Source organism: Phaenicophaeus curvirostris, chromosome 8, assembly GCF_032191515.1.
Source record: "Phaenicophaeus curvirostris isolate KB17595 chromosome 8, BPBGC_Pcur_1.0, whole genome shotgun sequence".
Taxonomy (NCBI): Eukaryota; Metazoa; Chordata; class Aves; order Cuculiformes; family Cuculidae; genus Phaenicophaeus; species Phaenicophaeus curvirostris.
Genome location: NC_091399.1, coordinates 37,086,774 through 37,597,754, shown reverse-complemented (window position 1 = coordinate 37,597,754; position 510,981 = coordinate 37,086,774). Strand labels below are relative to the sequence as shown.

General features: G+C 42.5%; 7 protein-coding genes, 1 long non-coding RNA gene and 1 other non-coding gene across 18 annotated transcripts; 3 read left to right on the top strand and 6 right to left on the bottom strand.

The window, feature by feature from the left end:
- Positions 1-69,068: 69,068 nt before the first annotated feature.
- Positions 69,069-106,973, bottom strand: LEPR (leptin receptor). Its single transcript, XM_069861953.1, has 18 exons — positions 106,921-106,973; positions 103,959-104,267; positions 102,781-102,898; positions 95,913-96,118; positions 93,387-93,532; positions 92,057-92,201; positions 88,836-89,132; positions 88,545-88,662; positions 84,661-84,860; positions 82,477-82,625; positions 82,096-82,252; positions 81,923-82,005; positions 80,237-80,453; positions 78,886-79,068; positions 78,278-78,373; positions 77,182-77,284; positions 76,349-76,424; positions 69,069-71,410 (listed from the first exon to the last, which is right to left on the bottom strand). The coding sequence occupies exons 1-18, from the start codon at positions 106,958-106,960 to the stop codon at positions 70,601-70,603; spliced, it is 3,453 nt and encodes a 1,150-aa protein (XP_069718054.1). The 5' UTR covers positions 106,961-106,973; the 3' UTR covers positions 69,069-70,600.
- On the top strand, positions 92,243-92,325 carry TRNAL-CAG (transfer RNA leucine (anticodon CAG)). Its single transcript has one exon. It is a non-coding gene; the product is annotated as a tRNA-Leu (tRNA).
- Positions 106,974-134,828: 27,855 nt separating the features above from the next.
- On the bottom strand, positions 134,829-140,684 carry LEPROT (leptin receptor overlapping transcript). 3 transcript variants are annotated; one of them, XM_069861951.1, is made up of 5 exons: positions 140,603-140,684; positions 140,316-140,391; positions 139,329-139,515; positions 137,977-138,111; positions 134,829-137,253 (listed from the first exon to the last, which is right to left on the bottom strand). In XM_069861951.1, the coding sequence occupies exons 1-4, from the start codon at positions 140,616-140,618 to the stop codon at positions 137,995-137,997; spliced, it is 396 nt and encodes a 131-aa protein (XP_069718052.1). In that variant the 5' UTR covers positions 140,619-140,684; the 3' UTR covers positions 134,829-137,253; positions 137,977-137,994. The 3 variants fall into 3 exon arrangements, with proteins under 3 accessions (XP_069718052.1, XP_069718051.1, XP_069718050.1); XM_069861949.1 differs by lacking the exon at positions 134,829-137,253 and adding an exon at positions 138,810-138,984 and having other exon boundaries at positions 137,991-138,111; XM_069861950.1 differs by having other exon boundaries at positions 134,829-138,111.
- Positions 140,685-144,236: 3,552 nt separating this feature from the next.
- DNAJC6 (DnaJ heat shock protein family (Hsp40) member C6) lies at positions 144,237-194,908 on the bottom strand. Of its 3 annotated transcripts, XM_069861948.1 has the most exons (20): positions 194,764-194,908; positions 182,161-182,293; positions 168,358-168,508; positions 167,336-167,385; positions 167,082-167,230; positions 162,985-163,107; positions 160,726-160,859; positions 159,812-160,006; positions 159,288-159,405; positions 158,741-158,820; positions 158,384-158,577; positions 158,201-158,281; positions 156,084-156,530; positions 153,678-153,830; positions 152,338-152,406; positions 151,464-151,598; positions 149,729-149,989; positions 149,204-149,349; positions 147,112-147,288; positions 144,237-146,466 (listed from the first exon to the last, which is right to left on the bottom strand). In XM_069861948.1, exons 2-20 carry the CDS (start codon positions 182,171-182,173, stop codon positions 146,365-146,367), a joined length of 2,778 nt encoding a protein of 925 aa, XP_069718049.1. In that variant the 5' UTR covers positions 182,174-182,293; positions 194,764-194,908; the 3' UTR covers positions 144,237-146,364. The 3 variants fall into 3 exon arrangements, with proteins under 3 accessions (XP_069718049.1, XP_069718047.1, XP_069718048.1); XM_069861946.1 differs by lacking the exon at positions 194,764-194,908 and having other exon boundaries at positions 182,161-182,353; XM_069861947.1 differs by lacking the exons at positions 152,338-152,406; positions 194,764-194,908 and having other exon boundaries at positions 182,161-182,353.
- A 1,962-nt stretch (positions 194,909-196,870) lies between these two features.
- AK4 (adenylate kinase 4) lies at positions 196,871-211,239 on the bottom strand. Its single transcript, XM_069861972.1, has 5 exons — positions 211,037-211,239; positions 203,862-203,981; positions 201,267-201,439; positions 200,819-200,937; positions 196,871-199,590 (listed from the first exon to the last, which is right to left on the bottom strand). Exons 1-5 carry the CDS (start codon positions 211,179-211,181, stop codon positions 199,476-199,478), a joined length of 672 nt encoding a protein of 223 aa, XP_069718073.1. The 5' UTR covers positions 211,182-211,239; the 3' UTR covers positions 196,871-199,475.
- Positions 211,240-216,179: 4,940 nt separating this feature from the next.
- On the top strand, positions 216,180-218,785 carry LOC138723095 (uncharacterized). Its single transcript, XR_011337811.1, has 3 exons — positions 216,180-216,263; positions 217,040-217,254; positions 218,051-218,785. It is a non-coding gene; the product is annotated as an uncharacterized lncRNA (long non-coding RNA).
- Positions 218,786-231,919: 13,134 nt separating this feature from the next.
- Positions 231,920-297,864, top strand: JAK1 (Janus kinase 1). Of its 2 annotated transcripts, none has more exons than XM_069861859.1 (25): positions 231,920-231,992; positions 264,668-264,747; positions 265,584-265,782; positions 267,987-268,110; positions 274,684-274,837; positions 276,687-276,850; positions 277,387-277,729; positions 279,241-279,414; positions 280,141-280,298; positions 281,027-281,159; positions 282,709-282,895; positions 284,880-284,986; positions 286,251-286,397; positions 287,168-287,255; positions 287,794-287,921; positions 288,462-288,597; positions 289,476-289,627; positions 290,754-290,904; positions 291,634-291,728; positions 291,904-292,096; positions 292,710-292,834; positions 293,597-293,769; positions 294,214-294,331; positions 295,066-295,176; positions 296,167-297,864. In XM_069861859.1, the coding sequence occupies exons 2-25, from the start codon at positions 264,742-264,744 to the stop codon at positions 296,266-296,268; spliced, it is 3,468 nt and encodes a 1,155-aa protein (XP_069717960.1). In that variant the 5' UTR covers positions 231,920-231,992; positions 264,668-264,741; the 3' UTR covers positions 296,269-297,864. The 2 variants fall into 2 exon arrangements, with proteins under 2 accessions (XP_069717960.1, XP_069717961.1); XM_069861860.1 differs by having other exon boundaries at positions 231,921-231,992; positions 281,027-281,150.
- Positions 297,865-298,507: 643 nt separating this feature from the next.
- Positions 298,508-333,842, bottom strand: RAVER2 (ribonucleoprotein, PTB binding 2). Of its 5 annotated transcripts, none has more exons than XM_069861871.1 (14): positions 333,623-333,842; positions 322,516-322,582; positions 319,327-319,796; positions 315,102-315,293; positions 314,074-314,200; positions 313,079-313,161; positions 309,670-309,774; positions 309,439-309,550; positions 308,074-308,300; positions 305,598-305,709; positions 305,071-305,216; positions 303,215-303,304; positions 302,445-302,573; positions 298,508-299,267 (listed from the first exon to the last, which is right to left on the bottom strand). In XM_069861871.1, exons 1-14 carry the CDS (start codon positions 333,782-333,784, stop codon positions 299,121-299,123), a joined length of 2,169 nt encoding a protein of 722 aa, XP_069717972.1. In that variant the 5' UTR covers positions 333,785-333,842; the 3' UTR covers positions 298,508-299,120. The 5 variants fall into 5 exon arrangements, with proteins under 5 accessions (XP_069717972.1, XP_069717975.1, XP_069717971.1 ...); XM_069861870.1 differs by having other exon boundaries at positions 298,509-299,267; positions 308,074-308,303; XM_069861874.1 differs by lacking the exon at positions 302,445-302,573 and having other exon boundaries at positions 308,074-308,327.
- Positions 333,843-345,677: 11,835 nt separating this feature from the next.
- CACHD1 (cache domain containing 1) lies at positions 345,678-454,006 on the bottom strand. Its single transcript, XM_069861857.1, has 27 exons — positions 453,841-454,006; positions 417,575-417,637; positions 405,633-405,781; positions 393,799-393,905; positions 383,796-383,922; positions 381,520-381,664; positions 379,671-379,887; positions 375,841-375,990; positions 374,546-374,779; positions 371,947-372,096; positions 371,288-371,411; positions 370,686-370,803; positions 367,618-367,786; positions 365,367-365,509; positions 364,604-364,785; positions 362,784-362,894; positions 358,697-358,819; positions 356,421-356,520; positions 356,168-356,284; positions 354,635-354,795; positions 353,484-353,570; positions 353,150-353,266; positions 352,075-352,226; positions 351,688-351,849; positions 350,730-350,807; positions 349,686-349,787; positions 345,678-347,173 (listed from the first exon to the last, which is right to left on the bottom strand). Exons 1-27 carry the CDS (start codon positions 453,883-453,885, stop codon positions 346,935-346,937), a joined length of 3,672 nt encoding a protein of 1,223 aa, XP_069717958.1. The 5' UTR covers positions 453,886-454,006; the 3' UTR covers positions 345,678-346,934.
- Between the last annotated feature and the right edge of the window lie 56,975 nt (positions 454,007-510,981).

Sequence of the window (510,981 nt, the reverse complement as noted above, 5' to 3'; positions counted from 1 at the left end):
CAAGCCAAATAACTCAATTCATTCAGGCCCAATATGTTTAATAAAAAGGTCTTCATTCAGAATTAGTTTTACCCATACTGCAGTAGCTCCACCCATGACATGCTTATTGGCTTGTTTTTACTTTGACAACTGGACTCTGCTCAGCTCTGTCTTGCGTTATGAATGTATTGGATTCTCATGAAATTTTAATGAGATGTCTAACACCATGACATTGTTCTTGGGCATCACCGAGTGCACCCCAGGCACCCCCGGAGCGATCCCCAGGGTGGCAGCAGCCCTGGCTCTGATAGAGACATGCACAGCACTCAGGGCGGGCCAGGACGGAAAGGTCTAGTAGGGGGAAAAAACCCACAAAAGCAAGGAATAATATTCCACAAGAACAAAGCGTGCAGGAATGCAAGCTTCACAGATAAAGCTGAACACTGCTGAAGCAGCCTGCTTTGCTGTCCTGGGATCAACATATGTTCAAAGGGCAAAATCTCTGCCAGACATTGCACAGCCCCAACCCAGCAACCAGCAGTGGAGAAGCTAGCACAGGGAGAGAAGATAGAGGGAAACACCAAAGGATGGGAGACCTGGGACTTCCCTGCAAAAAACAATGTAAATAAATTCAAATTGATTTAAGTAATATCTGTATTTAGAAACACAAACCCCAGGACATAAACACCATGAAACCAACTTCTATACTTGCAAGGCTAAAATCAAGTTCCAGGCAGGAAAGTTCAAGACAAGATTCAATACTGATAGCAAGAACGTAATACTACCAGGATTGGCAGAGCATCTTTTTAACTGGTCAATAATAGGTGACCTTAAATGTAAATATAGTAATTCTTTTTGAAGGAAGAGGAGACAGGGAGGAGTATACTCCACCAGCTTACAGCGCGAGTGCTCTGACACACACGCAAGAGGTTGATTGCACAGTATAGGCAGCAATCACACAAATCCTACCCCCCGTCCCTAAACATTCCATGCATCACAGAACCCTTTACAAAAACATTAGCATGCCTTCCCCAGTTTCCAGCAAAAGGCTTGCTATAGAGAGCTTCCCTACAGCAGAGACAACAGGGGTATTACCACCCATTCTACCTAACCACCATCCACATTTATTGTTGGGGTTGGTTTGGGTTTTTTTTCAAAAGTAGCAAGACCCGCCTCAGCCTAACCTAAGGATACTGGAGATCACAGCGTTATCTGATACTCACAGGTTCACGCAGTAGCAGAACAAGACCATTTAATGCTTTAGGAATTATGACGTGTTAGATTGTGATCTGTTATTCCACATCTCAACTGCACTGACAGCTGGTGAAAGACAAAGGCAAGCTTGAGAGATATGCTAAATGTGAATAAAAGAAAACCTACACAAAAGCTTAGAATCTGGAGTTACAAACAGAAAAAAAAAAAAACTTTCTAACTGACCAGGAAGCAAAACGGGATATTGGAGGGAATTTGTGAGAATACATCTGATATTAGTGAAATAATATTTCCATACCTTTTCATAAAGCTATTAAAACAGCAAGGACAATAAAGAGAAACCTACCTTTTAAAAGTACTCTCCATTAAATGCATGGTACAAAGGCACGCTCCTCGTACTAAGTATGTATTTTCCTTTCCTGAAACCACAGATGTTTCAGAAGCAGCGTCCATTAAGTTGGTGCTTCTCATTATTTGGACATTCATAAATTAGTGATGCTACCCCCACAGACAGTAGAAGATACTACAGTAAGATGTGCAAAGGCTGTCAATGGAGCAAAGAAATGTGAGAGAGGCTAGGCTACTAAGATAGAAAAAGGAGACTGTGGGGAGAAGCAAGCCTCCACTCTCCTTTGTGAAAGCATAAAGGAATGAAAAGAAAGTGCCACCCACTGCTTTGGGTACCTAGCACGTGGGTTCTTCTCCAAGCTGAGGTCTAGGACACTAGTTGGTTGGTATACAACCTCAGAGTCTTTTGAAGGCTGACCCCTAGCACAGGGCACTTTTTCTGCTAAATATCTCCCAAGATCTTGGTGGCAATGGGAGTTAACAATTACCTGAAAAAGGCTGTATAACAGCACTCTCACTTTGTTTCAGCTATCACCCTTCACAGAGCCAACTTGTGATGTCACATGCACAGAGGACCAGGCAGCCAATATCTATATAGTCACTACTGATTTGTAGTATTGGCATTCTGTCAAGATATGATACTTTATTCCAGGATAAGCCAAGATGAGGTGAGAACAAGAACACATCAAGAGACTTGATCTATCCGGCATGAAAGCTTGGTGTCAGAATAAACTTAGCAATAATTCCGAAAAATTAATATTGTTGTACTTGAAGTTTCTCTCAGCAACAGAAGGCAACAATAGACAGAACACCTGAGGCACCAGAACATTATTGAGATATTACTAGGTACAAGGACTAGTTTACTGAAGTTCCCCTAATATACAAACAAAAACGGTCAGTCAGCATCTCACTATTCCTTAACTTCTGCAGTGGCCCAGTAACACAGCATAATGCAATACCATTTGTCTATCATTACAAATAATGGTGTTCAACAGGATCAGTAGTCCAAGAGGAACAAATCATTTCAGCTCATCAGAAAAGAGGCCAGTAATATGACGAAATTTTTGAAGGGGGAAAAATATTATTATAGAGAAGGACCTGATAGCACTGGCAAGAACATGAAATCACCTGGAAGACCAAGGACAGCTGAGGAAATCGTCAAAAGTTTAAATGTACTATGATGAGTTTTCATACAAGCTTCCTAGCTTACCAAAGTGTCTAGGATTGCAGAAGGTTTTAATATATTTTATTAGAATAACCAATATAGGTGGGAAAGAAAATATTTTCAAGCATGCAATTCCTCATTAAAGGCTGATCTTCATTGTGTTGAGAGCAACTGCTAAGCAACAAGAATACATACTTTTTCTTTACAGTAGTGTTATTGTTTACCTGTTGCTAAGTCATAATTGCCAGGAAAATTAAATGCCAGGGAAGAGGCAACTGTGAAATGTCATATATGCTTCAGTAGGAAAGGAAGAAAGAGGTTAGTTGACTTTTCACAGCACATTCAGTCAGTGGCAGAGTCATTGGCTAATTCTTCCATAGAGCATGCTCTCTAGAAGCACATTTAGATAAAAACAGTTAGAAAGCTCCACTCTGTCACTTAGGCCACTGTTCCGCCCATACATATGAGCAAGGCATCCCAAATATATAATGCTTACCTGACAGAAAATAAACTAGAAGAATTATTTCAAGGGATTGTGGTTTGCTGGTACTACCTTTGCTTCTTTTTCGAAGAAAGGAAACCTAGGGGAAACATTGTTAATCAAGTATAGAGCCTCCTTTTCAGAAATCCTGGCTTTTAGTATTCTGTCTTTAGAAGTAAAAATAAAGATCTTTTTCAAGTTTTCAAACAACTTGACTATTACATGTGCCAACCATTATAAAATACAAAATGAATATCCTCCCCACGTATTTTTAATTGTTGTTCAACCAATTTGCTGTCTAAAAGCATGTATGTAATATGTGCTCCTGAAGCAGTAAAGAGAGCCTGTTCCTTTGTACTTGTCAGTCCCGGAAGGACTTTGATGGTCCCTCATACATATCAGTGTTTGCCTCGTTTCAGACCATGCATCTGTGCAAACATGGGATTGTAAAGGTCACTTAGGAGTGGTGACCATTTGAAGAACCTTTTTTAATAGTTGATGATTCACAAGGGAAGAACTTAATCTGACTCTTAGCAGCCAGCATCTTTCAGTTAGCTATAATTTCAACACATTTGACATAAAAAAACCATTGGGCCAGCAACACTATGGAATCTCACAGCACTATCACTACTTAACACCTGGATTTCTGCCAGACGTATAGGGTAGAAGATGGGTTGGGAGAGGATCTGTGATGAATTCCAGCAGAGAAACTCTAGAAGCAAATTAGCTCCATTAGCTCAGAAAGAGATGAAAGGGCAATGCAATCCTAAGTAGGAAGCAGTGAAATCACTGCCACCTTCCCACAGGTCAGCTAAATCGTATTTCCATTACAAAAGAAAAGGCTTGGTGGGCTTAGGAGTAACCATACAGGAGACTAGAAACTGGAATTAGAATCCAGTCATTGAAGGAAGTGATGAGTTTAGAGGAACAGAGCAGCTGAGGAACATCTGTGTTCGTGAAGAGAAAGAACAACAAGATTTTGCAGGAAAAAAAAAGGTAAATCAAGGTAGGGGAGGAAAAAAAAATCTATAAAATGACAATATTTGCTTGTACTAAACCAAAAAAAGACATGTAAGTAGAGCGAAGCAGAGGCATTGAGAAGGCAAAAGAGAGAATCCAGAATACTGGAATAGTCACTTGCACTGGAAAAAAATAAGTTAAAAAGACTGCAGTAAAGAAGGGAATAAATTCACTGTGGAAATGTCACAGGATTGACGTGGATGTGATCTTCAGTTTGAGGCCTAAGGCAGAAGGTGTCATTGCCAAGAAGAGCCAGCAACCCAGCAAAAGGGAGACAGGCAAAGATGCAAGGGAGACATGTGTGCATCAGGCAAAAAGGGAAGTGTCTGGGAGGAAATTTAGAGCAGACAAGAATCAATGAACTGGAAGCTGGAAAGGTAAGCAGCCAGGAAAATAGATGCCAAGGAATAGTGCTTCAACATGAAAACAGAAGTCCCTAGAAAACAAACAAACAAAAAGCTGTACAGCCAGTGTTATACATAAGGATGTGTTTGTGGTGGTGAACTTAAACCTTCCTAGAGATGGAGTTTGCTCTCTAGACACAACAGCTGTGGAAACAAGGGGAAAAGAAAGTTGAAGAGCGTAAGTTTGTAAGCTGAAGAGAGTGACATGAGAGGAAAAGATAAAACACGTACTTCACACCTTCTTTATTTCTTTTCTATCATGACCAAGAGGCACACTTTGCCCATTGCACTAGTGAGTGCTACTGATCACCTTAAAGGCAGAACCAGTTCATTCTACCCATCCTAGTCCCAAACTCACTTTATCTCCCTCAGAGAAGTAGCAAATCTGATGATAGCCTCTACATAAACATATACCTATGATTGACATTTTAAAGCATCATTCTGATGCTTTAAAACAGTAATTAGGCTGAATAATAAGAATTCACCATTCTAATTTGAGATACATTTGATCAGCCACATCTTCCTACAACACAGTAAAGGAAAGCCACAACACAGCACAGTGATTAAACTTCCAAAATATGCACTAGAAATCTAGTGCTCAGCTATAATATAAATGTAACAGCAAAGAAATAATATCTGGAAGCTGTGAAGAGATGCTGATGTAGTAACTTCTTCAATTCTCCCTTAATAATGTCTTCTTTAACAGAAGGCTGAGCAAGTCCCAATGCAGGAAAGTCTCTTTGGCTCAGATGTGGAAAGTTTTTCTTGGTGTTTGGTTAGTATATTTTTAAGTAAAAAAAAAAACCCAACCCCAAAAACAAGATGCCTGCCTTTGCTCAACTGCAAGGTCTGCTGTCTCACAAGCTAGAGCTTCTAAAAGATGGCTCCATGACAGAAAACTTTAAATGATACATTTAAGGATATTTATTGTACTTTCCTGAAATTTTCCAGAATTGAGATGCTGCATGAGAGGCAAGAATATATCACTAATTACTTGTGATGACAAATTTCCCACATTTAAGAGGCAAAAAAAGCCCAACCATTCACTGCAATTTGTATTACCCTTGGAAGATCCAGTTTTTCTATATTTAAAAGTTTAAAATTATATAGTCTGTATCTCCATTCCCACAAATATAGGGGACTCTGAAATATTCTGAAGGGCAGACATTTCTTGCATAGGGCTTTGAAGTGAGCACTGTACATCGTCACAGAACCACAGCACCTAGCAACCCTTCAGTCTGCACTATAAGAGCTGAATCAACTGCAAAAGAAAGAAGCAAATGGTAAAGTCCGTCCTTATTTATTTTGGAGAGTCAGGACACCAGCACAGAGAAATTACCCATATCTGTCAGCTTACCAAAGGCTGAACAGGACCCGCTCTATATAAAAGGCAACTTTCTGAGCTCTGCCCATTTCATTAGCATCCAGTTGCTTTCAAACAGCCTGTTCCTCATTCAATAAGCAACTTGTATATTTAGCTTTTGGTTTAGCGGTCAGCAATTGCAGCCTCTTCTATATGATTTCATAAGGTTTTAGGTCTTTAAAACATCCAGCACCTCCAACAAGGTCCAGAAGATCCAGAACGCTTTTCAGGTTAGTCACAAATAAATGAACTCTGTCTTTAAGAAAGATACCCTGAGAGTTTTCAGTGGCTTGGATGCTTGCCTGTTCACACTGAACTAGTCATCTACGTCAACCAGGTCATTGTAGCATTTGAGTAGAGCACTGCAGGGTGTCCTCTGTCACAGAAAGATTATTTGCATTCAAAACACAGATGAAGAAGTCAGTATTAACAGTAAGCCTGATGCCTTTCACTTGCCATTTAGTCCTTAAAATGGATTTGGTACACTTTTTTTTCCTTAGTAAACCACACCATAGAAAGAGACACAATTTATCTGGGTTCCTCGCACTTTCAGTGTTTAAGCAAAAAAGTACAATTTCTTATCGTGCCACAATGCCGGTTTTTTTCTTACACATTTATGTTACCTCCTAGTAGATAACTATGAGGGAATTAATTTATAACCTCCTATAAGCCCTCAGGGCATGACATAAGATACCTTATTCATAACGGTAATTTCCTAAACGATTTTTATTGTGCTTGATTTAGAGTGTTTCTCAAAGAATGTTTAAAGGCCTTCTATACTATCCACAGCGAGTAATCACCTATGTTAGACCAATCTGTATTACTTGCAATTACTGTCTCATTTCAGAGCTATAGATTAACATTTTACAAATGGATTCAACAAGCCAACCTATTCTACACAGGCAGAGACCTCTGGGGTGACTCCAAGGAAAAGGGAAGCCAATGCAACAAAGTTTTATAATTCCATGTATCCTTCATACCCAATGCAACAAGAAAAGTCTTTATGCTACTACAGACATGTAATATGAAGGAATCTCTAAAAAGAGATTCCTGGGCCAGCTAGCTTACCTCTCACCAGGCTGCTGTTTTATTCCTTCAGTGGTGTGTTATCTGATTGCGATTTGCATCAGCTGCACCTGGCTCTGCCACAAATTTTTTTGTGACTAAGCATCTCATCACACACAAGTTACCAGTATTCAACAGCCAGGCCAAGGTCTTTGCTCACTGCTGTGCAGAGACACCTCTGTGCCCCTATCTGGATGCCTCTGCCGATGCATCTGTGCCCATATCCAGAGGCAATTACAGGCATCATAGTTACTGGCCAGCACCACCCATTGAAACTCAGTCACAGCTAACATCCTTGTCAAATATGAAAAGCAAACATCAGTATCTGTAATTTTCATCTAACCAGAATGAAGATGGCATAAACTAATGACATGTACGAAAAAAATCAACATTGCTCCGTCAGAGCAATGTTTGTGCTGGTAACAGATAATTCTGTGTAAACCATTCAAGTACCCATTTTGTCAGGTTATTTGTGCATCCTGCCCTATGTTCTAATTAGGTTTGCAACATCTCCACTTACATGGGCAACAGAAAGGGTACAAAAATGAATGTTTACCCCTGGAAAACCCTCCTCCTCCTTTCAAAGAAAGGATTTAAATAACTTTCATGAGCAAACTTATTTAGTTGTTATTGGTCTCACCTACAATATCTGAACAGGAATAGAAAACTTCACCACTACTCTGAATCTGCTTAGGTTCTGCACTTTAGTCCTGCTCTTCCAGGTTCTTAGTTCTGCAGCATTCAACTGACAAAGCATAATTCCAGTTTGCAGGCAAGTTATTTTAATCACTTTGTGTTTCAGATCTTCTACACCTTATCAGTCCTCTCAAATAAACAGTATCAGGTTTACAATGTGTATTTATTTATAGTTATTTTTCCCATAAAAAAAACAAACCACAGACAGGTAAAGCTCACTACATTCACTGTTTAACACCATGGTTGTAACCTCTAGCATTGCCAAGCGCCTTGTGTTTTGGTGCTGGGAAACAATAGCTAATGCATTGTGCACAATTGTCAGAATGCACATACAGCTCTGTCCATTAAGTTCACAGCCAAAACCTTAGAGGCCCATACACTGCCAATGCCAATAAAAACAGGGCTAAAGAGAGGAGGTGGCTGTGCCTGTCCAAGTATATAAGAAGCCTCGTACTTTTCTTAATAGAAAGAGAGTGTCCAGCAACAGGGTCATGAGCTTCCTGGGGCAGCAGACAGGGTGAGAACCTGCAGAACATGACCAAGGCAAACACCACATTCTTGGACTTCTAATTCATTCCAATGATGCTATTAGTGTTATCAAGGTCTCTATTCAAAGGACCTAGGAAGGAAATTTTACAAACAATAAGTTTAAAAAAATTCTGGGACATCACACCATAGCTCCTGAAAACAAGTAAGAGAATGTCTAAAGGAATTTGAGTCTACATGAGGCTGCCGGGCAGCCGCTGCTTGTCAGACACACCCAGCTGCAATCACCAAAATGAAGGGCAAGCTCCTCTGGTCTGTCTTAGGAGCTTGCTCTGGCACTAACCACAACCAAAGACAAATGAAACCAAGGACAAAGGGTTTAACACTGGCAGAGTGGACGGTTTTATTCTGTCGTGACAACAAAAGCACTTGTACCTCCAGGGGGTCTTGCCAGTCTGAGGAACCACTCACAGCAGACCAGAGCTACTATAATTGATTGTTGTTAGTACACTGACTTAGTAGCTTGGTTACAAGTATTTAGAAACGTTATTTATAAGTGGACTTTGTTGAATTTTGGCTGGAAGATGAGTGCATGGCCTGTGGAACCACACTCCAAGCATTTAAGCTTCCCAGATGTACAACATCCAGGATGGGAGCTACAGACCCAGGTGGTCTGTTCAACAGGCATGGCACTATGCTGGAAAGTAGCACTGCATCCCAGCCCCAGAGGAACCTTGATACACTCACATTTTCTGTCCCCTAATCCCCTGTCAAATACTATGTTGGTCTCCATGTTTACTACTCTGCTGCTTGACAGTGGTGTAAGACATGAGACGATGCGCAGAAACACAACACGCAGCTCTGCCTGCTGCCAGCAAGCAGACATGGGAAGAAAGCTGGGAGGGGCTGGAAAACACAGACTGTTTTGATGCTCGTAACATTTACTTCTATTCCATTGTGGGGTTTAGAGGTACACACACCTTCACAGAAAAACTGAAAACAACTTCTTTGCCTGCACAGCAGCACAAAGCAGAGCACCACCAGAACTACCATGTGTAAAACTGAATAAAATTATACCTAAGGCCAAGGATCAGCTGAGAAACAGAGGCAGTTCTCCACGTAACAAAGAAAAAAAGTTTTGATCTTTCCTTCCAGATAACTTATTAGTCAGAAGTTTAAAGATAAAAGAAAGTTGTGTCAAATTCTTGTCTGATTCAGCTTTTATATGAACTGTATTTCCATAATCTCCATTTATTTTATATTCTTGGGAGGATGAAGTTTGAGCATAATATTTCAGAAGTTTCATTGTCTTTCACTAATTAACAGTGACTCATTTCTTTCCATTCTAGATACATTTCAAGCTGTCTTATTTCATTCCAGATTGAGGTATATAACTATAATTTAATCATTAAAAGCCTTTTTTGTGTGTCTACAACTACCTCTGTTTTGAATGCCTAGCACCTCCAGGCAAATCTTGCAGCACCAAGCTTCAGAAACTTCTTCAATAAAATTACTGGGCTCACCTTGCCATTCATACAGAAAAGGGATGTAATCATTTTCAGCGTGTAAGCTGACTAAAATGCAATGAATAAAACAAATACAGACTAGGAAAAACATTATATTGCAATAACAAAACATAAATTGTGTATAAAAAGACATTTATATAATCATGACATTTTTAATTCAAAACCTTTGATAATCCAACATTATAATTCTCCTGAAAATTCCTCTACACCAACTACACCACACAAGTCATACTTATTCTATTTAGGCTTTTTAGAAAAAATAAAAAATATTCCATCTTAAAAGAAGATCCAAAAATTAAAAAAACTGACAGCAGCAGACAATGTCTAAATATAGGTAGTCAAAATATTTATCTGTATATTTTTAGCTGAGAAAATTACTTCAGCAATAACTCAGAGACAGCACAAATTATCTCTGCAGCAGTTTCTCTTTAGGTAGGTTTGCAATTGCACTGACTCCAAAATGAGCAAGCAGTGATTCTGATACACTTGGGTTGCCTATCATTTTTTTCTATTACAGAATAGTAGAATCATTAAGTTTGGAAAAGACCTCTAAGATCATACAGTCCAACCATCAGCCCAACACCACCATGCCTACTAAACCCTGTCCTGAAGTGCCACATCAACATGTTTTTTGAACACCTCCAGGGAAGTGGTGACTTCACCACTTCCCTGGCCAGCTTGTTCCAATGCTTCACCAGTCTTTCAGTTAAGAAATTTTTCGTAATATCCAATGGTATAACTTCTCTGGCATAACTCACGGCCATTTCACAGAATCACCAGGTTGGAAAAAACTCACTGGATCATCAAGTCCAACCATTCCTATCAATCACTAAACCATGTCCCTTAGCACCTCGTCCACCCGTGCCTTAAACACATCCCTGGGCAGCCTGTTCCAGTGCCCAATGACCCTTTCTGGGAAAAAATTTTTCCTAATGTCAAGCCTGAACCTCCCCTGGCAGAGCTTGAGGCCATTCCCTCTTGTCCTGTCCCCTGTCACTTGGGAGAAGAGGCCAGCACCCTCCTCTCCACAACCGCCTTTCAGGTAGCTGTAGAGAGCAATGAGGTCTCCCCTCAGCCTCCCCTTCTCCAGACTAAACAACCCCAGCTCTCTCAGCCGCTCCTCATAAGACTTGTTCCTCAGCCCCCTCATCAGCTTCATTACTCTTCTCTGGACTCGCTCCAGAGCCTCAACATCCTTCTTATGCTGAGGGGTCCAGAACTGAACACAGGATTCAAGGAGTGGTCTCACCAGTGCCGAGTACAGAGGGAGAAGAACCTCCCTGGACCTGCTGGTCACACCGTTTCTGATACAACCCAAGATGCCATTGGCCTTCTTGGCCACCTGGGCACACTGCTGGCTCATGTTCAGTCGCTGTCAACCAACAGCCTCAGGTCTTTCTCCTCCAGGCAACTCTCCACCCAGACTTCTCCTAGTCTGTAGCACTGCACAGGGTTGTTGTGCCCCAAGTGCACGACCCGGCATTTGGCCTTGTTTAACCTCATGCCATTGGACTCAGCCCAGCGGTCCAGCCTGTTCAGATCCCTTTGCAGAGCCTCCCGACCCTCCAGCAGATCGACACTTCCACCCAGCTTAGTGTCATCCGCAAACTTGCTAAGGGTGCACTCGATGCCTTCATCCAGGTCATTGATAAAGACATTGAACAGGGCTGGACCCAGCACTGAGCCCTGGGGAACCCCACATTTTGTCTCGCCCTATCACCTATAACTTGGGAGAAGAGACCAGCACCCATCTCACTACAACCTCCTTTCAGGTAATTGTCTACAACAGACCATTTTCAGCTTTTCACAGATTATTTTGAGGAGTCCTCAGCACTCCAAGCTCATACCAACCCCAATGTTCAGCACCAGGAATGAGCCATGTCTAACTGTACCAGATAACATTTCTACCTACTGAAGAAGAAAAAATCAAAATCACCAGGCAGACGAAATCCTTTAGGACCATTTCCAGATCTATCACTCTTGAATACCCTCTCTGTCATATTGTTACAAAACTTGGGACAAATCTTAGCAAGTCTGCTTTTCAAAACTGAGCTATCATATATATTTTTCCAGAATGCACAGTGTAATTAATTTTCCCCATAGAATATGAGATGTTATGACTAATGCAGTTGACCTCCTTTTTCAAGGTAGCTAAATGCCCCACAGAAATGTGGTCTAGCTTTGAAATACAAGAATCATGTTCAATCAGAATAATTGATCCTGCTTTACTACAACAAAAAATGATACGATTTATACAAATAATAAACATTTTGGATCAGATTATGTCAGAGATCCCATCCAACTTCAACAATTCCCTGATTTAAATAATTTTAAATATAGCTATAAAAATGAAAAACACATTTTTAAGAAGAGGTCTTTTTCCTAGGTTTTTATTTTTTCACATCATTTGGGAAGTTAACTCATCTATTTTTTTCCTATCCCAAGGTTATAGCATATTTCTTCAGTTCTTACCTAGTTGAATTTGAAATTATCTAAGAAATAAGATTTTATACTATTTCACAGGGTATTATCCCACAGTTTGAAACAACATTTAATTTTTTTTTTAAAAAACCCACAAAACACAAAACAAAAAAGCCCCATATTTCTCAAAAACAGCATTATTCCTTCTGAACTACTGGTTTTCATCTTACTGTTCCTACTCAAGCTTTCATTTCATTCAATTGCATTTCATATTTCCTTTCATTCCATGGGGTTTACAGATGGCAAAAATGTAAAAGAGTGACTGGGCATATCACCTTGTGCTGAGTTGCTAGCCTGGCTGCAGTTTTATTATTATGACTTTCCATTTCTATAGGTCAATTAATTACCATCTGCCTAACAGCTTCACAGTGGCTACAGAATCATAGAACAATTTAGGTTTAAATGGACCTTAAGGATTACCCATTTCCAATCTCCCTGCAATGGGCAGTGACAGCTTCCACTGGATCAGGTTGCTCAAAACCTCATCCGACCTCTAAGGTTGGGGCATCCACAACTTCTCTGGGAAAACTGTTCCAGCGCCTCCTGATCCTCACAGTAAAAAAAAATTCTTCTTAATATCTAGTCTGATTTATTCCAAACTCTGCTTAAAATGGGTCTAACTAAATCATGCTGGTCAGGATCATACTGAGCTGGCTCTAGCTGAAGTCAGCAGTTCTGCCAAAGGTTTTGTCTCAAACTCAATGACCTAAAATTATACTGATTTTTTTTGGTTTGTTTTTAATGTTGCGTGTAATTTGCTGCCCACGACCACCATCTGGAGAACAATGTGCAGTACTACAAGCACCAGTTTTACACTAAGGACATGCGCCAGCCCTTGCCATATAGGCAAACTTTAGAATGCACCAATGCACTCACATGTCCATCTCTGCACATCACCCCTTCAGTAAGATTTCAGATAGACATGGAAAATAGGATGAATCCCTTAATACATTTCAGATTCTGACTGCCAACCTGCACAATAAAGTTCTTTCAGAAAAAGACAAGCTGTCACTGACAAATGACTAGCAATCATACAGCAGGCTCACAAGCACACAAAACAGTACAGGTTGCTGATTAATTACAAATGCTGTAAAAAAACCCAACAGTTTAAAAAGTAAAGATAAACTAATAGTTAATGTATTCTTAGTAAATGGCAAGAACGTGATTCAAATAGCAACCAAATCTGTCAACAGACATCTGCCTTCAAACCTAAGGAGCTATCATTTAAGCTCTTGTAGAAGAGCAAGGTAGGTTTTGAACAATTACCAACCCACATATTCCAATACAGCATATAATATCATAGTTCAAACGTTTAACAGAATCTCTATGCCCTAAAAAGGTGCATTCCTTACTATATTTAATATTAACCATAACAACTCTTAATAGAATCATAATAGAATTCTTAAGGCCCTTATTTCCTTACGCTTTGGGACTCATAGAACTTATTTTTGTTTCTACATAGGAACTTCATGCAAAACTGTCAAAATGCCTCCACAGACCCTTGACATTGAGTCAAATCTGTAGAAATGGTGTAAATCAGAAGCTAGCTGTCAAACCTAACCCAGGAGAAGGTATCAAAAAGTAGGGTAAAAGAACTATTTTGGTTGCTGTAAGTGCAGCTACAAACACATTCCTCACACCCTCATTCTTCCCTTTTACCTAAATTTATTATCACAAAGCTTTAGTTATAAAATATGAAGCAGGATTGTGAAAAGCGTTTTAACAACTTTTATGAAAGTATGGACAAAACTTGTACAAATGAAGCTCATATGATTTCTACATTCAAATGGCCACTTGAAGATCTATATCCTGTATTATCTCTTCCCTTGCACAATTCAGGAAGGTATTTCATATGCGTAGTGCCTTACCATTTTCACATAAGGTGTTATTACATCACAGCTGGCTTAGAATTATTGCTTTGGAGTCAGCCTGCCCATTATTTCCTTGCTGGTTACAGATCTTGCCAGAACAGCATGGATCCTAAGAAAACACAGTTCTAATAGGAAAAGAAAAAACAACACAGGAGCAGCTTTATTGCTTAGGTTTCCTCTACTCTTCCCAAATAACACATTCTTTATTTGAACTCTGTTATTCTTTTCTTCAAACCCCAGTTTCTGCAATTCCAGGAACAGCTGAATTTCCAATATCACTCTTAGGACATAGCCTGTAGCACAGCGCTGATATTGCACATTGAATTTTGTCCCATTTAAGTGATGACACAACCAAACTTCACCTAACCAATAATGAACAACATCTTTACATGGAAACAAACTATCAAAGCTGCTGTAATATAACTTGGCTATGTTCTCCATTGATAGGTAAGGCTTTGCAGAGAGCAAACAGAGCATACAGAGCTGTTCAAGATGCAGGGGTAGTAGATCCCCACCAGAGCTCAGCTGATACTTGATCTGTTGGCATCCTACAGCAGTCAACAAGTAGCACAATTACTTAGTTCTAATCTTGCTCCAGTAAGTGCTGCTGGAAGGCAATTTTATGGTTTTTTTTTTAACTCCATGGAATCCTTTCAGTCCACTCATGATCCTCCCTAAAGTTAACAGACACAGATAAAAGTCCTCCAGCAGTTAGTGGGAAGCATTTTATTATTTTATTGTGGCATCTCCTACATTTCTCCAGGAAGAACCATAAATAAATTACTATGCATAACTCTCTTCCAGGATTTCAGTTTAGAAATCTCATTTGATAACAGAGATTTTGCCATTTAGCATTTTGCTCAATAGAGAGCACAAACAGTGAAATGCTTTAGATTGATGGAGACCAGAGCGAGCCTAAATAAACCCCCTGGAAGAAAGCGAAAACAGTATTCCAGCACAAAAAAAAGGTTAAATAATGAGCATGTAGTGGACATTTTGTGCTAACAGGAAAGGGAAGAACTGGAAGAATGGCTTAGCAGAATGCATACTTCAAATATACACAATGAGCATTTCTCCACGGATTTAATCAAGTTAATAGGAGAAAAGGGAGGTAACCACAACAGAAGCAGAGTTTTTGTAGTTTACAGTTCCAAGCAATCCTCTGTTGATCATGTTTGATTTATGGCGATCGGGTTTTAATTTATCCCTGCCTCTCCAGAAACTTCATTATTATTTTTCTGATTAAGATGACAAATTTCTACAAAGGCTACAAATAGGAAACCAATCCCCAGACTGAAGAGACTTCTTTGTGCAGCAAGAAATGCCCATGGGAAGCTTTACTTCCATCATACCTGCCCCAGTAAAAGAGACAAAGTTCCTTACAGAAGTTTTGCATGTGTTTCTGAAGATACACTAAATAGAACATGTGAATTATGAGGAACTCGTATCAGTATGAAAAGTTAACTGTCATCATCATATTGCTAGGAAGCTCCTTCACAATCTTACAGTCATTACAAAAAAAGATGATAGCTACAATGCACAGAAGACAAATGAAATAAAGACATTATTTCTAGGAATCACGTTTCATGTCATAATAATGAGATGTTTCACATCTGTCTTTGCACAGAAATAGATTACAGAAAGCTCAGGTAAATCTACACATTTCTGAATGAGTCCTGTTGATCTCTTGTAGAAAGCACCTCCAAGCTACAACTCTGTGAGCCCTCAGGGAAAAAAAAACACCAAACTAAGTGAATGTTAAACAATTTTTATTGGATGCATAAGAGTTCTATGAGGTAAATCACCATAAGACCTAAATCTGGACCTTAGATTGTTTATGCATTTTAGTTGTGTGGTCCCCAGATGCCTCAGACCAAGGCCATTTACATTGGAATTTCATTTACATTCAAATTTCAGTGAAGTTTCCTTTTGCATGATTCACTGACTCCACCACTGTAAAAGTATCAATGAACTTGGTCTTGCACCAGCCCTAGCAAGACTGTTTACCTTTAGCACATAAACAGAGGTCAGGAAACCTCTGCATCCTGAAGCTAAATCTAGGGAATAAGTTTAGTGAACAATTTCCATAGCCCAGAGCCACCATGTTAGGAGTCTAAAGCAGTGCAACCTGAACAGCCACTACTGCATTAATGGGGTAGATTAGAAATCAGATTGGCAAAGTCTGTGAAAGATAACAAAAAATATTTCTATAAATATATAAATAATAAAAGGAGGACTAGGGCGACCATAAAGCCCCTATTGGACGCAGAAGGAACAACAGTGACAGGGGATGAGGAAAAGGCTGAGGTACTTAATGCCTTCTTTGCCTCAGTCTTTAATTGTAAAGAAAGTCGTTCCCTCTGTGTAAAAACCCAGGAGCTAGAGGAGCAAAATGAGGCTCCCATGATCCAAGAGGAGGTGGTCAGAGCCTTGCTTGCCCAACTAGAGACCCACAAGTCTATGGGGCCGGATGGGATTCACCCTAGGGTGTTGAAGGAGCTGGCGGATGTGCTGGCCAAACCCCTTTCCACCATCTTCCAACAGTCCTGGAAGACTGCGGAAGTCCCACTGGACTGGAGGCTGGCTGATGTTGTGCCCATCTACAAGAAGGGTCGCAGGGAGGATCCAGGGAACTACAGGCCTGTCAGTCTGACCTCAGTGCCAGGGAAGGTCATGGAGCAGGTGATCTTGGGTGCTATCATGAAGCACTTGCAAGAGAACCGGGTGATCAGGCCCAGTCAACATGGGTTCACAAAAGGCAGGTCTGGCCAAACTAACCTGATCGCCTTCTGTGACAAAGTGACTCGGCTGCTGGATGAGGGAAAGGCTGTGGATGTGGTCTTCCAGGACTTCAGTAAAGCCTTTGACACAGTTTCTCACAGCATTCTGCTTCGGAAACTGTCAGCCTCTGGCCTGGACAGGCGCACACTCTCCTGGGTGGAAAACTGGTTGGATGGCCGGGCCCAGAGAGTGGTGGGAAATGGTGTGAAATCCAGCTGGAGGCCAGTGACTGGCCCAGGGCTCAGTGCTGGGTCCAGCCCTGTTCAATGTCTTTATCAAGGACCTGGATGAAGGCATCGAGTGCACCCTTAGCAAGTTTGCGGACGACACTAAGCTGGGTGGAAGTGTTGATCTGCTGGAGGGTAGGGAGGCTCTGCAAAGGGATCTGAACAGGCTGGACCGCTGGGCTGAGTCCAATGGCATGAGGTTTAACAAGGCCAAATGCCGGGTCCTGCACTTGGGGCACAGCAACCCTGTGCAGTGCTACAGACTAGGAGAAGCCTGGCTAGAAAGCTGCCTGGAGGAGAGGGACCTGGGGGTGCTGGTTGACAGCGACTGAACATGAGCCAGCAGTGTGCCCAGGTGGCCAAGAAGGCCAATGGCATCTTGGCTTGTATCAGAAACGGCGTGACCAGCAGGTCCAGGGAGGTTATTCTCCCTCTGTACTCGGCACTGGTGAGACCGCTCCTCGAATCCTGTGTTCAGTTCTGGGCCCCTCACCACAAGAAGGATGTTGAGGCTCTGGAGCGAGTCCAGAGAAGAGCAACAAAGCTGATGAGGGGGCTGAGGAACAAGGCTTACGAGGAGCGGCTGAGAGAGCTGGGGTTGTTTAGCCTGGAGAAGAGGAGGCTGAGGGGAGACCTCATTGCTCTCTATAACTACCTGAAAGGAGGTTGTAGAGAGGAGGGTGCTGGGCTCTTCTCCCAAGTGACAGGGGACAGGACAAGAGGGAATGGCCTCAAGCTCTGCCAGGGGAGGTTTAGGCTGGACATTAGGAAAATTTTTTTCCCAGAAAGGGTCATTGGGCACTGGAACAGGCTGCCCAGGGAGGTGGTTGAGTCACCTTTCCTGGAGGTGTTTAAGGCACGGGTGGACGAGGTGCTACGGGGCATGGTTTAGTGTTTGATAGGAATGGTTGGACTTGAGATGATCCGGTGGGTTTCTACCAACCTGGTTATTCTGATTCTATATCGACCACACTTCTATGAAATGACATGCTGCCATTACCTCCCATCAGAACAGTGTGAAACACAAGACAATTGACAGAAGACAAACCAAGAGAGAATGTGACCAGCCGTTTTTCTGAGTTGAGGACAGTCATGCAGTAGAACAAGTTGCACAAAGAGGATGTGAAGTCTTCACCCTTGGAGACTTCCAAAGTAAGACTTAATAAAGCCCCCTGAACAACCTGATCTGACCTCACTACAAGCAAAAGGTTGGACTGGAAACCTCTTGAGGTCCCTTCCAACATGAATTATCCTATAATCCTATGAAACCAAGCGATAAGTAGTAATAAGTATAACTCTAAGAGACTAAGATAGTCTTTTCACAAGAAATATCCTCTTTGCTGTCCCAGTAGCCCCCCTACATGTAAAGCCTTCCCCCCTCCTGACTGCTTAAAACACGTTAATTTTCTGCCTGTGGCATTTCTATTAACGCTCCAAGAAAAGATACCCATAAAGTGAGCATTCTAATATAAGACTGGTCTTAATAGTCAGGCCAATGGTCCATCTAGCCCATGATCTTGCCTCCTGCAACAGATTAAAAGCACAGACCAGAAAGGAACAGAAAGCAAATATGCGTATTGAACATATTTTCCTAATCCTGAACAACCTGCAGCTCATAAACTGAACGGGAGATGGGATTTATGTATTCAGAAGGAAATCACAACAGATTACCCCTCCAAGGACTTGCTAAAAATTCTCTTGAGCCTGCTCAAACTCTTAGCTGTAGCATCTACAGTATCCTACAGCACCAAGTTCTGCAGTGCAACTATAAGCTGCCTAAGAAACCACCTCTTTGCATTTGCTTCACATCTGCCATACGGATTTATCTGATGGCCCCTTGTTCTCATATTGTAAGGGACAATAAGCAATCAATCAACTACATCTTCATGCCACTAGCAGACCTTAGTCCTATCCCTTTCCTCAACTGTCTTTGCCATGCTGAAGAGTTCCAGCCACCTTGGTCTATCCCAGTGCAGAAGCTGTTCCATATGTTTGATCACCTTAAAGGCCTTTAATTCTTTTTAGTTACCCTTTTTCGAGGGGAAGGACAAGAACTGTACAGAACATCCAATATTCAATGATGTAATGGGCTCCTACCTCAGTGTCCTGATGTTCTATGTTTTATCCACTATTCTTTTTCTTTAAATCTTTAATAGTTAATTTGGTTTTTACCATTATAAGCACTGAGCCTGCAACTCTATTGGACTTCTAGTCTATATCCAGGATCTTACTCCTAAGTAGTAATACTGTTTTGCAGCTACAATTCTTTCACGTTCAGATACATCACTTCATATTTATCTACACTGAAATTTTCCTATCATTTTATTTCCCACTCACTAAATCTCTTAATGCTCATATCATTCCAAAGCTGTTGCAACACAATGGCACATACCGGGCTTACACAAATATAACCTGCCTCTGGGGTATATTTCATGCAGAACTGAACTGCAATACGGAAGCCCAAACAGCTTGGGGACCAGATTCAGCTTGCATCTCTTCTGCACAAAAAAATCTCAGTTATGACTGTGCTCCCTGAGAGAGTGGTCAGCCTCTGAGTGACTGGAAATCGTGTAGGTGAGGAACTGACTAGCATGGGGTAGAGAACAGTGCTAATCTGTTCAAAAGCCCTTGATGACCAGAACTTAAAACAATAAATGGGAAAGAATAGAGTAATTTTCTGCCTTCCTGTCAGAGCAGTCATTCTAACTGGTGGTGAAGGGGTTGCAAGGCACATGTATAACAACGTGCTGGAACAGCACTCTGCATCACGCACATACTGACCAACAACACCCAACTTGCTGTTAACAGATAGGACAGAATCAAGGAAACCAGAGAAGTCAGAAGCTAACTGCTCTACCTATAAGAGGTTAACAGCAATAAAGAAATAGCAGTAACGTGAGTATCAGTCATGTCTCCTCTTTGACTAGCACACCATTCGAGAAAAATACACGCTTTGCGACACGTCACACATACGTTGATGCTAGTGCTATGGAAGAGAGGAGCAGCAATGCCCCCTTGTGTTCCAAGGGAAACGAATGATAAATCCATTGCAATTCCTTGCATTTTGCTAAATGGTGTCTAAAGGTGTACACAAAGACCAGAATTAATTCATTCTTAAAAGTGCACCTTATAAAAAGGCTCTCAATTGTCTGCAGTCAATAGTACAAATTACTGCATGTACACAAAAGGAAACACTCTTAAAATGCTCATAAAAGGTAAAGCAACCCTCTTATTGTCAAAATTCACAATCCATCTGAAATTGAATAACTCATTTTGTTACATTTATCCACAGTGATTAAATGCAAAAATTGAACAACAGTCCCCACTAATTCCACTTCGATTTCTATATCTCATCTACTTAAAGCACATACTTTAAAAAAACCATTTTCAATAGGAAAGCTGCTTTTAAAGGGCTCAAAGAAATGAGTTTAGGATGTTCTCTACAATTGTTCAAATGAAAACTGAAACATCGTCCCTCAAGAGTGCTAAGCTTAACAGAAGCTAAAACTAGATTGAAACTTAGAAATAATGATGTGAACATGCCTTGCAGCCAGCAACTTAAATTGAGAGTGGAGCATTTAAAAACTAGAATTCAAAGCACACTTGAAAACTGAATTTGAGAGTACAGGTTTTAAAGTGGCACTGAAATGCCATTTCAAGATTCATACAGCAAGCTGGACGTGTAATCTTATTTCACCATTAAAACCTACCATTGCAATTCCAACACAAGAACACTCAGGGCTTTGTCTTCCTTTCCTCCCTCTAGGTGAATTTCTTTATATAATATTAATACTCAGTTTCTGGTTTGGAGCTCACCTCTTTGCAACCCCTCTTTTAATCAGGTCTCTGCTAGCTTCTTTGGGACTTTTCTTGAGCATAACCATCAGATTCAAATGCTTTTCCAAGCCTTTCATCTATCACTTGGACAGGAAATAGCCTGAGAGCTAAAGCCTTTTTCCTCAACCTGTTGTAGGAGAGTCTGCCACCACACTGAACTCTTCTGTGGGTGGAAAGCTACTAACACAAAACCTGTGGCTGAGATTGGAATTTGACACAAAAGTTTCATGAAGATGCACAAAAATGTGAACAGAAGAGGTTTTAACAGAAGTAGAATTTCAAAAAAAAAAAAGGCAATTGCTTTGTAAAATTGTATCCATGATACATCAATAGACATTAACAATACCGATTCGTTATATAAGATAATTATCTAGTGGCTTCCTCTCCCCCTGCCTAAAAAAAGCAAAAACTGTCAACCTAAAATCAGAAAACCACAAAAACCCCTAAAAAATCCAACCACATAAAATCTGTAACAAAAGGAAATAACCTACCAGTCTTGGTAAGTGGTGATTGCAATACTTGGAGGTGTCAACAAAGGCAGAGTTGTTGGTCTGCAGACAATGTCTCTGTCAGGTGTCCTTGCTTTTTCTGTTTGTCTTTGGGATAGTGGTGGTAACTGCAAATTGCCAGAACAACATCTTCTTCCTCTCCAGAGGTCTATGCCCAGAGCATGGCTGGAAGTACTGTAGGACTTACTTAGCCCACACTCCAGGTAATCCAGAGCATTCTGCAAAGACAGAAAAGCCACTGAAGTTCTGCAAACAAATGCTTTTCTCCATGAGGATAAAACACATTTGTTTGTTCTACTGTCATAGCTACTCGGAAAAGATAACTGTAATATGAAATCTCAGCAGAGCCAGATTGTGCTGCATTGTTATGTTATCAACTCACGAATTAACTCGAAAGTTCACTCATAACTTGTCTAAGCCAAATTCAATAGCCAATTCTAAACTAATTAAACACTTCAATAATCCAGGTCACTTTGGTAATATGTTAAACTTTTCCAGAGAACATTCCACTCAACCACCTGAAGCACGATTCCTTTCCACAGCTAAAACATACTGGTTTGCCACTTTTTTGATGAATTAGCAGGCAGAGAAAAGTGCTGAGAAAACCAGACACTGAAACATCCTGAATCATCCAAGAGTTATTCAGTGAGAAGAACTCCCAGCTTGTCTAATGTACTCTATGCTTTGCACTTCCAGTAAAAATAGCCTCAAAAAAAGGTTTTGATCAGTTGAAGCTGTTTTTCCTCTTCTATTATCTACTGATTTTTATTTTAAAGCATCACCTTGTTCATAGAACCGGTCTTCAGTCCTCTCAAACCTAAGCCAGTTCTCTCATAGTGGAATAATACTACGAGAGGGTTGTCAGTTTTGGTCCTAGTTAGAGAATTTAGCTAGTCAAATATAATTGTCCAATACAAATGAGAACATTTCCTTACTGCTTATGATGAGCTACAAGTAGAAGCTGGAGGGGTTTGTAACAGGTACGTGTATCTCTATGGCAACCCCTCTACTTGTTTACCTGCATCCAACACGGAGTGTAGAAGGATCTACCTCACCTCAGGGAAAAAATGAATGCCAGTTGGTAACCCAGTAACTTCAAAAAATGAGTGGTTTAATCAGCTATAATCACTTATTAGGTCCTTCACGAACAACTGCAAAGTAGCAAGAGTCCTCCGTTGCCTTCTAATGGAGAGTATGTTCTCCATATAAGTCTATTAAAGTAGACAACTCTGAGGTTCTATCTACTCTCTTACCTCAGCAAGGAATCTCAACATGGGAATGAAAGACAAAACTGATGGGAGAATGGCACATTACCAGTTTTCTCGCAGTCCCTAGTTGCATGTGAAGCATCCAGAGAGTAAACAACATAGCCCACAGTTACTTCGCTCCTTGCATACAGCCTGAAGCGCTGTAGGGCATGCTGGTGTAGTTCCATGAAGGTACTAAGGCACCAACATCATAATGACCTAGACAGAAGTTTAAATTATGCTGCATTTCCAAAAAGATATGCTAGAGATCTTCAGCAACTCAAACACTATTTTTTCACAGCACAAAATCAGGTCAAAAATGCCCCTAGGAGCCCCAAAAAGGAAAGCCGGCCTTCTATATGAGGATATGATTTAACCTGTCTTTATTAATAATCTTAATAGGACTGTTCATTTTTTGTTATTATTTAAGAATTGTACAGCAGAGTATTCTAGCTTCTCATTAGATTTCGGATCCCTGCTTTCATTAAAATCAACAAGGATTAAGTGGACCCAACATCATGCCCAGGCAAACTAACTATGAAGCAGTGGAAGAGAAACCCTTATTTACTGAAGGAGCACTGCAGGACACACTAAGTATTAGGTTCTAGTCCTCCACTGTATTTTCATATACCCTCCATGTGGTTTTCCACTTTTGGTGAGCCTCAGCTGCATCAAACAAGACAATTAAGGCTGCGGTTATCATGCCATCATTACAAACTGATACATTTCTCCAGAGAATGAAACTGGAGTTTAATTAATAGAGGATTACGATGATGAATAGCAAGTGCAATAATGGAATAACACACGCATCATCACATTAAGTGCTCAGCAACTAGAGCGGGGAGAGATGTTCAAACACTTGCATGTATACAAGTACAGCACATGCTCGAAGATGTGATCCAGAATACAGCTTCCATAAATGCTCCCTGCTGCCTGCCAGTGTTACACAGACCAAAGAAGAATAGTAAATTATGTGCTCGGCAGAGGACTCCTCTAAGTTTCTCATGGTGCGTGGGTTGGCTGGTTTTCAAATGCGCGGTGCTTGTTTTCTGCTTATTTATATGAGCCGCAAGTAACTGAGGATATCAATGGGCAACCAAAGCAAAACCTGTTGATACTTAAACAATAAAACAAAACTAGATTTTTATCTGATTTTTATAAAGTGCTGGGAAAAAATGAAGCATGCCTTTAGAAGAAGCTTACCTCATCTGCAGTTACTGTCATTACACTTCTGCTTTTCTTCATTATTGAGATAAAAGTGCACCACTTTATAGAAAACTCTTGTTGTTCAACCCAGTTTCTTTAGATGGGCAACCTGAAAGAAAAAAAAGTGTATTTTTGAACAACAAACTAGTTTTGATACAAACTGTTGAGGTAACTGCTTAACATCACAGCTTACTGAAACCTTGCTGCTCATTTTCTTAAAGGACTTGGCAGTAGATGTGATGCAAGTGTAGCTCTTTATTGAAAGGACAATTCAATATTTAGTAAAATCATGTTAAAAGCAATCAGTGTTCACAAGGCTCTGCAATCTAAGCAAGCCCCCAAGTCTAGTAAAAGGGGATCAAAGTTAATGGGTTCTCACTTAGAGAGGTTTTTTTTAAATAAGCCCTTTTCAGAGGTACAGTACAGAAGGTCTCCAAGAATGGCTTGTGCCGGCGCTCACAGAAAAGGAATTGCATTTGTATGCAAATCTAAGATTTAATTGTAATTCACCAACGTTATTTATTATCCCACCAGTACGTGCACAATCCTTCAGCCACTAAATTACAGCCTTCTGCAGAGGGTGACACTGCAGCCACATTGAACTCTGCAGGAGTGTGAAGGGGAATGAAACACAGCCAAATAGCTGGAGTAGCAGGGAAACCAGCACAGCGGAACAGCCCCTTCGGAACTTTCCCAGGCCCCCTGCTCATTCATGCTGTGGACTTAGGGTTCATGAAAAAAGCTACATTAATGATCACAGAGAGAGAACACAGAGTTGTGGGTTTTTTTCTTTTCTTTCCCCAAAGAACAGGTAGAGCTGGAGCCACTTTCTGCGTACCGAAAAATTTCCTCCTCTGCTTGGCAGAATTATCTTTCAGGTAAAAGAGTGGTGAAGAGTCCTTTTTCATAAACTTCAGTGCTGAAGCCACCACAAAAAGCTGTGCAATGTTTTCATGCTGAGTGATGTCAGTTTTCTAACATGATGCTCAGAGAAATCAGGGACTTTGGACTGTATTCAGATCACTTGTGCATGCAGCACAAGTTCAGGAGAGCAATAAGCAATTCAGATTGCCCGTGATCTGCTGCCAGGCCCTGGCCATCTACGCAGCCGACAAGGAGCAGATGTGGCATCAACATTAGGCACCTAATTTTCCTCTCTGCCACTACCAGCAGGCAGGACACCCAAAAGCAGGCACACCGCACCACTCATTTTTACTGTGAGGTTCCAAGTGCCAGCAGCAGGTACTGAAAGCTGTCTTACACAGCAGTTGCTGGTGTTACAGACTTGTTCTTTGGCTTCCGTGCCACGATAAGTTCATAAATCTGAACACACAAGCATGGCAGCTCAGCTTGGCTTACAGCCACCACACAACTGTGCCACTCAGGATTCAGATTCAGTTTAATATCACTGGGCCCAGGTTAAACACTATTGAGCCTGCACCTCTATCTATTTAAATCAAAAGAGCTTTAAGGAAAAAAAGCACACTAACTCTTGGACACAACACCTGAATACAGAGCGGTGCCACTGAGTGCAGAGGTCTAAGGACATCACGGTCTCTGGGAGCCAACTGCTCATCTGGTCTCCCACGCACAAGAGAAGTGCTGTAAAGAACCTGCTTCCCTCTAAACCAGATCACTCTGGGTGAAATAAAGAAAAACAGAAAGAAACAAAACATACTCAAAGGAAGCACTAGCACACAAGGCCAGCCCTGAGTCTGCCTGCAGTTCTGCCGGTGGCGCAGGCACTTCCAGTTGTTTTCATTTCCGTAGGCTTCATACATCCAACACACACATATATCCTTTCATCGCCAGCCAAAGCATTCTGAGCACTCCGATCCATGCCAGACATAACTCGCTGCAACCTCAGCACATGTGCCAGCACACAGGGCTGTATGCTTCCTCCTATGTAAAGCAGCATTGGAAAAGAATTGGGAGATTTGTCTTCTAAAGCACCTAAACAGCTTCTCTCCGGAGAGGGATGAAGAGGACTGTCCAGAAGAAAAGGACAGAAAACAACAAAAAGCAGTCTGCAACACCTCTGCCCAGGATTGCTCTCCCCTCTGATGTTACAGCATCTGGATGGCTATGAAAAACACGATGCTTGGCAGCACAGTTATGTGGTAACATTACTCCTCCCTGCAAACCTTATCCAGCTTTTGATCTATATTACAGTGAGATAAGCAGGCTCGACGTGATAAAGGTCATTACCATCTTAGCAGCATAAAAGTCATATTACAGTATTGGACTAAAATTATAGAATACGTTTAACAATTTTATCAGTCTTCAACAACTAAAAATCCCTGTTATAAAAAGAATCCCAAACTGACAGCAGACAGCAATTTTGATGATACCATGCTGGTAAAGATGACCAAAACAGCTGTATGAATCCACAGACTAGGAAGGCACAGCACGACTATTTGCTGCCAGAAATAAATACATGTACCTCTCTAACATGTAGACAAAATTCATAGAAAGCACAAAAGGAAGCAATTTCGGCAGCAGCAGAAGTTGGCAGGTTTGCGTCTCAGAGGTGGATCTGTTAATGCTTAATAAAGTATAAGTTTGATATGTTCATGACTGTGGTGTTGTACAGCTTGTGATGCCTAACACGACCTCACACTGCAGCACAACCCACAGTGGTTCTAACAACTGCACTGCCCTCCCAAACACGTGTCCATTCGAACTGGCATAAATAAGTAAGTAAATACATAATAAAACAAATATGTAAACACATAAAAATGTGTCCAGGAAAACATCTTTGGGGGAAAAAAAAAATCTGAAAAAACAAGAGCCTAAAGAGTGACTCCTAAATTTTGCTGAACTTTAGGATCAGAACTGACACTAGGAGATGAGACATGGAGAGATGGACTAGACTGACTAGCAGATCATTTCTGTGGAAGCCTGAGTCCTCTTATACCACAACTTCCTTTCCTTTACAAATATTTATCAATTTGTCAAAGTAAGTTTAACCAGAATATAAATAACTACAAAAACATACATATTTTATTCAATGTGGGTTGCATTTTTGAAAAGCCTACTAAGAAAATCTAAGACTTCCATTAGTCATGACTAACTTACTGTTAAAATTTGAGTAATTCTTTTCTTGTTTCTTTACATAAATGATCTGATGCCTGGGACAAACACCTAGTGTAAAAAAATACCCAAAACATCCCAAAGAGACTGAAAAAAATTTCCCATGCATATTTTCTAATTCATGCAATCTTTTGCGACAGGCAAAGAAGTCCTCTCCACTACCCAAATTCTCCAAGAAGAACCTGTAACCTAGCAGGCTGGTTAAGTGTGGGTAACAGGGAACGCAGCAAGGCTTTGTAGTCTAATATCGAATGCAAAGAAGAGTACTCTTCCAGTGCTGCAGTTGCATCTAATCCGTTTTGCTGGACTATATCCTAGACAGGGCATGAGATTTCTTTTTACACCAAGCTGACCTAGTTCTTCCACCTGAGGCTTATTTGCGTTCAATGACCATGTTTTTTCAAAATGACAGTAAACACTCCAGTAATGTCAAAGTGATAAAGCCTTCTAGCGAAGGTATGAACTAACAGGGTTCAAAACTAGTAAATGACAGTGGTGAGGATAAAACTACATAGATGCATGTGACAAAGCCTGCTTTTCCTACACACTTGTTTAAAAATAGCTATTCAACTCATGCAGTGTGAAATCCACTATTTAAAGAAATTCCTCAAATGCATCTTAATTTGCAAAGTCTGGTAGGATTTGGAATACAAGACACCCAATTCACCATGTCACTGTTTTCCTACACATTCTGGCTTCTGCATGGGCAGGTTTAAAGCCACAGGGTTATCTGACAAGCAGATTAACCCTCTCATCCCTAAAGATACTCCCTTCCCTAATGAAACAGACAAGGCAGGGCCAGGATTACATTTTTTTGCTACTCACACAGTGCTAGCTCTTTGGATTAACAAAAGGTTTTGGCAAGCAGAGCTGTTTATCTGGCTCCTTTCATACTCTAAATTCATTTCCTCCCACTTTTCAAGAAGGCAAAACGGAAAGCTTGACAGACAGGGAAAAACAAAGCAAAGCCCAGCAGAACTCAGGTAACGCAGCACATTCTAACTCTGATCATGCAGCACATTCTGCAGTCCCATACCTGTTTCTGCCTCTCTGCCAGGGCCATCACACATATTCCTGGGGCAGCATTTTCCTAGCAATGAAATGCTGATCCTTATATGTTCAGTAGAACTCAAAGATGATCAGAGATAAAAACAGAAACCTGAATGGTGAATTAGTAGAGGAGCTTTACTAAAGGGCTGGGATGAAGGAGATTATCTGATCACACAAATAATTGCATCTTTTGTGAGCTGAAATTCAAACCAACTGGATTCTTCTTAGAGATCATCAAAACTTCAGCGCACAGTACATGCTCAGACAGGATGACAGTCACCAAAAAAAAGGAAAAGGTTATAATCCCGGGTCTAGCTCTCCCAGATGCAACACATGAGCTCTTACTTCAGGCTTGGAAATTGCTTGCTTTTCTCACAATTCCTTGTAAGAAAAAATAAACCCTACATGGATTTAACACTGGTCAAAAGCAAGTCAAGGTATAAATAGCACTTTCTACCTGAACAATGACAGACTTATGTTTTACCTTAAATAAAAGCAGTAGGTTCAAAATGCAAGACCAACCGCACTCAGAGAGCTATGGTCAGCTGAATAGAGATCACGACCAACCAGGCAGCAGTCCCATAGGACTCAGAGCTGGGTACCCGCAGCGGGAAGCCCCAGGCAGCACGCTTATAAGCTGTAGGTACACCAAATTAAACTTCAGAGGAATACCAGGATGTTGAGGCTCTGGAACGAGTCCAGAGAAGAGCAACAAAGCTGGTGAAAGGGCTGGAGAACAGGCCTTATGAGGAGTGGCTGAGAGAGCTGGGGTTGTTTAAGCTGGAGAAGAGAAGGCTGAGGGGAGACCTCATTGCTCTCTATAACTACCTGAAAGGCGGTTGTGGAGAGGAGGGTGCTGGCCTCTTCTCCCAAGTGACAGGGGACAGGACAAGAGGGAATGGCCTCAAGCTCTGCCAGGGGAGGTTTAGGCTGAACATTAGGAAAAAAATTTTTCCCAGAAAGGGTCACTGGGCACTGGAACAGGCTGCTCAGGGATGGGGTTGAGTCACCTTCCCTGGAGGCGTTTAAGGGATGGGTGGACAAGGTGCTGAGGGGCATGGGTTAGTGATTGATGGGAATGGTTGGACTCGATGATCCAGTGGGTCTCTTCCAACCAGGTGATTCTATGATTCTATATGCCTCTGCAGAATTCCCTGGAAAAATTAGTTTCAGGAATCACATCAATCTATTTGTGCACTACCCACATGCCTTGAGCCATGGAAGGTTCACAGCACTTTTTTCCCTTTCACGAATTCAGGCACTAGGCTATATTTTCCAGTATTAAGCCCTGAACTTTTAGCTTTGTGACCACCACTATTATGTCCAGCTACTTGAATACAGTCACTCTAAAATAATATGTAAGATGTTCCCAAGTAGTCCTTTTTACTAGTTCTTTAGAAAGCAAAAAAGTTGCTTTTTTCAGTGGTCTTTTCCCATTTCTTGTGAACAGAAACAATTACACTGGTTTGAAGAGCTTATGCCAGCTCTGAGAAACTCACTCCTCCTCAGAAAAGTCAATCCATTACAATTTTAATAAAATTCAGAGACAACTTCAGAGCACTACACAAAATAAAAGCAAGTGCACCTACTAGCACTTTAACTTATGAAAACAAACACTGGAAAGAAAGATTGGTCCCAAGAGGTAAAATTAGCTTTAATTTATGTGAGAATTGCAGTGATAAGAAATAAGTTGGTTATGGAAGTGCTAAGGATCTACCACTATCATCCCACTAGAGAAGCAACAGCTTCAGTTTGTCTTCTTCTAAAGCTGCTATAAACTTTTTCATAATTGCCAACCTGTGAACTACGGGCTGCATACAGAAACCAAGGCTAAATCTGTTCACTGTTTTTAAGCTATCAGGCATCTGTGTGATGTAATAAAGTTACAAATTTATCTACAATATAAATTAGACCAATTCTTCTGTTATAAAAAGTAAAAGCCATAGGCAGGACACTGTACAGAACTGAGAAAGTGCAGACAAAGTTGTGCAGGACCAAACAAAAATCTTTAAAAAAACCCACCTACCTTCCCATGTTACCATGGGTAAATGATCCTTATTAAAATAGTGTCTTTAACTTTCATTAGAAGGTTTCTTACTGAAATACCACCAAGGTTAAGAGGATTGCAAAGACTCATCTTGTCTCTGGCAACCTAATCAGTAAAGCTGGGAATAACCAAGTCAGGCTATTCCAGAAATCTCAGTAACTCTTTGATTTCCAGCAGAGGGTAAAATCAGGTTGCCATTGCTCTTCATATATTTCAGTTATGATAGGAAAATCAATACTACTTTGAACCCATCATTATATTGCTTACTATTATTAGGCCTAACGTGCTTTGCAGAACTCCCACGAAATACAAGCTGTTTTTCACTGTTAATTATGAGAAATTATGACTTTTTTTTCAGGAAACTTTCAGGCAAATATTAGCAGCCTGCGAAGAAGAAAGAATGTTGGACTTTATGAATTTTTGAGGTCTTTTCCAACCTTAATGATTCTGTGATTCTGTAAGAATTGCAGAAAACACTAGTCTATTTTCTTTACTCTGTTACTGAATTTTAAATTTCACATTTCTAAACTAGTTTGTCTCCTATTACAGTCAAATGCAAGTAATTTAAAAATCAGTTCTGACAGCAGTTTAACAGCACTACCTGCCAGCACAAACAGGATTTGCACCGTAATTACTTAGGAAAGTGAAGCATACTATTAAAAGATGCAATTTATACCTTTCTTGTTCCATGTGCAAATGACTAGCAGAGCCTCCCACTCCTCAGAGCGGAGCTGAACAGCATTCAGAAAGCAAAGAACAATTATTAATTATGCTTATAAAAAAAGCTATGTTGGTTTAAAAATACAAGTACCAGTGTGACAGAAAATGTAAGCAACGCAGATTTTCCCCCCTTAGACTGGCAGGTTGCTTTTTTAAAAAACAGATTTCATGTTCCCCATGTGTTTTTATTAGGAAAGGAGAATAATGCACTAAGCCTTGCTGCTCTACATAGATAACAGCAACACCACACACCAGGCAGGATTAGCATGCACTGGGTGAACAGCTTTGGGGAAAGTCACTGTGCCACCACCAGCTAATGCGACACTTGCCTCATGCCACTGACTTATCTCTTACCTTCCTAAACTCACACAGATATTGCTCTAGTCCAAGAGGAAAAGTTCTAAAATCCTCTGACCTCTTTTCCCTACAGTTTTTATGGCAAGAGTCAAGTTCAAGTGGCCTGCAAGAATTACTTCTTTCGGTTTTTTTGTTTTCCTTTTAAATACTGGTGCCATGCAGCAACCAACACAAAGATCCTAAGCACAGAAGTACACAATCAAGCCTACAAATAAAGAGCATCCTCAGAAGAGTACATCCTCCAAAGCCCACGTAACACAGGAACATTCCTGACCTTGCCAATTTTTCCCTGTGAAAAAAAAATGCTTAAGAATAGCGGAGAAAGATGAAATGCAAAGCCAGAAGGGCAAAAGGTCCCTAGAGGAGCAAAATAAAGCTAACTGAGACCTGCAGAGGAGGGGACCTACAAAAGTAAGATGAAACCTTAACTGTACACCAGCTGCACAGCAAGAGGTTAACAAAAGAAAGTGCAAAGCAACTACATGTAATGCTAACAGCCCCATGAAGAGCAGAACCCTCAAAACCTTGTGCAAAGAGACAGGCTTAGCTATTTAAGTTTATTACTGCTGCACTTCGCCAGGCAGCAGCTCATTGAACACTCCAGAGCTGGTGCTGTGGTGGGATCTCCAACCTGCTGACCAGCTGTGCCTGGCCAAGGACATCATCAGGCAAGGAGAGAAGTCACAGTGCAATGCTGCAGCCAAGGTGGGCTCCTTCTGGTGAGGTCCCATGCAAGTAAGAGTTTTGCTATAAATCCCATTTCTGTTTACAAACTGTTCCAGAAACCTTCTCCACCATGTGCCCAGTCAGGCACCACCTCAGTCCTTCCCCAGCCAGGCACAGAGCCCCCTCTCTTTTCCTTATACTATTTAGGCAGGGACAAAAAATCACATGAAGATTAACCAGAACCTCCCTTGAGCCTCCCATAATCTTTCTCACTGTTCTTATTTGCAGATGGCTTCTGAAGTGGGAGATGAACAAGCATGATCAGGTGCACCTTATGCATCCAGCAGCATCTTCCAATAGGAGAAGGCACTGCTCAGCACCTGGGGACAGCCCTTGCTGTGCTACAGCACGCTCGTCTCTGTACCAGACTGTCACACTCAGGTAGATCCCGTTCATCCCACAGCTCCTGCTTATTCCACAGCCCAGTGTAGAAAATCCAACCCTGGGGGCCACTTAACAAAACAGTTTAATTGCCGGAGGCAAAACCTATTCCAGAGCGCCTGTAGAGGTAACTATCTTTTCTGACCACAGATACACACAAAAACTAAATAAAAAGGCCTGATGCTCCCTGTCAATGAAAACACCTGCTGTTTGTCTCCTGCCCCGCTGCATCCTCTCTTCATCGGGAAGTAGGATTCTGCGGCTGATAAATTGTATTTTCATAAATTGCGTATCTGAGACTGCTCACAAAAGACAATACTGTAAGGAGTCCAAGGAAGAAGAAAGAAAGAGCCTAGGAGAGACCTTTCTGTGCTGTTAATGAGTACAAAATGAGGTTACTTCTAGGGCAACAGCATCCCGCAATGCACAATATATTGTGTCTAACAACTCTGCCTGTCTACAGTATCATTTTTATTAGAGAAAGACAAAGGATTTATTTTTTTATATCACAGATTCTGTGCAGCAGTAGCTGCTGTTACTCTACTATTAAGTACAGGAATAATCATGCTGTGTTACAGTGCCTTGTCTCAAAAATTTTACAAAATATGCTGGAACACGCAATCAGAAGAAAAAACAGCAGTATATCAACAGAAAAGTAGCTGTTGTCTCAGCATCTCCTGCCTAGGTTTTGAATACATTTAACATCATTACAACACTTCCCCCCCAGCCCCAACCTCAAGCATTTGACAAGTGTGCTCAGTCTTACAGCAGTGGACACAAATCCACAAAGGAAAAGAGAGTGACTCAAGATCGCTTATCAGTCAAAGCAAAGCCACAAACAAGAGGGAGAACCAGCTATGCTTACCACTGCACAAGAGCATCCAGGAAAGAGCAGACAAGCTGTGTAGGCACAGACTAGAAAAGAGAACCTATTTTTAACTCATGCTCTTTGCCTAACTCCCCTATTTATCAAAAAACAGTTACATTCTGAGGATTCAAAACCACCTTAATTGTTCAGTTAGAACTAAAGATATTCTCTAAATGTAGGATTTGAGGCTTGACAAGAGATCTCAAACCCGTTCCAAAATTTATACCTAAAAGTATCTGTCACAACACTCTGCTTTTCAGGAAGTTCACTGTTCATATGCAAACAGAGAGTAATTAAAAATTAAATTTCATGCCTCATCCTCAAAAGTGAAGTGTGGCATTTGGTGTATTAAAGAGGATGTGACTGCATTAACTTAGCATGGTCTACTACAAACCTGATTTATCCCGGTTTTCCTTCCATACTGGCAATTTTCAAAATTTCAACCATTAAAAAACTTCAACAAAAATTAAGAATTAAGAAAAAGTCTTTGATGTCCTTCAAATGCTCAGATGTTTTCTTTTCTACCAGCCACTAGCTAAGACCACTTTCCTTAAAATATATATAAAGTAAAATATTCTAAAAGGCATCTATGACATTTTGTATTCTGAGAAACTAATTTATAACAAAACATTTAGAAGAAGCCTGATTTAGAAGAACATTTACGCTTTCTTATCTCAGGATTTTTCTTTTGTCAAAGAAAATGTTACTGTTTCTTTATAATACTGATAATTCGCTTGTTGGGAAAATATTTCCATTATTCTAGATTTCATGCTGAAATTATCAGCTCTTTTTTTCTTTCAAATGAAAAGATCACACCGCAATTTCCTCAGAAATCAAATGCTATTATATTAGGTGAAAATGGTAACGCCAGCATTTTACTTAAACTTCTCAACATAATTTTTTCCTCGTTACTTGAAACTCTTCAAACCTTTAATTATATGGGGCAAAACTTCCAGCATTCGGTGTCTGCCTCATGTGGCATCCTTTAGAAAGTTTTGATCAAACTCAATCACTTCAAAGATTGCAATTAATGAGGCGCACACTGTTCAGTAACCTCTGCCTGCAGCATCCCTGTAGTTCAGAGGACAGACTTACCATTTCACAGCGATGAGCTTTGTGTCACAAGTCTTTTGTGTGTGTCACCAGGAAGATTCTGGCTCTTCTGTCCAAATTATTCAAAACTGCAGTTGCAAAGGGAATTGCAAAACTGGGAGTTTGCAAAACATAGGTATGTATAAGAGCCCCAGGTTGTTCAAAACACAGAGAATCCCAGCCTGGTTACTTCTAGACTCACTAAGAAAATACATACTGCTCTGCAAACAGCTGGTAATTTTCAGAAATTACAGCAACGGAAAGAGGAGCCTTGATGTCAAATGTCAACATTTGTATCTGGTACCATTTCAATAGTCTCTGCCCTATAGAGTAAGAAATATTCAACTACTGCTAAAGAGGAAGCTGAGAACTGCAATTAATATCACTCTTCTAAAAAGACTTGAAAATTAGGTGGTAAAAGGCAGTGTCTCACATTTGCAGCACTGAAGGAAAAGAATGTATTTGAAATGTTCGAGTTCTTCGTAAAACAGTTAAATCTATGGACCACAGATGATTATGTACTATCTCAATAATCTTTTTTCCCAGAAACAAATTATTCAGGCATCATCAGTATAACGTACTTTCAAGCTAACCTTATGTTAGGGCACAAGAATAAGATGCTTTTGCTTGTTCCAACACAAAAAAGGTCAAAACGACAGCAGGCAGTAGACATAAAACGACCTTTTTATGCTACAAGGCATCAGCCTACAAAATGCTGTAAGTCACCAGAGTGGCCTAACACTTCTGCAAGGTTTCCCAGTTTGTACATATGATGTCCTTCACTCCAACAAAAAATGCACTCCTTTCTCTGGATGGCAAAGCAGACTTTTCTTCTGGGCAGAAGCACCAGCTTTCAAGAATAAAGACGTCCTGCTCATATGACATTCCCCTCCATGAGTAATATCACATACTGGAGACCTGGACCTTGCTGCTTCCTCTGCTCTCCAGAAGGAAACTCTCACAGGCAAGGCAGCGCCGACCAGCTGAGGGGCTTGCGGAAGCTGCCTGCATTGTCCAGTGTCTGCATGTGGATACAACGCCTCCCTCTGAAGCTACCCAGTCCTAGTTCAGCCACACAACAACGTAATGGCCGTGGCAACGTGCTTCTCGTTGTATGTGCCCTCTAGACCCCCCTCTCTGGTGTGGAAGAATTTTGAAACCCACCGAGTTTTACAGCACCATCAGGCAACCAGGGGCTTTCTGCACCACTCCCAGGTAATATAATTTTGAGGCAGCTAAGAAAAAGAACAGACTTTATCGCACTTGCATGTTTTCTTTCATTTTGATAAACTGCTATATGAAAATAAAGGTAAGGATTTACAAAGACAAACAGCAGACTAGCAGGATATATGACTTACTACAGCCCTACCAAATCATTAAATTACCACCAGGCTACACGAATCCCCAATACATCAACAGTACAGAGGAGTTTTAAAACTTGCATCTTTCAGAATTACCTTCTCAAAAAGCTAAAGGGCACCTGCATTCCTGTAGTAAAACATCAGCATTAAATTACTAGATGGATTCACAGCAGGGATTACTCTCCCTACAGAATTTAAGGCAGTTTATCAACGTCTTTCTTTTTGGAAAATATAATGATAAAAAATGTATCAGCTTTTCATCTTGTTTTCACCACTCCAGTAGAGAAATTAAAGAATTTCACATTTCACAAGTAACAGACTACTTCCTTGGGGCTTTTAGTACAATCTTATACTCACCTGTAATTTTTGTACAGCTAAATATAAATGTACTTATCTTCTATGAATATAATAAACATTTCTATTGACTAAACGGAGTCTGATTAATTTAAACCTTAATTATTGATAGACAAAACATTATGTTTGGATCAGAAACTAAGCACTTGGATACTCTCATATTTAATCAGAAATTAGTATCTACCTACAGCACACGAATTCCACGTAAACCTGAGGTAACTGCAAGACCAGGCCAGCTGACAAATCAGCCCAGTCAAACACATACCAAGAGGTCTACACAGGTTGTCCAACACAGTCAGACTCTTACCCGGGTGAGATTTTAATTAAATCCAAATTCTCAACTAAACAGGACGCAATAGATGTCTATATATTGCTTAATTATTTTAAAATCATCACACTACCCAACTCCTTCAAGATTTAGAGTTTCTCATTATGCAGTTAATTGTTTAACAAAACTTCGTTGTTCCTAAGGAAGAAGCTATGCAGTCATGAGAATTAAACTATGAAATAGCAAGCATTTGCCATTTCAAAGGTTTGTTATTAATTCCAGGTGCAGAACCAACCAGATTAAAACAGCAAAAACATCCTCATACCACGGTGAGCAAAGCACCCCAGCTTTCTGCACTTGGCTCCTCAGACACCCAGGCCATTACATTAACATTTGTAGGGAAGCAGGTAAACATTGATGCACTATTCTGGTAGCAGCTGCATCCTAAGAAAACAGAGAGTGTAAATAATGAAAGTACATAGATATGCAAATAAAACAATCCTTTCCCACATTCACTCTACACAAGTACTTTTTAACAAGGTCAACAAAAATTAATGTACTTCCCTCTATATGTCCAAGCATATCTCAAGTAAGTTAAAGAAAACAAATTTCCTTTTTTGAAACCTTGGTAGATATCCTTCTTCCAGGAGATGTCCAGAAATGAGGTGGTACTATTCTGCAGGTCACAAGAACCCACAGATTCCTTGCTACCCATTATGAAAGAGCCTCTCAGAAAGACCTAGAACTCCTACCACTACCACTTATTTTGGGTGAGTTTAGGCAACTGTCTTCAAGAATCATCAGACATGCCACAGAGACAAGTTTTATTCATTATGCAGATATACAGCAGGAAAACCACATGCTTTTCTGCAGCAGATAGGGAGGATAGCATAAACTCGTCCTTCGTGCTGACAAATAAGCTCAGGATTTGGTTAGAACCTTAACCATGCAATGTGCCTACAGTGGAGCTTCCCAGGGCATGGACAGAGATGAGACCAGGGAAGAGGATGCTGCCAGCTCTCCATATGTGGACTTTCAGATCCCTTCCCCCAGAGCTGAGTCACTCAGATCATACATTTTAAACCTTAGCCTCCCAGTTACTATAACAACTTAATGGATTTTTTTCTTGATGTTATTAATTACATTCAGTTTAATCTGTTCATACAGGATTTGGGGGGAGGCACTAAATGATAGCTTCTCTTCTCCTTTCAAAAGGCTTCTAAATTCCTAACTTGCTCCAACGCTTCTTCCACCAAGATAAGAAAATGTTCATATTCCTTCCTTTGAGAACTCGGAATAGAAGGAAATGTTTTTTTCTGAAACCAAATAAGATGTCCAAAATAAATCTGTGAAAGATGTACCCTCAGCTGCTTTTCTACAGAAAACATGGTGTACAGAACAGCTTGTAACCTGGCTGAAAGTGGCATTTATAATACATCCCAGAAGAGAAAGACTGAGCACTTTGCAAGCAAAACTACTGAGAGCCAAAGCAAAGAAGCAGTCAGTATCTAATTCATTAGGTTTACATTTCACAGCCACAGGGTATGAAAGGCAGACCTCTGCTGCTGGAATTGGCAGGAAAATGCAAGAAACTCATGGCAAACCCCAAGGTCCAGCAGCATTGCAGTGTGCAGAGCTAGCACCCTTCATTTTCACCTCCCTCAGCTTCGGAGCCAGAGATCAGAATTGCCACCTCTACCCAACAGCACAGGAACAGAGGAAAAAAAGCACAGACTTCACTTCCCTTGGCAATGCCGTGGGAGGAAGAGGATGGGCAAGTTTCCTGATCCTGGCTTTGTGAGGCAGGCAGGGAAGCAGGACACTTGCCTGCTCCATTCATGCAGCCATTCAACAGCACTGACCTCCTGCTAGTTCAGACCTGCACAGCGTTTAATTAATGCAGAAAGACTCCAAACACCAAATCCCTTCCTCTTCTGAAGGACAGTGGGACCCTAGCAGGTCACAAGATGACAAGCTGGAAAAGACTAAAAATCAGTAAGTCAGGGTCGGCAGAGGGGCACTTGCAGCATGTTAGTGATCAGTATATATCACTGTGTGTCTGTCCAGGGGCAGATGTTAGCTACTGCCTATTTTCCTTCCTCTGGGGCTTGGAGCAAGGGGAGTCAGCTTGCTGCATCTCTCCCGCAGGCAGAGATTCTCAGCACCAAGCTGAGTTAATTCAGCTAGGGAGACAGTCTGTGATTCCTTACAAATAACTGCAGGTCTCTGCAATATAAGTTTTGTCAGATACCCAGAGAGTTAATAAATGAACATTACAACAGCACCTTATCCATTAATTTCTGGAAAAATGTCTGATGTTTACTTAAAGAAGACCTGCTTAAACGGGGCAAACCATAAGCATGGTGACAACTGAGTGCAGTGGAGAACCTGAACTTCTCACAACTTGAACGACTCAGGAATAAAGCATTCCCGCTACTTCCTCCATTTAGATTTATCCATTTTAGCTGTAGAGCTCAGAACTGCACTCATCTGCAGAACCATAACCACCCAGCACCCAGGATAATTTTAACCCCACAGACATATGGAGAACACTCCTTTCACCCTCCTCTGCAGGAAAAGATGATCTGATCCTGCAGACTTCAACAGGGGGAAAAAAAAATCTCTGGATATTTCAAATTTTAAAAAAATCATGGCAACAATAATAACAGTCTTTATGTTTACAGTGTAAAATCATGCACTCCATTTTAATTACCGAGTATGAGAACACAGGGAGAATAATTTTATGCAGCTTGTAATTTTTTTACTTCAAACAACTAATTTCTATGAATTTAACTACTCTGATTATAAAGCACATTTGTTAGACACCTACAAGTACCCTTTTAAAACCTATTATTGTAACCATACTTTAAAAAAAATAATAATGAAAGTATAAGGCTGAAGTAAAAACCAGTATGAAGCGGCTGTGCTTGCCACAGGTCTGCACATCATGGCATTAATCCAAGCGCAGTTTGTTTGTTCCCAAAGACACAATATCAATAATGAAAACCAAAATAGGCTTAGTTTCCTGAAAAACACAAGCTTTCTTAAAGTAAAATCTGTTTTGTCCACCACAAGGCAACTGGTAACAATGTGGAAATAGAATGAATGTGCTCTGGATTAAAACTGCTCTGGCACAATGCTGGGAATAAGCACCAAACGCATACGTATTTATCCTGATGGATTAGAGATGGGACTGCCATGACTCTGGAAAGCAGCAGATAGTTACAAAACCATCTTAAGCTCTGTCACTTGTGCTTTCTCAAACCCACAACTAAGCCACAGACTGGAAAGATGTCCTGCACTGCTCAATCCACTATCAGGTACTAAACAGAAGTTCAGCAGCGCTACAGGTGTGGCAAACCACCGCCCTCATAACCAGATGAAGTACAGATCCCTCCATGCAGCAATTGTCCACTTGCACTGCCATATCAATCCATTCTTTTAACCTGGGTGGATCCACCCCTTAAAGAGAATGTTGGACAAAACCTCCAAGCTCTGCAACTGCCCAGCCTACTCCATGCAAGGGAACTTTAAAGATGAGCCTGGATCCAGCAGCACTGCAGCTCTGATGCAGAGGCTTCCATTTCAGTTCATCATTTCCTTACTGGTTTTATATTTTTTATACTGGAAAGGAAGTGCTGGTGCCCACCAACATGCAGGTCCTTGATCCATTAGGCAGCCACAAGACCTACCAATTAAAGCTGTGCACTTCTACTAGTGAAGAGGCATGTGGAAGCATAAAGAGGAGTCTGGAAGATGTCTCCCGCTTATTCCTTGCTTTATAAGTAAAACAGCAGTGCTCAAAAAACTCAGCTAGCGTCACTTCCTCCTGGTAATAAGAGCAACAAGCAAAATCAACTACAGTAATATCTCAGGTCGAAGAGGAGAAGCAATATTTAATCTAGAAAAATCCATCAAAGATTTCTACTGATGTGCACAAAGTCAACAGGAATTTGCTTAGGGCAAAGTTACGACTTTTTATCACAGAGCTTCTCTATTTTTACATGAGCCTACATAAATCCCTTATCTTTCACTTACCAAATACTTCCTAACTTTTACTACAGATAATTGAACTGAGGAACTAATTTCATTATGACTGTGTTACATGACAGGAGTCTCGCACCAGAACAGCACTAGTCTTGCGAAGCCTAGTCTCTTGTAGACTAGTACTGGTATAAAATATTATTTACACTAGATTATTAAGAAGCAAGGACTAAAGAATGTATCTTTCTACTTCCTTCTAGTTAGCTACTTGCCTGTGATATGATTATTTTTTCTTTTCAAAAAATATATGTTTTTCTGCAAATATGCTAATAGGCTCCAGAAGAAAACTAAGCATTAGGTAAGTATGTATTTATTTTTATAGTTCTTAAGCCTGATTTCATTTGAACACTTGTTCTTGCCTTTCTGAGACAGCGCATTTGAAGTCTTCAATCTGTATTTGAATTGATCCATCAATGGCCCACACGCTGCTTGAAAAAACATGGTCCTGTTGCTCCTCCAGAAATTACAGAAATGAATAAAAATGAATGAAAACTGTAAAAAAAGCACACAGGTCAAATTCATCCACAGGGAAACACTGGACACATGGAAAGTAGAACATCAAACCTTTAACAGCATGGGCCGGGGGGTCAGGATACCCTATCACTGTGCATACGCTGAAAGCAAATTAAAAGTTCAGAATGAGAAAAGCAGATCACTAGCTCTGTAAACATGCCAGGCTTCTAGTTATCCTGCTTATTTAAGTAGTTCTTCTATGTTAGTGGTTTTTATCTAAAGGTCTGTAAGTTACATATATACATAATTCCTCAGTAAAGTGCAGTGAGGAGGGATTATAATAAAAATTTCTGAATGAATTCTAGAAAGGGAAAGCAAAACAGGCAGAGAAAAGAAAGAAAAAAAATCAGAACCAAACAAGGCATATTTGCTTCACCCAGGCCTGCATACCTGTGCAAAACCAGTGGGGAAGGGTACCCTAGGAACTATTATGACAGAATAGTAATTGTTATGATAGCAGTAGACAATATGCCTAGAGCTTCTTGATGATGCACATCTTTTGGAGTTGTCTCAAGCAAGAACCTATCAGGAAAAACTCAGGGCTAGCAGGCAAAGTGCTGCTAACACCTTATCTGACTCTCCACCTCCCTTCTTGCATTGTACCTCACCACAAAGGCTCCATGGAGAAGCTTCTAGGACAGTGCCAGGCCAGGTTTCCTGCTCTCCTTTGAGGATCCCAAAAGTTATACCCTAGATACCCTCAGAGTTTTATCCGGTGGGAAGAGGAACACTTCTGGAAGAAGCAGTGATCTGAACCCAGGCTCTCAAAATAAAACTAAACACTCTGTTTCTAGATGATCTTTGTCTCCCACTCAAGAATGGCTAGTGTTATTGTGAACTCAAAACCCCACCAGCCATTCTCCGATGAAAAATAGAGAATCTTGTGCTATTTCAGTGACAATTTTTCAAGCTGATGCCTACAGCAATTGCAAATGTTATACATGGGCGCTTTTTCTTCAAGTGGAATGACCAAAGTAGGCAGCAGTGGGTTTAGTTCCTGCACCACATAGGCACTGTGAAATTTATGATTAGTATTCCTGAGCACACTCTGCATCCCGAGAACATGGTTTTCTTTGAACAGAATCCCATCAAACAGAGCAGCTTCACCCTGAAGGTTTCCATATGTTTTATACTTATTTTATTCTCAAGAGCTCATATTCTCAAGGTTGGATCATTTTCTGTTTCTTATTTGGGCTTGGAGTTTCAGAAATGGTTACTACTGAGGATTAATCATTTCATATTCCCCTCTTCCTGAATTTCCTGTTTTCACTATTTATAAGCATTCTTGAAACAACCCCTGTTGCAAGGAGCTCCACTCCAGATTTATCTTCCACATTTAACAAGAGCTCTGGCAATTTCAGAAGAGTTTTTTGGTACTGTTGATTCAAGCGGTATGCAGTCCATTGCTTCCTCGAGCAATTACTGAATTACAAAAGCATGAATGAAACGAAAATCAATTGCAAGAATATATTTTTCAGTCTGAGCATAGTACTGTTCCTTCAACCAATGCTCTGAAACATTTTTTCACTTGGCGACCATCTTGCAGGCAGGAAGCATTCAATCCACATCAATCTGCTTGACTCAGAAGTTAAGCTTTTCTTAGTTACAAGGTTAGAGAAGGTTCTCCCCTATCAAGGGAAATTTCTCCCCTTTTTTCTTGAGGTTTCATAGTTTACATTCCAAAACTGATTCTTACACCCCAGTGAGAAAACACTGCAGCTCAAACAACTCCTAGACTTCGTGTATGCTGCAGACAGTGACTTTATTTGTATTAGTTTTCAGAAGAAACAGTTTCTTTGTTTGGCAGTGCCACCTGAGTTTACCCAGGACCTCAGGCAAAAGAAAACAGAAATGAAAATACCATGGTTATTTATTCAAGCAAAGGAAAGGGTCAACTCCTTGTTTATAAGCTTAGAAACCCTGTTATAGAAGAAAGCCATCTAAAAGAACACTGAAGAGAAAATCCTGGCATTAAGCTCTCAATCTAGTTATCTTTCACAGGTACCCTGAGGTCTCTTTGTCCGTAAACAACTCAAGGACCTCAGCAGAATATTGTCTCTCAAATGTTGCCAACAAGTCAGTTTTCCCCTGGGTTTAGAAGAACAGAGATGACCCCTCTCCCAGATGTGACTTACAAAGCTACCCTGCAGCATCAGCATGTTAGCTGCTCCCATTCTGCAGTCTTTGCTCAGCTCTCTGTAGTCTTCAAGACCATACTGTTTCCTTGAATTTATTTTATATGACCTCTCTTTCCCCTTTTCTCTCTTTCTACTTCTTAAGTAGAACAGAGCTTCTGCTCTGTGCGTTCTTTTACAACATAGGCCTCGAGTATCTTCTGAAAAATCATTCTTTCTCTGCAAACATCACACCACCCATCCCTGTTCTGGTTCGTGCAACTTCAAATGTATTTGATAAAAATGAAATTAGTACCTGTTGCTTGGTTACCCTTTTTGTGAACCCTTATGACCTGTTATGTACTAACTGAGGCCAATCCAGTTCTGCTGCGGCTCACTAGCCCTTCGTGCTTGGAAGGCATATATTTTACCAAATATCCACTGTTCCCTGCAAATTCTACTGCTTATAATCAGGTCAAAAGCAGGGTATTATCAGCTGTGCTACAAATAATTAGAGAGCAAATGAGCACGTTAACTGTTTAGCAACTAAGTCAGGTCAGTTCAATGTTGTCAACAGGCAGCTGTTTGCAAATGAAGTGTATTTCAGCAAATGACATTTAAAGTATTTCTCAAAAATGTAATTTAATAGTTTACATCCTTGTGCTCCCATTGAAATGTAGCCTAGACCACAACACAAAAACACAAAGGAGGTTTTCCACCCTCTTCTAGGCTTCGCTCTAAGAAACAAAGAGAGTATCGGTCACCTCAGCTTCTCTGCATAGCAAAGGATCCTGGTGGCTTCCACTGATTTTCCGTTATCACAAACTTAGTTAACACATGATGAAGTACATCATACACTGAAATACCAGCATTTCATCAAATTACATACAGCCCACATGAAAACAGAACTGATTTAACATTTCTTGGTCAACCAGCAGTGAAATCAGAGAGGCTTTCAGCCACCTAGGAAGCAAAGGTTCTCTGAAACTAGTGCTTCAATTGTAAAAAGAAACTTTAAAAGACTCAGTCAGCTTAACACTTTCATTTTCAGAGAACAGAACTGAAAGAATATGAAAAATTTAGTCTTCAATGGTACAAACATTCAAGAAGCTTGCAGGTCTTCTTGACCAAGTCCAACTTTCCTGCAAGTGCCCTCGAAGAGCCCAGGATATTCCTTGCGCTCTAGCTTGTCCTAGACAGCCTCTGCAGCCTGGTTTGACGGAACCTCTGGTGTAGGACACAAAAGAGGCTGACACATTATGTTTAACATTGGATAGCGAACGTCCCACAAGGCTAGGATTGCTCTAGTTAAACCAGCAATTTGGGACTCTGAAAAGAACATCAACTTTTATTCCTAAGGCTAAAGCAGCGAGGCAACGGACAAATGGCTTGGTTTACTGGCAAGGAACAGTCAGTATGGCTACACCAAGTGTTGGATAGGAACGTTCACAGAGTGAAAGCTATAAAAACCCTAGAGCTGACTCAACTTGCTGGTACAGGAAAGCATTTTCTTATGTTGCTGCTCAGAAGGGTGACTGCCTAACAGGAAACATCTAAGCATATTCTCAGTTTGTCACAGCCCGGTTTCATATCTCCCCTACCAACAGTAAGCAGCCCTGGTTGCTTCGTGGAGACGTATTATCAGTGTCCTACCCACACGAGACATCTTCCCCCTCCTCTCCCTACCTCCTGGCGACTCCTCAGCAGGTGACAGAGAAGGTGTAGGTTGAAGGAGGTAGTCAAATGCCATCCCATGCACAAAGCACTATCCAGCCCATGACACAGCTTTTGGTTCCACTTACCTTCTCATTTCCCAGTGGCTAAAATATATGTAACGCTTGGCTTCTAAAGAGGAGAGAACATTCAGGAAAGAGAAGGGGAAGGGGAGGAACAAATCCCACAAACCATACACATAGAAAACCCACAGAGACTGGAAGAAAAAAAGGAAAGAAAACTACAGGGGCGATTCTCTGGATCTTCTTCCCCTGACTTATTAATAGAGTGTATTGTTAAGTGCACAAACATGACACAGTGCCAAACTCTGAGTACAAATGTACACTTACAGAATTATACTTTTTAAGCATCTGAATAGCTACACATCTAATCCGTCATCATCCACTAATCTATTTTCTCATCGCTGACGGTAATGCCAGATGCTACAGAAAGTGCAAGAAATTTCACTGTAGGCAGACGCAGAATAATCTGCTGTGCTAGAAAGCTTCCTCCAAGCCTTCTTTCTCAGAGGCTGGCTTAAATTATGAAGGATAAACATTTATATCTTTTCTACAGCACCCCAAAAACTGTCTTTTTAGTATTTGCAGTTTTGCATCCTTCTTGATACTTCTGTGATTTACAGAAATTATTCTGGATCTAGCCAAGTTCTGTGCTTCAAGAACTCTGGCAACTAGCTTCTCAGCCTAATTATACATCTAATGAAAATAAAAAATTAACTGTCTTGAATTTTTTGATTTCACTGCATGCCTACTTGTTCTTGTATGACCAGGAAAGACGTTCTTAACTTACCTTGTCTATACCGTCCATCGCACTCATCTCTAATAACCTGAACAGGGGATATACCCTTAACCTCTTTGAGATGTAATGGCAAGTAGGGCTTACAAACAGAACCAACAGCATTTTACACTCAAAGAACAGCACGTACAGAAAAGAGAAACGCCTTTCATGCATGTCTAAACAGCAATGTGGCACTATCTGCTTGCCCTTTATTTTGTAAAAACAAACTTTTAAGCTGAAAAATATTTTCATAATTAAAGAAATCCAGCTAAAATGTTTTACCTAAACCAGCTAAATAACCATTCCTCTGCATTGCCTGAAACCAAAACATTGCAGCAGCAAGAATCTGAAAGTGAAGCTGACAAATTATTTTAATTCTCTAAACTAAGAGAAATACAGGGGCGGGGGAGGAAGAGAGCATGAGTAATAAGACCAGATTAATATCCCTGACACGCAATCATTTGCTATAGCCTTCAAGTTCAGGGGAATTCCTTCACATTGTCATTCGTTCTATGCCTTTCTAAACAGTTTTTTCCTTCTGCCAAGGCTATATTTATCCAACTGCCATAATTATACAATTTCATTTATTGATGGAACTAGCGTAAAGACATAGATGCTTTATTTTCTGCATACTAGGCATGTAATTTAACCAAATAAAGGTATTCCTCCACACCATTTTGTCACTATTTTTCTCAATGTGTAAGAACTACCCACATCAATACTGACGACAGCTTGCACCACTTGGATCACTCCAGGGCAGGGTTGTTTGTGCAAAACAAATGATCCCAACCAGTCCAACTTGTTAGCACTAAAAATCACCATTTTTGGAAGAGTTTTACAAATCTATCCCTGGCTATCCATTTCTAATATGGAAAACCATACAGTTGACTGTAACAACTTTTTAAACAAGATTGCTGTTCACCAAGATGATTAGTCAGCTAATCTGTCATAAGCTTCCTGATAGATAACTCAGGCTTTTCAGTAAGGATGTGAATGCTGAATAAGGAGAGGCCTCGCTGTGAGTTAAAGAGCTGGGAAATAATTACAGGGGTGGCTGGGTAAGAATAGGAATATCTGGGACACAAAGCTGCAACTGGAAATTGGAGAGGCTGGTGAGTACCCAGAAAAACGAGAGGAAAAGACAATGAACAAAGTGGCATAACTCACTGTAGCACTTTCACAGCACTTCAGAGCAGCAAGAGAGGAAGCAGCAGAAGGTTCTAATGGTTATGTTCAGAATGGTCTTACCAACAGGTATGGAAAACAGTTTGGACAGTGCAATTGTCATCAAATATTCAAAAGCACATACTGGCATGACAGTAACTGCAAAGAAGGAAACTGCAGTAAACAGAAGCCATAAAGATCAATGAAGAGATTTTGCAGACTAGCTAGGAAGATGAGAGACTATTTGTAGAAGGCTGCACCCTATTTACTACCAGAAAATTAGAAAAGGGTCCTACCTACAGATAGCAAAATAGCGTAGGATCAGGATTTGGAATAGGACTGATGTCTATGACTTCGCTTGAAGTTTTCCACCTGCATGCAAATTCTATCTGAACACATTTTTGGAAGAAGCAGTCAACATGACTAAATCTTATATTTTACTTCAGGTTCACATTTAACCACTGCATTAAAATGGCTTGCTGCTTGGGGCAATCCCAAGCACAAATACAGGCTGGGCAGAGAATGGATTGAGAGCAGCCCTGAAGCGAAGGACTTCGGTTGCTGGTGGATGAAAAGCTCGATACTACCTGTAATGTGCACGTGCAGCCCTGAAAGCCAACCATATCCTGGGCCACATCAAAAGAATTGTGACCAGCAGGTCAAGGGAGGGGATTCTCCCCCTCTACTCTGTCCTTGTGAAACCTCACCTGGAGAACTGCATCCAGCTCTGGAGTCCTCTGCACAGGAAGGATTTGGATCTGTTAGAGCGAGTCCAAAGGAGGCTACGAGGATGATCTGAGGCTTGGAGCACCTCCCATATGAGGACATGCTGAGAAAGTTGGGGTTGTTCATCCTGGAGAAGAGAAGGCTCCAGGGAGATCTAATAGTGACCTTCCAGCACCGAAAGGGGCTACAGGAAAGCTGAGGAGGGGCTCTTCATCGGGGAGTGCAGGGATAGGACGAGTAAGAACGGTTTTAGCTGAAAGAGGGCAGATTTAGATTAGATATTAGGAATAAATTCTTCATTATGAGGGTGGTGAGGCACTGGCACAGGTAGTCTAGAGAAATTCTGGATGCCTCATCCCTGGAGGTGTTCAAGACCAGGTCGGATGGGGCTCTGAGCAGCCTGATCCAGTGGAAGGTGTCCCTTCCCATCTCAAGGGAGTTGGAACTGGATGATCTTTAAGGTCTCTTCCAACCCAAACCATCCCATGGTTCTATGAATCTAAAATGTCCAAAGACGAGAATAAACTAAGATATAGGTGTATCTCGAGTACCTGAGTAGGCACATAGAAACACATTAAAATAGATTAAATGACAAGAGTAAGAGATCATTACTATGAATAATCTGCCATATGCAGCCAGCATACTTAATAGCATAGGAGAAAAGTACCCTTTGCACTAAAGAGCTTTAGATTCTAGATGATTTATAAATCAGTGATTTGTTTACAATCTGGCCACCATCTCTGGAGCAGATAGTGAGGGACGCAGCAAAGGAGCATCTCTCTTAAAGTGCTACAAGAAGTTCTCTTTTTCATTGTATGTAAAAACTGGAAATAGAATTATTCAGCTGAATCACCGTTGCTTCGTCTGGGCATCAGAATTTCAGAGGGACAAAATAAACACGGTAGGAATTCTGCTGCCAAGAAAACACACAAATCTATCAGGAATTCTCTCTTCAGCGTAGGGATCCTCCTGGAATATTTCTTATCACAGGATAACAGCACCACGCAAAACAACTCCTTGCCTCCGTGGCTACATTCCACCCCTAGAGACCTCAAGCAAATAGCTCCCTGTATATCGGAGCCGATTTATCGCTCCTGAACCTTCATGCAAGGAGGGGAAAGGAGCAGCCTCTCTGGACTCCTGCACGGAGCTGATGTGGAGCCACGCAAGGAAACGCTCCATTTCCAGATCCCCTCTAAAATCACAACTCCCACCAGGCACCGAACCGAGAAAAGGAGAATGAGGAAAAAAAAAAAACCAAACTGACTCAAACCACATGCTAGCGAACACGAGGCACAGCAGGAAAGCCTGAGAGAGAAAACGCCACAGAGAAATTAACACCGGGACAAGGAGTTGCGAGGTCCCAAGGCTGCAGAGGACTTTGGAGGTGCAGCCGACACCCAGAACGCTCCAGAGGCGGAGCAGCCCCCAGCGCCCCCGGCCCGGGCACCGCATCCCCCAGCTCCCCCGGCCCGGGCACCGCATCCCTCAGCTCCCCCGGCCCGGGCACCGCATCCCCCAGCTCCCCCGGCCCGGGCACCGCATCCCTCAGCTCCCCCGGCCCGGGCACGGCTGCTGGGCACCCGCGGGGGAAAACGCGATGCTGGGACGCGACAGCCGGAGTGGCTCCGAAATAAAACGCGTGATTCTAACACAAATTTGGGGGGGAGGGGAATCAAGAAAAATAACAGACACACACCCCCCAACAATTAAATTCCCCCTCCCTGCCGGGAGAGCCAAAGCCTTTCGCTGTCAGCTCTTACCGCCATGTGATCCCCCAGCACAAAACTTACTGCGGCGCCCGAGCAGTCGCGGGCCGCGGGGGGGTCCCGCCGGCCGAACCCCGAACCCCCCCGCCCGGCCCCGAGAGCGGAGGCGGCCCCGGGGAGCCCCCCGGCCCGGCCCCGGTGCGGCGGGGAGCGGGGGCGCTCGCCCCGCCGGCAGCCCGGGGGGCGCTTACCCTGCGGGGAGTCACCTGCCGGCAGCCCGGGAGGCGCTTCCCTCGCCGGCGGCCCCGGGGGCGCCGATCCCGCCGGCGGCTTTGCGGTAGAGGGGGTTTCCCCTCCGCCGCGGCTCGCCCGCAGCCCCTCTCCGCCTCTCCGCAGCGCCGGCAATGGCAGCGAGCCGGGAGCCGAGCAGCCGCGGCCGCCCCCCGCCGGCCGGCCCCGGGCCAGCGGCGCCCTCGGCCCCGGCCCTGAGGGGGCCCCGGCAGGCACCGAGCCCGGGGAGCCGCCCGGCACCGGGGGCATCATCACCTGGAGCCCCGCGGCGCAGGGACACGGAGCTGTGGGAGCGGGTCCCGGCGAGGCCACGAGGAGGATCCGAGCGCCACCCATGTGAGGACGGGCTGGGAGAGCCGGCAGGGGAGAAGGCTCCGGGGAGATCTGAGAGCGACCTTCCAGCGCTGAGAGGGGCTGCGGGAAAGCTGGGGAGGGGCTCTTCGTCAGGGAGTGCAGGGATAGGGCGAGGGAGAACGGTTTTCAGCTGAAAGAAGAGAGATTTAGATTAGATACCGGGAAGAAATTCTTCATTGTGAGGGCGGCGAGGCGCTGGCACAGGTTCCCAGGGAAGTCGTCGCTGCCCCATCCCTGGAGGTGTTCAAGACCGGCTTGGATGGGGCTTTGAGCGACCTGATCCAGTGGAAAGTGTCCCCGCCCGTGGCAGAGAGCTCGGAACGGGGTGATCTTCAAGGTCCTTTCCAATTTAGACCTTTCTATGATTCTGCGATCTGCTTACTAAAACCACTGCCTGGTTCCAAACAGCCATGATGAGGGAGATAACTCATTTTATACAGTCTCGTTATGGCAGAGACTTCTGTTTGATCGTGCTAGCGATGCTAGAGCTTCGGGTGCTTGATGGCTCTGTCAGAGGCCAAGTTTGTGGAGTAATGATGTGAAGGACTTCATGCTTCAAAAGACGAAGTTTCTAGGCAGTGTCTGACAGGCTTGAAGGACCCACTTCAACTTCCAAAACCTCAGCATCCAGAACACAAAAATAATTTATTCATTATAAACCCTTTTGAATTAAGAGTTAAACTCGCTGTTTGTGGATGACACACAGACCCTTGATTTTTCCCAGGGGCAGTCTCTGAAAACTGAACAAAAAGCTGCTGTGTTGTAATCCCTGCTCAAGTGCCATCCCATAGCCCAGTATCCCACAGATCCACTGTACAGATCAGAGCAGATCTTGATGAAACAGTCTTTATGTAGTGCAGAACCAAATGGAATTTTGTACTACAAAATCATAAAGAAGAAAATAAATTGTCCGTATGGAGTTATATTGTGGTAAACCCAGGAGTTAATAACTGCTTGATTAATGTAAAAATACATGGCAGTCGCTTTTTAGCATATACAGATCGTATATGCTACGATCAATTATCAACAAAAGTTCTTTTTTTCACTCTCCTCAAAAAGAGGGCAAAATTGTTTCCATGTGCATGATGCAAACAAGTATTAGACTGCCAGTGGTTGTAATTCAAATTATGATTTCAGGTACATATTGTATTTTGGGTACAGAGCAAGTGCAGCCTCCAAGAATACATGATGCTGATTCTGATGCCAGAATATTTGTAGTGAATTAAAAGCATTTCTCTGAAAGAATTTTCCCCTGTTACAACCTGTCACATTTTCCTTTGCCAGTAAAATACCACTCCCAACATTTACTAGCCTACTAAGTCCGAAGTCCCAAAAAAGGAAGATCTGCACCACTGTCTTGGACAATTCTTCTGATGTCATGGCTGGATGTGGAACTAAGGATGCTTATGTTTGGTCACAGGGGCTGAACCTTGTCTCACCCAAAAGCAAGATACCAAAGGCTGGGGCAGAAGTGGCTTCAGCTCAGTTTTGGCAGAAACAGGAGTGGTTGCCCTGCAGAGCAGCCAGCTCGGCTCTTGCCTCTGCACCACCTCCAGCTCCTGCAGCGGAAGCTTTGGTGCCGCACCACTTTCCTAAGCAGCTGCCCAGGAATAGTTCACCAGGCTAGACAAGTGCCATATTTAGTCTGACCTGTACATCATAGGCCATTTCATTTCACCAGTTCCCTCCTCCTCCATGTCGTGTACTTGAGTGAAGCTTCTCTCCTAAAGTCTTCCAGCCTGTGTCAGAAGGTGGGACAGAGGAGTTACCACTTAGCAGTCTGTTCCTCTGGTTGCTCATTGACAACAATAAGATATGGACTCAACACTCTGATTGAACTTGTATGACTTCAGCTGTCAAATAGTAGTTCTTATCCCTCCCCTGCTAAAACAAAACCTTACATGCTGATCAAGTCATTGCTTAATCCACTTTTTCATAAACCAAGTAGATGAAACTCTTCAAATTCATTATACATGGCATTTTCTTCACCCTTTGGACGTTTTTAGAATTTTTTCTAGGCCTCTCAAAACATGCTGCTCTCCCTTCTACAAATTTTGGGCTGCAAAACCATACGTAGCATGTCAGTAGCATGCAGGAGCAGTGAGTAGAAGCAAGGTGATTCCCACCCCACATTAATTGTGTGCTGCCTTGGGAGAGTCAGGTGTAAGGAATCTGATCGAGAGCCTGGTGTGTCAGGGTGTTAAATTTTGTGAAGCTTCACAGTGAGGTTGTGTTCAGCAACCCTTCCCTAGAATGTACATTTAATCTCTGTGGTTTAACTTCAGGGAAATCCTTGATTGGTGGGTAATGGAGTATTTAGGATAGTTGTCTCTTAACTGTAAGCACAGAACATATATAAATTCTGGCAGGACTCAGATTTCTCAAATGACTAAAAGAAACCTTTATCTTCTAGACTACCAAGGCCAGGAAAATTAAAAACTTGCTCTTAGTCCCCCACAACCTCCAGGCAGCACATACATACTCTCTTTTAACTCCCTGGCAACAAGAAATATCAGTAATCCTGATTCAGTCAACGATTCACGGGCACTGACAAAGTTCCAAAGCCTCATAACAGGCAGCAGTGCTTCTCCCTGATAGGAGGAGGTCCTGGTCATTACTGCTGCATGCTGGCTTGCAGCAGCAGCCTCAGATCATCCTCCTCTTTTCTCAGCTCTCTGGCGTTCTGACATCCTATCAGAAATTTGAATACTGGTAGCAAAGGCTGGTACAGGAAGGATGAAATTAAGAAACTCCTTAGGGCTCATGCTGTGATCGTTATCGCAGGCTGTGTTATTCTTATCTTCCTCCACTGAATCTGTCAAATCAACTAGAAGAAGTCATTCATGGCATTAACATATTCCACTGACCCTGAGCACTCAGAATGTGCAGTAGAACTTAATACTGAAAGCTGCAAAGCTTACTGTTCTTACACTACTGTCCTAATATTTACCAAATGGCATTTGTGAGCACGAGTTTTTCATTAGCAAGGAGCTCTAAACATCCTAAAGGACTTTGTACCCATAAATCTGACTGATGTCTTGACAGCCTTGGGAAAAGATGATGAGTGACTTACATTGACCAATACTAATACTGTATGATCAATGCCTTTGCCATTCCCTAGATATCTATTTAACTGTCAGATACGTGGTAGTCAGACAAATCCTGAAGATTCCCACTTGTGGCTAATCAGGTTATCTGCTTATGGCCAAACCTCCCAATTCCTGTGAGAGCCCACGGAGAAGCTGCCCCAAAGCACCTCCAAGCGCATCTCTCTAAAGCTCATATTCACAGCTCATCCCAAATATATGCCAAGGCATGGAGATGGAACAGTTTTACTGGCAGTAATGAATTGGTCTCCTCCTCTCAGTAAGTAGGAGGGAGGCATCTGTTCTCACTCTCCAGAGTCTCTTCATGCTTAAACTTTTGACACTGGGATCCCACTGCCTTCCATACAGGAACTGGCAGGATAATACACTGCAAGGCTTTGCATGTGTCCTGAACAGGGACATCTCTTCCACGGGACCATGTTCCTCCACCATTGGACCTTTCACTTACAGAGTCCCATACCAGTCAGTGGACAAACATCTGGTGATAAACACTCAAATGCCAACATTGTGGAAGTCATGTACAAGTGGTCTGCTCAGGCAGTAACTTGGGGTCTTTTGGGGTACATTATCGACACTGAGCTCTCGCTTACCTGCCTGAGTGATGCTTATCATCATATCAGTGACTTCTTGCCATTTCTGTCCCATTCTGGTTTATGACCTCTCAGTTGAAGCACACCAATGTGATGCAGCTGGGAAGGATGGCACAGTGTTTCAGAAACTCCAGCTTGTATAGAGGACACTGCAGAGCATCACCCAGCAGTATCTGTAACCATCCTTGACTCTACTCAGCTTCCCTGTTGTCCTGGTTTCAGATTACTGTCCTGATTTTGGCTGCATTAGAGTTAGTTTTCTTCTTAGTAGCTGTTGTAGTGCTGTGTTTTGGATTTAGTAATTTTGTTTTTTGGATTTTGTTAATAACACGCTGATGGTTTCAGTTGTTGCAAAGTAGTGCTTATACTAAGGCAAGGACTTTTTAGCTTCCTGTGCTCTGTTAGAGAGAGGTGCATGGGAAGCTGGGAGGGAGCCCAGCCAGGAGAGCTGTGAAATCCCACACCGTACAGCACAATACTCAGTATATAAACTGGGGGAGTTGAGCAGGGGGCTGCGATCACTGCCCGGGGACAGGCTGGAGATTGGTCCATTAAGGTCTTGGTACCAGAAAAACAGATTCAGACTGCTGCAGACTGCAGACTGCTAGGAAATTAATAGGACAGTATGGAAATAGGGGACGAAAACAAATACCCTGAATACGGTAAGAGACCGATGAATTAATTCACTGGACAGAATTAATGAATGCTTGTACTCCCATCTCTGTCCTTCCACTGCAACTGAAATAGCTGAAGCGGCTCATATCTATGAAATAGAGGGGCATTAAATGGAGTATAACACATGCCGTTTGTGGTCCTGTGATCTGGCAATGAAAATTTCCCTCCACGTTCAACACCAGAAGTAGAAAAATTGTTGCTTTTGCATTCAAGAACTGAGAGAAGACAGACGGAGCAAAGAGGGATGAGGTGCAAGCCAGGCACTCAGTCCCTGCTTAGCTTCCTTGTGGTGTTATTAGAAACCTATTTGGGAGAAATGTATGAAACAGCTGTGCTGTGAAGTATGCGTTTCCTGTCCCTTCAAAGGTTCATTTGGGAGGCTGTGGGTATGTTTTTTCACTCTCTCGAATGGATAAGAAGACTGTTACCAATTCCCAAATCATTCATTTAAACAGGTAAACACAGCAATCCAGGCAGCCCACCACCTGACAGAAAGGGCTTCCCTAGGAAAGATCAACTGGCTTTCCCTAGGAAAAGGGCAGTGAAGCTCATTTTATTAAATTTTAAATCTTCAAAAATACAATGTAGGTTTTAAACAAAGCCTACTTCTCTGCATCTCTAAAGCAAAGCCAAAGTTGGGATGCAAATACAGGAACGTCTCATTTATAAACCAGCATGCAGGTGCAGCTTTCAGCAGTCAGGAGTCGGGAGATGGGAAGCAGTGGTGGCGTGAGAGGTTTTGTAATAGTCTAAAGCTAATGAGGAGAATTCCATGGATGATCTTTCCTTCTGAAATACCTTTTAAAAGCAGACTATTTCAGCTAAATACATTACAGCACTCCCTGGGCTGTGAGGCTGAGATGGCTCAGACTCCCTTTTTCTCTACACACTGGGCTTTCAGAGGGAGGCTGGGCATCAGGGGTGTTTGTAGCCCTGAGACATCATTACAGACATTAGCTGGGAAGTGCTGGATGCCCTGTAAAATGTATCTAACACAGCAGAAAAAATATCAGCAGGAAGGTGGGTTATTTTGACCCCTGTTTTGGAAAAGCCAGGTGTTCCTATTCAAGGTTTGACAGCTTTCATAGGCCCAAGAAGTACCACCTTAACCCCTGCCCAGAAGGTTTTAGCAGGGAGGACAGGACAAGACTTCCTTTCAGGGAAAGCATTGAGAAAGGAAGATGCTTATGTCACTTAGCTAGCAAGCTGTAACTTCTCCACAGCCTCAGTGGTGTACACGGATCAGTACACACACTTCACGCCTCTTCCTCCCCCTCAGCCACCCAGCATTAATTGACAGAACTGTCAGACATCGCACTGATTCATTGAACCGAGCCTTTTACGATTATCTAAAGCCCTGAGAGGGTCAAAGTGAAAGGCGGAAAGTGGTGGTCAGGGTCACAGCTGACACTTGCAGAGAAACCTGCCAGTGAGTAATTCTAGTCCTCACAGGGAGAGATTCACTGGCTGGCAGTGAAAACCCAAGTGTTGATGCATCCAGCCCAGTTCATAAATCTGTAGGAGGTAGGGCTAGTCTGTTGGCTAGATGTTGATGAGTTCTGGGAAAAAATAGCCACTAACAATATTTTTCAGTTCTTGCCTTGCATAACAGCCAAGGCTGGAAGGTCCTGGTATTTTATGAAGGAATCAGTTAATGTTCCATCTAATAAAATGATCTAATCGCCAGTAATAAATGTAACAGATACAAGAAATTAAGTCCTGACATTAAAGCTAGTGTTCTTTATCTGTTGGGAAATGTTTGATTTCATAAAGTGCCAGTAATCCAGGCACTTAATTTAATTAAACATTAATGTTTTACATGGAACAGGAAAACAGGTTTACTTTGAAACACACATTAAAGTCTTAACACTGCTGTTAAACAGAGGGTTGAGATCATTTATCCTTAACAGGTAGTTACAACCTCAGATTTCAACTTGTCCTCTTAGTGGGCCTTTCTCTTCCCACATTGATTGTGGAAATCCTGAGTGATGATTCTTGCATAACTGATTCTCCACAGAGGGAAAGAATGCTTTTGTGAATTATACCTGAAACCTGTTCAGCTATCGAAACCTGACTGGATGCAGTCCTGGCAGCCTACCCTAAGTGACCCTGCTTTGAGCTGGGGCTTGGACCAGGCAATTTCTAGAGGTCCCTTCCCATCTCCTTTATTCCATGATTCTGTTCACGCAGTAGTTTTTCTGGCAAGAAATTTGCAGATTGTCAGCCCAAACTGAGTATGTGCTCATCCAAATAACCTATTCAGCCTACCACTTCCTTACATCTGCTTAGAAGAAATCATTTTAAGTGATCTAAAAAAAAACCCCAGCTACTGCAGTTTATTAGATTTATGCCTGTTCTGTTCTAACATGGACCTCATTACCTCACCATTCCTCCAGGCAGACATCCAAGCCTCCATCCTCAGGTTCTGGGGGCAGTGTTGCTTTAGCTGGATCAAGTCCAGGAAAGGTAACTGGACAAAGCACATCTCTGGATGGCTGCGCAAGACCGTAGTGATAAGACAGGCATGAGGCTGAGATCAGGAGGGTCCACAGCCACATAGAGCCGTGAAGGAGCCACAGAGCAGTGCACATCCAGGAACACCCATATGGGACTGAGTGCCCATAGCCAAGCACAGAGACCCTGGGCAGGAGCTGTGAGTGAAAGCTCCAGGTGAGGCTGGCCAGGGCATTCTATTCCACTTCTTACACATGGTGGTGCCTTGCAAAGTGATTTTCTCTCTTTTGCTGCTAGAAAAAAATGACAAAAGCCACCTCAGGGTCACTATCATAAGCAGGAGGGATGTACAGCTGTCTCATCCCATCTTTCACACTGCTGCACATAACAAAACGGACGCTTTACAGACCTTGGCCTCCTTTTCTGGTCTTGGTCTGCACGTCTGTGTCTAGACACGTGTCTGTAAACTGGCCTGACACGCTTTCTCTTGGAAGTCTGTGAAGTGCCTGCATGACAGGTCCCTGCCACATCACACTTCTTTTGTTTAGCTCTCAGTGTGTTTTGATCAGCCCCAAAGAGCAGATGGCTCCACAATCTCTGTACAGGCTACGATTAGATGCGTACATTGCAGTGTTTTGCTGAGATAAATTCAGCAGCAGGATGAACATGTCTCTTTCTCCTGACTACTAGTGCTCCCATGCTTCTTATCCCTTTTCCCAGTTGTTCATCTTGACTTATGATATCATTCCCCTTAGGAATCAAATGCTTTTGAGGATGTGAGAGAGTCTTCTGCTTTTCCTCTTCCAGGTCACTAGACATTGTAAATAGGACAGAGGACAGTTGTAGGTGTCTGTTGTAACCCATGTCCCCCACTTGCTCAGAGCTGTACACAGACTGCTGATGCTCATTGCTATCATGCAACATTCCTTACAAGGAATCTTCACTCCTCTTCTGCAGCTCATCCCCGGCTGGTTTGCAGCTCAAGGCTATGTTACCATTGCCTATGCACGCAAACACACAGACAAAATCACAGATCCAGAGTGCAGGCTGAGTGAGTTGCATCTCATGCACAAACATCTGAAGTCCTCCAACACCCACAGCCACGAGTGGAAAGACTAGGTGGACACGCAGTATTTACACGGCAGCACCAGCCCTGTAGCCCAGCTGCCTAGTCAGGGGCTGTTCTGCATCAGCTCAGTGAGCAAGGCTGAACAAGAGCCTCTTGTCCAGCAGTAACACACTGGGTAAAGAAGGCAGCTACATGAGCTGTAGGGTCAGCCTAGTAAATGCATAGGGAAGTCATTTCCCTCCATGCAAGCAGGCTTACAAAGATAAGGTCTTATTTAGCTTGCTTGTTTGAATCTAGGTTTAGAAATTTAGATTTAGAAAATCATGTCCAAAATTATGTCTAATTCAGTTAGAGGACAACTCCACTAACATAACTGATTTTACAAACCAATTAATTTACCTGGCTCGGCTAATTAACATCAGCTCTCTATTAACTTACCAACACAGTAGCCGCTTAGACTTTCAACCTTAACCCTGTGGTTTTTTCAAGTGTGCAAAGTGATCTCAAATTGGCAAGACAAGTCCCACTGTCTTTCACACACCATATTTTGTCCATAAAAAACAGAGCATATTTTAAAAACAATAATATCTTCTGTGCTTTCGCCTGACAGTAACTGGAAGCTGGAAGAAAACAAGACCAAATAACCAACAGCTGTTTTAGAGCAATGAATGCCAGCCTGATCTCTGACCCTTTTCATGGCAGGTGAGACGAGATTCAGGTTGTCATCTGCACGGTGCATTTTAAACTTAATCCTATGATTAGTTTTGCTAACGTACTTGGCAGCAGTGGGAATTTCCCTGCACTTGCCCATAAATTCAGCAGCAGCAGAGAGGAGTGCTGAATACAGGGCCAGCTGGCTTATGGCTGCTGGTGGTGGAGTAAGCAGGATGGAGAATTTATCAATGGATGCTGAAGATGCATGGTTAGCTTACAAAATGGGGGGCAAAACCTGTGAATCCAAAACTGTGCTCTCTGAGTCATCATCAGAGCAGATTTTTGCTTTCCTTTGCTCCTGACAGTTGGGTAGGTTGTGAAAAAGCCGGTTTCTTGCTGGCATTTGGCCCTTCTCCTCTGCCTCAGACACCGACATGAATCTGGCTGGTGTTTCTGGTCACTGTGACCACGTAATGCTCATAGGCAGCACTGTGAAGGTGTCGCAAAGCAAAACTTGCATTGAAATAAACCTTCAGATATGCTGAATTTAGATTTCTGCAAAAGCTAGTGCAGTTTTAACCTTGCTATTGCAACAATGTCGAAGCAGCTGCTTCAGCTGTACAGCTCCAAGCGGTTTAGAGAGCAATCTGTTAAAACCCCAGATAGAAAATGGGATATTAGTCATCATAGACTGATAAGGACAGGGCTCCTAATTCAACATCTATTTTCATATCCAACTGATCAGAAAAAAGCAAAAGAGATTCCCACTTATAAGACAACATGCAAATAAAATGCAGTCTGTGCTTTCAGAGTGAATTTCAAAATCCTGTGGATTGAAAACCAAAAAGAAACCCAGGAAACATCCCTCATACTAGACGCAGGAAGAAACCTCCCCGCAGCCATCTCTCCTCCAGCTCCAAGCAGAAGAAATTACCCAGTTATGTGGGAGGGAGAGAGTGCGGAGCAGAGCGGGGCCCCAGCTCCCAGCAGGACACGCTCCCATCCCAGAGCTGAGGATTGAGTCAGTGCCCCTCTTCAGCTGGTGTTTTCACAACCGCACAACTGAAAGCAGAGGGGTAGCAAGCTGTTCTAGCAAAACAGCATCAGGTCTCTGCAACTCGCTTCTGACATTAGGCAGGCAGAAGACTAAATAATTATTTCACTGCCAGGCTTTTCTGGCCCAGATCTATAATCATCATTCAAAGGTTGGAATAAGCCTCTGAGTGTTTCTTTCCAGCACAAGTTCCAGCCTGCACTGTGTCTCCTGCCCACTTATGCATGTCTCCCGACACTACGGTGTCAGCTTTGATTTGGGAAAGCTAACAGTGAGTCTGGTCCATGGCTTTCCCATGACATCCATTCTTCCTCAAAAGATGAATGAATTTTCTTCAAAAACAGAGCAAACAACCTGTTCCTTTCAATTCTTAAATCATAGAATCATAGAATGGTTTGAGTTGAAGAGAACCTTAACTATCATCTGGTTCCATCCCTCCTGCCACGGGCAGTGGCACTTTCCACTAGATCAGGTTGCTCAAAGCCTCATCCAACATGGCCTGGAGCATTTCCAGAGATAGGACATCCACAGTTTCTCTGGGCAACCTGTGCCTGTGCTTCACCACCCTCACAGTAAAAAATTTCTTCCTTATAACTAATCTAAATCTCCCTTCTTTCAGATTAAAACTGTTACTGTTACACCTTGTCCTATCCCAACATTCCCTGCTAAAGAGCCCCTCCCCAGCTTTCCTGTAGGTTCCCTTTCAGTACTAGAAGGCTGCTCTAAGGTCTCTCCCTTCTCCAGGCTGAACAAGCCCAGCTCTCTCAGCCTGTCCTAGTATGGGAGGCGTCCCATCCCTCTGATCATCTTCATGGCCTCCTTTGGACTTGCTCAAACAGATCCACGTGCTTCCTGTGCTGAGGGCTCCAGAGCTGGATGCAGGGCTCCAGGTGGGGTCTCACGAGCACATAGTAGAGGGGTAGAATCCCCTCCCTCATCCTGCTGGTCACACTTCTTTTGATGCATCTGGCTTTCAGGGCTGCAAGCACACATTGAAGGCTCATGTTGAGCTTCTCACCCACAAAGATCTTCCCTTCAGGGCTGCTTTCAATCCAGTTTTCTGCCAAGCCTATATTTATGCTTGGGATTGTTCCGACCCATGTGCAGGACTGTTGAACTTCACAAGGCTCACACAAGCTCACCTCTCAAGTCTGTCAAAGTCCCTCTGAATGGTGTTCCTCCCCTCCAGTGTGTTGACTGTGCCACACAGCCTAGTGTTGTCAGCAAACTTGCTGAGGGTGCCTTCAATTCCACAGTCCATGACTGCAACAAAGACTTCAAACAGCTCTGGAATGAGTTTCTTTTCTGAGAAGCCGCTTTGCAAAAGTGGGACCAGAAAGTTTTGTGTTGTTATCTGTCCTTAATGTTGTGCCAAGACAGAAATGGATGCTTTAAAAGTAATTTTCAGGGATAGGAAATGAGCTTCATTTGCATGCAGAAAGGACCCAGCTAGGACCATGCAGAGGTGCCATGCATTGCTGCGGGTAAGAAAGGCGAGACAAGACTCTAATTACATCTGAAATACAAACAGAGGCATGCACTGCCCTGACCTTTATCATACCCAGGCTTCACACAGTCTAGAGACCTCAATGTCCAAGGCTTTTCATCAACATTAAAAGCCCCCCTAGGATCTTCTTTCCTCCATCTCTCTTCATCGTTTGTTTTTCCATTCATTCCCTAACCGCAGGATGCTGCATTATTTCATAAGCCATCAAGACAGATTTTCAGATCTCCTAGTGAGAGTTTCTCAGTGCCTTTCCCTGCTTTGCTGATGACAGCTCTTGCATAAGAAGCTCCTGATGGGTAGTAATTAATTAGAATCTCAAACAGACAATTCACTTTTCTTTTGCTTACAATAATTAGTGAACAGAATGACACCTTCCAAAACCAAGCGGGTTTCAGGCCATGAGGGTGCTACAGATTTCCAGTTTGGCTCTTCTTGAAGGGGAATTATTTTTGTAGGTGCTTTTGGTCTTCCTGGGGCTGCGTGCCAGTAGCACCAGGCTCCACTGGGAGAGCCACAATGCTGCCACTGAGTCTTTGCAAACAGCAGCGTCCAGCCATGGGTAAAATGCTGAAATCTCGGTGTTTCATTGTTGTGCATCAGAAAAATCTGTGGGCACACCAGAGCCTATTGATTTGATTCAAGCCTTGACAAAATTAAGTGTTGTGCTTTCCTAGCAGAAGGGAAACTGGAGGAGTGGGATCCTTCCTCTTACAGAAGTTCACACCAGAAACCTGCATTTTAATTACTTTCTCTGCAATAGGGAACAGATAAACTGGAATATACACAGCCAAATCACAGTTTAGGTAACTATTTGAAGCATGTATTGCTCCCTTCTGTATTTTTAAATCATCTCCCTCAACCTGCCAGCAGTGTCCTGATCACAGCCCGGTGTGCTGAGGGACTTCTTTGCTCCAGGAGCACATGTCTGACTCACAGCCAGCTTGGTGTCCACCAAGACACACAGTCCTTCTCTGCAGAGCTGCTTTCCAGCCAGTTGGCACCATCCTGTCCTGGTGCTTTTGCTGGGGAGTGATTCCTCCCCAGTGCAGGACTTTGCATTTTTCTGAGCTGAATGTCATGAGGTTCCTGATGTTTCTCCAGCCTACCCAGGTGTGTGAGGTGCTCCTCCATCCCCAAACATGCTTTCAGTGGGAGAGCAGGTTGTACAACAGAGCTGCTGAGCTCCTGCAGACGGAGAGAAATGGGGTCTCTCCTGCCCTGTGCCCTGACAGGCTGAAGGCTCTTGGAGCATCCTGTGAGACTAGCAATTTTATTAAATAAAAGAAGTTTTGTGTTATTATTGTAAACAGCTCACTGTGTCAGTGTGCTGAGACTTACCCAGACAGAAGAGATCTCACTGGCAGCAGCAACAGAAAGTCAGACCATGTGTCTCAGAGAGATGCAGGGATGCTTGGTGGGGTCTCCTCTGCCCCCAGCCAGCAGGACCTGCCAACAACAACAGAGTAATGGGGCAGTGGTGGGGTTTGGATGGAGCAACTGCAGGCAGGCAGAGGACATGCTTGGCCTGTTCCTTCAGTGTCGCCCAGCCGTGTGTGCCATGGGCTGGATCACATTCTTGCAAAGAGGAATTCAGGAATAGCCCTTCTGCTCAGCAGCTTGGCCCCAGCTGGTGCCTTCAGGTTAATTTGCCTAAATTGCCAGGGGGTGGAAACCTGCCTGAGCAGCAATTACCCACTTCACCAAATTTCACCTGCAGATCTTCTGAATATAAAATGCAGAAAGAAAGAAGATGGCACATGACAGAGATGGCACTCAGTACCCCCATAAATGCAAAGCCATCGTGCCCTGGTCATAACCTGTAGTGCTGCCATCTTCCCACGCTTGTCAGTAGGGATAAGTTATGTTAGTGATAGTGGTAGTTTATTGCTGAAAAACTGTAAGAAAGTAGGATAATAAAACCAACACTATCATATAAAACATTATTATTCAAAATAGTCAAGTAGCCATAAAAACACACCCCAGAAGCACACATCCTGTAGTTAAGTTATTACAAACTCAGAAGTCTCCAAAAATTAATGCACCTCCCCAGCAAACAAATTGATTTTGGTTAGTATTTTTTTGACACAGAGACACATAAAAGGAGCAAGTCTTATCTCCCTCCTCCTGCTTCCCCACCAACCCATACTGGCTACCTCAATCAGAGCAGGTTTCCTAGGTGCTGGTCTGGGCAAGCAGAGCAGCAAGTGATGCAGAGGAGAGAGGCAGCCGGGGGAGGATTTCAGCCCTTTCCCAGGGAGGTGTCAGGGAGAAAGTGGCAGTAAAAGAAATGCCTAAAGAGGTAATTTTACCTCTTCTGTGTTTATTTAAACATGAAAAAAACCACAAGCCTACAACAAACTAGCCACAGGGGAAAAGCAACTGTCAGTGTCTCCACTGATCACTCTTACCCTCTAGCAACCAGCTGCAAATCCTGCTTGCATCAATCAAAAGGCTTTTCCTCACCTATCCAGAAATAAGTGATCCATTGATCCCTATGCTTCCTCTTTGGCTGCTCCTGCCTGGCACGTCTTCTCATGCTCCGTGGTGCTCACAAGGACACAGCAGTTCCCAGGGGGCACAGCCCCTATGGAAAGCAGGACTTTGCAGTGTAGAGTAGGAGACTGTGCCAGGGTGTCCCTCAGATGCAGGGCAAGGAAATGCCCATGGGCTTATAAAGTAAAATCACTTGGGGTGGGAACATGGGAGCTCCTTTCCCACACAGCCAGAGGCTGGGCAGCGGCTGGCAGGTGGCAATGGCTCCTTGGGTTAAGGTGTGAGCAGGGAAGGGGAGATGGGGAAAACTCACCTCCCATGGGACTTGGTGGCTTTTCAGGGCACTTGAGACTTTTGTGATGCCATTTCTAGCCCAAATTGGCCTGAGCTCTGTGACAGCGGGGCAGGAGCTGCTCACAGCAATGAGTTTGTCAGCTTTCTCAAAATAACAGAGACAGCCTGCAGGATCTCATTGCAGGATAATATTTCACTCAAAGCAGGGAAGGAAATGCCAAAATCCAGGAAAAACAGCGAGCAGGTTACATGTGGTGTGCCAGCTGCACTAACATAAAAGGGATTTGGGCAGGGACGAGGGCATGAGATCCACTCTTCACATCAGTTCTGTGCCTGCAGGCACAAGCACAGAAAGACCAGGCTTGTGTGCAACAAATGAGCCAAAGCACAGAAGCACAGAATTACTTAAGCTGGAAAAGACCCTTAAGATCATCCATCATGGCAAAAGTAGGGACACCTGCCCCTGATTTCTCCGAGCTCTGTCCTGCATCCGGCTGCACAGCACGGGACACTGCAGGACAACAGTATGTTACTGCTCAGGAGCCAGATGACCGGAATGCTCTGTATTGTACAGCAACTCTGGCCTATTCGAGGCCCAGTCGCAGTAAAGTACAAAGCAAAACACTAAAGATTTTCCCAATTTAAAAAAAGACGCCAGTGATGGAGTTCCCGAGTGGGGAATCAAAGAATCATAGAATAACCAGGTTGGAAGAGACCCACCGGATCATCGAGTCCAACCATTCCTATCAATCACTAAACCATGCCCCTTAGCTCCTCGTCCACCCGTGCCTTAAACACCTCCAGGGAAGGTGACTCAACCACCTCCCTGGGCAGCCTGTTCCAGTGCCCAGTGACCCTTTCTGTGAAAAATTTTTTCCTAATGTCCAGCCTAAACTTCCCCTGGCAGAGCTTGAGGCCATTCCCTCTTGTCCTGTCCCCTGTCACTTGGGAGAAGAGACCAGCTCCCTCCTCTCTACAACCTCCTTTCAGATAGTTATAGAGAGCAATGAGGTCACCCCTCAGCCTCCTCTTCTCCAGGCTAAACAACCCCAGCTCTCTCACTTGCTCCTCATAAGGCCTGTTCTCCAGCTCCCTCACCAGCTTTGTTGCTCTTCTCTGGACTCGCTCCAGAGCCTCAACATCCTTCTTGTGGTGAGGGGCCCAGAACTGAACACAGTATTCGAGGAGCGGTCTCACCAGTGCCGAGTACAGAGGGAGGATAACCTCCCTGGACCTGCTGGTCACGCCGTTTCTGATACAAGCCAAGATGCCATTGGCCTTCTTGGCCACCTGGGCACACTGCTGGCTCACCTTCAGTTGGCTGAATCCCAGGGGCAGGATGGGCTCTCACAGGCTCCCGTGCCAGGCTCCCTGCAACAGGCAAACTCCTCTTCAACAGGAATGCCAACAATAAACACTTTATGCACAAAAACAATTACAAAATTACTCTTGACACCCTTAGAAAGTGATGGTGTTCCAAGTTACACTCTCATCAGCAGGAAATCATTACCATAAATGCTCCAGAAGGGAAAGCCACACACAGAGAAGGAATCAGTTCACAGTTTATGCAAGGGAAAAAACAAAACAACCAAACCCTGTTTCACTGCAAACTTTCAAACCTACAGCTGATGGCAGAGATCAATGGCTCCAAGGCAGACTAACAAGGTACACGTGTACAAAACATGCAAACCAGTTTCTTCCCACTTTGAACAATTGCATTTTTAAAAATAAAGAGCATTTACCTGTAGGTGCAAGTGACACGTAAAGGGAACAATGACACATTTGATTGATTTTCTTAGATAAATGAGCTCTACTCCTGAATGCTCTTCAAAATTAATTTGCAAGAGCTCAATATTAGGAACCAATATGTACTTCAGAATCTACACATGGTTCCTCCTAGTTGCTTGTACAGTTTAAATTGAAAAGGCCTTTCCTGGTGGGTATAAAGCCACAGTGAAAAAAACCCCACCTCTCTGCAAAATGACCAGCTTTACTGGGAATTAATACAGCATTACTTGTAGCAAAGGCACGGGTCTGTTTGTGGGGAAGTGTCACTATTAGCAGCAAATAGAATCTGTGCTGGGTTACTCATGGAGCCAAGCTCTGGGTTTATGGTGGCCCTGTGCCCTGGGGACGTTCTGAAATGTGTTTCTGCAATGTTTTGGCTCTGCCAGACACTGAGCCCAGGAATGGCCATGGCTGGAGGGGACTACAGCAAACTAGAAATGAAGGTCAGAAGCCAAAATCTGCTTTGCCCCCAGCAACTCTCTTTCTGATGCAGACTTTGGCCTGACCCCGTTCCCTACTTTCTCCCTGTTTCTTGGCAGGGACTTCCCAGGTCCTTTGCCAAGATGGGTCCGGCACACAAGAGTTGCCCCAAGCAAGGGCTCCTGGCTTCATTCCATTTCAGCAAGCTTCTAGTACACAACTCCCAAGGGCAAACTTCTCCTTGCAGCCCTTTTCTCTGTCAAATGGCTTCTTTCCCACCACCCGCTGCTCAGTGGAGTCATCCTGGAGTGGGGGAAACTCAGCAGGAGCCCCTGTTCTGGCTGTAACAGTCCAGCTGTCAAGAAAAAAATTCTTGGGGAGATTAACACAAACTCAGTTCACTCTGCAGGTTTTTACCTCTGATGATTTAAATTCTGAACATTACATAGCGTGTTGGTATTTCACTGGCTTTCATGAGACGTGTGCCTGAAAGAGGGTTGTGCTTGCAGATGGAATTGCAGGACAGCATTTGGAATTCCTGTGTAATAATAATAATGATGATGATGATGTATCAGCTTTTAAAAAATCAACCCTCAAAATCACAACCGGTACAACCAAAATCCTGTTGCTGTAGGTGGAGTGTATCTCTAGTACATCGAAGGGGAATTGTGCCAACAAATTGTCACCAACAAACCAAACCCAAGGGCTGCCGGCTGCTCCAGCCTTTCTCATGACACAGAGAGCCAGATGTGAAGCCCCTGAGAGAAGGCAGGAGGGCTGTCTCCTTGCAGCTTTGTAGTAAAAACAACCCTCCAAAATTATCTTATAAAATGCCTTTACCCAGGCACTGTACCTGCCCATCTTTGTCGCAGACAGAAATAAGCAAATGAGATTTTACTCCTGTGTAAAGGAAGTGTAGTGGCTGCCCTGTGAAAGGAGACCACTGTGAACACAGAATAACACGCTATTCCATAACACGGCATAGGAAACATTCCATTTTGTTAAACAAACAAATCATCCTGAAGTAGAGGTTAAAAAATAATGATGAGAACAGAATGCGGTAAGTGACCCCAGCTCTTCATTTCCTCTCCCACAGGCAGATGCTGTTGCAGGAGTGGCCGGGCTGAACTCTTAACCAGAGACCAGGACAGAGGCAAATGGCAGCAGAGGGTGGATTCAGGATATAGAGATTTTGGCTTTATGCAAGAGCAGAGAAAGGTGAAGAGTGGGACTGAATGTCCATTCAACACAGAGGAAAACGCTAGACCGAGAGCCAGTTTTAAGAAATATTTATTGAACAAACTCATACAGCTGTGTCCTGCCCTTCATTGTGGGCTGGGACCAGGATTTTCCTGCTCAATCAGAACCTCAGAGATTGGGGACATGATGTGGCAGATGCTTCAGAAAAGGCACACCTACATTAAAGGATTAAATTGCTTGGTTCTATAATAATTATATTTAAAATCTTTTTTTCTTTTTGCTGAAGCAGAAGAGATCAGCTCGTACTTGCAGCATTTCTTACATTCATAGTAGGGATTTTTGTAAATAACTCATCAATTTGGTTTTCTAAGCAGCGCCACTTGGTCTGGCCATTAGAAAAAAAACATGATTGGGATGGCAGGCTCTCCAGGAGAACAGGCTGGACTCCCGAAGGTGGCAATATCCAGCTTCTATCAAAGGAAGACATTCTGTACTTCCCTAAAATAGCAACCATTGAGCACAGCTGCAGGCTTACAGCAACTCCAGGCTCCAAATGCCCTCCTAACACCAGTTCTGTGGCACCTCTGTGCTGCCCAACAGGGGACAGAAAATTCACTCCTGCATTTTCCCACGTTCCCAGGAAAGCCTTCACCTGTTCACTCAGCTGATGGTTCCCATTATTAATGGTGCTCCTGTCCTTATGGAGATACTGCATATGGACTTCGCAAGGTAAAAGCAATGTGAGCTTTTTATTTCTTGTGAAATACAACCTTCAAACATAACTAAATCATTTTTTTCTAGACAGAGTAATGAAAGAGATCCAAACCTCACGATCAGCCATGTGTTTATTATACCAGTCAACAGAGAACTGCATTACTCTCTTCCCAACAGCAAGACGTTTCAGCAGGGCCCTGGAAGGGGAGCCTCTCCTCCAACAAAGGTGACACCATTCTGCTATGGTAGCTCTCACAAAAGCACATTTCAATAATTCACATTACCTCTGCATCCCAGGTTAACAGCAGGAGGGAGCTGATGTGCAGGAATCTAGGTCTTACACCCCTAATTCAGCTGCACCATGTGAGGGATCCCTGTGACATTAGTGGGGCGATTTGGTGGGGCAGCAGACCTACAACAGCCTCGCTGCATCTTCAGACTCCAGTGCCCAAGGGACGGTGATCTGGCAGACAAACCACCAGGAGAAGCAGAATCTAGCACCCAAGTCCGTTCCCTTGTGCTGCATCAAGTCTATAAGCCAGCAGGAGAGAATTTCTTTTTTCAGGTGAATTCCAAGTTTAACATTCCCCTGGGTACTAACTTCAGCTTTCCTTCTGGAACTCTGTGGGAACCCTCAGGTTTGTCCCTGCTGCCTCTGATCAAAACTCACTGTCACTTGAAAATGTGATTACTAACGAAAAACAAGTTTTAATCCCCCCTGGCCACACATAATATAATTGAAACAAGTACATTAGATTTGTGTCATATTCCACATCCACAAATGAAGACCCCAGTAAAAGTCAGGTTAGCAGCTTGTCTGAGAAAAAGCAGTGGGTTTTTTATAAACCTCGTCTTAAATTCAAAGTGCAGATATACATTAGCTTTGGTCCCTTTTCCTCTATGGGATTTCTTATAACTAATATTAAAGTGCTTCCACATCTACCATTTACTACTGTTGCTGCATTTTTGCCCTTCTGTTTTTAATTGCCTGTGTAAGTTTTATATAAATTCAGCTTTGGAATACACAATATATTCATCTTTTTTAGGTCCTCAAAGTAGTTCTTTGAAAAGGCACGTATACAAAAATATTCACTAACTACAAAGAAGAAAAAATATATTTGGCTTGAAAATAAATGTGGTTTTCTTTACCTGCTCATCCCAGAAAATACGGTGGAGATGCAAGATGTAAATTTCCTCCTGTTTGAAGCTTTTCAGTTGAATGGAGCAGGGCTTGTGAAGGCAAACTGACTTCTCCAAGTCCATACAGACAGGCTAGCTCACGGAAGATCAAAACCACAGGATCCTCAGATCAAATTAATGCTTTTTCTCCTGAAAGTTCTTAGGAAAGTGGCTTGGGAGAGATGCTAGATTTACAGCAGTACCATTTGTCCTAGAATCTCATGTTCAGGAACAAAAAAGTAGAGGTTTTACTTCCAAGTACATAATTTTACCTGGATAACACCCCACAATTAATGCGGCCACAAGAATTTTGATTCTCTTCCTCTCCTTGCAGCACTGTAATTCTTAAGCTACTGGAACTGTTACTTCTTCAGGGAGTGTTTTATACACTGGTCCCCTGTTCAGCACATGCCTCTGACCTCACAGTTTCTTTTACAGCTCTTTGATGCTACTGATGAATATTCAATTTCCTTCAAAGGAAAAGCAGTTACAGCAGCTGCAAGTTTGCTGTCATTGGTCAGGGCCCCCCTTTCAACAACTGAAAAACAGCATTCTGCCTGTTTTTTCATGCAGACCATCTGTGTATTCATAGGCTCAATTTAACACAGATGTCAGCTAAGCAATAAATACATCAGGATTTTGAAGGAAAAAAAGAAGCGCCTAACAAATATATTAGGTATTTGTACAGTTCAAGTGGATAGCGATGTATCACAACCTGGCAGTCGTTCTGAGCAACCAGAGGCGGTCACAAATCATTCCCAAGGAAATGACACATCTGAGCTTTTCCCCCTCAAAACCCACCCTACATATACATATATCAGTCTCGGGTTGCTCCTTTCTATCTTGCTCTTGGAGCCCTCAAGCAAACCCTAAACCAAGAATAGGCTCTTTCACCACAGTTTGCTGACATGTTTGAAGAGATACTTTACTCCCAGAGAAGGAACGTGTACGGGTCTGCGCCGCCAACAGACACACTGTGCTCCCTCCTGCGGAAAACATGGTCCTGTTCTACAACAGTAAACTGAAGGAAGCACACTGCTACAGAACTGGGTGCAATCCACACTGGGACCATAAAGGGCCATTTAGTCCACATGAGAAAGATGTGCTCATTTGGTGCAGCCTGCTTGAACCCTTCCTAGCCCTTGAGGAGCGTTTGGGAATCTCCACACCAAGTCCTGCAAAAGCCCTGACTCCTCCACATCTCCCAAGCTGGAAGAAGAGTCTCTTGACATCACTAACACCACCTGGGAGGGGCTGCTCTGCTCTGCCTACCGACAAGTAATGTGGTGGCCATCTATTTTTGTGGCTACAGAGGGCGTGTAGATCTGCCGGAGGCTGTGCCCTGGGGACAGACTACAGCCTAGCACAGAGCCTATGGATTGAGCGTGAGCACAGGCTGCATCTGGATCACGTCCCATTCCCTCACTTCAACACCTATGGCACAGAGTTCAATTTCAATTGCAGTTCTTCATGGGGGTGCTCAGACATAGGCATAATAGGCACCAACAACAGACAATTTGGCACCAGAGGCTGATGAACACAAGCAGATGTCTAAAGGACGGCCTCACGTTTGAAAATTAGGTCAAGAAATGGAATTTCTTCCTTCTAAAATCCTGGCATTCAAATACAGAATCAGTTACCTAGCTTTGAAATAGGAGAGCTCCTGAAAGAAGTCAGGAGAGGGAAAAACAGGGGAACATACCAACACCTAAAAAAACCCAAAACATTAAGAGTATCAAATTTTGGTGTGATGACTTAAGACTTTTTCTCTGTGGTCTCCTGCACTTTGGCAGCAGTCACCTGAAACTGCGGCACATATGGCACAATGGCTTTATACTTCAGGCTACTTTGGTTAAATGAGTTTAAATGAGGAGGTGTGTGCTGAAGAAACCCCATGTCTTCGAGTGGTTCAGCTGTATGGCACCGACACATCACCCCAGAGCTTTCTGTTAAAAAAATGTCATTTTCTCTTTTTTCCAGTGATGTTATCCCCAGGTAATACAGGCTCCGCTCAGCACTATCTCCATCTGTGAAAGTGTCATCCTGATCTGATGGCTCTGAAAATCCCTCTGAAGAAATAAGGGAAAGAGTCTTGCTGGGCTGCCTGCCAGGTGGATCAGGCAATACGAGGAACAGCTCATTTCCCACCTCCCAGGAGCTACCTGAGAAGGTGCCTGTAACCAAGGAATCTTCAGCTAAGAAGCATCTATCAAAACAACTTCTTAGATTTACCTTCTCTTCGTAAAGCCCAGTTGATCTGGAGCTAGTGATAACAGTAGCATATTTAATATCAGTCTGCCTTGTAAGTTTTCCACTGATTTGGTCATCACAGGAGCTCTCAGAGAAGCTACTACTATTGAAATGGCTGCTAGAACAAGCAGAGTCACGTTCAGAGTCTTGAATGTTTGTAAACATTGAATTGATTACTAAAAAATCTTGTGTGTCTTCTTTTTTCAATACTTTGGTAACACTTATGTCTTCCAGCACTATTTCTGGTTCCAGAAGAAGAGGGTCGAATGACATTGCTTCAGGGTGCTTGATAAAAAGATGCTCAAAAGTTTCAGGCTAGAAGAAAAGATATATTTTAATGTTCATCTATTATTTAATAGCTTTCTTTCAGTATGCAGCTACTAATTTTAATAATTGCAGACGAACCCCCCACAGTTTTAGCACAAGTATATAGTTGAAAACGCTCTAAACCACATTTCTTCTTTTCTTTATGTCTGTGTGTAGGTGATGATTGAGGGACAAGACAAAAATGTGAGAACCTGTTTGTGTCAGGTACTGCAAAGCAAGCATTCTGTGAAGTGCTCAGGATTCCAGCCAAGACAGCATAACATTTCAGCTAAACAAGAAGGAGCCAAATGGTCCTATTCACTTCAATATTAATAACCACACAGATATTGTTAAAAACGCACAAAAGTGCTTTGCAAGACAAAGTTCTTATGCCCTTAGGTATCCTTGGCTTTTTATTTAGACTGTAAAAACAACAGACATAATAATTTACATGTCAACTAAAGTAACTTTCCCTGCCAGGATTACATTATCTAGGGTCAAATTCAACCTTTCCACAGTATTTTTAGAGCATTCCCATCTGAATAGCAGCTGTATGTTTGAAATGCGTGAAGAGAAACATACGTTTATTTTGGAGAGAGTATGTTTTACTCCTCCCTACTATACATGCATGTAAAACACACAACAGCATGAACTGACAGTAAAACTGAAACTCCTAGCTACAAAGGAAAATTCACTTGAAAAATATATATTTCCTAATGAACTCAAGACAAAACACACAGATAAAAACAGTTTTCGTGTATATTAGCAAACCATATTCTACAGTAGGAAAGCTGCCAAAACAATGAGGAACATGTCAAAATGCTTAGCCTACTATGCAATTACAGAAAAGAGTAAACTAACTTGCATATCTTAGGCTAGCTATCAGTAACGCCAATGCCCTCACGTGGCAAAGCTGGTGAGCGGGTTTCTAAGTGCCTTGGTACTTCCCATACACAAATCCATCACTTTCCCACACTGAAATCTGCACACCGGAATCTCTCCTAGTCTTCAAAACAACTTCAATAATCACATATAAAAGTAACCAGCTATTCAAACGGGCTGCAGGTTCCTACTATATTGTACATATCAAGCCATAATAATCATTACTTGTATTGCCTGATGAAAACTACCCTCCCTCTCACAGCTTTGCTATGAGCTGACACAGGAACACCAGCACTGCTGTGCCGAAGCCGATTAACAGTCCTTTCAGTGTGTATTGCCCAGTGGTATTTCCAAGTGGGAGACACACATTACCAGGAAAGTTTTGAAGAACCAAAAAGCCATGTTTCCTCCCGATACACCTGCCCTCCTCCAACCAGCAGCTGCTTTATCCTGAACAGAGATAGTTTATATTTCTTCCAAATTCTGCTTGCTCCCTCACCCCAGACCTCAGGATCTGCTCTTAAAAATGCATATGGGTACCACAGAAAGCATACAGAGACTACTGCCAGCAAAGATTAAATATTATACATAACATTCAAAGGCAGGAACGTTGTTTGACAAAGGCCACCATCTGTCAACTTGGACACATCACTTACTAAAACAGGTCGCATACTTAATTGACTACAATGCATAACTCACCATCCTGAGAAAACGTCGAACTGTAGCATATCAGCAGTTACAAGTGAATAGCACTGTATTTCTACAGCGTGTGCACGCACACTGTAATTTGGGCACAAACTGTGTTAAACAATAGGCAAAGTAGTTGCATACAACTCAGGAGAAAAAGTCATAGTCCCAGGTCTCCAGTTCCCAAACTCTGCTCACCAGATGCAATAAGATACAAACAAACAAGGAAATCCAAGCAACACTGTAGTTTGCTCTCCTGTTCAGTTTAGGTTTTAAGTTCTACTTGTCTCATAAGCAGCAGACTACCTCCAAGCTGTAGCCAGTTACCATGCCTGAGTCTGGTTAAAGACAAAATTACTTTGCACTCTAGTCGCTAAACACAGATATATAAAATAAGCCACTAGCCTAATTCTGCCATGACCATTTTTTGACTTACACATATATTTACCTTTACACATTGAATATCAGCCCTTGGACATAGCGGAGGAATTTAGATATGCATGAGCCTTTGCAAGATTGATTTTAATTTCCATCTTAGTTTTCCTGTAAAATATTTGCAGTTGTGTTTGAGTAATTTCTCCAACATTAGGTCCTAAAGCTTTTTTAATTTTATTTACTATTTTATTGAGCAAGTAAGAGGAATTTTTATGATTCTGACATTATGCGTACACGTAAAGGCTTGCAAGACACATTCTAGATGTATGACTTGCCTGGTTTAGATTACAACTTTAACTTCTTGCTGCTATGAGCAATACAGTAAAATAACGAACAAATGCTGTTCTGAAGTACTAAATGTGCTCTATTGAATATATAGAAAGTAACGTATATTGAATATACAAAGTAGTGATCAGATGTTGACTCAAGGGTTTAATACTGATATGTACCAGGACAAGACAGGATTTGTACATCAAATTCCTTCAGACAGACATCAGAACTTTCCAGCAGTGGCATATAGGCTACTTGTGTGATCAATGCTTATTATAACTACAGAAAAATACCATACAAATACCACACACTGCTTTTTCTACTAGAAATTCCATGCACACATACAAAGGCAGGATTTGGACCTGAACAAATGGTTTCAAAGAATGTGTTCTAGCCTTGTACACTCAGAATGCAAGGGAGAGATGGTTATGCTAATATGAAGACAGGCATTGAGCCTTCAGTGGAATTAACATTAACCAACATTTTCCAGTAAGATTAGCACAATGTACTGAAGAGGCATGCCTCCTACTGCATAACAAGCTGCCAAAAATCATGTCAAACTTCAATTTCTTTCATACTTGCATGCATCATTTCTTTTCCATTATTATGGAACAATGCATATGAACATGGAGCAGTATCACCAGGGTGTCAGCTTGGGCATGACTTTACCCTCCTTTCCTAGGTAAAACTTCATCAACTTTAATATACTTATTTCCACTCTACCAGTAGTGAGGAAAATCATTTCCAACGTGCTAAATACAACCTGCAGATTTCATCCACTTTTGCAATCAGGGACAGTGGGAATTGTCACAAGCTACAGATGAAAAAAAAAAAACAAATAGAGGTGCATCAGTACAACTTACACTGCTGCAATTAACGGCTACTCAAAGAGCCCAGCCCTTTCTAGGATGCAGCCATGGAAGTACACATGTCAGACTGGTATGGAATTTAACAAACTGAGTAAATAAAACAGACTTAGCTTTCCAGAACAAGCCAGAGGCACCAGCTCTGCTAACACTGGTCAGTGTGACTGCCGCCACAAGGCCAGAAAATAACCGCTCTTCCCTCCATCCCATCATAGTTACGTGTTCCCTAACAGAGGGATCTCCAGGCGCTTCATTTAACATTAAAACACACAGCATGGTGCATCAGGGAAGTAAGTGCTTCAGTACATCAAAAAGTCACATAAAAATTGTAAGTAAAAATATAAGCAGAAACTGCCTTAACACCATCAAAACCAGATTTTCCTTAAGATTTCTGGCTTTTCTTTCTAAATACAGATCTAATGTTAGAGATTATCCAAGCATCTGCACTGATGTGGCTGCATGTTTAAAGGATAACAACTGAAGACGTCATATAAATAACACACACATTGGTATTTTCAGGGAAAAGGAAGCAAAGAAAACAACAGTAAAGAACACACACTTTTCCTGCATTCTCTGAGTTGCTGCTGCACCCAAATGCATGTAAAAAGTTCAAAACAAGCAAGTACTTCCGCAAATAAGAGATATCCTCACTTTGATGTGCTTGGAGTCAGCGGGAACTCCCAAGCTAGCTCTCAATTCAAACAAATATTGAGAATAAAAAAGCATTTTGAAGTGAAGTCAATAACTGGGCAGATCTTGCACTCAAGCTAAACCACTCTGATGTCTGCTTCCACGCCGCACCCTGGGAAGGGCTGGGCTCTTTCAACTTCTTTTGAAAGCCAGGGCTTGAAAGTATTCAGCCCCTTGCCTGCCACAAGTCACTAGGGCAGAAAACAGAAGTTAAAGATGACAAACCTAAAGCAAGTGCTTCTGCCTGTGCAAGTGACAAACTGGGTTTTGGTCTGTAATGTGGCACTTACTCCAAATTTTTGCAAGGGCATTTTAGATCTTTGACAGAGCTGCTTCCAGGATTCATCCTATTTAAAAAAATGAGCACTATATTGCATCTGTGCTTCCTGTCGCCTGAATACAAATAGAAAGATCTTCTAACATTCTATATAGGAAGCCTAGGAGCTGGTTCAGCAGGCAGCAACCATGATCAGACTTCAAAGAATGTCCATTCTCTGTTTAAACAAAATGAAACGAAATAAAAGATGAGGAAAAAAAACCTTCACTAGGAACACATATTAAATACCTGAAAAATCTTCTGCCATTAGATGTTCTTTCTTTTAGAAATAACAGGCCTGAATTTAGATTATTGCTTTAATGCAATAATCTAATGGTCCAGCTCTGGGATCATAAGAAACTTTCTCTGCTGGTGCAAACTGGCTAAGTCCATGTAAAGAATCTTCCTTGTCACAGCTCATCACATCATAACTCCCAATTCACATGCCAAACAGAGAGGCAATTTAGCCCAGCAAAGAATCTGATCTTTGATACACGTGGCACTCACCAAGGTGCACAAGCATTACACCCATGGGATTCTGCAACTAATGTACTCACTGCCCTGAGATTTAAACACTCCCAGCATTCAAGAGAGGTGTTGGTCTCTGGTCCTGGCCCATTTCCAGCTATCTGCTCTCCAGAGTGGAGAAAACTGCTGTACTGCTGACTTGAGAGGATTCGAGTTGCTTGTTTCACTAATTCAGGTGAGGTCTGGTCTAACCAATAGGTAGAGATCAGTATTAAGCAAAAAGCTTTAAGACCCACTGGGTGGGGGAAGAAGCATCACCAGGGAAATACACACCTTCTGAAAATTAACTCCTTGCGCCCAGGAGCAATTCTTGGGGTTTGGAACATCTTCCCAAAACAGTTTCTTCATTCTGAAACGTTAGGTAAATTTTGGAGTTGGTACTGTTCTCATACATTCTGTACTGCTGTCATTCACCTTTGCTATGTCCGAAAAGGAATCTGTGCAATTTTATTTATCCAGAACACTACGACAGTGAAACAACCCATTTGAGATGGGTTGATGACCATCGATGGTCAAAACTGAATAGAAAAAATAAAGAAATAAAGAAGTGACATACCAGGTGACAGTTTTGCAAAATATGAGAGGTAGTGGTAGTCTTTGCTGACAATGATTCCCACCCACCTTCTGCAAAGCTCAGAGGGTTTTGGTTTTTTTCAACTGTCTTGTACTTCAGACCCTACTTTGTGATGACAATTAAATATGGAATTCTGAGTGTTTCACAGATTCAAAGCACATGACACTCATTAACTCGCCCACAAATCGCTCTGCAGAAGTAAGGAATACATGGTACAGGCTGAAGTGACACTTCCCAGCAAAAATGAAGAGCACTGATCATCATCTCACTGCAAGGACGCTAGACCCGAGAGGGCAATGATTTGACTTGTATGATGTAACAAGCCTGTGCAGTCAGGACGCTTTAATTCCTGGTGCTATATTCCACATAGTCCATTGTCTTTCAGTACAGGGCATAAAAAATACAATAAAAATAATTCCTAACTGCACCCAGACAGACCCTCCCCACAAGTTCGGCTGACAGGCATCATCTCAGCTGCATCACTTTCTTCTAAAGGCCTTCTGGGACTTTTATACAATAACAAATAACTTGCCTTTGGTGCGAAACCAGCAATGCTCCAAGCAACAAAACAGAGGTTGAAATAACTATTGGCAGAACCACATAGAAGCTGGCATTATTCTCGTTTTCAAATCCACCTGGAAATAGAAGGAATTCAGATAACAATGCAGTAAAATAATTCGTCTGTAAACAAATAGTTTGCAATAGGGAAATAAAACAGCTTAAACACACAAAACCTGAACAGTTTTATTGCACATCAACAAGCCTTTACCTTGAAAGCAAACAGACAGACAGGAAGGAATGATTTTAAATACTGAGGTGACTCCTCCATCCACGAGGGAGGTGCCCACTGCTCACATGCTATTAAGAAATGAAATCAGAGCATATGAAACAAGAGGATAGTCCACAACTGGAGAATGAAGAATCACAGGGACCTGGGATCTCAGCTGTTAAGTTACATGTATGGGAATTCAGGTTCCTCACACAATTAATCCCATCTTGCTAATTAAAGCATCTGAAGTCTAGACCCCTGTTTATAGAATCACAGGCAACCAGGTCATAGCTTTCTACAAGCATGTTGTAGAGGCACTTCTGCGCGCATAGGTGTAGAGGCACTTCAGCTGGGCTGTGTCACCTTCCTAGAGGAACATAACTTAATTACTTGGAGTTGTTTCCCTGGCATTTCCCTGCCGGTTCCCATTACCTCAGAAGTCCCTGGCTGATCTCCACAAGACCTGAAGTGTGCTGCAGCATAGCAGCACATCTCAGAAACACAGGCTGAGGACTCTCGCTAACACCCCATCCCTCTAACCCTGGTGTGTCATCCCACAGCTGGTCACAGGTAAGACTGATATCCTCATCCTCCCACTTCAAGTCTAGCTTAAATCCCCACCAGTGAGCCCCACTGGCTTGTGAGCAAAGACTCCTTCCCCCTTTTAATAAAGGTGAGTCCCATCCAATGCCAGCAAGCCTGGTGCCATGTAGACCACGCCCCTATCATGGGATAGTTATATTACAATTACTTTATTATCGACCTTTTTGTCTGAAGATACAGACTTCTTCCACATTTAAAGTTTACTTTTACAAGCTCCTATTTTGTAAACAACATGCAGAAAGATCCTATAGTTCACCTTTGGTAAACCGATCCGTTGTTCTGGATTTGCCAACTCCTCCAGCAAACACGGGGTACAGGCTGAACTGGTACTTCTCAATCAGAATAAAGTGATCTAGAAAGAGGAAATCAGCCTTTTGAATCAAAACTTATATCCTGCTTTTAAACAATTACCTCCACAGAGGCTCTGGTCACATATCAGAGCTCAGATCAGCCCAGACGGAGGAATAATGAAAGCAGCTTTTATAGATACATACTTTAAAATAGAAGACTAAAAGATTTAATCTATACTGGATAATCTAACATTATTCTGTCACAGAATTAACACCTTTATGGAGCTACTGTAAAAATTTCTAAGATTAAAGCTAAAACGCACATATCACCTTAGATAATTAGCTGCTGTAGTCAATATTCCAGAACTAATTTTATTGTATTGACAAAAAATGAATAGACTCCTGAGCTTCATTCTTTGTCAACCTGATTATTAATGCAACAGTCAATCCTTTACAGTCAGTCTTCTAATGATAATCAAGAAAGAGAGAGGGGGGAAAAGGATTCCGAGAGCTCAGTAACACTACATTTTCTGTTCCATTACAATTATTATTATATTTTCAAGTGCACACTCACCATAAAGATAATATTTACTAATATTTGGAGGAATTCGCACCCATTTCATCTCCTCTTCCTTGTCAAGGTTCTTCCATTCAACAATAAAAGATGTTATTAAATAGATTTGAGGTGAAAGCGTCCAAACCAAAATCACACAAGTGCTGTTCACTGGGTAAGCATTAAGTGACTGAACAACATTCACTGGCAGAATAAGGAGAAAACAGCCATTAATTACATGAGCTCAGACAAAAGTGAGGTGAGAGCTGGGCTAGCAGGAGAGGTGTATGCTATAAACTACACGCACGTGCATTACTGCTATGGTTTCAGCACCTTATCATTCACTTGTTTACTTATCTTCTATATAATAAAGCCTGATCTTTAGTTCTCCTCAGCAAACATATTTCACTTTAAGCCAGCAAACCTTGGGTAAACCAACTATTTCAAACACTAAATAGATCAAGTTTCTTATCAGAGATGAAAGAAATATTCTGATTCCCCTATGTGCCTCCTTAATTATCAATCCTCAGCCAAAAACTTAGACAGCAACTGAACTGTCAACATTTAGCTAGTAAAGCACACATTGAGAGCCTTTAAGCTAAATCCTATTAAATCTCACTAAGTAATACACCACGATCACAATCCAGGCAGACAAATGCTTCCTATTACATCTGCTACCAACCACTGGGTATCCAGAATATCCTTACAGACAACATCAGAAAGGATTTTATCCATAAAAATGCTTTTAAAAGTAAAGCAGTAAAGTTCTACAAATAGACTGCAGTAATGTTTCCCACAGCACATATCTGCATATGAATGTTACACAGCGGAAGCATTCAAAAGCAATAGCTTTTATTTTATTAATAAAGCAGAGAGCAGCTGAATCAATGAAGAGGCTGCTTAGGAAATAAAGCCAAACCTCTGAAAACTATGTACCCTGGCAGCTTGTCAGGTGAGCAGCCAGAGAAACCAGACCATGTTTCATTTTGGAAACAACAAAACATTCCCTAGCAGGAATGTTGGGTGTTCCAAACACAAAGTAGATGAAAGATCAGCTCTGCAGTAAGATTTTACTTTTTTCTTTGATTAATTATTTTATATTCTGTTAGTGGAGGGAAGACAGCCCAGTGAAACAACTCTCTTCCCAAGTCAAAAGATCATTAAGATTTTCACATGATGGAAATTTTATTTTTCAAATAGCTCTGTTGATTAGATTTAGAGTCTGTTTCTCATATACAGCTGAATTTATCATCATAAAACATTTTTTATACTAACAAAATTAATTTTATTACAAAAAAGCTTTTTCCAAAAGCACCACAAGGATTCCTAGCAATTTCCACATCTCAGAATGGTTACTAATTGGTGTTCTTACCTGCGCTCATTTGCTGTGACAGAGTTAAATTAAAATTAACTGAAGAAACTCCAATTGAATTCACGGCTAAAACTGTGATGGTATGTGTGTGTTCAGTCCATGGAAAAGAACAGGTGGTGCCATTAGCAACATATTCTGACCACGTGCTGTTTCCTGATGTCTGATGCCTTATAATGTATCGGCTCACACTGCACAATGACTGATTCTTCATCAGTGGCTGAAGCAAACATTGGCATTAATTAATTTCCCAGACTTTGATTTCAAGAGCAAAAGTTATTTAGACAGAAGGCACTGTTCGAATTTTAAGAAAATGGGACCCAATAAAGGTATTCTATGGACTGACTACTGTCCTTATAGCAAAAGCACTGTAGTCCATTTAAAAACTTGATTTCTTCTGCTTCGCTCTCTCTCTCACTGAGAGCCGACACACTTACTTGCTATTTTTCCAGTGAAGGGAGGGAAAGAAGGGCAAGGAAATACAAACTTTCAGACTCCTATAGTACCTCACTGTTTTATGCCAGTACTTTTCAGGACTGAAAATCTGAACAGATGACTGATTGCATACCAAACATAGGCAAACAGGAACAGTCACTGATGCACCTTTTTTTCTCTGTCCTGCACTAACCTTTTAGCATAGCTTTGCCCAGTTTACATGCAGTTGCAGTGATGTTTACACAGGCAGCTCTCCAGAGTCAGCAGCACATTCTGCTCAGAGACCTTGGGCAGCAGAACCTGGCAGATGAGGATTGCATCTCCCCTTATAACTTACAGTCTTTGATTTACCCTTCTTTTCTGAGCATTAGAAAAAAAATGCAATTTAAGTCTCTGTTTCACATGTGAATGCTGTATCATATCCACATTGCTTTACACTTTCATTGGTAATTATATAAAAACTGCTGCACTAGTACCTCTTAAGATATTAGGTCAGGTCTCTGCAGAAAGGCAAGGAAGTCTGCAGCTTGCCCAGAGGTCTGAAGGCTCTCCTAAAGTAGTGAGGACTATATGATTTCAGAAATAATGGGACGTTCCATGCAGCCGCAATGAACCCCTGATGCAGCTCAACATGGCTGTGGAGCATGCAACTGGACCTATGCAAAAACAATTTGACTGGAACATCAGATCAGTCCAGTGAGCAAAAATCAGCTCACTTCAGAAAGCCGGTCTGGGCGCTTCCCAAGCCTGGAAACACATCTGCTGCCAGTGTATGTCAGCGCTGAGCCTCACCCGCCTCTTAACCATCCAGAGCAACCACACAGCACTAGGAAAATTTCCGTGCTACTACATTACTATAAACTTGGCAACGATTAGGGTACAAAACCAGCTCGGTGTGTGCCAGTCAGCTGCAGGAATGATTACAGAGAATAAAAACAGAAACTGGGGGGAGTAACAGGAACAGAACAGAGTAAAGTACAAGACAGGCTAACTGAGCAAAGAGTGCAGAATCGTCTCACCTTGTATCACAGTATGGTAATTAATATTCACGAGCAACCTCTGCTTGCCTCTAGCATTAGCCAAGCCAGAGGCAGTAACACGAAAGAAATCGTATCCCAAGTGCCTTGTATAACAAGTCCCATAAGCAGCAACTGCCCAAGTTTGCCCCCAAAATCTGCATGTGCTTATCGTACTCCCTTTTTGGCCAACGTTTTTTTGTATGAAAGTGGACAACCAAAACGTAATTGTTCTCACCTTCCACAAGAGTGTAACGTTTTTCTGCCTCCTTGCTGGATCCTCAATAATTATTCTCCAAAATTCAGGACCTTGTAAGGGAGCTGCAAGAGTACACAGTTTGGAAAGAACAGTGTCACACCTCAGTCTGAAACTGGACAGGCCATCAGAGCGCACTCTGAAAGCACAAGTACCTTTGATATCTTTTACAAGCGTAGCGGCTGATCTGCTCCAGTCACTCCAGTAACCTGACCCATCCAGTTCTCTGCACCGGATCTGAACAACATACTCAACACAAAGCTTCTGAACTTTTATCACAGCTGATTTTGGTGCATTCGAAACTTCATACAGCTGTAACAGAAGTCAAAATATTTAGAGCATGAACAAAAGTCACGGATGCCTGAAAATTGATCCAATGAGAAAGTGGCCTAATCAGTAATACTCCTTTGCTAGGTAATGCAAATGCTTATAACTGTGATTCATTTCATGCCACAAATTCCAGAAAAAAAATGCTAACACACTAAATGACAACACTGCAACAATTCATGCTTCAATCTAGATTAAAAAAACAGTACCTCCCATGTAATTTCTTCCCTGTTCACAGCATACCGAATCTGAAATTTAAGATCATTGTTTGTAAATATTGGGTTTGTCCAGCTGACATTCAGCAGCCCAGCATTCCTGGTAATTTCTGCTTTAACGTTGGACGGAGGAAGTGGCTTCACTAAAAAATTGAAAGAATAAAAAAAAAAAAAGACTGTAATGTCTGTATGGCATTTCTCATTAATTCCAGTCATCACGGTTTGTTTTCTTCTGCCCTGAGGGTGGCAGGTAACACATTCTTATTCCAAGTAAAGCTGGACTACAATGCAAACATAACAATTCCCCAATTCAGGCTGGCTTGCCCATTCACAGTAGACAAAAGCATTGCAGACTGGTAAATTAATTCCCATTTAGACCAAAACTAAAATAACAAAACAAAATATATACACATATCTTCAGTTGAAATATTAAAATCAAAGTTTCTTACAGAATAAATATTTTATTTTTTAAAAAATATACATGGGCAAGTTTTGTTACGGTTCATTTTAATTTAAAGCACAACAGCTTCTACTGGTGCCAACACCTGATACCTCCCCCAGTAAAAAGAGCAAAAGATGTAGCCTGGCAGTGATGGGATGCACCACTGTGGAAAGCAGTGGCACACACAGCTCAGGCAGCTCTTTTAAGGATAGTGACAAACATTATGCAATCATCAATGAAAATATTCTGTGAAGGTTTTATGTTACTAATAGGAAATTCCACCACAGTTGAGCTTCCCCAGCAGACTAAACATGAATGTCACAAAGCCCTGGTTTGCTATCAAAACAAAGTTAGAATAAACTTGTTTTGACTAATCAGATGGTGAGTATGGAAAAACAACACAAAAAAACCCAAAACCCTTGAAATAAGTGCTAAGTTGTGGGTGGTGTTAGAGGGAGTATGTTTCAGTTTACCATGATAGAAAGCACCTTTCACCCAGTGGAGGTCAATTCTACTCACTGCTTTTTAGTTAAAGTGATTACTTTAGTAAACCAGCCTCCTAAAATTTAGCTAGAATTCCTCACTGGGCAGCATCATATAAAGCTGCCACCTCTCTCCAAAAGAGCACAGCCAACAGAGAGCAGACTAACAGCTGCCGTGCTGACAAGGTGCTGGGTTTTCTTGGCAAACTGTCTAAGATGCAGCCGTGCAGGATCTCCACCTGCCATCCCTCACACCACCCCCCTCTTTTCTGACGCCCAAGGCTCCCAACAGTTCTCCGATAACCAGCGAACATGCTTGTCAAAAAGGCACAAACAGACCTCTTTGAACTAGACAAGAGTAATCTTGAAAACCACAAAGCCACCAAATTAATAGTAATAACAATTCCCATACTCCACTCGGCTGTCACGCACTGAACTTCACCTTTCCTTCCTGTGAAATTGATTTTTGCTTACTCTAAAACTTTGAAATGTAAAGGACAGTTAGTTTTAATTTATGTTCTCTGTCTGCAAGCTTCCCCACATACATAATAGATGTATTTCATTACTCTGCTTTATTGCATGCAGCATTTCTGTGGTCTCACTGCCCCATTTGCTCTCTACACCTGTTCACATTTGTGTCCAAAAACAGAGTCCAATGAAGACTGAATCACAGACCAGATAAAAAGACGTGCTTTGCACATTTTGCAGTGGTTGAAAACCCTCAAACACTGTTCTTGCCTCTTGTTTTTATACATATTTAAGTAAATGCTCTGTATCACCAAATAAACTTTGCAAAAGCAGGAAAGAGCATGAACAGTCCCCATGATTTTAATGAATATAACTATAAGAAATATATATAGTGCTTTGCTGTACCAAATATAAAATTGAAAAATTGAAGACTTCAGAAAAGTTAGATAACCAAGAACCTTAAAAATGAGACTGTCTTTTTAAATATACTTGTACTTTCTGTAGCTGTCTTTGCAAAACACCCGAGAGAATAAGTATGCAAAACTGGATGTTTCATTTTTAAGGTATTAGCTGCAGTTACAAATTGCTCCTGTGCCAAGCAAAATGTATGGAAGTAACATTTAATTCAATGTCTTTTAGAAGACAATATCAAAGCTCTTATGCTTTTATGTTCGTTCCACAATCTAATTTATTTTAAATGCTGTGGAGAAGTACTTTACCTACACAATATAAGGAATGAAATCCAAAGTCACAAGTGAAGAGAGATATGCACGAGTCTTGACCTACCCAAATCTGCTGGAATGACACAAGTTGGCGAGGATTCAAGTGTTCCCAGTAAGTGCTTCAACTCTATCCACATGGTATATCCGGATAAAAGAAAAATAGGCTGAAATGTGCACTCATAAGAATGATTCTTCTGTAAATGGCATTCTTTCACCTCTGATTTTGGAGAAGTACTTGGAAAGTCGGAACAATAAATTCGACTCCTTAAAAGAGAAAAAACCCCAACATTTGTTGCAACTATAAAGCTGTTGATGGCATCAGTAAGATAGAAGGCAATTAAAACAAATGGTGTCACTGGAACGATCTGGGGATTTTCATGATTATTTGGACAGATCTTGAATTTGAACCTGCACTAAATGGATAACAACTCTGCAGTGTTACTTCTCAAAGCTTTGGTCTTGGCAAGAAAAAACCAGGATGTGAAGGCTCTCCCCAGTGCAAAATCTTTTGATAAGAAATTAACAACAGGAAGAAACAAGTACAATAAGAGCAGGCATCTCCAAACACTCATAAATCATGTTAGCAGATTGGTATGTATTAGCAATAAACATAGCAAGATAGATCTCCAGCCAAGAATTTTCTCCAGCTGGGAACATGACTTTCAAAATACCAACTGGCATCCAGGGGAAAGGTGCCATATGGACCAATTGGACACGTACAGTGAAGTCTCAGAAGATGGAAATCCCATAAAAATATCAATTCTGGAGGGTCGTATTAAAACCCTACATACAGAATTACTTTTGGCAATAGAAGAGAGAAGAGCTGGACTCTGGATAAAAAGGCACTGGCCAGGTCATCAGTAAAGTTTTCAAATCTCTCCTAATTTCTCCTAAGCCTACACAGTGTTTGTACTTTTGGTGAGAGTGGCCAGATAGGGTATAAGTTATTCAGCCAAATCTCAAAAGTCACACTTAGCTGAGCCTCTCCTCCAGTTGCCAACACAGCCACTACTGATCAAACAGCTGCCTTGTGCTTCAAAGGTTTAGCTTAGCGTTCTCTGTTTTCACAAGGTAATAATTTCTGTGCTGTCTCTGTTGGTAGCACTGACTGTAGAGGAAGATGTAGTAACAATCCAACCAAAGCAAAACACCAGCAGCCAAGCCATCACACCACACTATTGCATAGTGTCGGATTTCACCTGTAAGATGGAATTGCATCAGGAACTAAGAAGAACAGCTATGTGCTCCTGGAAAACCAAACGCTTGTGATGTTGATGCAACACATCTAACTTCCATCTTTTCACGTGAGGACTTGCCTATGTCTAAGCAAATACTAGCGATTCCAACATATTTATGGTGCCTTTTACTATCAAACCTGGGCAATTAAAAAAACTGACCATTTCATCTGATTTCAAGCTTGCAAACATTCAAATTCTTTTTGTATATTTGTTCCCAATATGCAACACAATGTTATGCAAATTATACTGGTGTTTTCGCATCTATAAATTTTTAAACGTCTTGTACTTCAACTTTTTGGTAGTCGCTACATTCATGACTTAGCTTTTTATTTTTCCTCTTTCAGATCTTACTATTAACAACAAACAAAAAAGAAAAATCACAATAAATACTAGCATCCGTGAAGGATTTTCAGTCTGTATTAATGTTTACTGCTTGATCTAGCAAGAACCCTGTAACAACCCTCCTATTAGAAAATAACACTTTTATCTAAACCTGAAGAGTGAAGAAGTGGGAATGAAACCCATGGTGATTGCAGCATGGTTTACATTTCAAGCTCCCTGCCCAGCAGTATCACAGAATCACAGAATCACAGAATAACCAGGTTGGAAGAGACCCACCGGATCACCGAGTCCAACCGTTCCTACCAAACACTAAACCATATCCCTCAGCACCTCGTCCACCCGTGCCTTAAACACCTCCAGGGAAGGTGACTCAACCACCTCCCTGGGCAGCCTGTGCCAGTGCCCAATGACCCTCTCTGTAAAGAATTTTTTCCTAACGTCTAGCCTAAACCTCCCCTGGCGGAGCTTGAGGCCATTCCCTCTTGTCCTGTCCCCTGTCACTTGGGAGAAGAGGCCAGCACCCTCCTCTCTACAACGTCCTTTCAGGTAGTTGTAGAGAGCAATGAGGTCACCCCTCAGCCTCCTCTTCCCCAGGCTAAACAACCCCAGCTCTCTCAGCCGCTCCTCATAAGGCCTGTTCTCCAGCCCTTTCACCAGCTTTGTTGCTCTTCTCTGGACTCGCTCCAGAGCCTCAACATCCTTCTTGTGGTGAGGGGCCCAGAACTGAACACAGTATTCGAGGAGCGGTCTCACCAGTGCCGAGTACAGAGGGAGGATAACCTCCCTGGACCTGCTGGTCACACCGTTTCTGATACAACCCAAGATGCCATTGGCCTTCTTGGCCACCTGGGCACACTGCTGGCTCATATTCAGTCGGCTGTCAACCAACACCCCCAGGTCCCTCTCCTCCAGGCAGCTTTCTAGACAGACTTCTCCCAGTCTGTAGCACTGCATAGGGTTGTTGTGCCACAATGTGTTGTACACTCATTATATTCATATGTGTGAAGACACTTGAAACAAAACCTACCTTAGCAGTCATACACTCACTAATCCTGTCCTAAAAGTCTCCCCTGGAAATCTCAAGCATCTCGGTTACTACTTTAGTCCACAAACCAGATATTCAGCTGGGTACTACAATAGCTCAAAACTTCATTCCACTTCCAACAGAGAAGACAGCCCAGCTTTCCAAAGGATTAGGCCCTCAGGGATGATTTAAGCTTGTTTGCCAAAACTTTTTTGCTTCAGGTCCCTCAAAGCAGTACAATTAGATTTTTTTTTCTCAAGAAGGGCTGTCTGACCACCTTGTTTATATAAAGAATAACACATTTCTAGGAAATTCTTAAGCTGAATATATTAATAACTCAATGGAATTTTTTAGTTTTGTGGTAAAATAATACTATCACAGGCAGTATTTGTGAAGATGAAGATAAGGATGATCATACCACTGATTTTGCAAACAAAATGCATTTGCTCCACATTACACCCAGTTTTCCTGCTCTGTCCAAAAGACAAACAAAATTAAACCAACTCTCTGAAAACAAGCTAGGCCAAAACACCTGATCAAACCCAGGAAAACTAAGACTTGTTCCAGCCACAAAAGATGCTACTTTCAGGAACTAATATTCCCTTTATGAACTAAGATTTTATTATGTTTTTATAAGCAAGATTTTTTTTCCATCTGGAATGAAATAAATTTGATCCTTCTATTTTTACTTACTGCCTGTATGTAGGAAAAAAGATACAGACTTATAGAAAAATCAAAGATTAAACAGAGACTTCAAGAGGTCTCAAGTCCTACCACAGCAGGGTTCAACACAAAGTCAGAAGTTGACCAAAGCCCTGTCCAGTCAGGATCTGGAAGCCTCCAAGGGCAGAGGTTCTACAGCCTCTCTGGGCCACTGCTCTAGTGCTCAGTCGCTCTCATTGTAAATGTTTTTTTTCCTTACAATGTGTGGATATAAGCAACTAGAAAAATAATTTTCGTAACTGATAGAAGCAAACATATCTACTTTAAGATAACTGTCTTCCAAACTGCATCTACAGGTTTTATATATGCTGAAGAACATTGTAAATAGAATCCATGTTACATACTCAGGTATTTGGGATGTGGTCTAGTGGTGGACTTGGCAGCATTAATGGCTGGACTTCATCTTGAAAGGTCTTTTGCAACCTAAACGATTCTGTGATTTTATCCACGTCCCCTTTCTGCACAAGTAGTTAATACCTCTGGAGTTCAAGTTGTGAAAAAGTCCTGCTTACAGAAACTGAGCACATTTTGTAATTACAACTATTCAGAATTCTTTGCTATAGTAGTATTTTCATAGCAACGTTTTCCAAACACGAAGAGTGCATTAAAATTTAGACATACCTGTAGTATCTTAACTGCAAGGAACTTCCTGGGAGCAATGTGTTTTGCTTTGCAGACCATCTGCAAGTCATTTTTGTTAAGTACCCATCTGTTTCACATGTGATACTGATATTCACATCTAATTAAAACACATTAAAAGTATATTACTAAAGATGTAACTATTTATACAAAAAAGACACATTACAAGTCATAGCTGCTCAATAAAAGCTAACTGGAGTTTAAAATAGAAATATTCTGACCTTACTATTTAAATGCCCCAAAATTATAATTTAAAATCATCTGGAGTCTTACCTACTACATATAATTCAGCGTATCTATGATGACATTCCCTATTTTGATGACAACAGTAAAATGCGTTATAGAAGAAACCTCCTCTAGGTTTTGTTGCTTTCAAGTTGAAAAGAGTAACTTTGCTTACACGATCATTCACAAGCGTATACTGACTTTCTGGGATTTCTTCTGCTAAATTCAGCCACCAAACAATCTTCTTAGACTCTACGATCTTGGTTTTGTTTTTATAGATGCAATGAAAGGAAACGTTAGAGCCAACACTGGTCAGTACCTTAGGAGGGAAGTACAGGACTTCAGCTACACAGGAGGGGGGAAAAAAGGAAAAAAAAAATCCATTGAGAACAGAATGAGAACAAAAAAAAACCCACAAAGGCATACATCAACAGAAAAACATTATTATTGTTATTGTTGTTATTGTCCAGTTCTATTTCTGTATTTCCTACTTCTCAACTACTATTAACAAAAATATGGCAGAGCTGTAGAAACGAGCCTTGGACTGTCTCCCCCATAACTGATGTTTGTAAATTCTAATAAAAATAATGTCCACAGACAAACAGGAATTAAATGAGCAGAAAATCGCTGCAGGGTACAGTGAAAAGCAATACACAGCAGCACAAGGGAAGCAGGGAGTTACGTGGGCTCCTCTAAATTCAATCTTGGGAAACTAGATTAACGCTGCTGCTTTTTACTCAGCCCACTTTTTAAGGCCTCAGGTCAGTTTATTTAAATCCTGCAACAAGTACCTGCAGCCTAGATAGGGTCAGCTTCCATAACTCATCTCACAAACACACCACAAATTTTCAAATCATATCATCACCCTCGGGTAAAAGTTAGAGAAGATACAAATAAGAGAAAGGCAATGTTTGTGTTTGTAAAAGAGAAAATCTACTCCTTGGAACTCTGCAAGGACATTGAAATCACATGAAAGCTGAAACACTACTGTAATACTGGAACATATATTTTGAGAGAACTGGGGCAGAGAAGGTTGAAAATAACTAAATCAATCTATCAAGCTTTCCAGTAGTTACTAATCCTACTCCTATTCAAGTCATCAGAAGATTAATGTCTCAAAAACGTGTTTTACAATCTCAGCAGTGTAGTTAATACCAAATGGTAGCAGCAATGCAATAAGTAATCCACCTAGGCATAAAGACACTAAAATTGCAAAGCATGTGAACATGCATAAGCTCAGCCTTAATCAATCACGTACTCAGGGAAGCTACAGGTGTTACACACCTGCTGAAAAGGAACAGCTCACCACAGATCAACCCAAAGCCAGTAAGAAAATGCTTGCAAGGTCAGGTATGCTTTCCACAGTTGACGAATCACGTCAGATATTTTCAGGACTTTTCCAAAATACAGGCCTTCTCAGACAGCAGAGGAGACCTACAATATTGCTATTGTTGAAAGCTTTCATGTTTAATATAAATCAGAACATGAAACTGGTCAGCTCTACAAAGATATAGCTGCCTGCTTTCAGTATTTATTTTGCTGGTGTTAGTGTGCGTCCATGAATGCAAGGCAGTGTTCCTGTTACAGCTGCTTCGCTGCTCCCAGCTGTGCTGCACACTCCCCTGTTCTTCCATCGGCTCCTCCTAGCATTGGCCATTGGCAGAATATGCTAATTTGAGCTTCCTGCAGTGAAGAAAATGAATCGCTCTATGCTGCCATCAGGTTTGTCACAATGGGATTATTTTGCTGATGAGATGTATGTTTAATACGATTATATATCCCATAACAGGATTAATAAAAAATAATCTAACAGTACCTACTGCACCTCTTCTACATCCAGATTTCTCAATATACTCATATATTCTTTCTCAAAATAACAGAATGTGTATGTCAGAGGGAGAACATGTATTTACCCTCCAAAACAATCCTCAAAGCTATATAGTTCTGTATATATGCACATACACATATTGTTTCATAAGTCCAAAAGACTAAGGGCCAGTTAGGCCTCTTCTCATAGAATCAGACAGCCTGTGTTACATGCTACATAACGTTCTGTATATTCTCAGTGTTCTTGGAAGACTACAAAGATTAGTTATTTACCAGGGTACTTGATTTAAGCACATGGTGTTTAAGGCACGGGTGGATGAGGTGCTAAGGGGCATGGTTTAGCGTTTGATAGGAATGGTTGGACTTGATGATCTGGTGGGTCTCTTCCAACCTGGTTATTCTATGATTCTATGATTATTTTGCACACAGTAAAGAGGCATACATGCATGTGCCTAGGTAAAGCACTAAGATTCTCATCTAACGGTTCAGAGGATATCTGTGATAACACAGACCAAAACATTCTGGTTAACCATAAGCAGGACATGTGAAAACACAATTCAAAAAGTTCTGCAATCTTTAGGCTGACCCCAAACAGCACAGTCTGCAAAGCAAATCAGCAATCCTGATAAGTGACCAAGGATTTGTCAAACAACATTTCTTTCCCTTCCTACATAGCCTGACCACGAAAAAGAGACCCACTACATTCTACCATTTTAGCAGTAGCTATATTGATATAAGGGACTACATTGAATCATAAGAGCCCTTTACTCAGTCCAAGAGAACTCTTACTGCACGCAACGTGTCAGGAACTCACCTTGTTTGGAGACTAAATTGATTACAGTATAGAAGATAAAACACTTAACACAAAAGCCACATGCACTGAAAGCAATATATCGGGGCTGTTATGCAGGCTGCAAATGGGGGTCAGCATTACAAACTAAGATGGATTACGTTAAATCTACAAACCCAAAACTGTCCTGCACTTTTGGTCCAGCTGCAAGGCCTCAGACTAAATTAAAAGCTAGAGAAAACATTAGGAGAAAAATCTTACATTGAGTAGAAGTTAAAAACCGTCAACTGTCTTTTGACATGGAAAAACTCTCAGAAAAAGAGCTTTTTCTGGGTCTGAACAGGTGCTTGGTGAGCAAGCAACAGGGTCAGGCTAAGAGGTGTCATGGAGCTACCTATGCAATCCACGTGCATTAGTCAGAACTCTTTCTGTGCAAGTTTTGTACAAAGGAAAGAACAGAATCTCAGGTAAAGCCGTGCAAAAAGAGAAGCAGAAGGGGGAAGAACTTCCACAGATTTTTCAGCCAAATTCATGCATAATATACTCCCTGGATAACACGTGCTCTCAAATACTCATTCCACAAAACAAAAGAAACTGGGAAATCTGTTCCACAAGACTACTTACAGCACATAAGTGACAGCACATGACCTACCTCCTCGGGTGAGGTTATACGGTGTGCTCCAATCACTCCAGAACCCTAGACCATAATGATTCCTGCACCGCACTTGTACAAAGCACGAAGACTCAAGCAGCGTGTTGTCTATGGCCAGTGAGGTTTCGAGAGCAACTTGAACCACCTGTCGGATCAGCAGAAGCTATCATCATAAACATGCAGCAGGTCAGGATGGCCGAGCGGTCTAAGGCGCTGCGTTCAGGTCGCAGTCTCCCCTGGAGGCGTGGGTTCGAATCCCACTTCTGACAATTCTATTTTGACAGGCTGAGAGAGCCGGGGCTGTTCAGCCTGGAGAAGAGAAGGCTCCAAAGAGATCTTATAGCCACCTTCCAATACCTGAAGGGGCTACAAGAAAGCTGGGGAGGGACTCTTTACAAAGTCTCCTGGTGATGGGATGAAGAGCAATGGGTATAAACTGGAAAGAGGCAGATTGAGACTAGTCATAAGGAGGAATTTCTTCCCCATGAGGGTGGTGAGGCACTGGCACAGGTTCCCAGGGAAGCTGTGGCTGTCCCATCCCTGGAGCTGTTCAAGGCCAGGCTGGACGGGGCCATGGGCAGCCTGGGCTGGTGGGAGGTGTCCCTGCCCATGGGAGGAGGAATTGGAACTAGATGATCTTTAAGGTCCCTTCCAGCCCAGACTATTCTACAATCATTGTTATATAATGAAATACAGAGGGAACCAAAACAAATAGTCTAGAGAGTAGTTATTAGGCAGTGAATTGGGCCAAAAAAAGAGCTTTCTTCTTTAAATTTATTGTGAACTGGAATATGGTAGAGGTTGCACACCACTGTGGAAAACACGTTATTTCATTATGGACTGCTAATTAACAGCTGCTTTTTAGTCCAGAGCATGGTAGCAACAGAAGAAGCCATTCACTAACAAAAGCTATAGATATTAAACATATATGCATGTATCACAGAATTTGGGGTTTGCTGGAAAGAGAGAGCTTTGCCTTCAGACTTCACAGAATTTAGTATTTCATCCAAAAAGGAAGATGGAGTTTGTTTGTAAGACCCAACAGGAGACGGGTCTTTCATCATTGTGTAGCAGTTCTCCTCGTGTAACAGATGCGAAGTCAAGCTTGCCAGCTTCACCACATTCTGTTGACACTGACCAGGGTTTACTGGACACACCAACTCAGGAAAGAACAGAGTGCCATGACTAGTTCCGTCAGACAAGCCATCTTGCTCAATTCAACAGAGCCACTGTCCAAGGACAATAGGGGTGGTAAGAAATCTTGGGCTCTTTAAGAGACCCAACCACCTGCACTGCTCCATCTAAAACAAAGTGAGCAGAGACGACTCACCTGCCAAGCATTTTGACCTGAATATGCAGAGATCTTCACTTCATACTGAAGTTGGTACGGCACCAGCACAGGGTCAGACCAGCAGATCTTCACTTGGCCTTTCTCTGTCATTTCCAGATGCAGGTTCTGTGGAGGTTCAGGCTTTACTATGGACAAATTAATTGACAAGTTTATCACTAACCTTATTGCCTATAACTGCTGGCAGTAAAGGCTTTTTACTTGTTCTTTCATGCCTTTTCTTTAAACTCTGTGTTCAAGAGCTGCTTTACAGCTGGCATGTGACAAAGCAATGTGTAATATCACTGGAAAAGTGCACTCTGGAACTGTAACATAGCTAGTTATCAGGACATGCTGTTTGACCTAATGTTTGACTTAAAACTACATGAATTTCTTTCCTTGGGCCATGATTCTTCCCAGGAACAAAGCACTACTTACTTTTTTGCTGAAAAGAGGACTGAGAGGGATGGAAGCACTGAGCAAAGCAATTTGCTCTACTCCTTAAGACAGGATATTGTACACAGAGAACTTCTAAACATTCTCATCCCTTCCACCGTGATTATGGCTATGAAGGAAGGTCTCCAGGAGCCCTACATTAGAGCAAAGTAACAATGGAGTGTTTCAGAAACTTCCTTCAAGGATTTAGAGAACTCCCTGGAAAGGAAAACGGATGGGCAATTTAGAATGATGATTAGGATTACACGCACTCTTCCTCGGACAAAGGCATGGAACCTAGATATTACTTTTAACTGTTGTTACTGAGACCTTTTCAAATCACTGTGCAAGTACAGTGCCTTTGGTTGACCTTGTCCTCATTTACAGTTCTGAGTTTCTCCCATGCAAGAGTAATATCCTGTTAAAAATCACAGCAGAGCAAATTGCACATGCAAAAGCCGAAGAGAAAGCATTTCCAAGGGTCTTGGGCAGCAGGCCCATGTTCGCTTTGAGTTCTGCACCGGGTATCCCCAGCCTGTCCCCATCCCCTAGATGTAACCATTACTTCCATTCAGGGCTTTACGCTGTCTACACTGTGTTCTTGCTAACCTGGAAAACACGAGTGCAGGAGGCCGCAAAAGGCTCACAGAAGTAGTTCTAAAGGGAGAATGAAAAGGAGAAAAACCTCCATGAAGGTGAAGGTGGGCTGGTAGCAGTAACCAAGCTGGCAGAGTTCAAAAGATACACATCCACGGCCTTTAGCTACTGCCAAGAAGAACCAAAAGAATTCCCTCCTGCCGTTTGAACCGGATGGTCAGACAACACATACCCAGAACCTCCTACAGCTGCCCTGGGGTCTGCTCAAGTAAGAGTCTGCCTCTACCCATACCAAATTAAATACAAAATGGCCTTTCATTGGTCTCTCAGCTCTTCAGGGTTTCTCACTTAAGCACTGTTACTGGAATCTCACCCAGTTTACCAAAACCCTGTTGTTATTTTCAGAATAAACCTACTACACTAAATCAGATCTTATTTTATTATTACTTATATAACAGCTCAAAGCAATTAACTTAATGAAGACCAGCAGGAATAAGTGATTTGGGAAGAGGGATAGCTTTCAAAACAAAAGTCAGTAACTTGTACATCACACTTCTGCGAAGCTTACAATAACAAATGACGTCTGTTCTCCTGATGCCACTTGTTCCACCCATACCACCTATAAGTAAGTTCAGCTCTACATTACACAAGTATTCATTGTTTTGCTTTCAAAAATAATTTTTAATTGAGCTAAGTCTTGGCAGAACATATACTAATATTATGCATTTTTTAAATATACTTCACTAAGCAGAACAACCTAACTGTATTATTTTAAACACTGGCAGATGCAACTCTGAATTTTTAATATTTCCCTGTAGCATACTTTAAAAGCAACAAGAGGATACATGCCACCTCTCATCTTCAAAACTAGCCCACCCAGAGACTTTTAACTTATCCTGTCTGCAAAGCACATCAGTTAGGAAGAGGTTTATAAAACTTCTATTTTTTTTCCCCACAGCTGATAGAGTTGCTGCCTTTTTTGAAATTTGCCAACAACCGTGCGTATTGGACAGCAACATATATTAAATGCATACTGTCAGCATAGTTTCAACTTGATTAAATCCAGAGGAATGTTTTCCAGCCTGGAAAATGCTGGAACTGTACGTGTAAGAATGTATCAGGACAACATTGCTGCCTGAGAGAAGAGCAGTTTTATTCGCTAAGTAACTTTAGGAGCAGCTTTTTCCCTCCCCTCTCACTTTTTAAATTAAATCCTCAGCATCACAAATAAGCTCTACTGCTGCTCCAGACTCAGGCGCAGAGCAGTCCTGATTAGAAATGAAAGCTCAAGTATTTTGACAGCCTGGCCTCTGCTCAGTATGGTTTGGTACTAGAGCCCAGACAGGCATTAGGTGGCTGAGAAATGTGTACGGCACCACCCTGAGCAAGTGAGACAGCACCAAGAAGCCTTTCCTGTTCTCTCTGTGCTCTCCTTCTCCATGAAAGGCATCCTGCTGCTTTTCATTAATAAAGGTTTGAAATGTAGGTCATGCTTACCTATGTCTATGGGCTTGACTGACATCAAAGGTGACCACAAAGATGTTACTCCAGTCACCATCTTCAGCCACATGATGTAAGTGTAGTTGAGTCTCGGAGAAGGCATGCAGCACTCACACTCATCATACTCCCTACAGTCACACTGAGCAACCATGACAGTCCCCTTCAGAGAGCTTGTAGAGACATCTCCCAGTAACAGCTCTGATCTACAAGAGAAAAAAAACAAACCATAGAACCAAACAACCCGATATTTTCTCCTATACTCTAGCTCAACAGAGGAAGTTTGTCCATCTGAATAAGGTTTCTTTTCAGGCAGTAAATGTAACCAGCTGCTTTTATTTTGCTGCCTCAGTCTCTTTAAATGGTTTCCAAGTAAAGTAGTTAAGATGATTTCATGACTATTCCTAAGGTTTTACTTTAAAACAAATGTGTTACGATACTAGAGGACACCTATAGTTTAGCCAGACTGATTTCTAATGCCTGATGGTAACTACGACTAGGTATTTCCTAGGCACACGAAGTTGGTCACCTTACAGTGGACTAACCGGCAGCTCTCTGCCACCTCCATGAAGGTCATGTTCCAATTCCTGTTCACGAGGCACTGAAATAAAATCTAAAAATGTAACATTCCTTCCAGCTTTTGCTACAGTTAAGCATTACAAGTAATATAATAATCCAAAATAATTATTCAAGTGAAAAAAAAAGTTCTGGACCAACAAAAGGCTAAAGACCTCCACTATACATTTTAGCACTCATTTTCAACAAATTATAGCATTCAAAAAAGACCAGACATACGTGTTCTTCCAAAATCGTAACGCTGTGCAGTTAATTCCAAGACAAGCTTTCATTATTTTTACACACAGCATGTTTGTCTATTAGATAGGCTAACGTTTCCTAGGAAAGCTAATTATTTACTGATACATATTACTACTATTGTCTTGGACAGGCTCATGGAAAGCATTTAGTAAGTAACTTACTGCATTTTGCTCTTATTGCTTCTCAGAGTAAAGCTCATGGGACTATTTTTGACTGAATGTTCAGATTTAGTTTCAAAGGAGTTTGTTTGCCTTTTTTTTTTCCTATTAACACCCCTTCCTTGAGAAGTTAACTCACAGTTCTTGATCACATAATCTAATGCAAAAAAATACGTGGTCTAAGATCAACTTCTGAAGTTTTAATCAACTAATAGCTGCATGGGCGCAATATAGGTTTCATAAAGAGCTTAATCAGATTTTCCTAATTATATGATTTCAATACATTTTAAATGCAACAAATAACAAAGTACACATACTGATTCAAGCAGTCATGCATTATGTGTCTTGATGCTAGCAAGTATTTTATAGGATGCAAAAAAGAACATACACATTCATATTGAAATACAGGCCATCCTGTTTAGTTTGTAACTCTAAAACATACACAGTTTTCCTTTGGTCATCTTCAAGAACCAGCACAAAGAAGACCCGTACTACTTACTACCCATGTACACGTTAGTAAACAGATGCTTTTCAAGTAAGTTTTACAGGCATTTTTAGACCAATCCTCATTTATGATTACTGATTTGTACATGTTTTCAATCCCTATTGACTGTAGTCAAATTATTCTCAATTTATGAAATAAATACTGCACAAGGGTAGAAGGCAGCTTCTATTCTGAGAGCAACTAGCAGTTCCCAAAGTATTCTTCATTCTTATTTCTATTGCACAGATATTCTGTAGTCTCTTCCAAACACAGATACACACTTAAAGTGCACAGCAAGTCTTCAGTGACACAGGCCTCCTTAAGGTAGCAATTGTAATGGTGTAAATTCTCCGTGGCCAAACTTCTCACAGCAGCAACGCCAAGACAAATCCTGACAGTTAAACTATCCTGGGTTCTTCCCTACTTCTGATATTTCATCCTTAAAAAAAAACCTTGTGTTCTGAAAAGTTCTGAAGTAGTTTTGGAATTATTTCTGTATAGCAAGGGGTTTGTTTTACTAATTCAGACAAAGAAATTGAAATTAATAGAATAAGAACCTTTCTTTAAGTTTTAAATAGCTTTAGAGTTGGTGTGACTCATTCTAACACTTGAACTCATGGAGGGTAGAGACATCTACATTTGGAGGAGAAGAAAGGAAAAGACCTTTTGCTTTTTTGTTTGTTTTTAGTCAATTTGGTATCTAGCCCACTTAACAGACTGCAGAGCACAGGGGAAATGGGCACGATTCACAGATCACGTTACTATAATCTGCCTTACTTAAAAAAGAAAAGGTCAGAAACCCAGGAGAGGTTGGAAATGAGTAAATGGACTGATGAAATACGGAGAAGAGCACATGCAAATCATGCTGACTGGGACTGCCAAGGTACCCACGATGTATATACATGGATCTTGAATCAGGGCCCCAGTGTCCTCATTGTGCACTGATCAACACACACACGCCCTGCATCTGCCTTACCTTTTGGATACTCTGTGCAGCTGGTAACACAACAATTTCCAATAACACTACACCCTCACGGTGCCTGTACTCTGCAGTAATGACTATTTGCTATGCAGGTTCATTTACATGTGTAGTTTGCATTTATTAGTCCTACAGTCAGTCAATACCAACATTCCTAAAATAATTTTTACCAGTACTCATAGACTTTAGGACATAACAATTATGGAGCCTTATGCTGATGGTACCTGGCAGACAGAAAGCTTTTCAATTACTTGGAATATTTTTGTTTTTATAGTTGTGGTTTTACTTCTTTCTCTTGAATTTCTTTTCAAAGACTTCACAGAATTTTCTTTCAAGTTTCCCTGCCTTCTACGGTTGCTCACAGATTTTATTACACTCATCAATCTGTAAGAATGCAGTCTTTTCATCGAACAGTACCTTTCAATCTTGAAAAACTGGATCAATCTGGAAAAGGAGTTACAACTCCCCTACCATCTTTCTTCTAATCATTCACAATGACTATTTCAGTTTTTAACCATCAAACTGAGCTTATTTGCGCTCAGAAGATCACTCCCCATGTTGTGCTGTGCCGGTATTGTGATCCAAATGCCACTCATTTGGGATTAGAGAGGCACGGGTTGATATTTCCCCATCCTGCCCCCACACAAACCTTTTCATTTGTTTACCGTATAAGGTTCTGTGCGTAGGAACACAAATGTAAATGGAGGAAACCCCTGTGGCTCCATGTTAGGTAGGTCTTCCACCCCTTGTAACAGAGAAGTATCTCCCTTCTGTGTTGTCAACTTCTAGAGCTCACTAGTTCTGCAGCCCATCAGGGACAGACTAAACTCTGTTATCAGATGCCAGGCCCACTCCTGGAGGAAGATACCCAAATACTAAAAAATAGGGTCATGAGCTTTGCATTTCTGTAAACCAGCAAGACACAGGGACCATCCCTCAAAACTGAGTTTGGGATAAGGGAACAGATCAATGGAGAACATGATCGCGAGGGGCCTCTACATCAACTTACTCCAAATTGCCAAGCCTGGGCTAAATCTATGAGAGCTGATTACAAGTAAAACAACAGAAAGCCAAAGTATTTTGGAGAACTGCCGCAGCCTGTCACCTTCAGTTTGGCTGCAGGTGGATACAGACACAGAATAACCATTGCTCCTGAACTGCAGATACTGACTTTAAAGGAGCTTATGTTTACAAAGCACTTACAGGCCCAGGAGAGTTCAGTGCTTTCATTCAGTAAAATGACTGGAGAAATTTTTGGTAAACTTAAAACAAAGCAACCAGCAAACTGATTTTTACATTGGACTCGCAGCACACAGAGAAACCAGAAATCCTAGTTCAACAAGCACTTTGCATCACAGGGATCACATCTAAGAAAGATTCAAGCTGTGGTGGGGGAAAAGGAAAAACAGAGGGGTTATAAAACATATGAGCATATACTATGTCCTCATTCAGTTTTATAGCATTGGCTGCTGGAAATGGAGAGAATTGTCTTGGCATAGAGAGGTACGCAAAAAAAACATAGGCACTAAGCGTATGAACTTCTGCAAAGGGACTACCAGAGCCCACCTCTGAGATTCAACAGAAAACTAGGGAACTGCACTTCAGTTTTTAATGGCTGGCAGGGAAGGGAGGGAGAACGTGCAAAGGCAACGTGACTTTAAGCTGCAAACATGGGACTTAAGCATAAGACACTGTAGAAGAGGGATTAAAAAAATTAATACTGCAAGCATGTATCCAATGCTTATTTTAATTTTCCAGTCCAAACAGTGCACTTTTCAACTGTGCATAGATAGTTCTTTTTAGTTAACACCTTACATTAACGCCTCCTGAATGTTTTGTATTTTGGTGTACAATTCAATCATACTTCAGAAGCTGATTTTATTTATGCTAAATTAATCTGTGTCCCCATGCTGAACTTTTAAGCTTTAAATTAGAAGCTGCACAATGTCTTTACTGAATTTCAATCGATTTCTTGCAGTGGAGACACCTAAACAAAAACAAAAGGTCAAAATTGTTTTAGGAAGAAACACCTTAACTTTTGCAATTCCTCTAATTTCAGAAAAGGTACATAATCACTTTTAGGTAGCTATGTCGAGGCATATCAGAAATTAAAGTCACCATTGCAATTCTGCTTTCAATATTTCCATATATTCTGTTTGTGCAAGCACTACCTTGATTAGGACTCAACGGAGCAAGGCTAGGGTACTAAGAATTTTCAATAATTGTATCTCAATGTATTTGACATATAGTAGCTCCAGGACAGTCCTTATTTGAACAAGCTGCCCCATTGAACTGCAGAACATCCTATGGCTGCCTAGCTTACAAGAGGATAAGTCTCTCCTGCAAGGTTAATGTTCTCCAGCTGAAGGAAGCTCAATGTCTAAGTCATGCACCCAACCACGCCACCAGTCTTAAGGCAAATTGCATGATTTACCCGTAAAAACATGGAAGCCTTGGCCCAGACCTAAAGGAGAGCCTCACAGGTACTTCTAATAGGTCAGAAATAGGAGCACACCCCAAACATCACCATTTGTTGAAAGGGAAAATTATAATCAGTGCACAAAATTAAACTGGGAGCATTCATCTATGTCACTATAAAAGGATCCCTAAGGCTGAGTGATTTCAGTTAATGTAATTAGCCATCAGGGTTTACAGTATTCCTAGAATACATACCACTGGAAAGATCATTTACTTTTGGTAGAAAACTAACATAATTTGTCTAATTAAGTTTCAGAATAATCTTTCTCCTCCCAATGACAAACTGCTAGAGAAGGTAAAAATGCCTGTCATTGCTCCAGCCTCTTCCAGAACACTGTCATAGCACTGTTTGGGCCTGAACAAAACATTTTCTATTCAAAGTAACCCAATACCTTTCACAAGCAAGCAAACTGTGGATGTTTAAAATAAGAGAATACTCCTTTAAAGCCAAAAAAATTAAAAGCTGCTCACAACACAAGGTTTTTTTTGTTGTACATTCTTCTAGGTCATTATTTTTGCACATTGCCTGTCCTATATGTGAGAATTCTGGCTTGATCTCCAAACTCCCAAGGAGTACCACATGCCAGGGATGCATATTTTTAAAATCAGGAATGTTTTCAAGGTATTCTGGCTCATGTGAATAAAATGTTAAGGTAGCAGCAAGCCAACGGGGAAAGCTGTCAGCTTACCAAAATATGAACTGCTTTGCTAGCTGTTCCCCCAGAACATAAGGGAACCTAGAAGAAAAATATTAATGTGAAATCTGGGGAGTAAAACAACTTCTCCAGTGTCAGGGTCTGCACTGCATCTCTCCTTTGCAGCAAAAAGTAATCAAGAACGGAAATGCCACAAGGACTCCAGTGACTCTATGAGGCCTGCTCTCATAAACTGTGCCACACTTAATAATTCACTTTGTAATACAAAGAACCTCTTCATCCCAGCTGGGATGCGAATCTGTTGTTCCATGGCTGTTAGGCATACCAGACAAATTCAGCGTAGGGATTACAATCAAAGATTTTCCTAGTGCAGTCAAGACTGGACGAAACAGAGGCAAATTCAGATCTGCTACTCCCTCAAACACACGTGTAAAGGTATTTCAGAAATCAAAGCAACAAGGAACACTGGAAATGGGAACCCACTCAAAATATGATTTCAGCTTTAAAGTATGACATCAACTAAACAACCATATGTGTTACTAGTTGATAAACTTGCTTTCCACTGTGACTACAGGGATTATTTCATGGCAAGGGATAGCTGGCTTTTTAAGTAGAAATCACCGTCTGTAAAATCAGCTAATTCAACTACTTCTGTTTAGTCTGTGTGCTCATGCCATTCCTTCCAACCAATCAGTAATTCAGAAAAAAAAAACCTGTGTGGTTTCATGAAAGGAACAAAACAGATCTGTTTATGATTAAATCAGGCAGGTCACATACACAAGACCTGCTCACCCTGCAGTCAGGATGATTACCATCTCTTACCATTCCAGTGAATATTTGCCACACTGACAACTGCACAGGTGAGTGGCTCTCAGAGGCATCAATGTGAAGAGAGTAGCACTTGGCACTGTATTAAATGTTAAGTCACATACTTCAAGAGAGAGAACATCATGGTCAAAAGCATAAAAAAGGCAGAACCAAGTTCACAGCTTTAAAAGAGAGCAAATGTAACAGCAAAGACCAACAAATCAACACCAAAATCCATTAAAGCATTTTAAGAAATATGGAAAGGACAGAGATACTCTCCATTCCAACCAGTTCTCTTTCAAAGACAGATATATAAACTTTCCATATTATACAAGATTACTTTTATATATGGCAAAGGTACATAAAGTACCATCTGCTTGCAAAATGAACGTTACCGCTTTGTGGCAAGCTTGAGGCCAACGTTGGTGTTTTAGGAAGCGCTTTCAGATTTCCAGTGCTAGTAGAGACAAATTTAAGACTCTGTACTTACATGGCATATAAAAGATTAACCTTCAAGTCAGCTCTCAAGTACAAACTGAAAAAACGAAGGCTACAAACTAACAGGTCCAGCTTGCCTTTTATCCAGCATTCAATGTTCCAATTTGAATCTAAACAAAAGAAAAGGATTAAACATTTCTGAATTATATTAAAACCAAAACAAAACAAAAAAAAAACACAAACATCTGAAGAGCCAGGATAAAATGCACTCACTAAGAGAGAATAAGCAACAGATATTCATGAAGGTGAGACTGGACAAGTGTGCAAATTTTTGTGAATTAATCCTTGCTGAATTAGGCACTCTTGTACGCCCTTAAATGCTTAAAAGACTAACAACCTATGTGATGATGCTGCATTCTAATTACTAGAGAAGGAATATATTTTACCTGGCTTTCTGGACAAGGCCACAAGGGGAAGAAAGAAATTAAGATGTGGCTGCTGCTCGAAGGTTTTGCCACTGTTAACCGGTTCAGCCTCTACATGGCTGTACTGCACACATGTTGTGCACACGCACACAGCTGTACTGCACACACAGCAGCAACAAATCCAGTGTAGCAGTCTTTGTAACAGAGATTTCTTTGTTCCATGGGACAGTTCTTATAAAATGAAATTCTGCTCCACTGAGGTCAATGAGACTCCTGCCACCGAAAGCAGTGTGCCAATAGGCCAATATGCTGCTCAGACTGTGGTTTACAGGAGGAGAAAAACAGCCTAGGAAAAAATTATTCAGTCTAATCCATGTACACATACTTACTAAGGCATCGCAATTCAGGCAGAAAATACAGCACTTGCTCTCCATCTCCACCACCTCCTGAAGGAATTTTAAAGCCCATATCCACAAAAATATTTTAAGTATTTCTCATAGCGTCTAAACATCTTTGAAGGTCTGGGCTTAAGTCCTCACACAAAGTGCTACATATTTTATGCAGAATTCCTCTAGAAAGACAGCTATCTTTTTTCCCCACTTTGAAACTGTGCTATCCAATTTCCTTCCTCTTTCCTTCCTCACTGCAGACTTCTGTGAGGAAGGATTTTACCACACTATGTTGTCTGCTCTAGTTAGAAGTGTATACCCAGTGATAAAACCTACCCCCTCTCCTCCCAGACAACAAACCATCCCAACTGTTTTTTTAAGAAGTACCTTCTTACACCCTTGAATGGATACCCTACCTATTTCCTGAGAAGCAGATATACTTATTTCTGAAGGAATAAATCTCCTTGCTTGCATGCTTGCTCTGTACAAAGAACAATCAATGTTGTTATCACTCCAAAGGCAACACAGAAAACTTTCTTCATTTATTAGCAGGGGAGGCTTGGTTTTGGATGCTCCATGATGTCTCCTCAAACCAGACCAGCTCTCCACAACTCCAGCAGAGGAAGGATTCAAAAAAGTCTCATTCAGCAGCATACAGGGTAATGTAAAGTTCCTGGGAGGAATTTGATGCACCATACAATGGGCAACTGCCATTTGAAGAAAGTCTGCAAATACAAAGGCAAAGATGTCAGAAATAAAGACTTCATATTACTTGACAATGAAAAGGCAGTGGCTGATGTTATACAGAAATACATACATTACATATAAATCAGACTGTTTCCAGGGACTATTCTCCTCTGAGTTGCAGATAAAATTAATAAAACAACCCCTCTGAACTGGTATCACAACTGCAGATGCCAGCCTTCACCCACAAGGTCGCTACAGTAATCTTTTTGTTCTCTCAGCCTCTTGAAATAGGTTGAGACCAAGAGTGCAGGTGAAGCATCTCTTTGGGGTAAATCAGCTTATATTAATTCAAAATACAGCGAAACCTAAACCCAAGTTCACACAGTATACAGGTATGAGTGGCATCTCCCCCTGCAGTGCTGGGACACCTGCAATCCAGCTCTTTTAACACAGCTCAATTACTATAGAAAAAATAATCCCATTGTAAATATAACACATAGTCACATTGCAACTGTTAAATACCGAAGAATAGTATTACAAGAACATATGACTGGATGTAACTAAATAACCCCAGGGCATTATCTGGGAAATGAGATGTAGGAAAAGAAGAATCTTTTTCATCAGACTTCAATTCTTAAAAATAAAATTGCTCTGACCACATCTGTAGCTCTTGTTGGTAAGTCATTGCTTGAATTACACTAATAATGATCTTGAGAATGATGAGCATGTCGGTTTTGGAAACAGCTTACTGTAAAATACTGTGTGAATTTCAAAGATTAAAGCTGCAGTTACAGAAAAGCATGTGGGTCATTTCTGCATTTAGCTTTTCTCTCAGTAAGGGCATGAATATTTTAGGCAGTTCATTAGATAGAAATTAATTGATGCTCTATGCCCTGCAACAGCCAAAATTGAAAAAAACCCAAACCAACAGTACTTCCCTAGCACTTTCATTAACAGCACATAAGCTGTTACAAGCTAAATAATATTAAAAACACAAAATGAAAGCTTTTATAACAGTAGATGCAGCTACCTTAAAAGCAAACACTGTTTTACTATGCAGTGTATTCAAGAGTTTTGTTTTCTCTTTACACAGATTTTGTATCACCAGACTTCCAAAGGGCTCTGCTTTGCCCCTCTCTCATTTAATGGAGTTTGTGCCCCTGTAAATATCAGCTTCATTTGGCCTGCCAGCTGCAAGTGGAGGATTCAGTTGACCAGACTATTAGTGTAATAATAGATGATTAAAAAGTACAAATGACTAGGTGACATGACTGCCTGTGAGGCAGGACAGAGAGCTAACAAACCACCCAGTGTAGAGAGTCCATTGCAGGGTGGATAGACGTCTCTGCCAGTCATCTCTTGTTCTAGAAAACAACTGCTCCCTTACACACTGCACCAGACAACTTCATGGAATGAAGTACATCCTGTACCGCCAAAATGTGCGCAGCCACTTACCACCCTGCAGAAGTGTTAAGGAAATAAAACAACTATAATGCATTACAACAGACAACACTTAGCATTGGATTGACAGAGCTCCTAAATGCCCATTAATAAACTGCAGCGTGCATTAAGAATGTTTTCCTGCTAGAGGTGTAACAGTTTGTCCATGACACAGACACGCAGGAGGCCACCACATACAGTTCTGTTCCTCAAAGAGCAGCTTATATCATGTCTGGGTTCACAGGGCTACAAAGATGCTAGCCATGGAGATTTGCTTTTTTGGAATCAGACAGAGATGGCCCCTCAATGGACACACTGCCTTTCAGCCCTTACAGGTCATCAGATAGTGACAAACTGCTCTGAAGCCTAATGAAAACTAATGAAGCCTAATGAAAACTCCCTGAGGCATCCAGGTTTTCTAATTAAAAGGTACACAACATGTTTAGAGAAGGAGAATGTCAACAACACAAGAGCTGATACCGAGTGCATAAAAGTATGTATAAAGAAAGATGCACATGTATATAGAAAAGATATAGAAATCTAAAGACGTATTTCTCTTTTGTGAAGATGGAAGACAACACAAATTTTGAAACTAACTTCACTGGATGACAGCATCTACTTTCTCCCTAAGCATCACCACCAGAAGTCTTTAAATAGTACTTATTTTATTCCAAATAATAAACAGCAAATACCAGTTGTTTCGGAACAGCATTCACCAATATCATTACAGACATCTCCCAATTAGAAAACCAGTTTATTATATTCAACATTTGCACTTAACTGAGCACGCTTAAACAGCACTATGCACGTGAAAGCAGGAATGTCAGCTAGAACTCAAACTCAGAGTGGTACCCGAGCTACAATGAACGGAAACTTTGCAGTTCTGACAGAGCCCTTCTGCTTTTAGGCCTATTAGAGTAACAATCAAATTGACCATGAACACCTATCTTATCAAATTTTGACTGCAGGTTTATTTGAATGCATCTTGAGTTACCACATACTTTCTACTGATGTTTCCTGATCTTAAAGAGTCAGTTGCACTGCTCTTTGGGATAAGAAACATACGCACAACCCCAAAGGTGTCAACATTTCAATTCCACACAATAACACCATCAGGTCCCTTTTTTTGTATTCTAGATGCATGTTGTCATAAGATATTGATCCAGTACCTTGGCTTGAAACACCACTATAAAACTGAAAGGGCAATTACTCTTCATTACTTCCAACAGACATAATTTTCTAGTAACTTACCCAAGAGCTCAAACATGGTCAGAATTATTTGCCAGTACATCTTGTTTTGTAGAGCTGATCTGAAAAACATACAGAAAATTAACTGAGAGCTGATAATGATCAGTCCATTATTTCACAAGGGTTTCATCTCAGTGTACTTCAGTTAATTTGATACTCACACTTTTGTAAGCTGAAAGGAAGAGCAAAATCATATGTTGTTTGAAAAAAAAAGTACTTAGAATATCTGTTAAATATCAGTACAGCTTTTCATTCATTGTTAAAGATATGTAATGCCTTATTTCTCCATATTTTTGGTGATTATTGTCCACCTTCTGAGTCTGCTCATCCGAAAGGCGCTACAAAATCAAACAATCAAAATGCCCAAGAGACATTCAGTTTTCAAAGAGCAGCATACACAAAAGCACATGGGCACCCATTTCAACAATGAAGACTTCACTGAACTTTACAGTAATATTTCATTAATGTTCTTTCATTTCAGGTTCTTTGTTATTTTTTTATTTTCATCCCATAGTTACATAAATGCTGTTAAAACCCAAATATAAGCATTTTTGTACTAAAAAAAAAAAAAAAACTTAGTAGAAGAGATTAGAGTAAAACAGAGAGTTTGGCTACATTTGTAGTTAACCAGAACTGAATGATTAGTAAAACCTACAGCTCAGGTCTGACAGAGAAGGCTGGGGCAAGAAATAAAATCTGGGAAGTCCCTCCAAGTGTTCTCATTCCTTAAGTATTTCTGAGAACAATTTCCTTGAGAACACCTATGTTGCCGAAAGAACCGGTGCCAATGCTATGTAACCCACTGGCCTTTCAGTTTGGGGTGCACGTACTGCACTGTATGATCCATGCAGACTGCTGCTGCGGGACAGCCTCCGTACTGGCTACACAGCAGTCGGCTCTGCAGCCTGAATGGAAAGCGTATGTGGCCACAGATGACCAGATGGAGAGAGAAAGGGTGATTCTTTCCTGTTTTTTACCACTCCTGTCCGTGCACGGTCCAAGTACATCCCCATTGTCTTACCGACAACAGTGCCACAACGAGGCCCAAAGAACAAAACGTCAGCCCCACAGTGGAACCAGTGGCTGCCACTAAACCCAAAGATTTCGGTGAGGATACAGTGAGGAAAGCCACCCTCTGCTCACAAATATCCCTCTCTCCCTTTTGCCCTCATCAGAGACATCAATACGATCAGCCAGTGACTCTGACATGACTTTAAGCCTTGACGACGGCTTAAAGCAGAGGTGATTCAATAGGCATAGCTGTCTACCTGAAGCAGCAGACAACTGAGCAGTCTAATGACAGTATTTCAGTATCCTTGTCTCCCTCCAAGCTGTCCCACAAACAAAGCCCCTGCAAATTTAGCCGGGGCTGGAGCCAGAGCTATACCATTTCTTAAGCACAGACCATCCTCATTTTGGTCTGCAAAACAAGACAGTCCCATCCACTTCTCTCCCCATTCACCCCGGTTATAATCAGAGTACATTTTAAGCTACATTTTGAGTGATTAAACAGGAAAGGTCAAAATCTGAAAGGCTGTACTTCACAACCCCTGCTTCAGTGGAAAACTTGCCTCTCAGCATGGCTATTAGGAGGCCAGCCTTACCTGTTCCTCTTCCATTAATCCATTTCCTAATAGATGAGCTATGAAAGCCAGAATTATCTAGCTGCAACCTGCTATTAAGTCTGTCATTTAATGAAGATAGAGGAGAGCATTATTTCCTAAAACCTATGACTGAAGTTTGGGGTTTTTTTCCCCCAGGTTTCTAACTGAAGGGAAAAAAAAAAAACTTTTAAAATAATTTACCTGACATAAGCGTGTACTACTCATAATTAACTTAAATGTATGGTTTAATGAAAAAAAACATCCATGTTCCTCTTTTAAATGTGCAACAAAAATTTACTGTTCATAGCTTAACCACAATTCCATAAGAAACTGGCAAAGATTACTTCTATATGTTCTGTAAGAAAATCAGACCTGTTTCAAAAGCTTATGAAGTTACCAATACATCATGGACATTATAAATGCTTTAAAGCTCTAACTTTCAAAATAAATGAAAAATTTTTAGCATTAAGAGCTGTGAATGATCCATGAGATTATGGTACATCACTTGCCCTCCCATACAGGCCCTGCAAGAAGCAAAAGCTGTCACCCAGGTATCTTAACCCTTTCCTCCTATTTTAAGGAAAGAACCTCTATTTTGGTAACTACACATCTTTCATGAGACTATTTCAAAGCAGAATGTGAAACACCATCTCTCATTTGTTCCTGAAATTAAGAAGACAGTTAATAATAATGCTTCCGTGTAGGTTTCACCCATTCAATACAAAGCCACAACAGATCCCCAGAACCATGTACACCTTGAAGAAGAAAGTTATAATTACGTAGTCTACTGAAGGGAAAGGCATTTTCACTTCCTGCTGCCATAAAAATGACCAAATAGATCAATTAAAGAGATTCTGATATCAGCAGTAATTTAACCATAATTAACAGTATTTGGACCAGAAAGCAAAAATACATTTTAGCCCAGCTCGAAACATCTTCCCTTAATTCTATTGCATCAATCTAGGCTAAATTTAAAAAGGAGTTATTTTTCAGTCCTGATTCCAACAACATTCATGAACAAAATATAGATCAAAAGGCATTGTAAGCTATAGATCACCAGCATTAGCCTTCTGTTCAAAGTTCGGTATCATTTGTGCAAACTTTACACAGGAATTGCGTAAATAGAGATACCTACAGATAATTCCCAGGACAAGGCAAGACTGGACTCAACAAGACTAGACGAGACTACTGGACCAGACAGGACTACCCAGTGTCTTTTCTAATGAGAATATTGAACTTGACAGAATTCTTGACTTCACTGCAAGAAAGAAAACAGGTTTTACAAGAACAATTACAATGAACAGGAAGTCAAATAAAACAGAATTATTAAAACTTGTAACTATAGCTCTATCCCAGAGACAGTTAGTTAACATAGCAAGGACAAATGTTTTTATGCCTGGCTGGGGAAGTATCCATACAAATGGAAGGAAACACAGCCCATTTTAACTCACCTATCTTAACGTACTGCATTTTGAAAGCACTAACTTTGCTGCTGCATACAAGAAAATTTTCAATTTTAAATAAATACCATGATTCTCGCCATGCTAGCCAATGTACAAAAAAAACTTGAGTAAGGAGAGCCCCTTTCATAAGAAAAACATCCAATTTTAAACAAAGGACCATTGCCCTTTACAGGTTGGCTGAGGCTTTAAGCCTCATACAATCCACTGGCATATCAGTACAGGAATAATTTTCATCACAGACGGAAACAAGCATAGCTACTGATCTACAAATACCTGCTCCCAGGACATGGAAACTGTACTGAAAGTTTTCCTTTTCCCTCTTGAGCTGCCTTTTTGTATTTTTCTCAGTTTCTTGTCCTGACAGCTTTGATCTCTGCATGCCTCCTTTCTGAGCTACAAAAAAAAAGGATCAGCTCAAGGACTGCAGTATGAGGTAGGCCTACCTGTCCAGTTGGAACACCAATGGACAGAGGGTGGCACTGGTGATCAGGAGTGCCAGCTCTCTACACCCCGTCCTGGATGCAGAGGAGTAGCACAACCTAACCCTACTCTGCTCACCAAATTTTACAGGACCAACGAGACTCAGATGAGCAAATGTTGCAAGATCAGACTCTGACACATCAGTGGTTTCCAAAAAGCAATTTCAAAGTCTAGAAAAATGAATAGAAAATAATTTTCCAAGTTCTCCAATTTTCCCTCAAATAACGCCCCACATACACATAGAGGGTCTGGAGCTCTTTTTCCCTTTTTCTTATTCCAACACTCTCAAAAAAACAACAACAGCTGCTAGTTAATAGGAAACAGGAACATAATACTGCAAGCACATGAACTGTCCCTGTCTTCTGCAAGCGCTCCACTATAGCTGTTTTTAAATATTTAAGAGATCTCTATAAGGCATTAAAATATTTTAGTAATAACGCCTACGCACAGCATCTTCTGGCCTACTCTTTAAGGATGCTCAGGGCTTTCAGTCCTGTTGGCTTTGGCATGACCACTGGTTTTTGATTAGCCCTCCTGGGCATGGAATTTCGTTGCATCTGTTGATCATTTCGTGTATTAATAAACATTAGCAATGAAGAGCACAGAGTAAATGGAACATACAAAATAGAAGTGAAAATTACTCGCACTGGACATTTTTGCTTTCTAATAGCACCAAAGCTTTAGCCAAAGCAACCCACGTTGCACATTTCCCCACCCACCAAGTACAGTAAAGCAGTGGCACAGCTACCCTTGGCTCACTCCTGCATCCCAGCACAGCTACAAAACCAGGCTCCAAGGCTGCTGCAGGTGCCTCTCTTCTGAGACCCACCAGCAAAGCGTTGCTCTAGACTGTACAACTTCTTTTGATAGTGCTGAGACTACCCCCTCAGCTCAGGAGCACCCACACCGCTCGCAGCCAGGTTCCCCGCTGAGGCAGCGGAGCTGGCAGCGCAGCAGCCGCACCTGGTCCCACATCTGTTCCCGCATCTCCCCTGCGCGCAACGCACAATCTGACAACGCCACAACGCGCAACCTGACAGACTCCAGTTCCATAAATATCGCTGATTAAAGTCAGCAATAAAGAAAAGTGTTTTTAAATACTTATCTCCGTGTTTCTCGGTGATGAACATACCTGGGTTTATCCTTACACGCGGCTGTAAGTGGAGCTCCTGGAATTACCTGGCACTTAAAAACCCCTTCGCACCACAGCCACGCTTGGTGGTTAAGGGCTTTAAGGGCTCTCAGCGCTTTCTGTATAAGCTCTATTTATAAACGCTGTGCCAGTAATTACCTCTCCCGGAACGGGCTGCGATGGCTCCTGCAGCATCCCCCTCACAACCCACGCTCGCCGAGATTCCTCTTCTGCTTCAGGCACGAAGCCTCAAGAGAGAAAAAAGAAGCGGCGCGGTGTGGGTACATCCCCCCCGCCTCCCCGCTCCTCCCCGGGGGAAAGGAGCCCGCAGCCCCGCCTCGGGAAGCACCGGGACACCGCTCGCCGCCTCGGCCCGGGGACACCTGGCTCCCACGGAGGGGAGGGAAGAAGAGGGAGAAGAGCAGAACCCCCAGCCCCGCGGGGAAAGCCGCCCGAATTAAAGAAACAGGCGAGGGAAAATAAAAGCGAGTTGAGCGAGCTGCCGCGGTTCCCTGGCGGAGCGCCGGCAGCAGCCCCGCCCCGGGCCGGCCCCGCCCGCGGCCCCAGCGGGGGCTCCGGAGGGGAGAGGGCGTCAGGCGAGAGTAAAGTTTCATCTAAGTAATGTTTGAAAGTGAGACAGAATGGCCCTCTAGAAGCACGTTTTCTTTAAAAGAGGGTTTGGCCAGGCACTGTTCGTTCCTCGAGGGTGACAAGGTATGAGCTGTGCCGAGCAGATGCTCCTCTAATGCCGTTTCATAGAATCACAGAATCATAGAATAACCAGGTTGGAAGAGACCCACTGGATCATCGAGTCCAACCATTCCTATCAAACACTAAACCATGCCCCTCAGCACCTCGTCCACCCGTGCCTTAAACACCTCCAGGGAAGGTGAATCAACCCCCTCCCTGGGCAGCCTCTGCCAGTGCCCAATGACCCTTTCTGGGAAGAATTTTTTCCTAATGTCCAGCCTAAATCTCCCCTGGCGGAGCTTGAGGCCATTCCCTCTCGTCCTGTCCCCTGTCACTTGGGAGAAGAGGCCAGCACCCTCCTCTCTACAACCTCCTTTCAGGTAGTTATAGAGAACAATAAGGTCTCCCCTCAGCCTCCTCTTCTCTAGGCTAAATAACCCCATTTCCCTCAGTCCCTCCTCATTTACACGTGCACGTAAGTGGGAAATCCATCCTGTCCTCAACTCTGGTCTGGCTGCACAGGATTGATGGAGATCGCTCCCTCCTGTTGTCCAGGCCTGATAGAATCATAGAATGGTTTGGTTTAGAATGGACCTTAAAGATCATATAATTCCAACCCCCCTCCCATGGGCACGGATACCTCCCACCAGATCAGGCTGCCCAAGGCCCCATCCAACCTGGCCTTGAACACCTCCAGGAATGGGGCAGCCACAGCTTCCCTGGGCAACCTGTGCCAGTGCCTCACCACTCTCATGGTGAAGAAATTCTTCCTTATGTCTAGTCTAAATCTGCCCCTCTCCAGTTCATACCCATCACCCCAATGATAAAGGATGCTTACTTTCCAAAACTCCAAAACTAGCACGAGTAGGGGTCTGCCCATCTCTGCCCATGCAACTGGCGCTGCCTCCCAGGGTTCAGACCCACATTTGATAAGAATTTAATTGATATTAATTGCTTCAGTCAGTGGTTTTGGGCGTACAAAACAGGCAGCTGTTGATATAGAAGCTGACAGAAACCAGCATAGAATCATAGAATCTTTGAGGTTGGAAAAGACTTCCAAGATCAAGTCCAACCATAAGCCCAACATCACTGTACCCGCTAAACCATGTCCTGAAGAAAAATATTTTTATTTACATTCTGCAAGCTTGTCTCAGGCTTGAAAGTGATATCATGCCACCTTTTGTGTTGGGTAAATAGTTCTACCATAGCTGTATAAACAAACCTACTGATTGGCTTTAATTTATTTATTGGCTTTCCATAATTCATGAGTCATTTCCTCAAAGTAGCATCAGGCCATTTCACTCCCTATTAAAACAGTCATCATATCTAATTGACATCTAATTGACAAATTCTACTTTTAAAATATTTCTGTGTTCTAATACAACAGTCTGGGAAATCTGACACAATTTGTGTCTGAGGTTAGGAAGTTGTTGAAGTTTTTGTATGCGGGGCTTTCACAGCACAAGCAAAAGCTGTCATAAGCTGTCTAGTCTGCCATGTCCCTGCTAGGTGAGATAGAAAGAGGGACCACTAGAAAAAGGTTTTCTATTTAGGTTAGAACATATTGAGACAAACATTTGACAATGTAATTTTCTTTCACTTCCCCACACAGCACTGGTGTTCAGTGAACCAGAAAAAAAAAATCCCCCACATAACCTACACCAGTGCATTTTTATTTATTTATTTTAAAAGCTGGGGTGGAGGGGGAGGTGGGGACAGGATGGAACGGCTCCTCCCTTAGTATCTAAACTAAATCTTCCTCAAATTTAATCCTCTTACTTTTTCCTATACTTGAGAAAGACAGAAGACTCCTTCCAGAAGTCCTTTTGCTTATGTTATGTTGTTTTCTCGCACTGATCATCCTTTGCGTAAAGTAAAACTCCAGTTCTTTCAATCTTTCTGTATAGATTATCTTTTCTGGAAACCTCCTGAGGTTTACCAGTTTCCTTTGGACTTATTCCTGTTGCACACTCTCTTTTCTGAAGAACAGTACCCAAAGTACTCCAACCACAGTCTTGATAGTGCAACTTAGGGGAAAGAAATATCTCAATTTTTACATGAGACAACCCTGTTGACACATCCCATAAGGATGTTTGCGCTTTTTTCCCTCCCAATAGCATGACTGTGTTGACTCAGGCTCAGTTTGCACATCTCTTTCTGCGGAACTTTTGTTTGTGCAGTTGCTTATTTCTCAGTTAAGTGCTCTGCAATTGACTTTATTTACAGAATCACAGAAAAACCAGGTTGGAAGAGACCCACCGGATCATCGAGTCCAACCATTCCTATCAAACACTAAACCATATCCCTCAGCACCTCATTCACCCGTGCCTTAAACACCTCCAGGGAAGGTCAATCAACCACCTCCCTGGGCAGCCTCTGCCAGTGCCCAATGACCCTTTCTGGGAAGAATTTTTTCCTAACGTCTAGCCTAAACCTCCCCTGGCGGAGCTTGAGGCCATTCCCTCTTGTCCTATCCCCTGTCACTTGGAAGAAGAGGCCAGCACCCTCCTCTCCACAACCTCCTTTCAGGTAGTTGTAGAGAGCAATGAGGTCACCCCTCAGCCTCCTCTTCTCCAGGCTAAACAACCCCAGCTCTCTCAGCCGCTCCTCATAAGGCCTGTTCTCCAGCCCTTTCACCAGCTTTGTTGCTCTTCTCTGGACTCGTTCCAGAGCCTCAACATCCTTCTTGTGGTGAGGGGCCCAGAACTGAACACAGTATTCGAGGAGCGGTCTCACCAGTGCTGAGTACAGAGGGAGAATAACCTCCCTGGACCTGCTGGTCACGCCATTTCTGATACAAGCCAAGATGCCATTGGCCTTCTTGGCCACCTGGGCACACTGCTGGCTCATATTCAGTCGGTTGTCAACCAACACCCCCAGGTCCCTCTCCTCCAGGCAGCTTTCTAGACAGACTTCTCCTAGTCTGTAGCACTGCGTAGGGTTGTTGTGCCCCAAATTTAATTACAGCCTATTTATTTTCAGACCACTTCAGCAATTTGTCAAGATCACTTTGAATTCTAACTTTGTTCTTCAAAATGTTTGCAACTGTTCCTAGAATTTTTTTATCCAAAGGTTTAATATAATGTGCACTTTTCAACTACTCAGGTCCTTACTCAAAACATCAAAGAGTTTTAGGCTGCAGATGTACCCCTGAACAAGCACCCAATGTGTGTTCTTCCAATCTGTAACTCACTGACTGCTCTTTTTCTTTGGAAAAGTTCATAGAATCATAGAATCACCAGGTTGGAAGAGACCCACCGGATCATCGAGTCCAACCATTCCTATCAAACACATCCTTTCCATCCAACTGAACACTTTACAGTCATTTTACCCGAGGGGTTCAAAACCTGTGTGGCTGTGGCACTTTGGGACACAGAGCCAGGCCAAGCTGTGCTGGGAGCTGAGCCAGCTCTGGTGAGTTCCTGTGGGAACGGGCAGCACTGGCAGCATCCTGACTGGTGCTGGGCCCCTCAGGCTCCATATCAGCATGGGGGGCAAAGGGAAATGAGAGAGAGACTTACTAGTTAGAAACTAAACCAGTTTTAATGGATCCATAATAAAAGGAAGAGTAATAGTATTAACGGGAATATAATAGTATTATGATAATAATAATATTAATAAGAAGAAAATAGCATTAAGAAAGTAATAAATAGAAGTCCACAAAGCCCAATTCCACCTCCCCGATAACCAGACATCATCCCCGATGCTGCTGGGAAGGTGCAGAGACCATCCCAGACCATGCTCAGCTCCTGTCAAGGAGGCAGATGCTGGCTGAAAGTTGACAGTTGCTTTAAAAACAGGCCTTCAGAGAAACTTCTCCGGGGTGCACAGCATCCCCCACACCTCCCCGCAGAAGAACTGGCTGCCTCCAGCTGCCAGCACTGTCCTTACACACTTTGGCGTATTTTTCTTTTTCAATTCATGGTGTTTCTCAGAGGTCTATTGTCCCAGTCCAAATGTAACATCTAATCATAGTTCCCCCAGTATCTATACTGGGGCCTGGGGAAGGTACATACAAGCATGGAGATGCTCTTTCCATGGAGTTGGGGTTATTCAGCCTGGAGAGGAGAAGGCTCCCACGGGACCTTACAGCAGCCTTCCAGTACTGAAAGGGGCTACAGAAAAGGTGGGGAGGGGCTCTTCATCAGTGAGTGCAGGGATAGGACAAGGGGGAATAGCTTTAAGCTGAAAGAAGGGAGATTTAGATTAGGTTTTAGGAAGCAATTTGTTACTGTGAGGGTGGTGAGGCACTGGAACACGTTGCCCAGAGAAGCTGTGGGTGCTCCATCCCTGGGGTTGTTAAAGGCCAGGCTGGATGGGGCTTTGAGCAACCTGATCCAGTGGAAGGTGCCCCTGCCCATGGCAGGGGGTTGGAACTAGATGGGCTTCCCTTCCAACCCAAACCTTTCAGTGATCTATGGTTCTATGCCAGGCTATAAATGCAGCAAGATACAGATTTACACCTACATGCTTGTGTCACTCTTTTACAAGTCCTCTTCAATAACTTAACCTAGCTTTCAATTCTAACTAAAGTTTCATGTTACTGAGGAAAATACTATTTGGTCCTCTACTAATTCTCCTACCTTTAACTCACATTGGAACAGGTGCTTTCCTGCCTTTCAAGTATTTTTCAAGAAAATGCCAACTATTCTGAGCAACTCTTCTCTTCAGGCTTACTTTCCATTTGATGTTCACCATAACTGAGGTTACTGAAGTTTTCTTTCACCTGGTTCCTCTTTCCAAGTCCGGGAAAAAAAAAGGAAATAATATCTGTAGGAGTCTCCTCACCAGATGTTAGTCAGCTCTGGTTAAAAATGTCCTCATCCGCTTGACTTCTTTGGTAAAATATAATAAACATTTCCCTGGATTTTTCTTCATGTCTTTACTCAGATACTTTCAGTTACTTCATGTCCTACATGTGCTGGATCTCAGCAAAAATCACATGCATCCTTGTGAGAAAGACTTCCTTCCTCCCATACCTTCAGACCACTCTGAACAAGTCTTTCCTTTCACAGTTGAATTATCTCACAGTTTCTATTTTGCCAGTGCAACTATCATTTTGACCCAAACCAAAGATTTTCCATTTCTCCATGCTTTGTTTATTAGTATGCAGACATCCAGGATATTGAGCAAACTGATCCACCATTTCCCTTCTTTTGCTCCTATAACTGTATCTTGAGTGAGCTCCATAGCTTTTGCACCTTTTCCATGTTATCAAAATTTATACTTAACCATTGGGCCTTGTGACATTGGCCCCCTCGAGTCTGAATTCAAAGAAATCCATTCCAGTTCAGCAGGCCTGTAATAAAAGACGATGTTCTCCAGCCTGAGCGTAGCACCCCTTCTTCTTTTAGGGCCTCACCCATTGTCAAAGTGCAACATTTTTTGGAGAGTCTTTTTAGAAATACAAACAACAAAGAAATTTATTTTCTCTCCGCCTTCACATTTGACCTCGGCGTTCCTCCCCTGAAGTATTATAGAAATAATAAAAGTTCAGAAGTCTTTCCAAGACTTACGTGTTGAAGAACAACAAAACACCATAAAACACCAAGTCCCAAGAGTTTCTGCAAAACACATGAGAAGACTTCAGTGACCTACGCACATGCTTTGCAATTGACTGAGAACAAGACACATAACTAGAATTTTCACTAACAGAACACAAGTACTTAATGTTATTTAGCCTTGAAGGTTTGCTTATTCATTTATTTAAAAAACGCAACATTAAAACAATTCCTTCCCTTCTACTAGTCATGCTGGATACAGTCATACAGCCATTCTGTTGATAGATAAATGGTAACACCCTGACCTCTTATAAATAAAAAGCCTGTCATTTCCTACACAGCTTTACATCCATATAGATATCTATCAAGATGCTCATTGTGCTGCCAGGTAGTGCTACAACCAAGTCTCTGTTAGCTTTTAGAAAGACCCACAAACTTCCCGCTCAAGAGGGAGAAAAAAAAAAAAAAAGAAAAATCATAGAATCATAGAACGGTTTGGGTTGGAAAGGACCTTAAAGATCATCCAGTTCCACCCCCCCCTGCCATGTCAGGGACACCTTCCACTGGATCAGGTTCAAAGCTTCACTCTACCTGGCCTTGAACATCTCCGGGGATGGGGCATCCACAACTTCTCTGGGCAACCTGTGTCGGTGCCTCACCACTCTCACTGTCAAATATTTCTTTCTTCTATCTAATCTAAATCTAAATCTAAATCCAAGTTATTTTCCTCCTGTAGTGAGGAAAAACACTACAACTATCTGTCCCAGCAGTGACATATTAGTGGCAACATGAATCCAAACAGAAGTACTTTTCTGAGGTTTAAAGTTCATGCAGGAATCTGAAGTGTACTAACTTTAGCTACTTGGTGCAAACTGAGCAATTACACATCTGAAAGAGCTAGGAAAGTGTTAGAAATTCAGCTTCATTTCCACCAGGTTAAATTTATCATTTCTGAGCACGGCTGAGTTCCTTCTGGGTTTTTAATATGGGTTTCAACATTTTTCTTGGGGAGGTTTCCCTTCTAATCCATCCAGTTTGATTTATATCAGGTTAACCAATTTATATTTAAACAGGTGAAAGACAGTAGCTATGGGACTGCTACCGAAAAATCAAATACTGTTATTCTATGTAAAAACAAATCACATGCATGTATGTATGCAAGTTTTTCTAAATCTTTTAATGACCACCAGAAGAGAAAAGTCTGTCTTCATTCTGAAGTTAATGCAAAGATGGGCTCTGCCTCCACAAGGGGGTGTTTTCAGAAAGCAATTAATTTTTGCTGCTGCGGGAATGTTTTGCACTTAATCTCTCTGCACCAATTTACCAGTCTAACCAGACAGCCAAAAGCTTGCTCTTACACTAAGACCACCAACAAAATTGCGCTTTTTGTGCACGCTTTTTGTGCGCCCACAGAAATGCTCTCTGCAATCTGCATTGCAAATTAAAAATATCAGAGGGGGTGATTAAACATGCTCTGTGCAAAAAAATTGTTCTCTCGACTGGAATACTCATCTGTTTCCCACAGCTGCAAACATACTACAGTCCTGTACTTTGATTGATGCAATAAATTGGCATCAAATACACTCAGAAACTAAGCTTTTAGTTGCATAATAAAAAAAAATAGAGTCATTTTATAATCAGAGAAAGGACAATTGTATAGACATTAAAGCTCATTGGATATACCATTAGCAAACATAGCCAGCTAAGTAAATTAATGTTCCTCCCGTTCTGGAAACTCCTAGCAGCTGCAGACTCAAATTTCATCTCCAAACAGGTGCAAGTGTAACTATATTAATCTAATAAAGGTAATCCAAGAGACACACCTTTCTAATTTAGAGCAGGATCATTCCTCCCCATTATTCAGAAGTCTTCTGTTGTTTCATTTGGTCATAGGACAAAAGTTAGTATTGCTTTGGACTGGAGAAACAATTGCAGTGCTGGGAGAACAAACATTTACCTTCCAGGACAGAATCATTCACTATTAAGTGTCTAAACCTCATTGACAGCGATTCACCTGAGAGGCACACATAAATGAATCACATTTGTTAACGGCAGAGGTGCTAGCAGCAAATTAGGGATCTTGCACGTTAACTCTCTCTCAGACATTCACGCCAGCATCAACAGAAACTTTGAACAACAGTGTAGTATGATTAGATGTTCTCATTTTTGAAAGGTGTGTAAAACTTGTGTCTTTGTCTGCCATGATGGCAGGATGCAACCTATTTGTCTGTGAACAGTGGAACAGCTGCACTGCCCTGTAAGCAGAGCAGTTATCCCAGAGTGCCCTGGTAACACGCTATTAAGGTTCCCACTGGGAAAAAGAGAAGTGGATTTTAAATCCATGTTTTTACATGAAAGAATAAAATCCTTCTCTCTCTCTGACATGCTGGACGAGCACCTAAAGGAAGTAGATCCTTCTCCTGTGAGAAACAAATCCAAGTGAAATTACTGACAAATAGTTAACAAGTTCTGTCTTTGGGGTTGAATTTAATGTTAATGAAAAACCTGCCACACTGCAGAACCATATTAACCTTAAATCTTTTCTCCAAGGCACTTCATGCTTTAGATATTCTACCAATGCACTATGAGAGGATGCTCCCTGTCCCAAAAAGCATGCAGAAACAGCAGAAGGTTACCAAGAAATAGATGAAAACCTTAAGAAATAATAGGCTAATATCCAACAAAGTTTTGGTTTAGAACTGTTTGGCTTTTAACTACATTTTCCCAAGCATGAGTACCCCTACACTGACTGAAGGAGGTCAGTATCCCAAGATAAACACAACAGAATCTAGTTTAGCAACGTGCCACACCTGATGGAAACACACAGAGGTGAAAGGAAGAAATCACTGCCAGGCTTATATAAGAAGTGTTGTCTTCAGAATATTTATGCTCAGCTGCATGTTCTAAACACTTAGAAATGTGTACATTCAAATATTCCATTCCTAAAATATAGACAAAATAAATTTAGAAAGACCTAAACATATGTGGATTGTGAAATATACTGTATTGCCATCTTAAATGGAAGGTTTTGAGGCAAGAAGATAGTTGCGGAGGATGAAGTAATTCAGTGAGTCATAGAGATAGCAATTACAGAAAGTTTATGAGTCTCTGAGGACAATAAAAACTTTGAAAGTTATTCATGAGAGAAGTGTAAAAAGTTTGATTCATATGCGACAAATTGCCCACTTTTGCATCATGCTTTTTTCCCACACATTAATAATTCAAGTCAATAGACACATATTTCTGAATTTTGATGTTTCCTTGTGCTTTTAAGCATCTTCCATGAACCACCTCAGTTTACCAAATATGTCTTTCTGAAGCACCTATACAAATAATACTAAAAATAGCCATGAGTGGCAGGCATTTTTTCAGGAAAAATGGATCATCTTCTTGATGCAGCAATGCCAAACTTGATCACAAATTATCGAGTAGTGCACAGATTCCCACGGGGAGGTTATCAGAAAACAGAAATATGCTCTTCAATGCAGTGTATGGTCAGAAAACAAGAGACAACAGGACAAATTGAAATGAGAGACTTCAGAACTGGTAGAAATAAAAAGTTTTTCCCCAGAGGACAGTCAAGCAGTGGAAGATGAAGAGCAGGATTCATCCCTGGAGGTTTTCAAGACCAGAATGAATAAAAGTGTGAGCTGCCTGGCTTCATCTCACAGCTGGCTGTGCTTGAGCAGAGGTTGGTTTAGAGATTCCTGAGGCCCCTTATAACCTCAAATACCCAGTGATTCCATTACCCTGTGGAGTTGTATGTCAGCAGCAAGAGAAATTAATGATACCTTAGTCAATATACGCTTTTGAAAAAGTAACTTGGAAATAGATTAAAATAAATAAAAACCTAAATATTGATGTTCTCCCTTATGAATGTGCTTCTGTATCTGTACACATGCATTTGATACTCTGTGTTACCCTGAAGAAAATTTTGTCCTTCCGAAGGCAGCCAAGCTTACAAGTTTGAAGTGGAGCTTGTAGCTGTGATTGCTCACTGATGGGACAGCTGGAGCACAGCCCAAAAGGCCATCTCTGGTCATGCCAACCGGTCTCATAAGCACTGGAGAGCAAGTCCCTGAGGCTCTGCAAGCTGAACCTACTGCTTCAAGTCCAGTCCCAGAAGAACATGTCTGTGGTGGTCCTCAACCTACCTTGTAAATTTGCATGGTGTCCTGCTGGCCATACCGACTTGTTAGCCAAGGCCTCCACTGCTTGCACCATGTTTGTGTAGATTTGGTTAGTTTGATGTTAAGTCAGTCACTGGAACTGGTGTCAGCCCATTGGTAACACTCACAATTCTTCTCGTCTTGTCTGCTAAAGTATAATCTCCTCTGGGCCAGTGATTTCCCTGGGAAACAGTCATTCATTGACTGTCACAGTGAGTCCAGATCTCAGCTAAAACTCTGTTTTCATATTGCTGATAAGCTAACAGCTTAAGAACAATGACCAGTGACGACAAGAAAGACTAAAGCTGCACCTACATCATAACCCCAGATGCGCTGTTGCACAATAGTGTTGATTTTTCAATGGGATATGACAGAATACAGGTACCACGTATATACTTTTTCTCCATGCCACAGCCAGGAATCTAACGAGACAGCACAGTGCATTCTACCTTGCTTAGTTCCCATGTGGAGAAGAACCTCAGTTTCCCTCCATCCTGTCACAAGCTGCACAAGAACCTTTACCCCTCTGTGCTGTCCAGGTGAGTTGCATCCAGATTCTCCAGTTTGCCACTTCCCTCTAGGCTCTCAGTACTTCCAGTCCTTCATTAGAGATTTTCCTTCAGCTTCCCTGGGGGCTCAAATCCTGCTGGCAACTATTCTAAAAGCTCATTGAAGAGGCTTGTTCCCTTAACATGTCCTTCTGCAGATCCCATGCTTCCCAGAAGACCTTGCAGGATATACCCCACATGTTTAAAGCCTGAAGGGTGCCAAAACCAGCCTGAGAACTTAGAGCGGGCAGGTGCAAACATGGTATTCTAATGTCTTTGCAAGAACCTGCTAAGTTTGTGATGTTCCCAAATGTTTCTGAACATGATTTTTTAGGAAACAAACTCCATCAAATACAGCACAACATAGGTTTATATGGGTTTGATATGCCTATTCAGTGGGCTTTTAAAGAGAAACACTGGTTACTATAGTAACATTTACATCATAGGTAGTGCTTATGCTGCTTCTGAGATACAGAAACCCAGTCTGCCATGCTAACCTTTGTACTTCACTTCTGCAATATTTTAAATGACAAACATGTTTTCTAATAAATCGTCTTTTTTTTCTAATTATTTTACTTCTCAGATTATAAATTAAAATACATTTGATCTAATTTTCTTTTAAATTACTAAGCCTGTATGTGGGAACATGAAACTTAGTTCCAGGGAGAATAAGGAGAATGTACACAGAAAGAAAACTGCAGTATGGAGAAATAAGACAAATCTTGCTTTTCTAGTCCTTTTGTAATTTAGTTTCCTCTCCTAGGAACCATGGTAAAATGACAGATTATTATTTTTTTGTGCGAATACCTTTCTCCTCTGTAGCTTTTATTTTAGCCTGTTAGAAGACCAAAGCAGCATGGCCCATTCCAAGCTCTGCCTTTGCTGTTCTTCCTGCTATACTTGCACCCCTGCATGCCTATCACTTTCCTTTATAAAAGTTACGGTGTATAATCACAAGACAGCCTTGGTCTGCCAGCTTTGTTCTTGCGCAATTCCCTTCACTGACAGAAGGCTCCTAAACTTGTAGCACCCTGATTTAGTGTTGGAAGACCCATCATGCTGTCCACGAGGCCTTACTGCTGTAAGCTGACATGGTTAAGCTCTGTTCTAACTCTACAGATATTTAGACAGCAAAATATGACCCTCTGGCAGATAAGGAAACAAAACAAGGACATATAATACTAGAGAACAGCTACCTATAGCTGCACCTTTCCATAGCTCCCTTTCATTACCAGCAGGAATAAAGAGTGAGAATACAAAGGCACAATCAGGTTACAGTACAAGCTGCTATAGGCAGCTTCCTTTCATGTGTCCCTGTGGTGGGGAAAACAGAAACAAGCCCTCCACATGTCCTTACGTGTTGATTTCCTGCCCTGAAGTCTTGATCTGACAGCATTCAACACGTTTCCAGCTTACAGCAGCAGAATGAGGTCTTCCACAATGCCTCCCATCTGCAAGGATGTGCTTAAACGCCTACTAAGGAAATGCCTCTGGGGGCAGAAGACTGGATCAAATAAAAGAGGATTTTTTAAAAAATGCAGCTTGACAGAGTAAAAGATCATTAGGTTCTTGATTCCAGTTAAAAACACTTCTTAATCATGCATTTACCTAATGTGGACTAGCAGTCAGAGAGCAGAGGACAATTGAAAGACTGAAGGTAATTTACACAGTGCTATCAGACACCTTTCCAGTGGGCTGACTAGCTTTATCCTTCCATTTTTTTTTTCAGATTTTTACCCTTCCATTTAATTCAGATTGTAGTGAAGATGTGCATGAATGGGACTGTGGCACAGCCACTGCTGGTCATGTAATGGTATGCTTTGCTGATGCTATAACTGTGGGAAAAAAACCAGGATTTGCTTATGGTTCAGAAGAGAAGTATTGTTTAGTCTACTACCTCCATAATCCCAGCCAGAATTGTGAGCACAACTCCACTGCATTTCACCGAAAAGAAAGCAAATGCCACTATTTTTTCCCTAAGGGGGCGGTCTTGGAAATCTGTCTCCAGAAGCTCTTTATAGAACCTGGCACCAATCTGAGCGTCTCAAGTGTGTCATCTAGCACAGAGGATACAAATTCTCAGAATATAACCGGCAAGAGATAAATGGTGAAGCAAATGAGAAGGTGTTTTGAAAAACTTCATGAAAAAGAAAATCTAGGCCTTTTATCAAGTTGGACACTTCTAAACCTGGCAGAAGTTTAGCACATTGCTCAGTGTGACATTCATGCACTCAGTACCACAAAGAAAAAAAATGCCAAATGGTCTAATCCAAATTGAGCCCACTTTGTTCTTTTGGCTCTAGAACATGATTTTATTTCAGATGTTTATTTATCAGTGATGGGTTCATGCAACACAAAATAAAACCCCATTTACTTCAAGCCCACAAGAAATGAAAATGCCACCATTTTATTCAGAAAAGCAAGGAAAGTTAGAGAATAGGTACAAGGATCCTCACCTTATCCCACCATCCCAAAAGGGAAAAAAAATCCTAAGTAAGAAGAATGTCTCACATCTTTCATGTGGAAAGAATCACACATCCATCTGCTATAGCTTAAGAGGCTTTTTTACAGGAGGACAAATAAGGCAGTAGAGGAAAGAAGCAAACTTGCCAATAGCCTTTGACAAATGGAAATGGAGCAGATATTCTGGATGTGCCTCTATCTCAAAGTACCAGATTGAGAGAGATCAAGACCACCTTCACACCAATGCACATGAAGACTGAAAGGATCTGATCATAATTTCATTTTTACATTCCCTTGTAGTTCAGATCTCTTTAGTTTCACATACTTTAAGAGTAGCCAGTGCTTTCATAAACCACTTATCTGACTTTATTCTGCAAAATGGATGCCACACAACAACAGCAACAATTCCTAACCAGACCAATTCCTCATCCATCCAGACATAGCTCATATCATTAGTCTCTTAACGATTCCAGGTAGTCCTATCACTCACCTCCTGCCCTTTTAAGTGCCTGCAAGGCTACGGCACTCCGCCCATGAGGTCAACCTTAATTCTGCCTCTCCTCCCACTCCCCACATGACCTTCTCCCAAGCTGCATTGTGCATAGATCTTCTCTAGCTCAGTAGCTGTGACCTCCAACCACTTAGTCAAAGACTGCCTCAAAATTTGTTTTCTCCAAAATAAATTTCTACTTCTCACATAACACTAGAGTATGAAAGAAGAACAGCTCTGCCTAAATTAACATTGAATATTCTGATGGACTATCACATGATGGACTCTTTGGCACTGTAAGTTCCTCCAGGTGGAATCCATCTGCATTTGGAATGGATGCATTGCTTCCAAGTGTCAAGGTCAAAAATAAATGGAAATCATCACAACATATGAACCACTATTTTTGCAGTTTAGCAACAACTACTATTTTTAGTGGTTTGTCAGGCAACTATCAATTAACTTCATGGAGCTTTTCGGCAGCCCTTTCCTGAGGTATCTTCTTCGGTATCATGTTTGGATATGTTTCATAACTGAGTGTCTACCAAGAAAATGTTTTTTTCCCCCTAACTTCTAGAAAACTCTGTAATTTGCCCCAAAGCAGCTGCAACAATGAAAAATCTAAAAAATCAGAATGTTTTACTTAATTATCAAGCAAAGTCCTAGAATACTGTGTCCAGTTTTCAGTTACTAGTTTTCCAATGTTGCTCCAAGTCATATGTATAGGCACTAATTTTAAGGAGAATTTGACATCTGTCCTTGAGGATCTAGGTTTCAGTTTCCAGTATCGGCCAGTATTTCATCCGTATTAAGATGTACTGTGATTAGGACCTATTAGAAAGCATATTTTACATGCATTTCAAAGACAGATGTAGTGGGTTGCCAAGACATTATGGGCAGTAGCAAAGACATTTCTGTCTCAGTAACTTTTCAGAGGCAGATGTAACAATTTCAAAACATGGGAGAATATTCCAACATAAGAAGTCAATAGTTTTGAAAGGAAATCAGAAAAAAAGGAGTGGAAAAAAAGTGGGAATTGGGTAGACTGTTTTCTTTGCTAAGATGTTGGCATTCTGCATGACTTATCATTTAGATACATAATAATGGGTGGAAGGAAGGCGCAGCATGGGAAAGCAGCTTGAGAAAAAGCCCACGAGGGTATAGGAAGATTATATGGTGGGAAGACAGAGAAAAATGGGCTAGGAAGGGACAGATATTGGAAGGAGCAAGAACAAGCAGATGGATCCCACTAGGGCAGAAGTGATGCATACAGATAGCTCTGGCACAGAGGAGGTGTGACTGAAGAAAGACCATGGGGTTCCAAAATGAGGGAAAGGGTCAGCAGGAAGACAGTGCCTCAACAAAAGTGGGGTGAAGTCCCTGTGAAGGGGTTCATGCTGCCAGCAGGAAGCATCTGCGCATTGCCTGTAGGAAGGGTGCTATGACCTTACACTTAGAGCCTGGTGACCGCACTTCTGACTGGGACACTGGATTTTGAAATTTTTTTTCCTGTACGCTTGGCTGCAAAATATTGGAGTAGCAAGGCACAGGCACCAAGCCCAGAACTGAACAGCTGTCTCCTATTGCAACCACCTCAGTCTTCAACACCATACGGACGAGGCTCACAGTACACTGACACATGGAGGGAGGTGGCACGGCATGTTTAATTTTCACACGAACTCCACATGGGAAATGGTCCTTCACACAGCTTTACCTCCCTTTGCCAAGTGCTCCTGCTTCTGCATGAGGAGGTAAAGGCTAAAAACTGCTGACGCTGGAAAAGACCAGAAGAACGGGCAGGGAAGGACTCTGCCCTCTCACCTTGGTTTCTATCAGGAAGGACCCAGGCAAGCACCAGTGCACCTGGAAACCTGGATCCCAAGGAGAGCAGACATGTATTTCAGTCCTGCCACACACAGATAGAAATGCTGTGCTGTGTACAGACCACAGAGCTTCCTCAGAGACCAGAGCAGATGGGAAGATTCAGCAACTGAACATATTCGAGCCTTTCACTTGTATTGCCTCTTTGCATCAGCCTTTTGTTTTGCATGTCTAGAGGCAACTTCATCTCCAAACATCAAGATCCTCCCTTACTGATTAGGTATTTAGCCAAAAGGTCTTCACTTTAAGTGTGCAAATCACAAACCTAATTTGATTATTCAGTTCAGACAGGTTTCCCTTTAGAAAGGTCATATTTAATACAGCATTATTCCATCATGTGTCTGATTGGAGGACATCCGAGTGGCTGCTGACACTGTGACATCCACAGAGAACCCCAGCTAAGCACTGCTTGCCTTTCCCTTCACCTTGCTACTTTGCATTTCCACCACTTCAGTTTCTCTGCAAGTGAGGTATAGAGAGGTAAAATTGGCTATTCAACATGATTAATAAAACTAACTTCCAAAGGTTTCATTTTGGGTAGGACGTTTTGATGTTTAAATGAACAAGATAGCTTAAAACCTGTCTCCACACTCAGTCTCCAGATGAAAATAGAGTAATAACAAATGGTCTATTACTGCAATTTAAAAGTTTTCAGAAGGCCAGGGAAATGCTATCAAGTTAACGTGATTACTAAAAGTGCTACAGGAAAACAAATATCGACTGATCCTTATAATGAGTTTACCTACAGACTTCCTCATTACCTGGCACATTACAGAAGAGATTTAGTGCTGAGAATAAAATTAGCTGTAGTAACTTATACCTTACACCATAACAGAGAAGAGTTATGTGCAATAAAAACAGGTACTTAAATGCCAAATAGATGGAAGCATGACAGGTTTACCCTTTGATTTACTTATACAAAGCCTTTTACAAAGAACCAGAAAGTTCAGGATCTATTTGTAAATAAGCCACAGAAATTGACATTACGTTTATTTCTAACAGTGTAATTATTCTTGTCACTGAAGAAGTGTGTGTAGATATCACTGCTGTCATTAACTGAGACTCCCATCACTTGTCAGCAGTATTCACCGTATAAACAGAAGATGAAACAAAAATTAAGTTGTTCAGGACATTTTTTGATACCAAAACAGAAGTATACGTTTTAAAAATACCTTACAAACCACAAAGTTTGAGAAACCATTTTTGAACAAACTTCACACAGTGAAACACAGTAGATCATAAAGACTGCCAGAGCATATACTTTCAAGAATGAGAAAGCAGACATTAGGTTTTTATATTAAATAAAAATCCTTCAATTCTGTATACAGCTTAGGACATGAGTGAGAGTTTATTTAAAACAGAATATAAAAATCCATCCAAATATGCCACATCAGAGCTAGTGAAAAAGTTTATTTTTTAAAACTCTTCAAAAAAATTATTAATAAAGCCTTTAAGATTTAGCACAAGGATTTTACCGTATGTCTTACCACAAAAAAAGACAGGTATTGAATTACAGCCCAATTACAATCAACCAACATGTGTTTTAAAAAACATCAGAAATATCCCCACTGTACATTAAGAGAAACTGTAACCTGTTTGTAGATATTAGGGTAGCATCACAGCCACTGATGGTCTCACGTGGAGCTGCACCATGAACCACAACACGTGACATCCATCTATTTCAGCGGCACTCTTTCTTTTAATGAAAATATTTCCACTTAAATTAAATTAGACTTTGGAGGTACCAAACTACATCTGCTCTCCAAGGGAAAAAAGAATGCAGAGATTTCAACAGGAGCTGAACCAAGCCCTGAGAAGAGCAAGATTGTCTTACTTATTCAAGCTTGAATACTTACACTGGTTAATGATCAATCTATGACCATCATTTAGTCTACCTCAACCCCTAGACAGCTCACTGACTTAGAAGAGAAAAGCTGTTCCATGAGAGTTTTAGTTTTGATGGGGACATGAGGGTGGGGGTCGTCTTTCAGGTAACTCGCTGCAGAAAAACATACACACTATAGTTTTATTTTCAGTCAGATATTTTGTTCCCTGTTCAAATCTGAGTTCTGTCATAGTGAAAGAACAGACTCTTTCCTCATCCCAGAGTCACTATGCATAACATCTATAATGTTTTAGCAAGAAATTATATCTACACAAGTCACCATGGGAGTGCATGAATAGATACATGAATGTGTAGATATATGCACATACTTACAAATTTAACAGAAATTGTTTCAGAGCACTACCATTTTTGCCCCATACAGTCCATCCCAGCTGTATCTGCACAAATACACCTCTACATGGTGCTAAAAGAGTACAAGTCTTGACTCATTACAGGACTTTGGTTATCAGCTATTCTGGGGCAAACTCAGTACTTGAATCCCAGAGGTGCAAGTGTTGGAAATACGCACATAAAACCTTTCCTGCCAGGATCTCGTAGAGAATTCTCTGGAACCACTAGGAGGCTTCTAGCTGATTTTTAGGACATTTGGGGTCAAGCTTTTAAGTGAAGATAAATGGTGGATTTTTAACAATTTTCTTTTTCTCTACACAGAGGTAAATCAGGGACATAATCTAAACAGTTCTGTTGTGCCACTTGTGCTGGAGAGACGTTAATGGAATGCATCCTGGTATAGCGATTACTGGCCTTATCTGTTAATGCTGGATTTATATCATGTATTAATACCTGATGCTCACAAAGCATGTTCTTTATGAGCACATGCAAATTTCCCTGAAAATAAGGACTCGGTCTCAAGGCCACCCCCCACCATCTGTTCTGTTTAGACTTACCACATCTAGGAAGAGGCTCACTGCATCCCAAGGGACTTTCTGGAGAAGGAACTTCATCCTTCAACCCAAGTCATCTGGTTCATTAATGCATTTCACAGAAAAGTGACTACAAGAGGAGTTAGCATTCCGCACCTCCACATGCCCTGCTGTGCAGTTCTCAAATTCCAGATCAAGCATCCACCTTGGACAGACAAGATGTTTTGTAACCATAACCCTGGCTGACTTAAAATGCAAACTCAAATTTTTCCTTAAATGAGATTGTGCTAAAAAATTAAAAAAAATAAATAGATAACTGCTTTTTTTTTTAATATGCATGTTGCCATAGCAAGTTACATAACAAATCCTGGTTATAACAGCAAAGAAGCCAAAAGGCAAATGAGGCAAAATGGGACAGGGACAACCAAGACAAAAGCATTCAAAAGGAGGAACTATAATCGCCATGCTGTTTCTCGCTGGTTAAAGAAACAGTCACCTCCAAATGGTTTCTTGGTGTATCTGAGAAAGTCAGTCTCCACAGAAAAACATCGAGTATTTTAAGCTGTTTTCTGTTAAATACAAATTTTAAGTAACTAGCAATTGGAAGTCAGAGCCATCAATTCACATCCAGAACCAATTAGTTATTTTATGACAGTTCTTTCTCAATTGCCACGGACCTGCCCCTCTTTCCATCATGGTAATACTATCCATAAATCAGTGTTGTTTTGAATGTGCGACTTGCTTTCCACTCAGCTGCTTGTGACATCTAGGGCTGACAATAGTTCAGGCCCATCAGGGCAGGGAAGTGGGGACTGGATGCAATTACTGACTGTAGGAGTTTAAAATTCACTCTTATTTCAGAGAACCTGGAACTGTCAGCAGCTGTGGGAAGACTTCTTTAGGTTGGTTGGTTGGTTTTCAACAGAACTGTAACTAAAGGCACACGTGGAGCAGAGAGAATCGTTGGACCCTACCGTAGGCCAGGATTATGTAAAGAATCCAAGGGCCTTCTGAGCTACCCCAAGAGTTAGGATGAGGCTGGAGTCAGGACAAAGCTGTGACCTTCTTGGGCTTTCCTTGCGAGGCTGGGTCCTGGGGGCCAAAGACTAAAGAAAGATAAAGAGAACAGACTAATGATGGGGTAGAGCCACCATAAGAGAGGAACAGAGGGACACCAGTATCAATCTTCAGGTGTCTGAAGGGAGGTGAATAATAGGAATCCTAATTGAAGATACTTGCTGAATCCTAATTAACTTTATACATCGCTTACTTAGACTTCCAGATAAAGACTGGATTTTGAAATTGTTTCTAATGAGTACCTGTCCAGCTACTAAAAGATCCTTGTAAAGCAATAGATTTTCTGCTGTAGATTTTAATTAAACAGCAAAATATTTGTTAAGAATGCAGTCTTCTTTGAAGGAACGACTAGAAGAGAGAATATGGACTGCCTAGAGTATGTTATTTTGTAATACCTGATTCAAATGATAAACTGACTCTATCCATGGATATGAGAAATATTCTGCATTACTTAGCATTTTAAAATCAAACTAAGACGAGAGTTCTCTTTCAAGACTTACTATATGGGAAATTGTTTTATCATCACAACGTTGTATAAAACATCCTAACATCTCATTGCAAGCATTAGCATTTATTTAGCTAGAGAAAAACAGAATACCAAAGAAAGACTGGTCACGCAGGTTGACACTTAGCCACATTACTAGAAACAAGGACAAGCTGTTAAATCCTCTCCTGGAGCCCTCTGTTGAAGTACAGGCATATGGAATTTTGTAGCCAACATCATCCCCATATCATGTGTAGTGCAACCAGAATAAACAAGACATTCAGACAAGCTGGACAGTCTGTTGTGTAGAAGTGACTCAAACATGCTCACAGATTGCCCTCAGACATGATGCATTACAACATCTAATGGGGTTAGACCTCCCTCACCCCTCTGACCCCAACCGCAAATTCCCACCAGATTCAAAAAGGAAAAACTTGATCAGTAGCCAGTAAGATAGAACTACTGCAGCTCTTGGTTTTATGTTGTGTAAAGGCTTATTTATTTATTTAAGACAGAACACTGATAACAATGGCCCCCATTGTGTTGTGAAATACCAGTCTTCGTCAGAAATCAAATGAATAACAAAATCGCAAGTCCAGATCAGTCACACGTAAGGGTGAGCAAAACATGAATGTCACAACCAATCCTCTTATTCCAAATCTATGCTTTGTAAGTCAAAATAAAAACCATTCAACTTCTCCTGAAATCCGCAGGCAAACAAAAACATCCGAGCAGCATCTGTCATTTATTCATATTGACCGAGAAAATGAAATCAACTTAGACAGCATACTGGAAAAAGAAGATTAAAGCAAGCGATAAAACCAAAATTCAAACCTCCACAGCCTCAGCTGACCTCCTGGACCTACCAGGAGCCATCAACATCTCTTTTGCTTCAATCTCTGTTTGAGCCCGAGGACCCTGTAGTCCACTGAAGGATTTTGAGTGAACTGTGTATAATTTGAGCTTGATTTTGAGGATTGTTCTGTGTGGTCCGTTTTGGTTTTTTTTAACTCCATAAAATTGAGCAGTTAATTTTATAAGCATTCCTCAGGAAAGCACACAATCAAAAATACAATATAACATTATAACCTGGGAGGACTGCGGTAACTACATTTTAAATTTTTCACTTTAAAAGAGAGCAATTTTATAAGCAAGTTTCACAGGAAGAAGTCTTCCATACATGCAAAGACTGTAAAGCAAGACTACATTATATGTAATTTTGCACAATTATGTTCATTATGTGTAAATTACTTGGTTTAATAAAGTCCTAGGTTTAATCTCACTCGGAAAACAACCTCTCCTACCACCCACAGATTTTTTTTTGGAGGGGGGAGGAACCATCTGCTTTCATGATCCCTGTGCCCTCCCCAGCAGTATGGCCATAAGGCCCCTCCAAGAGATGAGGGTCAGTAGGGAGAAAGCCATCTGCACAGGCAGACAAGGGATGATCACCCTCATGGATGAGGAAGCAGGGAACAATCAACCACCCCACTTAGAATAAGCCATTAGAGAGCAGCAGCATCCAGAATATTTGTTAAAATCTAGAACTAGTCTGTGGGAAGCAGTACTTCCAAGAAATTAGTGAAGTATCTCCAGCTAAACTGCTACTCACAGGGCATAACTAACCAACCAATTTTTTAAAATAACCCACAGCTGAAATAATCCTCAATATAAAGAGCAAAAGCAAACAAATAAACCACAGTACAAACATAGGAAAAGACATTTGGAGAAAAATGTTTTCCCAAGAGTGTCCAGTTGATCTTTAAAATTTAATCACAATTCACCAGTCAATACCTCCTTACACATTTTAACAAGAGACTTTTCCCCATAAAGCCCTCTAGTACACCTAGTCATGTATTTGCAGGGCCACTTAAATCAATTTGTCATTAAGTCATTAGTACCTGGTGTGCATCCAGCTTAATGAAATGGTCTTTTTATCCATTACTACAGATCAGAAACAAACCCTGCAGGGTAAACAATGCAGTATCTTAGAGGTCGTGCTGTGTTCACAACTGAGATCAGGGTCAGAGAGATCAGTTTGGAGCTTTACACAATTTTCAGTTTAGGCATAGAAATCCACATGTGGCTTACTAGAATAAGTTTGTTTAGTAAACTCCTGGGTGTTAATGAGCTTATATTCATTTTATTGGAAGTTTTGAGAAAGTTACCCAAGGTCACAGCTTGTTAGGAAGGTTGCCAGCTTTAAGGTACTGAACAGACTACAAAACCAGTGCAAGACTACAACCAGTATTCACTGCTCCTAACCCCTTACGCGTATTTTATTTTTTGCCTGTGGCTATGCGTAAGTTGACAAGGAATAGCTCTGTTAACTACAAACCCAAGTAGCTACAAGAACAAGGGTGAGATGGACAGGAAATTAAAGTTATACCATACAGATAATACTAGCAGATCCAGAACCGGGTTAAGTAACAGACCTTAGGAATGAGCCTAAAGTTACTCTATATGCAAAGCATAAGTTGGGATAGGCAGTACAGAACAGCAATCCCAAACATCCCTTTTGCAAAACTGGGCAAAGCCAGCAGCTAACTGATTCAAAGCTCAGATATACTGACCTTCTCCAAAGCTTAGCTGCTCAACCCATTGCTGTAAACAGAAAGCATCAGCTATTCAGAACACAGCTGCTACAGCCTCCTCCTGATGGTGGGTGATTTTGCTAATCAATTAAAGTAACCGAGCAGGCTTCATTTCAAAAGCGCTGGGGGGATCAAAATCACCCAGTTAATATATTCACCAACTTAACTACAGGAATACCAACCTAGAAGAAAGAGGGCTTTGATGCCTTACACAGCTCTGGTTCCATTGGGGCAAACACAGCAGATGTATCTCATTCAAGACTCTTGAAGCAAGGAAAGTGGAAGAGGTGAAGCACTACCTTACACCCTATCCTTTTTTTGAACACCTTTAAAAAGCTCACAGACTTACCATGTACATAAGTGACAATAATTTACCTGTATATTTGAATATGGCCTCTACAATACATTGAAAAGCACAGCCTAACAGTGATTCCACCTCCTGCAATTAGATCACAGCTTATGAAATGTGTTCACCACACCATTTGTACCATTATAAAAGCACCACTGGATATGTTTTCTCTTATCTTTCCTATCACACGTCTATCAACTCTTGAAACGCAAGACAGACAAATACTTAAGCATCAGATACGTTTATTAGACAATTTGAAAAGTCAGTTTTATTAGACAACTTGAAAAGTAGAATATGTTTTACTTTCCATGTTTCAGTATTTCATCACCTCAAGAACCTGGCAATCATGGAAAATAAAAATAGTGTTTACAAAAGTTACAAAAGCTGCACTGCATCTGAATTACAGAAAACATGATTAGTTGACAAAGAAGCTTTATAAAATGCAGTAATAGATTTTCAGCTGATTATGAAACACAGAGATATTGCCATGTATATGCATTCACAAAATCAGCATAGTATTGCAGTTAAGGCACTCTGGATACATAGTATTCACTTCCATATAAGAAATTCATTTCAGAGAAACCACAGTAAGATTCTACTGGTAGATGACAGTGCTCAGTACTGGCCATCAAAGCACCAGGTTTGTGTCAATGAGTGAAGCTCTTGATAAAAAAAGCATTGACTATTTTTTCTTTTTCTTACACCGACTACTTGACATTGAAGATTCACTCAAGCAAATTTACTCTGAGAGGTCACGGAAGATTTTCATGATTTAAACACTGTTAAACACAATTTTTAAAGTTAAACTTTTCAAAATACAAGTCCATGATGAAAAATGCACGAAGTTCACATTAAGGATTAGTGCATGTAGCTACTTCAAAACAAAACAAAGCGCTTTCTCCATTCCATGTTTACTTGCCATTTCCTGAGGTATCCACCAACCACAGTAACCTCAAAGGAAATACAGTACAACAGAGTAATTTGTCAAAAAAGCAACCACTACAAGACTGTACTTTTTAGTTCTTTTCATTTTAGATTGTCACACACCTTTACTGCCTGCATCCCCGTCTGCCACAAGCATGCTATTTACCAACAGATCTGTAACAGATTCCACAAATAAATTATTCTTTAAATTAGGGAATAGTTATATCAGCTGTTTTCATGTCACCATCTTAAAGGCAATATTTCACCAGAAACTGAGTAGTTTTGTAGACTTCTATTGCAGCCTTTGCAAGTTCTAAGGAGTAAAAACATTCAAGAACCTAACCCTGCAAGGACACAAGTACTTTAACAGGAGTTAAATAGAATTCCTAGCAATGACTCCAGGTGTTTACAGGATCAGGCACTTAAATTGCGTTATTATTGTTGCTGTTTTACTTCACCAATCTGAATGAAAAAAAAAAAAAGCCATAGTGTAGGGGAAAAAAAGCAACTGTATAGAAACTATGATTACTCTTAACAACTTGGTTCGTAATTAGAACAGATAATTTCCACAGTAGAACTTTACAAATCAGTAAGGTCCAACAGATTTCAACTAAGATCAAAAAGACGCTGTAAGAGAACTCTTTATGCACAGCATCTTTACAACTATATTCCTGCTATGTCTTTGATGAAGAACTAACATCCAAAAAACTCTTAATGCTAATTCTTCTTTTACAAGAACAACAGCCTAGACACACTTCAGTATAAAATACAGCTCCTCAGCACTGAACTGTTCACCTTGTAAACATCTGAAGTTTGAATTTAAAACATGTAGTTAACCTCCCTGAAACATGATATTCCATTCCTACTTAGGTGATATTACTTGGACCACAGAATGATTTGGACCACAGAATGATTTCCATACCCTTCTTCTAAGGCACTGAGCACAAACAAAAGACCCAGTATCAGAGTGCTTGCGTAACATTCATTAGTTTTTGAACTTTTGCTTAGCACAGCAATCCACAGGACACCATTTTGCAGTACACGAGTATTGAGAGAGCTGAGAGCAGAGTAAGTAGTCCCATACAGCTCAGGGGGGAAAAACCACTATGCTGGTGAAGCTGCCACATCTTGTAGGGCGGATTCGTTCACCTCAAATCTATGTAAGGTGACAGCAGGCAGCTGTGAAACAACTCACACAACGGTAAATACTCATTATAATCTGCTACTCTAAAGAACTTGCAGTAGTTAAACACACCCTATGCAGGAATTCAGCTTCTTACTTCACAGAGCAGAAACCTCTTTATGTCCATTTTCCTATGAAAGAACAACTGAAGTGTTTCTTCCTTTACCCCTTTGCAGATTACTAAAACATCTTCCAGAGTCAGAGTTGTATCGGAATGAATTTTTACAGAACTATGTTTTGCAGGATTCATCAAGTCAAAATAGTACAAAGTTTACTTTTTTAAAGTGTGATTATGCAAATGTTTACTAGCATAAGGCCATTTAAAACTATGAGGTTTTAATATAACAATCTCTTCTTACAGACAAAATAATAATAGTGGAATAAGCATGTTTAAAATGTAATAAGAACTGAGGTGATATCAGGTGCTACCCTGCAGAACACACTTCTTGGCAATCCAGGCATTTTAACATAAGACTACAGAGGTGTATACTACACTGCTACTGTAAGTGTCCTGAGAGTAGTTTCTTCTTTTGTGAACCTACACAAGAGAAGTAGTGTCAGCTCTAAGCATTAAAGAAGCATTAAAGTGTTATTATTCCCAAAATAGATCCACAGTTGTTAAGTTGAATAGGGACAAAGCCTGAGTATCTTGGGGAGAGAATTATTTTTTCAATGAACACCCAAAGTGGAAGGAAGGTTTTTTTTAACCAGGGTTATTTTCATTTTCGTTCATTAGGCAGTAGAAGAGTTGGCATAACCTACTTTTTTTTATGTTATCAAGAAAAAAAAAACCCACTGAAATTACAATTAGTCAAAAGGAAAGCGAATACCCATACATCCTTATTCAAAGCAGAAAGATTGATCAAGTTGGATAACCTTTCATTGGCCTATTTTGATTACACATTTGAAAAAAACACCAGGCCTGGTGACCAATATCACATGTATCAATGATACTGCTGTGGTCAAAACAAAAGATAAAGCACACAAAGTGAAAACATGATTAAAACAGCTTATGTTTCGTAAACTTAAGGGACAAATTTGCAACAGTGGTTCCAGCTTTTACTGAATACATTGAGACAGCTGTCAAAAGGACCTTTTCCCTTTGGCTGAAACACATTTTAAAAAAGCATGCTACGATCTGAGAGTGGAACAATATGTGTATATGCACACACATACATCTCAGCGAGCACACACACACACATTATAGTACATACACATATACACACACTGAGCACATATAATACATGCCATAAAATATTACCAGCGTCCAAGCGGTGTCCTACCACTGTTCCCAGCTAAAGTCATCTCCTCTACCAAACACAAGAAAAAAGCCTAAAATAGTAAGGAAAATGACGGCATTGCCAGCCAGCACCAGACCACAGGCTCCCCATTTGATCTGAAATGCAAGGAAATGAAACAGTCAAAGCAGTTCTCATAAGACAGGTTCAGCCCAGTTACTTACATGCACTAGATAAACTAAACTAAATACTACAGAAAAGTGCTAAAAGCATAAAGAAAGAAAGACAAACAATAAGTAATTCAATTTATGCAACTAATTATTCAATTAGCAAACATTCACCTTACTAATACAACACTTGGACAGGCTAATAATGCTATGTTTTAAAATAAAATAATTACCTTGTCGCACAAATCACTAAGACATACCTAAGTCACAGAAAAATTTGGTGAAACTAGCATTCTCCTTTAATAGCTACACAACAAAATAAAAGATTGCCTTTCAAATAAATGCCAGTGACAAGCATGGAAATCAGCACATGGTCTTAAAGGTAAATGCTTTCTTTAACTTTCTGCCTAAGCATACTCGAATAAGAACACTTAAAAGATATCACTATGTATTAACAGTCCCCCCTCCTGGTCCCATCTGGTTCTGCCAACTGTCTGGTCCACAAATTAGAAACGCAGTGTCAGAGAAACTGTACATTACAAATGAATTAGAACTAAGCACACAAGTTTTTAGAAAAAAATGAAAGGCTGAAGGGGAAAAACAACACAACACAAAAACGTCACGGGGTGGTTTAGGAGACAGGATGAAGGAGTTCTTTGCTTTGCAAAACAAACATGACAAAATCTCACCACTGAAGAGGAGCTCAGAAAGCAAAGAGAAAAGAAGCTAGCAGAATTTCCTCAGACTCTGAGGGTACAAAGCATGAGCTTGGGAAATGATTTGAAAACCAGAAGGGCAGCTCTGGAAGTTTGGCCTTTTATCTTTTAACTGATAATGCACTCCAGTCACCAAGTTTCCAGCATCCTAAATGGAGAAAGCAGATATTCCAAGATAAAAATAAGGAAGGTGGTGCAAGAAGCAGTGCAAAAGCTGATGAGACAGAGAGGTATGAAATGTAGGAGGAGATAGTACCTTGTATTGGACAAAAACAAATCTGAAAAAAAAAACCAGCTAAAAACTTTTCAATCGTGCAAGTCCTTTGCTCAGGTCAAAAAGGAGCACTGACAGGCACAATTTCAGTAGACTGATTATTTTAATCAGAACCTAGAAACACCATAGTAATGAAATTAAAGACAGGACTTACAAACAGCAGCAGCGCATGTAAAGATTATGATTTCTTACCATAAAAATTAGCAAGCAGAACTTACCGCTTCAACCCGTGCAAGGATTATAGGAAATCCAAAGGCAGAAACAACAATTCCAGTGGTGAAGAAATATGCCAATTCCCTGCAGGCACTGCTGGCTGCATCACTGTCATCACTTACTCTTTTTGCAATGAAGTGGGGAATGGGGCAGATGAAGTAAAATATTAAGACAAACAGAGGCCAGTACACACTGGGAAGGAGAGAAAAAAGGAAATACATCATCAGTTTAGGTGGATGTATCAATAAAAATCTATCTTATGTTTCGGAAAAGTAATTGCAATAGCTGGAATCCTCCTTTACGGTTCAAAAAGTGGATCATGCAATTTAAACACAAGCTCTCACTGAAAGGAACAACCCCAGCTCATTTTCCCTGCATACCGGCACAAGCACTTGCACAGCCTCACACAGAGCAAGGTCTGCTCTCTCGCATAACCGAGCTTTAATTTATTTAAACATCCATCACCTTGCTGATTCACCCACACCACTGCCTCACAAAAAACAGCGTCACCACACAGGGCAGAGGAAAGACACGCAGGTGGGACGGGAGTAAGAACCTAACCAAATTCGGGGGGTCTCGACGTACAAACAGGACAGCCGTGACGGCTCAGCCCCGAACTCTCACCTCACTCCCGGCTCCCACGAACTTCACCGGGATTTTTAAAGGAAACAGACATCCCGACAGAGTCTGGTGGTGGGCGAGTTGTTTAAAGAAACAGGGAAGTGGAAGAACTATGGGAGGTTACAAATGGATTGTTCAGCAAGATGGCATCCCTTTTCCTGAGGAAGCACAGAGCTGTTTTCAGTCATTTTTATTAGAAATGCAAATTTTGGCTAAGGAGATGGTATTTAATCACAACAAACTGCCACATGCCAAACGCAAGCGACTGCTGGAAGATAACCGGAGCCGAACAGCTCAATTAACCGAGACTAACGCCTCAATTAACAGATATTAAGAAGAGGAAGCTTTGGGAAGGGAGTCGGCGCGCTCACCCGTAGTACTCCAGGGCGCAGCCCAGCATGAGGAAGGTCAGCCCGATGGCTCCGCTAAAGGACAGCGCCACGAGAGCTGCAACGGCACACGGGCAGGCGGTGAGGCGGCGGCGGCATCACCCCCGACCGGCTACCGGTTATCCCGCCCCGGTAGCGCAACCCGGTCGCTCTGCTCCCTCCGAAGGCCCCGGCCCGCGGGCGGGCAGCGGGCCCAGGGCTGCCGGCAGCACAGGGCTGCCGGCAGCCCTGGGCCCGCTGCCCGCCCACCAGCCGGGAGCACCCGGTACCTTTGATGCCCGCCATGGCCGGGGCGCTGCGCGACGCCGAACCGAGGTGGCTGAGAGCTACTTCCGCCTTCCGGGCTCTGGCCCCACCCTCTCCGCACCACGTGACCGACAGCCTTAAATAGGAGGCGTCCCGCCAGCCGCACCCTCGCCCCGCCCCCTTCTGCACCACGTGACCGGTCGGCTTAAAGTGCCACAGAGACACGTACATATACACGTACATAGAGCCATGGGGTGGTTGGGGTCGGGAGGGATATTGAAGATCATCCAGTTCCAACCCACCTGCTATAAGCCGGGACACCTCTCAGCAGACCAGGCCCAAGGCCCATCCAGCCTGGCCTTGAACACCTCCAGGGATGGGGCAGCCACAGCTTCCCTGGGCAACCTGTGCCAGCGCCTCACAACCCTCATGGTGAAGAAATTGCTCCTTATGTCTAGTCTAAATCTACCCCTCTCCAATTTATACCTATTCCCCATAGTCCTATCACTTCATACCTTTATAAACATCCTCTCCCCAGCTTTCTTGATGATGAGCCAGCAGTGGCCCAGGTGGCCAAGAAGGCCAATGGCATCTTGGCTTCTATCAGAAACGGTGTGACCAGCAGGTCCAGGGAGGTTATTCTCCCTCTGTACTCGGCACTGCTGAGACCGCTCCTTGAATCCTGTGTTCAGTTCTGGGCCCCTCACCACAAGAAGGATGTTGAGGCTCTGGAGTGAGTCCAGAGAAGAGCAACAAAGCTGGTGAAGGGGCTGGAGAACAGGCCTTATGAGGAACAGCTGAGAGAGCTGGGGTTGTTTAGCCTGGAGAAGAGGAGGCTGAAGGGAGACCTCATTGCTCTCTATAACTACCTGAAAGGAGGTTGTAGAGAGGAGGGTGCTGGCCTCTTCTCCCAAGTGACAGGGGACAGGACAACAGGGAATGGCCTCAAGCTCCACCAGGGGAGGTTCAGACTAGATATCAGAAAGAAATTTTTCACTAAAAGGGTCACCAGGCACTAGTAGAGGCTCCCCCGGGAGGTGATGGAGTCGCCATCCCTGGAGGTATTTAAAAGACAGGTAGACAAGGTGCTCAGGGCCATGGTTTAGTGCCAGATATGGATGGTTGGACTCAATGATCCAAGAAGTCTTTTCCAACCTGGTGATTCTATAATTCTTGTATGCCCTCAACATACATATATGTATATACACATGTATGTGTGCAAGGTGTTTATTTGTGTAAACTTGTATAAATATGTTTACAGGCATGATTTAAATACCTCAACATGGCTTTAAAGACAACTAGAATCACAGAATGGCTTGCGTTGGAAGGGACCTTAAAGCTCATCCATTTTCACCCCCTTGGCATGGGCAGGGACACCTTCCACTGGATGAGGTTGCTTAAAGCCTCATCCAACCTGGCCTTGAACACCTCCAGGGATGGGGCATCTACAGCTTCCCTGGGCAACTGATACAAAATGTAGTTAATATTACAAAAAGTGCAATATTTTTTTATTTAAGCTAAAGTAGAGTTTTGTATAAGTAATTAGTTTTCCAAAGTTAGACAGACTGTCCCTCTGATAGCAGGTTTTCTTTGAAGTAGTGTTTTTCCAGGCACTGTTCATTCTTTGAGGATGATCGTGTCTTGTGTGCAGTGTGATCTGTGCTGAACAGATGTGTCTTCTCCTGTGATCCCCTCTGTTTGCAGTCTCCCCCTGTCTCAAAGGCAAGGTCAGGCAGAGCTGGAGCCAGCTCCAAATTAGCAAGAGTTTCGACTCTTGTGAAGTTCATAACAACATTAAAATTAGCTATTGGAAAGGAATAGAATATGTGTAAGGTTTCTGGGAAAATTTACACATGCATGTAAGTGCTTCTGATCCACACCCAGAAGAGCACAAGCTTTAGATTTTTGAGATCCCAGTTTTGAGACAGGAACGGCCTTTTTGAGGCAGATTGCATAACCCTTCAACTGCATCATCCCCTGGGAGGTTTTCTTTCAATATGTCTCATCTCTGCCTATCAGCTCTTCTTCTCATTTCACATCTTGTCTAACACAGATTTTTTTTTTCTTTTCCCCAGTTTCATAATGAATTTTAAATAATTTAGAGCTGACTGATTACAGGCCAAGAAGGCCTCCTAATTAAAACTGGAGACTTAGGTAACAAAGTACAGCTACATCTGCTGTCTTGCTTGACTTTGTGTCTCTGAAGTGCAGTAGCTGGAGAAAAGCAAGGGACAAATTGTTTCCTAAATGCCTTAATTTGGGAAAACCATCTGGAATTGCCAAGTTATGAATTACCACACAGCATTAGTGACCACTTGGAAGAGGCAATACTGACACTGACCAAGGCACGGCACCCAGAGCGTGACAGCTGGTGTGTAGGGTTTTAACATTGTGGTCCAGTCACAATTTGTGAGCAGCAATCCAGCTGAGATTTAGACACAAAATGATACAGAAACCCTTTCACCATACCCTCCTGTACTGCAAGAGCAGAACAGATCATCTGACTCTCACCAACATGTAAAAAAAACCACCCCCATTTTAATACTAGCTTACATCCTGAAAGAGCTCCTGCTAACATAAACAGCTTTGCACTTCCAATAAACACACAATACACGTCTAGCTTACCTTGTTTAAACAACCAAACATAGAAGCAAGTTAAGGTAACATCATCTGTTTCAGCTGGTTGAAGGGTTTTACCCAAAAGCATAAAAGGCTACATCTTTTCCCATTGCAATTTTTCCTCTAAATTAAGCCCTTACCTTTCTTACAATCTGCTTGCAGCAATGGGAACTGGCTTTTTCGTGTAGCTTGTTTGCTTTTGAGGAAAGTAAAGCTCTAAAAAGGAAGTATTTGGCTCTAGAACAAGTTATGTATGGCTGCTTTTACAAGGTCTGACACAAAACCCATGACACTAAACCAGGAACCAAGAGTGGGAGGGGAGAGACAGAGAGATGGTTATAGAAATGTTTTAACCTGTCACAATGAGGCAAGGCTCAACTTGATCACTTCACTCTGTACAAGTGGATGCGCGTCCAAATACATGTATTTTCTTATCCTCGGTCAGAAAATGCTGCTGTGTAAGAGCAAGTTAACATCAAGACAACATGCTTGCCCACAATGCTTTTTCTGTAAAGCTGTTTTTAGCTAGTAACATCCCCATGCTTGAGTGTCCATCCTATTCATCAGACCCAATTCCCTGTGATTTCTGCCTTTTCCCAAAGATCAAGTCCATACTCAAAAGAACCCATTTTTTGTCAGTTGATGATGTGAAAGCAAAACCAACAGAGATCCTCAACAGTCTTTCAGAAAATGGTCTGTGGAATTGCTTTGAACAGTGGCACCATCGGATGCATTTGTGTGTTAGCTCAAAAGGGAACTGTTTTGAAGGTAGTCATAGTTGATTTTCTTAGTTTGTTAAATAAAAAAAGAGATACAGGCACAATCTTGGGGTTAGTCAGACCTTATATGTGTACCATGCAAGTACCAGCTAACCCTGCGCTACACCAACAAGAAGCAGTGCTGGTTACACATGTAAGACACCGTAAAGAGACATTTTCATTGTTGTGTATCCAGCATTTGCAGAGAAATTTTCTGGACTGTGTTTAAAGAAAGAAGGTAGTGTTTTTTCCCCACAAGCACAAAAGATATCCAAACATGTTAATTTGCGCTTTTTAATGTATATACAAATGTTTTAGACCAGTCACAATTTCATTAGGTATATACTGTATTTACAAAAATTACAATAATTTAGTCAAACAGTAAACCTGAACATTGATAACCTCTTCCACTACCAGATATGACAAGAACCTTTTTTTTAGTTAACTATTTTGTTATACATATGTCCTAATACTTTCATGCATCCATAAAAACATTAGGGATGGAAGTAATCAAAGCTTAAGTGGGATAAGGTTTCTTTTGGTAGATAGTTTAATGATGGATTTGTATTTTGTGAACATATGAGTATCCAGAGTTATGTGCCATGACAAACTCGATACAAAGCTAATGTAGTTTTCATTATTAAAAAAGTACGTTATAGTAATGAGATCCTTTTTATTATATAGGCATAGGTCACAATATCTACAAATGTCAATGAGAAACAATAAACCAACAAATCACAGGAACATGATTCACATTCCAGTTATCTCTTTAAATAAGACAAGCACATACTGGATCAAAACATTAATAAATAACATCCAGTTTGTTACTATTATCTTAAGGTCTTTTATATAAAAGGAGACGTATGTGTTGGTTTCACATTTTCAATTAATGGTAGTAAATAATGGACCAATACAACAAAAGGATGACTTTTATACAGAAAGCAATATACTTTGACACACTGTCTTTGCAGTAAAAGTTTTGCCATTTGAAAATGTAAGTGCAACAAGTGGATTGTCTTTAAAAACCACCAGCTTTAAAGACTAACATTGGATGGCAACTTGTTCTTTAAGCCATAAATGCAAATGATTTCTTTCTGAATATACCTGCCCTTTCAAACCTCAAATACACATACAACATGTTGGTAAATAAACTACTAGTTTTAGTTATTCCACAAAAGGAGAATGCCAGAATTTGGGGTGAAGAGTGTAACTTGTTTTTAACTAAGAAAGATGCTTCAGATTTAGCATCAGAGATATTTCCTTGTGATATTACTGTTTTGGTCCAATATAAACTTTAAAGATAATCAAATTGCACTGTATTTACCTCAAAAATCAGACCTGGTCCACAGGTGTCTACACAACAGCTTGTACACCATGGCCTGAAAAGTGAAGTTGCAGCAGGCTGCATTTTGCCAAGAGCCCTTGACGAGTGCTCTGAGGCTGATAAAGGCATAGAGGTGATACAAGTAGGCTGGATAATGCCTTCTGAATCCTTAGGAGGGGAATTGTTACCTATAAACTGGGAAGTTTCTAAAACTAGTTACTTTATTGATATTTCTTTTGTTTGATGGTTTCAAGCTATTGATGAGAACTTCATGGGAAATTCAGTACATGCTTATTCCTCACTTCTACAAATGTGGATTTATCCTTGCCCCCAATTCCTTATTCCCCCAGAACAGCTTTTTAACACACCAGCTAGGTGCTGTTTAACATCAAGTACTTGTTGCTTGTTTCAAAAGACACTTGGCTCCATAACGCTGAGGAATTTCTTACACACGTTTCACTGCTGGATTGTGAGGTGAAGTACAGTATTAATGCACAAAGCAGCAGTGAGCTGCTGCCACACTGATCTAACTCAGGATTTGGTTTTGTCTCTAGTCAGGCATACTATACTATGTGAGCAATTAAGCAGCAAATGGTGACTGTTGGAAGTGAGCCTAAACCACATCAGAGCACTTAAATTTGATAAAGTTTCATCCAAACCTAGAAAGAACATACATCAAAATTTGGGCTTCACCACTAGTTATTGAACTCAGCTGAAGTGCTGCCATAACTCACATCACAAAAAGTAGGAAATGCACCAGCTACACTGTGTCAGACAGAGAACAATTCCACCTTTTCAGAGAATGCATTCTCTCTCGTACCACTTGAATCCAAAAGAAAAAAAGGTACAGGGAACTGTAACCCCATGGCTCTCATATGGCAAGCCAGGTGGCTAGAGTTCTCTGAACTCAGGATTCTAGATAGGAATATAGGGAAATCTTTTTCTTGTTCTTCATGATAAGTATTAGGCTTTTAGTTTTCTGAAACTTCTGAATTTCCATCCAGAGTTTGGTTGATCTGTAACATTTGTGACAAAAGACTATATAAGCACTAGCACAGGTCTGTAGTGGAGACTGAGAAAGTATCTAATACAAGGGTTTTTGCCCTTGGTTTTCAAATTCTGACCAGGCATCATTTAGCTCCATAAATATCATCTTTGCATATTGTTCATATGGCTGCCCAGTAGCCTGAAATAAAAACAGAAAGAGGTATGTCATATCTACCAAATTAGACTACAAAACTTGACATTCAAGCAGCTAGATTTTCAAACAGTTATGGTTCACTTTCCATGAATGGTTTTCACTTATTCTTTGACAAGAATAAGCTGCTGTTGAAGGCTGCTTACCTTGTTTACGGCTTAAGAAATTCTTGGCCCTTCTGCTCCTCAGAGCTGATAACCCCTTCCCCCCACAAACTGAAAAAAAAAAAAATGCAGTCCCAGGGGCAAAAAAAAAAAATATAACTGCCTTTGGACAGCCAACATCTTCTCAAGCCTTGCCCACTGCCCTGAAACTCTCAGGACCTCCATTTCCTTAAAAGTGGAAGCCTTACCACTATACAGTTCCTGTACTGTTGATCACCACCAGTATGGCTTAGAGTCAAAGTGAGGGTGACAAAAGCTGGAGACCGAGTCTCTGTTGCTTGGAGTAGCTTGTGCCAAGCACAGTCTTGGGGATGGGCGTGGCTGGAGTTCTCACCTTTTAGAAACTGCCAAAAGCCTTGAACGGTTACTTTCCACAAAGCTGTTTGCACCAATAAATTAGGCATGCAACACTTTATAATTAAAAGAACAATAATAATTTCTGAACAATGAGAAACTAGGAAAACCTTACTTTGTCTGGATGAACGACAAGCACTGCCCGCCGGTAGACCTTCTTCACTTGCTCTGGCGTTACAAGATCTGCCATGCTAACAGGTTTCCACTTTGTCTCCCCTGCCCATAAGACTGTATGCATTGTGGACAGCAGGGCTCTTATATTTCTCTCCTTCCCTTCAATCCATTCCAGGATCTGGAGAGAAAAAGATGAGTCTCAATTTATGCCTTGCATTAGATATTCCGGTAGAAAAAAAATCTTTATTTCAACAGCAATGACTCCAAGGAGCAGCTTACTTTTCTTTCTAAACTTCAGGAAACATTTGGAAGATATTTGTTGGCCTCTACTTTGTATTTAATTGTTATATCACTGCTTGAAAGTTAAAACATACCTTGAGCAACATCCCTGATAAAAATACTGAGTTAGTAACACTTATGAACAGTCATGAGAATGAATAGGCTGCAAGATAAATGAAATGTTTAACCCTGTGTCTCCTTAGCAAGCTTAACTGGACACCTAAAGTAAGCACGACTGAAACTCTGCTGTGGATGTGTATCTCTTGTGCATGTGTAGAGTTAAGTCTTCTAAAGACTCATGATGAAAGTTGGCTTCAATACAAATCTTTTTAAGCTCCAGAGCCAGGATCCTCAATTCTCTCCACATGCCTATTTGCTACCTGCAATCCTGCAATCAAATAAAGCAACAGGTAGTCCACTTTCCTAGATGATGTAGTCCACCTTAGTGGTTGCCATCTCAGCCTACAGCTGGGGAAAGGGAGGAGGAAAAGGAAGTGAATGTGGTAACCAAAGCATAAATAGATTTAACAGTTCCAGGCTGAACTGACTGAATAAAATGAAATGCATCAGAGCAAATGGAGTTGTACTGGGAAGAGAGAACCAGCTGGGTTTTTTAGTTTGCTAAGGGCTGGGGGTGCAAATGTTGCTCACATTAAGTAGTACCACATTAATTACTGAAGTTGTACAGCTTAGGAACTGAGAAAAATATTGCCCACTTGATGACCTGACAGCTGTCCAGCTTGGTTATGAGTGGCTGACACCTGTGTCCAGCATGGTTGGTGGCATACACGTTCCAAAGGTTAAAAACTTTCCACAAGATTAAACAAAACAAAAATTCACTAATTCTGTTTTCTAGAAGTTTGCTTGGCTTTCATGTGGGCTTCTCCTTTCAGTTCTGTATCCTTCTGTAAGTATAATTTGTGGCAGGACAGACTGAATTTCCTTCCCTTCATGTGGGAGGAAGTTTGGCTATGTAATGACTTCATGTAGTTTGGCTGTTTCTGAGGAGAGATGGGAGAATTTCAAAGCAGGCAAGATTAATGAGACAGAGGATTAGTTCAATTAGCTGTGCCCGCTAATCAGGGTTAGTGTGATGTTGAAGACCAGCAGCCCTGACAGTAACACTGAGCAAGTCACTGTAGTTTGGCACAGTCTGCTTTAGGATAGAAATGTAAACTTGGAGTTTTAAATCTATTCTAAATTAAGTTCACATCTCCAAGGAAGACAGAAGAACTTATTATATGAACATACACCAGAAAGTTCTCCCTTTCTGACCTAAGGCAATTTAATTTCAGCAGAACCTGGGTTTGGCAGAAGGAAAGGCAGAGATGGTCATTGCTCTTTTATCTGGTTTATTTGCAAGAAGCTATTTCAGAACAGAGTTTATACAAACATAACACATTTTGTAAGCAGGATCTCTCATTCTCATGAGATAGTGAAGATTCTTCCAGACATTCCCTTTTTTTTTTCTGGTCACACTAGCTAACTACCGTCTGGAATGCAAATGGAGAGCACAGAAGTTTCTGGTGCTATCAAGTTTAAACAACTGTTTTATGGAAAGTGAAAGATAGCATGTGGTCCTTGGGATGCAGCAATGCCATGGAGGATGCACACTAGAACGAGTGCTCAAACAGGACAACTTCTGGCAGTAAATGGTCTGAAAGATTTACTCAGTAACCTCTCAACATGCAGGAAGGCCAGTGGCTTACTACCCCCTGCACCTTTTAGGGGCAGTCTTTCAAACAATCTCCAGCACAATGAGGACAAAAGATGCATTGAACAATTTTGAGAGCATAAACAAGAAAATTGCTTACTTTTAGTTTTTCAGGGTCCATTTCCTTAGCCATTTCTTCTTTTCTCATCTCAGCAATTGTTTTGGGGCCTTTCTTGTCCTTGTGAGCATTAAAACCTTGACCAGATAATAGATCTTCAAAATCTGCAGACACTTTTGGTTTTGAATCTTGAAAAACAAAAAGATTTGAAGATGTTATCACAATAGAGGTGCATTTAACACTGCTTTTCTAACCAAGCCACCCTCCTACATGCACCCCTATAACAATCTCACAGCGCTAATGAACACGCAGGTTCATGCAGGCTCTACAGGAGAGGTATAGGCCAATGTTACTTTTGAATTACTATTACTGAAGCCCACTTGGAATATAGGATTTCCTATTAACACGCTGTAGAGTCTAGGACAGGACAACTAGCGTTGAATGTTATATATCACCAAATTATCAGCATGATATACTTGCTTAGACCCTAGCCTGTTAAGATGTTTGAGCATTAAAGCAATGTTAGAAGGAGCCAGCCTTTTGGATGCTGACCTCAGAGAAGCTTACCAACATTAGCTGGTCCTTTTCCACGTTCATTTTGTGCTCCCGGCATTGCTGAGAAACTCACATTGTAGTTGGGCTTGTTCTGAGGAGAGGCGTGAGGCATGCTTGGCTGGGCTTTGCCTTGTGCCTGCTGCCAGCCATAGCCAGCTCCTTGCTGCCAACCACCGCCGCCCATGGGCTGGGGAGAGGGTTTCTGTGGTGAGGGGGGGAATCCTCCACCCATGCCTGTTGGCGTGGTTGGTTTACTGGCAAATGAAGGGCCACCTGCAGAGCAGAGGGAAAGGAATGATGGTGGGCATTAGAAAACAAGGTACTGACTTGCCTTCCGAAAAGGGAACCTAAACAGAATCCCCCAGGCAGCTGGCTTCCATTTTCAGCTCTGCCACAAAATTATTTTTGCAACATCAAGCAAAACTCTTCAGTTTTCCTGTCACTGCTCTTTAAGCTGCTTAAAAGACAGCACCTAGAGTAGCAATTTGTTGGGGAGATGCAGGGAAAGCTACCTGCAGCTAACTGGGAACCACAGCTGCTATGTGTTATGGTGGCAACATCAAGTTGACATAAGTTGAAATAGTATCTCTTACGCCGTGCTGATGCAAGACTATCCCACTGAGTTGTGTGTTTCAGCACCTTATTATTTTAGGGGATGCTCCTTTGTCTTCCTTTGTGGTGGGATACATAGTGTTAAAGTTTTATTATCTGAGACTAACATCCACACTCAAATAGAGCTCTGAAACATGTCATGGAAACTGAATCAAGTGCTTTTGACTTAGTCACAAACAACAAAAATGTGGTTAAATATCTGGTGGATGCCAAGTCATTTGTTTTGAAACTCCATCTTTGCTACAGAATACATGTTTTAAAAGCACCTCGATGGCTCTGACATGAGTCTTGGCACACTTTTTATTTTGCTCCTGCAGAGCAGCTAGTGATCCAGCAGAGGGAACTGGGAAACCTAATTCCAGAACCATGCTGGTACTGACGCATAGGAGAAAACAAACATCAGATAAAACCACAATGGCTTGCAAAGACCTGAGGGCAGTGCCAGAGTGGAAAAAAAAAACCTATTTACCAGAGTCAGAGAAGCCGACATGCTGGGTTTTAAAGAAAACTAATATCATTTGACAGAACTGCAGTTTTCACACTGGCTCGAGGGTTTGCTGATTGTTTTCTCAGATAAAACAAGAAGATGCTTGTCTAAGCAGTCAAACAAACGGTCCTTTGTAGCCAGGTGCAAATGAAAATGGGTTCAAACTTCACCTTTAGATAGTACTGCAAATTAGAGGCAGATTAGTGAGGTTCTACAGGTTTCCTCACAACAACAAAAATAAGTCAGGTTTAGAAGGAAACAATTCCTCAAGGACCCCAGTAGCTTTGAGGAGCCAAAGTATCCTCCCAGGCACTGCTCCAAGGTCTATAGCAACAGCTCTCCTGTTGGAGTCCAACACAGAGCATCCTTAGCCGGAGACCATTTAGACTTATGAGCTATAGGTTATCCTTTGCAATCCGCTGAGGTCCCAACAAGTTACCAGCATTTTTTTTTCATGAAGGATCAGTAAAAGTACATCTTCATGAGATCTTACACAGAATCAGGAAGAAGGGAAAGTTTGAAAGCAGCACTGGCATGCAGGTAGGCCAAGATCCCTAGAGCTCTTCACCACATACCACTGTTCATCTTATTTCTCTAAAACAGAGCCATTAGTTTTTTTTTATTTTTCTTTACATAAGGGATGCAAACCTGCTAAACTTGCTCCAAGAGTTCCCAGATCAGCAAATGGATCCAGTGTTTGGGGTTTAGGCTGATGAGTGGGAGTGCTATGGAGGGATCCTGTAGGACTGGTGGCAGCTGACTTACTTCCCATACCTAGGCCACCTTAAAGGAAAAAAAAAATATATAAAAGTAAAAATAAGTCAGTTTTTATCCCTATTTTACATGAGTGCAGCTCTTATCCAGAACTCAGTTACATGATACTCAGTTAGAAGACTGCTGTTAAAATTTAGAATACTATTGTCAGGTTCCTAAGCAGTCTCAGCTCAGCACTGGCCCAGACAAGCTGCCAGCAACAGCAATGTTTCCTAGAATGTCTGCAGTGACAGAGTAATTATGACAAATAGATATATTTTAAGGACTAGAAGCCTTCAGGAAGCAAGTTTTGATAGGACATACATATTCTCCCAAGATTACAAAGAATTACACTATTATTCAGTGGCATCCAAGGAACACGTAGAACTTTCCAGGTCCTTCTCTTGGCTCTACAGTGGAACGAAACACAACTAAGTACACCCTCACCAAGCCCCTGTCCAACTGCAGGCCCCAATTTCTAGAGGAAGGAAACCTAGATTTTTGAACAGATGGAGTTTTGTAGTGTCTAGCCAGATCCTCACCAGGATGATCAGGAGACCAGGACAACACGCAGCACACGTGCTGCCATTGAGATAAAACTGACAAATTCTAATTGAAGTTTCATTGTATTAGTCAAAGTGCTAAGCTGCAGAAAGAGGGAACCTCATCTCTGCAATAACTGTAGCACTTTCCATCTGCCTCTCCTCTCTCAGGGCTTAAAAGCCTTAAAGGCCTTTTGTTCAGTGTGCTGAATTTTTATGGTACATACCTGGTTTGCTAGGCCAGTCCCAGCCACCTGAAACATCTGGCTGTATGGAAACGGTTGGTGTGCTAGAAGCTAAGCAGAATGATTACATATAAATCTCTGAAAGTTGTAGAGAAAAATCAACATAATCCAGCACCTAGGAAAAGTAGAAAGCAAGGTGCAGCAGTGACAGCATTGTGTCCACCTACCATGCTCTAATTAGAAGTGAACTTCTCCCCCACAATGGGCATTACAAATTCAACCTTTATTTCTGATCTCGTACTATAGGGGTAAGTGGGGAAGGACGCAGATTTCTAGTGTTCATTTTATGGTGGCTTTGGTCAGAGCCTTTATGTACTCATTTACAGAAACCTTACCACTGCAGTAACATGTGGGGTTTAGTGTTTCTGAATACATCTCAACCCATGGAAATATTCTACATGTGTAGGGCAAGGATGGAGAAAACAAATACAGTAACACAGTCCTTCCTTTAACCCTGTATCAACAAAGTCTGTACGTCTATGCAGTTCAACCTGCCAGCATTTCATTATCTGTAGACACTAGCACTGTAATTTAATACCTCATCATTCTGAGACAGCATTTAAATTCCTTTTATTAATGCAGCCAGTTCCAAGTGTGATCCAACCGTCTTATTCACAAAGTTAATATCCAATACTTGAGTTTGGCAAAGCAAGGATACAAGCAGTGCCAGCAGCATTCTAGTTTCCTCCTTTGTCATTCTGGCTTTCCAGTGAGACTCTTATGCTCAAGGGACACGTGTTAGATGATCAGACACAAACTAATTCATATCATGAGATTTTGCCACGGGGAGAGAAGGAGACGGCAAAGAAACATTTCAAACAAAGAGAAGGAAAAAGTCCAGGAACAAAAAAAAAAAAATCTTCTCTTCAAATGAGTCAAATTTGACTGTGGGTTTGGCCAGGGTTATTATCAGATCTAAAGAAAGCTGATGCCTGTAACTAAAATCACCAAAATATGTGTTTTCTTTATCAGGCTTAATGCGCCATGCTCTATTTAGCTCAATTAATCATAGTTTGGTTCAAAGAAGACCTCATAACCACAGGAATATGCAGGAAGACATTCTTTATGGTCTCTTTTTTCATATATATAAATAGCTTATTAATTAATGTAAGACTTGAGCAAAACTAGTCTCATCCTACCACACTTCAAATAATGAATATGCTTTAAGTCTGGAGACAAAATGCTCTTTCCTGTTTAGTGGGGTTTCTGTGGTTTACAGTCATTTTGTGGTAAGCATCAGTTTGTACTTAATAGCCCCATCACTATTTAAAAGCAGCATTTCACGTTTACTTAAATACAGTAGAAGAGCCTCACTTTCTTACCCATGTGAAAGGGATCACTGTGCACAGTTGGTGAAGGACTTCTTGTTGCTTGAAGGAAAGGATCACCAGGGACAGCTGATGAACCAAGAAAGGAACCCAGGAGGTCTGGACCAGCTTGCTTAGGGCTGCTTCCAAATGGATCAAAGGCAGTGGCTGTGAAAACATATTTGAGAAAACTAAATCATTAACTTGTACAATGAGTGTGCTTCAGGGAGAAGACACAGATGTGTGGAGAAGAAAAACTAATACCTGCAGATACCAAATAGGAGACAGCATGAGATTATGGGAGAGCAACTGGAAAGTATCAGTACCCTAGCCAAATTCTAGGGGACCTAGAGAGCCACATGACTTGGTCACGGCAATACAGTGTTGATCCCATCTGTCTTTTCCAAAGATAGGGGCTGGGTTTAGGAGCAATTGAAGCCAATACTTAGGTACTCGGACACTTCAGATGAAGTTGCAACTTGCACATACTGCCAGCACATAAATGGATGGTGAGGGACAGCCTGGAGCTTGGAATTAGAGCTCTGGCACAATTCCTGCTTCCTCTCAAGAGCTAAACACAGTCCAAGACGATTTTAGGCTGTCAAAGGTTACATATGTCAAGAGTAAAAGGATCGTCTTTTAGAAACAGCTGTAGAAAAAACCTGTTATCTTTCCTACATAGCATCACTTATTACAGAAATCCAGTTCATTCTCAAACTCTATTTTTGATCAATTTGTTTTCCTTTCATGTAAAAAAAAATAACAAACTTGTATGAATTCGCTCAAATTCTATCTCACCAATACTTTTAAGGTAAAGAGTGTCTTGAACAGAGATGCGATATGTATTACTGCAAGAAAGATACAATCCTGAGACACTATGCATTATGTTAATGATGCTACTGATTACTTATGTTACTCATTGTTTAGGATACTAAAGAAATTACTAATCTTCACTCATTTTGTAAGCTCTTGTTCTTGCTTTCCTGGCTTGGGACAACTTAGCTGTGTGATACTTTTCCTTTCTCTTTCAAGCACCAGTCTGTCTGTGCAAAGCTTGGCAACAATATCCATAAATCTTTAGCAGATACTTTTGTTGCACCTCTGCCTTGTGAGGTGCATGTCCACACAACCTGCCCACCACTGGGCGAAAGCTCTCAGTCTAAGCATACAACAGCCACAGCAAGATTAACCACCTCCATACACAAGCAGCACGATTTCTTCCACTGAAACTTGTATTCTCCACCCTCCTGCCTCCAGTTCTCAGCCTCCCCCTCTTTCCTCCCCTCACAAGTCTCCATACAAAGAGATAATAACTGTTCCTGCCCCTTTCGCTTCAAAAACACCATAGACAAATACAGTGTTTGAGTGTAGCAGCAGATAAACATCCCCAAGCCTGCAGGATTTGTATTTTTTCATTCTAGCTGAGAAAAGAGGACTCAAGAAAAGTCTCTAGAAGTTTACTGCATGGCTATCCTGTGGTAGGTGCTACCAGCATCAGCCCCAGCATCACCCAAGCCTGCAACTCCTCAACAAAATGAAAAAATACCATTTCTGTACAAAAAAGTTGGCACATGTTGCAAATGCTTTAAGTTACTAGTTGCTGAGAAAAAGCTAAGTAAGCATATTGTGCTCTTTGAATCAGGTACACATTGATAAGGTCAGCTCTTAAACCACAGCATAAAGGATTAGGCCAAAGCAAACACAGGGAGGCTGTGCAGCTCAGCACGGTGCACACAGACCCGCTGTCACACTGGGCCACTGTCTGTTCCAGGGGCTCTCACTGAATCTGAGTGACTTTGATTGGGTTCTTCAGTTGTTCACCTGCAAATGATTTTCACTTGCCCTCCTCCATTCACTTAACCCCTCAAAAGATCCTTCATTCTGCTATCTATTCAGCCACTCCTTCTGCCAGCCTGATCTCAGACTGGTTTTGAAGAAACAAAAGATCTTCTCATATTGCCTGTACTGCAGAAAGACCAGAAACAGCAGAACTGCATAGCCGTATTTCATAGTTCAGGATCAGTATCATAGCTCCAAACCCCCTAAAGTTAAAAGAGAAATTAAAATCAAACTGCCATGGGTCTACCCAAGAGGCTTTCATATGCATTTTGGAACACATATTAAGAACAAAATTGATGACCTCCAGTGACTGTCAATGTAAGGAGCCAGCCAAATACTTGGGTGAGGTCCAGTGGAGACTTTAGGAAACAGACTAGATAATCTGTTTTGCATTTTTGACTGTGAAGATGCACACTCCTGCCTGAGAGTGGAGGAGGTGACTGGCCTCTTGGGATCCCTGGCAGCTCTTAATTTTCACAAGATGAGTGTAACCAGACAAATCAAACAGCACAGAGCAGATGACCTACGTGGGATTCTCAAAGCATATGCTCCAAGTTACACATTAGGAATGGCCTTTATTACCTTCTCCTACCCTTGGGGATGGGGATGGGGATGCTGAAGCTGCCGAACGCCGAGGAGTTGACTGCACAGATCCAGGTCCCCCCACGTGGAAGACCTCCTCAGCAGTGGGCTGTGCACTTTGACTCTGGGAACTTGACCCACCAACCCCAAACAAATCATTCAGCAAGTCTGAGTTAGAGGGGGCAGCAGTGGGCTGTGAGGGAAAACTCTTGCTCATAGGGCTACCATCCAGGCCCAGCAGGTCCACGTCTTCAGGCGGAGGTGGTACTGGAGGCTCTTGCTGCCTTTTGCTGTGTTTTGGTGTCCCATGAGGTTTGTCACCACTGGCATTACTGTGCTGACTGGAAAGGGACAAGAGTTCGTCATCTGACTGTTCGCTTTCCTCATGCACCAACGCTGCTCGATCCTCTGAGGTGGGGTGAGAGCTACTTTTGTCAGATTTCTGATCTAAATGATGATCAAAAATAAAATTAGGTAGCTGTTAGTTTTGTTATCACAAAGGTCCCATTAAAAAATATCAGCTTACATGCAGAACAAAAAGCTACTGACTCTCACAGCAGCGATTTGCTAGAATTTAACATGAGTCCTTTGCAAAGATTTAAGTCTTTGCTAGTATGTATTGTAAGGAGCCAGCTTTATTGATTAGGAAACAATGACAGAGGTTAACGGACTATCATCAAGCCTGAAAAGCCAGCAAGTTTAACACCCACAAATAAAAACCAAACAAGTGTCTGGGTTGGGAACAAGCATCCAGGAGGTTCTCCAGCCACTACTAAAAATCCAGGCAAAACAAGACTCATTGTAAAGGAACAGAAACATAAACCACACCCTGCTAGCTGTGCCCACAAGGATCTCGTACACAAGGCTCCCACCTAATGCGGCACTGAGGTAAGAGGAGAAATGCTGCATCTAGCAGCACCATGAGATTTTCAAGGCATCTAGCACTATTAAACAGCCTTTCAGGACAACATTCTCAGTGCTGCGTTCTCATAGCACTATATATGAAGCACAACATTAGGAGAAGGCAGTTTAAGTTTGGTTTTAGCATCAAGGAAGCCTATGGTGAAGCCTTACTCTACCACTATGGCAATAATTGTCATATCGGCACAAGCAGGCAATGTTTGAAGAGGACAGGCTGGACCGCTGGGCAGAGTCCAATGGCATGAGGTTTAACAAGGCCAAATGCCGGGTCCTGCACTTGGGGCACAACAACCCTATGCAGTGCTACAAACTGGGAGAAGTCTGTCTAGAAAGCTGCCTGGAGGAGAGGGACCTGGGGGTGTTGGTTGACAGCCGACTGAATATGAGCCAGCAGTGTGCCCAGGTGGCCAAGAAGGCCAATGGCATCTTGGCTTGTATCAGAAACGGCGTGACCAGCAGGTCCAGGGAGGTTATTCTCCCTCTGTACTCGGCACTGGTGAGACCGCTCCTGGAATCCTGTGTTCAGTTCTGGGCCCCCCACCACAAGAAGGATGTTGAGGCTCTGGAGAGAGTCCAGAGAAGAGCAACAAAGCTGGTGAAAGGGCTGGAGAACAGGCCTTATGAGGAGCGGCTGAGAGAGCTGGGGTTGTTTAGCCTGGAGAAGAGGAGGCTGAGGGGTGACCTCATTGCTCTCTACAACTACCTGAAAGGACGTTGTAGAGAGGAGGGTGCTGGCCTCTTCTCCCAAGTGACAGGGGACAGGACAAGAGGGAATGGCCTCAAGCTCCGCCAGGGGAGGTTTAGGCTAGACGTTAGGAAAAAATTCTTTACAGAAAGGGTCATTGGGCACTGGAACAGGCTGCCCAGGGAGGTCATTGAGTCACCTTCCCTGGAGGTGTTTAAGGCACGGGTGGACGAGGTGCTGAGGGATATGGTTTAGTGTTTGGTAGGAACGGTTGGACTCGGTGATCCGGTGGGTCTCTTCCAACCTGGTTATTCTGTGATTCTGTGACAGTGTAGGAAATTAATTCCCACTCAGTTGCAACACAAGGGTGTGACCAGCAATACACTGTGATCTAACGGGAAAGAAATGTTGCAATCAGATCCTTCAGCCTGACTCTGCTTCAGGGAGGAGGGAAAAAAAGTTGTTTATCTTGTTCAAAGGAGATTTTACTTTGAAGACCAAGTCTGCATACCTTGCCAGCTGAGAGATGAGAAGAATGCACTCTGTCCAACATTTCTTATGTTATCCTGGGGGGAATCAGTAGGACCTCTACCTGCAGCACAAAGCACCAAATAAATAAATAAAATCAAGCAAAACAAAGTTCAGCATGCAGGTAAGCATGCAGATTAAGTGAGCAAACCCATGCAGCTCTTACCTGCCAAAGCTAGAGTGTCCTGATGCTCCTGATGAGAGGAGAAGAGAATGGCTGGATTGATGTCTTTTGTCGTGAAGTTCTCCCATGGGGGAGTTAATTCGGTTTGTCTGTCGGTAGACTGTATTTCTATCTCCAGTATAACATGAAAGAGCTGAGGATATTTATCTGGAGAGTCACAGGCATCCAGTTCAGGCCTAAATGGGGACAAGAGCTGTTCAGTTAAAAGGGAAAGGATATTTCTGCAAAGCTATACAAAGTCTTCCAATGTATACATGCACACATACTTGATGTGAATATTCTCCTTTAGCTTTCATAAGGCTTTTATGCCTGAGGTTTCATTAATGTTAAAGTACTCACTTGGTGAATTTTAGTGTGGTTGTTCCCAGGGCTATGAAACCAGTATGAAATTGAATTTGGAATATTTGTGTGTTGGTCATCTGAAAAACACAGAGCATCAGATTGAGTACTTGTTTATAGTACATGCAGACAGTTAAGCCTACCTTACTAACAGTTACTACACAGAGTAATTATAACTGCTATATAAGCTAATTAATTCTGCTGCTTCTACAGAAAGCAGAGCTTTTCCTTCTCAAACCCAAATACTTCCATCTGCCTTAAACCTTGCTGCTGCCACCTCCATAAAGCAGAGTGCCTTCAGCCCCTGGTTGTCTTTAGTTCTGGGATCTATTTGACGCTTCAGCAGTTAAATGAAACCAATACCCATTTCCACTGAATACATGTCTTTGTTTTCATTTGGCAAGGCTCAAGCTTGTGTTAGCTACTATCCAGAAATGAAACTTCCTATATCACAAGTGCTAAATGCATTTTTAGACCCCATATTTAGCCATCTCTTAGTTAGCTACATTGCCTCTACCGTGCAAGAGAATTTAAACAAAACTCCTACCTTTGCTTGAAGGCGTCCCCCAATGGTTGATCTCATATGGTAGACAGAAACAACAACATCTCCATGGACAGTGGCTCCCAGTGGAATTAGGACTTTCCCTTCTTGCACACGGTATTCTCTTTGAGGACAAAAGAAAGAAATCCACAGTTAAGCTCCTTTCCACAATGCCAATGCCACCCAGCAACAACATCAGCATAAAAGCTATCATTTTGTTCAGGCCAAGCAAAGAGAGGGTGTATTGAGCACTGCTTCATGTTAGGCTTAGCTGAAACAGAAACATTTAACGGGGGAAACCAACACAGCGCTGACCTATCTCTATGAAGGCCTCCCACCGCATCACAACTTCAAATTCCCTCTGGCAGTTAATTTCAACACTAGGCTCCAACTTTCAATTGGTACATCCACTCCTGCATTTGTCAGGCAGTCTGGCAATGAATGCAGCACAGATATTGGACACATTACAACAAAACAAAAGCTTCCTTGCATTAAGCTCCTAGAGACAGTAGGGGATCACAGCAACTCACTTCATTCTTTCATACTCCTGGGAAGTGGTAAGGATTCTGGTCTCTCCACTTAGAATGTCGCAAAACGGACGGCAGCCATTTCGTTGCTTGTTGAAACAGGGCACTGGGCTGAGAGTGACTGACTTGATAGTGAGTGGTTTGCAGTGAGGAATGACAGGCTTGTCTGCTATTAGATCACAAATGTATCCTATGTATCTGCAGACAAAGAAAGCCATTACTAAGACCTTTATCCTGAGTGATCAATTTTCATTCTGTACTTGAAGTCTATCTTGAAAGTGCAGTTCTGTCTCAGTTCCAGGACTGGATTTTCCATGCTCTCCAGCATCCGTGCAGCTGGCACAAAATCTACACTTTAATTTCTGTTTAATTAAAAGAACAAGAGCTCAAGAACAAGGAAATTGTCCTTTAGCTCTGAGCAGAAGATCATTTCTCCTCATCTTTTAGAAGAGAAAGTGCTGAGCAATGGTTATTCTGGTTTACCAGTATTAGTTTGCCTTGTAATTTATATGCACATAGCAGATTAATTACTTTGTTAGTCATGTACTAAGGGTTCATTACATATAGCACTATATATCTGGTTTGCTCTGATAGGCAGTTTTTCATCTGCTAACTGGAAGTTGTAAAAAAAGACATTTTATTGTGTAAACTCCTGTAAGGATGAAGCTGACATAGGGAAAGGGATTTACCCAGGCCCTGTTAATGGCAGCCTTGTCAGTTTTCCTGAACTAGTGAGCAAAGCTGTTGTAATATTTGATTTTGTTCCCCCATTACTGTTATATCAATGTAGGTAAAATGGAAGTGGCCATAAACATCAGTTTAGAGCTGTCAAAGCTAAGTACCACGAGTACTGCTTGGGCAGATTGTAGTGTGAGGAATATAGCTCACGTGTACAGCGTTTAGCCAGTACACCCTACCTCCTGTGAGATGGCCACAGTACAATTCCAGGTCTCTTTGTGTTCAGCAACTGCACAGCAGGGCCTGGATTAGAGAAGAGGTGACAGAAACAGAACATCGCACTGACCAGAACTGCTGAGGCTGCACGGCCATCCTGTTAAGGAAAGGAGTGGAGGGAAAAAATATATAAGTAAGAGAGACATCCTTTAAATTTTCAGCAGAGCACTCTCTGCTCTTCCTTTAATCACATAAAATAATTTCTCCAGAAAGAGTAGGGTTGAGACTTCAAGATGATGAGGAATTTCCAGTGTAATTCGTTTAATACCAAGGACTTCAGTGAGCAGCACTGGCCTGGATCAAAGCTAAGGTAATCCAATAAGTAGCCAAAGCTGAGGATGGTTTAGACTTGTTTTCAAAGCCCAGAAGTACATTTTGTCTATAAATATTGGTGTTTCATGGCTGCTCCCAAGCTGTAATGTTATAATTACTTCAAACATAGGCCTGGAACTGACCACAGGGGGCACAGTACATGAATCCCACAGCTGCAGGCAGTTGTCTAAAAGGAATTTAGCCTAGAAGAGTTCACAAACAACAAAAAAATCCAGTCCAAGGTGCCCTCACCCAAACAGCTCCAGAGCCCTCAATCTACAGATTGCTCCTGAACATTTCATTTAGGGTGAAGATGAAGGAGAACGTGTTTCCTGAGTCAGACTGATACAAAAAGACCAAAGACATAGAAACAGCAGGAGAGAATGAAAGCATCCCCTGGGTCCCTGTTATACCTAGGAACACACAAGGTGATGAGCCATATGGACCATACCCCAACTCCGGTGAGCCAAACAAAAAGAAAAAGCCCTTCCACCATCTTCCACCAAAACCTATGATGCCTGCTTAGTACTGGATGCACATTCATGGTGTAGTAATGGGTTTGAGAGCCTGCTCAGTAATACTAGAGCTGCATGCCACCTAGCTCATCTCCCAGTGACAGAAGATCAAGACTCATTTACAAGGAAGAAATAAGAAACTACTGTCCCCTCAGGCGGACAGTCACCCTCAAAGTCTGAAACATGAGTTAAAAGTTACACAGGCTCCTTGTGATTACTTATTTTAGGCAGTTTTTAGGCTCTCTACCCATACTGTAGGATTTGCCATACCAGAGCTGACCCCATCCCCAGTAGCTGCTGAGCCTGAGTACACGCTTGAGGTTAACAGGCTATTTGTTTTTTTAAGGTTTAGCCCCTGCTAGTTACTCTGAAGAGATCTCTCAGGTTCACATAAACCAAATGGGCTTCTATAGACTCCTTAGTGTTTAAAAAGACTTCCTGTCCTCTACAGCATTATTCTGATATTTATTGCTTAAAGGACACTAAAGGAATTTGATTCTTGAGGTAGATTTCCAGGACTGGAGGCATCAAGTGCATCTTCATCTCTGTTTGAATGGAATTTATATCCCGTGGCCTCTGGCTGTGGTACACAAGGCACAAATGTCAGCCTTGTATGTGAAGTCTATGCAGTTTGGGATCAGTCACTTCCTGTGTTCCTTACAGTTTATGCTGATCAGGGATGACAGCCTCCTGGATTTAATTTAGGCTCCAGGAGCAAATCAGAACTCTCCTTTTGGGCATTACTGTCAGTATTAAAGGTCGTACGGGATAAACTACAAGTTAGTTATAGAGAATCACACCCCCTCTCATGCATCCTCTCTACGCATTGCCCAGTACTGAACAACCCTTGCAGGGGATTTAGCAGCCATTTCAGCTGTGGGGCACGGAGAGGAGCAGAAGTCAACAGGACTTCTTCATCCAGGCCTGACAACTAGTGACCACAACAGACTTTAACAATCTCAGTTTCACGGTTCAACAGAATTCCCAGCTGTATGTTTTCTGCAGAGATTCCATCAGTAATCTTCATTCTAGAGGCTGCATTTTGTCCTGCGACTACTCTTAATAAAATGCAAAGCCACAGCAGGCTGACAGCTCTTATGGTCAGTTCTCAGGTGAACACAAACCCTCTCACTGCTTATCATCTCTAGTAGTTTACTGCTAGAATGATTGTGACCTCTCTTGCTTTGCATTCCCGTTTCTTGCTCAGTGATAGGTTTTCCATGTTTTTCTATGTAGCTGTATGAGGAAGATGATGCCCCTTCCTATGGGGGTCTCTTTTATTAAATTTCTTTTTCTTTTAGAAATTGTAACCTTCCTGGTACACAGAATCCAGACATGCAACTAGCAATATGACTCACAGGTCTAAAAAAAATGGATACTTTCTGGTGTACTTACCATGCAGTGGATCACACACACATTTTTGGGGTTCTGCTGTAGCCAGTTGTGCATGTTCTTACAGACAGCATAGAGGTTGTGCAGACTGGGCGCTTGTCGCACTGGCCAGCTACATTCAGATACCTACGGGAATCACACGATGAACAGAAGGCACCTTCATAAGAGCACCGAGCAAGTCAGGCTTTTACAAATGCTTTCTGCCAAGAAAAGTACTTCACTTTTACAACCTAGAGTTGTAAAATCTACTCCATCTCTTTTCATGCATAATTCTGCTCCATGACTTTCATGAATTATGAGGAGACAAACACAAAAAGAATTCTCAACTAAATAACATAGTATTGATGTATTGTCACTGACTATTTTTTTTTAAAAAAACTACATTCCAAGTCAGATGATCGTGAGTGGCCTTTCATAATTCTCCAATCTTGCAACTGTGCATGGATTCCTGCTATGTCTAAAGCCTCTGCACAACTTATCCCTAAAAACTACAGCTCTGATTATCAAAGGATACTGAGCATTTGTTGTTCTCAATCATTTTGTGTCAAAAGATTTTCAAGCCCTATTTGACAGATATTAGGCTGATGAAATGGAAACTTTTGTTAAAAATATCATATCTGATTAAGTATAGCTAAAATATGGGCCAGGAAAATGAATGGCTTCTTAGAGCTGAAAACCCACAAATCCTAAAGCATGTCTAGTTACTATTCATCAATGTACTAGTTCTGAGTCATAACACTCATCTCAAGAACAGTCTTTGCAGTCTTGAACATCAAATAGCCTGCTACACACATCTCTGTTTCATCTGGTTTTAATTGAAATATCTTTTTTTTTTAAAAGGCATTTCTGGCTAGAACAAATTTAAAGGAGAAACATCATGAGGCTTGTCCTCAGACAAAGAATTGGTTCTTTCGCTCAGCTGACATTTGGGTCTTGCTTAATAAGAACTGGGGGCATGAGAGAGATGTTTTTTCCCAGATGTTCTTAAATAGCCATATGATTTCCATACCTGACCTTTTCATCTCTCAGAGGAAGGAAGTGCTCCAGGTTTCATAAAGCTTGTATTTAAGGTTCTCTATTACATATATCTGCACAACATCTTATAGCAGAAACAGGAATCTTAACTCAAACCAGAGAACTACCAAGCTGTGATTTGTCTCAAACCACAGCTCCAACGACACCCAAAGGATACAGGGACAGAGCAAGGAGGCAGCATGGTCTAAATCCAGTGCATCCATCCCGCTGCCAGACTTTCTGAGCTGGCAGACCCCTGCTTAACATTTGGGACCTTTTTACCTAATCTAATAGCAAATTACATATTTGTCTAATTGCTTTTTTAGACCCATGCAAGTTTTTGATCTCCACAATATCCTGAAATTCAGCTGTGCACTCAGTGAGCAAGTGCAGGTTTGCATTGTGAAGCAACCCAACAAGTCAAACTATGCTCAAGCTTTGCCAGGAATCGAACCACCACGCTCTATTTACCTTCTCTACAGCATCATACTCTTCCCCCATCTCCTCCTATCTCAAGAGCTGTAGTTTATTTCATTCCTTCTGCTCTATACATTTGATTTTCCCTTGCCTCTACCTTTTCTGTTCATTTTCAGGAAAGGCTGAGGGAGCACAAAACAGCCAGAGTTTCACTATGCAGTAATCGCCAGTGCAGGAACACCCAGTGTCAGCCTTCTGTTCCATGGATCTGTTAGGGTAACACTGTTGCAATTACAGCACCATTATAAGATCTGAATTACAGAGTGTTCATAAATATTTATTCAATTCTTTAATAGAGTCAGACTACTAATGCCATAAATTATGTATTATTTTATATTGTCAATTATTTTATCTTATCAATCATGTCAATTATTTGATTGCTTTATATCAAGCAGAAGTCTTCTCCCAAACCCAACTACTTTTGCAGCAGGCTTCTGGAGGCACAAGATCCACTTGCAGTTAGACCACTAAAACAACTCAGATTCCAAGTGTTAAAATTAACATGACCAGGGACCCTGTCACTGATGACTTTCTAAACAGACCTCATGACAACACACTGTCAACCAGCTGGAAAAGCCATTATCACTTACCAAGTAAATAATATACATTTCCAAACAGTCCATAATTACATATTTACTTTGCCTATAATTACACATTTGCCTGCTGGTCTGCAATTAAGAAATTAAATATGCACTACGTAGCATTTCATTTCTTTCAAACATAACCTCACGACCACTCATGGAAGACAACTTTACAGAAAAGTAACAGGATTTCTTCTAGAGCTCTGGAAATAAGCAGGCAGTGCTTGTTTTACTTTAGGAATAGGGCAGCAACAGCCCAGAATGTGACCCATCGGGGACTTTGAAGTTTGGTTTTGTTTAACATTATATTTGAGTTGTATGTTTTCAAACTGCTCACACTTCCTCGAGCAGACGTGAACTCTCCTCTCCTGCCGGGGAGGCGAGGCAGGGAGGAGAACAGCGCACAGCCTGCACAGAGCAGCAAGTTTTAGTGTCCATAGTCTCCTCTTCTCTTCAACAGACCAGGCGCTTGGTTCTTCATGCCCCACACAGCCACGTCAAGGCAGGAAAATGGCCCATCAGGACATTAACTGACATCTCCCTCCTGTGAATCTACGCAACAAAATGACCCACTTTGATCTCAGGAAAAAAGAGTTTTAAATAAGATAAGAATTTAAAAGCCTTTCACTTCAAAGAAGTGGTGCACATCTCAAAGCTTCAGCTCATCTGGCAACCCCATCCGATGCAGGAAATACTCCTAATGTGATTTTACATCCTTGATAGGCCATTAGTATTTTTTTCCAATATATATGAAGTTCAACCTCATATTTATAACTGTTTCATGTTTCATCTGATCTCGTATATTGTGTTCTCCACATTTTATTTTCCTGAAAAGTACCAGGAATAAGTATTTCCTAGCCCATAACCTGAAAATAGAGAGATGCATCATTTTCTTCCTCCAAGCGTCAAAGCAATAGCTTACAGAGCACCCAGTCATGACGCAAGAGTGACAAACAAGATAGGGTAGGAAACAAAACACAGGGATGGAGGAGTTATGGCCAAGTCAATCAATATACCAACAGATGTTTAATGCTGGGCTTTCAAAAATAGATCCTTCTTTCTCCTCTCAAAAACAGCAACACTGATGCACCACAACCAAGCAAGACTGAAGATTCAGAGCCCTTGACTTATTTGAAGTCATGGTTGGTTACTGATTGCCACTGAGAAATTTGCTTCAAGTGTGATTTCTGATGATCAGAGCAATTGATGAAGATATACTCCAAATCAGAAGTGAAATGAGGTTTATGCAGCACAAGATTTGCCTACCCTGACTGAGGGTTAACCCTGGCAACTGCTTTTGCCTTTTTTCTTGAAGGCAAAGAAAAATAAGAAATTTAAGAAATTTATGAAAGAAATCATCACTCCCTCATGTGAGAGAGAAAGAAAAGAAGTTCTCTGAAAGATTAGATCTAATCTCGCATCTCAACAGCAGTATTTCATAGAGATTTCCTCTAAAAGCCGTTAATGAACCAGAGCTCTGCAATGCTCTCATGTGCTGTTCTGGTTTTAGAGAAGGAAACTGGGGCAGAAAGTGGAGATGGGTTTTTAAAGTCATACGCTACTGGAAGAGCCAAAACGCCCCTTGGATCCAGTTTCTAGTCCTGTGCTTTGCCTGCTAAGGACTCCTGCTTGATTAAAGCACAACTACAGGATTGTTCAATGTGAAAATAATCTACATTCTTTATTGGTAATTTCTTCAAAGTGCTTTCATTTTACTCCATATTTCTCTGCAGCAGCTTCTAATAGCTACGTAGAAGCCAAGAGCAGCATAGGCTCAACTTAGGGCAGTGCTGATTTCTCTCACAGGCTCCTAACACAAGTATTATGTTCTGAACTTTCCAGTTTTAACCCCTGCAGTCCCAGGCATCAGCTAAAACCCAGAAACAACCACAGCAGCTTAGAAACACCTGTAATTCCTTTTCCATCTCCTTGCATTCTGACACAATCAGGACAGACAAAAATGGCATGGTCCCCCTTTTCCAAAGAATTTCCCCCCTTGCTCTTGTTAATCTCTCAGAAGACACTCACACGGTTGTGGAACTTGGCACTGCGATAATACTTGGGTGACAAGTTGAAGACTGTGTAGTGGTCAGGATGTCTGGAATCCAAAAACGTCCGTACATCTTCAATGTGGTTCCTGAATCCTAGTTCAACGCCTTCAGCCGGAAAAGACATCACTGGAAATATAAGAAGCAGTCAGGCTGAACATGCATCATAACGTGTTTACGAATTTTTAACCCTGGGATACAACAGGTATTATTTATCTGATAAGCAGTACTTACCTATGATTCTTGAGGTAATGTATGAAATATCTAGCTCGCCCTTGGTGTAACTAAAGGAAGATAAAGCAGGAGACAGAAATTATGCACACATTTACAGAAAACAGCACACGCTAGAGGGACTAGGAGAGGAGTGTTTTTGCACAAAGATCTGCTTATGACACAATGGAAGAATGATATGAAAATTTTTTGATAAGAATGTTTGGACTTGATGATCCGGTGGGTCTCTTCCAACCTGGTTATTCTATGATTCTAAAACTGATTCTTTGTACTTTGTCATTACACCCTAAGAAGAGGGTGCAAATAGCTTTCTCCAGACAGTGACCCAGCCTTCTCTTCTACATATGCAATTAACTGGAAGCAGAAGCTTGAAAAAATGGTCCCTCTTCCCTTCTGTCATTAATTTTCAGTGCCAGTTTTCAGAAGAAATCTCCAGTAGTCTGCTACTTTTCAGATCCCTCAAAGCCTCTGAGGTCTTCCATTAAGTCTCTTTAATTTATTGTAGCCCCTGTATGACACACAGGCAGGTAGAGCGCCAAGCACAGGGGACAACACCAGCAGAAGTAACCAAAGCAAAGTCAGCTCAGCTACTTCTTCAAGGCAAAAGGTAGCTTTAGCAAAGAGAACAGTTGCATCAGCAAGAATAGGCTCCCCTGCCCAGCAAAAGAAGGTGTACGACATGAGCCAATTTTCAGAGACAAAATATTCAAGTGGTGCTTGAGCAGAATGACCCCATAGAAGTCGACAAAGGAATTAGTGACGAAGTGCTCCACTTCACTGGGGAGGCCTTTTCCAGATTCCAGGCTCACTTACTGCAAAGCTTAGATTTTTCTTATTTTGGTTTTCCAGTTTCCTTGAAGTCAAATACCAATTATGAGACAATCAAATAAGTCGCTCGTGATTTTCACCTTCTTCCTTCCTTAGGTTACCGGGAAGTTATACTGTGCTAGCTAAGACAGCAGCTCAAACTGGCACTTTGCAGCTAGTGATTTTACCTGTACTGGGCAGCTTCAGCCGTACTGTACCTGGCAACAGATTGCATGACCTTTGAAGATGTATCTTTCAGGGTATCCTTCAGGTTATCCTTCAGATTGCTGAAGAGTCTCCCTGCTCCTCCTTTCACCATATCTAGCAAGCCTCCCCCATAGCTGGACTCCATGTCTGGTGATGAAGCACCTTCAAGCATAACAAAACCAAAGCCAACATCACTTATTTGGAACAAATCCACAGAGCCACCAAACCCACTGCCCTATTCAGACCAATTGTATTCACACGCACTGCTGCATGTCAAGCACAGGGCAAAAGTAGTTTTGAAGTCATGATTTTCCATAGATAAAAGAGCACATTCTTGCTGCCAGCTGGGCTCAGAAACCATCAGCAACACTCTGGTTTGTATGTAGGTTGACTGTGCAGTATGGACAACCACGAAACAATCTCCCTCACCTCTCAATCCAACCCAGTGCAGGACCAGCCCTCCAGCATGCAGCGAGTTTGCTGTTCATAACCAAGACCAAGCGACTTGCACAGGGGTAACAAAAAGGCACTACTTTATACGATAGCTCTTCAGCCTGACTGTCTCAGCTACCAGTTTGACTGCAGGTGATGACTGAAGGCTGTCTTATGATCATCTCTTTCTGTAGATACAGAAGTCCTCATAGTGATTTTAATGCGCTTAGTCCAGTTAGATTTGCTTGAATGGGATAAGATAAAAGTTTGGCTTTTTCATGAAAAAAGAAGGAAGTTCAGGAATTAAATTTTCCAGGTGAGGATGAGAACCTTTTTGGATATTTGTATGTTTGCAGCCTTAGTACAGGACTCGGCAAATTGCCTAGGCTAAAGCAGAGCAGGGCTGAACTCCTTGGTAAGCTTTTCCTACACAGCTTGAAAAGGCACGAAGTTGCAAGAGCAGCAGGAGACTAACACAGACCAAGAGCCATTTAAAGCGTTACTTTGGTGGACTGTGATATGGCCTTACACCTCAAATGTTTGCATTTTGCAATTATAATAGAATAACTATTCCACTGTCTTAACCAAGGGCAAAATTGTTGCAGCCTTCCTTATTATAGCACTGCTGTGACAATAGCATTATCCTTAGAAAAGTATAATAAATTAGATGTAGATTTGAATAAATGTGATTTTGTTCTTCTGCAGGAATTGAGTTATTGGATGCAAACCCAGTAAAATAATGCTTTACTTGCCTATTAGCTACAAATTAAGCTCTTGACTACTTAAAAATTGCTTTCTGCTCACTAGGCCTTAATTATTTTGAACTCGGCCAACTTTAACTACATTACTTATACCTTTGTTACCTCACGTCAGATTAGTCAGAAGACCTAGAGCCTCTTGCACAGCAAACAGAGCAACAAGCAATCTATGTAAATGCATGCCACGCTCTCAGGTAGCCTCATAATCAAGACAGCATCTGCTAAGAGTTTCCCTTCTCAGAGCACCCAGAAACTTCAAGAACATTTGTCCTGCTGTAGAGCCACAGGACAGCTGCTTTGCCAGTTATTATTAATTACTCCAGCGCTCAGAAATGGGGCAGATTTATCATGGTTAAGGCAGGCTGGTGGCATTGCCAGCGCTCATTATACATTTTACAAAGAGACCTTACAGCTATCACTTCTCTGGTTCTAGATCACATCCGTGAGTGGTGTTAGATACATGCTACGGAAATATTGCTCACATTACCAGAAGAAATATTCTAGAGGCATTCAGATTGTTAAGAAACATGAAAAAAAAAAACCCCTATATCTAAAAATGCTCCTACTGACTTATTGTGTAGATTACCAAACCCATTTAAATGGCATTCACTCTTCCAAACCCAGACTAAGCCATCAATAAATATAGTAAATATCTATTAGTAAAGTGATGCTGTTTATTCCCCTGTGCACAGAGGGTGCTTAATGCACTCTGATGCTGGCATGATCCACATGCACGTGATCCATGTGCTAGACCAGTAAAATCAGAGGCCGTATCTTTCCTTCTGCACTCTGCCAGCTTCAGAACAGAAGATGCCTTCTCAAGGCACAGAAATATTTCTTTTGCCCAACCACTTGCAAGCATCTACTTTGCATATGGTTTTTAAAAAAGAAACAAAAATGAGAAGGGAAAAAGAAAAATCAAAGTAGCTCACTGGCTTCCAAGTATGAAATCAGTGTTTGATCATTCTTCAAAAACTTTGCTTGCGTATAACTGCGTGCTAGGAGAGCCTGCAGTGGAAGGAAGAGGTAATGTTCAAAAGGTACTTTTGGCTCTACAGGTTGGCTTTTAAAAGAAAGGGAGGCAGGAAGGTGGTAACTTGGAACAAGGACGGGGGGCAAAAAGACCAGAGAACCAATGGCACTGGAGAAATTTTATTGTTGGCAATGCTGTAGGAGAGCAACAGAAAAGCTTCAGGAGCATGAAAAGACTAGAATCTTTAGAATGCCCTGGTAGGGGAGAGAGGAGGCTGGAGCAGGCAGAGAGAGAGAGACAGAGAAGAGAAGACAGCAAGATAATAAGAGTTTCACTGTATTCCTAAAAGAAGCAGCAGCAATTAATTCCAAGTTTCCAATGTACACTAAAATGGAGAGACAGAAAGGATGGCTAATGTAGAAATACAAGCTGGTGCTACTTAACCTAGAGCACAAAAACAGTATTTAAGATTTAATGTAAGGTGATATTACCTAGCTATTGTGAAGCTATTGAGGAAGCTTCGAACATAGCAGCACTTGGTGCTGTAATTTGCTCCAGTATCTTTTAGTCACTGGATCAGAGCAGCATCCTCGGTGCTGACAGTCTTTTGCAGTCAATAGGAATGATACAGTCTCCACAGACTGTTCATAAAAGAACAAAACAAGTACATTCAAAGTCTCTGCTAGACAGCATCTCTTACAAAGCATAAGGATGTATAAAGGAGCAGAAAGGGTCAATGCATTAACACATAAACCTGACAATATATACAGAAACCCACAAGAACAGCAAAAAAAATTTGATTAAAAAAAAAAAAAGTAGCCTTCCCTTGCATTTTTTTTTCTGAATAAAACATTTCTGTGCTAAGTGTCCTTTGCAAATGGAGACCTTCACAGCCACTGCAGACCTTTCCAAAGGATGGCTGTGCTACCCTGGGCCACAAGCAACAGCCCCTGGAACAGAGCACCAGGATGGGAGGGCTGAGCCCCACATCCCACACAATTTGTGTGCAAGTCAGCCACCTGCCCACGCATCACCCACCACTGCCCTGAATCATGCTCAGAGACAGCTGTCTTTATAGCTTTGATCTCTTCATCATATAAGTCTTGAGAAACAGCAGTTGTGTTTTCCCTCAAGCACATTGGTAGAGGACTAGGACCTCTTCTGTGGTAGAAGCAGGACCACGGATACCTGCTGAGTCTGAAGGGATAATCCCATTGTTGCTCCCTCTTGGAGCCCTGCAGGGAGGAGGTTCAGGTTTCACCATGTAGATAGGGTAATCGCCACTATCTTGGTCAGGATATTGGGTTGGCGACATAATGGCACTTCCCTGCTCAGAAAGATCTTCCTACCAGAGTTGTGTGGTAAGTTCAGAAGAGGGAAATAGTTCTCTCCCTTAACACAATGGCAAAAGACACACTCTGTATTACAATGAAGAGCATGAAGCACATGACACCCTCTTCCTCCCCTCTGTCCCACCAGGAACTGTATCCCATTTGCTCATTCTGCAGCCAAAGCCAAAATTAATACTCGCAGTCTCCACATAAGCTCCAAAAGCACCTTTTGCTATGGCAGAAATGAGAGCTCATGAGCTTGTCTGACCAGAAATACTCTGCTGCAAGTAAGCAGTGCAGGAGCCTGCCATGTGGCTCAGATCCCAGTTTTCACCACGTTATCACATAGCAGTTCAGGTAATGTTGACCATGGGTTGGAGTTGCCGTCTAGAAATCTCATTATGGAGAATTAGTGTCTATGTATATGAAGTGCATCTTGTTCCTTACACGGCAAGAACTCTTCATTAACCTAGTTGCTGGATATTCCCCAAAAGGCTTAGCGCACTTCAGAGACACACTTCTGACCTGTATTTGTAGCACAGGTTTCAGAGGGATCAATTGCTCACTGCAGCCTTTTCATACCCTAGTAAAGGAACTTGTAAAGTTTTACTGCTGCATACGCGCTGCAAAAGTGTGCCCAAGATGCACGGGGTAACTCTTGTTGAATAGCTCTGTCAGGTGACGACAACAATGATCTCCTCACTGAAGCACTTCAGGTCAATGGAGTGGCACGAAAGAGTAAACTTCATCCATTCAGTTGACAAGTTGAAGTTTGCATTTATTCTAGACAAAGCTCTGAGTTAACACCTGCTCAGAGAAGAGACTATTCAGTGTTCAGAATGAGCCTCCAGCAGTCACCAAATAAAGCAACAACCTGCTGCATCTTCTTACAGAAGTAAAATATGTCATGTTGTAACATTCCTGTCACACTTCTCTCTCCTTATCAGCCAAAGGGTGGGAATTCTCAGGGCAGGTTACAACTGAAGGAGCCTCTGCTAACACCAGCCTCGTGCTGTACAAGGAGCTGGAAAGTGTATAAGTCTTAAAGCACTTAAGCTCTCTCCTTGCTCTGTAGCTAATTTTTACAGAGTATCAGGAGAAGGATGTGCAGTGCAGGAGGAGAACTTCTCCCAAGGCAGAGACTGCCAAGACACTGTGGCAAATGCTGTGTCCCTATAGACATGTCCCACCAGAGCAGGTGCACAGCTTTGGAGGAGAACACTGCACTCATTGGGGAAGTTCAGAAGGAGGTACTCTGGTACAGGGAAAGCTGAGCAGAGTCCTCTCCCTGCAGTCCCATCATGACTCACCAAAGACACAGGCATTATGCCCGAGTGATAAGAATTGCTTTAACTGGACAGCTTTGGGGTGTTGGGAGCTTAAGGAGAGACTCGTACTCATCCAACCTGTCCAAAGAGACCCACTGTGACCTGTCTTCCCTTAGTATAGCAAACCCAAAGCATATATATTTGCCAAACTATGAAGCTCATCTTCTGCATATGGACAGAGAAAGAAAGTGCACTGTATTCAGAAGGGAAATACCTCCCTCCTCCCATACCCCCACAAAGGACCACTCGCCTCATCTCCTCTTGCTTCAGTCCCACAGGTAGTGTTTGTGCCTAGTGCCATAAGCAAAGACACTTAAACCAGTCTTGTTTAAAAGGCTGAGGCTTGGGGTCAGAAATGGTGGGTGAACGAAGCTGGTGTGACCCTGCATGATGGGGGCATCAGCCACCACCACCTGCAGCAGGAGCTTTCACAGGAGACCACTGAGGAGGCAGCACCAGACGGCTGCATGCTACCACCAGCTGATGGAGATGCTCACTGCTTAAAGCAGCTGGAAATGCCCAGTCTGGATCCCTTCCCTGCAAAATCTGCACACTATGGTCCTCATCTTCCTGGGGGTTCCCTGAGTACCAGCCTCTCCAGCCAACCCACAAACCCTATAAACCACAAAGTATGAATTCCACCTCCCTGGAGAACTAAGAGGGAAATGAGGCAACATCTAAAAAGACATTTAAGACCATGTCAGTTGGAAAATTTATGCTGATGAAGCAATACTTAGTTTGAAAGCAGGGAGGTGAGAGCAAGATGTCTAGAAATTGCAGATCAGGCAGCTAAGTACTGTGTTTCATATGTTACTTAGGAAGAGTAAGTAGACTCATTTTGCCTGTAAAGGGCAGACAGAAAGCAGACATGAAACCATAGGAAAGGAAGCAGGTTTACCTCAGTCTGCCCATACTATACATAATAGTATCTTCAATATCAAACTTTTTTTTTGGCTCAGAGAGCTACTGCCTGTTCTTTCATTAGAGACAGAGCGAGGAAAGAGCCACACTTTGCCTGTTCCTTATCACAATCTTTCTCCAGAAAAGCATTAAAGCTTTCATCTTTCACACCCCCAAAATGAGGGGTGGGAGTATTAAGTGTTCTTCTGTTTTCTCTTTCTACAGTACCATGACAGCCTGACACTATGATGAGAAAAAACTTGTTAGCTGTCCCAAATTCCACATTCCCCAAAGTTTTCAGCTTCTCATGACAGCCTTCTCGCTCCCCACAAATTATTATTGGGGAAGGGGAGTTGTTTGCTTGCCTTTCTTCCCAGACTTTACCACGGAACAGCATGAAAAGAGGGCAAGGGATGCGGTGGAGGCGTCCCTGTGCCTTGGCAGAAAGGGCCCTGAACTGAAAGGAGTTGAGCCTCTGTTGCTGTGGCTTCAGCAACAAAGCACAAATTGTTTTTAAGGAACACTCAGCAAAAAAATGATACTATTTGTGCTTCTGCCTCCCCCCAGCAGCCACGCTAGCTCACGTTCCTCCCACACGCAAGTCTCCCAGCAAAGTCTGTGTATTGTGGGACAACATTTCACACCAGCACTAGGGACATAAAGCCAGGCTGCTGTGGCCCCATCATCATGTTTATGGGCTTCACCTCAGCATTGCGTGAGAGCCCACACAGCATGCAAAGGGTAGGAGAAGCAGCCCTGGTGCAGGCACTCCTGCCACAGCATTATTAAAACATCCTCATATAGGTACATCACGTATGGAGGGGCATATATGTGCAAAAAAACTGGGCAGACAGCCAAACATCCCCAGGCAGAGCAGAGTCCCCATATCCCTGGGCACCCTCAGCATTCCCAGCTTCTGCCGCTCCCCACACTGAGTCTATCTTCCACGCTCAGCACTTCAGCTTTAAGGGAATTGCAAATCAATTTGTAGGCATTACTGGAAGAATTTAAATTCCTGTTTCAAGGGGGTTGGTGGCAGGTATTTCTAAATGGAAACCTCTGGGCAGGTGGGCTCCTTTGCATCATCCAGTGATAATCAATACTATTTAGATCAGAGTGCTCCATTTGTCAACTATGTTTTAAGAACATGATCTCAGGGCCCTGAAGCCCAGTCCTCCCTAACTGCTCCTTCCAGCACATTGCTCTCTTCTGTACAGCTGAGCTTTTCCACATTTAAGCAAAGACTCTTGAACATCTATGCTATTATTTGCACTTACTTCCTCTCTTGGATCAGATGCAGCCCAAGAGTAATAATTATATCAACTTTTTAATAGGCACTGGGTGGTGGTTTGCAAAGGGGCTGGGGAGAAACCAGCAGACACAGAGGCAGCTAAAAACAGTGATAATGGGGCATTTGCAGGAACGAGAATGCTCCTACCTGCAGCAGTTACTTGCAAAGTAAGTTCCTCAGACTCACACAGACCCTGAAGACTGATTTTTTTTCTTATTTTTCTTTTTTTTTTTTTTTTTTGCTATCAGTTTCAGCTGAGCCCTCCTTCACCACTGTCCCAGATTCCTGGTAGAGTTAGATTCCGTACAAGGATAAGCACAGATAGCTTAGTGTTATTCTGCAAAAATAAACATCAAAACACACGCAGAATAAGAACTGCAGGACAACAGCAGCAGAGCAGGCTCCTACCACTTGTTAATGCCATTGCTGAGACCCCCAAATGCAGTTTTTACTCATCCTGATGCTTTAAAACACTTAGAGGAGGCATGCAAGCAGAAGGCTGCTTTAGCAAGTGTAATCCCCAAGAAAAGAGGTTAAAGCCCGGAAGAATGACTTCAGCATGGCCAAAGGGAAGTTTAAGATCAGTCTAAAACAACGTTTGCACTGTCTAAGGGGACAGGAAAGCAGGAGATGTACTATGAGCCAAGGAGCCTAATGCATAAGGGCTCATCAGATCACAAATCACAGGAGATTCTAAACCACTATTATCCCTCACCCCAAAACCTGCACAGTCTGGCTATTTTGCAATATGCATTTTAACTGTAAGACAGCTCAAGACAAAACCCAGCGGTTCTTGAGTAGGAGGGGAAAGCTGGATTCACCAGAGGCAAGTTGGGGTCTGACTACCCAGAGAGTAGACATGGCCACAGAGAGCCCCCCAGAGCACGGCCAACTCTGACACGCACAGGGAAAACCAGAATATTTATTTCCTAATCAGGCAATTAGCATTAAACATAGACAAAGGCAGCAAAACAAACTGCAACTGTATAGACAATACTAGGTGAGGCTGAGAGAGAATGGGCTACAGGAGGTAAACCAGAAAGAGTTTCCAGCTTTCAGGAGGCAAGGACATGCAGCTGCCAAAGCCTCTGCTCCCCAGTCAATACCTGAAGGACCAGTCGAGTGCACGGAGGGTTCAGCACAAACCCATCTTGTGGCGCAGACAACCCAAGCATTAAGACACCTTCAATAATTCATTCAAATAAGGGAGCAGTTTTGGGGCAGAGTTGTTGCTTAGGGTGTTTTGTTTGTTTATTTAGGGTTTTTCACTGCAACTTACAGCAATTAGCTGGCACTGCAGCTCTCAAGACTTCTTGCCTGGATAGATAAACTGCCTCAAGACCCAAAGTTGCATTGCTACCTGCCTAAGAACTTCTTGGCAGCTTTGCCTCTGACAGAAGGGTCAACCCCATGGTGTTCTGCCCTCCTCACTCCCTAAAGCTATGAGCATCCTTTTCAGATGAAGTCAGGCTGGGAAAATAAAGCCATTATAAGCTTACAAGATGCTCATATACTATAGACACCGAGAGGAAGGAGAAGAGATAGGAGGAACCAAGAAGCTCTCAAAGGAGATGCTTTGAATAGGAAAAGGTTTAAGTTTCCACTTCAAAGAATCGCTGGCACAGGGAGATTTCAGTGCATTTCTACTGTTGGGCAATGCATGTCCAGACAGGCAGCATTGCCTCCCTCCTCAAGGGAGGTACTGACCACAGAAAAAGCTATATTCCCCCCTCCCACAAGAAGTCTAAGTCCCTTTCTCCGTGTGGGCTGGGACAGGGTCCCCGACCTCCCCTGGGAAGCACTTGGAGCTGCAGGCAGCCCATAGCACACAGTAGGGCAGAGAAGCTGAAGAACTTTTTGTGCTCTTCCATGATCAAATGCTAGAACTATTATTGTACGAACCCAAGGCTTTTTATTTGAAGGTGCATTTGAGACTGCCTAAAAGTAAACTTCATGGAAATTTGAAGAATTAAGATATTTCTGCATTTGCTTGACAAATAGAAACTAAAGAATGCTGGTTGCACCATCAACTAAGCAATATGGAGGATTTCCACAAAGAGGGAGGTCTGCTTCCTTTTTTTTAGGACAGTAGTAATGTTGGGGGAGGGAGGAAGGAATCACTCCAGTACTGTGCCAAACCTGTTTCATTTGTTATGTATTTTCCCTTATGAAGCTTGTACTACAGTAAACAAAATGCACGTGAGGCCAGAATGCTGAACTACTAGCATGAACCATGAAATTGGTCTTTAAAAGTTGATTGATATTCTCTCTGCTTCTCCTCCCTGTCAAAACAACAAAAAAAGAAAGCACTACTGCCAACACGAAACCATTCAAGTGTCAAAAAAAACACGAGCCAAACAAAGGAGTTATTAAATGGAACCTCCCTGTTTGAAAATGCAGCTAGAAGAGAATACAAGACAACATTGTCAGTGACAGTCTTTGTCCCTGTGCCAGTGACATGGAGACGTCTCTCTTCTGACTCAGTAAAAAAGAATTACCAGAGTACAAGAGATTATGTTTGCAAGTGTGAAACAGTTCAAGAAATCTCAACTGCAACACTTGGAATTTATTTAAAACACTTTTCTTCTGCAGTTACTCTGCCTGAAGAAAAACGTAGCACAAGCAAGACTATCCTGAGTGTTTAAAAGCTGTTTTGTAGGCTATCTAGTTTATAAATACCACAGAAGAGCATAGAAAGATGTTTTTTCCTTTCATAATATGTATCCTTGCTGTTACTTTAATATCTTATTTTCTAGAGCTTCCTCTTCTTCTTTCAATGCCCAGCTAGCTGCTAAGTAAGAATTATTGAATGCCACAGCAAAACCCAAATAAATTTTGTCTTCACTGCCTGCTTCTCATCTTGTGAGTATTTTCAGCAAAATAAAGAGGCAAAAGGATTACTATATTGATGCTTCTCTTGGAATTTGTTTTTTGAACTCACAATGTTTTATGTCCTGTCAGCTTCAGCTCAAGTCTCTCCTTATCACCCCTTCATCCCCAAACTTCCAACACAGGACCAGCACACTATCTGGAGGACCTGGCAGTTAGCAGTAATGGATAGGTCCCTTCAGAGTCAGGTGCTACAATCATCTTACTGTATTGCATCTAGCATATTCCATAGGAGTTTAAAACATTAAATCAGGAGCTGAACATTCAGCAGTTAAGGTCACGTGCTAAAGTTACACAGAACCCTCTCGAAGCATCACAGAACTTAAGCATAACCCTGTATGAACAGACCACGCTAAGATTTAAATCTGAGATTTAAACCACACGCTGTCCAATAGGGCATTCTGACTGGTTTAAGTCTGGCAAAGTTTAAAGCAACCAAAGACAAGTCATCACACAAGTATCATCAGATACCAGCAGGAACCAATATAGCTGCCCTATCTGAAACAAAGTTTTTGCTCTTGAATCCTTTGAGCTACACCCAGTCCTAACAAGGAGGCAGCCAACATTACTGTGGGTAGGAGTTTCCATTTGTGCTGCATGTGAGCACGCAGGTACCCCAAGCAATCCTTTGAGCAACTTGAATTGTCAGTACTTCAGTTAAACAGCCCACATCAGTGCTCCTCTGTGTGGCACAGGTGATGATGGCAGAAGAATTTTTAACAATCTGAGCCAAGAAGCATTTACCAGTCCCAGAGACTTTGCAAATCTCATTTTCCTAGGCTCAGCTGCTGGACACATCCTATCCAGACCCTCCATCTCAGTGCTTGCACCCCCAGCATGATGGCACAGAGGCACGGTGGGGTCAATACGCCCCCCTGTACCAGATCCCTTTCCAGCCAGGATCAGATCTTGCCTTCCAACAGCACACCCCTCCCCCACACAGAGGGCTCTTGGTTCTTGTTTTTTCCCCTTTCAACACTAAGCAACACCAGTCCAAAAAAAATATTAAGCCAATAACCACAAGTACTCAGCAGTTACAGCATAGCTGTAACCACTGATTATTTTCACTGCAAAAAAACTGTTTATGAGAACACAAGCCCACATTATGAGACAATACCCAAACATCTAATACTTTGAATTAGTTAAAAAAAAAAAACTTAATAGAAAAAACCCACAGCGGCCTGTTCTTTCAACTTGTGTGAGCTAGTGTCATTGCAGCAATAGCAAATACATCTGCACTAGCTAAACCAACAGCAGTTTGCCCTAGAATTGCCAGCACTTTGCCTTCAGCACAAATCCCCACCTAACTGCTATAATTGCTTAATATTAATCTACACACACATCTTCCAGACACAAAGGCTGTTTTTCCACTGCCCCAGTGCAGACCAAGTGTAAGATGTGAGGAGAGAAAGGAAGAGGAAGGTTTCATTCTCCAACTATTTAACTTCCTCCACTACGCTATTTAGCTGCACCCAGAGATGTTCGGCTCGAGCACAGCAACATCCCAGACAGACAGACAAGCTAAGGTGCTGCACTGCATGTCTCACACTGCTGGTGACCAAAGTTGTACCGAGACCGTTTCACTCCTCAGCTGCAAACAGCCATTCCCATAACTCAGGCAGCAGCTGTTCTGCCACACACAAAACCGATTTAAAACCAGGGAAAAAAAAGAAGAAACCCTGAAACGTGAGGGAGGTCGGGTAGTTGGGAAGTACATAACAAGCTCTGATTTGGCCAGGGCACTTCAATGATTTCACTTTCAGGTTCTGCCACCTAATTATGCAGGTGAGATGCTCCCATGCCCACCAAAACCCATCAGCACACTGCCTTTGCACCACCAGTTCATCTCACCCTCCTCCTTCCCAAGGAGTTCAGGTCTTCATCTGAAATATGCTCTAGCGCTGCCCATCTTGGGAATTTGGCATCATTAGTGGGAGGAGAGTCTCAAGTATTTATAATATATTCTCTATTTTAAAAAAAAACAAAACACAGAAGCTAGGTGCTGGACTTTTCCTTGCTCCTCTTAAGCCAAGACCTTAGCCACCTTGTTTTATTGTCTTTCTCTTACACTCCTCCCTAATTCCCCTCCATAACTATCCATCTTCACACTGCATTAAAGATAAATCATGTCCCACAAATCATAAGCAGCTTCAATTATTAAATCACTAGAAATCACAGGCACACCTGAGGGGTGGATATGGTTTTTTAAAGCTTTTAAAATTTCATACTTGGCAAAGAAAACTGTCTTTGCAATGAACTGTTAAAAATTAGGCATTTATCAGCATAAACTGTTTGAATTAACAAGGCAGATACAAGTGTAGACTTCTAGTTTAGCACAGAGCATTACCCTCAATACAGCTTTTTAATATTTCATGTGAGATTTAGAATACCCAGTAAAGGGCCATTATTAAACAGATAAGGTATTTCTTTGAAAAAAATCCTATAAACTCAATTCAAGGGCTGTATTAAGGCCTGACGTCTGTTGCTGCTTAAGCGTCAGATGCATGGTTTACATTGCCTGTAATATTTAGGCAGTGAGAGTACCAAAATCAACTAAGGGAAGGAAACTCTAGTTAACACAGACCTCTTAACCACTAGCTTCCAAATCCCAGAGGCAGCCCTTGATCAAGCCCATGTGTATAAGGGAAGAACATCCTAGAAACTGATAGAGGACATTAATACAATTAAAGCTCTAGGATGTCTTCATGGTTAGTAGCTGAATTGTTGAAATGGCTGAATATTGCACCAAATCTGTAAATGAAGGTATTGTCTAGCTATCTGTGAGCAACCAAACAGAACTATTGCAACAGCAACACTCAAATAATACACTGAGCTGACGCTAGACAAAAGCCATGACTTAACACGAACTGCAGCACGCTCCCACGCCTGGCTGGATGCAAATGCCACATTCTGCAATACTAATGCCTGGGTTCTTAAAGTTCTACGAAATTCATTCAGATAATTGCTCTAACGTAGATATTGAACTGACCTCAATATCTAACCATTGTGGTAGATGCCAATGTAAGAATCCAAATAACCTTAACACAGCAGCCTACTGTGAGTAAGAATCTACTGACACAGGCTATGATTACAAGCAACTGTAGCAGAGACATCACAGCAGCAAATTCAAATACATTTTTAAAGTCCAGGAGTAAAAAAAGTTAAAAAAACAGTGCCAACCCCCAAAGGAACACTTGGAAGCAAATTCAAATGGCAAGTGGGAAAACATGGCTCTGTAATAACATGTGAAAAAAATTCAAGGTAAAACTCTGCCCACCCAAGCCCAGACACAGGTCATTAGGGGCTTTTTTCCCCTTGAGAAAAGGTCACCACATTAAAACAAAGTGATGTACTTTAACTACATGGTGGGTGCCTCGGGCCCATCCCTTTCTTTCATCAAACGGTGCAGTTATCACTGCAATATGACCCCATAACAATGGACGGACATCACATTTGGTCCCCTACAACTAAACGGGGTATTTCCCTGGACAATTTTGATCTTTAGAAGTTCCCCACCAAGGCTGCAGATGTTCATCGTGACGGGCACGTCTAACCAACCAGAACCAGAGCCAGCTCGTTTCAAGAGATCACTTCCAAGCTGTCAGATGGGTACCCTCGATTAACGGTGATCCAGGTAAATCTGAACCTGCAATTTGGAGGCTGGAGCTCTCTCTAACACATCGCCAGTCATACAGACCGTCTGATCTCACGGCGCATCATCCATCAGAATTAATTCCACTGCTTTTAGAGGAGTGGGGGGTGGGGGGGAGTAACAATTAAATGAGTGGGGAGGGATCGCCAAACGCTCCATTTTCGCCTCAGAAGCAGGTGTCCCCCCCTGGGGCCGAGAAGAGAAGAGGAGCCCCCCCACCTCGGACAAAGGGCCGCTGTGTCCCCCCGCCCCGCCCCTACCTGAGCTGTCCATGGTGCTGCCGCCCTCGCCGCGCTGCTGCGGCGCCTGGTGCTGCTGCTGCTGCTGCTGCCGCGCCGGGCTCCGGCCGCTCGCCCCCGCCGCGCCGCCGCCCTCAGCGCCGCCGTCCACCAGCTGCAAGGATTCATAGCCGTCACTGCCCGGCTTTTTCCGGTAGCTCCCGAGCAGGCTCATGGGCGAGCCGGGCGGAGAACCTCCTCTGACGCCGCGGGCAGGAGGGGGAAGAGAAGCGCTCCGGCCGCCCCGAGGGGCGGGACGGGCCGCCTCCTCCCTCCCCTCACCCCCCCGGTACCCGGTGCCGCCCCCGCCCGCCCCTCCGGGGCCCGGAAGCAATCGCGGGGGCGCGGGAGGAGCGTGTCCCCGGCCTCAGACCCCGAGGCGGTGGGCAGGGGAGGGTCCCCCCGAGCGATGCCTTAGCGAGAAAGGCCGGATCTCATTGCTCTCTACAGCTACCTGAAAGGAGGGTGTGGAGAGGAGGGTGCTGGCCTCTTCTCCCAAGTGACAGGGGACAGGACAAGAGGGAATGGCCTCAAGCTCCGCCAGGGGAGGTTCAGGCTGGACATCAGAAAAAAAATTTTCACGGAAAGGGTCATTGGGCACTGGCAGAGGCTGCCGAGGGAGGGGGTTGAGTCACCTTCCCTGGAGGGGTTTAAAGGACGGGTGGATGAGGCACTGAGGGGCACGGTTTAGCGTTTGATAGGAATGGTTGGACTCGATGATCCTGTAGGTCTTTTCCAAGCTAGTGATTCTGTGATCTCCACCACTTCTTGGCTGGTGTGTTCTAGTGAACGTCTCCCTCTTCTCAAGAGGGGTCCTCCAGCTCGGAGGGCTGCCCTTCCTCCTTGGGAAGGGCCAAGGTCACCTGGTTAGGGCTGGCAGAGCCACCTCTGAAGCCTGGAGGAGGAGGGCTGGCACAGCTCTTCTGCACTAAGCCTCCAAAACCCTGAAGAGCATCTTTGGTTGGTGTCTGTCTGTGAGGCTGTGTCACAGCAAGCAGCATTAGCGTCCCTGGCGGCTGCTGCCTTAACACTGGCAGCACCCAGCTGGAGAAACCTTTCTGCCCATTGCAAAGCCCTTTTTGTTGGGTGCCACCAATCTATTTTTAGCTGTTCACACGTAAACAGACTTTAGACCAACACAAAGCGTGTCCTTGGGCAACCGATGAGACATACCTTGCTCAACACAGTTTGCAGGCACGGCTAGCAGATCATAATTTCATTGTACACAGAGCAGAGGAACTGAGGGATGCTCTACAAGAAATGACCACTAATAAACTCTTCTAAATTGACCTTTTCTTTGGTTTTTTTTTTTACTTTAAGGAAAGACAAAGGCAAAAAGAAGCTGTGGCATCTAGACACAATTATGCCTTCAATCTCCCACAGAAAGCACACAAAGCATTGAGCTTAGAAAAGGTAGTGTGGGTTTGCTTCTAAAGCAATAGCGTCAATAAGCGTTTCTGTAGCACTAACCATAACTTGAAATATTACTGTCACTTGGCTTAAACTTTCCTGCTTAATGCTCCAGGGCAGCGGGCATCTGGTACAGCCATACCTCGTCATGTGCTATTGTTTATATAACTCCAGCAATTTTTATATTACAGCACAGACAAGGTACATCTGTGACCCAGAATTGTCTCCAAAAAAAATCAAAGCAGATTTACAAGCAGCAAACTAAGCCAAGCTAACCCTACATAAACGGTTAACAGCTAGCAGCTTGAACCCAAGGTTAGAATTTTGTTTTCTACCCCTTCATTACTGTGCTCTTAATATGCTGGTCTGTATAGAGCAATACAAAGACTCCAATGCTTGTTATTGGGAATAGGTCCCTCTCCCTCTTGGCACCCATATGAAGCAACTTAAGATATATATAAAAAAAAAAGCACAGGTATATTTACTAGGCATCGTAAATATGGACTCTCCTAGTCTGTTGGGCTCTCCTAGTCAACTCGGAATACAACTGTCTTTGTGCTTCAGAATAAAAATGGAAACTTGGGCAGGTTCATTTATGTTGCTTGCTTGGATAGCAGCCTGAAAATGTAGAAAGAGGCTTTCAGGTGAAGGGGTCACATTAAGGCTATGTGACATTTCCATGACTACTCAAGCATGCTCTCACTGGAGACAGCTGCAGTCTGTTAGAGGGAATGAGCTGGGGAACTTGGCACAACAGAACACCCTACACAACCTGCCCCTCATCTTAAAACATAGCCTGTGGTCTCTAGCCTGCTCTGCTGCCTCTATCCACCAACTCAGGGAGCTCAGCTTATGTAGAACTTTGCATCCTAAATCCAGAAGTCATCTCTCTCACTGGTGAGCAGCAAGGGTCTATCTGCATTAGGCAGCAAAAAGAAAGTTCTAGTGGAAGTGTTCTCATGGGAAAACTGTCCAAGCAAAAGGAAAGTTTCACTGCAGCAGGAATTGTAGCTTGCCATTCTCCAAGTACTGCAGCAGGTAGAGCATTTATACTTCCCCAGACAGTGTTTTGTTGTTGCTGCCCACCAGAGCCTCTTTGGCTCAATGTTTGCTATCCAATGTTGATGCGACTGTCGTGTACGTAGAGGCATACTATACTATACTATACTCTACTATACTCAGAAGGAGGGGGGGAAAAAAAAGTTTCTCCTCATTGAATCCATTATTAATCGATTTCTTTCCACATTTGTCCCAGAGTTTGGGGGATCATAGCTTTCTTTCTCTCCAAAGAGTTCCAAAGGAGAATCACTACTGTACCCCTCATCTCCAGCCTGGAGAAAAAGGGTCTGCAAGGCATCAGCACAGGCATCAAGTAGGGACAGAGCAGCCTCTCCAGGGGATCTCAAGGCAGAGGAAGGAGGAGGAAACAGACTGCCAAGTCCTATCTTTCCTCATAATTAGCATCACTACAAACAGAGAGGTGGGATTAGGGAAGCATGCTGTGTGAGATTTAGTTGAATATGCACATTTTCCAGCCCTATGGGAAGTTTAGCTGAAAAGAACATATAAAGTAACGTTCCTCTCTCCCCAATTCTCCCTGCAAGTTGGGCTGATGAAGAGCCACAAGACTCCTCTCTTATGTATAGCATTCTTTATCCTGTAGACCTCGAAAAAAAACCCAAATCAACTAACAAATTGCACATAACTTTCAAAAACGAGAGTAAAGAAAGAACGATCTAGGGAAGCAGCTACTTAGAAACTAATTTATTAACATCCTTGAGGATTTATTGAGTGGTGGCCAATGATACTACAGAACATGGATATATTATGTTTTAATGGTAAGGCTGGCAGGTGCCATGAAGGCTCTGGGAGATATTAACAACGTAAGGGTCATATGTTGTCCAAGACTCAAGAGATACAAACTCTCTTCCCATTACTGACCTTGGAAAAGTCAATTGACTCACCAACTTCTAATTCTGTCTGCCTTTCTCTGTCTGGGTTGCTAGCTCTCCTGGGTAAAGTCTCCTTTCATAGCTGTAATCAAGCACCAACTGTACTAAGGTTCAATTTCATTTTTTACACCTCTCTTCCGAATAGATCAACAATTAAGGCGAAATATTATACTCTTAATTCTTTATGAACACATTCAAGCTGTGGAGTGGTGCAAGAATTAAAAATGTAGCTTGAAAATTAATTTAATATCTAGAGCAATGCCTTTAAAACTCAATAAACTAAACACTTTTTCTAAAGTTCATTTTCACAGTGAAATAACTTTCCCTGCATAAAGTGTTTCCACAAGAAGTCCAAACCCAGGTGTATGTACATAGATAAGGATATAGGGATTACCAGCTATGCTATATGGTATGGACTGCGATCACTGCCAGAAAAAAAAATATATATATAAGACTTGCTCAACCAGCTTTCATCTTTCTCAAGCAGATTTCATGTTTCCATTTTCAACTGCTCATACTGCTGCACAGGGTAGCTCCTTCTCTCCGTAGCCCAAGCTACAATAATTTCTTTCCTGTTTTCTTTCTCCTCATGCACCTCATTCCTTGCAGTGGGACACTGAGCCATCAAAACATGCTCTAGAAAATTAACATTTTAGAGTTACAACCCAGACAGCAAGCATTTTTGCTTTTTCCCTCTTTAAAGCACTCAAATACTAATCAAATAACCTTAATCCACAGGCTCCTGAACTTAGGCTACCTTCAACATTCCTATTACAAGTACTCTATGAAACAGGCTTTAAAAAAAAAAAAAAACAAAAAATAAAACAAAAAACCCAATCCCTCATAATCTCTTTACCTTTCCTTACCTTCTTTGAAACCTTGCAAGAAGCACCCATGGCACTCGGCCATGGTTACGTTCTGGAGAACCCTTTAGCAACCCTGTAGCCCACCCCATCACGTACACAATGCCTCATTATCAAGGACCTCAGCTCTGCTGTCAGCCATCCTGCCAGCAGAAGGAGGCTTAAACACATGTATAAATTGAAGCAGTTTATCAAACTTTTGATGGTCTGGAAAATAACAACCAGCACCCTTTTTGTTTGTTTAGCACCCAGACCTACAGCACAGCCATGGCCTTACACATTAGATAGCAAGGTATTGCTTAAGACTGTGACAATCTAGTTGGTCATCAAAAATTTTGGTGTAGTACAGGCACCTTTCCTGCCCTAAATCTCACTGGGCAGAGAACTAACGGCACTGATAATTGCGTCTATCTCAGCATCACATTTACCCCCAGAAGCCCCATATCCTGATAAAAACACAGCCCAAACCTAAACCCTAGCCCTTCCGCAGCCACCGCGCTAGGCAGGTCACAGCAGCTCAGCCCCAACAGGTAGGGAAGAACACACCCTACAGGGATCAGCTCTGACAAAAACGCCTCTAGCACGATTCTAGCAGGAAAGCAAGCATATCACCACATTTTTCAGTCGGACCTTTCCTTCCAGATCTGCCCCATAGCAGTTTTACTCCATCAGGTACCCATTTCCCTGTGCTCATGAAGTCAGTCCCACTGCCCACCTCTCCAGGAAGCTCTGACATCAGCACCTCCACTTGCAGGATGCTCAAAGCCTCCCCACCTGCCAGCATTTTAACCCTGGTTAAGCAAACCTGATTGAATTGATTACAGCCAGCAAGCTCCTTGCCTGGGATGGACCACCTCAGATACCATCAGCAAGCTTCACAGATGAACTGTAAGAAATAATGCCACTGCATTTAGGATCATTGCTGCCACAGATGAAGAGTTGATTTTTTTTTGTTTTATTTTCAGCCTGATGTGTTCAAACATAAACCAAAGATCTTAAAAACTTAAGGCATATAGCATCACTTAAAGCAGCTTCAAGAAAGTATTACCTCTGGATTGCATCTGCTGCTCTCCATTCAACTCACCTGCTTCTCGTCACCTTAGAAGAGTATTGCATTACCCCCCTGACGAAGGCTTAGTGCAGCAAGGAATGAAAGCAAAGCTACGGTGAGAGCCAAAACAATCCCACCTCAGAAGAGGGTCATAGTTGGGGGTTTATTTGGTGTTTTTTTTAAAGACACCAATTCAGAAATCACAACAGCTAACTAGGGTCATCAGGAAGCTATGTGATATCACCCTTTTTCCTTTACTTCTTGTCCTAAGAAATCCAGAACCAAAATACCTCTTCCTGTCTTCCCACCAAAACCACAATTGTCAAATCAGTCTCAACCTTTACAAGAATTCAGGTTTGGGCCCCTCAGTAAAAGAAGGACATTGGGTAGCTGGAGCGTGTCTAGAGGAGGGCAACAAAGCTGGTGAAGAGTCTGAAGAATAAGTCTTCTAAGGAGCAGCTGAGGGAGCTGGGATTGGTTAGCCTGGAGAAGGGGAGGCCGAGGGGAGACCTTATTGCTCTCTGCAGCTCGCTGAAAGGAGGCTGTAGTGAGGCAAGTGCTGGCCTCTTTTCCCAAGTAACAAATGATAGGATGAGAGGAAATGACCTCAAGTTGTGCCAGGGGAGGGTTAGATTGGATATGGGAAAAAAATTCTTTACTGAAAGAGTGGTGAAGCTTTGGAACAGGCTGCCCAGGGAAGTGGCAGAGTCTCTTTCCCTAGAGGTGTTCAGAAAGTGTGTAGATGTGGCACTTTGGTACATGGTTTAGTGGGCACAGTGGTGTTGGCTTTATGGTTGGTCTTGATGATCTTAGAAGCTTTTTCCAACCTGAATGATTCTATGATTCTAAGAGGCGATTAATAAACTTTTACAGGTACAGCCAAAGGATTTAACTTACAACTCACCTCTGAGGCCAATTTAGAGCAAAACAGTGTCTTCTAAACAATCTCTTTCTCTAAAAATAGCCAGATCCTCAGTCTGGGACTTCCTTGAATTTCGATTGAGTCCTGCCCTGTTGTAGTGTTCGCCATATCCTCCTTCCCTTGAGCAGGGCCCTTGTCAGAGCAGTGGCGAAGGCTGACAAACCAAAACCCCGGGACCTGCCTGTTGCAATTCTGACTTCTGTAGAAGAAGCTTTTCACTTTTCCATGTTCAGATAAGATACGGGTCAAGCACAAATGATTTCAAGGTGTATATGACACTTCTTGTCCTCTCATCTGGAGGCTCCATTCATTACTTTGGCAGGGCCAGGGGCTGGCCAGGAGTATTGATTCCCATGTTTTACTCTGGGAATGGGAACATGATAGTAAAATGGCTACAGGCTCTCAGTACAGTGACAGAAATTCTCTTGATTTCAAAGCAGCATCCAGACTTGTGACAAGGATAAATAAGTGGTATTTGGACTACAGTCAAGGATGCCCATGCTGCTCCTTTTTCTGTATGTGCAGTATAGTGTCCGTACCTGAGTTCAGTGGAGAAATAAGGAGCTATCAAAGCCTACCTGTGAGCAGTGGCTACTTGATGCAGTGTAGCATATGTTACCAGTGTGGGATGCAGTGTGCTGTGGCTAAATAGGACTGGTTTATGAGGATTCAGGTGGAGAGAGGGATCAAATGATCTAATCCTTTGTTAAACACCCCTGGTATCCAGAAACTTCCAAACTGGCTGTTCCTGTTTTGTTCTTCTCTAATGAAAGGCAGATGTGGTCCTGAGAAAGTTTCAGCTATATTTGTAAGTAGGGCTTATCAATTAAACCTTTGCTTTTCTTCATCAGAGGAAGCCTTGAGCCTTTGCTGTAGCAAAGCCTAACTGCAATACTCAGCACCTTAGTGACAGCCGGGCTTCAGAAGCTGAAGCTCCAGTGAATGTGTTTTTCAGTGGATGGACACTGAAGAACATATTCACAAGTGTCTGTCAACCAGCAGCTGTAATTTCATTTCAGAGGTGTTCACAGTCCTTACGCAAGCATCTATAGAAGGGAACCCTGATGGCAGGAACCTTGATGGCAGAGAAAGCATTGCACCTGCTCACACAAAAGTATTGCTTCTGGTCATAGTACCAAAACTTGAATATAATTATCCTGAGAGCATATGGAGTGTTTGAGAGAGACAATTCCACTGCATGCTACCAGGATCCCTGGCAAGGTTGCACTTGCCTTGCTTACCTGCAGAATCAGTCAGGGTACACTGGTTAGCCTGCATGGGTGCTTATCATTATTTTGTTCTGCAGTGACAATAGGATGTATTTGACTCTGTTATTATCTTCTTTCCCATCCTTTCCTCTCCGTGGCAGCACACACCATTAAGTGTATTGCTGTGTCTGCATATTTTTTTTATTTCTTGCCTTTTAGTCTCATTAGAGTGCTGTCAGGGATGATGCACAACTTACTCATTCCAGCCCAAGACTTTGTTTCAGAGTATTCAAGGATTTGACTAGCTCCTCAGCAATGCCGAGCCATAGAGTTGCTTGCCAAAGGCTGTCATAGATGCTAAAAATGTATATGCTTCACAAAGAGAGTGGTGAAATGTATGGGAAAACCTAATCTGTTAGGGGCCATTAAATAGGAGCGTTAGCTCAGGAAGTCCCCAGCCTGCAAACAGTTGGACAATTGGAGGCTGTACAGCCATTCATACAATTCCCCAGATCAAAATCAGATATTTAGGTAAAAGTCAGATATTTTGCTGCGTAACTACCGTTCATTCATCATTTCCCATTCATTGTGAGGTAAGTGGCTAAATACCAAGAAAAATCTGTGCAGAGCCCTCCTGAAGCCTGTTAGCAGGTCTGCAAAATATGTATTTGTGTAATCCCCATTAGAATGAAAAGCATGAGTTCAGAAGCACATAAATACTTCCATTAGCAACAAGAGAAGTTCTATATTAATTAAATGAGACAGAGGTGGGCCTTCAGTCTATACCACAGAAAATTCTCAGCTTTCCTGGCTCTTGCAGCTTTCAACGAGTTGCAAAGCTGAATTACTCAGGCCATGCACTTACAATGCAGATTGCATTAGCACTTCGTACTACTGTGTTTGAAATGATACCATGCCCAGATTTCTTGTGTTTTTGGACACGTAGAAAATGTCCAGAGTGTAATTTTGAATTTTTTTTTCAGCAGGTTATTGTTTGCATTGGAAATGGCTGGTGGTAAAAAACAGGGAAAAAACTTACACAAGCAAGTGAGACATTACAGGCTGACTTCAGCTACTGCTGCTACACACAGGGTCAGACACCAGCAGCAAATAACGTAATGAAAACAGTTAGGTCATTGCTCTCAGGTAGCTCTGACCAAGGATTCCTCAATTCAGTGAGCCTTCCATGAAAACAGAAGGGAAACTGCAGGTGGCATCACTACTTCATTTGAAGAGCTATGGGAAGAGTGTTTCCTTTGGGAGAATAGGCCAGGGCACGAGTGTCCTCACTCCAAGCTTCAAAGTGATGGTTTCTCCTGGATGGATATATAAGCAACATCCAGCTGATGAAGGGTGGGAAGATACAGGTGGGTCAGATAGCACAGGAAGGTTTGCCAGAGACCCAGCACATCCCTTTTAAAGTGGTTCTACTTTCTTACAGATTTTGGCAGTGTATTTTTTTATCTAATACTAGTAGGAAAAATTATATTCTTGGAGCTTTGTTGTTCCGGTTGCTAAATTAAACATAAATGATGTCTGTCTCAGCTCACAGTATCTACTGGCTTACAGGTCCTGCATCCCACCTAATTGATGCAGTTTGAGTTCAGAGTTATGACTGTTCATCATTCCAAAGCAATACTCAAGCAAACACTAGCAGGCTGCATATGCTCCCTCCCACAATGCTGTTTTCAATCTGCAGGGTGCTCCACAGTTTTGGAAGAATAACTTGGATGTAATTCAAGGGGAGAGACATACAGTTGCATTGGCATGGGAATAGCTTGCAGCATCTTTCATAGGAGTGGTTGGACTCGATGATCCGATGGGTCTTTTCCAACCTGGTGATTCTATGATTCTATGGTTCTATATCATCATGACTCTGGATGCAGGCTGTAAATTCAGTGGCCCAGGAGTCTGGTCCACAGAGACGTTGCAGCCCCTTTAAGCAAGGCAGGGGCCAGGGTTGGGTATGAATGCCCTCAGCCTTTTCCTGGTGACTCATTTGCACCACAAAGGGTAACAAACCCCACTTTGCTAATTCCTACAACACTAATTGAATCAGCCTCTTGTGGATGCCACAACTTGGTCACCTGCCTGGGAGCCTTCAAGACACTAAGCAAGAGAAAAGCTTTGTGAGCGCCCAAATGCAGGATGCTTGATGCAGCAGAAAGGATTCACAGCAATCTTTCTCTCCCAGCTATGTGTCCTGTGCTGCTGTAAAAGTTCAGCGAGAGCTGCTTTGCACCATGGGATGTTCTCCTGAAGGCTGGAAACAGCCCTGGGTGAGGGGCAAGTGATGGAGCTGGAGGAAGCTCACAGCTCCACCCAGATCCAGCTCAAGTTTCCAACACTATTTAGGACAGGAAAGAATTTATCACCACATATGATGAATTGCTCAGAAAGCAATATTGCAGGGGTTAGTCTATACCATGTGACTTTAAAATAATTATGCCATTTGGCTCCCAGGCTGGGAGTTATGTGTGGATGTGCTGCAATTCAAAGATCTTCAAAAATCTGTTGGGGAAGAAACCAAATGCCAGAAGTAAATGTGTACAGAGGCAGAGCCTGCCTGCATCCTACCCCCAGTGACTGGGCTAGTGACCCTGTGCTGGGGCAGAGACTCATGCAGAGATGTCAGTAGACTGATCTTTTTGTAAAGTTCTCCATTAAAATTACTATTTGGAAAAGGAATTCAAGTGTTTAGGGTTTTGTTGGGTTTTTTTTCCTATTGTTGTTGACTTTTTTGCTTCAAAACATGGTCTAGGGAACGGAATAAACTTCACAAGTTTCCTGCACAGCAAAACCTCCATTTCAGGGGATTTGGAGAAAATTCTGGCCCTCACCTCAGTCTCATGGTATGGTTTTGTTCAGCACATGAAATTTCTCCATGTCTCTGCTTCCCAGCCATGATCCAGGGTTGCAAATGATACCGTTTCCCATCCTTATTATAGCGTTACTGAAGACAAGAACTTATTCAGGAGAAAGAAATCTGTATGTTGTTTACAGTGCCTATCAAAACAGAGACTCACACACTTTGTAATGTGAACTACTGTAAGAGTTCATAAAAATATAATTTAGTATAACTAGTAAGAGGTAATGTTTATAGCATTTGAATGCTGAGAGCTTTTCCACAGCTGTTTTATCCACCCCTGAGAAATCATCTGTAATCTAATTTTTACGGTAGATGGAAATTACAGTATCTTGGTCCAGTACAGTCACACCTGCGATTTCCAGACTATGTTCCCTACTGCCTGAGATTTTTCTTCTCCAAATCTGAGCCCTGCAGGGTTCCACACACCCAGCAAAGATCAGACCTCCATGAGCAGCTCTGCTGTGGTTTCAGAGGTCTCCCCATCTCCAGAGCATCCCAGGAGAGAAGTAGCCACTCCTTCGGGGCCAGTTGTTTGTTATAGATGCTCAGGTCATATCTTTCGCTACATCTCTTGCACGCAGATAATGTTAATTCCCTTTGCAAGGTGAATTTCCTCCATTCAAGCAGAGCTGTGGGTGCAGTAAAACAGGACCCTGTGGTGTTGGCACTGAGCCTGCAAGCCCCGTAGCTCAGTTTTGATCCCAAAACCCAAGCAGCATATCTAGATTCCAAACTCTCCACCACTAAAGTCCAGTGATTCCGTTTTCCACACCCACCTTGGGCTGCCACCATATTTTTGCAGCAAAGTGGGATGGATTTTAGCAAATCCTGCTGAAAAATCCAGCTTTGAGGACTCGTGCAAAGCGCCACGGTGGGTGCAGCGGGAGGCCCCGGGATTAATCTGCAGCAGGGCAAAGCTGTCCATGAGGTGGATTAGTTGGGTCAGCAATTAAACGTTGTCTCTTACACTGCCAGTGGCACGCAGGAAAAAACTGGTGTTCAAGGACAAAATGCGGTTCCTCCTTAATGGCTGCAGCCTCTACGAAATACTGCATCTATCAGCTGGTAGTGTTTCTGGGACCATAAACAAGCTGGCTGTGTCACGGCTGGCTAAATATAGTGCAGCCTGAGTTGCCTTCATGCTGCCTGTGTCATCTGAATTCCTTGGTACACTGATTTTATTTATTTATTTGTTTGTTTGTTTGTTTGTTTAATTATTTAATTATTTGGGAGACTATGACTAAGAGAAATCCACGGTCCAAGGGCTATCAGAAGATGGAGGCCCTAGTCCAAATGCAGAAGGTGAATAAAGTCTGTAGTTTGCATTCCTAGGGGCCTGTCCAAAATATTCCTCACCCTCCTCCTCCTCCTTCTGCTCCTCCTCTCTGTGGCAGTATCCAAAATAAGATTATAATAATGACAGCCACAAATACATCAGCAAGACATTAAATATGTCCTGATTTAAAGTCACAGTGCTCCGAAAGTGATGCCAAAGGGGCCGAACACCTCCCTGAAGCAGCAGCACAGTGGGGAGCCCACAGCCCTGCCCCTGCCCTCCCCTCCCAGAACACCTGGCTGGGGCTTCCTTCGCAGGACTGAAACAAATGCAATGAAGTATGCATTTAAGTACATGTTTTTCCCTCTATTTATAGGGAAGGCAGCTCTGTGTTTTTCTTGGCATAAGAGAATGAGGGGGGGAGGTGTTTGAAGGTCAGCATCACAGTGGATGCACGGCAAAAAGCTTGATATCGGTATCTCGTAGCAACATTTATGTTCTTACATATACATCCAATTACCCTTCCTGTAGGAAGCACAGCTATGTTCAGATATAAGCTACAATTATTATTTAAAGCCTGAAAATCACCTCGTTTTTCTTCCCTGGAGGAAATATGCCCAAATGGCTTTCACAGTGCTAAAATGCGCACACACTTATTTTAGGGTGCAAGAAGAGATGCTCGCGTTCTGTGTGGAGTTATTGGTGTATCCAGAACAGGAGGAAGCTTGGAGTTATTAAATACTCTATGCCCATGTACACGCTGCTGAATCTCAGCACCTTAACTTCCCATCGGGCAGGAATATGTGCTGCCCTACCAAGAGAAGCAGTTTTCGGTGCAATACGTACCCTCAAACCTATTACATAACGAGGCTTTAAAGCAGGATTTTTTGCTTTTATCCCAAGCTGCAGGATCCAAACGTGCCCTCCTGATGATTACTCAGCACAAATTTGCCATAAACAACATCCTCTATTTGATCGTGCACCCTACCACTCTTTTTTCCCATCGCATTTGCTCCCGGCTAAGCTTTCCTTACCTTGCTTTTCAGATCCGTGCATCCTCCTCTCCCGGCTCCTGCAGTAGAGCAGCTGGGAGCCCAGCTGTGCTCCCACACACCAGCTTTCGACTTGTCATCCGGCGGCAGCGCCGAGGTCACGGGGCGATGGCCATGGGCTGGGACACCACTGCCAGGGGACTGCGAGAGGCTCTGGGCCCTGCCGGGTTATATTTGGGATTACAGACACTCATACGAAAGGATGAGGATGGAGGCAGACATATCACATCTTCTAAAATGTGGCATGGAGTGGGATCTGGAGTCTGCAGGTCTGATCCATCGAGTGCAAAGCTAAGCAAATCTTCCCTCCCGTCCCCAGCGCTGTTTTGCTTTCCGGAGAAGGTCGAATCGTTCAGATGGACTCATCAAAGCTTTGCGGAGCTGGGGATGGGGTGGCGTGCTGGTCAAGGCACTCCTGAGGCACTCCCCTGGGTCCCTGGGAAGGCCAGCACTTGCTGATGCTATAAATACGATGTTAATTGCCTCCAAATTTTTATCACAGTGTAACCACAAATGTGATGGGATTAGAAGCTATCGGTGCCATTTATTCCAGGCATTCATCAATAATTCCATTTATCTTCCTTGGGTATCCCCTATCTCTGCCATATCAGAGCATCCCAGGAGCTTTAGTGTCCCTGCAGAAAGCCCAGGGGAAGCAGAGCAGACCAATGGAGAAATTATAGAGAAGTTGAAGGCACAGGTCCCCAGGAGCAGATACGCAAGAGGACAAGTTAAATAACCAGGGTGGAAATAAGCAGTACAGAAAGCAAATAAAGAATAATATGCTACAAACCTTACAAGAAGGGATCGGTATCACACCGTATATATATTATACAAATATAAGAGAAAGGTGGGAATTTTTTCAGTGTTGTTCTGAAATTCAATAAAATATTGAGCAGCCCTGCAGGTCCATGCTGCTTTGCAGGTGCTGGGGTGCTTTGTTTGTGTGCCCAGCTGTGCCAGGTTTGGGGGGCTGTGTCCTGCAGCCAGGGAGAAGCCCCCTGGTTTGGGCAGCTGGAGGCAGCCCAGCGCATGCTGCAGCTGGAGGGATGGATATGCCAAACCTTGTGCTACCCCAGCTCCCTTGAAGGCACTCGGGGAGAGCTGAGAGAGTCTCAGCTTGATTTTGGCACTTCTCTCATATTCCTTTGCTCTTTGACCTCCAGACTTTTGGTATCAGACTGAATTAATTTTCTAGCTTATGTAGCTCTTTCTCCTCCTTGTATTCATTATATCTGCCCTTGCACCCTCAGTTGGAGTTGCACAGGCACAACTCATCCTTTCTCTTTGTCCAGATTGCCAGGACCCCAGACCCCAGCATCACCTGCATCCGCTGGATTCGTCTTCTTCACACACAGGTGCTGAGTCCAACCCACAGCCAGGCCTCTGCTTTCTCACCTCCCAGAAGCAGTTTCACTGCTTTCCACCCTTTCTTTAAATTTCTCCCTAATCATTTCTGAGTCTTTACTTATGCCAAATAGGGGCCCAAGGGCCCTGAAGCTGCTATTTGGGAATTAAAGAAAAAAGCAAAAACTTTTTGGATCTGCAATCCAGTCGTGATGGGTGGAGGGACGTGAGCTTGCAGTATTTATTTCCCTCTAAAATGCATGTGACAGATTACATGGAGCACAGGCAATAGCCAGAGCCTTGCTGTGCCTAATGTTCTGTATTATTTTTATTGGGGGAAGTTACAAAGAAAAATAAAAAACACTCTACATGGCACAAGAATGGGAGGGCATGACCAACCAGCTTCATCTGCACTGTCAGCATTGTTTTTTTAACTGATATTTTGGCTTATATCAAATGAAGGAGTTGCCTGTAAGGCAGGACCCAAACAGCGGTGTTATGTCCAAGCCCAAAACCTGGAGGACCCCTTCACTGTGGGACTTTATTCCTGCGTTCAGGTGAGGATGCTCTGACACCTCTTCTTCCCCCCTCATCCTCCTCATTGTCTCCTGCAAAGAATGTCCAGGTCAAAAATGACCTGCTATCTGGAGGCACGTCCCTCAGCCTCAGCACAGAGCAAGGGTTTAGGCAGAGCCCAGCATTCAGTGAAGATCACGTATAATTCACACAGACACTGCCAGCACAGGGATAAGCAGGAGAAAAAATTTATTTACATTTTTTGAGCAGTAACACAGTTGCAGCGATTCACTGGGAAGAAACTCCAGAAGAAGACTCGGCGTGACATGCCAGCAGTGCCCCGCACAAGGGGAGACCCTCCTCCCACCACACAGTATTTTGGGTCAGTACAAAATTGCTGTTGCTTTAGAAAAGGTGTGAGATTCACAGTAAAGTACCAAAGGGGAGCGCAGCAGGGAGGACAGGCGAGGGACACATGTCGCTCCGGGACCTCCTCCCTGCCAGTATTTGGTCTATGAAAATGCACCATATAACAACTCTTGTAGAAAAATCTGTCCCAAGGACTCAATGCATGCACAGTCATGGGATTTCTACATCTACTATAGGGCTCAAAGCCTTTAAAACAAGCAGCTGGCTGTCTCACCTGGGGCAAAGACATCTGCAATCCCTGTCCCACTGCTGGGCACTGCGTGGGTCAAGCCTCTCTGCAAGGATGCATTTTGCAGAAGGGAAGGGTCAGGCAAGGGAAAGCAGGGAGCAGTCGCCCTGCCTCAGCAAAACTGCCCACTGTGGCCAGGCTGATTTTACTGCCTAAGCCTCCCCCCCATCATCTCCTCCCCTCCTGCCCAACACTGTTAGAAAGGCAACAGCACACACATTTTGGCTTTTTCTAGATTTGTGTTTAAAAAAAGGTCAGACCTTCATCCGAGGGTCATGGGAAAACCTAAAATATTTCTTAAATAGGATTTCACTGCAGGGTGGAAGATTTGCGTCCTCCCAGCCTGGGAGCTCTGGAGGTACAGAAAGGCCCCCAGGGACAGCAGTGAAACCCAATGGCCTCTTCACTCCTACCAGGGAAATTCCCATCCAGAGTGGGATGTGGAGCCCTCCCCAGATGCTGCTGCACCATCACTTTCACCAGCAGGCAGACAGTGAGCTGGCAGCACGCGGGCAGAGATCCTGCTTGGCAGATGCCCAATGGCTTCTGCCTTCATTATCAGGAGAGCACCAGGGCAAAGCTGCCTCCGATGGAGAGTGCAAACACCAGGGACTCGTTTGACAGCACGAGGATGGGGGTGGCTCAGCAGGGATAAAGGACTCCCAGGGATGTGCTTAAGTTTCACACACAGAATCCATGCATCCCTAAAAAAGCTGGTCAGCTCGCCCTCCCCTGCCACAGGGCCGCTCTCTAAGTAGAAATAAAAACAGTGACATTTCGGCAACAGAAACTTGCCCAGGCTGCTCTAATTAATCATACGGGTGTCAGGGAGTGACAGCTTTTCTGCCCTCCCAGTGAGCCACCCATGACAGCCTGCAGCACGTTCTGTGAACACAAGCACCTTTGTGCAGAGTTCCCAAAAGTCGACGCTAAAATTCAGCATTGGTTTGTTTTTGTAAATCTTTAAAAATACATATCTTGCTTTTTTCTTAAATATATAGCTTATAAAATAAGGCAACTCTAGGAGACAAAAAGGAACATCTCCATTGTTTGGGTACTGCATCCTGCCACCAAAGAGGGTTACAGTACTTCCAGTTGAGAAAAGCCACTCCAACAAAGCTCCTGCACACACAAAGACAAGAGACACGCTCATATGCTGCAGATCTCAGGGAAATGCAAGGGGACAGCCCTCAGCAGCCCCTGTGTGTGTCCCAGGGAAGGAAAGGTTCTCATCCCTCCAAGGGTTCATGGGGAGGGAGCCACTTCTGCCAGTGAAGTGGGAACCACTTAGGGAACACCCAATCTCCAAAGGATCTCAGCAACAAAGACACTACAGAAGATGGAATGACTTGATTTCTCCCCAAAACTGAAGCACACATTAAAACAAATCTTTTGGAGGAACTCTTATAACATGACTGTATCTTGTAGTATTAAAAGCTATAAACAAGGTAAGCACAAAGGAGTGCAACTCATCCTGCTCAGTGTTACAGCATCTCATGAAAAATAGACTCTACAGCAGCTTTTTACAACAGGGGTTTCATCTCTTTCTATGGAAGAAGCACAAGTGCATGTTTTGCCTCCAATATATTGCATCTTTTATGTGTATTAATGCTGGAAATGTGTTCTTCACATTTCTGAGCTTCATAGTATACCCATTTTCCATGTTGCTCACCAGCTCCCACTGGGATAAACCTTGCTTTTCAGAGCTTTATTGCTCCGAGAAATAAATTTAATAGAAAATAATTTATAGGAAAAAAACACCAACCTAGAGAGTAATATGCAGTAAAGGGTACTATGGAGCAATGGAAGGGCACATTGTAGGTTCAGAGACTAGGATTTGTATAGGGGTGGCATGTACATCATGACAAGATGGTACGATCATGACCCAGGTTTGCAACACTAGTCCGTGTGTGTACTCGGACCATAGGCAGTAATACGTTATAACCTCAAAAGAGAAAAAAACCCAACCCTTATTCTAGCAGTTTTGAACTTATAAGCAGAGATCATTTCACCCTGATACTGGCTACAACCATATATACACTGATGTCACCCAGTACACGCGGGGAAGAGACTTCAGATACTGTACAACTGCCTAATCTAAGCACAGCCCCATCACCGTGCAGAGAAACCAAATCCATGGTGGCATTAAGTCTTGGTCCTTGGCACAAGCTGTTTAGTTCTCCTCATCTGAGAGAACGGGTGGGATCTTGCTGGAAAGCAGAGTGTACACATATGGCCAGATCTTGTTGGTCTCTGTGCCCGAGAAGGAGTGAAGGATGCCCCTGCTCCTGGAAGAGAGATGAGAGGAAAAGTCAGCATCAACCCCTCCTGAGGACAGGGGAATTTGCAGTCAGGTTGGCCATCGGCAGGGAACAGGAACCGGGCTGGAAGCTCACCCATGGCTTTCTGGATGAGAGGAGGGGTATAAAGGGGACAAGCAGTGGCTGCTCCTATCTGCAGTGTTTGCTGGGAGGAGCCTAGCTGCGCTTACATATGGATGAGCCAAATCCAGATAACCACAAATAACCACTTTACCCAGAACGACAGCTCAACCCCTGAAGACCACTTGCTCTCTAAAGTGCTTTATAGACCTAAAGTGAGCAGGATTTATTCACCTGCTTAAGTGAGTGGGAAACTCAGGATCCCAGTGCTTCCCCTCCCCTGTGAGGATGCTTCTGAGCCCCCATCGACCACTTCTGCTTTTAAAAACGCGCCCGGGCGCTCATTCCCTTTCAGCAGTGGATTGCTCCCTGACAGTAATCCACCTATACTCAGTTTGGCCAGGCGATGACTGCCCCAAACTACCCGCAGCACAGAAGGGACAAGCTCTGAAACCCACCAGTGCTCCCAGCAGACCCATCCAAGCCAGCCCCAGGGTCTCAACCTTCTCCTGCTCTCCTAATCGCCTGGGCACCTCAGACTGCTTTTTGCAGAGTGACCGCACAGCACATGCTGTCCGGAATCTGCACAGCACAGGCAAAATTAGTTTATTTGAATCAGCACCAAAAGCAGCTCGCAGGTGTTGGCAGGAGGGGAGCTTCCCTCTGCAAGGCCACTACCCTCACAAACCTGTAGTCCCTTGGCCCACCCAGCAAGGGCTTTTGCAAGGGCAAGGTCTGAGACACCTCAGAGCTTCTCCATCACTTGTGCTGGAGATTCACAGCACTGATGGGCAGTACCTCTGCAAAGCAAATAGGCTTCTCAGCTGGTGCAGCACAGCTGGAGTGCAGAAGGGATTTGCAAGTGCCTTCTGCCACAGCCAAAACATCCCTCCCATTGCCAGCACCAGCGAAGCCCTTTGTGGAGCCCAGCAAGGTGAATAGAAGCTGTGAATTTCTTTCCATCACCCTCTTCCCTCCAAAGAAGGACAGAGCTTGGCTACAGTGATCTGCCCCCCAAAATCTGCTTGGGGCTGTGTCAGGGTTCCTCAGGCTGTTGAGATGGGGGCACGGGACTGCCTGGTGAAAACAGCACTCATGCCTGCACACCATGATTTATTCGCATGGTCCAACTCACTTGTACAACTCTATTACTGGCTTTGCAGCATCTTTGTATTTTCTGAGCCTGGCAGCAACAGCCTCAGGTTTGTCGTCCTCACGCTGGACCAGTGGCTCACCTGTCAGGTCATCAACGCCCTGCAGGAAGGCAAACACCATCAAGGGGATGCAGCCACCAGTCCCATCCCTGCCACGCAACCGCTGCCAAATGCCTCATCCTGCTCTGCATCGATCAACCATCCTCAGATGGCATTTAACATAAATCTCATTTCCATAATTAACAATTAGCACAACTCCTTCAGGCTGGCTCCCAGGGGCAAAGCCCTCCTGTGCTCAGTGCTTACTACCTGGAATTTCCTCCCCAATGATTTTTTATGATCTCAGCTCACGCAGAGAAAGGTTTCTCTGATTTCTTCCTTCTGTGACTTGCTCCCAGCCAGCACCACTGTGATGCTACAGGCTCTTACCTGGACTTGCGGGGGGTTGAAGTCCATGTTGTACACCCTCCCACTGGCTGGGTGGACCCAGCGGGCGCTCAGGCGATCCTTCAGTGTCTCGAAAGGTATGTTCAAGCTGATCACCAGGTCCAGCTCGCAGATCCTGTCCAGTGCCTCTGCCTGCCCCAGTGTCCGAGGGAAACCTGTGCAGGCACAACAGAAAGGGTCTGTCATGAGAGGCAGGAAAGTGGCAGTGAAGGAGCCGAAACCACCCACCCCACAGACCCAGAGCTGCAAAACCACCGTGGCTTCTCACTCTAGCAGAAGCACTGTGAAAGACAGGCATCTACCATATGGCTGCCGTAAAAAAATAGCTCCTACAGCACTGACTCCCAAAATAAAACACACAGGTCACCACACTTCATATTTTCCCTCAAAGTCATGTCCGGTGCAGGACTGGAATGCCTGCACAGGGGCTGGAAGTTAGTAAGAGGGCACAGGCCACAATAAAATGGGGATAGATGCTGGAATTGCAAAACAAAACCTGAAGGAAACAAACGCTATGCACAGATGAGTAACACATTGCTAGTTGACATAGTAGACACGGATACTGCAAAAAAATCATCTGTACAGCTACCACCTAGGTCTCTGAAACCCCCATCCTCTGAAACCCCCATCCTCTGAAACCCCCATCCTCTGAAACCCCCATCCTCTGGCGGTACCTTTAGTTTGAAAAATACAGCGAGCGGTGGGAGCTGCCAGACCATAACCAAGGGTGACTCTGAATTGGCCCCCTCTCCAGTTCTCTGCTGATAACACCTTTTTCCTTTTTTGCTAACCTTTTTTACATCTGTAACACTCTCTAAGGTCTCCCAGCTTTTTCCCAAGTGGAATATTCTTAGCTGAGAGCTTGGCAGGACATTGGCACAAGGAATGAATCAGTCATTATGAGAAAGAATACACTTAGTCTGTCTTACCAAGTAAAGTTGGTCTGTTATTTATGTTATCGAACAGACCACTTGAAATAAATATGCTCCTTGTCATAGTGTTGCTGGACTGGGGCTCTGACTGCAGACACCATTCACACCCCTAAGCAGATGAATTCCCCCGAAACTAGGAGGAGGAATGTCACAGAGCAGGGCTGCTACCTGCATTCAGATTTTAGCTTCAAGGGCAGCCCATCCCTCAAACATCTTGGTACAAGCAGAGGTCAGCACACAAAGCAGGCAGTTCCCAAAATCCTTGTAACCAGCCCACAATCAGAATTGCTTCACCCTTGTGGAGCCCTTGGAGGGACCTCTGGATGCAAAGCTGTGATGAAATGGGAGCTGGTCCACAGGCCAGGCTGATGGAGGCCACACCATGATAAACTAACATCCCAAACTGCAGGAACCCAAATCTGAGTACGCAGATGCAAACCCCCACAGTTTTAATACAACGAAGCGTGTACTTGTTTATGCAGCGCTTTTTGCTGTAATATTTGTTAATCACTACGTTCCCTGATGAATGAAGTGGTATGGCTGTACGAATAACAAAATTTCACAGGCATCTTCAAGGCAGCCTGAACCTACAGGGCTTGAGGTCTCTGACACCCACCCTGTGAGACCAGTGGGACAAGGCTGTCGCACCCCCTGCTGCCAACGCTGCCAGATCCCTGGTGCCCACTGGGGAAAGAAAAGCTCATCTGGACTCCAAACCCCAGCACAAACCATCCCTCCCTCTGGGGCAACTCAGGGTCATGGCGAGAAGCAGCCTGGCTCTACTACCCCAATCCACAGCAATGGACCACAAAATTATTTTAGTTGTTAACTATTTTGTATTTTCCCCATCAGGAGCCTAAAAGCTCTCTGAAAGCCCAAGTCTGTTTTAAATCAGCTATCTCAGTCTTATCTCCGTATTTGCTCACTCTTGCAAAGATATTCAGCAGACTGCCAAGGGAGGGTTTCTCCCTCTACAACAACCACGGCCACTCATCACCACATCACACTTCCCTGTATCCAACACCACAAGTAAACATGACCCACCAAGCCTTGTCCCACACCATAACCAAAACCCCAAGGCAATTTCTAGAGCAGCCATCAGCACTTGCCATCTCCCAGGCCACAGGCAGCAATGCTCAATGGCTGCTGGCATGCAGCTTTGCCACCAAGATTTCAGGAGCTCCTGGCAACCCCTCTGCTGCTCCTCTCACCACCTGCTTTGCTGGTTTGCTTTAAGTGTCTTCTCCACCCACACCTCAGGGGGCTTTTGGGCTTGGAGTGAGTAGCTTCTCTGCACACATATGGAGGCGGTAAGAGGTTTTTCTTGGCTTGCCTCCAACCCCACTCTGCTCTCTGTCTCCGCTTTATGAGACACCGATCTCCTTTCCCTGCCTTTCCCTTTCCCCAGCGTGTGCCAAGGGCTCAGCTGGACACGCACGTGCTCAGGGCAGAGGGAAGAAACACCCGCAGGCAGATGTCTTTGTCAGCAGGTCAGCTCCTGCCTCTCTTTCCATGGCTGGCAGGACGAGCAAAGGCACCTTCTGGTTTTTCTCTCTCATGGTGCTGCCAAACCATGAGCAGCAAAATAATATTTTAGAGGTGGCTGGGATTTTCCCATCCAGAGGGGATGCCGGGATACACTCACCATCAAGCAGCCAGTGCTGCTCTCGCCGCTTCTCCAGCTCTGTCATCATCACACGCGTGATGACGTGGTCCGGCACCAGAAGGCCTCGCTCAAGGTACTGTTTTGCCAAGATGCCAACTTCTGTTTGAGAGAAGAAAAAAAAACAAAAGCCAAAAAAAGCATGACATTTCCGCTTCAAAAATATCGCTCCCCCTCAAATTCTGCCTGTCCTCCCAAATTGCTCAGCCAGGAGCTTTCCAGCAGCATCCCTCTGTTCATAGCTGCTGCTCCTGACAGCCAGGGGCCACACTGTCCTTTTGGTGCTGTAGAAGTGGAAATGCCTGAAATACCCAAGAGCAGGAATATGAGCACCAGCCAAGCCCTTGCAGCCCTGCCAGCCAGCAAGGGGCACACGTGCTGTCCCCACCACACCAGACATGTCCTGAAAATGCTGAACCAGTTGCAAGGGATGCCACCAACCTCTACACACCTGCAACGTTTGGACAGTCACCCGATACCAGACTTCAAACGCGGTCAACATCCCGCCGTCTGGCTCACTGCTTGTTTTAAAGTGATGTCAGTGCCAGATACAGGATGCTAACAATGCCTATTCCTATAGGCACTGAGCCACAGCTGCAAATCCTCCTCAGAGGAGGTTTCCAGTAAAGCCTTGTGAACAAATGACGCATTTAAGCAGTGCTTGCAGATCTGGAAGCATGTGGCTCATAGGCATGAAGTTCCCACGTACGACCATTGTCAGGAAAAGCTGGCATCATCATTTATAAACGATCTGAAGAGTGCAAATCCACAATTTCACATGCGAAACACAGCAGCAAACAGGCATCACTAGCGAGCTCATGGGAAATCCAAACCTCAAAGCATTTGTTAAATAGCTGCTGAAAGCAGAAAACAGCTTCCCATCCAAAGGGTTTTAAGACTTCAGAGCCTCGACTTAAGATATGCTCAGATAAGAAAATTATTTTCAAGATAAAATTCTTGAGAACATAATTGCAGTGTAACTGCAAGGTAAATATACCTTACCAGGTTCCCACCTGGCTCTCCCTCGCATCACCCAGCTGGAGCCAACAGTGCTGGAGGAGAAGCCAACAGTGGTTTTCGCACAGGTAACACCAGGTCTTGATGCACCTTCACAGCAGCCAGGCAGCTGTTGCCAGCAGCCAATATAATAAGGGTTTATTCTGCTTATATTATTATTACAGCTGGTGTAAAGCAGATGTTACTTCAAGGAAAGATGCAATAAACTCAGTTGCTTCTTACATTACAGTTGGCTTGCATTTTTTTTTCAGCCACTTGGAGACACAAAGAAACTGTTTGAAAAATGCAAATATTCTTTGCCACCACGAGTGACAAGTCCTGATCCTGCCACCAGAAGAGGTCCGGCCTCTTTCCTCTTGGACCAGGACCCAATCCGTGCCTCTTCTGCTCCCTTCCCACAGCAGCTGAAATGATTTGTCACCAGAAATGAATAATTTTGCTACCAACTTTTGCAAGATTTCTGGTGAGGACAGCACATTTGAGCCCTCCCAAAGTATGCATCTGCTCTAAAAAAAGGCACAGGATCCCACATTTGAAGGCAGGATCTGGCTTTCCAGGCTGCAGCAAGATGGCAAAGCAGGCAGGCAGGTACACCTGGCTGCAGGCTGAATTCCTGAGCTGCAGGAGCTTGTTTTTTATGCAAGATATAGAGTTCCTGGAGAGAGTCTAATGGGAAAACCTGATGCAGCCTGCAGGGATCACCCCAGGAGCCCAGGGCAAGGGTGTGAACAGGAAAGCTCACAGCCTACTGAAATAATCTGCAGAGGATGCCATGCAGGAAAGCGTGGCAGGTTGGGGCTGCCAGCCGAGCCACGCTCCCTGGTTGGAAACCTGCCTCCAAAACGGGGCAGGCAGCAGGCACTGAGTCACCAGCCTGCAGGGCTGAGTCACCGCAGGGACAGGGACTGCATCCCCCTCCCTCCACTCCATGAAAGCGTTTCAGCTGACCCTGCTGAGCCGCTCTTTGCTCAGTCACAGTGGCTGCCAGTCACAGCAAGCAGAAAATACCTTTTTTCAATGACAGGTTTTTTGTCACTGCCCATACATTGGCAGTCCTGCTGGCAGCATTCCTGCTTGGGGAAGCAAAGGACGTGGGGATGGAAATAAAACACGATGTCTTATGCAACCAGCACGGAGACCTGCTAGGGCATAAATATTCTCGCATCCGCCTACATTTTTTAATATTTATTCACATGGCCTGCACATTGCCACAGGCTAGCAGGGAACACACTTGCCGGCAGGCAGAGCTCTGCAGAATGTCCCGCTGCTGCCCTGAGGAGGTCTGGCCATCCAAGAGACTGGCTGCTGCTCAGATGGGCTGCTGGAGGCAAGCCTAGCACTGCAAACCAAAAATACACCAAGCCACAGTTGTGAAGTCTGGAAATACGGTTGAAGATCACAGCCCTGCATTATGGAGGCTGCAGTTTTCCCACACCAATGTGGGTGGATGGTTCTCCACTACTCCGCGATGGACAACTGCTGCCAGGGATGATGCTCCTCTGTGCATGGCAGGGGACACATGAGTGTGGGGTCACGCACTGGCAGAGGGGGGCATGCGTCAGCATGGGGGTACATGCACAGGCATGGGGCACACATAGCAACACAGGGGACAGACACTGGCACAGAGGTCACACACTGGAATGGGGCAAACGCACTACCACAGGGGTCCACACACCAGTACAGAGTGCTGACTGCTTCCAGACTGCTACTGGAGCCCCTCCAGCCTCCCCACCCCTGCTCAGCCTCCTCCACAGCACACGTGCCACAAACACTCCTCCTCTTGCCAAGGAGGATTGGACATGTATTTTAAGTGAAGAACCTGCAGAACTGCCTGGTCTCCTGGTCCCCCAGTGACAGGGATGCTCTGGAGCACATCATCCCTGCAGCACACACCTGCTCCCAAGGGCTTTCTTCAAGGCAGCCTTTACCTCTAGTTTTGACATTTGCCATCCCCTTTCCAGCCACACCAGCCATCAGCCCCAGAGTCCAACCTGCTCTACACAAGCTCCCCTGGTGAAGTGCTCCCCAGCACCAAGCCAAAGGGCAGCGGGTTTGGGCAGTCCTTCCCGAGCAGGGCAGAAGATCCCGGTTCCCTCATGTAAGGACCTGGGGCTCACCCCTATCGCACCGCACAGCACCTATGCAAGCACCAAAATCCCCATTGCTACAGCTGGGTGCAGAGCGGGGCTGCGTGAATCACTCTGTGGTTACTACAGGTAGCAACAGGCTCCTTAGATGCTGCTTGTGCTGCCTGAGCTGGGTCAGCAAGTGCTCCCTGCAGGGCTGAGCTCCAGGCAAAACAGTCTCTAGACTCACGGGCTTAATCCTGTTAATCTATTGACCGTGAGTTTAATCCACCCTGTAACACAAGGAACTTCAGGCTCCCTGTGGCTTCCCTGACATGACCCTGATCTGCAGCATCTCTCTTTATTAAAGCAACAGGGAGTTACAGCCCTGAGGGATGCCTCCTGCCCCAAGGCCACCAGCAACAAAACAGCTAGGATGAAGCAGGACAGGCTGGAGGAGAGGCTGTTCCCAAACACAGCACTTGGCAGCCTCCAGGCTTTGCACGATAACCCCAGAATTTCTGCCCCACCTTCTGCAACCTTCTATGTGACTTTTTTTTTTTTATTTAGGCTACAGCAACATCATCTGGAGTTAACAGAGAGGAGACACGCTGGGTGGTTAATAGGACACCAACCACAGCTACCTGCGCATCAGGCCAGATGCCATCCAGTTTTGGGATCTTTTTTGCGATGCAGACACTGCATTCAGGGCCCTCACCCCTGCCAGCAGGACATCACTTTGGGGAGCCAGAGGCCATGATCCACTGGCTGGATGGACAGCAGGGTCCGTCTGCAGGGCAGCAAGAGGGAAACCCCCACAGCCAGAGCATCACGGCTGCACCCACACATAAAAGATACAGCACCCATCCTACAGAAAACCAAAGGGCTGGCACGCTGCACCTCCTGGCCTCAGCTTCAACAGGCAGCTGAGGAGACCATCGCCTGTGGCAAAGGTGGGGAGAAGGACCTGCGGGGCTCAGCTGTGCGCAGCCCACAACCCCCTTGGCCCCTTTTTGTGCTCACTTTAGTCAGCCCTAACAAATGAAATCTGTCACGAGGAGGGGACTGGAGCCATTTCTGTCTCCAGCGAAGCACATTAAAGGGAGCGGTGAGGCAGACATAAGACCCACATGTCCCTGAGGGGAGGAAGACCCTCAGCCAAAGCCATTGGGACAAGAAATTAATTATATTGCAGATTAACTGCCTGGTTCCGCTAAGACCTCGGGACGCTGCCAACACCAGAGACAACCACCGAGGTACCAGGGGAAGAGTGGGCCAAGGAAATGGCTCACCACCCTCCATCACCCCAGCTTAGCACCAACAATACAGTTTCTAAGTCTTCCAAGATCTTGACAAGGCCCTTTTCTGCAGCAGAGCAGCCACTTACTAAGCAAGATGCTAATTAACAGACAAATGTGCGGTAGCGGATGTACTTTTAGAGTTTCTGTAGCAAAACTTCAAACACTTCAGCAGCAGCTGTGCATTCAGCTGCTTCACTCAGCTGCACAGAGAAGTCCTGGTTCCCCAAGACTGCCAACACCGGGGGCGAGCTGGGCACACCCGCCGTGCTGGGCAGCTCAGCCTTCCTCCCGCCGCTGGAGTACTCCATGCCGTCCAAGCCTGAAATCCTCAGCCACAGCTACTTTACATCTTGCAATAGCAAGCAGGAAAATCCCCTGCACAAGGATGTCTGTCTGCCATCCTTAGACTGAGATTACTCTATGAACGCCGGATCGACAGGTCCCTTTAAGACTACAATTCTGTAATGCAGCTGTTTGTATCAAAGGGCCCCAGCTCTCCTAAAAAGCCAAGTCAGTGGCGCAGATGATAAACTCAGGCAGAGAATCTGCTTCCACCTATTTCCCCCAGAGCTGGCACACCATAGTGCTTCGTGTAACAGCTTGTCCAAAGCAAACAGCAAAGGAAAACAGCAAATAGCTGCAGCTTACTGAGAGCTGCAACCAGTGACTGAGTCAAAGGTGGGACCTGAATGTCACGTCAGCTGTACCAAACTGAGGATGGTTACCTTCTGAGTAATTTTACCCACATTTCGCAGTGTCACGTCCTTCAAGTAACTGGATTTCTCCCATTTTGCTTTGGGAAATACTTTCCATTAACTCCGTTCACAGCACCTTCTTCCTTCTCCACTGTCCCCAGAGCAGCTCTACAGCAAGAGTATGAACTGAAGTGCAAAATCCAGGCAAGCCACTTGTTTAGACCTCGATTGTGCAAGTTCCTGGGTGGGTATATGGTCTCAATGAACTGCCCAGCTCCTGCACGCTGTACCTCTACTTGCTTTTCACCCAGGAATTTTGGCCTTCAGCCAAAGCAGTCATGGGAATTTTCCCAATTTTGAGCCTCCCTCCAAAGGAAATATTATTGTCCTTTTTATTTAGAAAAGGAAATCTGGATATTTTTAAATGAGTGACCAGCACAGGGCTGTGCGCAATGCCCCTGCCAGAGCGTGAAGTTCTACAGAACTTCACCCTCCTTTTTTTTCCTCACTCTTTTTGCTACCCTTCTAAAAAGAGAAATCACTTCTGGGCTCTCGCAGTTTGTTTTGTATTACCGATGCCGTTTAACCGTTCCTCTGCCTGGTGAGTCAGCTTCCTCTCCGGGACAATCTTTCACACATTAGCAGAGGAAAGAAGGAGCTGTTGGAAAAAGAAATTCACTGGGATTGCCTAATGGCAGCTGCAGAGGAACCCAAGCAGAGGAACTGGGGTGCAGCACACCCACTCCAAGCCTGGCCAGCTCTGGGGAGCATTTCAGCAGCCAACAGTGCTGCCCAGGGCACAAACACAGCAAAGACTATCAGTTCTCCCGAGGGCTTTGGACCTGGCTGTCAGACTCGGGACAGCCAGGAGGAGGGAGCTGTCGTGACAAGGTCGTGTTCCTGCAGGCAGGATCGCCCTGTCTGGGTGCTGCCTGCTGCACTCTCAGGGTCGTGGGGGGATGATCTGTGCAGGGTGGGTGCTGCACTGACCCTCTCCATCTCCCTGCTTTCTGGAAGAGAGTTTTATAAGGAGTGTGGGACACACACTAATGCCCTGTAACACCCCACTGTCCTTGCCACAGGGGCTGGCACAGCAGCCAGCCACAGCGCCCCGTGACCTGCAGCAATTTTCCCAGTGGGTTTTCCCCCATGGATAAATGCATGTTCCAATCCATCCCTCCCACTGTGGGTGTTGCACAGGCACAACGCACAGCAGCACTTCAGCCATCTGCCGTCCAGTACTTTGCAGTTTTTACTTTCTTCTGTACAACCACCTGAGGCAGGATGAAATTATTAATACATGCAAACTGCATCCACAGACGCTGCCATCAACCATCGGTGCACAAGCAGGCAGGTTATCTGTACCAGCTTCTCCAGAGCATGTACCCAACCAGTACAGGGATGAAACTACTCCCCATTCCCATCCCATCCCATCCCATCCCCATCCCTTCCTCATCCTCATCCTCATCCCCATCCCCATCCCCTGCCCTTCCCCATCCCCATCCCCATCCCCATCCCCATCCCCATCCCCATCCCCAACCTCATCCTCATCCTCATCCTCATCCTCATCCCATCCTCCCCATCCCATCCCCATCCCTTCCTCATCCCCATCCCCATCCCCATCCCCATCCCCATCCCCATCCCCATCCCCATCCCCATCCCATCCCCATCCCATCCCATCCCATCCCCATCCCTTCCTCATCCTCATCCTCATCCTCATCCTCACCCTCATCCTCTCCCTCTCCCCATCCCCATCCCATCCTCATCCTCATCCTCATCCTCATCCTCATCCTCATCCTCACCCTCATCCTCATCCTCACCCTCATCCTCTCCCTCTCCCCATCCCCATCCCATCCTCATCCTCATCCTCATCCTCATCCTCATCCTCACCCTCATCCTCTCCCTCTCCCCATCCCCATCCCATCCTCATCCTCATCCTCATCCTCATCCTCATCCTCATCCTCATCCTCTCCCCATCCCCATCCCACCCCATCCCATCCCATCCCATCCCATCCCCTCTGTCCCTCCCGTCCCGGCTCCCGCTGCCCCGGTCCCGACGGGGCTCCCGGGTCTCTCACCGCTGCCGCCGCGGCTGCTCTCCCGCAGGAACTGCCCGCTGGAGAGGTGCTGGAGCCCGAAGCTGCGGGCGATCCTCTCGCACACCGTCCCCTTGCCGGAGCCGGGGGGTCCCAGCACCACCGCCCGCAGCAGCTTGGAGGCCATGGCCGGCTGACGAAGCCCGGGGCCCCGCGGGGCAGGACGCCGCGGCAGCCGCCCCTCGCCGCGCGGAGCCGAGCGGAGCCGCGCGGAGCCGAGCGCACCGAGCCGCGGGGCCCGGACACAGCAGCGGCGCGGGGGGAGCGCCCGCAGCCTCCGCCGCCCGCCCGCCCCCTCGGGCCGCGGCACGATGGGACTTGTAGTCCCGCAGCCCGACGGGGCCCCCGGGCACAGAGAGCGCCGAGAGCGCGGAGATACGGCCCGGAGTGGGGTGTGCAGGTACGGGCTGGGGCTGAGTGTGCAAAGGTACGGGCTGGGGCTGAGTGTGCAAAGGTACAGGCTGGAGCAAAGTGTGCAAAGGTACGGGCTGGAGCGTGCAGTGTGTGCAAAGATACATCCTTGAGTGGAGTGTGCAAAGATCCAGCCTGGGACAAACAAGCAGCAAAGATACAGCCTGGAATGTGCAGTGCAAAGACACAGCCTGGAACAAAGTGTGTGCAAAGATACAGCCTGGAATGCACAGTGTGTGAAGTTACATAGAATCACAGAATCACAGACTGTCCTCAGCTGGAAGGAACCCACAAGGAGTATTGAGTCCAACTCCTGCCCCTGTACAGGACAACCCCAACATTCACACCGTGTGCCTGATGGTGTTGTCCAAACACTTCTTGGATAGTCAGGCTTGGCACGATTACTGCTTCCCTGGGGAGCCTGTTCCAGTGCTCCACCACCATCTGAGTGAAGAACCTTTTCCTGATATCCAACCTAAATCTCCCCTGGCACATCTTCCTACTAATCCCTCGGGTTCTATCATTGGTCACCAGAGAGTAGAGCTCAGCACCTGCTGCTCCTCCTGCCTTTGTGAGGAAGCTGCAAGCTGCAATGAGGTCTCCCCTCAGCCTCCTCTTCTTCAGGCCGAACAGACCAAGTGATTTTAGCCGCTGCTCATACAGCTTCCCCTCTAAGTCCTTCACCAACTTTATAGCCCTCCTCTGGACACTCTCCAGTAGCTTTATATCCTTTTTATACTGTAGCACCCAAAACTGCACACAGTACTCAAGGTGGGACTGCACCAGTGCAGAGTAGAGTGGGACAATCACCTCCCCTGATGAGCTAGCCATGCCATGCTTGAGGCACTCCAGGACACAGTTGGCCCTCTTGGCTGCCAGGGCACTGTTGGCTTGTGTTCAACTCGCCATTGACCAGAACATCCAGATCCATTTCCATAGGGCTGCTCTCTAGCCTCTCACTCCCCAGTTTGCATGTATATCCAGGGTTGCCATGTCCTAGGTGCAAAATCCACCTCTTGCCCTTGTTAAACTTCATGTGGCTGGCTACTGCCCTGCTCTCCAATTTGCCCAGATCCCTCTGCAGAGCCTCTTTGCCCTCAGGAGAGTCAACAGCTCCCTGCAACTTTGTGTTGTCCGCAGACTTAGATATTAAACCTTCAACTCCAGCTCTGGGGGTGCCCAAGCCTACCACCAGGGTTGAAAACCAAGGTGAAGAAAGCATTAAACATCTCTACTTTGTCTATGTCACTGTTTATGAGGTGTCTGTGCTCATGCAGTAATGGGCCAATGTTATTTCTGGCCTGCCTTTTGCTATTAGCGTATTTTAAAAAGCCGACCTTGTTTCCGCTGGCCATACATATTCCTTTTATGCCTTAGTTCCAGTAGAAGATCCCTGCTCAGCCAGGCTGGCCTTCTGCCTCCCCTGCTTGACTTCAGGTATTTCAGGATTGCCTGGTCCTGCGCTCTTAGCATCAACAGACCCCAGCACCTTCAAAAGCTTTTTTCCGAGGGGACCTTAATCGGCAGTTCCCTTATCAACCTCAAGTCTGCTCTCCTCATATCCAGAGATGAGGTATTGCTGTTGGTTTTTCTCCTGTTACCATAGATTTTAAACTTGGTTGCTGTAGATGAGGCAGCTGCCAATCACCGTTTTACCCGTGAGACCCTCTCTGTTAACGATAGAATGATAGAATGATAGAATCACGAGGTTGGAAGAGACCCACTGGATCATCGAGTCCAACCATTCCTATCAATAAATCGAGGAAAGCACATTTCCTGGGTTGGTTCCTGCAGCACCTGTACCATGAAGTTATCACCCAGATAGTTTAGGAATCTTCTGGACCTGTGTGTACCAGCTGCGTGGAACTTCCAGGTGATATCTGACAAATTGAAGTCTTCCATGAGGACAAGCATAGATGACTTGGAGGCATCCCTTAGTACTTTAAAGAATAACTCATCGGTGTTGCCATCCTGGTTGGGTGGCCTATAGCAGACTCTCACGATGAAATTTGTTTCAATTGTTTGTTCCTTAATCCTCACCCAGAGGCTCTCAACTGTGCCATCGCCAACTGCAAGCTCCACACCCCCCAGCCCTTCTGCTGCGTACAATGCCTTCACCTTGCCTGCCCAGTCTATCCCTCCCGTAGAGCCTGTGACCATCCACCAATGGCACACCAGGCACAGAACTCATCCCACCAGGTTTAATTCATGACAATAACGTTATCTCTCTGGGACTGGGCCAAGGCTTCCAGCTCCTCTTGCTTGTTCCTCCTGCTGCGTGTATGTGTATAAAAACACTTCAAGTGTGGTTCGTTGCGCCTCTCACCTTGTGGAGCAGTCTGAAGAATTGCGCTAGCATGCAGCTCCTCAGACTTCAGCGGGATTTCCCATCGATCATCTACTGTTGGCGCTTTCCCCTTTCAAATCTAAATTAAAGCCCCATCAGTCATACAGCCAGGAGCGCGGTGTGCAAAGATACAGCCTGAAAAATGCACAACCTGCACGTAGAGTGTCCAAATGCAGTTTGGACACGCACCGACTGCAGACACGCAGCCCACAGACACACACACAACCAACACATGCACACCCCTTGCACTTGCACCCCCCCCACACACGTGCACCCCTTGCACACATGCGCACCACTTAAACACACGCACCCCTTGCACGTGCCCACATCTTGCACGTGCGCTCCCAGCACGTACACTCCTTGTACTCACACGCCCTGCACACACCCCCCGCATGCATGCACACACCTTATGCACGCATCCATACCCTGCACACGCACACACCATGCACACATGCACACACACTTTGCACACACCCCTCCGTGAACATGTGCACACACCCTAAACACACGCACCCAGCACACACCCCCTGCACACGCACCTCTTGCATGCATGCATGCACGCTCCTTGCACACACACCCTTGAACATGTGCACAGCCTACACATGCAACCCCCTTGCACACACACACCATGCACACACACACTGCACATGCACTCCTTGCACTTGCACACCCACCCCTTGTATGCACACACACCCCTTGCACACACCTCCTGCACATGCATGCACACTGCATGTACACTGTGCACACACATAGACCTTACATGCACACTGTGCACATGCATTCCTTGCACTTGCACACGCATCCCTTGCACACTCACCCCCTGCACAGGCATGCACACTGCATGTACGCCGTGCACACACACCCCTTGCATGCACACCCCCCTTGTACACACACACCTCTGAACACACCCTTCACACGCACGCACACACACCTCTTGCACACACGCACACACCCCCCTTGCATGCATGCACACCCCTTGCACACACACACCTCTGAACACACCCTGCACACGCACACACACCCCTTGCGCGCACGCACCCCCTTGCATGCACACACCCTTCACACGCATGTGCACACTGCATGTACACCATGCACACACACCCCTTGCACACACACCCTTGCACACACACCCCCTTGCACACACCTCCTGCACATGCATGCACACTGCATGTACACTGTGCACACACACAGACCTTACATGCACACTCTGCACATGCACTCCTTGCACTGGCACACCCACCCCTTGCACACACACACCCTGCACATGTGTGGACACTGCATGTATGCTGTGCACACACACCCCTTGCATGCACACCCCCCTTGTACACACACACCTCTGAACACCCCCTGCACACGCACACACACCCCTTGCACACACCCACACCCCCTTGCACGCACACACCCTTCACACGCATGCACACACTGCACGTACACCATGCACACACACCCCTTGCATGCATGCACAGCCCTTGCACACGCCCATTGCACACACACCCCTTGCACGCACACACCCTTCACACGCATTCACACACTCCATGTACACCATGCACATACACCCCTTGCATGCACACACACCCATTGCACACACACCCCTTGCAAGCACACACCCCTTGTACACACCCATCTCTGAACACACCCTGCACATGCACACACCCCCTTGCATGCACACACCCTTCACACGCATGTGCACACTGCATGTACACCATGCACACACACCCCTTGCATGCATGCACACCCCTTGCACACATGTCCATTGCACACACACCCCCTTGCACACACACCCCCTTGCACACACACCCCCTTGCACACACCTCCTGCACATGCATGCACACTGCATGTACACTGTGCACACACACAGACCTTACATGCACACTGTGCACATGCACTCCTTGCACTTGCACACCCACCCCTTGCACACACACCCCCTGCACATGCGTGCACACTGCATGTATGCTGTGCACACACACCCCTTGCATGCACACCTCCCTTGTACACACACACCTCTGAACACATCCTGCACGCGCACACACACCCCTTGCACGCACACACCCTTCACACACATGCACACACTGCACGTACACCATGCACACACACCCCTTGCATGCATGCACAGCCCTTGCACGCACGCCCATTGCACACACACCCCCTGCACATGCATGCACACTGCACGTACGCCATGCACACACACTCCTTGCACACGCCCCCCTTGCACACGCCCCCCCGCCCTGGCCAGTCCCGCCCGGCAGGGGGCGCTGCTGTGCGTGGCTGGGGGAAGGGGAGGGGGGCTGTGCGCGTGCCCGCGCCCCCCGCCGCGCCCGCGCGCCGCCGCCCCCGGAAGCGCCCGTCACGTGCTCGCGCGGCGCTGCCATAAACACGGGAAGATGGCGGCCCTCACGCCGCCGGCCCGTGCTGCGTCATTGCCGCCCCCGGCCCGCCGCGCCGCGCCCGCAGGTGGGTCCGCCCCGGGGCAGCGGGCGGCGGGGCCGGGCGAGGCGCGGCGCCCCGCAGGCCGCGCTCTTATTCTCCGGGCGGCGGGGGTTGCGCGGGCGGGGCCCGGCGGGGAGCGGGCGGAGGGCGGCGAGCGAGGGGCTCGGCGGGCACCGTTTGATGGCGGGGGCTCCCTCCCTCCTTCCCCTCCTGCGTTTCTCTCCTTCCCTTCCTCCCCTGTTGGGTCTTTCTCCCTCCCTTTCTGCCTGGGATTCCCTACCTCCCTCCGACCCTCCCTCCGTCTCCGCCTGGGGTTCCCTCCCTCCTTCCTTGCCTGGGTTTACCTCCCTCCCTGGGTTTCCCTCCCTCTCCCCCTCCCTCTCCGTCTGGAGTTCCCTGCCTTCCTCCTCCCTCCCCGCCTGGGATTCTCTCCCCCCCGGGGTTCCCTGCCTCCCTCCTTCCCTCCCCGCCTGGGGTACCCTGGCTGCCTCCTTTCTTCACCTCCTCCTTCTCTTGGGTTTCCCTCTCTCCCGTCTAGTCCTAGGTTTCCTTCCATGCCTCTCTCGCTCCCAACCCCCGGGTCTCCTTTCCTCCTGGTCTCCCTCCCCTCCTCCCCTTCTTTGCTGGGTAATGGCCCCTGGCCAGGGGGAGCTGGGAGGGAGCAGCAGTGGTGGCGCAGGGACTATCCCCCCTGGCAGCCTTCCCGCAAACACAGCCTGTGTCCTGTCCCCAGAGCCATGTCATTGCTCGTCTGGCCGTGCTGCCCTTGTAACCACCTGTCCATTTTCTTTCCTCTGCAGGCTTCGACCAATTTGTGTTGATGTTGCCCTAGCCAAAGTGGAAATCAGGTTTGCTACCTGTGTGCCTTGCACTTCTGCAGAGGTGGGGCAAAAGCGGCTTGTCCCACTCGGAGAGACTGGCCTGTGCGTAGGTGTGGGGAGCCAGACGCCTGGCATGAGAGTACATCAGTAACTGTTGGTGCGATGCTGAAGGAATTCTCGTTTCTACAAAACAAGTAAATTAGAGAATTGCTAGCCCCAAAGGGGCAGGGGGTAAAACTGGAGTTTAAAAACCAACCAGACAAGCTTACAGGCTTTTTAAAAGCAAGAGCTGGCAGCAAACACTGAAAACCAGAGGGTTTTTTTAAATAGCCTGTGGAAATAAGCAATGCCTTAGCAATAGCAAGAATGCGTACTAGAATGCAAAGCTAATATGGGGTTTGCTTAGAAAAGGGTGTCTTCAGATCGTAGTGAGGAACCCACTTAGGCATTTTGTATCAGGTCTGCGTATCTTTATTCTGGCTGAAGTAAAGCGAAAGTCAGTAGGAGTGCATTAGATGCACGGAAACAAATTTTGTCTGTACTGGAGGGAGAGCTAAGTACTCTCTAGCTAAAATGTCATCAGCCCTTAGAATGGGTGTGTGACTCCAACAGTCTTTGTGCCAGAGGGTGCTGGGGAGGGATGGTTTGCCTTGGCGCTAATGGAGCTGCTCCCTGTAAACAGGGAAACAGTAACTGCCAGGGCATGGAATAAACTTGAAAAGGAGATCAAGGCGTACCTGAACTGTAAAACAGTGATTCTCCTCTCATCACTTCAGCCTGTGAAATGTAGATTCACCATTCTACACTTGGGCCATTCTACTGAAATCAGTAGAATTTTTCTCCTGGAATAGTAATGGTGTAAAAATGCCTCAAAGTTGGGAGCAAATTATTTGTTATTCATGTAGCTTCCTTCTTTTTCAAAAGTCACTATTGTATTTATGGAGTGTATTAATACTTTTTTACCGAGTTTTTTGATTGTTTTTTTTCTAGCAACAGTAGATTCTTGAAGGACTACTCTACAAATGGTGATAAATCTGTGAGGTCTGGGATGTATGTTTGAGTCATCGGTGTCATCTTATGTCAATATTGTGTAATCTGTTGGCTGTCCTCGTTTATGTAATATATGTTTGTAGTTTGTTTTAAAATGTACAAGTGTTTTTTCCATTGCATGCCTCTCCTCAGATATTTCATATTTGTGTCTCCATTGCCCTCTTGAGTTTAAAACTTGTAAAACACCATTCTGATAGCTGGATCCAGCTGAGTGTTAGGCATTTCTCTTTTAAAAATGGTCTCCATAATATCACAGGACATGCTCTTTTCCAAGTAAGTTATTTAGAATGTTGTGCCACTTTTGGAGTTTCTGCTTCCTCCTGGTGGAAACACGAGAGCAGCTGGTACTGGCAAAGTCCAACATAATTCATGAACTTTTTATAAAAAACTTAACTTCTTAACTTTTACTGTGTAAAACCACTGGGTTTTTTAAAACTCTTTCCAGAACTTGGTGTATTCCCTTTATCAAAGGGGGAGGTTTGTAGAAACAGTTCTGTGACCTTTTCGGCAACACTTGTTTTTAAGGGAGAAAACCCAAAAGGTGGTGGTGGGTAAAATATAGGTTGATATAAGCTTATTATTTAACTGGTTTGCAGTGGAATTGTTTATTTCACATTTTCGCATTTGAATCATAAGACTTACAAATGCCAGCTGGATACTTGAAGCACCTCAGGCCTTTAGGCCCCTTTCTGCACATTAGCAGCAGGCAGTCCTTGTGCAGGCAGCTGGCTGCTTGGCGTTGGGGGCTGCTCCTGTCACAGCCATCGCTAGGCATGGGAGAGGGCACCCCTGATGCTGGCTCCAGAAGCACCTCTGGCAAGTGCTGATGAAACCCAGCTGAGTGTGTTCGCAGTGCTGTAAAATTCCATCGCCTGCTCTACTGGTTGAAGCCTGGCAGACTTGGTGCAGTACGCAGCGTGGTCACAGTGTGGTGCTACCCTCAGATTTGTGCTTTTAATGATCCCCCGCCTCAGCTGCTAAGAGCACTCCGTTAACTTACCTGGCTCTCTGCCACGACACCCACTGACTTGTCTGGTTCATGACATTCAGTACTTAAGTACCATAAACTGGACACTTCTTCCTAGCTCAAGTGAATTGAGGGGGGAGAAAGGGATGCCCCATTCTCTCCAGTGATATCTGTAGAGTGGTTAGTTACCCTTTCTTCATTAAATATAGCAATGGTGAATTTGGCTACTTAAGCGCTTTAAGCAGCATTGAAGAAGACATCATGGTCGTTAAGATGGCACTAGTTACCTGGATAACTTTCTGGACTGGAATGTTGGATGCAAAGCCACTGCTGTTAAATGCTTCTGAGCCTTTCACCTGGCAGCTGGGCATCTGTGGGGGGCAGTGTGGAGTTTTTGAGAGACGGAAGGGATGAGGAGACGGAGGAAGCACCTGTGGGGGCTTGGCAGCGCTGTGGAGGGGCTGCGATGACTGACAGGCTGCCCTGGCTCAGTTATCACAGTGCTGATGCTGTCTCTTGTAAAGGTACAGTACTGTGATAACTGAAGGATGGCAGCCATCTGAGCTTCACAGGGCCCCAGGAACTGACGGACCGATGCACGTACACTGCAGTGTTCTGCTGAAGCAGAGTGTACTCACTTCTTTTGCATACAAGTCAAAGGTTAAGTAAACTTATATTTTATTTTAATAAAATATGATGCTTTATTGAAGAGTTTGCCTGTTATTTGATGATTTTGCCTTGGAAGATCTTCAGAATTGCTGTGCTTTAGAAGTCTTAAAGAATGGTTCAGAAAGTAGGGTCCTGTGCAATGTGGTGAAGTATTAAAGAGCAGAGGGGTGGTTTGATGGGTGATACGTGGTACCATAAAAAATGGAATTTATTCACTAGCAACACAGAAAATAAACACCTTTTTAGGTACTTTTTAATACTTGTTAAAGATACCACAGTTTTGGCTACCACGTCTCCTGACTCATTTTCTGTGTGTCTCAATCAGTGGAAGTTGATGGTGGGACGTGGGTTATTTGACAGTCTGGCCAGGGTGATACAGCCCCTTGCAGGGTTCACTTGGGCTTGTCTGCCCTCAGAGTTAAGGGCCTGCAACTGTTGCAGGGCCTTTCTGTACCAATGTCATCAAAATACCTCAAAAAGAGGAGGTTTCCAGGAAACCTGCTCCTGGTGGAAACTGCTGTCTGATTTTTGCACCAAGTGAGTTAAAAGCTGCAGGGAGGCTATTGGTTTAAGAGAAGGTGGGTCCAGGAGTGCAGAGCTGGGCTTCGATGCTGGGGTGTGACAGCAGAGGAGTCACGTGGGCTAGGAGGTGCTGGGAGCATGGAATCTGAGGGATTTCTGCATGAAATCAGCAGAAGACCTGTAGATATTTTAGTGTGATGCCTGTTTCCCCAGGCGGCCCCTCAGAGGAAGCGTATAGACGGCTGGCTGATGCAGCAGTTTCCAGAGGTCACAATGTATTCTTGATACCTGTGTGAAGTGGGGTCATTAACTAAGTGATGTTTAGAAAACTCTTCCTTCTGGACTGAATAATTAATGACTGTCCAGGGCCTTGCCCTGTGCTTCCCTGGACAGCCCCAGCTGCTGCAGGGTGAGGACGGGGGTTACTTCAGCCAGCAGTTGCTCCAAGATGGTAATTGCATCACTTACGTCATTTCTCTGATCTTCTTTACTGGAAGGTGTTATTGCCAGACCACGCTGCTGGCTATGTCTGTGGGCCCAGACAGGGTTGGTGCTGCATAGCTGTGATGGAACATTTTGCCAGTGTGCGTCATTTAAACAGGGGAAATTATTACTGGTGGTGTGATAGCAGCTGGAGTCTGATTCTGGAGGAGGACTCTATTGTACTAGAAACTCGAATGATAAAAAAGACATCCTGCTACCAAATCTTTAAGTTCTAGCTAGATTAAAATCCGAGCAGAGCGAAGCCTCAGCTTCCTCTCTGCCTCTTTCTGAAGCCCGCAGGGACCCTTTCACCTGGGCAAGTATACACCTGGAAAAGGATGAGTATGAAAAGGAGACGTGCTCATCTCCCGTGGTGCAGTAGCTGCAGTTCTCCCTGGCTGTACAACAAGCACATGCCTGTGGTTCTCTTTCATGTGCCGTGCCATGCTCCTGTTTTGGTTGTTACAGGATAAGCAAGAGAGAAGAGAGGCTGTGGGATCCCGAGGATGGGAATGTTTATGGGTTTGTGGGCTGGCCAAGGCTGGTTTTCCTCTCTTTTAGCCATTTCTTTTGTCATTTTAGAAGCCAGGAAGTGTTTGGGAGACCTGTGTCCAGTTTCCTGGGAGAAAGGCGGGTGGCAGTGGAGTTTGGAGCTAGAAGTAGCATGGCATTCAGCCAAGGCCTCCCCATGTTGCCCCAAGAATGGCTGTGGGTGTTCACTGATGAATACAGTGTGCTGACTTGTACTAGAAGCTGAAAAGTTCCTGTCCTTCCCAAGGGAAATAGGATAACTGCTCAGAGGCAGATACAAGGTTTGTTATGGGCCAAGTCCAAGGAATGAAGTTCCTCACCTCCCTAGCTTTGGGTCACAACTAGGGGTCAATGACCAACCCAGGTCGTTTAGTGGGATGTGCAGCAGAGCCGCTTGCTGTGTACTGCGGCACATGTCCAGTACTGCTGAGAGAGAGCAAAGAATAACATGTGCCTCTGGCTCCAGATTGTGATTCTTGTTTCCTCTTACCACAAGTGCAGCTTCGAGCTCTGGCATGGGGCAGGAACTGAAACGCTGTCTGTGCCTGAAAACAACACCTCTCTGAGAAGATTTACTGGGAGCCTTTATCTCCCTCTCTAGCTCAGTGGTCATAGGGTCCATCTCTTTTTCCTGTAGCTTCCTACTGATATCAAAATGGGACAGACTTATTATAAATACTGGTGGGTTTGCTATGTCTAAATACTGCTACACACAAACAATGCAACTGTCATGTACTTTTTGGCAGTGAAGCACTTCCTTCCACTAACTGTGTTGAAGCAAGATGTAAACAACATGCATACAGTGATACAGCACATCACTTTCTGCTCAAAAATAAGGTCTCTGGGGACCATCCATTTTCTGATGAAGCTTTCTGTAATTTATGGGTTTGATCCCAATGCAAGACAATTTTCTTGTGACACATCTCAGCTGTCATTCCAGACGGATTTGTTCTAACCCAGTGGTTCTCAGGCTCTTTCATCAGGAAAGTCTCTTTTCCCATTTGGAGGCCATCACCTTCCCACCCACGTTCTGCATAAGAACAGCAGTTCTGCTTCTGTGACATCTCCTCAGGGCTTGGACTCTACAAGAATGGCTGTTCTGTGTCCCTGGCTCACATCCACAAATCATCCTTTTAAGGTTGAATTCTCTGCTCCAAGCAGGCTAGCCAGCCACTATAGGCTTCTGACAACAGTGGGAAAAGAGATTTCCATTGTCTACTAGTGCTCAGCCTAGGTGAAAACCAGATAAAAATGTTACCTTTTCCCAAAATGCTTTTTTTTTTCTTAACTGTGACTTCTATTACTGTTCAGTATGAATCATCAGTACAAAAAAGCCTCATTTTAGTTGTACTAAAATAAAAAGAATCCTTCCCAACTGAGTTTCAAGCATGGAGTTGTTATTTCAAAGTCCAGCAGTGGCCCATATGAATCAGTCTGTGTTTTAATTACTGTTCATTCAGATCATCTCTGACTAGTGCAGAGCACTTGAACTTTAATCCAGGCTTTCTTGATTAAACATTTTACGAATCAAGTAGCCTAATGGCAACATCCCAGTATGTGCAAATATTAGACGTACCAGAATACAACAATGACAAACTGCATTTTAGGTTAGGTTAAGCAATTTCTGGATGTCAGCCTGGATATGCTGGACAAGGCACAATGAAAGAACCAAGTTAATGAAGACTGTGGTGAAATCTGTTTGTGTGATGAGAAATGTCACCAGCTCAGCCATGCAACATTGTTTTTTTCTTTAGATATAGAGGTATCTTGTTGGCATGCTAGCTCCCAAAACTGCTCAGTTAGAGCACCCTGCCTGTAAAAGTTCATTCAACATTAATCATTCACTACAAACATGCTCAGCTTAACCATGGCAATATTTTCACTTTTTTAGAATAAAATCTGATCCATGTGTTAGAGCTGCATTCCCACTTTTGCTGCTCTCAGTGGAGCGCTGTGATTATGTTCATGCTTCTTTTCCAGGTGAGGGGTATTTTTACACTCAGTGCAAACATTTTGCAGTAACAGTAATGGCAATTACATGTGCTCATTACTGGGAAAAGTAGTCCCCAGGAGTACTGTGTGAATAGGGAAAGACACCATTATTCCTCCTTTCTGCGTAAAATATTTTTGACAGTATCTCACGTTCTGGAGGTTATCTGCTAGCTGAGTTGTTGGAGAATATGTAAACCATGCATTTTTGTAAGTAGCCTGATACACAAAGGGAAACTGTGACTTTAATTGATGTCTGATTGGGGACAAGAATACTCCTCAGGAACTGCGTGTTTCAGCGTGGTATGATATCAACGTTACTGCTATCATTTCCAGTATTCAGGCAGATAATAAAGTCAAGATTATACAACTTGGTACATAATCTGCTGTTCATAACATTTCACAGGAGCAGGAATGGGGTATGGTTCTCTGTGTGGATTAATGTACCCTTACACAAGATTGTGCATTTATGTTGGGCTAACATTACAAGCTTTTTGCGATCAAACACTGCTGGGACCCCTCTTGACTCCAAAGGGCTTTTGGCTCAGACCTGGACTTCAGATCACAGGGGAAATTCCAATCCCAATATCAAGTTCCCTGTTGACTCCAAGAGGACGAGAGCTGCACTTAGTCTGCGGGTTTTTTTGGTATGCAGGGATGTGCATCTGACACTGGTAAAAGCCTCCTTTAACCATATCAGAAAACACAAAAAAGTGTGTGAGGCTGCTCAGGAGGGAAATGGTTCTTGGTTTGGGTGGTTCCCTGGATCCTCTGAAATCAGGCATTGCAGCTTTAAACAGAGATCAGGACACGTCAGTGCCCAGTGCTGTGCACGCACACGTAACCTTAAATTAAGGGAAACTCTTTATGACTTGGTGCTCTGCTGCTGGTCAGCAGTGCCAAGGGAGCACAGCAGTTGCGGTGCAGGGGGGGATGGAGAGGGCAGGTGGTTATCAGCAGTCTCTCTGCCACAGTTCACTGCCTCTTCCCTACAGTGAATGTGAGACCTTGCTATCAACTGCCCTCTGTTTTAATTAACTCCAGAAGCAGGCAGAGTACACTGAATAATTCAAGAGAGACATGTGTTTAAACATTTGCACAAGCTTCAGATTCCTCCTGCCTAAAAATAAGTCTGTGAGAGCAAATGATTCCTGTTTGAGGTGTTGGTGGACGGACAACAGAGCCACAGACCCCTTCCCAATACCATTGTGTTGCCCCACACAAGAAGACACGATCCGTGGGTCTTGTCCCTTGTGTTAGGACCAACGTGGGGCTGATGGTGATGTGAAGTTGAAGGAAATGGGTTAAGGGCTGCATGAACAAGGGCAGTACCAGCATAGGTAGTTTGGGTCGGGTGGTAGCAAAGAGCTTGTGTGAAAAGCCCTGGAGAAGGGCTTGGCAGATGTGTAGGTGAAGTCAGTAGCAGGTCTGAACATTAGTGATTTCATTTTTACCTGAAGTTACCGGGGTAACTGTTTTCTGTAACTAGGAGTCTCACCTCCTGCATTTTTTTTTAAAGAGAGCCAGACTTTCAACAAAACGCATAAGCAAAAATGCAAATGCACAAATGCTCTTTAGGGTCAGCATTTTGGAGCACCAGAGAAGAAGCAGTTCTTCCTGAGAGAAGTGGATGAGGAGGAGTCCATACCTTTCCTGTGGAAGAGCACTGCCAAAAGCTGCGCTGGTTTAGGTAGGCACAGATCAGCAGACACGTGACAGGCTCCACGTTGATGTTCTTGATGTGTGCCCAGGATTACCTGCTGATTTGGTGTATCTCATGTACAAGCAATTTCCTTAAACATGTTATCTTCACGTTCCCAGAGTGATTAAAAAGCCCATGTTTGTTTTAGAAGAATTTCCATCCAGTGCAGAACAACAATGTCTCCAGACAGCATGTGATGCTGCCCCTCCAGCATCTAAAGCCTTGCTGCATTCTGTTTTGAAATGCAATGCTCCAAGGAACCCTGGAAATTAAAATTTCCAGAGGTTTATTGCTAATGAAGCCTAATTACTTTTGGATGTAAATGTGATACGCTGCTGCATTTGCATCCCCATTAAAGGAAAATTAATTTTAATATCAAATTCACAGTGGGTGTTTTATCTGAAAATTATTAGAGGAACACAGTATCCATCTAGTTCCTTTTTAGTCTAAGGATTCTGCACTTTTCTACCTCTAACTCAGCTAAGTTAAAGGAAACAACGCAGCCTTTGAAAACAATTGCATACGATATAATATGTTTCACTTTAGAGGAAATGAGGGGAAAAAAAGTTACACAAAATGGGAGAAAACTTCTACAATGCTTTTCTCCTCCACAGGTTTCATGGAATGTAACGGCAGCACCAGCTATTTCCACTAGATTTTGTACTGAAACCTCAATGGTCTTGGTACATTTGAAACCCAGAGCTAACAGTACCTGAATGTACTGTGACAATTGCCCTCTTATGTAGACCATGCCATTTGAACACAACCCAGGGTAATGGAGACCAGCCCGAACCGAATCTTTCTATGTCTCTAAGATCACTAGCATTTTTCATTTTTCTCTTCCCCTATATCTTCCTAGCAGCCAGGCAATCCTGCTGAATCCATGATGCACATGGTTAAGCAGCATGGCAGGATGAAGGCAATGACTGATGCACTAAGCTCCTGACAGTGATCTTGCTTATCTGTAATGGGCTTGGGAAAAAGTCCACATTCCCCAGATTTGGAATTTGTTTGCCATCCCACTTGTATTTCTGAACCCTCTTTGCCAATGCGAATAACGCCCTTCCTGGAGTCATGGCCTTAATTCTCTGTATGATAGAGAAAGGGAGAATATGGCAAATGCCACGTAAAAATGCTGCTTTATAACATAGACCAAGGAAAAGTGAGTTTCCAAAAGCACATGAGAAAAATTGCAGCAACAACAGAATGTACTTGGGAAGTTGTCCAAGCAAGGCCGTATGTCCCAGCTGCTAAAACTTTGTTAAAAGATTTCAGAAGTGCTGCATACTCCAGGTTATGTGTGTTCTCCTGAAAGAGGAAGAGGCTCCTGGTCTCAGATGCTGGATGCTGACCTGAGAAGTGCCCCCAAGCCATGTAAACAAGCTCTGTGGACTACGAGGGATGTGAATCAGAATTGTGTATCACTATGGAAAGGTGAACGTTTTGGTGAGGAACGTGACATTTCCAGATGTAAAAATTTAATTATTGCTCTGATTGAGGTCACTGCTCTGCTTCATCTCTCCCCACTAGCAGACCCACCTGCAATTCCAGTTAGTGCTAAACTTGCCCTTACAAAAGTCAGCTGTACACACAGAGCTTTTTCTGGGTTATATGTATATATATATAAATATAAGCAAGTGGGTCTAGCTCTAGCAGTGTGGCTGGCAGGCAGCCAGGCAGCAAGTGGGTACCTGTGAACTGTGCCAGCACCAAACTCATACGTCTGGAAACAGCGGCACTCGAAAGCAGGTGAGCTGAAGAAAACGCATTTGAGGTTCTAGGCAAAACAAATTTATCTTTGCGTATTTTGTTAGCCTTCTTGAGACAATAAAAAGGTGCTTAATGGATAAATCTGACTAGAGTGGAGAGGGAATCAGAAGCAGGATTTGGAAATGGCCACCGTCACTACCATCGCCACGACCATTACCATCACCACCACCACCCACTGCTCCATTACACTTCAGAGTAGTGATGGCTGAGACAAAAAACAGACATAGGCTGCATTAGTTGCCATCTACCAGCTGCCTGGCCACTGGCACTGCTGTTAACTCCATCATTTGCATCGGCTCTGCAGCTCTTTACACAAACCCAGTTTCTGCATCATAACAAATAAACATAAGGTATGTTTTTCAGCAGAGAAATCTGGGAAAAAAATGCAAATAATGCTGTTGCTTCAGTTTGTTATGAGGACAATGAAGAACCAGAAAGCTAGCAACCAGAAAAAAACAGACAATAAAGGCAAGTAGCAACCTGAACATTGCCTGAGGAAGGACTGAGATGTGGCGACAGTGTCTTCATGCTCCTGAGCCTGTAGCAAAGTGAGTGAACTCCAGCCCCCTAGACAAGGAAGTTGGGAAATGGAGCTACGTGTTGCACCTCCTACACACTCTGCCAGCTTGATTCAGCCCTGCAAAGGAAATCCCCCTGCAGCTTGGCTTTCAGCAGCAGCTCCCACAGCACCCTCAGAACACGGATGACTTTGGATAGACAACACTTCATCGCTTATTTGCAAAGTAAATTGGGTCTACCTACATGAAGTATTTCTTCCCCAAACTGAGATTATGGGAAACCCCATTTAGCTTAAAAACAAAAAAAGTCTGAGCACCATTGTTAGAAGCTGTTAATTATGAAGAAGCAACTTCCACATTCCTGATGTCTCAAAATAAACACTCTCATTTATTTTTCCAAGCAGAGACAAGCCTTCTGAAAACAGTGTCACAAACATGGTTTCACGCACGTTATGTGAGCACAGGAAACTTAAGATAATTTCAACAACAGATCAGATGAAAGAATTTGTTCTCTTATGTATCTATTTATACAGCTCCTGTGGCAAGTCCCACCCCACCGCTGCCACATCCGGGGGCCTTGCAGTCTGTAAGATGTTGCGTGGTGATGAGGAGCAGTGCTATCCACTGCGCCGATGGGCAGACATGAAGGGGAGGAGGGTGCAGGGTGAATTCACCTGCAACACCCAAATGCTGGGCATCCCACGGATGGCTCGAAGCACCTAAGCTTGTTGCTGGGTGATCCCTTTTGCCTGGCCCAACTCTGTGCTGCCCAATAGCCTGATCGTCCTACTTCTCCTGGCCCAGCGGCCCAGCTCCATGCTGCGGCCGCAGGGTGAACCAAACCCTGCATGGGTCCAGCTGAAAACAATTTCTGCTCTCTCTGTTAGAAAAGATAACTCTAAGTGAGATGATCAGTTTTGTCAATTTTGAGTAGAAATGCTCAACTTGCTCTCCTTTGTAACTCCCATTTTTTTCCCTGGAGATAAAAATGGAAGAATGTTTTCCTTTTGGGGAAAACCCCAAATAATTTAAAATATAAAGTCTAATTTGAGCAGTGCTGTACATAGCCTGACACTCCACAGATGCATAAAAGAGCACAGAGGATTATTCTCAGAACACTTTCTAATACTATTACAGTTTAAGGAATTGCTGACATTGAAAGCAGGCAGCCCATTTGACACATTACACAGTGTCAGTGACTTCATTACCTCCTCCTGGTTTTTGCTGGTATGTATGAGAAGAACCAGGCTCCAGAAATACTGCCACGAACAAATCAATGATAAACCGAAACCACTTACATAGTATTAAATCAGACTTATGTAAAGGTCCAGTCAATCTCAAGCTGATGGCATTGGTGATTCAAAGCACTTTACTGTACACAGGGCCCCCAGCTTGAAATGGCATGAAGAAAGGCCTTCTTAACATTTACTCTGTTTAAATTAGTGTGTAGAGATCACCATTTCAGAGGCAAAGCTTGTAGAAGCTTGAAAACCAAACTGCAGAGCAAACAAGTAAGGGATAATTTGTGCACCGATCTCTACCCCTTCTTTAAAAAAGGCTACAAGAGAGAATTTGTTTTAATTCAGTTGGGTTTTTAATTCACAAATGCCAAGACAGACCAGTCTAGTAATCTGTATTTTGCCTTTTTTTTTTGAAGAGGATATTAGTGACTCTTGGAAGTTGCAAAATAAAGTACATAACATACAAAATAACTCTTCTGACCTGTCACTGCACCCCAGCACAGTACTTACATGGGTAAGGAAACCTGACTTTGCACCAAAGGCCTTTTCTGCAGCTCTTTGCCTGCCTATCTCTTTATAAGCAAGAGAACATATTCAGCTATAAATACATGTGATTAATTCCTTAGAGAATTTAAAGGTTTTAATACAGGATTACATACTTCCCATAGGATGGTATGTTGTGGCAAAAGCAGGCCATTTTGGGGAGAAGTTGGAAATCCTCCCCTGTTATTAACATAGTTCTTGGAGTAATTTTTAGAAGCACGTTGATTTCATCGTAGTTATATGTCACAGAACAACCAGTCGCAACCAGCAGACACCAGTACCCTGAAATGAAGGAGAGAAAGCAAAATGCTCACATTGCAGGCAGGACTAGGAGCCTGCAATTTCCACAGGAACACGCAGTTTCCATATGAGTCCAGCCTTGGTTTTTTAAAGTGAAGTGTGTGAGCATGCAAGAATTTAATTCTCACTGAAGGACATGGTCTTTGGAAGCCTGGGTCATTCCTGGGCACGGTTTTGGGCTCTGGGCACTGACTTAGATGGAGGCAGAGGTAAAGCTGCTCTCCTCTGAGCTGTGGCAGCCATGAGCAGCTGCAGGCTAAGCTCCTTATGCAACTCTTCCGTCACAGCCACCTCCTCAGCTTTGCTTTGATTTGCAGCTCTGAGCTTCAGGATTTAAGGACATTTGTAGTATCAGTTGCTGTATTGGGAAACGAGCCTGTAAAGCATAAATAATAAAGATCTGGTATGTTATTCGGCATGAAAACCCACTGAGAAAAACCTGATTTTATTACAAAGGCAAAGCCACGGAAAGGGATAGCAGGAATGAAAGCTAATCAATGGAAGTACAGCCTGTGCAGGCAGATCATGGTGGATAGGAACAAGAGAGCAAGAGGGCCAGGCACCTCTACAGGGTTTGACATCTCACCTTCCAGCCTCAGGCTCTGTTCTGAACTGAGTTGAGATTACCAGAGTGATGGAAATGGGATGAGACTCCAGTGATTTCCCGTGCATCCACAACACAGTTAATCCTGACCCAGTGATGCCCTGGGGTTGAGGAATAAAGTTAACATGGTGAAAAAGCATCCAAAGTATGCTCTGCTGGTTCCCTGACAGCTGTGGAAACAGGTAGGAATGGTTGGCCTTCTTCCTCTTGGGAGAGGGAAAAAATAGTAAGCAATAATTATCTATCCTTAGTGCATAAACTACAACCACCTGGACACGCATGCATGTGCACTTCTGCGCAATCAGCCCCTGACTTCCAGCTCCTGTGCGAGAGATGAAAAGCTTTGGGTTGATTTCCTGGAGAAAAGGTTCAAAACTCAGAATCACAGGGGCACTTGGCAGATGAGCTGGAACCTGCATCAGTGTATAGCCTATAAACCCTTCCTAACAGCAATGGGACTTGCACACCGATGTGCTGCCGTGCATGGGAAGACCTTCAAAGAGATGTTATCAGTGTGCTCTAATTAGTCCGAGTTACATCAAAATACCATTACATTGAGAGGGGGCACATTTACCAGGGCAGGTTTTTAATGATGGATTTGGCTCTTAGGACAAAGGCCAGCAGCTGATTGGCTCTTCTTTCAGAAGAAGATGGCAAGCATGTGGGCATGTGTGGGAATGGAGGAATCGCTTCATTGAACTGAATAATTTTCTTACTGCTATCACTTCCACTTGTGCCGGTTCCTTTGATTTTGAGAAGAGTTTGAGATCACGATGAGAAAACCCATTTATTTTCTGTGCAGATGGCAGAGTTGTGCCAGTCTCCTTATTTTGGTGTCAATGTTTATGCCAGCTCGCTCCTGGCTGCATGAAGGTGACAATAAGACTGTAGTTTTATAAAAACAATCTAAATAGGCCCATGGCTCTGCCTGCACCTCCAGGCCTCGGCGGAGACAAGAGCTGCAGCCTCAGCACTTGGGCGGCAGAGGCACCTTCTATGAAGCCCTGGGTGCTCACCTGGGCACTGGGCTGGGTTCTATACCTCTTTTTACACAACCCAGGAGGCAGATCCATCGTAGACCCTTCACAGAATCATAGAAACATTAGGGTTGGGACAGACCTCTAAGATCCTCCAGCCCCACTGCCAGCCCAGTGCCACCGTGCCCACTAAGCCATGTCCCAGAGTGCCACAGTGACACGTTCTTTGAACACTCTAGGGATGGGGACTCTGCCAGTTCCCTTGGAATCCTGTGCCAAAGCTTCACCACTTTTTCGCTACGGAAATTTTGTTTAAATGTCTGATCTAACCCTCCCGTGGTGCAAGTTGAAGCCTTTTCTGGAGAGGGTCACAGACTAGATATAAGGAAGAATTTCTTCACTTGGTGAGGCGCTGGCACAGGTTCCCAAGGAAGCTGTGGGGTGTTCAGGGCCGGGTTTGATGGACCTTGGGCAGCCTGGGCTGGTCGGAGGTGTCCCTGCCCATCACCGGGAGTGAGGAACCAGATGATCTTGAAGGTCCCTTCCAACCCAAACCATTCTACGCATCAAGCTTAAACAGTGGGGCGACTTTGGATTATTTCCACCTCCCCAAAAACCCCTTTACTGCTCTGCGCCCCTCTGACCTCCAAGTCTCTACGCCTCTAAATACATTCCCTGAGCTCAGCCCGTCAGAGCAGCCGCCCCGTTAGCCCCAGGCTTTCCCAGCACGTCCCCATCCTCCTCCTCAGCAAAGAGCCGCGCTCAAGGCGAGCCGTGACCGGCACCTGCCGTGCTGTCCTCCTGCCCACAGGCCGCCGGAGCGGTGACAGCCCTTCCCCAGCCATTCCATAAGCCCACAAGCCTATAACGTCCCCCGGTGCCACCGCCTGTCACTGGGGCGAACGCACCGCCCCCCCTCCCGCCTCCTTCCTGGGCGCTGCGGGACCGCCCCCCACCCCGTGGCGCATGCGCGGCCCCGCCCCCCGCCCCCCCCATCCCGCGGGCCCCGCTCTCGCGCGCACCGGGCCGGGTCGGGCCCGCAGCCCCGAGAGACGCGGCGGTACCGGTGAGTGAGTGGGGCGGGGGGCGCGGGGAACCGGGGCGGCTGCGGCTCCGCCTCCCCGTGGTGCGGGCAGACCGCGCCGAGACGGGGCCTGTGAGCTCGGTCTGCTGAGCGAGGGCAGCCGCTGCCTCCGCCCAGCGCTCGGGGATGGGGCCGGCTGCCCTGCGGGACGCCCTCCTGTTCTCGGGGGGTGACAGCCGCCCTGCGGGACAGCCTCCTGCCCTCGGAGGGCGATACCCACCCTGTGGGACAGCCTCCTGCCCTCGGAGGGCGATACCCACCCTGTGGGACAGCCTCCTGCCCTCGGAGGGCGATACCCACCCTGCGGGACAGCCTCCTGCCTCGCTCTGCGGGTGCTCCTTCCCTTGGGGGGGTGACACTCACCCTTCGGGACACCCTCCTGCCTTCGAGGGGTGACAGCCGCCCTGCGGGACGCCCTCCTGCCTCGCTCTGCGGGTGTTCCTTCCCTTGGGGGGGTGACAGCCGCCCTGCGGGACAGCCTCCTGCCCTCGGAGGGTGATACCCACCCTGTGGGACAGCCTTCTGCCCCAATCGGTGGCTGCTCCTTCCCTTGGGGAGGTGTCACCCACCCTGCAGGACACCCTTCTGCCCTGCTCTGTGGCTGCTCCTGCCCTCCAGGGGTGACACCCACCCTGCGGGACACCCGAAGGGACACGCGGGGGTGTGGAGTGGGGAACCCAGCGAGCTGAGTCCCACCTACAAGGAGGGACTTGTCCCACCAGGCACCTACAAACGTCGTTCTGCTTTATGTGTGTGTGTCAGAACAATCGCCGCGTTGTTCAGGTAATCCTGTTGATTTAGGGGTTTCAAAATGCACGTGCGAAGTTTATGGATGCGGAGCAGTGGGATGGGAAAGGCTGTCACCCCGCTGCTGTAGTGTGGGGGGTGTTCGCCCCAGTGACAGGCGGTGGCACCAGGGGAGATCATAGGCTTATGGGCTTGTAGAATGGTTGGGGAAAGGCTGTCACTGCTCCAGCGGCCTGTGGGCTGTGGGCAGGAGGGCAGCACGGCAGGTGTCGGTCACGGCTCGCTTTGAGTGCGGCTCTTTGCTGAGGAGGAGGATGGGGACGTGCTGGGGAAGCCTGTGGCTAATGGGGCGGCTGCTCTGACAGGTTGAGGTCAGTGGGTTGGTAGAGACTTGGAGGTCAGAGGGGCGCGGAGCAGTAAAGGGGTTTTTGGGGAGGTGGAAATAATCCAAAGTCGCCCCACTGTTAAAGCTTAATTCATAGAACCATGGAATGGTTTGGGTTGGAAGGGATCTTGAAGATCATCCGGTTCCACCCCCCCCTGCGATGGGCAGGGACACCTTCCACTAGACCAGACTGCCCAAAGCCCCATCCAATCTGGCCTTGAACACCTCCAGGTCTGGGGCATCCGCAGCTTCCCTGGGCAACCTGTGCCAGTGCCTCACCACCCTCATTGTGAAGAGATTCTTCCTTATGTCTATCCTAAATCTCTCTAGTTTATACCCATTGCCACTCATCCTATCACCACAAGCTTAGTGAACAGCCTCTCCTCAGCTTTCTTGTAGCCCCTTTCAGGTACTGGAAGGTCGCTGTAAGATCTCCTCAGAGCCTTCTCTTCTCCGGGCTCAACAAACCCAACTCTCTCAGCCTGTCCTTGTTTGGGAGGTGCTCCATTCCTCTGATCATCTTTGCAGCCCTCCTCTGGACCTGTTCCAACAGTTCCATATCTTTCTTATGTTGAGGATTCCAAGTTGCCCAGTTTAATTCTTGCTCATAGTAGCTTCTCTGTGATTTTATTCTTGAGCAGAATGCATGTACGTTGGTACCATTTAATTCACGGGTGCTGAAGTTCGGTATTAAGTTCAGTTTTGGCCATATATGGGGAGCAGTAGGCATTTCCTTGGGGCGCTTGTTTTTAAAATGTGCAGGAAGTTGCACCTTGGTCTGGGTTTGTGCAAGGTAACACAGACAGGTGCTGTGGAATATGGAGCCTGTGATGGGCACTCTGGTCACCTCTGAGCAAACTGCAGGTTGCACCAGGCTCTTGCTGTCATTTGTGGTATTAAAGATCAGAGGCAGATTGTACAAGTGTTTTTGTGAATGCATTTGTAGTGCTTCAGTTCTTCTTAAATATCTTACTTGTCTAAGTGTCTGCAAGCCATTTGCTCCAAAGCCCAGTGGAACAGAGAATATACTGTGCTCTCACAGAGCAAACATTTGACCTTTGGGAAAGGTTAGGTGAAAAACTTTTGAAAAGCCAGGCTGAGTGGGTTTAAATTTGCACAAAAATACAAACACAGAACTGAAGCAACTTTAAGTTTGTGAACTCCTGGAAGCCTCTGTGCTGCAAAAGTCTTTCAAAATTAACTTCAAAGTTGCCCTTTTTGAGAGGTATGTTCTGTAAATCTTGAGCTGTTCAAGAATATGCTATTTCTGTATGTCCAGATTGACCTATCTGTTCAGTTTGCTCATTTAAAAAACAAGTCAGAAGCAGGATCTGTAGCGAATATCTAATATGAAAACTTTGGAAAGCAAACCTTTGCCAACTGGAAAGTAAAAAGCTGAAGTGTACCTGAACAGTCACTGGAGAGGCTCAGTGGGTAAAACCAATGTACCTTTTAAACTCCTTTTTTTTAGCCAAATACTCTTCGATTTAAACCTATTTCAATTCTTTTACCTTACCTCTTGGAACTCATCCAGGGTCCTTGGTTGGAAGAATAAGTGATACCAATTCAGTAAGTTTAGATGGACGTTTCTGTAGTAGTTTACAGCCATACAAGTAAAAGACCAAATTCACAGAAACCTGCTTCCCTTTTTTGCGTACAGGGGAAAAAAATCTCCATTTCTGTAGGCAGCGTCCTAACAGTGATGCCCGCTGTGACGGGCAGGAAGATTTCACCTATTTCCTACCACGTACCTTCCTACCCTCTCTTGATTTGGAGGTGAAACATTTTTTTCTCCTGCAGAACTAGCCTCTAGTTTCTTGGCAACCTTGCTGCTGCTGCCTGACTTGGTATGAGGAAGAGTGGTTCAAAATACAGCCCGAACCCTAATGGAGAACCCTTGAATCTGTATGCTGTGTTGGGCTTGAATTGCAGGAGAAAGAGCTGCCCTGTGTTTACATAGAGGAAGGTGTTTGAGTTGTCTTGAGAGGTCAAATCTTTTATGCGTAAAAACAAACCCTGAAGACTGGTTAGTATTAAGGTGTGAAAAGGATTGTTTTGACAATCTCTGAACAAGAAAGCTTGCTGAGAAGCCAGTTGTGGAGAGAAGGCAGCATTGGGTTTTGGTTCCTGACTGTTCTCGTGTCCAACAGCAATTAAAAATGATGAAATGTTTTTGTCTGGATCATAAACTGGCAATATTCAAGTTATTCTCTTGTAATCTGTCCAACAGTTTGCAGATTCTTAAAAATTGGGCGTTATTCCTGTAAACACACTCAGAGTTGCTCCAGATCTCTAAAGCACTTAAAATGCAATTAGATTTCAGGTATTGGTAATGGCAAACACTTGCTGAATTGATCGAAAATGGCTTTTACAGCTCAGTGCATGATTCAGTCAGTTATTTCTCACAGCCTGCCTTTCACAAAGGAAGCTTTTTCGTCGGCTGGTACTGCGCAGTTTTGTTCATAAGGCAAGACAAATGTGCTTGAACTTCATCAAGAAGGAGAATGGATTCTCAAAATAATGGCATTTTGGAGTGTTTGACAGCTAAGTCGTTACTTCCATCGATTGTTATAGTTTCTATACAGTGACAAATTGAGGTTTATTCGGCATACTTGCTCCATGTCTTTAGCGCTGCTTTAGGTACCTGCCCAGTGCTTATTTTCCCTACTCATCTGATACTTTATAAAAACTGAAACTATGTGACAAAGTCCTAGGTTTCTGGAAAAAGCTGTTGGTGGTTCTCTGTGGCAAATCAGTTCCAATTTGTCTTGGTTTGGGTTGCAGGGGGTAAGTCAGGAAGTGCGATTTGGTGATTTTAATTTCCCAGCCCATTGAGAATTGGTGGATTTCTAAGGAACAGGTTCTGACATTTTCTTTGTGCTGGAAGGCTTGTAAAACTTCAGACGGTTTTGCTGGCTAGAACAACTCTCTTTTTTCCCCTCAACTGGTTGTATACATGTAACATAAGTTGCAAAACTTACTAAAAAAACCTGGGCTACAGGAGCCTTCTACTTGGACAAGTATGGTCTGTACCTCTCCTGTTGTGTATTGTTACCTTTACCATCCTCTGACACTGTATGAGATGTTTGGTAGCAGTGACAGGAATGCTGTTCTCTGCAGGTTACGTGATTGCACTTTAAAACAGCTGGCCTGTAACAGTGATCTGCTAGAGAGTTTTTTTCCCTGCAGGGTGTGAAAATAGGAAATAAAGGAAAAGATGTGGAAGTTGATGGAAAAGCAGAGGATATTTACATAATCCTGAACTAAGGCGCGAGGTAGCAGTGAAGGCCTGGGAAAAATCAATTTGGAATTTTTGTTTGAGGAGGAACATACCTGAAGAGTTAGATTTCTGAATAAGTGCAGTTATTGCTACCAAGGAATAGGAATAGGCACATTGTTTGTGTGAGAGTAAGTGGCTGGGTGTTGCTATTGATTGTGCTTTGTCAGCAGCTCTGATAGTAAATTGTCTTCCAGAAATACCAAGTCACTGTCCTGCTGCAGCTATGGAGTTCCAAAAGTAGCAGCAAAGGCTTGCAAGTAAAGAACAAGCTTTTATAAGGCAACTAGCTTCAATAAACTCATCTGTCATAAATACATGGAGCTGTTGGCTTTGCTGTATGAATATTTTGAGCTCCTTTGAAGCTGATCTGCTACATAAAGGAGGATCTGCTAATAAATTGAATGAACTCAATATTTAGTCCTGTATTCTCTGACTTATGAAGCATGTAGGGTTTACCATGAATGAAGACTTTGTTTGCTTGTGTGTGTGTGTACTGGAGGAGGAGACAGGAAGGTTCACAAAGATAAGGAGTCAATCTGCAGGTGGATGAGCATGTAACGCAACCTTCAATGAGTTTAGAAGCATTGGGCTGTTTTAATCTCAGCTTTGCCACTGACCAGTGCCTGACTTTGGCTAAATGACCTGTTTATTCCTTCAAGATATTTCTTCCTCTGCCTGCACTGCGCCCCACTCTCTTCGTGGAAATGCTGCATTCTCTCCCCAGTCTCCAAAGTCTTAATCCCCTTTGAACACAAAGTCTAGATGACAACTGCTATTCATACCTGCAGTAAAAAACTCGTAAAGGAAAATTTGCACATTGCTCAGGCTGTGGTTCAGCATCTCCCTTATTTGCAGAGTGGTCCTGAGGGGGGCTTCAACCTGTTGAGGCAGCAATACCTGATTATATTGGAAGTTTTTAGCAATTTTGGACACCAAGCACTGTTTAAACTGTTTCTGGAGTGTTTTGTTTGCAGTCATTTCCAGCCATTGGAAGACTGAGTGGAGTCTGGATGGCTGGTTCGAATTTAGCAGGGTGTTGAAATATTTGATTTTACTAGCTATACTCTTAATAATTACCCTTCAGTTTGGGGCATATTCTGTCAAAATAACTTTGTTGGGCTTCCACTTCAGATCTTTTAAACAACTTAACTTTACTGTCTGGAAGTTGAGATTGAGGTAATGTTGACTCTGTTTTGAACAGGAAAAAATTCTTGGTCAGCCTGCGAGGTTGTACCTAGACTTGCGGAGAGGGCTGTGCTGGAGACAGTGCTTCTGGAAAATTCTTACACTTCTCATGTCAGGCGGAAGGACAGAGCTAAGCCTTTTGTTTTTGTAGATAAGGGAAATAAAGCAGGTGGTGCTAGATCTGTGACTCGGACAGGAGAGTGAGGGAGGAGAGGGAACAGGCAATGAATTTGTTTGTGTGTGGACTCAGATTTTCAGGAAATTAATTTGGCAGAACTAACTTCTATGCTCGTTTTGAGACACTAGCAGCACAAAGAGATACATTAAACAAAACAAACCATAAAAGTGTTGGCACTTGTACAGTCTAAATAACTTCCTGTTGCTTGCCATCCATAAGTGCTGGTCTCTGCACTCCGCGGGATTTGACCAGCGTACAACAACAAATTCAAAGCAGGTTGTTGTTGTTTTGTTGTTGGGTTTTTTTTGGTTTTGTGTTTGTTTTTTTTTTTAAAGTAAAGCTGTATTGGTTTGTAGGACATTGGATGTTTCAAGGAAAAAGTAAAGTAGTATAGAAGGTAACATCTAGCTTAAGTGTTGCATTAAGCTCAATTTTTTATATTTAAATCTGCTGGTTTTGTATGGGTTGGGTTTTTTTGTCCCTAGGATGTCAAGCTCTGCATCTTAACTCAAGCTCGTGGCCTCCTGCAAGGGAAGAAAGTGTGACCGCCCTAATTCTGAGGTTTTTGATCAGAAACCATTATAAGTTGGTATTTGCAGGTCACTTTGTATGGTTTTCTTGTACACTCAGTGTCTCTCCTGTTTGCTGAAGATGCACAAGAAATAACCTTTCACTTCCTGAAAGCTTCTTTAGTCCGGTTTTCTTCAAAGTATAGCAAAATGGGTGCTAATAATTTTGAAATAGCCAGAGCCCATCTATTTAGAAAGTTTAAAAGTTCAAAAGGAACCAAACAGTTAAATCAACAAGTGTGACATGTATGTATCATGGCCTCTGTGTCCCCCTTTACAGCTCTATAACCTGTAGTGGAACACTGTGTACAGGAGTTACCTTCTCTGAAAACAACATATTACAAATTCGGTGTTTCCCTTCTTGCTTTTCCCTGCATTTGTGTTGCCTTTGTCTTGAACTGTATTTTTTCCTTATCTGAATCTTCTATCCTTCTTTCTTGTTCTTAAGCTAAAGGAACACAACGGTGCATTTGACTTCATTATTGAAGTAACACCTGCAGTTCCTAAACTTAGCCCTTACTGCCTTCCACTGCTTTCTATGATAAAGTCTTTTTGAGTGGTCTGCTGCCATAACGGATACCACGTTCTTCTGAAATGGTGTTACAACCTTGTGACTTGTCTAACTGTTTTTCTCTTGGAAACATCAGTGCCTGGCTTAGGCAGAGAATGGCTTAAATGTATTTTATTTGACTGTTTTGTATTGAATTTTAGAAAAGCTCTTAACAACTCTATCCCCGACAGATGAGGAGTAGTAAAGAGCTCATCGAGATTCTGGAAAGTACTGGTATAGTCAGAGGAAAGGAGCCTGCATTATCTCTTTTTTTTTTTTTTTTGAAGGGTCAAAACTGTTCATTGCCAAGAAGATTCTGCTTGTATTCATGCTGCTGTATCATTGCCTCCATGAAGGGAACATAAAGGTGGTGTTTCTTGATGGTACAGAACAAGCCCCCATAGTATGATGATCATGTATATAGAGGCAAGTTGGTAGCCCAAGCATTACCAGCTGTGATTCTCACCTGGAAGCCTTTGTCTTACCACCAGCATCACCTGGAAAAAATCAAATTGTGGTGTTATCCACCAGCACTTACTGTAGGAGTAATTCATGGTCATGAGCACCTTTTGTGAGGGTGTGGAATTGATTAATACAGCAGAGCATGGGTTTGATTTCACTGTCAAAGCCACGGGTGGTAAGTGAAAGGACATACGGGGATAGCTGACATAGAGCTTCGTTTTACAAAAGAATAACTTGCCTATCTTCTGCCAAGTTTGGAAAAAAAAGCCCCTGCGGGTTTTACAGCTTCCTGTACACGTGACCAACAGCACAGCCAAGTTATATAGCTATATAAGTGAGATATATCAGCAAACAGAGGGCTTGCATGGCTTTAAAAAAAAAAAGCACCTTTTAAATCCTGAATTCTTAGTACATCCAGCACAGTCTTAAACAATTACCGCCTAAGATGCCAGTTGCGTTAGCTTGGCGGCATATGGGTGAACTTCTCGCTCTTTGTTGGTATTGATTGAAAGTTCGCCCTCCAACAAGAGCGAGTAGTGACTCCAGGTTTAATCATGCTGTGTTCTTGCAAGTTTGCTATCAAATTAAGTGAAAAATGAGCCCACGTTTTTCTTGGCTTACAATGTGTGTGCAGAGGGAGGTGGTAGGCAGTGCTGCCAGGGTATTGGCGAGGCAGTGGTTTCATCTTGCAGATCACAGCAGCGCTATCTTAAGGCTCCTGTTGCAGCATGTCACCCCTTCCGCTGAGCAACGGGCGTGCTCTGGTGGATGTCTGTTCCAGCTCAGAAGACTTTGCATCATCTCCCTCCCTTGGCTTTTGCAGATATGTATGAACTTGGATGCTGTGTTGTGAAGATCCTGCCTAAGAAATGCCAGTATGCTCTTAAGTGAAAGCAGTTTATCTTCTTCAAACAGCCCAGCATACACAGAATAGACTTGACTTGCACCACAGCATATACCTACTGACGTGCTCTGTGCGTCATTTAGCATGCAGGGAGGCATTTATGTACATCAGCTCTCTTGCTTTGTATGATTAGAGAATTAACTTGGTGTGACAAAGGCAGGACCTGCCAACCTGTGGATCTGTGATAGGACTCTGCCTCTTCAGTGAGGGAAATGTGGATCATGCTGCCTTCACCCCTGCTGTGCTGGCACAACCTCGCTGGGTGCCTTGAGATCATGTCATGTTTTCTCTGGTGAACAAATTCCTTAGGACTATTTCAGTCCTTTATATCTTTGTTACTTAACTGCTTGATAAAGTTTAATTAGCAGTTAATGTAAATGTTTGTTTACGTATGTGCTGCTAACTCCTATTTGTCTTCAGAGTTCCACGCAAGTTCAGTTTCACACAGACAAATCAGTGCATATCAGTGAAGCTGAGTAATTACATAAAGAACTTGATTTGTCCTAGGCTTTGTGGTGAGTCCAGCCTTTAAAATACGACTGAGATGCAAACCGCCGTCTCTTCCTGATCTTTTTGCTCAAGATGGCAAAGGCTTTTGTCAGTTGCAACCTTTTTGCATGGCTCCAGCTGGAAATAAGATTTACTACACGTTTCAGCTCACACTTCTAGAACAATTTAATCAGTGCTAGTTCTGCATTCTAGGCAAAGACAGCTTGCATGTGAGCATGCAACCACTGGAGATGTTACCATCCTGCAGATGTTTGCTGCTCACTCTCCGCTGGAAGGTGCTGCCACCATCCCTGCAGCTGAACCATGAACGCTTCCTCTTTTTTTTTTTTTTGCTGGCAAAGCCTGGTAACCGCCAGTAAAATATTGACATCTTCATCAGGCTGTGCTGCCTGCACAAAGCACGTACAGCTGCTCGCACCAAAGTAACTTTAGAAATGTGTTAGGGTATGTCCTAATAACTGAATTATGCTTTAAAAGAAAATCCTCTTAGATATGGTTTAGAAGTTTTTAAAAGCTATGGAGATCAGCAGCTTTCCCAGACCATATCAAGTTATTTGTTTTTCAAAACCTATTGTTATGCAGTTTCAGAGGCGGGGAAGGTTGAGAGTAGTTTAATTAGCAGGCAAGACTGACATGATGATCCTAATCTTTTAAACAAATGCAAGCTTATGGTCCTACAAAGATACTCTACTGGTTTTGGTGGGGCATCTCATAGCGTGTGCTCATAGAGAAGACACAGCCTACAAGCACTAACGTGTAATTTGCTGAACCCCAACCAAAGGCTTAAAATAAGCCTAACATGTTATATCTCTGTGTTAATAGAGATTAATTCTTCAGGACTTGCTTTAGAATCAAATTCTTCTTCAGGGCAGGTAATGACATAGTTCTGTAGAGCAGCAAGCAGTCTGCTCTATGAACATCCCATTATCAAATATGCTAAAATGGGGTAATTCCCTCTCCCCCATCTGCCTTGCTCTCATCCATAATTGGGAATGAGCTATAAAATGTCTTTTAAAGGGGGAGGAGGAGAAGGTACCTTATTGAGAATTTGACCTGAGGAGCCAAGTAATGTGAAGAGGCTTTGTGTGATGGGTGTTATTCAGAGGTAAGTTGTTCTGCAAGATACTGATGGCTTAGCAATGCTTTTGTAGAATCCTGACTTGATTTAGCATTTGGAGTCCTGCATCAAGTTTTCTTTGTGTGTGGCTGAGATATCTTCCTTGTTTGATTTGCATTTGATCTTGCTCATTTCCAGAAGCTGTGACTTTAAAAAAATGAACTGGTGTAGTTTTCCATGTGTGAGCATCGGTAATGTGGGGTGCGGGCTCAGTCCAATTAATTTTGCAATAATACTGTGTTTGGTTCTATTTCATGTTATGATTGTATAGCTCTGGTCTTGTTCTAAGTCAAAGGCACTGGATTTAAGCAAAGAAAAATCATAATTTGATCCTACTTTGTTTTTATAGGGCAAAAGGTCATCTTATGCCTAAAAAAGTAAGTAACGCTTCTAGTTTGTACACCAAATAATTTCTTTATAATTGAGGGGCTGAAGCATCTTTCGTGTAACACTTCAGTGCTGTGAGAATGGTCAAACTCTGGAGCAGGCTACCCAGAGGTGTTGTTGAGTCACTGCCTGAGGAGAGATCACCAGACCAGCTGGGGTCATCCTGGGCAACTCAAGAGGTTCCTTCTGACCTCAGTCATTCTGTGGCATTCAGATTGTGGTTTAATAAAATTAACACCTCAATATGTCCATTTTTAATTGAAGTCTGTAGTTGGGTTATTGCCAGATTTAATTTGTGTGTTTCAGTCTTCTAGAAGCAATTAGTAAATGATGATAACTAGTAAGGAATGGCTTGTTATTGGAATATCTGATATGCTTATGCTGTTTCCCTTGCCACATCTGTTTGTTCTCTTGTTACAGTAAACAGGAAAGGATCTACAAGATTTAAAAATGGTGGGTTTGGCATCTGTAATTCTCAAGTAAGCTTTCAGCATTCATAGCTAAAATGACAGGGTGGCTTTTCGAGAGTTTTTGCCAGAAGTATTTTCCAGGAGTAGGTTAAAGTATGTGATCATAATGAGTGAAAATGAAGTCTAAAGCTGCCTAAATGAAGTCCTTTGCACTGATTTCAGTGACTTCTGTTCACAATCCATTAGCTCTCAGAATTTCTTGAGAACAAAGAAAGGGTTTAGTATTTCTGCTGCTTAAAACAAGTCAAGCTTTCTCTTATCATCAGAGAAAAGAATACAGAGCCATTTTTTTAATCTCTTGAATGTCTAGGTCTACTTTGGCTTCCTTTTTCCATTTCTGTTTCTTTGTGCATGTTAGGAATTGAGTGCTGCTCATAGTGATTTTATGGAAAAGGCTTTGGCCTTTTTGCTTAAATTCAGGTGAACTTGTTCCTGAGTGTTTTCTGCTTGTCTTGTTCCTCTAGACTTTCAGATTTTCAAAAGAGATCCAGGGATTAATTGCACACTGAGCACTAGAGGGGAAAAAAAGGCTAGAGGTTTTTGTTGGGAGCCTTGGGAGCCAGGGGATGCTGAGTGTCAGCTTTCCCATGGCTTTGTAAGAAAACAGAAAATGAGAAATTAGAGGTGTTGTACATTTAAAAAATAAAATACGTGCCTGAGCCCCTTTGGCAAACATTACCCAGAACCTTTTTTTTTCTGCTCAAAAACTTGAAGTTTGAGAGGAGCGGATGGGCTCTGAGTGGAGCAGGCACGGCATGAACATCCTCCTTCCATATGGGTGAAGATCCTTCCAGAGCAGAAACTGTTAAATATATCTCCAAAGATGATCTCCTGTCCTGACTGCTGTCATACAATCCCCTATTCTAAATTTATGGGGAGCACTGAAATCCCTGCTTCCACCTACTTTATGCCTCAGAAGCCTGTGAGGATGGAGAACCACTGTGGGATTAGCAGCTGGGTTTCAGTGTGTTCTGTGTGGTCCTCGGGATGCTCAAGAAATGGTGCCAGGAGCCTCCAGCAAAGCATTCAAGGTGATACAAAGGTGATGTTTGCTGGGTGGTTGTGTGTGTGTTGGTTAGTCATCCGATGCACAGACATGGAAGTGGCACTGCTGCCTTGTGGAATGTATATAGACTGACTGTACACTAGGGGGTTTTTGTGTTTATTTCCCCTTAAGAATGAGGGAATGTGGTTTGGTTGTTTGGGTTTTTTTTCTGTTTGCATATAAAGACTGTCTCTGGGATGGTGTAGAGAAGTGCAGTAGACTGGTTTTAATAGCAGATAACCTTGTATATTAAAAATAACCATTGCGTATACACAGAAATTGCATATATAAAAAGAAATACAGGCTTTTTCTGGCTAAATGCAATTTATGTGCACTTAGCCATATGAGAAAATGAACCAATGTTACTTTGTGATATAGAAATAAACACTGAGGCAGAAATGAGGCTTGGTTACGGCCATGTTTCTAGGTTGCAAGACATGGAAAAATTTTGATTAGTTCTTTGGAAAACAGGACGTCTCCCCTCTGTGAAGTTCATATGATAATTGTCAGATTGCTTAAGAAAACTGCTGAAGGGATGATACATCCCAGTTAATGCAGGAATTACAGATAATTTTTTCTTAAAAAAATGTAGAAATCACTTGTAACCGATTTCTGTCAGTTTGTTCTGTGTCCAATGTCTCTAGTTAACCTTTCAATACAGAGATCTGCTTATGTAACTAATATTTATTTACTGTTTACTAAAATACCGCTCTTTGAAAGAAAACTTTCCAGGGTTTAGAGCAGTGTGCTAGGTTACAAGTCAATAATTTTTTTGATTGGTCTTTTAACTAAATTCTGAAACAAGTAAAGCATTATCCTTTTTTTAATATGTTGATGCATTTTGAGTTGTTTTGTCATAGGATAACTGCCTTGTGGTAATTACAGTGACTTAGGGCAGGGGTTTGGAGTGAAGCTTCTCGAGGAATGCCTGACGTGTTCACACTAATTCTTACAGAGGGGCTGAACACTTTAAAAATGGGAGTATTTGTGTGCTAGGATAAACCAACAGTATGATGAAATCTGAAAGAAGTTTTGTTGTTTAAAGTTTCTGCCTGTCGACTTGTAGTTAAATTTCTAAGTTGCTTTAAGGGCAGAAAAAAGGAAGTACTTTTATGGTTAAGAGTATTTAGAGCTAAGGCTTAAGTAGCCATCTTAGGCTGCCAAGCAACAGGCTGTGTACTCAGTGGGCACCCGGGGCACATTCTGAGTTTGCTTTTAATTATTTTCTACAGATTTGCTCCCCAAGGATTTTTTTTCTCTTTAATATTATTTAAAGGAACTATTACCTACTGCATTTAAATATTTATTTCCCAGAGTAGCTGCACTGCGGTGTATGCAAATTGTCTGGCTGCACACAGAGCTGGAGCTAAGCACGCAATGCCCAGCTGGTTTGTATAAGTTCCTTTTCTCCCTAGTCTTTAGTTTTGAAATGCAGGCTTTGGAACTGTAATTATAAAACATTGAATTGCATCACAGTGTTTAAATAACAGGGGAAAAGTATGATTTAGAGTTCCTCAGACTTGCCCTTCTCCTTCTCTTCTTTCTTTACCTCTATTTCCTAATTTCTTAGCAGTGGGGTTTGACGGGAGGATGTCTCTTGTAGCCCTTCCTTTTCAGCTGTGAACTCTTCTGTATTTTCTCATTCATAGAAGTAGGAAAAGGAGTATTCAGTGTGCAAAGTGACTCTCTATTTAGGTGAAGTTAGAACTGAGTCTTTGTGGCAATTTACCCTCCCCCCCCCAAATTGAGAAGATTTTATGTCTCAGGGTCTCTTAGATGCAAAATATATTGTTAGTTCTGGTATCAAGTTCAAAAGGGGAAATAAGAAACCCCAGTTCTAGAACATGGTTCCCTTTTTTCTGACTTGACAACTCAAACTCGGACTGTATTACTGCTAGTTTTTCTTAGTTTTGGAAGAAGGCAAATGCTGTTTAAATAGTTAAGCACATGGGTGAGTCTGGGCATAATGTTTGTCTGTCTTCTTTTTCTTCTGGGTTAGGCTGAAAACATCCTCCAAACTAATCACATTATACTCTTCAAGGCAAAGAAGAGCAGAAAGGAATAATTTTTGAAGCTGGTGCAACACAATGTAGTGAGAAAGTTAGTATGAATAAAGTAACTAATAAAGTCCATAAAGTAACTAATAAAGCAGCATAAATATAGCACTCAACAACTTGCCTGAAATATTAAGTATTTTTCTGAAAGCTTTCTGGTTAGTGATTCTCCTCCTGCATTTTCTTTTATCTTGATGTCCAAAAAATGCCACTCAGCCCTATAAGTAGCTGAACAGTTATTTTCCCAGTGAGAAGAGAAAATGTGGTAAAAACTTGACATAACTTGTCATGGATTTATATGCTGATTAACTGTATGATGTTGCTTTGCTCTGTCTGGCCCCTCTCTCTTATTTCCTTTGTCATTTTCTTTATGGTCTCTTTTAGGGCACGAGTGCCTAAAAACTTAAGTTATTTGTGTCAGGGGATGTTATTGCAAATCTGGCAGAGACTTTAGTATATGTGATTTTTAAGCATGCAAATAGTTCTGGAGGAGGACTTAAGTATATAAAATGTTCAGGATCACATATTGCTGCCTGTAGTGTGTATGCGGTATTAAAGAGATTGTAATTGGTGTCTGATTAGCCTGATCAATTTTGATTAAATTGTACATTTATTATGAAAGTTTTGTCATGGCTTTTCTGTTCTCTAATGTTTGGATCGTAAATGTACAGTCGTAATATAAAGATTACAAACTTAGCTGTGTGGAAATTCCCTATATGTGACCACTAGTTCCTGTAAATACGACTAAGACTTGCTTTAGAAGGGTTTTTCTCTGATTTTTGGGGCTATTTGAACAAAGAACGGTAGAGGTGCTGCATTCAGAAAGCCTGTCTTATGGACAACATATGGATTCCTAGGAGCTTGATTTTGTTGGAGGGTGACTTGGTAGCTCACAGTGGCTACAGCTAAGAGGGAGAGAGGTAAGAAAGAGAGGTTTCTGAAGCGAGATGCCTGCTAATTCCCTGTCAAACTTTTTGAGTAATTTAAGCGTGACAATTCCTTTATTTCTAGTCCTTTTTAATGTTGGCTTTCAGTCTTTTTGTAGCGTAATCCTGTGAATAATTTACTTAGAGATGATTGTTGAAGGTTGAAACCATGTGTAGAAATTCCGATAAGAGTTCAGTAGTGAGTATTGACATGCAGGACCAATCTGTTTTAGAGGTCTCGAGATTGGCAGTGGTGTGGTCCAGTGTGTGAAGTGGGAGATGTTACAGCTATCACTGGGAAAGTAGAAACAGCAGGAGGTACTTGGAGTGAGTCATACACATCTGAGTCAGTGCTAAAAGTGATCGAACAAGAGTGTCTCTGCTTGGCTATTTTTAATATTTGCTTACTCACATTTACGGTAGCAGGCTCTTTACGGGAAAGGTAGTTAAAAGCTGTAGTGAAGTCTTACAGCCACTTTTCATGGCAACAGCTTATTTTATTGATTTGGAGTGATGTCTTCAGTCCTGCCTTTTCTGAGGTGTTTAGGTCATAGCATAATTTTCGTTTTGCTTGATGCTTCTAGAAGCTCTGCAGTCCAGTATTCACAGCGTTGCATCTAGACCTACATAGTTAAGTTGGCAGTGTGACCGGACCTTACAGCCAGATCAGGTGTGACACAGCTGTTGTGGTGAGGAGTGGTTGTAATGAGTAGCTTGGTAGTACTTAGAGGTTACCACCTCACAAGGTGAAAGGCAGTTTCATACAGGACATGGCCTAATATATTAAAAAAATGTTCCTAGGTTTTAGCCAGAATAGATATACAAGTCACAGCTTTTCTGTTGTAAAACCCTGCTTGTGATTTACATAATCCTTAGGGTGCTGCCCTTCCCAGGACAGCAGCTGTGTTCAGCTCACAGAGCTGTGATGACTGGTAAGGTGCAGCTTTGAATCCCTTCCTTACAGCTAGAGATGTTCTTCTCTTCATAGATGTTGATAGCTGTATTTGCAGGAGGAAGAAGTAGTTTATGGGGTTCCTTGAGGTGTGCATTTGTGTCACAGAGTTCAGTGGTGGCTTCCTGTTTACTGCTGCCGAGTGATGGTTTGGGCTCAGGCCAAAAAAGGTGCTTGAGGATTCGCTGCTAGGTAGGTCTGCCCTGCCTCTCTCCCACCCTCCGCATTGCTTGGCAAGGTCTTGCAGCAGCGACTGTAGCCACGGGTTGGGGTGTTTGAGCAGTGGTGTGCTGGCTGGATGTGGCTTTCTTTTCTTACTGCTGAAAAAAATTTCCCAGTGTGCAGCCAAATCCCTTGAGCTTTGTCTTGGCATGGAGCTGGGGAGGGAGGCTGGGGTCACAGCTCTTCAGAGCAGAGGCTCTCCAGTTGACTGTGGATAAATGGGGCCTACTTGGGCTATTGCAGCCAAGATAACTTGTCTTATCATCAGCCTCTTGGGAAGAAAGGCTGACCTGTGGCATGTACAGCCAATACCCTGTGACTCTTTACTGGGCAAAAGGGAGGCATGATGGTTTATTGGTGTTGAGTCATAGCAGCAGTGTAATGGTCCCGCATCCAAAGCTGCTGTTGGCAGAGGGGGAGGGAGAGTGGCAGGTGAGTAATGTCTGCTGCTGTGTGCTTCCAGAGAACCGAAATAAAATAGTACCTAGACTGAAAAGGGAATTCACTGTAAATTTTTTATGAAATTGCTCTTGGCCAAAGCTGGAAATAGATTAACTGAACTATTGTAAATTTTCATAATATGAAGATATTAAAGAGGCTACTGGAAATGCACAGAAACTCCTGAAAATGTAAAAGTTTGTATTCCATTTTTGACTTTGGACAGCCCTTATAGTTGTACTTTGAAGAGTGCCGCTCAGTGTTCTGAAATACAGAGTACATGTTTCTCAGACTTCTTGTCTTCAGCTTTCAAATGTTCTATGAGACTGGCAGGATGGTTGTGTTGCTAAAGGGAAGACAAACCGATTTAATAGGCAGCAACTGCAGAAAAAGGATAAGCAAATCTTTTCTAAAAAGAGAAATTGGTGCACAAACATAAGATGATTCAGCCATACCAGAACTTTGTAGGAGAGTGAAGTTGGATTGGTAAACTGGAGGAGGTGTGAGGCTTTCTAGGCAGAAAAGTGCTTAGGCTGCTGGATTGAAATTGTTGTAGGGGATGAGATCCCATGCGTTGCCACACCTCTGTGCCATGCTAAGCAAAGTAGAGTCTGTCTGGTATGCATGAGTGTAAAGGGCAGCTTTAGTCATTCTGGGATCAAGCTGTCAGTGACAGGCTAATTGTGCAATCTGCAGTGCAAACTCCCAAACCTGTAATCCAAACAGGACTTCCAAAGAAAGGAAAACCAAAGTCCCACTGCTCAGCATTGTCCACTAAAGGCACTGATGTGTCTTACCACCTTTGAACCACTGCTGGCACAGTTCTCAGAGGTAAACATGCAAAATTTACTCCTGTTTAGCTATTAGTTAAAAATAGGATATGTGTTTGTCCAAGAGACTGAATGGATTGCATGTAAATATTTAGTTTGCTTGACAAGGTGATCTGGGACATAGCTCGTAGTTGACAAAAAACTCTCATTGGCAATTCTCTTAATTGTAATGAGAACACTACATCAAGCCTTAGCATTCACAATTAAAGTGTATAGTGGAAATTCAGTAGAGAACTTGCTGAAGGTAATTGTTAGAACTTTGAAAGAATCCATAATTAGTGATACAGTATCATGAAACACTGTGCTGCTTGGCTCAGATGATCAGTTCAGGTATGTGCAAGCTGGGGAAGTGCTTGCATCTGTGTAGTATATACACCACATAATTGGTGGTGATGGAGCAGTGGGCAGGATTTACAGGTTCCTTCTCAGCCCTGTATTCCTGCAGAACAAGTTGCTTGTCTTCCTGTGCTTAAACAACTAAGTTGTTGGTTACTTTAGTTGTCTCAGAAGATAAAACTGATACTAGAAGAATATCAGGGTGTTCCTCTATTTCAAGCAGAAACAACTGTTAGATAAGAGTTTAACTGCAGCAGCTGGCAGCCTGGCCTTCATAACATCACAGCTATCCCGCATGCTGTAGTCCTGTAGGAGAATCGGGATGAAACCATACAGGATGTGTGCTGTCCTGGTATCCAGAGGGCACCTGAGATGTGACTGACACTGTGTTTGCATCGAGAGGAGCAGTTGAGGACTTTGCATGTGTGTGTGCACACATGTAAGTGAAAAAGCATCAAGCACCAACTGTAGGATTGGACACAGGAAGCCAAAACTATTGGCTGAGGAGAAGCAGCCAGCCCCATAATTGGACAGCCACCACAATTCCTACTCAGCTTTTTGGTCACCAAAGGGAGCTCAGAAGGATCCTTGTTATTTGGCAAAGCTCAAGTTGTCTCTTCAGACAGCTGTCCAAATAGCTTCATTTGGCTTTCACTGCTTGGCTTCCTTTGTTTCAAGTGGCTTCTGCTGATTTACTTGTGTTTGATGATTTTAGGAAGAAAAGAGCCTGCAGCTGTGAAAACTGATGATGTTTTTTTCCAGTCCTTGTTGCAATTGGGATCAGAGAAAAAGGATTTAGCATGAGATCTGAAGTGTGGCATTTCTTCATCACCCTTGCAGGTGATATTTAGGGCTTACCTCCTCTTTTTAAGGTAAGGTAGGCAATATAAGGATTCATATAGCCCAAGAATATAAAAATTATTGCAAGCAAGCTGAAGTATGTTCTAGAGGAGAGTCTGCTTATCCAGCTTTTGACTTTCCAGTGTAAAGAGAAGAGACAAGCTTAGATGCAGGTGTCCAAAATCCCTTCTCAGTCCAAGGAAAGATTTGGAAACCTCATCTGACCTACTTCAGGGTAAGATAAAACACATCTTGGACTCAGTTGTTTAGATGGTCAGTGAGAGGAGTGTATAGTGTCTAACTTAAAGGCAGGTCTCTGCATTCAGCCAGATGTAGGGAAAACAGAGCAATGTGCAACTGTTGCCAGGGTCCCTACTCATCTCTGGCTGGGAAACCTGTTTTGAACACAACTTCTTTCTTAATAAGCTGTTTACCCGAGGCCAAGGAGGGTAAAGGTCAGTGCAAACTGAGTTTTCAGCTCTTAGCCATGCTGCTCATTTGAGGGAAAGGAGGTGGAATTGTACTTGGCTTTTTGAAGAGAAAAGGTATGTGTGCCTACCCCACTGCTTTTCTGGCAGACACTAAAAATAAACCAGCTTCAAGTTTTATAGCTCTGTTCCTTTTTCTCAAAATGTCATTTTGTATGCTGTTCTTCATACTCTGTTTTCCACATACTTGCAGCCACCCCTGGCTGGCCTTTGAGATGTGTAAAATGAAGCATGAAAAATTCTTGGTGGTAAAGCCACAGCATGTAGTGCGGCAGTTGTGGCACAGACCTTGTGCATGGTCCAAGCTGCTGCCTGCCCTGAGCACCTCTGGTGAGGAGAGCAGAAAACAAGCTGAAAATAAATCCATAATATGGACTGGATGGACTTAGAAGAGGGGCTTCAGCATTGTGTCTCATTTCGCTTCAGACAAGCCAATTTACTAGTTGCAGTTCCTTCCTCTGACTAATAGGGATAAACATGTTTACGGCTAACCATTAATACAGATGTACTCTGGCGATTAGTCAATAATAAAAAGTAATTGCAATGTGTTTACACCCCAACAGATGGGCAATAAAGAACTGCATTTTCCGCTTGTATTAAAAATTATGTCTCAATGGCAGTAAATCTTTCTTGTCTCCAGTCATAGACATACTTGGAAAATACCCACGGGTATGGGCATGCCAGTGGATATGTGTGGCACTGTTCAGAAGTAGTTGCTTAATTTGAAAGTTAAAAAATACAAGTAGCTTCAAATAGCAATGTCAGAACTTGACTTTGGTTTCCCTTTGTGAGGACTGATCTTCCTTCTGGTCTCTGTCATGCTGGCAGAACCAGTAGGAAATGCCATTTATAGGCATTCAACAGAGCAGTGCAGTGTGAGAAAGCACTTGTCAGGCTGCAAGCTGCTGCCTGCCTTGGCCTCTGCTGGCATGTCTGAAATGCCAATCCCTGGTGCCACCCCTCAGTTTGGTTCAGTGAGATTTCTCTTGAGCCAAAGAAAAAAAAAAACACTAAAAAGTGGGCAGCTGAGCCAAATAGGCCCTGTTAATTTGTTTCAGCATACATAGATAATTAAATACAGGGTCTGGAAAATGACATTAGGCCTTTTTAGCTGAAATGATTAACTATCTGCAGAGACCAATCTTGTGCTGAAGCCCACCTGTTGATATGTATGCTGACCTCTACACCCAGCCCTTGCTGGATGCAAAGCAAGTGCAATATTTGAGCCACTTTTGTGGTCCTCAGTTTGGTGAGTGGATCTTCTGTGAGCATGTAGCTCTTGTTCTGCTGTACAGGTCCTGTCCCCAGGCATTGCATATGGAGGCAGAGGTGGGACTATCAGAGGCCCTTGGGTTATCTGTTTTTTTAATTTGAAGTGCTAAGCTAGTCATGTCCTCTAGCTTTTCTAAACTTACAACATGTTTCTATACACAGTGAAGCAGTGAATCATAAAATCATAGAATGGTTTGGGTTGGAAGGGACCTGAAAGTTCCAACCCCCCTGTCACAGACAGAGGCACCTTTCACTTCACAGAATCACAGAATAACCAGGTTGGAAGAGACCCACCGGATCACCGAGTCCAACCGTTCCTACCAAACACTAAACCATATCCCTCAGCACCTCGTCCACCCGTGCCTTAAACACCTCCAGGGAAGGTGACTCAACCACCTCCCTGGGCAGCCTGTTCCAGTGCCCAATGACCCTTTCTGTAAAGAATTTTTTCCTAACGTCTAGCCTAAACCTCCCCTGGCGGAGCTTGAGGCCATTCTTGATCAGGTTGCTCAAAGCCTCATCCAACCTGGTCTTCAACACCTCCAGGGATGCGGCATCCATGACTTCTCTGGGCAACCTGTGCGTCGCCACCCACACTAACGAATTTCTCCCTGATATGTAGTCTAAATCTCTCCTCTTCCAGTTTAAAACCATTATCCCTTGTCCTGTCATTGCACTCCCTGATACAGAGCCCCTCCTCAGCTTTCCTGTAGGCCCCCTAACTTTCCATGGGAACGTTTTGGGTTGGAAAACTCCATATTGTTCACTGCCCATTGAACATGTGTGCAACTAAATGGCTGAATCCAGACTTTTTATTTTTTTAGTCAACCTGTTTATTGGATTGTTAATTAACCTGAATGCTTTCAGTTAGTAACAGTTCCTCCTTGCTGCATCTATCACTGTTAGAACGTTGGCCCTCAATTTGTTGGCTGTGTTAGCACTAATGAGCACAGTAGTACCCCTCTTATTTGCATACACGGTAACTGCCATTCTCTGTAGTGAGAAGAGCATAGCCCAGTGTCTGAGAAAGCAAGTGGTAATAGCAGTTAATAGGTAGAATAAGACAAGGTTGAAATATTACCTTGACTAACTTTCTTTCAGTAATTTCCCAGCAAACAGGTTTTAGTTGGAGGTTAATGTATTTGATGTTCAGAGCTCTGGATGGCATTGGGTTGTTTAGCCTGGAGAAAAGGAGGGGAGACTTTATTGCTGTCTACAGCTACCTGAAAGAAATTGTAGCAAGGTCAGGATTGGTCTTTTCTCCCAAGTGTCAGGTGATAGGACGAGAGGAAATGGCCTCAAGCTGCACCAGGGAAGGTTCAGATTAGACATCAAGAAAAATTTCTTCACCAAAAGGGTTATTAGGCAGTGGAAGAGGCTTCCCAGGGAGCTGGTTGAGTCACCATCCCTGGAGGTATTTAAAAGACAGGTAGATGAGGTGCTCAGTGATATGGTTTATTAGTGAATAAGTATGGTTGGACTCAGTGATCTCAAAGGTCTTTTCCAATCAAACAATTCTATGATTGGTGTAGCTACTGCAGAGCTCATTTCTTTATGTAAACTGGTCTCAGATGGCTGTGGCTCTCCATGGCAACACTTGCCAACTCTTTTGCAACAGAACATCTGTGTATAAATTCTCACAAGCAACAAAAATTATCTGTCGCTATGAAAGCAGGAGCAATTTCCCCATAGACTGAGGTGCTGGTAGCTCCAGGATGATCTGATGGCCTGCACGGTGTGTGACAGTGTGCAGTGGCACAGGGTGGCTGGTGGAATGGACGCTGGAGACACTCTGCTTACAGTCTTGGAGAGGGGAGCTCTAGTCTGCTTTCAGATGTGGGTGGTGGTTTGCATGCAGCTTATACCTGGCAGAGGAAGAGTTAATGCTGCTTTTTGGGCCAGTGCTCCTCTAGCTTTCTAGACCTGGAAGGACAGTTGAAAGCTGAGCATTTTTTTCTGAGGATAGTAGAGCTTCACACTGTGTAGAAAGACGGATGGAGTCCTTTTGAGTCCTCCCTGGAGGACCACCCTGTGAGTGCTGGCTTTTAGGTGGTATTGCCCTATTCCTATGCAGATGCTGGGAGAAAGGAAGGGGAGAGAAAAACTGAAGCTAAAATCTGCTTCTTCCTGTTGCTGACTTTGACTCTGCCAAGTGGCAGATTTTCCAGCAGTTAGGTTCCACCTGAAGGACAGAGGTGCCACCTCAGAGTTGTTCGTTCTGGTGATGCGGGTTTTTCTTGATTCCAGTAGTTGTGCTGGTTGTCGCGTAGCCACGTGCTGTTGTGTGCAGTTAAGTTAGGCTAAGGTGTGCTGCTGCTGGAGCAAATTTCTAGGAGGACAAACTTGGTGACTTTTGTTTGGTAGCAGTATGTAAGGGTGTACCTCAACATTTTTTGCCAAACTGGATTAATTTGGAGCCCTGTTGGTAAGACCAGGACTGAGCTGTTCTCAGATCTGGAATCCCAGTGAAATTTTTCTTGTTGCTCCATTCCTGTCCCGCTTTGCCATGTATGGTAGCCTCTCTAAATGTTTTTGCACTATGACTTATGGGACACACTTACAGTTGGCATCTCCTCTGCTACCAGAGCACCTGCAGGTTTACAAAGATTTCTGCACTTAAAATCTCAATGTTTTACTTCACTGTGTTGGAACTACTCATATACTGCCTGACAGAAAGGGCTTTAGGTGGAATGCTAACTTTAGCCGTGAGGCTGTTTTTGTACAATCTGGCTTTACCTTCTCCAACCAGAACTACATGCAGTATTCCAGTATTGGGGCTGTCAGCATTACAGCAGGGTGATTTGAACTTAATAAAAGATGAGCAGAGAACACAGGAGTAAGAGAGTTTGAAGATCAAATTCCTGTTGATAACAAATCCCAAGTTTACTGTGAAATTGTGTGGGTTTGCAACTATATCATAGAAAGAATTTTTGTTGATTAGGGGATGTCTTTGTTGGTGGTTTGGTCTGAACAGAAAAGCGAAGATAACTGGTAAGGTTTTGTTTGCTTTTGTTTAGGGCTTGTTTTAAATGGTGAGCCCTTAAGAGTGAACTTCAACAATATCTTCTCGCCACATAAAAAAAAAAAAAAAAGAAAAAGGCAAACCATCAAAAAACACTTACCAAAGTGCAAAGCCACCACAGGAAGCACATGACTACTAGAAATCTTGGTAAATAAAGCGGTCTGGGGGATTCAAGTCTAGCCATGTGCAAAGTAGATATTGACCATATTGATAAAATTCTGTAAGACCTTTATAAGTGATTGAAGTGCTTATGGCAACAAATTAGTGACACTTATTTTCAAACCAGGTAGAACACACAGAAGCGCTGGTGTTTCAATTCGCTCCTCGAAAGGCTGCCATGGTCCACCTGAGATTGCTCTTGCTGTCAGTAATTCCTGCTCCTCAGGAGGTCCTGAGGTGCTAGAACTGTTTCTGGGCAGCTCAGGCCTGTTGCAGGATGATGCTGGGCAAATTACTCCTCCAGGATAAAGAAATATCGCTGTAGCAAAACCTCCTCTCTCACTCATTCCTTCTCTGAGGCCAGAAGAGCTCTGTGCGTCTGGTGGATGATGGTGGGGAACACACAGATGTGCTAGTGCATAAGAGAGAGGAGCGTGGGGCTTGCTTGCAGTCCCGCTGTGCTGCCGCCGTTGTAGTGTAGAGCTCTGGGGAGGAGGAAGCAGTAGAGAGAACTGGGACAAGAGTCTCCATTTTGTGATATGACTTGAAAGTGAAAAAGGTTAAGAACGTGCAGCTGCTCTCAAGGAAGTGGCTACAGGACTGAACAAGAGGGAAATGACCGTGTGTGGTTACCAGGCTGGGAGCTTTGCTGGAGGGGTCTGTGACCAGCTGGTGAGTCTTGGAGGAGGGGAGCTCTGCAGTAGCGCTGCGGTCACCAAGATGTCCCAGCCTCTTGGCACGTTTTACATACTCTCAAACTAGAAAGCTGTACCGTGTGTGAAGTCCGCCTACACAGGCCATTGGTATTTGGAGGAACTGTTGTTTCTAATTCTGCTTCTCATGTTAAAAGCTTCAGAGTGGGATGTGGGAGTCCCAGCCTAGTTACGTGTGCTGGTGCTGATTTCCCAGGTAAGTGGGCAAGCAATTTAATTTCCCTGTCTCTTCTGCTCATTTGCAGAAGAGACATGCTGATAATGTTTCTTGTGCAATCTCATGTGTCTTTACTTTGCTAGACATCAGCTGTCTGCTTGTTTTGGTTTGTTTCTTACTTAAGAAACTAAGACCTGACTGGAAGTCTGGGTGCTGTCACCGTAAATCTAAGCTTTCTTTTTCCTTAAACGCAAGCAAAAAGCACCAGTGAATCATGACAATGGTCATTGTCCCTGGAGGGGATGTTGTCATCTTGGTGTTATGTTGAAAGCAGTATAGTTGGTTTGCAACATGGGGATGCAAACAGCCCCCTCTCAGGTACACTTTCGAAGTAATTACCCAGCAGAACAGTGTTGAGTGTGGAACGGTGTGGTGCCAAGATTGCACTCCTAGGACGTGGGTTTAATCTCTTTTCCACATACAAAGTCTTCTGAGCAGATGAAATCAGTTATGGTGGAGATGAGATGAATTGTGGCTTATAGAACTCTGCTTGCAAAGAGAACTTGGAGGAGAACCTGTAGATGTATAGGAGGTCCTCAGACATCAGGTTTCTTCATCAAGCATTTCAGCATTGTGGCATCTCTGAGATTTTAAGGCTTGGGAGAGCAGGGTGAAGTGAGCTTTCTTGCTGCAGTCTAGTTAAAGACAGAAAGTTGTTCTGCAGTTATAGACCTTCATCTGGAAGGCATGGATGAAGAAAGTGCTTCATCTTACTCCTGGGGGCTTTTCCTGCGCAGGAAAACTGCTGGTAGCTCCTAAATATTCATGGAGCAAATTACTAGGTTGTTATGTGGAGGAGGAAGGCAGGTGTTGAAGCTTTGTAGAAGGCCTGACATGCTGTTGGACACTGAATCCCCCTTGTGCTCTTCAATAATAGCACCATCCCAGGCAGACGGCTGCTCTTGCTGTGTGCATCCATGGCACAGTGAGCTGAGTGATGACATTAGCCCTCTCTAGTTTTCCAGTTGGCAGAGAGAGAACGTCACATGTGTTGTAGTGGTTACCACCTCTGCCTTTCTGATGGATTTGTGCAATGACTACAGTGTGTTTTGCTGTCTTGGAAAAGGTAGAGTCATTCCCTCGGATTCAGCACCTCCTTGTAGACCTAAGTGCTGTGATAACCTCAAGCTTGGGTGTGCAACCAAAGATTCTTGAGTTGACGGAGTTACTGTGGAGCTGATGTATGTGACCTTGTCTTCACACTCTGTCTGCCCCAGTTGTGAGGAACATCATATAGGCTTTCACTGGAGTCTTAGCTTTTAACTGGGGGATGAAGAGCATGTAGGTAGTCTCACTACCTTTGGTTCTAGTGCCCTGACTGGGTTCCCTTGCCAGGCAAGCCCAGAAGGAACAAGCTTTGTTTATCTGCTAAAAAAACATGGATTTGAAGGTCTTCGCCACACTGACTGATTTTGCTGAAAGTTTTTCCACGCATCTGAACTGAACTTCAGGAAGCCCCTTAAATCAATGCAGTGCCACCAGGAAGAGGCTGTGTTTCCTGAAGATCTGCTTCATTGCTGGGAAGATGACGTGGCTTTTTGCCAGAGAACTTCCATCACATCTGAAAGGTGCAAACTGCTAGCTGCGTGCTAGTACAGGAGCAGAGGGAGGACAGGGGTGAGCGGTGTGGAAGAAAACATAAAGGAAGGAAAAGGATTATTAATGCTGTGTCCCAGGCAGGAATAAAAACCAGATTGTCCCTATAGATCTCTTCAAGGCTGGAATCCCCCTTCAGCCTGTAATCATCAGTATTAGTAATAAAGATCTTTTGTTGATGGTTGGCTGGTAGGGGAAAAAAAAAAAGAACTTTCCTCTAGTTTGCATGTAACAGTTGTTGGAGTATTGCCTACGTGGTAATTACATAGTAATCATGTCATTGTTTGGTAGCTTTTCATGGTGGCTTGAAACTTGATATATGAATGTATTTGCCTCCGAGGATATTCATCCTGCCTTAACTGAGAAGTGGTTAGTATTGACTATACAAGGATATAGTAACAAGTTATGAGATTCTTTTGAGTGTATTAAAGTTGCTGTTATACCTAAAATTGTGAAGGAGAAAGGGTTAAGTACACGTTTATAGTTTAGAAGCAAACTATAAAAATTGTTGGTCACTGTTTCTCTGATAGAAGCCCAATCCATATCCAAAGGATCATCAGGCTGGAAAGATCAAGTAATGCAAAGGAAAATGTGACTGTGTGTGTGTTTGTGCATCTGCAACAGCCGTTGCAGACAGGACAGTAAAGGTGGTAAATTAACACGCAGCTTTCTGAGCAAGCTGAAAAACTTCTTCCCACATAGGAGACACGTCACAAAATTCAGAGAAGTAGCTGAAACTGCATTGGAAAAGCAGAGGAAATGAGCCCAGTTCTCATAGCGCAACAGTCAACTGAGTGGGTTCAGAAAGCGATGGCTCCGACCTGAAGCCGTCAGTGCATGAGCACAACAGGAGTCTGCCTCCTCTGCCTTTTGGAGTTAGTGCTAAAAATGGAAATATATAACATCTGTTAATGTAACTGTGTGAATACCGAAGGCTAGCTGACATACCTAATCGTGTGCACCCCAGTTTTCAGTTCTGAAGAACTTTGCTGCATGTTAACTGTTTTAGCTGAAAATTTCCAGTAGATGCACTCTCAGCCTGATTTTTAAAACTTAAGTTTTACAACACATCAGTCATCGCAGAATGAATACTATAGAAAAACCCAAGGGGAATTAGTAATTCTGTTTGGGGTCAGAGGTGAACAGCACGTGGTGGCGTCACTCTGAATAACAGAATAAAATAACATAAATACCGCATTGCGAATTCAGTGAAAGAGTCCCATGGAAAGAAATGGCATGTGATCACATTCATAACGATGATGAAATATTGTGTACACCTAGAAAGGACCCAAATGCAGTTTAAAAGGCAGCCTTATTCTGCCCTGCAGCATTTTTGTTCTTGAATTTCCAAAAATAACATTTTAAAAGCCTTTTTTCTTCAGTGTGGCTGGAAAGAAATGTTTTCAGAAAGTAGCACAGAGCAGTTATTATAGTTAATCTTCGATTATTAGTGAACAGGAGTGTTGGGAGCTGGGTTAACGTAGCAAGCTCATCCATGCATCAAAAGATGATGTGGGCACTGTAGGCAGCAGGGAGGGTGGTGCTGAACCTTTTTGTCGTCCTTGGCCTTACTTGGACAAAAGTTTGAGACCTGAAAAAGCAACGTGTCTGGTAATGCTCCACGACAATGAAAAGTTTGTACCTTTTTCTTTCCAGAGAGCTTTAGTTAGCCGAGGCTGGTCTAACCTCTGCCTGCTGCAGCAGTGGTTGTACCTTCCCACAGCTGCTCTGAGAGGGTGAGTGGTTGGTGGTGCAACAGTCCCTCAGTGGTTTGGGATTTTAATGCACTGCTTCATCGCTGTTTGCTGTTGTATCAGTACTGTTGTTCCCTCATTTTAACATGTATGAAGTTAAGCAGAGCACTTGGTTTTATTTCAGATGGGTGTCTTAATAGCTCACGCTAGGTTAGATGCGTGCCCTGTTCTATATGGGCCATGGTGTGTTTCTTTACTAGTGTGTTGAAAAAATAAAAATAATCGAGGACTTTCAGGCTGCCGTAAACTATGAATACTACAAAAACGATGTGTCCTTCATGCTGAAGGAAAGCCCATTACTTTCTTAGCGTAAGCAATCATAAACATCCCCTGGCTCCGTCCTTGTCGTGAAACCAGAAACCAAATTGGCTGAGAGGGAAAAAAAGAGGAAGAACTTGCGAACGGTGCTGCAAACGGAGATCTGGTTTGGTTGGATTTTATCTGGGATTTTCCTCCCCTCACATTTTAGGGACTTTTGCCCCTGAAACAGACTTTCCAGCTTTGCATTTTGCTTCCATGAGCTTTGTTTATGATGGAAGTGCGGACAGCACAGGGGCAGTGGTGCCGCAGGGCTGATGTGCTGGGAGTCAACAGTGCCGGCCGGTGTCTCCTTTTCCTGTCCGAACTCTCCCAAACCAGCACAAGGCAAAACTTGCATTTTAAATCTGAGCAGGTCTCAGTGGGCAAATTTGCCCCAGGTTAAGTGTGGATACGTACTTGAAGGGGGCTCTTCTCAAAACCTCCATGGGTTTCATGTTTTCCCTTTGCCTATTAAAGTATTTTGCGGAAGGAAAACAAAAGGTATTGAGTCTGTAGGGTCTAGCCGGGATGGGCAGCATGTGCAGGCAGCTGAGGGCATTTCTCCTGGTAGGCATGGTAGCTCCACTCGTATCTCCTCTGCACTGCAGTGGGAAGTCCTCTCTTTTGGGAATCGTGGCAGTTCTGCTGGGAGAAATTTAAGCGCATCCCACTGAGAGTGAGAATACTGAAGGTAAAAACCCAACAAATCCTTTTATCTGCTGTTATAAGGAGCTTAAGCTGGTGGCTTCTGTAGCCTTGTTTGAACTTGGGGAAGAAGTTTTCTTAAAAATGCCTATGAGAGCCAGTTCCTGTTGGTATCTGACATCTTGAAGTATCTCCTGGCTGGCAGTTTTATCCTCTGTTTCCTTGTTCAAGGGAAGCTCTTTATGTGTTTTGGGGTACTTTTCTAGAGGGGAGGCTCTCAGCAGGGCCAGGTGCAGATGTCCCAACTTCACTGGAGACTTTGGAGCCATGGTGGCTTTCGCAGGCTTCTTCCACAACAGTGGAAGATTTGCAAATAGTTTATCAAGTATTTAATTTATGCCCTGCCTTTTCTTTCCTTGATTTTTGAGGCCTTCAAAAGTTTAAAGGCATTATTTAACAAGTTGTGTTGCACATTTGGTGTTTTTCCTTAGAAATGTTGGAACTATTGGCCTTGAACCACTCTGCTTTTGCTAAGGAGGTCTTGGCCATCATAGGCAGGAATTTGAGATTTTACCAAATATTATTCTCTTTCAATTATTTCTTTAAGTCTTAATAGTTTAATAGCCAAACCAGGAACAAACTGATTTTGGACAACTTGCCATCTAGAATTTCTTCTCTGTTTTTTTAAATTTTCATCTTTCTGATACCAGAATTTTGTGAGGGTCTCGTGTGTATGAGAAAAAAAACCCAAACTTTCTGTGGCCCCAGACCAATTCGTTGACCTTGTCCAAAGAAATTAGGTGAGAATTTTGGTGATCACACATTTACTTTTTGTGCCTGTATGTGCCAAAAATCACTGATTTTGTGTTTGTAACTCTTGTGAGACAGATGGGTTATCATCCCCCTTGGCTGGTGGTGCACTGGGCTGGGGATCTACTCACCCTGCTAGGCAGCTGAGTTACTCTGCGACTGAAATACAGACTTGTAAGAAGGTGGCAGGCACATGAGTAAATATTGGTCAGGGTTTTAAATGACAAGAGGAACCCTTTGCTTTGAGGAGTGCTCAAAAAGCTGTAAAGCATCAGCTCCTGAGGTGCAGAGCTACCTAGTGGTATCTCAAGAAAATCAGTCCTACACTCCCCTAAGTATTTTGCAGCATGTCTTACAAAAGACATGCTTCCACCATGAGAAACAGAAATTAGGTGAAGAGAAGACGTGCTCTGAAAAAATAAATGCTGTCCTGTCAGTCGGACTACTCCCAGCAGAGACAGAGCTCATCCCTACCCTCCTGCAGTGTGTCTCCTGGGGCAGTGCTGCCGGAGGAGGCTGGGGTGAGCATTGAGAGGTGCTGCAAGGATGAGCAGGTGAAAGCGGAGCTTGTTCTGCAGGAAGAGTTTTGGAGCATGGTGCAAGTGAAGCAAAATGCAGTCTGAGAAAGCATGCATCTGGTATCTGTACATTCATTAGGGAAATGCTTGCAAGGGAGAGAGATAATCTGCAGAAGATACACAAAAAACTACGGTCCAGTAGGGCTCTGAAATCTATTAAGTGGCAAAGGATAAAAATCTCCTTCAGATTTCTGAGATGAAGCATGAGGGCTGTGCAATGTGATGCCTGAGATTGCAAGAGACCAAACTTAATGGCTTTGGGGAGCTCTGAGTCACACACACACACACAGTCACACACACAGCCTTGCATGAGGGACAATCCATATGTGCCTGCAGGCAGCATGGTCTGGAGGAGTGAAGGACTGCTGTAACACCTTCCTGGCTGGCCCTGGGTGCCATGACCTGTGTGTGCGATAATATTCCTGCATGGGGCCAGTGAGAGATGCTACTGCTAAGATACAGCCAGGGTTTATCTTGTTCAGAGGAGATTTTTTTTAAATATTAAGATGCATTTTTAAAAAGGTGAATTCCTGACAATTAAGCGTGGGAATATCTGGAGAACTTGTTAGTAAATAGGAAGTTAGAGATTGGATGTTGGTTTGTTTGGTTCATCCCTAGAAGTGTATTGTAAATGAAGCAACACTTCTTAAGGTTCTTTCGTATTCTGAGAATTGCTGCCATGATTAGAAACAAGAATATGAGCTGTTAAGCAAAACCAAAGAATGCTGTGTTGAAAAGCAACAATTTTGATTTATGACTCTGCAAGAAGGCAGTGGGTTTATGTTTCTCTTCACATTTTAAAACATCTGGACAATCTTTTTAATATTATGCTCACACAGGCATTAAAGTATATTGAGTTTCAGTTATAAGATATGTTGTTTAAAAGAGAGTGTTTTCAATTAGATTAAAGCTAATATCTTTAACCTTTTGCATTTAAATTTTCTGGTGCTGTGCAGGAACAATTACTGACTTGTCTACATGTTCCAGTAATCATGCTCTCAATTACTTCTTTGCCATGTTATTACTGAGTGAATGTGTCTGGGAACTCAAATTTGGCATTAAATTGACATGGATGGCAGGAATGTGCAATTTAATTGTAAACGTGTGCTGCGCTGTTAAATGTTATTTTTTTTCCTAAGGTAGTATCACGTTAGCTGGACAGTTTCCAAGCTTAAGGGAAGTTTGTGTGGCAGTGTCAGAATTTCTCCAGACCAAGCCTAAGTCTTGTAAAGCAATATTCATTTAAGTCTGATATATTAGATTAAAGCCAAATGCTGCTGCAGCAAAACCAATGCATGTTTGGTTCAAGTACATTTTGTTAGAGATAGGGAAGAAAAGGGAAAGGTGGGGTGGAGAATACAAATGGAGAAGTCTTTCAGCCTCTAATGAGTGATGAACGACGTTTACCAAACCAACAGTACTGTCATGATTAGTTTAGACATGTTTTGTTACGTTTAGTTCACTGTCACGCTTAATTAGTGACTACCCCAGGAGAAGCAAGTGGGATGGTGTCCCCTGGAGAGCACAGAGCTGTTGCTGATGGACAGTGATGTGGGAGCAATGCTGGAGCACGGAAATCTCTCTGAAGATGCAGAACAGAGGTCCACATCCTTCTTCTTTTTCAGAGGTCCAGACTCCTTCCTTATCTGGTTTATTCCCATGACAGTGGGAGAAGAACAGCCTGTCCACCTTTGGAAAGGAACATACAGGCATGCCTTTCAAGCATGCCAGCTCTTTTGCCGATGCTCCATGTTCTGCCATCAGGACTGAGACTAGGAAGACGTCTTACCAATACACACTCTTCCCCCACCTGCTTCTTAAGTATACCTGTATATACCTGTAGGGTCTTGTTGATTTTGCAGCCCTGGTATCAGACAGTACTTTAAATAGAGGCACTGTCATGTGTACAATTAAAAAAAAGATGGTATTGATGTTTTCCTGATTTGCTTTAAGTGATAAGAATAAGCTGTAACTGTGGGTAGGAATAGTTTTGCAAACCAGCCCCAGAATACTGAGATGGTTTGTGGCATTAGATAAGGCTTAGCAAAAAGAATAGGCTCTTGGAAGGTGCTGCCCCTGCTGCTTGAAGACAGTGAAGTCACAGGGTACACTTCTTGTGAATAAGGTTCCTCTGAGAGAAATATGACCCTTGAAATGATGCTACCTTGAGTACCGTCCTTTTTCTCTGTTGCCCACCCAAGGCTGTGTACTTTCCCTAGACCAAAGAGGACTAAAACAAAGGAAAAAAAACCCTAGTAATTTGGAAAGGGAAGAAACAGTAGAGACTAGGGAAGAATTAGAATTAGCAATGTGTGGTTAAAAATGTGAAGAGTGAAGTGACTTCAGAAGCCATGAAGGAGGTAGAGCAAAGAGAATAATGCTCCTTTGGTGTTGCAGCTAAGGCTTGCAATGAGTATGGCACTAAACTAATGGTTGATGGTCTGAAAATACGAAAAAACAATGACTAACCAAGGCTTTCCCCTGTTTTTTATTTGCATCTCATCCATTGCACCCAGAGGTTCAAAAGAAATCAGTAGACTTTCTGTAGACTCCTAGATGCTCATTATGACTGTCTTTGCTTGAGACTAGGTCTGAATCTCAGTTATAGTATTTGGATTATTTGGATTCTGAGTGGCATTTTATCAGCCTGACCGTATATTGTGTGCCTCAAACTGTACAAAGCTATTCCTGACGATTTTTATGTTTTATCTCTCAGCCTGAGGCAAGTTGCTCTTGGAGAGCTTGAAGACAATCCATTTCAGTTGTGTAGAGGATCAGACAGTCACATAAATGCAGGTGTGTTGGCTTTTGAGGTTTGTTTTTGTTTGTTTTTCGGTGGGAGGATCAATTTCATAAACTACAGATTTGGTGGTTTGGACTTTTGTTATTAATTGACCTAAAGCTTAGTAAAACACGGAACACAAACCCTGTAGTACCCAGTGCCTTTCCACTCCTTCTATTTAAGCATTGAGTATAAAATAAATTTTCTTTTGAGTCAAAACTGCCTTGTAGGCAATCTTGGCAGTCTAAAAGCTATTGCATTAAGCCTACTTAGTGCTACACTTTTCTTCTGGAGAGACAGCAAAGTAGTAATAAAAAATAACTCTCCAATAAAGCTCATTTCACCATGACACATTAAGTACTGGGAGCTTAAAAAAACAAAGAGTGAGAGGGGAGCAAGCTATCAGAAATATTTAGCTATTAAGGAGATTGTAAAAATAGAAGCTAATGTTTGGGTTTTTTTAAAGGAAATATAAATTATACTGTTTATATTACCCAGCTTCAAGTGTTGTTTTTCAGCCAGTTAGATGCTTAAGGATGTGAAAGTTATTTTTTTACACTAAGAGAAGAGATGTTCTGGAATAGTTGTGGAACGACCAGAACAGAAGGACATTATTTAGAACAAAGCTACAAGGAGCAGAATAATCATGGACATTTCTTTTTTCACTTTTTCCTTAATTCTTCAAAAGTACTGATTTTGAATAATCAGGTCACCAATGTGAAGACTTTGAGAAATGCTCTGTCTAGTCCGTCATGGTATGTAGTAGCCTCTTTACACAACAGATTTGTGTTCTGACAGATATTCAAACTCCTCTTCATATTTTCCTTAACTGTTTTTCCTCCATTTTCAGTATCTAAGCGTAAAAGAAGATTGCAAAGCCATGGCTTTCTGTGCTAAAATGAGGAGCACAAAGAAGAGCGAAGTAAACCTGGAAGCTCAGCATCATGGTTTAGAAATACTTTTATACGTGCAAGATAAAAGTCCCATTTGTTACACCACTGGCGAGTTTACCTCGGAGGAGCTGTGCATTGAAGCTGCCCAGAGGTGTTGTGAGTATATGCATTCTATCCAAGTTCTCAGTGTCAAGGCCTGACAGTATTGAAAATGATGTGTCCTTCTCTACATGTAAGTCAATGCTTGTGGAAGAAATATGCATGTTTTGTAGTGGCAGGTGGAACCTTTTGCCAAGAGTCTGTTTCATCATTTCTTAAACTACTTGAAGTGGAAGAAATGGTGGGAGAGATTGTCTTGAGATTCACATAAAGTGTTGGTCTCCCACCCTGGTTTCCTGGCAGCTCCAGGTACCAGTTCTCTAATTTGAGTGGGATAATTTGGTTTCTTTTGAGAGCAGAAGAGACACCATATACAAATAAGTTAACACAAAGCAGGCGTTTTCTCCTGTGCCTCTAGGTAAGCCTGTCAGGATTTGTCCTGTGCTATAAAACATTATTGGGAGGGCTAATGAAAAAAACAAAACCTATTTGCTACTTTGCTAGGTTTAGTATTCTGCTGCTGGACACTTCTTTGCAGAGAGTTTTGATGTCTGCGATACTGATAGTTCACCAGTTAAAGTAACCCAAACTGTGCACGCTTGCACTCATGCATAAATGTATAATGAAGATTTCTTGCTTTGCCACTGTGATCCCTGACGCAGCAAAATGCTTTAACGCCTGTGTAATTCTACTGGATTAGTGGATTTAACATGTGTTTGAGGCTCATGAGCTGGTTTACTTCCATATTTACAATTCTAAAGTTCTTTGCCACCCTGATCGCAATTTTGTGTTCTCCTGGCTTCATGGAACACTAAGTGTTATTCAGCTGACATGGGAGTGATGAATTTGGCTACCTAAACAGGCAAACTGGGATTTAGTTTTCCTGCAGCTTTAAAATGTTTATTTTTCCCATGTCATCTTCATTGAGTACCCTTCAGTTCATTTGCTTCATTGGTCATCTCCATTGGAAAGACAGGAATGATGGGAATCTCACCAAATAAGTACTCCTATTGGTTTTGAATAGTTTTAATGAAAATGAGGAGTACTGAAACCCTGCTTCTTTATGTCAGCATCTAAGAGCCATGAACCCACACACTGTGTGACTGCTCCCAGTAATTTCTGTTGGAAGTTAAAAACCTTTGAAGAAATGACTTAAAGCGAGCTTTCCTTAAGGAAACTTTTTTCCACCTTGTCTCACTTTTCCCTAAGTCCACAGCATGTGGTAGTGAAGTGCAAAAGCCTTACTCATTTCAGCAAGCCTGTGATGCTCGTCTCTGCTGTAAATCATAGTTTGGGTAGATAAACCACTGATGGCACCTCTGTACTGCTTGTTGACCTGCAGAAAACAGTGGCTGCCCAGCCCCACCTCTGAGAACTCTGCAATTAGACTGTTCAGTTTTTGTTTGCTTGGCTTCCCTCTTCCCTTCTGCTCTCTTTCCACGGGACCCAATAGAGATGGTTTCACTGAGTTCTGCTGGACCCTGCTCTCTGCAGTTGGCCCAAGTTCAAAAAGACACTTGAGCACATGCCACAGTGCTTCTTGCAACAGAGCTGCTGTCTGACCAGGGCTTTTGCAAAGAGGTACTGCCTCCTATTGAGCAGAAAACTGAGGCAAGGAATTCAGATGACATGGCCTTCTAAACATACCATAGCCTGTTTTTCTCTGGGATGATGCAAATGCAAAGGTTAAAGCAGGTCAGCCTAGACATACAAGTCAAAGTCTGTTCTTTGTTGGAAAACCCTCTGTTGAATTAGCAAAGAATGGAAAAATGACACGTTATGCTTTCTGCCTGTTTGCTAATGAGAAGATTTTCCTCGTCTCACTAAAACCTTCTCTTTCAACTATGGGAGTAAAATTTATAAATAAAATAAAACAGACAACAAAGCTGTGATATTGCTGAGTGGTTTTGTTAAAACACCGATTTCTGTGATCTGGGAAATGCAAAGGTTTTTAAGTCATTTCCTTTGAAGTTCAGACCTTTGGCAAAATCAGGGTTTCCAAAGAGGTTTAATGTTAGAAGTAGCTAAAATGATACTGTGTTTAATACACCATAAAACCAGTGGAGTGAACCAACACACAATTTGCAGTTCCACTTTAACCCTAACTTTCTTAATGTTTGTTTTAAACTAATCCTAGTATCAGTTTCTTTTCCTGGTCAGTTTTGCAAGATCAGATATTTGCTTTATACGTTTGTATTTTTGAGTTGTGTATATGTGTTATAGCCTTGTGATTAATGCATTTATTTTCTTTTCTCTGCCAGCTATATCCCCTCTGTGCCATAATCTCTTTGCACTGTATGATGAAAAGAAAAGGCTCTGGTGTGCACCAAACCAGGTCTTTAAGGTAGATGAAAAATCATCACACCGGCTCCATTATCGAATGAGGTAAGTGCAAAACATCTAAAAAATTCATAGAATCATAAAATAGTTAGGGTTGGAAAGGACCTCAAAGATCATCTAGTTCCAACCCCCCTGCCATGGGCAGGGACATCCCACTAGATCAGGTTACCCAAGGCCCCATCCAACCTGGCCTTGAACACCTCCAGGGATAGAGCATCCACAACTTCCCTTGGCAACCTGTTCCAGTGTCTCACCACTCTCATGGTGAAGAAATTCTTCCTAAAGTCTAGTCTAAATCTGCCCTTCTCCAGTTTATACCCGTTCCCCCTTGTCCTATCACCACAAGGTTTTATGAATAGTCCCTCCCCAGCTTTCTTGTAGGCTCCTTTCAGGTACTGGAAGGTTGCTATAAGATCTCGGAGTCTTCTCTTCTCCAGGCTGAACAAGCCCAACTCTCTCAGCCTGTCCTCATAGGGAAGGTGCTCCAGCCCTCTGGTCATCTTTGTAGCCCTCCTCTGGACCCATTCCAACAGCTCCATATCCGTCTTACGTTGAGGATTCCAGAACTGGACACAGTACTCCAGATGAGGTGTCACGAGAGAGGAATAAAGGGGCAGAATCACTTCCCTTGACCTGCTGGCCACACTTCTTTTGATGCAGCCCAGGGCACGGTTGGCCTTCTGGGCTGCGAGTGCACATTGCCAGCTCATGTCGAGCTTCTCATCGACCAGCACCCCCGAGTCCTTCTCTGCAGGGCGTCTCTCAATCACATCATCCCCCATTGGGTACTGAAGATGGGGATTACTCCTTAGCCATATGTAGATGTTCCAACCCTTACTACTTAACTCACTGAAGAAGCGGGAAAGCAAAGCCAAAAGAAGCAGCTTCTGTTTCACAGCAGAGAAAAGAGATTAACAGGAAAAGCTTAAGGTGTCTTCTGATGTTTTTATATATAACCTTGAAAACAGCCCCAGACGTTGCAAAACCACAGGAACCTGTATCCAGAAAGCTGTAGGTGACTGAACTAGAAAACACTGAAGTTAAAAAATGGCTCAAAAATGTTATTTTATTATGTTTTATTATTGAGTATTTTGCATGTTTTCAACTTCCACTGAAGTGTTCAAGTCAATGTGAATTTTACTCTTAACTTGAAAGGACAAATCAACATACTGTTGCTTTTGAAATTCTCCTCTAGGACTGTGAGGGAATCTGTGTCACCTTGCTGTGGGTGGCATACACTAGAGTGGGGAAAGTATCATAAACTAGAAACCACTGTTACCAGGATGTTTATCTGACACATACCATCAGGTTGAACTTAAGGTGACATTCTTAAAATATAGCACATAGCCTGTTGAGATTTCTGGGACTGAGTGGGTACACCAGCCCTCACCCTCTGGAAAATGAAAGCAGTAATGCTGACAACTGTTGAGCACTCTCACAAACTCTAGCTAAATCCTTTTGGGATTTGATAAAAATCCAATTCTGCATGTTGCATTGTCCTTTTTTTTTTTAAATTTTTATTCTGACTTTTCTTCTTGCATCAATATGAGCTTTAAGTGTACAATGTAGGAGAAAAGTGTATGGAATAAGCTTGGCTTACAGGAGTAGTCTAGAAACTTTCCCCATCTTCCTAAATCAAGTCCACAGATCATTTTTATTGATTCTTCGAGGTACAACTCTTAGAAAATAAGCTTCTGTGTGATATTCCCTCTTTACCTTAAAATGTAATACTAGCATACATGGTCAGTCTGGGCTGTAGAGGAAATGTTTCAAGTGATAATATAACTGCATACATTTTAACCTCTCTTGCCTGAAATAAAACAGAAGTTAGACACCACAGTTGTCATGCTAATGAGAGAACTGGCGTTCATCCTCAGCTTGTACATCCAAACCATTTTCTAGACTTGTTACAGAGTAGCAACCATTTTGCTTATGTAGATACAAACAGAGAGCTTTGAAAATGTGATCTTTGAACTGTAAGGTGTTTTGGTTCTGGTTACATTTGTGCCAAATTGGAATTGTTGTTGGATGAACTGTTGTGAGAAAAAAGAATACTGATAGTCAACAATAAGATCTTTGCTTTTCAAGTAATTGCAATACTGATACCTGGTTTAGGAAGAGGGCACTATAGTCTTTCATTTTTAATTTAACGCAGTTTATTAGTGGCATTAATGACTTAACCTTAGCTATTCTCAGCTTTAAACATCTGTGATTATGTTTGGCAGATAAATGTACAATGAAGGAATTGAATGACTCTCTAAGAGAAGCTCTAACGACCTTAAGGGCCTCTTACAGAGCATTAAGTACCCCTTCTTGCTTTAAGATATCAGTCAGATTAACCATATACTGGATAACAAAATTTCTTGGTATAATGTGTCTCTGGGATGTTTTCCCCTGATACTGAAATTCTTGGACATGGTGTTCCTTTCTCAGTAAAGGTGGTATTTTAAAAATGTAGTTGTGGGAATTTAATCCTCTGAGCCGAAGTGTGATGCTAGTTTTAACTCAATTCTTAAAAAATAGCTTCTGCTGGTTTTGGTGTTTACATGTTTCTGCTTTGAGTGAGTGATGAGCGCTCTATCCACATACTCTTCCATTCCTATTACATATTACTTACATGATGGGTAACGCCACCTTGTTTAAAATTGCTGTAATGTCTGCTCCCTGTTACCAGTCTGTTCGCATCTCTGCCATTTTAGGAATATGGGCAGAATTATTCTATGGTGAACGGTTTTCTGGAAATTTTTCTGTTCTACCATTTTATAGAATGAAGCTGTAGAAAATGGTCTGCATTCTGTATTTAAAAAATTCCAGTGTTTTACTTTTTTAAGCTTTGGAGTTAGGATTTGAAGAGTTTGTCAGGAAGGTCTCTTGTTGGATGTGCTTTATGCATGAAAATTGGCAAACTTGGTGCCAATAGTAATGTATTTAAAATAATTTCGTATGCATTTAAGAAGAGATTTGTATGAGTTTAGGTGCTAATTGAAAGATTCCTGTTTCCCTGGAAATACTGTAGCGTATTGACGCAGTGGTATTTTCCTTTTTTTCATTTCTGATCTATTGTGTGTCTTGGCTTGGGCATCTGAACTGAGAGCAGGGCTGAGCATTACAGGATTGTGAAACTGTTCTCTCAATGAGCATTGTTTATTCTGAGCTCTGCAAGAGGCAGAATGCTTCTTGAAAAAGGAAAATGATCTGGCCTTATTTAACAGTGCAGTGTCTTAGACTGTATATATCACTTAGAGACTAAGTAATTTTATGTGGACATAGTTATTTCTGAAATTTTGTTACGTTGATATGTTTGATTTAGAAGAGTCCTGTTCCAATTATAGTTTAAAATGAATATTTGTGACTAAGTAGTTTCAAATGCTTTCAGATGGTTGATTTTTCTGCCGTTGCTGAATGCTTTAGATTTGGTTTCTGACTGTGTTGACTTCCTGTCCTCCTCCTCTCCGCATCAGATCTGTGCCGGCTGGTGTACTTCTGGTCATATTTTAAAAGGACTTGCTGTTCCCTCGAAACTTTGTAACTAGCCCTATATTTCTTTCACATGCCTCAGGTTTAAAACAAAAACACAACAAACCATCAGTCTGCAACATAAGAAACCACAGTGTTTTGTAATATCCTGTAGTAATTAGTGCACCAGCTGATGGAGGAGGAGTTTAACTGTTCCATTGCTGGGTTGTTTTTTAAGCCAGAGGTAACAGTGTTTCTTGGGAAACTTAGGCCAGAAGGGCTCTTAGAGCTGCTCTAGGTGAAAGAGAACAGCAGGTCCCCCCCTAGCATTTCCACTGCTCCTTGGCCAGGTTGAAGGGGCGAAGTGCAAAACTGCTCCTTCCCGGGGCTGACCACTCAGGCCGACTCCCCAGATCCCTCCCTCTGGCTCTCAGCTGTGCCACAGGTGCCTGCCCTGGGTGGTTAAAGCACTCTCTGAAGGAGGGCTGAGGATCATGCTCCTGAAATTTGGGAGCATGCAGTCCCATTTCCAGCTTGTCTGCAGAACATCTGAATTGGAAAGCTCATACTCCCATTTCTATTTGTGGAGGTGGAATAGTAATAACCTGCCTCTCCCTTACCACAAGCCCATCAGTCTCTTCAAGACTCTCCTGATTTACTTATATGATTTCTCAAACAATGGGGCTATAGGTTTTTTTGTAACTTTTTGTTTTAACCATTGCAGTTTAATAGGGAAAGAAGCAAATTCTCCACTTGGTTACAAATACACAATACTGTGCCCTTCATTATTTTGAGGAAATACTGAAGGATTTGGAGTTACTAATTATCACTGATTTTATAAAGGAGCATAGGGAAACAAAGTGATTTCCTGGAAGCAAAAGGATTTGTGTGGTTCTGCTTTTTATGCTTCAACCAAAGGGATTTCTGCAGTATCTTACAGTACTTGCTTGGAGTTTTTGACACAGCTGTGTGTTGGTGTTCCTCCTCATGCTATAGATACTTGCTTTTGGGGGACTTCAAAAGACTTGCAAAAAGAAAGGAGGGAGAGAAGCAGAGTACAGAAAGTCACATCTCAGTAATTCTTCATTTGAATGGCCAACAAGCACATTTGTGCATGGATTATTCTGCACCATCATGTTTGGAAGCACTGATTTCACACCTCTGTATTAATGCAGTTATATATATATATATATATACACACACACACACACACACACACACGCACTCATACATACACACAGTGCAGTATTTCTGGTTTGCGCTTGCTAGTGCTGAACGCTCCTCGGGAATTAAAATGTCATATTCTTATAGAAATCATTCCTAATTTGCAGTTGTGTAAATCTGCTCTGCTGTAATCTTTGTGTTGTACACATTCATGTGCCGGGCATGAACCTTTGCAAAAGATTTGCATTGATTTAAAGTAGATTTATCTAAACTGTATTGGATTTTAAAAGTTACTAGAACCCAGATAAACATGAATTTCTGGAATAATTTAAACAGGGATTTCTCAAGAGGTGCTAATAGAAGCTTCAACTCCAAAATTTTATTTATTTTCAGCGGATGCCAGCTCTTTTAGGAAGTTTTCAATTAAATAGCCTGGTGTACAGATGCAAGTAAGAACACACAAGATTGACTGTGTCCCTTTAAAACCAGATGGTTTGAATTAGTGCCTTTTTCATCAGCTCCATGCAAAACCATAGGGAAGCAGAAATTCCAGCACTGCTTCCTGCTCCAGCTGTGGGGGAGGTTCTCACGGCAGCTTGGCCCTGCACATTGCTTCGGTGGCTGTAGAGGGAAAGTTCTGAAGCCTTGACCTTTAGACGAGACATTTTATCTGAATGCAGCTGCCAGCCATTGCACAGCAGAAGCATTACACTCTCTTACACTGCTCAAGCAATGTCAGAGGTGATGGTAGTTGTCACCTGATTGGTGGCTTCTTGTTCAGTGGACTGTGCAGGGATGCAACAGGCAGTGTCATGGTATCGGGCGTTAAAAGTGAGATATAGTGTTGATGGGAAACACTGCAAACCTTTGGCAATGATCACTGATGGAGTTGGCACTTTTGAGAGATGTGAGTCAGGTGAAGAGTAAAATCTGGACCTTGAACTTTAGGAAAGCAAACGGGCTTTTCAAGGAGTTTGTAGGACCCCCTGGGAGACTGCCCTCAGCTACAAGGGAGCAGAACAGAGCTGGAAGATATTTAAAGCATCTTGGCCTGTGTCAGAAATTATGTGACCAGCAGGACCAGGGAAGTGATTGTGCCCCTGTACTCGGCATTGGTGAGGCCGCACCTCAAATCCTGTGTTCAGTTTTGGACCCATCACTACAATAAAGACATTGAGGGGCTAGGGAGCATCCAGAGAAGGACAGCAAATCTGGTGAACAAGCTGGAGACCAAGTCTTATGAGAGGCAGCTGAGGGAACTGGGGTTGTTTAGCCTGGAGAAAAGGAGGCTGAGGGGAGACCTTATCACTGTCTACAACTACCTGGAAGGAGGTTGTAGCGATGTGGGTGTTCTCCCAGGTGACAGGCAATAGGATGAGAGGGAATGGCCTCGAGCTGTGCCAGGGAGGGTTCAGATAAGACATCGGGAAAAATTTCTTCACCAAAAGGGTTATCAGGCACTGGAACAGGCTGCCTAAGGAGTTGGTTGAGTCACCGTCTCTGGAGGTATTTAAAAGACGGGTAGATGAGGTGCTCAGGGGTATAGGTTTATTAGTGGACAGGTACAGTTGGAGTCTATAATCTCAAGGTCTTTTCCAAACAAACAATCCTATGATTCTAAGGATTTTTTTCCATAGAGCCCAAGAGCTCGCCATCACATGGTGTGAGAAATCAGGAAAGGGAAGCAAGAAACCTGGATGGATGAGTTGAGACCTACTGGTCAAACTAAAGGGAAAGAAGGAAATGCCCAGGCAGTAGAAGCAAGGTCCCTTCCAACCCAACCCATTCTGTGATTTTATGACTAGTACACCGTTTTTTCCCTGGTTCCTCAGGCCAGGCATGTCGTTTCAGCAGTGGAGCATTTTAAGTTGCAGCCTCAGAGCAGAAGACTGATTTTGGACTAACAGCTGTTTTCTTTTAAAGTTTTAAATTATGTATGTAATGTAAATAGAAGATTTCCCCAACCATTTTTAACATTTATTCCTCTTTTCTTGCAAGATACTACTTTACAAACTGGCATGGGACCAATGAAAATGAGCCCACAGTGTGGAGGCATTCACCGAGGAAGGCAAAGAGCCCTTATGAGAAGAAGGTGGCTCCAGAAGGAACTCCTATACTTGATGCAAGCTCATTAGAATATATCTTTGCACAGGTAAGAGGTTGCTTGCGATTGCGTCTGCCATTCTAGTCACACAGAAGCTGCTTTGTCCAGTTAAAGCTGCTTTAAAACTTAAAGTATGTGTAACCTTACCTGTTCGTATTTATAAGTGGTTTCTTCATACTTCTGTGTGGTGGAGAGAATTTGCCACATGAAGAGCAATCTACCCATATACAGAATATGTAAAGAAACTGTCTATCTCACAGTCCAAGACGGGCTGTATTTTTATAGTGTACTTTCTTTTAAAATTAAGTATTTTTGGATCTAAACACTATCACCTTTTTCTTTGCAAAACATTTGCACATAATGACTTTTGACACGTGTATTCTTATACATGAACAATTGAAATTGAGTCTTTGCTGTGCGGTGTTAAAAGATTGATAATGCCACCATCACACAGCCTGGTTACATGTGGTTTTTATTCCTTTCTGCTGTGACTCCCACTTGGTGGTGGTACATACAGCACTGGACATGACAAGTAAGCAGGGTCCCTGTTACAGAAAGCTTGTGCTCTTCTACAGAAGAAGTTTATATGCGCACAAATGATTTTGCAAACAAGAAGCTGGTTTTGCCAGAGAAATGAGAAATTTGAAGTTGATGGAGGCTTGTGAAATGAGGAAAGTAAATACATTGGAGAAAAACATCTTTACTGTTAAGTCTGAGTGTAATTACTGCCGAATTTTCAAACTTTGAGATATGATTGTGGCCTTTAGAAGAAGATAGCATGAAGCTTGCTCCAGTGAATCTGTGTAGTGTTGTTGTGAAATCAAAGTAGGAGAAAATACCAAGTTAGCTGCAGCTCTGTGTACATTTTAGTAGCATCACTTGCATTCTAAAGTAATAAAAGAAGCAAATATTTTTTTCTGTGTAATCAAACTAGCTTATGCTTTGTTTTGTATGAACATTCCTGTGTACATGAATGTAACCTGGCAAAATCACTCTTTGAAAACATGTTGCAAAACTGGGGTTTGTTTGGGGTTTTTTTCACCTTTTTTTGAGTGCCAGCAAAAAGTTAAGTTGCAGAACGAGTAGGGACCCTAATGGACATTGTCAGATAATTATTGCATTAAGCAGAATTAATTCTACTTTTGGGTAATAACATTAAAAAATAAAGGCCAAACAGGAAGACACTTAGGCTCATATGAGGCAACAAGAATGTCTTTGCTCTTTGGTAACCAAATATTTTTCAGACTGTACCAGGACAAGTTGGCTGCCACAGACTATTCAATCTTGGCTTTGAGATATGGCTTAGAGACGGAGTGCATCAGATTCGTAGAGGTGCCAGGCGATGAGGGGCAGAGATAAAGCAGAGACATAAAGTATTTATTGTGTACTAGAGAGAAAAATTATGATGGTGCTAGAAGGGGACAAGGGTGGTGCTTTCTTGAGCTAATGACAAAAAGAGTGAATTTTTGGTGGACTGATGTGTAAAAGAAGGGGACAGGGGTTTTGCAAGTGTCTGAACAGTGCAGATGTTCTACCTGAGTGTCTACTCAGGTTCTTGGTGAAAAGCCGCAACGCTGTGGCAATGTGCTGTGGCAATCCATGTGGTGATTCCACCTGTTCCACAAACCAGCCTAAAAGACTTACGTCAGGCACACATGTTGGTGTTTCTTCTCAAGTAGGCCGGGTTTGTGGGGTGACTAGTGCTTGCCCGTGTTTCTGTTCCACTAAGAAGACTGCATATATTGCACAGCTCTTCCCTTCTTCCCCTACCCCTTCCTATCCTGGATTTCAGTTTTGGGTGACTCTTGCTGGAGTCCTTGCAAAATCTTGCTTGCTCACAGATAAACTATGACAAATAACAAATCTGGTAGCTTGCTTTTTTTTGCTTCCTATTCAGGGTCAGTATGATTTAGTGAAAGGCCTGGCACCAATCCGTGATCCTAAAAATGATCAAGAGGTTCATGAAATTGAAAACGAATGTCTGGGGATGGCTGTCCTTGCAATCTCTCACTATGCCATCAAGACGAATGCGAAGCTTCCGGAGCTTTCCAAAGATATCAGGTAAGTTGGAATTACTTCTTTGTCACTGTTGTGTCTGCTGTGCTTCTTTTCCAGAAGGGATTTTAAGCATTTTACCTTCCACAGTCTGACTGTGCAGGAGTTACAAGCTCCAATACTACTATTGTTGAGTGGATCTTCCTAGTCATATCAATGGGGATATGCATTTTTCTTACCTGGAGACTATTTGCACCCAGCCTAACAGTGTGTTGAGTACCGATGGACTTGCTGTAAATTCAGGGTTCTGGGTTAGTAGGGTCAGAAGTGTCAGCAACGTTAGGTGACAACCTAATGAAAAAAATGTTAGAATAAATTATTATTGATTTGAATGGGCTGTATGCATCTGACTAAAAAGCTCTCAGATATCATTATTTGAATTCCTGTTGCCTGTTAATGCTGTAAACCACTGCTGCAGTACTGACTGCATAGTCATTTACTGCATCTGTAACTTTCAAAATAAGGCAATTGCAGAATTTAGAGAGTTAGAAGTTTAGGAGACAACAACATTAACACAAAATATTGGTTTTTTTTTCTTCTAGTTATAAACATTATATTCCTGAAACGCTGAACAAGACTATCAGACAGAGGAATTTCTTAACGAGAATTCGGATAAATAATGTCTTCAAGCATTTCCTCAAAGAGTTTAACAATAAAACCATTTGCGACAGTAGTGTGTCCCCACGTGATCTGAAAGTTAAATACTTATCAACGATGGAGACCTTGACTAAACATTATGGAGCAGAAATCTTTGAGACTTCGTTTTTGCTGATTTCATCTGAGAATGAAATAAATAGATTTAATTGTGGAGACAGCGAGATCCTCCCATTATATGAAGTCATTGTAACAGGAAACAATGGAATTCAGTGGAGGCTCAAGCCAAATGTAAGTATTCCTTGGTACGTGGGAATTACAGGATTGTGTTTGAGACGTAACAACTATTTAAAAATGATCACGATCTTCAGACAGTGCAGATCAGCTTTTTATGGAAAAGACTTCTTTCATAGAATTGTGCAGGTTAGAAGGGACCTCAGGAGGTCTCTAGTCCAGCACCCTATTCACAGTTAGCTTTGAGATCAGGACAGTTTGCTCAGGGCTTTATCCATTTTGGTCTTGAAAACTTCCAAGGATGGACACTGTACAACCTCTGTGAGCCACCTGTTTATCAGGAAAATTAAAGACTATATTTGCTAGACCAGACAGAAGTCTTGAAGGATTAATGTCTGTGGAGGCCCATATAGGTTGGTGCTGTGTCTTGATATCAAAGGCTGTTAATGCTTTTTCTGTGTATGGTGCCCCATGTGCTGTGTTTCTTTATACTTGTAGACTGTTCATGAACAAGTTAAAATATAGTGACATTAAAGGTAAGCTTTCTCATGTCAGTGATGTCTAATATACTGTTCCTTGTTTCAGTGCTGCTAGTTGACGTCAGTTTACTTAACCTGTTCTATACTTTGTGTACATAAATATTAAATATGCTCTAGGTCTGAAGGGGTTATGGCACATTCTGCAGTTTTTCTGCACTTAAAATACTTGAACAAATAGACTTCTTTTTGCTTGCCTCAATCCCCCATAGTGATGAGAACCCTACTGATAGCTATCTGCTGTAGCACAAAAAGTATTGTGCTTCACTTCATTTAGATGTAACCTAACTGTATTTCTTATGGGGGATTTCTGTTTTAAATGATGATATTAAGGGTGGGAGGAGGTGAGGAAGAACTGACATTTAAGCAAAAAAGCTTGCAAGAATTGTAGCCTGTTTCTTGTAAGTCTCACATTTTTGCTGATTTATAGATTCTAATTAATTAAATGTCTAAACCAAGGACTTTCATCTCAGTGAGAACCTTTCTGGGACTGGCAGGAAGCTTTGCTTAGCCTGAAAATGTGTCTTTTTTTAAATAGGTAATTACTAATAATGTTCAGTAATTTTTGACCTGTAAGTTGCTCATCCTCCTTGTAGTCTGCGTGCAGAATTTTGTCTGCTGTTGGCAGTTCAAGCATGCAGCACAAGAAGAATGTTGCGCTTGATTTTGGGCTGAGCTTTGAGAGAGTATTTCAAGTACGTATCTTAGCAATTTCAGTGGAACCCTTTCAGCCCTGTGCTCCTGCTAAAATTATACCTAGCGTACCAAGGGCAATGTGAGTTGCTTAGCTCATGACTGCTTGTTTTTATCCTTATGAAAACTGTCTCATGGAGAGTAGTTGATAGAAGTATAGCCTTGCAATACAGATCCACTGGATGTGTAAAGGAATTGATAATACTATGAAAAAAAAAGGTATTCAAGAGTTAAATAGCTGTAGGAGATTAATTTATCATGAATTTTTGTTTTAGAGGAAAAACTGTGTTGAAAGACATTTTTTTTATTAGTATGCTTTTATCCAAAATGTATTTGCAGCCTGTACAGACAGAGAAAGAGGAGAAGAAAAAATCTAATGGCAAAATCAAAAAGGATGAAGAAAAACACAAAATGCAAGACTCATGGAACAATTTTTCCTATTTTCCTGAAATCACCCACATTGTTATCAAGGAGTCTACAGTTAGCATTAACAAGCAAGATAACAAAAGAATGGTAAGAACTAAACCTTGGGTGGATTTCCCTCCAATCAGAACCTGTAGTGACACAGTGTGGTTGAGCTATAGGAGACAGCATCCTTGAGGAACATTTTGTAATGGGCCTCATCAATAGCAGTTAAATGCTGTCCTCAACACTGTACAAATGCAAAAATGCTAGTTAGAAGAGCAGCAAGCTGGTAAGCACAGGTGTTTGTCTACAATTGTTACTGCATACCAGCAGTGCCTGATGACCTCCTCGATGTGCTTCTCAGCCCTGTATGCTGCTGTACAGCTTGGATAGCCAAAAGCAGCATTAAGCAAAAGGAGCTCAGCAAGGATGGCGTAGGGAGAGAAATGCAGAGAGTACCTGGGAGGGAGAGGAGACTTGGTGTGTGGATACCCAGTTCTTCTTTGGCAGGCTGCCAGCTCTTAGAATTTGGAAAGGAGCTGCCAGAGTGCCCTTGCCTTCAAATACACCAGGACTATCCCAGTCCTGAATTTCTGGTGTTTCACAGAGGCTGGTGCAAGAGTTTGCCGTACAGATCTCATGTAAGATTAGGACACATGTAAGTCACACTGAAGAATGGAAGCTTCTAGCCAGTAATGAGTAGGAAGGTTAGAGTCATAGGTTTCTGGAAAATTATTTAGCTACTCTAAGCAAAAATTGCTGGGTATTAAAACGTTCCTGAAATGTTTTAACAGAACTGTAAGAATTCTTGACTAAAATATCTTTTTTTTGTAGGAATTAAAACTGTCCTCGCATGATGAGGCCCTGTCGTTTGCATCGTTGATAGACGGGTACTTCAGACTTACAGCAGATGCCCACCATTACCTCTGCACAGATGTGGCTCCTCCACTGATTGAGCACAACATAAAAAATGGATGCCATGGACCCATTTGGTTAGTAAAATGTTTGATTTTGATTTTTTCCACTTGAATAATTGGAACTAATACTAGTGCATATTGAATCCATTGAATAAATCTGACATTTGGAAGACTCTTAGTTAACAAAAGGTTGTAGAACAACGTATATTTTCTAATGATTATATGGAAAAAATACCACTGATTCTCTCCACATCACCTTACTCATCTATGCAACCAGTGTTTCCTCACTGTTGGAGTGTTCTGAGACTTCCTTCACTGATAGCTATAAAGATCATTGTCGGTTGAACAGATGGGATTATTTTAGGTGAACAGAGTTGAACAAAGTTGTATCTACACTGACCCTGAGAGTCCTTGGATGGAGGCACAAAGCCTTTAGTTTTTTAAAATAGCTAAAGCAATTATTTTCCCTCCTACCCACCTTTTTGACTTGTCATTTTATGTTTGAAGAGGCAATATGTAGAAAACTGAGCACTTATGTGTGAATGGTGCTGAATGTGGAATTTCCCTATTAAGCATTCCAAGAGCTGAATAAAGCTCTCTTCCTTTGCTCTTTTGCAGCTAAATTTGAGTGTGTGATGCACACAATTAAATAATGTTTTACTAATAACATGAATATCTCTAAGTTGCTGTTATACATTTTTGTTCCAAATATAGGATTACTTTCCAGTGTATTTACTAACAATAGATTTTGGATGCAGCAGCTCATTTGTTAGTTTTCCTCATTTGTACATTGACTCTTTCAGCACGGAATACGCCATCAATAAACTGCAACAGGAAGGCAACGAAGCAGGAATGTATGTGTTGAGATGGAGCTGCACTAACTTTAACCACATTCTCATGACAGTGACTTGTTTTGAAGGCTCAGAGGTATGTCAGGTATGGCATTCCCAGCAGTAATATGATAATGAGCTAAAAACTAAGAGCTCCCTGTAGTCCATGTGGATAAATTTATGTTCTTTAGGGCAGACACCCTAATCTTTGTTTGATCGCTTATGAAGCAGGGTGTAGATATTTGTACTCAAAGCTTCATCTTCCCTGAAATCCTGCACCATCTCTACAAAGCTCCTGTATCTGCGAATATGATTCACTACATCCAGAACATTTCCATTCATAGCAATGAAACTGTGCATGAACACGATTGAAACTTAAGCTTTTTAAACTTATATGGTGTGAGAATGACATACAGAATTTGTCACCATGACTGACCTAATGTTTCTTGAACATGGATTTAATTATATAAATATATGTCTATTGAGACACCATAAAAGAATTGGATATGAGGACAGTTGCCTTGACATGTAGGGCACCACAGAATGGTGGTGACATATAGTCAGGTAGCTGGTGGAATGTATTTTGTGAGAGGTGAGTAATAACTAAAAGCTCATGAGGTGGAATAGGTGAGAGAAAACCAGTTAGAAGCAGAAAAGAAGTATGCAACAGCCACACGGAAGTTTGAATTTCACTGACCTCAGTTGGAAGTCTGCAGCTGACTCTTGGTAGTCTTGGGAGAGGATTTAAAATGTTCACACAATAATAATAATAGTGTAAAGGCATACGAGCTGTTTTCTTTCTCTTGGAAAAAAATGTTAATAGAATCAATGATGAAGACATGAAGGGACAGTTGAAACAACAAAATGATTAAAAGAACCTCTTGGAAATAATAGTCATCTCTTAGTGTTGATATTTGGTTCATCTTCTGTAGACATTTGCAGAACTGTATGATCAACACTGTCTTCTAACAGACAGGACAACTGAGGCATTGAAACAAGAAATTAATTTTGGAAATCATTCAACCTCACTGCAAGGCTTAGAGAGGAAAGAGAGAGGTGATGCGAAGCTGAAGTGTGGTAGAGGTGAGGAAGTGGGAGAAGAGGGTTGAGCTTGAAAGGGCATGGGCTTGGGACAGATGCGTACGAAAGTTCAGTCATTCTTCCTGATTACATTTGAATGTGACCGGAAGGTTTGACCAACAGCCAGAAGTCTTGTTTCACTTGTTGAACAATCTGGATTGTGAAAGGGATTTTTGCTATTTTTAAGCTGAGGTTTTGAAACCATGGTCCGGATTCTGCAATTCTTGACCAAGCAAAGAGAAAGTTCCTTCTGAAGAGTCAGGGCTTCTGCACACCCTCAGTCTCTGCAAACACAAAAGCCATAACTGGACTTCTTAGATGATTGCACATCCGTGTTGCTCTTCTTCCACTTTGTTGTTATGAGGCTTCCTGGGACTACAGGTTACAGGAATTTTAGGGCTGCCTTCTACTTCATCAGAATTTCATTAGAGGACCCTAGGTTAGGAGCAAGTGATTAACTGGTCCTATATGTAATTTCGAAGGCTTTTGAGGGGCTTTTATGGCTTTAAAACATTTGTTCACTTTAATGATTATATTTTGCTTTCTTTTTTTCCTCCCCTCCCTGCTAATGACAGAAGATAAATAATTCAGTCAAGTACAAGAACTTCCAGATTGAGGTGAAGAAAGGTGGATATTTCCTACATGGTTCAAACAATTCTTTCTCATCCTTGAAAGAGCTGATGGATCATCTTAAAGGACAAATACTTCGAACAGACAACATAAGCTTCACACTGAAGAGATGCTGCCAGCCAAGGCCAAGAGGTAGTCTGTCCTTTAAGAGAGGCAAAAAACCTTGTTGTTGAAAGGAAACAAACTCCAAAAATAGGGAACATTCCTAGTGTCTTTTATTTGTTCTCTATTCTTGTGTGAAGCTCTTGTCACTTAAAAAGTTATATGTAAGATTTCTTCCTTCTCTGTGGACGAGGAATCTTGCCAAAAAGCAAAAGCAAGCACTGTGAACAAAATTTTGGGGGTTTCCTTTCGGTGTTGCAAGCTCAGCACAGGATGCTCAGAGCCTCGTTCTTCTCATGAGCCTTATTTGTGTGAACTTTTCAAATGACAGTGAGACAAGTTCTGTTTTTTGCACCTAAACAGCTGGCCCTGCAGTATTGATGGCAGTGGTGGAACTCTAGAGTTGTTTAAAAAGCAAACGTCGTAGCTGACTCAGAGTCATGGGCTGAAACACTGCTGCAGAGAGGGGACCATATAAGGTTCTTCCTTTTCTCCTCTGAGTCATGTTGACCAGGCAGTGCTGCCGTGCATCACAACGCGTTCCTCTAGCAAAGGAGGATTGCAACCTGCAGTAGTTGTGAGGCAGCTCCTAGTTTGAAGCCTGGTCTCATTACGAGCTGTTTACTCTGTTAATTTAGATGAAATAGCAGGGAAGGCTGTGTCTGTGACTTGGCAACCAGAGCAGCCATGGACTCAGTAGAACCATCTGTGAAGTCAGATTTTAGAGAGCTGAGGACAATTGTGCATTTGTTATGCTGTTTGTGCCACTACTTACTAAGATTGTTTGCTATAAACTACAAGTGCCTTACAGCTGAATTTTGTATGGAAGAGGAAATACAGTAGCATGATTGTGTTGATCAGATAATGATTTCCTATTAGAATAAGGGCTATAACTGAGCTACATTAATTACCTGCTTGTTCTGATGGTTTCAGAGGAATGTACGCTGTAGAAAGCCACTAAGCTTATCAGTGCTTTTGAAGATTATTGGTAGTTGCCTAGAGTATGGAGAGATTAAATATTTTGACATTTTTATTGCATTTTGACAGCTGTACTTGAAATAAAATAAAATGGGTCAAGGAGTTGACTGCCCACTTTAGCTTTTCATTGGCATTAGTTACAGTGGGATCCAGTGCATTATCTGTGCCAGTCCCTGTTCTGTGTTCCTTGGGTTTTTTTCTTTTTGAATCTGCAATGTCTGTTTATTCACAAAGAAGTTTAGGGAATGCAGAAATAAAGCAGTTTTGCCAGTGGATGTTTTGTTACCGATTGTTTCAGAGTGCTAGAGCGTGGTTTAGGTGTGATATACTTGTTATACTCCCAGTAATGGGAAGGCCAGATGCACGCAGACCTCGAAAATAATTGTATCATAGTAAATAATGCCTGCTGTCAAACACAGAAAGACAGAGTTGATGTGCAGGGCTTTAGGATCTAACTATGCCTCTCCTTGACCAGAAGCGGGGAGAAGGAAGCAATGGGCTTTTGAGTCTTTTCCTTTTGTTCATTTCCCATTCCCCAATTTAACTTTGGTGCTCTAGAAACAGACTGTTAGTGTTTCCAGAGCTCAATGAATTTCAGGGAGGTCAAGAAAGGAAATGAGGCTCCAGCTAACTCATACCCATCCACACTCTGGAGAGGAGATGTACCTCTTGGCAGAAGGGACTGTGTGTTATTTTACTTCAAGTACAGCAGAGGTATTGCCTCTTTCAGACCTGGGTATTTCTTGGCAGTAAACACCAACTGTTTCTTAATATCAGCCTCAGAATGGCTGATATTAAGGTTTTATATATAATATAAAATATAAAGCTCTATTTTGGTGAATTCTCTGTTGAATGATAGAACAGAAGTTACTTGACAGAAGTTAAGTCAAAGTTTGTTCTTTTATCATTCTTCTTCATTCATTTGGGGATTTACCTTGCAGTGAGCATAAACAATGAAGTTATTGACTGAGAAAGGTCAGTGTGTGCAGTTATATTCAAAAAGTCTTAAAGAGTATTTTCGCTTCCTGCCTTCCAGAAATCTCCAACTTGCTAGTTGCAACCAAGAAGGCACAGGAATGGCAGCCTGTTAATCACTTAGGGCAGCTGAGTTTCCATCGAATCCTCAAGGAAGAAATCATGCAGGTAAGTAGCTGCTTAACTGTGTTTCTCTTGCAACCAAAGAAGTGTGGCAGTTCACCGAACCTAGTCAAGTAATATAAATTCACCACATTCTGACTGGTTCTTCCACTCCCATTTCTTCTCAACAGAGCTTCATTCGAATCTTTATTTGTATTAAAGCCTCTCATTGCAGAATCTAAATGTTTATATGTCCTTATGTGGAAAAAGAAGAGAAACTTGGAAGTAATGCTTTTCACCAGAAATCAAATTGATATTTGAGCGCTTTTCTACTGTCTGTGGAAACAGGTGCTTCTAAGGTTATTCTTAAAAACATTGTGAAAGTCTTAAGAGCTGCTTTTCCCAGCTGGTTAGAGCTAAATGTGGCTCTGTCTTTTAAAGCCTGGTATACCAGAGAAACAGACAAGTTGAGGTTCAAGGTAATATCCTATGGTAAAAAAAAAAAGGGGGTGACATTTTCAAAAGCTCTGAAGAGTCTTGCAGTTCAAAATGTTGTGTCCCAGGCTGATTTAGCACCTGCATTTCCACAAATTTTCTGATGGATGTTTGCAGTTAGTGATGCATGTAACCTGAATAAACTTCAAAAAACCACGCAGTGGTTTGAATACGCAAATCGCATTTCATATTTTGAAAGTACCTGAGCTCTTAAACTGTACAATTACCTTTTTCAGTTAAATACAAAGTTATGGGGTTTTTTTGTTTTAAAACAACGTACCAGAGAGGGGAGGACAGGTGAAAAACAAGAAACATAATCTGTGACTGGTGTATTTACAGACAGCACGCAGGCTTCCTGCAAAAATATTCCAAGGCAGAATCCTCTGTTATTTAGGGGGAAATTGCTTTCCTGAACGAAGAAGCGTTCTGTTGAAGTATTACTTCCTCTAACTTTTGGAAACACATTAAAGATTGCCTCAATAGCAGCTTATTGTAAATAAGAGGCCAGTTATTTATTCATTTGATGTTTGCTTTAGTAACATTAAATCACACTGAACCTGCTTGATGTTAATGGAGATGCAATAGCCCTTTAATATCAAATGAGTTTACAATGATGAGTGTGGCCAGAGAAGCCAATAAAGTGAAGAATAACTTGCTGTCATTTGGATTCTCAATGTAATAATTTTAAGTCTGCAGGTATGTAGATCAAGTGGAAGGTTAAGTCCCTTCTCCACATGGAGAAGCAGAATAGAGTGCAGATTTGCATATTTGTTTAAATCTACACTTGTTTGCTTTCTGTCCTGGTTTGAAAAATATATGGTGTGTTATGTCTTAGGGCGAACATCTTGGAAGAGGGACGAGAACACAGATTTACTCAGGGATTCTCAGCTACAAAGGTGATGAGAATGAAGGATATCAAAATGAAAAAGAAATTAAAGTCCTCCTCAAGGTCTTGGACCCCAGCCACAGAGACATTTCTTTGGCAAGTTTTTTTTCCTTTTTATCTGTTGTAGTACAAATATTGGGCCTCACAGTGTTGTGCGTGGTTAACTATGTAAAGCCTTGAAAAAAGGGGTTGTGTATATAGTAAAGGAATGGAAATATGCTGAAGGTATTTCTCACCATTTTAGGCAGTCAAATCATATTTGAGATATTCAGTAAGGTAGTTGCCTGTTGCATTAGACAGGCAGCAGCATTGGTCTAGCTGGAGCTTGCCAGTGCTCACTTCCAGCCTGCGCACATGCAGACCATAAGCGCAAGGAAAATGGACCCAGACCTTTCTGTGGTATGAAATACTTCATCATACCCATGGTCCTGCAGCTGTGTCAGCTGAGAGCTGTGGTGTTCAGTGAGGGTACCGCTGCCTATGAAACATTACCTCTGCCTTGTGCATTGAGCTGTGGGTCCTTCATCAGTTCTGCTGTTGATATGGCCACAGGCAAGTTGCTTGATCTGTGTTTTGCTTAATCATCTTGTAAGAGAGGCTAATGCGTCCCCCAGGGGATGCTGAGACGCAGGGAAGTGCATTGGTCACTTATATGACCTAGTGAACCCATCTCTGACAGCACTGTACTGCCCCGTTACTACCGTGGGATGGCGCATCCCTGCCATTGTTGATCCTTTATGTTACTGGAAAATGCAGTGATTTTTTGCAACTGTTTTTGTTACTTGATGTTCTGTATTCTTTAAACACCTGACTGACTGCCACAGTGACCACCAGTTTAATGGCTGATCTCTTTCTCTTTCTAACAGGCATTCTTTGAAACAGCGAGCATGATGAGGCAGGTGTCTCACAAGCACATTGTCTTCCTCCATGGAGTCTGCGTCCGTGATGTAGAAAGTGAGTTCAGCAAACCTCTCTCTAGGCAGCACGCTGGAGCAGTAGGCTTGGCAGGGACAGGGCAGCCATTCAGTTCAGTGCTGGCACAGGGAAGTGGGTTTAGCAGCTGCTGCCTCTTGATTTTTTTAATGCAGACAAGCGGAACAGCAAGGCAGCAGTCCTTTCTACAACCAAGTCTTCTTTTCTAATGCTGTCTTTGTGTAAGTGCCTTACAGGATGATTCCTTGAGGTTGGAATGCCAGTGATAGTAGTATTGTCAATACAAACCAGCCTTCTGGCAGAAGTTATTTTACTAGGAAGGCTTTGCCCTGTGGTCCTTGAAATGCTTTGTTCCAAGTTTACTGTTCATTTACTACACAAAACCACTCCTCTCAGCATTTTAATTTGGGACCTGAGCACTGAAATAAGCTTTGAGGAAAGTGAGATAAAGACATATTGTAACCAGCTTGCCTGGTGGGGGGCAGATGGTGACAAAACCTGTTCGATTATTGTGAACAACAGTTATTGCAATACTGACTTTATGCACCTGACTTCGTAGATATCATGGTTGAAGAGTTTGTTGAATTTGGTCCTCTGGATCTATTCATGCATCGGAAGAGTGAAGTTCTGACAACTCCTTGGAAATTCAAAGTTGCCAAGCAACTTGCAAGTGCTCTAAGCTACCTGGTAAGGAGTCGTCTTGACAAAGGTATTGCCTGTAGCTGCCACAGTCTAATGCAACAGAGGTTTCATGTGCACTAGTAACTAATGAATTTCCTTTCTCAGGCAGTGGGATGGTGCAGCAATGTTCTTTTTGTATTCATTATGTTGACTTAAGGAGAAAGACTCTTGGAGTTGGTGATGAGGTCTTTTTTTATCAGCAGGCCAAACAGTCTATGTGATTCCATTTGCCACTGGTTCCATTGTGTGCCTAGGAAAGCTGTCACAGCTTGCCCTTTATGCGAGTGTGATCTTGGTGAAAAAGGAGTATAATGTCCATCATTTTTACAAAATGCATCAGCTCTACAAATAAAAAATATTTCAGTGTGAACAGTATATTTCCCTACTCCTCCTTTCCCTGCTTTTCTCTAGGATAATTTCTTCCAAGCTGTATTTTTGGATTTCAGCTTGGAGTAATTTACAGTGGTCCCCTGTGCCATAAGTATGTTAGAGTGCTTGCGGAGCACTGCTCACTTTACTCTCTATTCTTTGCCTCCCTTACTGTAGGAGGATAAGGATTTGGTACATGGAAATGTGTGTACTAAAAACATCCTACTGGCAAGAGAGGGAATTGACAGTGAATATGGTCCTTTCATAAAGCTGAGTGACCCAGGAATACCAGTAACTGTGCTGTCCAGACAAGGTATGGTACCGGAATCTGATTTCTCTCTTCAGTGCAGTGAGGAAGGGGAAAGGAAGAAATATCTTTTATACCAGCTAGAACTGGCTCTAGAGTAGATTAATCAGCTTCCATGAATCTGAAAACTAAATGGAAGTAAAGGAGTGTTTCTGATTGTGGGTGCTTATTATGCTCATTTCTCTTAAAAAATGATGTTAAATCAAGGCAGATAACACAGAAGGAATCTCAGTTTCTGGATGACTTAAGGCACAAGCTTGTAAAACCCATAGAAACATCCTTCTGAGAGCAGGGATTTGAGAATCTGCATTCTGAAACTGGAGAAATACTGCAGCTTTAGTTGACTTGAGCGAGTCCAGAGAAAAGCAACAAAGGTGGTGAAGGGGCTGGAGAAGAGGCCTTATGAGGAATGGCTGAGAGAGCTGGGGTTGTTTAGCCTGGAGAAGAGGAGGCTGAGGGGAGACCTCATTGCTTTCTACAACTACCTGAGAGGAGGGTGCTGGTCTCTTCTCCCAAGTGACAGGGGACAGGACAAAAGGGAATGGCCTCAAGCTCCGCCAGGGGAGATTTAGGCTGGACATTAGGAAGAAATTTTTCACAGAATGGGTCATTGGGCACTGGAACAGGCTGCCCAGGGAGGTGGTTGTTTCACCTTCTCTGGAGGTGTTTAATGCACGAGTAGACAAGGTGCTAAGGGACATGGTTTAGTGTTTGATAGGAATGGTTGGACTCAATGATCTGGTGGGTCTCTTCCAACCTGGTTATTCTATGATTCTATGACTTTAGTTAAGCAGCTGTTAGACAGGAATAATGAAGAGAGAAGGTTGTTTTTTTAATGCTTTGACATTAACTCCAAAATGTATTGATTCTCTGTTTTATCTAAGAATGCGTTGAGCGAATTCCTTGGATTGCACCTGAATGTGTTGAAGACTCCAAAAATTTAAGCGTTGCAGCAGATAAGTGGAGTTTCGGTACAACACTCTGGGAAATCTGCTACAATGGAGAAATACCACTGAAAGACAAGACGTTAGCAGAGGTACAACTGTTACATAAACTTTAGCTTGACATCTGGGTGCATCCTCTTTGGCACTCAGTTTCCGTACTAAATTTAAGTTGCTTTCAGCTTACAGGGAAACCACCTCAGGTGGACTTGTAAAGGAGACGATCCATCTAAGTTGCCACAGGTTGCAGTAGGAATTCTTGTCCTTACTATAAAAATTGCTAATTATTGCTTCAAGCTGACCTTGCTGGGGATGTTCAAACCTCAGCATAGTAACCATTAAACAGAACTACTGCTGCTCTCACGCCCATCCTTTTCTCACACTGATGTCCAGACGATAAAGTTTCTCAGTTTCTGTTTAAAAGCAGTTAGGTTCTTCTGTTCTTGCTTGTTTCTTTTGGACATTGGCTCAGAACTTGTCTCCTGTGGGACACCAGTATTGTTGACTCTGCAGTCTGAAAAATATTGTAATAGATCTTGTTCTGCCTTTACCTCTGGCCGTTTCTTTTCGCCACTGCCAGAGTCCCTCAGCACATGTTCCAAACGTGCTTTTTCTCTCTTGAAGTTTTGCTGTGTTGGGAAGGCGATGGAGCAAGGCAGCTGCTGCTCATCTGAAGGAAATGACTGAGTACTTGAGTCACTGCCCAAGTTGTTTTATCAGGAGGTAGCTGAAAGGAACTTGCTTCCCTGACTACAGTCTGCTTCCTGCGTGTAGCAGACAGCTGAGAGAGTTCTGCAGACCTTAGAAAATGCACCAGCCCTCCCTCATCCCACCTGCCCCAAAGCTGGTACCTTCTCAGAGGCTCTGAAGAGCAGCCGGTGTTGTGTTGTTTCCTTGGCAAGTGTTTCCACTTGGCCAGTTGTCCTGGTGCATAAGTAACATGGTGAGCCTGGCATCTGACAGAAAAATAACTTCTGAGAGGTGGAATCTTAGGCATGTTTTAAAAACTTCGTGTGTTATGAATGGTTGCTCCAAACTACACCAGATTCCACACAACAATAGCTGTCTACTGGCAGGAGATTGTTGAGTTACTGCTGAAAAGGAGTTACTTTGGAAAAATTAAGGGAGAGTTCATAATGAGCTAAGGATCTAATAGTCATTAATGGGTTTTTAAAGTGAAAAGCTAAAATTCATGCAGGTGTTTCCATTTGCACCTTACAGAAGGAGAGGTTCTACGAGGGACATTTTGTGTTGGCAACACCATCGTGCAAGGAGCTGGCTGACCTGATGAAAGAGTGCATGAACTACGACCCCCACCAGAGACCCTTCTTCAGAGCCATCATGAGAGACATCAACAAACTGGAGGAACAAAGTAAGGCCTGTGTTCGCCTGTCGGCTGGAGGGGGAGTAAGAAAGGCTGGTTTGTTTGGCTAAGGTGGATGCCCTACAGCAGCATTCTGCTGTGGGTGCTGTGGTGCTGACAGGAGCATGCCGTGTCCTTACAGCAGTGGCAATAGCCCTTTCCACAGATGAGTGCAAATAGGATGCGAGTGTTTTATTTGTACTGAATGTCTGGCTTAGGTCGGTGTTACCGCCAGTTCATTTCATGGTCCATGTTTCATACAACAGCTTCAGTTAGTTTTAAGACAATTCTGTGCGATTCCCACAAGACTCCAGATCAGAGCATTAAGATGGATAACTCTGGTTCCTGGTTCACCTTATGCTGACATTTCTACGCAGTAACTTACAGACTCAGTCAAGGGCAGAACCTGACGTCCTGTTCCTCATAATAATCATAGAAACTGAATAACTGCCACATGGTGGGAAGTAATACCAAGAGAAATCTGAGTCAGAGACTGGAAGAAGATCCAGTGAGCAACCTGGGGAGCAAAGTGAGGGAGGAAGATCAGTAAGTGATAGACTGTCACCTACAAGTGGAAGGAATTCCCTGTCAAAGTAGGCAGGAATTAAATGAGAAAAGTAGGTATATAAATGCATTAGCAGCAGCAGCTTGGAAGGGAGCAAGGATGCCTTTAAAGTGTCCAGATCAAGATATCCTTACAGGAATCTGTCTGACCTGGGGCTTTTTTCCCACTCCCAGATCCTGATATTGTCTCAGAGAAGAAGCCTGTTGCAGAGGTCGATCCCACGCTCTTTGAAAAACGATTTTTGAAAAGAATACGTGATTTGGGAGAGGTAAGAGCAGCGTCAGATACAGAACATGGGTAGGTGTTTGGGGTGTTTGTGTACACAGCTGTCAGTGTGTGCTTTCTGTGTCCCAGCAGGAAGATGTGGATTGTAAATGCCTAAAACAGTGCATCAGGACACTGAGTTTTGTGTTAAATAATGCTGTCTTTTCTCTTACAATCAGGGCCACTTTGGCAAGGTTGAACTCTGCAGATATGACCCAGAAGGTGACAATACAGGGGAGCAAGTGGCGGTTAAATCTCTAAAGCCAGAGAGCGGAGGGAATCACATCGCTGATCTCAAGAAGGAAATAGAAATCTTGAGGAGTCTTTATCATGAGAACATTGTCAAATATAAAGGAATTTGCACAGAAGATGGTAAATCTTCATGTAGAATATTACAAGTATACACTAGAAGTGTCAGAGATTTCCTTAAAAAATGAAGCATTTTAAAAAGCAAGAGAGTCTTAATTCAATCTTAAGGATTCCTATCTCTTTCTTCATGGAGGAAGCAGCAATTTATCTCTGAAGTCCTCCTCCTGCCCATGTTTGTGCTTAGCTGACTTGGATGTGAGCAACGTGGTTGCTGTTCTCACCATATTTGTTAAAAAAATGAGCCCTGGGCAGGGTGGTGGCATCTGTGTTCCAGAAGCAGCTGGCCCAACCCCATAAAACCCAGAGGTTGTTATTGGAAGCATATGTTATCATTGATAGAAAAAACTATTGCCTTATATATTTACATTTGCAGTGGTGATTGTTCTAGCCAGTATTTAAAAACTTTAAGACCTTGCAGTTCAGTATAACTGTGCTGCCTGGAACAGATTCTCCTCTGGATTGGTCCAGGGACTGATAGCAGGAGTCAGCCTGTGGTCTGACCATGGTCATGCAGTGTCATTACCAATACCGCCGGGGCTGTGGGCTTAGACAGAAGTTCTTGGTGTTAATGAGAAGGGCCAAGTGTCTGCAAATTAAACACATGCTCTGTTTTTAGGAGGAAGTGGGATTAAACTCATCATGGAATTTCTTCCTTCTGGAAGCCTAAAGGAGTATCTCCCACGGAACAAGAACAAAATCAATCTCAAACAGCTTCTCAGATACGCGGTTCAGATCTGCAAGGTGAGCCTGGCACCAGAGCCTTGCTGCAACTCTTCTGTTTCATTAGTTTAATATTTAATTTAATAGAGTGGGGTGGAGGGGAGAAGGGACTGGGTTTAGGGACAAAACCATTCTCTTCCCTTTGTCCCCAGGGACCTGAATCGTAAAGCAGTGTCTCCCATGCTGCAGGTGCTACTGGCACAAAGATCAGCAAGGGAATAATTACCAGGTTCCCTTGCATAAAAGCGTACTATGAAAATAAGTTGTTCCTAGTGCAGAATTCCAAGTATTGGGAGGGAGGAGTGCATTTAGGAAAGGGTGTGCTGGCACGAGGGAAGGAGCGTTGTGCAAGGCTAAAGCGACGAAGACAAGAGTGCAGAGTGCAGTCAGGCCACGCGAGGCCATGTGCTTTCTGCAAGAGACTGTGGATTTGTGATTGTGGTGGACCAGGTGGTTCTGTGAAGCGTGGAGCCAGGCTATCAGCTTTAGCAGCACACACAGGGGCAGTGCTGTGGAGAGAAGGGTCTGAAGAGAGCGGCTGCTCTGCTAAGAACTAAAAAGCACAAAGCAGAAACAGCAGTCTCAACAGATGAGGAACCCAAAGGCCAAGACTCAGGTGTCAGGAAAAAGGACCCTGGAAAGTGCCAATAGATGGAGAACCTGTCTGGGAATCCTTGCTAGGGCACTGCCACACAAACAAAGGAGCGTTTGAAGGGGAAGTTGGAGAAAAGCAGTAACTTCACTGTTAGAGAAACTAGCATAAAAGACCTTCTTCTCTTTTAGGGAATGGACTATCTGGGCTCCCGTCAGTACGTGCACCGTGACTTAGCAGCAAGAAACGTCCTTGTTGAAAGTGAGAACAGAGTGAAAATTGGAGACTTTGGTCTCACCAAAGCGATTGAGACCAATAAGGAGTACTACACCGTCAAAGACGACCTTGACAGCCCGGTGTTTTGGTAGGAACTTGCAACTTCTTTTCTGTAACCAGACTGTGCAGTGGAGTAAGTTGTTTCCTTCTGTACCGTTAGGCTTTTAGACATCCTGAAGATTTTTCCTGTTTTGATAAGAGGCCTGAATAAAGATAAGACATCAGAGCAAGGGAAAGGCACCTGGTAGACTGTCCTTACTTACTCTCATGCTGTTTATTTCCTCCTGCACTCAATGATCTGTTTTCCCACGGTCTTGTTTTTGGTTTTGGTCTCCTTTAGTGCACTGTAACAGTTGCGTCTTATTTACTACTTGTGTGACATCCCAAGCTCTCTGAGCGCTTGAATTTATGTACAAGGAGTCCACAAATGCAGAACGTGCCTCTTTAGTTTACTTACTTTAAATGGGTTGTGCATGCAGGAGTCAAACTCTGTGGCTCTGGATAATTGAATGCTGTTGTGTTTTGTCCACAGGTATGCTCCAGAGTGCTTGCTGCAAAGTAAATTTTATATTGCCTCGGATGTCTGGTCGTTTGGGGTGACGCTGTACGAGCTGCTTACCTACTGTGATTCTGAGTCCAGTCCCATGGCAGTAAGTGGTTGGGAAAGGATTTGCTGCTAAAACTGCACAAATCAAATACCTTTATCTTAAAATGTTTTTATTATTTTGGAAATAACGAGTGAATCTCTTAGGAAAACAACCCTCGGGTTTGTCTTTCACCAAATACCCCTGTACAGCTATCAGTTGTGGTGACTTGAGCTTGTTCAGCCTAGGTGAGAGAAGGCTTTATGGAGACCTTACAGCAGCCTTGCAGATCTTAAAGGGGCCTACGGGAGAGCTGGGGAGGGGCTCTTTATCAGGGAGTGCAGGGATAGGACAAGGGGGAACGGATTTACGCTGAAAAAGGTGAGATTTAGATTAGGTATTAGGAAGAAATCTGTTACTGTGAGGGTGGTGAAACATAGGGTGCCCAGAGAAGTTGTGGATGCCTCATCTCTGGAGGTTTTCAGGGTTGAACCGTATGAGGCTTCAAGCAACCTGATCAAGTGGAAGGTGTCCATGCGCATGGGCGCATGGCAGGGGGGTTGAAACTGATCTTTAACGTCCCTTCCAACCCAAACCATTCTGTGATCCTATGACTGCATGAGGAAGCTGTATTTATAAATACTACCGTCTGTTCTCTGACGGGAGCGTATGGTGCCTGGTATCTGTACTGTAAGTATCTGCTCTTCGTTTTCATTTGGAGTTGGAAACATCATCCTAATGTCAAACCAGAACTGCAGGGTATGAGGATGCACAGCTGATGCCTGATGCTCTTTTTACAGGAGTTCCTTAAGATGATCGGCCCCACACAGGGACAGATGACAGTAGCACGGCTGGTGCACGTCTTGCAAGAAAAAAAGCGTTTGCCACGTCCACCCAACTGCCCAGAGGAGGTAATGGATGCTCCTATGCCTTTGTAACAGTGCCCTTCCTTTAACACTAAATTAGCGGCGAAAGCCCCACACGCTCATGACTGGCAATGGTAGGAAAGCCTTCAGGTTTGCGATTAGAAAGGCATTTCCAAGTTTTTTTACGCATTGTTTTAAAATGCTTTTAGACATTGACATTCCCAAGTTTGTGACATCCCTTCAGATGGGGTTAAGAATTTTGCTTTAGTATCTGCATCCAGGTAAAACTCACACAGAATCATTGCAATTTGTTAAATATGGAGTTGCTAGGTGTGCAGCAACCCAGACTGAGAAGCACCTCATCAGGGTGTTGGTTAGCAGCCCCCGATGCACCAGCCTGCCTTATCCTGCCCTTGGAGGAGCCAGGAGGCAGCCAGGCTGCCCCGGGATGGGCTGCAGACCCACAGCCGCGGCCAGAGCTGGAGGGGCTGTGGGGAGGTGAGGGACAGGGTGTTCCTGTCTGCGTGTGGACATTGCGAGGACAGGGAGGCAAGTGGCCTGTGTGGGACACGAGCCCTGCACTGTGGAGTTGGAGGTCTCTGCATTGGAAGGCAGGAGTTGAGCTGGGACGAGCTGCCTGTCCCAGTCTGTCCCAGGCTCCTAGTGCCTGAACCAGGACGGTGTTTTGAGGGGAGGGCAGCAGGCTAGGGGGGCCTGGCCTGAGCCAGCAGGGGCTCACTGCTGATCCATCAGTGCAGTGCGCAGCCGTGGGGTCGGGAAAATGCACTCTCGTGACAGCGAGGAAGTTGTTGTTGCTCTAAGCTGTCTGCACTGCTACTGCATCAGCTGTTTGTGCTGTCAGGAAAACTTACACCTTGCTTAAACAAAAACCCCACAGGGAACAGGCACTCGCTGGTTCTGATCAATGGCTGCGGCGCGTTTCCATCTGCGTTCTTTGCAGAGCAGTGATAAACTGCTTCATTGTATTTACTGAAAAGTTACATCCTTTAAAAACATCTCTTTTGTTGTTGTTAGGTGGACCAGCTGATGAGGAAGTGCTGGATATTCAAGCATGATGAACGAACGACCTTTCACAATCTGATTCAAGGCTTTGAAACAATTATGAGTAAAATGTAATTCATTTTTTTTATACTGTCAGTATGTTTAATGTCTGTCAAACTATAAATGCCCGAGATCTTTCGGTTTTTTTTAACTGCTGTAATTTATACTCTGACTGTGCTAATGTGTTTAAAGGATTCTTTTTCCAACAGTTTTCCTTTTTAATTTTAGTCAACAGTTGGATCAAATTAATTAAAAAGTATGGCAGAAACAATAGCTTCACGTCCTCTCCCTGCTGTTATTGCAAGGCAGTTTTACCTTTATCCGATTCTGGTCTTGCCTCAGTCTGAGCGGCCCCAATGGCTGTGAACCGAGAGTGCGGTGTCAAAAAAGGCTGCAGCGCTCAGTGCTGTGTGTGCTTGTTCCTCAAATACCTGAACAAGTGGACATGAGAGGACTGGATAGTCAGTTAAGAATTTTGATGGGGTTCTGAAGAGATTTAAAGGAAAAAAAATCAGCCTTAAAAAAGTTTGGCTGACAAGCATCCTTCATGGGCACTTAAATTTTAGTGATGTAACAGCAATTCTGGCCTAAAAATCTGGAGAAGACAAAATAATCGGCTCCTTTTCCCCAGGTTCTTACATGTAGCATAAAAAAATTTGCTTGGCTGTCAAGCTCAAAAATACCCACAAACCAAAAAGGCTTGGACCAGCGTGTAGTTACGCATTTCATTGAGAGATCCAGTTTCTGGAGAACTGGGTTTGTGTTTCCTGGCTCGTCCTCCCCTCCTGTTTCACCTCTGCTGCTGCTGCTTCTACCGCTGCTGTCGCAGTTCAATGTGTGAGCGCAGGGCCTTTCAGCTCATACTGCACGCGAGCTACAGCCTGGTGGAACAGGCAGGGGAGCTGAGCTACACGCGCCAGGGATAGAAAAGAAAATGAATCCACGTACAGAGGAGTAAGGAGCTAAAGGCAAGAACGGAGCAGCCAGGGCAGTGTCCCCGGGAGAGGAGACCAGCACCTCAGTCACACCAAACAGGCTTCTCAGTGCCAGCACCGTCATCGGAGCAACACGTTGTGCTTGTGCACTTGTGCAGTGGCTTCTTTGGCCGGCACATTAATGCATTTTAGCAGATCCATAGAGCCGTTCGTTTGGCTTCAGGTGACGAGTCTTTACGTAGCAGCGCTGCCCTTTATTTCATGTGAGTGATGGACCCGAGCGGTTCCACAGTATCCAGTTAGCTGAGGGGGCTGGGGCCGCACCAGGCCCACATCTGTTGTTGTCAGGACCAGGCTGAACATTTAAACTGGCAGCGGGGCAGAGGAGGCACCTCCTCCCGTCTGGAAAACCTGTCAGGCTCCAAGGAACTTGTGGTTTCACTGGAAACCTGGGCTGACCCGGGCTCAAGGCTAGACGGGGCAGCGTTCTGTCCCACCACACCTGGATTTTTGAAAATGCTTTGAGGAGCTCCTCAGTTCTGGCAGTAACAGAAAGATGTCTTTAAATATTTCTCTCTTGCTATATAATAAAAGTGTAATTATGAGCTGCAACAAAGTGAGGTTTATTTTTACAGTATTACCTGTTTTTTGTGTACGTCACTTATGAACTCGATTTAAATCTGTAAGCACTTTGTTATTCTTGACACAAATCTAATAAAGATTTTTTTTCCACCTGTGTATCTTTTTAAATCATAAATTAAACAGAGGCAGACTCTGAGATGTCACTCCTGTAGGGAGGGTGATCAGAGCAGTGTCTCCAAAACCTCCCCCTACATTCTATAATGACATTAAAGGTGGCCTGGAGCTGTCCTCCTCCCACAGAAACCCACTCCCTGGGTGTCCCCTGCTGTAGGGCAGAAATGGCCTTTCCTTCTGCTGAGAAGAACACCTGCAAACGTAATTAACGTGTAAGAGGGAGTGAAAACCAGAGCTGGGATGCTCTGCCCTAGGCAGGCTTTGGGAGGCAGCAAATTCCAGAAGTTAAGATGCTTGGAGAAAAGGGAAAGATACAGCAAAGAGCAGGAAGGCAGGATTAAAGAGCAGCCTGTCCGTATTGCTTCTGCTCCAAGTGAATCATCCAAAATCAGAAGTCAGAGAAGTATAACAGACAGTTGGTTTCTGTCCCTTGTCAGTTACCTTTAACCGGCAAACGCTGCCCGCAGGCTACTGGAATGGGGCTGGTGCTTTCTCACCCCCACTTCTACACAGATGTGGTCACAACCTGTAAATTCCTTATTCCAAGGAAAAGCTCTGCTTCTTGGCCTAAAAGCAGATAGAGGTTACATCATTGTCCAGCTATCACCTGTCCAGAGTGGATTCCACATTGTGAGGCAGCACAGGAAAGCATCTTACTTTTAACAAACATTTATTGAAAAAACATCACAGAGGCGCTGGCGATACATTTGGTTTTATCTCCATTCCAGGATCGAGAGGAAATATTAAAAATATAAAGGCTGTAAATGCAGAACTCTTAATCCTGGAAAAAATATGACTGAAAAAACCCACATTCTGTGTTAAAAAAATAAGAAAAAAACTACTACTCAAGCTTCCATCTTTTAACTTCCTCAGTCTGAAGCCTGGAGAAAGGACCAGGGTTCCCTCCTCGCCGTGTTTATTGCTTTCAGCTGGTAAGCTACCCAAACTCACCAAGCTGCTCTGCTTTGGCAGCCTCTGTGCACCGTGACTTTCAGCCACCAAAGGAAATGCCATCCCACCTTTTCAGAGGGCAAGTCAGAATGCTGAGGAGTGGCTGCCCTCGGAGCAATCCATACGGCTTCCCCGGCAAATCTGCCACTACAGACGCTGTTCCTATTGGGATACTCACAACCCAACACAGAAAGAAGACTTATTTGTCTGGAGTTAAGGCAGCAATAAATAGCGGAGGTACGAGCGGCCTGCCTTCCCCCTAAGGCAGGAGTGGTTACTTGGGTCTCAGTACACGCGTTTTTTTTTGAGAGAGGATTCTGCGTAACGGACTGTGGAGCCCTGAGTCTGCTGGCCAAGGTACTCCATGGGGCCAGGTTCCGGGGAGGAAACCAGGTACGAAGAGCCCCGCTTCTCACTTCTTGTTGGAGTCACCTAAGGACAAGAAGAAAACAAGTGACACCTGATCCGGAACAGTGTCAATAAATAAAGCTCCAGCCTGGGAATTCGCAAGGACCAGGAGCCAGTAACCGACTCCAAAGGTCTGACTCCTCCAGCTTTGAGGTCCAGCTATACACAGGTCATGAGTCAGTGCGGCCTTTCCCTGACAAAAGTGAAGGCACCGCTGCCCTTTCAAACATGCGATTTTGGGAGGGCAAAGGGCTGGCTGGGCCTGGAGTCCCTGCTCCACATGGTGTTTGAAAACCAGGAGTGTAATGGCCATGCTATTACCCTGCAGCATCACAGCAGCTCTCCAGCCTTCTTCACCCTTTAAAATAAGGTATCAGTGGGCCAGCTTTTGTGCCTCTTTCTTTCCTCTTGGAGAGCTGAGTGGGTTAAACTGTGCTGGCACAGCTCCCTGTTGCTAAGACTGAAGGACTTTGTTTCCAGCAATGCCAAAGCAGGTCTGTGCTGCCACTCGCAGGCACGAGTTTACCTGCTCTTCCGAAGCAAAGGAGATCGCAGTAATGGTTCTTCAACCAAAAGTTTAACTCAACTACAGCACACCCCGCCCTGATAGACAGAAAGCCCTGAGGTCCCACCGTGGGGTTTCTGGTGATGGCACAGGTGACCTAAGGCCCCTGAGGGAGTGCAAAGCCCAGGTTCAGCACCTCTCTGGGATTTATCAGATCAAGACATTGCAATATCCACAGCTCTACAGCCTTAGAAGCCGCACATACACATTAGAGCCCACTGTCCTGATCAATGAGTCTTGATCACTCTCCTTTCCCCCACATCTCACTAATTTCATGACCAAATGGCGTTAGCAGTTGCTGTGCTCTAAAAGACTGACATATCTGCTCTGTAGCAACCACCTCGACTTCATCTCACCACGTCCTACACCACCACACTGCAAATCCTAGGTTAAGTCTGGCTCCTAGATCAGAAGATCTGGCGGTTTGGTTCCTGTTGGAGTGACTATTTTAGAAACCTTAACACGTCTCACAGACTGGGACATTAATTCCTTAGCTCAATCAGAAGAGCAGCTGTGCTGACCAAACCTCACTCAGCCCCCTGCTTCCCAGCAGTTCTCAGAAGCACCCTTTGCTAATTTTCCATTCACAACTCGATCTGCCCCTTCTGTTAAGTCCCATTTCACTTTTCACATGCACTTGTCATTATCACAAATATCCTGCACTTCCAACAGCCACGGGGATGTCACACATGTATGGAAACCAAACCACAGCCTGGCTCAGGGGGCAGAGTGCAGCATCTCCACTGTGTGGTTCATACAAACCTCTGGCCGTGCTCCTCCTGAACCTCTGAAACACACCAGATGGGTTGCGGGGTTAAAGCAAACGAACACATATGAGCACAAACAGAGCCTCTTGGGGAGCAGTCGGTGTGTCCCCTTTGCTGGAACTTCTCTTTTGATCCAGGAACAAGGAAGGTACCTCCTTGTGGAGGCAAACGGCACTTCTGTTTAGTCTATGCCAAGGGACCGACCACTCTCTTTCTGCCTTTTATGGCACCTGGCAAGAAGTTGAACCTCCGAGCAAGCTGTTCAGCATCACCTTCGCACACAAGCTTGCCTCTCTAGACCAGAAATAAACTGAAAATTATTAGCTTAAACTTCAGATCATCTCCTTCTCTTGTTACACTTTCACTTGTTTTCAGTCATATCAGAGCTGTCAGGAACCTGAATGCTCAATTTTTCTTGGCACACAGAGAGGTTTCACTGCCCATGGCACCGTGTCCAGGCCTTGGCCATCTTTACCCCAAGACATGTCAATGCCAGCTCCAGCCTGGCCCCATTTCCTATCCAGGAGTCATGAATTGCTGTAGTAGTGTGTTCCTTCTAAATCTCCTCCAAGAAACAGGAGTCTCACGCCAGGTTTGAGATGCGAGTTTCTGGATGCCGGAATATCATGCGCTCAATCTGGCTACTGACCTCTGTGCAGCAAAGGGGTTTAATGCCGTGGAGGAGAGCTATGCTGAAGGCTGGGCCCTTAAGCTCTCCCAGATGAGAACGCCAACTTCCACTGTGGCTCCTCTCGGCGTGCCCAGACACCATGCAAAGGACTACGAGCTGTGCTAGAGGCTGGAGAGCCAGCTCAGAATCCCTCCAGCAGCACTTGGGAGAGATTATCATCACTTACATGGCTGCAGCTGGACTCACAAAGGCAGGGGCTCGTTAAGCTGACAGGCATACTTCCCTGTAGCTGCTCCAAAACAGATGACAATCTGGGTTTTAAGGTCTGTCCCATCAGTAAGAACAGGAGAACTGTGATTTACCTACAGCACAAGTATGAATTCCTCAGGACTTATAAAGCACTCAGGAAATGAGACAACCTATGCTCGGACTGAACAAAGCTTTCACCCCCGCTGTCTCGGTCTGTGTTAAACCAGCCTCCTGTTAGCCCAGTATCTGTTAAACTGGTCCTCACGTCTTCCATAGCATTTCCCTATCCCTCCTGCACCTTTTATTGATGAAACTAAGTGTCTGCTGGGTTCCACAGACAAGGGAGCTTCCTCAGAGTGTCTGGCTGATGTAGGCTGCATCTGACGTCTGTTATATTGCCTAAATGAAAGCCATTCTGAAACGGTTTTCCTGCCAAGATCCAGTTAACTGTTACAAGTCGCAGCCGTAGGTAAGCTGGATGCTGCCGTGACTTGCTAACTCTGCTTCAGTAGTTTTATCCCAGTGGCACTTATAGCAACGTCAGGCAGAAAACCCCATCTAAAACTAGTGCAAACTTTCCCTCCTTTGTTCAGTTCCCACTTCACCTGTCTCCTTCGAGCCCTTTTTGCATATTCACCTTCACAGATCTTTCCACAAAGTCTGTTCCCAAACATCCAGCTGTTCTCTGCCTGCAGGTTTTGGTGGTCTGTGGGCAGCGAGGAGCACTGACCTCCAGGGTGCTGGAGGGCTCCGAGGGGTCTGGCACTGGCACATCCTGCCCAGCTACTGCTTTTATTTATCACATTCACCAGGAACTGCATGTGAGCCTGAGCAACTCAGCATCCTGAGGAGCACAGATGCAGTGGAAAAGCTCTGCCTTGGCTTGTCGTGGGTCCAAAGTCCACTCGGTGGCAGCATAAGATAAATAAGAACTGCTTCCAGTGGCTCAGCCTGCATCTGCAACCACTCTGCTAAGTCTCTCCTCTCACCTTATTGAATGGGTTTTGTGGAGGAAGCTGTGAGCTGCCTGGCTGGTTGGATCCCTGGGCTCCACTGTAAAGTGTAGGCATGACCTGCAAGCAGGTACTGTAGTCTGGGTAAGATCCACCTGTAGATTCCTAAATGCAGAACGGGATCCACGATCAACCAGAATTTGAAAGAAAAGAGGTTTAATAATTAATTTTTACTTGATAGAGTAATGAGCACTTAGCAGATATCTGAGTCACACTCAGTTGCTAGAAGGAGTGTACAACTCACAGCAGCTCAGGCATGCAGCGATTTCTAGAGCAAAATGTAGGATCTGGGGGACACTTTAATCTACACAATTTCTTAAAATTTAGAAGGAGTGTGCCTCTCACTGGTCACAGAAACCTCGGGCTCCAGACTGGCCTGGGCAAGAAACAATCCTTCACTGGGAAATAACATTCTAACGTGCTGTTTCTTGGCAGGAGTATTTTAATTCGCTCCTGAACTCTACAGGTAACTTCGGACAGTGGGATTTTAGAGAGAGGAATATTTATGCTACATATAATCAAAAGCGTGAGGATGAATCCTGGAGAGTAACTGTGCAGGGATGCCCTGCAGAAGGTGACCGCTCAGTGCCATTCATCCCCCACTCTCCAGCCCCTCATTTCTGCAGTATCGACGGCAGCAGCCACTGTCAACAAGCAAAGCAGGTGTCCAGAGTCCAAAAGCACCCGTACAGTTGATGGGAGAAACAGCCAAACGGAGACAGGAAGAAAATAAAATTATTTCTCACCTCGGAGGCTTCATTTTCAAATTCATCGACTCTTGCCTGGGTAGAGTTATATGCCTGAGCATAATGCTGATACCACTGCTGAACAGCCTCCTATAAAGGAGGAAAAAACCTCTTCCCATTAGCTGTCTACTAAGATCACTTCAAATGAAAATACTCTTAAGGCCTCGCAGGACAGGATAATGAATAAAAGGCAAAGCTCTCCAGAAAGCACCAAAACACATTTAACACCAGTGATAAAGCTCAAATCAAACATTTAAAACTACTTTAGGTGCTTAAAAGATGCACAAAGCACCACTGTCATGGCAGCAGGCATAAGTACAATGTCATTTCTGTTACATGGAAGGAGCAGACAGTACAAATACAGCTGAATGATGACATGTGGCATCTCTGCACCTAAGTGACATAATTCCAGTCATCCATGTTACTAAAGAGAACACTAAGAATACTGATACTACAATGCTACTGATGTTTTGGACAAAATTTTAAGGATTTGAAGTTGGGAACTACCTCCAGGAGACATCAAAACTAATTCAAAGCCAGTAGTCAGACTCAAACATTAGTACTTTCATGAAACACACCACAATGTCCCACAGGACATCTCTCTTGCTCCTCTAACCCACAACCATCACCAGATCTGATCTGACAAGGAGATAGGTCTGAACCCTGGCAAAGCTCCCTGCTGCTGCGAACACCGTGTAGCAATCTCATCCTCTCCACCTCTCCTGGCCAGGCTGAGACCCTCCTAATACAGAACAAGCCCCCGTGCCCACCCTCGCACCTACCCTCTGTCCTCCAGACACAGCCAACTCCCATAGCAGCCCTGCTCTAACCCAGGAGCTTTGGAGCACCACAGATTTTCCTTGCCAGCAGCCCAAGAAAAGAGAAGACAGCTTGTTTCTGTCCTCCTGCCAGAGGACGAGAGATCAGGCAGCAATGAAGACAGGGCAGAAGAGAGAGACGAGAGACTGAAGGCAGAGCCAAGGCGGGTGCCTCAGCTCAGACCCACGATTTTTACACAGATTACCTGACAGCACTAAATCCTGTTCTTCTATTTGATTTGTATCCAATTATATTTCTACACAGGCTCATGAGGACTAATGAAAATATTGAAATATTATCTCACAGGACATCCTGATGCCTGTGAAACTCAGTACTTGCTCTCAGTACTACAACAAAACACTCTCCAGATGGAGAGTGGCACTAATGGCCATGCTCTGATCACCACATGGGGCAAAAGGGAAAGAAATTCCATGCAGTGAAACCAGCTGGCAGACTGCAAAAGCTCCCGAAGCAGTACAGAAACTTCCAGTAGACAGAATATGCTGTTCTCTGGGACCTAGCCAAAGGTCCAGAAAACTTTAAAACTTCTTGGGAAGGGAGAAAGAAAAACTTCATGTTTTGAAGACAGGCAAAAGCTAAGCCAGAAGTAACTTTTTAGGGGACTGTGTTGAACTCGGGTTTTCAAGAAGCAATCTTGCAATGGTTCCAGTATTACAGCAGGGAACGGAGTGAGGCTTCTTTTGACTGGCATTAGGCTCCCTTTGTGCTAAGTCTATCTTGTACACTGAAAGAGATAAACTACCAATGAAGAGGACCTACAAGGTTCAAACTGATGAAGAGGATGGCCTTTGGTTGTAAGAGAGCAGAGTGTTTCATGGTGTTGGGCAACGCCATTCAACTGCACACAGGGCTCTCAGACCACACACGTACCAAGAAGAACAATAAGAGTACACAGAGAAAAACAATGATCAACTTGGTGGGGGTGGATCTCTGAGCAGATCTCTGACAAAAGTCCTGCTGCCAGAGCTCTGCGTGACAAACCAGGCTTCAGAAGAAAGCCTTGCAAAACAACATACCTGTGTGTATTCCCCATGCTGTGGAGAGTAATTGAAATAATTTTCCATAGCATGTTGGGATGTAGTTCCCTGAGACACAGCAGCATCCACGATATTGTTCGAAAGTCCAGTCTGCTGCGGTGGACTGGAGACTTTGCTGGCAATTGCTGTTTGTAACACACAGAACATACTTTGTGTAAACACACTGTTTGTATGTAAATAGTACAAATTAGGTTGTGCTCTTGTTTAGTGATATTCTGAGATTAAAACAGAAATCTGCTACTTCAGATTAGGCTGTGCTCAAAATTAATCAGCGTTACTAACAACTGAAAGGTTTTCTAGTAGTTTGTGTACATCAGCAAACACATTAACTCTGAAAATTTACCCTCTCCAAATGAAATATTAACTATAAGGATAGATCACATGGCTCTTTTAGGACAGACAAGATTAAATACTGTGGTCACTGGAATTACCCGGCAAACAAAATAATGACTTGCCACACTCTGGTCAAGGAAACTTGCAATTAAAACTGCTAAATGTTTGCTTACCTGGAAGACATAAGCCAGGCAACACACTTGCCAAGTTCAAGTAGGGGTTGGTACTAAGACGTATTTCTTTTGGTGGTTCTCCTAGCAGGGAAGTCTGTTTTTTCAAGGGAGTCTAAAAACCAGACAGGTCAGTTTGCAATGTATTCGTACAATGTTTGTCAAGAGTTCAGTAAGTACCCCAGTAGGATTCTGAAAAATGCTCACATTGCCTATACCTTTTTCTGACCAAATAATTTGGTAGGAATGTTTCTCTTCAGACTGTAAATTACTAAAGGACATTAAAAACCAAGTAAAACCAAAAGAAAACCTCTTGCATTCAAGTAAATGAATAATCATAGAATCATAGAATCACCAGGCTGGAAGAGACCCAACGGATCATCAAGTCCAACCATTCCTATCCAACTAAACCACGTCCCTCAGTACCTCATACACCCGCACCTTAAACACCTCCAGGGAAGGCGACTCAACCACCTCCCTGGGCAGACCGTTCCATTGCCTAATGACCCTTTCTGTGAAAAATTTTTTCCTTATGTTGAGCCTGAACTTCCCCTGGCGGAGCTTGAGGCCATTCCCTCTCGTCCTGTCCCCTGTCACTTGGGAGAAGAGGCCAGCTCCCTCCTCTCCACAACCTCCCTTCAGGTAGTTGTAGAGAGCAATAAGGTCTCCCCTCAGCCTCCTCTTCTCCAGGCTAAACAACCCCAGCTCTCTCAGCCGCTCATAATAATCATGGTAATGACCCCAGATACAGGGGTTTATCACAAAGAACATGACTGAGATAATATCAATTCTTTTTACCCAGAGTCACATGTAAATAAAGGACAAATAACCCCTGGACCAGAGAGATGACACTGCCTGCAGTCTGCCATTATAACATGTCTTACTGATCACTGTTTCTAAGCGTACACTGCGAAGAGGAAAATGTTTATGAGTGGAACTGAAATGTCAGGACTGACTTGCTCCTGCAAGCCACCAGCAGTGTCTTCTACCTGCTTTTTCCCCTTTAGCCTGTGTTAAGAGCAAATAGCAGCAATAAGGATGAAGTAGCTATAGCAAGTTACATAGCTTGTCTGAAATACACAGCTCAGAGGTGTTCATACAGCATTTTACTCTACAGCTATTCTGTTCATTTTTTCAAATTCCATTAAGGAAAAAAAAAATTCCAGTAAAACAGTATTAATCAACTTTTCGAAAACAGTGAGAGCAAGTTTTAAACACAAATCTTCAACACAGTGCTGGAATTCTTCATCTGGATGTAAAAGGAGCATCTGGATGTAAAAGGAGGCATTTAAATCTGTGTGACTGTTCAGTATCCTGTGGCTGTCTTGTCAAGGAAGTAACTTTTGCAAAGTGGGCCTTCTATCTACTGATGCAGAAAAGGAAACTATTAAAACACCTACCAGGATTTCAAAAGAGAACTTTTCCTGATAAGAAATATCCACAGAAATAAATTAATTACCTAGACTTCTAATGGTTTAATTATATTTCCTTTTAGCTAAGTCAAATGCTGAACTGTATATAAACTAAACTGTAAATATAACTGTGTATAAAACACAGATTTTATATACGTACACACATATACACTATGTATTTTATCCATATATATCCACATATAGATAAAATAAAAAGTGTACTTTGTGAGGTAGGACCAAATCAAAGCTGTCTCACAAAGGCAGGCACATCACCATATATAATCTAATGACTTCAGCTGCTTCAGAAATACATCAGGAAAACACAGGTTTCATCTGAATTAAGAACATTTCCCCATAAATGTCTAAGTGTTTATGCATATTATTAAAAAAATAAGTCAATTCTGTTCATAGAATGGGTTGGGTTGTAAGAGACCTTAAAGATCATCCAATTCCAACTCCCCTGCCATGGGCTGGGAGAGGAATGTTAATGACAGGAAAAAGCTTCTGAAAAAAACTGGGCCATTCTGGTTCAAATTAAACCCAATCTCATCATCTTCCCATCTCTCGCCTTCAAGGGAATGAGTATTAAAGCTGATGCAGACAGAATATGTCAGCCATGGCTAAGTGGGTACAGATTAAAAGTGGGAAGTTTACATACAGATAGATACACACACCACCTGGAAACCCTAAGGCCCTACACACCACCAGAATTGCTCCTGATTAGTCATGAAATTCAACACAAGTTCAATTTCCAGTCTTTAAAAAGGACACTGCCCTTGAGATAATTTCATCATCAAATACTATGAGGAATAAACATGGAAAAAAACCCCTCCAGCATTGTAAAAAGATCCCTTTGTTAATTCATTTGGACCACCAAAGAGCATAATTGTTCTCTGCCTATTATTCATAACTGAAATGACCTTAAGATGTCTCATGAGCAATCCTATGATCTAGCAAATTTTACAGTGAAGAACTATAACAAGCAGTTGCACTTAAGCATGTTAAAATAAAAGAGAAAATCCACACACAAGGAAAAAAAGAAAATATTTGTATTCAATGCTCCTTACCCCCAAACTCGTATCTGTATTTTTTAGCTGATTTTGTTGTTTGGCATGTCCAGCCCGCAAAGCTCCCGCAGAAAGACTTGTTAAGGTCTGATGATATGGCTGTGATCCGGAGACAGCCGCTTCGGGAGTTGATTGTTTCTCTGGAGCGTTATTTTGCCCTGGTATAGCTTGTCCAGCAATGTGCTGATTCGGAAAAAATGGCAGCATGCCCACCCCTGCTGCTGCTGCTGTTTGAATTGGAGTCAGATTAGATGCTGCAGTCAACCATAAATGGAGAAACTTTTCTGTTAGACAAGATTTATCAGTACGTTTTGTTTGTGGTTTTCACTAAGTGATGGGAAAAACATTTAGAGGGTTTTTTTTTTTTTTACAGCTGTCCCAGAACGCTGGATTCTGACCATAGTTTTTATTCTTTCAGAATCCCAGGAGCAAAGAACCCTATTTAAAGTGAATACATTAGAAGAAACCCAACTTTTCTAAACACTCTCTACAATGATAAGTTATTTAACGTTTCCTATCACATTCAAAACACCTGTGAACAACATCCTAGAGGATCTTTTATTGGAATAGAGGTGAAAACACCCACCTCAACTGGTATTAGTAAAATTCTTTTTACAGACAAAAGAGCTAGAAAGTATTCTCCAAAATTAAGATCCAGACATTCAGAATAGGTTTCTTCTCTGCCCCCTGCCAAGCTTCTCCTTGCTTTTGGTTCCTACCGTTACTCAGACCACATCTAAAACTACAGAATATGTGGCACTCAGTGGAAGAAACAAAAAAGACGCACTGAGCAGTATCACAACTGATCTTTCCTCATACAAATTGAGGACATCACTGTTGCAGATATTTGCATTCAAAACTGACATCTGTCACAGACTGGACGCTAAAGCTCTACTGCTTAATGAAATGAATGCCAAAACCCTGTTTGCAGCCTCCTCAGCTACTCAGATTTATCTGCTTTGAAAAAACAAATGCCCAAATTTTGGTCCTCAATAAAAATATCTTCCAAGTGTACTAAAAAGGGCAGTAACTGAGCAAGCAGAATATTTAACAACCTGCAAACATTCAACCAACGCCACAGCATACTCTTCTTCCCTGGCAAAGCGAGGTGAGAAACCAGGCAACATAGCAAGGTATTGTTTGTTTCCTGCTTAAACCAGCAGGTTTCAATTGGTTATATAGCTGTATCACCTGTTAACTTGCTTAACTATACAGCTGTAGAACAATATTGCCCAGCTCTCCGTCCACCTTACTGCGCAGAGACAAGGTTCAAACATACTGCTTTTGTAAAGTAGGAGAAAGCAAGGTGCGTAATTTCAAGCTGAGCTTTTCTACTGATTTGGTATGAAATAAAATGTCATTTACACTTAAGAGCTTCTCCACGGGTTCCCATGCCTGAGCTCACTGATGGCATTACCCCTATTCCCAGTACTGTCTGAAGGAGCATGGCTGGAGGCTCTCCCAGCAAACCCGGTTTCTATAAGAAAGAAGAGAAAACCCATGTAAATTATTAAAATAATCTGTCTGAACAAAACTATTTGTTTTATCAGTCACAAGAATGTCCAAAGACAGTCAAAGTCAAAGTGATGACCTTACACTATTAGCCTGAATGTTTTCCATCTTCATTAGCTGCTGCTGTGGCAGTGGTAGGTGGGCAGGGCTCTGCAGCAGTAAGTTGGATGTACTCCCCAGAAGTGAGCTCTGTGAAATTAATAGAAGAAGTGGAAGTCATGGAAAAAACATTTTCAGATGATATTGCTGAGATAAATTTAAGTAAGTTTCTCAGTTAATACAGCAAAGGAAAATAACTATTTCCTCCAGAGAACCAAATTCTTGGTTCATTCATAGAAAATTATTTCGAATTGTTTTAACCTCTCTTCCTCCTAGCCCTTTTTTTCACCTCACAGCCACAAGTATGCTTTCTGATGGCTTTTAAAGGATCAAGAGTATACTCCAAATAGAATCCAGACTCAAATGCAGCCCCAGTGTCTAAGCTAACAGGGAAAGCTAAACGTGCTTGAAGTCTCTGCAGACAGAGCAGAGAGGGCCAGTGCTAATAAGAAAGATGAGATGTAAGGACTTTAGGAGATCTTGGGCTCTGTGAATAAGGACTTCTTTGTTTGTTAACATCTCATTGTGCCTTGCATCGCAACTCTAATACATAATCTCCGCCAAGCATCTATACATTTTACAGGACTCAGTTATAATCAGCATGGACTCTCTTTACTCCCTTTCTTTACAGCTACAAAACACTTACCTTTACTCTCAAAGAGAAATATCCAGATGTTCCCCTCGTTTTTATAATGGCAACCATCTACATGAAATTCTACTCCAGAACCACTGAAAAGCTTACAAATCACAGTGCCTACAGACTGTCAAGTCTATAAAACATTAAGATTTTTCATTCAAAAAATTCTGCATCAGTTTGCCACTGGCATTGAACCACTTAATCAGCAACTTTGGGGCACAACGTTCCAACTGTGCTCCTGGTATATTCAGCACTGCATGTTCTGGCTAGTGCAGTGGTGTCAAAGAAACCTTATGTCCACCCAGGAGCACAAAGTCACACTATGATTAACACTTGCTAAATGCAGGCTTAAAACTGTCTTTCTGGCAGCAACTCCTGAGCATGATTTTCCAGGCAAAAGATAGGTTGCTCTACAAACCTTTTCATACAGCGGTGCAAGAACAGCTACACGGGACACTGAGTGTGTCAAAGCATGAGTATAGCCCTCCACATTTTTTAAAATCTCCTATGTAGGAAACATCACCAAAACCAGATAATGAAGATGGAACCCATAAAGAAGGCAGCTCTCCTGATGCATGGCTTTGCAGATATTCCAGCCTCATGCAAAATACCTCACAAATATTTTCAGTATCTCTGTGGGGTCAAATTCCCTACGGAAACCCCTCTATGCCCATAATATGACCTTCAGGACTCAGCAACTGCAATATAAAACAAAGGGCCACATCTAGATTAGTTATGCATGTGGTATTTTAATCATTTTAGTAATTTCCAGTAGAAATTATCCAGGGCTGTTTATAATCACCAATACCAGCGGTTGTTCCTTATAAGCTCGATTCAGTCAACCTAAAAAAATGTATTAGTTCAATTGCAAAACTTTCTGAAATAAAAGGTGGAAAATCAAGTTGGTTAGAATCCTCAGAGAAATTCTCTGGGTTGATAAAGATTTAATAAACTGCCAGGTGACTCAGGAAAACACATCACTGAGAAAGTTTAAATTGTGTTATTTTGGCACATGATAATTGTAACTAAGAGACATGAGAAGAAAAAAGTCGAAAGATTACTGGATAAATAACCCATTTGTTAAAATTCCCCTCTGCTGAATCTTTTTTTTATCAATTATTTTGTAATGTTGTGGGATAATCATCCTAAAAACATTGTTTCTTCTCATGGTACTACTTTACAAAATCTTGAGTATAAAATAGCAAAAACAAGGTATACAGGAATCAGTGTGGGACTGGGGAGATAGGGAGAGACTCAAGCCAAGACGTAGTCTGTTCTTCTATCTTGTGACAATACTGAATTTAAAGACAGTAAATATAGTGACCTGGATCTCTGGCTTTAGAGAATACTCTGAAATAAGTAACTGAATAACAGAAAAATGTGCCTAATGGAAGGAATTAGGAGAATCATATTACTGTCAATAAAATTCAGACTATTAGACCAGGTTTGGAGATTAGTAAATGTCAGGAAGCTCCCCAGAAGAGAATCAGACTGGCAAGCCTCACTAAAGAGAAAACACCAAGTTGTTTGGACACAGCAGTCTTAAACCTAAAAACATTGGATCATCATCAATCACACTGTTAACTGTGTAAAACACGCCTGTCTGCAGCTGTGATTACAGAACATTCACATCGACTTCCAAGGGAGCATAGACTCTCCTAGGCTGAGAGAAAGCAGTAGTAATTAAATACACCTACAGAAAATGTCATTTAAATAAAACAAGTACAAGCAAAGAATTATGTATTTTTTCATAGCACAGGACAAAAGCAACTCATTTGATGGAGCAATATTAAGCAGTACTTATATACTCACTTACCAGTGTTTAGCAGGAAAAAACAGAAAAGCTTAACATAAGGAGTATCTCTCCATTTTAATTTGGTCTTATTCAACATGTATAAGTCTGTGTTTGCCAAAACAACAGTAGAAATAAGAACTACTTACAGGGATTTTATTTTTTAAATTGGAATTTCTGAATAGGTCCCTCATAGGTACTTAAGAAAATTCCTGCTATGAATATTAAGGCAAATTTTGGCTGCTGGTAGAGTTGGAGAAATCTCTGACTGAACCTCAATACAAGGTGGAGGCCAGGCAGGCTGCTGGCCAAGTGAGCTACTGCAGGAAGGAGTGCTGGTTGTGGGTGCTACTCTTAGCATACTCTCATCACCAATTTCTAGGGCAAACTCATCCCAAATATATGGTATAGCATCCTTCAGAAATTCTGCTGTCCATATGGAAGTTGTATCAACTTTACAGTGAATTACAGACACCACAGGAACACTTTAAAGAGCTTATAACGTTGGGGTTTTTTGACTAAGAAGTAACACCTGCAAATCACTATTTTTTATGGCATACATAGCACGTTTTGGTCCCTGCAAGCTTTATGATGATGACAATGTTGCTAAACTTGTCGGTCAAGTCTCTACAGGAAGTATGTATGAGCAACTCCAAGAGAAATGGATGTGCCATGCTCCTCAAGCTCTAGTTTAGAGATGATTTTTTTTGCCAGTAATGTCAAGTTGTCTCTACATCAGCAGGTGTTAGCAAAACAAAAGCTGCTAAGATAAAATAACTCACTTGTGGACAGTAAACACAGTCTGCTCTTACATCTCCACAGGCACTTCATAACAGAGCACTTTTCTTAAAGACATCCTCAACGACAACACTTGATTTTAGTTGCAATTTCTTAAAAAATTGAGAATATTTTTCATACTAAGATCTCCACAAATGTATTTTGACAAAAGCTTTTTTGTCACATACCTGATGAACTTTATTCAACTGTAAAAATGGTGAGCCAAGTGCTGAATTTATAAGGTGAGGTAAACCTGCAGATGCTCCCAGAACTGTTTTAGAAACACAAGAAAAAACTGCATTGTTTTATAAGTTAGGCAAGCAAAGATCTTTATAAGAGCTATTGTAGATTTTTCAGGTTTCATTTGCACAAAACTCTGCGGTATGCTAAAAGTCACTATGGTGAAACTATTCAATACATCCAGCTTTGATCTGCCATTAACAGCAATTAGAAATCAAATGCACTTTCATGGAGCTCCTCCAGAGCTGAGAGTTTTGCTCAAAGATGCAGAAATGCCTGCAGTTGACTGCAAGACCACAGTGTTTGAAACTTCAGGATTAGCTAATGTATTTTTTCACTAAAGCGTTCGCTTCACACAAAACTCCTGTTTATCTTCTGTCAGTAGATTATGTCACAAACTCTTAGCTGTCCTCCACTTGACTTTTCAAATTATCTGTTCTCATTCCTGTTCCTAGTACTGTCACCATTTGAAATGTGATAAGATTGTTTTTAATGTTTATTCACTTCCTTCATGTCCAGAAGGCAGAGGAATGTTTTTAGTTGATGCTGTTATAAAATGCTGAGTACAACTACAGTAGCATCCAAGTGAATGAAGATTTTCAGTGGAAACAATAGAAGAAAGATTCTGGCTGCAAAATTCAGATCAGATTTAAACTTGCAGTTTTAATGCTGTCTGCAAAAGACATTTTATTTTAAACCCGTTTTTAATATCAACATTCAGAGTTAGTGTGAGGACATTTATAGGCAACACGAAACTATACCAGACGCAGTACTGAACCAATCCATTTCTTGCTTCCGCTTTCATAAAATGTGAGTCTACACAGACACCAACACAGTGTCTGCACAGGTTTTAAGACTGCAGTCTAGTTTCTCGCCTTTACTGAAAGCCTCAAGTCACCTACAACAGGGTTTGTTATTTTAACTCAGTTTTGAAACAACTTACCAGGTTTAACAGCATGTCCACGTAACTGGGGCTGTAGTAGCATTTGCAACATTGCTGGGTTATTAAAACTTTTCATAATCTGCACTGGATTTGGCTCTGGAAGCAAGCCTTTCCTATTGTTCCTCATCTCCAATTGAGAGATAGAAAAACGTTAGAAGCAGGAGAGAACAAAGAATACATTTAAATCCCTCAAACTTGTGTGATGGTAAGGTACATACTTCATTTTACACTGAAAATAATCCCAACATGTCCCTCCCTGGTTCCCACTCCTTTCCATGCTCCTTCTCCCTCAAATGCATCGCCTAGCAAACTATCCCCCCAAAACTTCAAGCCTATTTTTTTTCCTGAGACACATTTGGGTTTTTTCCCTTAAACCAAGATAGAGTTATAAGTGAAGGAGAATATGAAAGGCACTGTTAAAAAGAACACCATATACTATTATATCCTATAATAGCACCACTCATCTCTATATAAAGAGCTAAAGCTAGCCGAAGTAATGACGCTGTTCTGTGTCTCCTTTTAAGACAGCTTCATGTAACACTTATCACATCCAATTTTCTAGGAAATAATTTGATAAGACATGTGGGTGTAAAAACCTTTCTTCTATATCAAGCATGAAATTAAATTATTTCTCCTACCTTGAAATTTATCTTAAAATTGACAAATTCTTGCCTCTCTGTTTTAAACCAAGTTTTAGCTTGTCAAATGACTCCACTTCCAGTTACTTTTGTTTTGAACTGGAATAATTTCTCTTACAGAAAATTAAATTTACTGAAAACCCAGAGCTACGTAAGTATAACTTTGTGATACCTTACGGCCGTCTTTTACCCTTCCTCCTTGCAGTACACGGCCATGCTTTGCCTAGCAAGGAGACTGCATTATACTGACTAGATAAAATTTAAAAAGGCTAATACTTCCAAAAGCTCAGTTCCTTTCCCTAACGCAAAGTAGCTGAATCCTTCTGACCCAACTCAGGCTGCTCAGAGTGGATCAGACTCATTCCGAAAACAGATTTGCAAATATCTTACCATTCTTTGTGCTGCTATAAGTGCTGCTAACGTGCTTCTGCCTGGCGCTCCTGGAGCACAGTACGACACCTGGACTCTCTTTCCTTTGAAAGTCATGCCATCGGTTACTTCTTGTACTTTCTCAGCCTGCTCTGCAGTTTCATACTCAACCACTGCGAAGTCACCAATACAACTGTCTTCATCTTGAGCAAACTGAAACAACATTTCACAGTACACTGAACAAAATGCCAAGTTTCAGGAACTGGTGTGTAATATTCTTCATAAACAGCTGACACCCTAAGTTAACACCTACTCACATCCATACAATTATTTCTTAAACATGCTAGATACAAGCTGAATACATAGCTTCACATTATCTTTGGCATGGATGCTTTATTTTCTTGAATTACCACCTCCACTTCCATCTAATTTCATGGAAAACCTGAGCTATGAAATACATAATTTCAGAATAAAGAAGGAAATTGCAAATACAGCCGTATGCTAAAATAGTTTTTATTTTTGCAGAGTAAGAATTATAAACTCATTACTCTTCAGTTTTTAAGCCTACAATAATAAAAATGTCATTCATCGGACTACACGACAGTTGTTGAACATGTAACAATGCACATTCCACTGATACATGCTGCTGTTTAGAAGAATATGAAGTCTGTAGTTGTATTTAATGCCAAGAGAAGATGCCAGACTGATCAATCAAGCAGACTGGAAACAGGCTTACATGTCAAACAATGCTCTGTCCTTTGTTCACAGAGTTTTATAGCAGAATGAGCACATTTAAATCAAACAAAAAAGGGGGATGAGACAACAGGGAATAAAGCTTAGGCAAAAATCTCCAGTCCCAGAATGATCAAAAAACATATACTGATACTAGGTCTAATGTGGGAGAGAGGAAATCTCCTCTAGATTTCACTGTGTATAAAATCCCTATTCCCAACTATTAAGTCCCACAAACTTACATTAACAAAATATAAATATGTATAAATATAAATCTCAAAGATTTTGAAGGAGAGGGTGGTCAGACCTTCAGTATCACTGTTAAAGGCTGGCCTCTGGGAAGAGCTGTGGAGCGCACAAAAATTCTTACATATAACTACACACCTAGATATGTATAATTATGTATATATGTGTGTGTGTCTCTCTCTCTATGTGGAGAAGCATTACATTTTATTTTGACATCAGTTTAGCTGCAGTGGTAAAGACATGAAGTGTATGCGAAAAGAATGGTTTGCAGCTATGGAATATATTTTAGTTTCATTCATGGTTAAAAACTCCCTTAACATGTGAAAGCACAGTGCCGATATTCTTGTAAACACATAAGGAATTTTGAAACTTCCCAAACAAACAGGTACTGATGAAAAGCCGTCTGTCCCTATCTAGAAATCAGTGGAGACCTCCTAGTGACAATTTAAAGTTGACATAAGAAAGGAATGACGTCTTCTGGTCCATTTTATTGAACCAAAGGACAAAACCTGTTCCTGTACCTCACAGGAAATGCCATTTTTCTCAGAGCCATGTAGAAATATCTGGCTTCAGCTCTTCCTGACAGAACATATCTATAGTCAACAGAGGAGAAATCAAATTGACTTCAAAAAATGGGAACTTTGGAATAGAATGAAATAAAGCAGGGTTTATTTCATAATTTATTTCATTAGTCCAGCTAGGAATTTTAGGTGAAAGATGATATTTAAGTGATGAATTACGGCACCAGAGCTACCAGTAGAACCAAGCTGTGAAAGTGGCACAAGACGTGAAGAAAAATTTCTCCACAGAAAGGGTCATCAGGTACTGGAACAGGCTGCCCAGGGAGATGGTTGAGTCACCATCCCTGAAGGTGTTTAAAAGGCGTGTAGATAAGGTGCCTGGGGACATGATGTGGTAGTAGACAGGTACAGTTGGAGTTGATGATCATTAAGGTCTTTTCCAGCCTAATGGTTCCACGATCCTATGAGATGGGCATAAGTGGTCAAAGGGACCCTACTGCAGGGACAATGTGGGTGCAGGAGTGGTGGGAAGGCCGGACTGGCCAAGACTAGGAAATGGAGGAAGAAAGAGACTCTAGTCTCTTTCATAAAATAACAAGACTGTGAACAAACATTTTGATTGTTTTTCTAAAACACATTCATTCTTCCAGAAGTTTTCCAGACAAAGACACTTCTCCTAGTCGTTCTTTATTGAAATTCCCTCCACATCTAGGTTTCTGCTACCCTGTCCTCTCCTAGTTTTCCTCTTATGCTTCTACTCATCATGTCATGCCCCCTCCTTGCTTCTTCCACACTTTCTTGGGTGTTCCTCCTCCTCCTTTCTTAGTACTCAATTTTTTGGTCATCTCACTCATAAAACCATATTTAGTAGCACTATTGTGATGAGAATTCACTCACTGATTTCCCTTTTTCATCTATCAAGCCTTCCCCCTTTGGCCCACGAGGTTCATCTCTATCACTCCCCCATCACATCTGCAAACCAAGCAAGCAGCCCTGCTGCCCCTCCTGCCAGACCTCGAGGCAGAGTCTCCCTTCCCAGTCAGTGCCTGTTGGATGCCCGGTGGAACTGTGAAGCAGGACTGAGAATAGATCACATGCTTAGTCTCTGGGAATCACTGAGAATAAATCATAAGTTATCATAGTAAATCTGTTTTTCTTCTATTTTCATACTTCTACAATTTATATGGTGTGTTTGTACAAGTGACAGGTAATATAAGAACATGCCAAGAATGTTTTCTTGGATATATTTTTGACTGGTGCCTGTTTCCTAATTCAAATGCATACTGTTTAATTAATGTATTTTACAGAAATGTGTTTTTAGTGCCATTTACTCATGTAATACACACACAAACAAAGCTTCCTCACCCCCACCAGGTGTGACCGATGTATCATGATTTAAAAATGAAGATAAAAGTCAATTTTTAAGTGCCTCTAACTGCACAGGAGAATACCGTTAGCGACAACCATCTTTATCCAAGAAGCCTGTTATTCTTTGAACATCAGAATTTTAAAAGAACATTGGAAAATTGTTGGGGGAGCTGCTGGCAGCCTCCAGATTTTCTGACAGCTGGAAAGAAGTCCTGAAGTAAAAGACTTTAACAGATCAATCTGTTTAGCTAATTAAACAAAGACTGAGCAAGTGACTTGATTACAGCATTTAATCCTTTCTTAGAGGAAGCAAATAGTGGGGAGCAAAGGCTCCGCAATCAAGTCAGCAGTGAGGTGAAGCTGAAGCCAGATATATTTGACTGAGAAAACACAAGTGCAAAATGACAAGGGACGAGCAGTTTCTAGGAAGAGTTACGTCCAATTTACACATTTCCCAGTGTTATCTGGATCAAGCAGGTAAAAGAATGTGCTTTAGCCAGCCACAAATTACTGGCACTCGGAAAGAGCATTAAGGAGAATGTGGCGGCCTGCAGGTGGTCAGACCAGACAGCCTGATGGACCTTCTGGTCTCAGATGCTGAAAATCTCGGGTTATTTATCCCTGAAGCTAATCCCTGGGCAGCCTTCAGAGATATTTAAGGAAAAAACCAAACAGCTGAAATCATACCCAACTGCATGACTGTAGACAAAGCTTTCTGTTGACTGCTTGTTTATCATACACTAGTCTGCAACACTTCCATGAGCAACATTTTATTGGTGGCCTGATATCTGACAAGCCACAAAGATGAGAAGGAAAACTTTACACTTGCAAAGACCAGTAAGGAGCTACCTCTTGTACCTGCAACCTTTCAAAAGATGTACCACTTCTGTCACTGGCAAGCCAAGCGACTACAAGATTGCAAGCCTACATCTTAAGTTAGGGAAAACACATATTAGGTATTTAAAAGGTTTCTTAAATATATTCGTTACATACATACATATATGTTCTCCAGGTACTCATACACTCCGGCTGTCTTTACTGAGCCATTATGACCCATCATCATCAACATTTACTTTGAAAGCCCTCTAAAATATTTCTAAAATTATTTTCAATGAAATAGATGAAGAAGGAATATCTTAAACATTTTATTGGCACCTTATGGGAGTGGTCTCCTGAGGAATTCCCAGATGATATCGGCCAACAACTGCAAACCTATACTAATAAAGCATCTCTACCACATCCTGTATCACAATGCAGATGCATAACTACACACTAGTTAAATGAAAAATAAAAGGATAAGACAGCAAGCAGTGAAGATTCAAACATAGAGCTACTTAAACTATGACCATGATCTTCCAAACGACACAAATTCAACATACCTGGCAGAAAACAGGTTTATACATCTGTGAGAAAGCTTGGATCAGTTCTTTTGAATCAGTGCAGTCTTTTTGCAATTTATCTACACAAAGGCACTTGGAGTGGATAAGATTTGTCGTCAGCTGGTTCACGTCCATCCACTGTGCAAAGAGAGTGCTCTCGTCTAACTGTTTCCCCAGAAGTTCCAATCTTGCCTTTGCAGCAGAGTCTTTTTTCATATATTCCACGAAGCCATAGCCCTTTGAATGGCCAGTAACCTCATTATAGACCAAAAAACACCTCTCAACATTGCCATAGGCACGAACAAGTTCCTCAAACTCTTCTAACGTAAATGAAATGGGTAAATTAGTAATGCATAATAAAGCATCTGTTGGTTGGAGTTGCACAGATATTTCTTTTCCCCGAAGAGAATACTGGTGAAACTTTCGAATCGCGTTTTGAGCCTGCTCTCCATTTAACAGAGTAACAAACGCTGCAAGAGACCAGAACAAGTTACATAACCCACCACAGCTTCCCTCTAGCTACAGAGGTAATTACTATACCTCTCCCTCCCCTCCAAAACCCACCAGGATAAATCACAGGAAAAAGACTTTGGGATTTGCCCTGAAGACGCAAAAGACTGAGAGGAAGGCTGTAATATATGTTTTAAAAACTGACATCATCAGCTAGACATCACGAGTAATTACGTCAAAGAGTAACTACAGAAACACAGATACATACCACTCGTAACACAACAAAATTTTACTCCTGGGAAACAAAAAGCAGTTAAGTTTTCACTGAAGTCAATACATTACTGATTCTACTGAATTTCTTTTAAATTCCCACTTTGGGGTAACTGGATCTTTTTGGGGTTTTTTGTCTGTAAAGCGTTTCACGGAATCACAGTCTGGATGAGGGTGGCAGGGACCTCTGGAGGTCAGCCTGTCCAACTCTCGGCTCAAGCAGGACCATGTCCTGATCAGTTCTTAGTCATCTCCAAGAATGGAGATTCCACAGCCTCTCTGGGCAATATCTAATAGTGGCTGGTGACCCTCTCAGTGAAAAAGTGTTTCCTGATGCCCAGAGGGAACCTCCTGTGGTTCAGCTGGCACCTGTTGCCTCGTACCCTGTGAATTAAAGAGGACACAATAGCCTGCAGTGAACCAAGCAGAGGGAAGGTAATTCATGTGTTTTCTTCCACTAACAAACTGAAAAGCCCAGCACAGGGACCCAGGCAAAAAACTCTCATTACTCATCCTGTACTGACATACAAACAATGCCTTGGCTGTGGGTTTTACAATCTGTCATAACTAAATGTATCAGGGATCAGATAAAGATTAGATAGCATGGAAATCAGTGAACAGGTTCTCAAATAGATTAAAACGTGCCTGGGTAATCTACATTATTTTGCTCTTCAGTATTCTGACACAGCATCAGTTATTTCTAATAGGACACTGTTCAGCATTCTAAGAATATTTACATAGAAGACATGGGTAGAAGACAATGAAGTTTAACAATACTGTTAACTTTTTCCAAGATAAAAATGTGAAAAAAACATGACCCAATGTCTTAAGGTCATTTAGGGCTACTTCCCCAAGTTTATCATTAATCTTAAATTCGTTTGTATAATCAAATGAAAACATTGCTTCTACTCAAAAGAATTTTAGGGGATTTAATTTTAAACATCCACAGAGCTCCACAAACTTCTGATTATGTCCATTAAACTATAAAGTGATTAAATTTATCTAATAAAAACAAAAACAAACAATCAAACAAAAAACCCACAAAAACCACCTCAATATGATTGGAGTTCCTTACACAAATACACTACAATATCTATGTCCATCTTTTAGGTGGACGTTTGTTCTCCTGTATCAGTACATAAACACACATAAACACACATAAGTACCACAGACGGTCAAAAACACCAGCAGAACTTTTGCTTTTTACACAGCAAAACTACCGACACCAAATAACCTGCAATATAAAGAACATGAGTAGGAAGAGCTGAGAGGCTCAAGAAATATGTGATTGTAAAGTAACACGTTAAATACTGTGATATTAGGGCCTCCAAACACAGCTTTAAAGCCTTCATGAACAGAGTGATAAAGTAATTTAATCTACCTACTTGAGAAGTCAAGAAAAAATAAACTACCTACAGTTATTCCAGTCACAAAAATAAGCAGAGGCATGCACTAAAACATACAGAATTTCATATGAATAAGCAAAGTACTCTCTTTATATCTACACATACACATGCATGCACACAAATACATACACAGTGAAAAAGTGGTTATATATGAGAGCATCTACATTTAATGAAAAAAACCATCCTTCTCTTGCTCTTCTCAAGCACTTCCAAATATTGCCCTTCACACTGAACAGAGAAGTTCAGCCTGTCATTAGAGAGTGGACTACAGTTCTTCACACACAAACTGGCCTAATTACATATCCAAAATCAAATTTGCAAGACAATGGGACATTAAAGCACAAATTTTTGCTCCTTAGAGACAGGTGTCAAAAGCCACCATTACCTTCATGAAATCCTAACAGGAATCTATCACGGCATTAAGATTTTTCCCTGGAAACCAAGGCTGCCTCAGAAGATAGCACAGGCTGCAGAACCTATGGCAATTTTTAAGGACAGGAAAGCGTAGAGAAGTACTTGTCCATTTCTGTACCTCCCAAGTGTCAAAAATCCACGAATCCCCTATTTAGAGAATTAATTTGCAAATGGAGGATCAGGCTTAAATAATTCAGGATTTAATTCAAGACAACATTTCCTCCAGAGACTTAAGTATTCCTTTAATAAATTGCTTCTAGCTTACATAACTTGACAGAAAAGAACCAGGAGTGTGTTCTCCTCTGACCATGTCACAGGCACATGTGGTTTGTGCCAGGAGAGGCCTCAGGACTAGTTTGCCAAAGGAGATCAGATGGTTGAGGTTAGGTTTGTCCCATAGAAACACTCACTGAGGGAATATGCCTCAGAGACACCATAATGGAACAGTCTCCTTCTGGCAGACATCAGTAAAGTTTCCAACTCTCTACTGACTTCAGAGGAAGGTGACAAACTATGCAGCCAAAAAAAGGCACCGAGGGACAATTGAGCTACATGATGGTAGAGAAGCTGATGATTTCATACATGACAGATGATGTTCCTCACCCGTTTCATCACAGAACTGAAATGTATGGAGATTTTAAGTTCTTACCTGTTCTTTTATTTCTGTCAACATAACAATACTTGATTTCATAATCTTTAAATAAGTCATGGATTTCCTGAAAGAGAAAAGTACAAGTAACATCAGATAAATAATTTGCCAGACCAAATAAGTGCAAAAATTCATCTTCGTTAAAAAAAAAACCAACTTTCTCAACAAACAGAAAATCTCACCATAGAAACACTATCAAATATTTCTTTTTAAAAGAGCTGGATATACTACTGCAGCAAAGTTTTTGTCGCATATAAAAAATCAGCTTACTGAATTTGATTTATTTACTTCTCACTATATAAAGTCACATAAGCACAACAGGGTGTCCTGTTGACTGTCTTTTGATAAAAGGCAGATAACATTACAGTTCATTAAATAAATGGCACACACCCCCCCCCCATTTCTCTGAAGTACAGCTAGCATAGTTAGAATACCACACAGACAAGAAATAACTGGCAACACCACATCATGCAGTTTACTGAGAGCAGGCGATGCTAACAAAAAACGCAACAGCTGCTTTAGTTTCAACTGCTCAAGTTGACTTTAACAGATTTTCACTCTTTTAATAATGAATATTCTTTCAACCTGCAGATAACTGTGCCAGCAATAACCTCCTGGAAAGTATCCTCTATCAATTACTGTACAGATGCTCAACGAAGAATCAATCCCAAGAGTATTATTTGCTCCCACTAATTAACAGGGAAAGAACAGGGGTGGGGTAGGAGCAAGCAGAGGTGTGAACCCATTTGCTATAGCTATTCCCCAACAACAGCAAATGCACGTGCTCCACAAACCCCACAAACTATTATCAGTTCACTGGCAAGAACGCAGAGAGGAACATTAATCATCCCCAAGGAGAAACTGAGTAGTAACATGGATATATGTATTCATTTACTTGGGTAAGTCCCATATATGATAGCAAAAGACCATCTGAGCAAACAAAATAATCAACCAACTTTGTCTGAAAGTTTAATTGCAGATAATTTCCAGCGGCCCAGTCTACTCACCAGTTTGCTAATTCAATATATATAGGCTAGAGGTTAATTGGGTTCTCTGTGACCGGTATCAGGTGAACACCTTTTAGTCAAGCGAACACCCATCTCTAGTTTCATTAGTTAACAGATGTCAAACACTACATTAATAAAATATGGCAGTGTTTCTTGAGCTGCCAGCCATCACCTAATCAGATGTGATAAGGATGTGGTTTCTGAAAAGCCAAATACACCAGGCACAATTCAAAGATTCAAGTCAGGCGATTTGACTGTGGACATGTCTCCAACAAGAATTAGACAGCAGTTCATTATCAGTAATGAGAGACTGAGAAGAGACTTTCTGCACAGTTTTGTACGGTTCAGCTGTACCGTGGCAGTGAAGACTAGATCTAAAGACTTTATTTCTGCCCCACTTAAAAAAAGGGGACATATTACCCTTTTTATTTCATAGATGGTTATACAAAAGTAACACCGAAAGTTTTGTACAATGATTAAGTAGCAGGAAATATTATTTCAAACAGCTCTGAACACTCTTTTGAAAGTCATCTGTGAATCAGATGATCCTACGTGATTTCCTAGTAACAGTTTCAAACTTTAACTGAGAAGGAAAAAGCCTGTAGTGAACCTATCTTCATGGGATAATCATGAGGTCTCACATAAAAAATTATGAGAGCATAAGGAAGATTTAAAAAGAAAACCTAATTTAAACCAAGTAATTTTTGAAAGATTTTAACACTAGTTTCCAGCGCCAGGTTTGTGCAACAGGAAGGAGGTTGTTCTTGTGCTCTCATGGCCCCACTGGCAGGGCTGAGACCTTTACCCATGGGACTGGATTTGCGTAGCATCGCAGTGAAAGCATTCTTCACATAAAGACCGTTCGCAACGATTTACAAAAATAAAACACATCATGCTGACTCTTAAGCAAACATGCAACCCTTTGATTTAAACAGATCCGTAAATACCTGTGTGCATCAGAGAAGAGTCTTCATGATATTTTCCGAATTACTATGCCAGATTTTGAGCTCAGGCACATCTCCAACTTTACCTTCCACATCTAACAGCTGGGGCTGTTAGAAAAGAACGAACACTACTACCATTTCAATGCGGCTAACAGTTTCTATTCCAAACAGCCCAAGAAGAACTGTCAGGGAAAGCAAGAACACTTTACCCACTGTTCCCAACCAGGTTCGGCTGTGCACCACCAAACACCGTGCACCAACAGCACGGAATGTAGCTGGTCCCTTTGGTGTAAGCAGTTACCCAGTAATTGGGGCCAGGATGGAGTGTTTACTCCGGGAGGAGAAACAGGTCATCCAAGTCAGGTATATTCTCTGGTGCAACTCTATTAACTTGCAAGGAATGTAAGCAGAGGGCTGTTTCCCTGAGCACAGCAGAAACAAACAGCCACAGTCTGTTCCCTGTTCCCAGCCTGCTGGCTCACGCTCCCAGGGAGCCGAGCCGCCACAGGCCCCAGCCCCACCACGCCAGCCTCCTCCCACAGCAGGACCTCCAGCCCCACGGAGAAGCCACCAGCCCCTACCCAGACTCCATGGCCTTTTGCCCTCCTTGGGTCAGACTTGCAATGGCATTGCCTTCTGCTGGGAGTGGCTGAGGGACCTGGGGTTGTTTAGTCTGGAGAAAAGGAGACTGAGGAGAGACTTTATGCTCTCTAAAACTACCTAAAAGGAGGCTGTAGCAAGGTGGAGGTTGGTCTCTTTTCCCTAGTAGCTAGTGACAGGACAAGGGAAATGGCCACAAGATGTGCCACAAGAGATTTAGGTTGGGTATTATGAGGAATTTCTTTACTGAAAGGATCATCAAGCACTGGAATAGGCTGCCCAGGGGCGTGGTTGAGTGACCATCCCTGGAGGCGTTTGAGTAGATGTTGTACTTGGGCACATGGTCTAGTGGCAGAGTTAACAGGGCTGGATGGAGGGTTGGACTTGATGATCTTAAAAGTCTTTTCCAACCAAAACCATTATGTGATAGGCAACGCAGGCACTCACCACTTCATACCAGAGGAGGTTTAGCAAAGCAGCAGTAACGAACCCAGTGGTAATATCACACCTGAGCAACTTCACCCCCAGCTGCTACTACTTTGCCCACACAAGTTCACATCCAAACTGTCTGTGGACCAAACCTGGTCACTATTAGTATTTGTTCCACATAACATTGACAAAACAGCTTCTCCTAAAGGATTTTTTTCCTCTTTGATAAATGAATGAATCTACTCTTGTACAAAAACGTGACTCACAATTATCACAATAATCATGGTTTAACTGCAAGGTATTAAGTCTAAACAAAACAGCAACATCTACCAATATGCACAAGTTCTAGTTGCTGTGTCACGCACTGAACCAGGCTAGATTATAACATTTTGATAACAAAAATGGTAAGTAGTTATAAAGCTATCTGGCAGACATACAGCAGTCACTGATCCCAAGAAGCTTTCAAGTCAAACACTGTTTATAGCAGTGTGTATCTTGGCCCTTAATTACTGCATTCCTTAGGATGGACTTGGAGTTGTTTTCTAAACCAGATGTAAAACTCCTGGGCACTGAGGTGTGTGTGTACATGAGCAGAGTTCCCGACAGGCAGCTCTGGGGGATGTGTCAAAGCAGGTCAAAGCAGGAGTGATAAGAACTGCAGAACGGAGAGGAGAACAGAGAAGAGGAGAAAAAGCAGTGGAGAGAGCTTGCTAGGAGTAACAGCAATTGCATAAACACATGGGCCATGGCAGCGGCTCTAATAAAACATCCTGGAACAGAAATGTAACCAATAACACTTAGCTACTACACAGATCTTTAAATCTTTGAAGTTTTAAAAAACAGACTTCGAAAGCTAGTTCATCTTCTCATCAGTAAAAATTAAAATCCTAACTAGAAAATAATGAGTTCATACGTTAAAATTAGCAGAAAAAGCAAACCCAAATATATTAAAGGGAATTTAAGAGAAACTGCTAGTAAACGCAGGCTGAATTTATTCTGAAATATTATTTACTAGTATGGGAAACATGGTCTTGACATACTTAAATTATTGGCCTGGCCTGTCTCCTCTTGACTAGAAAAACAGTCAACATGAGTTTTCACCACACACTATCAATCTGAAATTTGCATCTCTCAAAGGGAAAGAATGCCTGCCATAGAGAGGATCTGTCTTTATGCTTTATTGCCTGCATTTGTTAAACAAGAAAGGGAGTCATTACAAGCACATTTGCCCTATTAATCAATTTAGTAAAGCTCAATGTATTATTTCTAATAAAATCAGCTTTTCAAATCCAGGATCTCATAGTGCAAGAGGAGAAATACAGAAGAAACACTAAGTCATCACCTGGAACAATATCCCAGGTATATAAAGACTTCATCACCCTAAATCCAAGTATTTTTCTCTTTCTAGATACAATACTGAATTATGTTATTCTGGCAACAAAAATATTTAACAATTCTAATGGTGCCTGGCCAGATTCCTACAGTAAGCTTTAGAGGCATTTCCAATATAAACACGATACAAGCCTGGTCTATAACTTGGTTCTCAGCCAGTAGCTGAAGGCCTAAACTTCACACGCATATTCTTGAGATGGGAATAAATTCTCTTTTGAGTAGCTGAACTAAATAACATGTCTGGCTAACCAGGAAGTTTCAAATCACCTCATAATATAAAAAACACTTTGTTTCCATTTGTGCAGGCAGAGCAAGAAAGAAGAGGACTTCTTGGGAAAAAGCTCTACATTTGTAAATAGCATAATACTGTGTTCATTTAATTCAAATTTTAGACCATAGGGTCTCTTCCAACCTGGTTATTCTATGATTCTATATACCGATATAGAGAGACATATATAGATATATCTCAAAAAAGGTAGTAAGCAGGAGAATATCAACACGGTTTAAAATAATACTCTCTTCCTGAGGGCAAATGTCAGAAGACTCTGCTGGAGAGTTAAGAAGTGAGTTCCAGAGCACCAAGAGATTAGATAAGGAAGCACAAGGACAGATGTAAAGTCCAGTATTAAAGATCTGTCTACTAATGACCACAGAGGCAGAAGGTCCTCAAATTTTCACCAACTGGACACTTGATCACCAGAAAAATCCTCCCCTGCTCCCAACAAGCAACATTTCAAAGACTGGGCTTGCCGTATGGTACAGTATGTTCTCTTCTCTGAAAAATTACATGTGTTTTTTCAATGTTGCATTAGAGATTGTTCTTAGGCAAGCACTGGCTGTGGGATCAAGCCTAAGACGTGCAGCAGATGTCTACCTGCCCAGGCATCCAGGAACAGTGAGGACTATGGGCCCTAAAGGTTTTACTCAGCACATTCCCTTTTCACTACCAGAAACAGCCACAAATTACGAAACCTGAAATAAAACCAAGCCTGTATTTCCAGGCCATAAACTGCCTTCAGGGCAAATCTTTTTGTTCGAGAATTGACTCCCACTTTTGTAGGATCATACTCTCCAAAGATCTCTATTAAAGTAATATAAGAAAGCATTAAGACAGAACGGCAGTTTCTCAATAAGCTTATGAGGGACATGGAACTAAATATGTATTTCTCTCATCTCCCAGAGACACATTAGCATCTTGATAAGAGGAACACTATGGGACTGGAAATTAATTTAATCACTCTGGGCATACCGGGTGCTATGCAAGCTGAATGAAAGACAAAAAAACATAGGAGAGGTAACATGAGAGACCATCACAAAGACAAAGAAAAGCGAAGACAATCAAAAAGCACATACATCCTAAGGCATGAGAGCTACTCACTATCCAGCAAGCATGCCTTTCATGTTCAGTGAGTGTGACAGAGGACTAACTAAAACACAAAGACCCCTGCTACTTAAACGTCTAGCATACAACAGATTGGGACAGAGTACTTCCTCAAATCATCACAGTTCATTAAAGGCTTTCGATCAAAAAGGAACAAGGAAAAATTGTGGTTAATCCAGGGAGAAAGAAGAAAAAGAAAACCAACCGCACCAGAAATAGCATCACATTAAGTGGTGATTTGTCTTTTGATCAGGAACAGACACCAGTGAAAAAAAAACTGGATGGGTACATCAGGTCCCAAAACACAAAATAAATTCCTGTCCCAGGTGGACTGCACCAGTTTCTTATCAACACCTAAATGTCCCATCTTTCTTTAGATTCTGTCATACCAAAGATGAACTACAGGGTATTAAAACAATTAATCAGCCCTACTTTGCTTTACGTCCTACATTAAAGTAGAACATTCCCTCTGTAAGATTTACTTTCTAGCCCCAGATGTTAAAGCAGAAAAGCAGAAATGTGAATGTAATATGGTGGCATTTAAAGATAATCAAGCACAGAAAAAAAGTGGCTGAAAGCAAGAGGATCTTCTACAACATCAGCTCCTCAGCTGCAAAGAGGAGAATCAAAAAGGAGACAGCCCTCCTTGGCCAGCTAATATTACCAGTGAAGTCTGGAGATTTTGCTACTATCTCAGTAATGATTAGCAAGAAAGATAACTTGAGGTCTGTTCTTCCTAACAGCAACTCCATGGGGTCCAAACTGGTATGCCAGGGTACTAGACTGCTGACTGGGTCACAGTTATGAGCTACTGCTCCCGTGGAAGTTAATCAGACATAAATAAGGAACCACTAACAGTGAAAAACAATGACTTAGGGGAAATAAAAAACAATTCTTCTAATCCATTGGGGTAATTACAAAAACCAAAACAAACAGAAGCTGACTTGCCACACAATACTCCAGCAAAATAAAACTTCCCGTTTAGTAAGGTGCAACCTCACTAACACTCTGGTTATCTTGAAGTTCTTGGCATCTCTTTATCAGTCATGGAGAGAAGAAGTTACTGTTTCCTTCCCTCCCTCAGCCCAGAGCAGTGCTCCAGCCTCCCACACCACTCAGAGCAGTTTTATGATAGTTCTAGGGACCTTCAATTTGTGACGCATGCCTTTAAACACCACACTTTCAACATGGTATGCAGTTGTGTTCCTTGCTATTGGAATGGATTACTTGATTCATCAGAGATGACAGCTCAGGGAGATGCAAGCACAACAAGTCTATCGCAAGAGACGCCCAACCAAGAGATTGCTAATTCCTCACCAAGCACTGACCAGAATAAAATGAACAACTAAAACCAAGAACTCCCAGAGCTTCAGAGTGAGAAATCAGACCAAGAGAAGGAGCACCTCGCCTAAGCAAAACAAAATATTGATCACATTTTTAATACAACTCACCTTCAGCTACAAGGATAGAAAAACACTGGATTGATGGAGGGACGAACAACACAACATCAGTCAAGACACGAGTTGACCTGGTAAGCTGCTTTACTAAGAACACTAACCCAAATAACAGGAATCAGTCAGAGCAGTAATAAGTGCATTTTTATCAAGTTTTATAGGTTCAGCAATCTAAAAAGTAACAAAAATATAGCTGTACAGATATCAATGGTGCTTCACCTCAAGAGTTAGAGAAGTTACAGTGACAGTACATGTCCATTTTTAGGTCATTATGACACCACATGTTTGATAACGTGCACAGTTCAGGTACTGTGCTGGAGGAATCGGACAAGGATGAATACGGGGGACTAACTGGCAACTCTGGAAGAAAACACCATGACAGGTCAGTATAAAATCGATTGACTTGTCAACTAAACAGTAAATGGAGACTCTCCCTTCAAGAACAGAAGGTGCTAATAAAAATGTTTACCACGATCTGTCAGAAATCTGCTTTTCTCCGTGGCTGTAGTGAGATAACTGCTTGACAAAATAGTAACCCTGCAAGTACAAATTTGCAGGCTGAGCTATAAAGCCCAATGCAGAAAGAATCTTCTTGACATAATTTTGACCTAATTTGTTCCCCTTTTGGATTTGCTCCATACTGACACTCAATGAAAAAAGGCTCATATGGGAATGCTGACTTACTTGGTGTGACCGACTGCAAAATGCTTTCTTCAGGCTGTCCTTCCTCCTGAGAACATGTTCTGGATTTCCTTAGGAATACAGACGCTGCCGAATGCATTTAGAGATAAATCCCACTTGCCAGGATTCAAACGTGAGCAACTTTTGCCCCTTAACAATAATCACCCAGCACCTAAAGTGCAAAATGCTTCTGACACTTGAAGATCTCTGTTTGTTAGGTTTCTAAGACTACCAACCTGTGGTACTCTGTTTCTAGTTCAGAAACTTCATGGCTAAGGTACACGGCCTCCGTGGCGTTAACAGGATTATTTTTTATAGTCAGTTTAACACAGGTGGAACTCCAAAGGTAACAGAAGATTGCAAGTACAATAATAAATAAAAAAGTTAATATGTAGCTACAACTGGCAGAGGAAAACGTTCATTACCTAATTTCACCTGTAAAAATCTGCAGTTTTGCTCTCACTTTGAAAATTATGAACCTTCTGACAAAACTGAACACCTTCACCAATCTAGATCTGCAGAAGGGCCGTTTCTCAGTTGAAAACTATTTCAGTAAATCTTGGCCTCACTCTTCACACAGTAATAACAAATGACAGAAACTCAACATCCCAGTGACTAGAGACAAGTAACTACATTTGTTAAAACCTATTCTGGAAGACTGCTGCATTCTAATGACATTCATCTCTTTCTTGACGGCAAATAAACTAGCCAGGTTAGCAATAGTTTATCCGATTTTACTTGGCTAACCAATCATTTCAAGAAGAAAACAGCAGACAAAACATCTCTGCACCGTGTTTACCAAGGGTGTTAACTTGAAACCACGAACGTTAAGTTTTGTGGCCAATTCTGGAAATGACAGCCAAATACACAGGTATACTTAACGTGCCTAACCACAAACATACTTCCTCTTTCCAAAACTGCTCCGGGACAGAAGCTTCCTCTCCATAGTACAACTATTCTGCCCCTACATGCCAACAGCACTACCTCAATGATGTTAAAAATTAAAATGACATCTTTTGAAACTGTATTTCAGGATCTGCACATTGTGGTACTGTTCTAGCCTAGTAACAGGTGAACATCATAACCTCATACATTGAGAAAAAGACATCGACGTGCTACTTTTAAGCCATCAAAACAAAATTGCAAACTTCCAAAATACTGTGTGGCTGCCAAACTGAACCTTCACACTAGTATCTCCCTGTAGCATTCTTTGTCTGACCAAGCAAAGCCAAGCGCGATGGCTTTCATATAGGCAAGATGTGCTTTTAACCAGCCCACGTGTGAATCCCTGAAGTACCTGCAATGTGCCAGAGCAGCCAGCGACAACCATTCAAGTGTCAGACAAAGTGATCCTGTTCTAGCTGTCCGCAGCCAAGCGCTTGTGATAAACCAGTAAGCCCTCTCTGTCAACAGTCTCACACGATGGCTTCTTGAAGAGACGATGAAGATTAACAGCATTTTTGAAGCTCTGAGTTTGCTATTGATTAGGTCATTAGGATGCTATAAATAGAGGCTCGGCTTGGTGTGTAAAGCATTGTGACGGATCACAGAAAACCTGTCATTTCTAGAAGCATAAGCAGGTCCAGGGAGGTTTTTCTCCCTCTGTACTTGGCACTGGTGAGACCGCTCCTCGAATCCTGTGTTCAGTTCTGGGCCCCTCACCACAAGAAGGATGTTGAGGCTCTGGAGTGTGTCCAGAGAAGAGCAACGAAGCTGGTGAGGGGCCTGGAGTACAAGTCTTATGAGGAGCAGCTGAGAGAACTGGAGTTGTTTAGCCTGGAGGAGGCTGAGAGGAGACCTTATTGCTCTCTACAACTACCTGAATGGAGGTTGTGGAGAGGAGAGAGCCGGGCTCTTCTCCCAAGTGACGGGGGACAGGACAAGAGGGAATTACCTCAAGCTCCGCCAGGGGAGTTTCAGGCTCGACATCAGGAAAAAATATTTCATGGAAAGTGTCATTGGGCACTGGAACAGGCTGCCCGGGAAGGTGGTGGAGTCACCTTCCCTGGAGGTGTTTAAAAGACGGGTGGATGAGGTGCTGAGGGGCAGGGTTTAGTGATTCATGGGAATGGTTGGACTCGATCCAGTGGGTCCTTTCCAACCTAGTGATTCTGTGATTCTATGAGGTTTTTATGTCAGTAATTTGAATTCAGATATTGTTTTGCACTTGTTTTCATAAATAAATAGAAAACAAGTTTAGAAAGTTAGGGCAAATGATCCATGAAATGATTTTCATACAATCACAGTGAAAAACAAAGGGTGTAAGCTTGAAGAGTCCCTGCTAAGCCCGCGATGTGACAACTGGCACAAGTCAGTGAACCTTCTCCCAAACCTCCACGCAGCTGCAGGAGCGGGAAATGCCTCCAGGAAGATGCTGAGATGGTGCATCTCAGGATGAAAAGCAAGTGGTAACAGTCTCCCCCCAGCTGCACCGAGGAGAGGAGGAGGACAGCGATCCAGTGCATGTCTGTATTTTCCTTACAGGATTTCATCTCGCTGATTGCAGAGCGTCACTCTAGATGCAGGCACTGTTTGCATCCATTCACACACGGATGATGTTACTCCCTGTGCTGCTTTCAAAGCAAAACCCCGCACCTTTACGCTTCACGCTCTGAACAACCTTCACTTTTCTAACGCGCTTTCTTTCGGCTGTTATAGAGGCGACGCTCGGTGTGGAAAGCATCGCGTGGGATCATAGAAAAACTGTCATTTCTAGAAGTTTAACTACTTATGATGGCAGGAGAGCGCAGCCCGACAGCCCGAAAGGCACCGTGTGCGTGAAAGCAAAACACAGAGCAAGGCGAGCTCAGCTCTGGATCAAGTTACACGGAGCGCTGAGAGGTTCTCTCCAAAGAGAATAGACCCTTTCTCCCGGAGTTGTGCAGAAAATCGCGGGCGGCCGCGAACCGGCCCGAGCGCTGGCGCCAGGGGGAAAGGCACGAGGTCCCGAGCCAAAGCGGCCCCTGCGTTCCCGACCCCCCGGACCCTCCCGAACCCCCAAAAGATCGCGGGAAAAAAACCACTTACACTGCCCGCGAACCGCTCGCCCCAGGGGGTGAAAAGAACCCCGGGGTGAAGGGTTTTGGCTTCGCTTTCCCGCCCCACCTGCCCGGAGGCGGCGCCGCAGGAGCGCGGAGCGGCAGCCCCGGGGGCGCGATGGGCGCTAACGAACGCAGCCGGGGGACCCCGCCCGCCGCCCCAGCGAAGCCCCCGCCGTACCTGGCTGCTGCTCTCGGCCGGCAGATTCCGCAGCAGGATCTTGCGCCTGTTGCTGAGCTGGCGGCGGGTGCTGGCCAGGCGCCTCGCCAGCTCCTCGGGGCCCAGCGGGCGCCGAGCCCCCCGCGGCGGCTCCGCGGGCAGCGCCCCGGCTGCGGCCGCCATCTTGCAGGGGGAGCCGCGGAGCTCGGGCTCGGCACGGCCCGGCACGCGGAGCCGCCACAGCCCCCGCCGCGCAGCCCCCGCCCCCGGCCCGCCCCCGGCTCCGGCCCCGCCGCGGGAGCTGCAGCCCCCGGAGCTCCGCGGCGGCAGCGCCGACACACACCCCTCACCCCCGCCCCCTGCAGCTCCGCGAGCGGCAGCGCTCGCCTCTTCCCCCCCACCGCCCCTTCCAGCTCCGCGAGGGGCAGCGCTGCCCCCCCGCCCCCCACAAGCTCCGCCGGGGGTGAAAGGAACGACGAGCAAAGCCGCCGCCTCCCCGCGGGGCGTGGGGAGACACGGGGATACGAGGGCGAGTTTCGTCCCCGCGGTAACGCGCCTGCAGCCGGGTTGAGTTTGGATCCCCGCTACGAAGGAAATCGCCCCAAGAGCAAAGGACTCTGAGCACGAGCCTCCCCGGCCCGGGTCAGGAACAGCGTGGGTCCTGTGCTCAGCTCGGGGCCCTCGGTGCGAGGACGCTGAGAGGCTCTGGAGCGGGTCCGGACAGAGGCAACGAAGCTGGTGAAGGGGCTGGAGAAACGAGGAGCGGCTGAGGGAGCTGGGGTTGTTTAGCCTGGAGAAGAGGAGGCTGAGGGGAGACCTCATTGCTCTCTACAACTGCCTGAAAGGAGGGTGTAGCCAGGGGGGGTTGGTCTCATCTCCCAAGTAGCAGGTGTCAGGACAAGAGGGAATGGCCTCAAGCTGCACCTGAGAGGGATCAGATTAGATATCACGAAAAACTTATTAATCGCAAGGCTTATCAAGCACTGCCCAGGGAGGTGGTTGAGTCACCGTCCCAGGAGGCATTTAAGAGATGGGTAGATGAAGTGCTCAAGGATACGGTTTATTAGTGGACAGGTATAATCTCAAAGGTCTTTTCCAACCAAATGACTAGGATTCTGTATGAAAGAGGCCCCTCGAGGAGGCTGAGGCCCTCCCCAAGGTGCGATGTGGCTCATCACACCCCGCGTTGTTCTCCCACAGCCCCACCATCGGTGCCTTCCCTAGATCCAAGTCTACCCAGAGAGACAGCAATGCAGGATAACAAAAAAACAAAGCAGGTCTTGGGAGAAAACAAATGCTCCATCACAATTTGCTGTCACCATAGCCCAAGGGGCTTGTATTCTAATTATATTCTTCATCAGAAATGTACAAAAGAAATTCCAAAGCATCCAAAGGGGTAAACTGGCACCTGGATGCTGGGTGCAGAAGTCCCCCTCTTGGGGATGAGCACCTTGTAACGGTGGATGTCAGGCACAGGGTGTGTGACTGTCATGCAAAGAAAAGGAGCACAACGCCCCAGTAGCAGGTAAATATTTCTGGGAGTCACTATAATAGAGATTTTCCCTTCAATGAAGCCTCCTTCTGCAGAAATGTTTCACTCCCTTAGTCAGCACTTCCAATCGCTTAAATATTTTGTATTCGTTGTTAGATACCAGGCCAACCACAGAGATCAAGCAAGGAATCCAAACCAGAGAAACAGTAGCCTGGAAACGAAACTGGAAACAGACTTTGTGTCAAATTTGGTATAAGTGAATAAATTCTTATCAAGAAAATCTAATTCTGCATGATAATTTTCAGCTAGGCTTGAAGTGCCATTTTAGAGACAGGATTACCGGTTACAGACCAAACCCCCACCAAATAACAAATTGCTTTGGTCCAAACCAAAGCCAGCAACTTACAACCACAATGAAGCTTGGATTTTTGTTACTTCTAAAATTAATTTAAAAACTACTGAGCAAACACTAATCAAAGTACTTTTTGCTATTTCTGGTGTAGTGTTAGAAGAATTGTCAGGGCTGACAAGCTTCTGTTCAAGGGCTTCTTTTTCCTTATATTTTTTTTAATCAGGTAATGTCCCCCCCCCTTCCATTTTGCATTACATTTGATGACTTGTTTTTTAAAATGGAGGTGTGAAGGAGATCAGTAAACAGTTAATATATTTGTCACAGGAGAATTTGAGAACTGCCAGTTTCAGCCTGTCCTGTACAATATTAGCTTACCCTCCATACTTAAACCAAGAAACAGAAAAAACTATTATTACAACTTAGTGTGAGATCTGGTCTAAAGAAAATTTCATGTTCTTAGAAAAACAAGATTTCACAGGTCACTGTTCTTTGAGAAATTTAACTGAAAAATAACCATATACCTGCCTCTTTTTCAAATTTCAGATGAAGATTTGTGTTTTATGACTATGGAATACCTTTTCCAGCACAGGCTGTGAGGTATAGGCTTCTTGAGTCCTAAGAATTTACAAAGTTTTAATCATGCTACCCATAAAATTATCCTTGGAAAAGACAAAAGCATTTTAAATGAAGGGTCTACCAGTAACTATTTACAAACTGATTTTCAGGTCAAGTGATGAAATTGATGTAGTGTTACTAAATACCATTTCCACATGGTGGATTATGTGATGTGAATTATTCTAGGACTGAAAAACATTGCTCTGCTACGATACTAAAACACACAACTCTCCTCAGAAATCACTGCCAGATTAAGATGTTACAGTAGAAATTACAGATCTGCTCAAAAATCATACAGTTCAGTGAAGCTAATGAAGTAGTGACAGGAGAGTTATTAATTATACTATTAATTTTTCCAGTTTGAAGGTGGACACTGGTTCACCTGTATGCAGCTGATAATTAATCCTGCCTGCAGCAATTACCTTCTCAAAAGCCGCCTGTGTTTTGGTTTTGATAGGATGCAGGTGTATCTGAATGAAAGTCATTGCAAGTTAAAGTGCGTTGCTAAAAGAAATAGTTCAGAAATTAATAGTGTGATAATAATGGGGAAAAAAAGAAAACTACTGCAGTACCGGTTGTGAATAGTTCCTGAGACATATAAGCACTTTTCTTGCTTAGAGATTGATATAGAAAAGACTGTATTTTATACGTTAAAGTATTCATCTTCCCTCCCCCCCCCCAGTGTTCACATTTTGTTCTGTATCCAGGTAGCTGACATTGCACAAGTAGACTAAGGAATTCTCTGCTCTAAAAGGTGCGTACAAAGCGCTGTGGGAAGAAAGCAGGGCAGATCAAAGCTATTGCCACTGCCCATGGAGGTGGTCTATGAAAATGAAGGAGGAGGTAGGCCATGTATCACCTCAAAAGCAGCAGAACAGGCATCAGCACCAATAACCAGTCTGGCCTGAGGGAATGTTCCCTCTCAAACCCAAATGTCATCCTTGTTTGAAGTACAGTACACCCTCAAGCAGGTAACAGGAGAATTCAAATACAGTTTTAAATAAGCAAGCCATCAAGATTAGGTACCAATAACGTAAAGCACACAAGTCCTGTAGAGCCCGCACAGAGCATCAGTGTGTGTGCAGTGTGCATTAATACAATATGGAGGTTGTGCAAGCCAGCGATCCAGCCTCTTGAGCCTCCACAAATATGTCAATGCATTGCAGATGGAGTGCTCTCCTGTGATGAGTTAATCTTCTGCCATCTATAATTCTCCCATTTTACCATACAGTTTCTGCCAGAAGTATGGAAACATTGGGCTGGCGGCACAGGTTCCTGTGTTCCTTGCTGGTTTTGGCAAACCCTCCTTCAGGTCAGCCACTACTGCTGTCAGCTGTCTTTGTAACTGCCAACTATGTACGATCACAGTGAAAAACAAAGGGTGTAAGCTTGAAGAGTCCCTGCTAAGCCCGTGATGTGACAACTGGCACAGGTTAGGGAACCCTCTCCCAAACCTCCATGCAGCTGCAGGAGTAGGAAGTGCCTCCGGGAAGATGCTGAGATGGTGCATCTCAGAATGAAAGGCAAGTGGTAACAGTCTCCCCCCAGCTGCACCGAGGAGAGGAGGAGGACAGCGATCTAGTGCATGTCTGTATTTTCCTTACAGGATTTCATCTCGCTGATTGCAGAGCGTCACTCTAGATGCAGGCACTGTTTGCATCCATTTGCACACATATGTTGTTACTCCTTTTGTTGCTTTCAAAACAAAACCCTGCAAGTTCATGCTTCGCACTCTGAACGATCTTCAGTTTTCTAATGCGCTTTCTTTAGGTTTCAGAATTGCCGCAAAAGCAAAACGCACTGTTTAAAATATAGCAGAACGGTGTAGTGGTCTGTAAGTGTAGCTTTGGTTGTACTGCTGACTGGATGCTATTAAACAGATAAGCCACTTTGTGGTAATTTAATTTAGTTCACTAAATTCCTTGTTAATTAAGAGTAATACACCCATCCACAGCAGTTGCTTTTGTAGCTCTTCTAAGCTGAAGATTAGTTTACCCATGCTTCTGCAGCTTTGAAGTAACACAAGCCATATCTAATTTTTCATTTTTGTGGGATGAGAATGTTAAAAGATAATTGTGTCACAAACATTCTTTCCTAATTAAAGATGCACTCAGGCATAATTGTCCATGTTTAAAAGCACAAACAAGTTCAAATCTCTGCAGATAAAATAAAAGCCAAGATGTAGAACATCTGCTGGATCTCAAAGACCCACCTGATGTTCCCAGGTATAGGAGCTAATACAAATGTATCTGTGAGATCTTCACATAAGTGATTTCTCACATGAAAGAGAATTCTAAACAGTTTTCTAAAAGCTGAAACCATGTGATTGGTGTTTCCTGTGATGAGAGTGTGGAATCCATCAGTTGCTGCAAATTCAAATCTTCCCCCAAAAATCCCTGATTGCTACCTTGAGAGTATCACTTCCTTTAGTCTGCATTATGCCCACTGTTTCATGCTGTAGCTGCTCCTTTTGTTTCATTAGGAAACTGACATTTTGAAACCAAATGATGTAATTCAGTTGTCAACACCAGTAATGAGTTCAGTGTTGATCATCTAGATGCTCAATCATTTATCTGAGAAATGCAAATTGCCTCCAAAATATACCAGAGGTGCCAAAAGAAGTTCCTTTCACCATTTTTCTAACACATTTAGATACATTTGGCATTCTCAGTGTAACATTCTGTAGTGCAGTAGGAGTGGAAATCATTAAGAAACAAATGGAATTTCATATCAAATTACCAACCTAGGACAGCACAGTGAGCCACTGACATCTTCAGTATTCTGATGAAGCAAAAACTCCCTAACCCTTCTCTGCAGCTACAATGTAGTCTCAGGCTTTGTTTGCTCTGCAGGGTTACAACTCAGTAATTAACCATTAGAATAATGCAGCACGTCTAGACTGCAGTTTTGTTGAGCCAAGTATTGTGACAGGGTAAGTTCCTCCCACCTCACTGCTAAGCTTGTTCTAATACCATAGATATTTTGATTAATGTTTCATTCTCCAAGCACTTAGGAATTGCAGTGTTATAGGATCAGACTTCAGGTCCATCAAATCACATCCCAGCAGTGCCTCTCTTGTCAAAGAAATGCCAGATGGGCAACAGATTGCTTCAGAGACTGAAGCAGCCACACGCTCTGCTCAGAGTTGTGTTGCCAATAAACAGTTATTGTAGCTTTGCACGCACTCCTTTGCAAGAGCCTTATGTGTCTTGTACATAGTTCACATTCACTGGAATATTTCAGGTACAGCTGTGTACGACCCACAGTGGGACGTCTTCACTCCTGAGTGTTCTTCCATACAAACACACAACCACTTCAAGTGGCTTTAGCCACAGCTGGACATTTTCTTTTGAAGTGGAACCTGATAGCCATTAAACTTGGTGCAACACTGCTCCTAAGTGTGTTAGGAATGATGGATTATCTCAGAAACAGACTGGTTAGCAACTTCTCCTCAGTTTCCCTTCTGTAACACAGTGCTCTGCAAATAAACAGTAAAAGGATAGAAGAGGTAAGTGCTATAACTTAAACGTGAGTAACTATTCTGAGGAAATCATTACACTGAAAAGTAATGTAATGGTCTATTTTGGGCATTGTGGTTTTTGCAGTAGGATTCATAACCTTAATGCATATCATTAGCAAATCCTTGTGAAGGTTATATTTAAAAATAGAAAAAAAAGAATAAATCTCAAACCAAACCACAAAACAAATCCAGCTTCTTCACTAATAATTGAGAATGAAAGAAAATATGATCAAACAAATAAAGTAAATATAGTGCTCTTCAATAAATGGCCCTAGGGGCCATTGTATTCATGAAGGAACCGCAGCAATACTTCATCCTAAAACAATGCCTTCTCCACTTTAAACCAATGTTCTTCCCTCCATAACTTTATTTTTTTTCTCGTCCAGTGTCAACATAAAATTTAATAATAACTTATTGGCAGAAAGTAAATTCTGGCAGTTTTAGTATAAAAAAAAGTTAAACCGTTACCTGGGTTTCTAGCAAAAGCAGGCATGACCCCATATTCCTACGCAGAAGACTTTTATTGGCTAACCTGTTCAGGTGCCACAAATTGTAGTTTCAAATCATTCTATCTCAGATTCCTCATAAGGGCCTGTTTTCCAGGACCTGGAAGCTGATATTGACAGTTCACAGGAAACTGTAAAATAATTTCACATCAAAAAAAACCAGCAGTGAAATCATAATACTGAATTATAGCATTCACTTGGGTAAATTGCTACAACTTCATTGCTATCTCATTTTCAGCCCCTACGGATCTGGCTAGTTCTAAACTTGAAGGAAATCTCTGATGTGATTAACTGAATAGCTAGTGCGTCCTGGGAGTGAGCGGGCATCTTACCAGCAATGGGGCTTGGTGTCATAAAACCAGTCAGTGATTTATCCCTGCCAGTAGAAGCTGGGATTTGAAACAACCCCACAAGATTTTTGTCCTCAAAAAATGCTATAACTTGTTAAGCATGGAAAACTGGCACCAAGGATGTAACATAAACTAAACTCCTCCAATGCGTTCTTAAGAAATTTATGAGACTTTAAAACATTCTGCTGTTCAGTTATTAAAAGGTTTCCATAGCAACTGTCGTGCAACCTGACTTTTGCTATAAACACAGTTACTGAAGTGCCTTAACTTCCACACGTTCATTTGGTTTTCCTGGGGAGCCAAAAACCCCCATCCTCTTCCTGTGATCCAGGTTCTCTGGCTGAGGTTGCAGCATGAACACATTTTTGCCTTGTTTATAGAGATTGCCTTGGTTCAGCTGCAATGGCAATAAGCACACTGAAGGTGGTTATTATTATTTTGCAGGAATTAAATCTTGTAGTTTAATTGCTCAGCTTTTCATCTCTCCCAATTGCATGCGATTTGCATGTATTATGCCCAGAGAATTGACACTGGGAACAAACTAATTGTTGAAGTGTCAGAAAGTCGGAAAACTGAAAATAAGTATCCTAGAACTATTTGTCTATGTTCCCAACTGCCTGCAGCTGGGATAAGTGCCAACTTATCTCAGAATGTCTCTCTGATTTCATTACCTCTAGGAGAAGTTCTAAAGTTAGAAAAATCCATCGGTGTTGACCAAACTGGAATTATTTGGCAATCTAATCCAAGCCTGGCCCGTTGTTCAACTAGCGTGATAGCGCCTGGGCTCTAAGAAGAGAGGCTACCAGCTTTATAGGAACTTTGGCGTGGCAGCACCTCTTTCTGTGCATTTTTCCATGCAGACAGACTGCTTGTAAAAATTGCTGACTCTAGAGTCTGAGGTTGATCCCTTTATCCATGGAGCAGCTGTTGGACTCACACCCTCATGTCTCCTTGCCAGGTGAAGGGTGGGGTAGGAAGGTTCCTGGACTCTGCTTCTTGGCCAATAGTTTCCCTTCCTGGCTATCACCTTTTTTTGCTCCATTAGTGACAGTAACAGCAGAGAGCACTGGCTCGGGCAGTGCTCCAAGGAGCTGGTGGTTTTGCCAGTGTCAGCTATAAAAATGTAGAATAACATAGAACAAAGCAGAGCTGTTACTGCTGGCTCCCAGCTTCTGAGAGCAGAACCAGCGGTTGCTACCATGAGTGAAACCAGCCCAGGGAAAACAACAGTAAATTTTTTCCACAGAATTTAGACAAGGTCACTATGATTAATCTGTGAGCTGAAGGTGAAACTTCCAGATCCAGTAAACGTCCCACTTTAGCCACCAAATTCCTACTTCTCTCCTGCTTGGGCCAGTGCTGTTGCTAACCAGTGTTGACTGCTGCTTCCCGACAGGCACAGAATTGTGCTGCATTACCATGAAACAGGAGAGATTTCATCATTTGGACCGCAGACATTTCTTTTCCTTTAATATATCATTAGATCAACTGTTTACTGGAAATCCCACTGGAAGTTTGCAGAAGAGAGGTGGATGTGATTAAGCCTTTGCCTGGAATGGTGTAGGCAACCAGTAAGCACAGGTTCTAGTGCAGGTTGCCACGCAGTCAGTCAGTCACTTCAGGAACCCCTGTGAATTTCTGCCAGTTCTGACTCCTTTGGGTTCCCAGGCAGAGGACCTGCATACGCCAACCTCAAAAAGCACAATCCAAAGCAGGTGATACAAACAGTGCAGAGGCAGGGGAGCAGCAGCCTCTTCTGGGGAGATAAAACTGGCAGACCCTTTGCATGTGTGCTGGCAAATGCTGGTTATGTCTGGCACTTCACTAACGAGGCCGGGGTTGGAGTCACTCTTGGACCCGAGCGTCTAAATTCCACCTTGGCTTCAGAAATCCAAGCCCTGCAGGGCCAAGGCCCTTCCATGCCTCACTTCAGAGCACATCAAGCAGAGAAAATAATTACCACTCATCATGCAGAACTGCTGCAAATAAGTCATATGAAACACACTCTGGCACTTTGATTACTTTTTCCTAGTTACGGTCCATGGGCAAAGGGGGGATTGTGCAGCAGAACAACCCAACAGTTTCTGAATTGACTGCTGCAGGAATTAACATTCCAAACATCACTGAAAGCCTAGCGCAGGCTCCTTTCAAAGTCCCAGCCATAGCGGAGATTCTCTTTTAAAAACAAATTAAATGGGTAGCTAAGAGCTATGAACACTGCAAATTAATCTTTGCACTTGCACACAGCCTTTTGGATTACCTGCACTCTTAACTTCATCTAGGACTTTTGCATCCTGTTTCTTCCCCCTTTTCCATATTTGCTGCCAGCTTACCACCTTAATTTGTACTCTGACAAATCTGCTTTTGAGCCTCATCACCAGTGCTGGGTCACTTTACAGAATAAGCTCCTTGAAAGCTGGAGACCTTATTTTGACCAGTTATAGTTGCAACTACTGCCGCTGCATATGTGAACATCTCACAAATTCTCATCTGTCTTCTCACTCATTGCCAAAGGCAAGGATAGTATTTCATGGCTTAAGTGGCCTTACAAAATGCTTATGGGCAAACTGTTACATACTCTTCTTTCCAAACCACATTTTTTTCAAGTCAATGTAATGTAAACATAGAATCAGTTGGTTGGAAAAGACCTTTGAGATCATCAAGTACAACCATACCTGTCCACTAATAAACCGTGTCCTTGAGTACTTCATCTACCCTTCTTTTAAATACCTCCAGGGATGGTGACTCAACCAGCTCCCTGGGCAGCCTTTGCCAACAGCCAGTAACCCTTACGGTGAAGAAATTTTTCCTGATACACAATCTGAACCTCCCCTGGTGCAACTTGAGGCCATTAACAAATCATCTCAATTAAATTTCAAGCACTATATTCTGAACATGTAAACAGCTTCTATCTCTGCACAAGCCAGCTGGGTTACTTGGATGGAGGACCTGCTTGCTACATACAGGAAAAATCAACATACCTCACAGCTCTCAAATCCCAAAAGCATTGATTTGATTTTATGTTAGTGAACACAAACCAAAGCAAGACTCATTTCCATTTCATAAGAACTGGTTCTGGAAGAACAAAAGAAAACTTACTGGAAATCAATACAACTAAGTTTCAAAGGTGAAAGAAGTGGAAAATGAGTGGCCATGGGGTCTACCAGTTATAGGCAGTGAGGATACGGGGTACATGCCCGTGTCAGGCAGCCAATTGCTCATTTTATGATCTCACTCCTTGGTCAAAGTACAATAACAGCGAGAAGGCTGTGGCTGCAGCAAAAATGGAAGACCTATCATACAGCTTCTTAGAGACCTCGATCATATCCATGTTCCTCCCCGTATTTCTCAGGTTTTGCTTTAAATGAACAGTAGTCTCTTTATGTTTATTCCCGCTGGGACAAGGTTAGGTGTCAGCACTTTTAAGTTGTGAGCTGGCATATCTCTAGATCTGTTTTCCCCTCAATTATTCCTTGATAGCAAGAGTATGAACAAGGTTGTCCAGACCCCAGGAATCAAGAACAGTTTGTGTGTCCTAGAACAAAAGGGCGGAAGCAGCAGCAAGGTGCAGCTCTGCAAAAGCTTTTAAAGGCAAAAGGAAGGGCAGTTGATGTCTGTCACTTCTCAATAGCTGTTCAAAGAGAAGTGTAACACTTAGATATATTTCTGGCAGGGCTGCAACAGAACACTGCAAACACTTTCTGCCTGGCACGTAATTTTAAGAACAACGAACTCCCCTGAAACAGAATTGCAGTCAAGAAAGTAATTAATATTATTGCATTTCACACTGTACGTGCTTATTTGTGTCACCTTCTGATATATTTTGAACAAAAGCGATTTCTCCCACTATAAAAAAACAGTACAGAATATGCCAGCGTGGGTTAAGAAATGTATACACAGAGCCTGTGTTCAACACTGCAGTTTAATTAGAACTGGACTTCTTCATGATGTGCTTCTGACTACAAATGTGCTCCCTAGCCTTATCTGGTTAAAATTAACACCAACACCAGAGCAGGCAGGCAGGTGCTGATCAAGCCACAGGTGCTTTTCTTTACTTCTGTTTACATTATTTTATAAGCAAGGAAACTATTCTCATGTTGCTCGGGAATATGAGAAGCACACACTTAAGTTCAAGAATTTCTGCTGCATAGTGAGATTCCTTCATATGTACATAGATGGGCAAACTACAACTGAAATTCTGCTTTCCAAGTCAGTGACTTCCAGGGACGCTTTTGTCATGTGGCAACAGCTTTTGGCGGAACTCCAGCTTCTGTGTTAGCATTCATGGATCCGAACAAACGAAAGTCCTAGCTGGAACTTCAGATCTCACCCCTCAATTTTAGTGAGAACACCTTTCTGAGCTCTATAGAACACAGAAACCAACAAAGCATCTTGTCTCACGTTTCACACAAACCATTATTAAAACCTAGATACAGCTGAAGAGTTTCCACACTGAAAGCAGTTTTCCCTTCATGCTTAAAAAATCTGCTTCTTGGCTGTATGTCTTATCTGAACATTACTGCTACACCAAAGAACAATATGTTTTCTTCTAAAGGCAAACCTGACAGAACTGCCAGTTTGTCCGTTACCCAACCACCAGCATTATTTTGGATTCAGACTTAGAAATTTCGGCAAGTTGGGTCTACAGGTTGACATACAAACTGTTACAGCCTTTGAAAACACGAAGTGGTGCTTGATAGATTCCTACAGCTCTCTGATCAGCAAACCCCCCACAACCCAATCCTACACAAACACAGCTGAACGGCAAATCCAGAGTGACCAAGTTCTCAGCAGTACATGATAGAAAAACCAAGTGGTTGGCTTCGGTGAGCCCAGGCAGTGGCTGACCACTTCAAGAAATGTTCGTTTCCCAGATGATGTCCAACAGGCTAGAAAAAACTTTACAAGGTAATGTGACTATTGTCATTAATATATAAAGTTTAGATCTCTTAAGTTTGGTTACATAAACAAGGGGAACTGGACCAAACATTTCACTCTGTTATAGCACTCGTTCAGACAAACAATTAAAGGAAATTGAGAAAGAATAATTTCAATCTAGCCATTTATCCACAGAACTATACTTTATATACAGTTTATTTCACTAGAGATTTAATTTTATACATAGTATAAAGGGGTATCCTGATATCACACATAGTTATTTTACTGTACTGTTTAAGAACCAATTTTTACATAATACAGTATTAAGTACCATATTAATTAAAACAAGTGATTTTTTAAAAAAAAAACCTACATATAGATGGATGTTTATCATATGCACAGTGCAGAATGTTTTTATATCATTGTAATCACAAATGTGAATCTAAAATACAACACTGTGATTTAAAACTAATTTATAATTATGATGCTCCGTGTTGCTAGACGGATTGATTAATCTTTGTTTGAATTACCCAGCAATGTTAGATTCCAGACAAACAGCAGCAGCTCAAAATTTTGATTTCATAAAGATACCTTCCACAGTAACCCAAATTTTACAAAACACTGGTTTATCCCTACTTCTGGTCCTGACAGTGTCCTAAGGAAACAGAAGAATGGCACAGATTTCATTTGAAATTATCTGAAAACTAATGCTAAATGAATCCTTTGTTACTTCCACACAGGAAACCTTTAAGGATGATCGAAGAGGTAAAGATGGAGAGGTTTATGGGCAGAATTCTCAGAATTTTAGTAACAGAGTACAGGATTTCTCCTCTGCCAACAGGAAGAAAACACTGTAATACAGAAAACAACTGTGGAAAAGAAAGCATTTGTCATGTAAACACGTCAGAGTCGACTTCTTCATTTTCCCTTTTGCAGAGTGGGGCAGTGGATGAAGATCAATTAATAAGAAACAGATGTCTTCCTCAGAAGAACCACTCACCATCCCAGATTAGATGTGGTACTTGTTGAGAATTGCTAACATGTTTTCTTCCCTCCCTCCCCCAGAGTTTCAAGTTCAATAAATAGTAGAAAAATAATCCTTTACTTAAAAATCTTGAGATGCATTGTCCCAGGTTCCATACAGCAATTGTTGGAGCGGTGAATTTCCTAGCACAAAACAAACTGCAGAGAAGCCAACAGCCTTCTCCCTTCCCCGCCTCTATCTGGCACCTTTTTAGTCCTCAGCTGCACAGATTTCTGTTCTTCCAGTTAAGGAAACCAAATCATCTCTGGCTCTTTGACGTGCTCGCTCTCCTCTTGGCTCAGCGTTAACAGGGCCTCCAAAGCTTCAGCTGCTGTATAAACTTGCATCCCTGTTTCTGGATGTCCAACGTGCCTCCTGCTCCATTTTATTAAATGTTATGGCAGGTCCATTCATCAAGCTCATTTCCCTTCCATTTCAGAGCCAACTTTACATTTATAGAAATGTAAAGCTTTTATGCCTAGCGGTTTACTCAGGAAGTTAGTTAAATCGTTCCTGGTGAAAAGCACAGAAACAAAGCTGCCCATTGCTGCATGGATCATTGTTCACAAAGTTACATTTCCTTTTGCTGCCGTTCATTAGCACTCTGCATCCACAGTGTGTACGGTGACTGCAGCCTGTAAGTGGTGGCTGTGGTGAAGAGTCGGGTGGTGCAGCCGGTAGTGGTGAAACTTGTGACTCAAGAGGGCGGCTGTCTGAGGCGGAGTGTCCAGGTCTAAGTCTTCATCGTGGTTTCCAACATCAACACCAGCCGACAATGGGTCATTGTTGCACGGAGGGTTTTCACTGTCTTCCTGAGGACTCATAGTGCTGTAACCTAGAAGACAAATCAGCAGGACTAAGAATGAAAAGCAAGACTAAAGAGTCAGTGTTCCACGGTGCCGAGTGCTGCACCCTTCACAGAATCCGACACAGATAACAAAGAATAAAGCAGTTCATTTTCTTTAATTAACAGAAAAAGGAGAAAACAAAACAAAACAAAACCATCCTCTCCTGTAAGTTCATAATGGATCCAATTCCCAGCCTTTGCCTTTGTTTATAAGCTTTGGGGAGCTATGGTCTGTACCACGCCAAACAGTAAAAATGAACCAGCTATCTAACAGTTTCTTTGGCAGCACTGCTACTAGGGATTGGAAAAGAAAATGTAACAGAATTTTTCTTGGAGTGGTATCTTTTACCATATTACTTGGGCTTTTACACAGACAAGACAGGTGGGATCCACTACCATTACCTCTATTTCTAACAAACTACATCTTTCCCAGGAAGGGTCACCAACTACTGTGCCTGGAAGCAGCAAAGCTTGCTCACATCATCTTGTTGCATAATCATGGTGTTTTATTTTTAAGAAGAAGAGAGCACTGTTCACCTTTGAGGGTCTATTTGCAAAAACCAAGCACGTGTTTTTAATGTTGGTGAGCCTTCCATCCAGTGAAAGAAATCTATTGAATACACGTGGAAGTGTTCCACACAGCAGGTCTAATTAAGCCAAAGAGTCTCAACACTTCCAGCTAAGCAGGTGCACATAGTGCAACTAACTCCAGGCTCGCCTTTGTCTGAAGTATCTGCTACTGGAATCTGAGAAGTTAAAAAAAAAACCAAACAGATCAGCCATCTATAGGAGTAATGAGACATCGCATTCCCTGGGATATCCTAAGGAAATGATGTTGCTGGAAAGTCAGCTAAGAGCTAACCATTGCAAGACAGGATCATGCTTTCTCAGTGAGGAAGCCATCTCATTAATAGGTCCCTTGGACATTTTCTCTTCCTTTCTTTTGAAGCAGGTGCTAGCAGTTACTGCGAGATTTGGATTTATCACTGCAACCAGCTGTTACCACTCAAAACCAGGCTGCAGTACAAAAAACCCACCTTGGTATTTCTAAATGCAAAAACACAAACAAAAAAATAAAAGGAAAAAGTTCTGCTTTGATCAGAACAATAACCCTTCCAAGAAAACTTTGGCTAAAAGCTGAAAAAACAGCAGTGGTTTAGAGCATCTCCATCAGGTGTCCTAAAAAGCAGCATGTTAAAAATATCCAGCTAAGTACCCAAAGCTGGTTCACATTTTCCATGGTCTGAGTCACAGTTTCTGACTGGCAGAGAGGAACTGAGGAAGAAGACTGCGCAGTCTTTTGAAGAAGATGGAATTACAGAAACTAAAAATAGAATCGCCCATTTCAGAAACAGGTAGACAGCTATCCTGCTAACCCTGACACGTTGACTAGAAAGATGGGAAGGATTTGCTAGGACCACATGAAATGGAGCAAAAGAAGCATTAGTCTAGCAAATCTGCCTCAGCACAGGTAATCTGGCCCCAAATCCAAGATAAGTCTTCCTAGAGCAAGACTGTCTCAGACATCTGTTTATCCACGTTCCAAGGCTTTGGCTTTCAGATTTCCTGTCCCTCAGCAATTCCATTAGTGGAACCACTGCCTTAATAACTGAACAGGTCTGCTGCCACATGCCCAGCCACTACAACAGGCGGCTAGAGCTGACATCTGTGGCAGATTGCCTTGTCTAACCTACCTCTTAATTTATATAAAGCTTCCTCATGAGTCAACAGCATTACACCCTTCTAACAGCTTTCAAAATTTAAGACGACTTAGTCTCAGGGCATGAAGGACACATCGAAATTGCCCGAACCTAAATAGGGTTGGAATGTGTGTGGCAAACACACGTGGCTGAAAACCCTTCATGGCTATATGTGTACACAGTTCATGTTGATCACTATTCGCTTGAAGGTTGTGTGTGATGTTCTCTGTGGTGATGGCACAGACTGAATGTGCAACAGAAAAGCTAAGGAGGCACCCTACACGTTGGTCTCTAAATCCACACTTACTTCACCCCAGCAAATGCAGGTGTCTACCACATGTTGCTAAAATTTTATGAAAGATGTGTATGTCATATCAGAGAGAAAAGCAGCAGAGATGCTGACTCAATTGCAAAGGATTTGCCTTCTCTCATTAAGCAGGAGAGGTCCATTATCTCAACTGAATATCCAGATTGTTCGGGTTGGTGATAGCAAGGAAGTGTGGTAAATGTAGTTTGTGTCAGTCTGAACTGTGGTCATTCAGCGAAAAACTGGCAGAACCCCAAATCTGACAGGAAAGCAGGGCATTCAGCCACTGATCCACTACCATTCTGATAAAACCAGGTCCCTCGCAGGGCAAGACTGTCTGCTGACAGGCATCAAAACTGTTATGTGAAGCAATAAGGAGCAAAGGTGTTTGGTTTGGTTTTGGCAGCCTTATCTGCAATGTGCCAGATATCTGAAGGAAACTGAGGAACTGCCGTCATTAACCTGGGGCCAGGGCGGTGATTCAGGGTCTTACCGTGGTCGCTCTCTGTTCCTGATCGCCCCCAGTACCGGCGTCTGCGCTCGGGGCTGTGGGCGTGCCGCTCTATTACCGCTGCTATGAACCGGGTGTTACTAACTGGGAGAGAACAAGAAACAACACTGGTTTTAAAGAAAGTGCTTTTCTTGAATTAAATCAGTGCTACAGATCAGGCACAAGGGAACAGGCTTTCTGCAAACTAACTCTTCTCAAATGCAATGACTGTCAAGTGACAGAGGAATAGGAGCAAAGAGACGTTTAAATGTGGGACAGATCAAGATCCATTCAAACTCATTCCTTCAGCTGCCTGGATTAATAAAAGTTAGAAAATTACTGTGTTGATGCTAAAGAACCTGTGGCAAAGTTGAAATCCAACTCAAACAAACTAAAAAGGACTTGGAGAAGCAGTAAATGTAAGCCATGAAACTTAGATACGCTTACTGTTCAGTCTTAGTGTTGACAGTGTTTCAAATCTTAAGTATTTAGTTCTATTTTAGCAAGAGCCCAGAGACAGGGATCTGGCCTGACTCTGGAGCTCTCCCAGAGGCGAGGTGCACTGGCTCATTTTAAGGAGCAGCATATCATATTTGTATCATTTTGTATCATATACAAAGTGCCATTTCATTTCTACTGAATGGTAAAGAAGTACAAGCATCCTAAACCAATGCAACCTAATTTACTGCCACCTTTGTTCAAGGTACATGCCAGACTCGGCACCTCCCCTTTCTAAGGCTGTGGAAAGGCAGGAGTTTTCCATACCCTGTATTGTCACCTATTTCTGAAGTGGTCATGATAGTGGAGTGTAACGGGCAAACCTCCTCCACAGAGTGTCAAGATTTGTCTTTTAAAAGTAGAAAATGTTATTTCCCAGCATGAAACTAAAGTTGCACGGAAGTTACAGTTTAAGTTAAAACATTGTTCTGTCATTTTTCTACTGTCAATTAGCACAGGTTCTCCTCACATTTTTAATTCTAGCACATTAAGAAACCAAATAGATCATTTACTCTTAGATGTTTTACAGCAAAGTGATTTGGTACTTACTGATTCCTCTGTCCTCATGGCTGTCATCGTCCCTCTCGTCCCTATCATTTTCCAGGTTCGACATACGCACTGACATTTCTACACACCATTACAAACAGAAAAATGCAACTGTTAAGAGAAAAATTTTGGATCATCTTACTAACGGCTGTCACCCTGGTAATACAGTGGATGCACTTCGCATTACTGTGTGAAAAGATGTGACCTGAGCTAGATGGGGCTAGGGATGCTAGGAAAATGATACATCCCACCTCCCCCTGAAGGGATCAGGCTTCAGAGTTCTGAAGAAAGCTGAAGAACTGATTCAAAATAGAGTCTGGGTATAATCAAATACAGAGGTACTTCGCTCTGACCACACTTGTCATCTCTGTATCTTTCTAGCAGTATCCTTTCTCCCAAATACAATTTTGCCTCTCAGACTTCAGTGGCTTTATCTATGCGTGGATATCCCATGAACATCACATGGACTAGAGCAGGGAACAAAAGTTAAAAAAGACGGGTCTCAAACAGCCCAAGCAGAAAGGGTGTGGAAATGGTAGTACTCCCGAAGCAATGCTCTCACATGGAGATGAACGTATGTAATCAGTGCGCTGTGACAAGGTTCAGAAAGCTGCAAAGCGGGGTTTATCGTTTTAGCTCTCAAAAAAGCCTAATTTCAACTTCCTGATAAGAGCTGCACGTTAAGGCTTTGGGGCAGAGTCTCCTCAGGCTGCACCCAGGAGAGGGCAGCAATGCACAAGCACCCTGGACCAGACCCGACTGTTATAAGGGCTGGCAAAAAGATAAAATGCGGTAAAGCACTGAAACAAAACCAAGGGGTAAGGTTTGGGATTTTTTTGTTTGGTTTTGGGTTTTTTTTGTTTTTTGTTTGTTTGGTTTTTTTAATTCTTGGGTTTGGTTTTGTTTCGAATCCCCACCCCACAGAGAGAGTGCATTTCTCTCTCCCAAGTTATTGACTCACCCTGTGCAGCCAAAGGTGACATGTGCTGGTGACTCCTCCGATGTATCTGGTGGCGATATGCGTATACTGCTAGGACAAGCACCATGATGCAGCCCATAATGCCTCCAGCCACTGGGCCCACTGGTGCACTTTTGATCATGTTCAGAGTGATTACCTCATCTCCTAAACCAAAAGGGACAAAACAGAGGGAAAAAACCTCATAAGTGGTCTGCAGAAAAGTTTAAATGACATCTCTGAAGATCAGAGAAGATCTTGAAGGCTAAGTGTTCAACTGCACACATGTAGAAGAGCACACTAAAAAGGAGAAGAAATTCAGAGAGGGTACATTTTAAAAACGGAAACGTATGGCTACAAATAAATGAAGCATCCATTCAGAAAGGCAGTTACCTATTGCTCCCACATCATCCACGTATGGGCTCTTGGCTCCCACAATGCCACCGAAGCATTCCTTCTGAGGGGCACAATAGGACTTATCCAGATGGGTCTTCCCATCACTGTCTACCATACACCACTCGCAGTCCAACACGCCAAAGCAATCCCTGAAAATTAAAACCAAAAGCAAATACTGTCATCTTTCAGATTCAACACTTCTCATTTGGCATAGCTCAGTGTATTTTAGAATCGAGGGACAGAGGGAAGCCAAAATCATCTGTAAGTCCTCACACACGTAAAGTTTGGCCACAAAAGGCTCTTCATTAAAATGTTCAAGTACCACCAGGGAAGTTGTACAGGGAAGCTGCATCTTCAGCATGCATCTTCCAAGTCTGTTTTTTACTTCAATCATTCAGCCTGAGCACAGGGAGCTCTTCCTACTTGTAACTCCTCCAATAAGGCATTTCTCAGCATAATGAAGTCTGACTAATGGGTTCCACCCTTTCTCTGCAATTCTTTGGAAGATGGAAGAAAGGATTTGGAAAGTCTGGTCAGAGCACAATACGTTCTAGCAATCTCAGCTCCCTGGAGACAGCTCATAACTAGCAAACAAAGAAGTGCTCAAGCTTTTCTATGTAATGTCAGGAGTAGAACAGGGGAACAGGAAACTAGAAGCTGACAGGCAGCTACCATCTCCCGTGTGCTTCAAAGTCACCCCCGTGAAAGTACTTTTTGCTTTCCGTGAACACTAGTTCCTCCAGAAGGCAGACAAGCATAGCACCGCTACTCATTTTGCTAAAAGGAAGAATTCATTTTCCTTTCAAGAGCAGATCTTCCACTTGCACAGACCTCGCTTCTCAGAGTCATAAATAGTGAAGGGGAAACCATTCGTTTGCCATTCATGGTGTTATGTGACTCAGACAGCAATACTCTCTCTGTGCTGCAGCAAAATGCCATCATTGGCACATGCTACAATATTGTGCTCTGGCATTGCAACTTTTTTTTTTCATCTCTGAGTAAGGAAGAGCTATTTTTACTTAATTGCTCCAAAACACAGTATCATTTTGAAGGACAGAGAACACCACCTTACCCGCTCTCTGTTCTCTGATTGCACTGGGTGTTAATGCACTGCGGGAGGGCATCCTGTAGGTTCGGATCAATTGCTGTGAAAGTCATTGGCTCCTGATGAACTTCACAACTTGGGTTCCTGTGTTGGCCCAAAAAGTAAATACTCATATTATAAGAAGCAATAAAAGTATAATCAAAGAAAACACCATTTTTACCTATTACATATCACCTGCCTAATTATACAAAAAATGCTGCCTATTCCATCGTGTATCGCTTGTAAGTTAGCTTGAACAAACCCTTAATTTCGTTAATTAACTCCTGCCACATGCCATTTCATTGGAGGAGGTCACACTCACCTGCTTTCGGCGTTGGTGAGGTTGCCGGTACACTCGTTTACCTCAAGAGGGCACTCGCAGGGGCACTCACATTCGTTCTGTTCCATTCTGCAGGGGCAGAAAACACAAAAAAGGCATCAGACTTTGCGCCGTGATTTTAACCTCAGAGCGCAGCTGCACAGCAGCAGTTCCCCAGCAGCAGTTCCCCACGGAGAAGGTGGTTCAGTAACCTTTCACCTTGCCCTAGGAACATAGGGATTGCTCTATCCTGCACTGGAACCCAGGAAAGCTCAATAACAGAGCCCCCCTGATCTGTTAGCCGTCCCTCAAAACTTAAAAAGCAGACAACCCCTGCACAAGCCTCAGGCCTAGACCTCCAGTATGTGAAAGGGGCATACAAGAAAGCTGGGGAGGGACTTTTTACAAAGACATGTAGTGATAGGATGAGGGGGGAATGGCTATAAATTGGAGAGGGACAGATTTAGACTAGACATAAGGAGGAATTTCTTCACAATGAGGGTGATGAGGCACAAGCACAGGTTGCCCAGGGAAGTTGTGGCTGCTCCATCCCTGGAGATGTTCAAGGCTGGGCTGGATGAGGCCTTGGGCAGCCTGATCAAGCAGGAAGTTTCCCTGCCCATCACAGGGGGACTGGAATTAGATCATCTTTAAAGGTCCATTTCAACCCAAACCATTCTATGGTTCTACGGTTCTAGATTCAGGGATCCTTCTCGCCAGTGCAACAAACACGTAATTGATGCTGGTTTAGGGAAAATCTGGAAGTGCTGGGGTCCCTGTGGTTAAAAAACTCCTTCAATCCACATAAAACTGTGGGTATTAATATGGCTGAACAAAGGGCCTGACCCACAGATAACTGCCCTGAGAAACGAAATCTGTCACGGTCTTTTAACATTATCCATCCATACATGTCCAGAACAAACTACCCCGTGTTCTAATACACTGACAACATGGCAAAGGATTAGAGGTATGCCAAGTCACTGTGCCCCTCACAGACAGCACAGATAAAGCAACTATTTTGTTTCCATTTCAGTTTTGCACTACGTGTTTTCATTTAGCTTGTAAAATAAAGGTGGTTTTACCAAACCTGAATCAAGAAAGAGGTAAGTACCACCTGCTTGGACAATCCTGCTCAATTCTCATCCCCTGCTCACCTGTGGCAGTTGAGGCAGAGCCTGTCTACCATACTGCAGGCACAGAAAGCAAGTGAATCACAGGTCTCATTGACGATTCCCACAAAGGCATTGGTGCCCGGGATTCTTGTCAGCCTGTACTTGGAGCAGTGACTGCCGTGCACAAGGTTTGTCAGATCACCCTAGGGAAAAACAAGTAGCATTACTTGGCATAGCAAGATACCTGGTTTTAGGGAAGACTTTCCCTCTTCCAAGGAAACTAAAGAGCTGAAGGAACACAAATACATGGGAGTGCTGCCTTCACAAATAAAGAGGCTGACAAATTTGCTCAAGCCCTTGAGTTCTTCCCATCTTCCAAGCTACCTCTAGGTGGAAAGACAGGACAAAAATATGCTTAGCTTGTAAACGTTAGGAGATGTGGCAGAAGCCTGGAGTGTGGTATCTTGCTGACAGCGGGGTGCGCTTCTCTCCACTGCTTTGCTCCCCTCCCCACTGTGCCAGCCATCGGTGACCTCTGCAAAGAGACTCGGCTCTGGCAGGAAGGCACCATCACGACTTGTTGAAAATTTCCTGGCACCAGTACTGCAAAAAATACGCTGGAGCACTGCACAGCTGTGATCATTTTGGTAGACAGACTCTTTCATGATGTCTATTTGCATCAAACAAATCTGAGTTTTTGCTCTGTCCTATACAATTTCCTTTACAGTGAAACACTTCCTATTTTGCATTTCAAGCATGGGGAAAATGTTTAAGCCTACCTGACATAAATCAATGTATTCTGCAATAACTTTCAAGTATTTTTGACACTTGTTTTCCACCTTCTCCTCCCAGTACTGATTGAAAAGCATTATTTAAAGAGCAGTTTCTCCCACAGAGCTTAACATCCTTTGAGTAACTCTACAGAGATCTTGCAAGGGTGGACCTGTGGAGCTGCAGCTGGCATTGACAGCGCAACAAGAGCCAACAGCTCCTGGCTTAGATCTCTCGGCAGAAGAGGAAGCTTACAGACAGCCCACAGGGACCGCGCAAAGCACTCACACCTCCAAAGACTTCAGTTTGACAAAGGACACTTTGCCAATGCTCCTGCAAGTTGCATCAGTAAATGCATTTATTTGGTGACCTAGCTAAAAGATCAGTTATTAGAGACCTCCACAGCCTGTACCATTGGAGGATGTGACACCGGTCAGAGTTGGAAGCCAGAGTCAGGAGAGGATCCAAAGCAAAAAGCCCTACTACTGCTGCAAAGTCCTCACCCAAGAACCGATAAGTTATTTTCATGATGCTGGATGAGACTTTGCAGACATGAATGACAGTTGGCCAGTGATCACACCCACAATCCCCTGTATGTCAACTGACTCCTAGTGCAAGCATAGTTTGTGCAGCCCAGATGACTGATTTTATGTTTGGAGAGGGTGAATAGAGGCCAATCCGCAAGGAAGGCTGCCTTCAAGCCTTGCCTGCTGATCTTGGCAAGGATTTGCATTTCCACCAAAAGAAATCCAACCCAACCAAAGTACATTCAAAAGCAAAATAAAACAGAAAAAACACACTTACCACTAAGCTGGTATTAAATTTATAAAACCGCTGAACTGTTCTGTCACTGAAGCTGTTGCAGAGGTTTTTCTTGACGAAGTTTGGGTGGTTCAGAATGTCATTTGCTACCAAAGGCTCCTAAGTGCAAAACATTTAAGATTTTACGCCTTTTAAATCAGACACAAACAGCAGCTTCTCTGCAGTCTGTACCATCTCAGAAGTTATAAAAGGAAGGAATAGGAATGGAAATAAACAAAGAAAAAAGGAGTCAGACCTTGTGTGTAATGTGCTGCTGCTCCACCGGCGCGTGTCCTTTGGGATCGATGAGGGTTGGGTGTGCTACAAGGTACCCTCTGTCCTCCATGATAAAGCACCTGCCCCACAACAAAAGCAGAAAACCTCCTGTTAGAACCCCTTGGGCTTTAGAGAGACACGGAGAAATAAAACATCATCTTAAATTTACAGCTAGAGAAAGAATTTTTAAAGGCTTCCATTTATTTTAATAACAGGGCCATTAAGCAAATTCTCTGGAAAACCTCTCTGAAGAATATATCGGGTATTTCCCTGGAGCTTTTAAATCTGTTACTGTTAGAGTAAGCCTGGACCACAGAGAATTTGAAAACGGACTGATCAGAAACAGAAAGGAAAACCCATCAGTGCGTTGTCTTGTCTTATTGGGGAAGATCCAGGAATAAATTAAGCATAATGAACTTAGAAAGCTTTAACAGCTGATTAATCTACTCTGATACTAATTAAACAGAGATTTCACACTCTCCTTTAATGACCTCCCACTTTAGAATTCAATTTTAACGGGTAGATAAATCACTCCTGTTTCATTCTCAGCCTTCTCAATCTTTCCTCCCCCTTTCAGCTCTTCCCATTAGTTTCCCGTGTGACCTCGGTGAAATGATGTCAGATCTGTGCTCCTATCTAGAAACCAGCATGCGATGAGGTTTTAATCCATAATGTTCTCGACATCTCCCGTTTCCATAGCTGCAGACAGCCACGCTGGGGAAGGCAGAGGAGCAACTGGCACTGGGGACGGCACAGCCTGTGCCGAGATCAAGAGAACCGGCGGCCGCAGAAGGGAGACGAGAGGAGGTTAATGCGGCCACTCCATGCTCCCGAAGAGCTCAGCAGGGTAGCGGCCACGTCCCCAGCACAGCAGGGCTTTGGCTGGGCCCCGCAGCTGCGCCTCTGCACTGAGGCCGGCGGACACCTCGGGCGACTTTCAAGTCTGCACTTCCCATGGCAGCCTGCTATGCACAGCTCTACCTACATCATCTCCTGGAGGGAGAGAGTGGATAGTATTTAAAGCAGCCAGCGCAGAACTGATGGGACCGTACACTTTAGGTTACACAAAGAGGTCACAAAACCTTTTTTTTGGGGGGGAGGGGTTTTTTTCTTTGTTTTTTTTTTTCCTGCCCCAAAGCATTTGGGTTTTGCATTAGAAATTCCTGTTGTGATGTTGCATTTTTACCTTTTTTTCTGAATGACGCTATAGGAAACAGGAGAATGAGCAGGCTTGTGATTACCCCAGAACATCTACAGAGAGAAAAAGCTTGGGAGAGATAAATTTAGAAAGCCCCACTGCCTGCAGAGAGTTAGAACAGTTGTCGCCTAGTACTTGCGAGCACTCCGTCAGAGGCTGTAAAGCATTAGATCCATCTTCTACGTTAGAATGGCCTAACAAAGCATTTAACAATATGCTTATAATTCCTTATCTAGCAAACACAAACAGAATAAAGCATCTGACCCCGCTGAGCAGTAGCAGTTTTTAAATGGGGGGAAAGAATGCCAAACCAGAAATCCTGATTTTTTTTTTTAAATACACCATAAAACATAGAACAAGATACTCAAACCAAACCAGAACAGAATTGGGAGGATGACAGAAAACCACTTCCTTTTCCAATTTAAGGTTTAAAACCAAAGAAATAACAACAATGCCCAAACCACATTATCAAGTTACTCCAGATCCAAACCAGAGCCTACCCCCACTCCCTCACCATGTGATTTTTCAAGACAGGGTAAAGGAAAGAGTAACAGTTATGATACACATAGGACTAAACAAAACAGACTTCTGGCTAGTACTGTGCTATGCATTTCCAAGAAAAAGATAACAAAACTATATTTTACTAATCACATTTACAATAACTAGAGATAATGCATCATTATTTAGTTGCTCACAGCTGTAGCAACTAAATAGGTAAAATGAAAACAAACAGAAGAGAACGGGAAGCGTGTTCATTTAACAAAATGGTTTTTGCCCAGGATTTCAGTGAAGTCTAAATATAACCGAAAAAATAATCAGTTATCTTCCGTTCCCGTATTCCTGCAGACTGTTTATTTAGCTGATGACAGTTGGATGTTGAATAACAAGAAGGTCCACATGAGCTTTGAGAAAAACAAACACATATTTTAGTGGAACCCAGAGAACACACAATGAAAATAGCAAAATTCTAGAAGTTGGAAAGTGCCTCCGGGTCATCTGGTTAAAGAGAAGTAAAAAAACAGGCTATAGATAGCTATTGCCTGGAAGGAAGGGCTCACCTTATTTTGTTTCCTCCGTCTTGGTTACAAACTGGCAGCAGATCCATAAGAACTTTGTAGAAGTATCGCAGGGTGAAGTCAATGCCCATTACTGCCACTGAATGTCCCGAAGACATCTGTGCACTGCAAAGGGGGAGGAAAAAAGGAAAAGGCTTTGATGGCTCTATATATAAATAATATTTTAATTACTCAGTACCCTACTTGAATATGGGACTGACTTCCTGCCATACAAATGACGAGCTCAAATCCGTAGCTCCACACTGAAGCTCAGCTCACGCTGCTTGTGTTTAAATGAACAGTGAACAGTTATAGCAGCTGTGAAGGGAGAGAACAGCTTCTTAACAGAGCTTGTTTTTTGCTGCAAATCCTGAAGTCTCTGCATTTCAACTGCTCCTCATACAACCAGCACATGGAGGAGACAGGAGATGGCCCAGCAAGGATAGGATCACACCCAGGAACTGACCCTTCTCCCCATGGGCTGTTCCCCCTTCATTCTTACATGCATCTCTACCACCTACAGACATTTAATTTTTAGCAGCATAAATGAGGACTAAAAACTCTCTACTTGCACAAGTGAATGCAGGACACAGCTCCTACATTTCTAGCACCTGAATTGCCACTGCCTTGACAGGGTTTATGTTCTGCACAGCTCCTCCTTGCTCAGCCCCCAGGGTTATGACTTGCATATGAAGCTGCCATAGACATTCTGCTAAATCCCTAAAATTCTGGAGTGGAGGAGTGATTATGAATTTCAGCCAGAAAAAGAAGCTGGCCAACGTACAGACACATATGAGGTTACCTCGCACCAGGCAACGAGGTGCTATTTAGGTGCTGGTTAATGAGCACTGCATCAAATGCTTCCAATCACATCCTACTAACAGGCCAGTTATCCATGCTAGCTGGAATTAAACAGGAGTAATTTACATTGACCTGGCACTGCCTCCCACTGCCTGTGGAGTGCCAAGTGACATTTCAAACCATATCATTTCACAAATGTTCTAATTCAGCATCTTTCCCTAGCACAGGGCAACCACAAAACACACATTCAGGGACAGGGCAGACGCTGGTGTTGCTGTGGACACTCACCAGCACTGGCAGTCAGAGCTCCTTCCAACTGTAGTGTTTTGCCCATACTGAAAATGTGCTTGTGTTCCAATCTTTACATACCAGCTCGGGAATATACAGTTGCCTTAGCAACCGATATGTCAAAAACTAATAAATCAGTCTCAGGCTGCTGCATGGAAGTGTATTTCCTTACAGCTCTGTAAAGGTAAAATAGTGATACTTTTGCTCAATCCTGTTGTTTTAACTTCCCTCACTGTCTGTGAAGCAACTGCAAGAACTCTCCTGGCAGAGTAACAGCCTCAATATTTGGCTAAGATTGTCTAAAAGCCAAAAGCTCCAAATAGAAACAATATTCTATTTCTGTCATTTTCCCAGAACTTCCTGTCCTAGTAGGCTCCTACTTTCTCCTCAGGAGAAACACCTAGATACGCAAGACCTCCTGAATCAATGCACTTGAGCTAAGGTGCGAAGGGCATCCGAGCAGTGAGGTTCTGGAACAAAAGCCTTCCAGTATAATTATAGAGGAAAATAATAATTATTAGGCAGGGTTATGGAAATAATTATATCATGCGGTGGCGTGCAGTAGCCTGAGGCTGGATCAAATGACGATCTGTCACACCATTTCTAACATCCAAATTCTCAAACTTTGCTTCCTGCACCACTGAGATGACACCAAGTTATCTTTCATCCTCAAAGGACGTGGAATGCTCATCCTCAAATTGCAGGGTGTGCTATTTTGCACGCGTAGGGGTCTTATGCTGACAACACGGAAGACACCTTTGACTTGCTACTTTTTAAAATTTACATTTCTAAGTAACTTTATCTCTGAAGATGGGAATAAAAATGTTTAGAATAAACACATGGTGAATGGCACAGGTGGACTACACAAAGTTGAGGCTGCTGGGAGCCCCTTACCCATATAAAATCAACTCGGTTTACTGGACTGAACTTTGAGTGCTTTTAAAGAGGTATGGTGATGATTTGTAGATTTATATATATTTATAAAATCTAAAAACCTGCATTTAATTTATTTTTAACATTACACACTTCATGGAGGAAGAATGGAAAAAGGATGACAGTGAAGAAGCACAGATACATTTAACTGTACGTGACAGGGCTTCAAGCTATAAAGTTACTGCTCTGTCCTAACAGACAAAAAGCCGTTAGAAACACTGTAAATATTTTAGCTTTGTTTTTAAGCATTAAATCCTTCTGGTTTGCTAACGCAAACTGTATTAAATAACTTCTTCAATGAATCTTCTGTTCCCTGCCTCCAAAAAAGCAGTAAGATATACATAAAATGGCAACGAGAGATAAATGTCAGCTCCAGAGAAACTGATGTTGTTATTCAAACCCACACAGCAGTTTCTAATGTAAGCATGCCTATTAACTCCACCGATTCCTCCCCCACTCCTCTGTTTTTTTTATCTGAGATCTCTTTGGGGATTACAACTGCATGTGACCATAAGCTTTAGAGGTCATATTTACCCAGGAATCACACTCACATCTGCCAAACTTTGTTTAACTGTTCTTTAATCATGTTCTAATAACCCAGGCAAGCTTTAAGTTCTTAAAGCTAACTAAACCATCGCTTACTAGATAAAAATCAGGATTTTGATAAACTGCACTTCTTACCAAAGTGCTTATTTCTCTTAAGTAAATCCCTCTGTGAGAAGCACCACAGGCGTTAGGCCTAGCAACACCCCTGCCAAAAAACACCAGCAGACATCCCGTGATGGAAAATCCCAAACAAGTCAGATGTCTGGGAAGAGCAGAAAAGAACTGCTGTGTGCTCTGCTGGCTTTATGATCCGTATTGACCAGCACAGTGTCAGAAGTTACCTTTGTGCTGCGGGGCTCTTAGATAGAGCATGTGCAGAAGCCACAGGCTCAATGAGAGTCTGGGAAGAGACTCCATGTGAAAAACAAGTAGCTATCATTTCTAAAATTTGGGAGAGCTTACGATAGCAAGTGACCTGCTTTGAACGTCCTACATCTCAAACCAAACCCCAGCCTTGGGTTGGGGCCTGGCCAGGAGGGAGTGAAAGAAAACAGGCTGGTTCTTGAGGGTCATTCCAGTAGTGACAAGGTGTTTATAGAGACAGACCCCACTTCTTATGGTGGTAACATTGCACAGTACTGAGAATAAAGGAAAAGCTGAGATTCTTTTTGCCAGTTTTCAATGAAGACACATCAGAATTTCCCCTTTCTTTTTTTTAGGCCACATAAGATTAATTATTGAAGAAAATGCTTCTTCCTATGTGGCTATGATGTTCATTTTGGTTTTGATCCCAAAGGCACAGGTCACTGTTTCCACTGTCACTTGTTTTCTGCATTTTTGCAAGGGCAATTGAAGGCTTCCAGGCTTTTCCTCAAGTTCTTCCTCCTGAAAGCCCCTGACCAGAAATGCTGATTTCAAACAGCTCAGGCAAGGAGCTCCCTCAATTTCTGTAATATGGATAGCTCTTTAATTAAAACAGCTCTTAAATTGAACCTGCCTGCAGACTGACCTCTATTTGCAGTTAGGCAGATCTGCTTTCATCTTTTATTCCCTTCCAAACACAACCCTGGTACATACAACTTCTGAAAGACACATGTGAGTAACTTCACAAAATGCAGAGATTAGCAATCTTGACAAAAAATATTTGTCTACTGGAAGAAAGGGAATATATATCAACCTGCCTAATGAAAACAATCCTCCTCCACCTCCTAGGTCCTTGTCTTCCTTACATGACATCTCATTTCAAACCATGTCCATCCAGGAGCACATTCTCACCAATCAATCCTTTCTTCTATATGCTGATATAATTTGTATTTCAATAAAGCTGCAGAATATAAAACTATTCTTATACCATGGATTTTTCCCAGTGTTTCAGTGTACTATTTCCACTGAATCTACACGAGATTATACTACATTTCATTAAAAGCACTTTAAGACTAGGTTTGGCTTTCAGTTCTTTAACACATAGGAGTTCCTAACTGAGAGTACTCTTCCTTAACATAAATAAGAAAACACAAATTACCTGGAAGAATGGACTGTGTGACTGATCGTAACAACGTAGCCTGCCCCTCCAACATCTAAGTAGGGACCAGTAAACGTAATGAGTCCTGGATTAGCCACTGCATGCAAGTACCTAAGGGCAGACAAAAGAAATGCTTACGATTAGGGCAGAATGGTTGCTGGAAATTTGAACATGAACACTGAATTCTGCATGCTGTGAATACTGTGCTACCAAATCAATGATTCTTAATATTAAGCAAGCACCTGAGCATAAACCAGACTTGCTCAATAAATGGTTCCTCAGTACACGCAACTGCATTAAAAAGAGCTCTATCTCCTTCTGCGTAGCATATGTTTAATGTCAGTGCAGACATTTTCCCCCAGAATAATGTATGATAGTGCCAATGGAGTCTTAAACTCAAAGCAAATACAGGCAAAATTATTATGTTGCAAACGCAGGAGAAAGTACGTCCTATAGGCACTATTCACATGTGGAAATCTGGAAAGATGTCAGAAAAATCAGTACGAATTACAATCTTTTAAAACTTACTGTCAACATAAAATGAGCCACTATCATGTCAAATATCTTCCTACTGTTGTATAAGACAGTTTATAAAACATTCCAACTGTTGGAAACACTTCTGTGTATCAAAACACTATTACTTTGCTTTCCAGCATACTATCCCAGGAGTCTGGACTGCAGTGTGGAAGTGACTGAATTGTACTTCATTACTAGCACTTTGCTTGCATCTTCTTGCCAGAATACTGACATTTGGTTTTATATACAAAAACAAGACACTATGGCATGCTGCATATGGAGGCTTTTTCAAAACTGTGGTTTGAGAAAAACAGGGAAGTGTAAAAGCGAAAATAAAACCAATAAAAAAACCAAAGAAAACCAAAAAACCCCCCAGCCAAAAAAACTAAAAAAAACCAACCTTCCCCAAACCAATGATGAAAATAATTTGAGAGCTTTTTAAATAGAGACAAGGGATTGTAAAAAGTACATTCAGTTAATTTAGAACATGAATGCATCCTGTTTATCTCACCACAAAAAAAAAAAGAGCAAAATTCCATCATCTTATCAGTCAGCAAATAAACCAACAAAAAAAAAAAGGAAGAAAACCTGAAGAAAAGCTAATCAGCAGATAGAGTAATGATTTTTTTCATGGAAAACATGGGTCAGGAGAGCTACAGCTCGACTAGTGCCAGGGGCAGTTCAGAGCCTTCCCCATATAGCTGGAGGGCTGGCACCTGGCGTGGCTCCTATCTTTCCAGCATCACAGTGTGACAGCACCTGGCTGGCTCCTCTCAATGAAGCACACATGCCAAAACACACTCCAGAGCGCTCTCAGGTCTCATCCTCTCAGGTCTCACCTTCTCATTTGTAATGTATACTAATATTTTCCCAAATCAGATGATAGTGCAGTCGAGCCAGCAAATTCCTACTGTAAATTAGCAAGGTTATCTGCTGTAAACAAACAAGCAGACTAAAATATTAGCAACCAAAAATGGCACAGGGAGTTAAATACGCTCCCGAATTATCTGCTCCTTAAAATGGATGCTCATTTTCTGCATATTTACATTCCCATCTGCCAAAGCAGGGATATGAAACAGAAAGTATCACATAAAATCAAAAGGGTTGAAATGAGAACCAATAAAGGTTTTGACTGGTTGTATTTTGCACCAAGACTTTTACCCACCATCAAAACATTTCTAGTTAAATAGTTAATATCTGGCCACATAAAAAAAACCCTGAGGCTATGAAATCATCACCAAATATTTGCCTTATTGCCCTCCAAGATTATCCAAAGCTTTGATAACAAGACCCTAAAAACTCACCATTGTCTCCTGGTGGGATCAAATGCTTTGTCCATGAGGGAACCGGGGTAAATTCGGAGCACCCCATTGGGGGTTGCTATGTAACGGCGCACAATATAACTGTTCAGGCTACTCATTTCCATTTGTGTCATCCATTCATCTGTGACGTGACTGGTAGCCATTACTTCATTTCTGACAGAGAACTGCAAAACAAAGGCAGACCTGGCAGGGTTCCTCTAAGACTTGCATGAAAAGATAATAAGCTGCTCGTGGGGTTTCCTAAAGAACGATCGGAGATCATCTAAACTCAATTACTTATTTAAAGTCTTCTCACACCAGACAGATCTGGCACATTCCAAGTGAAGGAAAAGCTTATTATAATGAAATATTGTTGTCATTATCTCTGCAGCTTTTTTTACTTCACGTAAATATAAACACTGCTCTGCTTGCAGAGCAAATAGAAAATTCTCATTTATATGCCTAAAACCACAGATATCTCCTCTAAGAATTTACTGTAGCTTTAATTTTTCTAGTGTTCATTTCAATAGCTGCTTATCAACTTTTTCCTCCCTCTTGGGGAAGAAGCCCTTTCCCACCTCCCTCCACACCTTAAAGCCCATGACCACCTCTCCACACACAGGTATACCACTCCAAACCACCATGCCACAAATCTGCAAGCATTGGGAGATCAATTTTTCAGCTACTGTCCTCTGGATGAAGGTGTGGGACGCGAGGAAACTAGGGTCTCTGGGACTGACCAGAGCGCTCAGCACTGAGGACCTACCTTAAGGCCAGGATTGGCAATCAGGCGTGTGTTGTCGCTGAGGTACGCTGTATAATGCTCCACCATCCTCTTCGTCTCGGGCTGGCTGAGGTGTTCATAAGGAGAAGAGAAGCTGCCTGCAGAGAGCATCACTGTAGGGCTTTCTAAAAATGGCAAAACACGAGGAGAGTGAAGGACAATTAATTGCACAAAATGCATAGTAAATACATTTGTACCATGGAAGGGTATCTCACATGGTGTCCTATCTGAGGACACGTGCAAGGAATTACACAGACACACTCTTCACTCCTCCACCTGTTCATTCCCTCTCCTATGCTTCAGTATGCAAAAGGCACAGCTCCTTCAAGTCATGGGTGGACTGCGAGCAGGGGCAGGAAGCATGAAGAGCTCCATCCCAGCCAGAGCACTTACCAGCACAGCCTGTCTCTCCAGGCACTGACAACACCTACGGTGCACATGGACTACCTTGCTTGCTTCAAAATACAAAAAGTCACAAAGCTAGTCCACTCACTCTGGCCTCCATATGATACTCAGTAGACTTTAGTGCCTCTGCTCTCAAAGTCTAAACAATTTCTGAATTGCTACTTTTTGAAAAATCACGAAGCTGTTTTCCCTTAAGAAAAGATCTTGTACTAAAGAAGAAGAAATCCATTATCCACGCTTAGGTTAGATCCAACCCAGGAAATGAAAACAAGAACTTCCCAGTTACAGGTAATGAACAAATGGAAAACTACAACCTCAGAATAGGGAGCTTACCAATAAAAGTGTAGCTGTCTGGGGTGGTTTCAGACTAGAAAGTAAACTTTTATGTGCAGAAACTACAATATCAGACAGCTTTTTCTTTTTGAAAAGAAAAATGATTCTGATGATGCAGGGCTGAAGGTTGAAAAGAATGTTTTTTCTGAATATCTGACCGAGGGAACCAGATTTCCCTGTGTTTAATGGTCTCCAGAGGAAAAAATACACTGGAGTATGCGAAGTGTTCTGCTTTTATTCACATTCCCCTAAAACACATCACCACACATACAGCAACCACATGTATTGCAGGCAGCACGTATGAACTTCTATTATAGTCCTTCATCTGCTTCCCAGACCAAATATTCTGATGTGATTGCATTCTGCTTTGCATGAAGTTTTTCTACTTGTCAGTTTAGTACTGTGGTTTTTTGATATTTTCCATTCATATCTTGTCTTTCTGGATGGAAGATTATAAAGAGTAGGCACCACATTAAAGAAAGAAAGAAAAAAAAAATCTATATTTTAAACAATTGGCAAAGCAATTTCCACAGGTTTGTCAAGTTCCTCCAGTCTAGTCTCACTGAGCTATTTGTGGCACTACAACACAGCTAAAAAAATATCACAACCGTGCCACTAATCCACTATGAGACCTTCAAACCTTGCTACAAACAAAAGCACTTCATTCAGAACTTCTTATAATATACAGATTTTAGCAAAACCCCCAAGATTAATATTTAAATACGAAAGCTTGCAACTTATCATGTTTATATAAAAAAAACTCTCTGTGTTCTTAGGATATATTTTGTTTCTTAAGTTCCCTACTCTTTCCAGACACTACAACTTGCACTGCCATGGAGACTCTCCCTCTTTCCAGTAATGTTTGGGCAACTACTGAAATTAGTCAGGTAGTGTAGAATCAGTTTAGCTTATTAAAAGCAGGAATGCATCAGTATCCCAAGAATTTTTAACAGGTAAGGAGGGTCTGGAAACCATCAATCATATCACTGAATTTTTTCAGTTTCCCCCAACATACTTAATTCACATGGATCAATGGTAATAAATGCTTACAGCAGTGAAAAACTTGCATAAATCCAAAGTCAAAAGAATAGCAGTCCTGTGTGACTGGCCTGGACTTCATCCTACTTAAGTTATTTGTCAATAAGCTGCCTTACAGTCAAGAGAGAAGAACTCTGCTCCAGGCTCGGTGAGACATCTCTCACTTTCCTCACTTTGTGTTCTGGGAAGTCAATCAAGCAAGACTCGAGGTGCATTTATCTTGTACTCCGATGAGCCGTCCTACTGCGCTCACGCATGCAAGTGCTCAGCACTGCACAGGGTAGCTATGGTCAGTGAGGAGCTATAAGAAGGCAACGGCTGATTAGAAAATCAGCCTTGGAAATAAAAGCCTCTCAAAAAGAGAATTTTCAGTGTTTGGTGAGAAGCAGTTTACTTTCTGACGCCACACTCTACAGAAACACGTGCGAGGTCAAGACAAACTGCAAGGTGGCTTTACCTAAGGTAGCCAACTGCTTGAAGTGCAGGCAGGCATTCGGCTGGCCCAGCAGATCCAGTCGATGATACAGGAGCTTGCTGCTGGGGACAGTGTTGAGATTCTTCAGCTGTTTAACAGGTATTTCCGGCTGTATTACCACAACACACAGAATAAAGGATGTGTCCTGGACCTAAAAAACAGGGGAAAGCCAAACAGAAAGAAAAAGGTGGAAGAGTTACAGAACTTATTTGCTATTTAGCATTCATTCTCTTTTCTTAAATTGCTCATGTCGTCCAGTCCTGGAAGTCAGCACCACACTTCACTGTACACTCAACGACCACAGTTCCCACTCTCTCTGAAAACAGACAGCTCCTTTTCAAAGAAACTAATATGGACTTGCTCATACAGAACATGGAGGACTGTGTGCTCAAGCCACACTGGTCTCCATGCAGGATAGAGACAGTGGTCTGATCACTGCAGCTCAGTCCCATACAGCCACATTCCAGTCTGTAATCACCTTATAGGTAATCAAAGCCACCGTGTTGTACAAAAAGTACTGTTCCATAGTCTATGCATAAAATAAAACCAGCAATAATTTCTAACATACTTTTGTGGATATTTTTTGAAGTGTCATTAACAGATGAGAGGCATAAGTCTCACTGTTGATAAAACCACACCAGTATTCCCTTTATGACGAATACAGACAAATCAACTCTTGAAAATAAAATTTTATCATTATCACTTTTAATTGGGTGCTGCATGTGTCACATGTTTTTACTGGTTTGTATATTTTTAGTATCCTACAGTACATCAGGCTCACAAAACTTGGAGTTGCCCAGCTGCTCTGCAAGAGTGTTTGATATTTAATGTAGCATTACAACATTAGAAAATTAGCTCCAGACACCCTCCTATGTGGACTGCTGTTACACAATTATATATTTAAAATCTCAAAACTGCTTAACTTCAATCTTTTAGGTTGGATTTAACTCAATACTGTGAAATGATCCGCAAGAATCTTCTTGAGTTTGTTGGCACAAAGAAGTAGCCAATTATTACTGGCACTGGTGAAATTCACCTGGATTATAGGCAAAAGGCAGGTCTTGCCAGACTAACCTGATCGCCTTCTATGACAAAGTGACTCGGCTGCTGGATGAGGGAAAGGCTGTGGATGTGGTCTTCCAGGACTTCAGTAAAGCCTTTGACACAGTTTCTCACAGCATTCTGCTTCGGAAACTGTCAGCCTCTGGCCTGGACAGGCGCACACTCTCCTGGGTGGAAAACTGGTTGGCTGGCCGGGCCCAGAGAGTGGTGGGAAATGGTGTGAAATCCAGCTGGAGGCCAGTGACAAGTGGGGTTCCCCAGGGCTCAGTGCTGGGTCCAGCCCTGTTCAATGTCTTTATCAAGGACCTGGATGAAGGCATCGAGTGCACCCTTAGCAAGTTTGCAGACGACGCTAAGCTGGGTGGAAGTGTTGATCTGCTGGAGGGTAGGGAGGCTCTGCAAAGGGATCTGAACAGGCTGGACCACTGGGCAGAGTCCAATGGCATGAGGTTTAACAAGGCCAAATGCCGGGTCCTGCACTTGGGGCACAACAACCCTATGCAGGGCTACAGACTAGGAGAAGTCTGTCTAGAAAGCTGCCTGGAGGAGAGGGACCTGGGGGTGTTGGTTGACAACCGACTGAATATGAGCCAGCAGTGTGCCCAGGTGGCCAAGAAGGCCAATGGCATCTTGGCTTGGATCAGAAACGGCGTGACCAGCAGGTCCAGGGAGGTTATCCTCCCTCTGTACTCGGCACTGGTGAGACCGCTCCTCGAATCCTGTGTTCAGTTCTGGGCCCCTCACCACAAGAAGGATGTTGAGGCTCTGGAACGAGTCCAGAGAAGAGCAACAAAGCTGGTGAGGGGGCTGGAGAACAGGCCTTATGAGGAGTGGCTGAGAGAGCTGGGGTTGTTTAGCCTGGAGAAGAAGAGGCTGAGGCGTGACCTCATTGCTCTCTACAACTACCTGAAAGGAGGTTGTAGAGAGGAGGGTGCTGGCCTCTTCTTCCAAGTGACAGGGGATAGGACAAGAGGGAATGGCCTCAAGCTCTGCCAGGGGAGGTTTAGGCTGGACGTTAGGAAAAAATTCTTTACAGAGAGGGTCATTGGGCCCTATAACAGGCTGCCCAGGGAGGTGGTTGAATCCCCTTCCCTGGAGGTGTTTAAGGCACGGGTGGACGAGGTGCTGAGGGATATGGTTTAGTGTTTGATAGGAACGGTTGGACTCGATGATCCGGTGGGTCTCTTCCAACCTGGTTATTCTGTGATTCTGTGACATTTTACCTTAGATTCCATTTTAATCCCTGGGTCAAGATCAGGGCTCAGATATGTTCAGAACCAAAGAAAGGAAGAAAGCTGCTAGAAGCTCTCTCAGAACTGTTACAACTGGTAAAACAGCCTGTTGCATACACATCCTACTGTTTCAATAAAAGCTTCAATGTAACTAAGTTTTGTAAGTAAAGCCTTAAATTGCAGCAACCTTTACCACTGGCTACTGATAACATTGACGCTACAAGAGTGTACTGGAATGAGAAGCTGACACTTTCCCAACGTATTAACTAAAGCATTGCACTACCCTACTCCAAATATAACAACAGTACTAAGCAAAAGAATGACTTATTACTAAACACTGTCTTGGTGCTGTATTCAAACGTGGTCTCTGGCAGCTACCTACGCATCACCTGGCTTGCATATGACATCCAGACTGGTACAGATTTACACCCACTGGGAAAGCACAAGTATAATCTCCATGTAACTGTACATTACATCTGCCTTACGAACCGAGTGCCTTCATGAAGAAGGAGCACAGACGTACCCATGTGGATACAGCTCTGAAGATAGCATGGTAACACATCTGAAATGCTGATTTCATCCATTCTTCATTGTAACAAAAAACCTCCACATTCATGCAGTTTCCAAGTAATTCAAACCTTTCATACTTCAGTGCATAGCAACACTTCATGCTGCACTATATCCAGTACATGAATATATTCTTCAATATATGGACTTAATCTATTCTATCCTGCAAGTGTCACTTTTACTCCTTACCATTTTCCAGGCATAGCTGACGTTGTAGGCTTCTTTTCCAATTTCTCTCAGTTTGTTTACATGCCAAGACAGTGAGGAATTCACAGGAACTGTAATGATCTGGCTGCCCAGGGGAATGCTATATTGGCAGAAATAACAACCAGCATTTTATTCAACACCAAGGAAGTGCTTAAGCAAAATCCATCTACTGTACATTTATAAAAATACCATAAGATATGAAGAGTCTGTTACCTGTCTTAGGTGAAGAAAAAGTGTACGCATGCTAAAAATGCAGTCAAGTACCACTGCATTTTGAGTTAAAACACATACTCGTGTTAGACAAAGGATAAAGAAAAATCCAGACCAAGTAGTGGAAAATCTTCCTGACACAGAAGAGAGATCAGAAAGAGCAACCCCCAGATCAGCTGTGGGAACCACACAAATGATAAAATAAAGGAAGTTGGAGGAAAAAAATAAACCAGAACTGCTGAGAGTGGGTCCATCCAAATATCTAGATATCATAGGAAAAGGAATGCAACCTTACATTCTCTTAAATCCCCTCTCAGAATACTTCCAGTAACCTAGGGACCGCTTACATTTGGACTTGCATCCCAATTCCTTACCTCAGGATGTTCTGTCGCACCAGCTCAAATTTAGGGATGTTCTCATAGTGGATAATGTCGGTGTGGAGTGGTGGTTCAGCCAACAGGTAAGGCCTGGTAAGGGATGGGTGCATAAGAGTATATCCTAAAAAAAAGAGACACAAGCCCATACATTGAATGCACAGTAACAACTGGGCCCAGGATAAATACCTACAGAATAAAAAGAACACAGTAACTACACAAAGTTTTTGCAGAGGCTTAACAAATACCAGTGAACAAGCACTACTACCAAAGATCTCACAAATGAAGAATTCGTTAAGTTGCAAATGAATGACAGCTTGAAGAAGCAAGCAATAAAGAGGTTATATACCAGTATATACCAGTTCTGCCTTTTGCCCTATGCATCTAGAAAACCTTGAACAACTCAGACGTACAAAATCTCAACAGTGAGTAAGCATTTCCACAACAAAATTCCAGTACAGAAATCTCAAGCCATGAATCCATCTACAGACTCCAGCAACTCTCAGGCAAAACTAATGAAACTACATGCAATTAATATTTTGTTAAATATTATCATTCATTCCTTATAGGCTCTTTAAAGATGTGAGAATTGAGAGTTTCCTCTTGATGGTTGATGACCTCAGTGGGACTAGAAGAGATTATCCAAGACAAAAAGTTACCTTTATTATCAATGAGGAAAGTGTAGGAACCCAAGGAGTCTTGATAATAGGTGACATCTTCCAAGATATATGCAAGATTAACATCTACTCCAACAACCCCTAGCAGCAGGTTTCCAAAGTAACATGGTTTACTGACAGTCATTATTAGGCCTTAGAATGAGAGAAGTAACATAAAACCATCAGCAATAATACTTAGTTAATTATTTGAAGAAGAAACAGCATGTACTTTGTCATTTCAACACGTTATACAGATAAATTTTTTATGATATTCCTTGCTGGAATACGGACAACAATTGGCACACCTACAGGGAAGCTGAGCAGGTTCTTGGTCACATCTGGCTGGTTTTAGCCACTTTCCCTAATAGTTAACTTCTATGTTTCTGATTGTGACCTAAGGAATATTTAATCAATTGATTAAAATACACAGAAAAATCAATGCTTTGGTGCTTTTATCAGCCTACAAGTGGCTGCCTTAGAGATAAGAAATGCATTTGAACGAAAAGCCTACATAGTGTTTTATTCATTAACATAATTTAAGTCAATTGAAAAAATAAAGGAAGGTGGAAGCAACAACAACATGGATGAATTATTGCTCATCTAATTGCACATTCTGAATATTAAATTGCCTCTGCTTAACTAAATCCCAATACGGTCACTTGCACTGAGAATCATACCCATAATTACACAATGTTTTGAGATTTATCTTGTGCCTGAGGTAAGAACTCTCGGTAATACCTTATTTCTCTTACTTTCTACACCACTGCTATTTGGAAACTCAGTGTCTCTCTTCCTTCAAACCAATATAAAATTCATTTGCATGTATAAGCTTTTAAGAACACTTTGATATCCAGGTAAGACAAGCCTTCTCTATTGCACCATCGCTCTTCCTTCTGTTGCTCAAATTTTCCATTACGCTTGGATATGGCTTTGTAATAACACTGCTTAATTACATGGGTTAGGAAATGCAGAAAATGTCAAGCTTTCTGACTCAGAAGAGATATGCCCAGGAATAGTCTTAAATTTGTTTTGGGATGCAACACGTAAGGCAAAGGTGCAACCCAAACTCAGCAGCCCTTGAAAATGATTCAACTTAACCCTCAAGTACTCCTATGTACCAGCCAGAAGAAAAATATGCTAAGTCCTGAATGAATACAGAATTTGTTCAATTGTCAAAGCAATAGAAACACAACAACGTATTTCCTAACATCACTGTGATGGCCACATCTCTTTACAGAGCACTGAAGCAGTGCTAGAGAAACAGCAGGTGAGCTGCCCAAGAACTAGCAGGGGTAAGCTTCATAAAGAACACAAGATCCCAAACGGAAAAGGAGCAGCAGCACTGCAGCTTACAACCAACGACACTTATACAATGTTGGCTCAGGCAGTAGGACCCAGGCTGGGTGTATGTCCAGCTGTGGAGCTCTGGCAGCACTGTGGGATCAGGCTAAGCCCACTCTGTCTCCTGAACCTGCTCCTGGCAAGAACCCAGTGTATGCTTTCCCTGAGCACAAATTAAACTAATTTCTGCATTTCCTACATCTATGTCATCTCATATACATGCCGGTACACTCCCAGAAGTCTCTATCGATACCTACACCTTCAGTCTCTCCGTTACTGGATATAGTGGTGAGATCAGAAAGTTGAACATAGAGTGTTGCTGATTTGGCATCTACTTTTAATGTAAAAGGGCAGATCCATGCGACTTCCCACTATCTCAGCATAAATTAGAAACTTATGGGAGAACCAGACTGCAGACATATGCTGTGTTAAGATAGTCTTCAGAACACATTCACAGTCCATGAAAAAATTGTCACCAGACTTCCATTACATTCAGTATATCCCTCACTCCTGGGTGACCAGGCCATTGCCAGCCAGCTCGGGCTTCCTCTTCTGTCTGATGCTGGGGGCAGACCAAGTGTACTGCAAGTGAAGGAAGAGCTAAGGATACTAAATATTTAATGATCTCTGCTTGTGGCATTTGCTAAGCTAGTTGCCTTCCCTCTCTCCACACAGGTCTGCCTGCCAGTGTCCAGCAATCCTGTCTTTACAGCCTGGCAGCAGGCAATGGATGTTAAACTTAGTTGTGAAGAGCCAGTGCTTGGGTGCAAAGGGAACACCATCCCAGGAAAGGGAGGGTCAAAAGATAACAACACTCTCTCCTTCATTGTGAGGTCCATACAACTCCCTGAGTCTTCCTGTAAGACCTTAGGACATAGAGAAGTACTGAAATAATGAACCCCGCAACAGTGTCACGGCTGCCATTTTAACATGACAAGACTGCCTCCCTAAAGTACAAAGAATTCTCCACAAATTAAAATATGGATGCCGTATACATACACATACAGATACATAAGAACAAATTTCACCTCTGAGAATCCAATCTACACCTATCTACTCCACACCCTATTCCTGTTTTTTTTCATAACTAGATATTCTGCAGGTTAAAGTACCTACTGGCATTAAAGGCTAATTTTGCATTTGCCTTGGGAACACACTTAATAACATCACTGTACCAGACTACAGTACATTTAGGAATATCTAAGCAAAAAGGAGACTAAACTCTTAAGTTTTTATACCTAGATTCGTTGTAAGCACTTACCATCTCCCATTTCATCTGAGAAAGGCAGACTGAAGACTGCCTCATCGATCATCCGATTGGGGAGGTTTGTATAGAATCGGCCAACTGTAGTTTCCAAGTTACTCAGCTGGTTTAGGACCATCATGCTTCCCTTGATCACAGGTAGGGCTGTTCGGTCTGGCACCCCATACTTCACCGAATTCTGCTCTGCCAGGTCTCGCAGAAATGCCAGTTCCTTCAAACCTGTCACTCCCTCTGAAAAAGATGCAAGAAATAGAAGGAAGGAGATAGAAGCAGCTTACTTTCCATCAAGACTTCTGTATCTTACTCCAAAGTACTGTCCCTAAAAGCAAAATGACACATGCTATACTGCAGAACTGAATACGATTACTTAAGCGGTAAGGTGCGTAATTAGCACAAAATTTAGTAAGATTGCCTCTTGGTGCAAAAATTCAACATGCTGTTTGCATCACCACTTTAAACAAAGATCTTCTAGCAAAGACTTCTGTGACCCATAAATCCACAGGACAGCTCTTTGTTCTCCATCAGTAGCTAGTCCACATAAAGGACCAGAAGCATATTATAGGCCCTTGAAGGTAACAGGTTTTGGTTTTTAGCTTAAGCACTGAAGTTTCATATTTTACACAAGTCCCAGGCTTGATTCCTGCAGACAAACCAAACACTTTTGTATATATTAGGTCTCAAACGAGTATTTAAATTTACAGTCAAATGAAACATGAGCTTAAGCATTCACTTCCTTTCCTAAGGTCTGTGTGCAGTTTTTAGTAATACAACATACACCCTTCTTACCGAAAATGCTTCGCTGGAAAAAGCACAGGATGCCAGGCTACTGCCTGCATGACCTTCCTATTTAATATGATTCTTAGGTTGGGCCCTAAGTTATCAAAGTACTTCAGACTACGTTTGATGTTACATTCATGCTTCTTGGCTAATGACTGAACTGGAAGTCACATATACTCTCATTTTGCTGCACCAGGAAACAAGCAGCATCAGGAAGGTTTGCAGTCGCAATAGCTACCGAATCTAATTCAGTCCGGTTGCCACTAGACAATCTAGGCCACAATTCTTTATACCCTGAGCAGCTGCACTGTGATACATAAGCATACAGTGGCACACAGTTTTATACACCAAAGATGGTGTACGCATCTGGATGCAGCCTCTGGATTACGCAGGCCAAACCCCATAAACAAATTAATCCAAATAAGGTGTGGAATTATGTTTGGATGAGCTTAATAAATGAGCTATATAATGAACGGGAATTTTCCCCCACTGGAAATAAAAAAAACATTTCTCACCATTCATAAGTGCGTAAGTAAGAATCATTACTGAGTTATTGAGGAAACTATTTTCTTCATTGATGACACGTAGAGTAGCTTTTTTATCATCTTCCGATGAATCTTTTGATGTAATCCCAGCCGAGAGATAAATTATGACCATATCAGTATCTAAAATGAATTTTACAGCAGAAAGTGCATTAGATTTTTGACTCGGGAGAGTCATCTGGTAAAAGCCCTTACAGCAATATAAGGCTGCAAGCAGATGACAGCTTCATTTGTGAGACTCACAGGAATCTACAACAGATAAACACACTGCAGTCTTATGAACTAAATCTTTCATTACTAAACTTCCAGTCACAGCATTTAAAAACCACCTGCTTGATTCGATGCCCACCAGCAGCCCTCTGGCTTATTTCTCCTCAGCAGACCTCACAAGCACCTCCTGGCCTGGCTGCAACCTGGCAGGAGCCTACGAGACCAGCATCCACTGCGCTGCAGAAGTTGCTCCGGCTCCAGGAAGAAGTCTCAACAAAAGCAAAAAAAAGCACAAGTTTTGTCTCCTGACCCATTGTTCTTCTCCCGTCCTGCAATTCTACAGAGCAGAGCTGTGCTGCATCCCAGGGGAGCCTCTGATGGTATGCCCTACATGAAAAACATACAGCCACTACTGTGCTGCGAGAGCTGTGCAGGGCAATCTGCATCACTGCTGCTGATCCCTCTACTTTGCTCTGGTAAGACCTCACCTGGAGCACTGCATTCAGTTCCAGAGTCCTCAGCAAAGGAAGGACACAGATCTGTCACAGCAAGTCCAGAGGAGGCCACAAAGATAATCAGAAAGCTGGAGCACCTCCCATACAAGGCCAAGCTGAGAGGGTTGTAACTGGATGGTCGTCAAGGTCCCTTCCAACCCAAACCATTCTATGATTTTATGATTCCTTATCCTCCCTTCTAGTAAGGTCTGCTGAAGCACAGTGGAAGGCACCCTGACAGGCATACTCAAGAGATATAGAATCCCTGCGAGAGACCTTTTCACCCACTACTCTTCCTCCTTCACACCTGCATGAGAGCTGCTGCAATTCAGTCCCTGACTTGCACTGCAAAGAGCTGGAAGATGCCACAGGATGAGAGGCACCTAACACTTTTGTTTGGTCTAAGTTAGAGTGTAATGCTTGAGAAATGTGACAGGGCACATCGCCATTCCTCACTGGCTCATTTTGCATGAAGCTGAACACGTTTTTCAAGCTGAGTATGTTCTCAGCAAATGGCCTGCCTTAAAGCCTTTGAACATGTAAATTAAAATCATTGCCCACACACCATCCTGTTTCATCATATTCTATCTCAGTAATAAAATTGAGACATTGTAGGAATCACAAAGCACCAAACTACACAAGGTTAGTTGGTTATACACCAACTTTGTTGTCTGATCTGGTTTGTTTTCTTGTTTGGTCTGCTGGTTGTTTCTTTTTTTAAGTAGGTATGAATGCTTTGGCTCCTATGTTTTGTCATCATGACTTGAAAAGAATTTGAGCCAGAATTGGCTTTTGATGCAAACAAGTCAAGAGGAGCTGTTAATTAGGGGGGGATTTCCATCATCTTTTATTTAGAAACTAAAATTAAGAAAAAAAGCAAAGTCAGGTATTAATACAGCTTTGGCTGTAGTTTAAGGAAAATTGTTAACGTGTTTCCTAGGCTATAGCATAGCTATTACTCACTGCAGCCAGGCATGATACTGCAGCCTAAAAGCTTTGTAGCAGGAGTAACATAAGACAGTCATTAGTCTGCGTTAGGAACCAGTGCTAAACAGGGCATCTTATCTCTGATAGCCGATCATCGTATGCTATTCGATACACTACACTTCTGAAGCTAAGAAAGGCCTGTATATTCAGTGTACATTACTGCATCTATCCATCTGTCTATAGTGGGTGTGTACACATAATATATATACCTATACTGCAATTTTATATATATACACACACTTTACCAATTTACTCAGAGTTTTCAGGGAATGTTGGTATTCAGTGGCAGATCATTTGCTTACACTTTGGGGCAAGTCTGAGCAGGATTGCAATAGGACTCAGCATCAGGTAGGAAATTCAGACATGTTCAACAGCACAATTTCTCATCGCATACCAGTAGTTCCCTTGTAACAACTTTTCCAGTGTGAATTTGGGAGTGAGACTGTATCTCAACAGCTTCCCTGACACACCCACACATTGTTCTCTGGGAACAGGATGTTAGAAAATTAACAGTGAAATGAATTATATTTTTCTACGTTTGTTTTTCTTTTTGAAAGAGATGAAAAGATTATTTACAATAAAATGAGACCTGTTTTATAAACATCCTCTTCACAAACCTATTGTGTCTCATCCTATGAATTCTCATACTTGCTATATACAAGTTAGGTCTTCAAAATCTTTTACACTGAGAGAAAACCTACATCCAAAGCATTTGTCTTTTCTTTCAATTCTCTGTACTTGTGCCCTAATATAATTGTTTGGTACAAAATCTAGTAAAAGTATGTGTTTTTACATTAATGAAGAACATGCCAAAACCTTCTAATCCTAATATACAAATACAATATATACAAATTTCAATATACAGTGCCAAACATAAAAGATGTATGGGGTGCTGCAAGACTCTACAGCTGATGCTCTTGGAGTAACCACTGATGACTAACACATCTAATCCAAGACAGCTTCAGCAGCAGGTGATTTTATTTTATTTTACTTAGAAAGTTGCACATCTTTCATCACTTTGCTAGAGGACGGTAAAAACCTGCCCTTGACAAATCTATCTTTCAGCTAAGCAATGTACATTCAGGTAAACGTATCTGTACCCTAAAGCTCAGAAGTTGGCTGAACTTTTGATAGCAAAAGCACCATTTTATAAACTGAAGGAATCTCATGAAGAAGGAGTGCATTTCCTCAGTCTTTCAAAAATATTTTCATTCCTGGACTTTTTTTTTCCCACTTGTTTCTGTTCTGCACACCATCTGAGCCAGGGTCCTTCAGGAGGCAGAAGAATTTTCACTCAGTGGAGCAGGCACAGGACCAAGTTGTGAGATCTGCATTACATAAATTGACTAAAGTGACAGATCAGTCTGCCTTCCCCACCCTGCCATGGCATTGGCAATGTTACTCAATTCCAATAAGCACTCAGAGCACAATGTCAAGAATTTCCCTTCCACAGCTTCCTGGCAAGCAAAGGTGTGACTTGATTTCACATCCATCTTTTCCACATCTTTCACCATATTCTCATTACAAAAAACATGTTTCTCCCTCCTCCGTCTTGGGAATGGGAAGGAGGAAGTCCATATTACATACACCAAAATTCAAGGGGATATTCTTAGGTGAAGGAAAATCAAGTGAGGCCAACCTCACATTCCATAAAGTATCACCTGTAACTGATACTCTCAAAAAATCTTTTCCCTGAGAAGTAAGGGCCACTTTGGTACAATTCCAGTTATGTGGATTACCCATACATGTATGTTTTAGCAATAAGTCAATGAACCTGCAGCAATAGCCATTTTCATTAAAAGAACCCCCACCCGCATACATCTGGGAAGTAATTCAGCTACCAGGCAATTCAATCCTGCAATTTCCTATTACAGTTCAAGAGAAAGACAGTAAGTGAAATGAATTAAAATGGAACGACCACATTCAACTGTCACTCATGCAGATTCCAGATCAAGTAAATGCTACTTAATAAAACATGTGCTTTTTTTTTTTTCTTTTTTTTTACATATTCAAGACATCACACTTCTTTGGCCTCTGTCAAAGTGAGAATCTCGACTACGAAAACATTTTCAAGCCTCAGAAGTAATCAGGATTGCACAACAAGGGACTTACTTCCTTGCAGTTTCGTGCCATTGTTTGTACTTCTTATCAACTGGAAAGCCTTTTGAAATCCCACTGCATGCTGTGTCGGGCTGTCAGATGACTTTATACTGCTAACGAAGGTGGACATCTTCCTTTTTGTCTCACTAGTGGCAGGAGACAGAAACGTCTTATAGCACTGATCCAGCGAGCAGGTTCTTACTGTGTCTGCCACGGTTAACACAGAGATCTTGAAAGAGAAGAAACTATATTGGATTACCTTACCATTTATAATTCTTCACTCACCGATACAGAAAACACAATGATAAGCCAACTGAAGAGATTCTGTGGATTTAAAACTCAATTGTTAAAAAATAAATGCCTGAGGCATAAATCCATCAAATTTGAAAAGGATTAGACTTAGGGTGATTTCAAGAAAAAGACTTCAGTCTTTGTTTCTCAGACAAAGTCAGCTTCACTCTGCTCACACATAATGGTTAATACACTGGTCTGGGCAGAAGCTTAAGTGAGCTCAAGATAACTGAAACCAAAATCAGCAGAGAGCATTTTCAGGAAACCCTCAAGTACCTATAGAAAAGTGGAGTGCACACAGAAAATGGAAAAAAACCAAACCATCTCTAAGAACTTCTCACAGGCAAAGCATTACATTGTTTTAATTTTCAGTCAGAGCAAACCAAGCCTATTATCAATTTTTATTCCATAAATAAGTTAAAGCATGTGTATATTAATGCAAGTGTTGCCACTATATAACATAGCAGTCATATTAAATGAGTGGCATACTTGCTGCTTATAAATTACAACTGATGCAAGACAGCCATAGCATAAAGCAGTAATTATATACTCGTAGAACAGGTCTCATAACCACTGAGCTACTGACCAAATAATACGTGCCTTAAATGTATTCTCTTCATTATAGGCCCTTATTAAGACAACTACTTTTGACACGTAAATTTAAGTACTATTAACTCTGCTAAAGCATAAGCATTATTACACTGTATTAAAATTCTCTAAAAGCACAGAAGTCAGAAGTGTTTTTCCCATACTATTAATGAGAAGACTTAAGGCAAATATTGCAATTAGTGGTTCTTCAACTTGATTTGACTGAAATTCCCTTCCTATTCAAAGGAAACCAGCCAAACAAGCAGAAAGAACAATCAAGTTCCTACTACCAGTGAATTACTAAAAGTACAGACCAAACTGGGGACTGTTTGTGGTCCCACAGAAGCACTTTATGGGCCCCTGGTTGTAGTCTCTACTTAAAAAACTTAGAGGTTATGCGACTTTCTCATTGTCAAGTGGAGTATCTGTGGCAGAGCAAGAAATGAAATCCAGATTTCTCGGCCCTTTGCTTTATCCCTTCCTTGCTGGCATCACGGTTATCTGGGAATATTCCAAACACTAATTATGTTTCGTCTCACTCCAGGGTAACAGCAGAATAAATACTTTTGATTTTCACAAGGGAAAAAAAACAGCATTAGAGGTAAAATGAGCTGCTTAAGACAATCTAGTACTTCAGAAGTCAAGCTTGGACCATGGTTCTCCTAATCACATGCTCTATCACACTGCTGACCATCATCTAAAGTCTCTGCCAAGAAGAAGGAGTCTTTAAACATTACTCAAACAAGATTTTGCCTTAGATCAGTAGTTTTCATTTTTTTTCCAGCCCACTGATCCCAAAATGATTCCCCTGCGTTAATATAGGCTTCCAAAAGTGAGTTCAAGTCTTCATCACCCATTAAAGGTAGACCACAGGTCCCCGTGAGTCCAGGGACCACTAATTAAAACACATCTTTGGATTAAAACTGACACTGAGCATGGTTGAAGCCAATGAAGATACGCTCATTGCTTGGAGAAAGCTTACCTTATCGTGTTCATCTATAGAACTCAGAATAACCTGAGCAGCATCTTTGGCAATCTGAAGCTGTGTCTCTGTGACCGAAGCCCCATGGTCCACAATGACAACAATATGCTTAGACTGAGGTCGAACAGTAGAAACGTAGACAGGCCTGATGAAGGAGAACAGAACCGAGATCACTGTCTTGCATCATCCTGTAATTTCTACTAAAAGGTTTAAAGGATTTTTACTTCTCAACTATTTTCAAAAACACACCATGAAGAAACAATGAATTATACCAGTAATTTTTACCTTTATGAAAACTTCTACTAGGAAAAACAAGCTGAGAATCTGAACATACACAAAAGGCCCTTGCTTACATACTCCTTCTGATTTTTTAACCCTAATCAGGTGTTGGATCCTTCTCCCTCTGTCACAGCAACTGCTTTCAGCTAGGAATAAAAAATTTTGCTGAAGCAGCAGCAATGCTTGGGATTAGCATCTGCAGCAGCTCACATCAAGTTTTGGATTAAGCATTGACAAGAAATGCCTTATGATAAGTATTAGGTGCCAGGAAACTTAACCACATATAAAAGTAAGTGCAATAGTGGGTATTTGCTGGTTATGTGACAAGTAGAAACCTGTGCAACTGCGTAGATTAGTGGTTGATTTATTGTAATAAGGGAAGGCTGCTGTCCAAGGAAAGCTTTTCTCTTGGTACCCTGGAATGCACACCACTCAGGTTGTGCTCCACAACCCTTTGGGTCTGCACAGTTTGTAACACCATGGCCAATCTGAGCGAGCTCTGGTGAAGGCTTTTGTTGCTGCCATGCATTTGTGCTAAAACCCAACAAACGCATTTTCAGTGAAAACCAGGTTGATACTGTGAGAGTTGTGTGAAAGATTTCACAAGTTCTCATGCCAAGGTTCCAACCTGGAACAAATTAGGAGGATCTTCAGCAAGGAGAAAGAATTAAAAATAGACAGGAATCTCTTCCCTCTTTGGTCCAGAACCAAAATTATTTAGAGTCAAGTGTGAGTTCTGGGATCTAAATTTTATCATATCAAAGGCAGCCACAGAAATCTTATTAAGAGTATAGCAAATGCAGGAGATTTTAGACAAGGCGCTGCAATAAATAACTGGCACAAATCAGTTCTTAATTGAAAAACAGCCTGCAGCTCTACCCTGGTATTGATACCTAGAACTTAAATGGGTCCTTTGATCTTCAAAGCACTTAAGTATTAACGAATTAATCCATCCGCACTACTCTCTGAAGTAGATACTAGCAAAAAGATATCCATTATTTAGCCATGGAGAAACTGTGACTGAGACTAAGTGATGTGGATGAAATCACTGATGGTTTTAATGGCAAAACTCTGACTGAGACTCTGCTACCCCCAGCTCCCGCGTCTTCAGACTGCACCTTACCAAGAGCACAGAAAACTTAATTAAGTCCAGATGCTTCAAGCTCTGATGACACATAGAAGACATCATCTGTAAACATTTGATTGCTTAATATGGACACGTAACCAAAACACTACTTAATCTCTGTACTTTCAGCTACACAGAAATGGACCTGGATGGGCCAATAAGTCCTCCGCATGGATTAACTGGTACAATTAGTTAATGTGTGATCAGGGATACTAAAGCCACTCTTTTAGAAAATTCCACCCTCTCATTGATCAGTCCCATAATACTGACAGCAAAGTCTAGGAAAAAAATACTAGACAGCAACTCCTCTGCTTCATGCCTACAGAATAGGAACATTCCTCTGCACTGAAAAACCATGACATTGGAACTTTTTCTACAGTTTTCTTATTAGAAACAGAAAGTTTCCACTATCACTGCTTCCCTCCCATCCACAATGCACCACCTGAACCCTGGGTGGAGACTGGAAAAACGCTCCTACCCTTTCCAGTCTCTCATCTTTCCACCCCACTTTCCAAAGCAATGCGCCCGCCAAAGCTGTAGAATACATGTTCACTACTTTATTAACAGGGGGTCAAGTATGGGTCAAATACAAGACAAATTCTGTCTATGGGCTGACCTATAATTTACAAGTTACCGCTTATTTGATTTGGGAGAGGTGAGGAACCTGTATTTTTATTTTACTTTGAAGTTTCTTAAAAATGAAAGCTGGTGCTTTAAAAAAACACCAAACCTAAGAAACCCCATGGGACCCCATTAAAAGTTGCTCATGAATGCTGTTGTCTTGGCAAAGTGTAACACTGAAATGAAATCAGTGCTAGGAGAATCCAATTTTAGTGCTTCATCCAATAAATTGTAAGGAGACAAATCATACCTGCTGCGGTGTTCATAGCTGCCTTTGCACCGGAACTTGTGGGCTGGGAAAACAGTGAAAATGCCTTCTTCTGAGCTGAAATACTGCCATTTAATTCCCGGGTTAGACTTCAGATTATCAGCAAGAACTAAAGGTTGAAGAAGAAAAATGGAAAATGAAGTAGCATTACAAAGGGAGGTCAAACTTGGAGGTATGTTTATTCAAGGGCTCTCTCATATGTGCTTGAAGAATAACAATCTGGGTACCAACACCAATTACAAGCAGCTGTATTTGATGATTGGTAAGAGTTTTACAGCTGGTTTGCAAACAATTAAAGTCTTTTGGAAATTTGACACTGGACTTGACAGATTTTGTTTAATACGTGATGACGATTCCTCAATCTCTGCAATATAACTGGGAACCAAGAAGCCAAGGCAGGAGCATGGAAGGAAGAGATTAAGGCATACATACATACATTTAAATGTAAAGATAAACATATTGTCCACTTGATTTTCATAAAGAAAAATATACTCTAATGTTCAAAATTTGTGTTTTTAAACTGAAATAACGCCAAAATAGTAAACAGGTTTGCTGCACACAGCTCTATAAACCAATCTGTTAACATTACCTATTCTGACATCTATTTAAAAATGCCTACATGAACACTTAGCAAAAACAGTTTTACATGTAGATGTTGGTTGTGAAAAAAGACACCATTCAGAAACAGTTGAAAAGGTTTAAAAAAAAACAAAAAAAAAGGAAGAGAGAATCTTTGTTCATCATGCTCTTATGTTTATGTAAGGGTAGACAGGTACAGCTAACACCTCTTGGGACTCAAGAATTTCTCATTATCCCTGTGCCATCATTAGCAAGACTGTCGGCCCCTCACATATTGCTTGTTAGGAGAAATAGTCACTTTTCTGGAAAAACACACTATGTTCCCCCAGGTGGTTATGCTGCAGCCACACACAAGCCTACCTGACGGGTGGTGGCCCCATGCTGGCTCCACCCATCCTCATCACATCTCAAATGTTCCCATTTTCAAGCTCATAAAATCCAGAAAGAATGATAATAGCAGTTCTTCAAAGTAACATAACTTTCCTCCAAGTCTCTCAGAAGCTCCTCTGTGGCAGGTGACTATTAGTTACTCATTGCATGAACAAAAAGTGAAGAACAAAGGTGGCGAAAGGCGTGTTCCCAAGTCATGCTGTCAAGCAGGAACCAAGCTCAGACTACAGCTGGAGGATACAGTTCTCAAACTCTCCTATAGTTTACAGACCATATTTGTTCTCCTTAAAATGTGCTTACTTTCCTATTAAAATAATCTCTAAGGAAGCACTACTTAACACTAACAACAAGCTGTAGTTTTTTAATTGCTTTTAGCAATGTTGACAAACCTGACAACATTACTGAAACCACAAAATACCACCAAACCCAATAATGAAATAAAGCAGCTACCCCAGGGCTGAGGCCATCTGCACTAATAACTTATATAGATACTTAATATGCCGAACTAAACCAACAGCATGTATGGGTATTGTGAAAATCTTAAGCACTCAGAGCCTAGGAGGGGACAACTGTAACTGAATCCGCGAGGTACAGGTGGCATTGGGATTTCTGCCTTGTACTGTGATGGAAACATCCCAGCTGCCACCTTGACTGCTGTCCCTGCCAGCCTGGCAAGGTGAAGGGATCAGCCCCTACCCCATGCATTCACCAGCTTTGCCACACCGGTGACAATGGGCAGCCGCAAGCTTGCTGAGTCCTTTAAGCAAGAGGAAAAACACTCCCAGGAGAGAAGGAGCAGAAAGTCATTAGCATGGCAGGCAGAAACCCTCTCCTCATCATGGCAGTAACAGGATTATATCCTACTCAGGGCAGATCATCTCTACTTGCAGCAAACTGAAAATGAAATTTGGATGTTTGGATTCTTTAGTTTCCATGGATCCTATCAGCTTATAATGTATTAAAAAAAAAAAAAAATCTGCGCCATTTCTCCTTCCATGTACTTCGATCATGAAACCTGCCAGAACTGGCTGAGGGCAGCTCTGATTTACAGTGCTGAGCATTTATTTTGGCGTTAGGATTGACGCTGAAAACAGGCTAGACAGTTTCATCTCCTGAAACTCATTCATTATCAGAGACGCCAATATTTGTGTTGGAAACCACTGTAGGGCACATTTCAAACCTTACCCAGACATTCTACAACAAAACATCCACATAGGATAGTCTAAGTTCAACATTCTCAACAGTTCAGCACTTACTCGGGTTTCCCAGATTGGCTGCAGCCATGATGTTCTCTGCATAGTCAGCTCAGCATAATTACTCTGTAAAAACCTATATCTTGGGTTGGTGGGTTTTTTTTTCTCCCCCTTTTGGCCACAGTGTTTTGTATTTCCACAGTGCCCAGAAGTCCCAGAAGCCTCAAGCCAAACTCCATACAAAGCTTTGCATGCTTCTGACTTTGAAGAATTTGGTACTTCAAGGGACCAACGAAGAGAGAAGAACAAGACATGCACTGGTTGATGAGGGTTTTCCCAGTGGACTAGTGACAGAGCTGGGAACCAGAACTATACTCTGCTCAAACCTCTCACTTTCTCATTCTTCCCAAAAAAATACCAATTCAACTCCAACCAAGACACCTCAGTTTGTTCCTCTCTACCCTCTGCACACAGGTAAAATCAGCCTGGTGATGCTCTTGGGAGCAGGCATCTTTTGTTTCACGGATGTTCAACTTGTGAATATTGTTTTTTTCACTCAAGTTTCTCCTACGTTTCTCTTAAGTCCCTGTCTTGTTTTTACACCTAATGTGACACCAATTTAACATCACCATTACTGAATTGTACGATGAGCAGGTTTCTTCGGTCACAGACAATGGTTTTGTGTAGCAGGGACACAAAGCAATCTGAAATTTTAATACTGCCAAATGTAGACACCATAGAAAACTTTAGGTAAAGGTCAGTTTTAATTAAAAACAAAATAAAAATTAAACTACACAGAGTTTCTAGCTTTTATGGCTAGGACTATCGGAAATTCCTCTTCTCATACCTCTCCAAAGCACTCATCCTCATTTCTTCTTCTTGTCCAGGAAAACTCAGATTAATTTCTGAACTCATCAAGGGTCTGTCAGCCTGACCTTTCAGTGAACGTGCAGCACCAGTGCTCAGCCCACACAAGCTCCAGTGCATGGGAGCCCACTGTACAGCCACAGCTGTGGGGATCCAGGGAAGTATCTTACGACCCTTTATTAAGCTGCAAAGGGGAGCCTGGGAATAAATCCTTTAAAAGGAAAACAAGTATTTAAAAAGATTTTTTTAAACAATCCTGTCTTTCAGCAGTGTATGACAATCAACATCATTCATTCTACTTCAATGCAAAAACCTTAGAAAAAGCCACTACAATTACACTTTGACATAAGCAGTTAGGTCACCAAAGTCCAGGCACACCAACACCATACAACTAAGCACTTGGGATGTGCAGGTTTTTCCTGGTTTCCCTGAAGTCCAGGTGCCAGGAGAACCTCATGGCTGTATCATGCAGAGGATGTAACGCAGCAAGTTATCAATTCACTCTTACACCTTATGGCTCTTCATTTAGATGCAGGCAGGAGAACCTACAGAAGGATTCACCATGAATCCTGAGTGCTTCTTTTGGATACCAGAGTTTTCAGCAAGACCATCTTGGCTGAACTGCACTGGTTCACAGGATTGCATGGCCTGACAGGCAGGGATGGACAGGAGTTTATTGAACATTTTAATCCTTCTTTTCATGTGTAGCCACCAGGATTTCACTGTTCTGGGAGTGAAGAACAACAATTGTTTTGTTTTGCATAAAGAGGATGAACTTCTCATATTCTGTTTTTGTTACGGGTTACAGAACTTGAAAGATGTATTTTCAAATCAGGGATGTGAACACCCAGTTAAAGCCCGGATGAAATAACTTGTTCAGCTTAATTTCACCAACAGCACTAAAATAAAGGGAGTTTTAATTATAAAGTCTTTTGTTTATTTTAATCACTGCTATATTAAAGATAAACTTTTCATTCCCATGAGGCCATGATTTGTATGTATATCCTCATGGGAGTGTCTGAATTTAAAAGTGCTCATTCTCCGCAAAAGACAATCGGTTTTGAACATCTAACAAACCCCTTACAGCTTCGATGACACTGTTTGCCTTTCCTCTCTTTCACATAGTTCTGCTCATGCTTTCCATCAGCTCGTACATTAGTTCAATAACGCCCTCCCAAGAAACTATCAATTTCATTGTAACTCTTTGCTTTCTTTCTCCCCTATTACTACAGTAGACAACCTCCCAGCAGACAGGCTATGGCTAAAATATACATACTTTTTCTCTTTAAGTGCACCCTTATTTTCCATCCACTAAGCTGTAAGATTGCCCTGCAGATATTTCCTCGTTTCTTGGTCCCTGCCAGGACACCCAGCAGAGGCTCTTTTTGAGCCTAACCTCACTTATCCCAAACCTGCCACTCCCTCAGCTGCTTGCCTTTACTTTATTCTCATGCCCTTCTAGCAAAGCCACTTCTGGACAGGCTACAGAAAAGACCCCAACTGAAAACATGCTGCAAGGCAAGTTGCCTGTCTAGCCTATAGCTAAAGGCTAAATTCGTCAAAAATACATCCCTGGCAGCACTAGCAGAAATGTGTGCAGGGCTTCTCACTGGTATTCACTCTCTAGTTACCTGTATGATTGACTAAGACCCGTGGTTCCCATTTTAACTCAAAATCAATTTACTTTCCATTTTCTGGTCAAGTTCAAGTAATTTTTTTTAAGTACAAGAAGGTACCCATCTCCCTATTCTAACACAAATTGTAAAGTACCTTGCATTACTGAGTACATGTCAAGATCTTGCTTTTCTAAAATGAACATCACCACTAAATAAAGATCCAGCGTTGATACAACACTATTTAGAAAAAGCCCAGAGTCCAAATCTTATACATGCAGAAAACTTAGCAGTACCCCTTAATTCCAGACATGGACTGGGGATATAGAGGGCCAACTTGGAGCTGCCCATGAGCTGGCACTGCCAAGTTACTCAGAAACTTCCGTCTCCTCCACTTATCATGCAGCACTATCTGACCTCAAAGTCTGCTCCAGGCAGAAAAAGTTGGAAAGTATTAAAATGGAAATACTTGAAATGATCATTCTCCCCAATTATAAATATCTCACAAGGCAAATAGGACTTTTACAAAGAAAGCCCTATGTGATAGAGTTTATAAAACTTCAAAGGGAATGAGATATGATAACACTTAGCACTTCTAGATACCACTTTACATCTTCAAAGCATGGTCAAATCATTAACTAATTAATCTTCAAAGAACAGCACAAACAGTCAGTGCAAAAAAAAAAAAGGAACTACTGAACATAATTGCTCATTATAAGAGACTTTCTTGCAGTCCCCCTCTTTAGCATTACATTTCTTAAGCTGCAGACCTCACAGTTCTCACCCTGAAAAGAAGTTTAATTTTCTGTGAAACGCAAGCTGCATTTCTTCTCTGACAAGTACCTCCATTAAAAATAATCATAATGAAGATGCTTTAGCGTTCCCCAGAAACATGAGCAGAAACTGAATGTGTTTATTCTACAGGTATTCCCTAACTCTTCGGACCAACAAATCTGATCCAGGATTTTCTGAGTCAAACTGGTTTGTGCATTTGCAACAGAAATAAAAGGCTCTGTAGCTCAAATCCAATTAAAATTCTGCTGGTGGCATGAGCCAGGATGGAGCCCAGCTCACTTCTTGGGAGCTCTTCACACTCTGAAGGGCGAAATAGTAAAAAAGCCTTTCATTAGAATGGATAAGACCAGCTTCCTTGATTAAAAACACTTGGAGTTAGGGTATTAACTCATCTGCTGAAACATCTCCCAACTATTTAAACTCACTATCAGGCTAAAGTACACCAATATAGAAAACAAGCCAAGCTGCTCCACATTCTGAATTATCAACACCTTGAATAAGGCACAGAAAATTTATCATCGAGCAACCTGGTACCACCACTTCTGCATACTGCTGGGGAAGAGCACACTGGTAACGCGGTCTGACTTGAAACAGACATTTCAGCACTTTGAAGGACGAGAAGAAGGAAGATTTACTGGTTCCTTGATTATTGAAGAAGAAAAAAAAATCCCTATGGAATTTTGATAACACAATGTACTGGCTCTGGGTAAGATTTTTGTTGTCTAATAAAGGACTATTCACACCATTGAGGACGGATCTCTTAAATCTAACGAACGGAAGCTTGTGATACCATATGAAAAATAAAGACTCTCTCCTTATCTATTTTGCAATAATGGCTAAAAGCCATCCAAATGGAAAACTCAAGCCAAGAAAAAAACAAAATGTATTGAAGACATTAAAAAAAAAAATCACTTAGTATCAAGAAAAGAGCCTGGGAAATCATTGTTTTTTAAGGGTTGGGAAAGGATAAGTACATACATTTCTTTCTTCTTCCTTTCCTCAAGATTAATGTTTATTTTCTCTTTCTATTATAAAAAATAAGCACAACACTGCAAAATAGCGTTCTTTATTTTTGAAACCTTCATGAGCTAAGGTACCCTTCTCAACACATTGTTCAGACGAGAAGCTGAGGTGGTTGTCTCCACCACAGGTTCTCCCAGGCTCTGCTCCTGTGGCTTGCTTGGAGTCTGTGGTGCAAATTGTGATCCCTCCCAACACCTATAACTTGGCCACTCTAATCCCGCTTTCTTATGCTGCATGCAGAGCAGGACAAGATTAACGTCTAAAGAATTGAGCTCAAGGCCAAACGCAGCATAACAAAGTTATGTTTTGCTGAGAGCTTTTTATAGGCCGATTATTTAAACTGCAAAACTCATGACGGGGCGGGTGGGGGAGAAAGAGACACTCATGGGAATTATTTTTTACATTAAGAATAAAATGATCAAAAGAATAAAATGATCAACTCATTTGGGAAGACAACCTGGATGGTGGACAGACCAGGCTGTTATAGGAAACTGTAAGCAAAGTAGGACAGTCCAGGAGCTCCTGCTTCTGGGTTGGAGGAGCAGAGAGCTTTCGAATTTCCTCTGGCAGGCTGATGCACTGCTTGGGGCCCTCCCCATCATGCTGCATCCAGTGGGAAAGGTAGTACAACTTGACTTGTGGGAAGCCATGACTTCCCATCCTGCCTTTAAGCCTAAATGAGCAAGGTAGGAGAGGAAAAACACAATCAAAATTACCAACTATATCAAAGCTTTTTAGAGAAGGAAAATAATTGAGGCTAAGATAGAAACTGAATTCAAAGAGAAACAGATATTCCTTACTAGATCTATGTCAGGATACTTAAAAGAGAAGTAGGAAAAATATTAAAGAAAATTTTTTCTTCTTTGATCTTTCCCCTTTTTCAAAGGTAGATTTAGTTTAGAATAACAAGTACACACAGATTCAATCAGAAATGGATCCTAAGCAGTTTCACTGAACTAGGTCACTGCAGAAAGAAGAAAGATTAGGAGTTTCAAGGGACAGATGACACTAAGAAAGTACTTTAAAAAACCACCTCAAGCCTGACAGCAATCTCCACAGCTTTAAGGATGCTGGTGCACTGACAGCACTGTCTTTCTGACCAAAATAGCTTCCTGGCCTGCTTGTAACCCCTGTCTGTCTCAAGCTAACTACTGTCTTAGAACACAAGTTCTTTTGGGCAGAGACTGCTTTTTTGGCACAACAGATTATGGCCCATGATTACCCAAGTGAGAGTTACAGATACCACCAACACAATACCCTGCACCCGCAAAACAAACACCCACCCTCCTGCCCCTAAACCATCCCACAGCGAGTTTATTCCAAACCCCAAATACTTCTGCAGCGATACAGGGACACTGCTTTGGACACCAGCAATGCCCAGCTCCACACCAGCATTATTCTTTTTGCCTCTCCTGGCAGCAGCACTTCCCTGAAGCCACACCAGCCTCCTGTTCTGTGGCTGGACTGATAGAGCTCATGTGGTTTTAGATGCTTTCAATGGAGGATCAGGGAAGGGAAAGGGGGAATCATCACCCCACAGACTTTCAAATACCTTTGTGCAAGGAGGTGAGGACTACGTTCCTCATAGCTTGCCTGCAGAAAACTCAACATCTCATTTGACTGGGTGTGTGCTCAGTATCAACTTGTGTTCTCAAACTTCTTTACATCTTATTTTTCTGGATCAATCAGCTCTTTCCAATCCATTGCCCTCTCTCAGGCATCTTCTCACTAACAAAAGAACTCCCCCCAAAGGCTGCGTGTTTGAGAGCTGCTAACAGGAAAGCTGGAGGAGAATCTGCTGTCAATAAATCCCAAAGCACTTCCCTGATCTTCCAATCCCTCCAATTCCCTCTTCCCTTCTGCTGCCTTTTTCTTCCAACGCCATGTTTTGAAGATAGTCCTTTCATCAAGAAGCTTCTAAGCCAGAGGCAAAGAAAGAAGAGGCACTCAAGTCTTACCATTGAGCCAGGACAGCAAGAGGCTTGAAGACGCATGTGCTCTGTGTCTGTGAGAATTCTAATCAGAAATTTATAAGATGTTTAAGGGAAACTCCTTGTTTTCCACCACTAAAGCAGGAGGAATATTAATAATTTTTTTTACATCCATCAGTAAAAAGCAGTTTTTTACTTAAGCAACAAACAGTGATTCATTCCTGCTTTGCTTTTATAACAATGCCTGAATACATTCTTTCAACAATTATTTTGATTAATCAACAATTGCATGTGATTTTAAACATTCTTTTAGTAAGTTGTTTGCTTGTTTGGAGTTTTTTAAATAGCTTATGAGTAAAATAAAACCCAGCAAATCACAGTAGGTGAACAAAGGCTGCCTATCTTTAGGTTGGAAAACACTACACAGATTACAGGGATGAGACATATGTCAGGAAATTTGCTTGTCTGGCCAGCACCTGTGTTCAAGATGCGGCATGGAATGGAGCCTACAGGGAAAGTACATTTTGCTTTTGTTTTTTACTTATTAGATTTCATTAGAAATCTAGAAAGCAAAGCTCTAAGAAGGGACACAGTAAGGGAGGCTAGAGAGAAATTTTGGATTCTTTCATCCAATTTGTTGTAAGATATGCAAATACTCTGTGCACAGTGAGGGTGCATTGGTGGGTCTGCCACTTCAGCTAAAAAAATAAACCAGTACTTTATTCCAAAAGACACATCAAAATCAATTTTTGAAAAAAAATATTCTCTCAAGTCTGCACTACTTGTCAAAAAAGAAAAAAAAAATCAAACAAAATACCCCAAAATTTTTGCTAAATGAACCTCACAACTAAAGTCTATCATATTCTCTAATTTAGAATACTACACACTGTAAAAAGTTGAAAAGGAAGATGGAACAGCTGGACAAAGTTACGACTGAAAAACATGAAATCCGTGTATTAATTCAAGCTGACTAGGATGCAAAAATAATACTTAAACCTGGCTGCACTGGAGGACTAAAAGCTGTATTTTTCAGGGACAAGTCATATGTATTTTGGTTTTAAGCATATTTCTATCTCTTAAGTGTGTCAAGCAAATGCCCTGACAAGACAAAGAAAGGAAATATTCTAGCATGTCCTTATATTTTGTAGTTTTGGCATATCACTGCAAACACAGCCTCACATTAGCTGAACTCAGCTAAGAAGATCAGAGAAACTTATTTGCATGGCCCCTTCAGCAGCCTACGCTACTGATGCCAAAGCAGACCGGCCTCAGAAGGAAAGTGCCTTGGGAAAAAAAAAAAAAAAAAAAAGAAATAAAAGTGTATAAACCACAACAATATTATCCATGGTAGGCTGGAATAAAATCTTCGTGACATTTTTATAAAGTACTTAGTCTAAGAGCATTACTTTAGGTATCATCTTTCAATCATGAAATCCCAAATTAAGAGGAGTGTGACAGTTCCAAGGAGAAACAAAAGACTGTTGCTATGGCAATCAATGCTAATTCTCTATGCCAAGGAAACATTCGAGTCTAATGGAAGGGGGAAAAAAAAACCCTACAACAGAAGGAAAAAACCCAAAACTATACTACTTACCAGAATTTAAGTCACGTCCAGGATTGAAGGCTCTGCTATTGACAGTGGTAGACAGTCTATCACAGCTGACAGTTCTAGAAACGTTGGTGTTAAAATTTCCATCAAATCTGAAATGACAGTAACAGGAATAGCAGTCTAACATGATCTATTAAACCTACACGCATTTACAACAGAAAGACATCTTTTTCAGGGTTGAATGAAAAATAATTACTTTGGAAATTCCAACATTCTACATATTGTAAAGGTCTAGGAAAAACTGTAAAACCCAAAACTAGGGGGATAAGTTCATCCCAGCTGGACTGCATCTGCTCTCTCCAAAAGCACATTACATTTTTCCATGCAATATTCCTTGAAAGACAGGACCATATGAGAGCACGCTCTTTCATCCAGACTTAGAAGTAGTAAAGATGCCAGCTTGGGAAACCTGTGTAGCATCCAGGCATGTCATCAGAACGTGTCTCCTCCTGTTGTTGAGCCAAACTTTTTCTTGCTGGCGACTCTTTCACCAGCACTATTTCATCTTTCACTTTTAAAAAATTTATTGCAAGTGTCTTGCATGAAGAGGATTTCCTCTTTATGGCTTTATGAAAAGGATCCAATAAAGCAATGGTAAATGTGTTTTCTGTACCAAAACTTGAAGATTTACATTCCAAACAGCAGAAGGAACTTTGGAGTTGGAAGTTTTGTTATATTTTGATTAGTTTAAATAATTTGATTACATTCATAACTCTCATACAAAAAGTATTCCAGAGCATAGTCCTAATGGTGATAAAGTTTAATTAGACCAATGTCTCGACAAAATTTAAATAAAAAGGGGTTTAAAGGGTTATTTATAACTGGAAACTCTTCTGAAGCTTGCAAGGACTTAAATGTGGTTTTGTATCATTTACATAGGACAATTTTATTTGTTAACATTTTTGTGACCTTGAGCATCTTGATGGCATTTGACTTACAGTCTGCTTAGTCTAATATTTAAAAAAATTATTTACTTCTAATCAAAGAATCTTCTATCACCAACCTATTCCTAAGAAATTTCAGCTAACTGCAAACAAGGTCTGAATAAAACCTGTCCTGGAAAAAGAGCCTTAGCAGCCCTTCCAGCACAAAAGCCAATAGGAAACAAGTCTCATGGAGAAATCAGGAAGAGTAGGAGTTGGTTCAATACTGTCAAGACTAAGCCAGCGAATTACACAAAAAGCAGCTACACCAAAAGACACTGACCAACTCACTTTAATATTAATGGCACATCAATCACTGGCTTACACCTATACAGCATTCACCTAATGCCATTCTAATGCTTTATAATTTACCTTAAGGCTCTTTATTGTGTTGCTTGTTGTCAACCACATAAAACTGTTTACACTGACGTTACATCTTTTTCATACACACCCACCTATATGTGCTATTGCATAGTGGAGGCCAAATACACTGCAAGCAAAAGTGGCATAAAAACAAGCATCTTTCTTCTGGCTGAAGATTTTAATTAATTAATTGAAATCCAGAAAGTTGCAACTACTTCAACAAATACAGTGCCCAGTAAGAATGGAAAACCACTGATTTTCTGGTTCTGTCCTTAACAGAGGGCTTGCTGTAAGGGCCAGGGTTCATTGACACAAACAAACAATGCACTTCTAAACCATCCCCTTAAACCAAAAATTAACAGAAACAAAAACCACACACAGATGGAATTGCTTACCATGAGGGAATTTCAAGTTATGACCACAGGAAGCAAGTCTTTTTAAGCAAACTAAAACTCTCCTAATCTAACATATTTTCTTTCAGCCCAATTCAAAATAATGTCATCCTGCGGGGCAGTAGCTGCAGCTGCCCTGAGCCAGCCAGCTGCAGGATTTGCCAAGAGCCTCCATCTTTTGCTTTATGGGGTTGCCACACGAGGGATGCAGAAGAACCTTTTATGTAGAAGGACTTTTTATGATGCAGGAGAGATCCGTGAAAACTAACTTAGAATAAGAAAAAAGCATTAGCAGGCTCAAGATCATCACTTTAGTAGGCAGGTAGATTCACTTTCAGAAATTTTAGCATCACAAAACCAGACAAATACTCACAAGAGAAGTGCTGAGCTCACCACGAGCAGCTCTGCTGTGACATACACAGTCCAGGAGTTTGCCTTTTGTTTACAATTCATGCCAATACAACTATATTTAAGGTTGGGCTGGGTGTTTTCTTCACTTAAAGCAGAGGTTTAAGTTCTTCTGTTAAATCAATGAAGAACATAGCACAGACTTCTCTGAAATTTAGAAAACTGCCCCTCAAGTATAGGGGCTGTTTCCTGAGAACTTATTACTCAACTCCTTAATCATTTTCTGAATTACAAATGAGTAAAATAGTCCTACAAATGCATAATAAAACCTCAGACACTGACTTCTTTGGTCTTAACATCAGATCAAATACGATTTTTGCAGAGTCACAAGAAGATTCACTCTACATAGCCAGAGCTCATCAGACTAGAGGCTATATCTGAAGAAGCTCTAATCAAATTGAATTTATGAATATGCAAAAAATTTATCATAATTGATTACTAACTGCTTAGTCTTAGCATCTTCACACCCACACAGAAACATCAATGAAAACCATGTCTCCTTACAGTGGCATGTCTTAAAATTAATCTATACCCATAAACACTACATGCATCTTATACTGTGTTATTCTTAAGGGAGATGATGAGACTACAAGTGAAGGGTCGCCGAGGCACCAACATCTTTTGATCCCTTCTCAAGCCCAGACTTAAGGAAGGAAAAAGAAAAAAAAAAAAGATGAGTCATGTGCATATTTAGAAATAATTAACTGCCCTCCAAACACTTTAAAAATTATGTAGAATAAATGATAAATTCAGTTTAAACATAGCTCTATCAATTTCGGGCAATATTTTTAATATACATATATAAATACGGGAGGAGGGAGGATAGTTTTTTAAGTTGCAAACCTTCTATTGTGCAAATTTTTGAATCAGGGAGTCCCAGCGCAGTCTGTACACAAGTTCCTCTCATCTCTTTACAAATATTTTACATAACTCAGTCTTTAGACACAGTTGAGTTACAAACTCAAGCATATAACTCTACTTGCCCCCCTCCATCCCCACCTAACACATGCAATTATGAAGTTGCTCATCACTGGAGAAACAACTTTAATTGTGCCAGCTGTTCAACACAACAAAACCACTCAGCAATGAGCGAAGTGAAAAATGCCACATACAGCAGGAACAAGAACAGGCAACTAAATTCCTTGCTCTACAAAAAGCACTATGGGTTCCTTATTGCATGCAGATGTTCAGTGTGCTTTTGGTATTTTATCCAAAACAATACAATTGACATCACTCCATTGGCACTGGTGTTTTGATTCGACTATAGGGGCAAAGAGCTTTTGATGATCTTTTGCATGATCCTTGCTCTTCATGGCAAGGAAGAGAGAGAGAATCGGATGGACAGACAGAAAGGCCTCCTATCCTCTAGCTCAGACCCCACACCCGTAAGGCTTGTAACATCAAGGAAGGATGCTCCATCAGCCACCAAAAGCAGCCAAGCTGTAATGGTGTGGAGCTCTGCATAGGCTCATCCACTCCATTGGGACTTGCTAGCCAAAATTATTGGCAACCTGCTCTCTGAAAACTCCCCAAAGTCCTCCCCATCGAGGAAGACTTGACATTTCACAGGAACACAGTTCTTGGATCAAAGCTGTGGTTTTGTTACCCCCATTAATAGGTAAACACTTAAAAAAAAAATACAGCTCTTACCAAGAAAGAAAAACATTGCTGATTTTTTGTTGGCCAAAGAATCTCAAGAGTACGATTACTAAAGGAGGAGTTCCATAAAAATCATGTTTATCTTTGGGCAAATCCAGACAGAGAAGAGCTAGAGACTGCAAATTAAACATCTCCCTGCTAAAGAAATATTTCTGAGGAATACTAAAGAACAAAATCTTAGGGAAAAATAATGACTTTTCAGGATGTTAGCTAATTGTCCCAGTGCTCCCATGAAATCTTTTAGTGATGGCAAGAGGATACCTTGTCTAACAATGGCATCTTGGCTTGTATCAGAAACGGCGTGACCAGCAGGTCCAGGGAGGTTATTCTCCCTCTGTACTTGGCACCGGTGACACTGCTCCTGGAATCCTGTGTTCAGTTCTTGGCCCCTCACCACAAGAAGGATGTTGAGGCTCTGGAGCGAGTCCAGAGAAGAGCAACAAAGCTGGTGAAGGGGCTGGAGAACAGGCCTTATGAGGAATGGTTGAGGGAGCTGGGGTTGTTTAGTCTGGAGAAGAGGAAGCTCAGGGGAGACCTCATTGCTCTCTACAACTACCTGAAAGGAGGTTGTAGAGAGGAGGGTGCTGGCCTCTTCTCCCAAGTGACAGGGGACAGGACAAGAGGGAATGGCCTCAAGCTCTGCCAGGGGAGGTTTAGGCTGGACATTAGGAAAAAATTTTTCACTGAAAGGATCATTGGGCACTGGAACGGGCTGCCCAGGGAGGGGGTTGAGTCACCTTCCCTGGAGGTGTTTAGGGCACGGGTGGACGAGGTGCTAAGGGGCATGGTTTAGTGTTCGATAGGAATGGTTGGACTCGATGATCCGGTGGGTCTCTTCCAACCTGGTTATTCTATGATTCTATGATTATTCATCCCTCAGAACATGGGCTAGGGTTTAACTCAAAATCACCTGCAATCTTCCATCATTCTGTCAAAAGTCACTGCTCATACTCAAAGTGACACTTACATCCTGACATGCAGTTCTCACAACCCACACTACTTGCTTTAAAGTTACCTGGCAGAGAAATCCTATGTACCTTGATTCAAAGTGTTGAGTGTATTGCTACATCGATTCTTCATTACATGCAAAGCTGCCAAACTCAATTTCAGGTCTCTCAGTCACATTCTAGGCGGTAACACCACAGCCAACACTTAGTCTTCCCAAATCTTTACCAGAAAAACACAAAGTCTGTTTTTCAATGTAATTAGCTTTTGTACTTACTCAAATGAGAGCAAATGACATTGGCTGAAACTCAGTTTCAAGACCAGCCCGCTCACCCCATCCCCCTTTCCCTGCCTCTCTCTAAAAGCCCTTATTTCTGGATTCACTTTAATGAACAACTGATCGAAACTGCATCCCGAGGGAGCAAACAGAGCTGCGACTCCCACTTTGATCTCTTCCCCATAGAGAAACGCGCTCCCTGCCTAGCTTGCAAGATGTTCATTTGATTGACATTTGCTCTGATGTGCAAACTGCTTTGAACTTCAGACATTAAATTCCCATCAGGCTGCACTCATTTTTATTCTCCTTCAACAGGATTTACAAGCAGGAGATCAGCAAGTGTAAAGATAAAATAAATTTGCAGAAGCTTTAAATCTTGCGTCAAAACCAGGGCTCAAGTGAGCTCCAATTGGGTTCTGTTCGGCCTGAATTTACAGTGTAAATCCACCTCTTCCGTAAAGTCTCAGTTTAGGGAAAAATCAGGGAGCCAAGTATAAAAATGACACTTGAGCTTCTGAGGGATCTCTGTTTTAAGACTCACTTCTTTCTACCTTTTCCATTCACACAAATTTAAAGCTGATTTTAGTATGCAAATGAAATGACGTAAGATCATTGCAAATTCAGCATCTCCTTTGAAATTCACAACCAGTCAAGCTTTCCTGATTGCCAGGCACAATTTTCACTCATACTTTACATACTTCAAAGAAATACTTAAATACAGGGTTCCCACTGCATCTAAACAGAATGCTGGAAAACAATGCTTTATGAATAAATTCAACAAAACCAAAAAAGCTACTTGTGATTCAGTTAACCAGTTTCTTCTGGCAAGGCATGGGAGTTGTTCCAATTATTTCAACTACTGCTTGAAAAAGTCAAAGTATTCTTGCTCTCAGATGCAAAGCAAGCATATTATTGGAAGGACTGTAACCCAGTAACACGAACTATTCCAAAACCCACTTTTCGTGAGAAACTCAGCCACATTCATGAAGTAAAAGTAAAAGCAAAATCCCAGAGAGCAATTTACTAACTACCTTATGAACAAGACAAGGTCATGCAAGACTAGCACTATGTACACTCCCTGCATTTTCTACAGACCCACATTACCATTGTCTGATACTTGACAAGAATAGCAAATACATCTTAAATTTCATTTAACTTGGCCCACCCACTTCTCCTTTGGAAGTGAAGCTCTTCAGATATTGCGGCAACTGAAGGAATTGAATGGGATTCCCGTTATCTCCCACTTAACTGCTCCAGAGAGGAAAGATAAACAGAGAAAGAGCTGCGATAAAACTGAACTGCATTAGCAAATATTTAACCATCAGTTTAGAAAAGAAAAAAACAGACCACTTCTGATGGCAGTATCACAGCCAGGGAGTAAATGATTTTCAAAAAAACATTTGTAAACTCACTTATGCAAACAGCTCATTTAAGTTTTGTAATGCAACGCTGCCAAATAGTATATATTTTACCAACAAATATTCCTCCATTCCATCTCCTTTCACAGATTTAGATAAATGCATTCCCTAATCTCTTATCAGCATAGTTAAATAAAGAACAAGAATAGATTTCCAACTGCCTTGAAACATACATGTTAGCAGCAGAAGTAGAATCATTAATGAACGGCAATGTGCCTCTAAATATTTTTTGGAGGCCTGTGACAACTTTCCACAAAAAACAGCAGTGAAATTAATTTCTGTCCTTCAGGGCAGAAGCAAAGAGAAGGGGTGATATTCCCACCAGCACACGTATGTATTCACATCCCCTCTGCAGGTGAAGGGTTACTGGGGGTCCGCAGTCAGCCACACCACCCTTCACAATGCAAGGCACCATGTTGGGCGGCTTCCCACCACTGCAACTCTGCCCTTCTCTCCCGTCTCAGGTCCTAGTTCCAGGCAACTCGAGGAAATAATTTTCTACCTCCTTAGACAGACACCCAAGGACACAAAAAGCTGCAGCACAGCAGAGTGTGATCGGTCTTAAAACTGAGCAGGAGAGGAGGGGCATCAAGACTGGGCGAGAGAAGATATTTTTGTCTCCCTTTAAAAGCATAATCTCTGGGGGTTTTTTGTTGGAAAAGCTGCACAGGCAGCTGTGTGTTTCCTCATGAATGCATCCGAATAAGAAGTTATAGCCTCTTATCTTTTTGAAGGTAATCTTACTGGAGACATGCAGGGCTTTGCTATGTTGAGAAACACACTGGAGTGTACTCTGTGGCACCAATTCTGGAAAGCACGAACTTGCAGCTGTGTCTTCACAGGCACTTACCATGCAAACACATCTTTAACTTACTTGGCAAAACCAGAACTATATAAAGCTACTTCTGCCTCCTACAAGAAATAGCTAGCATCAATCACAGCTTCTCCTGAAAAATGCATTTTGCATACCAGGTAGATCACGAAGCATTACAAACATCAGACTAACTCTCTCATTTTGCCTAGAAAATAAAATTTTCTTTCATCTGGAAATATTCAATATAAAACACCCATTTGATCTACATATTGCCACCCAGCCCAACACCATCTTTATGAAGAAAGCTATCTCAGTTGTCATTCATAAGTCACACCACACACCTGCAAAGTTACAACCTCACACAAAGCTAACAGCTTTACTAACAGCTTCCAAACTGTTTCTTGAAATTCATTTCTTAAGTCCCTATTTGGACACTTTTCATAACTGACACATATCTTGTAACTACCCACTGAAGGTGCACAGAAGCTGCAGTTGCTCAGTACTTCTGGTAAACAAACACTATTTACCCTTTCCCCTACTCTCTTGCTGACAGTTTGCTATAGCCCCATCTGCACCCCACGCACATCACGCCATTTCAGTTCCAAGACTTCCTAATGACCCACGGAGGGCTTTCTTGGGAACAAAGCATCTCAGGCATGACAAAGAGGAAATACATCTACTACACAAAGGTATTTGTCCTCTTAAGAAGGAAGACACTTTTAATTAAAACACTGTCTTGTAAATAACCACTCAATTCAATCATGATAGGAAATGTCTGCAGACAGCATGAAATCTGTTTCTCATGGATTCTTCAGCAGCCTTTATTACTGAGGAAACACAAAGCCTTATTTTTCCAGCAGGGATTTCTTCAAGGATTAGAAGATGCATGTCACTTTACATCCATTTTCCTTATCTCGCATCAGTTTACCCATCCATTTTGCTAAGAGCCTGGAGCACTTTATCCATATTAACTCTGCCTGGTTGGAGTGACGCAATGGGCTGCCTCCTCTCCACTGCTATGGGCTCTTCCTCGATGTGGCACACAGTCCTGGGAAAGGGAGTGAGTCTCCAGGCCCTGACCCCACACATGTCAGTATAGCCCAGATCCTAGGACAGCTACTGGACCTTCATACTGTCCAAAATCCGAGCTTGTCTGAAAGCCATGCTCTCTGGTTGCTCTACTCAGCTGTTGTCTCTCATTCAACTGCCATCGTTGTTTTTTCCATTCCCTTGATTAAGTAGAACTGAAACACAAACAGCTTTAGCTGAAACAAGGAATAGCAAAAACTAAAGAAAAGCACATAGCCTCTGCTCTGTTGTTCCAATTTAACAGCCCTCTCCACTTAGCAATACTTCTGTATATACTTAAACACGTGATTAATTTTCATCTGGACATGCTTAAATGCATTGGTAAACCATATGAACTAACTGTATGAATAAATGTTTGTTGAATCAAGGTCTACAGAAAAAAGTGTTGCCAAAACTGCTCAATAGCCACCAACTGCACTGCCTCATCACGTTGTTTTTCATATTATGACTTATTTATTTTCTTTCCAAAACAAGGTATTTTTGCAGCACAAACTCACCTTCGTCAGGAGAACAGATAAATGATTGCTAGCGTTGGGTACAATACAGCTACTGAAAGCACAGTCAGGCTGTAAATGTTAATATTTTCATTCAGAACTAGTCTCCAGGGACTGGAATCACAGCCACATGGAAACGTACTCAATTTGGGTTCTTTGCTGTAAAAGCCACCACCACATAACAGCAATAAAGTAAATATTGTTTTCCTTGTTATATCTCACCACTCAACTAAATGAGCAATTTAAATTCCAGGTTCATTTTATATCCTAGTTTGTGCTTTGTTAGTCTCATTTCATGTAATTTATTTAGTCACTAGGTCTGGTATTCTCACAGTTTATCTCTAGCAACAAGGCAAACTGTCTTCTAAGACAATGTTCAGATTTTCAAGATAAATACAAGCAAATACAAAGAACACACATGGATAATTTTGCTAATGTTAACAAATATAAACTAAAAAAAGACACCAAGCCATTAAAAGATGTTTAAAATAAATTCTCTCTACACACAATAGTTCATCATCTCTGCTTTAGACAGGTAGTGTAAATACCTCGCCAGACATATTTTCCAAAACAACCCCAAACTTCTGCATTCCTAAAGCAATGTCACTAAGACAGACAGTGGGGCAAAAGGCTGGTGGAGGAATTGGCTAACAACATGAAGGGCCCTCGGACTTACAAATGCCATCACCCATTTAGGGGCTGAACACTGCGTGATAAACAACCTTAAATATCGTGGGACTAGCCTTCAAATCTACCTTAAAAATACAGCCTGAAGATTATGTGCTTCTGATACTGTTCTTGCACAAAATGTTTACCCAAGTAAAGGGGCCACATGACAAAACACCTCCCCTGCACCACGAAAAAGAATACAGAGTTAAGCAGTTGTAACACAAATATTTCACAACCCTCTTGAAACAAAAACCTGTAGCCCTAGGGACATGTACATTTCCAAGTCACAATCTAAAGCAAAGTATCTCCTGAGAACAGCAAACAGCACAGGCAAATCTGTCTTTTTCAATGTGACCTCTAAACTGAACTATTATAATTACTGTTGGTCTGACTCCAGCACTTGTATGCCCAACACTAATGCACGTCTTTTAAACATCAAAGATAAGCCTTCATCAGCCCTAACCTAACTCCTCACCAGTGCAGACCACCTCAGAGCTGGAACAAGTTAGTCCAAAAATTAAAGCTGGAAGAGTTCAAGTAAATCTGTATCCTTCAAAATACGTTCACAACATCCAGGTAGGAGATATTAGTGTCTGTGTTTTAAAAATAATTCCCACATCCACAAAGACTCATAATTGTGTTCCAGATCCTCAAAACCTTTTTGTATTTTCAGTCAAAAAAAGGCAAACTATTGGTGATTTCTGATACACCTGCTTGTTCAGGCCACCAGCTTTCTCCTCCTTTTCATCCAGGCCTACAAGTGACCAAGGGAGAGAAAAGGGATCTTAACAAGCAAGTCATCTTTCAATTTTTATGGAAAGCTTCTGCTTAAAAAAAAAGAAAGTTACCTCATTTGGCATTTCTACCATAAATTAATCTCTTTTCTGGAGAAGGGAGGAGATGACGACAGGTGTTGAGGTCACTGAGGACTCTGAGCTGGGGAATGGCGTCAGGTACTCTCCTCCTGCCCATGTGAACTGTTTTACTTTCCCTTTTTGCAGGCTTGTGTCAAACACATCACCTAACAATGCCACCTTGGATACGAACATTAGTGCTCTCCTCCACCAAATCTCCCAGAAGGGAGATGCCACAGAAAAGGAAAATGAAAGGAAGAGCAAGAGGCAAGAGAGGCAAAAGGAGAAATCACAGATGAATTATGGAAGTATGGCACCAATAATAACTTCGAACCTAAGTTTCACAAGAAAAATACGGTTTTGCGTTCTTTCTTTGTATGACTTGCAGACGATATCCTAAAGATGGCAGTGGGTGTATTCCCAGTGCTCTGATAAGCCACCATTCACCAAGCATACATACTCAGCTGGGTCTTGGCAAAGTGCTGCCTGGAAGGTCCTGCAGACTGACAGACTGGTCTGGTAACTGCTTCAGCAGATTTAATATTATCAAACCAAGTAACTAAGTAATGAGAATTGTACTGTACAGCCTTAACGGGGATATCTGTGGACTAAATATTCACCTCTCTGCTTTGCCAGCTTTTAATATTTATTTCCCCAATTACCTTCCTCTCTCTAAAATGGTTTTAAATAACATTGAGATATAAACAATGAAAACATACTCTGTAATCAAGGTGTGCATAAACTGAAAGCTATCCTTGTTCTTTTCTAGTGCATACGGGAGTAAATATTTAAATTGTTGAGCATTTAAAAGAAATTACTACATTTTTATTGGAAAAATCAGACCTCCTATCATACCTTCCTACAGTTACGAAACCCAAAGAAGTTTCTGAAAATACAGAGCATAATAAAACATGACTAAAGACAACCAACTGCCTGGATTTAGACTACTCAAAACTCCTGCATTTAAAAACAAAACACATTTGTTTCCAAGCAATGTGATAAATTCCAGTAAATCTTTGTGTACCAGACAGCAGCATATCAACTCGATTAAACTGTAATGCAATATTTTTAGCATGTGATGTACTGACCAGCTCGTGATTTTGGTTACTGTGTTTCAAAGGAAATAAAAAAGGTCTCATGACAAGCTTCAGAAGAGTTATTCAGGGTAAGCAGTGTCTCAAGGCAAAAACGGTATATTGGATATAGGCAGATTCATTTTGTATAGAAGACTGTTCAACCCATAATTGCATGGAATAAGCTTTTTTCCTTTTTGTTTCATTATCTGATTCATCACAGCAGAGTCCCAGTTCTTATTTAGAGCTCCGCATTAAATGTGTGTGTAACAAATGTAAAAGAACATGAGGACAATATAAGGAACGCCTTTGGAGTACTGTCTTCCCCATTTTTCAGAGTTATCAAGAGTAGCACAAAATACAAGCTATTTCATAAAGAAATAATCTTTTTTATTCACATATTAAATGACAGCAAAAGTAATTTCATAATTTAATACTTACTCCATCATAGACGGTGGAATTGTACAGCAGTCTTGGATTGCAGTCAAAGGCGACGTGAGATGAGCAGTATATGATGCTTCCACTACTTGCTTGTTACGATTCACAACATCCAAGTAACGGTTAAATTTCTCACGAATTTTTTTTGCCAACTAAAAAATATAGTAAGAAGAAAGATTAAAACTAAGCCAGTTTCTCTGTATTACCCTGTTCTTTGTTAAGCAACTTAAATGAAAAGTAAAACCTGCATATGTTAAAGATAACAGTTGTCCGCTTTTCTCATTGTATTTCTATTTCAGTGGCTTAAGCACTATGAAGGCAAATAATTACTCATACTAGCCACAGAAAGCAGTCTATACAAAAGGATAAAAATACATTTACCATTTAGCAATGAGCAATTGACCACAGAATTTTGCATGTATGAAAAGTGAAACTTCAATTACATCAAAGTTCACTTTCATTAAGAACTGACATCTGGATGTGACTACCTATACTACTGGCTTACCACTGAAGAACTCCAAGAGGATGCTCTTTCAAGGCCTAACGAGGACATGATGGAGACTAAAACAGGACAAAAGTCAGTTTATAAATAGACACTTAAGGTATTACAGAGAACCTCACCTTCACAGAAATCCCTTACCACTTCAAGAGCAAACAGCCAATGGTACAACTGCCAGCACACTGGATCTACATAAGGCAACAAGCTCAGGATCCATGCAACTCCAAACCACTGTGAATATTTCTCTGTTCATCAACAGTCTCCTCAGTCACAGGAATCTGAGTAGAAGTATTTTACAACTCCTTTCACGTAGTTCTTATTGTGATTTGGGCAAAAAAAGCCATCTCAGTTCTTGCTTTTTCTTGTTTCACCTGCTGTGTTCTGGGGAGGCACCACAGGCTCATATCTGGGCAACTTTCACAGGATTCTCTTTATGGATGTAGCAGCTCACTGTGGCTAGTCGTAAGCTACAACAGCTTAGCTACAGACTTTACGTAACAACCAAATGAAAAATCTATAATTGATGTTATAACAGAACAAAAATAACGATGAGCGTCTCACACAGGTGAAATTCTTCCACAAGCCTTTTGCGGTCAGAGGTCCCTCTGATAAAGGCAGCCACTTACAAATCCAGCCGAGGTTTAGAGGTTACACCATTAACTGTAAGACTAGACAGTCTTATTTCTCTCCTCTCAAACAGTGAAAACAAACAGACTGTCATCTCTCCCCAGCAACTCTCAGGCCTTTAAAAAAATCAGTGTACCTAACTTTAGAAATAGAAAATTGTGTACTAGCTCTTTTTTTATAGTAATTTCTTTAAAGAAAAAAAATTAAGTCAAAAGATTTTTACAAATAAATCCTTCCAAGCTCTGCATCAGAAACAGCTCTGCTTGCTGCTGTTCAGTTGCAGACTACGGTTATGCCCATGCAGAGCCCCGTCCTCTCTCTGTGCCAGACAGATTCCAAGCAGTTCAAAGACAGACGGTGTTACCAAGGGTAGGGCCCACAGGGACACATCACAGGCCTATTGAAGCTCCTTTGCTGTTGGATAAGAGCTCGCTTGTGTCTAGTCCATTAGGTGCTTCACAATGAACCCAACTAATGACTTGGCAGGGAAAAAATTTATGGCTGTTATTTTAGCAAATGTGACAGTAAATATATTTATTAGGAAGCATCATGTTTTATCAGAAACTTTACTGAGACTTTTGCTCCTAGCCTTTCATTCAAAGCAAAAAAAAAAAAAAAAAATCAATGAAAGAGAGCACACACATATAAAATTTCCTCTGGCCCATCAGGTGTCCTTTTCACACAGACATATCTATTACACTTAACCATCACCCAAATGTACTGTAAACAAAAGATAATAATCTATAAGCAACATACTGTGGTGCTGAACACTTAGAAATACTGCATTTTGCACTTCTGCAGACTTTGTTCAGAGCTGAAGTTGGCTTGTTTACCCTTAACATTCAGCTCCCCTGCTCCCAGTATGGTCCAAACTCTACGGGGATGATTTATTTAATGGTGCCGCTACATTTGTGTGCCGAGAAACACAGTTGGTTGTTCCAGATCCTCTGGACTAACAAATGTCTTTCCTAACTATTATTAGCAGGACATTTCATCATGATTTACTTTGTTATGCGAATAACGAGGCCCACACTGATAACAGCAATGCCTTTGCCTCCATTGTTCCCAGCAAATGCTGCAGCTAAACAACAGGTCTCCTAGGAGCACAGGTTTTAATAGGACCTTGCTCAAATGACTCACAGAATTATATCTAATTAGTTTTCTAGAATGATTTATTGCCAAGGCACCAGATGACTACTAATGGCCCTCTCCTTGTTAGGCATCCAACACTATTAAATTGCTCCCAGTTGTTCAATAATAAGCTGGTGGGAGTTCCTTTTCTGTTTTCTGGTAAACTTTCTTTTTGTCTGACTCTAATCCTAAAAAGTGTCCTTGAGAAGTGTATTCTTCCGTAGGGTCCCAAACATACACAATCAAATTTCCTAAATGGAAGCATTTAAGTTTCATAGTTTATCAAGTTCCTCTCTCAGTTTGTGCAAATGAAATTTGCGCTTAAACACTCTCTAAATCAGATACTTGAATCCATACACTTCTTCCTTGGTGTCCCAACATGAAATCACAAAAAGGGGAGAAAATTTCAGTTCGCTGAAAAAGAGGACCACGCGACCAACATTGCCAGTAACAAAACACTAACAGGGAGCACCAGAGCAGGACTCTTGCTTGGAATCACTGCTTTTCTCTGATAAATGAATGCTGTACAAGATGAGGTTTCAATGCTGATGAGTTTTCACCTCCGAGGTCGAACGATGAAAGCACCCCACAGCCTTTGAATTTTACCCTGCTGTGTGGAGTCTGAAGATCTAACAAATCAGTTTTTCAGAAGAGCCCATACCTCAGAAGCTGATAAAAAGCAAATGCTTAGTAGCTAAAGTGCATCTCCCATCAAAAAGTCTCTAAGCAGCTCAAAGTCATTACATTACTTTTATTAAGTGGGATCCCACACTTCAGTCAGGGCAGAGAGTCAAGGGTAGGTCAGCAACAAGGGACCTGAAGCCTCCCAGAGCCCCACAGACATCTATTCCCTGCCCACAGACACAAGCCAGGTTGGAAGAACTGAGTTTGTCTGTTCTGAAGAACACTAAAATCATTGCACTCTCATAGCAAGAGAGTTCTCGCAACAATCCAAACCACTTCAAAATCAGCTAACTCAAAAGTCAGTAATGCTAAGATGACCCAAAAGCAATCTTCCATTGAAAATTGATTACAATTAATAGATCATGCTAAGAACCTAAGGGTAACACGCTAATCAGCTGAAAAAAATTACTAAAATCAAACAGTTCTAACTCAACAAATTGAAAAGTTTAATCTGGATGAAGGCTAACAAAACTAACTTAATTCTTCTTCCATAGTTGGGCTTCACTGGAGCACAAAAATCCATGACAGTGAACAGGCATTCCAGCTATCCATCATTAAAACAACAGCAGAAAGTACATATTTCCTAGCTCCTCATCTACGCCTCGCGTGCCCATGCATGCGTGCACACTCACATCATTAGCTCAGAAACATTATTCCATTTGCGAAGCAATGCTCTCAGTTGCTACAGCCTGTCAGAATAAAAGCTGCAGGCTTAAATCATCAGCTTCTTATTTTTCTAAATAAAAACCTAAAATCTCTAACCAAAAGGCCATTATTTTTTCAAACATATACCCTGCTTTTTATAACCCACCTAGAGCAGAACAGTTGCTGCGCACTCATGCAAAGACCCATGTCACATTGGTTATAAAACCTCAAAGGTATAGAAAAAAAGAGAGAGCAAAGAAGAAAAGGAGAGAGCACTGAAGTACGAAAGCACCCTGACATAATCGTTTAAAACATTTTTAAGGCAAAATGGAAAATTGTGTTCAGAACCTGGCACATAAAAGGGGCAGGCACCTCACATCTCATGCTCTAGTATACTCTTGGGTACATAGTGAGCATGCCAGACATTTCCTGCTCCCACAGAAATGCTCAAATTCACACATTTTAATGAAGAATAGAATAAATCTTGATACCTTCATAATGACATAAAATGCTACTATTCTCAGGTCTATTCTTGAAGTGCTCTTCAACTCATTTTGAAAAACAAAGGATGGGGGGAAAGCCTTGCTTGTCATTCCTCTCGTCTTTTTTTTTTTTGTATTTCTGTATTTTTTCCTTAATTTTAAAGGATTGAGTAATGAAAAATGAGTGCTTGCTCTGAACAATGCAACCATTAGCTCTATTTTTTAATATACATTTTTTCTGGCAGTTGGCATGCAGCCAAGGCATTCCAGTTTGCAGACAGGTTGGACGGTAACACCTGTTTCTATTACCACAGCACCCATGGGTAATGCACTTCAATTGTCACCATCTCTACTGACAACCTTTCATCACAACATCAGTGAGGTTCTCTAATTTTCCCAGAGACATTTTCCTCATTTGCATAGTTCCCTCAAGCTTTTCTTTAAAGCTGTGTGCCCCTCAAAGCTTCACAGCTCTGAAGCCTTTCCTTTTCAGGGAGCGCTGAGGGAAAGCAGTGCTCCAAAGTTATATTTTATTTCTGGCTGTACCTTGAAAGTCAAGATATTTTTAATGTTTTCAAGACTGTATATAAAATATGTATCAAAGAATTTGACAGGCATGGATGTCAAAACCAACTCACAGTTGGGGATTTAACCCTGCTGGGCTCCTCGAAAAGTATTGCTCACACATTGAAAAGTTTAGTTAGTATTTTTATTTTTAAATCCCCTCGGTAAACCAGAAGAACCTGGAACAAAAGTACCTTTCTCGAATGTCCACCAGGCACTCCTTCCACTGTATCACAACACTACTGTGCATCCACAGATTCCTATCCTAGAATTTTTTCAACATACTTATTTCTAATATGCTTGAGTCTTGAAGAAACCACTGGTTCTGTACAAACCCAGAATTCCCCCAAGGTCAGGAGGGACACGGCTTGGGAAAGAATCGTAGAATTACTAGCAGCTTCTTCCCACACCTCTGCTTTAACAGATTTAATCCATTCCTACTCCTCTGGCTGACACTGAAAACAGACTCAAGCACTCAATCAGGATGCAGGAAACTACTTTCCAATGTGCATTTCTTCAAAGAGATCAGCATTAATTTGAGGTTTTCCACCAGCCAACAACTTTGGCAAGGCTTCCCAAGACTTACTCCAAGAAAGATGTCAAACAGCGTATACAATAAAAACTAGAGAAAGAGACATATATTTTAAATACGCGAAATACAATATTGTCTTTTATCAGAAGGCTTATAATTAATTGGCATAAAATTGAACATCATGTGAGCATATCACTTTTCATCACCAGGGAGATGTCATGCTCAATAGCAAAATCTAGACATTTCAGCATACACATGCTGGTACATATCCTCTCAAAAGACTTCAAAATCTATTTACCTAGTCCAAAAGCAACCAAATAAAAAAATGCAAACCAAACTAAAGAACTGCATGCTGAGACGTCAGCTAGGCCTTACCACTTGCACCTTGCCAGCCAAGAGGAGAGCAATTATGGCAAGCACAGAGCTTTCTCTTACCGCTACTACAAAACCTAAGCAAGCAGAGCGGCACCCAGGGCACATACCTCAGGACCCTATCTGTGCTAATAATGTTGCTCAGAACAACATTTGCTTTCTCCAAGGCTGCCGTGCTGTTTTTGCATGAGTCTGGTGCTGGATTGGCATGTCAAAGCTGTCAGCCATGGGCACTGACCGATAACGCGTGACATGAAGAGGCAGCCAAGTGCAACCGAGAGCATCATCCTTCCACCACAAAGGAGAAGAGCAAGGGAGACACGTTATTCGTGTTTGGTGACAGAGGATGCAAATGTGTTCATTTCTATCACTGTAAAGCCAGGAAGGCACTTGACGGCCCATGTCCTTCACCAATACAACTGTTTCTTCCAGCCTGAGGCACAGCTTGATTGCAGAAAGATATCCCATCTTAATAAAAAATATGTAAAAGAAATTATGTGATGTCACTAGTACAACTGCAAAAGATCTCCTTAAACTTATTTTAATTATTTTTATAACTAAGACATTTCCTGAAGGGATAGAGAACATCTTGTGCATAGCTGTCATCTGACATGAAGCTGGCCTTGGCAAGGAACATGCAAAGAACACACATGTAGAGATAGCTGCATCCTGTCCCACAGCTTATTAAAAACCCTACAACTAATAGAACACAAATCAACTGGCTAAGAAGAATAAGGGAAAACAATAAATGGCTACAGTTCTGAACATAATACCATCACCTCGCAGCTGGTAAGAGAGGAATCAAATAAAATTAAAAACCAAACCAAGAGAAGTCTGGCTTATAAATAAAAGTGTATTACCTAAGGAGTGTTACACGGGCTGTGAGAAAGTCCCCCAGAAACCTAGACGAGGACAGCAGCCCAACAGCATAAGGATTCAATGAAAGAAAACCATAGTAATAGCACCACCTAGGATTTTTATTCACCTTAAATCTATTGCTCTCCCTCTGCCACAAAGTCAACAGAGTTTGCAAAACAGCAATTTGATCTTTAGAGCTCTCTCCCAAACTCAGTCAGTGCCTGTGTCCAATCTAGAGGGCACAACTTCCACCCTTTACAGTAATTTCAGAGCTAAAGCTGATGCTGTCTATAAACGCAACTTCCCTAATAGTCATCAGAGAAGAACCCTTCACAAGCAAACGAACACATGCCGTTCACTCATACAGTGCTTTGTATTTAAAAGTATGTGAAAAAAAAAGAGTCCTGCCAGGGCAAGAAATCCTCAGCAGCTGTATCCCACTTAAAATTCCTAATTATTGTAACTCAAATGAATAACACACACTTCACTGAACTTGCCCAAGTATGACAGTAAAAATCAAAGTATGAAATTATTTCAGTCCATCAGGAGCATAATAGCAATGCAAAGCAAAACTTCGAACAGTGAATCTGTCAGTTTGTAGTCAGATATGGAAAAAAAAAAAAAAATCCCCAAATCCAGATAAAAAAGTTCTCTAGCAGATTGACAACAAATGTAGCAAAGTTTAAAAAACAAAATAAGTTTCACTTCAGATTAGGCAAGGTATCATTTGATGTCTGTTTTTTTAACCATCTGGTTTATAATCATAGACTCATTTAGGTTTGAAAAGACCCTTAAGGCCATATAGTCTTAATTTTTATTAACTCCAAAACATAAGCATTTCTAAATTAAAAATAATTGTATTGCAAGAAGAATGCTCCTGGAAGATTTATGCAAAACATAAAGACTATCTTTATGGATGATAATTATGCTCTGAAGGAGCTAGAAGGAAAAGGAATGACAGCCTTCTTGCTCTAGACACAGGAGTTCCATGGAGAGAAGGATACATTGAACAAGGAAAAACATAATGACAAAAGGCATATCACATTGCCTGTGCATTCACTTATTCTAAATTAAAATCCTCCCCCCGCCCCTGTCCTTCCCAGTTGTCTAACAGCAGTGAGTATTCCATGAATATTCCAGCAAGGTGATTTTCAGCTGACATATGCATATTTGCAATTGACCACCTCAACTATTATAATTTATTTATCTGCTGTTACTTCTTTCCTCAGGATGGATGGGCAGACAGAAACACAATAAATGATTATGAATTTCTGTCTGCAGAGATGTCGCTGTTGCTGTGCTCCAACTTCCCTGCCAGAGTTCAACACATCAAGACTTCCCTGCATGAAGCTGGTAAATACGCTCCTGTGCAAAACTGCATCAAGTCCCCTCTCCTCCTTGGAGGCCAGTTTCATAGTCACAGAAACCAGATGCTTGGCAGGCCACTGAACAAATGCTGACTTCCTTGAAAACAGCTAATCTAGATTTTCCCATAATAAAACTAACCATTTTCCACTTTATTCATACCTCTGGTTCACACCATTAAATTTTCATATTGTATGCAAGTTCACGGACATTGAAATAACTTATAGGAAAGGAATTCAAGTCACTTTTGGCAACTGCCATCCAAGTTTTAATAGCCTAGTAAAAGCAAAAAATGTTTCATCTGTTACGTACAATAGTAATTCTATAACCGTCGACCTTAAAAGCATAAGCAGTTTAACGTCAAAAGGTAACCCACTCCTTGTGTGGCTTGAAGAAAGCCAAACATATTAAATAGTTAGGCCTGAAGGCCAACAGCTGTAGTTATTCACTTCTCAACAAACAAAGTCATTATTTTCACAGTTTGGTATAAAAAAAACCTAGCCCCCACAACAATTCAGTGGTCTTGCCAGAAAAAAATCCCAGCTGACATAAACGTGTAAATAATTGCCTTTGGGTATCAGTTGTGAAGAAAATGTTAATGAATGACAAAAACAGGAATGAGTGACAGGGGATTTAATTTGCTTACATTTGTTTGCATTTGCTCAAGACGATACTGTTCCATGTACTACTATTACTTGTAAAACTCCAGTTACATTGCTTGTGATTCATTAGGGCTAAAAGACCTAGTTATTAATGAAACAGAAGTGCTCAATTATTCTTCTCTCCACTTCACTGTTGAGCTTTTAACCACAGTAATTATGCTTCACCAGGGCCTCGTTTTTCTCCTCTGACAGCTCTGAATTCATCACACTACCTACAGTGTTTAGACAGTTATTTATGTCAACTTAGGGTGAATACGTACATCTGTGGCAGGGAAACAAGCAGCGCCTTTTCCTAAGTGGAGAATCAATAGTTAAGACTTCAAAGAAGTATTAATCCAGTTTCTTGGTTTCTCAAAAATGCTTTTGGCTTTCAAAAGCCATCTGATATGTATAATCTAGCCCACATGGCCCTTTTGCGGTGTGCAGACCACCCAGAATTACTCGACAAAAATGTTACCCTAGCGCGATGTCAAAGCTGACAAACCCTTCTTTTAAGACGTCAGGATGGTTTCAGATTTAAACTTTTAAACTCGGGTGACAATTACCCTTTCGTGGTCCCTTTGCACGCGATCGCCCATCTGCGCATACTCGGAGAGAAGGCAAAGCCTCCTGAATGTGGATTTGAGGCTCCAGGATCACACCCAGTGCAGCATCTCCTGACTGCACTGCTGAACCATCACTGTTCGTGCACATCTAGCCTTGGGCACCACATGAATCAACCACATGGCATCACCAATAGCACGATGCCTTTCCAAGCAGCAAAATTCTTCTATGGGATCATAATCTGGACATCCTATTTTTATTTTATTTATTATTTACAATATCTCACCAATAGATTAAAAAAAGAAAGTATGCCCAAATTACTAGTAGGAGCACACATTCAAATTGTATAAATTAATAACAATGATACGAAATTAACTACTCAAATACACAGCCAAACGCATCTGGACCTCCAGGGGCAAAAAGGTACAAGTCACACGAAAAGAAGAGGATGTCATTAAACTCAGTTCCATATAACCTCTTCTTAGTTATGTGTTCTCCAATGAGAGGTGGTCAAAAAAGAAAAATAATTCAGAGGGTTTCTTGGAAGAGAGGCGACATAAAAAAATAATTGAAGGGTTCCAATACAACATTAAAGGCAAATCTGCTGCCCCCGTGTCATGGCACTCATACTTGTGACTGTTTAATAAAAAACAAACCTAGGTGAGATTAAGGATAATTATTAAATGTGTGGAAAGTCTACCGCAAAATTCACTTGAGAAGAAAAGCAGGAAAGGTGGCATAACACAGGCAGTGTGATCAAAACCAGAAAAGGGAATGTCCTTCTGGCTTATTTATCCCTCCCCACATTTTTTACTCTTGTATTATAGGTGATGAGCTCATCTGTGATGACTGAAAATGAGAAATGTATTTCTACAGACAACTAGAATCACAGGACAGACTCCCATGAAACGATGCAACTTCAGGAAAAACCCATATCAAAAGTCTTCTAACTAAACAAAGCTAGGAAAAACCTGAAAAGTCTAACTTCTTTTACAGTGGTTGACACACTATTACCTGCGAGGTCAAGCAATCGTTAATACCAGAATTAGTGTGACTTACTAGGATTATTGTGTTGCTCTGGTTTCTTCTCTTGTTTCCCACGCACACAAGTATCTCGTCAAACACCTCACGCAGACACAAACAGTACCAGAGGGGAACTTCACTGTTTTACCCTCAACACAAACTCTGTCATTTTTATGATTAAACATACAAGAGATACACCTTAAAATTTGTATGATGTCAATCTGAGAGTTTCATTTAAATTATAGATCATTAATTCAATGCTCTTATATTTATCAAATTTCTCTGCTGGCAGTGTTACACACTTTAATCCCAGCATGGGACAATCCTTCTATGCCAAAGACTTGGGTTTGATTAAACACAAATTCAGTGTCAGCAGAACTTTTCCTAAACTATTTTACTTTCTGCAAATAAATTAAATTCCTACATTTATCATAATCCCATCAAAAGCCCCCATATTTCTTCTGAAACAGAAGAGGAGCTGAGTCCTGTTCTCCAATGCAAACTCAGAAGTTTAAAAAGAGTATGCGGGGATTCACAATCCCATTTGATCCAGATCTGCTTTGACTTTCTCCTTGGGAAAAAGGTCTGGTAATTTTACTATTTACAATAAACTCAATTTAGAGTTCTGTAACATAACCAGTTTCAGTGCACATGAGCATGCAACATACTGTTATGCTCTTGGGAACCAGGAATAACAGCTCATGCACAGATCATGCTACCTGCACAGCTGGAGAGCATTCCCTTTTCCCAGGGGAGAGCCCTGCTCTGAGGCACATTTGTTTTCCCTAAACATTGAACTGGTTCAATAGGGGTCTAGGAAGGTCAGGTTACTTGCTGAAAGTTGTGCAAGACAGTCCATGCTTAAATGGGAAGGAAAAGCTGGTTCTTTGTTCAGGTGCACAGGCTGCCCACATAGGGCAGTGGCCTCTTCTATCAATATTCATCCCATTCAGCACAAAGGTGCAGTTGTGAGCATACAGCATCAGTACATCCATTTCTTATCTAAGAAAATGAGATCTGTTTGATCTGTTTTAGAATTGAGTCAAGATTAATTTTCCCAATATATGCATGTATTAAAATGCAAGCAGCCTGTGTGTTCAGACATGTTATCTCAATGTTAAGAGGTAGATTTTAAAATGCATTCCTGCAAGAAGAATCCCCACAAAACTACAAAAAAACCCTCAGCCGCAACTGTTACACATGAGGCTGTGGCTGTTCACACAAAGCAACTGATAGCGTTTCCACATTCATAAATAGTATTACTGGGCTTGCTCTGAATGAAAACAATTTAAAAAGAGACACTTCCAATTTGAAAGCCAGTCAATTGATGTGAGATATTACACGAGCCCCCAGCTCCGCCTCTGCTCTTTTGTTTCTAAGGGAAGGACTCACACAAAGCAGATGGAAAACCTTTCCAGCACCTGAAGGGAGCATCCAGTACCTGACCAGGGCATATAAGACAGCTGGGGAGGGACTTTTTACAATGGCATGTAGTAGGATGAGGGGGGGATGGCTATAGAGAGGAGAGGGGCAGATTTAGACTAAACAGGAGAGATTTCTTCACCATGAGGGTGGTGAGGCACTGGCACAGGTTGCCCAGGGAAGCTGTAGATGCCCCATCCCTGGAGGTGTTCAAGGCCAGGCCGGATGGGCCTTGGGCAGCCTGGTCTAGTGGGATGTGTCCCATGGCAGGGGGGTCGGAACTAGATGATCTTTAAGACCCCTTCCAACCCAAACCATTCTATGATTCTATGTTTCATGGCAATACAAAACTCAAACACGTAATCAGCCCATATACCAATAAATGGAATAGAATATAAACGGAGATGTTTATGATTGTGCCGGACACTAGGAAACTGGCCACAATAAATCCAGACAAGCAGTAATTTCTATATTGCCTCTGCCTTTGTAACACTGCCACCAGGCAGCAAGAGGGTGGAAGGGGCTTTTGGACTCACCTGTTGAACTTCACTTTCTCCATTTGATATTTTCTCCGTGTACACAAAGGAGTTGAATATCCTCTGCAAGAAAAATCAGAAATTATGCGTAAGATATCTTTTGTCATAAATAGCACATTAACGAAGCTTCAAAAGGCACGTAGGTGAGGAAGGTGGTGTCAGAAAACGACCATTTCACCTGCAGAGTCAATTGCCAGGCGTACCTCAGGGGAATCCCATCTCCATATACCTGTTTCTGTATCTGCGTGAAGAGGCTCATTTTGGTTTTGAAGGAAAACGTCTACACAGTTTTTTGCTAAACATCTATTAATTTACTGAACTGACATAAGGTGCTATACCAAAAATATTTTGCATTTCAAAGCTACTGCCAGTGCAAACATTTAACCCCACATAACTATTTTTAAAACTAACACAGAGACCTATTTGGTATCTGATAAGGAAAGAAACAAGACTTGGTTTTAAACACAACCAAACCGGGCTCACTAATGGCAGAAAAAGAACATATTAGATGATAGAAGTGAGATCAATATGTCCTTCCCTGGGCAAGCTTCCCATCCATTGCCTCCATCCACTGTGCCTCCGCAGGCAAGAGCCACAATGCCATCACCAGTGGTTACGTGGTAGAAAAAACCAATTTGTTAATATTCCACTTTCAGACTTAAAAATAAGGTTGGAAGGATTTTGGGTTACATTGACAGCATTCCTGAAAAGTTCTCCTCATAGACCTAAGTTTCTCTTTCACAATCTCTCATTCCCAGGGGAAGCTTTCCCCTTAGGGCCAGTGGGGTCAAAAACCTACAAAAAAACCTTTCTTGAGGTGATAGCTGTGAAATTACTACGGTTCTTGTTTACAGCAACACAATAAACCAGGGTCAGCTCTCAAAATTATTAGCAATAACAACTGTGATTACTGATGACATCTACATTTCATCCAAATCCAGTGTAATCATTAGTCCACAACTGCAACAGTTTTCTTCATGCAGGTTTTGCTGATTTCCTACTGGTAAGGCTGTATGCAGCAAAACCAAGCTGGAAAACCCTTCGGTGTGCTCTGCTCCACTTAGCATCATCACTTTCCCTTATCCCTCTCCCTCCTGAGGACTTCAGGAATTCCAGAAATTTGATCTCTTAATTCTAAAGAAGCATTTGGAAGGGTAGCAATAAATCTCTTTGGTTTACAAGTCTCAGAGAGCCAAGTAGAAGGTGGGGGGAGGGAGAAAAAAGGCATCTACACTTAAAAGCTGCCTGTACATTGAGATTTCCTCTTCTTCCAGACCCTTGTTTAAAGTTCTGCTTGGGTACTTTAACTACAAACATGTTAGCTTTTTTTCCTCCCCCCTCATGAGATGAAAAGATAATTTAAACATCAGAAGAAGATACATTAAAGCACGTCCTTTTGATGCAAAATGTTTTAAATGAATTGAATTTTTCTCTCCATGCAGCATTTAGTCTCCAGACATCAAAAGGCACAAGAAGGAAATAGACCATCAGCTACAGAGAATGAAGCTTTCTGTCCTTAACACAAAGCTGACCCCTTCCTCCACCCCTTTAACACATAGATGTGTTTATGAACTTTGAAAATTATGCCAGAGAATACTATACATGGCTATAGAAGTGCCACAGTGCCAGCAGGAATTGATTTGGCCACTGGGCTAGGGTTTTTTTTACCTATTTTTGCTTGATTAATAATTTAAACAAGTACTTGCAAACATTATGGTATCTTCTGCTTTTTAATTAAAAGCTCTGTGCATGTCAGCAGGGGAGTGGGGGATGTAGTGGGAGCCTGTTAGTCAAACCACCATCACAGACAGTGAGCCTGAACTAACACTAAAAACTAAATAAGGGCAGAGAAACACAGGAAGACGTGAGCCATCGTACACCGAGCTACATGTTAACTGCTCATCCCCTACCCAGGTACAGCTCCATTACTTGAAACATGAGTGCTCTGTTCAAGAACTCCTATGCACAACTGCACCCAAAGCCAAGAACGTCTCCCTGTGTATTTAAGCTCATTTAATTAACTTAAAAGTGATCTAAATTTTAAGTAGAAAACCAGAGCTAAGTGGTAACCTCCAAATGAAGTGAAAGGAACTTCACAGACGCAGGAGCAAGTCAGCTCCAGAAACTCATAAAAATAGCCTTAGTATTGAGAACTTGCCCATTGCATTTTACACAGCACATTAGCATCCGTACCTTATTCTTCCCACCCCTCATTGTTTAATTGAGTCAGTCTGCTATCATCTGCTCAGCAAAGTTCACTCCAACAGGAACAATTATGCACATGTTTAGTGAGATGCTTGCCTGAGATTATTTGCCGTAACCCATCAGCAGTCGCTCTCACAACACATGAAGGCTGCAGACCCGGCACTGGTTTGGCCTCGAGCCTTTCCCCTGCCTAGCTGGACACCGAGCTATCTGCATCCCACCACCACTCCCAAGCCCTCCACATCACACACGGCCTCAAGCCCTTACACAGCATTTTATTTTATTTTCTCCATTTACCCTATGCTTTTGCTATCATCAGCTATTTTGTTACAATCTTAATGAATATTCAAGTTCTCACTGAACATCGGTCAACTCCACACATGCACACAGCACTGCAACTCCTCCAATGGCTTGGTTTCATCAGACTTCCACAAAGTTTTTTGATTTAAAAAAATAAATGGAAACAAAAGCAATTTTTTTCCCAAAAGCTTGCTCCAAACTTGGAATTAAATTTCAAGATTTGGTTTAGAAATCACCATTTTGTAACAACTCCTTTGTGCTGCCACCACTCAGCCAGGCATGGAAAGCAAGCCTTGCTTCATTCACTCCAGCTACTGCTGCCACAAAGCATCAGTTTTCAAACACAACATTCAGAAGAAAACAAAATGGAAAACTTCATCAAAACTCAGGAGTTTTGAGGCATCTGTATTTTCCGTATTTTGTTCCAAACGCAATCTTCAGACACGACACCAGTCCAGAGTTAGCCAGGTCTAAATTAGAAAGCCAGTGAAAGTGTAATTTTCTTTTCAAATTACTGAAACGTTGGGGATGCTTAGAGAGAAATAACACTTCTCTGTCTGTATCAATCAACTGCTGTTTATACCCACATTTAAACCCGATGGGCCTGACAGAGGCTGAGCACAAAGCCCTGTGCCATCCCTGGGGCCCCTGTGCCTGCGGCAACACCTGAACGCAGCAGCACAATGCTCGGCGCAGCACAATGCTCGGCACATCACTCATACTCCTAATCCTTCCTTCCCTTATTGAACACGGTGCTCACATTTAGCTACACAAACAGAAGCCTAGAAAGAGAAAATCACAGTGTCTGCAGGGCCCACTGCAGATTTCTGGCAATCTGTGACAGCTCTGAGACGCGCAGACTTCAGGCAAGCCAAGTGATGGGTCCCTACGAGCCACAGAGGATGACCGGAGTCCTGAGAAACCTGGGATTTGTTTTACAAATACATGTTTTGAGCCTTTCAGACTCTCTTGCTTTCCTAAGCTTTTTGATTACCTGTCTGGGTCAAAGCACTTGCAACTTCCTAGAAAATATTCTTCTGTGGTATCTAGATCCATCCTTTAATGACTTTACCCACAACCAAGTGCTTCCCTGTGCCGCCAGCCTGCCTCACTTTTAGCTTTGAACAACAGGAGAAATACTTGATAAGCAAGATAACTCGGGAAGTGATGAGAGGATCTGAGAGCTGGGGTGCTCTGGGCTGGGCAATATAGGGCCACCACCATCCAATGCCTCCCACAGTTGGGGTCTGACAGTGATGAATGGGAGCAGCACCCAAACCCTTAGGAAGGAGTCAGGTTTCCTACCCAGCCAGAGATAAGGGGTAGCTTGGATTTAGCTTAGTGTTGTGCTGTAACAAGGCTTAGGAGACTTATTTATAATTCGCAGCTGAAGGCAAATCACATTTCAAATCTGGGAGGTGACTCTAAACCAAGATTAGCACAGAAAGTAAAATATTAACTGGCTTGTTCCCTCAGTTCCTTGAGATGAAAGTAAAATCAGCAACAATGCACTGCATTGAGAAAAGACTTCAAAAGCCCCTGGTCAGCAGTGCATCAAAACAAATAGAAATAAGCCACCAACCCCAAGCTTCTGAGGTCCCCAACCAAAATACAAGCATCAACTGCTCCGCAGAGCATTCAACCATTTGCACATCACTGTATTTGCCAGATGAGATATGAATCCGTCTCCCTACTGACAAAAAAAACATTCTTTGAGCAAAAAGTATCAGGAAAAACAAAGACAGAATTAGCAAAGTACACTCTGAGCTGTAAATATATTGAAGTTGTTTTAGCATCAATATTGCAAGGTTTTAAAGAGGGGGGAAAAAAACCCCACAACTTTCAGCAGATTTGAAAAGTAGCCTGCTATTGCCTATCACATCAGGGAAACGACAGTATGAAAAAACTCAACAATACTAAAAAATATTAAACCAATGTTTAAAAAGTAGACAAAATAGCAGTAGCAAACTGCTACTACACTTGTCAAATACATGCAGTATTAGCTCAGCAGGGTGGCAAAACTTTTTAATCTTTAAGCAGCTATTAACCAGGGTCTGTTTCTTATTTTAAAGGTGAATGTTTTAAAAAGTGGTGAGCAAACAAATATATAACAAATCCTTTTTTTGATGAAACTAGGAGAGTGAGATTATCTTGAGGGAGACCTATGGCTTCTGTCTGGAGTTTATTTTTGCAGTGTCTGAAGCAATATCACATTATGTTTCGTTACCATTTTTTAAACCCGGGAAACATTAAATAGTGGGTTCCCATGAGATCAAGGACATGCTTCATGCCTTTCTCTAGGAATATACTATATACATAAGAAACTAAAGTAAATTGGAGGAAAACACAGCAGAATGCAGACCCGGTTGGACAAGGGCGATGACGGCAGCAGCTTGGTATCGCAGACCCTGCTCAGCTCAGGGACAGACACAGCAGCTACAGGACTAAAAGGAATGTCCCAACATCACACTTCAAATGCCCGTGTCTTTTTGTGGGTTTCAGAGAACAAGTTTTCAGAATGGATCTAACCAATTATTTTCATTACATTATTTGTCAAGCAGCAACAGATATCTTTATCAGACAGGCAAGCAAAGAGAAACGTGATGCAGAGCTCACAAGCTGAGCTCAGGTTGGTGTTCTTGTGCGGGTCAGAGTGCAGACAGTCTCTCCTTGGAGAGCAAGCACCACAAGCAGCATCTTTAGTTAAAACATGAGAAAATGGAAAGACTTGTACAGCCTATGATTCTATTGTCTTGGCTCAGTTCACTCCTATCCCTCTACATTTTGCTCAGAGCAACCCTGTGTCACTAATGGGTAAAGCTGGTCTGTGCACATTGATCTACATTGCTGGAGCGTTGTTAAACCACATGATCACTAGAAGGGCTTCTTTGGCAGCTTCACTTAAATGATTTTGCTTATTTTACATATAAAATTCACACAAGATTATTTGGAATGAGAAGAAACTTGTAGGGAAAAATCAACTGTGAGAAAAAGCTGAGACTAGCAGACATAGTTTTTCATTAAGAAAAGCGAACATGGAACCTCCTGCATTCAGGATGTATGTCCGTGTGTCTGCAGAAACGTATCGCTGCATGCTCATACACACACCTCACAGGTGCGTACATTCCCTGGTGTTTGAGAAGGTTTTAAGCAGGAAAACATCACCTCTCTTCCCAATTATTATCTTGATGAAGACTGCTTATCAAGTCACTAGGAATTGAGCTAATGTCATCTTCTGCTATGTGTTCAGTTGTCCCATCAATTTCTGATCCCTGCTCTATGGCCAGCACCGGGGCAAAATGTTTTATGCAACACAAACGGCAAGAAAATAGTTGCTATTCAGGTTTGATCTTAATTTTGATGGTAAAAGGCATCACACTTAACATTTATAATTAACCTACTATCATTAGCCTGTGGAAGGGAAAAGCCTTTGGAGTCATTTCAGGAGTCATACCCAGAAGGGGAGATGGTATGTCAGTACGACATTGCTTGAAAAATTCTAAGTAGAGCACTATTCTCCTAATTCTGTCTCCTTGGAAAGCTTCAGGGATTCGTAAAGAGAGAAAACTATGGAAAACTGAGTAACTGCCAAAAATGCAATCGGCAACTGGCAGATTTTTTGTCATCTTTTTCGAGGGACCAGAGAAGAGGGAGGAAATAAAGAGTGAAAGAGGAAAATACCCTGAGAAAACTAGTTCCACATGTTAAAAAGATTATTCATTTAGCCAATGTAACTTGACTAAGGTTATACTCATGACAATGTATATGGTAGTATTTCAGAAAAAGGAAAATCATGCTATCCAACCTCAAAATATAAAGCAGATGGTCTTCTCAATAGGATTGGATTTTTTCTCCCTACGCTTATTCCTCATTCCAGCCTCTAAAATGTGAAACAAAATATTTATGTGTTTTTTTTCAAGTCAAAAACTTTTTGATTACCAGACATTTTTCAACTCATTGCACTTTGTTAGTCCTCTTCTCTTTAATGAGAATGGAAATTTGAGGATTTATCAGAAGCAAAAATGAGCTGAACTTCACTCTACTGGGAAACCCAGGGTTTCATTTGTCTGGTTTATTTTCAAGCTCATGTCAAAATAACCAACTAAAAATGGGTAAACATTTAAGCAGCAGACCAGTGCACGTAAACAGATACAACCCAATAGGTAAAAGAATTTGATATAATTTTAGCATAATTACTGTGCTTGTCCAATTTAGTCATGAATTCAATATACAGCAAGTATGCAGAAGAAGCAGGGATCAATTTATGTAACGTCCCAGCTAGGACTGTGTAATTTTACAGCAAAGGCAAAAACACCCCCAAAACCAAAGGGACATAGACACACACAGAAGACAAGCTTCTATTTCCTATCTCTCTAACGCAATCAAGGCAGAAGCTGTTGGATTTTCTTTGGAAAAACGCTGCAGCACAGGAACATTAAGGCTGGAGTGAAGGTACTAAAAGAGATCTACTTGACTTAAACCAGAAAGAAAAAAATCCTAGAACAAGCTTAAACATAGGAATTTACAGATCATAAATCACAACACTAAACTCTGTGCATAAAATGAATGGGCTGATGCTATTGTAATTATAGAACTGTTTTTATTTTTAAATGTCCAAGAGTATAATTTTTCAAGATCTCTCAGCAGGAACCATCAACATACACACGATAAATACCATAACAGCCTTCCCCTACAACCAAACGCTGCTGCAGCACTTCTGAACAGCGTCTGATATCGCAGCACTCAAAGACACAGAATTTACAACTTTAATACCCACTGCAGTCATCTCTCAGCTGTTTCCAGGCAAAGCACCCTACACTTTTTTTCCAAGAGAAAAATAATAGATGAGTAATAACCTGACAAAGACTGTCTGTACATATGTATCTTCCTAGACTAGTCAGTGGTTGTAGTAAAAAGTACAAGATGATAATAATATTTGTATTAATAAGTAGAATAGTTTTAAAGTTACATTTTTACATTCCTCCTTTGTCTTGATTATCTCTGATAAAGAATCATAGAATGTTTAGGGTTGGAAGGGACCTTAAAGATCATGTAGTTCCAACCCCTCTGCCATGGGCACGGACACCTTCCACTGGATCAAAGCCTCATCCGGCCTGGCCTTGAACACTTCCAGGAGTGGGACATCCATGACAAGGGAACAGGAACAATTCTTTGCACTTCTACATTCTTAGGACATTTACTTTCTCAATTAAATTCCAAAAGAAGTGAAAACATTAACTTATGAAGGTAGACAATTCACATGAATTATCTCATTCTCTCCAACCTGGATGTAATTTTCAAATAATTAACTGTTACATTTCAAACTGACCCAGGGCTTAAAATGGATTTAAACCAGACCCCCTCCTGCTGCCCACAAGAGGTGAGCTTAGGCACACCAACTCTCAGATCCAAGACCTCACCAAACCCAACTACAGTCTTTGTAACCTGCACACCTGATAAAGGTGCATGGTCCAGAGCCGTGACACATTTGGCTGCCAAGCTGCCCAGGCTAACTAATTTCCCCATCCTGACACAGCTGGTTTTGGCACATTGGCTCATACAGGTGTTTTGGCTAAAAAACCTGAACTCTTGACAGAGACTTAAAGGATGACTTATACATTAAAAAAAACCTCCAGTCAGCATGTTCCATAAATTAGAAAGACATTACTCAATATACTGGGGCTATCTTCCATCTGCAGGCATAGCTTCCCAAAACACTTCTCAAACCAAACCTGGTTTATGCAGCAGCTACAGGAGCTGAAGGAGTGCAAAAGGAGAAAGGATCCATGTTTGCCTACAAAGAGTAAGTAGAAACAGCATCCAGGGCAGTGGCAGCCAGAGCAGGTCTCCTTGCAGCACAATTTACATCTCCAAAGCTCACCCTGTGACAGGGTGCTTGTGTGCCAAGGAACACGTTGTACTCCTGGAGCTTGGGGAGTCCCATCCTCAGAACTATCCAAACTCAACAGGCCAGGTCCCTGGCCAACCAGGGCACAAAGAACTCAGGAGGCCCTGTCCCACCCTGGCCTCTCCAATTCCCTGACAACACGGTGCCAGCCCCAGAGCTAAAACCATGGGTCCATCACCAGATACTTACAAAAGCAGAGAAGAGTTAGTTTAATTCGCACTCTTTCTGATGTTGAAATTTGAAATCCCCTGGTACTCTCTGAGTTTTAGGAAACAAAACTTCACTATACTTAGTTACTAATGAAAAGAGAATTACCCATCAAGCAGCACTGGGAATAGGATATTTCTCTTCTTGCTTCCAAAACAGGGTTAGAATGAACTTTGGGAGCAAGAACACTAATGGACTGAATTATCTGTTAACTTCTCTGTTAAGTTTTGTGAGCCAGAAGACCATCTGACACCATCAATGAGAGTAAACAGATCTATAAAAGTAGTAAATGCTTTACTCTGGACTCCAATTTTTTCTAGGTCAGTTAAGAAAAGATGATGATCTCTAAAAGAAAATACTAAGCCACGTTTCCAGGTGAATCACCAGGATTCCTCCAGGGTCAGCAACAACCCCCAGGCTCTGTGGGACAACAGCCAGACTAGCAGAGCCAGCCCACAGCATCCAGCAACTCATCTTCATCGGGCTGCTGCTGAATGGAGGTCAGTTAGTCCCTTGGACTATTTTACCCTCATTCTTTCATAGAGTTGTGGTCCAGCATGAGTCACCCTTCTGTGAAACAAGACTTAGAAAGAACACTCAATGGGAGCTGGCCGATTAACTGTTCTTTCTCATATTTAGCTTGTTATCTTGGATAACACAGAAGGAGGTAGAGCAACTCGCAGAAAACAAATGTAATCTTCTGGAAAGAGCAGAGCCATTAGATGTTATCAGTTCTCTAAAGAAATTAAAGATTGAGACTAAGGGGAGGCTCATGAATTGAATTCCTACAGCACTTCAAAGCAATTTGTGCATGAATACCAGCATTTATTCTTCTAATTAAAAGAAGAAAAAAAGCAAGCAAAATAGCAAGACATCATTTACATGAAAGAGGGGGGAGTATAAAAAAACCTCCAACAACTAAAACTCAAACAAAACCTCCAGTGTTAATCAAGAGCAGAGTAGATTCCACCCCAGAAAAGGGAGAAAAAGCTCCAGATTTAATGAAGGAAGGCGCTGAAGAAGAGCAAAACTCGCCTCAGCTTTTTCTGTAGCACTCCTGCCAAGCCATCCCGTGAGAATTTATATACCCAGCCTTTGGGAGCAAAAAATTATCAGATGTTTTCCAAAGAAGTCCTTCATCTTGCACTCTCATTGTTTCCCCACTGAAGAGCCTGCAAACCAAGGGGGGAGGGGGAGCGCTCCACGGTCCTTGACTGTTGGTCCCAGAAGATGGGATGGTTCCACCAAGGCAGCTGCTGAGATGGAGAGGGCTTGTGGGCCAAAGGGACCAGCCACAGATCGAGGGGCACTTGGCACCAATCAAAAAAGCTTTTTCATATTTCGCTCATTAGTGGTCTCATTTTGTTTTCACGAAGGAAGTCATCCTAATAAAAAAGGAGAAAGATGGTTCTCTGGCATATCTCCTTTTTCCAAGTCTATAGCGGATCTCCCGATTTAGATGTCCTACACAGCAACCATGCGTCCGTTTCTCCATATGAAGAAGAACAGACAGTTCAAGTTCACTTACCATGAGCAGCATTCAGGCAGGGGCTATCTGGGTATGCACAATTATTTCACTTAGAGTCTATTATTTGACAGTTAGGTACAAATTTTTGTAGATACCATATTGGTCTCTAAGCCTCCCTGAAAAACATTGTCATTATTCACGGAGTCATTTAACCAGGGCTTCAAAATAGAAACAAGTCCCTCAGTGCTGCTAGTTTCTCCTGCCACAACAGCAACTTTACCATAAATCATATTTCGTTTAAAGAAGGTTAAATATCATAAAAGGCCTATGAAAAAAAAAGAACAGAAAGCATAATTTCTAATCTGCTGCTCTAATTATTTGAATATTGGCAAAACAGTATTTAGCATCTTCCGCTTACCCTGTAAACACAGCATTTTACATCTGGGGATCTTGCAGCTACTGAGAGCTTTCCACAGAGTAAAACAATTATACTAAATTATCTCCATTATACAAGTGAAAAATGGCAGCACAACAATCTGATGTCAGAAGTGTTTTTTCAAGATACACAGAAGGGTTGATATTTATTTCATTATCAATTATACTTCTATTCTATCCTTGTTCTCCATCTATATCCAACTATATCCTGGTCTGCATTCAAAGAAGTGTGAGCAGCAGGGCAAGGGAGGTGATTCTTCCACTCATGATAGGAATGGTTGGACTCGATGATCCAGTGGGTCTCTTCCAACCTGGTTATTCTAGGATTCTATGATCTCAAAAAAAAATTAGTGCACATGATGAGAACAGCATCATTCATTAGTGTTGAACAGCCTACGGTACTTCCCAACTAAATAATTATTTCAGCCTTCTAAAAATTAGTTTTGCTGACATATTACAAATATATTTATCTTTCAAACACAAAGTAGCAAGAAATTAGAGTAAACCTCAATTTAAGATGCATAGTATGCATTCTTCTTGTGAGCTGCTGATTAACAATGCTGAGATGAACATCTGCATAATTTCTATGTTTGGAAATGGATGCTGCAAATCACCTGCTGAAATTTCTAAGAATTCACCCCCTAAGAATCTCTAAAGGCATTTCACCTGTCTGAAAAGACAGCTCAGATTACAACACAGTTTTTTTTTTATTTTTTATTTTCCACACCGGCACCTTTTCCTTAGGAAATGGAAAAGCTTTTTTTCAGCTATTTCAGCGTAGGGAACACACTTCACCATGTGGTCAGACTCCTGTGGATTCACATTAAAAACATCCATCCTTAGAATCACTGCAGAAAGAGTGTTCTGCAGGGCTGTCCCAGATCTGCCACTGTCTACCCTGGAGTTTTCAAGAGACAAACACTATTTCCAGCTCCAGCAGACGTGCACTGCTACAACTTGTGTAAACTGTTTTTAAGAAGGCCTTGCAAAATATACTCACTATAGGATAACGAAGGTTGATAATTTGATGAGAGCACCAAATACATGCACACAAAATATTACACAGGTACTGAAGGTAAATTTATTTCTCAGTGATTTTTTTTTTCCACACACTGAAAAGAGAAACAATTATTTAAAAGAAGATGTATAAAGACTAATTCTTCTAATTTATACTTGAGTGTGCAGGCACATGTGCTGTAGATTGAGCAGCACCACCCATTCTTTATTTCAGATCACTAATGAAACAAAAAGGGGAAAAAGAAAGCAGCTTTCAAGCCTAGATTTTCTTGAATTTTCTTGAGGTTTTTCCCTCTGTTTGGAGCTGGTGTTACCCCGATTCAATCTTCCACGCCCAGAGGAGATGAGCAGACTGGATCGAGATCTGCACTATCCTGGCTGTGGAGGACAGAATGAAAAACTAGAATTGACTGACACAATATTTATATTTTGCAACCTAAAAGCCATGGAAGATAATTGCTGCAAACCTACAGTGGCAATCCTAGGATCCTGCACATCCACTCAATCTCATAATTTATGGTCAACATGGCACAACCCCACAAAACCAGGAACAAAGCAGAGAAATTAATTTGGGAGCTAGTTTCCACTATATAAAAAAAAAGCAATTTAAACTACAGAGAACCAACTTTTCAGAAAAAAAACCACAGGAAATCTATAATGGCAGTATTAATTCCTTTTATGACATGAAGTCATTGCCAGTTGGGTTGTACCTATTAAAAAGATCAAAAGGACTCATGCGCACAAACATTGTTAATATTAAAACAATGACAGAGGCAATAACTATTTTTCATTCCTTCTGTAAATATTATTACAAGCTGCTTTTTCACAAAACATTTATGAACTATGGAGTGAGGAGTGAGCTCCACTGCTCCTGGTAAATGAATACAATTAAAACAATTTCTGCTTCAAAACAAAGATAATTATTTAACCTTTTTTTAAAACCTTGATTCGTGTTTAACTTTGTCTAAATAAAATATTTTGGAACCTCTGGAAAAAAGGCTGCTCATTTACTCAAAACAAATCTCTGCCATGATTTCCTCCAGAAGACATTGCTTATATGAACTCTCTTATTTAAGAGGTACTCATGCTGATCATGTGTACAGTGCCCTCTTCATTAAAAATAATCAAGAACCCCTAGTCAGACACTTGCACTTGAAATTATAAAGCCTCAATGCTTCATAGTACTGCACAGTTTCCTACGATTCATTCATATTTAATTTTTGAGAATGCTTCAATGCACATAAAATATTTATCAGCCAAAGGGGGTTTCAAATTAGAATGTCTAATATCAGCTTCTTCCTCAAAACAGTTTATATTTCATTTTCAGTCAATAATCCAAATATTCATGTGTTGAATTTTATTAGACTCAGAAGCAGGAGACGCCACTGAAAAGTCTATATCTGCTACACGTTGCTGCATTAGAACAAGCGGTATTTTACTAAAACCTGTAATTCTTTTAAAGCACTATAGAATGATTCCACTCTTTCTGAATACCTGACGAATTGTGCTGAACAGGCATCCAAACCTGAGGCTGGTGGAAGCTCAGCTTCTGATGGTAACACTGTGCAAGAAGCAAGGCCACAGGCTCACTGAGCCTCCTTTGGCACATGAGCCCAAACAGGGCTGACTGGCAAACCTGAAATTGAATTAAGGGTTTAAGGCTGTACTGAGACCACCTCCAGCTTGGCAACATAAATAAAATCCCTTTCTTTTGCTTCGCTGTGCAATTATCTGTGTGTTGCACATCCATCTGAACACACGGAAATGACACAGTAATCCACTTTGGTATCGGGATTAGTAAATTCAGACACCAAGGAGAAATAAAGGCATTAACGCTACTTTGAATGTAGACAGAACTGAAGTAGATTAATGCTACTCAGGGAATAAATATTCCTGGTGTCAAACACTGTAACTACTACACTGGCATCAGTATTTGACAGAAAGTGAAAGAAAAAAAAATATTTATTGAACTGGAATTTTTTCTTTATGGCTATTGATAATTTACCTTAACTAATGAATCTTAACTTCATTAAATTAAGAAATTGACAATACCTACAAATTAACTTTACCTCCCTGTTTCACCATGCAATCTGTATTTTAATTTCCAAAAATTTTCCATCACACAATTTAAATGTGTTTCACAATAAAGTTTTTGCTACACAGAGACACTGGGAGCAGATAGATCTATGCTGAAAACAGCTTAACACTACTGTCTCATCTCCCCTGCTTGACTTTAGTTCCACCTATGTCCTTTCTCTCTTAAATATAAAAAGGATACAAGCACAAAGCTAAGGTTATGAAATCAAAAGCAAGAAGCAATATAAAAGTTCAAAAGATTCCAAAAAGCAAGGTCCATCCTAAACCAGATGTGATATAGCACAGAAGAGTAATGGCACAAATTACAGAGCTAGAAGAAGTCACAGGAGATCTAATTTCTTTAAAAGGAACATTAAATCTTAAAATTCTGAAAGCCCTATCTCACATAAGGCAAAGTCGTTTCTCTAGTGCCTCGTAATGCATTAAATCAGGACTTTAAACCATATGGTATGCTCCTGTTTCTCCATACACTTCCAAATGAAAGAATAAGTGGCAATATGAAGCAGCTGTGTCTTACGGTGCAGGATTTACAGACTTCACTTACATATACATTTTTTAATAGAAATTATGATGTGTCAATTATGACAATATCACTAAGTACAAAGTAATCACCAGCAATTCATACCTGTGTCTTCCACACTTCCCGGTGATACCCCTGGCTCTCCATCATCCCTTGCTCCTATGCACCAGACCCTGCTCCCACCTGTTCCCTCCTCTGCCCTTCCCCTCTCATCCACAAAGTGAAATTTCCAGTATGAGCTTACTCTAATAAAAACATAAATTATCTGGACCGAAAATGCACCACAGTATGTGCTCTGTTCCACATGTGAAGAATTACAAGGTGGTGACCTTCGCATCAAACTACTGAAACTGGGATGCTAGCGGAATCCTCCCCAGGCACGCAGCAGTCAGGAAACAGTCAAGCCTATCATCTGAAGATGACTGATAATTACTGAACTTTAAAACAGTTTAGGAAAATATTCTACCTGTTAAACATAGCAATCGCTAGTTGCTTATGTTGATTCAATGGGTTTTCATATATTTGCATCCAATTTCCACCTAATCACAACCACAAGCTAATATTCATATAAGGCAATTTTAAAAGCGGATGTCTTGCTGCAACCTTCTCCTCTGCTCAACCAAAGTAGCAAGGACATAGAGATTTTATTCAAAACATTAAAACCAGAGCAAAACCTTTACAATCCTTTCCAAAGCCTAGAATGCATTTGCATGACAAAATTTAACAATCAGAAGTAGTTGGAACTTTTTTATTTCATTACACTGGCAAAACTGAGAATGAGGCTGGGAATTGTTCCCAGATGGTGTCCTGGTTTTGTTTGGTTTGGTTTGTCAGCCCCGGAGGGTTTTTTAAAGTTTAGATTCTTGATCCTGGACTGATAACCCCTTTTTCAAAACCAATATTAAATATGTACCTTCCTCCTACCCTACCTAACCTTTTACATCACTCTACACTCATCCCCTCTTTGCTCAGCTCCCCTAAAGTTATTCAGAAAAATTTCTGATTTAGTTTTGCCTGTACAAAAGGCAAAGCAATGAAAAACAAAGCCATCACATGAATGGCCTATTGTATCCTTGGTTTCTGTTTGCAAAGAGAGGCAGTCATCTTTAACCGGTATAATTAAAAAGGCAATTGCAGCTGTACCACCTCCTCCCTACTCTAACCTGTTATCTTACAGTGGAGATATCAGTGCTCCTCTCACTTAGACAAATAATGAAACAGAGTAGGAGACTCACACAAAAAAAAAAAAGCTATCAAATGCAGAAAGTGTAGGAGAAACCAGAGGGACGAAGGCTCCTGAATTAATTTCGGATGTGTTCCCTGTTGAAAGGGCAGACAAAATAAGACAAACTGTTTTTACTGTGTCAATGTCATCTTAAAGTTTACTTGGAAAGCTAGTTATACTTTAAGAGTTCAACATGTCCTGCTCAAGCACCAAAACAGACCTAAAAGATGTAGGGAGGAAAACAAGCAAAACTCAAACTCAAACAAAAGAACACCCCTGAAGCTGCAAGATTCAACTGCTGGCAAAGCCCTAAGGTAAACAGATATATTTGTTAAAAGAAACAAACCCAAGCGTTCTGAGCATTTATTCCATCTCTTCAAGGAAACGAGGCATACACTAACCCTTGGCATGGTAGGCTTTTGCAACAAACACGTTTGAAGAGGATCTTCCAGCCGCTCGTAGCATAGCTTTCAGCCACAGGAATATTTCATGGGTGGAAGCTCTCCCTTTTGAAGGCGCCTGCCTCTTCTGAGGTCAGCACTAACCAGAACTGACCCCAAGCCCTGGATGGGTCTCCATAGTATTTTCATAAAGTAGTGCAGGTTGGAAGGGACCTCTAAAGCTCATCCACTTCCAACCTCCCTGCAGTGAGCAGGGACAGCTTCAATTCAATTAGGTCGCTTAGTGCCCTGTCCAACGGACCCCAAGTGTTTGCAGGGATGGGGCTTCTACCACCTCTCTGGGCAAACTGAGCCAATGCCTCACTACCCCCCCACTACCATGAAAAATTTCTTCCTGATCTCTTGTCTAAATCTCCCCTCTTTTAGTTTAAAAACATCACCCCTTGTCCTATTACTACAGGTCCTGCTAAAGTTTGTTCCCATCATTCCTACAGGCCCCTCTTAAGTATTTCAAGATTGTCCTTTACCTCTGACCAAAGTCAACTGAAATGCCATCAGATCCAAGGAATACTTTTTAGAAACAAAAGGTTTGGGCATGAAGAAATCTCTATCAGGCTTAAGGGTCTTTTTACATCTACGTGTGTATGAAATGCTAGTAAGCAAACCCTCCAATTTGTGTTTTGTGAACAGAAGCAGTTAGACCACAATTTCAGATTGGTTTTGTCACTGTACACACTTCACTTTTGCATAATGTGCCCCACTCAATGATTACTGCTGAAGATTCATCCCAGCAGCTCAGCCAGCTGCTCCAGCAGTGGCAGGGCAAGGAGGCAACCCTTAGCAATGCATTTTTCATATCAAAGCAAATAAGAACCAGACTCTGAAAGATGAATTCTTTGAGACTGGCATACAATGATCACCAACTGGTGAGATTTAAGACACAATCATTTTTTATCTCAAACGAAGGAATAATATACATGGGCATAAGCAGCAAATCTTTCTTAATAAATGTCCACCTCAGCACTTCTGCTGCCCTGGCACCAGTGTGTGCTGGGGCTGTGCTGAATCCCTGCAACACCAGGGATTCATTTCAAGGAGCCAGGTTATACTACAGCCCCACAAACAGTTACACTAACATGACTATTAGTGATGTAACCTCAATGGAGAGATGGGGCAAACGGCCATGGAAGGAACCTGTGGACCTTCTGCTTCAACACATACCACATGGTATGTATCAATGTTGTTAGTGCCCGAGTGAGGGATGTCATGCACTCAGAGAACAGACCACAGTATATCCAGTAATAATCATTCAGTAACTATCACTGAGCTGCCAGCACTGTGGGAAGTGGTAACTTCCAACCAAAATTCACTATGTGAAGAGATGAGCTGGCATGGATTGCCCGTGGCATGGTGCAATCTCACTTTGAGAAACCAGTGTAATGCAGCTAGACATGCAGAAATTCAGAAATCTGGGTGTTGCAAGAAAGAGAACTGCTGAAAACAATACCAGCCAAGTGGTACGAAGTCCATCAAGCAATTTTTAAGCCTAGCGCTTATTTACTCATTTAGTCATTGCTGTGTGCTTTGCTGGAAGCATATAAAACCCTTCCAATGCAAATAAATTACATGTGCAACCCCTGCAAGGCACTGACACCATTCCGGCGATGTAGTGAAAATATGATCAGGGTTCCCATTTTTTTGACTAGATTTGTCTTCCCTATACCTACATGCGTTTTTCTTAGTCTCCCATTTATTTGTTCTATAGCACCCTGAATAGCTGCATTTAAGACAAACATCTTTATTAAGCAGTTACTGTTCATCCGTTCTGAAGATAAACATTAAAAATGGTGCAAAGAAGACTCCATATGTCCTCTCTGTGAAACATTTTCCATATAAAGTACTCATGAAATAAATGCATTTTAGCAGGGCTCCGGCAACAGCATCTATAATTTCAAAAATACCATTATAGTGCTGCTTCTGGAACATCTTGCTACCATTTTTCATTTTCAGGTTTGTTTCATTTAATCTCATATTAGTTACAAGAATGAGACAGGGAAAGACGGATGACCCCTGTCGTGGCAGTACCTGTAGGACCATTATAGCTGCATGGGAATCACGCTGCCCTTTGCCTCCTACATACAACAGCACATCAACTTTGTTTTATTTCTGCCTCTTGCAATGCACATGTCATGACTGTAATTGAACTGTAATCCAGGCATTCAAAACTTCACAGGAAAACCAAGGTAGGACATGCTTAGAGGAAAGAAACACATCAAATAAGGCAATTATCTTCTTCATCTTGACAGAAAAATGTCTATTGGAGGAGCAAGCCATGAAAATTAATGACATTTCTAAAATACTTGAATATATACTCAGGGATCAGTATTAAAACTTCACCCTTTAAAGAAAAATGAAGGAGTGCCAAAAAGAAAGTTCCATTGTGACAGCACAGGCATGGGACTGGATTTAGCAATTTCAAAGTGCACAGAAACGTCTGCCAGCTGCAGACGCTGTTCCTAGGAAAGGGCACTCTTGACACCATGCTGGCACATGGGAGTAGCAGCAAAAGCCACACTGTATTCATAACCAAAGAAACATTTTACAGTTTCTGAAGGCAGGGAACACCTGTCTATTTCTCAAAATTCTTACAAAATACTCACCAAAATTCTCACACGAACCATGATATTAAAGGTTCTATCAGCGGAGAGAGCTGGAAAGACTTGGTGAAAACCCACTGAGATTATTATACCAGAAAATACTGAAATTGTAGAGCAGCCAGCCTCCTGTAAGGAGCACGATTAGCACGTTAGTTTAATTCCTGCACATCGTTCCAGCCCACCTGCACTCCCACAGTGCCAGACCGTGGCCCTTTCTTCACAGATGAATTTTCCATGCTCTTCTCCGACAGGCAGGCAGGCAGGGAGCTAATGAGCAGTCCCCCAGGCTTAGTTTGCAGAGGAAAACCAGCAGCGAGACTACAGCTATTGCCTAATAAGATCTTCATGTGAGAAGGCAGAGGAGTTGCCCAATACTAGCAGTCAAGCTGGTTTTAGAGAGTTTTATTTATTTATGGTGAAACACCCCTTTCAGACAGTAAGCTGCTTCCTTACCATTCCATGAGTTACGAGTGAGTGCATGACAGTAAAGCGAAAAGGTCTTGCATCAGAGTTGTGCCAAATTCCTCCAGACCCACCTCCTGTTGGTTGTTTAACAACTGCACGGCAGATTTTTAGGTTCCCAAACCACTGAAGTCTTTCTGAAAGAATAGCAACTGTTGGTGTAGATAGCTTTCATTGGAGAGATCCTAATCTCCTGCATTCAAAAAACAGGCTTGCTTTGATATTCAAGAGATAAAACTCTATTCACTTAGTTTGAACCATGCCAACCTACGTGGCACATTCTGCCTAAAATGTTCAGAAGAAAGAACAATGCATGGAAATAGCTCTAACCAGCTGGAAACATTTCCAGGACCGACTAGGTACCACAAGGCCATGGACAGTACACAAGGTCTCAAGACCAGAGTGACCTCAAAATGTTCCTGCAACAACTTTCCCTTCCAGGCATTCAAAACTTCATGGGAAAACCAAGGTTGCGCGCACACAGACGCAAGAAAATAATTCTTCTTCATCTGGACAGAAAAACATCTACTGAAGGAGCAAGATATGAAAATTCACTCAACCAATCATGAAAGCCCAGGCTAATCTCAGGGTGGGGGAAAGCAATCATGTTTAACTGCATGGGTGGGTGCAGCCAGCTCAGAGCCCAAGGGATGGACCATGGGCCTGGTGGCAGTGAAGAGGCAAGCAAGACCCTCTGCTCTCAGCAAGCAGGGTCAGCTCAGCCCCTGTTGTAACCCTCGTGAATTCATGGTTTGCTATTAGAACTAAGTCAGGGGGCTGTAGGATGAGTCGGTTTGACAGATCCTTGCTGAAAACATAGCAAGTTCTCATGAGCTTGCTCTGCAGTCCTAGCCCCGACATAGCAGAAGCATGTGCCTAGAGAAGGACCTCCTCCCTGCACAGCAGCCAGCCATGAGGTTGGATGCGCCATCGTCTGCCAACGCATCTGACAACAACCCGTGTCTGATCCGCAACTTGAAGTTGCTTGTGACCTACTTCAATGGAGTAAACCTGAAACTATATTCAATACAACTGCAAGTTAAGATGCCCTTTGCAACTTCTATTTTCATGAAGCTAAAACAAGAATTTTAAAACCTTGTTTTCTCACTTTAGTATCTGGATAAGACAATTTTATGGATAGTTTATAAACAAAAAAAGATGTTATCTATTGTAGCATACTGCCTATGTTTTAAGAGATATAAAACACATCAGCACTGTAACACCTACAGACGCTGTGGCAGAAGCAAACACAACCACTTCACTTCGAAATTGCCCACTCAGTCACGTCTCATTCCACAACTCAGCTTGCTAGGATTCCTTCAGGACTTGTCCCTTGAATCAAAAACAGATGGCAATTAGTAACAGGCTCATAAGTTTATTAACTTAAAACACTCATTTTTGGAGGACAAATAATTTCTTCAGACATCTAGAGTCCCCAAAGTAAGTGGGGCAGCAGAGGGGAAAATTGACCAAGGCAGAAGTGTATGATCTGTACTCTCTTTTTCTATCCAATTATATGAATATGGAGAACCTGCATTGACTTCTTATTGTATCAAGTCCCAGAAAGTAAAATAAAATTAATTCGAAACTTTCTGAATATCTAGCATTTAATCTGCTATATTACCTGAGAGTCAAACTGTTAAAAAAAAACAAACCAAAACACAAAACAAAAGTCCTTGTGCTACATATTTCACTTCACACATTTATCATTTTTGCCATCTCTTGGAAGGTTATTATTCACCATAGAGATTACACGTATGGCAACAGCCTGATCAGCGTGCCCGTTATCAGCAGAAGAGAGATCTCAGGTTTAAATCTATATACCAAAAAAACACATCTCCACACTCTACTTTTGCACTACGACATTTTTAACACAGAAAAGCAATGATAGAAATGGAAAGTTCCCGAGCTGCCCTCACATAAGCTGCAGTAACACAGACCTGGCCGCATGCTGCTCTAACCATTCGTCATTCTGGGTAGGAACGTACTGAGCAAAGGAAACTGCAAAAAGAACTTAGCACATTGCCGTTTTCTTCAGATTTGCCTAGACAGAAACAAAACCCAACACCACATTTTGTTTTGAGCTAGAGGTTCTGTTCTAATTTCACAAATCCATTATTTAACAAAACCTTCATTCCAGTAATTTTTAATTTAAAATACAAGCTCCCACCAAAAAGCCACATTTATGCTTTCAAAGATTCTTAATTTTCCCTTCACTAGAGCACTACTATATTTCCTTGTCCTTGGAGAGTTTTATCTAGGATTATACATATGTATCAACACACAGCTGTTCCACTTCTTTTCTCCTTTATTTTCCTCACAGAAAACCTGCCTCCGTCTGCCACCCAATTAGCCGCACACCATCAAAAGGCTGCTCTGGCCTTTCATCTTCTTGAAAACTGGATTCACGTGAGAGGGTGTCATGGAAACTGGGCCTCGGAGGTCATTTCCTGTTTCAGTTTTTAGTCACCAAAAATAAAATAGTAATAACAATAATACTGTTTTTTTTCCTGATTAAAAAAAAATGAATACTTGTTATCCCAGTCTGCAAAGCATGCAGGAGCTCCAAAAAACCCACTCCTCTGTATTATTACTCTTAATGAGAAATCTTCATCTAACAAGGAACTTGATTTTCAGTTCAGAGTTCAGCTCTCACCTAAAGAAACTGAAGATCAAATGAGAAGAACATAAAACCTGCAGCAAACATAGAAAGAAATCAATGAAAATTCCTTTTTTAAATCTCTTCCCAGCTTTCAGAATGTGTAAGCTTTACTTAAAGTTCACAGCACTACTGCACAGCATACACTGTCCGTGTTTTTCAAGTATTTCATGAAGCAAATAGGATAGAACAGCATTTGATAATTATACAGGGGATTGCTATCAAATCACAGACATTTCAGGTGCTTTATTTAGTCCAAATACTTCATTTTGGAGACTAACAATCTCAATTACCTCTTGCCTTTGCGAAGACAATTCTAAGTTTGCAGAATTTCATTATTACAAAAGAGGTGCACTTGACTGGTGAAGCCACGAAACCCCTATGAAAGACCCTAAATCCACAAACACAACGAACTACAACCAGCTGCCCGAGGTTACAGGTGACATCACATTTGTGCAACAAGTCCATGTGTGTAGAAAGCCCAGCGAAGGGTGAGATTTGCAGGGATGCAGCAGGTATTTTTGTTTATTTATCTGAAACCAACAAGTTGTTAAAAGAACCTTTCTCCTGAGCCCACATGTGATGTGCTAAAATAAAGCAGACTATTCTAGTGACTGCTGGAAAATCCCTGTTCCACGCTCCTGACAAAGTTCTTGCCAATAATTATCAGAAATTACTTAATTCCCCACAAGTTCTGAATGTAAAATTTTCACACCACCTCACAATGTACAGTTCTTACCTGTAAGATCAATTCTCAACCCAACTGACCATTTTAACAATGGCATGCTTTTGAGGAACTGTAATCAGGAGAAATTTGGTGTAGGGACACCCTATGGTAGAAAATGCTAATTTATCTATATCGACATTACTCATGGAATGGCTCATTTCCAATTCCAGCAATTGGTGCTGCCTTCTCCAGTTTCTGAACCCTGCAGGACACAATTCCTCATTTACTTTTAAAATTCACATAGTGCAACGACATGCTCTTAGAAATTCCAGGTTCATTCTATCTAATGAAACAAGGTCAGTAATCAAAACCACAAAATATGGGTAAGCTCACTAACTAGGAAGCTTTTATCCTGAAGATGGGTGCTAAGTAAAGGTAATCACTCAATGACTTAGGGATACCTTAGACCTTTACCTGATTTTCTTCTGTTTTAATGAAAAACAAGGGAGAGAGAAACAGATCCAGTAAGGTTCCACATATACCCAGATAAAACACTTAGTTAAATACAGAGTTAAATGGGGAGCTAACAGGGAAGGACGTATACCTTTGTCTTTAAGGAGGAATTAAATTCAGTATGTGGGAGCTTACTATCACTTCTGTGATATCTTTTCTTTGGCAAGAGGAGATCAAGGAAAGTGAGCAGCACCTGAAATGCATCAATTCAAAGCACATGCGGAAAGGGATTGTGCCCTCATCCAAAAACTAACAGGCTGGTTGTTCATTTTGGTTTTACACAGAGAAATGCTACATGCTTGTGCTGGGGCTGCTGGCAAAAAAGTGTGGAGCGATTTGTCACAAAAACCTTTTTTAAGTTCTCAAGATGAAATTCTCAATCACAATAATGACATCAGTGTGTAATATCTCATTTTATCCTGAGATAACAAGTCCTTTCAAGTCATACAGGAATATGGAGACATCCCAGCCGATGATCATTTTCACCCAAGTCACACAGCTTCAGCTTGGCCACATGTTCCTCATGCAATGTTTTCCAATTTAATACCTCTCTGAAGGCACCTGGGAGAACCCATTCCTCAGCTTGCACTTTCAGCCACCACTCAACCAAGAGCTTTGCCTTTTAGAGGCACCTGCAGACCGCCCACCTCATACCAGACACAGACCTGCTCTTGCTCTTGAGATGGAGTGAGTCCCTAGCTGTGACCACAGCTGAGAAACCACTGGCACACAAGAGAAATCAGATGAATTCAGGCAGCTGGGTTCCAAGGCAAGAAGCAGAGGCGAGATACACTGCAGGAGTTACCCCTGTCAACACACATCTGTTTGGAGGTACCCAACCACCCTGTCTTGGCTTATCCTCACCTGGATGTCTTCTTAGAAATGTGTGAGCAGCATTTGCACAGCAACCAGCATCTGACCACACTAGAAACCCTACTCCCAAGGACCCCAAGCACATTTTCTGGGGCCCTGTGCAACAGGAGTAAGGTGTGGCTCTCTCTGCACATAGCCCCATAGAACATGTGAATCTGCAACAAAATCAGATGTCTTTATTAGAGAACTTCAAGAATTTTTTTTGTTGTTGAAATTTAGGTTTTGTCATTGGAAACTAAACTAGATGTCCATTATAGAATCTTGTTCTCATGAAGATGTCTGCCAGGTCAAACCAAACAGACTCATGACCTTGCAGCCTTATTTTTTTGAGAAAGAAAACCTTTTTCTCACCAAGAATCTGTGGTGAACCACAGAGAGAAAAAAAACCCACCAAAATCTAGCCGAGAGATTAAATAGAAGATTAAAGAGCAGATCTCAATTCAAGATAAAAAGTAAAGAAATCAAACGCTGTTTTGGTAAGTAGCCATTAGACAAACCTGACCTGTAGACCAAACCAGAAACAAAGGGACTACCTGGGCTCAGAAAAGTTGTCTCAATTTCATCAGGCTGGGAAGCTGATATTGATGTAACCCCACTTGCGCTGCCAGGGTAGCGCAGAGCTCATTGCAAATGCAAAGCCCCAGCTGGAGGTAGGACCAACTCAACATGTTAAATGCTCAGCTGGTGAGTGCCCACAGCAATCGCTCCACACCAGGAAGCAGGGTTCCCTCCCCCACGCTCATCTCACTACCCATTCTTTTCCATTCAAGCTGAAAGCGAGAAAGTCTTTTCCTCCGCCGCTCAGTGTCAGCCAGACTTGGGAAGCTCCACAGGAATTGCTGAGAGATCCAGAATCGCACAAAAGCTTCCTTCCACAAAGCGCCCTTTCATCCAAGCAGTGTGTCTATTAAATACGTCCTGTTAATGTGCATACATTTTTATAAAGAGATTATAAAGTGAAGGTTCAGTCACTAACTCAACTACACAATAAGATTTTTAAGTCCATTATCAGAAAACTGTGGTTTAAAACGAGTAGCTTTGAATGCTTCACAACTTCTTGGCAGTAATACTCAAATAGGTCCGGTACCCACAATGACAGCCGAAGGTGTACTTTGCATGTTTTCATTCTTCCAGTTCTTTATCTAGTGACATGCAGGCACCTCAGACCATGACCACTCTGCATTTGGCACCGTTCAGGGATAAAATGTAAAGAACAACCCAAGCCCTAACAGCTTACCTGCACCAAACATAATGCTCAGAGGAAAGAAAAATAGAAAGAGATAGAGTTTGATTGGATCCTGCTCTCCCATTGTGGTATTTGGATGAACTAAGCATTTCCTCCTGCTCTCAAAAACAAAGTAGTAAACAGCCACTTTATTTGCTTTTCCCATTGCACCCCTTTCTACAACGCATTCCTCCCTTTCCTGTGCCCACAGGGGCTCACAGCACCTCCCAAGATTTTGAATAACTAAGTCAGGTAGATATAGATTCTTGCCAGCCCTGAAAGTAAGCGAGTAATTTTCTCTCCATCGAAAAGAAAAAAGAAAAAAAAGAATCTGTCTTTTTGCTTTCTGCATCAAAGTGAGGCTGCAAGTTGACAACCTTCACCAGTGTGGGCACGGCCGACCAGCTCAACACACTGGCCTTTGCAGGAGCTGTAGTTGACCACACTGCCAGCCTACAGGCTTGCTATAGCAAGGTTTTCACATTTTAAATACATACTTGGACATGCAGGCAGTAAGACTTACGGCTTGATGGCTATAACCTTTACTCAGAACAAGAATCCCCAAAAGTCCATGAATCTGAGTTCAGTACTGAAATGAAACATCTCCTAGCAGGAGTGGCAAAGGCCCAGTCTAGCTACTTGTTACGGACACAGAGGAAGAGCAGATGATGGCAAAACTGCTGGGTTTTGTCATGCAGACAGCACTCTGTAGACGTTCAGGTCTACGCAGTTGCAGCCCTAGGTGTCCATCCAGCTCCCTGCCAGTCCCTCAAGGGTATCTTCCATCAAGTGCAAAACTTCAGGAGTTCAGTTACAACGATGTTCGTTCTTGTGCTGATGGGATGTGTCCACAGGCAAAGCTGCAAACCAATCACCTCAGCCCCATGCACGTCATGTGGAGGGGGGCTAAGTACTCATCTGATGCCAAGGGGCAGGGAAAATGCTCCCAGTACACTGGTTGCACTGGAAAGCAAGGACACGGGGAACACCAAAACCAACACAAAACAAGCAAAGAGCAGCTCATGAAACAGTGGAGAGATTCTGGGACATGGCACAAACCCAGCTCTGCTGCACCTCTAGACTGCATAAGAGAACCTGCTAAGCGCTTCATGGGAAGCCTCTATGCTTCCCAATGAGTCACGTTTGGGGTCAAAGGCCTTGAACGCACAATAACATGGCTTTGTATCAAAGGTGTGCATTAATAAAAGAGGTAAGAGTCCAGAATAAGCCTGACCTACACTGTATGCACATCCAGCGAAGCAGCTCTCATGTGATTTGGCTCAGAGGGACAACAGCTTTCATTATGTTTTCGAAGAAACCCAAAACAATGCCTTTCTCTAATGAAATTTTTAATGACTATTATCCCATTCTAGCTGCTTATTTTTTCTCTTCCCTTTTTTGGGTGAATTTTTAGGCTATAATAAATCATGCAAAGGACACACTCAAAGTAGAGAGCACGCTCAGCAGGTCTTACTTTTCAAACCAGCCTTCACATAGCAGGTCTGCATTCATTTTGTCCTGACTCCAAGTCTTCCCTTCACTTCTCAAAATAGCTGCTGCACTTCAGCTCCTCGAAGAAAAATCCTTTCTTTCAGTGCTGAAAGCCATGGTGATATACGCTGGGTTTCATTTATTTTTGAAAGCTGACTTTCTATTCTCGGACACATATGAAAAAGCAGCATTTGAAAGTCTGAGGTTGCAATTACCAGAATGTATTTTTTTTGAATATATTTCTGGACTTACAGTCAGCAACTTACTGAATAAATACATAAATATGAAGGGAGAGGTAAGATTACATTTACGTGACAGCACGGTGAATCAGTATTTCAAAATTAATAAGATTCAATTTTTTGCCAAATAGAAATAAATGTCTAGTCATGTCTATTAAGTGGTATATCTACTGTTATGGTTACATTTGGGTTATTTTAATTTTGGCTTTGCATCCAGTACTTTTAAGACATACAATATCATCAATATGTTTACATCTAAACTGTTAAAAATTGAACGTGGCTTCTGGAGCCCAATCCTACATTCCCAACAACAAGCTCCACACAGCACAGGTATCTCCACCAAAACCAGCTGGACCCCCAGCTAACCATTTTTAACAAGTGCAAGGCCATCAAGCACATCCCTCAGAGCAGCTACCAAAGTCATCTAGGGCTACATAAAATACAACAGCAGCAGAATTGAAAAGGAAGGGCCAGAATATTATAATTTAAAATCCCAATTTCATTTCAAAAATAAGCAATGAAAAATAACACACTTCATTTTTTCCCCGAATTACACTACTGAACAGTAACTCACAAGAGAAGGTAAGGTACTTAAGTGGCACTAGCTTTATATTTGCAAGCTCAACATGGGTGAAGCTAATATAAAGCCAAAAATAGGTTGAAAAGGTTGCCATTTTCATTCTCCTCCTGCAATGTATTTGAATATTAACTTTTTTCCATTTCTTTTATTTTTTTAAACATGAGCTCCTACAAGCAAGACACAAGAGACAGTATATCCAGGAATAACATTTTCTAATTTTGATCTAACAGATTGAAGACATTGAAATTTACAGTTTAAAAACAAGATGCCTGACCACTGCTGCTTAACATGACAAGTGAGCCATCCTCAGTACTTATTCCCCTCGTCCTGCCTGCACCAGAACGTGCAGTGTTCCCTGTACATTGTTTTCTGCAGCTGAACTCCACCAAGCCAGGCCATGGGAATAAATCTCACATCACCCCGGCAGTCCTGGATTAGCCGCTGGACAAATAAATGCAAAACAACTGAGAAATTCACAGTACACACAATTCGTTAGGCAAAAAAATATGCTGAAGAAAGTCCAACTGCCTGGATCACAGTTGAAACATATTTAAATTAAATATCCCTTCACTGTTAAAACTGTTAAATTTATGATCCCCAAATTAAATATCCTTTTATTTTATCCTTTGTATGCCATCCATACAACACAAAAATTATGTCTCCGAGATGCTGGTTTGGCCTGCCTCAAATACTCCAGTCCACAAGGGCTTGACCATGCCAGCAGTTGTCGACTGGAAGATGAACGTGCAGACCATGCATCCACTTCAGCCTTCACTGCCAACAAAATACTGAACTAAAATTAATGAACCAGAGTTGAAATGGCCTTTACTCCTCTGTTTTACGCTCCTTGCAATGATGAGAAATCCTGCTGCTTTCCTTTTCTCCAAACAGCTTTTAGGTCTCCAAAAATTAAAAGCCAGAAATCCTATGACTTCCATAACAGAAAAAAAACCAAGGGAACATATTGTACATGTTCATGAATAAAAGAGAGAAAAGAAGACCCTGAAAACCACCTTCTACTGTCCCAGCCTTCCATAAGCTGTTGTCCACGTGTTGATTTGCAATAGACAGGCCACCACCGAAAGCAAACACTTCAAGCAAACTTAATTATAGAACCACGAAGTGCATGTTTCTGTAGCTATACTCAGGTGGCTGTTGTAGAGCATTCCCATAAAGCGCTCCTCCCCTTGACACCTGCCAACACATACAACAGCACAGCATCTACTTCACCCTGGAAAAGCATCATGTGACTGTTTTTTCTCTTCCTTGCAGTTGCAAGGCAAAATAGTACTAGTGCAAGTCAAACACAATCAGTCTCCGATGAGGACTTGGGCTTTCTCCAGTTCTCAAAGCAGCAGCCAGTTTTGGGATGATGCATCAGTGAGCTGAACCATCCAACGCAGCCTGATACACAGCAGACATGGAATGGTCCCTGGCCATGAAAAGCTCTGCCATTAACGCTGGCCATGCCGCTATCTGGATGCTGTCAAACAACCCTCCCTGTGGCTGTAGCACTATTCAACTGGTTTTCACATCCAGCTGCCAACATACGGTAAACAGGAAGGAAAGGACCATGAGCATACAGTGATCACACAGTTGATTATCTTTGTGCGAATACAGCTTCTGGGAAAGAACTGGTGAAGATTGCTGATTATTCGGTTAAAACCAAGATATTTTGCTAATTTGCCATTCATGTTACTATCAAACGCTACTCTGTTACGATAAAATCCTATGCTCCTGACTCACACTATTTAGGGTTCCTTTATTTTCCAACAAATAAAAGGCAAAGAGCCCTCCTGGCTCTCCGCGCAAACTTCCCAAGGACTGGTGAGCCCTTTCCAGCATTGGCTCAGAGCCTGGATTTGCTCCAGGCAAAGAGGCTCCTATTATAGCTATTTTGGGGGAGTCTGTCCTTCCTCCTCTCCATCCCATCATCACTGACACCATCCCCAGGTTTTGTTTGGTATTAATTCCGAGGTGAAAGCACGGCCCAAGAGGAAGTATTTCTAAGGCATCCTCTGCTGAAACTGAGAGAAGTAGGGGCTGAACCAGAGACAGGGAGGTCGTGGGAGCACCCCAGCCCTTTGGTATAGTACTGCCATATCATCACCGTCAAGCTGAACCCACCTTCAGACACAATCTAGTCTGAAATCCACAAAACAATGGCATAAAAATACTCTCCTAACCCTACCAGGGCGAGCACACAAGCAATACTGCTTAAAGGGTTCCAACTTCTGGAAAATTTTATGGTGACTTCCAGATGTGTCTATTTTAAAGCTTTTTCTAGCTGGCCTCATCCCGACCTGCGACAATCATTAAGCCCAGCCAAAAATTCCTATTGCATCACAGGAGTATGTGCAAAAGATGGCCAAAACCAGACAAGAGAGCACTGGCTAGACAGCTCTGCAGAACTGCTAGAAGTAACGTTCCAGCTTTTCTCAAAGAGGTGTTGGAGCTTTTCTGCTCTACAAGTAAAGCAGTTGCAGCCTTGAATCACCGAGTCAAAGTGGAGCAAAACCATGTCCTCAAAAGCAAAAAGCACTAGGGAAAGGCTGGTTCTATCAGCTACTTCTGGCTGAGAAGCTGGCAAAGAAAAACATAATAGTTTATTTTTACTAATGACTGTAATTGTGCAAATATACTTTTGCAAAATCACTCAGGAGACCTTCCAGGCAGCTGATAAAAATGAATCTATTAAAACTTTTCATGGGAGTGGAAATGAGTGCTATTGACTTGTAGCACCATGATGATCTCAGAAGTCAGCTCAGATTTTCTCTTCTAAATTAGACATGCAGTATTTTATGGAAATCTGTACCAGCGAAGAAGACGCCTAATGCAAGATTCAAGCAATGACTCAGCATGCACCCTATTTTATACTAGAAAAGGCATGTCTTCAGAGTAGACACTGGATAAGTAATGATATTATTAAACAAAACCAAGGCTCATACATCAAATAAGTTATAGTTTAAAACTTGACATTTAATTATTATCTGTGTACTGGGGGGGGGGGGGGGAAGAAAAACCCCGAAGTTAATATTTTCCTACTCAGCTTCATACAAATTGATCATTCGTGGGACATTATTCAACCCTCCTTTAAGTTTCTAGCAAAGCACCTACAAGTCCTGACCCATGACGTGCTGCCATGAGCAGGCTTCATGGAGAACCGGGCTTGCACTCAGGTAGCCCTGTATCCCAGCCTGGAACAGTTCAATCCACACAGTGTGCTGACAAAGGACGTGCAGAAATTTGGGATAATTCCTTATAGCAGGGCACTTCCATACACCAAGTGACAATGCTCCAATCATTTCCTTGCCATCTGTTCACCAATAATTGACAAACAGAAAACAATAGCTGTTAATAACAACAAAATTCTGTTTATCCTTAATCCTTCCTTTTATCCATGAACATAAAATGATAACTGATAAACACACACACAAAATCTTTTCATGCTTCACATTTCCTTCCTGTCTGAGAGAAGATGACACACCCGATTTAATTTGACAGTAAGTATTACATTTTTTCGCACCAGTGCCTGGCCAAGCTACCAGCCGCAGAGCAGCTTTTCTGCTACATCCCAATAGTCAGGCACTGAACCATTCCTCCTCTGATGAATTAACTCAAGAAAAAAAGTGGGCTAACACATGCTGTATTTACTTTTGTGCCTTCTTAGCATACACGTTATCAGCCCCGCCACAGCTCAGAGATTCACAGTTGCTTCAGTGCACTTGGATTTCTTGCTGCTAATGACCCCTCCGATCCCTGCCACAACTGGCAGGGTCCCTCGTCACAGCAGCACAGGGGACAGCTAATTATCTACCAACCCACCTTGCTGCACCACACTCAGCAACTTTTATCTGCACAGGGCAGCTGCGTTCTCCCTGTTTGAAGGGAAATGTTGGTCTTTGCAAGACTTAACATCACTAACAATGTCCTGACACTTTGAAGAAACAACTCAAAGCCTGATTAAAAATTCAGATTCAGTCTCCTACATGCAGCCATTTTCACTGCCCTTCCACCAGGACCTCGCTCTATCTTTTTGAAATGTTTCATGCCAGATAAAAAGAATCCGTGTGGAATAGGATGAAAAACTGCTGCAGTCTTGGGCTTTGAGAAAGCCTTGAAAAAGACTGCTGTAGCTGGATTCAAACCAAGACATAATCATGTAAAACAGATGAGGTTTTGCTCCACTGGTTTCTACTCTGTAATTATTACTACAGTGAGCACTACTGCCAAGTAATAATTAAAAAAAAAAAATCTATATAGTCAAACATTTATCAGCCTTCCTTACTTAAATTTTTCTACTGTATTTCAGCTTCATGAGCTGGCAACAGCCTGAAAATAGAAGGTAAAAAAAGAGGGGAGTAGCCTTCTGTGCTCTTGTTTTGGCTGAGGGTCCATGGTTTCAGGCCTGGCGCAGGAGGACTTGTGGTGCTTTACATCACTTGCTTCGCAAGTACCTCACAGACACCAACAGATTTATTTCTAAAATCCGGGGAAATGTGTGAAATCCCTGATTTCAGAGATGGAGAATCACAGTTCTGGCAGTTTCTCTCCTCTGAAACGTAAACCTACCATGATTAGACAGAAGACCATCATGTTAGGGGGAAAAAAAAAAAAGTGATCATTTTCAAAGAAATTAAATAACTGGATGGTTCTAGTGACTGCAACTCTTCAGCACCATTCAGAAATCTTCAAAGTACATGGATTTTTCAGAACACCAGTGTCAAGGCATCCTGCCCATACAAAGCCCCAGACATCTCCTCTCTGTGTCATTCTGGCCTGCACACAAACTGTTTTTCTTGAAAAAAAGGGATGACTAGACCAGTTATTGCTAAAATCAATAAATAATAAACTTGCCAATCAACATGGAGAAGCTTGTAGTATGTTGTTTATTTTACACACCACTACATCAACTGAGAAAGTATTAATGAACAAAAGAAAAAAAATGACCACCAAACTGCTGTTTTCAGAGTCAAAATGCATTTTCTTTCACTCTCAGCCTCCAAGATCAGTAAGTAACAGACAACGAGAAAGGGCTGTGCTTCCTTCACAGAGTAAGTGTAAAGGATTAAAGATGGCAGAGCTGCCTTCAAAAAAAATATTCAAGACCCTCTGGGCCTATAACTTTTGTTACTATCTGGCTAGAAACATCAACATGCATTTTGCAAGTTGTAGAAGCACTTAATGCTTTTCATCTTCAAAGCGCTGCTTAATCCTTTCAACTTTCACTGCAACCAGCATATTATATCCCCATTTTGGAGGCGGAGATGTTACCTTGCTGCATACTATCAAAAAAAATAGTCCTCACCTTGAATGCCCCGAGCAGACTTACAGGATTAAACCTTGCCAAAACCAAACTAAATGCTCACAGAAGGTCAGATTTATTATTTTCCTGCATCCACCTCCCAACTAGAGAATTTCAGTTGTTTCAACCAACAACCTGCTCTGCAATTTCAACCCTGTCAGACAAAGCCAGGATCAGAAGAGCCAGGTTACAGAGATAGCGAAACTCCACCAGCAGCCCAGGTCACGCCACAACCACCAATGGAGTTATAATTTTAGTATAAAGGGGCACTTAGCTTTTAATTAGTCTTGAGTGTCAGCTCTGACCAGGAGAATACACTAGAGGACTGTCAAGTGAGCTGCTCGTTCCCCAGGCTCCAGCACTCTGCAAACTGTGACACTGGGCAATTTAAGACAGAGTCTACTGAGTAATGACAAGTAATACGGCTGCTTAGAGCAGCAAGAGGAGATGTGATTGCATGCTGCTTTCCAAGGATGGAGCTGCTGTCAAAAGCTGCTCCCTGTAATGACATCGACACTGTCAACGTGTGCTCTAGCTAACAAAAAAAGAAGGTAATGGTGCCAGGTGGTTCAGGTAAAGCATCCCTGTCCTGCTTGTACTGGTGGCTTCTCCTCCATCCTGCGGAACAAGAGGGCAGAGTAAGAGATCGTGCTGCAGCTGTTTCTGCTTGATTTAGAAGAAGCATTGACAAACTTTGGGGAGAACCATCAACAGATCACCTCTGCTGCTTGAGGAAAAAAAAAAGAGCAAGCACGTGCACATACACACCACCCCATACCCTGATGCATAAAAGGAATATATGCAATATTAAGATACAGCAATGTTAACCATGGTTTCAGTAGAACTGACAAATGGAGTGAGAACAATGATCAGCGGAATAGAGGATGCCAATCAACGAACTTACTGCATTTAACTACTCCTGGAGGAATAACTCCCAGGACAGTAACACACAGACACCCAGGCACCTGCACGCCTTCCTGCACTACAGTGTATTACATGTGTTTTAGTGACCACCTCATAAGATACAAACATGTATATTTTGACTTGAAACTAAAATAAGAAACTGTGAAACTGCTGCCCAATACATTCAGTGAAGGATGCATCTCACAAGTTGTCACCCACATTACACTATGCTCAGCTGCTCCACACAGTCCCATTCAAGGAACAAACACGTATATAAATCTGAGCACTTAACACGGGCAAGAAGAAGTATTACTTAAAGGTAATAGTCCAATAGAGCACAGATGCACTCATGCAAGTGTCTATAAATAGAAAGCTGTGGTGGGAGTGCCAAAACCAATTTTCAGACTGATGCTAGCATCAGAAATCTCTCTCCTTATTACTCTTGTAGCTTCAGCCTTTATTACAGTGCAGACACAAATATACCTCTTTCCCCTCAACAAAGCAAAATACCGTGATCAGACTAAAAACACTAGCCCTTATTGCTGTTGGACTAGTTAAGTGAAATACTGGTAGAAGAAGATTGTATGGCAGGATGTAGGCAGCATATAAAGAAGACTGATCTCACTTATAGCATCGATGGCTGTGCCAGCAGAAATCTAAACCTTTTTCTACTTCACATCTTCCATTTGGTTACACAGGCATTTAAAGCTCAGAAATTCCATGGTGCTCCTCTTACCTCTTCCACTGCTTCTTGTAGTGTCCACTCTGGAGGCTCCACCTCATCCTCCCTTCCTGCCTTTATGGAGGCTCTGTCTACAATTTCCTTTTCCAGACTCAAAACACACCCAAACCAACCTCTCACCTTCACTCTAAGCATTTCCACCTGCTCCTTCCTCCTTCACTCACTGGATGCTTCTTCCCCACCTCCAGCTCAGACCTATCCTTTCTCCTCTCCCACATTCCCATCCTGCTCCAGCGGCTGGTGACACCACCTCCTGCCCATTACCGGGACATGCAGACACGGGAATCACAACTGGCAAGGGCCAAAGCATGAAGGGAGTGCGCAAGGGAAGCATTAAATCCTGCCGCTTCTTCCCCTGCAATTTATGAAACTAAATAAAACCACAGCTCCCAACGGGTCGGATATTAATCCTTCCTCTCACTACAACTTCCTCTTACTATTTCCCAGTTAGGGGCTTGCCACCACATCACCCTCTAAACCCAAGGCAACACCCTTGCTGTTTCTGAAGAACAGCAAGACCACTTTGGGGCTTTATCCAATTAAAGCCCCAAAGTGGTCTTGCTGTTCTTCAGAAATCCTTCACAGCATCCGCTAGAATCACCCTGAGCACCTTCATTGTGCCCGTGGTCCTGCGGCACAAGCAACCTACTGCTGCTCACCAACAGCCCTGCACAAGTGGAGAAAAAGGGAATTCTGCTACACCTGGTCCCACCTGAGCAGGCTTAGGGAATCTTTGCTCTAAAATCAAGCATGAAGCATGGGCTGCAGTGATACAAGTTGTAACATTTTGTGTTCCACTGTAGAAGGTAAGCAATGAAGCTCCCAAAGTCCAGGGAGATTTGTTCCCACCGTTTTTTAATTTTAAAACGCTGTAATAACGTTACAGGGGAGAGCAAAGGGCGGGCTGCACGTTGGCGTGAGGGGAGTTACGACAGCCAAAAATATAAAGCATATAAAAACAGAGCTCAGTACGAAAAGGGTTTTTCAGATTTTAACCACCAGTTTCACCACATTAAACTACTTTGGGGCCTTAAAAATCCGACTAACAGTAAACAGTTTTCACATTAATTTGCATCCCTGTGCACTGGCATCCAGTTTGTTCCCAAGTTCGTGCAATTCCTGGAAAGAAAACCTGGCTTATCCTCCCGTTGGCTAACGTATCATTAGTGCATCACTCCAGTTAGCAAGGCAATCGTGTATATTTTTATGAGTCGCTTTTTTAAGACAATAGGAGTGGAGAAGATCGTATCAGATTGTTTTAGCACCAGGGACAGATTTAGCAGTTTGGCTGCACTGCCTTGATTTGCATTAACCAGAGACTCCCCCATTCTCAGGGGGATGCTCCCATTTTTTTGAGGGGCAATACAGGCAGGCAGATGCAGGGCATAGGAGAAAAAGTGACTCCCTTGAATCGAGCGCGTCGATAATCTACCTTGTTAAGCGAAGCCGTATAAATCCACGTCGTTTTAGCCTCGAGGACAAGAGGCGGCTCAGCGTTTCCCCGGACAAAACGCAGCCCTGGGAGGCCGCCCGGCACAATAGTGATCCAGAGGTGAGAGAATGGAGCCAGTTTAGAGGAGATAAAAGGCCATTTGGATAGAGACCCCTGCTGATCCTATGAAAGTGTCTCCTTTTCCATTTGGGAGCCTTTTAATCCCGCGTTTGCAGTTGATCAAACCTTCCCCCGCAGCCGCCCCGGCGCCGATTTCACTTTCCGCGCCCCCCGCCCCGCACCGACTCCGCCGACACACGAATCCCTCCCCATTCCCCGACCCCCGGTCCCCCAAAACCGAACTACAGCAGCCGAATAAACTCGTCCCAAGCCGCGCTCGGGTCCGGGGAGGTTTCTTTGCGCCGTTCCGAGCGCTTTCGGGCGAAGGGATGCTCGGGCGGGAGGCAGCCGCCCCCGACACCGGCCCCCGGGACCGCGGGGGAGGCTGCTCTGCCCGCTTCTACCGCGTTAATCGCGAGCGAAACGGGAGAAAGGGAGAAGGGGAGGGCGGCCGCCCCCCGCCCCGCACCGGCGGAGGGGGAGGGAAAGTTCGCAAAGAACCGGGAAGGGGGGAAGGAAGGAAAGAAAGGGAGGAACGGAGAAAGAAAGAGGGATGGGGAAACAAACAAAAAAAAACGGAGATCGGGAGGAGGGAAAAGGCGGGCGAGGCGGTACCTGCATGGTGAGCACCCCCAGCTCCTCGCTGGCGAGCTTCTTCATCTGCGCCGCCAGGACCCGCGCCTCGTCCAGGATGGAGAACTCCGCCCGGGCGGCGCGCAGCCCGCACAGCAGCGCCAGGCACACGAGGCCGAGCGGCCCCCGGCCCCGGGCGGCGGCCCCGGCCCCGGCCCCGGCCCCGGCCATGCTGCGGAGAGCGCGGCGCCGCCTCCCGGCCCGGCTACGGCTGCGGGGCGGCCGCCATGCGGCGGGACCCGCGCGCGGCTCGGCGCAAACTGCGGCGCGGAGGCGGAGCGGGAGCCGCCGCCGGCAGAGGGAGGCGCCGGGGGCCGCGGGCGGGGCCGCCCCCGCCGCTCCGGGGAGCCGCCCCCGGCCCGCCCCGGGCACCGCGCTGCCCCGAGGGGCCGCCCCGCCCCGACACCGCCCCCCGCCCCGCCGAGCCGGCCCCGCGCATCCCCCGCCTCGCCCGCGGATCCCCCCCCTTACCCCGCGGGTCTCCCCCTTTACCCCGCGCATCCCCCCCTTGTACACCGCGGATCCCCCCCCTTACACCGCTGATCCCCGCCTTTACCCCGCGGATCCCCCATTACCCCCCAGATCCTCCTTAACCCCGCGGATCCCTGCCTTATCCCGCGGATCCAGCCCCACAGATCCCCCCCTTTACCCCGCAGAACCCCTTACCCCGCGGATCCCCCTCCTTTACCCTGTGGATCCCCTTTACCCCGCGGATCCCCCCCCTTGACCCCGCAGATCCCCCCCCCCTTCGCCCGTGGATCCCCCTTTACCCCGAGGATCCCCTGTACCCCAAGGATCCCCCTTACCCCCCGGATCCCCCTTACCCCGCGGATCCCCCCTTCTTTACCCTGTGAATCCCCCTTACCCCACGGATCCTCCTCCTTTACCCTGTGGATCCCCTTTACCCCGCGGATCCCCCCCCTTGACCCCGCGGATCACCCCCCTTTGCCCCGTGGATCCCCCTTTACCCCGAGGATCCCCTGTACCCCAAGGATCCCCCTTACGCCCCGGATCCCCCTTACTCCGCGGATCCCCCCCCTTACCCGCAGATCCCCCTTTACCCTGCGGAGTCAGGCGGGGAGCGACCCCAAGCAGCGGCTTAAAGGGCTGCGAGCGCAGTCCTAAAAAGCCAGGGGGTTATTTAAAACTTTTTCTTGAACTTTTTGGTTTTTTTCTTAATCCTTCTTTACCCCTCTGATTTTTTAAAGCAATTTTTTTTTTTAAATTTTAAATCGGCCTGCGTTATTCTGTCTCCTTTCGCAACCCAGAGCATCCATCCCCAGCAGTGCAGGCTTGTGTCAAGTCATGAGGCTGGAGAAAGCTTGTCGCACAACAAAATAAAGCCGTAGAAAATAAAGTACTGCAAGGAGGGCATGCAAAGCCTGTCCCACTCCATGGCACCCAAACCACAGCTGTCCTCCAGAGAAGACACCACAAGCTGAGACCCCTGGAGAAGCATCCCAGTTGAGTGGAGAAGCAAAGTCACGTTAGGGTTGATGCGGAGAACCCCCTTCCCATACCCTCTGTTCAGAATCAGCTCTGGAAGCTTCATCCCCCTGTGCCAGGTGATACGTAGCAGCACCTTCCTCAATCCCTCATCTTCCTCATACCTCCCCTCTGCATCATGCACCTCATTAGGAACAGCCAAAAGCCTCGTAGGCATGTTGGGTCACATTAGGAAAACCCATAGAGGGGAATTAAATTTGCCAAATGAAAGCAGGAATGCCTTTATGCAGCCCCAGAGCGGTTCCTGCCCAGCAACCAGAGGGCCCGAGAAGCTCAGTATGAGGCAGATGCCAAACACACATCTGCTAGATTTAACTCATCGTTATTTAACACTGTATAACAAAACCCTGCACATATATATAATTTTTAAATAACTCTGACCTGGAGTCACTAGGTGGCTTCAATACTCACTTCACTAGTTCATTTTTAACACTCGTGTGCTGTAGCAGTAAATTCCACAAGTGTACAGTCCATCCGAGAATTAACATATTGACATATAATCTACAATTGTATTCTGTTTTCTTGAAATGTAGTTTCTATCTGCTTAAAGAGTTGATTTTTTTTTTTTTTTTACTTCTCCCGGGCACTGGGTGCCAGCAGCGATTCCCCATCCCATTTTGTCAGGAGTGGGAGCAGGATCAGACCCGAAAACCTACTCCCATGGGAACAGGCTGTGGCCAAGCAGCATCTGCTGGCATCTCTAAGGTTTTTGTTGTTGCTGTTCTTGCAAAGGACTCCATCAAAGCTCTATTTCACTTGATTTTAATAAATAATATTTAATATTTAATTCTTATTATGCAAAAGCCATATCAGTTTATCCTTGGCTTTTGTTCATTTAGGTGATTTATGGGTCTAAAATAAAGGGTTTTTTTCAGTCTTCCTGAGGAGGACTTCTGATTTAATAAAACCAGCCTAAACCAAAATGATGCCTCTCAAAGCTGCCATAATCAATACCTTGTAGTTCTGTTGCTAAAGCAGCATTTGCTACCTAAGAGACAAGGAATTTTCCTTCCATTACGCTGAAGATTTTGGACTTCTGTAGGCATATTTTCCCTGGGCCCAAGAGACAGAGAGAAGCAGAACTGAGCCAAATTTGCTCTTAGCACTAGTCATTTTCATATTAAATTTTATCCTGTTGTTTTGGGTTTTTTTTATTTGATTCACTGATATAGGATGCAAAGGTTTTAAATTATAGTGAAAAGCTGAGTGGTTTTCAAATATCTTGGCTACTCTACTCATTATATTTTTATTTTATTTCTGACCTTAGCTGCATGTTTGAAAACTCCACCTCTGTAAACTTTGTTACACAAAAAATTATCACATCAAGGTCACAGCTGGAGTGAAGTCAGTAGCCAGCTGTGTTAGCAACACCACTGAATTTCCAGCTATCCAAGGCATCCAATTCATGCATCTAATCATGAAATTACAAGTTGAATGCTACAAATAGTCTTTATTTTTTTTTACAAACTAACCTCAGGAAATGAATGAGGCAATTGTCCTTCTGGCTCCCGAGCCCCAGGTTCCTGCTTGTGGCAAGGGAACCAACTGAACAGGTTTAACATTTTCCTGTATGATCTAAACTTATTTACTCTTCACCCCTCAAGGCAAACCCAAACTACTCCTGGGGTTCCCACGTGCTTCATACCTGTACCTCTGCCTTCCCAGATGAGCGAGCCAGCAGTGAGCAACCCTTCCTTCCACCCTGCAGCCTCAATGCCTCCTGTAATTATGAAGGAGCTGGTCTGGGATGTGGAAAGCAAACCCAACGCAGAATTGCAACCGAGGTAACCATCAGCATTGCCATTTCTGAATTAGTTGCACTTACTTTCGCACTTCAAAATATTTAAATAAAAGTAGGAAATGTATCCCTCCAAAAAAAAAAAAAATAAGAAATCTAAAAAATAAATAAATAAAAGAAAAATTCATATGGAGTCATGACACATCAGTCAAAACTGCCAATTCAGATGATCTGATGTTTATCACCCTCTCACACCAGGCTGGTCTTTGACACACTGTGCTGGTTTTGGCTGGGGCAGCACTAATTTTCTTTGTAATAGCTCGCATGAGACTATGGTGTGGGTTTGTGCTGGAAACAGTGTTGATAACACAGGGATGTTTTAGCCACTGCTGAAAAGCGCTCACAAAAAGTCAAGGCCTCTTCTACTCCTCCCTATACCTCACCAGTGAGCTGGCTAGAGAGGGCACAAGGAGCTGGAAGGGGACATGGCCAGGACAGCTGACCTCAATGACCGAAGAGATATCCCACACCACAGGACATCATGCTCAGCAATAAAAACTGGGGGAAGAAGAGTGAAGCAGGAGACATTCAAAGTGATGTCATTTGTCTTCCCAAGTCACTGTTATGCATGATGGAGCCCAGCTTCCCTAGAGATGACTGAACACCTGCTGATGGGAAGTAAACAAGTGGTGACAAGTGGTGTCCCTCAGGGGCCTGTACTGTGACCGGTGCTGTTTAATATCTTCATCAATGATATTGACAGTGAGATTGAGTGCACCTTCAGCAAGTTTGCAGATGACACCAAGCTGAGTGGTGTAGCTGCCACACTGGAAGGATGGGATGTCATCCAAATGGACCTGGACAGGCTGGAGAAGTGGGCCTGTGAGAATCTCATGAAGTTCAACAAGACCAAGTGCAAGGTCCTGCACCTGGGTCGGGATAATCCCCAATTTCAGTACGTGATGGGGGATGACATGATTGAGAGCTGCCCTGCTTGGGGGTGCTGGTGGATGAGAAGCTCGACATGAGCTGGCAGTGTGCGTTCACAGCCCAGAAGACCAACCGTGTCCTGGCCTGCATCAAAAGCAGCGTGGCCAGCAGGTTGAGGGAGGGGATTCTGACCCTCTATTCCTCTCTTGTGACTCCTCATCTGGAGTACTGTGTCCAGTTCTGGAATGTTCTGAAATATGTCCAGTTCTGAAATATCTTCTCAATGGAAGAAGGATATGGAACTGTTGGAACGGGTCCAGAGGAGGGCTACAAAGATGATCCGAGGGCTGAAGCACCTTACATACAGGCACAGGCTGAGAGAGTTGGGCTTGTTCAGCCTGGAGAAGAGAAGACTCCAAGGAGATCTTATAGCAACCTTCCAGTACCTGAAAGGAGCCTACAAGAAAGCTGGAGAGGGACTATTCATAAAGGCTTATGGTGACAGGATGAGGGGGAATGGGGATAAACTGGAAAGGGGCAGATTTAGGTTTGATATAAGGAAGAATTTCTTCACCATGAGAGTGGTGAGACACTGGAACAGGTTGCCAAGGGAAGTTGTGGCTGCCCCATCCCTGGAGGTGTTTAAAGCCTGGTTGGATGGGGCCTTGGGTAACCTGATCTAGTGCGATGTCCCTGCCCATGGCATGGGGTTGGAACTAAATGATCTTTAAGGTCCCTTCCAACCCTAACTATTCTATGATTCTATGAAGTAGTGGTTGAGTTCCTTGTCTGGCTTTGCTTGTATGTGGAGCTTTTGCTTTCCCTATGAGACTGACTTTACCTCAACCCATGAGTTTTTTCACTTTTACCCCTCTGATTCTCTCCCCCATTCCACCAAGGGGAGTGAGTGAGCGGCTGGGTGGTGCTTAGTTTGCTTAGTTGCTGGCTGGGGTTGAACCACAACATACACTTAAGTTTCAGGCTAGCACAGCTGTGGATTAAGTCTGTCTCCTCTTGCTTTAGAACAAGCCTTGGAGGAGGACTGCCCTTGCTTGGTGCTGTAGGGTTGTGGCATCCCCAGAAGTGGTATTTACATGTGCTGAAGGCTGGAGAAGGAAAGGGCCAGTAAGATGCGAAGAGATCGTCTGCTGTGCTAACAGCATTCCAGCTTAAATAATGTAGCCATTAAGATTTGCAAAAATGAGGCCACGCTGGAGATATGTGCGCTTTTTCGAAGAGCAAGAAGGGAATGAATCTGGATTTCAAGTGCTGGAGTATAGGAAGAAGAGGAGCATATGTCAGATATAAATCGTAGCACCATGGTGGGAGTAAAAATTCCTTTGACAACAGATACACAGATGCCGAATAGGTCAGTATACAGCAACACTGGGAAACAGAAGTGAGATGTCTCCAGAATAGCTAGTACATGTGACAGCACCAAAAAAAGGTACTATTTCTGTAGTGTATGATTCAACATTTATTAATTGCATATATCCCTCTGTAGAGAACATGATGTTATTGATATGTCTTCTAAAGTTCCTTTACAGACAAATATTTCATTTACAGTTTAAAAGCTGTAATTCAACTGTATATACCAGTACAGATCCATATGAATGCCAAGGTCTCTTCTGCGGTACCTCTAGGCTGCTCTGCTTTCTTCACTTCAGAGCAAGTCCGTGCTCTCTCCTAGCAAATCAGGAGCATCGAATGTTGAAAAAGCATGGCCTGACCTTTGGAAAATCTCCCTGAAAGTGGCACTTCTTTGATAATACAGATCTTCATGCTTACATGCATTACAATATACACTCCAAAAAATTATAAGGTAGATAGAATGTTTGTTTGGCAGCCTCATACGTTGTACCTGATCCTCTCTCCCAGCCCGTAGCCCCTTCGCTAACTGGTCATGTGCTAACTGTGAATCCAGTAACCTCATAAAGGCAGAGTGATACTCAGTCACTCACCAAGAAAGGAACTGAGAAACTCTTTGTGGCTCTCGTTTCAAACCTCAAAGCAAAAACTAAATTTAATCTTTGGTATAAATGCAGACTAAAAATAGAGAAAACGGAAGTTGGCATGAGGCTACTACTTTTTGCTTTGCTGCAATCTTCATATTGTATCCCCCAATACGTGTGCTTTGTTTTTATTTTCTCATCTGACTCCTTTTCTATTTGCTTTCATTTTGATTGTGGTCGTCAGTAAGCTGAGGCACGCAGGCTAAGTCTGAAGAGCATAATTTCCCCATGTTGATTTTCATGTTTGGTTTTCCATCCCTCTCACAGTATTTTTAAGCGTTTTCTCTGGAAGTTAAAACTTTGTGTTAGTTTTGGCTACAGTTCTTGCTTTCTCAACAAGTTTGATCTTTGCTCCCTCACGAGAGTTACATGTTGAACATATTGACATGTTAGGATTAAGCCAAAGGTAGCATCTCCTAGTCTTTACTTCAACGTGGGATATTTCAAGTAGCAATTGATCAATGCATCTGGAAACTGCTTCCCTAAACCTTGATTCCCTGTATGCAGATCACAAACTGTTATATGTCAGAATAACTGTTCCTCTAACATCCCTCATTAAGGCCTGATGGAGAAAGCACTTCTATAGAACTGTTCTCAGGTCTGTATTCCTTATTTCTACCCATTTTCACATGTATCATGTGAAAGCCTATAAGACTCTCAACTCCAGGTTTTATTTCGTAGGCAGTGCAACATCTGCCCACTTGATCAGTCATTCCCTTACAGATTACAACCAGTAATGAAAATGGAAAAAATGCCTCGTTCTCCTCCCTGCCCAGCCCGGGTCTGTGAGTGTGCCTATGAGAGCGTTCTTTCCATAGCACCATCATCGTCAGATAATATTTTTAATGAAAGCCACCACATGTGTGGTGTGGGATTTCAAAGTGACCATTGTGCCCAGCTGTACAGCTCAGCTCTGAAAAAGCCTGATGCTAGCAGCATAGCTACATAACAACATCATTAATGTGCTATTCTGTCAGGACAGGTAATTTTATAGTAAATTATAACTAAAAGATGGTGTAAGGAAGAAAACAAACTCATAGGCCTCAAACCATCATCACTGCAGGGCTGAAATTTTTAAGCAAGTGTAAAAAATGCTTGAAAATGCATGTCAGGAACAGGGTAGAAGCCAGATCTGTACAGGTCTTGTAAAGTGATACTGAAGGTGAATAATGGTGGTTAGAGTTAACTCAGCCCACCTGAGCAGTTCTGCCAACCAGGGGGAGAGGCAGAGGCACCTCTGCCATGGGAAAGTCACGGCCACAGGCAGAAGTGGACTGGGCAGTGGAATCTGTTGGAAGGGCCCAAAGATCTTGGCTTGTTGCTCCCGCTGGCCCCAGAGAGAGAAAATAGGAGAAAAAGCCAGGAACTTCCTCCGCAGAGCTTTCTAGTTCTCCAGCATTTTCTTACTCTTCACTAGAAAAGAGTTACTCCGGGTCTGGGCAGAAGGGCATCTCAGCGTATCTTCTTGTCCTGAGAAAAAACCTGTGTGGGAGCATGATGCTACAATGTAAATACCTCTAAGACAGCCTATGAGGCTATTAATAGTTCACCAGCCACAGTAGACATCGGAGTATTCATCCTGTTCTTGACATATGACACTTGAACATCACCAGGGTTCCTGCTACGCTTTCCCATGCAGACAGATTCTGGGCAGCAGGTAGCTGTGCTGGAGCCTTTTTCAGAAACTGTGGTTCTGTAGGCTCATAATCTCATCCCAACACTAGGCTGATGAGCTTTCCTTCCTCCAGTAACCTGATGCCTTCAGCATGCCTCCTTCGCCTATATGATACCTAGGACAAACTCTTTTAGTGGCATGTCACCCAATTTGGCGGGGAGCTCCATGAAGGACTGTCATGGTTCATTAGATGGAAACCCAAGCAAATTGTGAATGAGAAGCTAGCTATATTTGAAACATATTTAAGGAATTCTTTGAATACCCATGGTCCTCTCCTGAATTAAGACCATATGGATTACTGAGCACTTTCCATGCTTATGGATGAAAGGACATGCCCATGCTGTGAAACAAAGGAAACAGATTTCTAATTCACATTTCTTGATCTCTTCATTCTTCCACGGTTTCTTATCTCTTCATTCTTCCATAGTTCCCATTTGGTGTGATATTTTAACTACACACATCAAATGGGAAGAGGAAACATGATTAGGGAGATACTATTTGTGAGGTCGTTGTTAAATTCAAAATATTGTGTTACTTGCAATTTTTCAGTGATTGTAGGATAATCTGAAAAGTGTTAGCATCAGATGTCTTCTTTTTTTTTTACTTTTCTTTTAAACTTGTTTTCAATTTCAATATTGTCTTGCACCAGCAGTACCCTGGTTTGGCTCAGCAGCAGATGCCAGAGCTGATCTGCAAGAGCCACACACAAACCCTCTGAAAGCTAAACAGCTATGTGAAGTCATTTATCTTGGATGTCAAAGAGCACAGGGCTGGACCCCTCATTACATACAGCATCAAAATTTTTACTGAACACATGAAAATATACACCTCTATCTTAGTTCTGAGAATCACTGGATTTTTACAGCATGCTTCCACCTTGGAGCTGCCAGCCTTGACTAAAGGCTCACAGATTATATGCAAGCCATAGCTATTCAGAGATTTATAATGTGGCTTAATCTGTTTGGATTTTCATAGGTGTATCAAAGGACACAGTCTTGGCAAATATGATAAAACTAAAACAACCCCAGATTTTCTCTTTTCTTAACAAGACAACTCTGTTTATAGTTTTCTATAACCTCATTCAGAGAAATGGCTGAACCCTTCAGCATGAATATCTTGAAGTCTAAAGCAGAAAATAGCTATGAGCTTTCCAGCAGAAATAGAAAAAAGAAAAGAAAAAAATAAACAACCTGAAAACCTGGATCTTATCATCGAGAAATGGCAGGCAGCCTTGGGAACAGGCACTGCTACTGGCAATATTTGTAATAATTCTGATACTCTAATCTCCTTATCTTCTTTCTGCATCTCTCCTTTATCTTCCTGTTGATGCCACAGAATTCATGGCACCAAAAAGTTTGGTGTTTTTTTTTTCCTCTATTCTTTTTCCTTTGGCTTCATTCTCAAAATTAAAATTGAGTTATTATTTGGAAAAAAGCAAAAACTACCTCCCTCACACTCCAGGACTCCCACCTTGTGACAAGGTACAGTCGTCCTCTCCCTTGCTTGCAGGACCACTTCTTACCAGAGGACTGAATACAAACACAGCAGCGAGCAGTATGCAGTTGCCACCTGACTTGCAATGAACCTGGCGTATATCAGGTGGTGCTGGTTTTTCAGTGATGTCCCATGGTGATTTTTAAGGGCATAAGAGGATGATCTCCTATGGAACCAAAAGAGTGTCACTTTGTCACAGCAAGTTTGCTGCGATGGAAATGTTTGCAGTGATGACAGGGAGAACGCGAGAGCCACCCGACCCTCTCCTCTGCCTCTTGGGAAACAGTATATATCTCAGCTGTCCCTGTCATGGGGATTCCTTGAGGTACCTAATCTGAATCTCCCTCGAATGCTAAACAGACACTTTAAATGTGATATTGCACTGCTATTAATATCACCATCACCTAGGGCCCAGCTGTATGCAAGGCAAGACTTGAAGGGCAAAGTAGTAACTTCTGCTAGACTTCCTGATACGGTTTGTGGAGCACTTCAAACACAGGCTGACAAGGTCTTTCTCTCCAAGAACATTCTCTCTAATTAGGCAACGCATCCAGCGTGCTCCTGCAAGCAAAGCGGTGTGCTCTGAGAGCTGCCTGCTGACACGGCCATCCCCAGTGGGTGAGCAAAAACACACACATGCATTTAAATCTCAAGCCCAGCGTATAAACAAGGCTCAAGAAGAGTTGCAAGCAATCTGGAGGGGAGCTGTGCAGTGAAAGAGTGCTCTCTAACAGGCTTCACCTGCCTACCAGGATTAGGGATGCGGCCAGTCATGGAATAAGTCATTGAGGAGCATCTTCACCATTTGAGATTGCCTGTTCAGCAGGAACCGGGTCTCTCTCTCTCTGCCAGTATTCTGGGAAGTCCTTTCTGAAGTTACAGCAGAGTTACAGCTCTACTCACCACACAGTCATCTCCGTGGCATGTCATCACCTTCTCAGTAGGCAGCTCAATGGTGTCCACCTCAGTCAGCAGCTTTATCTACTGGGTGCATCACTCAGCAGCCAAGTTTCCAAGCCTAGGCACCGGGCTCTGCTCCGCTGTTGTGCATTTTACATTCAACAGCCATCAATTAAAATATAATCCCATGAATGAAGGCCAAAATCCAGGGCTTGTTCTTGCCTAGTGAACACCCTCATCTGTGCCTGGAGTCCTACCCTTCCTGTCCTCCTTCTGTGCCCCAGCACATCTGGAATCCTTTAGCATTCAGCAGCCAGGCTGCAACAGGATCCCCACCAAAGCTGCTTGCTGTAGCCGGTGCTCCAGGAACACCTTGAGTTGGTTATGGTCTCTGAAATTAGGCAGTCAATAAGTGGAATTTTCTTTTATTACATTTTTAGGAATGCTTAACGAGCACCTAAATGACACCATCTGCAGGTAGTTATGTTTCCAGTGTATCCAGCTTGATGGTTTGGAATTTGGCCACTCATTAGGGCCTGTAGAAGTAAAGGAAATGAGTATTCTAATAGTCAAAAAATACTGATTTGAATGTCACTGTCTTGAGAAGTATGAATGAAAAGGTAAAATTTGCATTCTGGGAAATGCTGTCAGAGTGGGTCAGTGTCAGCCTGTAAAGAAACACCAAACTTAAGAAAATCACTGTATTTTTTCAGAGTATGTTGCTATCTTTTTTTTTTTATTTTGTCATGCCTTTTGCAACCTTTTATGATCTATCCCTTTTCTTTAAGCCCCTCCAAAAAGAATCCACTATAATCTCATTGAGCAACCATGATTACATAGGACATTTCCTTTACTTAGTAGAATTTATTCTGCAAAGTCTCATATACGTTGTTGCTGCAAATTGCAGGTATCCTGTGGACAAGATTGTAAACTCTACAGAGTCAGGATCACATTTAAGCACAGTAATTAATGTCGCTACTAGTAACAGTAAGAGAAATACAAGTCTGACAATAGAAAGGTTGGAATGCACCTGAATCTGTAATTTTTGTAGTGCTACAAGATTTAAAACAAGATAAGTTTTCTGAGAGAGAAATTCCCCAGTTTGATGGAAAATAGATAATGACACACTTGTTTTAGACTTGGCATTTTTTGAATGATCAACTAAATAAGTATGCCCAAACTAAAAAAAAATAAAAAAGCTATCAAAGAGAGCAGTTTTTATGTCTGCATTTGAATATAATTGTATATTCTAAACTACTTGGACTACCTGTCAATTAAACAACCCATTTATGGTCTAGTAAATTAACAGACAAAGTATGCATCTCTGGATCCATACGATCAAGTTTCTTAACAGCTCTTAAAAGATTTTTCTTGAAAAAGCGGTAAATGTCTAAATGTCACTATCAACTTTGATGACAGCTTGTACCTACAGACACGCTCCTCCAAACTGTGACTTGTGATTCTGGGAGGTGTTGTTTTAAGTACTACAGCTAATGAAGAAGTAGAGAGAAGAGTGATCTCTGTGTATCTGCACATCTGAATAACATTATGTGTTACTCTATGCCTTTACAGGGTTTTTTTGGCTTACTCTTTATCCATTGCTATTTCTTCTTTGCTATAGCACAAAATCCTGCCACTATTTTACTGTATTTAGAGTATCTAGATACTCATCTGAAATTCTCCTCTAACCTAAAGTTAGGCACATATATAAGTCATTATAGGTTTGAAGCCTTAGTTATTTTATTAAAGACAGGTTTTTAGAAGAAAACATATAGGGCCAGATTGAAATTGTGTGCAATCTGTGAAGACTAAACCCTCAGACTAGAGATCATAAAACTCTGTAGCTGCTTTTTTCTTACACTATTTGAGATTTGCTGAAGAAGTCCTTTTGAAGGCTGAAACTGGTATTCTGTTTATTAAATGGAAAGCCAACAGGGAAAGAAGTGAAATCTTCTCATCCACATCACTTCTCTGGGGTTAGTGAAGTTAAATTCTAATTTCATGGGAACCAGAAGTGCTGACTAGAATAAATTTTGCAACCTGGAAGAAAGTACATTTGTATTTGAAGTTCAGTGATGTTCTGCTAAGAAAAATGGATATGCAAATCCAATATTCCCTTCCTTTCTTTCTGAATACATTCTCTGCTCATTCTTTTAATTTGATTATTGACATCATAATCAGAATGCAATTTTGTACGTATTTCCAGATATTTCCAAACTACAAAACACATGTAGTCTAGACTTAATTAAAGAAACAAAGAGTGACAAATCCTAGCTGTTTTTCTTTTTCTTCTTCCATCAACAGGATTAGACTACTCATCGGTTTGGCTCTGCCTTCCGATACTTATCACAGATTTCAGCTCCACCACCTAATGAACAGATGAGGTGTGGTAAAGAAACAGACCTTTATTTTCCAGTTATTCATGCCCTTAATCATGAAGGTTGAATCTAACACATACGAAATGGCTCTCATTAGGGCACTGCATTTACAGGTCACACGGCATTATTTGCAGTCCTCTGCAGGAGTGAAGACAAAAGTAGGGTCAGAGGGTAGACAAGAACAATAATAATATTTTTAAAGGTTCATTTAGTAGATTGGCCAGTGACAGCAAATACGATACTTAATATAAGCATAGCTTTACCTTGCTTATAATTTCTCCCTATGCTGGCAGAGTATGTCCTATTCAAGAGGAACATGGGAGTTCACTGCTAAAGACCAAAAACCTGGTAAAAACGCAAAGGCCCTTCATGGTGCTAAGGAGAAAACTAAACACTTGCGACGAATCCTTTGTTAAAATGTGACTGAGCTTGTCCAAAGTTTTTCTGCGTCTTCATTGCAGCAGGAGGAAGGTCACATAAATGGGGTACGGTGATAGTTACGTACTAATGAGGTCACAACTCCACAGGCAACAGTACAGTGATTTGGCTAGCTTGTATAGGCACCATTAGCCTTCCTGGCAAGGCACGCATATGTATCATATATAGAGAGGCTTGGTGTGGCCAGCAATCAGGTAGAGCATCCTCTTTAATGCAAATGGTTAATCTCTGTATTTTGCAGCCCAGAGGGTCCATTTTATAGGGCGCTGCTGTCATGAATGTTGAGTTACCTTATGGCAATCACGAAGTCTAAATTGGTTTTGTGTTTGTCTCAATCCCCACTTGAAACACTACTTCAGATGGAGATGATCTTTACTGTAATCAAAACAAAATGTCTAACACACACAACTGTTTCAGTGCGAGTCATCACAGAGTGGGCAGTTTCCACGTGCCTCCCTTTACCTACTGACAAATTAATAGCAGGTGAATTTACTGCATTGTGAAAATTGATAGCGACATTCCACAAAGCCTCTTGCAAATTTATTCTTAATCATTCACCAAAGATAGATGGATATTTACCACTTTGGAAATGTTCCTGATACCCTTAGTGGTTATTAATCCACCCAACAGCGTTACACAGCCACTGTATATATTCTCCAGAATACGTTCATACCTGACAGTCTCATTGGAAGTATTGACTGTATATTTAAAATGAGAGAAAAGTAGAATAATCCATTCATTGTACTGGATTTATATATAGATTGTTCGACTCAAGTGGTTGCAGGGAGTCTGCATTCTTTTGATCATCTTATCAGCAATGGCCCTTTAAAATATGACAGACACTCAGCCATACCTCCTGCTGTTATAAACAAGGCAGAGACAAATGGCTCACAAAGAAAATGGCCTTTTTTAACAGCAGCAACAAAAAGATCTCCCAGCAGACCTTTTAGCTGCTTTCCAGTGTGAATGACAAATTAAGATGGGGCCATGGGTATGACAGTCTCGGATACAGCAGAGGACAGCCGCACATAATAGTCCATCTTTTAGCTCACACTTCTTTGGGTCTGAATCCATAAAGGCATTAATTCTTTCACTTCTCTTATGCATTATTTAGCAATAAAACATACTTAAGTTGCATTTGTCTTATAAGAAAAGTATCTGTTAAAATAGAACATCAAGCCAAAGCTGCTCAGATAGCAACATTAAAACATTTTCCTTAACTAAAAAAAGACCTAGATTATCCCACTTTAAAAGGCCACTCCTTTGGCCAAAAATTTTAGCTTGTGCAAAGTATATTTTAAATGATCATAGCAAAAAAAAGACAGTTTGAATGCATCTTTACCTAGTTCCACTAGTTCTGTGTTAACGATTTGCCATGGTGATTTCAAATTTATTTTAAATTGTCCAAATTATGCCAGTGAAAACTCATTAGGATTCATGCATCTCAAGAGTCAAAACAAGTTCTTCTTCCTTGCACATTATTAATTTCAGAAAAACCCTCACAAGCCTGTGGACCAGATTAACTGCTCAAAAGTACCTTTGCACTCAGTTAAATTATAGTAAAATTACGCTGGTGTTATAATTTGCTTTAATTAGTTTTGACTTATTGGTCAGATTAGCTTGAATTTGTTAGACCAGTTTCTTTTTTTTGTTGTTGTTGGAGATATTAAAATAACTTGTTTACTTTTCATTTCTCTTTTGGATAGTCCATATAGATTATATGTTAAAAAAAATAACAGAGAATGCAAGTGTTGAGAAGAAATCCAGCATAATCTGTTAAATTAAGTGACCGTTGTTATGTGGGACCTTTGCCCGGCGTTTGGAGGTGCTGAGAAATGACAATATGATGGTACCAACAGTACCTCAAGTACTCTTTATCAGGAGGTGTATCTTTCATTTATTCCTATAGAAAGGTTATCCCTAGCTTTGCCTCAGAAAACTAAAGTATACACTGATGGCACTGGAAATATTGGAAATGTGCATAGAAACACTCAAAAGTCTCTTAACTATTTTTTCTAGCTAAGAAGATGAGAAATAACCAGTTGGAAGAAATAATAAAGATCATTGTTTCTCTGAAGCGGGCAGTGTTAGCAGACAGAGGTGTATCCATGCAGTTAGACCCTGTCCTGACTTGCTAAGCAGAAACAATTTAGAAATTTAACATGTACTTTTTGGCACACACAGCAGTATGTAACTGCAGGAGTCAACCTGGAAGTGGGGATGGGTGTACTTGCAAACAGAGGATTCACTTAAAAGAAATGCTTAACAGAAGTGTGTTCCAAAATGTGTAAAGAGACAGTGATGGGCTCAGTGCAGCTCTCCTGGGCAGCTGCAGAAGTTAAAGGGATGGGAATTAGGACCTCTGATGTCTAAGAGACACCTTATGTAACTGGGATGACAGACAACAGGATATCGCATGGTCTGGTTTTTCTTTTAATGTTGGAATAAGCATTTATAGAAAGAATAGACACAACAGGACAGGTGGAAACATGCCAGCCTGGGTCAAGGAGGATATTGTGTCTAAAGAAGGAAAGAATGTGATACAATATACAGTTTGGCAAGAAGCGCAGAAATTGTTTGGATTGAAATAAAAGATAAAAAGACCAAAGAAGGAAGATAGGAAACTATTGAAGCCCATCTGGAGTAAATAAAAAGTAGCCTGGAATATTGATGGAGATCAAGAGACCGTGGAAAAGCCTCATATTGGCAAACTTCTGCCATCCCAGATACGGTAAGGAGAGCAAGGATGATGACCAACAGGCTGGAGGCAGGCACAGTGTTCTCTCACCTGATGGCTTTCGGTTATTTCCCTTTTTGTAAAGCTTTTCGCACTGCAGCCAACTTTTCTCCTGCTGCATGCAGCTCTGGAAGCCATCAGTCTGCAGGACGTTGGTCTGCATGCTGCCTCCTCAGCCCGCAGGTCCCTGCCGCGGCCACCCCACTGTGCACCACAGCTGCAGAGGCCACCTCAGTGATCCAGGTCCCAATTAAAACAACCCATCAAGGTTAAACTTAAACCACTGGGGAAAAAGTGTGATTCAAATCCTGACCAGTTCTCCAGATGGTTCAAAGGATATGGAAAAAGGAAAGAGCAGTTAGAGATGATGGAGCTGGGACCACCTTTCTGACAGGGGCCGTGGATGATGCTCATTTAAACTGACTAAAAATATAACAGGAGCAAGGGGGGCCAGGAGGGTGAGGAGCTCACAGGGATCGCTCACTCTGCTCCCTCCTGGACATCTGGAGGCAATATGGTAGGGGAGGTCAGTGGCTCCCACACAGGGGGGAAATGAATTTTAAAATACATTAGTAAAGACACAACATTTGAAGGTATGCAGCACAGAAGAAGATATCATTTCATTAAAATGGAGACTGCATTTGGAGGTTTGGCAGCTTCACCCCCCACCCCTCCACTACATTTTTGTGGAAAGCGAACTCCCCCAGGAAAAAACACTGTGCCAGGGCATCCTGCTGACAGCCACGATGTGGTCAGCCTAGCCAGGCATCTGCTGCAGCAGGTACCAGAGGTTTCCACACATTTCTGGCTCATCTGGTTTGACTGCAGTAGACTGGTTGGGAATATTTCTGAGCACTGAAACAAATGGGGCCATAAGACTGAGCAAGCCAAAGGCCATAAGCTGAGCAGGGATTAGAGATGGGAAAGGACTCGGGGTTCTCATACCAACAGCAACAGGCATCTTACCCATCCACTACGCGCTGTCTTTGCAAAAAGCCACTGAATCAGAGCTTGGGAGTATAACAAATTATACAGTGAGTTAAGAAGAAGGAGGTAGAAGAAAACTACAGGCAGCTGGTAGAGATGGTTCTGCTTGCAAGAAGAGGGGAGGGGCTGTGCCACCCCCAGAGACCCTGCAAGCAGCCAGCCTGGGCTTCCCAGGGCCACCACGCAGGACCGTGTGGGTGCTACCATGCTGAGCCACAGTGCTGAACCACAGCTGTGCCCAGGCGTTGAGCCAGGCTTCAGAGAAACCCAGCAGAGAGGCTGCACTCCACCTTGTTCTGCACTGCTGATGGCCACAGGGAAACCTCACATAACAGGTAAAGCAAGGGATGATTGCAAAGTGCCTTCTGATTTCCTTATTTTTTTAGATACTATGATCTATTCCTGATATAATTTCTGGTCTTCTAATCAAGACTTTAACTCTTTGTTCTACTGGAAGAGCTTTCTATTTTTAAGAAGTGGCTTGGAATTTGAAGAAAACTCATTCAGACCTAATAAGTCTGGGATCCTTTTACCTCCCTGGATGAAAGCAATCCAGCTAAATCAACCTGCCCTGTGCCTCTTACATGCACACTATGGGTTTCATATGACAGGGCTGTCTTGGATACACTCCCCATGTTGAAAGGTAGAGTTTGGGCTGGGCAAGTGGCAGCACCCAGAGCATGAACCTGCCACTGGGGCTCTCTGCAGTGTTCGCTGCAACCACCGTCAATGAAAACAGCTATCAGGGGTTTGTTTACCCAGGTAAGGTTTCATGACTCCCTGAACTCTTCTCCAGAATCTTCATGGTTATAGAAAAACACATCCTCCAGAAACCATGAAAATGGGCAGGATCAAAAAGAGATGCCTGGCTCACCGATGACACATCTACCGACTGAGGCAGCAATGCTGCAATGAGATAGCAATGCTGCAACGGGGTTGCAAGTTGCAATGCAATGTATGCTGGACACCCAGGCAATGAGAGGGACCTGTGGTATGACAGATACAATGAAAGAGAAGAACCCAGCACATGTTAGAAGATGGCCCCATGAGGCATCCAAAAGGAATTTCTGAGTGAAGACAGACTTAGCACTCATAAATTAGTTTGTCTGACTTTCAGACAAATTGTTCATATTTTTAAATGAAAAAAAAACCAAACCAACACAAACTTTAGAATAAATGATGGAAAGAAAATGAATGCTGTTTGAAGAGATGTTGTTATAGGACAGTGCATGTAACCATCACTGCCAGAGCTCTGGATGCAGATGTGACTGTGTGAAGACAGCAAAGCTCCAGGCATGCTTCATGGGGGCTATAATGTCAGGCCCTCTCCAAAAAAAACTTAGAAGTTCCCAAAACATCATGAGCAGGTACAGTAAGTGCATTGAAAATACTCAGCTTTAATTTGCATGAGGTTAACATATAAAAATAGGAAGAGCATCCGGAAGGTGACACCCGAGGAAGGGAGCGGGAGCTGGACAGAAGAGCTATTTGTGTTTGGGAACAACGCTGGCACAAAGATCACACAGGCAAAAATTCACCAAAGACATCTGAATGGAAGGTTAGACTGTCTCTATCCACCAGGACATGATAATTTGGAACATCTACCTAAAAGGAAGAACAGGGGAAAGAAAACCTCTCACTCAGCACAGAACAGCAGCTGGATAGCGAGGTGCCTTGCAAAGCCAGGGGCTTGGCTGCCTTGAGTTGAGGAGTCCCTCCCAGTCCTCTCTTCCTGTGTTTCTATGGTCCTAGCAACAAATAGCAGGACAAATGAAAAATGATACACCACCACACGGCAACCACAGTGCGTACGCACTGCCTGAGGAGGGGCGTACTTTGGGGAAGCCAAATCAAAGTCTGTGTGTTGAGGGAAACCAAATCCTGGGGCATAGCAGTGGTTGGGGTGGGTTTTGGTGCAGTTTATGATTACGGTGAGGAGCATGGATTTTATTTCTGTTTTGGTTTTGCTATGTTTGGTGCTCTATATTTCAGACCATCTTATTATAGAGAGCTACAAACTACTTATTTGGGGTTTTGTAAGCTGGGCAACACCTTCTTTAAGAAGAACCTTTGAAAAGCAAAGTCAATCCTCACTAGTATGGCAAAGAGCTTGAATCTGAAGTGAGCACCATGAAGTTGGTCTTGCTCCATAACATGCAGGGCTGGTTTCCTAATGCAACAAGGAAAGATCTGGCAGAGATTTCCAAACTGGAGCTCAGCACAAGCAGCTGTGGTTCTCAGAGCCATGGAGGGGAGATTCCTCAGGCTCTCAGCAATCTGTGGAGTTCACCTGTCTCAGCCACACAGTGAGACGAGTGGAGTCAGCTCTTCCGTGCAAAGTACTGTAAAAATAACAGTTTTACTTGTGAAAGCAACCTGAAGCTGTGAGCCCTTCCCCTGGTTTGGGAGATTCCACACTGTCATCTCTTTAAGTTTCTTCCTTTTAGCTAGAGAAAAAATAAATGGAACGGCAAATATGACTTTAAAGATGTCACGAAGCCACATGCCAGAGACCACCTGATCCATCTCAGCAGGGATAATCCCATGCAATCCTCATAAACACCATCTTCAGGAACTTACACTTCCCATTGTGCTAGGCACCCTCCCCTGTTCCCTTCCCCAAGCTGCTGTTTTCCTGGCTGGCAGCAGCAATCCTGCACCAGCCTAAGCACAGCACTATTCCGTCGCCGGGGGAAGTTTGCTGCTGCTTTATCGCTTCATCTACCTACTTGACAGGTGTGCTGTCACACATAATTAGCTAATGTTTTTAAAATACTTTAAGATCTTCAGACAAGAAGTGCCATAAAAGTGCAAAACGTTATTACTAGCTAGCAGGAATTTTGCAATTCCCACTTCATGGAGGAACCATTGTAAATGATGAGCGAGAAGTCCACTTTTACCAAATGCACTAAAAAGCCCAACTAAAGTGTTTAAAATTTTGCTGAACTTGTTAGTCTTGTCAGCTCTTACCGGTTATTACCCGTTTGAAATTTGGAGCATAACAAGCCTTCTGCAGTGCACGGTATGTGAGTGATGCACGACTCTTCATTTCTGGCTAATAAGGGACATATTGTTGGTGACCTGGAAAGACTATATTTGCCCTGGAAAATGTTCATTTGGCATTGGAAAAGAGGAGGTGATTGTGCTGGACATCTCTATAGTTATTTTCCATGGGGGTAGTTTACATAGAAGTCCAGCATGGTGATGAAGAGCAACAGCTGCCGTGTGTGGTGGGAGATAGGGACAATGCTCTTGGCCCAGGTAACTCCCCTCCAACCCTGCTTTCACACAACTAACACGCTTACGCACCACAATTACACTTTGATGTGCACAGACACCCTGACTTCCTTAGCTGGGGGTGCAAACCATCCCTACAATGCATGTTGCAACTACTTGTGTGAAGGAAAAGAAAAAGTACGGCACCAGCAGATTAAGTTTGCGGGATTGGCGAGGTTCTCTGCGTAAAATGGAGTACAACAACATGGTGAAGTCAGAAGCAAGAAGGACATGGGGATCATCCTGCAGGATGCCTGAGGGGAACTGGATTTGCCCAACAGCAGCTGCCTTGACATGGAAAAAATGTTTATAGATGTGTTTCCATTATTTGGATATAAGACAAAACAAAGCATCTATGCTGTGAATTGCATTCTGTTTCCTGGCTGCTTTTGAGGTCTCTTGGGGCAGGTGAGGACAGGGGTGTTGGCAGTGCGTTCTGGCTTGCCCTGAGGACTTGTTTCTTGGTTTACCCTAAATCCCCTCTTGTTCAATGGCAAAGGTGGGACAAGGTGTAGTTTATTTTAAATCATCTCCTTGCAAAGGAACACAGCATCAAAACTGGGGAGGTGAAAACTTTCACTGCCTAGTGAAGTGTTTCCCTATGTATAATTGGGTCCCTCCAGAAAAAGTCTTCAGCTTCTTCATGCCTGACTGCATGTGGAAGGGAAGTGCTGGACCCAACATCCCAACCTCTGGCTGCTCTAGCCCTGTTGAGGTACTGCACCAAGGAAAGACTCAAGCTGCAATGCACACATGGGCTTTGACATGGTTTATAGTCAAGGGTTTCATGTTACAGCACATCTCCCTTTTGCAAAACATCAGCTTGAGAAGCTGTGCAGTTTGGCCACTTGTTATCTCAACTCTCCACTAAGAGGAGCAGACAAAGGTCACGTGTATCCCACTGTTACTTCAGCCTGCACACTTAAATGGGAAGCATCTCAAGGAATTAAGGGGCTCTGTCAATGCAGTCAAACTCTGGGTTTATTTTACCTGATGATCCAAAGTCTCTTTTCATTTGCACCTGTAGATAACTTCAGTGACGTGTGCCACTATACTTAGAGGACAATATTTGTGATATTGTAGTAGTAACTGATTGGACTCTACCAAACACATTCTTTTTCAGTTCAGGGGTTATTTCCCTTGATAATTAACACTGTACCAGTTTCTGCCAGGCTCACCATCACTGTATATGTGTGGAAAAAGCAACCCTGAGTGCTCTTTCTAGCAGTTACTTGTTTTCACTTGAGAGCCTGAACTTTATTGCTGCAGTGCAATTACTTCTCTGGGAGGAATGTATCCAAACCTTGAAATTACTCTGGGAAAAGTTCAAAATCTCTTTGTCCTTCAAGCTCACCTCTGCTGTCAGCTCACTTTATAAATTGCATGGCTTTGACACGTAATAAGAACCTTCCTTATCACTAGGCTCTTCTCCAAAGGCTGATTTTTGCAATTCTTGCTCAGTGCTATCAGAGGTCAAAGAGAATATTGCCCCATTAAGCACTGCTTAAACATTGATGAGGGACTGCCGCTCCTCTGATTGTTTCCAAGTACCAGCAAAGCAAATATTTCAATCAGCATTCACATGGGTGACATTGGCAGACATCGGCCATCCAGGCATGGGTAAAGCTCCAGCATTATTTCATAAAGTGAAACTTTGGTGGTGCAAGAATAAAAAGCAATTCATGTGCTTCAATGCAAATCATCGTGTAACTCTATTTCTGAAAGGAGATCTGCACCCCCTCTGCTGGGCTGCTTGTGATGTGCAAAGATTTAACCAAAAGAAGACGCCTAATGAAGAGACCAGAAGCGACTATGAGTATCTTGGCAGAGGAGAAGGGTGTTTTGCAACAGAGCTCAACTGCTTGTCAGCCGTGCTTTTGAGCCAGGCACGAGCAGAGTAATGCTGGAACATTTTGGGAAGAGCTTCGTCTGCCAAGTATTAAGAGGAATGTCGTATCTGCACTGATGCAGTCATTTTGCACCCATAGAATAGACAACTGGAGAAATTATAATAGATTTCTAAAATAAGATGTATGAGGGAAGTTGGGAAGTATTGACTTTGCTTCATGCAAAAAACTGAAGACAGATGAACGACAGTAACAATCCTCATAGGTTATTTTACATAAGATAATCATCAATTGTTTTCCCTGTCCACTAAGAACAAAACCGGAAGAAATCAGTTCACTTCACAGCAAGAGGGATTTATGTTAGATACTTAGAAAAAGCAAGTAGGTATAATACAACTAAAGTACAGCAATAAGTAATGTGGGGCTTGTGGATTCCATCACAGTCTTTTAAGAACGGGCAAGACAGACATCTATTAAACATGATCAATAGATATCACTAGGTGCACCATTATATTCTTTTTACTTAAAAAAGAAAAAAAAGTGGAGGAGGAAAGCAGCCAGACATACTGACTCACTCCCCTCCTTGGTGTGAAGGTTAGCTGGGCCAATTTCTAGAACATAAACACTATGAAAAGCTTAATTGATCTATACATTAATGAATCCCTACACAGTTCATGCCTGTGCACATATGAACATATGCATATCCCAGACATATGACACACATTAAAATAAGTTTGTGAAAATAAACATTCAAAACTAAGGAGGTGCCAGAACTGAGGCTGTGAGCAATCTCAGCTGGGCCCTGCTGGAGGTAGCGGTTATGGCACTTAATTTATATCACACTATAATGTGTATTTTCTCCTCAAAATACCGTTGACTCATTCACTACCTAGTTTAGTCCTCATTTAATGTAAAGCCATATCGTACTTTATTCTTATTGTCAATCCACGCTTATAGCCCCAAATTCAACACTTTCCCGATCCAAGAAGGTTTTCCCCACGGATTTTCTTGTCGTGCTTGTCATTAACTTCTCTGCAGACTTCGAAGTGGATATAGGCATAATCTGACACTTCCACCTCTGTCAAAACCCACCTGGCCCTAACTTGCCCCTAGACCCCACTGCCATTTGCAAAGGCTCATTCATCCCCTGGATGTCCAGTGCATTGGTAAGTCCCCTCCAAAAGGCTGAAATTTACCACTACCCCTACTCTCACTGCATTTTTTGGTGGGCTTTGTGCTCAGACTGTATCTGCCAGGTACCCCAGGGTCTCCTCTCTGAAAAGCCACTGGTGTGGGAGAGAGCAGACCAAACCAGGAGGACAGCAACGGGAAAAATGGCAGTTCCAGCTGCCAGGAGAGATCAGGGCAATGTTTCCCCAAAAACCCTTCCCACCTTAATCTAAAAACCAAATTTTGATTAAGTTACCTATGGGCAGAAAACAGGTCTTGCTGCATTGCTTACATTAGCCAAAATCCCATTTCCACTGGAAAATATTTTAGTCAATTTACTTTGCCAACTGTAGTAAAAAAAACCCCAAACTAACAAAACACATAACACACTGCTGTTTAACTCCACAATTATTTTCAATAAGAACCTAATTTAAACTCAGGCAACACTAGCAGTCATTTGAGCATGTGAAAACCCCCTCACATTGTTCACATTGGACCCAACTTGTAGTCTGCTGTAGGGCAAATCCTGCCCTGAGAGGCAGATGGGTGGGGTGCAAAGACATAGCTGGACTTTTGCTCCTCTGCTTCCAAACTAATCATTTGCACAATGTTAAATTAACAACCCTGGTGTGCCAGTGGCATCGCCCCGACACAACCCACGCCGGACCTCACTGCTACTGCTCTAACACAGACCCAGCATTTGCTTACTGGTGCCTCAATATTGACTCTACTCCAAATTATTCAAGCCACAGCACTTTATTTAAACAAAAACTGTCAGCCTGGTAGTGAATAAATTTGTAACCTCCAACTTATTTGTCATTATTTTTGGTCTTTGGCTGTATTTTATACTTCAGTTCAGACAATGGGAGCCTTTGAAGTCAGCTTCATCTCAGATTTGCTGGGCTGTAACAGCTGTTTTTTAAACAATGTGAGGGAGGGAAGTTATTATTTCACAGAATGTATTTTTACTGTAATATAAAAATAAAACAGGGTATTGTTAGAATATAGCTCATGATCACTGGGTTTATTTTAGAGGAATTTGGCATCAAGCTAATGGGAAACTGATGATTTAAATGAGCTGTCTGTTGAGCGCAATGGTGTATTTTTAAGTGACAAAATTAAAGAAAGGAGAAATGAAATATAACTGTTATGTTATTTAATGTTGTAATGTGGTGCTGATTTTCCTGGAATATACAAATAACCACATGTAAAGGGCCAGGCGGCACTAAACAGGACATAGATCAAAGCGTGCAGCAAAAGCCTGAATCCAAACTGGGTACTTTAGTGCAGTCAAAGAGCTTCATGATCTGTAAAAGCAGAGGTGACATTGTCATTTATGTAGAGGTCAAAGATAAATAGCATTTATGTTTGTACCTAAGCAGAGTGTTTTATGTCTTTTGAATATTAATGTTTTATTCTTTCTTGCTACAATACCATGTTTAAATCCAAGTAACGGTTGGGGTCTTTTTGTTGCAGTCCCCATATATAAAATCTTCCAAACCTGTGGCTGAAGGCACGCACTGTGGCTGATGCACTCTGTGATGCTCTGGAGCAGAACTGTGTCACGTACTCTCCCAAAGATGAATTAGAGAAGAGAAAAGTTGCTCAGACTCAGCTGTGCCTGTCCCGATGCCTCAGTATACATAAGGAAAGGACATGGCATTAGCTGTGAATGGCATGAACTTCACCAGCCAGACCTTCATGAACTTCACCAGCCAGACCTTCATGAACTCCAGCTCACGTAAAACAGCCCCAGCAACACACTAGGCCTTTCTAGATCATTTCTCTTCTGCATTAAAAGGGTTACTATTTATCCTAGTACATATACAGCAATTATAGACAAGCTACAATAGTTCGACTTCTGTAGTGTGCTAAGAGCAATTACCCTAAGCATCAAAGCCCTTTGTGGATATAATAATTTGCTCCTTTAATGGCACATGCAGCTTGTATTTCAATCCAGTTCTTCAGTATAGCTCATAATGATGGAAAAACTTGGGAGGCATATAAAGATCACACAGCAACACAACTCATTCTAAATATTTACAGCCCATTTTAGAAAATGTCTTTGTTAGCAAGAATAAATGAAGTTATTTTGTTTACTTGGATAAGGAACCATGGTTTGCTGACAGATGTGCAGCTGAAGTATATTTCTGCTCCATAGAAGTTACTATGCGCAAGAAAACAAAACTAGATGATGAATCACAGTTGTCATTGATGATAACAAAAATAATTGAGATCACATTTTGGCTTGAGTGCATCTGCAAAAAAGCTGGGGAAAATAAATCTAGAGCAACGCCCCTGGATATTTTCCTACGGTCAGGCAGTAGAGCTGAAAGATAGCCCACTGGGCAGGATACAACCCACTTGATGTGCTGTGTTGTAGCAAGGATCAATGAGACTTCCTTATCGGAAACAGGATTTCCCCACAAGAAAGGAATAATGGCAATCTGCAGCCCATGATCACAGCTATCAACAGTGAGACGATGTCTGTAGGATCAAACCTAACAGCTTCCACTGGTATTAACTGATTTTAATGATGCAGTTATTCTGCTGGTGTAAAATAGCATCACTTTGTAAATACAAAAAGAGTTTGGCTAACGTGCATTAGCTAAGGATGCAGCTCCTGATCCCCACCACAGAGCTGGTAATGAGCTCCCCAGCATCAATCCACAGCTACAGGAGAGTAATGCCATGTGCACTAACCCTCATGTGAAGGCACTTGAGATGCAGATTGCAAAATCAGGACGTCCTGCCAGGGTGTAGGTCAGCCACGGGCACAGGGGCAGGTGAGAAGGGAAGCATCAGTTGAAGTTTAGGAATAAGAGAAAAAGAGAAAAAATTTAATTCAGCACAGGTATAAACTGAAAGCTACCCTGGGATTACTGTATTTTTAGGGAAAAGAAAACAGCTGAGGATTTACTGGCATAGACAATCCATGCAACTAAGAGTTTGCATTGTTCTACCCTACATACAGAGGAAAGGGCTCCTCCTGCCCTGTCTGGATGGCACTCCTGAGCAGCCTCTTGGCTCCAAGGACAGCCCTTCTGATGGCAGAGGTGACAAGAAATAGGAGGCTGGATGGGGCAACAGGAACCTTCAGGAGTTTTAGTTTTCAGGGGTTGAGCCTGAGAGATGCAGAATCTGAAGAACCCATTGCTACACAGAGCCCTTGTTTTCCTCTGTCCCTTTGGTGTCTGCTGCCTGCCAGGATCAGCCTGACCAGGACCAGGGTCAGATCTACAATGTGGTAATGGATTGTATAAATAAACCATATGAAAGTACATGTGTGTGTACACACATACATGCCATACATAAGTATAGATGTACTCATCATAATATCATAATACATTAATACAAACCCAATATATTACACTATTAGCTACATATGCATTGCTATATAATTAATTTCTATAATTTATAAATACTTCTCTAGCCACTGTTTCTGCATATGATTTGAAAAAAACATAAACAAATTAGATAATAGGACTGACTCTGACACCGAGCTTCACTATCAAATCATCATGAGAAGCTAAGGCCTGACAGCAGGTTTCTGAACAGCTCAGGAGGCACATTGGCCAGTAAGCATCATCTTCATCATCACCAAGAACAGTCCAAAATTAGAGGGCAAGTTTAACATTATGCTACTGCCCAACCTGCTCAGAACATGCTAACCAGTGCTGTTGCACTAACCAGCTACATAAACCCTGTATTATTATTTCTCCCAGATGTTCGCCTTCTGCAAGACTTGATGTCTTTGAACCTTTAAGCCTCCCACTCAGGCCATGGCTGTGGGCTGAATCTCTTCCTTTAGTTTTCAATCCACTGTCAACATCCATTATGCAAACTTGAAGAGACTTGCACTCTTCCGACCATAGGCACCATCTTAAACACAGCAGCAGGATGAAAGGGTTGATGAATGGAAAGGACAGGAGATGGAAAAACTGGGGAGAATGGAAGAGCATACAGGAAAAGCTATGTTTTCATCCATCACGACTACTGCCTGCTGACAACAAGTGTATTTCTGACTCATGATCAGCTTCTCCCTTCCCAGAAACAACCAAAGTTGAGAGGCTGCACTTGGAAGTAGCATTAACAGATCAATCTAGCCTGGACAGCCACAACTGGAGAAGTCACCAGGGAAATAGCAAAGGGAGGGATAAGAAAAGGACTGTGGAGGGGTGTGGGTGTAGTGCTGAACAAGATTATTATTAATAATGATGGATTTCTACTGAATTCAGGCATCAGAAATGATGCCCCATGTCCCATCTAATCAATATTGCAAGTGCATCACTGGCCTGCCTCTGGGGAGAAAGGACTATAAGAAAGGCACAAGACTCCTGTCTGCAGGAAAGACATGTTTTATCCCCAATGCTCACACTTCTATTGCAAGTCCTTTTCTTGCAGCATTTGTGTTCTTGGAGGGAAGCATTACCCCAGATTTCTGGTGAATATAAATAATTGCAACATATAAGACTCTCACTGACATGCTCGCTCTTGTGAAATACTGTTCAATGTCAATATAAAAAGCCTCATCCTTATCCAAGCCCCATTCCACTGCTAGGCTGCCAGAGACTTTGTGCTGATAAAATAGCCTGGAGAAACCTTCATGAAGCTCAGGGCCAGGGCTCTGCTGTGCAGATAGAGCATGCCTGAAAGCACAAAGATGTTTGCACAGCTATTTTCCAGGTATTTTGTTAATTCAAGTCAAACCAAGAAGATTTATCGAGTTTTAAACAGCCAGTTTCTTCAGACATTTTCTAAAACACAAGGAATGCTTCAAAATTAGTAGAGACTCCTAGACTGCAGCTAGCTATCATCCTCAAAAACTGCCTAAATGTCTGGAAAGTATCATTCTGAGAAAGAATCGAAAGATGTGAGATGTTAGATTCCACAGGAGGATTATAAACAATACAGTAGGTTTTGGTATCTTTGGGCTCACAGAGAATTGATTGATAAAGCGAATCGCATATCTGACTGTGACCAAGTACATTTTCTATACCTGGCTTTTTCCTGGGAAAATTCAAGGTATATGAGAGACATGGCAAATCTGCTTCTTTGTAGTGGGTCAAAACACTCTGGTCATTTTGTACAAGATTAATTTAAAAATGCATGTTAGTGCAGATCTGCTCCTTTTCTTTTCTTCCTAGGCTTAACAAAAAAAAAAACCAACAAACTTCAGCCTCTGCAGATGGTTTATACAGATTGATAATTCCTACTTCCACTCATAATATGCATTAGATTGGGAAGTTAGCAGCAGCTGTCTGAGGAAAAAGGAAAAGTCTAACTGCTGTCCTGCATCCACCTGCATCCCCCATGCATGGTCTTGGGCCCCAGATATGCTTAATCTCTAAGTGCTGGGGGATACATTGAACAGCCTGGCTGTGCCTTGCATGTGCTTTGGGCTTCTGTCTGAGGATAAAGGACTCATCATCTGTCTCGGGTCAAACCTTTCACTGAACTCCTCAATGTAGTAAACATCTCTGCTCATCTTCCTCCCATGTGAACTCTTTCACTGTTACATCCCCATTGTGCAATGCAACAGTCCCACCCTGTGGGTAGGTTGGCACAATCTTGGTTTCTCACAAGATATCTGTTGTGGATGTTTCCAGACTTGGCTTCATGCTTTTATAATCTGTTTGACTGGTATAAACATACAAGGTCTTATAGCCTGCACGAATATCCACAGGTTTCCCCACACAGGAAGCCTGTTGTGTCAGCCTGGGGTCAGTGCCAACCTGTTTCCTTCAGCATAGCTTCCAGGGCTTTTAATTTTCAGATCTAATTGAGAGAACCATTGCTTTTTGTTTTCTTCTTCCTCTTCTTGTGAAAATTATGAAGAAGAGCTCATAGACCTCACTGCCAGCCTGTGCTTTTTTTTCCTAACGATCAGCCTAACTTGTGCTTTTCCAGCTCTGATGTTTCTGACTGCTTACGTTCCTACAGCCTCCAAAATCAGTTCCTTGCCCTCTTGGGCACATAAACTCTGGCAGCACTTCAGGTTGCAATTATACTAGTAAGAAGAGATGGTGGGGAAGCTGGTTAATGTCAAGGTCTGCTGGAGGGCAGAGTCATGATTTCAAGCCATCCCACTAAATTAAAGTTGTGGATTTTTATTCAAAGCTCAAGCCAAGATCCTTAAGCTTCAGAAAATGAACATGCCACTGTAACATAAACCAATGTCCAGGCAAAATCCTCTGACACTGATGCTGGATACAGAATGGATCCCAATTTATCTTCAAGTAAGTTGTGCCTTTAAAGAGCCAGAGCTTCCAGCTGTGCTTGGCAGTGGGTGTCAGGCTGCACAGCAGCCTGGAGACAATTGCAAGCACTTTCTGCTCCACATCCAGCCTCTCCTGTTCTTGTATAACTACAAAATCCTGCTGACAGAGGATATTGTGAACAACAGCTCTCGCTGCCCTGCTCTATACCTGTTGCTGCTTCCCAGCTTGTAACAGAAAGTGTATTTTCCCCTCCTGGGATATATGTAGTATATTCATGAATTTTTGTTCTGCTAGAGATGTGAATGCACGGATTTTGTTTCCAAACAGCAGCTTATTTAAGTGTTTGACTCCTGGTTACAGGCTGATTGATTAGAGGCATATGATATAAGGAAAGGAAGCTATACTACTGACAGTGAGAGGCTAGGGAGGGTTTGGAAGATGGCTCTCGGGGGAAAGACTTCATTGTATTTGAGTTCAACTGAACACATGATAGATTTAATATACGATTATTACAAATTAACCATAAATTGAAACCCAGACAGTCTCCTGTTCATAGGGGCGGAGATGGAATACTAAGTACTTCATGTAATTATGAGGAATTGTTTCCATTTGGCATAAATCACTCTCCAGTCTCCATTATCTGCTGAAAAAAAAGCTGAAGTGTCTTGGTTTCTCCATATAAATAACTTGTTTAAAATTATTCTTGCAGTGTCTATGAGTGATGGGCTCATCCTGTTATGAGATTTTAATGCCAAATCACATATTCTGACTGGAAGGATACTATTTAAACTACTTTACAAATGAAGAGCATAATCATATATTTTCACTCAATACATTTTTTTCCCTGTTAGCGCATAATATAATTTACATAGATGAGGTTGTCAGTAAGACAATTCGTCAGAAATCCACATACGGTACTTGAGCTCCTGTAGCATCAAACTTCCCTCAGATATAGCAGATTATGTTTCACTATCTATACATATATGGAGTGTGATCTGAAGAGTGAGTAGGATGTGAGATACGCCACTCTAACTAGGGGATCAGCTGCCAAAACAGCCAGTTCGTTACACTGAGGCAAACTACTGCTACAGCTGACAGTGATATTTCTCCTCCTGGACCCTTACCACTGTTTTTCAGCTTGTAAAAGCAGACCTCAAAGAAAAGGTCTCCTGTGAAGATGTGCTGAAAAAAATACACAGGTGTTCAGCAGAAGAGAAAAGGCTGTGATTTACAGTCAGAGGGATATCCCTTGGCATATGGTATTTCTGTGCTAAAGAACAAACATCATGGCATCAGGGCCAGCTAGCAGAAGAGATCTCGCACCTGCCTTCCCCACATGTGGAGCACATTGCTGTGAAAAAACAACACACCACACTCTGAGCCGGCCCTAACGGGCAGCTATTCCTCCAGCTGCTGTGAGATACCATGACAACACATGATGCCAACAGTCATGGTCCTGGCTTTCTCCAGGGTGCTCAGCTTCATTAGATGCTACAGTTGGGTTTGTATTTGGTGCAAACTCCCTGATGAAGCCAGAACCATTTGCTGACAAAGTGTAAATTATTTATGGAGAGTACCCATATCACTTATGCAGTAGGTATGCAGTTACAGCTGGGCTTGGCTTGGAAGCCACTGGCATGTTAAGAAATACAGAAGCAAGCTTGTATTTATTAGTCAGCCTTCATTATCTAACTTCTGGAAGGAGATAAAATCTAAAATCAAGTTTTTCAGTTAATACTGATTTCTCATAGTGATTTTTCTGCTGTTAAGGCCATCGTATTAGTGGATTTTCAAGTGGAATGTGCAAAATATTCCTAAAGTAAAGGAGCATCTTCCTTAAAGTGTGTTTGTCTATATTTCTTTCTTAAAAGCAAAACTACTCTTCACTTTTCTGCCATACAGAGAAATTCAAGAAATGCAATGAATCAGAGATAGAAACTTAATAAAATCATAATGCAAGTTTGAATTGCTGCTCTTTGTTAAGTGCTAGCTGTTATGGTGTAACCTAATGTGCCTTCACATTAGCTGCTAGCAAATTATTCTTTTCATACTTGAAGAGTTATCAAAACAAACTTTGATTTTCAAGTGACAGAAAATCTGCAGAGATCAGTTTGTTCTACAGTGGATGTAACTATTTCTAGTGGACTAACACATACAGTTAGAATAAGAGCCTCGACTATCAGAATTTGTAACGGCAATTTCTTTTTAAAATTCACAATTTAAAATAAACCACAAAAAAATGTATGAAATGCAATATAGATTTCTCTATATGTAGCTTTATAATTAGTCTGAATAGCCCGTTTAAACCTCTTTCTAAAAAGCATTAGCTAATACAAGATAAATGGGAATTTCTCAGCTCCCTGGCTTTCCATGCACTTTGCTGAGTGACAATAAAAAGATCACATCTCAGTTTTCACAGTAGATTATAAATCTCTTAATGAAGTCTGAAACAGTTTTAGATCTATGAATGAAAGGTATAGCTAGATAAATCTCAGGGATCTTTGAAATGACAGGCAATAGACCGTGAAAAACCGTTTCCTTTTCAAGGCCTTGGGTCCCAAGCAGATGGAAACCAGTGGGAATTCTTCTGATTGCTCTGCAAATTCCTGTTTCAGAAGTGAGGAGGAGAGGACTGCTGGCAACATGAGGTTTTAATCAAGAGAATAAGGCAGCCACAGCAAACTTGATTAAAACATGTAGATATTGAACACAGACCTCAGCAATGTGCAGAGGAGGCTTCAGCTTCATGCCACCACCTCCACACCAGTTTCAGGAGAATCTCTTCTAGTTTCTGCGGATGCAAGTTTCTGGCTTCCAAAATGATATTTTACTTTGCAAAGGTGGTTTGGGTGCTAAACCCCAGAGTTTTCAGACCTTGTTTTCCCCTGAATAGTTTATGTGCTAAGAGTTGGTCTCATGGGTCTAGCAATCAGTACCTCAGGGTATGAGGTTTACAAATGGGCGTACCAGTTCTGGCACGTCCTCACAAATTAATATTTTGTTTGCCTGAACCTAGACCACATTTGTGAAGAAAGTCCAGGCACAGCAGACATGGGGAGTCCAGCCAGCAGCATTTCCAGGCTGGTTCAAGAGAGAGCTCTCCTACACCAAAGCCATGAATTTCCCTTCCATTCTCCCAAAAATATGACAGTAGCAAAACACATGGCAAAACTCAATTTGTGAATCACTGCAGTGGTAGAAGATTATTTTGGCAGAGGCAAATGCACTCGGCAGTATTGTGCTATGAATAGATTCGCTTTAGAGGGGTGTCCCATAGCCACAGTGCAATTTGCAACAGAGAAGTCCATATAAAGACTTGTTTCCCTTCCCTGGTGCAGTTCTTGCAAGCCTTTACCAAATCCAGCAGGCAGTTTCTGGTAGCAATGCAGCATATTGCCTACTTCCCAGAAAAGTGTAAACTTCTACAAGGGATCTGGAGGGAAGATCATCCTCTAAACTCATCTGACAATCAGGCCTTAATCTAATGGCTTCAAAACCTCCTTATTATTCCCTGTAATTGAATGATAGATATACACACTTAACAGGTTTTAAAAATATAGTCTGAGTTCTTGTGTTAGGGTTCATGTCAGTGAACTTTTCCAATACATCAGAAAAATAAGTGTGTTTTTAAGTCACTGCTCTCATTCCAAGGTAAAGGTATAAGAGCCATTTACACTGATGTCCTTTGAATTCATTACAGGGGTGCAAAAATCACTTGAAGCCTAGTGACCAAAATCAGTATATTAAAAATTTGTACTGACAAGCCTATCTTCATTGCTGAAGGAATGAAAGCAACAAGAAGAAATTAGATTATTTAAAATGTTAACAAAGATCTTTATGCTCTTGAAAGCTGGTCATGAGATAGTTTTCTTGTGAGAGCTGGCTCCACACCCTTGACAGAGAAGCCTGCTCCTACAATTTAGGACCCCTGAACACTCCTTTCCAACTTATTTCAGTTATTTCTCTCCTGTCATTTGCAGATCTTTCTTTTTGCACTCTTTCATTGCCCCATGTACTATTCCCCACTTCATCTCAAAGGGTGGTCCCCATGTCTGCCTTCCTCCTGTTGTCCTTGCACCAATTCTGCACTCACCTAACCCTACACTGGCCCTCCAGTTCACTACTGGGGAAAAAAAAAACTTGCTCTCAAAAGAAAAGCAGTCTAGATTTGAGGGTTTTTTTTTGCTGCTGGTACAGCTAATTTTCTGCCAATTTAATGACCTATGAGGTCAGATGAGCACCTGTGCAGGTACAAGAGAAGGAGTGGAGGAGCAAGCAGCCTCATCAGAGAAGAGGTGGAGCAGAACCAGCCCTTATGACAGCACACAACTATTAAACCAGCCTGAGTCAGCACACTTGCCCTCACAGACAGGCAGGGTAGCAAGGAAATACTTTCACCTCTAGCCAGAAATGCAACCACCAATTGATACAGAACAACCCAGGCTAAAATCACTCTTGACATGAGAATATCGCACAGTTTACACACAAGACTTGCTATTAATATCCTTATTATCAATCCTATTAATATGCTTAGACCTTCAATCCCCTTCTCTCTCCTTCCTGTGTTATAAACCAAGCACCCAAAAGATGATTCCCAGAAATCAAAGCTTGTTCTTTTTGTCTGAATACCTTTTTATTTAGGAAGAGAGAGAGGTCTTTGGTGGAGATCTGGGATATTTCCTCTATTTTGTGGCTGAGGATGTAGGTACTTTGTTGGGATTTTTTTGGTAAAGACTCTTTAATGATCCTGCAATCTCTGGCTGCAGACATTTAGTCACTTGTTTCATTATATATATAACATGCCTTGAAATAACAGCTCACCCCAATAGTTCTACCAAACACAGAGGAGACCATAAGGCTTTCCACACTGAAAAAGAACTGAATGCCTGCTGTACAAACATCACGGACATTGATGAACCTAAGCAAAGCATTTTACGTAAGGAACAAGAGCCTAAACACTGACTTGAATAACATCCTACCTTGTCCCACAGCAGGGCCACAAAGATACCCTCAAGTCTATGGGACGCCTCTTAATATCAACCACATAGAGGAGCCGTAGTAGATACAACCAAACACAAATGTTCTCTCTGTCTCTTGTGTATCTTTTCCCCACTTCTTTTTCCTGCTGATTTCCCTCCCCATGTCTGCTAATGCCTGCAAGCCGAGCTGAAGACAGTAAAAACTAAATTATGTCTTCCTAGAATGAGGAGATAGAGGCCCCTGGGAACAGTTTCCCCCCAGCCTGGCCATTGGGTGTTAGCACTTCCTCCCCGCAACTCAGTGAACCTTCTTTGATTCCTTAAGTCTTTATTCAGAATCCAATCAGTGGCTATTAACATAATATTGTCCTAATGAATAACTGAAGCCAGTGACTTTGCAAGTAAGCCTCTGCAGATGCAAGAATGCCGGGGATGTTTTTAAATGATCCTTCATCCTTACTAGGTATGGACAGATGCTGTCAGCCAGTTCTCATGTGGGTGAGAGACTGGACTGCCCCCACAGCTGCCTGCAAATAGTCAGGGCACCAGGTCTCCTGATCCTGGGAATCAATGGCTGAACTGAAATTTAAGCTTAATGACACATCTTCGAAGATCTAAAGTGCTTCTGGCCAGTTCTGCTTCCCCCTCCCAAGCTCCATATCAGCCACTCCTGCTGCTCACTGCAGCTTGGCCCTGCCTATCCTGCAGCCCTTGCAGCTGCTGCAGACAGCCATTCTCCCCTCATTTAACAACAGCCTTGGCAGACTTCGCCTGAGCTGTTATTTTGCCCACAGCTCTCCCTCCCGCTTCGTGCCAGCCTACTCCTTGCTGTGCTGCTCCAGAAAAAGCAGCTGGGCTTCATTACTTCTTAAATCTTATTTGAAAGTGACACAGAAATGTCTCATTTATGTTTCTTCCCTTTTCCCCAAGTTGTGTGTTTTCCCTTCTGCCTCTTGCTTTAATGCTGCTGCTTCTAACCACTGAGGTGGCTACAGATCATCCCAACCAAAAGCCCAATCTGCACAAATGACTTTGAATCAAATGTAGAAAATAAGAGTCTCTCCTTCCTGGTGGGAACTGGTAAGGGCCAGGGGAAGCAGAATCTGGCTGTGACAGGGTGAGTGAGCATCCCGCTACTGCCAGGCACAGGGGCTTGGGGACAGTGTATCAAGGTCTGCCTGCTGAATTCTGCTGCAGATGGGCAAGAAGGACAGCATGCTCCACCTAATGAGCTCCAGATAGCTCTGGTATTCAGTTTAGAGGACACTTCTCCCTGCCATGCAGAAAGGATGTAGAGGGTGATTAAAGAACTCCCCTCTCCGTTTCCAGTACTCTGTGTACATCTGGGCACAGTCTGGCTCTCATTTAACTCAGACTTCAGATGCTGATTTCAAAAAGAAAACGTCTGCGCTTTGTCATTTACATCTAAGCACAGGAACATATTCTCTTCTCCTTAAGAATTGGAGGTGCATCTTTCAAAACAGAGGGCCAGAATTGGCCCTGCTCCATCCAGCTACTGAAAATACATCCATTTACACCAATTAGGATCCAGTTACTGCAATACTATACATCAATGCATTTAAAAAAATATACCATTAGGTAAAGTCTAGGTTTGCAAGCCTCAATACCATTGCACAGCAAAGGAGACTGAGAGGTTTAAATATTTAATTGTCCCCATTTTTAGCCTCAAACAGGAAGAGACAAGTTATTGTGAGACTGAGGTTTTCTTCTTTAGTAAATTAAGCTGTCATGGTAAATAAGAAACAGGTACATCAATTCACTTTTTAAATTTAACTAGTTCATTCAGTTATTTCAGAAGTCTTTCAGTGAAATCTTAAAAACAAGTTATGCTGTGAGCAGCAGCAGAACTAATAGAGGATTTCTAACAGGTTTGTGCCCTAGCCTTCCACTCAGACCATCACCAAGAGCTCTCTTCCCTGGGGTCTTATGCAATACTATCAGTTCCCTTCCTGCATCCTTTAAGTCTGCTCAGCGTCATTTCTGCAGCTAAATTAATGGATAAGGAGAGGGAATTTGCAAAACATCCCATGAGTGTTACCAAGTTAAACCAGAGGTGTTTACGTATGGACAGCCATACAGAACTCTTAAGCTGCAATTATCATCCAGAACTTTTAAAGTCTTTCGAGATGTCAAAGTGATTATTTCCCTTCTTACATATTAGAGAAATGCAGTACAGAGAAGCAGGGCACCTTGAATGATACTCCTGGCCTCTGGGAGAGGTAAGAAGAGAGCTCTCACCTTTCCAACTCCATGCCCTAGCCTATGAAACATTTCTTTACATAGAAGGGAATAATTTTTCCCATTTTCTCCACCCATGTTATTCCTTGATGTGGAGGTAGCATTGCCTGTTGTCAGGAGGTTTTACAACAGGAGTTTTGGGATTATATGATTTTTGTTCTTTTCTTAGCAGACCTTAGCTTTACACGTAATCTGAGCCACACTGTCTCTAAAATCAGCTCAGATTTGGTGCCAGGAGGGACCTCCGCAGGAGGCGGAGCACAAGTAGAGCATAGTGAAAAAAAGACATGGGGCCAGTGTGTTTGGAGCCAATTTGCAACCAACAGTCCTGATAGACCTGAATGGTTTGGTGCTGGGTGACAATACTCCATTTATCTGCATTTTTTATCTAACTGAAGTACGGCAACCCCTCAACATTATAACAGAAAACTGACTGCATTCACTGAATTTAATGCAGATTGATAACCATTGGGACTAAGCTTAATTTTTTTTTTTTCAGCAGAGAAATTTGTTGTATTTGAAATTTCCTTTACTTTTCCCCACAAGCAAAAATACTATCTTTTATAATAGCACTCAATTTTAAATGTTTTCAAACTATGTGTGAGGCTCTGTCATGAACACCGATCCCCTCGCTGTTAGCACTCAGTGGCAACTTTACACAGAACTCTTTTTTGACTGCCAGACACGTACTCCTTAGAGAAAGGGGAAGACGTCTGCCAAATTGATCTCATTTACTCAGCATCTTGTTCGGTTTAGAGTCAGGGTCACAGCCTGGCTTCTATTACCCTCCAAATCCTGTTACCCTGAAGGGTCCCTTTGGGTTTTACACTGAAACAGTTTGGGGTACGATGCCATCGCTGGTGTTAGAAATAGCAGTGTTGGTGAATGCTGTGGTCTGTCCCTGCAGGATTTAGGTAATGGTTTCTGTTTCTTCCAGTGGCGATGAGTAAGGTAATTTGCATCTTCTGGCTTCAGCTTTGGAGATGATGCTTTCTCTAGCGAGGCGTATAATGTTTTTCTATGGGTCATCACTGGAAATTACAGCTTTCACTTTAGCTTGAGACTCAGAAGAATTAATAGAATTTTACTTAAAATCAATTTAGAATGGTGGGCAAGGACAAAGCCGTGCTAGATTCAGCATAGCACAAAGAATACCTGCCCTGAGGAGATGCTTTTTCTCATGTTCACTCCAGCATTTTTCTTTTTATTTCACGGATCAATCACCAATGGCCATTATGTCAGCTTGGCTTCTTCTGACATACATACACTGGTATAATTCCCAGTATGAATGGATGATTGGCTGAGGAGGGGATCTGGGTGTTGTCTCTGGAGCCGGGTCTTTCTTTCCCATTGTATGTGCTTTCCTCTCTTGCCGACAGCTGATCACACAGTGGTGTGGAATGTACTATTTAATTTCTCTGCAATGAATCCACCAGCTCTGCCCTGTCATTGCAATTAGTCATACCCTCTCAGTGCATTATAGTCCTCACATATCACATCTCACCAAGTCCTTCCTATGGTGTTAGGAGCAAAGCTTGCTCACAAACATCACGAAAGAGAAACATCCTGAGGAAGTGACTGCCAGGCACAGTGCTTTGTGAGAAACACCAGAAATAGGCTATTTGATCTAACATTAAGCTATAGTTAAAAATGAGGAATGTGCTGGTGTCTTCTGTGAATGCAGGACTTTGCCTCTAGAGGCGAAGATAAAACCTTCCTCTGCCTGCTCTGTGCTGGGCACAAGGTATGAATTGTCAACAAGCAGAAATAGTGCTCAACTGCGAGAGAGGCTTTGGCACCTCAATCCATCCGGAGAAAAAGCAATGGTGCAAGCAGAAATAATTTCCACATCAGCATATCCCCAGCTACCCCCTACTGAGGCATGCTGCAGAACACTGAACTCAAGGCAACTATAGTCAAAAGCTGACCTTAACACGCAGAACTTAGCAGTTTTCTCCTTCAAAGGCTCCTGAATAGCCTGCTGCTCCAAAAGGCTGCCATAATATGTACACTTAAGGGGTGTTCTGCTTCTTGCTTGTATTTCCAGGACAGTTTAATTCCTCAGTCCTTAACAACGTATTAAATACTACTAGATTATTTAGTCTATGTCTACACTAAACTTTAATACCTACTCATTTGACCACTGAAAGCAGGAAAATAAGCATCTGTTAGTTGTGGGAATGTAGATTATGATTCATCACAGAGCTTTAGCCCAGAAAATGACAAGAGTAATAGTTATCACAAACCACCACGCGCAGTAATGACAGACAGTTGTTGCAGTAATGAGACCAATCAATAATTCATTTTATATTCCTTGTGCAATTAATCATGATAAATTAATGTGGCTTTAATGTGGCACTAACATGCATTTCCCGGGCTCTCCGATGTAATTTAACAATTAATGTGCCATCATTTTAAATTGCAGCTGTCCTTGCTCTGCAGACACAAGGAAATCATCAAAGCCACAACATCCAACAGAGATGGGATAATAGTTGGAAAGCTTTCAGAGGCTTGGGTTCTGGAAAGCTCATCTGTCGAGCTATGAAAATTCTGATTTTGCCCCCATCCTCTCCCAGTTCTGCTTCAGACTATTACTGTGTTTGGGGCAGAACAACACTACCTGCACCCAAAGAAGGTGATCACGTATTTGCCAATATAACTACTTTTTCAGTAACCATGAGAAATGTGTGCATTCAGGTTATCTAAACAACTGTACTCAAATACAGTAAAGAAGCAGCATTAGCGACATCCAGGGGATGATTAAACACAGGCAAAAGCTAGAGAAGTTGTAAAGTTAAGAATAACTCACTCATCACACTGAAAGACAGTTTTGTGGGTTTTTTTTTTTCTCATTAACAGCAAGCACTGCAGTGGAAAGCTCTTTTGCACTGTCTGTATTTGAAACCACTGGACTGGTTAGATTAAAAGGTTTAGAGCCATCACCTGTAGAAGTGACACACCTGGAACTTACTTCAGGGGGTAGAGTGGAGCACAGGCTAAAAAACACATTCAGGGTATCATATGGGTTATTACTAGGGTGTTGCCAGGGTGAATACCCTAGAACACCACGAGAACAGGAAATGTTATTCTCAGGAAACCAAAATAAAACATCATGACTACCTTGCTATTAATGTCCCAAAACATTCTATAAGAGGGCCGTGTGGTTTCTACAGATCATCTGAGGAGCATTCTCTGGCTACCTCAGTGGCATGCTAAGAGTTTCTAAAATCCCTGACTCGATGGCATGGAAAAGCAGCATGCAAGGATGGTTGCTCCACTTTAAAACCAATGCAGACCTGGATGCCTTCTGCCTTGCTGCTGCTGTTCAGAGCAGCTGGGAGAGGGGTGAGGTAGGAACTATGGTGCTGGCAGAGCCCACAAGCTGGGCTTCACTTCAAGGTAAATCTTGCAGCCTTTCGAGCTATTTACATCTGCAAACAACAAAACAGGGGACCTGGCCTCAAGATTCTAGGATAATTCCTCATTTTTTTATTTAAAAAAAAACAACAACAAAACCAAAACCAACAAAAACCCAAACACAAAAGAACCAGACAGCCTAGCTTCAGCATAAAGGACTTTGCCTAGGGCATCAATTTAATTAAGAATTTGTTCACACCTCTTTCTTGTGCCCTCTTTCTTATGCTTAGAGTTAAATGAAAGATTTGTTTGATTTCACTGCTTTGCAAACAGCCCTTCTAAACTTCTGCTATTCTCTCACCTTCCTTTCAAGTGCTATCTTTTTGTCCTTCGATGCTCTAAATTATTAACATATTTTACAGTGTGCTCAAGATGAAAGAGATCTTTCAACTTTCATTCTCCCACCCCTTGGTTGAGCCAGTCATGTTGTTTCTCACTAGATACCTTTGATCAACCTGCTTGTCGGATGTTAAGCCACAGGACACCCCTAGTGAGAAAAGAATCAGGAGGAAGCCTTTCAGCAATCCCTTGCCATCAGAATTTTCTGCTGAGCTAGGGCAGCACTTTGAAGTCACCAAAGCTTACAGCCAGGCTCAGAGAGGGGTCACCCTTAATGTAGAAAAGCATAATTATAAAAAGGCGTGCACCTTAGTTATAAACATCTTATGAACCTAAATAGGCAGAGTAATACACATACAATTGCAAATACTCTACTAGTGGAAGTTGCTACTAGGGGTAGCAAACCATTTATTGACTTGTGTGATTCTAAGAGTATCATCACTATGAACAAGGTCATCTGTACTGTACTAAGCCCTTCCAAACTACTTTTCAGCCTGTCCTTGTTATGAATTGCCCTTGTGCACACAGCAAATAGCACCTTCCTCTGCGCGTAACCCATCTGTTTTTATCAGGATTATTTAAAGAATATTGTCAAAAACAAGACTACCACTAGTCCTTAGAAAGTATAGCAGACAAGAGACAAAGCACCTTGAGCTCCGTGTGAGCGAGTCAATTCACATTCCTGATCCATATTATAAATTGAAGACAGCATATGGTCTCTGCTATACTTCCGTGCTTATTTACAACCACATATTTGAAACTGCATAACAACTTTGTCAGATACCCACAAGTAAAAACAAGACAATGTGTTTCCCACTGTCCCATTTATGTCCTCTCCAGAACTCATATATTTTCCCTCAATGATCCCTTACAGTACTCATCAGCATTGTACCCAGTTTCTTCCCTGGAATAGTTTCTGAGGGGCTGTAAAATGCCTATTCACTGAACACTTATATGGGATGGCAGCATTTGGTGTAACTCTTCTGCCAGTGCTCTTCAAGCTGGTGATCATACAGACCGAAGCATACATGAACAAGCAGAGCACATACACAAAAACTACTGTGATGCACATGGAGCCAATTCCTTCAGCATTGGCTGAGACAACATTTCCAACAGTCCTTTGAAAAGGTTTCCCCTTGTGCTTTTTAAACATCCTCTCAGGTAAGACTGCCCGGTGCCTATTGAAACATTGAGGAGGTTTAATGGACTGTTATAAGCAGAAGGATACCTTTTGGCAGCTGGCACTGGAACGAGGAGCTGCTGGAGGCAGGCAGCAGCCCTTCCAGGGTCCAGGAGCACCGGCGTGTCCCAGGCAGGGTCCCGGGGCCACCTAGAGGAGAAGGAGCCTCAGCAGCAGCCCCGGGGCAGCCTCGGTGCGCAGCCGCAGCTTCCAGCAGGATCAGGCTCACCTGTGGAGGAACCAGCAAAGGGCCTACATTATGTGTGTTGGTTAGTTTTTCCACAGGTGTTTGATAAAAAAACGAGCAAGCAATCTCTGTTAATGAAACCACCATGGGATATACGCTGCTTTCACCCCTAGCAGGCACACGGTTTGAACTACAACCTGCCTTTCTGTTACAACACTCTGTTATGTGTTATACAAAGCAAAGGTCACAGATAGGAGCCCGTAAAGAAGTGTGAAATTTAAAGGGCTGCAGTTCAGCATCCCACTACCCTGCACACAGGAAAATCTGGAGGTGGATTGTCATTGGAAAAGGTGTGAGACTTTTGTAGCTGGAGATAATTTTCCACACATGGTTGACAAGATTAAAGTGATAGCATCTGGATCCAGATTCAAACTCAAACTAGGGCTTCACTTGTGTGTTGCTTGCATTCCTTGCTGCGAACCCTATCAAGAAGGGCATCATCGAAGACAGAGAACCGTGGCCTTTCATCCCTCCAGAGGCCACTCTGGCAAAGCCAATACCTGTTCAGACCTAGTTCATGTTTTGTGCCTGCTGATTATGAAAACCTCTTTTAGACCAAGAATGTTTATTATTTTTCCAGATGCACATGTATAGGCCTATACAGGATCATCCTGTTTACCAAAGCCCTAGTTATGTTCCTTGCCCAATTTAAGCAAACGTGAGAACTCAACAGAAATGGTAATACACACAAGATGCAATAATTCCTCATGTATTGCAAGGCTAATGTGAGAATTTTCTTAGAAAAGTGAGTTTATTGATAAGTTCCAAGGTTTAGCCTGGAGAAGAGGAGACTGAGGCGAGACCTTATTGCTCTCTACAACTCAGGATAAGAGGAATGGCCTCAAGCTCAGCCAGGGGAGGTTCAGGCTCGACATAAGGAAAAAATTCTTCACTGAAAGGGTCATTAGGCAGTGGAACAGTCTGCCCAGGGAAGTGGTTAACTTGCCTTCCCTGGAGGTGTTTAAGGTGCAGGTGGATGAGGTACTGAGGGGCATGGTTTAGAGACTGGTAGGAATGGTTGGACTCAATGATCCGGTGGGTCTCTTCCAACCTGGTGATTCTATGATTCTATGATTCCCGCTTTGCTTCAGAAATAGTACAATATTTCGATAGTATGCGTGACTGGCTATGAATGTTCAACCACAACACAGAAACAAATTCTGGTCCAAAATTTGCCACTCTCATAGAAAAAAGACAAGTCAAAGGAGAAGGATGTATTGGAAAGGTGAAATTACTTGACAATGGTCACATCCTAGTGGCACAACTGTGGAGAGGTGACAAATTATCCACTCTCAGTGCTGTGCTCTTTACTTAGAGACTGATGCCTCTAAGCACTATTGTACATGCATGTCCCATGTTTTTAGTCTTTCAAAACCATCCTCATAGGCAAAAAAATTTACAAGATGCCTGTTACCGAGAAGAAATTTCATGTACGTGCATTTCACACACAGAGGAAGCCATGGAGCGGGGTTGCTTTATGGCAGCTATTCTGTTTGTCTGCAATGCCACTCATAGCTTTTTTATATCAGCTAATAAATATGTTTGAGGTTTTATTACACAACTGACATTTCTAATGCTTGTGTCTTTCAGCCTGGTGCTCTGGCCCTGTGGGTTGGTTTTTTAGTAGGACGTAGTGTGTAAGTATGAGAGACACTTTGATCTCTTTTTAGGCAGTGTACACAAAATGTGAGGAGGCCAGTGACTTCAAGACTGAAAAGACAGTTTCTTTTGTAATCGCAGAGATCGTCTGTGAATGTGATCCTGCAGATTTTGTAACACTGTGGCTCTTGTTTACTTAATGACAGTATCTGGCTGGCTTTTGAAACCTGAGCCTGGATCCAAGTTGTATGAACCTTTACTGCCCTGCCTACCTACATGTCATTTGAGCTTTTTATAGCTCTCAACACAACTGTGTGAATTACTTAGTGATGGTTACAACTGATAAGCCCAGAAGAGTTAAGATATGTACAGTTCTCTAAGAAAAGTGCAATACCCCATACCCATTTGTTTCACATCTAGTATAAAGAGCAGAAGATCATGGGAAGTTTAGAATGCAAAATTAGCATTGCTGGGTTTTCAACACAACCATAGTCTGATTTTAATACAAGCAACAGCATCTTTCACTCAATAAATATATTCTGTGGATTCAAAAAAAGATGTTTCTTCACAGTAGCTCCTACCTCTTGTCTTTGCTTTAGGCCCAGCAGAGGTCAGAACACCTAAAAGTACCGAGCTATTTAGAGAATAAGGAAAAAAAAAAATTACACAGCAACAAACCACCAAGGGCAAGAGAAAGGTACAAGTCCTGGTAAAAAGCCAAGCTTGCATGCACAAAACAGATTCTTATTTCATTCCTGCTCAGCCTTCAACTGAAGCTGATGGCACCATGTTGGCAAAATAACCAACCAACCAAAACCCAACCAAATAACCAAACCAACCCTTCCAAATAACAACTAAAGATTTGCCTGGTAGGAATGATGCAAATATCCTTAGACTGTTGAAAAGGTAATAAAGTACTTGCTTATCTGTATATGCAATCTCCCTGATTTAATCCTGTAATCTTTTGTTAGATATTTTGTCCAAGCTAACTTCCTTTTCCCATAATTCTTTTTGGTTGTCATGTCTGTCTTCATCAGCTGTTTGCCTTTCTGGTAGAAGCTCAGGCACATGTGTGGTTTGGAAAAAGGAAGGAGATCAATAATGACTGAAGGAAACAGAGTACAGCAGGAGAAAGCAGAAAGGATGCTTCTAAAGCAAGACAAAACATATTTTTCATTTTAAACACAGGCCCAAGTTTGTCACAATACATGAAACTGCATCTGCTGGAAATGCATGGGGAACATGCAGATTCACATGCACTATAAATAGAGAATTATTTGTATAACAAGATGCAGAGTAATGTAATAAGCTACATTTTTCGTCTGTATGACAGTTCTGCCTGAAATATGGCCACTAACCCATTTAAACTCAAGCTTTATAGATTCTTCCAAGCTCTTCTGGACAACTGCTTTTTAACCTGACTAAAATAAAGTTTCTTTCTGAGGCTTTGAATAATGATGTGTTCTGAATGAGTGAAATATCCTCTCCATCACTCTCAGCATTATCAATATTAACAATTCTGTCAGCAGGATTCCCATTTACTCTTTTATAGCTCCAGGACTCGGCTGTGTTAACAGTATTATAATTTGTTTTTGTCAGTTAAGTAAGCCCATATGCCTCTAATACAAACAAGGAACAGATTTCTTGAGAAAATAGCGCTATTTTAGAACGTTATTTTTGACTAATTTGCAGCCAGTTAGTGATGTCATCTGCTTTGAATGTTAGAAAATCACAGTGCTCAAAACAACTAAACTCGTGTTTTGTATATTCCCTGAAAAAAAAAAAGGAAACCAAGCAACCACCCCCAAAAGCTTAGAAAACTTATACTTTTCACATGCAAAACGTGGCTAAAATGTTTCAGGTTACAAAACAACAGCCCATGCACTTATGAGGAACATGTAGGGTATTTTCCCTTTAAGGTATTGAAAAAAGTATCATTTTTAATGTGTCATCCATTTTCTTTCCAAGCACAGGCTTGGTAACAAAACCAGGCTTTTAAGGGAAAAAGCAATCGTAAGTCAGAGTAATCAAGCTACTGAGTTCACCACTTAGTTGTGTGCTCTCAATAAATAGCTTCTCCTCTATCAGGCTGTCGACCTTAGGTTCCGCTCCTTTTCCAGCTGATCATGAAATGTTTAAGCTGCAATGATTTGCTCTGCAGGATTTTACAGTTTTCAGTTTCCTGTGTCAAAACATTGACATTTCTGGAGATCTTTGTGCAACAACTAGCTGCAGGGCCCTGAAGCTAAAGCAAGTAGGGTGTTGAGTGGAGTCAGCAGCTCTGTAGTGGCTACTGGAGTCTTCCAATTACACCAGTTATATCACAGTTCTGCTGGGGAAGGGATCTTGCTGGGCACTGCAGACATCCCGTGTGCCTGCCAACAGCTTGGCTTCAGTGAAAAAACAGGGGGAGTTTCCTCTTACTCTATAGAGGTTAGAAGAGTAGGTTTAGGTCAACGTAAAATATATTAGAAAGAATAAGAAGCTTCCCTTGTGAGCAGACAATGTTAAACTTCAGAGAACTATTAGCAGTGCTCCCATGAAGTAAGAAATATTTAAAATCAGTGTATAACTCCTGTATTCCAACAGTATCTCTATGTAACAACTTTACATCTCTTCTTGTCTTCTGGAAAAAAATTAAAAAAAAAAATTTAAAATGAAACCTTATGCTAATAAAAGTGTGTTATCCACCTCCTGACTTCAGATACGCGGAACCCAATTCTTCTTTCATTTATATAACTTCTATTTTGGTAAAGCTTCTACATATTTGAGTTTAGCTGATCCCAATTTCCTTTGGTTAGTAGAGAAAAATCAAATGTACACACTCCAGCCAAAACATGACCTACTGCATGCTTTAAAGCAGGCTGTTACTCAGTTCTCACTGAACAATTTTTTCTATAGGTCAAAAAGTAACCTATGGTCATTACTAAAATGCTAGGGATCTGCACATGTATTTATAATGACATTGATTTTTCTGCCATAGTATCTAGTTTGTTTGCAATTGTCAACGTGATTTTTCCCCCCGGGTGGAAGCACATTTAAATCTACAAATGACAGCATTAAAATATTTGATTCAAGATTCCCAATAGCATTAAACTACAGTGAAGTTGTGCCTGATTTACAGTGGTGAAAGAAAGAGGGGAAAATCACATCACATATATTCATAGAAAAGAGAAATTAATATGGCACTGATTCTACCTGGTGATGGGTAGTTTTCTACCTCTATTTTGCTTATTTCCAACAATCCTGTAGCTCTTTTTTTCCTTTGCTTTCTGATGAGCAGAGAGATGTTAGCATTGCATCTGTAAGCAAAATTATAACTTGACGAATAAAATCAATACAGCATACACATGTTTAAGACAATTTTATATAATAGACACAATGCCCACTTCAGCTGTTGTTCACAGCAATTACTTATAAAAAGCATTTGGAGGCAGAGGTGAGCAGCATTTTTCTGAAGAAATGTGCCTGACTTTTGGTTTTGCTGTTTATTCATGAACCAAACTTGAAGGGACACACACACTTGTTTTGACCAGGACGCCATCCCTGGTGGTGTCTCCATATCTTGGTCTATCTAAGCTGAAAAAGACTTCTTTCCCCATTTGTTTTTAGCTTTCATCCCACTCTTTTGTCAAAGTCAAAGGTTATGCTTGAGTCAAAAGCAGAGAGTTAGACTATCAAATCCTCTAACCTAGGCCAATAATGTAGGATGTATGCAAGTCTCTTTCTCTAATCTCTTCTTAAGAACAATTTTTAAATGTGAAATCTCTGGGAGATGCAAAATCCACCTGACTGAGCAGCTGTAGCATATAAAGAGCTGAAAACTACACTGGCTGGAGAGGCTTTGTCCTTTAAGTGACAAGAGCTTTGACCCAGAATCCGTAATGCACTAAACTAACTGTACAAAGAGCAGTAATGCACTCTAAAGTTAATAGCTTGGAGTTAACTGCAAACTTGTCAATTTTGAAGATAATTACATGGTAAGAGCTTTGCTGGCTTATGACTAGATTGTCAAACACTTTTCAGGACTGAGTCCCAGGAGCGTATGAAATGGACTTAAACTATTTCGTTCTTCAAAAGATGAGAAATGCAAAATACAACCATGAGAAAACACAAAAAACAACTATGAGAAAAAACAAAATCGTTGCTTGTGTTCTTGTTTGTTTATAAAAGAGGTGATGCTAGTAACATTTGTACCCACAATCATATCACCTGATATGGTCCGTAGACTTGCCACATTCTTTCTAGTTTTAGCAAATAAAACAATCTTCCATTCTATTTTAAATTCATTTTAAAACCCCCAGCTGAAAAGTAGCTGTGTATTAGGATTGAAATAGTACAAAAGAAGGGTTAAATACAATTCTTCAAAATCACTCGTGTCTTCTACTTCCATTCCCCTAGAGTCAAGTACTAGTTTTCATTTTGAACTCTTATAATTTCTTCTCTTCTGTGTCAAAATATGACTGGAGCTGGAGAGAAAACCGCTGTAAAGAGAATAATATGCTTTAAAATTTGAGCCAGCCCAGAAACTTGTTCAATACCTGTCACACTGCCTTGACCTTTAGAGGATACTTCTTATGTTCGTTCTTCCAAAAACATTTGGTTTTGTAGTGGAGGAAAACAGATCCTAAATATACTGCTGATAATCAGATGTTTAAATGAAACCAAGGAGTCATCAAAATAGAGTATCTGGTCAGTGCATTCTCTTTTCGGCCACAAGATGGCAAAATAGCTTTTTACATGCAATTTTAATCAGAGCACCTCTGGTTTTTAAGGATCTTAGCAAAACTCATACACAAATTCTAGCTGTATATTTTTTCCTATCTTCTCTTAACAGCAGTGGCTTTACAGAGCACAGGGCAGTTGATCTGTATGCTGGGAATGCCTGTGATATCAGAGCGGGAAAATGAAAAAGATCTAAGTACATTTTTACTACACACATTTTTATTTTGTGGATTTCATAGGTAGTGATGAGTAAGAAGGAGAGATCCCAGGAAGATGTAGCTCTGCGGTGTGACTGCTTAGCTGGGAACAGGAGGCTCTTGCTTACATTCCCTTTTCCGTCACTAGAACCCCTAAAATGTGGTTGTAAGTGTAGCTGGTGCAGAAATATCCCTGCTAGCTGGAAACTGGCTTGCAGCACTGCCTTGGATGTCATTAGAATGACATATCTTGCCACTGAACATTCACCTGGCTTCTCAGATTAATTTTTCAACCTGTACTGGACCTCAGGTTCTGACAGTCACATTTTTGAAGGTATTCCTTCCCGACGTCTCAGTAGTCTGGCACAAAATACAGTCACTGCGATAAAGACACGTCCACTATCAGTTCCCTTGTCAGTCTCCTCTACTTGTTCATCAAGCTCCTGGAGAATATGTTTCTGGCTTTATTATTTTGTCCTTGCACCCTAAGTAGCACTCCTGTCCTTCAACATCAGAAAAAAACCCACCCAGTCTCTAGTGTGGTTGCTAAAGTGCCACTTTAAGATCCACTCTGCTTCTTGCCCTGTGATTCCTAAAACTCACCAAATTTTAGTTGCATTTTCATACCTTGCATCTCCACATTTCCCTATGTTTCATCATCATTTCTTTAACAATATTCAGGTATTCCAAAGGATGCTGTGTGATGACCTGCTCATTACATCACGAGAAATCAGTAGTCCCTGAAGGTTTACACTGATTTAACGATGTAAAAATTGACTCAGTGCCACCGTAATTAGTGAACATGAAAAAACAAACAGGGGCAAACTGGTCATAGTACCACGAACAGCACATTATACAAAACCAAGTTGTACTTCAATTCTCTTTTATAGAAGTAATTGAATTTAGAGATCCAGTTTTACGAAGAAAACACATTTAAGTATGAACATTTACCTTATTATGTAAGCGAAATGAAGATTGCTGTTGCTGCACTTATGTCAGCAAGTTTTTGGCCTCTTTCCTCTCTAATCCCATGCCAGGACTTAAGAACAGACTGCGAGCTTTTAAAAAACAAGCACGTTTTGTGAACTGTTTGCAATCGAGGGGGAAAAAAAAGTACAAAATGAGAGGCAACCTTGTGTTTGAACCTGCAGCTGAACGCTTGGACCCGTCTTTGATCTATCAGTCCCAGCAGTTCAAAGGCCAGAAGAAACCTGTTAAAAGCCCATTATCTGCTGCCACCAGGTGGCACCGAGATGTCCCCATTCCCCATCACCAGGCGTCTGGCCCTGGCCCCCCAAACCAGAAAGTTCACCTTTGCAATTTCCTCTCTAGGTCTTATGAATTTTAGGGTGGGGATCACTACAATGGGAGATGAAGACACCACACTAAAACAACTCCAGGTTGCCTGAGCTTTATGCAGGGAAAAAAAAAAGACATTTGCAGCATTTTCTACAGTTTCAGAGGATGGTGTGCCACTGCATAATGAAACAATTATCAAACACATAAAACAAAAGAATTCTGTTAAAGGACATAAAAACAAGGAAGCCACGTCAAAGGAAATTTAACCCTATATGCTACGGGCTTCTTGTGAAAGAAAAAATAATTTTAATTCAGGACTTGCTGTCCTTCAAATTCAATGAATCAGTTCTTTCCTCACTAACTGATATTAGAAATGAACGGAATTAAAAGGGAAAAAGGATTTTTAAAAATCTTGTAGAGTAAGTGTATAAGAAATAAGAAGGAAGAAAACTCCAGTCACTTCTAAGACATAAGGCAGCATCCTGACTTTGCAACTTCCCTAAGTATTTTCCACTAAGCCACAGGAGAATTCAAGAGCAATATTTAAGAATCCTGATCACATCTTCAGTTGACTTTGGGTGGGTGGAACTTCACAGCTACAACAAGGAATTTGTTCCAGGAAGTCAGAGCTGTGTTTGATGGAGTCTTCTGTCTGAGGAGTGAAGCTGCTGGTTTGGTCAGGTACCCTGCAAACTACCAGGTGTCCTTCCCTTCCCAACTTGTCCCTCCCTCCACAGATGCATCTTACAAGGGAACATTTTACCTAGGAGCTGAAGTTTAGCATAAGGTGAGAAATACTATATTTTAAGGACACACAGGGACAAATGCATAGAATATGAAAATATCACAATACCACATATTGCCACTCACAAATATCCCAGGTGTAAATGTCCTGGCAATTTAAACTTACATATCCTCATCCCAGTCTTCTGTTCCTTTTACAGTTTTTGTTTTCCAAAAGTTCCCCATGGATTCTGCATCTTCAGAAACTGAAGTGGCATCATTACAAAAAATTACATTTAGAGAGAATTATGCTCCAACCATTAAATTCTCCAAAACCAATGAGTCCTCCTGATTTTTGTAGTGCTTATAATAGAATCCCATGTTTATTATACCCTGTTGTATGTATTTTATTTTCTTGTAAGTCACTATGAATATTCCTCTACATTTCAATGAAGCTGGTTCAGGACCAAATCAACTTACAGCTGAGTAATGTTACTGAATATGGACCCCCATGTTGCACTGTTGACCTCACATCCATGGGTGGCAGATTCCAAGGAACTCTATCAAAACCACACTGTCACTTTCTAGCATAATTTGAGATTGAATTTGGCCACTTACACTCAAGGGTGTGATAAAACAGTACACTTGTAGTTGAAGCACAGCTGGTCTTTTCTGCCTGTAAAGGGATTATTTGGGTTGCCAAAAATTATTCCAGAACAGTCTATACTTCTTAGCTCAGGTATTGCTCTGTGTAAATGCAACTCTGCTACTTGTAAAGACACCAGAGGGCAAGAGGAAGGGCAGCTGCCTTTGTTAGAAATTACGTCCCTCATCAAGCTCTGCAGGATCTGTGCTTCCAACAGTTTCGTCTCTCTCCATTTTTCTTACACAAATAGACTTCTTCAAAGGCAGAATGCAGGCAGGCAAAGGAAAGGGATGAATAATCTGCTCCCTTTGGCCTTTGCTGTAATTGTACTTGGATATATTGCTTCTGGACCCCAGCTGGATCTGTCAGTAAGTTTTTCTGGACCAAACACACAGGGGACTTCCTGAGGTGGCTTTATTAGGAACTACCTGGATCTAACAGCAGTAAGACTACTTAGGGTTTTTGCTTTAGTTGTGCTGCTTGTCTTTCTCACCCTTGATTACCTCCAGTCTCCTGAATAACAGAGAACTGGTTAGCTTTGTCTTCACGATGTAGTTCAGAAGTAGCACTGAGTTGATTGGCAGGAGGAAAACAGAAAATGGGAACTGCTTGGTAGTTGTTTTCCATACATTACAACAAATAATAAAAAACCCCTCATGTTGCAAACCTTGATTAGTAATGATCCCATATAAAGCAATTACTTGGTTTGATTAGTAATTTAGGTACAGCAAAATCCAGCAGTAGAGTGTTGGTCTTCACAAATACTGCAGCAGACATACATACACACTTTATTATCACCCCTTGATGCTTTAATACTTGTAATTAACGACTTCTCAATATGATGCGCTCAATTCAAATTCAAACTTCCAAGACCATCTGCAGCGGACAAGGTCATTCTCTGACTGGGAGGCCTTTAAGGTAAGGAGCATCCCTTGTGCTGAGTTTGTACTATGCCAGCACATTGCCTGACTCCAAATCGGATACTGAAGACTGAATCTCCAGTAAGTGTAAACAGACACGGCTGTCCCAAGATACATGAGCTCACACCAACACATCATCTGGAGTGCAAGTTTTGGACACCTAGCAAAACCAGCCCAACTACAGGTACTATCCCATTTACACTAGAATAAATCTGGCATGAGGACAGCAACAAGTCCATTTACCTTCAGTTTTGCTAAACCAGATATGTCATCTTACCTGAATCTTCCTTTTGAGGTAGCTATTCTAGACCATGTCCCATGGTAATCTTCAAATGAAATGCTTCTAATCCCTCAGAAAACAAATACAGAACAAGGGAGGAGTTTCTGTCAATTACAGAATTGTTAGCTAAGGCAAGCTCTCATGTATCATTTTCCAAAAAGAATAAAATCAATTAAGTAGATTTAAAACCATTACAGTATTAACGGCAGACAAATTACAGACAGAAATAGGTGCACAAAGCTCCAACAAGCCCAGGAGGAATGACTTGCACAAGAAATTGGTATGCCTGTTCATTATTCTGTTAAAAGCAAAAAAAAGCAAATATTATTTTAATATTCTGTCCTTTCCTTCTGCTCCAAGGAAAAGAAAATATTGTTTAAAATCATATATAAAGCCAATCTAAAGTCAATATCCTAAAGAAATATTTTGCCATTAGGCAGAGTTTTGTAAAATCCATTTGGTATTTTTGCATGAATTTTCTGCCTTAGTTTCAAAGTTATAACACAAACACTGGCAATAAATGAAGAAAAGTGCCTATTTAACTGTGATTCCTTTACAGTCCATCACAATGCCGCACAGGCTACAGACACTGTAGGCTTTGTTCCTGTCTCAGATGTGTTCTATACCTACATTATCTTTTAGTAAACCAAGTGAAAGCAACTGCAGCCCAAGCAAGATAAGGCAATTCTCAGTTCCATGTCAGCTTAAAAGAGCCTAATCTGACGATACCATGACCCCTCTGTCTCCTGTGCTTTTGTCCACACATTCCTATCCCTCCCCAGGGTTCATCTGATCCTGCTGCGAACACAGAGAGAAGTCATCAGAAAACCAGTAAAATAAAATAAAACAAAGAAGATAATTTTCTCCTAGCTTGACTTCCTGGGCTGGGACCTCATAGGGTCAGGCAGGCACCAGCGCTGAGGTTAGGGAGGGGGCAGGAGCACGGCCATTTTAGAGAGGTTTAAACTCCCAGAGACCGTCATCTTTAATCAGAAAGTCTCCTGCAGCACGCAGCCATTCCCCTCAGCACCAGTTCTGGCATCTGTGGGATCTTTCTGCCAGCTGATTTCATGCACAAAGCAGGGTATGAGGTGCTTCCTTCTCCAGGGTTGGGGATGGCCTGTTCAGCAAGCTGGTTTGTGGGAGGATGTGAGGGAGAGCTGGTGTGGGCACACAGCAGGGCTGCGTATCTAGGAATATGAAGTGTAACGAGCCCTCCCATTTCTGACAGAAGTCACAGTGGATCGTCCCATCTCATCTGGAACAATCCTCCTTGCCTCCACCCCAGCCCCGTGTGTGGTTTTATACCAGAGTTTTACCACTGACTTCCTGAGATGAGATTTTTGATTAGGTGCGTGTCTATCCTAGAGTAAGGCAAGAAAGATGTTCCTGAGGCCCAGAGAGCCCACAAGAGCACAGGAAGCACTTTTCCTCCTACACTGCTCAGAGGACTCCTACCACCAGTGGGTCTGGATGAAGACTGGCTCTGTGGCCCCATCACCATAAAACTAACAGTTGTCAGGAGTGCTGGAAGGCAGCGCTGATCACTTCCTTAAATCTCATCCGAGGCCACCTCTGAAACAACTCAGAATACCAAACTTTTCTTTAGCAAGATGTTTTTATGGGAAGGAGGAAAATTAAAAATTGCATCCCCCTTGCTGGCCCCCACCGGAAACCAGGCAAACTTGCACGAGAGACTTGTCTACTCACAGCTAGCCAGCATTGTCTGACTTGGCGCCCTCCTAAAGCTCTGCATTATCTCATTCTTATTACTCCTGCTTCTATAAAAATAATTGGGGGGGGGCTGGCAGATTAAATAGTAAACAAAACATATTGGGCCAATGCAATTCTATACATAATAAAACATTGAATGACTCACTATCTGAATTATGAAATCTCATGCGATCCCACTACTATCTATTGTCTTTCAGGAAGTAACAAGGAAAGTGAGTGGAAGATGCTTGTTATGAAAATCATGGACTCTTGAGCTCAGCGATCAACATTTTTTTTGTCTCTTTGATATCCTTCCAACCTCCCTTGCCACTGCAGCCCTGTAAAATGTCAAAAGCTGCTTGCCAGAGGCTTTTTGCTTTTAGCAATATTTGAAGCCGTGTCCATAAAAGGAAACAATTTCATTACAGATCTCAATTTCCTTCCATTCCACACTTGGAATTTGTGACGAGACCAGTGGAAGCTGTACTTGAGCATCAAAGGCACAACTAGATCAGCTTGGAAGACAAACTGGATGTATTTGTTTGGGGTTTGCAATCAATCTTATTCTGTACCTGAGCAAAAATTCTATAATGAAATCCTATTTCCACAAGCATTAATTAGAATTTAACTTCAGAAGACCCAAGCTTTCATCCTTAATGTCCCAGATGCATCCACATTGCTAGGGTCTGGAAACAGAATGAGGTAGGAATCCACTGCACTAGCATTACTAGGGCTGAGAACTTCTTGTCCTTGAGAAAACTACCAGCAGGCCAAGTACTGCCAAATTCTGGAGGGAAGCAAAGGCAACTGAACTGAGAAAAAGAATCTGGCTCCATCTGCTAGTTTGAAAGCTTCCTTCGGGAATATTTCAACAGTGGTGCCATGTACAATCCTAGCAGTACAAAAAGACATACATCATAAAAATGATCAAATCCGAGTTTTTTCTTAGAGTGAATTCACTGTTTTTTCTATGTTAGCTATTAATATCATGAATGATCTTAAAACATGCATTGCCTGAAATAAATGCCATTGATTAGGTAAAATAAAAATATAATTTGGCCCAACAATGACAAATTTCCTGGCTGTGCTCCTGTAGGCCAAGAACTTGTTTAATTTAGGAACAACAGTTGCTGGCAGTAGCTGGGAAGGAAACTGCTTGCCAAATGTCTCCATAGGAAATTAAATAATTGAGAATATTCACTAACAGGAAAAAGAAAATAATTGCTCTCTTTAGTATACAGACTCAAACATCCTGGACCTAACATTGCTTTTTCTGAAATAGTGGCAGTGAAAGCAGAATATTTGGTACAATTTTTTACCTGGCAAAACTGAGAGAAGACCCTTTAGCTGGCTGGTAAGACTTCAGAGAAGACAAACGGTCTTTCCTGATATAAGGGAGTTCTGCAGTTGAAAACAGAGTCTTTTAAAACATATCTCTTCTGTATCTGCCTGGCACAAACTGAAGCTGTGCTGACCTTGTAACAGAGTAGGAACTTACCCTCCTTCCTTGTCTGTTGTAGTCATGTTTGCCAGAACTGGCTGTGCATGCACTTGCAGAGAGATTGGGCTGGATTCTGTTTGTGTGCGTGTTTCTCCCCCAGCAGTGTAATGAAAGACTAAGGGAAATGAGGGAACATGGAGAGGCAGCTGACCCTTGACTCTGATGCCTTCTGAAAGCACAGTTTTCCTGCCTCCAGGCTAATGGGAATTTCTCTGTAATCAGCAAACTCTTTAACACTTTCTGCCACTGTATTGGGCCAAAGCATGTGATTTGTTGAGTAAATGAAAATTTGCAGGATCCACACCTGCACCCTTCCTCTCCTTGTATTCACTTACTAATCAAAGTAAGAGAAGTTCTGCCTCAAGTCTCACTCTCCAGGCAATCCGTGCTGCTGGGTGATCACTGTAAAAAAGCAGCATTGGGCTTAATCAGCCCCTCTGCTGCAGGTATGGCACATGCATCCTTTAAAAAGCCTGGAAGAGAGCTTGTCTCTCTGTGCTGAAAAACAGCATGTCACTGCTGGGAATCACTAAGGAAGAGAATTCCTGACTAAAGGGCTTACTTAAGGGCCAGCCAGGAAGGAATGCAGAGACGTCTCTGGAGGTGGAGGAATTTTAGGGAACTTCCTTTGGGAAGAAAAGTATTTCTTCCATTCTAGAAATACCTGAGCAGAAGAGAAAGACTTGAAGGAGGGTTTATGGCTACTTCGGATGGATGGTTTGAGTGGACAGTTTTGTTATAAATGTGTTGAGTAGCTGTGCTGTGCTTAGACTGGAGGGTGGAGAAACCAGCTGATGCGCTAGAGAGAAAATATTCTGCACTTCCCATATTACTGCTTTATGCTGGCAGTGTTCACCAGAACACGTGGATCACACTGGGTTTCATCCACCATTACACATTGACTTTCAAAACTCTCCTTTCTGTTCATTAAAATTAAATCAACATTCAAATTTACTGGCTAAGCAGGCTTCAGAATTGTTTAAAGAGTTTTAAACATTCTTAACATTTTATTTATTAGGAACAACAAAAAGAGACAGTGCTACCTTCCTGGTGCAGGCTCTTTCTAACACAGAGCAAACCTATTTGCCTTTAAAGATATATTGGTTTTCACCACTTCTGCTGTCTCTGCATTGACTGTTTTCTGTTACTGGATTTGAAAGCATCACCTAAAGAAATGTGAACACTCACGAGTCTAAAACAGGCTATCAAAACTCTGATAGTAAAATTACACAACTCTATTCTGTTAAATGGGTTGCTTTGTGATCAGAATAATCACAGTAGCCATTTAATTTAGGTATTTTTTTTAAAAAAAAAAGACTCTGTCTTCTTGCTCCTTTCAATTTTCCCCTTCATTTTTTTATAAATCCCAGCAGACAGCTGTAAATGATACATGACTTACTTTGCCATTTGTTTTACTCATAATCAATGTGAAGTTGTCTGGAAAAATCATGCGTACACCTGGGGGACATATTCAGTTATGAGAGGGGAGTGCAGTATCATTTAAAGTGGTGGCAGGCGGTGAGGCTAGAAATGAGGACAGAAAGGCAGAGTGCTCCACAGAAGGTTCTGGATTAATTTGTTGTTGAAGGTAAAAACAAACAAAAAACCCCACAGTGGGGCGGGGGAGCAGTAACTCTGAAACACAGAGGCCCATGTAGCAAAATGAAACAATGCTTTAAGTTACCAGTGATCTTAAGACTCATCCCAACAGTCTTGATCAAGGATGAAAATATAATAGCTCAGAAAACTTAAAAGTAAAATTATCACCTTCTTTAAAGCGTTTTCCTGAA

Coding starts and splice junctions, on each gene's coding strand:
- AK4 (XM_069861972.1), bottom strand. CDS start 211,181: ATGGCCTCCAAGCTGCTGCGGGCGGTGGTGCTGGGACCCCCCGGCTCC. Junction 203,982..211,036: donor GAGCAGCCGCGGCGGCAGCG/GTGAGAGACCCG, acceptor TCTCTCAAACAG/AAGTTGGCATCTTGGCAAAA. Junction 201,440..203,861: donor GCAGCACTGGCTGCTTGATG/GTGAGTGTATCC, acceptor GTGCCTGCACAG/GTTTCCCTCGGACACTGGGG.
- CACHD1 (XM_069861857.1), bottom strand. CDS start 453,885: ATGAAGAAGCTCGCCAGCGAGGAGCTGGGGGTGCTCACCATGCAG. Junction 374,780..375,840: donor TACTTACGCACTTATGAATG/GTGAGAAATGTT, acceptor CATCTTTTTCAG/AGGGAGTGACAGGTTTGAAG. Junction 362,895..364,603: donor GATCCCACCAGGAGACAATG/GTGAGTTTTTAG, acceptor GTCTGCCCTTAG/GTACTTGCATGCAGTGGCTA.
- RAVER2 (XM_069861870.1), bottom strand. CDS start 333,784: ATGGCGGCCGCAGCCGGGGCGCTGCCCGCGGAGCCGCCGCGGGGGGCT. Junction 303,305..305,070: donor AGCATGGGGAATACACACAG/GTATGTTGTTTT, acceptor CCTCCTTTATAG/GAGGCTGTTCAGCAGTGGTA. Junction 302,574..303,214: donor TTGAAAATGAAGCCTCCGAG/GTGAGAAATAAT, acceptor TTCTGCATTTAG/GAATCTACAGGTGGATCTTA.
- DNAJC6 (XM_069861946.1), bottom strand. CDS start 182,353: ATGAGCCTGCTCGGGAGCTACCGGAAAAAGCCGGGCAGTGACGGCTAT. Junction 167,386..168,357: donor GTCATGCAATCTGTTGCCAG/GTACAGTACGGC, acceptor ATCTTCCTTTAG/TTACACCAAGGGCGAGCTAG. Junction 149,990..151,463: donor TCTTGGAGCAAGTTTAGCAG/GTTTGCATCCCT, acceptor TCTGCTCTGCAG/GTGGCCCTTCATTTGCCAGT.
- LEPR (XM_069861953.1), bottom strand. CDS start 106,960: ATGTACTGGCAAATAATTCTGACCATGTTTGAGCTCTTGG. Junction 88,663..88,835: donor CGCTGAATTATATGTAGTAG/GTAAGACTCCAG, acceptor TGTTTTAATTAG/ATGTGAATATCAGTATCACA. Junction 84,861..88,544: donor TTGCAGTTAAGATACTACAG/GTATGTCTAAAT, acceptor TTCTCTTTTAAG/GAGTCGAATTTATTGTTCCG.
- LEPROT (XM_069861949.1), bottom strand. Junction 139,516..140,315: donor TGCGCCCTGGAGTACTACGG/GTGAGCGCGCCG, acceptor TCTCCTTCCCAG/TGTGTACTGGCCTCTGTTTG. Junction 138,985..139,328: donor TCCTTGCACGGGTTGAAGCG/GTAAGTTCTGCT, acceptor TTCTCCATTTAG/GATGCTGGAAACTTGGTGAC.
- JAK1 (XM_069861859.1), top strand. Junction 287,256..287,793: donor CTGCGTCCGTGATGTAGAAA/GTGAGTTCAGCA, acceptor CTGACTTCGTAG/ATATCATGGTTGAAGAGTTT. Junction 292,097..292,709: donor AGGAATTTGCACAGAAGATG/GTAAATCTTCAT, acceptor CTCTGTTTTTAG/GAGGAAGTGGGATTAAACTC.